This window comes from Hirundo rustica, chromosome 12, assembly GCF_015227805.2.
Source record: "Hirundo rustica isolate bHirRus1 chromosome 12, bHirRus1.pri.v3, whole genome shotgun sequence".
Lineage (NCBI taxonomy): Eukaryota > Metazoa > Chordata > Aves > Passeriformes > Hirundinidae > Hirundo > Hirundo rustica.
The window spans coordinates 3,351,710-3,828,401 of record NC_053461.1 but is presented as its reverse complement, the minus strand read 5'-3'; the positions used below and the strand labels follow the sequence as shown (position 1 = coordinate 3,828,401).

General features: G+C 51.9%; 22 protein-coding genes across 33 annotated transcripts; 12 read left to right on the top strand and 10 right to left on the bottom strand.

The window, feature by feature from the left end:
• The first annotated feature begins 17,067 nt into the window (after positions 1 to 17,067).
• SEMA3F (semaphorin 3F) lies at positions 17,068 to 38,634 on the top strand. Of its 3 annotated transcripts, XM_040076393.1 has the most exons (19): positions 17,068 to 17,110; positions 20,084 to 20,247; positions 28,536 to 28,696; positions 28,866 to 28,928; positions 29,332 to 29,451; positions 30,781 to 30,861; positions 32,973 to 33,066; positions 33,382 to 33,501; positions 34,511 to 34,650; positions 34,728 to 34,842; positions 35,029 to 35,098; positions 35,205 to 35,349; positions 35,465 to 35,687; positions 36,522 to 36,610; positions 36,890 to 36,931; positions 37,095 to 37,252; positions 37,338 to 37,405; positions 37,948 to 38,081; positions 38,160 to 38,634. In XM_040076393.1, the coding sequence occupies exons 2-19, from the start codon at positions 20,136 to 20,138 to the stop codon at positions 38,568 to 38,570; spliced, it is 2,346 nt and encodes a 781-aa protein (XP_039932327.1). In that variant the 5' UTR covers positions 17,068 to 17,110; positions 20,084 to 20,135; the 3' UTR covers positions 38,571 to 38,634. The 3 variants fall into 3 exon arrangements, with proteins under 3 accessions (XP_039932327.1, XP_039932328.1, XP_058278221.1); XM_040076394.1 differs by lacking the exon at positions 30,781 to 30,861; XM_058422238.1 differs by lacking the exons at positions 17,068 to 17,110; positions 20,084 to 20,247; positions 28,536 to 28,696; positions 28,866 to 28,928; positions 29,332 to 29,451 and adding an exon at positions 30,543 to 30,677.
• A 3,751-nt stretch (positions 38,635 to 42,385) lies between these two features.
• GNAT1 (G protein subunit alpha transducin 1) lies at positions 42,386 to 46,136 on the top strand. The gene is made up of 8 exons (XM_040076043.1): positions 42,386 to 42,605; positions 44,304 to 44,346; positions 44,543 to 44,684; positions 44,785 to 44,942; positions 45,026 to 45,154; positions 45,238 to 45,367; positions 45,454 to 45,607; positions 45,843 to 46,136. The coding sequence occupies exons 1-8, from the start codon at positions 42,500 to 42,502 to the stop codon at positions 46,031 to 46,033; spliced, it is 1,053 nt and encodes a 350-aa protein (XP_039931977.1). The 5' UTR covers positions 42,386 to 42,499; the 3' UTR covers positions 46,034 to 46,136.
• A 1,048-nt stretch (positions 46,137 to 47,184) lies between these two features.
• On the bottom strand, positions 47,185 to 62,206 carry GNAI2 (G protein subunit alpha i2). The gene is made up of 9 exons (XM_040076222.2): positions 62,067 to 62,206; positions 53,627 to 53,669; positions 53,305 to 53,446; positions 52,945 to 53,105; positions 50,359 to 50,487; positions 49,128 to 49,257; positions 48,746 to 48,899; positions 48,198 to 48,404; positions 47,185 to 48,066 (listed from the first exon to the last, which is right to left on the bottom strand). The coding sequence occupies exons 1-8, from the start codon at positions 62,182 to 62,184 to the stop codon at positions 48,214 to 48,216; spliced, it is 1,068 nt and encodes a 355-aa protein (XP_039932156.1). The 5' UTR covers positions 62,185 to 62,206; the 3' UTR covers positions 47,185 to 48,066; positions 48,198 to 48,213.
• A 1,873-nt stretch (positions 62,207 to 64,079) lies between these two features.
• On the bottom strand, positions 64,080 to 80,394 carry SLC38A3 (solute carrier family 38 member 3). 4 transcript variants are annotated; one of them, XM_040076101.1, is made up of 16 exons: positions 80,272 to 80,394; positions 70,504 to 70,655; positions 70,281 to 70,365; positions 70,073 to 70,188; positions 69,546 to 69,619; positions 69,374 to 69,466; positions 69,201 to 69,282; positions 68,563 to 68,645; positions 68,348 to 68,406; positions 67,721 to 67,894; positions 67,512 to 67,591; positions 66,838 to 66,938; positions 66,618 to 66,742; positions 66,122 to 66,266; positions 65,535 to 65,638; positions 64,080 to 65,428 (listed from the first exon to the last, which is right to left on the bottom strand). In XM_040076101.1, the coding sequence occupies exons 2-16, from the start codon at positions 70,611 to 70,613 to the stop codon at positions 65,324 to 65,326; spliced, it is 1,536 nt and encodes a 511-aa protein (XP_039932035.1). In that variant the 5' UTR covers positions 70,614 to 70,655; positions 80,272 to 80,394; the 3' UTR covers positions 64,080 to 65,323. The 4 variants fall into 4 exon arrangements, with proteins under 4 accessions (XP_039932035.1, XP_039932033.1, XP_039932032.1 ...); XM_040076099.2 differs by lacking the exon at positions 80,272 to 80,394 and adding an exon at positions 77,972 to 78,122; XM_040076098.2 differs by lacking the exon at positions 80,272 to 80,394 and adding an exon at positions 71,204 to 71,288.
• A 6,962-nt stretch (positions 80,395 to 87,356) lies between these two features.
• On the top strand, positions 87,357 to 98,999 carry SEMA3B (semaphorin 3B). Its single transcript, XM_040076522.1, is given in 19 exon segments — positions 87,357 to 87,505; positions 94,220 to 94,347; positions 95,186 to 95,343; positions 95,425 to 95,487; positions 95,575 to 95,694; positions 95,769 to 95,862; positions 95,951 to 96,070; positions 96,390 to 96,535; positions 96,629 to 96,743; positions 96,821 to 96,890; positions 96,975 to 97,119; positions 97,227 to 97,446; positions 97,528 to 97,619; positions 97,792 to 97,833; positions 97,932 to 98,089; positions 98,201 to 98,256; positions 98,335 to 98,474; positions 98,558 to 98,893; positions 98,895 to 98,999. Coding segments are annotated over 19 exon segments (2,457 nt in total).
• A 1,256-nt stretch (positions 99,000 to 100,255) lies between these two features.
• On the bottom strand, positions 100,256 to 102,446 carry LOC120758268 (2'-5'-oligoadenylate synthase 1-like). The gene is made up of 6 exons (XM_040076368.2): positions 102,191 to 102,446; positions 101,727 to 102,021; positions 101,475 to 101,650; positions 101,151 to 101,392; positions 100,928 to 101,063; positions 100,256 to 100,849 (listed from the first exon to the last, which is right to left on the bottom strand). Exons 1-6 carry the CDS (start codon positions 102,380 to 102,382, stop codon positions 100,346 to 100,348), a joined length of 1,545 nt encoding a protein of 514 aa, XP_039932302.1. The 5' UTR covers positions 102,383 to 102,446; the 3' UTR covers positions 100,256 to 100,345.
• A 3,485-nt stretch (positions 102,447 to 105,931) lies between these two features.
• On the top strand, positions 105,932 to 109,004 carry IFRD2 (interferon related developmental regulator 2). Its single transcript, XM_040076521.2, has 12 exons — positions 105,932 to 105,959; positions 106,064 to 106,183; positions 106,276 to 106,360; positions 106,477 to 106,601; positions 106,677 to 106,834; positions 107,067 to 107,117; positions 107,442 to 107,611; positions 107,725 to 107,830; positions 108,059 to 108,196; positions 108,334 to 108,462; positions 108,537 to 108,632; positions 108,778 to 109,004. The coding sequence occupies exons 1-12, from the start codon at positions 105,932 to 105,934 to the stop codon at positions 108,856 to 108,858; spliced, it is 1,287 nt and encodes a 428-aa protein (XP_039932455.1). The 3' UTR covers positions 108,859 to 109,004.
• A 3,084-nt stretch (positions 109,005 to 112,088) lies between these two features.
• Positions 112,089 to 115,437, bottom strand: HYAL3 (hyaluronidase 3). Of its 2 annotated transcripts, none has more exons than XM_040076814.1 (4): positions 115,311 to 115,437; positions 112,859 to 113,788; positions 112,679 to 112,768; positions 112,089 to 112,536 (listed from the first exon to the last, which is right to left on the bottom strand). In XM_040076814.1, the coding sequence occupies exons 2-4, from the start codon at positions 113,753 to 113,755 to the stop codon at positions 112,183 to 112,185; spliced, it is 1,341 nt and encodes a 446-aa protein (XP_039932748.1). In that variant the 5' UTR covers positions 113,756 to 113,788; positions 115,311 to 115,437; the 3' UTR covers positions 112,089 to 112,182. The 2 variants fall into 2 exon arrangements, with proteins under 2 accessions (XP_039932748.1, XP_039932746.1); XM_040076812.1 differs by lacking the exon at positions 115,311 to 115,437 and adding an exon at positions 115,092 to 115,213.
• Positions 113,756 to 117,092, bottom strand: NAA80 (N-alpha-acetyltransferase 80, NatH catalytic subunit). The gene is made up of 2 exons (XM_040076815.2): positions 117,059 to 117,092; positions 113,756 to 115,532 (listed from the first exon to the last, which is right to left on the bottom strand). The coding sequence occupies exon 2, from the start codon at positions 115,522 to 115,524 to the stop codon at positions 114,814 to 114,816; it is 711 nt and encodes a 236-aa protein (XP_039932749.1). The 5' UTR covers positions 115,525 to 115,532; positions 117,059 to 117,092; the 3' UTR covers positions 113,756 to 114,813.
• A 361-nt stretch (positions 117,093 to 117,453) lies between these two features.
• On the top strand, positions 117,454 to 122,217 carry RRP9 (ribosomal RNA processing 9, U3 small nucleolar RNA binding protein). The gene is made up of 15 exons (XM_040076517.2): positions 117,454 to 117,543; positions 118,777 to 118,955; positions 119,116 to 119,228; positions 119,308 to 119,381; positions 119,494 to 119,535; positions 119,717 to 119,843; positions 120,037 to 120,161; positions 120,393 to 120,485; positions 120,580 to 120,680; positions 120,791 to 120,925; positions 121,106 to 121,168; positions 121,246 to 121,391; positions 121,487 to 121,566; positions 121,709 to 121,782; positions 121,877 to 122,217. The coding sequence occupies exons 1-15, from the start codon at positions 117,454 to 117,456 to the stop codon at positions 121,980 to 121,982; spliced, it is 1,548 nt and encodes a 515-aa protein (XP_039932451.1). The 3' UTR covers positions 121,983 to 122,217.
• On the bottom strand, positions 122,194 to 129,753 carry GRM2 (glutamate metabotropic receptor 2). Its single transcript, XM_040076656.2, has 5 exons — positions 129,199 to 129,753; positions 126,608 to 127,445; positions 124,845 to 125,908; positions 123,780 to 123,954; positions 122,194 to 123,313 (listed from the first exon to the last, which is right to left on the bottom strand). The coding sequence occupies exons 1-5, from the start codon at positions 129,655 to 129,657 to the stop codon at positions 123,240 to 123,242; spliced, it is 2,610 nt and encodes an 869-aa protein (XP_039932590.1). The 5' UTR covers positions 129,658 to 129,753; the 3' UTR covers positions 122,194 to 123,239.
• A 5,313-nt stretch (positions 129,754 to 135,066) lies between these two features.
• On the bottom strand, positions 135,067 to 187,532 carry TEX264 (testis expressed 264, ER-phagy receptor). 3 transcript variants are annotated; one of them, XM_040076654.2, is made up of 7 exons: positions 187,393 to 187,532; positions 181,475 to 181,743; positions 173,379 to 173,446; positions 171,930 to 172,221; positions 166,209 to 166,430; positions 142,653 to 142,824; positions 135,067 to 135,912 (listed from the first exon to the last, which is right to left on the bottom strand). In XM_040076654.2, the coding sequence occupies exons 4-7, from the start codon at positions 172,185 to 172,187 to the stop codon at positions 135,599 to 135,601; spliced, it is 966 nt and encodes a 321-aa protein (XP_039932588.1). In that variant the 5' UTR covers positions 172,188 to 172,221; positions 173,379 to 173,446; positions 181,475 to 181,743; positions 187,393 to 187,532; the 3' UTR covers positions 135,067 to 135,598. The 3 variants fall into 3 exon arrangements, with proteins under 3 accessions (XP_039932588.1, XP_039932586.1, XP_039932587.1); XM_040076652.2 differs by lacking the exons at positions 181,475 to 181,743; positions 187,393 to 187,532 and adding an exon at positions 174,395 to 174,463; XM_040076653.2 differs by lacking the exons at positions 181,475 to 181,743; positions 187,393 to 187,532 and adding an exon at positions 173,848 to 174,098.
• A 196-nt stretch (positions 187,533 to 187,728) lies between these two features.
• Positions 187,729 to 211,218, top strand: RHOA (ras homolog family member A). 2 transcript variants are annotated; one of them, XM_040075883.1, is made up of 6 exons: positions 187,756 to 187,845; positions 195,075 to 195,204; positions 204,822 to 204,979; positions 207,600 to 207,720; positions 208,955 to 209,085; positions 209,940 to 211,218. In XM_040075883.1, the coding sequence occupies exons 3-6, from the start codon at positions 204,824 to 204,826 to the stop codon at positions 210,111 to 210,113; spliced, it is 582 nt and encodes a 193-aa protein (XP_039931817.1). In that variant the 5' UTR covers positions 187,756 to 187,845; positions 195,075 to 195,204; positions 204,822 to 204,823; the 3' UTR covers positions 210,114 to 211,218. The 2 variants fall into 2 exon arrangements, with proteins under 2 accessions (XP_039931818.1, XP_039931817.1); XM_040075884.2 differs by lacking the exon at positions 195,075 to 195,204 and having other exon boundaries at positions 187,729 to 187,845.
• A 3,480-nt stretch (positions 211,219 to 214,698) lies between these two features.
• On the top strand, positions 214,699 to 215,849 carry GPX1 (glutathione peroxidase 1). The gene is made up of 2 exons (XM_040075881.2): positions 214,699 to 214,941; positions 215,250 to 215,849. Exons 1-2 carry the CDS (start codon positions 214,699 to 214,701, stop codon positions 215,598 to 215,600), a joined length of 594 nt encoding a protein of 197 aa, XP_039931815.1. The 3' UTR covers positions 215,601 to 215,849.
• Positions 215,850 to 220,263: 4,414 nt separating this feature from the next.
• Positions 220,264 to 252,196, top strand: USP4 (ubiquitin specific peptidase 4). Its single transcript, XM_040075880.2, has 22 exons — positions 220,264 to 220,384; positions 220,508 to 220,665; positions 220,915 to 221,045; positions 224,476 to 224,602; positions 226,129 to 226,274; positions 226,469 to 226,530; positions 231,733 to 231,876; positions 232,493 to 232,610; positions 233,766 to 233,939; positions 234,547 to 234,705; positions 235,539 to 235,763; positions 237,271 to 237,354; positions 237,724 to 237,818; positions 246,684 to 246,875; positions 247,403 to 247,491; positions 248,387 to 248,602; positions 248,678 to 248,748; positions 249,104 to 249,219; positions 249,708 to 249,857; positions 250,520 to 250,623; positions 251,649 to 251,737; positions 251,859 to 252,196. The coding sequence occupies exons 1-22, from the start codon at positions 220,278 to 220,280 to the stop codon at positions 251,958 to 251,960; spliced, it is 2,859 nt and encodes a 952-aa protein (XP_039931814.1). The 5' UTR covers positions 220,264 to 220,277; the 3' UTR covers positions 251,961 to 252,196.
• A 3,164-nt stretch (positions 252,197 to 255,360) lies between these two features.
• Positions 255,361 to 260,524, bottom strand: EMC3 (ER membrane protein complex subunit 3). The gene is made up of 8 exons (XM_040076135.1): positions 260,288 to 260,524; positions 260,153 to 260,210; positions 259,320 to 259,413; positions 258,591 to 258,695; positions 257,819 to 257,900; positions 257,593 to 257,672; positions 256,935 to 257,017; positions 255,361 to 255,607 (listed from the first exon to the last, which is right to left on the bottom strand). The coding sequence occupies exons 1-8, from the start codon at positions 260,440 to 260,442 to the stop codon at positions 255,479 to 255,481; spliced, it is 786 nt and encodes a 261-aa protein (XP_039932069.1). The 5' UTR covers positions 260,443 to 260,524; the 3' UTR covers positions 255,361 to 255,478.
• A 47-nt stretch (positions 260,525 to 260,571) lies between these two features.
• FANCD2 (FA complementation group D2) lies at positions 260,572 to 295,868 on the top strand. Of its 2 annotated transcripts, none has more exons than XM_040076194.1 (44): positions 260,572 to 260,662; positions 261,818 to 261,907; positions 262,067 to 262,201; positions 262,772 to 262,839; positions 263,539 to 263,642; positions 264,149 to 264,212; positions 264,953 to 265,005; positions 265,958 to 266,036; positions 266,731 to 266,855; positions 268,210 to 268,297; positions 269,217 to 269,321; positions 269,967 to 270,067; positions 270,533 to 270,641; positions 271,196 to 271,231; positions 271,617 to 271,760; positions 272,029 to 272,163; positions 272,458 to 272,589; positions 273,726 to 273,833; positions 275,712 to 275,821; positions 276,350 to 276,410; positions 277,088 to 277,213; positions 277,938 to 278,011; positions 278,098 to 278,238; positions 279,183 to 279,283; positions 279,583 to 279,698; positions 280,378 to 280,486; positions 281,015 to 281,113; positions 282,049 to 282,158; positions 282,351 to 282,497; positions 283,560 to 283,676; positions 284,524 to 284,652; positions 284,847 to 284,962; positions 286,410 to 286,523; positions 287,062 to 287,189; positions 288,486 to 288,585; positions 289,276 to 289,398; positions 290,155 to 290,248; positions 290,791 to 290,862; positions 291,693 to 291,731; positions 292,184 to 292,258; positions 292,447 to 292,521; positions 294,955 to 295,101; positions 295,621 to 295,704; positions 295,791 to 295,868. In XM_040076194.1, the coding sequence occupies exons 2-44, from the start codon at positions 261,841 to 261,843 to the stop codon at positions 295,866 to 295,868; spliced, it is 4,338 nt and encodes a 1,445-aa protein (XP_039932128.1). In that variant the 5' UTR covers positions 260,572 to 260,662; positions 261,818 to 261,840. The 2 variants fall into 2 exon arrangements, with proteins under 2 accessions (XP_039932128.1, XP_039932127.1); XM_040076193.1 differs by having other exon boundaries at positions 260,572 to 260,921.
• Positions 295,869 to 295,894: 26 nt separating this feature from the next.
• Positions 295,895 to 298,321, top strand: BRK1 (BRICK1 subunit of SCAR/WAVE actin nucleating complex). Its single transcript, XM_040076786.2, has 3 exons — positions 295,895 to 296,044; positions 296,136 to 296,218; positions 296,296 to 298,321. Exons 1-3 carry the CDS (start codon positions 295,927 to 295,929, stop codon positions 296,320 to 296,322), a joined length of 228 nt encoding a protein of 75 aa, XP_039932720.1. The 5' UTR covers positions 295,895 to 295,926; the 3' UTR covers positions 296,323 to 298,321.
• Positions 298,322 to 303,918: 5,597 nt separating this feature from the next.
• LOC131378634 (uncharacterized) lies at positions 303,919 to 307,225 on the top strand. The gene is made up of 8 exons (XM_058422288.1): positions 303,919 to 304,033; positions 304,263 to 304,370; positions 304,538 to 304,609; positions 305,247 to 305,336; positions 305,537 to 305,608; positions 305,696 to 305,794; positions 306,359 to 306,524; positions 307,055 to 307,225. Exons 1-8 carry the CDS (start codon positions 303,994 to 303,996, stop codon positions 307,143 to 307,145), a joined length of 738 nt encoding a protein of 245 aa, XP_058278271.1. The 5' UTR covers positions 303,919 to 303,993; the 3' UTR covers positions 307,146 to 307,225.
• Positions 307,226 to 389,847: 82,622 nt separating this feature from the next.
• TMEM40 (transmembrane protein 40) lies at positions 389,848 to 405,021 on the top strand. Its single transcript, XM_040076574.2, has 13 exons — positions 389,848 to 389,855; positions 393,703 to 393,759; positions 394,341 to 394,480; positions 396,159 to 396,312; positions 398,733 to 398,840; positions 399,339 to 399,392; positions 400,247 to 400,282; positions 401,333 to 401,365; positions 402,730 to 402,795; positions 403,077 to 403,148; positions 403,229 to 403,303; positions 403,957 to 404,019; positions 404,458 to 405,021. Exons 2-13 carry the CDS (start codon positions 393,711 to 393,713, stop codon positions 404,475 to 404,477), a joined length of 870 nt encoding a protein of 289 aa, XP_039932508.1. The 5' UTR covers positions 389,848 to 389,855; positions 393,703 to 393,710; the 3' UTR covers positions 404,478 to 405,021.
• A 1,396-nt stretch (positions 405,022 to 406,417) lies between these two features.
• TKT (transketolase) lies at positions 406,418 to 428,412 on the bottom strand. The gene is made up of 14 exons (XM_040076036.2): positions 428,186 to 428,412; positions 423,336 to 423,453; positions 421,901 to 422,014; positions 421,163 to 421,260; positions 419,350 to 419,541; positions 418,443 to 418,561; positions 417,358 to 417,551; positions 416,657 to 416,821; positions 415,914 to 416,070; positions 411,337 to 411,467; positions 410,202 to 410,285; positions 409,936 to 410,029; positions 408,270 to 408,392; positions 406,418 to 406,712 (listed from the first exon to the last, which is right to left on the bottom strand). Exons 1-14 carry the CDS (start codon positions 428,290 to 428,292, stop codon positions 406,525 to 406,527), a joined length of 1,884 nt encoding a protein of 627 aa, XP_039931970.1. The 5' UTR covers positions 428,293 to 428,412; the 3' UTR covers positions 406,418 to 406,524.
• A 10,100-nt stretch (positions 428,413 to 438,512) lies between these two features.
• Positions 438,513 to 470,465, bottom strand: DCP1A (decapping mRNA 1A). Of its 2 annotated transcripts, none has more exons than XM_040076556.2 (10): positions 470,314 to 470,465; positions 469,238 to 469,278; positions 467,336 to 467,463; positions 458,957 to 459,023; positions 454,435 to 454,573; positions 450,948 to 451,067; positions 446,980 to 447,735; positions 446,200 to 446,265; positions 443,970 to 444,185; positions 438,513 to 442,473 (listed from the first exon to the last, which is right to left on the bottom strand). In XM_040076556.2, the coding sequence occupies exons 1-10, from the start codon at positions 470,446 to 470,448 to the stop codon at positions 442,393 to 442,395; spliced, it is 1,749 nt and encodes a 582-aa protein (XP_039932490.1). In that variant the 5' UTR covers positions 470,449 to 470,465; the 3' UTR covers positions 438,513 to 442,392. The 2 variants fall into 2 exon arrangements, with proteins under 2 accessions (XP_039932490.1, XP_058278243.1); XM_058422260.1 differs by lacking the exon at positions 470,314 to 470,465 and adding an exon at positions 469,520 to 469,582 and having other exon boundaries at positions 438,569 to 442,473.
• Positions 470,466 to 476,692: the final 6,227 nt, after the last annotated feature.

Genomic DNA, 476,692 nt, shown 5'->3' with positions numbered 1-476,692 from the left:
CCCCTTCCTGGGTCGAGGCACTACTGCTGGGTGCCAGGGAAGCTGGGGGTGGGGTGCATGCAGCCCCCCTCACTGCCAGGCATTCCCCTGCACCCTATGCCAGGCGCTGGAGCAGTGCATGGGGCACCACTGCCTGCCAGCACCCGCGCCTCCAATTTAGGCAGCACAGCGCGGCTGTTCGTGACTGAATGCACCGTGGCCCACTGCCTTCAGAGGGACGTGGTGTCCCTGGGGGCCGACCTCTGTGGGGGCGGGAGGAGAAGCCCTGGGATGGGGCCAGTCCCAGAAGTGTGCAGTGACAAGGGAAGGATCCCCCTCATAGCAAGGGGGGGAGCTATCTTGGGCATGGCTTCTTGCAGGGCTGCCAGCGCACCAGTCCCGCTGGGGCTGAGGCAGAGCCTGATGCAAGGTGCCCCACAAAGATGCTGGGCCATGGTCAAAATGCTGGGTGGCTGAAGCCGGTCCCACCAGGAATGCAGAGGGACACAGCATACTGGAGAGAGGCTTGTGTAGCCTGGCAGTGACAGGAGCTGCAGAGCAGTCCCTGGTTGGGCAGAGCTTCACTGCACTCCTTCGCTTGAGTTTCCCTATTGCTGAGCAGCCACAAGGTTTCTTTGTGGTTGGCAATAAAAAAGTAAAGGCACCAAGCCCCCGAGCAGGTGGAGACCCCAGGCTAGGGAGGAAGGGGGAACACCCAAAGGGACCCTCTACCCTTCGCCATGGGCAATAGGTACACGAGAGCAGGACCCCAGCAAGGGGCTCCTTCCAGGCACAGGGCAGATGCAGGATGACTTTTAGGGCCTTAGCTCCAACAGGCCTGCAGCTCCTTCCAGCCCCTGCAAAATGCAGAATATAAGGCCCCTGTTGGTATAAAGTTTGGGATTTTTCTGGCTGGCTTTCAGCATTACTAATATTAAAACTCCCAAGCCTGCTATGCCCTGGCTTTCTGGGAGGCCTTTGGAGCTCCTGTGTGCTAATTGAAGCGAGGAAGCCAGCCAAATCATCAGTGTGAACAGCTTTCCTCCTGAGTATTCCTTAATCGCTGGAGTTACCAACCCGTAGCGGAGCTCGGCGTTCTGCATGGCCAGCTCCAGGCCTGCCTGGCTCTCCTGCACTGTCACTTCTCACGCCTGCAAGGAAGGAGCACATCCTTGTGGATCCAGGACTCTGTGTGGATTGGGTTGGCTTTCCAGCATTCCCCCTTGCCAAAAAAGCCTCCTGTGCCCAGCAGGGCAGGCACGGAGAGAAGCGTGACCTGAGACCACCTCGGCTGTGCTCGTGCTGAGAGTCAGTCAAAGCCAGGCACCCACAGCTCCACGGGGTTTGTATCCTCCTGCCAAAAGGGCATCTGAAGGGGGAGGTGGTGTTTGCTGCCACAGGGAGAGCTGGGGCAGGAGGTACAGACGTGTGAGGTTATGCAGCTGTGTCCATGTGTGTGCTCGTGCTCCTCTCCAGTGCCTTTCCCCACTCTGACACAGGGGATTTAACAAGGTTGCTTCCCTTTCTCTTCCCCACCGTGTTGGTCCACCCTCTCCTGAGCTACTGGATGTGTCCTAACTACTATGGGATTGCCCTGAACAGTTTACCCTATTTTACCTAGATGCCCCACAACCACCTGGCTCTGGTTTCAGCTGTGGGGCTTTGGTGTGAGGATGGGCAAGGCCGTGACACATCATCCTGCCAGCACACCATGGGTACTGCTGCAGCACCCCGGCCGCCTGCCTGTTTGGGATGCTCAAAGGGCAGGAAAAGGACAGCTGAGGGGGAGGGTGCACAGATAAAGGGGCTTGGGAAGGGTGTTGGCACCCTGCCCCAGGTGCTTGCTATACCAACACCCCTCCTGCCCCTCGGCATGGAACACCTGTAGCCCTGGAGCAGTGGCCATGTAATCCTGGACACTTCCTCCCCAGCCCCACGGTGCCAAGGCATGGGGGGAAGAAGGGGACGTGTGTCCCTTTTCCCTTGGCTACTCTACCTGGGTGCTGTTTTGACCCAGAGCCTGGTTCTGGCTTGGGAACGGCATGGTCCAGGTTTCTCGGCTGGGATGAAAAAAAAGATGGTTTTAATTGGCTCTCCATCTGCAGCAATGTGGACACAATTTCCAGCCCCAGGGGGTGGAGTGGGCGGGGGCTCTGTTGTTGGCAAAAAACAAAAACAGATGGGGTCTGGGATCCTGGGACCTGGGACCTGTGGCTACATCCGGCACGCTTATCCCCTATGCAGGCAGCTCACACTGTCCTGGGTCTTTGGGCATCTTCCAATGCCGGGCTCTCCCAGGGGAAATGCTCCAGCCTTGCAGAAAGGCTGGAACAGGCAGATTTGGAGGGTAAAGAAATGGTTTTCCCATCAGAGACTCTTCCCTGCCTCCGGCAGTGAGCCGTCGATCACCAGGCAGGCTGAGCAGAGCCGCGGGCAGCGGAGCCACGCTCGGGGGGAAGCAGGCGAGGGGGCTGGGCGGTGGGACCGAGGGGCTGCGGGCAGGCCTGTGTCAGCCTTGCTGCAGGCAGGGCCCTGGCGATCCCGGGAGTGAGCCAGAGCCCGGCGATGGGGAAAACCTGACCCTCCCCCCGTGGGGCACCCACAGGCCCCCGGCCCCACAGAGCCCGGCGGGCTGGGAGGGGTGAGCGGCTCAGGCCCTTTGCCAGGTATGGGAGTGGGGGGTGGGGAAGCCGCTCACCTTCGCCGCCGGGAGGGAGCTTAGATGTGAGAGGATTTAATGTCAAAAACGTTTTCACGGGAATTTGTCACCACATACAAAAATCTCTTTACCTCCACCCCTTTTTTTCCCTTTAACAGCAACGAGACCTGAGGAGTGAGCATGCAGGTACAATTGAGAAACGGAGACTGGGCCTTTTTTGTTCCAGTTCCTAAGAAAAAATTATTTGGTGCTTGTTCCCCTCCTCCAAAGCCTGGTTTGGGGAGAGAAACTGCTTCCTGAAGCACGAAAAACCAGACAAGAGAGGGACTGCATTTTTTCCCAGCATATCCCACTGTGGTTCCCCCAGGACCCTGTCCTGGGCACCTCAAAACATCTGTCGGCTCTGGAAGCTGCTTAAAACCCACCACCCCCAGCCCCATCCGTCTCCCCGGCGGGATGTGCCCGCAGCATCATTAGCGCTCGTCAAGTCGCCGCCGCGGCGGTTTGAACCTATTTGAAATGCGTTTGAAAAGGGTGGATTTGATGGGAGGAATGTGACGGGTTTTTGTTCTCCGAGCCCCCCGGTTGAAGCTCTTCGTAATGAAGAGCTGTGACTTTCACTCGGGTTATTTTGGGATGGACTACTTTTTTTTCCGAGCTGGTGGAAGACCATCAAAGCGGCGCTTTGAAAAATGTCCCAGTGTATAAATAACTCTGCTGAGAGCAGAATAACGCGGGCTCCCGCGCGCGGCGCGCCGAGGCAGACAGCATCTGCCGTGCGACGTTGCATTATAAAAAGGAATTATTCATCCCTTCCTCTAATTAACTGGGTACAGCTCCCCCGCGCAGGAGCAATGGGCCGGCATGGGGAGCATTCCCGGCCATGCCAGCAGAGCGGATGCTGCTCCCGAGATCCCTCCGTGTGTCCCCCCAGGCCTCCATGCCTCGCAGCGCCGGCCGCGGGTGGGAGCAGCAAGCTGGTGCTGCCCTGCCCCGGTGGAACAACGAGGCGGGCCAGCTGGGGCAGGAAAACCCCAGTGTGTCTGCGGAAAACACCTGATCTGCTGCCTCAGCATCCCTCCCACCAAAATCCGAGCAAAGGGAGCAGGATGAGGGGCAAGTCCTTGGTCCCCTCCTAGCTCTCAGCTTCCAAGGCTGTTTTTTATGGTGCCTGCGTCTTGCTGGGTGCGTGCGAGTGTTGCAGGGGGCATCCCCCGAGAAACAGCCTGCAGCCGCAGGAGTCACACAGATCTGACAGAGACTCAGAGATGCACGGTTCAGTCGCACCCAAGGGTGGGTTTTCGGGAGATACGGGAGGGACAGGACCAGCAAAGGGAACCCTGCGCCCCTCACCCCAGAGGGAAGAGGCTGTGGTGGCAGCAGCCCGGCAGGCTCAACACCGCGGCTGTGCCCTGGCAAGGACACAGTACTTGGGACCTCCCGGGAGGGAGACTAATTTTAGGAGTGCTCCGGAGGGGCTATTTTGGACCCTTTGCTCTGCGTGAGTCACCTGCTATTTTTCAACCCCACTGGGGCTATTTCCGTGGCAGAGTGATTTACACGGACCAGGACAATGCTGTTGGCACTCGCCTGGGGTCTTGGAGCCCAAAGCAATGCTGGGTGCACAACCCTCTCCCCAAATAGGGTGCAGAGAGGTCCCCGCTCTGCCGGGAGTTGCTCCCAGCAACTTCTGCAGTGCCAGGGATGCCCACAGCAGGATGGAGGAACCTGGAGCCGTTCCACCACCCTGCCACCTTCTCAGAGGACTGCATGGCTGGGCTTGGAGTTCCTCAATCCTCTTCCTCCATTGTTTCCGGGGAGAGATGGATGGGGAGAGGTTGGAAATTGTGGTGGGGTAGTGATGCAGCTGGTGGCTATGGGGAGGGAGACATCTCTGTCCTGGGCGCTCAAGGTTGAACATCCCTGCTCCCCACCACACCGGGCTCCTCCCTCCCCAAAACCTGCCGCCTCGGAGCCCGCCAGGCAAAAACCTGGCTGTTTCGGGGTTGTCAGAGCAACGTGATGCACCTTTCAGTTACCACGGCAACCTCAGCGAGAAGTTTTTAAAATTCAGGCAAGGTAATTTCTCCTCGCGCTGCGATTTCGTTATCGCTTGGCTTGCCATTCCCCAGGGAAGCAGCGTCCTGCCTCACTCCTCCGCCAGCAAGGTGGGATCTCGGAGATAAGAGACGCAGAGCTGTGAGGAGGGGGAGTAAGCGGGTGCTCTCCCTTCACCCCATTAACAGGTCTGGCCCCAGAGACACGGGCTGGTAATTAATGAGCATTGGGGGAGGCAGGTGATGAGCACCCTGAGCTTAGGGGGAGCAGGGAGACGGGCAGGAGGAGGAATGAAGGCAAGGGTGGATGGTGAGGTGGGTTGGTAGGACAGAAAAAGGACTGAAGGCAAGGGCTGATGTCTGGTGGATAGAAGGGGGAGCAGGAGGGATGAAGACAAGGATAGATGGTGCGGAGGATACCTGGGTGAGTCATGCCAGGGTACCCTGCTAGTACCCTGCTATGCCCGTGTGGATGGGTGGGTGGATGGATGGATGGATATTTCCAGCTACCAACCAGATAATGGACAAATAAACCATCCTGGGGTGTGTCACAATCCCTGTGTAACCCCTGGGTGTTACAAACTCAACAGCAGTTTGCACTGCTGTCCCGTCATTTCTTCCTACAGGGAGTAGAGCCGCTGTTCTCTATGATCCCTTCATCTCCCAGCTCCCAACAGACTGTAGGTCTGTCTCATGCTGCCCCGGACCCAGTAGGAGTAGGAAGGGGATCCTGTAGCACTGGCAAAGCCTTGACAGACTTATCCAACCCAGCCCCTTCCTGCTCACCCTGGTCCAGAGGAGAAAACCCAGGACTAATAGGGTTTGGACGGTCAGCGGAGCCATAGAGTGTGCATTTTGTGAAGGGGAGGGAGAGGCAGGCACGAGCACGGGGCTGCTGGTTCTCTGCCTGCACTGCCCCGTGGGCTGTGTGGCTGCCGGAGAGCACATGGGCCTGAGGAGCACGCCGGCCCCAGCCCATATGTTGTTTATCATAAAGAGCTAACAAGCTTAATTAGGGATGTGTCTGTGATAAGGTTATCAACTCGTAAACACTCAGGTCCCCCTGACAGGAGCCCAGCAGTTACTGACTGAGCCCTACATCAGGGAGCAGAGCAAATCTGGTCAGGGGGACGCTCCCTCCAGAAGGTTTTATTCTGCCTGCGGCACTGGTGGCTGGGGCAGGGCGTGCAGGGCTGCCTGGATGCGAGGAAAGAGGCAGAAGGGAGAGGGTTGGACTCTGCTCCAGCAGGATCACCTCCTGCGTGCAGGACAGGCCCTTGTCCCACCGTCAGGTTTCAGAGCGAGCACCTACTGGAAGGGACAGAACAATGAACACATTCCCAGCCCTCCAAACGGAGATGCCATAGGAACAGCCAGGCTCCAAGGAGGGATCTGCGGACACGTCTTGTGAGGACACGGACCCCCAGGGAGAGGCATGGCCAACAGGAGAGCCGAAGAGGGAGGCGGAGTGTGGGAGCTCCTGGCTACGAAGGCGGTGAAGGCTCCTTTCCAGTTCTCTGAGTTTCTTGAGCGAGAATCTGACAGCCCTGAGCAAGGCTCCCCGTCCTTGTGGGCTGTTGGCACAGTCTCACCGTGCTACTGGGAGCCGGCTGTTCTGTCCCCTCTGCTGCGTGCTCGCTCTAGAACCTAATGGTGGGAGCTGAGGGGGCAGCTTTGACAGCCATTGTCACACCGTGCGAGCGTGCATCAGCGGGGACGCGCTCCAGGTGGAAGGTGCTGTGGACAGGATGTAAACAGGGCTGCAGAGAAGCCACCCTCTCCAGGGCTTGGTATCCACTGCAAGGTCTGGCAGATTAATTCCTCCACGCAGGCAGCAGCAATTCGCACTCCCCGGCTGCTTTTGCTAATGGAGTTGGCCCTGGGCGAGGGCTGCAGCACGTGGGATGCTCATCTTCAGCCATCTTTCCTGGGGACTCAGGCTGTCACCGTCCCCGGCGGGGGCTGCCATCAGCCCGGGGGGACAAGGCAGCATCCTGTCACCGGTACCTGCTGCAGCGCCTTCCTTAATGACGAGCCCCGCTCGTCTGTCCCCTCAATTCACTCTGCTGTGCCTGTGCCGGCTCATTAGGCTGCACACGCTGAGAAACGCTGCAGCAGAAGGGATGCTGCAGTCTCCCGGGCGTGCAGTGCCCGCTCAGAGATGCACGGGGAGGTCTCCGCGCGTGTCTCCTCGCTCCCGCACACATACGTGTGCTGGCACGCGTACACCCGTGTGCTGGACACGCACACGCTGCCGACCACGCGTGTTCCAGCAACACCCGCGCCCCCACCGCCCGCTCCCCCGCTCCTCCCGCTGATGGCGGCGGCTGAAGGCAACGGAAACTTTTGCAGGGGAAGTGCGTGGAGCTGCCGCCCCTGGACCGGGGCTCTGCCGCGTTCCACGCCAGCTGTGCCCACCCTGAGCCGAGGAGCTGGCAGCGGGGTGCGTGGGGCAGGATGCTGCCTCGGGCGTCTCTCCGCCCCCGCTCCGGCCCGAGGACGTGCGGGCAGAGCGGCCACGTCTCGCACATCGGCCCTGCCCGCGGGCTCTTGGCCTCCGTCCGGGAGGGCAGCAGGTGACGGAAAGCGAGCTCCGGCCTGGAACAGGATGAAAGGCGGCTCGCAGCTGCGGACACCCGACGCCACCTGCCCGGGCGCGCGGGAAGGATCCGGGATGTCCTTGTCCCACGGGCAGATCGCCATCCGGCGGAGGCGGTGAGGGCTCTCCGAACGCTGGGTGCCCATCAGGCGGCCGAGGAACGGCGTGGTCCCACCAGCTCCTGGGGCCCCAGAGGAGCTGTGGCTGGGAATCCCAGAGCCGCCCGTCCTAACCCCCACCTCGCCCTCGCCAAACGCCTCCCCTCCCTGTCTCCTCTGGGGAGAACATCCCTCTGGGATGCCTGGGCCGTGGGAGGAGGGGGAAGGTCTCTCCAGACAGCTCCCAGTCGGGACGTACCGTGCTCCCTCCCTGCAGCTGAGCCCCAGGATGCTTTTCTGAGAGCGGGCATGCCCCAAGCCCCCTGCTGCCCTGCTTCATTGCCGGGGTGGTAAATCCGAGCTCTAGGGAAGGCTGAGAAATGTCTATCCTGGCCACCTGGGACTCCCCCCCGTCCTGCTCCGGCAGCCCTTTCCCCTCCGTCAGCGCCTGCCATGTGTGTCCCGCTGCCGCCGCCTCCTCCTGCCTAATCCCCCGCTCCATAAATCACACACCCCCCGCCCCGAGCAGCCCCGCGGGTCTGGGGTCTGCCAGCTTGTTTGAAGTAGCCAAGGCGTCCTCTGAACCAGTTGCCCCCAACCCTCCAAGCCACAGAGCCCTGCCCCCCCAGCTCAAGCAGCACTCTCTGGTGCACCCTGCGTCTGTTTCTCCCCGCTTCAGTAGCAGCAGCAACTCTGTCACCTCCCTGTTTCTCACACCTCCATCCCAGGGCGCCAGTAAATCCCCTGACCCACAGCTGCCCTGGAAATTTTTTCCTACTGTCTGTCTCCTGCCTTCTCAACAAGTTTGACTCCACGGTCTCCACTCCCAGCCCTTCTCCTCCCGCTCAGCGCCCGCCCTCAGCCCTGCAGGACGCCCAAGGATCGCTCCTGCCTGGGACTCCTGGCTCCGGCATCCCGCTGCCGGGTCACCATCTCCGGAGGGGAGCCCGGGGCTGGTCATTACCCCCGCGCCCAGACATCCTGCTGCAACATTCCCGCGATGGAGGGGGAGAGGAAGGGGGGCGGGAAGAAATCGTATGCCAGTTTTGAAGTCTGTCACCTTCCTGCAAAGCTGGACGAGTCTTAAGATTGCAATCCTGGGAGCTGGGGAATGTGTTTTCTCTGAATTTGCGGCAGGTTTGTAGCTCAGGTGAATGCTCCCGGCTCTGGGTGACGCATCCCAATTTAATTTCCCGGCTGGCTTTGGCACCGCTCGGTGCCTCTCGGCCCCTGACAGCATCTCCCCAAGACATCGAACCCCCGGGATGTTTTTCTCCTCCATCCGTTCTTGGGTTGGAGCGGGATATTGGGTAAATCACATCCTTCCTTTGCCACGGCCGCCCACCTCCCTCCCACGCTCCAGCCTGGAGCTGCTGCTCTGCCCCCGGCTGCTTTGATCCCTGCCCTGCGGGGTCATGTCCCCACGGGGCGCCTGGACATCCCGCCCCCGGATGATGGGCATCCCCGGGTATCTCCCAGCTCCCTGGGGAACAGATGGATCTGTATCTGGCCCCTTCACTGGATGTTGTGTCACATCAAGTCCTGAGCAGGCTCTGCCTTCAGGCTCTGCTGCCTCCCAGGCATGCCCTCAGCACGCTGGGGGCAAAGCCCTGAACCCCAGGCTGAGCAAAGGGAGCCTTCTGGGGCAGGACCCATCCCAAAAGGTGGTGGGGAGCACCTGCACTTCCCTCCGGAGGCTTTTCCAGCCCAGCCTGGTGCTAACCTTCGGTGCAGCAGCAGCTCCCCCCACCCGCCCTCCCTGGTGGGTTGCATATTTTTAGCTGACAAAGACAAGGGGGAGAAAAAAAGAGAGAGAGAGAGAGAGAGAAGAGAAACAAAGAGGAAAAAGACTCCTTTTTTGTGAGGTTTTGAAAAAAATGGAAATTACCCTGCAGAGGAGGGGAGAAGGGCCAGGGGGTTTCAAAGCATCTTCTTCTCCCTGGAAGAGATGTGGAGAAGATGCTCCAGGCCATGTGGCCTTTAGTGGCTTTGAAGTTCAGGCGGCAGCTGGGGAGGGATGTGGTGAAGGGCAAGGCAGGGAGACAGCTTCCCACAAGGCACGTGCCGGCATCGGCATCGGCATCAGCTGCCTGGGCCCCCCTTAACCCTCAGCTGGAGCCTGACCTTGGAGAGGTGGCAGCCCCCTGGCAAGGAGCCAGCCCTGGGGCCATGGAGCTGTGGAAGTTCCAGAAGTGGTCCCGGGTGCAGGGAGCGATGGGGTTCAGATCCTGCATCCCGTTCTCGTTGTGCCTGCCGGTTGCCACGGCTACCCAGGAGCAGGAGCATCATTTCCACGGGATGCTGCTGGGAAAGGGAAAGGCAGGTTGTGCTTCTGGGAGAGGGGTGGGGAGTCAGGATGGGACTCTCCCAATTCCTTCAGTCTCCACAGAGAACCCTTTTACCAGCATTCCCACCACAAACCCAGTCTGGACTGGGATGGCCATCCTTCCCATGCCCCAGAGGGATGGAGGGGTTGGCTGGGCCATGCCAGGCTGTGACCATCCAGCTGTCCTTGCTGGAATGAGGCAGCCACCACTGGACACGTCCCAGTAAAGGATCTCGGAACTGAGCGATCGCTGAGTCACGCAGCCAAAAATCCTCTCCAACTGCCTGGTGCTCTTTTATCCCTGTGAGCTGATCCAGCTCCCAGGCCAACTTCTTTGGGAGGACCCACGTGCATGGACGTGTCCCAGTTTCTTCCAACCCTTGAGCCATTCCAGCTGCCTTCATCCTGTCCTTTCCAGCTCCTCTGTGCACACCAATGCCCACAGCTGTACCACTGACCCACTTACGTGTCACACCGGCACGTCAGGGCTGTGCCACGGAGCTGCTGGCCCCACTCTCTGCCCACATTACCTTCCCATGTCATGAAAGCCCTTGACAGCTCAGAAAATTGGGAAGTTATCTTACAACTATTGAGTTAGCCAGTTGTCCTTGCACAGACAACATCGAGCCTCTCCCTATGTTTGTGGGGGCTGGAAATGGCTCCAGGTAGCAGGAGCACAGTCCAGAGATTCCGCATGCTTCCCCTGGCCCAGTGGCTTGGCTCCTGGTGCCACCTCCTGCATGGCCACCGCAGCCATGGGACAGTGGTCCCAGTCATGACCCTAGCCCCTCCCTAGAACATGAAAAGGGTCTTGTAGCCCTCAAAAATACTGTTTTTCATAAATTTGATGTGCGTGGGGATGTGCTGGAGGGTACACAGCCACATGGTGACAAATCCCTTCCATCCTGTGCATACCTCTGTGCCCCAGTGTGCCTCTACACCATCCTCCTTTTTACAGGGAATTGTGTTGGGACTGGCCCACTGGGACCTGGAGCCACCAGTCCAGGTCTGTTTTCCATCAGCACCGCTCCTGCCCATTTCCACGGCAACGTGTGGGGTGACAGAGATGTGGTCCCACACCATGCTGTGGTCCTACACTGTGCTTTGTTCCCACGTGCATGTGAGCCAGAGGGCACCAGGGATTCTCAGTCAGGGCCAGGCACGGGCACCACGATGCTCCTGCAATGCTGCAGAGCCTGGGGCTGTGCTTGTGGGGCCAGGCTGAAGGATGGATGAGGTGGGGCTGGCTTCACCCAAAGGCAGGTGATGGCTTCCTTCTCTGGAGCACAGAGAGCTGCAAGGATGGATGATCTCAGCACTGCCAACCAGACCACGGCGAGGAGTGGGCATTCCACTTGTCCCTCTGGCTTAGAAACCGTCATGGGGGCAGAGCAGGATGGGTACCCACGGTCAGGCTCGGTGCAGGCAGCACCAGCCATCCTCTGCCCATGGTCCTGGGGTAGGGCAGGGCTTGTGTGTCATCCTGGACTGCAGCTGGGGAGTGAAAACCCTCAGTCCTGGGGGCAGTGCTTACTTCAGCAGTTCCCGTTTCAGAGTCTCAGCCTCTCCCAGCCCCGTGCCCACCGGTACATCGCACCGCAGACACTACCAGGGCACTCCTCTCCCCTCCCTCACGGTCTCTTCTTGTGCCTGGGGACCCCCAGCAGGACACGGCCCCGCCTTTCCAGGCAGCTATCGACTGCCAAGCGCCTCACTGCCTTCAGCAGGAGCTGCTCTTCAAACGCCTTTGCCGCCGGCGCTGGGCAGGACATCGATCCGTCAGCCACCTTTCATGTGCTCACTGCACCCCTTTCCCGGCAGAGCTCCAGCCGAGCTGCTCCCTGCCCAAGAGACTGCTTTTTCCCAGTGCCCGTCATACTCACAGCCCCTCAGCCGCCATCCCTTGGCCCTGCTGCCGGCTGGTGCTACCCTCCTGCCTCAGTTTCCCCACCAGCAGAGCACAGAGCTCGGCGACTCTGCGGGCAGCACCACCTCAGCGCGAGGGCTGGGGGCGGCTCTGCCAGGTGCAGGGCACACCTGGATGGCCAAACCCGCTCCGCCAGGGGTAACAGGCTCAGTTTGTCCCCACGTCACCCTCGACACGCCCGCTGGGTGCCTCTGCTCTCACCTCACCGGGTCCTCACTCTGCCCCTCTGCGTCAGACCCCTCTGCTGCCGCCAGGGTCCCACCGGGGCACCCGCTCCGCCACAACCCCCCGTCGGTTTTCCCAGCTCGTCACGGTGCGAGGCGGAGGAGATGACATCCCTGCTCCTGCCAACACAAACACGGCGCCTTCCAAACACGCAGGGCTTGGCAAGCCCACGGCACGGCCATCGATCACCCAGCCCGCCGTGCTCCAGCCCACGACAGCCCCTCCGTGGGGCAGGGGACAAAGAGCAGCGGGTTGGGGGGGTCTCAGCAATCCCCCCTCACCTCTCCCAGCACTGCCAGCTGAAAGGTGGAGAATCCACATTCGTACCCTGCCTGGGGCTGGGGGCTTGCCCTGGGCTCCTCGCAGCCGCAGCGTGCTGGGCAATGTCCGGGGGTCGGTCCCCACCCCTTGGCACGCAGAGAGTGCCCCGGGCAGGGACAGCTCGTCCCTGGGGTGGCTGTGCCGAAGGGTGCCCTGCAGCTGCTGGCTTAGCCCCAGGCAGAAAGTTGGCCAGAGCCAGCTCTAGGCTCTTACAATAATAAACCACGCTCAGGCAAGCATTTGTCACTGGGCTGGAGCGGGAAAGGACCAGATATCCCAAACATCTGGGGGAGGGAGCGTGGGAGGCAGAGGGCAGTCAGGGAGGTCCTGGAGAGGCCGGAGAGGGTCTGTCCTCTCCACAGTGTCCTAAGATGGTGGCAGCAGAGCGTGGCATCACCACGTCAACCCTTCCAGAGGGCTCAGTTCAGCCTGGAGGGGCAAATCCTGCTCCTCCCTTGCATCCCATCGCCTGCAGCGGCTCCTGAGCTGGGACCCGCTGAGGCTGCCGTGCGAAGCTGGTGTCTCAGAGCTGTTGCGGGGGGGCAGCGGGCAGCTGGTGGGGGCTGGGGGAAGGAGGCTGTTCTCATGGCATTGCCAGGCTGAGCCGGACTGGAAGCGGAGCCTGTGGCACTGCTGTCTCGGTGCTCCGAGGTGTACGGCCCTCAGGAGCCGCCCTGGGGGAATCGCAGGGCCGCTGTGCCCTCCTGCCTCCTTGACTGGCCCACGTCTGCAGGGGACATCTGCAGCTGGAGCTCTCCCGGGGGTGGGGCACCCCCAGCATTGCTCCTACAGCGGGGTGGGAAGGGCTGTGATGGGTCAGGGGAGGTCCGGCCCCTCACCTCTCACCCCTGGTACCATCGCTGCCCTGCCGTACAGCTCCTCTCTTTCCCGATCCTGCATCCACCATTCCCTACAACCCCCTGCCTGCATTCCCCAGACCCTGCATCCCCTCGCCCTTCCCAGCCCCACTCCCAGCTCTCCTGCGCTGCGCACAGGGCGGGTGCCCGGGATGGTGCCAGGCTGCGGGCACCCCGGGCCCCTGGGTGACCATCCCCGCTGCCCAGCCGGCCCTGGGCTCCGCTCGGGGGTCCAGCCTGCGGCGGGCAGCGAGGGGCAGACGCGGCTTCCCGCTGCTGCGGGAACGAGGAGCGGGGCAGCAGAGGGTTAAGCGGCGTCTGGCGGCGGGAAGGGGACCGGGAGGAGGGGGGAGATGGAGGAGTTTGTTTAATAGCTGGAGACAAGCTATGCAGCTGTGCAGGTCGGACGGGCCCTGCAGCCCCCGGCCCCCGCCACCCCCTCCCCGGCCGTGCCCGGACAGGCAAGGCAGCAGGCAGGAAGGCGAAGCGGGCAGGAGGGCAGGCAGGCTGGCACGAAGCGGGCGGCTGGGGAGCCTCAGCAGGGTTATAAAAAGCAGGAATGCTTCCCCCAGAGCGGCGCACGGCAGGCGATGCCCGCCAGCCCGGCAGGGGATGGCGGCACCGCCCGGGAGGTGACACCGAGGGCGCCCGGGGTGCTGGGGGACGCTTTGGTACTGGGACGCGACCCAAAGGGCTGAGCAGGTCCTTGCGGGCTCTCTGGGGTGGGTGGCAGCGGGCTGGCCCCCAGGATGGCTCAGAGGGGAGCCGCCAAACCTGGTCCGGGCATCCCTGCGTTGCTCTGCCGCCAGCACCGCCCAGCTCCCTGCTGGCGTCATGGCACTCCCTGGGGACACCGCCATGGCGCTCGCTGGCATCCCCGGGCTGGGACAGGCGAGACAGGGACCCCCGGCCCTGGGGAGGAGGCGTGAGACGACAGGCAGGTGGGGGACAGATGGCCGGAGCACGAAGCTGGCACGGGCTGAGCCGAGGCATCCGAGAGCTGCCAGGGGCCTCTGGCACCGCCACGCAGCAGGGCCAGGAAGGAGAGGGGACGGGCTGGGAGTGGGGGGAATGGGCACAGAAACAGGGGTGAGGGCAAGGATAGGGATGAGAATGGAAATTGGGACGGGATAAGGGATGGGAATGGGAATGGCATTGGGGATGGGGATAGGAATGGGCATGGGAATGAGGACAGGGGTCATGGTGAGGACAGGAAAAGGGACAGAGATGGGAATGAGGGCGGGGATAGGGATGGGAATGGGGACAGGAAAAGTGACACATGAGAATGGGAACAGGTATAGGGATGGGAATGGGGTGGGGATGGAGATAGAGATGGAGATGGGCATGGAAACAGAGATGGGGTTGGGGATAGGAATTGGGACAGAAACAGGAATGAAGACAGGGATTGGTTGCTGGGTATGTACTCCATGCTTGGGGCAGGGGCTGAGAAGGCAAAAAGCAGCTTGCAGGAGCTGGAATAGGCAGGGAGTCACCCTCAACCATGGCATGGATGTGGCCACGTCAGCATTTCCCATCCCTGGTGTCGAGGGAAGAGCTCCTGGAGTGGGGAAGGGTCCAAGGGTCAATGCACGAACAGAGGATGCAGTGACCCACCCCTCAGAGAGGCTTGGAAGTGTAAAGAAGCTGGGGGCCAATTAACCTCACTGGCTAATTAGGACAGGAAGCCACAGGCTTAAACTGCAGCAGGGGAGAAGGAAGTTACAGGAAGGCTGATTTATAACTATGGGGACTTGGGAGAGTTAATGGCTCAGTTCTGGGTTAATGATACACCGGGAGGTCCAGGACCCTTTCCGTGCCAGCAAACCATGGATCATGGGGATGAGGGGATGGTGGGGACCCAGCTGCTCCTTTGTGGGTCTCCAGGACACCCACACCTGCTCTGGGGGCCAGGTCTCGGGACGGTGGCCCGGGGCAGGGCTGGGCGCTCCCTCTCCTGCCTGGCATCGCCCCAATGCAGGCAGGTAGAGGAGGGGGGCTGAGAGCAGCCTCCGGCTGTGGCTGCCCCACTTTGTTTCACTGCCAAATGTGTGTCACCACCCCCAGAACTGAAACCGGAGGCTGCACCGGAGCCCAGTGGCCCTGGAGTGCCGGGGGGCGGGGGGGAGGGTGGGCGGTGACCTGCCACCACCACGGCCTGATGTGCTGAGGCGCTGGCACAGGGGACAAGGTGCCCCAAAGCATCACCCAGCTCACCAGCTGTCAGGAGAGAAAGTGAGACTGGAAATTCAGGACAGCCTTTGTGTTTGGACCAGATCACGAGAGACTGGGGCTCCAAGGGGAAAATAAAACCTCTCCTTAGAAATTCTTTTATCCCAGGGAGCTCCCGCGTATCGTGTTTCGGGCCATTTATTTGTGCTGCTGACTGAGGCCATTGCTGCTGCCCTGCCGCACACGGAGTGGCTGGTGATGAGAATCCGGCGACAAACTCCTCATTTTTCAGGGGAAGACAGAGGAGATGTGTGAGGGTGGAGGACGGCGCCAGCTTATTTCTGTGGAGCCATCCCTGGAGAAAGAAGAGGCGGCAGGGGGCAGATCACAGTGGGGCTGGGAGCAGACACCCTCTCTGCCCCCTTCTCAAGCACCAGCAGTGCCCGGGTGACGAGGTGACCCTGCCTGGGTGGAAACCCTGCCCTACAAACTTTCCCCTCGTCCTGTGGGGTAATTAGGGGAATGGAGGGGCACTGGGACAGCGCAGGGATCTGTGCTCTGGGGAGGCATTTTTCCAGCAGCGATGTCTGCTTGTGGGTGGCTACTGCTCTCCATTCCCTGGTCCTTGCACCGGGATGCCTTGGCTCCCCCTGCCCTGCTCCTATCCAAGAAGCCTGGCTCAGAGGAAAAGATGGGTCTTAGACCAGGGCACCTTCTGCTCCAGCACCCATTGTTGCAGTTTTTCAGCATCCTTAATGCTTCATTACCCCATTTGGGATCAGGTAAGCAGAAGGAGAGGCTGCAAACATCTGGATGGGACCTCTGAGGCCAAGGGGGAAGATGCTGTTGGGACTGGCGGGCATGGAGCCAAGCAGGGGGTTGTACCCATATCTGGGTGAGGAGCCCCTGACAGAGGCCACCAGCTTGGCAGAAACAGAGCAGGGGAACTGAAACATGTGCCTGGCATTCGGGGGACTCCAAGGTGTCCCCCTGAGGCAGGAAGGACCAGAGCAGAGCTACGGAGCTCAGCTGCACAGCACCTACCAGCCATTGCCTTGGGTGTGCAGGGGGGACGGTGCTGGGCAGGGATCACCCCGTGCAGGGGGAGAATGGTCCCGGGAAGGGATACCCAGGAACCAGCAGATCCCGGATGCCGGGGCGCAGGTACCGAGCTGGGATCACCCGGGTGCCAACAGGCCCCCGGACCGCGGGATGCTGTGCAAGCAGAGCGGGCAGGGGTCACCTGCCCGCCCGGGGCTGAAGGCCGGGGGTCACCGCTGGGGGTACCCGGGCCGGGGCGGCAGAATGAGCAAGGTGGGGCCGGGGACAGCGCCCCGCTCCCAGCGTTCGGAGATGTCGCGTCTGGGAGACGGTTTCGTTTTCTCAGCGGAGCCGGAGCTCTCACAAAGCCGCCGACTCGCCGGAGCTCGGCTCCCCGCAGACCCCGCCGCCCCGGGCCGCCCCCCGCCGCGGCAGACAAAGAAGGGACGGCACTTATTTATCCGCCTCCTTCCCGGGACCGGCGGGAGGGCGGCGGGCCGCGGAGGTGCGGCGAGCCGGCGGCGGGGCACCGCCTGCGCCCCGCAACAAAGGGCCGGAGCGGGAGGTGAGCGGCGGGGGCGGCGCCAGGGCTCGAACCTGCGGCCCGGGGCGGCGGGAGCGTCCGGGGGCGTGTCCGTGCCAACGACGCCCCCCGCGGCGGGCCCGCAACGGGGCCCAGTGGGGGCCGGGCCCCGCCCGGTGCCCGCCCCGCCCCGCCCCGCCCGGCGCTCACGGGCCGGGGCCGCGGCTGCAGTCGCGGCCGAGAGATGGCGGGGGGCCGCGGGACCCCGGCGCGGCGCTGAGCCCCGCCGCCCTCCTCAGCGCCCGGCCGCCGCCGGGACCCCCGCGGAGGTAAGAGCGGCGGCGGGCGGCGGAGCGGATGCCCGGCGCGGGGGGCGCCCCGGGAAAAAACTTTCCGCCGCTCGGAACTCGCGCGTGTGGGTCCCCCGCGCCGCAACTTGCCGGTGGACCGGGGCAGGTGGGGCTTGGGTCGGTGCCCGGCGGTGCGGCGCCGGGACCCCGTCCCCGAGCTGGTGGCGGCGCGTAGTGCGTCGGGGAGCCCCGCTCCCCTCCTCGCGGCGGGGTTATGCCGAGGCGGGGGGGACCCCGCCGGTCCCCCTGCTCCCGGGAGCCGCGGCTGGGCAGGCGCGCCCCGGTCCCGCTCGGGGCGAGGGGACTGTCGCGGGGGACGGGGGCTGGTAGGGGGCTCCCGGGGCACGGGGCTTGCGGCGAGCGGGTGCCGGGGGACACACGCACGCCGGAGGACGCCCGGCACCCTGGAGCAGGCTGCCGGAGCCCTTCCCGGTGGGACGCCGGACCCCGATGCGACGCCGAGCCCCGGCAGGACCCCGCGCCCCGGCGGGCTGGGGCTGGGGCTGCGCGGAGGACGCCCGGGCGGGAGGCGCGGGGGACAGCCGGCGATCCCTGGGGACAGGCCGGGCGTACCAGAGCGCAAAGTTGTGCAAAGTTATTTCCCGGGTGCGCGGAGCCGCGCTGGACATTTTGCGTTATTGTATTTATGCTATGTTATTTTTCTTTCCCCCCCCTGTTTTTCCCCCCTTCCCACTGATGGCATCGCGCGCCGTGGCCGGAGGTGGGCCAGGCTCCCCTCCCGCTGCCTATCCTGCCTCTATTGCTTTTCCCTCCCAAAATGTTTCCTGCTCTCTCCCGAGGCCACGGGGAGCAGGCGTGCAGGCAGCCCTACCCCTGAGTCCCCCCGGGGTACTCCCGAGGCGTCCCCTCACCCTCTTTGGGGGTTCGTTCCCCAAAAGGAGCCCCTGTTCCAGACGAGAAAACCTTTACCTAATTGCTTGGGCTCGGCGGCGCTGGGCTGACCAGCCTGGGGAAGGGGGGATAAAGCCGAGTGGGATTTTGATCTTCCTGCGGCAGCACAAGCAATGGCCAAACTTTAATTGCTAAAAAACCCCTCCAAGCCCAGACAGCCCGGGGGCTGGAGGGCAGGAATGTGGCCGCTCTCCCCTGGAGTTCTCAGTTTCCCCGGAGCGCAGATGACCCTGGAAATGGAGATTTCCTGGCCAAGGTGCACTCTCGTGGCCCGTTTCCCGTTTTGCTTCCACGGAATTTGCCTTTCCCAGCCGGGTCTGGGTGCTCCCCACTCACCGCCGGCCCTTTCCCCTCTCCTCGCCCTGCGCTTGCTGCGCTCCCCTCCTCTCCCTCTTTTCCTTTGTTTGCCATCTCGCTCCCTGTCTCTGACGCGTACGCCGCTCCATCCAAATGCAATAGTAGGATTTGCCAGAATTATTTCCTAAAGCTGCCGGGGAGAGGGGGGAGGTTTGGATGGAGGGGGGGGGTTATTTAACTGCAACCAACTGGAGTTTTGGCTGGTGGAGGAATTGGGGGTGCCGGCTGTCCCGGCCTGGCGCTGATGGGAAAGGCAGAGCCTGGGAATGGGTGGGAGAAGGGGGAAGGCAGCCTGAAAAGGGGCCGAATACCAGTACAATGGAGCAGAGCTGGGTGTGCTCAGGGGCAGAGGAGCAAATTGAAATATTTACTGACCCCAAAGGCGAGAAGGAGAAAAAAAATTACGCAGCCCCAGGGAACAGCGGTGCCACCACACTCGGGGTCTTGCCCCGCTGCTGGTGACAGCGCTGCTGCCCTTGCCCTGCTTGGGGCTGGGGCTGGCGGCGTGGGTGCTGTGCACTGTGGGAGAGGCCAGCCAGACCACCCAGGTGGGGTGCGGGATTGCCCCCCTTGCAGCTCAGCATCTCTCTCTGGGGTGCCCCAAAGGGTTCCCAGCCGTCCGTCCAGTTTCTTTGGGTGTGCCCGTCCCCTCTGGGGCTGTGTGGCGGCAGCTGGCAGAGCCATGGAGGGCATGGCTTCACGGGGGTGTCACGGTGGGGACCCCTGTTCCCCCAGAGCGGACCCCCTTTGGCTGGGCTGGCTGGGCACTCCCCACGTGCCTGAGCCCCCCCGGACACCTTGGCACAGTGCATCCCACCCAGGCATGCAGCTCCCTGGGGACATGAGGGGCTTCCCATCGCGAGCCTCCTCCCAGATCCTGCCTGAAGTGTCCTGGAGACCCCCAGGAGGGTGCTGCCCCGGGAGAGGGGCCTGGCCCAGGGGATGGCACGTGCGGGAGGGGCAGTGGGGTGCGCGGGGGGCACTGTGCACCGTGCCGTGCCGGGGTGCGTGTGTGGCTTGCTGGAGGCAGCTTGGCGGACTCCGCTCAGTGCCGGAGCCCCAGGGAGTCCAGCTGCCTGGCACACAGGCAGGGCTTTTTTTCTTTCCCTCTTCTTTTTCTTCCTCTTTTATTTATGAAAAAAAAAAAAAAAATTTTTTTTTTTTTTTTTTTTTTTTTTTTTTTTTTTGTACGTTCTTGGAATAATGAAGTCCAGATTTCCTTCATGTTGGAAAGATTTGATCCCAGCTCTGCTTGCTGTGGCTTTGCTGGGGGCTGGGAGGAGAGGTGGGGAGGCAAGGGCTGGGCGTGGGACCCCTTTGGGTGCCGGGGCAAGGGGAGCCAGCCCAGTGGGGGGCTGGGGATGCTGCAGCTGAGGGAGGGTGTGAGGAGGGATGGAGGGACGCTCCTCACCTGGCCGAGGCTCGCCAGCCGAGGTGGAGGAGGGTGCTGCAGTGGCTCTCGCTGCGCTTGCCTCTCCCCGTGTGCTCACCGAGGAGGTGAGGCTGTGGCCCCCCGGTGTGTGCCCCCCGCCCCCCAGTCTGCGGAGCGGAGTTCAGCCTCGCGGGGCCGGCTTCCCGTCCTCCCCGGAGGACGATGGAGAGCGGGACGTGGGGCTTGTTCCCCTCAGGGGAGCGGTGGGTGCAGCGAACTGACGTCCCTCCCGCGTGTGCCCTCCTTGGCAGGCTCGGCTCCCCCAGACTCCCCTGGATCTCGGCGCCCAGGCGCGTGCCCACCATGCCCGTGGTCGGTGTCCTCCTCTGGGCCACCCTGCTGACTCTGGGCTGGCGGGCTGCCCATCCCAAGGACCACGGCTTCGCTACCCCCAGGGTCCAGCTCTCCTTCAAAGGTAAGAGCCTGGTTGTCGGAGGGGGGGGGGGCAGGGCGGGACCCCAAGATGGAGGAAACCATGGGCACCCCAGCACACGCCCCTTCTCCTCCTCCTCGCTCGGGGGGCAGCAGCAATCTGCACCCTCAGAAATCTCCGTGGGGATCCATATTCAGGTGTGGCTGAGCTCCCAGCACACGCAGTCTTGGGGGGGTTGGTAGCCTGCCTAGTCCCCCCCAGTACGCTTCCTGTCGTGGGTGGGTGGCTCCCTCCATCTGGCAAAGCTGGGTGCTGAGGTGCGGGAAGCCCCCCGGCAGCACCCCGATTCCAGACAGCAGCTTGACGCCGCCCCGACCCCCCCAGCTGGTATTAACGCCTGGGAGCTGGCAGGGAGCCGGGAGAGGCAGGAGGGGAGGGTGCTGGGTGGGGGGAAGGGGCTTAACCCTTTCGTATCGGGGCTGCTTAGCCCACCCAGGCACTCTAAGAGCTGGGGGGGCACCCCCGGATCAGCTTTGGGGGGTGCACAGTGGTGGAGGGGTTTGTCTTGAGCTCCTGTTCTGAGGTTGCTGAGCAGGGCAGGCTGGGGCCGATGAGGCAGGTCCCAGGGCTGCAAACCTCGAGAAGCAGAAAGGAAATTGTTCCTGCTGCGGGCTTGCCTGCTTGGGTGTGTGTCAGGAGGTGACAGACACGAGGAGTCTCACGTCTGCCTCCCCTCGGGGTCTGTGGGAGAGCTGAGGCTGTGCCGCCTGCGCCCCTCCTTCGCTGTCCCACTGCGCCTTTGCCCTCTGGTCACCTACCGGACCTGTGAGCCCGAGGATTGGTGGCAGAACTGATGGTGAGCACAGCAGAGCCAGGCAGGAGGGGCCGGGGGGCTGACAGCAAATGCAGTGAAGCAGCAATAGCCATGGGTGTTGCAGGCTGGTCTTGACAGAAAAAATGGCTGGTATGAAGAGTCTGGGGACAAGTCCAGGCTGGAAAGCAGTGAGCAAGTTCCTCCCTAGAGGCAGGCGCCACTTTCCTCTCCAAACAGCTTTTTTTGAGAGTTTTGGGGGCTGCTGGGGCACTTTAGTTGCTGCACAGATGCTTCCCCACCTTGGCCTAAAACACCTCTTCCTCACAGCTGTGGGGAGGGGAGGCTCCAGCAAAGTCCCAGCTGGACCTGGTACCCGCCGCTGTGGTGTGCTCCAGGAGCGAGATTAGCTCTGGATGAGCGTGGTGAAGCTTGCTGTGCCACGGGTCAGGGGCTGGGTTGGGGCTGGGTTTTTCTGGCCCCAGCTGGTTGGAGCAGTGGTCCCTGGCTGTGCTCAGGATCTCCAGTCCTGCTCCCTCCTGCTAGAGGTGGTCTGGCAGGGCTCCCCCTGCCCTTGCTGCCTAAAGGGGAGATGGGTGGTGGGAGAAGGGCTGATTTGCACTGGCACATGGAGAAGAAATGCCGGCGGTGTGCTGGATCCAAGCACACCGGGGTTGGGAAGGGGTGCCACCCGCCTCTTTCCTGCCTGTACTCCGACAAGGGCGGCAGCGGTGGAGATTTTTCCCAGGATCTTCCTCAAGGGCCAGCTGGGAGCCACACACCAAAACTGCTGGTGAGCAGCTTTCTGAGATCAGCATCTGCGTGCAGCCTCCCTCGAGCCATAGAATCACGAGATATTGCCATGATAGTGTGACACTGACACTGGCACTTTGTGACAGTGACACTTTGTGGGTGTCCAGCCCCTTCTCTTGCCTGGACAGGCAGGGATGTTGCCCAAATGCCCGGCCCCAAATCTCCCAGTGCAGCTGCGGACGGTGGGGTTGGGTGTGATGGCTCTGGCCCGGGGGCGTTGGTGTGATGAGTTTGGCTGGGCTCTGCTGTCAGGGATGGCTCTGGTGCCACAGGGGACCAGGTGGCCGCTCGTGCAGTCACAGCTTCTGGGGTTGGGGTGCGCGTCTCTACCAAAGCATCCCAATGCCAGGCTGGGATCAAGGTGGCCTTGTGGCCAGGGTGCTGGGGAAGGAGCCACCGTGTCCCCAAGTGTGTCCCCTGGCTCCTTGCCTGGGCGGCCGCGCTGCCTGGAGCCCTGCCAGCTGCGGGAGCGTCTCTGGGTTTGTTTGCCTTTGCTTGTTATCGTGCGCCAGAGGTTTGTTGCAGATCCCCGGGGCCTGCGTCATCCTCTACGGAGCCCCGGCGTCTCTGAGTGCATTAGAAGAAAAAAAAAGACATCTATGAAATGCTGACATGCTAGGAAAGGGGTGGGAACTGAGCTCCTGTGTCCCGGTGCAGGGTGATGGGCTGGGCAGGGTCAGTCCTCCCCCCATCCCGTCACCCCTGTGGTCTCTTTACGTGTGTCCTCCTCTCAAGGCTTTCCTGTCCGTGTGTCCGCAGGAGGAAGGTGACCAGCATGGAAAGAACAGTGCTGGGAGCGGCTCCGGCACAGCTCCCTTTTGCCAACAGCTCTTCCCAGATCTCAGCCCAGTGCTGGCCAGAAATAGGGTGGATATTTTTAATCATCTCTCTGCTAACAATTCACTCACTCCCCACACTACTGTACACATCCTGCAGCCCCCTCTGCTCTGGGCCTTCCTCCGGGCCTGGGGCTTGGGCACCAGAGAGGCTGGCCCGTTCCCCACGAGGATGCAGGAGGTGATGATGATGATGGTGATTCATCCCTCCGTGTCCTGCTCCCCGTCCAGCGTGGGAAAAGCACGGGGGAAGGAAGGGTGGGCTCTTGCCCCGCATCACGGCGGGAAGCCCTCGAGGTCAGGGCTCTCCGTGGAGCTTCCAAACAGGAGCCGCTCCCTGCAGCGAGGGGAACAACCCTGCTGGCACCTCTCGGAAAAGCTGTGGCTGAGGTCCAGCCAGGGGCAGCCCTGGCTGGGAGGGGCAGGGTGAGAGGCAGGGCAGTTCCTGTGGGGGAAAAAAATGACTTTAAAAAGAGTGAATTGAGCATGGAGTCTCCTCTGGGCTCTGCTGGCGGTCCCCTGTGTGGCCTTGCTCCTGCCTGCCTCGAGCCTCAGTTTCCCCTCCCACCACTGGCGTCTCTGCAGGTGGCCAGGAGATACCAGCACACTTGATCTGGGCCAGGGGGTGGCAGATGGCTGGAGGGGAGCCCGGACAGGGGACCACGTCCTGGGGGCCACCCAGGCGCCCTCCTAAGCTGCCGCAGCTGTGGGCACTGCTTGGCGACAGCAGGATGGGATAAACAGTGGGGTGCGAGCAGGGCCAAGGGCTTAGGGACAGCCAGTGCTGGGAATGTGCTGGGAACACTGGCGCTGTTGGTCCCCACCCTGGAGCGAATGCCCCGTGCTGCTCCTCAGACCCCGTAAAGGTCAGGGGGATGCCACAGTCCCCTTTCCCGTGCCCTAAGGGGCGGGGACATGGGGCTGAACCCTGTGACCCCTAAGAGGATTTCCTCGGCTGGGACAGTGGGGGGCTGCGGCAGGGCCACTCCACCCGCTGGGACCGGCTGCTGCTGCTGGGGCTGAGCTCCCTGGCTCCGGCTGCGAAGCTGCATAAGCTCCTTAAACCCTCCCCCGCCAAAAAAGCCCCGTGCAATTTCAGCCTCCCCAAGCCGATATCTAATAAGCTAGTTATCCCTTAAATTAACAGTGCTCCTTATGGAGCGGCGTGGCCCTTCCTGGGGTCCTGGCATAGGGCGTTCTCCCCACCCCAGTGCCGCTTGGGCACAGAGCAAAGGGCCTGCAGCAGTTTCCACCCGGCACCGTGCCCTCCCCTCAGGGGCTGCGGAAAGAAATAATGTGCAAACATTAAACAAAAAAAGCCCAAAGAGCAGTGGGTTGGGGCTCAGTACTTCGCCTTTTGGGGTGCTTAAAGTCTTTTTTTCTGAAGCCAAGCTCTTTCCTGAAGGGGATTTCATGCTGCTGGAGCAGCCCCTGACCCAGCCTGGTTCCCACTGCAGAGTGATGCTCGGTGGGGACAGGGTCCCCCCTGCCAGTGCTGCTCGTTGGGGAACATCCACACACCAGCGTTTGGGGCAGGCTGGCCCGGGGATGAATCAGCGGTTTCTGCTGAAAAAAAATGTGGGCTTTCTTTTTTTCCTTTTTTTTATTTTTTTTTTTTAATTGTTTTTTGGCTTGCGCCCAACCGGCCGGGCTGCGCTGGCTGCGGGGAGCACCCGCCCGGCACCTCTTTCATCCCGAGGGATTTGACCCGGGCGGCTGCAGCACCTGTCCTCTGCCGCGGGTGCCAGCACGGGGCGATGCTCCAGGGGGGCTGGAGATGATCGAGGGTGGAAGGCAGCAAGCGGGAGCAGGAATCATTTCATCTCCCAAGCCCCTTCGAGGCAGCTTCGGTTTCCTCCCACCTGTGAATCGGTTAAATGGGAAAAGAGTTTGGCTGGGGGCCACGGAAACTCTCTTATTATATGTAATTAGCTTAATTACATCATAAATAACCCATCAAGGGGTAGCGGAGTGACGCTCAAACAAATAAGCAATTCTGCTTTCATCGGACGACCCACCCAGCTCTTTGATCAGCCCCAATAACAACAAATGCTTTAACCACGAGCGGGGACACATCCAGCCCCCTATCCCTCTCCCGGCATTGCTCCCCATCCCTCCCCTCTGATGCGTACCCAAAAAGCTGCATCTCAAATTTCAAGCAGGGAAAAAAAAAAAAAAAATTGGTAGGGAACGTAATCAAAATTTGGGGCACGCTTCTAAATTTGTGGGATAAAACGCTGCAGGATGGTGATGGGATTTATCCCTGCTGTGCCAGGCTCCCTTGGGATCAGTGCTGGGCTTCTCCATCGGCATTTAAAGTGAATTCATTCTTCCCCATGCAAAGAAAGGGCTCCCGAAAGGCGCTGGCTCCGCCAGCGGCAGTGGGGGGGGGTAGGGGAGGCGGGAGTGCGGTTATTGAATATAAACACGCCGTGTAATTTACATGCTAATTATGTTGAATGCGCTACAAGCCCATAATTAGAATCTAATTAGGTGTGAGCGCCTGTAATTGGTTTTGGGGAATGCAGTGATGGTGCACCTGGGGAGGTGACCCGCTCGGGTCGTAATGGCCTTAACTCTTCATGCTGGTGCCCTGGTGATGTTGGGGGACGGGTCGGGAGAATTTTGGGGGGGGTGAGGTGAGTAGTCCCTCAGGGTGCTCGGTTTATCGAGAACCCCCAAAATCTCCCTTTTTGCTTTGGAGAGCAGCAGTGGTCCCCGTGCCAGTGGGTGATGGATAGGGACCGCTCACCCCTGCCTGGTGAGGGCCGGTGGTGACAGCCAGCGATGGTGGACAGCTGCTGGAGATGGGAACGCAGCCCGAAATCGGCATGGCAGGGGGACTTTGGCTTTGCAGAGCGTGCAGTGGGGCGGCGGTGCCGCGGGCAGAGCATCGCATCGCGCCCTGCTGCCAGCCCTCGGGCTCCTGGCCGCCGGCATCGCTGGAGGGCGCGGGGTAATTACAGCTCGGCGCCCAAGGACACGGAACGACTGCGGGCAGGAGAGCCCCGGGGGGCTCGCTGGGAGCTCCGCGGAATGCTGTGAGGGGATGGTCCCCAGGGAGGCCACCCTGGCTGTGATGCCGAGCCGCTCCTGGCTGCGGTGCTGGGCAATTAAAATAGGATTAGGCTCCCGGCCAGCCGGAGAAGCTCTGCCGGTGCCGGGATTGGCAATGGCGAAGCGGGAGGGAATCTGCTCGGGAATCGGCTCGTTGGGGCGCATCGGCTAATGAGACGGCTTCTCCAGCCCGGCCGAGGCCTCTGCCCCGCTGCATCCCCAGGGGCACCCCAAGGCTGCTGGGGGAGGGTTTGGGGACACTGTGACACTGGGGGATGAGGCAGCGCGATGGGGGTTTGGGAGGTCAGAGGTTGCGGCGGGGTCTTGCCCGTCCCGCCATCTCTTTGGAGAGGGCGTTACGGGGCAGCGGGTCCGTCACCGCGCTGCTCCGGGAGTGCCCCTCTGATCGCTGGGCCGTAGGGGGTTGAATGGAGCCCCCGGTGGGGACCAAGGCCCTTTGTGCTACTGGCCCTATCCCCTGCCAAGCCCTGGAGACGCCCATCCTAATGGTTGTGGGATATTTGGGGCTGTCACCATCCATCACCAAGGGTCCTGGCGTTCCAGAACCCCGGGGCTGTTGGTGCTGGCGTCCTCAGGCTGGGCAGGGACGGCAGATGAGGGGCTGTCCTGGCATGGGGGCTCCTGTGCAGTTTAATTGCCATCCCTGTCTCTGCCTGCTGCAGGTGTTTGTGTTCCTGAGTGGGAAACCTGGGCAGCTCCACCATTGGCAGCTGGGGACGAGCTCTTCTGCTCTGCCTGTGTCACTCGCTGCCAGAGCCACCCTGCCCTTTCCTGGCGCCCGAGCTCTGGTCCCCACCAACGCCAGCATCACACTGAGGGAGGCACCAGCACACACACAGTGTATGGGCCGGTGGGGCAGCTTCAGGACATAGGACAGGCAGGCCCCAGACCCCGTGTGCCATGGCACAGCCAGGGACCGCTCCCGAACAGCCTGGGGACGCCATGGGTGGCATGTGAGCCAGCACCAGCAACAGGGAGCATCTGGAGCCCAGATGGGCCAGGCAGGAGGAGGAGCCTGCTGTGGGTGTGTGGGTGAGTGGCTCCCTGGCCCCCCATCCTTGGCACTGTTCCACTGCACCTCTACCATGGCCCCTCTGCCTGCAGCCCCAAATTCCAGCCCCTGCACGTGCCCACCGTGCTCGTCCTGTCCGTCCAGCCCTGGTGGACAGGCAGGCCCCCAAGGCAGGGGAGGATCACGTCACATCCCATGACTCGGTTTCCCGCAGCCGGCTCCGATGGGTTCCTGCACTGTGTGTGCACCCTGGCCTCACTGCCACGGCTGAGCGGCTCCAGCGTCCGTGCAGGAGCCCCACTGCGGCACTGGGGAGCACCGCTGCCAGCCGTGGGACAGAGGGGCTGGGAAGGGACCCTGGGCGCACCTGTGGGACATTCCAGCGCCTTGTGCAGCCAGGAGGTCAGGGAGATCTTCAGGCACTTGGCCTCCCACCGGGAATGGAAGCTGGCTGCTGGAGCCCTGCCTGGTGCCGCATGGAAGCTGGTGTGATGCCTTCTGTGCTTCTTGACACTAACCTTTGGGACCCTGCTCCACTGCTCCCCAGGAAGGGGGGTCCTCAGAGCTGCTCCTGGTGCCTGCAAAGGGCACCTCTCGGCGTGGAGGTGAGGGTGCTCATTGGATCAGTGTATCATGGACGTGGCATCCGGTGGCTGTTGGTGGCATCCGAAGAGGATGACAATGCCGAAGGGTATGGCATCTAGGGCAGATGGCATCCCATGAGGGTGACAACCAACAGCTGAGGATGGCATCTGCTGGTTGTTTGTAGCATCCAAAGAGGGGTGCCACCTCTTAAAAGAGTGGCATCTCCAAAAGCGTTGGCTTCAGAGGCTGATGGCATCACGTGGAGGTGGCATCCAATGGCATCCTCAGAGAGCAGCACCTCTAAAAGGAACTATATGGGAAAGATGATGTCCCGTGGGGGTGGCATGTGATGGCTTGGAGTGGTATCCAAAGGGGTGGCACCCAGGGCAGATGTCATCCCACGGAGGTGGCATCTGATATTTGGGGGTGGTATCCAAAGGGGGTGTCACCTCCAAGGGGAGTGGCACCTCCAAAGAGTGGCATCTCCAAAGAACTGGTCTCCAGGGTAGATTGTGTCCTGTTGGGGCAGGGTGCTCTGTCTTACTCCTGCTCTGGTCCCTGCTGCGTGGTTCTTGGCACTGGCCCACATCATCTGCAGCACTTCTGCCTTCCATCTGGCTGCCTCATTGCACTTGTGAATATTCATGACCCTCATTATCCTCTTTCACTCCTTGCTCCCACACTTAGGCTAAAAATAACTTTCCAAGGGGGGGATGGGGTGTGCAGAGTGGGGGAGAGGCTCATCACCTCCCCTGGAGCTGGTTCCTTGGGGTCCCAGCTCTCCCATCCCAGGAGCCAGAGGCTTGGCTGGAAGGTGGGCTTACAGTGCAGGAGGGTGATGATGCTGGAAGTTTTAGGAGCTCTGGTCTCTAGGCTGGGGTGGCAGAGAGCCCCGGCCTCCTGCCCCATCTCAATGGCAATCTCCACTCCCTGCTGTGGGGTGCTGGATCTCCTGAGCCCAGGTTCTGATGATTTCTCTTCTGGACACTGTTGGTTGTCACAGCTGGCCGTGAGCGTCTCTGTCACTGTCCCTTGTCCTGCATAGAGGTGGCAGTATCATGGTGCTCATGGAGTGGAAAGCGGGCACCTCTTCTCATGGGGGTTCCTCCAGCTGGGCCCAGGCTTGGACTCAGGGATGACAGTGGCAAAGACAGGGGTCCCTGGAGTACTGACACCTTCCCCTTTCCCCCCGTAGAGCTGAAGGCGACAGGCACAGCACACTTTTTCAACTTCCTCCTCAACTCCAGTGACTACCGCATCCTGCTGAAGGACGAGGACCACGACCGCATGTATGTGGGCAGCAAGGACTACGTCCTCTCGCTGGACCTCCACGACATCAACCGCGAGCCCCTCATCGTAAGCTGCCAGCGCGGGGCACGGGGGGAGCAGGTGGAAGGGGGTAACTGGGCACTTTGGGGACCTTTTGGATGCCAGGCAAGAGCTGGATGGGCATAACTGGAGCTGGTGGGGAAAGTGGTGGGGCCAGGTGGGAGTCCCGGTCCTCCCTGGGTTGGTGTTTCCACAGATCCATTGGCCGGCGTCCCAGCAGAGGATCGAGGAGTGCATCCTGTCAGGCAAGAACAGCAATGTGAGTAACCGCTATGAGCCCTCTCCTGGTAGTGGAGTGGGCTGGTGTCTGGCACTGGAGGGGGATTCATGGAAAAACTACTCTGGAAAAGCTATCTCCTAGCATGTACAGCTATGTCGAGGTGGGCTGGCACTCCAGGGTGTTGCAGTGTGCCACCCATTCTGTTCCAGCCAGGTAGGTCCTGGAGAGCTTTCTGGGCAAGTGAGAGGGCAAGCTCCCTATGCTGCTTCCTACCAGCCAGAGCTGGGCCCTCCGGCTTGCCAGCTCGTGGCCCATGGCAGCCCCTGGTCCATGCTGTCCCATGCCATGTGCCGCCTGTTTCATCGCATGCCCGCACCAGCATGGCCCCACCGCAGCCCATAGCCCCCGTGCTTGGGCTGACACGTTCTCCTCTGCTTCCCAGGGAGAGTGCAGCAACTTCATCCGCCTGATCCAGCCCTGGAACCGGACACACCTCTACGTGTGTGGCACTGGCGCCTACAACCCCATCTGTGCCTTCGTCAACCGCGGGCGCAAAGCCCAGGTGAGGGGCGGGAGGGATGGGGTGCTGAGCTGCTGTCTGGCACCCTGGTGCTGGCACAGCCTCCGGGGGACTGCAGTGTGGGGTGGGTGCCTGGCTCAGCTCTGGGTGCTGGCTGCTGGGGGAGGTTGGGGCCTGCAGGCTGTGGGCAGGGGCAGGCTGGGGGTGACCATGGCTAACAGTGTTGTGCTGCTGAGCGGGGCCAAGCCGTCTCCACAGACCGAGGACTTCTCTTCACGCTGGAACTTGGCTGTACTCTGGTGGCAGCTTCCACACAACGTGCCCTCTCACCCTGCTGGCTGCCGCCACTGCTGGATCTCCACTGGGACGAGGGACACGGCAACCCAGCTTCCCATGTGCTGCCAGTCTGCTGGGCCCCTCACCGTAGATTCCAAGGATGCCAGCAACAGTGCCGCACAGGGAGAACCGTGCAGGGATTGTGCCATCGCATGTGACCGTGTCAGGAACGCCCCCGGATGGATGTCACCCAGCACCAAGGACCACAGCATGCGCTGAGAGGGGGGCATCAAAGCTTCATGCCGCCAGGCAGGATGTGTGGCAGACAGAGGAGAATTTTCAGGACAGCCTTGGGAGGGAGCCAGTCTCTGCAAGTAGCAGCATGAGTCTCCCAGGGGTCCCAAGGCCTGTGAGGTGTCTGTCCCCTCTACGCTGCAGTGACAGGTCCCAGGCTGTGTCTTCCTCTGAGGGTGGAGCGGGAGTCACCAGCTCAAACTGAGGGAGGATCGCGGCGCTGGATCTGAAGGACAAGCATCTGCCTCAGAGCCCCCACGCCTGGCATGGGCGCTGAGAGGGGTGGATGCTGCTCAGACCATTCCAAACTGGGATTGGATTGGGGCTGAACTGGGGAGCGGCAGCGTATGAGGAGAGCCTAGGGTGCTAGTGCAGTCGAGGTCAGCACTAGTTGTCCAGCAGAGCTAGAGTCAGTGTGGAAGTGTTCCAGTGACCCCATGGTGCTAGTAGCTTTGGTGTTCAGGCATTGCTCATCAACGCAGGAGGAACAAGGGGGCAGGTGCCATTTGTGAGCTCCCAGGTGTGAGCCCAGCCTGGCTGGCTGTGGGCAGCCATCTCTCCACTCCCTCTCATACCCCATGCTAGGGCACCCCAGTTCCGTGGGAGGAGAGCAGGATCCAACCTGGAGAAGCTCCTGCTGGAGGCCAGCCCAGCCTGGAGCATCGAGGAGCCCAGGGGGACAGCAGTGCTGCTGCTCAGTGGGCATCCATCACCCCAGCTCTTGGGGTCCCCTGCTCACCCCTGCCCTGGGGGGTCCTTCCCCTGCTGGCGCTAACTCTCTGCCCTGCTCCTTTTCCCCAGGGGTTTCCGCCGAGCCAGCCGGGAGGCCGGGAAAGCAGATCCACCGACAGCCCCCTCAGCCCGAGACCAGCACAAAGCAAGGTGGGAACCGGTCTGGGAGCCCGCCGCAGCCGTGCCCACCTGTCCGCAGGGGCACACCAGAGCCGCGGGCTCCTTCATCCCACTGGCATGCTTCCGACCCCTGGGCCGGGCCCCGTGCCGTGGGCGCCCCCGCCATCCCCTTCCCTCCCAGCACAGCGTCTCCCGGCCACCGGCCTGGCGTCGGCTTTCCTTCTCTCACTAACTCCTTCCTCCTAGTCCATGTAGGATCCCCCCCGTGGGGGACACTGTCAGGGAGGGTGGCTCTTCACCCACCGTGACTTTGCCTGACTCCGGGCTTGCTGCGTCCCTTGGAAGCGGGGCCGTGTGTCGGCAGAGCCGCAGGGCTTGGGATGGTTCAGGGGAGGATGCCGAAGTGATGTGGAGAAGAGGTGTTTGGGTAGGGCCTACGGAAGCATGACTTAGAAGCTGCTTCACCTTGCCCCGAGAGGGGCTTGTGTCATCCTGGCAGGAAGTGCACTCAGGGAGGTGACAGTATCCCCGGCTTCTGGGCACACCCCAGTGCGCAGCCCACCCTGACAGTGTCGCCCCAGAGCCTCTCCCCTCCAGACTAACATGGGTCAGTGCATGGGCTGGGCAGCATGGGCGACATGGGCACCCCAGTGCGGCCTGGGGCTCCCCCAGCTCCTCGGGTGGTTGGGGACCAAGGGTGATGCTTGGCAGCAAGCATCTCCCCCACTGCGGGCAGCTCCTGCTGCCAATTCCCCAGTGCCAGCTGGGAAAATGCCATTGCCATTTTAGCCTCCTCAGGTCACCCCAGTTCCTCTCTCCCTGCTGGGGAGAGGGTGTGTGTCCTAGCAGGAGCTCCCTGGGGGCTGCCAGCGCGTGGTTCCCGGCAGCCCTGGTGCGTTTCAAGGTGCGTCAGGCGATCAGCAGTACCAGCACCACCATGGCTCCTCTGTTGCCTGACCAGGAGGGTGAGATGATGGAGCCAGTGCCAGGACTATGCTGGAGAGAGAGAGAGAGGTTGTCCATGTGAGGCCTTTGCCCACCTCAGGAGTGGGGCCAGCATTGGGCAGAGGTGTTTGTGATGGTGATGGTGGCGATGGTGGCGCAGACTGGGCAGAGCAGTGATGTGGATGGTGAAACCTGCCCATCTCTGGGCTTGGGTGCCCCAGGAGGAGCTGGTGTGAGCAAAGCCTCCAGTGAGAGATGTCCACAGTGAGATCCCAGCCCCGCACCCCCTCTTGTTCTTCCCAGAGCCAGGGCTCCACCAGGACCCTGCTGGCCTCTCAATGGAGGGTGGCTGTTGCCATGTCCATCACCCATGTGCCAAAGCCAGGGCACAGGGCCAGTGGGCGTCTGCCCGGTTTGGTTGCTTAAGGTCTCCCTGATGCCCAGGCTCCCCATGGATGCTCTGTGCTGCTGCTTTGTCTCAGCTGAAGGTGGTCCCTATGCCAGGGTGAGGAGTGACCTGGCTGGGCCAGCCTGTCCCTGTGTGCCCCCAGCCAGCACTGGCAGGGGAATTTGAATGTGCCTCCAGAGGCAGCGTGGGTCTCGCTCCTGGCTGGGAACATGTGATGGTGGCAGGAACGGCCATGGGGAAGGCAGAAGTGATAGTGGGGAGACATCCCTCAGAGCAGACACAGCATCTCACTGTGTGAAGAAAAGCACTGGAAAATGGCCCCTGATGAGAAGAGCACAGTGGGTCCAGCAGCCGAGCTGTGCCGAGCTGTGCCGAGCTGTGCCGAGCTGTGCCGAGGGCCAAACCCTGCCTGCTGAAGCTGCTGGAACTGTGTGACCTTGCTGGGCAAGCGGCAATGTGCAGCACAACCAGCTGGATTGGAGAGACAGTCAGAGGGGATTTTTTCCTGGACCTGGGGCATGGATGCCCCACTTCAGCCTGATGACTCAGCCAAGTGTCCAGTTGGTGGAGGGCATGGAGAAGCACCCAGCATCTTTGGAAGAGCCGCTCACAGGAGTTTCAGCTTCTCGGGAGACCTGCAGACAGACCCCTTGTGTGGTCCATCCACATCTGTCCTCGCTGCTGTACCATCCTGGAGGAGTCTGCCTCTCCTGGTGGGCTTTGGGAGCTGTCACCTGAATGGAGGGGTGAAAGTCTAACCAGCTGCTCTATTTACCTCCTTCTCCAGGATTATATCTTCTACCTGGAGCCAGACAAGCTGGAGTCGGGCAAGGGGAAGTGTTCCTACGACCCCAAAGTAGACACCGTCTCTGCATTAATAAGTGAGTCCTGTGGCTCCCTGGTGCCAGTGCTTCCTGTGCTGGGCAGAGGGAATATGCAGGTGGGATGGAACAACTGCTCCCACCAGGAGCAGGGTTCCTGCTCCGCCGCCCCTGCTGGCTTCAGCTGGCCAGGCACCTGGCCCAGCAGAGGTGTGGATCGTGGTTACAGACCAGTGCCAACTTCCAGAACTCTGGAACGGTCGCAGGCAGTGGCTCTTGGTTGCCTGATGGCTACCGGCCAGGTCTGGGGCTGGCAGTTGAAGGTGGGTGGATGGGATGAGGTGGGGATTCCTGGATGACCTCTGCCCTCTGCAGATGAAGAGCTTTATGCTGGCGTCTACATCGACTTCATGGGCACGGACGCAGCCATCTTCCGCACCATGGGCAAGCAGACAGCCATGAGGACAGACCAGTACAATTCCCGCTGGCTCAATGGTGAGTGCAGGGGTCACTGGCCCAGGTGCCCTGGGGACCTCATGGCTCCAGCCCTAGGGATGAGACCTGTCATGTGGTACTTCATCCTTCTGCCGGAGCAGAGACAGCAGCCAGCAGGTGGATGGCTGGATGGGTGGGTGGATGGATGGATGGATGGATGGATGGATGGATGGATGGATGGATGGTTGACAGCTGACAGACAGGTGAATGGATGGACAGAAAATGTATGGGTGGATGATGGATGGATTGATGATGGATGGATGAATTGATGATGGATGGATGGATGGATGGATGGATGGATGGATGGATGGATGATGGATGGATGGATGGATGGATGGATGGATGTGAAGGCACAAGAGCAGGGATAGCTGTGTGGGGCAGTGACAAACATGCCTGGAGCTTTGCTGGACGGTGGGAGCAGACTGGTGAGAGATGGGGCTGGCTCTGCTGGTGTCAGTGCGTGGGTTTCTGCAGCGCTGAGATGTCAACCGTGTCGCCTGCAGTCGGTGACCCCGAACGTTCATTCTGCCCCCCTCAGAGCACCCCTGCCTGCGGGGCAGCAGCTGAGTAAACAGAGTAGAGCAGATGGGAGGATCCTGCCGGGCCAGGGAGCCAGCGGGGTGGTAACCCGAAGAGGGGGAGCTGTCAGCGCAGGCTGGGCACCGGCTGATGGATTGCAGGGAGAAGCTTCCTGAGAAGCTTCCATGCTGTGTGGTTCCTTCCTGGGGGGAAGAGTGGTTCCCACCACCTTGCTTGTAGAGCTGGTGTGTCTCTTCAATCTGTGGACCTCCGGAATGCTCCCAGGGACCCCAGGGATGCCTCAGGCCTCCCCTGGTGCACTGGAGATCTCAAGAGACACCCAGTTCCTCAGATGTAGCTCTCAGTCTGTGACCACAGCAGAGCTTTTCCTGGAGTGGGGTGCTGCTGCAGCAGAGGGGGGCTCAGCATCCTGCTGTGCCATGGAGCAGGGATGCCACTGGGCTGACGGTGCCGTGCTGTGCCATTCCAGACCCAGCCTTCGTCCGTGCCCAGCTCATCCCTGACAGCAGCGAGAGGAATGATGACAAGCTCTACTTCTTCTTCCGAGAGAAGTCGGCTGATGCCCCGCTGAGTCCTGGGGTCTATTCCCGCATCGGGCGCATCTGCCTGGTAGGTGTAGCAGAGGACAGGCAGGGAAGTGAGCGGGGGGGCAGGCACGGCTGAGCAAAGGGGTCTCACTGTTGCAGAACGACGACGGGGGCCACTGCTGCCTTGTGAACAAGTGGAGCACCTTCCTGAAGGCCCGGCTCGTCTGCTCTGTGCCGGGACCCGATGGAATTGAAACGCACTTCGATGAGCTCCGTGAGTGTGAGAGGAAAGGGATGGGAGCCTTCTCTACCCCTGGAGGCTTGGGGGGCACCCTGGGCAGAGCTGGGGACACCCTTGCCACCCCCTGCCTCTTGCTCTTCCATGGGTAACTGCTCTGCCTGTACCCTGGCGTTCCTGCCCACCTTCCCTATGGTGACGCCTCCATCTTTCTGTCCCAAGAGGACGTCTTCATCCAGCAGACTCAGGACACCAAGAACCCTGTTATCTACGCTGTGTTCTCTGCTTCGGGGTGAGTGCTGACCCTCCTGGCACAGTGCAGGAGAGGAGGGGCTCTCAGCTGGGTGGGTGTCCTGGCAATGCCGTGACAAAGGGTGGCAGCAGGTCCTTCCCCCCAGGTCGGTCTTCAAAGGCTCTGCCGTGTGTGTCTACTCGATGGCCGACATCCGCATGGTCTTCAACGGGCCCTTTGCCCACAAGGAGGGACCCAACTACCAGTGGATGCCCTACACAGGAAAAATGCCCTACCCCCGTCCAGGCACTGTAAGTACCCCCGGGACAGCACGGGGAGGTGAGCCAGAGCCTGCTGGGCAGCCGGCACCCTCAGACCTGCGCTCGGGTACCGACTCACCGAGCACCGGTGATGTTTGTGCCACAGTGCCCTGGGGGGACCTTCACCCCGTCCATGAAGTCGACCAAGGACTACCCCGACGAAGTGATCAACTTCATGCGCGCGCACCCGCTGATGTACCACGCCGTGTACCCCACGCACCGCCAGCCGCTGGTGGTCCGCACCAACGTCAACTACCGCTTCACCACCGTGGCCGTGGACCAGGTGGACGCAGCAGACGGGCGCTATGAGGTGCTTTTCCTGGGCACAGGTACCCACGCCGCGCACCGCGGGGAACGCAGCATGCTCCGGCGCGGCCCCGGAGGGCACGGGCACCACCAGGGCTGGCCAGAGCACGGTGCCCTCCACCGCTAGAGCGGGGTGAGGGGCTGAGGCTGCCCCCCCCGAGATCCCTGCCCCTCCTCAAGGCTCCAGGCTGTTCTTTCCCTGTCCCGATGCCATCCCGCTGACCCTAGCGTCCTGCCTGATCCTTCCCTTAGCCCAGCTTCTGTCCCTGAAGCCAGTGATCCAGCATGATACTTCCCATCCTAGGGATTCTACCATGCAGCCTGGTCCTCCCCCTGTCCTGGTGCCTGTTCCGGGGGCCTCATCATCCCGCCATATCCTTTCCTGACCCTAGCACTCATCCAGTGTGCTTCCCATGCCAGGCCCGTCATCATCCAGGCTTGTGCCTTTCCTGCCCAGTTGCCCACCCCAGAGGCACTGGCATCCAGCTCTGTCCTTCCCAGATCTCAGTGCCCATCCTGGGGGCACTGTCATCCAGGCCAGTGCTTCCTCTGCTTTTAATGTGCATCCCAGAGCCCCCATGATCCATCCTGGTCCTTCTCTTGCCCTGGTGCATGTCCCCATGCTGCTCTGGGCACTCTCTGGCACTCTGGTGGCACTCTCTAGACACAAGTGAGCTCACACCTGAGCTGGCACACCCCACCCCAGACACAGCTACCTGCCACAGAAGGAGAGAGATGGGGGTGGGAATGGGCGATCCTTCCTTCCCACAGCCCCAGCTGGGTGCCCCCTCGCAGACAGGGAGGGCATGGGTGCCCGGGGGTAACACTGAGCACCTGGGCACCATGGTGTCTTGCAGATCGGGGCACCGTGCAGAAGGTCATTGTCCTTCCCCGGGATGACATGGAGACAGAGGAGCTCATGCTGGAGGAGATTGAAGTGTTCAAGGTAAAGGCTGGCACGTCCTCCACCCGCTGCTGAGTGTTCTTGACCCAGCCCACCAACCCTTTGGGAGAGCTGCCAATCTCTTGGGACACCAGCCACCTCTTGGCCAGCTCTGGAGGGACTCCAGGCTTTGGTCCTCCTGCCTGCTGCCCACTCCCATCTCCTCCTTCCTGCTCTGCCTGCTCCAGCTGCCTGTGGGGGGGTCTGGGATGCCCACCCCAGGGCTGCAGCATCAGTCCAAGCAGTTATCCCTCCATCTTCTTCATTCCTGCTCTTGTCCAGGTGCCAGCACCCATCAAGACGATGACCATCTCCTCCAAGAGGGTGAGTCATAGCACATGGCGGGGGACTGGGTGGGCAGATCCCATCCCGGGCCCAGCTGTGGCATTGCCCAGTGTCACCACAGCACCGGAACAGGAGGTTCACAGGGGCCCTAATGCGGTGGGGATGAGGTAGTATCTCACCCTGTCCTCTTTGTCCCCAACAGCAACAGCTGTATGTGTCCTCGGCCGTAGGCGTGACGCACCTGGCCCTGCACCGCTGTGACGTGTACGGGGAAGCCTGTGCTGACTGCTGCCTCGCCCGGGACCCCTACTGTGCCTGGGATGGCAGCGCCTGCACCCGCTACTCCGCCTCCTCCAAGAGGTGCAGGGTGGGGCAGGGAGAGGGGCAGGGAGGGAGGGACCCCCCCAGCCACAGGCTCCCCCTCTCACCCTTCACTTCCCCACAGGCGGAGCCGGCGGCAGGACGTGCGGCACGGCAACCCCATCCGGCAGTGCCGTGGCTACAACTCCAATGGTGAGTGGGGTCCGGGGTCAAGGGCCTCGCAGCGTGGGGCAGCTGGCAGGGGAGGCCGAGGGCACGGGGCTGGAGTTGGGAACACGGGGATTCCTTGGTGGGTTGATGGTTTTGTGCGTGGAGATACGGGAAGATACGTGAATGGGTGGGTGGATCCACAGTTGTACTGGGGAGGAATTTGAACGTAGGTGAGTGGACGCATTGGGGATGAGAACAAGCACAGATGAATGGGTTGGTTCATGGATGGGTGAATGGGATGGATGGATGGATGGATGGATGGATGGATGGATGGATGGATGGATACACTGGGGAGTAGGACGAACATGGATGGATAGGTGGATACACTGGGGATGGAAGATGGATGGATAGTGATGTTGGAGAGGAGATTGAACAGATTTGAATGGGTGGATAGAGGGATAAATGCATGGGAGGATGGATGGATGGATGGATGAATGAATGGACACCCACCCTTGGAGACAGAGCGGGCAGGGGAGAAGTGCAGTGGGGCGGGGGTGACCTGGCTGCCCGTGGCCACCCTGCAGCTAACAAGAACACTGTGGAGGCCGTGCAGTACGGGGTGGAGGGCAGCACAGCCTTCCTGGAGTGCCAGCCCCGCTCGCCCCAGGCCAGCATCAAGTGGCTGCTGCAGAAGGACAACAGCGACCGGCGGAAAGAGGTAGGGCAGGGCAGCGCTCCGGGGGTGCCGGGGGTGCCGGGCGCCAGCCGGCTGAGCCGTGCCCCCTCTCCCCCACAGCTGCGGGTGGAGGGCCGGGTGCTGCGCACGGAGCAGGGCTTGCTGCTGCGCGCCCTGCAGCTCAGCGACAGCGGCCTCTACTCCTGCACCGCCACCGAGAACAACTTCAAGCACACGGTGACCAAGGTGCAGCTCCGCGTCCTCAGCAGCCGCGCCGTTCACGCTGTGCTGGTCCAGGCGGAGACCCCCCCTGGCCTGCCGGGTGCCCCCACTCCCCGCTACCAGGACCTGCTGCAGCTCCTCACCCAGCCCGAAATGGGACTCCTGGACCAGTACTGCCAGGGCTACTGGCGGCACACGGCCGCCAGCCCCCCGCAGCCGCTGGCCGGCCTCAAAGCCAAGGAGCAGCAGGACCAGAAGAAGCCTCGGAACCGCCGGAATCACCAGCCAGAGACCTATGGGCATACATGAAACCATCATCAGGGACTTTGCTAGCACAGTGGTCTATTTTTCCCCCCTTTTAATATTAAAAATATCTATAAATAAATATATATATATATACACATCCACGCACACACGCACGCAGACACACGCGCTCCCCCCTCCCACGGGAGGTGGCACTTATTTGTAGGCTGTGCACAGTCTCTGGGGTGGTGCTACCCCCACCTCCCAGCCCAGGGAGGGGCAGGGACCCCTGGGGTGGGGCGGGGACCCCTGAGATGGCTGCAGCCACCATCGCTCTCTTCCCCCCTGCCAAGGACAGCCAGATCCTGTTGTGCAGAGACCACGGGTCACCACAGCCGCTCTCGCACACAGCTGGGGCAGGGCGCGGTGCTGGGGGATGGATGTCCTGGTGTGGGAGGGGATGATGCCCTGGGGAGGGCCGGGAGGGGAGGTAGTGCCCGACGAGGTCTGCCCACTGCAAACTGGGTGTGGCCGTCATAGCTTCGAGCCTCAGTTTCCCCACAGGGTTGTAGAGGCGTAAGTGCTTTCTGTGGGGAAGCTGTAGACCACCAGGCAAGCTGGGGAGGAGGGGTGAGGGTACACGGCTCTGTCTCCTCTCTGGGGGCTTGGCAGGCGTGAGATGCGACCTCAAGGTAGGACCGAGGTGTTCAGGCCATAGTGGGGGCTTGGCCCCAGGCTCTCTGGATGGAGAAGGGAAGAATAAGGGGCCATGCTGGTGTAAAATGTCAAGCGGCTGCTGGTGACGGTGGCACCCAGAGGTGTCTGGGGCGAGCAGTCCATCAGCCACCCTCTTGGAGCAGCCCGACCAGTGCGTGTGGAGGGTTGTAAATAGTTGTACATGGGAAACACAGGGGTGACCAGGACAGAGTGAGTGCCACCTGCTGCAGCTAGGGGCACTCCCAAATAAACACTGGCTTTGGGACAGACGCGGGAGCCTGCGTGTGCTCTGTAGGGGCAGACCTGGCCCCCACCGCGTAATCCCCCGAGCCCTGCCAGGGCTCAGAGGGCTGCCCCGGGGGAGCGCTGGGTCACGGGTGCTGCAGGGCAGGACAGGGGGCATGGGGAGGTGGCAGCGGTGGGTGGTACTGCTGGGTGTTGGGGTACGCTGGGCTGGTGGCTGGCACCAGCACCGGGTGCTGCTGAAGGCACTGGGAGCACTCGGACTCACTACTGGGGACACTGAGGAAAGTTCTGGAGCACCAGGATATGGTACTGGGAGCTGGTCCTTGGTGGTACTGGGGGCATGGAGCAGGGGAGAACCTTTACAGAGGGCACTGAGGGTGGTAGTGGATGACGCTGGGAGCACTTTGGTTAATACAGGGGTGGTACCAAACTCCTCTGAGTAGTTGCAGGGAGCACTGGGGTCAGTGCTAAAAGGTCCTGAGCTGTATCAGAGGTAGTACTGGGCACACTGGAGGTTGGTACGGGGCGGTACTGGCAGAACTGGGAGAAGTACTGAGGCATTAGGGTTTGGTAGCAGGAGCTGGTGCTTGGTGGTACTGGGAGCAGTGGTAGGGAAGTGGTAATGGTTCTGTAGGGATGGCTGGGGCTTGTAATGGGCAATACTGGGCTGTGACAGGGCACGCTGTTCAGTTTTGGGGTAATGGAGGTGGTACTGGGCTCCTCTGGGCAGTCTTGAGAGGCACTGGTGTGAGTACTGGGTACACTGGTCTGTACTGTGAGCACTGGTCTCTACTGTGAGCACTGGTCTCTACTGAGGGTGTTGGCCTGTAGTGGGAGCTCTGGTCTGTACTGGGAGCACTGATCTGTACTGGGGGCACTGGTCTATACTGGGGTCACTGGTCTGTACTGGGAGCACTGATCTGTACTGGGAGCTCTGGTCTGTACTGGGAGCACTGATCTGTACTGGGAGCTGCACTGGTCTGTACTGGGGGCACTGGTCGGTACTGGGAGCTGCACTGGTCTGTACGGGGAGCTGCGCTGGTCTGTACTAGGAGCACTGGTCTGTACTGGGAGCTCTGGTCTGTACTGGGAGCACTGGTCTGTACTGGGAGCACTGGTCTGTACTGGGAGCCCTGGCCTGTACTGGGAGCTCTGGTCTGTACTGGGAGCCCTGGCCTGTACTGGGAGCCCTGGTCTGTACTGGGAGCACTGTTCTGTACTGGGAGCTCTGGTCTGTACAGGGAGCTCTGGTCTGTACTGGGAGCTCTGGCCTGTACTAGGAGCACTGTTCTGTACTGGGAGCACTGTTCTGTACTGGGAGCACTGGTCTGTACTGGGAGCTCTGGTCTGTACTGGGAGCCCTGGTCTGTACTGGGAGCTCTGGTCTGTACGGGGAGCTGCAATGGTCTATACTGGGGTCACTGGTCTGTACTGGGAGCACTGGTCTGTACTGGGAGCACTGTTCTGTACTGGGAGCCCTGGTCTGTACTGGGAGCCCTGGCCTGTACTGGGAGCACTGTTCTGTACTGGGAGCTCTGGTCTGTACTGGGAGCCCTGGCCTGTACTGGGAGCACTGGTCTGTACTGGGAGCCCTGGCCTGTACTAGGAGCACTGGTCTGTACTGGGAGCACTGGTCTGTACTGGGAGCTCTGGTCTGTACTAGGAGCACTGGTCTGTACTGGGAGCACTGGTCTGTACTGGGAGCCCTGGCCTGTACTGGGAGCACTGGTCTGTACTGGGAGCCCTGGCCTGTACTGGGAGCACTGGTCTGTACTGGGAGCTGCGCCGGGCGCTTCCGCCCTCTGGCGGCCGAGCGGAGCGCTGCAGGAGAGCCGCGGTGCGGGAGGGGGAGCGCTGGGGACAAAAGGGGGACACAGGGCACTGGGCTGAACTGGGGTCACTGGGATCGCTGGGGCACTCCTGGCAAGGCCTGGAGTCACCGGAGGTGGGGGACGCTGAGGAGTTACTGCAGTGTTCCTTGGGATGCTCCGTTTTGCTGCGGTGGCCACGGTGGCAGTGGGGGGCACTGGGGGCGTAGGAGGGGGACACTGGGAAGGCAAACTGAGGGACAGAGACATTGTGGGGGGCTCACTGCTCTTGGGGTGGCGACAAAGAGGTGGCACTGCAGTGCCCATGGACGCTGGGCAGGGATTTTTTTGACTGAGGGGACATGGTCCCCGCACAGGAACTGGAATTGCTTGGGAACACTGGGATTCCTCCTGTAGTCACTTTGGAACCCTGTGGAGAGCATGCGGGTATCCCTGAGGACATTGTGCAGGTGTTGCTGCAGAGCCTGAGGACGCTGTGGAGGTGACACGGAGCTGGCCTGGTGGGACGGGGAGTGTACCCGAGGGTGGCTGGGCACGCTAAGTGCAGCCAGGGAGCATGGGGACAATTAGCGGAAGGTTCTAGAAGGGTCCGTGGGGACACAGGGTGTGGTGACTGAGGCTGACATTCTACCACTGTGGGGAGTGCCCGTGGGGACACTGGCATGGCTCACTGGGGTGGGGCAGTGGGCACTGGGAGCAGAGGTTATGACCAGGTGAGATGGGGACAATGGGGACATTTTCTCCCACTGTAAGCAGATCCCAGCAGACACACCATCCCACCCCCAAATTCCAAACCCCTGGGGTCCACAGCAGAGCCGGGCATGGGTAGGGGTCCCTCTTCCCCCAGGGTGGCTGGGTACTGCCCAAGCCCCACGGCGGAGGCAAAACTGGGGGTGTGCAGGGCACCCCCCCCGGCAGAAGTGCTGACAGCGGGAACCACGGGATTGCTGAGCTCAGCCCGCGGCAGATTGAAGGGGGTTTATCGGGGGGGCACAGCTTAAGGCCCGGGTGCTGAGCGCAGCCCCCCGGCAGGCAGCCTCCCGGAGCCTCGGCACCGTCCTTGCCGCACTCCGGGTGGACGGCGGCGGCGGCGGCGGGCACCGGGAGCGAGCGCTGGAGGCGGCGGGAAGCTGGAGCTCGTTGCCCATCTTGGTGCTGACCTCCAAGGAGCGGGTGGTGAACCGCAGGGCTGCGGGGCTGAGGATGGGAGCCGGGGCCAGCGCTGAGGAGAAGCATTCCCGAGAGCTGGAGAAGAAGCTCAAGGAAGACGCTGAGAAGGATGCCAGGACCGTCAAGCTGCTGCTGCTGGGTAAGGGGGAGACAATACCCTGGGGGACATACACATGTAGCCATCCTTTGTGCATCTCACCCTAACTGCCCACCCAACGCTCCCCTGAAACCTACCAGTGCCCCTCAATCCAACCAGCACCCCTCGACCCAACCAACACTCCTCAACCCAACCAACACTCCTTAATCCAACCAGCACCCTTCAACCCAACCAGCACCTCTCAACCCAACCAACACTCCTCAACCCAACCAACACTCCTTTATCCAACCAGCACCCTTCAACCCAACCAGCACCTCTCAACCCAACCAACACTCCTCAACCCAACCAGCATTCCTTTATCCAACCAGCACCCCTCGACTCAACCAGCACCCCTCAACGCAACCAGCACACTCCACAGCTGCTCCCAAACCCAACCAGCCAATCCAACATTCTCCTGGCCCCCAGACAGACCCCCAAGCCCAAGGAGCCCACCCTCACCATTGATTCAACGTTCTACTGACTCACCCAGGACCCTTAAATCCAAGCAACCCACTCCAACATCACCGCCATTCCCAGCAGCCCTAAACCAAATCTCCCCATCTCAGGAGCCCACCCAATGTTTCCCTGATGCCTCCAGCACCTTTAAACCAAATCAGCACAACCCAGGAGTGCCCCCAACAGTCTCCCATTCCCAGGCATCCCTAAAACCAACCAACCCCTCCCCAGTAAAACACCCCAAATTTCCCTAACCCCACTCTAAACACAACCAGTTCAGCAGTCCCCAGGCCCCTGCTCCTAAGCAACCCTGAACCCAGTCAGTCCACTCTAGCAGTCCTCTGAACCCCCACAGCACCCCTAAAGACAACCAGCCAACCCCAAAAGCCCACCCAATGTTTTCCTCTCTCCCTCAGCACCCCTAAACCCAGCCAGCCACCCCAACAGCCCCTCCCATTCCCAGGATCCCCTAGACCAGCTCATCCCAACTTGCTCAACACCCCCTACCAGGCACCCCAAACACAAGAGACCATCTCAACAAGAAGATGAGACCCTGAGATCCTAAGGTCCTAAGATCCAAGCTAAGATCCCCTGGCTTCCAAACATTCCTGAACCCCACCAGCCCACCTAACATCCTCCCACTCCCAGGTGCCCCAGCCCCAACCAACCCATCTGAAGAGCCCTCACTAACACTACCTATCACTCCCCCAGCCAGTCAGCACCCCCGCCTCATCCTCCTAGGGACTCCCATGCAGCCCATACCCCCATCCCATGACCGTCCCTGAAGCCCCCTTGTGCTGTGAGTCCCTCCCAGTCCTTCCCAGCCCCCAGTGATGCCTGAGGATTGGGGTGTTGTGTATGTGGTGGGGCCATGGGTGGCATCATTGTCCTCACAGCCTGGCCCAGGACACATCCCCCCACCCAGCCACAAGTTCGAGGCATTGGGCTGTGGGTGGCAGGGTTGCAATGCCACCGTGTCCCCAACCCCTCCCTTGGGTTACTGAGAGTGTCCCTGGCTGAGCCGCTTCAGATCCCATTAGACACAGCGGATCAGCCTGGCCTTAATGCCACCGGCACCAGGCTGTTAATCCCCCTACACACCCTGAGCCATGGGCCCGGCGTAGCCAACAGTGCCCTCAGCCATGCCAGGCACCGGTGGCCAAGGTTCTCAGTGAGCCAGCACGGGGCTCAGCTGGGAGTGCCCATGGCGTGGGCACCACCATGACCCACGTTTTGTCCCCTTAGGGGCAGGGGAGTCGGGGAAGAGCACCATCGTCAAGCAGATGAAGTAAGTGCCAAGGGGGGGGGGGGCGTCATTTGATTGTCCCCACCATGCAAAGTGTCTGTCCCACACTGTAGCCATGGGGTGTCCCATCCCACTGTGCCTGACTCTGCCCCATGCCACTGCCATGGGGTGCATCCATCATGTGGCTCAGCTCCACGGCACCCCGCTCAGCCCCACGCCCGTGATCTTCCCCGGCCAGGATCATCCACCAAGACGGTTATTCGCTGGAGGAATGCCTGGAGTTCATTGCCATCATTTACAGCAACACTCTCCAGTCCATGCTGGCCATTGTGCGGGCCATGACCACCCTCAACATCCAGTACGGGGACACGGCTCGACAGGTGAGGAGCATTCCATGTCGGGCAGGGGTTCCTGCATTCCATGTTGGGCAGGGCTGGTCCCCCCAGGTCCCAGACCCCACTGAACCCCTCTCCCTCACAGGATGATGCCCGTAAGCTGCTGCACCTCTCGGACACCATTGAGGAGGGGACCATGCCTAAGGAGTTGTCGGAAATCATTGGACGGCTCTGGAAGGACTCGGGGATCCAAGCCTGCTTTGACCGCGCCTCCGAGTACCAGCTCAATGACTCTGCGGGCTAGTACGTGGGGTCGGGGAGTGTGGGTGGGGGACGCCTGAGGGGGTTTCCAACCCGTGTCTCATGCCCACCACGTGCCCGGCCAGCTACCTGTCAGACCTGGAGCGCCTGGTGACCCCCGGCTACGTCCCCACAGAGCAGGACGTGCTGCGTTCCCGCGTCAAGACAACTGGCATCATCGAGACCCAGTTCTCCTTCAAAGATCTTAACTTCAGGTGGGGGCCAGGCCTCCAGTGAAGGCTGGTGCCAGGGGCTGGGCAGGGAGTGGGGCGTGCTGACCCTCCCTTGTCCTGCCCAGGATGTTTGACGTGGGCGGACAGCGCTCGGAGAGGAAGAAGTGGATCCACTGCTTTGAGGGTGTGACCTGCATCATCTTCATCGCGGCTCTCAGTGCCTACGACATGGTCCTGGTGGAGGACGATGAAGTGGTGAGGAACGCTCACCACCTCACACCCTGTCTGCTTTTGTCTCTGTCGAGACTTGGGCGTCACCACGGGGATGTGTCCCTCCACAGAACCGCATGCATGAGAGCCTGCACCTCTTCAACAGCATCTGCAACCACCGCTACTTTGCCACCACCTCCATCGTCCTCTTCCTCAACAAGAAGGATGTCTTTCTGGAGAAGATCAAGAAGGCCCATCTCAGCATCTGCTTCCCTGACTATGATGGTGAGTGTGGCAGCGGCTGGTGGTGGTGGGGTGCGGGTGGAGGGTTGGATGCCTCCACCCCCGCAGGAATCTCCCACCAGGTGTCCTCAGCACCCCACGCAAGTGGTGCCACAGGAGCCTTGTTGAGGGAGCGTGCAAGTTTTCCCACCCGAGGGAGCCCTGGGTAATCCTGGGCTGGCATTCTGGTGGGGGACACCAGCCCAGGAAGGGATCCTGCTCACTGCCGCACCACCAGGTCCCAACACCTATGACGATGCGGGCAACTACATCAAGCTGCAGTTCCTGGAGCTGAACATGCGACGGGATGTGAAGGAGATCTACTCCCACATGACCTGCGCCACCGATACCGAGAATGTCAAGTTCGTCTTTGACGCCGTGACTGACATCATCATCAAGGAGAACCTCAAGGACTGCGGGCTGTTCTGAGCCCCAGCCGATCACCCCCTCCCCTGGGGTCCAGCCCCGCTGCTGACCCCATCCCACCTCCACAACCATCTCCGCTTGCCCCAAACCCCTGGGATTTGACCTGCTCAGCTCCAAAGCCACCCCTGGTGATGACGGGAGGGGAGGGGAGGGGAAGGTGGGGGCACAATCTCACTCCCCCTCCCCACCAACTCTCCCACCAGTCAGCACTGTGGGGCCCCAGGTCCTAGGGGTGCCTGGAAGACCATGGATGCTACTGGGTGCTGGAAACTCAGGTGCTTGCATGTTCCTGGGTAACCCTTGGAGCTGTGGGGTACGGGGATCCCTTGGGTGCTGAGGGCCATGAGTACCCCTTGGAGCAGGGGTGTTTGGGTGTCCTGGGTGTCCCTAAGTATTTGAGGGATCCTGGAGTCCCTGGGTTCCCTTTAGAGCTGAGAGGTGCCGAGGGTTCCCAGATGACCCTTGGCACTGGGGAGACTGTGGGGTTTTGGGTGGCCCTTGGTGCTGGGAGTCCCAGGTACCCCTTGGAGCAGAGGGGTGTTAGGGGTTCCCTTGGGTGCTGGGGGGTCCTAGGTGCCCTCTGAAGTTCTGGGGGCTGGGGCGGTCCCTCGGGTGCTGCTGGATATCCATGAGTGCCCGCTGGAGCTGTGGGTGCTGGGAGTCTCCCGGAACCCCTTGGAGCTGGGGGTCCTTTGGGTGTGGGGTGTCCACGGATGATCCCTGGGACTGGGGGTTCCTGTGGGCTGCTGGGTGCAAGGGGTGTTATATCTCCCTCTGGGCTGCAAATCATTCCTGGGCACTGGGTGTCCCCAAGGACTGTGTGTCACTGGGGCTCCCTTGGTGCCACTATGCCACCACTGCAGAGCCTGGGGGTAATCACATCTTTGTTCCCTCGCCACCCCACAGCCCCTCAGGGTAGGGTTTAGCCCTGCAGCAGCATCCCAGCTACACCCCAAAGGGTCCCACCACTGCCCTCACCTCCCATGACCAGGGGCTTCTCTTCACCCCAGGAGGATGCCAACCCACCCCGTGTCCCTCTCCCACCCCCAGGGACCACCCCAGGCCTCCCACGGAGGGGAATCACCCCTGCCCACTCCCATGTCACACAGGCCGTTTCCGTATATATAACATTCTTTTTTTTTTTTTTTTTCCTTTCTACATTTTATTATTTCAAACCATGTGAACAATTCGGTAAAACATCCTGTGGGAAAAGCGAGGCCGCAGGCACCGGCTGAAGGGTCCCCCTGGGCTAGGGGGGACAGCGGGGGCCGCTCTGTACAGCGGGCTCTCCTCGCCCTACGCAACAGCTAGCCCTAAAAACTAGGCTTAGAAAGAGGGGGGGATAGAGGCAGTGGGCAGCACCCCCTGCCCACCTTCCTGCCCGTCGGGATGGGGGCAGCCAGGCAGGGTGGGGTGCAGACCCTCCCCCCAAAGGCACACGGTTGGGGGGTGGGCTGGCCATGGAGGATGCCACCACCATGTAGCACTTGATGCTTTTAAATAGTTTGGTAAAAAGGTTTCTTTAAAAAGTAACCTGTGCCCAACCGGTGTGGTGTGGTTTTTTTTGCATGATTTCGGGTTTGGTTTTGTTGGGTTTTTTTTTCTGTTTTTCTTTTTTTTTTTTTTTTTTTTTTTTTTTTTTTTTTTCCTTTTTTTCTTTCTTCTTTCTTTTCTGGTTTACTAAAAGGAATGTCATCGGTCGTGTTTGTGGCTGGGTGGGCATTCCCGAAGGGATCCTGTGCCCCCCGTGCCAGCAACACTTGCAATGTAAACAGTGAGAGCCCCAGAGCTCGGAGTGAATGAAATGGGGGCTGGAACGGTTCAAGGGGGTACAAACCAAGATTAAAACCTTGTCTTCCCTGGAAGGGCAATGCTGGCGAGGAGGAGGACAATGGTGGGGGGCAAACACGTGAGGCAGGGGTACATGGGCCCTGCTACCGTGCTGGCGCTCAAAAAGTCTCTTTATGTGGTGGGCGGAGGAATGAATCCAAAGAGAAGCAGGAGTGGGAGATGGCATGGTCCTTCCTTTGCAGCTCCTAGGAGAGAGAGAGGTCATGAGCAGGGGAGGATGTGGGGACAGGGCAGCCTGCAGCTGTGCCCTGCCCATTCCTGGAAGATGGTCCACGACCACCTCATTTGAGGAACCACCACTGAGACCAGCACCCACCTGGGCAGCGCTGCCCTCAGAAGAGACCACAGTCCTTCAGGTTGTTTTTGATGATGACGTCGGTGACGGCGTCGAAGACGAACTGCACGTTCTTGGTGTCCGTGGCACAGGTGAAGTGGGTGTAGATCTCCTTGGTGTCCTTCCGCTTGTTCAGGTCCTCAAACTTGCTCTGGATGTAGCTGGCAGCCTCATCGTACTTGTTGGCCCCTGAAGAAGAGACACCGGGTTGCCCCACAGATGCCCAGAGCAGCCAAAATGTTTGGGCTTGGCAAGACCCTCCCTACAGCCACTGTCCTGTTACCGAATTGAGGCTCCAGAGGCAGAATGAGCCTCAGATAACTCCCCTCAGGGCAGCCACCCCTTGTGTTGCATCCCCCCACATCTTCTCCCATGCCCTGGGGCACCCCAAACACCACAGTCCACTTGCTGCCCCAACCCACTGCTCCTCGGTCACAGGGGAGCCAGCATCTCTGTCCCTAGCACCTCCTGCTACCCTGCCTGTGACAAGGCACCGCCCACTGCCCCTGCCAGAAGGGTCCCAGTGGTACCTGTGTACTCGGGGAAGCAGATGGTGAGGGAGCTGTGCACAATCTTCTCCTCAAAGAGGTCCTTCTTGTTGAGGAAGAGGATGATGGACGTGTCTGTGAACCACTTGTTATTGCAGATGCTGTCAAACAGCTTCATGCTTTCATGCATCCGGTTCTGGCAGGGAAGATGGCGGCATGAGCCAGGCAGGAATCCCCAGGCAGCACCCACACCACTGCTTCCCAAAGTGCCACCCCCATGCTCCTGCCTGCCTGGGCAGCCAATGGCCCCGCAAGGCTCGGGCCACACTGGCCAGGGCACCGGTGGCCACCAGAGGAGGGGCTGCTGTCCCAGCCCCCCACAGAGGGGACAGCTCATGGCACTGGTTCCATCCCCATGACTCACCATCTCCTCATCTTCAGCCAGCACCAGGTCATAGGCACTCAGGGCCACGCAGAAAATGATGGCTGTCACTCCCTCGAAGCAGTGGATCCACTTCTTCCGTTCTGAGCGCTGGCCACCCACATCAAACATCCTGCAGCAGGGGGGTGATGCAGGGATGGATGGCAGCTCCCAGCCCCACAACCCTCACCCCATACCCTGTTTCAGTGTCCCCAGATGCCCAGAGCAAGAGCAGCACCCGGGCGGGCAGAGCACGGTGCCTCTGCCCCAGATATTTTGCCAGAACTGAGGATCTGCCCTGGCTCCTGCTGCCAGGATAGCGTCCAGGCTCATTTCCCAGCGAAAGCAAATCCCTGACGTGAGCTGGGGCAGGATCAGGCCACCTTTTCCAGGGGGTATCAGTGTCATGTTCCCCAGACACCTGCTCCAGAGCAGGGCTTTGCCTGAGACCTTGAACCAAGGGGAGCCAAGTCACTGTGGGCTCAGCAGGATTGTGGCAGCAGCAGGGCTCAGGGATGATCCTCATGCCCCATGTGTCTCTCCTGCCATGGGCAGCAGAGGATGCCCTGCCTCCATTCCACTACCACTGCCATGCTTGGCTGGAGGGAAGGCTTCCCCATCGGGACACACTGCACTGCCCCCAGACCACCCCCACTGCCACCTCCAAAGCGCTGCCCTGGCAATGCACAACCAAGCGTCTCCATTCCACCAGGGAGGAATCGGGGCCTCTGCAAGCCCCCTGCATTCAGAGAGGACCCCAGCAGATCTTTCTAACATCAGGTCTGTTGCCATGGGACTAAATCCCCTGGGGATGTGCACAATGGCAGATTTTTGCTTCCAAAACTGGAGCCCTGATTATTTCCCGTGGGTTTTCAGTAGAAAGCAACTACCGAGAGCAAGCAGCGCTGCCACTGACGGATCCAGAGAGCCCAGCCCCTGCCCAGCACCCTCCCTGCGGCGGAAGCGGCGTCACAACAGCGGGAGGAGGGATGCCTTCCCCCTCCCCTCCTCGCCAGAGCCTGGATCCGCCCCCAGGCTGAGCTCTGTGAAGTGTTTCTGAGGCCGTTCCAGCAATTTCAGTGGTTTCCGCTCTCGCGGCAGCAGTTCCCGCCATGAGCAAACCAGGAGGGGGGGAACTGAGTGCATGCAGTGTGCACGCACGGTCCATCCCAGCATGGGGAGGAAGGGGTTATTTTGCTTTCAAAAAGGCAAAGGGGCGAGAGGTCAGACGTACTTGAAGTGCAGGTCCTTAAAGGTGAAGTGAGTCTCTACGATGCCCGTGGTCTTCACCCTGGTGCGCAGCACATCCTGCTGGGTGGGGATGTAGTCAGCACGGGCTATCCTCTCCAGGTCGTTCAGGTAGCTGGTGACAAAGAGGAAAGGTGCTGTGGGAGCTGGACCACGGGGCACAACGCACCCAGATCCCGTGGGACATCCCCGCACTGGCCCAGAGTCCCGTGTCCAAGGTGGGGATGGCAGTGCCAAGCTGGGACGCAGAGCAGAGACCCCCACGTGCATCCTGGGGTCACTCCGTGTCCCTGCCACACACAGGCAGGGCTGGACACCAGTGGCCAGGGTGACATGGGACACAGAGGACCGAGGGACTGGGAGCAGCGTGCTGGCACTGGGAGCCAGGCAGAGGATGCAGCCGGGGCTGGGGGGCTCGCCCCATTTCCCTGGCCGTTTGCACAGGGGGGGAAATGGCAAGAGGAAAATATTCAGTGCTATGGCAACCAGCTGCAGTGCCGGCGGAAACAATCGGTGGCGCCATGCCATTTATAGTCAACAACACAAAGGGACGGCATCCTGGGAGGAAGCAGGAGGCGGGAGGCCGGACAGACAGGGAGCAGAGCCGCCGTGGGGGGCTGCAGGCGTCCCCAGCCCCCCCGGGAGCATCGCCCGCCCGGCTGCCCGCAGGGTCCCGGCAGAGGCGGCGGCTGGGTCCTCAGCGTGCAACACCCACCAGGACTGATGAGGGCTGCCGGGGGGATCGAGGCGGGTTTTGATTTCTCCAGCTCACATTGCTTTAATTGGGTTACTACAAACGGGCTCCTTTAAGCAAATTAGGCTTGTCTTAATTAAGGCATTTGTGGCCCTGTAATCTGGTGAAAGCCAGATTACAGCCCGCGAGGCCATAGGGAGCCTTGGCTCTGACCGCAGCACGGCCACTCGCCAGCTCCCCGCAGCGTGTCAGGGCAAGGCCAGAGCTGGAGGTGCCCCAGGAGCCTGCTGCGGGGTGAGGGTGGGGGACCTGCACGTTACTGCTGCAAGCAGCTCAAAAACAGCCGGAAACACACATGGCCTCTGGCTGACAAAAAACAGGAAACGCCACAGCAGGCCCTGTGCAGCACGACAGGCTCTTGGACATTGCATCAAGCCCCGGGGTGCTAGGGAGCACCACCCTGGCACCCCGAACTCCTGGAACCCCAAGAGGCAGAGGAGGAACGGGATGGGGGCTGCTTGTGCTGCAGAGGGCTGGGGCACAGGTGGGCTGTGTGCTGGGCACGGCACAGGGCTCCTCATTCCCAGGCTGTCCTGTTCCAGCACCGCCGTGGGCACATCATCCCCGTGAGATGGGAAAGGGATTGGCCACTGTGCGGGCAACTCCACAGGGCTGGAAAAAGGCTGGAGCAACAGCTTGAAGGTGCTCCTACTTGATGGTTGTCCAACCTCCCACCGTGTGCAAAACACTCTATTAATGGCACTGACAGCGACAGGCAGGTGGCAGACGCTGTGCAGATACACTTGCTCCAAGCGTGTGTGCGAGCTCCCCGGCACCTGCTGGGTATCCTGTGCTCCCAAACCGGCACCCACTGCCAGGGAAATGCCAGTGCTGGCTGGGGAGTGATGGGGCTGAGCAGACAGGGGCTGGGGAAGGCGGGTGTGTACCCATCAGGAGGAAGTGAAAGCTGCGTGTGCTGGGGGAAAAGAGCTGACAGGAGCTTCTCCAGGTTTGGTGCTTGCCAGGAGCGTTCCTGCAGTCTCTTCCCCATGGTGACCTCAACGCAAAAGAGGGAGCTGACATCGCCATGCATGAGGGGACAGCTGGGGAAACCTCTTGCCCTGGGATGGCAGTGAGGCCGCAGCACGCAGGATCCCAGGTGAGGCCAGGCTTGGTGGGGTGTTCCTGGCACACCGTGAGCTCCCCCCACACTGCCTTACCATAAGGGGTCTGGGTGGAGAGGGCAGGAGGAGGGCACTGTGTAAGCTGAACACAGACTCAGCTGCGTTGCTCCCTCCAGCAATGGTACATTAGGCAGATTAACTTTATTTATTAATCTCTTCAAGGGTAAACCCAACCAGCTGCAGCAATTTATCTACCTAAACAGCAATTTGCGGGGTAATGCACAAGTGTAATGCAAAGTCTTTCTGTATAAAAACAGTTCAAAGAAAAAGAAAAGCCTCTTGAGCATCCTACTCAACCTCTTCAGACCTAAGTGTCCCCAGGGCTTTCCTTGGGAATTTTTCCTGCCTTGACGGCCCATGAAGGGTGGTGAAGATGGGCAGGACCCTGGCTGTGCTCGTGAGCGGGGAGCCAGTGGAGAGCATGTCCTGGGGAAGGGCAGTGGGGACAGAGCAGTGGCAGGAGGGGGGATGTCCCAGTGCCCCCCCCTCCCAGGGTACACAGCACCCCGCCAGAGAAGGAAACAGCTTTTGAAACATCCGCCTTCCCAGTTCCGCTCCGGCTCGGCCCCAGCACCGTGCGGGAAGTGGCAGCACCAGCTCCTAAGCCTGGTGATGGTGAGCAGCAACCCCTGGGGGGATTTTCTCCTGCTTGATAAAAGCACTGTGGCTCACAGGGCTCAGCTGGGGTACTCACTAGGCAGCAGAGTCGTTCAGCTGGTACTCTCGGGAGCGGTTGAAACAAGCTTGGACCCCGTTGTCAGCCCACAGTCTCCGGATGACATTGGCCAGGTCCTCTGGCATGATGCCCTGCTCCTCAGCAGTGGAGGAGAGTGCAAACAGCTGCCGAGCATCATCCTGCAGGGACAAAACAGCTTGAGCATTGATACGGATTTATGGAAGCTCACTCTGCCCCAAAGCACCTGATAGGAGCCCACCAGGGAACAGCAGGGCTTGGGCTGTTCCCTTTAATCCTAATCCAGTTTTGGGCACATCTGTTTTAGTTGCCAAGAACCCCCATCCCTGCCAGGCACAGTGGGAGCAGGAGGGCACCCACCGCTCTGGAGGAGTCTCCAAAGTCAATCTGCAGGTTCCCCATCGCCTTGATGATAGCCATAATGGACTGGATGGTGTTGCTGTAGACCACAGCTTTGTACTGCCGGCACTCCTCCTCTGAGTAGCCATCCTCATGGATGATCCTGGGGCAGGGAAGAGACACAGGCAAGGTCAGCCCTTTGCGGGGTACCCCAGGATGCTGCTCTCCACCAGTGCTCTGTGGCAGCACTGATGGGGAGCTTTCCCTGTCAGCCACTGGTTTTGGAGCCTGTGGCCAAGGCCTGAGCAGCGTCAGCCACAGTGACAGTGCAGGGACCACTCACTTCATCTGTTTGACGATGGTGCTCTTCCCAGACTCGCCAGCACCTGTGGAGAAATGAGAAGGGATGAGGTCCTATCCAAAGCCAGGATCCTCAAACCTCCTGGGACATCACCCCAGCCCAGTGGGAATGCAGCAGGTGCTTCAGCCATTGGAGAAGCAGCATATAGCCAGAGCAGATGACTGGATGTACACTGGAAAAGTCAGGACCAAGAAAGAGGGAACAAAAGGAGCGCCTAGGGGGCCCTCACAGTAGTTCCCAAAGGAAGAAATGACACCTGCTCTGGGCCAGGAAAATGGCATCAACACACTAACATTTTCCCCACAGTCCTAGCATGCCACAGCTGACCAGCAATCCTCGCTTTGGCTGAACCTGGGGACTCCCCGAGACAAAGGGGCCGAGCTCTGTCCATCACCTGCCATCCCATCTCCAGGTAGAACGTGAGACGCCTCATCCCACATCCCCTTTGGGCTGGGGAACAATGGAGCACCAGCCCCACTGCATATCCACAGCTGGAGGCGGCAGCAGCCAGGATGCAGGGATGCTTGTGCCACAAGGTACAGGCAGGGAGCTCGGAACGAGTTGCCACCTCCACCAGCCAGCTCGAGCGATCCCAGCGGGCTCAGCCGCCCCCGGGCTGGTTCTTAAATAGCACGCACTTCCCAGCCTGCCGGGTCCTGTGCCCCAGCCTGCTGCGGAGGCGGCTGCCAGCAGGGAAAGCCGATGGCTTTTGGGGTTGTTTTGTTCATCAGCATCCAAACACAGGGTTCCATGAGTTCAGCAAGACAGCCAGGGTGCCTCAGGTTCTCCTTTCCCCACCCTGGTCCCCCTAGGGACGTCACCCCACACAAGCGAGGTGCAGCTCGGCCCAGCCCTCCCTCCACAGGCTGGGAGTAGGGAAGAAGCAAAGTCACCCTGGCTGCAAGAAAGGGGAAGCTGAAAGGGGAAGCTGAAAGAAAGGGGCATGTCCCTTGTCCCCGCTCTGTGCAGGGAGTGTCACGAGATGGGTGAGTGCCTGGCTCATCTTGCCCCAGGACCCCCAGCAGGATGAGGCCTCTTTGGCTGGGGACCGGTGTGGTCCCTGCCTCCAGGTGCAAATCCCAGAGGATCTCCCAAGCCAGATCCATCCCCGTGTCCTCTCACAGCCCTTTTTGCAGGTCCCCCCAATGCTGCCCTTGACCATGGAGCTGCCCTTACAGGGGGCCCCAGGCAGGCCTAGGCCAGCATGGCCGCAGAGGGGGCAGAGATTATAGAGGAGGTTAAAAAAAAATCAGAAAACAGAAAAAGCAGATTATGCTAAAATTAACTGGGAAAAACAGGGCCCAGCATGCCAGCTGAGACATGGCGGCAGGGAACGAACTCCTTCTACGCATATCCCTGGCCTGAACACCACCCAGGTGATGGCACGCACCCCCAGGGACACCACTGTGGGCAGTGCTCGGGGCACCGAGTGCCCTGATGCTGGGGCCATTCTGAGCCTACAGAGACCCTTTATTTACCAGTCAAGCCCCCTGCTCCACGGTTCTTGTGGCATGCGTGCCGAAGGAGGGGCTCTGCTCACCGAGCAGAGGTCACTGCTCAGCACAGCCGGGGCTCCCCGGCACTGCAGAGCCATCCTGCCCCAGCACCCTCAGGATGCTGACGCGGCACCCGGCACAGCCCGGCCAGCGCTTGTGGTCAGTGCTGGCGGCTCCTGCCTGGAGCTGGGAGCAGCGGCGAAGGACTCGGCCGAGCCCTTCATTTTCCCTATTAAATACCTCTGGTTTCTAACACCATGCTGTACCGCTGGGTCCGGTGGCCAGCAGCGGCATTCACCCAATCCTTTCTCAGCGGGTGCCTGGACAGGGAACCTGAGGCATGTGGCAAGCAATAACCTGGCTTATCAGCATCTCTGAGGTGAGGTGCCAGACAGCCGTCCCCAGCTCCTCCTCTCTCTGACCCTGCCTGACATTTTCTCCCTGCCAGGAGGGAACAACCCCACCGAGGCCTCCCGCCTTCTCCCGGCAGGGTGACGGTCACAGGGCGACCATCACCGAGGATGGCTGTTTCCTTGCAAACTTCCTCCACATCTCCCGGCTCCTTCCCTGCTCCCTGAGGAAGGCAGCCATGTTCCAAGTCAGCACCTCTGCCTCCCATCAGGCAGATGATGCACAGCACAAGAGACTGTACGCTTGCAGTGAGCAGGAATTTGGATCTGAATTAACAGCCCCCCTGCACAGGAGAGGGACCCTCCCCAGCCCCCTCGATGAGTGCTGAAGAGGGGAAAGGTTTCCAATCCCCGGAAAACCCCAGCTGCCGCCCATTCAGCCCCAAAACAATTCCTGGGCTGGATGCCAACCGCCAGCTTCCACCCTCCAGCCCAGCCCAGGCAGGACGAGGCAGTGTCAGAGGAGTTCTGGACTCCTGTGCCAGCATGGGGGGTGGGGTGGTGGGGATGGAAACCCCCCCACTACCATGGGCTGACCCCATGGCTGTGCTTCCTCCAGCCCTGCCTCCCTGCAGGCAGTGCTTGTTCCCAGGGCAGAGCCTGGCAAAAACAGGAGGAGAGCTCTCTCTCTCTCGGGCTCATTTCCTCCTTTTTTTTTTTTTTTGTTAAAAATAATCTTCAAAAATTTAAAATAAGCAAGCAGCTGCCTGGCTCCAGAACTCCCTGCTAATCCACCGGCAAAAACTTTATTGAGCCAACATATATATTTTGCAGCCCGTGATTTATGATGCTTTCTGGGCAGTAGATATTTAGTGCAATATATGCACATAGTTCTGGGCAGCACATATGTAATCCCTGTATTTTAGGAGCTGGCCACAGGTTTCGGGATCTACCTCACCCTGCATCACCGACAGGGGATTTTCCATTTTTTCCGCACGGCACCATCCTTTCAAATATTCAGGCAGAGATGGAAGCAACGCATAGCTGGAAAATTCTCATTACGGGGGAAAAGCTGGAATTCAATCCACCAGCAGGTCCAAAGCCATCCCCATCCTCAGCACCAAGAAGCCCATCCCCTGCTGCTGTCCCAGCAAGCTTTCCCAGCCTGGCAAACAGCAGCTATTATTTAAATGTGGATTTACAGATGGGTTTTAGTTCTGGACAAACCCACCAATCCCCTTCCCCGCAGGACAGAGGGACAGCTGCAGAGCACACCCCACTCGGAACCTGTGGGGTCCCCACCATCAAATAGGATGGACAAAGGGGTGTGTAAAAAGCAGAGTTACCCTAAAGACTCAAAAACTAATATCAAAAAGAGATTCCCTTCGACATTTTCCTTCCTACCCAAAATAGATGGAAAATTGCTGTAAAAATAATCACAATTTTAAAACCCCACAGTGACACAGGGCGTTTTTCCCAAGGGCCATCCCATTCCAGCACAGGGCTGGCTGCTTCCCAGAAGGAGCTGTGTATCGTTGGCTGGTGGAATGCCACGTCCTCAGGCAAGACCTCAAAAAATTGGGGGGTACAGACTCCGTGTCCAAGGCAGCTGATAGAGATGCAAAAAAACCCAAAAAACCCCAGAAAGCCAAAAAATAGAAATAAATTGGCAGCATGCCCCAGGGCACACAGGGAGGAGGTGGGCAAGGGATGGTTTCCCAGGGGGAGCACCCCCACTGCCAACAAGGGCCACCGGTGTTCACAAGCTGGACAAAACTGTCCTTGTACTGGGCTTTTTCCAGGAATCCTGAAACTTTGCTGCACTCTTTCTGCCGCTGCCATGACCAGAGTGGTCGCTCTCCCCCCACACCACTGCTACCATGTGTCCCCAGGCCTGGGTGCCATTATTCTGTCCATCCTGCCCTGACAGGATGGGGCCTCACCCTCTGGCACAGCCAGGATGCTGCCAGCACCCAAATCCCCCGGGCTAGGTTTTCCACCAGCAGGATGGAGAATTACTCAGCTCCCCCAGCTCCTGTGATTCAACCAGTCTCCGGCCCGGAAACGCACGCTCCGGCCTGGAGCAGGAAACACAGCGGCTGTGGAAAGGCCAGGCCAGCCCTGGATACAGCAACAGCACTTGGGGACACCGTGATCCCAGCCCTGGGCAGGGTCAGACCATGGGACACCTTCTTCCATAAAGCTACACATATATATAGGCGAAGATATAGATAGATATATGTGTGTGCTTTTTGATACATATAAATCAATGTATATATTGCTCCATGCAAAAAAGATGTATATACACACACAAGTTAAAATACAAAATACATTTCTAATGTACATCTGTAAAAATGTATGTTAAACATATACATATAAGCCTGCTGCTTCTCCTGGGCAAAGCCCAAGTGCTCAACTTGGAGCAGAGGGCAGCTGCCAGTCCCTAGGACATCACCAATGGGGGCACTCTAGTGACCCATTGATCCCAACCTATCCCAAGCCCACACACCAGCTCCAGGGGGTTGGATGTCAGATCCCTAACAGCACTGACTTCTTCCCTGGTCCCCCTCACTGTGACACCCCCTAGCCCATCACAAAAAACAGCACTGGGGCTCCCAGTGTCCCCACTGAAGGAAGAACCCAACCTCTCCAACAGCCAGGACTGAGGAAGGAGTGGGGACAGAAGCAACCCCCAAGACAGGATGAAGCACAGAAAAGCAGGCGGCTCACACTGAACCCAGGGCAGTGCTGGGGCCACGCAACCTCTGAAAGTCACAGCTGGTCCCTCCCTTCCTCTATTTTTATGCAAGCCCCAAAAAAAAAAAAAAAAAAAAAAAAAAAAGAAGCTGCTTCCGAGCCCTGCCCAGCCACTGCCACTGTCTGTCCCAGACAGGATCTGGTACAGGCAGCTCGTACATGACGTACCCTGGTGCCACCACACCAGCAAGGACAGTGTCCTCGTGCCAGGGTCTGCACCTAGAGCAAACCCCTCGGGGTTAACATCATCAACCCACCAGCACCTTCTCCACCTCTAACACAACTGAGAAATCCTTTACTTTCCTAACCCTCCAAAGACAAGGAATAAGGGACTTTGAGCACAGCAATCACTTGCCTGTTGCCAACCCTGCATCCCCCTGGAGCATCCCAGCTCCCATAGGTGTGCTGGCCAGAACACTGCTGCTCAGCAGAAACATCCAGTGACTGCAGGGCCTCGTGTCCTAGCGATGGCAAGGAGCCGACAGGGGCACCAGGAGGTGTTGGAAGTATGGGGCAGGTGCTGCAGGTGCTTTCAGGTGTCAGTGATGGCTCCTGGTCTCTCCCAGCACCAAAACTGCTGGTTGCCAGTGGCAGGGAGGGAGACATTCTCTCTTTGGGGGGAATTGCTTTGCCTGGGGGATATTGCTTCATTTGGGTCTTCTCCCCACCAGAGACTGGAGCTTCAAACTATCCGGCACACACTCACCTTGCCAGTGCAAACAGCAGAGGAAAACCTGCAGGCACCTGCCAGTGCCACAGCAGGAGCAGTGCTGTGCCCACACCTGCAGAGCTGTGTGCCACTGGGGGTCCTGGCTGCCCCCACTGCACTGACAGTGTGTCCATTCCTCACCCACCATGGCAGAGGAAAGGCAAGAGGCGGCTCACGGCCACACACAGAGCACAGCACAGATCTAAGGCACCTGCAGCAGGCAGCCCCAAGCCTTCAGTGCTCCTACACTCCTGATGCCATCACCACGTACCGAGATCCGTGCCTTCCACTCACACTGTGCCCTGCCTGGCTGCAGTGCCCCAGCTCCAGAGCTTGACCATGAGCTGCCACCAAAAAATCATGCCACACTTGGAAGAGGCATCTCCTCCTCAGGCCGTAGGTTGATGCAGCACAAAGGGTGAAGCTGTTTTTGTCTTTAGTTTTTCCCTCCCTTTTTCTGGAGGAGGCAGGAGGGCTGCAGCCCCCATGGAGGACCCTGGAGCTCTGCCTTGCTGAGAGTGATGAGGAGCTGTGGTGCTCACCAAAAAGCATGTGAGGCCTCGGGTCTCCTCAAAGCCTCCCCAGACCATGGGGAAAAAAAATAAGCCATATGAAGGGTAAGCAGCAGGGAGGTGGGAGCATCCCCCCAGCACTGCGGTCCCACCTCACAGAGGGGACATGTCACAAGCAGCAGCCCCAGGGGACAGTGCTGGCCCCACCTGCCCAGCCGCTCCCTGCCGGCTTGGGAGGATTTTCCGGCCACGGCTCGGCTCGGAAATGGGCAGCGCTGACCCAAGGCTCTGGTGCTATTGACACCTGAACAGCTGCAAGGAGAAGAAAAAAAAAATTTTTAAATGTACAAAAAGAGCCATTTTGCTCTATTTTTGGCTTTAGAAAGCAGCTGAGATCAGAAATGCTGCTTGTAAACACTGGCCCCAGCAGAAGGGAGTGTGGACGTCCTTTTCCTCCTGCCTCCACTTCAGTACGGAGCCAGAGGCAGGAAAGGGATGTCAGCCAGGCAGCCTACACCATAATCCTCGTCACCCAGCGAGCCCCCAGCTGCTCCTCGGTGATGCTCAGCACCAACAGGATGGGCCCTCCCTACCTGAGCACCCAGAGCTGACAGCATCATGGTGATAGTGCCTGGATGATCCTGGACAGTCCCAGGAGCCTCCCGAAGCTGGAGGTGCCAAACTCCCTCGGCCAGTTACATCCCCATTACTTCCCACCAGGCTGAGAGCAGAGCTGGCAGGAAGGCCAGCACAGGAGCAGCTCATGGCAAGGAGCTACCACGTGCTTCTCCATCATCCAACAAATCCCGCAGGGTTTCACTCCCCTCACTCTCCCCTCCACAGAAAAACAGTGAGGTAGCGAGTGTGCCCAACCATCAAGCCCCCCAGATGGCACAGACCCCCTCCCAATATCTCCAGGATGGGTTTTGCAGCCAGCACTGGTCATGCCAAAGAAAACAAAAATTCAAAACAAAATAAAATGAAAAAAAGACGCACTCTGATAGAAGAGCGTTTTGAGGCGTTAATTACGTACTTCTCAAGGCAGGCAGGGGTTGAGCAAATAAAAGCCTGCCGGATTTCAGCGTGACTTCCTGCTTGCTGGCAGCTTCCTCTGCAGACAGCAGATGAGCCCAAAGACATTTTCTGTCAGGGATCCCTCTGTCCCACTGCTCCATGGTGCCGTGGGAGCCTTGCATGCTCCCACCTCGCACCTGGAGCGAGGCCCTCCCTGGGAATTTTGTAAAGGGAATAAAAAGCCCAACTGGGAGTCGTTAAGAGAAATAATAAATTAAAATAACGAAGTGCTGCCTTGCCCGCAGGCACAGGGCAGGGCTGTGAACGCCCATGGGAGCATCACCAGGGTGCTTTGAAGAGTGCAAGCGGCCCATTATCGGTACCAAAATCGAGTGTCCGTGAGGCAGAGAGCCCGTGGGCTGTGGGGGGCCCTGCCCATGGCAGGCAGCAGCCCGAGCCCCCCAAACCCCCATGGAGAGGTGATGGAGAGGCTCGGGCCTGTCCCAGTGTTTCAGAGGGGAAGGCACGAGGCAGTGGGTGCCTGTCAGACCCGTTACCTCCACCACAGCCAGAGGCCAGGGTAAGAGGAGCCCAGGGATCCTGGGCAGGTGGGACAGAGTGCCCGAGCTTGCAGGATCTTTGCTGAGGGGGCCATCCAACAGGAGAGTGGGGATGCCCCTGCCTTTGTCCCAAAGGGATGTGTCCAGACTGGATGCTGACTGGCTGGGGGGAAAGCACCATAGTGGGGTGCCAGCTACTTCTGGAGGGAACCCCACATCCCTCCAGGGATGACACCCGCCCCGGAGGGGCATCCAAGGCTTGCTGTAGGATCAGCCAGCCTCTGCCAGGGGAATCCCCAAAGCCTGGAATGGGGCTAGCATTCTGCTCACAAAGGGGTAGGGAAAGAACCCCACTGAGGAGGGGATCCCCAGGGGATCTGCTGTGGGTACAGGGCTCCACTCCTGTGGGGAAACCCTGGGAGGTGGGATGGGGTCAACACCCCATTCCTGGGGGTAATCCTTGAGAGCTCAGATGGGCTCAATATTCCAGTCCTGGTGGGACAGACACTGGGAGCTGGGATGGGGTCAACATCCCATTCCTGTGGGGGTGGGGGGAGGAATCCGTGGGAGCTGGGATGAGATCAATAACCCCCTCCTGGAGGGAATCCCTAGGATCTCGGATTGGATCAACATCTCCTGAGAGGGATGCCTGGGACCCGGGATAGGGTCAACACCCGACGCCTGGGGGGAAATCCCAGAGGCCGCTGGCCCATTCGTGGGGGGGACGCCGGAAGCCTGGGGCGGGGCAGGGCCCCCGTTCCCGGGGACATCCCCGGGGCCCGAGATGGAGCCGACAGCTCACCGCGGGGACAACCCAAAGCCTGGGCTGGGGCCAGCATCCCTCTCACGGGGGATCCCCGGGGCGGGGCGGGGCACTCCCAGCGCTGGTACCCAGGATCGCCCTGGGGCAGCGGGAGGGGCGGAGGCGGCGAGGCCGCCCGGTTCCGGCAGCGCCGCGCCGAGCCGAGCGAAGAAGCCAAGATGGGGGGCCCGGGGGTGGGGCCCGGGGGGGGGGGGGTCTTACCCAGCAGCAGCAGTTTCACCTCCCGCGCCGCCTTCTCGCCGTCCTCCCGCAGGTTCTTGTCGATCATGCGAGAGCGCTCGGCGGCCGCCTTGTCCTCGGCGCTCACAGTGCAGCCCATGGCGGCGGCGGCGGCGGCGGCGGCGGCTGCTGCGCGCGCCCGCGGCTCTGCCGGCCCGGCCCGGCCCGTCCCGACAGGCCCCGCCCCGTTAGCCCCGCCCCGGGGGCGCGCAGGGCGGGGCGGGCGGGGCGGGGCCAATGGGGAGGGGCGCTGAGGGGCGGGGCCATGGGCGGGGCCTCCGGCTGCACGCGCGGGCCCTCAGGCGACAGCGGCGGGTAACGGCGCGGGAACGCCCGGGGTGTGAGGGACACCGTGTGTCCCGGGATAGAAAGGTGGGTGGGACACGGTGTATCCCGGGACAGGAGGGCACCGGCTGCGGTGTGCCCCGGGACGCACATGGGGAGGGAGATGGAGCCCGGGTGTTGCATTTTGGGGTCCTTTGGGTGCAGAGCAGTGGGTGAGCCCGGGGAACAGTGGTTTGGGTGATGCTGCCTCTCAGGGCCACCTTCTGTGGAGACACGGTGTCACAGGGTGGTGGCTCAGTGCTTGGGCACCTCTCTCTCCTCAGTGTCCCGTGTCCCCTGCCGCCGGAGGGAGCTCCTTGGCAGGTGCCGGGGCTGGGGGTGCCTGTGACAAGGGGTGGGCCAGGATGGGGCCGGGCAGGACGGAGCATCTCCAGGTCTCTGGAGGACAGGGGGTCCCTCAGGCACTTGCCCCATCACCCAGCTCCCAGGGCTACTCCCTTAGGAACTGGACCCCCCCACACTTCCTGAAGAGGGGGGCCAGGCATGCCCACTGACCCACGGGGCTGGTCCGTGCCCAGGTAGCCACCCCCACTCCATGCTAGCCCCACAGCAGTGCCTCATGCCTGCCCAGGCCCTGCAGCCCCTCCACACACCCCTACTGGCACCAGCTGAGCAGGATGATGGCAGCCAAGGATGCTTTTAACTCAGGATGCCAGGGAAAGGGATACAGCATCCCCTGTGGGGTCTGCAGGCCTGTGCCCGTGGGCCTGGTGTGATGGGAGCAGGGCCGTTCCCGTGGGAGCGGGCTGACGTGCTAATAAAGCTTCGCTAATGAGCTGGCACTGAGCCCAGACCTGGGGCCGGCAGAGGGGAGCGAGGGGCCAGGGCTGGTGGGGCTCACCCCCACCCCACACTGTGCATGGGTGAGGGCTGTGGGGCTGGCCCTAAGGGCACTGGGGGCACCCACTGCCCTGGCACCCGGCACAGGATGCCCTAGTGCTGCTTCCCCTGGAGCCCTGCTTCCAGAGCAACCCCACTGTCCAGGGATACTACTGCCGTGGCACTTACTGGGGTTCCTGCACCCACATAGCCCACTCCTCAGGGGTCTCACTCCTCAGGATCTTGCTCCCACACGTGTCCCGTTGTCCTGGGGATCCTGCTCTCACAGGTGTCCTGCTCCCCAGGAATCCCATTCCATTGGCGTCCAGTTTCCCCACAGGGGCCCTGCTCCCGGGGGGGCTCCCTGCACGTGCATGTCCATGTATCTGTGCTTCCCTGCTGTACGTCCATGCTGTCTGTCCTGCTGTCCATCCGTGTGCACTAACCCTGCACGTCCATGTCCGTATATCCCTGCTGTCCTGCTGCGCACCCACGTGGCACGCGTCTGTCTGTCTGTGCTGCCTCAGGCTGCTGTGTGTCATGCCTGCATGTCAGCACTTCACGCACCCCAGTGATGCCCGAGACCTGGGCACATTCACATCTTTATTCTCACCTCCGGCCTGCCGCCACCGCCAGCATCACCCCCGCCCCCCAATAATTTACAAAGTGTCAGGGGTGGCCCTCGGGCGGCCAGGCTGGCGACAGGAGCAGCGGAGCCACGCTGCAGCCAGCAGACCTGGGGCGATGGTGAGGGTCCGCAGCGGTGCCCCACCCTGTACAATATGTATTACACAGAGCTACCCAGAGCAACACAACACGTTAGAAAAGATCTACTCTTATGTACAGTATTTATAAAAAGCATCCCAGCCTCCACCACCTCGTAAAAAAATACGTCTCTTATGTACTTTGCCGCAGGACAGACTCCCCAACCTTGTGCTGCCCACCCTGCCGGGCTGCCCTCCGTACTGGGAGGGGAGGCGGGGGGTGGGAGAGCCGCTCTCTGGGTTTTGGCATGGTTTGGGGCATCCCAGCGGCATGGATGGATAAATGGATGGGTGGATGGTTGGGTGAGGGCTGTGGGGGTCTGAGTGCTGGCCCAGGGTGCAAGGCAAGCAGGGACAGCTTGGGTTGCTGGGGTGCCCATCACCCTGGCATCTGGGCATGCAGACAAGGGGTGCCTCCAGAGCCCTGAGCTTGCCCCCAGTGAGTGCTGCCCCAAGCCCTCCCGAAATCCCCCTCATGACCCTTGGGTGCAGCAGGCCCCCAGCAGCCAAGCCACAGCATGGGCAGGATGCCAGTGGCATGCGTGTCACCTCCCTGGAGCAACGCAGCTGGTCCCCATACATGGCCTAGGGATCAGCAGGGTCCTATCCGCAGGCACCAGGAGCCAGCACCTCCCCTGGCAGGCTCAGGAGCAGCAGGCCGGGTATCACCAGCCACAGCATGAGGACCACACTTGCCCACAGGGACCGGGGTGCTGCCGTGATGCCAGGGCAGTGGGTGGCATCTCTTTGGGGATGGCAGGATGGCAGGGGAGAGGGAGGGTGGCTTGGGCACAGGTGCTGTCACAGGCCCGACCGCTCCGCTGGATTCCAGCCCTCACGGACACTGTTCATCAGGCTCTTGATGCTGTCTGGGGGGGCCAGGAAAGTGCCCGGGCCTCCGTCCCCACGGCAGGCAGTGCCCTGCGCCCCTGGCAGTGCCTGCTGCTGGCAGCTCTCGGGGTGCAGAAGAGCTCCACCTGACAGCCAGCTCCAGGTGAGGTAGGGCAGTATTATTCTCCCCATTTTACAGATGGGGAAACTGAGGCGCAGAGCAGGGAGGGTGCCCGCTGGAGTGGCTGCGGGGCACAGGACCTGCCCCGGGCTCACTGCCCCATCCCGGACACAGGTTGAGAAGTCTCCATGCCTGCCATGGCTCATGCCCTCTCACCATCACCACAGGTGATGGGCAGCAACAGCGGAAGTCCCCAGGGAACCCTGGTGGGACTGCAGCATGGGGGCTGAGCCCGGGGTCAGCTCTCCCTGGGGCTCCGGGTGGGTGGGGGGGAGGTTGGCGTGGGCACCCAGCAGTGGCTAGTGGCTGCCGCCGCTCTTCCCCCCACCCGTGGCCCAGTCGATGATGATGAAGCTCAAGCTCATGATCATGAAGACCACCCCGAGGAGGGCAAAGCAGGCAGCCTGTGGGGACAAGGAAGGGGCTCAGGGAAGGCCAGGGTAACAGGGTTCCCAGCCAGCCTCAGAACCCCACACCTGTCCCCATCCTTGTACCCCTGCCCATGCTTACCAATATTTTGGGGGGGGAGCGCAGCGGCTCCTTGTCCTTGGGCATGATGCGGATGTAGAAGATGGCAGGGAAGATGAAGATGAGGCAGGGAGCAGAGGTGGCACCTGGAGCAGACAGGGACAGAGTGGGCAGGGGCCTCCCACCTTGCAACTCAGCCCTGCCAGCCCCACTGCCACGACAGGTCCTGTCCATCCCCACCCCCTCCTTGCCCCCCCGGTCCTGGCAAAGCCTTCCAAGAACTCAGGGACGCGGTGTGCTGGCACTGTCCCCACACCCCTCCTGCAGCCCGGGCCCTGGCACCGAGCTGAGCGCTGAGCAGGGGAGCCTGGCTGGGGCAATCAAGGGAAACACGCAGGGGAAGAGCGAGTGCCGGCACGGCACTGTGGGAACCAGCCTGCCAGGACAGGGATGGGATGGGATGGGGGATTCCCACAACCACCTGGTCCTGGCATGGTGAGAAGGGGAAACTGAGGCACAGGAGGGTCAGTCAAAGTTGAGCACCATGCTCAGCAGTCAGGACAGGGGCTGGCATGCTGCTGCAACACCCCGTGATTGAGGAGGGACAGGAGCAGGGCGCTGCCACCCACCAATCAAGCCGAAGATGCCGAGAATGGAGGGGGCAAAGATGACGAGGAGGTTGATGAAGGTCAGCAGGATCACGGCGATGGCAATGTGGCGGATCCAGCTGAAGCCTTTCCCTTGGAACAACATCTGCTGGATGGCCCGACGCACCTGGGGACAGGGACAGGGTATCACACTCCATGCTTGGAGGCAGGACGCATACCCTGTCACTGCAGTTCTGCTGGTCCCCATCACCCCTACTCCAGCCCTATCCCTATGGCCCTGCACCATCACCCCTTTCCTTTCCCAAGTTCTGACCCTGATGCCCCATTGGTCCCTGTCACCCCTTTACAGCCTTGTCCCTGTGGCCCTGCCTCAGCCCTGTCACCCCTGCCTCTGCCCCAGCCACGTTCCTGGCACCCAGAATGTCCTGTTCCCCAATGCCTGTTTTTATCCCTGCCTCAGTTTCCCTTCTCAAAGCCTGGGCCTGAAGCCACCTGGCATTCCTGTGGGGCCACTCACCGGGAAGAGGACGATGGGGACAGTGAGGGTGACAGCCGTCAGCACAGCCACACGCACACACAGGATTAGCACATCGAAGGGGTCCACCTTGTTGTACGTGTGCAGCAGCTCTGACTCCACACGGTCTGTGAACACCAGCAGGGAGCCCCAGGGTGAGCCCTAGCACCATCACCCCCCTGGCACAGGTGTGCCAGCCCCAGCCCCCTCCCTGAGGGCTCACCGTAAAACGTGAGGTAGCCGAAGAGGGCAGCCAAGAAGTACATGAGGTACATGACCGTGATGGAGATGTTGGAGATGCACTGCATCTTCTTCTTGGAGGGGCTGCAGGACACGGAGGGCTCAGCACAGCCCCGTGGCACCCACTGACACCCAGCACCCGCCCAGTGAGGAGGGGTGACGCCAAAACACTCTGGGTGTGTGGGGGATGTGCAGAGAGAGGCTGTGTCCCCTTTCCTGGGCACCATCCGATGTGTTGAATCACCCACCACCAAGCAGCCACCCACCCTCTCCGGGTGACAGCACCCACATCCCAGGGGTCACACCACCACCCCTGGATCATGGCACCCACCTCCCAGGGGTCATAGCACCCTTCCACCCATTCTGAGTCACAGCACACACCTCCCAGGAGTGATAGCACCCACCCAGGGTTATCCCACGGGTGATATTGCCTGCCCACCCACCCACCTCAGGTTGTATCATCCACCTCCTGAAACTGGTATCACCCACCCCAGGCCCTATCAGCCGCCATCCACCCACCCACTCAACCACCCAGGGTCACATCACCCACCTCCCCACGATGCCCCGGCGCAGGTCCCACACATGGACGGCGCTGCCTTTGGGTGGGCACCAGATGAAGCCCACCCCTCCCTGTGGATGCCCCCACCCAGGACTCACTCCTTCAGCTCCGTGTAGATGGGCAGGACCTCGGGGTGGCAGACGAAGGCGAAGGCCATGATGGGGATGGTGTACGCTGTCTGTGCAAGAGGAGGATGACTGACTGCTGGGGGCCCGGTGGCAGGTGCTGCCAGAACCAGGACCACCCGTCTGGGGTGCACAGGGTGGGGGCTCACCCAGAGCCTCAGGGGTGCGTCCCAGGTCCTTACCTGTGAGTTCAGGGTGAAAAAGCTGGGTGTGCAAGTGTCCTGGTCGGGGGCCTGGAGGACTGTGTAGCCATTCTGGTAGTCACTAGTGCTGACAGTGGTGACGTTGAGGATGCCCGTCATGTTCCCCTCCTGCTCCGGAAGCGGGCAGGGGATCTGGAACTTCTTGTAGATGACCTGAGGTGGGGGGGACATGAGGCCGGTCAGCTCTTGGTGACCCCAGCTCCCAGCACATGCTGCTCACACCAGCACCATGCCCAGCAGGACAGCAACCCTGCTGGGACCCCTCCAAGGGACTACCTTTGCTAGTGCTGCCCTGTGGCAATGCTGCTCCCCCAGCCTGTCCCTGTGGAAGTGGGCAGCGGCACAGAGCGAGACAGCAGCACGTGGAGGGGCCACATGTGCAGATGCCCCCCCGGCACCTTCCCCCTCTCCCTTTTCTCAACATTCAGTTTCTTCAGCTGAAAATAACCCAGCAGCTTGACAGCCCTGCCACAGCGTCTCTGCAGCCCCGAGCGCCCGCTGTCCCTGCTCCCTCTGCTGTCCCCACAGCAACCAGCCCAGCCTCACACCCCGGCAAGAGGGGTGCTCAGCACCCCAAGGCACCGGCACGTGCCCGTGGGCGCTCACCGAGATGAGGAAGAAGACCATACAGCTGAGGGAGAAGCCGCTGGCGTAGCCAAGGTAGCCTGGGGAGGGAGGAGAGTGGCTGGTGGGTGCGGGCGGGACCCCTGCAGTGACTAAGTGTCCCCTCCTCGCCCAGCACATGCAGGCTGGCGCCATCGCCCTGCGGGAGACCCAGGGTGCCAGACCCCAGTGCCATGGGTAGCATCTCCCTGACTTACCCAGCTGCTTCATGAGGGCCAGGGGCAGGATAATGGTGACAGAAACCAGGATCACCAGGTAGTTCCCGTTCATGTACCAGTCCCTGGAAGCAGAGGGCCTGCTCACCACCCCGCTCTGCTGGGGCACAGGGGGCAGAGGCAGCCGCTGGGGGGGCTGTCTGCCATTCCTTAAGCTGGCAAATCCCAGGGGCACTGGTGTCCCCTGAGGCTGGCATTCCTGCTTTGCTAACGTCCCTGGAGACCCCTGAGATGGCATCCTTGGGGACCCCTGAGGCCAGCAACCCTGGGGGCCCTTGAGCTAGGGTTCTGCCTACCCTCAAAGTGGGGCACCCACAAGGGCTAAGTTGCTAGTGGGGATGTGGGCATAGAGTGGGGGACCTATACCCAACCAGTCCCCCACCCTGCAGCCCCAGGTTCTGCTCAAGGAGGAAAGCCTGATCCCAAGGGGATGTGAGGAGCAGGGATTGGAAGTTCAGCTCGGTTTAATCTCACCCAGGGGCTTATTCAGCACTGACAGTTATCAAAAATAGTAGTGGCTTAATGATAGTAAATCCCTGCCACGGGCTGCACAGCTGGAGCCAGAGCCCCGGCGCCTGCCCGGGGAAGGCACGCAGTCAGAGTGGGCAGGAGACACTCACGTCGTCTTCTCCTCCAGGTTCAGGAAGGTCTGGATGACCAGAGGCACTTCAGATTTGACGATGTACAGGTAGCTGGACATGGCTGCAGGGCAGAACGAGGTCTTGCTGCACCGGTGTTCTCTGGTGCCATCCCCTGTCCCCAGCCCCGACGGGACCCCCAGCGCCATCCTCACCTCCGATGTTCTGCAGCGTGATGGCGATGGCCGCAGCCAGCTTCCCCGGCGTGCCGAAGGCTCGGTAGCCCAGCTGCTCATAGGCTCGAATGCCTGTGGGATGGGGAGCGGTGGCGGGTGAGAGTCGGGACGGGAGCCCCCGGCACGGCCCTGCTGAGGACTTGGCACTCACCCACAATGCCCGAGGACTTGAGCAGGAGGTGGATGGAGTAGCTGGAGAGCAGGGCCACCGCTGTGAGGAGGAAGCTGCAGGAGGATAGCAGTTACCAGTGGGTCACAGCACAGGGCTCAGACATGGCTGTGGGGCAAACCCCATGCAGATGTGCTCTGCCTGTGGGCAGCTGTCCTGGCAGAACACCGCCCCCTTGCCTCAGCACCTGCTCAGCATTCATGGGGCAGATTCAGTCCACGTCTCCGCACCCAAAAGGAGCCATCACTCATGTCCTTCAAGCCACTTTTGGAAATCTGACTTTGCAGTAAGGAAGACAAACCTTCACCCTCCTCCTCCTCCTCCCCCAAAGTGGGGCACAGCACTCAGCAGAGCAGGCTGACATGCCAGCAATGGGCATTGCTCAGCCAGCAGGACACTGGACCCTGCATCACCACAAGTCAGAGACTTCTTTCTTGCCTGCACCCACCGATCCCCTTGGAGGAGCCCTCCACACCCGGACACCCCCCCCATGCCCCCATGGCACTCACAGGAAGAGGATGATGCCGGTGTTGGCCATGGCATATGCCAGCCCCAGGATGCCACTGCCCATGATGGCATTGCTCAGATTGAAGACGGACATCCCGAAAGACGTCTTCCCTTCAAACTGTTCAAAGGACACAACGGGGAAGGGATGCACCGGTCACACTGGGAGCTTGCCCCATCCCACCCCACCACCGTGCCCATGCTGCTACTCACATCAGTGAAGTGTGTCTGCTTCTTCTCAGCACCGTGGGGCAGGAACTCCTCCATCTCTGCCACGCCAGTCTGGTTCTCCTCAAATCTGTCCATAGAGGGGAGAGGAGTGCAGCCAAAGTAGAGACAAGGGCCATCAGCACTGGCTGGTATCTCAAGGGCAGGGAGCAGCTCGGAAGACCCCCCCCCAAATCCCTGGCACTGCTGCTTGCCCTGAGGCCCCTACCTGTCACCGGCCAGTGAGGGGACAGTGGACGCGGTGAGAGCGGCCGTGTGCTTCCCATTGGGCACCAGCTCCACCATCTCGGCCTGGAGGGGCACGTCCGTGGAATCCATGGCTGGGACACAGCCGGGCTTGCTATGGGCTCTACTCAGGCTCTGCAAGAGGGAGGCAATAGAGGTCCAGCTCTGGGCAGGAGCACCAGAGGGGCTGGCCTGGAGACTCACAAGTCCTGCCTCCACCAGGGACACTGGAGTTGGGCCCAGCACCAGCGCTGGTGGCACGGCAGGGACAGGCACCCGGGGATGAGAGAGCCACCGAGCCAGGCATCACCGCGGCTGTGCTTCTCCCTTCTGCCCGCTCAGCACACAATGTCCCATGGAACTCAGCCCCAGCTCCAGGACGCCACCAGAGTCCCAATGGGGGACTGTGCCCTCACCCAGCCAGACATCCCACAGCCCACCCCATTCCCTTGCTCACAGCACAGCAGTGCCCAGCCCCAGCGTCCCCATCCACGCCGCCTGCCAACCTCCACTCCCCTGCCCGCAGCTCTCAGCTCCGTGACTCAGTTTCCCCTCCTGGAGACGGGTGCCAGCAGGCGAGTGGGGATGTTTGGGAGGGCGGCAGGGGACGGTGCAGGGAGCTCAGGGACCCCCTAGCCACCGTTACGTAAAGCCCGCGGTGCTCCCCGGCGCGAAGGGCTCACCCACATCCCGCCGCTACCGGGGTGCCAAGGCGGGGGGCTCGGGGGCACGTCAGGGCTGGACAAACGGAGCAGGAAAGAGCGTGGGGCCGGGAGACAGCTCCTTGGCAGTGGAAGGCGGCCGGGCTGCCGAGCGCGGGACGCCTTGGCACGCCGCACAAAGCCGCCTCTGTGCGAGCCCCGGCCCTCCCCGCCCCGCTGGGAAACGGCACAGGGTGGCTTTCTGGGGCAGGCTGGCAGCCGGGGCAGGGTCCCGCCACCCCCCACTGCCCCGAGGGGCTGGGGTCTTGTCCAGCTGGCCGGGGGGCTCCACACTGGGGCTCTGTCCAGCCGAGGGCCGGTGCCACCCAGCTGGAGGTTGGGCCTGGCGGGGATGCAGTGCGGTCCCCAGTCCCGGGAGGAGGATGCTGCCCCACCACCCCGCTGCCTGGGGTGGCCGTGGGGTGAGTAGGGGACATGACCATCTTTATGCTCCCAGGGGACTGGTGTCCTCAGAGGTCTGAGGAGCCTTCCCACAGCACAGTCAGGTTCAGCAGTCCTTCTGGCACGCAAGGGAAGGATGAAACGGCAGGGTGTGGGTGCCAGCACCTCCGGTCTCCTGAGCCGCTGCCCTGCTTTTCCCTTGCCCGTCCAGGCCACAGAGACTACCTGGCAGGGTCATCCCAGGCCACACACTGGCTGCTGGCACTGTCACGGGGGCCTAGCCCCTAAGGGGGGGGCCCAGGGTGGTGGGCACGTATTTGAGCCACTCAGCCTGCAGCACCCAGCCAGGTGGGAAAACTGAGGCAGGACACGGGCCAGCAGGGACCAGAATGAGAAGGTTCAGCCATGCGGAGGATGAGAGGGAAGCACGGGGCGGGCTCCGGGTGATGATTTATCCCCTCCACTAGGCCTCCGCTTGGGATGGATCCAGGCATGAACAAGGCTGCCAGCACGTCCAAAAGCCACCGTTAACTCTACGCCTTCCCACCACCTTGGGCAGGCATCACCGAACCCACCGCTCACACAGTATGGGATTGAGGGGGGCAGCAGATCCGTGATGTTCCATCACCCCCCCTAAGCCCCCCACTGCCACTAGGCTGCCTTGCGGCAGGGCTTCACCGCATCTCGCTGGAGGCAGGCAGGAGCTGCCCGCTCCCCTGCCCGCTCCCCCACGGGCGCCAGGAAGGCTGGGCACTCTTGTCTGCAGCCCCTTTCTTCTCCCAGGTTATAATTACACCTCTCTGGGCAGCTCAGGAAATACCAACTTCTTCCCCCAAGCGTCTCTCGGAATAGCAAGCGGCACGGCCGAACTCATTCAGCATGCACCGGGCTTCGTGCTGCCACCCAGACGCTTCCTCCTGCCGAGCAGCCCTGGCACAGCCTTGGCACAGCCCGGGCACAGGCCCAGCACCACTCACTGCCACTTCCCCAGCTGGCCCTGGCCTTTGCCCCTTGGCCAGGGTCTCCTGGTGGCAGCGGCCAGGGCGAGGAGGGAGATGAAAGAGGAGGGAGCATGAGATGATTCGATCGGGCAGTGCGAGCCCTGTCTGCTGCTGTTTGCCTTGCGATAAGGCAGAACAACAAATACAGAGCGATGGGTGGCCCTGAAGGGGTGGCTTGGTTCCCCTCCAGGCTGGGGTTGGTGGGTTCACCGCCCCTCTGTGTGCCCACCTTAGTCGGGAACCCTCTGCTCTGGGCAAAGAGCATCCCCTCAGGGATCTCTTCCCTCAGCATGCCACCACGCAGATGGGATGCTGTCATCTTCACTGCCGTGTTGGGTAGCCCACATGCTGCCTGGCATCGTCCCACTCCTGACCACCAGCCCCAGCGCCTGCTCGCCCAGCCTGATGGGATGGACCTGGCCACAAGTGCGGGCACGGAACCCCGCCGCTGTGGCACCCAGGGCCACGCTCCTGGGGGTGCTGAGCGAGCTGCACCCACTGCCCAGCGTGCGCCTCTCCGCTGCCCGCTCTGTTCTGGGACACAAGGACAGCGACAGACAGCCCCGCTGCAGCCAGACCTCCCGCCTCTCCCGGGCTGCTCCGGCTGTCCCAGCGCTCGGCGACACCCCACCAACACTACGGTGTGGGCAGACAGCCGGAGCTGCGCCCTGGTGCCGTCCCGCAGCCCCTGCAGATGGAACACGGAGCCGGATGCGTGGGACGGCACGTACCGTCCCGCCGGCCACGTCTGCGCTTCAGGGGAGGCTGCGTTTGGTCTCGCACACCGCGTCCCGGCCAGCACAGGCGCCCGCCCGCCCTCGCTGGGATGGGGACGCGTGTGTGGGGCGGCAGGGCTCCCAAATCCCTGCCCTGCCGGGGTCTGGCAGACGGGCGGTCCCGGGCTCACCCCGGCCCCCTTCCAGCCTTCCTCGGGGACCAGGGTACTGTGGTGAAGGCTTCAGTTCTAAAAGGGGCTGCATCCCTCTCTCAGCCTCACCTCTCGCTTCCACGCAGACTTTAGTTAAAAGTTGGAAAATCCCAGCGGGAGCGAGGCACAGGCAGGCAGGAGTGGGGGGCTGGGCAGGAGAGCTCTGTCGGTGCCAGCAGATATTGGGTGGGAGATCCATCGCATCCGCCAGCGTAGCCAGGGGATGTGTATTACCCTGGGCAAGCCCAGCTCCTGCACTGTGCCATTTCCCCCAGTCAAGCCCCGGCACGGTCCCCACCAGCCCAGGCGGTGCTGCTGGAGCGCTGGGGACCGGCAGCCGGTGCCTGCCAGCCGTGCCTGTGCCAGGCAGTGCCAGCCCGGGGGGCCGCGGCCCACCGTGTGCCCACAGCCCCCAACACCCCTCTGCGAGCACCCACCGCTCCCACCTGTGGGGAGCCAAGGCGCAGGGTCTCCCTGGCAGCAGGTGAGCGCTCCCTCAGGCCGGGGACCCCCACAAGGCAGAGACTCACTGCCCATCTCCTCTCCCTTGCAGATGAATCCTTGATAATCCGGCCCAGCTGGGGCCGTGGGACTATTCCGGGTGATAATCCGGCTTTAGCGCCAAGCCTGCCGCAGCTGCCGGCCTGCGTGCTGGCAGCCAGGTATCCCGCTGCTGCCGGTGTGTGCCAGGGGGATGGCAGCCCCCCCCGCCCGGGCCCGCCTGCCCAGGTGGCTGTTCGGGTTTCAGCAGAGCCGGGCACACAGGTCTCATATTCCCTTGAGGCTGTGCTGATGAGCGAGCCCTGCCAGGGAGATGGGCAGCATGGGCAGGGATGCCAGTCACGTTCCCCCCACTGCCATCAGCTCCTGCGCTGGTGCTGGGCCCAGGGTGACCCCAGTTTGGGGTCCCTGGTCAGCCTCTGGCACTGCTGTGGGCACAAGGGTGTGTGGGCGCAGCTGGGCAATAGCCCAAACCTGGGTGGTCCCTGGGCAACCCCTCCCCAGGGAAATTGACCCTAGCAGGGCACACAGCAGAGAAATCTCTCTCTCCTTGCCCTCCACAGAGAACCCCCCGCGCCACGGCTGCCCTGGGAGTAGGGTCTGTCCTTACCTTGAAGCATACACAGCCATAGCTTTCCCCCCAGCCTGCCTTCCTAAAATTGGCAACCCAAACCTGGTTTTAACCTGTGGTGTTCCACCCCTCCACCTCCCAGATAAACAAAGGCAGCGTCAGGGTGACACCTCCCCCAGAGGAAAGTGGGCACCCAAAGGGGCAAATCCAGCCATTCAGGGGATGGCCAGGCACCTCACCTTTGGGGCAAAGGTTCTGGAAGGCACCTGCATGGGCATGGGAACCCCAGCAGCTGTGGGAAAGGATGGCTGGAGACAACCTGTCTGGTGCACGGCTAGAGAACCTCTCTGGGTAGCCCTGCTGTAGACCTTCCTCAAACAGATCTGTGGGAGATTCTCCTGAGATCCTCTGGAGATGACAGCCCCACAAGCTGGTCATGCCAGGCAGCCCCACTCATGGCCTCAGCACAAGCTGGTTAGAGTAGGCACTGCTCCTGGACTCACCTCACCTCTATCAGCCCCAAACACCACACCATGGCTCAGCTTTGGGTCGGGCAATTCCCCTGTGCTCCAGCCAGCGCAGGATTGGCAGTAGCAAGTAGGAACAAGTGGCTCTGGAAGCTGCTGTCCTGGCTAGCAGGGCTCTGGCAGCACCAACACCTGCCTGGGCACTTCTGGCCATCGCTGTTGCACCGCGTGGACAGCCATGTCCATCCAGGTTCTCACCTCTAAGAGCACAAGTGGCACCCATAATCCTGGGGGACAACTCTGCCTGAGCCTGAAAATGTCCCTGCATGCAGAACATGCCAACAGCTGAGCTGGCCTGTGGCCGCTGTCCTGCAGCAACAGACGTGCTAGGGTCTGGGACACACCAGGGAGGGGAAAGACAGTTCAAGGAAGAGGGTGGTGGGGCCAAACATCATGGTGGGGACATGAAGAGGGTCTTCCAGTGCCAGAGCCATGGTGCAGCTCAGCCACAGCATCACCTGCCAGGCACACAACCCAAGATGGGGCCACGCTGCAGGTATCAGCCATCTCCATCCTGCCACATCCTCTAACATCCAAGCACCAGTACCGAGGCAAGCTGGGAAGAGCAGTGAGGAAGCTGAGGCCAGGTAAGGGGAGCCATGTCCAGTGCTGGGACAACCCAGGCCGTTGCTGTCACCTGCCAGCTCAAGTCCATGTGGTACAAGGTCAGGTGGCAGATGCAGCTGGCAGTGTGGGGATGGGGACGGGGTGGGCACAGCACGAGGCCAGTGGCACTCATTGTGGTTCTTGGGGAGGCTGGGTGAGACACCAGCTTGAGCCCAGCAGCACTAGGCTGTATGATGGGTTTTGCTCTGAACTTCAAACATGGCCTTTTGGGAACACAGGGCCACCCAGGGAAGATGGTGGCACTGCAGAGAATGATGGACAAACAGTGCCTGGAAAAAAACATGTCAGGTTTTCTACCACAGCTCTGGAGTTTTGTTTTGCCTTGGAAGCAAGATGCCTTCCAGAAGTTCACACTCCCCAAAACACGACTGGCCTTAGCGAGATGACACAGAGCGGTCAACAGCAAAAACCCCAAGGTGCCATGTGCTGCTGGCAGTGCTGGGGACATCGGGAGGGCCTGGCCTCAGCCACAGCCCCCTGTGCCTCCTGCACCCCCAGCACAGCCCCCTGTACTCATCAGGAGCCACGATCCTCCCGAGCCCCATGGCACCACCACCGTGCCTGGCCGCCCCACTCTCACCATTGGAGCAGCCCGACATGTGCTCCACGGGGACAGCTGGCTGTGCCCCGCTGGCATGGGGGACCCAGGCAGTCCCAGACCTGCGTCAGCGCCTGGGGAGGCATGTGGCGGCTGGGACTCACGTGGCGAGGAGAGCCGGGGGCACGGGGGTCCGTCCCGTCCCCGACCCGCCTCTGTTTTCTCAAGGGTTGCACTTCCAAAGGAGCCCGTGGGATTCCGCTCCTTCCCCCCATCCCCACGCGCCAAGGAAAATAGGCTCTGCCGGTGCTTGTTTGTTTGCCGTGGCCGCGGCCCCGGCGTGTGATTACAGCTGCAGCACGGCCGGGTGCTGCGGGGCCCTTTGCACCTCAGCCAGGGTCCCCCGCAGTGCCAGCACTCCCGTGCCACCCCCGAGTGGGATGGAGTGTCCCACTGCCCCTTAGCAGCCCTGGCCACCAGAGCCAAGGCACACCGGCGCTCCGTTCTGGGACCCAGGGCAGCGTGGCGAGGCACAGGCGGCTTTCTCTGGGGCACCCCCTTGAAGCCACAGGGACTGGGCAGGTCTAACACCTCATCTTGGGCCTGGTCCAAACACCAGTGGAAAATTCCCCATCTCCTCCGCGTCAGCTCGGCACAGCCATGCCTTCCGTGGCCAGCCAGGGTTCTGCCTCCCTGCCATCCCACCTGTTGGGGACACGCCAGGTCCCCGGTCTCACCCATGCCACCGCAGAGCCAGCTCAGCTTGGGGACCCCAAGTCCAGCAACCACCTGCTGCGGTTCGGTTTCCCTTGGGGAAGATTTCTCTCCAGTGGGACTTTCACGGCTGACACGGCAGAGAGGGCCACCATGCCGGCTGGCACAGGACACGCGTGGACGACAGGAACGCAATGTGCTGCCTGCCTTTCCACACTGCTGTCCCGGGCAGCCAGGCTCTATAAATACCACAGCCTATGGAATCACCGCACGCAGGTCCCAGCCAGCCCCAGTGCCCATCACTCTCCCTGCCCGTGCCCCCTGCTCCAGCACCCCGACACCCTGACACCCGATCCTGGCCACAGCCGCTTCCAGCCTTCAGAAACATATGTCGTTCCCGCAGGAGATTAAAAATTAAAGCAGAAAAAAGGGAAAGTAAAGGGAGTTTGGGGGTAAGTGTCACTATGAGTATCAGCGGAATGATGCACGCCGAAGCCCCCAGCATCGCGATCCGGGCAGGGGCAGCGTCAGGGCGCTGGGGTACCCAGGCGGTACGGCAGGGCTCTGCCTCCCACTGCCCTCGCGGGATCCGTCACCCACCCGTGGGAAGGTGCCAGCCGCTGGGAAGTGGCAGGAGTACAGCAAAGCAAACAGCCCCGGGGCGCTGCCACCTGCCAAAGCTGCAGGGGCCCGGAGTCTTCCCGGCGCTGCCCGGCGCCGGGAGGAGGAGGAGAGAACGGAGAAAGAGAGAGTCGGGCTATGGGAGGAAAGCGGGGCCGGCGAAAGACGGGTCGGAAAGGACTGGATGGGGGTGCGGAGGAGAATTAGTGGAGATGAGGGGTCCGAGCGCCCGGGACCACGGCCTCCAACCACGGAGCTTCACGGAGGGGAAGGCAGCGACCCTGGGAGTGCGAGCAGCAGGGAAGATCGGAGACACCTACCTGCCCTCTGTCTCTCCGCGGTGCCTCTGCTGCGGGCTGGGGCAAGCAGCCCCCGGTGGCCGGTGCCGCGGATTAGACTATCCTGCGACCGTAATCCCGGCGGAGCCGGAGATTAAACCGGACCCGAGCCCGCCCCCAGCGCGAAGGCTCCCAATCTCCTCTCCGCCGGGGCACAGGAGGAGCGCTGGGGAGCGGGTGGAGCGACCGCCCTGCATCGCCGACCCCGCCCCGCCCCGCCCCGCCCCGGCGGGACCACCGCTCCTCCAGCACAGCCGCCCGCCGGGCATCGACACCCCACGGGGCATCAGTGTCCCACCGGGAATCAGTGTCCCACTGGGCATCACCTCCCGCAAGTGAGTCAACCCCTCCACCCGGCATCATCCCACACCCGGCATCATCCCACACCGGGCATCAGCGTCCAGGCGGCGCTGCCCTGTCTGGAATAGGCACAGCACCGAGCAACCCCAACACACCTCCCCAGGTATCTGTGCCCCTCTAGGCACGATCACTAACTATATCGGGCACCCCTGTCCTGCCAGGTATTGACACCACAGCGGGCATTCCTTACCGACAGCAGCTGAGGCTCCTGCCGAGGCCAGTGGCTGCTTGCAAAGAAGCAGAGCTGGGGCAGTCACTCTAATCTACCTGAAGGGCTAAACCCAGAATGTGTTGAGTGCGGGCACAGCGTTTTCCCCTCTCCTAGACAGGGACAGGTCACACAGCAGCACTCCTTCAGTCAGATTCTCTCCCTGGCCTGGGAAGCTGAGGCTGTTCCCACGTTAAGCCAGCCCAGCCGGCTGCCCTGCTCCTGGTGCCCACTGCCCTCACAGCACTCCCCCCAGCGTCTCAGCACACTGGGAGTAAACAATCCATGTGGAATCACCTCAACAAAACCCAGAGCAAGTGGGACAGGCCAGCCTCCTCCTCCAGTCTCCATCAAATCTCCCCACTTGAGCTGAAAGAGGTCTATTTTCATGAAGACACAAATCCCCATAAAAGCTCCCCAAAGAGGAAATTTCTCCCAAGTGCATCCCATGTGCTTTAGGGAGAGCCATGAGCTCTGGTGAGTCACCAGCTGTGTCCCCAAAGATTCCCTGTCCCTTTACAAGGTCTGTCACCCCTAAACTGCCTCCTGCTCCTCTGTCCCGCCCAGATTTTATTTCAGAGGAAAACTTTGGGGGTCCACGCTTGGGAGTCCACCCACCTCCCATGCTGAGCTGCAAACCCTGCCCAGCTGCTGCGCGTTGGCAGAACGGCTCCGCATGCTGCTGGAAGGTTTTATTTGTGTTATGAATATCTTTCATAAATCCCTGCGAAGCCTCGGGCAGCCTGGGATGGAAACGGCTTTGCCAGTCAGCAGTGAGCGTCACCATCGGGAGAAGAGGCACCCTCTCGCCTGGACATCGAGGGATGTTAAATATTCAGTGGCAGCTCTGCCCTCACGCTCCCGGCAATCCCGCGGCTCCTGTTACTGCCGCTCTCCTTTGGCTGGAGACATACATCCATTAACTAATTTCTAATAACAGCAGCATGCGTAAGTGCTGAACCAGCGCTGGCTGGCACGCCGGGGGACTGGAGGCAGCCAGGTTTGGCAGTGTGACGGGGGAGCCAGAGGCACCCAGAGGATGGACATGGCTGGCTCCAAGCCATCAGCTTAACCCTTTCCCTGCTCTGGAGAAGGCGGGTGCAGCCACGTGGCACCTGTGGAGAGACGTCCCGGGATGGGTGGCAACGCAACTCACCAGGGCTGTAAAAGGCAGCCAAGCGCTTCCGCCCTGTGAGCAAACACAGCACAGGTGCTGGGCACGGGGACAGGCGGTGTGGCCCAATGGCACAGGGTGCAGCGACTGCTGAGGGGCAGCACGCTGGAGGACCTGTGGGAAGTGATTTGGAGGCTGTCTGCTCCTTCCCAGCCTCCAAACGCCCTTCCCCTGCAATTGGCGCAAATGCAGCCATGCCTGCTTTTTTACAGACCCCTCTCTTGTCTCCAGGCTGTGACACCCCTCTCCAGTGTTTCCACTTTCCAGGCGGGCAGAGGACATGGGCTCCACCATGTCAAACTGGAGCTTTGTGAAAAATCAAAGCAGTGGGGAGAGGAGGAAAAGAGAGCGAAGATGTCCCCAAAACCTCCCAAAGCCTGTCCCAGCCTCCCTCAGTTGGCACGCAGTAGCTGCAGGCTCATGCAGCCAGGCTGGCAACAGAAGAGCCACGAGAGGGGTGAGCTAAGACCCCGCTCTCGAGCTCCTGAGCCCTCTGGTCAACAGCGCTTCCTTCCCCAGTGCAGCTCTGACCAGTCTCACCAATGGCTCTGGTGGTGTCAGGGCTCCAGTGGATTGCAAAATTGCAGTCGTGCGGTTTTCTCCAGCTGGCTGGAAAGTTTGACGCTGGATTCCCGTATGTGAGGAGCCTTCAGGGGAGCACGGCACAGCACGGCTCATCTCTCCAGCAGCATCCTGCCTCACCAGTGGCAGGGAGCCGAGTGCCGTGCCAGAGCCCTTGCCCTCAGCACACCTCCGTGGGGTTTGACTTCGCACAACTTCCCCCAGCCAAAAGCTGCCCTATTTCTTATCCTTCAGCCGTGCTTTGAGATCAAAGATTAAAGTGAACCCATAAAACCCCTTGGCTTCAAACATCGCAGCAGGGACAAGGCCAGCCCAGGAGCCAGGCACAAAGCAGTGGGTGCCATGTATGGCCAGGACACGCTCTCCTTGTCACGCTCAGCTTCCTCGCCCGGCCCCCGAGCCCGCTGCCTGCTGCTGCCTGCCACTGCCTGCTGTTCCCAGAGCCCAGATGGCAGGAAGATATGGCAGAGATAATGGTGAGATTTGCAGCCCAAGCAGTGTTCCCCCTGCCACCACTGTGACCTCTCAAGCAAGAAGTCTCCTGGAGATTGCCCTTTCCAGGAACATTCCAGCGCGTGCCTCTGGTCCCCATCGCTGGGCATCCCACAGACACAGCGCCGGCACATATAGGGGCTCCAAGACCCCACTGCCCCCTAGACCCCATAGCCATGGAGCAAGCGGGGCACAAAAGGAATGCTGATTGTTAGAGGAGAGGGATGCCTGCGGCCAGCAGCACGGGCTGGGTGGACTCCAGAGGGACACCTTCCCGTGTCCAGGGCCGGAGCCTTGCTCCCCCCAGCCCTCTCTCCACAGGAGCACCCTGGTGCCGGCAGCTTGTGCCTGGGCACAGAGGTGGTGGGGAGCAGCTGGTGCCTCCCTCCCTCGCCCTTGACCGCCGCCTCCCTCGCGGCACATGCTGTCATGTGGCAGGGCACAACAACAACACGGGCTAATTGGTTAATGTGATTTCAAAACATGATTTGCAATTATAACTCACCAGAGAGCATTCAATGATCCCGCACATCGGCGAGTGGGTTTTTCTCCTTCGTTTGTTCCTGGAACCTCGAAACCAATTAACTTTACAGAAGCCAGAAGCAAAGCACTGCTCAGCAGACCTGAAGGGTGAGTTATCTCTGCGCTCAATCACCTCCCTGCCCAGCCACAATCTGGGAACCAAGAACTGGCGGACAAGCCCCGGGGTAACCCCGACACTTCTCCCTGCACCACTGAGGGGTTTGGAGGGACTCACGCACGCTCCCCTAGACCCAACCCACCAAGCACCATGGCTGCTTGGGAGTACTTGAGGCCAGGAGGATGCCCTGAGCCATAGATGTGGGAATAAACTGTTCCTGTTGGCACACGGAGACTGTCCCTTCAGTTCCCTCCAGAGGCGCTGGCACCTGCTCATCTCTGCCACCCACGCAGGAAAGCCGTGTCCCCACAATCCCCGCTGAGCACCCACAGCCCCATCAGGGACAGGGGCTTTGTTTCTGTGGGCTGACCATCCTGCAGCAAAGGCTTAAATGCCATTAAGGTAATTAAGCAAGGACTTTAATGCCTTTAAACGCAACTCAAGCCAAAGAAACCCAAGTAGTCATGATGCTCCTGAAGCATCCAGCACCCAGTGCCCAGCTCCCCTGAGTCTTGGCTTGTTTCCCCAGTGTCCCCGATTGCTGGGCTCTGTTGCTCTCCACATCCCACTGGAAAGGCAGACATGGGGCCAGCAGTTTTTTCTCTTGGCTGGGCAAAGAGAGGTTAGGTGCCATTAGCTGCTGGAGGGATGATCTGACAATTACCCCTCAGGATGGTGATGTGACTCCACTCTGCAGGGAGACCCCTGCTCGCAGGGGAACGCTCCCATGTGCACAGGGCCTGAACCTCTCCGGGCTGGGAGCTGCCTTCCATCAGCTCCCCAAGCCTCAGGGTCCTCCATACCACAGGGAGCTCAGCATTCCACACTGCAGCCACCCAGGCTTCCTGAGGCTAGGGAGGGAGCTCAGGCAGCTGCCAGAACCTCTGAGGAGGCACAAGGCGATGCCAGCAGTGCAGCATGGGGCAGTGGAAGGAAACGTGAGGCAGTGTTGGGGGGTCTCCAGTCCCTGGGAAGGGGCTCTCCTGTTCACCTCTGAGCTTCCTGCAAGCTGTCAGGGAGTGTGGAGCTGGCTGGGAGGCCCCTGGGGGATGCCAGGCACAGTGCCCAGGGCCTGGGCAGCAGGGTGGCAGATGGCTGGGGAGCTGGGGACCAGGAAGCAGGGGAGGACCAGGGGCACCTTTCAGCCCGCACAACTGTAGCATCCTTGTTTAGAGTTATTTATAACTGGGCCAAAAATGGAGACGTGGCCACAGCCATGTCCCTCCTCTCCCCAGGGTGCTGTGGTTGGTCCAGAGCTGACCAAGGAGCAGATATGGTCCCTTGCAGTCCCAGTGAAAGGGCAGTCTGCTCTGGCTCCCTACAGAGGCACCCGTAGGTCTGTCCTGAACCCCCTCACCGGCTGAGGTGACGGTCAGCCCCAGGGCTAGACAGTTCACCACAAGCTCCTGGCGGGTGTGACCCAGCCATGAGGAGGAGAGTGGATAAAGGCCCTTTCATGGCCCATCAAGGAAAAGGATTCAGTGAGAGAAGCACAAAAGGACGTGCTAGCACTCAGGACTGAGGCTGCAGCGTCCTGCAGCACCGGGGCTCCTGAGCTGCCACAGTGGTGGGGTGTGGGGTGCCTGTCCCAACCAGGGGGCAGCTGGGGAGCGCTGGGCACTGGGTGTTGGCAGGCACCCCTGGGTCCCTGCTGGCACCACCCAGCCTTGCGTTTGGGTGGACTAAACCTGGTGCTGTTTCAGGCTGCGCAGCGCTGGCATGGTGGCCCTCTCTAGGGTTGGGAAAGCCCTGGGGCAGCTGCCCCTCTCCCTCCCCTCCGAGCTGGACAACAATTGGCTGCCTGAAGGACGCCGGCCTTGATCCGCATCGCTGGCCGTCCCCAGGGCCGAGCAAACAGAGAGGAAAACAGCCGCGGCCGGCTCCTGCCACTGCCGGCATGCAGCCAGCCCCCGGCACCCCAGTGCTCCTGTCCCCGGGACCTCTGCACCCAGCAGCGCCCTGCCTGGCGCTGCCAGGGGGCTATTGGCACCCACCCACCCGCCCCGCAGCCAGGAGCGAGCCCAGGGGCTGCAGGGGCTGGGCCGGGAGGAGGAACAGAAACCAGGATAAGCACCCGCCGTGCTGGCGGAGGGCTGCCCACGATGGGAGAAGTGAGGCACGGCCAGGGTTGCACTGAGACCACTGGCCCTGGCTGCGGGGTCGTCCCATCTTGCCCAGTGCAAGGGTCAGCTCGCCCAATTCAGCCCTGTTTGCCATGGGGCTGGGCCAGTCCCTGGGGCTGCAGGCTGGCTGGGACCAGCTGGCTGGTGGCAGGAGGCCAGCACAAGCCCAAAGCACGTGCCATGGCCTTGCCTAGCCACCTCACATGTTTCCCCCACAGCCCAATTCCCTGAAACCTTTTCCCACCAGTAGAGCGTGGCGCTTCCCAGAAATCCCCCAGCACCCTTCCCAGAGCTCCCCTGTTGGAGAGGCACCCAGTCCCACCCGATGCCAGGGGGATACCAGAGGCCAGCTCTGGTCCCATTCCCCCTCGGCACATCCCACACCACCCAAAGTCCTACCACCCGCTCCGTGCCACTCCTGGGACCCCCACCCTGCCTGTGAGCAGCAGGACCCACCCGCCACCAGCAACGGGCTCGGTGGGCAACAGGAAGCACAGGCGAGGGCTGGGATGGATATGGGGAATGCCATCACCAGCAGGAGCGGCCACCGTGCCACAACGGTAACAAACCGGTGACACCGTACCAGGCTGGGGATGGGGATACAGGCCCCCAGCCGCTCTCCCGGCACTACAGCTATCCCTGGGAAGGTCGGGCCACGAGTGCCAGGCCACGGGCCGCTGCTCCAGCTCCGCCGGTTCTGCCTAGAGCGCTGCCCGCTCCCGCTCTGCCGCCGGCAAGGTCAGCGCAGAGCTGCGGCAGCACCGGCCCCCGCCATCCCCCAGCCGCCGGCCGGCCGCTCCCGGTTCCCACCGGCTGGAGGGACGGGCACGGCGCTGGTGACCCCACACCACCCACGCGGGACACGGCCATCCCGTGACTTTGCGCGCTGGCGATGTTGTAAACGAGGAACATTCTACCGCGGCGATGCCCGCCGGAGCGCCGGGAGCGCGGCGGGAGCGCGGGGGCGGGGCCGCACGGCCGGCGCCGGTGCCCCACCGCCCTCTGGCGGCAGCCGGCGGAACAGCCGCGACCTGCGCGATGCGCGCCCGCTGCCCGCACGCTGTGCACTGCGCACCCGCTGCCCACTGCGCACCCACTGCCCATCCACTGCCCACTGCGCACCCACTGCCCACCCACTGCCCATCCACTGCCCACTGTGCACTGCCCAGTGTGCACTGCCCACTGCCCATCCACTGCCCACTGCGCACCCACTGCCCATCCACTGCCCACTGCGCACCCACTGCCCACTGCCCATCCACTGCCCATCCACTGCCCACTGCGCACCCACTGCCCATCCACTGCCCATCCACTGCCCACTGCCCATCCACTGCCCACTGCCCATCCACTGCCCACTGCGCACCCACTGCCCATCCACTGCCCATCCACTGCCCACTGCCCATCCACTGCCCACTGCGCACCCACTGCCCATCCACTGCCCACTGCGCACCCACTGCCCATCCACTGCCCATCCACTGCCCACTGCCCATCCACTGCCCACTGCGCACCCACTGCCCATCCACTGCCCATCCACTGCCCACTGCCCATCCACTGCCCACTGCGCACCCACTGCCCATCCACTGCCCACTGCGCACCCACTGCCCATCCACTGCCCATCCACTGCCCACTGCGCACCCACTGCCCATCCACTGCCCACTGTACACTGCCCACTGCCCATCCACTGCCCACTGCGCACCCACTGCCCATCCACTGCCCACTGTGCACTGCCCAGTGTGCACTGCCCACTGCCCATCCACTGCCCACTGTGCACTGCCCACTGTGCACTGCCCACTGCCCATCCACTGCCCATCCACTGCCCACTGCGCACCCACTGCCCACTGCGCACCCACTGCCCATCCACTGCCCACTGCGCACCCACTGCCCACTGCCCACCCACTGCCCATCCACTGCCCACTGTGCACTGCCCAGTGTGCACTGCCCACTGCCCATCCACTTGCCCATCCACCGCCCATCCACTGCCCACTGCGCACCCACTGCCCACTGCGCACCCACTGCCCACTGCGCACCCACTGCCCATCCACTGCCCATCCACTGCCCACCCACTGCCCATCCACTGCCCACTGCCCACTGCCCATCCACTGCCCGCTGTGCACTGCCCACTGTGCACTGCCCACTGCCCATCCACTGCCCACTGTGCACTGCCCAGTGTGCACTGCCCACTGCCCATCCACTGCCCACTGCCCACCCACTGCCCACTGCTCATCCACTGCCCACTGCCCATCCACTGCCTACTGTGCACTGCCCACTGTGCACTGCCCACTGCCCATCCACTGCTCGCTGTGCACTGCTCACTGCCCATCCACGGCCCATCCACGGCCCATCCACGGCCCATCCACTGCGCACTGCCCATCCACTGCCCATCCACTGCCCATTGCCCACTGCCCATCCACTGCCCATCCACTGCCCACTGTGCACTGCCCACTGCCCACCCACTGCCCATCCACTGCCCACACCCTGCCCACTGCCCATCCACTGCCCACTGCCCATCCACTGCCCACACCCTGCCCACTGCCCACTGCCCACACTCTGCCCACTCTTCATTGCCGCTGCCCACTGCCCACACCCCGCCCATTCCCCGCCCATTCCCCCCACCCTGCCCACTCCCCGCCCACTGCCCACACTCCGCCCACTGCCGCGCCCTGCCCGCTCCCCGCACCCTGCCCGCTCCCCGCACCCTGCCCACCCCGTGCCTGCCCACTGCCCACTCCTTGCCCACACCCTGCTGCTAACTGCCTGCAAACTGCCCGCCCCCTACCTGCAGCCTGCCTGCCCCACTACCCGCACCCTGCACACACCCTGCCCACTGCCCGTACCCTGCCTGCCCTTGCCTGCATCCAGCCTGGCCCCGCTGGGGCTTCCCCAGCACCCACTGCCTTGTCACACCCGTGTGACTCCAGCCCACGTCCCCCCAGATCTGTGTCCCAACAAGCCCTCTCCCCCCACCTGCACCCCAGAGCTCTGCCTGCCCCTCTGTGGCACAGCCCCAGTCCCTCAATCTATCCCGTAGGAAGTGGTGGCAGTGCTGCCTGGCCGTGCACCTCTCCAGTGGGTGTCACCCGTTTCCTGAGGACTCCGGCCACCCCAGTGCTTTCCATGGAGCTCAGCATTGTGAGATGCCCTGGGGCTTCACGTGGCACCACACGGCACGGCACAGTGATCCACTGTCAGTTGTGGGACAGCGTGCCAAGAGCCCAGCTCTGTGGCGGCACTGACATCCCAGGATCATGTGTTTCAGCCCCTCTCCACCTGCATGGTCACGGCTGCCAGGAGGGAGGCTGGGGCCTGGCACAGTGTTGGCAGAGCCCTGGCAGGAGCGGCTCAGCTGGTGCCTGCTGCATGGGCACAGATGCTCGTGGCTGGATGCTCTGCAGCCTCTGGCACGGCCGTGTCAGCACCTGGCCACTGTCACAGAAGAAAAACACATTCCCTTTCCTCCAGATGGAATTTCCTGTTTTGTTTTTTTATTAAAATGGTGCCCATTGATTCCCATGCTGGCAGGCACTGCTGAACAGAGCCTTGCTCCCTTGGCTCTCTCACCTCATGCCCTCTTGAAGGGCAGACGGGCTGAGATCATCCTCTCCCTCCAGCAATGGGCTCGTGCCCAGCCCAGCCTAGCACGCTGCCCACTCTGTTCTGTCCAGCCAGCACGGGACACCCCAGCCTGTCCGGCCACAAGACGGACTTTCCTTCTCCCTCCCGCCCTGAGCGGCTCTTCCCGCGACAGAGCCACTAAATCCCCGGTTCCCAGGATTCTTTCCCCGAGAGGAGTCATGCGGCTCAAACCGCCCCTGCCCAGCCGAGAACTTGTTACACATTTACCCCACATTAATGAGGCGTCACCGGCTGCTCGGCCTTCGGACCACGGGGATCCTTCACAGGCAGCCACCCGGCCCCACGGCAGCTATGGGGGTACCACGGGGTGAGTCGCCCCAAAATGGGCACCATGGCAGCAGCCACGTCCCCTTCCCCTCCCTCCAGCCCTGCTGGGCTGGGCTTTGCAGGAGCAGATGAGGCAGTGGATGGTGATGAGTGCCTTCACCCGGGCACTCCTCCAAGGCAGGAACAGGACCGAGCAGGCAGGAACGGGTGCTTGGGGACATCGGGATGTACCGCGGCTGTGATCGGGATTCCTAGGCTTGCTCGCACCTCTCTTCCCTTTCCAGTGCAGGCAGAGGGGGTGGCAGCACCCCAGAAAGCCCTGGGGTCCCGAGGGGGGCTGTTCCCAAGCGGCCAGCCAGGTCGTTGGGTGCAGAGGGAGGACACACGACACAGTTGCCTTTTGTTGGTGCCGGCCCCGGGAGCAGGGACCGGGGCTTTGCATCCCCTCCCTCCACCCCCGCTGCTGGCGGGACCGGCGCCCAGCACCGGGGATTTGGGGTTTAAAGAGCGGACGGCAGCCAGAGCCCCAGCTTGCCCGCCAGGCGAGGAGGGAGGAGAGCTCTGGCAGAGCCCACGCACCATAGCAGGTGAGATGGTGGATTTGGGGCACCGGGGGGGGGGCTATGGCCCATTGAGGGGGGCTACGGCGTTGGGGGACTGGGACAGTGGAGCTCCTGGGGAAGCGCTGGGGTCCCTGCCTCCCCGCAGTGGGTACCGGGTGCCAGCGGGCTCAGACACGGTCCTGAGGGGGCGGTGAAGGCGTGGTTGGGCATGTACCACCTCCTTGTTCCTGTCACCCCACAGCTGAGCAGGAACCCCTAAGCCCTGTCCCAGCGGGGCTGGCAGGGCTGAGCACCACCATGCTGGGAAGTTTCCCAAGTAATGCCCCTTCCCTGGGCGCTGGTTTATGGGAAGGGGGCTCACCTGGCGGCCTCCCACCTGCTGCTCCTTCACAGCGCTCACTGACTCCGTTTGCCCCGGCTGGCACCTGGGTGAGCTGCGAGCAATCGGGAAGGGGGCACCCTGAGGCTGGGCACGGGGCTGGGCAGGAGCGGGAGCCGGGCCAGCAGACAAGGCCCCATTGTGCCGTGCCGGGGCCGCTGGCTCGGCCATCAATGGTGCCATTATGCTCAGCGGCGGCCCCCGCAGCCTTCCCAGCCGGCACAGCCACCCGGGAGCACCGTGGGAGGCAATCTGAAGTGCCTGTTGTGTTGGGGGGCCAGGGTGAGAGGAGAAGGGTGAGAGAGGAGGGCAGGGTGCCGGGACTCCTCCACGGCTGCCTGTCTGGGTGCTGCTGGGTGCCCTGGAATGCTGTGCTCCCCGGTGCCACCAGCTTCGGGGGCAAGATGCCCAAGATAGGAAGCAGGCAGGCTGGGAGGGGGCAGCTGGACACCCCTGTCCTCACTTCCCCACCTTCACCATCCCACCAGAGGTTGCCTGTGCCCAAGGTGGCCATGGCTGTACTGCTTTGCCCCGGGGCAGGGATGAGCAAGTGGGCAGAGAGGGGCTGACATCAGCCCTGGGTGTGGATGCAGCCGGGCCAGCAGGAGAAGATGAATGGATCCGCGTGCTTCCCGACAAGCCACACCCTGGCTAAAATTACTGACCCCATGGCAGGGACACCAGTCTATTTTTAAAGCCTAAGGAGCTGGATGCCGCTGGTTGGTGTGGCTCAGGGCAGGGCCAAAGGGACATGAGCAGGACAGCAGGCAGGGGGGCTCAGCCAGCATCTCCCACTGCCCTCCTGCTGGGGCAGGGAGAATGCTTGGACGGTGGCAGAAAACCTGGATGTCCTGCTCCTGCCCCATGTATGGTTTTGAGGAGCTTCCGTGGTTTTCAGTGCAGGGCACATAGCCCCTCTGCCTGTCCCAGGGCCTTGGGTCAGGAGAATAGGATCCTGTAAGACCAGGATCCCTCCCTTTCCCTTTCCAAAAAGCCACTGTCCTGCACCTGGAGGATGGACATGCCCTTCTTCATCACTACCCCAAAGGTTCACCATGTACCCCATGGCTTGGTCCCACAGAAGGGACACACGATGGCAGCACCCCACAGGTGCTCAGGCACTGGGGTGCACACAACACCCCCATCCCCTGGGCAGCCCAGATCAGTCCAGCACAGGGGTGGGACAATTAAAAAGGGATTAGCTGGGCTACACCAGCATGGCACTGCCGGGAGCCGGTACCTAATCCCGACAGGAATGCACTGGGGCCACAGGGGTCCCTCATGCTGGGGTCTCACCAGCATGCTATGATGGGGGGTGGACATAGGGTCAGGGTGGGTGTATCCACAGACAGGGTGTGAACCTAGAGCTGGTGTCCCCCTGGGACATTGCCGCCATGCTGTGGTACAAGGATGCAGCTGTCTCGGGCACGTTTGCTTGCTGCCAGCCAAGCCCTCACACTGGCTCACTTGGGATGCCATGGCTTTATCCCCTGCCTGGCACATCCTTCCCCTGTACCAGGAATGTGGTAGCTACACAAGGTCATCCCATGGCCCAGCATTATAAATGTGGATCGCCACAGATGGACTCCCAAATAAGTCCTAAAGCCACATCTTTAGTGCCATCACAAACCGTCCACAGCTTTTTGGAGTGTCCAGACCCAGGTGATACTAGTTCGAGCAGCGTATCCCTGTGCCCGGGTCACGGGTGTAGGCTGGGGTGAGGATGCTACACTCCTCCCCTGCTGACAAGTTGGCAGTGTCACTGGCCGTGCTGGCAGAGGCCACCCTGCTGCACACACCCATCTCTTGGCTGGAGAGCAGTGCCATGCCAAGCCCATGTGTCACAGGGATGCCTATGGCACCAGCTGTCATGGCACAGCTCACTGTGACCCTTGGGTTTTCCATGTCCTCAGCCATGATGGCTCCACCAGGGCAGAGGGAAGCTCTCTAGGCCCCAGGGACACGGGGGACCACCCTGTAGCACCCTTGGGGGAGTCACCCCACAGGTCCCCACAGAATCACGAGGCTTCCTCTGGTGAGGTACCATTCCCGTTTGGGATGCAGGATTTGTACCCATCCTGAGGGCTAGCGGATGCCAGTCCCAGCCCTCCTCCGTACATGCAGGGTGTCCAGCAGCCGGTGCTCCTGGTCACCCATTCGATAGCACGCGTGGGTGCCGTGCCCTGCTGGCTCACCCGCGGCACGGGAGATGCAGGAGCGATGCCGGCTGCCGTGCCGCCCCCGGAGCCCTGCGGAGGCGGAGAGGAGCCGTTTCCTACCGCTAACACCGCTGCGGGCTCGGGCGCTGCCGGCCGGGCTACAGATGCTTGCCGGAGCCGGAACCGCCGGGGGAGATTTGGCGAGGCAGCGATCCCTGGGTGCGGATCTGCCGGCGGCAGGGACGGGATCAAAGAGCGAAAGCTCCAGCACCTGCTGGTGCCGTCGGCAGCGACACCCCCGCGCTGGCGGGGAGCCAGGCCACCGGCACCTGGCTGTGAAACCTTCCGCGGGCTGGCACGGGGCGCGGGGAGCAGGGCGGGATGCCAGTGGCGATGCCCGTTCCAGATGGGGGACCGTCATCATGCCAGCGCCCGGTGGCTCCGGTGCTCGCCAGGAACACCCCGTGGGGCGGGAAGGGGTGGCCGGCGGCCGACGTGGCGCATCCCTCCCGCGCCGTTTTTTTCCGGGATGGAAGCCCGGCCCTTCTGACGCTTGATGGTTTCTCCAGGCGGAGCCGCTGCCAGCAAGGTCCCCTCAGGGCTCCGGGGCTGGGGTGATGGTGACGTCACCTAGCCACCTCGCCACGCTTGCCGGGAGTGGCGGTAGTTGGAACAGTCCCAACTGGGTGAAGGGAAACTGAGGCACGGTGCTGGAATAGCGCAGGAAGGTGCCCGCTCTGCAGGGCTGGGCACGGCATCCCCGTCCCCACCATCTCAGCGCCATCCTGGGACAGGAGGCACAGAGACGCCGTGCCCGTGTGGGGGCCACCCAGCCCAAAGTCCTGCTGGTGCCTGGACAAAGTCTTACAGCAGAGTAACCCTTGCCGCACCGGTGCCAGCTCCTCCTCTCCTGCCCCACCCGTCCCCTCGCTGTCTCTGTCCTCCTCGCTGCCCACAAAGCTGGGCTGGGCTGGGCAGGGTGCCACTCGGCACTGTGGCACAGCCAGGAGAACAAGTGGTGGTGCCGGAACAGAGCCTGCCAGCATGCCAGAGCACCAGGGCTGGCAGCACGAGGGTTACTGGCGCTGGGATAGAAGGGCATTTCCCGGGCACCCTGCCTGGCACGGCTCTGGCTTCCTGCTGAACTCACTGCCTGCCCGTGCCAGCTGCCTGCCTGCACCTGCACCTGACCTGCCTGCACCCGCTGCTGGCCTGCCTGCACTCCCTGCCAGCCCACCTGCGCTCGCTGCCCGCTGGCACCCGCTGCCTGCACCTGCCCGCACCCGCTTCTGCCCGCGCTGCCGCCTCCCCGCTCACCCTGCACCTGCCTGCCCCCCTGCCTGCCTGCCGCTCTGCCTCCCCACCCGCTCTGGACCTGCCTTCCTGGACTCCTGCAGCCGCAGGTAGGGACAGTCAGGGGCGCGGGGGGAACAAGGCAGGTGTGTCCCCCGAGGCAGCTCGTGTTCCCCCCGCCGCTGCCCTGCCCGCCGAGGCACGCGTGGCCCCGCTGCCGGCACCGCTCGGCACTTGCTATTCTTGGCAGCGGCAGCTGGAAAATGGGAGGCAGCGGAGGAATTTTGTTTGCTCCGGGCTGGGCTCGGGCCAGACATCTGGGCTGCAGCTGAGCGGGGCGCGGGACCGGCCCCCCGAACCCCCGGTACGGCCCCGGCACCCCCGGCACGGCCCCAACACCCGGGCAGGCGAGGAGGTAGCCCCGCCGCCACCAGTGTGCTGTGCCACACGTGTGCTGAGCCTGGCATCCTCAGCTCTGCTGACCCTCTGTGTCACCGTGGGTATCCCCGTGAGTGTCACCCCGGGCCACCGCGGTGTCAGCACGGGGATCTGTGTGTGTGTGTGAGTTGCCGTGGGTGTGTGTGTGAGTGTGTGTGTGTGTGTGTGAGGGTGCTCGCGTGTCTGTTTGAGAGTGTTTTCACACACGTGTGCGTGTCCCTGTGCGCGCCCCCGGCCCCGCCCCGCCCCGCCCCGCGGGGCCGCCCCGCTCCCTCCCGGCGGACGCGGCGGGCGGGGCCGGGCCGGGCCGGACCGAGCCGAGCCGGGACACAGGTGGGTGCCGGGGTCCGGGGGGCCGGCAGGGTCCAGGGGTGGTCGGGGAGTGTCCCGGGACGGGATCTCTGCGCTGCCGTCGTGGGGGCTGCCCGTGCCGGTACCGGGGGGCTCGCGGCGGGGTTCGTGTCCCTCCTGGCACCGGAGGGCTGGCGTCGGGGCTGGTACGGGGGGTTTCACGGGCTAGATCTGCCGGGGTTGGCTCCGAGGGTCCGTGGTGCTGCCGCTGCTGCCCTCCCCCCACCCGGCCCCCCGTGCCAGCCGAGTCAGAGCCCCGGGGGTCAGCCCCGGCCGCTCGGCAAGCGAGGGCAGGCGGGAGGTCCCCGTGCCCCGGCACGGCCCGAGCTGGCAGCAGCCGTCGGGGCTGCCAGAGCCCGGCGGGTCCCGCGCCTCATCCCGGCGCCTCTGTAAATGCCATTAGCGCCGACCGCCTTCGTGCCGGGACACCGGGCAGCGGCACCCGGCACTGCGCCCAGCCAGGCCCTGTCCGCTGCCCGCTGCCCGCCCCGGGCTCACCTCCACCGGCCAGCCTGGAGGGGGCTGCCCTGCCCGCAGGAGCCCCGATCCATGCCATGGATATGTGACCCTCCGGGCCAGCATCCACCGATTCCCGGCTCAGGTAGGGTAGCAGAGCCTGGAGTGATTGCACCGAGCCCCGGGGCTGTGCTGGGGCTTTGATTGTCACTGGTGTCCCGGTGAGGCCGCAGTGGCTGTGCCAGGGGTGAAACCCACAGGAGCTGATGACTGGCATAAGTCAGTTTGTGCCTTGCACACGGCACTGCAGCATGGCCAGGGGGCAAGGTGGGTTCTGTGTTCTGGCACGGTGCCCTGATAACCATCACCTCCCACTCCCGGTGATGGGGAGAGCGTGCTGCTGCCAGAGCCGGAGGAGGACTTCCTTACCTCGTGGTGGGCGCCCATCGGAGTGGCAGGCACACTGGCATGGGCCCCTCTGGGTATTGGGGGCACCTGCTTAGCCAGAACTCCCCCCAGATCCTGCTCCCATTTGCATGGTGGTACAAGAAAGGCCAGGGGCCAACGGTGGGGCTGTAGCAGTGGGGGAAACTGAGGCATGGGACCTACCATGACTACCATCATGGACAGCTTGCCCGGCACTCAGGAGCCCACTGACTGCCCAGGGTGCCCTACCTGATGGTTGCCACTTCAGTGCTTGCCCTGTTCTTGTCCCCATTCTTATGGGACAGCTCTGTGCTTGCAGGCAGGAACGGGCAGAGCCCAGAACGCTCCTGCTGATGGGCTCAGACAGGCATGGGCAGGGCTGGATGCTGCTTGGCTGAGCTGCCTCTGTCTCTCCACGGGCAGGAGCAGGAGGGGTGTTTCCGAAGCCCATTATGTTTGGAGTTGGATTAATGGGGGCTTAAAAATAGGAAGGGATGTGTCTGGCTCACATTCCCTCCAACGGCCAGATCAAGCCCAGTGGGGGATCCCCTCATGCCAGGCCTGGAGTTGCCCTATGCCGATGCTCAGGGCTCTCCGGACACCGTCGGCAGCATCGGGGAGGGATCGTGGTCTGGGGGCTGTGGGGAGGGGGCTGTAACCCGAGCTGAGGTCTTGTTTCTCTGCCCCAGCCGCGGCGCCAGCAGCCAGACCCCGGCCATGAGCCGCACACTGCTCCTGCTCCTGCTCCTGCTGCGTGGCCTCACCGCTGGCCGCCCCCCACCCGCTGCCACCCCCCGCCTCAAGCTGTCCTTCCCCGGTGAGCATGGGACACGGGCAGGGTGAGGGGGCGTGGGCTCAGGTGTGGGTGCACTGGTTACGTGTCAGCAGCACCCAGCGTCATCCCGAGGGACGGGAGTATCCTGGGGGGCAGCATGGTGGGAGGGGTGCAAAACCCCAGCACTGGCACGTCCCCAGCACTGCTGCCTCCCTCCCCGAGGGCTATCAGGTGTTGGTACTGGCTGCCATGCTCCTTACCTGATGCCAGCCCCTCCAGGGCCACCTGCCTGTCCTTGGGGTCACGTCTGTGCTTGGGACCTCGGCATGTGCTGGCTCAGACGCCCCTTATCCCTGTGTGCACCGTGGTGGCACTCCCTATCCACAGCTGTGACAGACCTGTTGGGAATGTCGTGCCAGCTGGAGAGCTGGTGCCGTGTCCCGACGGCCACTCCATGGGCTCCGGCACGGCGCAGGGGGCTTTGTCCAGCAGCGGGTCTCGGCAAGAGCTCTCCTCCCGGGCTGACAAAGGGCTGTTTGTTCCCGCCACGGTGGGATTAGCTCCGCGGGGCAGGGAATGGCCTTCTCCCCTGCCGCCGGGGGAGCGGTGCGGAGGTGGGTGCCGAGGGGCGTGGGAATCATTGCTGGGCAGTCTGAGGATGAGTCTCGGGGCACACAGGGATGGGTGTGGGGCTGGCATGGGGATGAATGCTGGGCAGGCAAGGGCTCGGTGAACCTAGTCAAGCCAGTGGGACGGGTTTGGGGGAGGGGATGGCATGGCAGGGGGCTGTGGCCCAGGCTGCCTCGGAGCGTGTCGGGGGCAGTGGAGATGGACAGGCAGTGGCGGGGCCGGGCTGAGCAGTGCCGGCGGGTCCCGGCAGAGCTGCGAGCTCGCCATGGGCTGCGCCTCTTCTCGCTGGAGCACTCCTGCTGCTACGAGGCCCTGCTGCTGGACGAGGAGCGTGGCCGTCTCTTCGTGGGTGCCCAGAACCACCTCCTCTCTTTGGCCCTGGATGACATCAGCCAGCGGGACAGGAAGGTAACGGGGCAGGGGGGAACATGCTGGTGAGGCAGTGCTGGGTGCACCGAGTGCTGTGACCGTCCCCTCTTCCACCTGCAGATCTACTGGCCAGCTCCCGTGGAGTGGAGGGAAGAATGCAACTGGGCCGGCAAGGACATCACTGTGAGTGATGGGGCACGTTGTGGGATGCCAGGACTGCGCCAGGATCTGCCCCAGCAGTCTCTCACCCTTCATTGCCTCCATCCCCAGGCTGAGTGCATGAACTTTGTGAAGATCCTGCACCCCTACAACCGGACCCACCTGTACGCCTGTGGCACTGGTGCCTTCCACCCAGTGTGTGCCTTCGTCGAGGCTGGCCAGCACGCAGAAGTGAGCCTCCCCCGGCACCACCACAGCCTCCAGCTGCTGCCACCTGCCCACCTCCCGTCCTTACCCCTCTCCAGGAGCCTGTTTTCAAGCTGGACCTCCACCACACTGAGGATGGCAAGGGGAAGAGCCCGTATGACCCCCGGCATACAGCTGCCTCTGTCCTTGTGGGTAAGGGCATTCTCAGCCTGGTACTGGGTGCAGCGTGGCACAGCGGTGCCGGGGGATCCCCTATAACGCTTCCCTCGGTGCCTGCCAGGCGAGGAGCTCTACTCTGGGGTGGCCACCGATCTGATGGGCCGTGACTTTACCATCTTCCGCAGCCTGGGCCGGCGTCCCTCCATCCGCACGGAGCAGCATGATTCTCGCTGGCTCAACGGTCAGTGCTGGGGACTGGGAGGGTGGGGAGTGGGGGCACTGGCACCCTGGCACAGCAGTGCTGCTGCCTGGAGGCATCAGGGCAATGACTCCTTCAGGCTCAGATGGACGCTGTCCTTCACTGCCTCCAGAGGGTGATTTCAGGGGTCCCTGTGTCCCCTCGAGGCCCCCAATGTCTGGTGGAGTCCCATCCTCACTCTGCCTCTGCTCTGCAGCTGGGGAGGGTTGCGCCCTCCCCTGGGACCCCAACAGGTGTTCCAGGGTCCCTGGGGAGCAGAGCTAGTGGAAGCATTGGAAGCACCACCCCTCTCTGTCCATAGAGCCCAAGTTCGTGGCCGTTTTTTGGGTGCCAGAGAGTGAGGACCCCGACGATGACAAGATCTACTTCTTCTTCCGTGAGATGGCGGTTGAACGGCAGCAGGGGCTGGGCAAGACCAGCTTCGCCCGCATTGGCCAAATCTGCCGGGTGAGAGCACCCACGGGCAGGTGGGCTGGGGGCCAGGGTGTCCAGGGGTGCCACCTGCTGCTGCTGACACCGGCGTCCTCCTTTCCCTGGCAGAACGACATGGGCGGGCAGCGCAGCCTGGTGAACAAGTGGACAACGTTCCTGAAGGCTCGGCTCGTCTGTGCTGTGCCAGGACCTGACGGGGCAGACACCTACTTTGACGAGCTCCGTGAGTAATCAGGGATGTGATCCCACCGGTGTGGCTGCGGGCAACACTGGCAGCACTGATGCCTTCCCTGCTTGTAGGAGATGTTTTCCTGTTGCAGACAAGAGACAAGCGCAACCCTCTGGTCTATGCCATCTTCTCCACCTCCAGGTTAAGCCCCCTCCCCAGTACCCTGCACATACCCAGCGGTGCCCCCCTTGCCCCCTCACATCTTTCCCCTCTCTCTCCCACCAGCTCTGTTTTCCAAGGCTCGGCTGTCTGTGTCTACACCATGGCTGACATCCGCCGGGCTTTCCTGGGCCCCTTTGCACACAAGGAAGGTCCCAACTACCAGTGGGTGTCATACCAGGGGCGTGTGCCATACCCCCGCCCAGGCATGGTACGTGGTGTAGGGGTGTCCCGGCTGGTGCCACCAGTGGGATGCCACACGTGGGCTGGGGGCAGCGGGGTGTGAGACCCTGCTTAGCCAGTGCTGTCTCCCTGCAGTGCCCCAGCAAAACCTTCGGCACCTTTGGCTCCACCAAGGACTTTCCAGACGAGGTGATCCAGTTTGCCCGTCACCACCCGCTGATGTATAACCCTGTCTTGCCCCATGGCCAGCGCCCCCTCTTCCTGCAAGCCACCGTACCCTACACTTTCACCCGCATCGCTGTGGACCGTGTCACCGCTGCTGATGGCCACTATGATGTCCTCTTCATTGGCACAGGCATGTAATGACCCTAGGGATGGGGCAGTAAGGGAGAGCGGGGGGATGCTGGGGCTGGGACTCACTCCTCCCTGCCTGCAGATGTGGGCACAGTGCTGAAGGTGGTCTCAGTGCCCAAGGAGAGCTGGCACCGCATGGAGCCACTGCTGCTAGAGGAGCTACAGGTGTTCCAGGTGAGGGTCAGGGTTTCACATCCCACCAGTCAGACTTCCCGCAGCACCCCCATATGCTGTCCGTGCTCTGGATTGTGCCAGGGCACTCCAGCTGCCAGGATGTGGGAGCCAGGAGGCTGCATACCCAGGTTCCCCCACACACCCTTAACTCCTGCTCGTGCTCTGCCCACAGGATGCCTCCCCCATCACCAGCCTGCAGCTCTCCTCCAAGCGGGTAAGGGGGAACCCCCTGCCATTCCCGTGTCCACCATGGCTGTGCCTAGCCCTGTGTGTGCCACAGCCTGGGGGTGCTTAGCTCTGCTCTTCCCCCAGCATCAGCTCTACGCTGGCTCTGCCACAGCGCTGGCCCAGCTGCCCCTGCACCGCTGCGGTGCCTATGGCAAAGCCTGTGCCGAGTGCTGCCTGGCCCGGGACCCATATTGCGCCTGGGATGGCAACACCTGCACCCGCTACGTGCCCAACACCAAGAGGTAGGTGACATGCCAGGGTGTGGTGCCGGGGCAGCCACCCTGCCCCGACGCCACGGTGAGGAGCACAGGTCAGGCTGCTGCAGCCCCCGCTCCTCCATCACCTTCCCGCAGGCGTTTCCGCCGGCAGGACGTCCGCAACGGTGACCCCAACGTGCTTTGCTCTGAAGGTGAGCTGGGACCCGGCCAGAGCCTGGGGGCCAACCCTGCCATGGTGGGGGGCTGACAGCCAGGCCGTGCCCCCGCAGATCCCAGGCGGGACACCGTGCCCCAGAAGCAACTCTACGGGGTGGAGGGCAGCACCGTCTTTCTGGAGTGCATCCCCAAATCCCTGCAAGCCCACATCCTCTGGACGCACCAGCGCGCCCCGAATGATCCCCAGCGAGAGGTAGGCTCTCCCTGGCCGGGTAGCGCCGGTGGGACCGTGCCGTGCCGCGCCCAGCTGACCGCCCATCCCCGCGGCTGCTGCAGGTGCGGATGGACGAGCGGGTGGTGCGGACGGAGCGGGGTGTCCTGCTGCGCAGCGTGCAGCGCGCCGACGCCGGCCTCTACCTCTGCCACGCCACCGAGCACGGCTTCACCCAGCCCCTGCTGCGGCTCTCCCTGGAGGTGATCGGCGCCCGGCAGGCCACGGGCGCGGCGTCTGCCGGAGACCCCCAGCTCGCCGCCGGGATCCCCGGCCGCAAGGTTTGGTACCGGGACTTCCTGCAGCTGGTGGAGCGCCCGCCGCTGGGGGCCACGGACAAGGTCTGCCAGAGGCTCTGGAGCCGGGGAAGACCCCCGCCGGCGCCCCGCACTCCCGCCGGCCCCCCCCGGCCGCGGGCAGGGCGAGGAGCCGCGCAGAGCCCGCCGCCGGCGCACCCACGAGGGGCCGCGGGCCGAGCGGGGGCCGCGCAGCGCATCCCCCTGGTGACCCGGGGGGCGGCCCCGGGCGCCGGGCTCTGCCTAGGAGCGGGGCCGCAGGTGGGGCACGGCCTCGGCCGCCCTGCCCGCAGCGCTGCGTGGGCACTGGCGGGGGGCCGCAGCTCCGGGGCCGCGGGAGGGCAGCCGGGCCGAGCGGTCCCCCGAGGGGCTGCCGACTGCCCTTGCCACCGGCTCCGACACCGGTGGGGACCCAGCCGGCTGCCGGCGTCGCAGAGTCACCGAAATATTTATTAACGACTGTTACGATGAATGTAAACCTGCGGGGCCAGGCAGTGCCCCCCACACCCCCGGCAGGGCGCCACGGAAAGGACAGCGAGCGACCCATGCTCGGGTCCCAAAAGGGCTACAGGCAGGAGTGGGAGCACCGAGGGGAAGGACAGGCACTGGTGGGACACAGGGGCCCAGCAGGAGAAGGGGGGCACAAAGGGGGAGATGTGGGGGGTATAAAGGTGGCACCCACCGCCCTGGGCGTAGAACAGTGGCACAGGAGACCTTGTACTAATTGAGCACAATAAAGCAGATTCAGCTGCCCAGGGTCCCGTGTCTGACCCAGAGCCTCAGGAAGCATTGGGGAGCAGCCCGGTGCCCCACAGCGTGAACCCACTCTGGCACCCCAAGCCTAAAGGGGTGGGATGTTTGGCAACACCAGAGGGCTGAGGGGAGACAAGACCTGCAGAGACATTGGCGAGGTTGATGGGTTTCCCCCAGGCTTCCAGCTCCCCGTGCTTTCAGCTCCGCTTCGATTTCTGGAAGGTGAGAACCAAACTTCCCCAACGCCAACAGGCGGCAATTAAGGCAGTGACCGAGGGTGACCTCGGAGTCTGCTGCCTCCTGCTGTCTCTGCTGGCATCAGGACCCCTGGTGGCACTGGCCACCTCCCACGGATTCTGGTGACACCATGCTACCAGCACAAACCATGTCCCAGCATTGGCTGCACTCCAGCTTGGACACTTGAGCCCCTGCATGAGCACAGGCAGGCAGCAGTGCAGGCAGGGCAGGAGCAGGCAGAGAAAGGAGCTGGTTTTTTCTCCTCAGGTCCAGCTGGCAGCAGGCTGGCATCCCTGACCCCACCAAGCACCCTGGGCTCAGGGAGCACTGCTTTACTGCACTTGTGTGTCCCTGTGCCATCCCAGGAGCTTGTGGCATTGAGGTTTCACCCCCCATCCCAAAGGGCTGGTGACCACAACCCCTTTGACCACCCCATGTGACACCTGTCGCTGTCCCCAACACAGCAAGCAGCACAAAGATCTAAATAAATATTTATTTCCAGCATGGCAGGAGGATACACAGGGGCATGGGCTGGTGCAATGCTCAGGAGGGCAGGCAGGCAGGGACTTAGGGGAGCTGGGGGGCTGCACCCCCCCGGAGCCGCAGGAGCATGTAGATTATGCTCATGGGCTTGACATCGTAGTGCGCCAGCGTGTGCCGGTCCTCCAGCTCCCTGGGGCCATAGGTCAGGCGCTGCTCACTGGCAGGAGGCCCTTGCTGGGCCTGGATCTGCTCCTTCAGCTGGCGGACAGTGTCAGTGGGCAGCACCATGTAGGCAGTGGACTGATTCTTATCGTCCTTGACGAAGACCTGCATCTCCTGGGGCTCAGTCTGCAGCAGCACCAGCGTGGTGTTGTAGAAGATGCCATGCGTGGCCAGGGTATCGCAGTCCTCTAGGGTGACGTTGCTTCTGCCTGACTCCTGCAGTGCCAGGCGCTGTGTGTATGGCGAGATGCCCCAATTCTTATGGATCCTCTCCTTCAGCTGCCTGATGGTGGTGTAGGGGCTGACAAGCATTGTCATTTTGGTGCCTGACAGCTGTATCACCTCTATGGTCACGGGCCGGGCTGGCTGCAGGGACAGGAGAGAGAGTGGGCAAAGACGGCAGGGGTGGGGGAGCGTGATGCTCACAGGCTCAGGCAGCCTTACCTGCACATTCCAGGGCTGGACATTTTCAAGGCAGGGCAGTGAGCGGCAGTAGCTGGCAGCTGCCTGTGCCATCAAGTCCCAGTTCTTGTCTTGGCCCAGGATCCCCGTGGGGTCAGCAGGGTCCAGGATGACAGGGCTGCAAACACAGAGAGTGGGCACTGCTGTCAGCCCCGGGCAGTACCATGGGGCCAGCAGGAACAATCCTACTGGGCATGATCCTCACCGGGGAGAGCGCAGCAACTTCTTGACATGGGCGCCAATCACTCTGTGCTGGAGCGAGTAGTACTTCTCCCAGTAGATGCAGATCTCCCTGTGGTGGCACAGCAGCTCCAGCACAGTGCGGAAGCCCTGAGCCATGTCAAAGGAGTCGCAGGAGCCTGTGGCCTCCTCCCAGGCATAGATGGTCAGCAGCTCCAGGGCATACTTAGGGGGCAGGTGCGCATTGGGGTACTGAGGATTCAGCAGCTGGAGAGAAGACAGAGATGAGGGTGAGAGCTGGCTGGGATGTGTGTCTCTTGGGAGCTGGGAAAGCTGGGCAGCTCCTCACCTCCTTGTACCAGTGCTTGACCAGGCGCAGGAGGTTCTTCAGCTTGGCAGGGTGACGCTTCACAAACATCTTCTGCAGCTCAGTGAAGCAGGGGGAGAACTCCCCGGGTTGGCTGCAGGCGTGCAGGAGCCTCACGTACACTTCTGCATCCGGTGGGGCATCCTGGGTCACCTGCCCTGTGGGGTGAGAAGGAGGGTGAGATCCATCCTAGGACATCCCAGGACTGTCCCTGTGCCAGTCTGTAGTCCTTACCTAAAGCATCATAGGCAGGCAGGATGTCCACATCAACGGACTCTCCAGTCTCCTTGGAGGACAGAGTGACGCTGAGGGAGCGCGGCGTGCTGTCAGGACCCTTGTACCTGGGCTCACTGATGTACACATCGAACCGCAAGCTCTCCCTGCAGGCCCTCAGCCTTATCATGATCAAATCCAGGACAGCCTTTGTGTTCTTCTTCTGCTCCTGGTAGCTGGGTAAGCAGCTGAGGAAGAGCACCACGTCAGCATCAGAGTTGTTCTTCAGAGCTGTGCCCTTTCCTGCTGATCCGCCCTGCAGAGAGAGACCCTACCTGCTCAGCACCACTGCCAGCACCAGGATCGGCCGCCACCACTCCTGGAGCTGCCAAGGGAAACTGAGGCAGGGCAGGAGCTGGAGCATAGGACATTGGGAAAGGAGGCAGCAGAGGTGTCAGCTGGCCCCCAGTCTGGGCAGCACTCACCTTGACGGTCTTTAGGACGTAGATTTCATCCTCAAAGCATTTCCTCTTCAGGAATTCACAGATTTGCCCTACTGTCTCCTTCACCTGCGTGGAGAAAGCTGTGCTGGGCTGCAGGGTGTTCGCGATCCAGCCATCCAGGCTCTTGGCGGTTACTGTTCTCAGTCCGTTCGCGGACGCCTGGTACGCAAACATGCTGACAGGTGCGTCGCTCCCTTTGCCCTTTTCTGACTGCCTCCCACGTCCACTCCCACCAGCAGCTCACAAACCCCCACAGCCTGCTGCTGTCTGCAGCAGCTTTTAAACCTTCCCGGGCCACCGCCCCTGTGCGTCACCGCTGGGAAATTAAGGTGGCTCCAGTTCGTTCCAGCGGGATGCCTCGGGTGTCCCCGGTGCCACCACCGTGGGGGCTGGGAGGGGACAGGAGCGGCCGCTCGTCGCCCCGGCATCCATCTCGGGTGGCGGGGGCAGAGAGGCAGCTGCCTGCAGGCTGGCTCTGGGCTGCTGCGGGACCGCACAGCCCCGGTGCCTGCGGTGACACAGGGGCTCCTCTCCCCCGGGTGCCCAGCTGGACAAAGGCAGAGCCCCTCCGCAGGCACCAGTCCCGTGCTGGGGGCTGAAGTGTCCGGGCTGGGGCGCAGCCAGTGCTGGGACATGGTGTCAGCAGGGACAATGGGATGTGGCCAGTGCCACCAGCTTCCTTGGTGTCACCACGGGCAGTGAAACGAGGCTGTTACCAGCGTCAGCAGATGCCCTGGCATCACTAGGCAGTGAGATGCAGACACAGCCAGTTTCACCGAGGGTCCTGGTGTCAACACCGTCAGTGGGACACGGCTGGTGCCCTCTCTTGCAGTGGGATGCAGCTGGTGCCAGCATCACCAGAGCTCCGGGTGCCCTTTGATCCCGAGAGCAGGAAGAAGCAGGTAATAGGCCTAGAATGTTGCGGCCCGTGCTGCCTTAAACTGGGAAATTGGGAGTTTCGGTTTCTGTTCCTGACGTAATTTCAGTTTCTGGCTCTGCCAGGCTGGAAACGAAAGTGCAAAGGAGCCTGCGACTGCCTTCCTGGCCCAAATAAACTGGGAAGAGCCAAATAACATAAATTCACACCCGGGATCACGGCGCAGGGTCAGGCAGGGCCGGGAGGATGGGCGGGGACTGTAGGCAGAGCAGGAATGTGCTCCTGGGAGCAGGGGCTGGCAAGAATGGCAAGAGGAACAAGACTCGGAATAGGGGCAGGAGCAAAAAGGGACAGGGCGTCAGGACATGGGCAGGAGACAGGCAGAGGCTGGGGCGGGGGAGGGAGAGAGGGAGAGAGGGAGGGGTAGGGATAGAGAGAAGGGTGGGGCAGGGAAAAGTCAGTATCAGGGGCGGGGATATGAGTAAGAGGAAGATGGGGTCCATTTGGGGTCAGGGACAGGGGTACAGATAGGGCGGAGGAGAGATGGGCAGAGACAGGGATATAGTCAGAAGCGGGGACAAGGACAGAAGTAGAGACATAGGATATTGGGGAAAAGTTTTTTTACAGAAAGGGTGATAAAGCACTGGAATCATCTGCCTGGGGAGGTGGTGCAGTCACCATCCCTGGATGTGTTTAAAAAAAGACTGGATGTGGCACTCGGTGCCATGGTTTAGTTGAGGTGTTAGGGCATGGGCTGGACTCGATGATCTTTGAGGTCTCTTCCAGCTTAGTGATTCTGTGATTGGCAGCAGTAGCACATGGCCAGGTCAGGGATGCGGGCAGGAGCAGGGATAGGTGTCCCCTTAGTGTCGGGTGACAACAAGGCAGGAATACACGCCGGGGTAGGGATACTAGGAGGAGAGACAGGGAGAGGAGCAGCACTGGGGACAGGGTTACAGGCAGGGGCAGAGCTGTGGGCAGGGACAGGTGTCATGAACATTTCACACCTGGCCCATGCAGCCTGAGGAGCAAGACCAGGACACCAAGATGAGCGTGAAAAGAGACATTTTTTATTCTCACCTAGGGGTTGTCCCAGCCAAATCGAGGCACCCCAAATGTGGTTTATATGTGGCTCTCGCACCCTTCAAGTGCTGGGGTGCAGCAAGGCTCCACCAATTCCCTGCTGTCCTCATGGCTTTGTAAAACCAGTGCAATTCTATGGCTTTGGCATCCTTCTTTCCTCCTTCTGGAGTCAGTCTCACTACCTCAAGGGGTACTTATCTGTGAGGCCAGATGATGGGAGGGTCTCAGGGACGTGTCGGGGGGCCCATGCTGCAGGCCTTATCTGCCTGCCTACCCAATCACAGCTATGCAGTGTACAACATAACAAGGGGTATAGAGATCTTAGTAAAGGCCAAACCGTTTCATACTAGAAAGACTAATTGGTACTTTACTTAGGGAATGAGATTTTCCTAATGAGATGCAGGCAGGGGCAGGGACAGAAGAAGGGGTACAGGCAGGAATAGTGAATGGCCAGGGATGAAGATAGAGCCAGGACAGGACAGGGGCAGGGATGTGCAGAAAATTACATTGAGAAAAACCAGTGTCCATAAAGGATACAGAGGAGTCCTGCAAATTTATTTGAATAAAGGCAAAGGGTACCACTGGGCCATACCCTCACGGGATTTCTCTCCCAACATTAGGGCGATGCAGCCTCCTTTTATCCTAATTCCTGGCCACATGTTGCCCTCTTCCTTTCCCCATTGGCTGAGGTACTAGGAAGGTACAGCCTTCCCAACCGCCTACCACATGTTCCGCCCTTGAACATGTAATTTTCCCCTGAAGTTCAGAAGTTCAGGCTATCTGAGCTCTGCAAGAGACTTTTGCAGACCCATTTGTCTACTGCTCTAAAGTTCAGGAATTCAAGCTGTAGTCAAACCGCCTGGGTTCTGTACCAAACCTGTGTGGCTTAATGCTAGTAGAGAAACATTAAGACCCATTTCAAAGACGTGATCACCTATTTCTCCTAAAGACCCTCACCCATCGAATTGTTTGTAAATACGTCAGTACACATCTTTCCTATAAGGGGACCAAGAATGAAGATAGCGTCAGGACAGGGAGAGGGGCAGGGATACTGAGGGAGCAGGGATGAACATAGCGCCTGGAGAGGGAGAAGGGCAGAGAAAGGGCCACGGACGGGACAGGGATAGGGATAGGGATAGGGATAGGGATAGGGATAGGGATAGGGATAGGGATCGGGACAGGGACGGGGACGGGGATAGGGACAGGGAGAGGGATAGGGATAGGGACAGGGACAGGGATAGGGATAGGGACAGGGATAGGGATAGGGATAGGGATAGGGATAGGGATAGGGATAGGGATCGGGACAGGGACAGGGACGAGGACGGGGATAGGGACAGGGACAGGGATAGGGATAGGGATAGGGACAGGGATAGGGATAAGGATAGGGACAGGGATAGGGATAGGGATAGGGATAGGGATAGGGATAGGGATAGGGATAGGGATAGGGATAGGGATAGGGATAGGGATAGCGACAGGAATAGGGATAGGGACAGGGACAGGGACAGGGACAGGGATAGGGATAGGGATAGGGATAGGGATAGGGATAGGGATAGCGACAGGAATAGGGATAGGGATAGGGACAGGGACAGGGACAAGGATAGGGATAGGGACAAGGATAGGGACAGTGACACGGACACGGGGCTCGGGCAGTCCCGCGGCGCACGCGCAGATGGTGGGGGCGCTCCGGGAGGGGGCGGGGCCTGCGCGGGGGCGGGGCCGGACCCTCCCTGCGGGGGCGGGGCCGGGGTGCGCGCGCGCCGGCCATGCCGCGCTCCCGCCGCGCCGCGCGCCGTGAGTCGGGGGGGGGCCGGGGCGAGGGGAGCGGGGGGGGGCGCGCGCGCCGCGGCCGGGCCGGCGGGGCCGCGCTGACGCGGGTCTGCTCCGCGCCCTGGCAGGCGGCGGCACCGGCAGCGCGCGGTCCGGCTCGCCCGGCAGCGAGGAGGAGGCCGGCAGCGAGGTGCTGAGCCGCTGCAGCAGCGCCAGCGAGAGCGCCGGCCCCGCCGACGAGGGCACAGGTGAGCCACGCGGACCCCGCGGTGACCCCCGCTTGGGTCGCGGTGTCCCCCGCCCTCGGGCTCCCCGGCTTCACGTGGTGCCGCCCGGGCAGGGAGCGAGGCGGCGAGCGAGCAAGGCCAGGAGGAGGAGGTAGAGGACAGGCTGAAAGAGCACATGGACAACCTCCTGGACAAGAGGTGAGGAGCGGCCGTCACCCCCGTGGGCGCGCCGCCCGCCGGCGCTGTCTGCCGGGGGCAGGGACGCGCCCCGTCCCGGGACACCCCTGCCCGTGACGTCCCACGGTCTCTCGCAGCGCCAAGGCACGGCAGGCGGCATTGCAGAGCCTGCGCTTGGCCCTGTCCTCCAAAACCCTGTCCGAGTTCCTGCTGGAGCGCCGCCTGACGCTCACCGACTCCCTGGAGAAGTGTCTCAAGAAAGGTCAGGGTGCAGGCGGGTGGGGGGCGGCGGGGCCGGTCACCCGTGTCTGAGGGAGGTCTCTCGTGCTGCCCATAGGTAAAGGAGAGGAACAGGCACTGGCTGGCACCGTCCTCACCCTCCTCTGCCTCCAGATGGGCTCTGGCCCGGAGGGAGAAGAGGTGTTCTGCAGCCTGAAGCCTCTGCTTATCAGCATCCTGACAGACAGCACAGCCAGCCCCAGCGCCCGGCAGAGCGTAAGGCCTGGCCCCTTTCTTCCCGGGGACACCTCCGTGGTGGGGAGAGCCCAGGCAATGCCTTTGGGAGCCCCTGCAGTCCCGGGAGGGTGACAGGATTGGGTGGTATGGAGTGTGGTGGGGCAAAGCAGGGGCACCCCAACCTGGCTGCCGCTTGGCTGGGTCCTGGATCAGGTCAGGCATGATCCAGCCAGGCCTGATCTGACTCCGTTTCCCTCACTTGTCTTGCCAGTGCGCCACGGCCCTGGGCATGTGCTGCTACATTGCTGCTGCTGACCTCAAGGTAACTGTGCCTGCGTGTCGTCTGTACCCCTGCAAGAGGGTGCCCAGGGGCTGCCTGCAGTGCCAGGGCAGCCTGGAGCTGAGCTGCAGTAGGGGTACGGGGATATCAGTGACAGCCCAGGCCCCTACCCCGAGCAGCCTGGAGCTGAGCTGGTGGGGGGGCTGTGTTGCAGAGGCTGGGTGTTGTGGGTGGAGTAGCCTCTGCTGCTCCAAAGGGGCTCCTGGCACCCCTTGGCATGGTAGGTCCCATTTGGTCCCCAGTGCACAGCTCACTGTGGCATCTTCATGGCAGCTGTGGTCTGACTGGCAAGTTTCTCTCCTCCAGGACCTGGTTTCTTGCCTGTCCTGCTTAGAGGGCATCTTCAGCCCCCCCAGCACAGGCGAAGGCGACTCAGCACCTGCCCAGCACGGGCCTCTGCACTGCAGTGCGCTCCAGTCATGGTCCCTGCTCCTCACCATCTGCCCCCCGTCCCACCTCAGGAGCATTTTGGACAAGTGAGTGGGGTGTGGAGTGAATGGAGGCTGGTGTAAGGCGGTCAGCTGTGGAACAGGGAGCCCCTGGGGCAGTGCTTGGCCTCCCTGACTGCCCTCTTGCCTCCCTGTCCCAGTCGCTGGCTGCAGCTGCCCCCACTGCTGACCAGCAGCAGTGTTGCCCTGCGCATCCTGGCTGGGGAAACCATTGCGCTGCTCTTCGAACTGGCCCAGGACCTGGAGGTAAAGCATGGGCTGTGGCATTGGGAGCAGTGGGTGGGCACTAACCAGGCAGCAGGGAGGGAGCTGCTGTGACACCGTGCTCGTGCCCTGGCCGAGCTGGCATTGACCGGCGTCACCAGCAGGTGCCCTGGCAGAGGGGCTGGCCTCAGCGATCCCCCAGCCCTGTCCTGCCTCTGGCAGTGGGCAGTGCCTGGAGCTCATCCCTCTAAATCCCCTGCTTTTTGGCAGGAGGACTTGTGCAACCAAGACACAGAGTTCCTGTGTACCCAGCTCAAGGTCCTGGCTACTGAGAGCAACAAGTACCGAGCCAAGACAGACCGACGGAGGCAGCGATCCATCTTCCGGGACATCCTGCGTTTCATTGAGGTACCGGAGCCTGGTGGTGCCCTGCCCTGCCACTGTGTGCCTGCTTCCCAGCTGCCTCATGATTCCTCTCTGTGGAGAGCCAGGGGACACATAGAGTTGTTGCCCAGGTTATTGCTGATGCCCCTCTCTCTGCTCAGAGTGGGGAGTACCAGGAGGAGACCATCCGATTTGGCCTGGAGTGCATGTACCTGGACAGCTGGGCACGCCAACGCACCTACCAAGCCTTTAAGGAGGTGCTGGGCTCCGGCATTCGCCACCACCTCCAGGTAAGGGCTGAGCAGATGCCTCAGGGAGTGCTGGGCTGGTGCTGGTGGGTGTTGACAGACCCCTGCTTTCACAGAACAATGAGTTGCTACGGGAGATCTTTGGCCTCGGGCCCCCCTTGGTGCTGGATGCGGCCGCTCTGAAAGCCAGCAAGGTCTCCCGCTTCGAGAAGGTGGGGTGCCACCTCCCACACTGGTGTCCGCAGTCCCCTTCTCTGCCACCGTGGGCTCCAGCTGAGTGCCTGAGTATGGTGGGTGCTGCTGGGGAGGTAGGCAGAGGGGCATCCCTAACCTATCTCTCCTTCCCTCTCCTTCCAGCACCTCTACAACTCGGCTGCCTTCAAAGCCCGCACGAAAGCCCGGAGCCGCGTGCGGGACAAGCGGGCAGATGTGCTGTGATGGGCAGAGGGGGGCAGAGCCCCCAGCCCACGTGGACTGCAGACCCAGCACTGTGAGGGGCAGGTGCCCCCAGCCCTCGGGCTTTTATTCATGTACAGCAGAGTATTTAATGCCTGGAGCTGCCCCAAGCAGGGGGCTGCCCCCTCTTTTATTTTTTTAACCAAAAAATAGGAAGGATAAAAGAAGAGCAGGGGGAGGTGGTGGCTTGCTGCTGTGTGCCTGCTCTGTGATTGGAGATCCATGTGGCACAGCGGGAGAGGGTCTCACCCAGGCTCCTGCAGCCCCTGTCAGTGGCAGGGCGTGTGTACACCTTCCCCAGTCCTGCAGGGGCACCAGGGTGGCCTGGCACAGCCTGTAGGGTGGGTGGGAGGTCAGAGCTGTGCAGGGCTGCAGAGCAGCTGGTCCTGGTGTCTGTGCCTGTGGCAGGAGCGTTCTCCCCTGTACCCTGCCATGCTGGGTACAGCCCCTGCCTCCACAACCAGCCTGGCATCAGCCGTGGTGGCAGAGTGGTGTGGAGTGGCAAGCTCTGCCCAGCCCTGCCAGCTGCCCACTCTCAGCCCTTTTCCAGCCAAATGCTTTATATGAAATAGTAATCTTGCGGGAAATTAATTACGGGGGGGCCACTGCCCAGGCAGGCATGGGGCCATGCCAGTTGGCAGTGCCTGCCACCCTGGGAATGTATCTATCATGGTGATTTTCTAAGACTTTGATTGTAAGAGGTAATTAAAAGGCTAATTGAAGTATGCCTTCTGCCTTGTGAAGGGAAAGAGCTGTCACTGGGGCAGAGGCAGGTCCTTACAGCCCAGTTTCTTTCTCTCACAGCCTGGGACAGGGGCCGGGATTGTCCCTGTGCCCCGAGGGGCGATGCTGCCAGGTCTCAGCGGGTAAGGCTGCCCGCTCCCCCCTCCTGCCCTTCGGTGCCCCTTCCCGTGGTGGCCCGGAGCCCATGGTGAGGCCAGGGGCAGCTCAGCGGTGCCCGCCAGGCTGGGCACTGGCATTGAGGCGAGCCCAGAGCTGCCTGCTGGCTGCCCGCAGCTGGTGCACGGCGTCCTCCTGGCTCTCCAGCCACTGGGCCAGCGCCCGCACTGACTGGCTCTGCAGGACTGCGGGGAGAGGATGGGGACATGCTGAGGGTGGGCAGTTTGGCCCCCCACAGTTCCCCTTCTCCTCACCCCGCCCGGTGCCACGTACCACTCAGGTAGATGGCCAGCGTGGCCAGGACCAGGCTCGACAGTGCCAGGAGCGCCAGCAGGGCCAGCAGCAGAGGGTGGCCAGGGCCGAGGCAGGGGCAGGAGCTGGCGGGGGGCACAGGGCGCAGGGTGGGCAGGAGCGGCGGGGGCACAGGGGACACGGGCCGAGGTGGGGGCCGGCGCAGGCTGCTGGAGGGAGCCGGGCCATTGCCTGCAGGCAGGGGAGAGAAGGGGTCAGACCTGGCCACGGGCACAGCCGGGGCTTGCACGGCTCCCCTGCAGTGCGCTCACCCTCCGTGCCCTTGTGTCCGCCCGAGGCACAGTACAGGTCGCTGATGGACTCCACGGGGCGCAGGCTGATGGCTCCGGACTCGCTGCTGTCCCCAGGCTCTGCCGGCGCAGCACCCTCGGCCCTTCCCATGCTGTCTGCTGGAGCAGAGGCAAAGGGTCAACCTGTGCCCTGGCCACAGCCCCCGCCTGCCCCGGCCCGGGGCGATCTCAGCCTTGGCAGCCCGGTGCTGCACCAGGGCAGGCAGCCAAGGCTGGGGTTCCTTTGGCACAGCCCTGCAGCCACAGTGGGCAAGCACTGGCTGTGCCCCCCTGGTCCCACCGCTGTCATCGGAGCAGTTAGCGGGTGCCTGGTGGCCACGATCCCGGAGCCTGGCCTCGTTAGTGGGGCTGGAATCTGGCCCTGGCTTGGGGGCAGGAATGTGCCACCCCCCAGCCAGGATAGCCCAGGCACTGTGGGACTGGCTGGGGCTCCAAGGGCCAGCTGGAAGCGGGTGGGCAGGTGCAGGGCAGTGCCAGTCTGCGGTGTGGCCCGGCTTGCCCTGCAGGTGTACTGTGCTCCTTGGGGGTGCACAGATGGAGATGTGGGGTGTATGCTGTGCCAGGAGCCCCTGGTGTCCGCTGCCCTAGTGAACACGTCACATGGGACTGAGAGGGCTTTTTGGAAGTAGGCATTGCTCCAGAACTGTTTTGGGAAGCAATCATGCCTGCATTGGGGTAGAGGGAAAAGATTATTTTCTAGGTGTTTGTGTATTTTTGAGCAGTGGGCAGGGCCCACGCACTGTGCCCTTGGCAGAGCAGGGCAGGCTGGCACTGTGCCCACTCCCAATCCCTCCCGGGGTCAGTGGCGTGTCGCAGGGCAGCGTGGCGCCGTGCTGCTGCTGTCCAGACTGTGTCACCCACAGGGCTGGCAGGTGTCAGGGTTGGGGGGCCTCAGCTGGTACCCCGGGTCCCCTTAGACCCCTCTCCACAGCCCTACTTTGGCCAGGGACTGCCCCACAGGTACCCACATCACCCCTGTACCCATTTGCACCCGGTGGGGGGGGCACAGCTGGTCGCATAGGTCTGGTGCAGGGGGCTGTGCCCGCCAGCTGCCGGCACCCTCCCCAAACCCTGCTGCCCTACCACCTGCAGCCCTCCAGCACCCCCTTCTTCCCTGGGCAGGCATCTCTGCCCACCGTCCCCACGGCACAGGGCAACATCTGTCCGCTGCTTCCATCCCAGCCCCGCAGGCTCGCATCGCCCGGTGTCCCCTGGGGTGCTAGAGCCCCACCAGCCCCGAGCCCACTCCCCAGTGTACCTTCTGCAGCCTCCCTGGGCATGGCTCCCCGTGCCCTGCACCCGGGCAGCGTGAGCAGGCAGTGAGGTGGTGCAGGGCCCCCAGGAGCTGGGCACTGGGTTCCCGGTGCGCCAACTGCGCCGCTTAAAATAGGACAGTGAGAAACACGGTTGGGGGGGTGATAAAAATAGCAATGGGGAGGGGGGCCTGGTGGCGTGGTCAGCGCTGCTGGCAGCACAGTGCCAGTGGCAAAGGGACAGCAGGCTGTGGCAGTGCCCCATGCCCCCTGTCCCAGAGTAAAGGGGCTGCTAGCTCATGGGATGAGGGCAGAGCCCATGCAGGAAAACTGGGCGCTGTTGGACCCATCCAGAGGCAAACTGGGGTCTGTGCTGCCTCTCAGCAGCGATAGCAATTGTGCCCAGCCTGGGGGCACGACAGAGTCCCCCAACTTTGCCTGCAAAGACCATGCCAGCTGATCCAGGAGAATTTATTTGGGTTAATGAGACCATAGGAAGTGCCAGCAGCAGCGCTGCTGGGGTGGGGGACCGTGGTGGTCCCCGGCCTTTGTCACCAGCCCCACGTGCCCTGTGGCAGGCAGGTGTCAGGGGATGTGAGATCCTTGTGCCCGTAGAGGCTGTGAGCATGGCTAGGCACCTGGCAGGAGGTGGCAGGGCTGAACTGTACCCGCTGGGCACAGCCTTCACCTGCCCAGCCACGGTAGCAGTGGCAGCGGAAAGCAGCTCGCGGGCTGGCACCGGGGCCGAGGTGCAGGAGGCTGCCCAGGTCGTGGGGCTGCCGGCGCACACAGCGCCCGTGTCCATGGCACTGCCCACGGCTGCATTCTCGGGCTGCTGCCGTCACGTTGGCCACGTAGGGACCCAGGGTGGACATGAGGTAGTGGCGCAGGCTGGCACAGCTTTCCTGCGGAGGAAGCACCAGTGAGAAAACCCACCCCAGCAACAGAGACCTTGGCCAGCCCTCGCTGGTGGGCACAGGGGATGTGGCCGTGCCACGCCATCTCCTGCCGCCCGCTGCCTCCAGCGCTGCGGGGGGCCATACTCACGGCCGAGCGGGAGTACGACATGTCTCCCCAGAGCACGAGTCCGGCCGCTCCCAGTGCCGCGCTCTCCCCGATGGTGTGCACCAGGTCAGCCTGCCAGGAACAGAGACGTGACCGGTCTGGGCGACGCAGCCTCTGTCCCTGCGCCAACCAGAACCCGGCCTCACACCCCACGGTGCTTACCAGGTGCAGGAAGCGGGACGAGCGGCGGAAGGAGAGGCGGGAGTAGGCGATCACGGGCAGCAGGCCTTCGGCCCCGAAGGCGGCCACGCGCAGGGCCTCGCGCAGCCGGTGGTGCACGTAGCGGCGGCGCAGCGCGGGCGGCAGCGCCGGCGGCAGGTAGATGCTGGGGTACAGGGCGGAAGAGGCGGCCCAGAGCCAGCCCAGATGGTTGTTACGCTGCACCTCCGCCGGCTGGCACTGCCCGCTGTAGTTTGCCTCCTTGGCCCAGTTGCTGTTGAGGCAGTCGGGAAAGCGGTAGAAACCCCAGAGCCCCCCGGGGCGCAGGGCTCGGCCCACCAGCAGAGTCTCCTCCATTAGAACCTGTGCGGCCTGCTCGAACTCCAGCTGGGCCAGCTGGAGCTGCCGCCGTGCCGGCAGGATGCCGTGCCGGTCCCGCACCCACTGCTCTGAGGCTGTCCGGTACATCCTTTTGGCTCCCCAGTTTTGAGCCCACAGGGGCCTCCACTCCTCCCAGTCCACCACAGCCAAGCCATGGAAAGAGGGTTGCAGGAGGAGGCCGATGTCCTCAGCCACCCTGCTGAGGTGGGCGTTGAGGGAGACACGCTGGGGGATACCCCCGTTGTGGGGGACACCCTGCTGTGACAGGTAGGGGTACAGCCCAAACTTGTTCTTGTAGAAGATGGTGATGTTCTGGCCGGCAAAGTGGCCGCCCTGGTTCTCCACGATGCCGTAGTCGCTGAGGGGCAGCCCAATGCCAAAGCGGTGCTGGCAGCGGCTGGTGGGGATGTTCCAGACCACGGCAAAGGGCTGGCCGCCTGCCAGGGGCTCGGGTGCCGGGCTCTCCTCACTGGCCGTGCCCAGTGCCAGGCAGGCCCACAGTGCCAGCACCAGCACCATCCTGCCTCACCACTTGCTTGCGGGGCCGGCACCCTGCAAGGAAAGGAGAGCCGTGGGGATGAGGCTGAGGGTGCAGTGGGCATTCCAGCAACGCAGGCACTGCCACCCTGGCACATGGTGGGCTAGGATTGGCCACAGGGCCTGGGCTGTCCTGCAAGCACGTGCTGCCCACCCCAAAACCTGACAGGACTGGGTACACTTAGGGGTTTGAGACCCCCCCCCTGCCTCAGCACTGCCAGTGTTACCTCTGTGCTCTCTGGTGCTGAGACCCTGCTTGCACCACCACAGCCATGGCACAGCTCTGGAGTGGCACTGCAAGCCACTGGTGCCTCAATTTCGCAGTCCTGCCTGTAGTGGAGGCACCAAGACTCCCCAGTCCCCATTTCAGCAGTGCTGAGCCAGGCTGGGTGACCTGCTGAATGACTGTCCCCTAAGAGGCATGGTGGTGCCAAAGGGGCAGCTCTGTCCCTCACAGCCCAGGCAGGGCCAGAAGGGTCTGGTGCCCCTGCCTGGTGCTGGCCAGCTGCCCAGAATGAGGGGATTAGGCGGGGAACGGGCTCAGGGCCGCGTGATACAGCAAGGACAGTGCTAATCCCTCGTTGCGAGGCCGGACGCTCTCTCTGACCTTCCCGCTCCCATGCCTCTGGCCCTCACTGACGCCGGCTGCCTTAGAGGGGTTTGGCCACCTGCCCCCCACACCGTGCAGTGCAGGGGACCTGATTCTGCAGCCCCGCCACCGTGCCCTACTCCCACAGTGCCCCCCACGGCTATCCTGTTCCTCAGTTTCCCCAGGCTGCTCCGTGAGGACAGCTGTGGCCATGCTGGAGGCCACCACATGCCATCAGCCCCAGCTGCCCCGCAGCAAATCCTGAGTGGAGGAGACACTGGTGGGACTGGACAGTGCTCCCGGGCACTAGTGCCAACCCCACAGCCTGGGGTGCTGGGGGATTGGCACTAGTGGGACCACCATGCTGAAGAATGGCAGGCAGTCAGGCAGCGCTGCGGCGGGCAGCTCCCACCCGCACTGCTTTTAATCACTGGCTCGGGGCCCCAGCTCCTCAGATGTCCTTCTTCATCCAGAAGATGGGGAGCCCTTTGGCATCGCGGTGTGGGGTTTCCAGGAGGCTCTGCTCGCTGCTCTCAGCCAGGACACCCCTCGCCCAGATCACAGTCGGTGGGGGAGGTGGTGGGGGGACAGAGAGGGGCGGCGGGGGGGCAGCGGGAACCCACGGCCTGGCGGTGGTGGGGGTGGCAGCCCCAGACGGGGCGGAGAAGAGCCGCAGCACCTCAGAGGATATAGCTGGGCTGAGAAAGGCCACATTCTGCACCGGCTCACCCAGGACAAAGCCCAGGTGGGCATAGAAATGCTGCTTGTCGTGGGTGGTGAGGTGCAGGCAGCGAAAGCCCCGGGCCCGGGCCCACCGCTCAGTGGCCTCCATCAGCCGCCGCCCATAGCCCTGGCCCCGCAGCGCCCGGGCCACCACCACGCTCTCCACGAAGAGGTCATGGGGACGACCGACCACGCGGGAGAGTCGGGCATGGCCCACGAGCTCACAGGGCCCCTCCCGGGCGGCGGGGCTCTTGCTGGGGCCCTGGCTCCGCAGCAGCAGCAGGCAGGCAGGAAAGGTGTCCGAGGAGCGCTGGAGAGTGTGGAGCCGCGACGCCCGGCTCTTCCCCCACTCCTCGCCCAGCAGGTTGGCACAGGCTTCCAGCAGCTCCGGCCTCTGGTGCAAGGGGACCAAGCTGAGCTCCTCTGACACGGAACCCATTCTTCTCACTGACAGGAAACCAAGCAGGGCATAGCTTAGAGGCAGGAAGGCACAGACCACGCGTGTGTTCCCCCCGGCCCGCTACTGGCCCCAGTACAAGCGCGGTTCCCCAGAGGCACAGCCAGATGAGTTCATGGGGGTTCGGCGGGTCCAAGGTCAACCAACAGATACATGGCAGGGAAGTGGCACATGGTGCCGGCCCCAGGAATGCCACCTGCAGAAAGGTCTAGCACTGCCAAACCAGCTGAGGGGCAGGAGGCACACTGCTGGCCTTGCCTCCTTCCCCCAGACCCTGCCACTAGCTCCTGCCACCTCGGCACCCATCAGAGCAGCTGGCTCATCACATGTGTCCTCAGAGTTAGGGTTCTGGGGAGCCCCAATAGCCTCTGAGGGGTCAGAAAACCCCTATCTTACAGCATGCCGTGGGGTCCCCTCTCTCAGCCTGGCAGTTCCCCTTGTGAAGAAGCCACAGGCAGAAGGCAGGAGGAACCACCATGCCAGTTGATTAACTAGGATTGAGCAAACTGTTCCACTTCCCTTCTGGAGGTTGGGGAGGCCCTGAGACTGCCCTCCCACAACCTTGGTGCCCCCAAGAGGCATGGTGGGGTCACCCCCCTAGCTCCAAGACTCCTGACTCACAGCCCAGCCTGCACTGTCCCCTTTAGAGGCCAGATTCCACCACCACTCCTGAGTGAGTGATGGTTTTCTTCCATCTGCCCAGCAAAGCCACACCAGTACTCCAACAGCATGTGCCTGCCACCCACCCTGCCCGCAGTCACCCTGCCTTCACCCACTCTCCCTGTGCTCCCTCTGCTGCTACCCACCCTGTCTGCACTCACCCTGTCCACAGTCCCCCTGCTCGGTCACTCTGCTCACACCCACCCTGCTCACGCTGACCCTTCTCACACTCACCCTGCCCGCTGCTGCTGGCTCCTTTGCCCTGGGTGCCAGCGCAGCAGGAAGCAGCCCAGGCTCGTAACCAACCACAGCGCCTGGTTCTGCTTCCCCGGAGTGAACGACATCTGTCAGGGCCCCACACAGCACGCCCCGCTTCCCAAGCTGCACCCCGACACAGGGCACTGACCCTGCCTGCAGCCTGATTGCTCCAAACCACACAGCACTCACACACAGGTCGTGAAACAGCATCACCCTGGATCGATGCTCCCACCTCATGGCTGCACGCCCTGAACACAGGTGCGCACCCCACCACTGACCCTCACCGACCACCACCACCCAACGCTCACCTCATTACTGACATATCGTTTGACTTGCCACTGACCCCATCTCTGACCCCACCACTGACCCATCACTGACCCTCTCACCAAACCATCATTGAGCATATCACTGACCCCAGCACTGACCCACCACTGACCAATAATCGACCCATCACCGACCCACCATTGACCCCATCACTGATCCCATCACTGACCCTATAACTGAACCCATCACTGGCCCGTCACGGGGCCACCCCCGAGCCGCTCTCCCTGCCCTTCTCCCGTGGCGCTCCCGTGCCCCAGCCCGGTCCCGCCCGTACCGCTCTCCGGTCCCGCCCGTGCCGCTCTCCGGCCCCGCCGCCGCCGTCACTTCCTCCGCCGCGCTCCGCCGCGCCCGCGCCCTCTGGCGGCCGGAGGACGCCGCGTCCGCGCCCCCGGAGCCCCGCGCTGCCCCCACGGCTCCCAAATTCCCGCATGGACCCACCGAGCCTTGGCCCTGGCAGGATGGCGGCACACCCTACCCTGGCCTGCACAGCCCTCTGCAGGGCCTGCAGTGCCAGGGACACCAAGCCCCGCTGGGCAGACCTGCGCTGCTGCAGCTCCGCTCCCTTCTGGAGCAAGGGTGTTTTGGGGACGTCCATCTTCACACCCTCCCCTCCTCCCCAAGGAGTGAGACACTGTGTGGGAGCTCTCCATTTGCCTCTTTCAAGTCGTGATGGGGCTTACAGAGGGCACCACAAAGAAGATGATGAAGCAGGACGTGCAAGAAAGTTCTTTCACCTGTATGACCATGGATGAGGCCAAGGTGGGATTCCCAACCTGGCCGGCCTTTTGGGCAGTGCAGTTTGGACCCTTCAGATGTGCCCCCACGAGTTCTAGCTTGCTCAGTTCCTAGGTAGAGCTCCCCTCCCTGACCACACACAGCTGCCTTTCTGCTCCTGCTGCCTGGACGGATGGGGAGGTGGGTTCCTTGTCCACCCAGATCCTCCCGCAGTGCTCCTAGCATGGATTCCTGCAAACTCAGAGACTGAGCAACAGCTCCTCAGCAGCCTGGGGCCACCAAAACCAAAACTTCATAGCCTCGACAGGTTTCCAGCCAGAGAGGGTGGCTCCTCTTGTCACGCTCTGGGGTGCTGAGCCTGAAGGCAGAATCAGTCCCCAAGCTGGTGCACCCACTTGCACAGGCTGGGACAGGCTCTCCCTAGGTCTGCTGCCTTGCAGAGGCCAATGCAGGGCATTCCCACTGTCCTTCCCTGACTCCCTCTGTTCCAAAGAAAAAAGAGATTGCTTGCACGTAATAAAAGTTCTGCACAAAAGCAGTTTTCAGCTCTTTAGAGCATCATCTGTCCTAGACAGACAGAAACTACCCCAGCAGGGCCAAGGACGAGTCCCTGGAACTCCACAAAGGACATGGGAAGGGACCAGAGGCCTTTCCCGACAGCGGAGGCTGGCCAAGGGTCCCTGAGGGGCAGAACGAGTTGATCACGATTCCCGAAGTAGCAACCCATTGTCACTGTCACCACGAGGGGCTGCCAGCTGCAGGGCTGGGCCCGAAGGGCCATGTGGGGCAGAGAAGGCAGCGCTGGGGGCTCTGGGGCTCTGGCACCCGGGCTGCGGGTCCCCGGCACGAGTGGCCGGTCCCCGCGGCAGGAACGAGCGCGCCGGGACCGGAGGAGCGAGGGCAGCGGCAGGGGGCGTGTCCATGGTGGGAGGGGCTACGGGCCGAGGGGCGGGGCTTGGGGGACGTCACACCCGAGTGACAGCGCGGGGCCAGGCCCGGGGCGGGGCAGGGAGCGCTTCCGGGACCGGGAGGCGGTGGCGCGGGGCCAATAGGAGGCGGGATGCTGCCGCGCGCGGCCAATAGGCGCTGTCGGGGGCGCGGCCTGAGCCCGGCCGGCGGCGGGGGCGGCCCACGTGCGGCGGCAGCATGGCGGCGGCGGGCGGCAGGAGGGGCAAGGCCCCGCGAGGGGCGGCGGCACGGCGGCGGCCGCGGCCGGCGGTGAGGGCCGGGCCGGGGGGAGAGAGGGAGGCGGACGAGGAAGGGCTATCTCGCCGGGATCGACGCCGTGGCGCTTTCGCTGCGCCCGTCCCTATTCCCGTCCCGTCCCGTCGATCGCCCCGTTTTGTTCCGCAGGCACCGGGCGCCGCTGGGAGACCGCGGGCGACGGCCGCTCGGCCCGCCGACGAGGAAGTGTCTAGCGACTCCGAGACAGAGAGGTAACGGCTGAGCCTGGGGAGTGCCGGTACCGTAGCGGGGCGCCGATACCGGGAGATGCGTGTATCAGAGAGGGGCCGGACCGGAGGATGCCTGTACCGGAGCGAGTGCCGGTACCTGTGGGGTGCCGGTACCGATGCTCACCCACGGCTGTCCCTGCAGCCCGTTGTTGGGGCGGCGGCGGCGAGAGGCAGCGGAGGAGGAGGTGGAGGAGACGCCGCAGGAGAAGAAGCTGCGCTTGGCCAAGCAGTACCTGGAGGAGCTCCGCCAGCTCGGTGAGTCCCGCCCGGCGCCAGTGCCCCGCGGGGCGGCCCCGGGCGCTGAGCCCGACCCTCATGCCCTGTCCCGCCGCAGAGGAGGAGCGGGCGGAGGAGGAGGAGGAACTCGAGCCGCCGGATCTCATCGGCGACCGGCTGAAGGAGGACGTGGTGAGCGGGGAGCGGGCGCGGCCTCGGTCCCGTTGACGGCAGCGCGCTCTGTCCCCTTCCCGCGGGACCGGGACTGAGGCCATCTGTCCTGAACCTCCCCCTTCTTCCCCAGTTGGAGCAGAAAGGCCGGCTGCAGCGCCTGGTCGCCAAAGATGTAAGTGCTGGGGGTGCCGGAGTGCAGGTGCCAGCTTAGGGGACACTAAGGCATGGCCAGCACGTTACAGCCTTTCTCCCTGCTGCTGGCACCATGGAGATGTCAGGGTGCTGTTCTGGCATACTCCCGTGCCTGGGGAAGGGTGCTGGCCAGCCCAGCTCACATCCTGCTGTTCCTGCAGGTACAGCCTCCAGATCCAGCCAGGATCCGTGTGCTGCGGGGACACCAGCTGCCTGTTACCTGCCTCGTCATCTCTCCTGATGACAAATTCATTTTTTCTGCTTCCAAGGACGGCTCCCTCATCAAATGCAAGTGTTCACCTGGGGCTGTGACTGGCTGTTCCCAAGCCCAAACCTTGCAGGGACCCAGGCGCCTACTGAGGTGGCTTGGCCCTTGGCTATTCTTGGATTGTGCATAGTTCCAGGCTCTGTGGAAGGCTCATTGACGCTTTTGGGAGTGTTGGGAGGCTCCCAGAGGGTGATTGTGATGACTTTCCTGCAGGGGAGGTGGACAGTGGGAAGAGGCTGTGCGTGGTGCCCGGGGGGAAGAAGGGCACGGAGGAGCGGCACATGGGGCACGCATCCCAAGTCCTTTGCATGGCCATTTCATCGGACGGCAAGTACCTGGTATGGGAACACGGGGTGGAGAGATGGCCATGGGGAGTGTTCTCCCAGTGTCCCAGAGATGACATCCTCATACCCAGACATGTCTTGCTGGGTTAAAGCAGCTCCTACCTCCTGCTGGATCAAGAATGGGTCCCTGGGACCCCCAAAGCCCATGGAGTGGGAATGGAGGCAGGAGTGTGGGGCTGTGGCTCTCGGAGGTGCAGGTCTCAGGCCTCTCTTGCTGTCTGCCAGGCTACGGGAGACAAGAACAAGCTGATCATGATCTGGGATGCAGCCACCTGCAAGCGCCTGCACATCTTCACAGGGCACCGCGACGCCGTCTCGGTGAGCTGGGGGCGTTGGGCACGATGCACGTGGGGCCAGGCAGCTGTGTCCTCCTCAGCATCCCTCACTACTGCGTCTGTCCCTCTGTCCCCAGGCCCTGTCCTTCCGAAAGGGCACACACCAGCTGTACAGCGCTTCCCATGACCGCTGTGTCAAGGTCTGGGATGTGGGGGAGAATGCATACGTGGAGACCCTGTAAGACTTGGGGAAATCCCACTGACCCTTGCAAGGGCTGCACCAGCAGCCCTGAGGAGGTGAGGGGGCAGAGGGCCGTGCTTACCACAGCCCTTTGTCATCTCCTCCAGGTTCGGACACCAGGACATCATCACAGGGCTGGACAGCCTGAGCCGGGAGTGCTGTGTGACAGCAGGGGGACGGGATGGCACCGTGCGGCTCTGGAAGATCCCTGAGGAATCACAGCTCGTGTTTTCGGGGCACCAGTAGGTCTGGGGTGGAAGAGGGGGCTGGGGGCAGGTGTGTCTAGCTGTGGCAGTGGTGTGTGGGTGCCGGGCATCAGCAGGAGCACCCTGCGGGTGATAATGCCCTGGTAAGCCCCCGTCCCCTAAGCAGGATCCCCAAGCACACTTGTAACTGCTGGCACTTGCCTCTTCCCTTCACAGGGGCTCCATCGACTGTATCCAGCTCATCAACGAGGAGCACATGGTGTCTGGTGCTGATGATGGGTGAGCACGGGGCCAGGACGATGCCTGGGGTGGGCAGGGTGCCCCCTCAGCCCCCTCATCCCTCACATCCCCCGCAGGTCTTTAGCCCTGTGGGGGCTGACCAAGAGGAAGCCGCTGGTGCTGGCCCGGCAGGCGCACGGTGAACAGGAGGCCCAGGGCCTGCAGCAGCCCTACTGGATCTCGGCAGTGGCTGCCCTGCGCAACACTGACCTCCTGGCCACAGGTGTGTGGCAGCTGCTTTTGGCAGCCCGTGGGGGACGTGTGTCCTGCTCCCATCCCCGGGCTGGGGTGCATGACAGTCTCCTCTCTGTGCCCCAGGGTCCCACAGTGGCAGCGTGAAGCTCTGGAAGTGTGGTGAAGGATTTCGGAAGCTGGAGCACCTCTTGGACATCCCCTTGGTATGGATGGATGGGCAGGTTGGGAATTCTGGAGCCGGGCTGGAGAGTCCCTCAGCAGGCACTCTCCTCCTTGGGCAGCAGGAGAAGCCTGTGGGAGCCCCTCACCCTGCCCTGTCCCTTTACCCTGCCCCGTCCTCTCCAGGTGGGTTTTGTCAACAGCCTCAAGTTCTCAGCAGCTGGTGATTTCCTGGTGGCTGGCATTGGACAGGAGCACCGGTACTGTCCCCCCTCCCTGGTGCTGCCTGGGGGTGCAGCTTCCCCCTCTTCTGGGTCTTGTTGGAGGGTGACCCCCCATCTCTCTCATCCACAGGCTCGGACGGTGGTGGAGAATCAAAGAAGCCAAAAACAGCATCTGCATCATCCCCCTGAAGCAGAAGACCACAGCCTCGAGCCCTGAATCCCCTGGCAGCTCCTAGGCCCCTGTCCCTGGAGGCACTGCAGCAGGTTCCTTCTGTCCCTGGTGCTGTGCCCCCCATCCTTGGTGCAGCCACCACCCTGAGGTCAGCAGGATGTGAGTGGGGGTTGTCCCTGATTGTGCTGGCCTCATGTCTTGATGTGGCTCTGCCCTCTGCGAGGGTCTGTCCCCTTCTCTCAGGTTTGGCCGTACCTGAACTCTGGAACAATCCATTTTGTTAAAAAAAAAAACAACACCAAAACCACTTTATTTACATAAATTACAAAAAAAAAAAAAAAAAAAAAGAAAATCACACTTTTGTTCACAGAAAAAGTCTACTCTTAAAAACTTAGTTGGGCTCAAATACCTGGGTCCTGTTGCTTGCCCTGAGCCTCCAACGCCCCCCCGGGCTCTGCAGGGGCTGGGGTCAGCAGCATTTGTCTGCCCCCGCTCCTGCCCTGTCTCCCACAGAGGGGTGAGAAGTGCCACACACAGTGAGGGAAGCGATGAGGGGGCTTGGGCCCAGCCCAGCCACGCTCGGTGGCTCTCCTGGGGCCAAAACCAGGAGGAAAACGTGACAGTGCAAAGCACCAGGGGAAGGGTGATGTGGTCCAAGGCTTGGGCAGGGGATGATGCCAAAGGCAGCGCGCTGGGAAGGTGGGGTGGGCGATGGGGCGAGGGCAGTGTGTGGCACCACAGCGAGGGAGTGGGAGGTGCAGCGTGGCTTGGTGCTAGCGAAAAGCAGGAGGTGGGAGGTGCCCTGGCGAGAGGGAGCGGAGTTGTGCGCTGGGGCTGGGGGTGAGGAGCAGGGGATGTGCCCCGGGGCTCCGTGCAGGTGGGTCTGCACCAGGGCTCAGTGCAAGGGACAAGGAGAGGCTATTTGTGCCACAGCTCAGTGCGAGGTCCGTGTGATGTGCGCTGCAGCTCAGCGCAGGGGGCGCGGGTGCATTCACCGTGGCTCGGTGCAGGGGCTGTGGGTGCACGAGGGCTCAGTGCAGGTGTCGCAGAGGGACGCGCGCCGTGGCTCAGCGCAGGGAGCGGGGATGTTCACCATGGCTCGGTGCAGGGTGCGGAGGACAGGGTACACGTAACGTGGCTCAGTGCAAGGGAGGGGTGACACGTACCGTGACCCAACGTGTGGGATGTGCAGCTCGTGCTGGGGCAGGGACTGAGCCTCCCGGCTGCACCTGGCGCCTCAGCGGGCCGTGCTGCGGGCACTGCTCTCCCTGGGGAAGCAGTGGGGGTGCTGTGCGGCAGCACCGCAGCCTGGCCCCGTCCTTCACAAGGATGACGTCGTGGAATCCACCACCTCACGGCCATTGCACACCGTGGGCACGTATGGCGAGGCTGAGCCTGGACAGGAAGGCAGCAGTCAGGGCTGGGTTGGGGTCTGGCAGCAGCACCCCCCAGCATCACATGGCAGTGGTGCCCAGGGAGCTGGGCTGGAGGGTGCCCAGTCCCCCCGAGTGGCCACGGTGGTCATATTCCCTGTAGCTAAAGCGGAGTGCCTTGGGTAATGACAGGCACCTGGGGGCAGCTGAATCCCCTATGTTGGGGTGGAGAGTGGCCCTGTCCCCTCAGAGCAAGTACCAAGCTCCTGTCCCCCAGGAGCAGTACCCCTCTGGCAGCTGTGCTGTCCTGGGAAATGAGGCATTGGGACAGAGGACAGGGAAGAACATCTGGGCACACTGCATCCTCCATTCCCCCCAGTTCCTGCTTCGCCCTGCCTCACACCCCACCTTTCTTCAGGAAACACACACACACCCCCACCAGGAAAGGGGTGCTGTTCCCCACCCCTCCCCAGCCCCTGCGTGCTCACCGTGGGACTGGCTGGAGCTGGCTGCTGCCATGCTGAACCGAGTGGTGCCCACGCGGTGACTGGCCACGTTCTTCTGCGGCTGGAAGAGTATGATGTGGAGCTTCGGGGTGAAGAGGCAGCCGAGGACCACGGTGCCGCTGAGGCTCACCGAGATGCACATGGTGGTGGTCTGGACCTGGAGACAGGGGTGGGCATCAGGTGCTCCACCCACCAGCCCTCTGCCCCAAGCAGGGCAGGATGAAGCCCATATTGCAGCGCTGGCCAGCCCTGCTGGGCACAGGCTGCACCCTGCAGAGACATCCCACCCCACACCACATCCCGCTGTCAGGGTGGTGCTGCAGGAGAGCCATGGGCAGAGTATGGACACTGCCCTGGCAGGGACGAGTTGCCCCTGCAAAGCAGGTACACCTGAGCAGCAACCCCGGCCCTGCCATCATGCTGCTTTGTGGCACTGCCTGGCACCAGAGCCTGCACTCCCCCGTCCCGGTGCCCAATCTCTCTGCGGATGCACGTCCTCTCTGGAAGCCCCTGACTGCAGCTGCCCCCACCAGCTCCTCAAGACCCATCAAGAATGTGTTTGGTTGTCCATGCCAGGGATCTTGAGGCGCTGCAGGATGTATCCTGTGCTATCCAGTTCCTGGCACTGCTCAGCAGCCCAGGGACCAGGCTGGCCCTGGGGTTGGCTTTCATGCCCAGGGGTGTGGTGTCTGGATGAGCCAGGGGCTGTCTCATGCTTTTTTGTCACCAGGCTGAAGGATGACTTTTATTCTTCCCTGGTCTGGCTATGGGGGATCTCTGGAGGTCTCAGGGCCATTTCCCATCCTCCTAAGCAAAGGAGGGAGGGGGGCAGGTCTTTTCTCCAGAACTCATTGCCTCATCAGCCAGAGCCCCTCAGAACCCTTCACCTGGCCCTGAATTACCCAGTACAGAGGTGACCATCCCCAGGTGTGTGGATGAAGACCCTTCCCCAGAGACATCTCCTAATCATGGACCCTGCATGGCCCAGATCTCCAGGACCACTTAGATCAAGCCCTGTCAGAGCCCCCTTGGAACTCTGGCTCTTACACGGTAGTCGCTGGAGGTCACGTAGAAGATGGGCAGGAAGGCCAGCCAGATGATGCAGGTCGTGTACATGGTGAACCCAATGAACTTGGCCTCGTTGAAGTTTTCGGGACATTTCCGTGTCTTGAAGGCGTAGACCGTGCAGAGGACAATCAAGAGGACATTATAGGTGAGCGAAATGAGCATGTTGGAGTCACGGTTGTTGCACTTGAGGGTGACAATGTACCTCTTGTCAGGCTCAGTTTCCTTGCCTGTGCCAGGAGTCTCCACCAGCAGCCAGATGATGACGATGATCAGCTGGCAAGAGATGAGGGCCATGCAGATGACCACCTGTGACGTTGGGCTTATGAAGCGGGGGCGCTGGACCCCCTCCTTCACGCCGCTGAAGATCCTGGCGATGCGATTCGTCTTGGTCAAGAGGGCCGAGTAGCAGACGGCAAAGGACGTGCCCAGCCCCAGGCGCCGCAGCGTGCACACCCCGGTGGAGGGCTTTGCGATGAAGATGAAGGTCATGCTGTAGCACATGAGGACCCCGGTCAGCAGAATGTAGCACAGCTCTCGTCCAGAGGCCTTCACGATGGGAGTGTCGTTGTTCTTCACGAAAACTCCGATAACAAACAGGGTGGAGATAAAACCCAGGCAAGAGATGGTGACGGGACCGATGGCCCAGACGTCTTTCCAGCGGATGTACTCTTGGGGCAGCTCATAGCAGCCATTCAGGGTCTCGTTGGGCCAGTAACCAAGACCACAGTCCATGCAGGTGAACTCATCCAGCAGGTACTCGTAGGGCTGGCAGGGGATGCAGATCCAGCAGCAGATGTCTCCGGGCTGCATGCTCTTGATCTCATTCTTCTTGCAGGGGTCGCTGCACTGGGACATGGGAATGGAGGTCTCAGCCCAGGGGATGAGGCTGGTGTCGAGGATGAGCCCCTCTGCCCAGTAGCCCACTTTCTGGTACCGATACCGCCCATCCACATAGTGGTAGTTGAAGATGTTGTAGCGCCCGATCCCATCGCCGTAGCGGTCAAATCGAACGACGCTCTCCGTGTCCGCCGGCCTGAATGGAGCTGCAGGGAGGAGAAGGGGAGACAGTCACTGCCTCGGGACAGGAGAACACCCACTCCAGGCCTCGAGGCAGGGCTCATCCAAAGGGTCACCTCTCACCATGGCCACAGGTAGATGTCCAGCCCGTTTCCAGCCTTCACTCCCATCCTTGCTGCCTACGCACATGTTAGGAGCAGGAAAGCAAGGTGCAGAACTACCTGCCCTCCTGCCTGAGAGCCTGTCAGCCCCAGCCAGCTTTGCAGGGGCAGCGGGGGGTTGTGCAGCCTCCATGGCTCTCAGTGACTCCTGGTAGCCAGGACACCCTCAGCCCAAGTCACAGAGGACATGGTTCTAATTCACCTCAAACTACGTGGGTCCCTGACCAAGGGTATCCCTCCAGTTTAATCCCTGAAATGTGAACAAATCATGATACTTGCAAGGATCCATGTTCCCAAGGGTCCCTTGTGGGGCTGGTCCCACCCAGCTGTAGCAGGTGGCCAGCTTCTCCACACATTTCCACTGGGGACAGAAGGCCTGGATTGCCTCCCAAGGATGATGCTGGGCCGTTGGCACCTCAGGTCAACCACAACCACAGACCTGGGCACGGGCAGGCTGGAGGAATCGGAGGGTTTTCGGTCAAATGTGGGCCTCCTTCTTTCCTATCTATCCTCCACCCCTCCTTTTCCAGTGTGGCAGCCAAACCAACTCCATTTTGGACTCACCATCAAAATTAACATTGAGTATAAAGTCCTTGTAAAACCTCTTGCCATTGACAGGCTTCATGGCATCACAGAGCTTGGTGGAGTTGGGGCACAATGTCCGGTGCATGTTGTGAAGAGAGTGAGCCATGGCATAGACTGCATTGACCACGAACGTGATCTTGGACTCAGGCTCAAACTTGCCTGTCTTGAGGGAGTACCGGCTACACTCCTGCGTGTGGAAGCTGCACCGAAACTTCTGCTCCCAAAACTCCCGAAACCAGGGATTTCGGCTGTTATTGTAGGGGTGGAGGTTACGGAAGTAGGAAGCAAACTCCTTAATGGGGTAGGCTGCCAGTTCGATGGTGATGGCTCCCTCTGCCACTGCTTCGCTCCCGGCCACCACGCTCTCCAGGGCTCCCCACCCGTCACTGGCCACCCACATGAAGGACACATTGGCTCTCTGGGCAGCTGCCAGCAGCTCGCGGGCATCTTCACTTCGGGTGAACAGCACGACCACTCTGGCATTGGGCTTCTGCAGCAGAGCCCGGACCACTCCATCGTAGGTCTTCTTGTTCATGGAGCGCCCCACCTTCTCCGAGGTGGCGATGCAGATGTTGCGCATGCGGGCTTCTTGCTCAAAGGCCTCGATCCCCGTCTCCCCGTAGTCGCCCTCTGAGGCCACAGTGGAGACGTAGGTCCAGTTGAAGAAGCGGAGGATCTCTGCCATGGCTTTGGCTTGGTAGAAGTCTGGCGGGACAGTGCGGGCGAAGTAGTCATAGCGGGACTTGTCACTGAGCTTGGCACTGGTGGAGGCATAGCTGATTTGTGGGATCTGGAAGAGCCGCAGCAGGTTGGCCACCTGCATGGAGGAGGAGAGCTGAGTGCCTGAAGACGTGGCCAGCCAGGGACATCCCTGTGGGGGGACCCCTGCCCAACACCCAGGGTTGCACAATGCTCCCAAGCGCAACCATTGGGCTGATGACCAACCCATCCCAGCCCAGAGCATCCTGATCTGTGGAGAGACTGGAGAACAATGGATGGCACATTCACAGACTGCCTGAGCCCTCAGACATGCTTCTTTTTTTTTTTTTTAATAAGTATTTCAAGCACTTCCCTCCAAAATTCGGGGCTGGGGGTGTGCAAAAGCAGAAAGTCTGCCAGAGGTGACCTGTGGGAGATGCTTGACAGCAAGGAGAAAGCCAGGATGCCTGGCGGCCCTACAGCACAGGGGAAAGGATTCTAGGGGCTGGGAGCCGGGGCAGAGTCCCCTCTCCAGGCTGGGGGATGCTGCAGAGGTGGGCCGGGGGACCGGCACCTGCACATCCCACATCAGGAGCTCAGCGGGACTCGCACCTTCCAGCCGCTCAGCAGAATCCCTCGTTAGCTTCAAAGGGGAAGAAAGCCCCACTAATGAGGCTGTTAAAACCCAGGCTCTGGGGACAGCAAGGGGGCCTCGGGTGGCCTGGTGGGGCTGCCAAGCCTGCCCACATCTCACTGCTCCCCAGGCAGGAGACGAGGCTTAATGATCTCCCCAGGCAGGAGACGCGTGGACAAATGATCTTGACGACAAATTCCCCTAATGGCAAGAATGTCCCCAAGCACAGCGATGCCGCTGCCTGTCCTCACCACGCATGGGTGCTGCCAGCCTGCCGTGTTCCCCCCAGTGCCCTTTGAGCTCCCCAGCCGGCCTACATTCTGCCCCTGCTGACACCTGCCTGCCCGGGGTTGGGACATGGGGACGTGCTGGGTTCCCAGCAAGGGAAGGGACGAGTGCCCAGATGGGCTGGGATGCTGCCTCCTTCACGCAGTCCCAGCTCCTTCTACCCCATAGCTAGGGGGTGCAGGGACCCCGAGGACCAGGGTGCACAATCTGACACAGGCTGGACACTCGTTAAATCTCAGCAAATATGTGGCCCACAGGCCACCCCCGTGACTCAGCTGGTCATGCTGGCTGTCTACATCCTCAGGGGATGCTCTTCTCCCTGCTGAAACCAGCCTCCGGGTCCACAGAGCTGTGGTTTGGGGACTGAGATGCACCCCACCCAGGGTGAGAGCCAGGTCTGAAGTTGCCTGTTCCTGTGGCATCACTGGGGACATGGGGGCATTTGTCCTCTGAGCTCACCCTGCCTTAGCCAGGCAGCCCTATGGCTGAGCCCCTCAGCGGTGCGTGTCCCTTGCAGCGCCTCACAGGCTGTGGTTGGGGGGGCAAGGCGGACAGTGTCCCCTCACACTGGTCTGCTCTGCCTGGCACAGTCCAGGTGTGAACTGGGCTGAGGAGCTGCAATTGCCACCTTGACCCCAGGAGAAGAATAAACACCTGTCCCCATGTGAGGCTTGGCTCCTACGGCTTATGGAGTGTTGGGGAATTCTCACAGCCCCCAAGGGGATCCTGAGCACATCCCCCACAATCGCAGAGAGATGGCACGCTCAGGTGCCTGCCTGGCATTCCCTGCCCACTGGAGAAAGGGGCAGAGCATCACCATGAGGGATGAGTGAGCTTCCCTGTGCCACACTGGCAGTGCCATCACTGCACTGCCGCCGAAGTTTTATCCCTCTCCCCCACTCCAGCCAAACCCCTGGCCCCATCCGAGCCCTTCTTGCCTGGGAGGTACCTGGATGGAAACGTCACTGTAGGAGCCCCCGATGACGCCGGTGATGGCTGTGGGAACATCATCATGGACGGCGTAGGAGCCATCAGGGCAAATGTGTTCGGAACCGTCCACCCTGGTAAGGGAGGCACGGACGAAGTCAAGAGACTGCTCTAGGGCATAGGTGTCCTTGGAACAGGTGTCGAGGATGTGAGCACCCAGCTTCACCCCTGGCAGGATGCTCCCGTCCTTGTTGATCTCGTCCAGGGCGAAGAGCATGGCCTCCAGGCGCTGGATGCCGCGGTGTTCGTTGATCTTGCCACAGTCTTCGCTCCCCACTCCTTTCTCATGGACGGGGAAGAGGCCCCCAATCACCAGGTCCCCATCCATGCTGATCTCCTTCTTGCCAGCCATGCCGTGCCCAGCAGCCAGACAGGTGGCCAGGTGCATCAGCCCCAGCCAGGTGGCCAAGGGGGCCGCCATGGGGTGTGCTGGTGCTGGCCGGGGCGCCCACACCACCCCGAGTCACCCGCTGCCACCCGTCAAGGTGAGGACGAGCAGTCCCCAGGCATTGGGAGGTGGGGGGTGGCACGGCGTGGTGTCGGTGGGAGAGAGGTCGTGCCACCCCGGCAGAGCCCTCGGCACCTGGAAAAGCAAAGGGAAAAGCCGCTGGATCTGCGGGATGCGAGGCACAACAGGGACGGGGGCAATCAGTGCTGCATGGGGGAGCAGGGGCATGAGCCTGCCTGTGCTCCCCGCCTGGGACGCCCTTAGGAAGAAGGTCCTTCAGAAAAGCAAAGTGAGCAGGTGCAGTACCTCCCACGGTGACACAGAACCCCCAGGACACACACAAGTGACACAGACCCCAGGGCACAAGGAAGGGCGCAGGAGCTGGTCTCCCCACAGCACTGGTGTAGGGGTGGGCACGGAGCTGGCCCCTCAGGCAGCATCGGGCAGAACAGCCTGCAGGGCACAGCTTGACAGCCCTAAAATATCATGGAGGGGGAAAGAGTCAGGGGTGTCACCTGGCATAGGGAAGCTGGGCTGGGCAGATAGAGCCAAGGCCGGCTCCAAGCCGAGCCCCCGACCCACGCAGCAGCATCAGGGGTGCTGACAGATCCCAACCTCCAGCCGAGAGCGCTGCCAAAAGCAGCCAGCCATGAGCCCACCGTGCCCACAGCACCCAGTGCCCACAGTATTTTAATCTCAATCCCACAGCCATGGAGCCCACCCACCCTGCTGCTGCCCCCAGGGCTGACAACGGCATCGGGGCAGCAGCAGGGACTGGCCGCTGGCTTCACCCTCACGCAGCGATGCGCAGGGCTCTGGCAGTCGCGGTGCTTCAGAGTCTGTTCTCTCACCACCGCCCCTTCCTTCCCTGTATACTAAATTCAGAGATTTCAGTAAAAGTAAGAGCCAGGTTTGCTGACTCCCTCTGCAGAAAGCACGGAGGCGCGGGGGAATCAAAGGCTTTTGCAGCAGGCAGGCCTTGTTTTGGCAGAAGATGCAGTCCCCCCTGAGACTGGTTGTCTTTTCCCAAATCACTGGAGAGATTTGTTTCCCATTTGAAGCTGACTGCTGAAATCCCACAGGGCTGGCATTTCAGGGGCCGCAGGAGAAGGAGACCCCTTGACAGCCCAGAAGCCTCAGGCTGCTCTGGAATGGGAAGCTGCCGATGCTGCAGCAGGACCACAGCCTCTTCTACAGCCCAGCAGTGCTTGTGGGGGCACAGAGGGTGGGAGGGGGATGCCAGAGGCTGCTGCCCCCCCCCGCAGTTCCCTGCAGCCCGTACTGAGGCTGCTCTCCCTGAGCAGGAGGAGAGGACCCCTTGATGCCCCCATGCTGCTCCCAGAGAGGTGATGGCTGTGCTGGAGGAGCATTCCAGCAAGCAACCAGAGCTGGCAGTGATGCCCGGGGGTATGTGGGCAGCAGCGTGGCACGGAGTGTAATGGGGTAGGGATGGGTGACACATGCAGACCTCCTCCTCTTCCTCCGTGCCCCTAAGTGCCTGTTCTCAGGTGCTGTCTGCTGCTGCTGAGTCCCCATCTGTCTCAGGGCATCTCCTACCTGACCCCCCAATGTGAAGGACTTTGGAGATCAGAGAAGGAAAGGTCCCTGCCTTATTTCAGGGATAAATTCTTCTAAGGGTCCCGGGGTTTCCTCAAGCAGGAAAGAGGCCACAGGCACTAGGATTATCGATGGAGCCCATCAGCAGCAGGTTCAGCCTAGCACAGGGGTCCGGTGGCACTGGGAACCCAGGTTCCTGTGGTCCAGGTCTTTTGGGGCAGCTGACCTGACCCACCAGATGAAAGGCACCTTCAGGCCAAGTTCCTCTGAAGGGCAAACCATCACCCACCCGGCAGCGAGCCACGATGGAGAGTGAGCAGGGCTGCCGCCATTCCTGCAGCTGCTGGTTTGGTGCCGGGGGGATGGCAGCCAGCGGGGAACCTCTGGAGAACATCTGGGGAAGTGAAGCACCGGGTGGGGCAGAGCCAAGTCCAGCCCGACGGCCACGGTACGGCGGGGAGCTCCTGCCAGCTGCGGGCAGCCTCTCCTCCGCTACGCATCGCGAGTGGGGTGGGTGAGAAGGGGCCGTGACTCCTCCGTGCCCGGAGCGCTTCCCACCCTCTGCCAGGAGCCCTGACCCCTCCGACACCAGCATCCCTGGGGGTGCGTGACACCTGGGGCGTGTGCGAGAGCGGCAGTGCAGCGGGGGCGCAGGGACACTGCCACCTCCCGCGGAGGTCCCGGAGGTGCCACCGCCACGGAGGTGTGCCGGGAGCCCCCAGCTCCCCCCTGCACAAGGGCCGCCAGCCCCGGGGCGCTCCCCCGGCGCCCCCACGACCACCCCATATCCACCCCACATCCACTCCACATCCCGTCCCGAACGCGCCCCGAGACTCGGCTGTCCCGGCACACTCACAGCCCCCTCAAAGCCCCGGCTCTCCCTGGCTCGGACAGCCGGACGGGAGAGCCGGGAACAGCAGGGGCTGGGGCCCGTCCCCGCCGGGCCGGGCGGTGACCCCGCTTCCCTGCCCCGGTGCCGGCGAGCAGCCCCGGCCGGGGGCTGCGGCGGAGGATCCCGCTGAGCGCCCACCGCGGGGCTCGGGGCTGCCAGATCACCGGGGGACGAGAAACCCCGAGCCGCTCTCCCGGAGCCCCGCGTCTTGCGCCGGGCAAGTGCGAGCGGCGGGAGCAGCCCCGGTGCCGCCCTGACCGCCCGCATCCCCGGCCCCTCCTGTGCCCGTGCCCGTGCCCGTGCCCTTGCTCTGCTCTCGTCCCGCGGCTCCGGGAGCCCCGGCGTCGGGCACCGGTGTCCGAGCCCCGCCGTGGCGCGGCCCCGACGGCTGCGGGGGATGGCCGGTCCCCGTGCCGCTCCACCGCCGGCACCGCGGCTCTGGAGACGGCGACGCGCCGCCGGGGCACAGCGCGAACCGAGGTCACGGCGATGGGAGCGCCGGGGTGGGACCGCAGCCCTTACCTGGGCCCGGCGGACCGTGCCGGGAGCCGGTGCCGGTGCCGGTGCCGGCGCCGCGGCTCTCTCGGAGCTGCGGCTGCCACCGCCTCCCGCCGCCGCCTCTGACACTCCGCCAGCCCCAGCAGAGCGGAGCCGCTCCGCCCTCCTCCCGGCCCGGCCCCCGCCCCGGTCCGGCCCGGCCCGGCCCGGTGGGCAGCGGCACCCCCGGGGCCGCCCCGACCGCCCCCCGCTCGGGCCGGCATCGGCTGAGCCCGGCAGGGCACTGCCGGGGCTGGGGCAAAGCCGGGAGCAGGTGGCCGGGTCCAGGCAGGACACGGGCAGGGAAGGCAGGAATAGGCAGGACGTGGACAGAGAAGGTAGAACACAGGCAAGACGCAGCCAGATCCAGGCGAGGGATGGCCAGAATGAGCCAGAGCATCGGCTGGATGCGAGCAGGACACGGCCAGAGAAGGCAGGACACGGCCAGATCCAGGCAGGACACAGGGAAGGCACGGCTAGATGCAAGCAAGGAATGGTCAGGTGCAGGCTGGGCAGAGGCAGGACACATCCAGAGTAGGCAGGACCTGCTCTGCACCCTGGCAGACCTGGCAGGGCACAGCTCAGCACTTGCTCCCCTGGCCCCAGAGCCCCCAGCCTATTCCCAACCCAGTGCGAGGGGATCCCAACCCCAGGCTCCACAGGCACAAACTGGTGCCCCAGGGTTTGTGCCCCCCTTGTCTGGCCTGCTCCCCACTCCCTGAGTCCTTGGGAGGAGTTCAGGCACCCAGCATTACCCCATTACCCACTTGCATTCTGCGCAGTCCAAGCACCAAGCTGGAGAAGGCTTCGGACCATACAAAAACGGAGGCACCGCAGGGTTGTGTTCCAGATCTCCAATTGCCCAAACTCTTCCAAGAGCTGTTCAGCTGCCCAGGATCCTGCAGCGCCCCAGCTCCATCACTCAGAGACAAGAACAGGACAGGGGATTATAAAGGGGACAAGGGTGCTTCTGGGGCACTGTCCCGAGTAACCATCTCACCATCGTGTGACTCAGTTTCCTCCCTGGCAGCTGCTGCGCTTGCAGGCTGCAGGTTAAGGGCACTGCAGAGTCAGACGCACTCTGCTGGACTTCCTTTCCCCCGGCAATCCCGCTTTGGGGAGGGATAACTCGGAACATCCGTGGCAGGGTCCCCTCTGGAGTCCCACAGCAGCAGGTCCCCAGAGCCAGCGGCCCCTCTCCTTTCAGGACTGTTGGCACAGGCAGAGTGGGACACAGGGGACAGGAGGCTGCCTGGGCTGGGGAACCTGGGCACAGCAGGCCGGGGTGGACAGAGCTGAGGAGGACCGGAGGTGTGCTGTGCCAAGGGATGCTGGCACTGCCATGGTCCCGCTTCCCCCCAGCAGATGGGTCCTGGCTCCAGCCTCACCCACACCTCGGCACTGCTGCATCGTCCCGGCTGCTGCTCCGGTGCTGCGATGGCAGGAGAACGATGGCAAAGCCCCCCCGGGGCCCAGCTTCAGTGGGGTGAGGGCACAAACACCGTCAGTATCCACTGCCTGGCTCCAACCCCCCGGGAGCCTCAGCCAAGCATACATATTTCAGGGGGCTTGGCAGTTTTGTAATAACCAGCAACAAAGATAAACACCGGGAAGAGCAATATTTTTCCATGTGGGCTGGAGGAGTTTAATATTTTATCACTCAGAGCACAAAATATTTATGAACAATCTCATGTCAATCACTGGCTGAGGACTAATCATGACCTTTCCGAGCCAGGGAGGACACATTGCCACCATGGAGAGACAGTCAGACCCCTGGCACCCCCTCTCCATGAGCCAGTTTTGGGCTGCCACGTCTGACCACCAGGAAACAATCCCTGGGCTGCTGGAGGCACCAAGGGCACACAGCAGGTGCTCTGCACCTGGCACTGCTCCATGGCACCATGGCCACGATGTCCAGGCTGCTCCCTTGTCCCAAGCTGAGAGACAGGGAACTGGGACCAGCACAGGCAGCCCTCCCTGCCTGCATTCCACAGCAGCAGGACAGACGGATGGGAGGTCAGGCAGTCTGGTGTCCCCGTCACAGGAGGAGGTCCAGCAGCAGTGTTATACCTGGCTTTATACTAGTTTTACTCTCCAGAGGCTCCCAGGAGGAGTGGGGATGCCACCTCCCTCCAGCTCAGCCCAGCTCAGCACGGCAGCTGGGACTCTTCCTTCCCCACTTCCCCCGCAGCTCGCACAAGCTGGGGACAGACCCCGTGCCCTGCTGGGTTGCCCAGGCAGGGAGAAAGCCGGAGCAGCAGTGGTGCAGAGCCCCTGGGCAGCTCCTTGGCTCAGTCGAGGCCCTGGGGGCAGCTCCCATCCACAGCCCACTCGCCACCACGGGGCAGGAGGGCGCAGCTGGCCGAAGGACAAGTCAGCAACGCAGCAGCCACCGGTGAGGAAAAGCATCCACTTTATTACAGACCCCAAAGCGCCCGTGGCAGTGCCAAGAGGACCACGTTTACACAGGATGTTTCCATTGTTCAGCAAGGGGAAGAGAAGAGGGGAACAAACCCAACTGGCCCAGCTCACAGCTCTTTGGTGCTAGAAAACGTGGTGGTGCGGCAGAGAGAAGCTGTGGGCGAGAGGGGCACCAGCAGAGACGAGGGGGGGACATCTCTGACACCCACCACCATCTCCCAGACACCTGCAAGGAATCTGCAACGTGCCTGGACACACACAAATGGCAAAAGCATTTCGCTGTCCCCCCAGCTTGCACCGAACCGTGCACCACCAAGCACCACAGAAATCCCCCCCACCTCCCAGCGCCCCCAAAAACGGTCAAACACCCTTTCTGCAAAGAGGGAGAGCAGGTCCTGGGGGGAATCAGCGACCAAAATCTCTTGGCTGGAGAGGAAGGAGGTGGGAAAGGCAACTGGTTCCCAGTAACTCAGACTCCAGCGGGAGGCGAGGCAGTCAGGTGTCTCTTTACTCCTCTCCCCTCTCGGCAGCGATGGGCTCCTTGGTCCACTTGTCTGCGACCTCCTGGCTGCCCGGGTAGCCTGCATCGGGCAGCAGGCCCGGGGCTCCCTCCCCGTCCCCGGCAACCTCCAGGTCCAGCTCCTCGAAGGAGGAGCCGCTGGCTCCCGACTCGCTGTAGCTGTGCTCGCTGCGGTTGTCCGCCTCCTCCCGGCCGCGGCTGGCTGGGAAGGGCAGCAGGATGGAGGTGGCCACCGAGGTGTCTCTGCTGTCAGTTGTGGCCTCCACGCTGATGGAGCTCGTCTCACTCATGGTGTCGACCCCTGGCACGGAGAGAGAACGGGAAAGAGTGAATGCTGTGGGAAGGAGGCAATGGAGTGCCACAGCCTTCAAAGCCACCCGAAGCCTCTGAGATACTGGCCACAGTGATGACCAGTGGAGACCTCTTGTCACCTCCTACGCCTTTGAGATGTGATCAGAACAAGAATGGGCTGAGCTCAATCTGCTCCCTGAAATCAGGAAGCCCCAAGTCAGCACAACCACCGGCTTCCAGCCATACCCTGACCTCCTGGCCACACCCCGGCCCCACAGCTGCACCCCACGCACACACCAAGGACCTGCCAAGCCCTCCCTTAGGCAGAATGCATGCCCATCTCTGGCACTGAACCAGGAATGAGACAAAGAGCAGGAAGGACACTGTGCTGTGAGGGTGATGTGGAGATGGAGCATTGTTTGAGCACACAAGGGGATGACGGCACAAGTGCAAATCCTCAGATGTTCTGCTGTCAGAAGCAGGTACGTATGGCCAGGCTCATGCCAGGGCATCCTGGTGCCTTCAGCACCTGACAGCCTGCTCCCACTCCCTGCAGAGGATAGGGGGAGCCTTCCCAGCTCATTCTGTGCTTCTCCACACGACCTGGCTGCCAGCCACATCCCATCTCATGACCAGGCCCCCAGGGGCTGCCCCTGACTGCCCAGGTGGACCCCTTGGCCCACCTGCCCTTCCCCAGATCCCTGCCTCATTAGCTTGATCGACAATACAGTTAAGGAGTCGACAAGGAGAGGAACGTGTCAGATTGAGAGCAGCAGCTCGGTGCTGTTGCCAGAGCAACCAGCCAGGAGACAAACCCCTCCTGTTAAACATTAATCATTGTTAATTATGACATCACAGATCCACGTGGTTAATTATGACCTCACAGATCCACATTGTTAATTACAATACGTCAGCAAACACTGGGCAGGCTCTTCCACCATGGCCCTGCCTGCTCCATCTCCTCCCTGTCTGCCTTGTATCAGCGGGAAGTGAGTGCCAGGCTCTGTCATTTCCCAGCACCTCACCTCCATCCACGCTGGACTGAACGCCCCTGCTGAGGATCGTGCCCCACACCAGGAGGGAAACCAGGAGGAGCCCCACACAGCAGCAGCACTCGTGGAGGACCGAGGCTTGCCACCAACAGGACTGGAAAGTGGCAGATGGGAGCCCCTCTGCAGAAATCACCATCCTAGGTAGGAGAGGAGAGCCCTCTTCTCCACATTGTCTCCTGCTGGAGCAGCTCCATCCTCAGCTGCTGGCGTGGGGCTGCCTTGGGCGTCCACAGGCATTTCCAGCCTCCTACAGCTCCTGCAGGCAGGAGGGGCTGGGCTACTTGCTCTCCTCCAGCTGCGTGGCAGCCACCGATCTCCTGAAGGAGACTCACCAAGGAGGGAACTTTCCTTCCAAACATCCTTAAATCCTTTTTCTGTGCTGTTTTTCTTCCCGGCCTGGGCAGCTGCCAGCAGAACTGCTTGTAAATGGCAGTCCTCTGCCTCCTGAGCAGCATCATCCCACGGTCCTGCCGGCTGAGTGACGGCTGTTCCGAGAGGACCGAGCAGTGGCAGCAGGATGAGGGGTAGCCAGAAAAGATCCACAGACACAGTGCACCCACTGCTTCATCCCACCTGGATGGCACATCGGCTTCATCCTGGAAAGGAACCTGAGCCTCCACCCTCTAACCTTGGCAAGCCTTTTGGCAGCTGGCACAAAGGGATCCCTCGGCCCCTCCCCAGGCAATGCCGGGTGACCCCTCAAACAGAAAGGAGGAAAGAACCACTGCCCACTAACGCTGCCTTTGCTGCAGCATCAGGGAGCACCTCGACACGGAAACTACATTTACTCTAAGTTAAAAAGGATGTTCTGCACGCTGCAGCAAGGCGCTCGCTGAAGGGGACAGCACCGCTGAGTGGGCGGCAGAGAGGCAGGAGATGCTGTCCCACCTGACAGGACCTCGGCAGGGCAGTGGGTCAGCAGGGAGCCTCTGGGAAGATAGGACTTGCAGGGGATGAAGGGGAGTGTGCAGACCCTGAGCCTTGAACAGAAATTAGGTTTTTAGCGGCGATCTGAAAAGAAGAAATGATCTGATTTGGTCAAATTGGTGGCCTGAGTTAACATGGACTTGTTCTCACCACTGGCTTCATGACAGCTCATGTCATGTGTGGTCATCTTGCGTCCCTCTAAGACCTGAGGGGACAGGAGTGACACCAACCCCCAAGCAGTGTCCTTCCTGCTCAGCACCCCTCTCCTGGCACCCCAGGGAATGTTTTGGCTCAGAAGCTGTCATGTAACCCCATGACACAAAGCAAAGAAGCTCCTGAGGAGAGGAGCAGCAGCTCAGTAAGAAGAAGACGGTGATGAAGCTGACCTACACACTGCTCCAAGCCACCACTGTGGGAAAGCACTGCTCTCCTCACTCTCATAGTCACCTTCCTATCCCTCGCTCCAAGGGCGACAATAAATCGAGTCCTGTTTCCATTCAGCCAGGCACTTTGTCACTGCTCTGTCACTTCTCATCATGTTTGAGCAGTCTCAGCTGGTAAATGTGCCCATTTCAGTAGCCTTGCTCTCCTCCACACAGGAAAAGGCTGGCTCTGGTATGGCCACTCAGCCTGGCCAGGATAAATGTCTGGGGTGGGCAGGGAAACAGAGCTGCTGCTGCCAGGGACCATGTGGGGTCACTTCTGACAGGGAGATGTGGCAGGAACACCCAGCTGCCCTAACAGGGAGGCCAGGAAGGCAGTGCAAGGGGCTCTGGGAGGGCAACCAAAGCCCTGTGGGAGGACAAGCAGGGATTCAGCTCTTATCTCACAGGCACAGACTTCCAGCAGCTGTTACATCCACTTGTCCATCCTTCACCACACACCATGTTTGGTCCTCCCATGAGGCACTGCCCATTCCTTGCATCCACCTTCCCAAGGCTGGTCCTCACACCAGGAACCAGTCCAACACCCTGATCCAGCATGGCTTTTCCCTCTGGCACATCGTGAGGTAGCAGCCATCCTGTTGAACCTCACCCTTGACCTGCTTCCTCAGGGATAGCATACACATCCCACGGCACTCTCACTCAGCAGGAACGTGGAACCCAGGAGTTTTCATCTGGGAAACAGAGGCACAGCCCGGAGTGGATAGGGTGTTAGGAGAGGGTGTCGAGGAGTCCCCCAAAAACCAGGACCACCTATGAAGAAGGAGTATCAAGCCGCCAACTCCAAGAGACCAGCCAGGGTCTGGCTGCCACACTGCCTTGAGCCTGGTGGGGAGTTGGCTCCCCAGACAGCTCAGCCCTGTGCCATACCAGGTACTGGCATTCCCAAATTCAAAATGAGGGCAGGCTCTCCTGCATTGCCCCTGTGCCACACTGATGCCTGAGCAGTGCTCCACTCCTGGTGCTCCCGGGCCTTTTCCTTCCCCTTATTCCATCAAATATTCATCACCTCTAAATACAGCGTGCTGCCAGGGGGCACAGCTCCTCCATGACTGCTGAAGCTCACACACAAGCACCAGGAGAGGGGCTGGGGCCTTCCCCAGGATATAGAGGCATCAGGAACAGGCAAGGCTCTTCGAAGGATGGAAGCAAGCCAGGACGAGGCAGAACACACCAGGAAAGTCTGGTGTGGCACTGGAGCTCAGCACGTGATGCCATCAGTTGTACCCAAATGCTGTGGGACAGACTCTGCTCCAGGAAAATGAGCTCCTGAGATTCTGGGCAGAGCCACATGCTCGAGAACCATCTGTGTTCATGCCAGCAAGCCCGTGTGGAGAGGCTGCCCTTGTTTGCTTTCACCTTCCACGCGCAGCAGCGGGGTCACACTGCAGCGCGCTGCTGGGATGGCGCCGGGAGTGAGGACACGCTGAGCGCCGCGCTGATTCCAAAGCCCCAGAAAACAATTAAGCACAAAACAACTGATCGTGATTGACACCGGCCCCCTGGAGACCCATCAGCCGCCTTCCTAAAATACTTCCTGTCTTTCTGATGACCCTGACAGCGGCCAAGAAGGGATGGGATTGCTGCAGAGGCAGCCACAGCCCCTGGCCCCTTCCTTGTTGAGTGTGTCCATCCTCAGCAGGGCTGCCAGCACCCTGCTCTGTGCAGAGCTGCAGCAGAAAGCAGAGGCCCTGGGCCATGTCCCACAGCCTTTGTGACCACTGGCTTTGCTCACAGCCACAGGCACCCAGTACCTCACAGGGTGAGCTCAGGAGCAAGGACAGCAGATGACAGCCTAAATGCAGAGATGTGATCCAAGGTCAGGAGGCTCGAGAAAACAAATCCAAGCTTTTCTTACACTTTCAAGTCGCTTGGTGCCGTCTGGCACCAGCCACAATGACAGGTGAGGAGAAATGGCAACACCTTCCACTTGGAACTTTTCAAGTCTTTAATTCAAAGAAAGCATAATCCAGCTGCTGGTGGGGAGTTTCATGAGCTGTGACTGACCAGCGGTGAGTTCACACAGAGTGATACTCAACATAATATCCACTCTGAAATTGCACTCAATGCTCTTATCTCAGTGTTTCGGGAGGGGAAAAGAGGGGGCTTCTTCTGCTGCCAGAAGGACAGACAGCCCAAAACTTCTGTGCACAGAACATCCTCAGCTGCCTTTGGGAGAGAAACGGGGCTCAGCACCTTCCCAGCCTCCATTTATCCTTTGAGGCAACTGGGTATCAAAGCCTTACACCTGGATTTGTGCATCTCAGGCACAGCCAGAGGAGCTGACAGCCACCACCAGGGACCACTGCCTGCCCCCACTGTCACAGGAGCACTGCCTGACCCTCCAGCAGGGCAGGACCACTTGAAACACCCACTCAAAGCTGAGAAGGATCAAGAAATAACCCAAATACAAGTAACTCGGGTTGAGTGGAGATCATGCTGACAGGCAGATGGGGACATTGCTATGCCCACCCTCCAGCTGGCAGAGGAAAGCTTAAAACTGTCACACACATCCTGGGATCTGCTGGATCATCAAGATCTCCTGTCCATCATGCCTGTCGAAGGTGCTGTGACTGACTGGAGCTTGCTTCTAGAGGGAATGCCCAGGGAAGAAGGATAAAAAGGATGAGAAAAGAGGTTTCTCTTTCTCCAACTCAGAGGTGGTTGCACAGATCCCAGCACATAAAACGTCGGGAAGGGAGGACCAGTCACATTCCATAAGGTGTAATCTTCATGGGACCACCAAAGCCCTCAGGCAGGAGCTGCACAGCCACCCATAGGCTTGCCACATCCTCAGCCAGAGCAAGGATGTGACACCCCATCAGATGTGGCTCTGCCACTGTGCCCAGCAGTGACAATTACAGTGCAACATCCAAGCACAACTCTTTAGTCTCGCAGGCAGGGCCAACCTCACAGTTATTATTATTTTAAGTTGGTTTTGTGCAGACTCAGCACTGCATTAGACTGCACTGACAAAAGCTCTGCCTGGAAGGAGAGGGGTAGTGGAGGAGCTGGCCCAGAGCTGCTGCTGGGGAGCCTGGCTCAGAGTGAGAAAGTCCAATGTCATTTGCCTTCTAAAACTGGGAAGACTTTCCCAGCCCTTCCTCCAGCAGGGCAGGGGACTCCCCCACTGTGGGCAGTGGCATCCCAGAGAAAGCCGCCAGACAGCCAGGGCACCGGGCAGTGGCTACTCTGAGCATCCCTGGCTGTGCTGTGGGATCATGCACCCCCTGAGCATGGCAGAAGGGAGTGGGGTGCAGAGGGAGAAGGGGTGCATGCAGGCACCACCCTCAAGCTGCTTTTGCTCCCGTGGATCCTGCCATCCCTCTCCAAACCCGAGGGGTGACCACAGGAAGATGTGAGAGCGAGCGGGCTTTGGGGCACCTCTGGCCAAGCCGGGCTGTGCCCCTGGCAGCCGCCCCAACACAAGGCACACAAAGAGGAGAAGAGCCAAGCGAGCACCGTGCAAACACAGGACCTGGAAGTGCTGGGAAACAGCTCCGATTAGACTGCTCATTGCAACGCTAAATGGACAGAGCTCCCAGAAAGCAATTCCCAGGCTTGCTTTTATGCGATTAAGAATTAAAGCGACCCAAACCTGAAGATGCTCTAAAGCAAACGACCCAACTGCCCGGGAGGAGAGCACAGCCCTCATGGTTTTTTCATGCCCATTACACAAGTGTGGGAGGCCCGTGGGGCAGGAGGAGGCGGTTGCCCTGCCAGCAGCTGGCTCGGATGTGCTGTCCAGTGCCTGGGAATGCTTGGATAGCCAGCTCCTACATCTCACAGGCACGGGAGCATGTGGGCTGCTGAAGGCAACTAGCATTTTGGGTTACTATAGCACTGCTGTTCTGCGCCTACAGCCATTGTGATCCCTTCCTGTATGAATACATCCAGGCTCCAACAAATCCTGCTGAGCAGATGCTCTCAGGCAACTCCACCACCAGCTAGAGCAACCTGGTATTTAAGCTCTTTGCAATCCCAATATGTAACAGATGAAGATGAGATCAAGGAAGATGTATATGACAAAGAGAAAAACAAGCCCAGCTGAAACTAAAAGCTGTGAGATACAGCTCTGCCCTGACAACAGTGGGTCAGTGGCTTAACCCAAAACTGCAAGGTGCTCCCTGAGGCACGGCATCTCAGGAGATGTCATCTGAGATCCTTGGGGATCAGCCTGGGGTGAGGGAAAGAGACTCGGTGGTTGGGTACCAGGTGGGCACGGGTCAGTCCCTCTCTGTCTGCTCAGGCAGCAGGACTGGGGATACCAGGACCCCACCTGTGTGAGGGCTGATGCCGATCGAAGGTGGAGCACAAGCCACAGATACCTGTGATGTCTGTCTGGGCATCCTCGGCCACAGCTGCAGCAGACCTGCTCTTCCTCTCCAGTTCTTTCATTTCAGGCACATAGAAGTCCCCTTGGCGGGCAAGGGGACACACGAAGTAGATGCGGTCCTGCTTGTAGATCTCGATCCGGGGGTGGGCACACAGCTTCCTCTCCTGGAAGACACAAAGCAGTCATGGGCAGGGATGTGCCCTTGCCCCCCACCCCCCAGCAGCCCCCCACCAGACTGATCTGCCAGCCTGGCCAGGTCAGACTGCTCCTCTTTGCCCACAGGCACGGAGGCCTAGTGAGGAGCAGAGGGTGCCATCCCAAAACCACGGCGCTGCTTTCCCTACCGCACCAGCCCCATGTGCCAGGGCAGGCAGATTTGGCCCTGAAAGTAAGCAGCCAGCTGGGCTCCAGAAAGAGATGTGGAAGACCCCCAGCTCAGCCTTGGTTTTGATGTGCTTATTCTGGGCTGGAGCGAGGGGTTTTGTGGAGCCAGGCAGCTGCTTCACACAGACCTGCCAGATCTCTGGTTCCTGCCAGCAGCACAGCCCCACAAACAGCACAGCCCCAGGAGCAGCACAGCCCCACAAACAGCACAGCCCCACGAGCAGCACAGCCCCAGGAGCAGCACAGCCCCACGAGCAGGCGTGGCACTTGTCTGCTAATTAATATAATCCAGAGCCAACAGCTCAAGCAGCTCCTTTCAGAATGGCAAGGGCAGGGGGAGTGGGAGATGAATCCCTGGCATTTCAGACAAGTCCCCTTCCTCCTCTTCCTCCCTCCACCTCCCCCTGGCAGTGCTCCTCATGACCTCAGACCCCCAGCCTGCCAGGGACGCGTGACAGGGGCACGTCCCCTGGGCCGGGCAGCCCATGCTGAGCTGGGGCTGGGGGGACTCTCGGGGTGCTGAGGCCGGGCCGAGGAGCAGCTGGACCCCTCTTGCCACCCCCTCCTCACCCGCCCGCCCGCCAGCTGCTCGCTGGCAGAGGGGGCGGCTGATTACAAGCCGGGTGAGAAGGGAGAGTGTCTCTTCAGTGGGTTTTCTTTCTCTTTCTTTCTCCTTTTCAAACCACTGACAGTTTTTATTTAACCCTGCAACCACCTTGATTATCACCCTCCTCCTCCTCCTGCCTGCCCCAGATATTCTCTTCCTCTGTCTTGCCCTGATTATCCTCTTCTTCTTCCCTGACCCAGTGATTTTCCTCCCTGCTTCAACTATTCTCCTCGGTCATGGCCTGCTGGTGTGGCACATCGGTCCCCATCTCTCTGGGGCTCTCTGTAGCCAGAGGTGGTCCCACACCAGGAATGAGCTCTATGGACACATCAGTCACGACCTTACAAAAGCCTGACTCCCTTCAGCCCTGGGGATGGACCAATGTGATTTAAGAATCATTTATTTCCTGGACTAATGCTGGCACCAGGCAGGATCCACAAGAGACATGAGCCAACACTGACCCTCTCTCTCCCTGGTGCTGGCAGTTGGACCACCTGGAGAGCCACCTCCATGCTGCCAGGATGCTGCACAAGAAATACAGCCAGAAATCCCACATGAGCAGTTTTTGGGTCCATTTTCCTGGGAAAGCCTGCAGGATCTGGCAATGCAGAGGCCCAGTTTACCCAGAAACACCACAGTGGCAGAAACACGACCCCAGCAGGAGTTTCACCTATCCCATCCCAATGCCCTCCAGCCTGAATTTCGGCAGTCCCTCCTCCAGCCGAGGAGGAATCACATTTCCTATCCCAGTGCTGCAGGGACACGCAGGGACGCAGCCTGGCTTCCAGGGCGCTTGGAATTTGGAGTTCCCACTCACGGGCAGGTGAAACACTGAGGCCTGCAGATCAAAACTGTATTAAATAAAAACAAGCCGGGTTGTTTTTAGCAGCAGAGCAGAGGCGGCTCATATCACTCCTGCTTTTTCAGCGACAAGGCAGACAAGAGCCCTACCCGCCGCTCTGCCCCTTGCTCTACCAGCCACAAGCCCACCCGCCAGCCTCCAGCTCAGCTCATTATTTTGGGTTACTGCAACACACACCAGAGATTTGCAGGGTATCTCCAGGATTTGCGGGGCTTTTTGAATAAATCCAGCTGGCCCTCCACCACTTCATGCAGAGAAACACAACTCAAAGGATGTTAGAGCAAAGAGACCTTCATTAACTTCCTGTGAGGTCTCCAACCAGTTGGAATCCTCAGGGCTCCAGTCTGGCCCTCAAGACATCCCAAGCTGACTTTCCAAAGCTCCTCCTAAGGTTCCAAAAGAGTGGATCTGGGGCATATCATCTCCCTACAATCTACACTAGGCTGCCACAACTTCCAATTACACAGATATAGAAGTGTCACCCCCAAAACACAAACAGCACCCCCTCTGCCCATACAAAATGTGGGAATCTTGGTTTTTTAAGGAATAAAAATGCACACCTGAATGAAGAGCAGGACTAGCTCTTGAACCAAATGCTGCTTCACACTCAGGACTGTCCTATAAGAGAGACAAGGATGTTCCACCCTGCCAGGAGCAGCTCTGTGTCCCTGAAGCCAGAAGAGCCCAGGTGTCCAGCAGCCGAAGCCCATGGCTGGGGACCAGGTTGGTGAGACCACGCTGAAGTGGCTGAACACTCACTGTCCATACCCATGCCTGTCTCATTAAGGACAGCTAAAACACTTGCTTTCTTCCCAATTCATCCAGGGTTTTTCCCAAAATGAAATGGAGGGGGGTGCCTGGGGGTGCTAATTTATGTCTGTACAAATTAAGCTGGAAGCCAGGCTAGTGAACTGGCCTCTGCTTCCACGCTTCTTCCCAGAGAAACCCAGCCTCTGGCAGGGCTGCTGCAGAGCTCAGCACTGGCAGTGGGGCTCAGGAGAGGACAATGTCCCCAAGAAGCAGCAGGGAGGTTGCAGCTGGGAATGCTGTCCTGTCCAGCCTGGGATAAAGGGATGAGGCTGCATAAAGACCTGAAAAATGGGCAGAGGCAATGAGGTGGGGAGCCATGACAACAGAAATGGATAAGGGGATCATCTAAAGGGGGTGGGAGATCAGCCTTGTGATCATTCCAAAGGAGCTTAGGAAGCAGGCAGAGGCCAGGCAAGAATAGTGCAGCCAAGTGCAAAAGAGGCTGGTGACACAGTGAGTATGGGTGACACAGTGAGTATGGGATTATTCCTGTGGAGAGAAACACTGCAATGAAAAGAAACAACCCAGAGAGACTGGAGAGCAGAGCCCAAAGGCAAAGGTGTGGGAAGAGAGCGAATTAGCAAAGGCTCAACAACATGGCAAAACAACAGAACGACTCAACAGGCAGCGTTGCACTGCTATTGAGAAGGGAGCCCCTGGTTGGCTGTGCCACCAAGCCAACAGATGGAGCAGCAAGGGGAACGTGGAGTTTGCAAAGCTGAGCCCTCCAGTCAGATCCAATGCACTAACACACGGGTGGAGGAGCTCAGCGAGAGGTGAACAGTGGGACACTGTCAGTGTCAGGCTGCTGGCTGTGACAACGGGACCAGTAAGTGGGGCAGGGAAGAGGACTTGTCCCTTTCCAAGGTCGTGCAGTGCCACCTCCCTCCTCAGCCTCTGCCAGGAGCTCTCCCTTCCTACGGCCAGCAAAGACGGAGGCAGCAGCGCAGCGTTCAGGGCTCATTTCTACTCAGGACCCCCTCTGGGCACCTGAAACAGGGGATTCATTGCACACAGCCCATCTACACACACGCACTAATCCAGAGTCTACAAGTGCAGTTCTGACAGAACAGCAGCTCCAGCATGCTCCTGCCACGTCAGACCCACTGCTTCCTGTGAAGCCAACTCCTTCTCAGCCCATCTGAGGAAGGTGGTGGGATGCTTCTCACCACCTTCTCAGGAGCAAGGCGTTATGTAAGGGAAGCCTCTTGCATTCCTCTTTCCCAGATGGAACAGCACCTTGCCCAATCTTTAACCTCAGGTTCCATATTGCCTACCACCACGTACTGACTGTAGGATTTTCTCCAGGTCACTCTCATCCCACTAGGAATGGAGCATCCCCATGCCTCATGCATCAGAAAGGACAACAGGATTACGCAATGACTAACATTTTGGGAGAGCTTCCCCGGCAGCAGGAGGTGCCAGCTATCTGTCAGCACAAATCTTCCTCCCCCTACTTGTCCATAGGGTCACAGTGTCTGCCCACGATATGGCTTGGGCACAGCCTCCCAGGAGGAAGGTGCCCCCACTCTCCTGGGTGAGTCCAAGAGTAGTCCTAGGGTTACAGAGGACATGACAAGGTGTCTGAAACATGACCTGCAGTCATTAAAATCCCAGTGGAATTGTGCAAAGGTGGAAGGAGGTGGCGGGATGCTCATGTCACACCATGGCCCTCAGCACCTGCTGGGTAGCAGAAAATGAGCTGGGGCACTGCAGGGACTGTCTTTGTCACTCTGTCCAGTTCATCTGCTCAGGAATTCAAATGTCACCAACTGGATCTGCTTTGTCTCCCATTGCTGTAAAAATTCATCTTGTTAGGAGACCACAAACAAGCCTTGTGGATGCTCTCTGGATCCTCACCATGCACTGGCATGCTGGCAGTCAGTCTCCAGCTGAACCCAGAACACTTCTAGTGTTTCCAGGAAGGCACTGGGGAGGCAGCTGCTGTCCTCACCCCACAAGCTCCCTGTCACCCATGACTCTTTACTGTGACCTCCTGGAATGGTCTACAAGGTGATGGCTAAGTCACACCAGCCCGCTGAGTCCGTCTCAGGACTGATGCTGTAGGAGCCGTTGAGGAGAGGTTCTTCATGCCACCACCAAGCTTTCTGCTGGAGCAGAGCTGGAGGCTGAGCTGTTCATGCTGCCCAGCAGCTCCCGGCTCCACTGCAGAGATGTCCACTTCACGCTCCAAGCCACCTGCGTGCCACAGGAACACAGCCATTGCTTGTGCCTGTCATCCATCCCTGCCAGAGCACCTTCTGCCTCCAACACATGAAAAACACACCTGTTAAACCCCAGCCAGGGCTGGAAAAAACACGGGGAGCAAGCAACTGGTCACCCAGCAGTGCAAACCCTCTTCTCCCTTAGGGGAAACTGAGTTGCCCTCCTGGTCACCAGCCAGGGATGAACCCTCCAGGGATCTGCCACTGGGCACTGCTGAAAATCTGGGACAGACTGGAACCTGCCCAGAGCCTTTTGCAAAGCCAACAGTGCAGGGTCCAGCCCAAGCATCGACTGCTCTCTGCACAGTGCCAATCGAGAGAACAACTACCCAGAGGGGCCAATGGACATGTGGCCCAAATCTGGCCAGGAGGGCCCAGACTCAAGGAGAAGCTGTGGGTTGTTAACAGGGATTGTCTCAACATCAGTTTGGCACAGTGTGCCTGGAGCTGCTGCTCACCCTTGCTCTTATTGTGACAGGATGTGCTGCTGCCAGTTGCAGGGAAGCAGAAGGGCACATGGAGCTGGTTCCATCCATGTCCTGCTTTGACACTGGAGCAACACCAGCCAGCTAACACACAGGGGGCTTGTGACCATCGCTGGGGATTGCTGCCTGTTGGGGGGGCTCACCAGCATCCCCCTAGCCAGCCAGGGCACCACCACAGCCTCACTGCCACAAGCCTCCTCTTGCCTCTTCCACCGGCGCCGGGGCTGTTCTGGTAGTGCCAGCAAGACAGCTGGCACCTGGGAGGGTGTGGGGAGACCCCCAGGTGACCCACCAACCCTGTCCTCATATGCCAGCAACTCCTGCCTGCCCAGACAACACAACTCCCTCACACCTTCCTTCCAGCTGGAGGCATCCATTCTCTCCATTCTCAAAGATGGGGTCAGACGCTTCAGTCCCAAGGATTTTAAAGGAACAACAAAACTGCGTGGAGCTGAACAGCCCTAAATCAGTTGCTAAAATTAAAAGCTGAAACTGAGCCACCAGCTAGGACTGGGGGGAGTGAGCTGTGTGCCACATCCTCCTCGCTTCCTCACACACTCCATGCTCGGTGTGTCATCCCCGCTTATCTTAGAACACGGGTGCTAGGTAGTCCTGAGAAGATTTGCAATTCATTTGCACAGCACTCAGCGCCCTTTGGTGTTCTCCCAGTTTAGCCAGGAGACAGACTCCTTGCTGGGCTATTCCTCTGCCCCAGGCCCAGACTGGGAATGTCCCTGTTTCCATGCCTCTTTGCTCAGACAGCAGCTTGAGGTTAGACACCGCTTCAAGTCACCCACCTGAGCTGATGAAAGCAAGAAAATAGAGGCACCCCTTCCTCCTGGGGCCAAGCATTTTCTGGGCTGCACTACAAGTGGTGTGGACAGCAGCCTGAGGGGGATGTTTCCCCTCAGTTCTGCTCTCGTAAGACCCCACCTGGAATATTGCCTCCAGCTCTGGGGTCCCCAGCATGAGACAGTCATGGACATGCCAGGGCAGGTCCAGAGGAGGCCACAGAAGCAGTCCAAGGGCTAGAACAACTCTGCTATGGAGACAGGCTGAGACAGTTATGGTTGTTCAGCCTGGAGAGGAGCCTTTGAGGAGCCCTAAAGTGTGCTTGTAAGAGATGGAGATTTTTCACCAGGGCCTGTGGTGACAGGGCAAGGGGCAGTGGTTTAAAAGTGAAAGCTAGCAGGTTAGACTGGACATAAAATGCCTTGTGCTGAAGGTTGTAGGCACTGGAACAGGTTGCCCAGAGAAGCTGTGGATGTCCCATCCCTGGACATAGCCAGGTGTTCAAAGTCAGGCTGGATGGAGCTTTATGCAACCTGCTCTAGTAAAAGATGTCCCTGCCCACGGCAGGCAGGCTGGACCGGATGACCTTTAAATGTCCCTTCCAAACCTAACCCTGATTCTGGTCCTCTCTGCTGAGCCACACCTAACAATGGGAGACAGGGATGAAGCCTGGGTGCCCGGGGCTGTTCAGTGAGGGGCAGAAGTCAGCCAGAGGCTGGGGAAGAGCCATCGGCCCAAGAGACGGCTGGGCTGAAGGGAAGGCAAATTGCTGGAGGGAGAGGCAGGCAGGCATGCTTTACACCAGTAATACCTCGAGCATCAAGGAAACCCCAACATCTCAGCTTGCAGCTCCAGCAGTGTGCACATGGAGCCGGGCAGGCCCTGCCTCCCAGGGCGACGGCACCCGGAGCCAGCTCCAGCACACAGCACAGCCGCCAGCACCAGGCTGCCAAGGGCTGGGGAACAGCTGCTGCTTCCCAGCCTGAGAAACTCACATTTCAGAGGTGGTGAGACTGCTCCCATGCACGTGCACTCTACTTTCAAATCCTCTGGGCTGTGAGGTGTTTCAGAAACAGAAGGTGATATTATTGCAATCAATAGAAGGCTGTTTCCATCAGCCAGCAGGAAAAACGAGCGGCACCGCCAGCACTACGGCAGTGGAAAACAGTCTCACCAAAGGATAACAAATCCTCCAGGTAGCAGAATACAGAGCCTAGCAATTAGCACCTCCCACGCCACCAGCATCCTTGCCTGCCCTCACACATCCCCCTCCCGACGGCAGGCCCCATCCTGCCTGCAACCAGGACACACCACCCTCCTGATGTGGCAGTGCCACGGCTCCAGGACAGGCAGGAGAAAACCAGCCCCCGAGATCCTCTCCGCACCAGTGAGAGGGAGTGGGAGCGTGTTTGGACCGTGGGAGCCGTGAAACACAGGGCTTGATAGCTTGGGAGAGTTTTTCATTTTCACCTCAGTGAAGGCAGCCCGCCATGCAATTTACACCTTGCCCGCCCGCGCTTCCCGGGGCCAAATCACCCAGCTGCTCCCATGGCTCCTCTGGGGCGGGAGCTGCAGAGCGGCAGCTGCCAGGCACGGACAAACTGAGAGGCAAAGGAACGAGCCCGGGGGAGCTGGTGGGTTCAGGAGATCCCAGTGCCCTGAGAGCACTGGCAGGGACCAGGCACAGGTTCCCAGGTCATGGCTGCCAGCTGCTGTCAGAGTCGTGAAAGCTTTCCTCCTCCCTGGGATGGAGATGCCATTCTGTCCTCCAGCAAAAGGGAATAAGCTCCAGCCCTGCCTTGCTTAGAGGCCCTGACACACTCTGGCTCTTTTCCTCTTCCAGCACCCACTTGAGCTGCAAGAGAAATCCTGCAGCACATGAAGGAGCATCCATCATCTTCAGAGATGATCCAGGTAGCAAGTCCCAGCAAGATAAAACCTCTCAGCAAGTAACCACGGGCAGTCAGAGCCCCCAGCGTGGGGGTAGGACAAGCCTTGGACAAAAGTGCCAGCCCAGACACGTTCAGGTACATTAGTCAGAGTGCTTCCAGGGATGTATCGTACTGCCCCCAACTACGGGAATGTCACCTGCAGAATAAAGAGCAGATGGTGCCAACAACCAATATGGTTATTTGGTAGTAATTAGTCCTGGAGCAGAGAGTTGCAGAAGTAAAGGAAACTTTTGTACTAAAAAAGTTTAATTTGCCTAAAGACTCGGTGCTTTCCGCTTTCCCAAGTTCTGCCTTGCCCCTGTATCCACCATGGATAAAATGCCAGCTGGGGGGATGGTACTCACCAGCTTCCCAGAGCTCCATATTTTCTGACACTCTTCCTCCTATCTGACCCCACCACATCCCATTTTCTTCTCCTCCCTCCCCATCACAACCACACACGAGGTCTCTGAAGGGGACTTTGGTTTTAAGCATTCTGGCAGCTCAAACACTGGATTTCCATCATACGACAAGGAATGTGTGCAAGCGCACATAATCTCGTCTCTCCTGAGGAACAAGTCCTGGGTTCCTGTCCCATCACTATGGGAGCACATGGGTCAAGAGCTGCACATGAAAGGAGGCAGACAAGACTGTGGGAGGGGAGGACCACCGCTGGAGAGGGCTCTTCTGCTTCAGGGAGCAGATCTCCAGGGACCAACACACTCCTTCCAGCCATCACAGGATGCTTCTTCAGCATTAATCACAATGCTGAAGGGGTTGATACAATGATCTCTGCCACCACGGATGACTGGAGCAATGCTAAATCGCTTTGCCTGCTCTGTTGCCTTGGCAAGGCTGCCAGGAGCAGCAGCTGTGGCAATTTCTCTGTCTCCTGTCAAGGCAGGGCCTTTCAGGAAAGGGATCATTGTCCAAGATCATCTCTTGTTCTGCCTCAGCCAGGCAGCCCACTGCACTGCAGCCTCCCACCCTGCATGGGACACCACACAGGTTAAAAAAGCCTCTTTGAAACTTGTGTCTTTGTCATGTTGCTCACAGGGAGAGTAAATCCTAACCTAGAGTGAGCTGCTCCGCTCTGCCATGAGACTCTTCTGATGACAGATCTTCCACGGATAACTTGGAGAGCTCCTCGTCCCACTGGACATTCCCAACCCACCTGAATGGCTTTCTCTCCTGGGCCACCATTCACTTGAGTACTTGCCCTTCTGCAGCAAGAATGTCCAGATGAGCTGGAGGCCTGTGGTTTGCAGCCTTCTCACACATGTCCTCACCTGCAATGAATCCTGTCCTGAAATCCTCTCGCAGCAAAGCCAAAGGAACAGAAATGGAGCGGGAGCAGCAGTGCTTGGTGCACACAGCACATGGGGACTCTCAGTCTTCTGAGACAAGGTCTGAGCTGCCCCTTCCAAATCTCAACCCTTTCCTCTTGCTCTTTGGATTGCAGGCCTCTCCAGTTGTTCTTCCAGAGCCTGTCAATCACCATGACAAACTCATGTGTCACATCAGTGGCCCCAGAAGGAACATGGAGGAGTGGAATAAATACCCTCCCTGTCCCTTCCTACCTCCTTGAACAACCTTGTCTTTCTGCAACGCCCCCAGTTCCCAGGCTTCATGGAATATATTTCACGATGAGCTAAGCTCAGCCTCACACCATCCCTCCACAGCTGAGAAAGCCAAAAAGGGAAGCTGAAGAACTTAACCTCAATGAACTTGCACAGATAAAGCCACCAGCAGCCCAGGGCAAAGCCACGATGCAACTGCCTGATTCCCAGACAAAATAGTCCTCCCTGTCCACCCACGGGGACTTACTGTCAGGCTTACTGGCCTCATTTGGAAGGCAAGGAAGATCCAGAGGAAGAGATCAAGTGGGTTTCAGCCTGGTTTGCTGAGGAGGAATAGGCAAGCTGATCACGACATCAATAAGCACATCTCAAGTACACCACACTGGCAAATCCGATGTCAGAAAGCAAGCCTCCAGGACAGGAGGATCTTCAAAGCTATCAGCTAAGTGCAGCCAACAGTGGAGAAAGATTATCTGAGCTCCCGTTTGGGGAAACCCTGCACTCACAGGCTTTACTTGGGTGACAGGGATCCCAACCAGGCTCTGTAGGGCAGACACCCATGGGCCAATGGTCACCTTTAGTTCACTGCACCTCCTTCCCTTGCCCCAGGGACAGATATCTCCACGTTTTAAAAGCAAGCCAGGGCCTCGGACAAGTTCCTGAACGTTTATAAACGAACAAGAGGCATTTCCCCACAGGCTTGCAGCAAAGCCACCTTCAAACCCCCACATCGAAAAGCTTGCATCTCTCTTCCCCAAAAACTTGGCAAAGGGCAAAAAGACAGCAACTCTGGCGGGCTCCTGCGCAATGACAACTCCCCCCGGTGAGCTCGGCTAATGAAGCCCCCAGAGCCCGCAGCCGCCCGCCAGCAGTAACGACTCGCCCGAGGAAATCCCCAGCGCTCCAACAGCGCCGGCGGGCACCGAGCAAGCGGCACAGCCTGGCACGCCGCCTGCGGTGCTGAGGAGCTGGGAACACGGGCGAGCACGGGCTAAGGGAGGGGAACCGGCGGCGCCGGGCACGTTCGTCGGGGACAGCTGCGGGGATGCTCGAGCCGGGACACGCCATTTCAGCGGGGGGACGCTGCCTCTCCTCCTCCCCTGCCCACCAGGGACCCGGTGCAGGTCCCAGGGGGCTCACTACCTTGGTCTGGAGAGCAGAACACCCGCCGAGCCGCCGCGCTGCGCCGGGCGTGCCGAGAGCCGGCGGCTGGCGGTGCCAGCAGGGACACAAGCTGAGCGCCTCCAAAGCTGGGCTCTTCTGCCGGCAACGGAGGCAGCAGGGGAGGGGAGCAGCTGCTTTCAGCGACCTTTGCAGTCTGGCAATTGCTCCTCTGCCAGCACAAGATTGTGGGTTTGACTGCGCAGATCAGTCAGGAGGAGAAATCAAAGCAGTTAGGCAAGGACAGAGCCCAGCCTGACTCTGCCCTTCCACAAGGATCCCATATGTTCCCAGATGTGCTCCATGAGCCGGTAATGCTCTGGAGATGCATCACGCCACTCAGCTTTCCGGATCTTTCCCTCCTGGGGAGCCAAGAACCCGTCTGTACCGCTGCTCTGCCCTCCCAGGTATCCCAAACCATACACAGCCCTGTGTAACACCGCTGACAGCAGCACATCAGCCAAAGCTGCAGCCACCAGAACTGCCCCAGGTCCTCATTAGTGCCTGCAGACCTGGAGCACATCCCTCCTCTTGCCAGTGCTGATGTTCCCCCTCAAACTCTGGGCACCCTGGAGGATGGGGAGGACTTTGGGGAAACATATCTACACCTCTGTCCCCATCTGCTCTTCCCCAGGCAGCCACAGCTTGCCATGGGCAGGAGGTATACTCTGCCTGCTGCAGGTCCATCCCAGGAAGGCTGCTGGGTCTTGGATGGCAAGAGGGGAGGGATTTGGACATTGGTCCTGCGCCCCAGGGCACAGCAGAAAGCCAGAGCTGAGCCAATGCTCTGGGTCCCAAAGTAGCTCCCAACAGGAGACAGCTTTGCAGGGAAACTGCTGGGAGAGGAAGGCGGTGGCTTCTTGGGGTGGCAAGGACAAGTGAACTTGGCACCTAGAGACGCATGTGAGAGAGGAAGAGGAAGATCCAAGAACAGAGAGGAGTCAATGGTTGGGCTCCTCCACTGCGAGCCCACAACATCTGGCAGCTCTTGCAGCCACAGCAGCCAGTTCTGCTTTGCTCATTCCTGTACTGCTCAGCAGACAAGTACCCGAGCAAGTTTTCTCCACACTGACCTCTTGATAAGCTTTTGCCAACTCACGATCTGGTTACTGAATCACTGGGAGGACCTTACCCCAAGCTGTGAATCTGCACAGCGTGAAGAGCAGAGCAGCTGGCCCCAGCAGATGATAGATATCTACCTTCCTGCCTGTCAAGGACCTGCCATCAGCTCCAGGCAGAAATAAACCCCTCGGTTAATGAGAGTAACCGGCCATCCAGTAGCAGGGAAAAAATGCAGGTGTCCACTATGGGAATGAGGCCATTGTTTCCCTCCCTGCTGCCTTCTCAGGGTGCCTTAAAACCTTACGGAGTGGGAACAGAGCCTGTCAGCAAATGCATGAAGCTGACAGGCAGCTGCAGACAGGGCCACTCTGTGATCAGCCATGGCACATTCTCTTCATCCCTCAGGGCTAGGAAACCCCTTCAGGTTTTATTTGAAAGGCAACAGCCCCCAGTGCCATGCTGGGACTGGGGCTCCCAGACCAACCACTCTCCCAGCTGCCTTAGAGATCCATCTTCAAGCAGCACCTTTGCCTTAGAGTCCATCCCTGTGAAGATAAGGGAAAGAGACACAGAAGCAACTTTAAATGTACCAGGAGACTTTCTGGCTGACGGTGTGTGGAATAGGGGAACAGAAGCAGAAATTTCCAGGGGTTCTGTGATGCAAATGTGCCCATCCACAAGTTATCCACTGTGATAAGCAGCCAGAGCCAAGGATGAAGAGCAGTTAGTAACTTGCTCTCCCCATTGTACTCGGCTTTGTCACCTCCTCATCCCTGCAGGGTTATTATAATTCCTCACATTAGCAGAAGATGCAGGTAAAACCATCTGTCTTCGGAGCAAGCACCCAGTGGTCATTGTACAAGCCGCCAAAAAAAAAAAAAATCCCAATTACTCCATAGCGACAGAAAGTCCCAGGCATCCTTCTGCTCTGAGCCTTTGAAATGTAAAGCCGCGCTGTTTGGTATCATTTAATTTGGAGCTCAGCCTCAGACCAGCAGAGCCTCACTGAGCTTCAGGAGGAGGCAGCCATGCAAAATATACATGTGCAAAATTCAGATGTCAGTGGCCTAGAAGACAAGCCTACCCCAGGCCTCACCAGTAACTCCATTTCACGGTCTCAGCATCTCTGGCCATCCCAGTGCCAGAGGAGGCTGATCCTGTCCCAGAAGCTGTGTTGAGCCTCTGCTCCAAATCAGTACTAGTTTCTCTCTGGTACCCAGGAGAGGGGACTCCCCATCATCATCTCCCCTCTCAGGAAGGTTTGCTCCTCACTCCATTCTTCTTCGGACTACAAGACCCAGCCTAGCAGACTTGGCAGGGCAGAGGCATCCTACCTAAGGGAGAGCTTATCTCCAACAAACCCAGCAGAAATGCATCTGCTCAAGCCAGGTGTGAGCCTCTGCCTCCTCACACTCACCACAGCAATGAGGAGCCCACAAAAGGTGAATGTTGTATGGGCTGGGGATGAAGAAATGGGTTGGACTAGAGGCACCATCAGATGCTGATCCACTCTTGAGGGTAATGGGTACATTCCATTCTTACCAACACAGGGCACTGCACTAGATCCTGACAGAAATCAGCTCAGGGGTGACAGAGGACAAGCACTGGCTCATGCTCCCCAGGGAGATTGTCCCCTCTGCCCACTGTGGTCTGACAGCAGGGGAAAAAATACCTTTCCCTGCACCCAGAGGTGCCAGGTGACCCACCCAGCACAAGCCATGAAGGTGAAGAGAATTGCCATGGCTTGTTGCTCGCTTGGGATAGAGCAGGGGAAGCAGCACAGGAAGCTTGGACATCCTGCCATGCTGCAGACCTCTATCAGCTGCCTCAGGGCTGTTCTAATCTGGAGTAACCCCGTCCAGCCCCAGGCATGAGTGGTGGAGTTAGAAACTGCCAACATTTCTATTACAGGCTCTGATTTTTCCCTGGTATGGCTGAAGCACAGGCTGGAATAAGCTGCCACATTCTGGAAAAGACAAGACACAAAAGGAGTCCTGGAGCTGAGGGTTCACAGGCACTCTCCAAAAACCTGCAAGCCAATAATTAAGCATGGCTCAATCTTCCTCTTTCAAGGAGCTCACAGACCAGTCTGCAAGCTGCTCCGGAGCCCTACAACAGCTGAGGCAGGTGGATACCATGAAGATTAACCCAGTCCTGGCAAATCCAGAGGATTTCAAAGGGCCAGGATTTGGCAGTCTGTTGGGACAATCCAAGTTGTTCTGGCAATAAACAGGCAGTGGGTGTTTGCTCCTCAAAGCAGGATGGGATGTACTGGCTGTGTGTAGGACTGCACAGAACCACTGTACCTCTCCATACCCTGCACCCACTCCCCAAAGGCTGTGAGTCCCCGCAGGCCCAGGAAGAGTGATGGCCACCAGGCAACAGCACAGAGAGAGGAAAAGCACATGCTGAGCCCATTAAAGCCTCCCCAAGATGTGAGCAGCTCCACAGACCTCCACACCTGTCACAGTCATGAGGACTGGCCACTCTGAACACCTCCAGCCTGCTGCCTCTGCCCAGGGCCACCAGCACACAGAAGCATCAACTCAAACAGCATCCACGGGGCAGCAGCTGCTGCAGGCAGGCAGAACTGACAGAGTTGTGTGCGTATCTCCGTGTCAAATGAAGAGACCCCGAGGGACTTCCAGTGTGACCCTCTGCTTCTGGGCAAACAGCTGGGCTCGGCCACCTCGCTGGTGCCCCAGCCACCGGTGCAGCCCCCAAGCCGTGCCTTGCCTACGGCACACACGCTCTAGGCAGGAGAAGCAAGGACTGATTTTGTCCTTTCATCCCTGTGATCCGATCACCACCCAGCCTCGCGACTCATCCATCCATATTTTGACTTGCTGCAGAACAGAAATGTTTTCGCTCTCCTCCTCTCCCCAAAGCGTGGCCTTTCGTACCATTTTATACCTAACTGGAATTGAGAAAGCGCAAGTTAGTCATAGTCATAGCACAATGGTCCCTTTTCCGGAGGTAAAAATGCCACCGCTTTCAAGTGTATTATCTGCCTGCTCCACAGGTTTCAAAGTGGGAGCTTCACAGCCAGGGAAACTGGGCCAACAGCATTTGTTGGAAAAGAGCAATATTTCTATGAAGCTGTTTCACATTTGATCGGGTTCATTTTGCTGTTTCTTAAGCCTGGCACAGCTGGCAAGGTCTGGCTCAGAGGGCTATGGGGAAGAACCTGTCCAGACAAAACTCATTACGACTCAGGCTAAAATAATTGCAGAGAAGCAGATCAATCTCATCCTTGAATTAATTGACTAGCTGTCAAGAAGGGAAGACCCAAAGGTTCAGGACACTGTCGCTGCTGGAAAGACCTGGACACGTCTCCAATGCCTGACAAAGAAAACCTTTTGAGCTGATTGCATCCTCTGGGATTCTCTATAAATACATCTGGGGAGAGCATACGTACAGATCAAGTCGATAAAGAGTTCTGACAGAAAAGCACTGTAGTATTTCACTCTCCCTCCTTGCCCAAGGCAAACCATTTCAGTTCTTTCTCTTCCTTGGACAGCTGTATGAAATATCCCCGGCTTCTCCCATGATCATTAATCCTCGCTGCAAAGAAGAGGGGAAGCAAATCTTTTGTCTGAGAAGACTCATCTCTGTGATAATTTTGCAAGGTTGGAGGAGTCATTACAAGGCTGCTCTCCCAACTTTCCAAAGGAGCAACTCGGGAACGTAAGGTGGCTTCCTACTCCCTCCTGGGACAAAAATGCCCCCAGAAAGGACCACTGACTGACAGCCAACACTGGTCCAGGCTTTTGGCTGTCAGGCCATCAGGGATGCCCAGACAGTTTGGCATGCAAGGGAGGGCAGGCACTTCAAGTTCACTCTTCTTCCAGGAGCTGCCTTTGGAAATGTTCCTGAAAAAGGAGCTGGAATAGCACTAGGGTCACAATGCTGGATGTCACAGGAAAGCACCCACTGTGGCAGAGACCTGGGGCTGATCTGCCAGCTGGAACAGCCTCCACAGGAATGTGGTGGAGGTCCCACAGCCAGAGGCTTTCAAGATGCAATTGTGCACTAGATAACCATGCTCCCTTTCCCATGAAAGGGAACATGGTTATCTAGCACACAATTGTCTCTCTTTGCATGCCCCTTCCAACCTGGTCTGTTCCCATTTTGTGATCAATTAGAACTGGGAGGCCACAGTGGCAGGAGCCTGCATCCCACACCAGCTCCTTCCCTAGAACCAGGATTCCCCTGCCTGCTGCTAAAACAGACTCTTGCACAGAGTCAACAAAAAGTTGAAGAAAACCTGGGTGATTTCACACATGCCACAAGCTGCAGAGGCAGGGAAGGAGTCTTTGTATCTACCAAAGCTCAAAGCTGGTCAGCAAACCTTTTCTGCTCAAAGCAGCAATGCTGCCAGAGCTGCAGTTTCACACCTGCTCCCATGCAAAAGCCAAATAGCAGAGCCAAAACAGAAGCTGCAAAGTTAGCTTGCAAGAGGAAAGGTGTGTGCAGGCACAGACAGCAGAGCAGCAGGAATGGCACCAGCACAGGCTGGGAAACCAGCACACACTGACTGGTGCACACCGATGTGCCTGGCACAGGCAGCACTGAACATGAAGCACGGTCAGTGTTAATTCACCACCTGCCCACAAGGAGCAGGTGACAGCGGATGAGGAGTGGCCTGGGGCTGCCACATTCCTCTGGGGAAATGGGAAAGTGGGGATGCCTGCTGCGAGTGGCAGGAGACGTGACGCAGAGCCCCGGATCCCCATATGTTCCATTAGCCACACAGGAGGAGCGCATTCCCTGCAGACACAGGTTAAACAGACCTGTTCTGCTGCACAGGCAGCTCCAAGGGCCCCCACGGGGTTAAATGACATTGCCCACCAGACTCCCTTCCACCTGGCTCAGCCCCCAGCCTGACCTCGTGGGCATCCTGCCCTCCCCTGCCCACCCCACGCTGAAGGCGAGGTCACTCACGCTCGCAGGACTGAAACATCTTCCGATGGTTTTGTCGCTAAAAATATTTAATAACTAAAAGTCGCTGCGAGCACACGAACTGATGTGATGTGACATCCAGCTGGGGGGGTGCCAACCAGCAGTGAGTGGGTGGCCTCGCTGCAGAGAGCCACTGGAAAGCAGCTGTCAGTGCAGGGCAGCGAGAGACGAACGTGCCCGCAAAGGCACAGACACCTCGGGGTCCCTCTCCGCTTCCTGCCATTGCGTGTCACCTTTCGGAGCACCGCGGCGCTCACCCCTCACCTGCTCCTCCTCCCCAGCCCAAGATCCAGAGCTTCACTGACTCCTGGCAGAGTGCACACACCAGCCAAGGGTGTTCCCCAGCACTGCTGACCAAGCCATGCTGGTGCCTGTCCTCAACATCGACCAGGCTGGTGGACAACCAGGAATGGTCCATGAATAGTGGCCACATGTGACACGACCTACAGCCCAGCTAGGGACCATGCAAGGGCTCCCAAAACACTTTCCCTGGAGCCTGTATCCTTACTCCAAATGTCTGACAGCCCATGGCCAAGCAGCCTGTCACACTGTCAGCTCTGGTCTCGTCCCTGCTATCAACACAAGATGGAGACATCAAATCCCCTATGAATCCCTAGGATTTTTTTCCGTTATTATTTGATGTGTGAGGATCCCTTCCCAGCAGTGTCAGGTAACCTCCAGTCCTCCTGGAAACCCTACAGACCTATACCTAAGAACACATGGGCTTAAAATGAAGGTCATCCCCCCACAGCCAGGCAGCTGAGCCACCACCCCTAAGCCCAGCACCCTCCTTAAGCAAATTAATTCCCACAGTCATACTGGGGCATGGGAAAAAGGCAGGAGAAGGATCAAGGGCTCCATTTCCCAGAAAGCCACTGGCATATTCTGCAGGGTAACACATTGATGCAAAGAAGAAGAACATCAACTGGATGAGTCTTGCCAGACCCACATGAAGAGACACTGAGGGCAGCAAAGTCCCAGGTTAGTGGTGATAAGTTCTGGATAAAGGTACCCTGCTCCTCCTTCTCTCTAGAGAGATGGATATATAGTTTTGAGTGGCCCTGGCTCAGCAAGGGCTCCACCTTGGGCAGTAGTCTGCAGCCTCTGGTCCCCAGGGCTTGCAGGAGAGCAAAGGAGCTCATGAGGACAAATGAAGCTGTGGCCGAGGAACACAGGACTGAGCATCTGTTAGTAGTTCCTAGACCTCTGGAGGAAAATTCAGGCAGCACCTGATTGGCTGAAGCTGCCAGTGTGATCAGCTCTCACGCACGTGCAGACTGAAGCCTGAGATGCTCACACACGACAAGCTGGCATTTAAAAATGCTTCATGCACAGAGCCTGAAATAAATAAACTAAATCATCCAAGAGAAAGAATTTAAGTGGAAAAACATCCCAATAACTGAGCCCTTTTTGCAAATGTTTTATCAGCTCCCAACCCCAGCCTCCCAACAGCCAAGCAAAAGAATGGCCTTTAAAACACAAACCATCTGGGATGGGAACACAGCTCCACAGACCTTCATCTAAAACAGCTGGGAGAAAAGGATTTTCAACAGATCTGAGCAAAGGCAGCAGGCTCAGCAGCGTGGTCAGGAGACCCAGAGGGGAAAGATGAGCTGCAGCCTCACAAGGGTGCTGAGGCTCAGTTGCCATAAAGGACCACTTAGGCTCCCAGCTCCCCCCAGCCAGAGAGGCATCCATGTCGTGGAGCTGTTTGGGGCTCTAGGTAGGGGACAAGAGTCTGAAGGATGGGACAGTTCCTGGATAAGTCAGCCAGGGGAAACATCAGCAGCACCAGTGAGAAGGGAGGAGTGTTCACTGAGTATTTTTGTACTGAATTTAGGACCAAGTCAGACAACATGGGCAGAGGATGCGGGTGGAATGTTTGCTCTTCTGTTTATGACAAGATGAACACATGGCTTGCAGGCCCAGATAACACACACGTTAACATGCTGAAGTCCCCGCTGACAAGCTGCCCACAAGCCAAAGGCTGATCTCTGGCCAGCCGGAGATGCTAAAAAGTCCCAGGAGAGACAGCAGCCTGTACATGCCAACATGCAGCGGGTAAATAACTGACTTGAACAAGCACAGACTGCCCAGGCAAAGGCAGCCACGACAAAATATAAGGGTGGCTGCATCTGGGCCAAATCACCAGGAAGCAAAGGAGATTGGCATAATTAATGCCAACCAACACTCACTTACAGCTGTCAGATCCTGTTGGCAAACGTGATTTATTTTTGTGGGGATTGCGGGCTTGACTGATAAACAAACCCGCACTCGTGCCATTCAATCAGGCTCAGAGAAGACATAGGACTTGGCATCGTTTCCCATCTTTAATCAAGAAACTACAGCTCCATCAAAGGGCAGAAGCACGTGTCTGAAGTTGCTATTAGCTGGCTCAGATCAAACCCAGGACTGAGGGATCTGCGGCAGAGGACAAGATCTCCACCGGAGATTCATGTGCTACAGCAATACAACCACTGCTGAAATAAAGCATCTGTTTGAGCTACTGACAAGTCACAGAACTTTCTAAGTTGAAAATAGGTCCAAAAAAGAAACCAGAAATTAAGGTCAGAAAACATGGAAACATTGGAAAATACAGGAACTTTAAAAGCTTTGTGTATTTAGCTTAGCAAAGAGAGAGGCCAGAGGTGACCACATCCTAAACTGCCATAGCTGACAAGGGGAGCAAAGTTTGCTCCAAGCTAATGGTCCAAGGAATAACACATTACCCTGGCTGTAAACAGGAACAGGCCATGTCTTTCTAGCACCTTGTGGAGCTCCTTTTATAAGAAGCTAAGGTGTGGAGGAAAACGACAGCCTCTGTCAGGCAGGAGCCAACCTGATAGTCTCCCAAATCTTTCCTGGCGTCACAGAGTCCATGCCAGCCATCCTTGCCCGAGATCTGCACCGTAAAGGAATGATTCACAAGCCCATGGAAGTGGGAAACTGGTGATTACAGAGCCCAGGGGAAGTAAAAAAGCTGGGAGTTTAGCTGAAGTTGGAGGATAGCTTTACAAGACCATCTAAAGAGATAAAACCCCAGTTTTCCAAGTTAGGCAGAGTCAGAGTTTGAGGTCAATCAGCTGATGCTCTGGAGGGTGAAAGGCGGTCAGGATGATACTGGCATCCACTTCCACATTCTCTCTGGCTGAAGAGAGCACAAAACTGACCCCAAAAAACCCACAGAAAGAGGCCATGTTGAAACAGGCACTTCTAGGGCTGCAGTGGGAGACACCTGTCAACTCTGCCTTGGATGCAATTAGCCAATTCTCCAGCTGCCAGAAGAGACCAACAGCCAGGAGGTCCAAGCCCACCCATCTGGCAGTGCTCACCAGATGCCAGAATGGATGCAGAGAGATGTAGGGACACACAGCCCACCACAGAGAGCTCATTATACCTAAGAAGAAACACTCCTTGAAATGGCACGAGGTTACAGGGGAATAACCAGCTCCCAGAGCTGTCAGAAAAGGTCCCCACCAGAGAATAGCTTTCTCCTTTGCTCCTGGCAGTTGGAAGTGCCAGGTCTGACAGGCAGCTGTGTTGTGGGCCAGGAGTGCACATCCCAGGAAAGCAGGGCATACCTGCCTGGAAGCAGGGAGAAGCAACATCAGAGGTTATTATGGAGGAAATGCTTTTAAGGGACACTAAATAACCCCAGCCCACGCCTTAAATAACCCATGTCCAGAGTAATGAGCCAGCAGCCCCTCCTGGGCTCCTCAGAAGGCAATTCTAGCCAGTAAGTCGCCGCAGCCTGCCATCCCAGAGGAAGGATGGCTGCTTACCTGCCAAGGATGGCTGAAGCCATTTCCCCACAGCTCCCAAAAGCCAGGGCTGCACCAAAAGCCCCACAGAAATGCCAGCTCCTGAGCTCCCAAGAGCCAGGGGGGCTAAGATGTATGCTGCAAGGACAGCCTGGACATGAGACCTCCTGCTCCATGCCAGCTCATCTCCCTTCCACCCTTAATGAAAGGAGACTGTCACCCTACTGCTCTTTTTTAACTCTTGTTATAAATTTGTTTTTAACTTTTCCTGTCCTTCCAAAGCCGTGGCAGACTGGGAAACACAAAGTCCAGCCTGCTGAAAGCCAGCCCCACTGCACCCTCACTGCTTGGGAAACATGAGCCACAAGCATTCCTGGTAACTTCTGCACAGAATCGGCAAGACCGGAGGGAGCCACTCGTCTCATCCACATCCACCAACCCTTGGGACTAGATGTCCCCAAGTTAACCTCGGGGGATGCCGTGGGAAGGCCACTGGAGTGCCAGCTGTGGTAAGGCTTCCTTCAACTCTGCCCCAGACTTCTCCCCCGCCACCTCTTGCTGTCCTGTGCCCTCAGCTGGACCCCAAACCCTCAGCTCCTTTGCTCTACATGACTCCCTCCAGTCCCCTTCTCCTGCAATTTCTCTTCTCTATTTTTCAGCATCTCCAAAGCTTTCTCCACCCTCCCTGCCCACCCTGCAACCCTCTTCCTGCCTCCTGCAGCTCCCTCTCCATCCCCGGCTCTCCCACACCTTCTTTCTAGGACTAGGCAGCCATGTCATCCTCCCTGCACTTCAGCTAATTCCCTCTCTCCACAGGAGCCAGCGTTTCATCCCTGCCACTGAGTGTCCTTTCATGCCTCATGGCTTTTACCTTCTGAGCTCCTGAGATGGGGGAGCTGTGGGGGACCTGCTCTCGGCAGGCCTGACCCCCAGCTCTCATTAGCAGCACCCTTCCCAAAGCAGGCACACAAGAAATAAATAAATAAAGCAAATCTGTCTCGCTGCTCTCTCGGGTTGCTTAAGGGAGTTGGGCTCTGGGGGTGGGATGAAGGATGCTATTTGGAGAAGCTGTCTCCATGGCAACCCCCATTCCCACCACCGAGCGGGCACAGGTCACCTGTTTCCATGAAAGTTTCCCCCTTCCCTCCCCATCCCACCATCCCAGGAAGTGCCAGCACAGCCCCAGGGGTGCAGACAGTCCCGGCCGAGGGAGAAGCAGACACGACACAGGAGCGGCAGGGATGCCGCCGGCACGGCTGCGAACGGCCTCCCGAGTGCCCCACGCCACACTGGAGAAAGGCAGGGCATCCCCAGGGTGCAGCAGCACCCACTGCGCTCTGCCCCACCCGGCACGGCAAATCCACCTCCTCCTGCCGGTGTCCCCGCGGTCAGTGCCAGACGGGCGGGGGCCCCGCTCCGCCGCAGGACACTTGGACAGACACAGGCACCCTGAGCCACGTGCTGCTGGGACTGGGGCAGAGATCAACAGCGTCCCCTCCCTCTGCACGTGGCTCAGGGTGCTCTGTTTCCGTGTGATTTCAGTTATTGTAAATCGAAATTGACCGCTCCCATCGAACCAGGCGCTCCCAGAACAACCCGTGGTTCCCTTTTTAGCGCTAACAGCTCCATCTCTCATGCGACAGATGCACTGCCGGGACCTTTCCCCAGCTCAGGCAGCGTCAGGCCGGTGTCTCCGAGCACTCCTGCGGCCAACCTGACGCTCCCGCCCGCGCCAGCCCCTCCGTGCACGCCCGCGCGTCCGCCACAGGGCTGGCAGCACTGCCTCAGGCCCCCACAACAAAACGGGCACAGCTCCAGGAGGAGACACAGAGGATGAGCACAGGGGACTGGTTCTGCTCTCCAGAACGGGGGGAAGCAGCAGCGGTGGTGTCACCTAATGCCAGCAGTAACACATCTTCCGCCAGTAGCAGTGGGCAGCTCCCTGCGGCCGGAGCGGACAAGAGGGTCGGCAAAGAGCCCCCAGCTGAAGTTCCAGGATTGGCTCCCAGGCAGGCATCCTGCAGCACAGCGCAGGCTGGAGGGATTCACACGGTTCCCCCACAAGGCTGGGAGTTTCGCCAGGAAAAGCAAGTTTATAAATAGTGTCTTTCAACATGAACAAACGAAAGCGTCAGAACTCGACAGTCAGATTAGCCAAGGGCTGAGCACCAGCCCCTCCACAGCATCCTCCCCCACTGGGAAGGACAGTCCCTTTCCTCCATCATCCAGCTGGCCAGGACCTTCCTTGCTCTCTGGAAAGCCTGCGTCTGGAGGTGTCTGTGCCAGATGTGCTGCTTGGGAACACCCTTGCCACAGCTGCTCTGGCAGCCAGAGCAAGGCGGCAGAGCTGGCTTCAAAAAGATCACAAGAAGCAGGGATGGCCACCTGGGGCAAGGGCAAACATAGCCAACAGCAGCAGGCTGCCCAGTCAGGGCCCAAGACCCACAGATTTCAATGTATTGCTTGAAAGAAAGTTTTCATAAGCCCACAGGCCAGAAAGTTTCTAACTTCTCCTCCTGTCCCTGAAGAAGACAGCTGCCCCACCAGTGAGGCTGGCACTCAAAAGAGAAGTTCCATGGCACGAAGCATTACACCGAAGGGCACATACCTGCCAGATCCTAACAACAAGAAAGAGACTCGAGGGGAAAATCAGCTTTTATCTCTGTGTTAAGGAGAAAAGCAGCGAGTTATTAGATGAGAACTTGTTTCTCGTAAACACAAAACAGCAGAAAAAACACCCCTGTGCCTACACCGAGCGAATGGAAGGACATCCCTGCTGGGGAAACTACCTGCCAGATTGGAAAAGGAGGAGATCTTGATGGTAGTGCCCAAGGGAAGGCATCAAGACATGACACGTCAGAGCAGCCCCATCAGCTGTCAGGAAGAGAAGCCTCTGACAGCTCACTGTCACGCCACACTTGCTTACCTTGATGTAAGTGTCAAGGGCTGGGTGGACACGGTTGACTGCCAGATGGATGGACAACGGTGTAGTGAATGGGAAGGTCGCCATGACCACGTGGCTGGGAGCAGGGAAGCTGAAGATCTTAAAGCCATACTTCTGGAACCGTTTGATCTGCTCTTCTGACGGCTTCGCGTCTCCCTCGCTCAGGATGCGGCCTATGGCAAAGCGGCACTTCTCTGGAGACACCTGATTGAAGGGGACAGACAGAGTGTCAGAAGAAGAGAGAGGCTTGAAAAACTGGCCAAAACTTCAACTTGCAGAGCTCGGAGGCAGGAGATGACCATAAACCAGTAAAAGCAATGGCCCAGCAGGATCGGGCACACCAAAGCAGGTGCCCAGTCCTAAGCCAGGCTGATCCAGGCCTAAACCATCTACACTCCTCCCAGCCTAAATGCACAGCCCAGCAGGGAAGGTGCTGCTCATCTCCTTGGAGGGTAGAGAGATTTGCAGTGCAGCAGAGAGGAGCTAAACTCCACCAAGCTGCTCACGCAAACGTGTCACAGGTGACAGTCACTGCAGGAAGAGTCTCTCCTGATCCTGCACCAGACACCTCTCTATCAACAACCAGCCACTGCCATCCCCTTCTGCAGGACATTCCTGCAGCTCAGGGAGGGGGCTCAGAGATGTGATCACAGCTTGTCCAGTTTGCCTCCACCCCACCCCTGAGGAAGTCCCCTGGCAGCCATGTGCACATGCCACCAACCACCATGGGTCACCAGCACTAAGCTGGAGAGAAATTCAGAGGCTGCCAGGTCCTTTCAAAATAGGCACACTCAGTATGGCAGTTTTGGGGTGGGGAAACTGAGGCAGGTAAGACCTGCATGCAGTCACCCAGCTGTTTGTAGTAACACGAAGAGAAACATATTCACTTCTATCCTGAACCCCAACAACATACAAAACCTAAAACATGCTCTCTTTACAGATTTGAGGGTGCCTCCCATTAAGACAGGGAGTGCAGGGCTCAGCCCAGCAAGGGAGGTGCTCAAAGCCCTGCTACCAGCACAGTGATGGCCCACGGGGCTCCAGCCATCTCCACACCAAAGCTGACCCAGGCCACAGCTTTCGTCTCTAGTTTTCAACAATCCCACCACTTGAGTTCAAGCTTACCCACAGCCCTGGGCAGGAATGTAGGAGGGGGCTGGACAACCCAGCCACTTTCCCTGATATAACCTAAGGGCACAAAGGTGTCACAAAACTTCGACAGGGACAATGTGAAGCAGATAGAGGATGCACCAAGGCCAGAGTTTTACCGGTTCCCACTCCCATGCAAAGCCACAAGGGGATCTGTGCTCCCTGGTCTCATCCCTAACTTTGCTGTACTAAAGCCCACCAAAGCTTCCTCCTGCAGTGTAACCACTCTCTCCGCACTCCTTGCCCTGCCTTTCCCTTGAACACCTTTTGATGTCTCACGGCAGGACCATTCCGGACGGGGGAACACAAGCAGATGTAAACGGAAGGAAGAAAGCAGCCTGTGGAGCAGCATCCATCAGGCTGGGGACACGTCTCACGGCTCGCTCTTGCCCTCCTGCGCTGCAAGAGGGAGCTGCAGGCAGGGCTGCACCCAGCATCCATCACCGCTCCGGGCAGGAAAGGAGGCGCAGATCCACCCCAAAGACAGCCAGAGGCAGCCGAAAATGGCATCCCTGGGAAAAGAGCCAGATGAAACAAGGAGACATGGAAATCTAGATTAAATTCCTTTAAACATTCAATCTCCATTTATGTCCTGAGCAAAGACAGTTCAATCCTAGCCCTGGAGCAACGGTCGGAAGGACCGGAGCTGCTGGAGTGGGCAGGCAGCAATGCCAGGCCAGGCGTGTTTGCTTCCTCCCTGCTTTCACCTTTCCTTTTCATAACATGCAGCCCCAGACATCTTTCCAAGGTCACAACAAGGCAGATTGGCCTTCTCCCCATGGAAAGGAAAAATGAAAGATGAAAAAGAGGAAAAAGAGGAAAAAGAGGAAAAAGAGGAAAAAGATGAAAAAGAGGAATAAGAGGAAAAAGAGGAAAAAGAGGAAAAAGAGGAAAAAGAGGAAAAAGAGGAAAAAGAGGAAAAAGAGGAAAAAGAGGAAAAAGAGGAAAAAGAGGAAAAAGAGGAAAAAGAGGAAAAACTCTGCTTAAAACCAGCCTTTCCCTAACAGATTTGTCTTTTCCAGTAGGCAGGTGCTGATCAAAGCCCCAAGGATCCTGACAGAGAAGTTCTGGAAGTTATTACTTAACCTATCCATCAGCTTTGCCAACGGGAACAAAACCCATTTTTGCATTCACAGAGCATTTTGGTCTCATCCATCCAACACTTGGGCATGGGCTCGTGGCTGGGCACATGGACTCCAAACAAAAGGCCCTGGCACGTGCCCACAGCTACATGTGAGCAGGAGCTTTGCTGGAGCTGAGTACAAACCCACCCGCCACTTCCAGTGCTTGCTGAGGAGTTATTTTTGTTCCTGCCAGAGGTGGGAAAAGGAGGAAGAAGTCCTCCAGGCTGCTAAATATTAAATAGAAAGGAAAAAGAAAAAAAAAAAAAAAAAAGAAGTTGAAATTAATATTAATCTTGTCCATTAAAACACATAAAACATTGCTGGCAGGGTTTTGGCGGCAATCAGAGAGCATCCTTGTGTGAACGTTGTGGAGAGCCAGGAGTCAGCAGGCAGCCCCAGGGACGCTGGTGGCAGTGGCTGCCCTGAGGCCTGGCATGACCCCAAGGCAGCTCACATGCTCCAGGCCATGGGGCTCCCCCCAGCCCCACTCCCAGCCAAAAGCAGCATACAGCTGCTGCTTTCCAGCTCGGCATTCCCATCCTTTCTCCTAGCTAGAGTCCACCACTCTTTGACCATGAGTCCACCAGCACAGTAATTGCCACATGGCACCTGCTGGCCACCAGCTCCTTCCTGTCCCAGGAGCCATGGCTGGAGGTGGCTGTCTGGCCAGAGCTCTCCAGTGCTCCACCCACGACACCACAGGACGTAGCCAGCATGTTCTGCTGCCTGATGACAAAAGGTCTATTTTTGGAGACAAGTCAACATCCGTGGCAAGTGGCCAGCTCTGGGCGGGCCAGCTCTGCCAGAGGGTGTTTCACCGAGGTCAGGAGAGCACTGAGAATGAGGTGGAAGAGGAGGAAATCATCTCTTCCTCTCAGGGGAAAGGTAGCCTGGGTGAACAACCTCACCCTGAGGAACCGCCAAGAATGAGGAGACAGCGGTGCACACCATCTCCCAATGCCATCATGGCTCAGCGGATACGAGCACACAGGGAGCCCCACGGAACACTGGGGTGCTCTGTCTGAGCCATCACATCAGGTATGAGCACTGCAGTCTCCAGCCAAGACACCAAGCCACAGCTGGCCCTTTCTTCACCTGCCCAGAGGCAAGAGAACCATCTGCCCAAACATGTCCTCACTCCCAGCACCCTGCCTGGCCTGACCTGCCTGTTGGTGAGATGTGGATCTCTGTGGGGACCACTTCAGGAGCCACAGATCAGCCTGTGGAAGGTCCCACCAGCACCCCAGCTGCTCCAGCAGACCAGGTCTGACACTGTGTTCATGGATGGCAGGCTAGTAGGGGCTCGTGTCACTACGCAGAGCTGCAGGCACTGCTGCTATATCCTGCACAGCGCCCCGTGCCCCAGCCACCACAGTGGCTACAGAGACAAGAGGCTCAGGCCAATGTCACCTGCTCAATGTCATGAGCAAAGACAGCCGTTCCAGAGAAGGGCAAGGTACATGGGGATGCCTGCCAAGCCTTGGAGGGCAGGTTAGACTCTTGCCACAGGGAGAAACAGTAGGCTTCCAAAACTCTGGATGGCCACCAGAGACAAGGCCTTCTCCAGTCACAGAGTGAAGATGCAGCAGGTGCAGGAAGAGAAGAAAAAAAGACAAGACCTGGAAGGGGAGGCAGTTTGACCCTGCATTGACAGCCAAAATTTTCAGGGTCAGCTCAGAATTACTCCTTCCTAGCCTCAACTGGTGCTACCAGGGAAAGCATTCCCTGTGCCAGCCAAGGCAGGAGTTACCACAAATATCCTTATCAGTATCCTTATCAGGGGCCTCAGCAGTACAGGCTTTTACTAGCCCAGGCTTCGGCAAACAAAGAGCCAAGGCATAACACCCTTGATACAATGTCAGCTGAAAGGCTGCGGGGCAACCACAGGCATGTGCACATCACATCCCTGGAGTAGGACAGGACTGGGAATGGACACCGAGCCCTTCCCACAGCATTGAATGCCTGCTCTGTGGATGGAGACCACAGCAGAACAAGCAGCAGCATCAGGATTCTCAGCTCCAGGTGAGGCCCTCAACACAAGGATACAAATTAGAGGCAATGAAGTGGCCACTATGACCACATGGGCACCATGGCTTCTGCTCCAAACATGACACTTCCTCCAGACAAAAGTGTCCAAGCATGCCTAGTCAAACCCTGTCTCTGCCCAGCTCATCCTAAGGAGAGAAATCATCCTTGCCATCATCCTTCCCAGGCCAAGAAGAGGCACCACAGTGTCTTCTCTGCCTCCCGTGATACAGGTAGGTAGAGGCAAGTCAGGGCATCACAGAATACAAGGACACAATGTGACTGAGCACACCAGGCTCCTCTGTGCCACAGCCAAGCTCAGAGCTTTTCACCTCCAGTATTTTCCTGCCACTGCTCACTCCGCACTGCTCACTCTGTTTTCATGGACAACTTCACCCCTCAAAGCACGTCCAGTCCTGGGAGAACCATCTTGCAAGCAACAAAACAAGGTTTCTAAAACAGGACCAGACACCCCCAGAGCAGAAGCACTGGGTGAGAGCTGTCAGCCCAAGCACTGTGCCCTGCACCAGCCCCCAAGACACAAGCCCAAGCACACATGCACAGCTGCTGGCCACTCTTTTGTCCCTCCTCCCCACAGATTCCTCCACGGTCACAGTAGCTACAGCAGAATTACTGGGGAGCCAGGCTGTCTGCCCCAGACAAATGCCCACATGCCATTATTTGCAAATCCCAGAGTCACGCAGCACCAGCAGCCAGGTTCCACCCCCCAGCAAGTTCTGATGCACTTTTGTTTGTTCCTTGCCTTTAACTGTTCCCATGGAGTACTGGGCTCTGGCTGGCAGCCATCAGGCACCGTGCTTTCTGCTCATGTCTCAGCCCGAGGAGCATCATGGAGCAACTGTTTCATCAGAAGGAGCCCTCAGCATGCAGCACCTGAGGTTTCAGTAAGAACTCTCAGGGGATGGAAGAACTACAGGGAAGCTCAGAAACACATGAGAGCACTAGAAATGAGAGAAGGAGTATGGATGAGAACAGACCGAACTTTCGAGAAGAGACCATCTGCTTTCAACCACAGAGCTGCAAGTTCAGAAGGAGCCTTGGCTGCACTTCCAGGGAACATGCCAAGGAATGCCTCACCTTGTGGTCAGGAACACTGGCTTCTGTTCCATAACCAGGACTGCTATCCTGCTGATATACCCTGTTCAGCAGAGGCTATCAGAAGATACCTAGCTTTACTCACCCAATGCCCCTCAGTCAGGATTACGCAAAACCCTATCTGCTTTCAGGTGCTTTTCCTCACACAGGGTCCTCTGTAGATCTGGGAGACCTTGTGAACCCCAGTGCTCACCTCCAGAGGGTGAGCAGCATGCGCCTGAGACACAATTAGGGAGCATACCGAGCTGGGAGCCACGAGAGCGTGCTGGCCTTGCCCAGCACACCTTACCGTGTGAGGGTTGTCATAGTAAACGCCGATGGAGCAGAGCTTCGAGGAGATGCTGCAGCCATCCGTGAAGAGCTGCCCGGATTCTCCATACGGGCCCACCCGGAATTTGTAGGCCAGAGTCATGTTGCCGACAGGGGGGGAGCCGGCACTCACAACCACCTCGGTGAAGAGCCCCGAGTAGACGACGAAACCGAAGACGGTCAGCAGCAGCAGCACGACCAGCGCCGCGATCAGCCCCAGCAGCACCCAGTCGGTCATGATGGACACCTGGTGCGCCACGGCTCCTGAGGCACTGGCAGCAAGAGCGGAGAAGAAAAAGAAGGGCAGTCAAGCTACCACTTGGGCAAAGAACTGCTTTCTAAAGCGATTTATTTGCAGCAAAATGCACTCTCTTCCAATTCTTCTTATGTGTGAAGCTTAACAGAACAGAAATCCCCTAGAAGCCTCCTGTATATTAGTGCCACATTGCATCAGCCTGTTCCAATTGGTCACCAGGTACAAATTATATTGCTTCTGTGCCACTTGGGAACGACGTGGTTCTGAAGGGAGGACAGAGGAGCCATCATCTCCATCTCCTCAAAACTGTTCAAATCCAGTTTTGCATCCAGGAGAGACCAAAAACCACCCTGGGAGCCTGCATCATGCAACAGATAACAGATACACAGCACTGGGGCTAAGGATCAGAGAACCATAATAAAGTAATCTATCATTCATAGGTATCCAGCCCATCCTAACCAGGGCAGCCCCTTTGTCAATACAACTAGAAGCCCAGACCTTCCTGCAAAGACCCAAATCAGGACCACACCAGTTAAGATCCAAATCCAAGCACCCAGAGAGGCTCAGAGGAAGCTGAAGACCCAGCTAGAAAAAGCATTCCCAACACACTCGGGTACAATGAATTACTGGTATTCCTTTTAGATGGCTTTTTTTAAACTAAAGGAGTTTTTATAACTTCAACAAAGGCTTCCTGTTTTGTTTGGCATCTTTTCTCTTGCGCTGACTGTGGGACACAGCAGCCTGGTGAATGCCTCCTGCTTGTTTTCACCCACCAAGTGCAATCACTCTGGGGAGTTGCAGCCCAAACCATTTCAGAAGAGTTGTTTGTGTTTTATGCTCCCTTGAAACACAGCTCTGATCCCACAGGGAGTGGTTGCGATGCTCCCCTGGGACCTTCACAGAAGATAGGTTTGGAAGTGAGCGTTGAAGTAAACAATCCATCTTTACCTCTGTGTGTTATAAACACACTTTGTCCACAAAGTGTCGTTCACCGAGGCTGCTGCTTGCTCACTCGGCTTTACAAGAGAAAAGCCACATCCTGGTAGGAAGCACAAGCAGCTCCGCTCTGCTTGAGCCCAGTAAGCAGATACATGGCAAATCCAAACCCTGCTGAGCCCAAACTGGGGCCACGCTCCTGGGCCAAGCACCATCTCACACCATGACCACACTCACCTGAAAAACCAGCTCAGCTCAGAAATGCTTCAAGACATCTGATCCACAGGGGTGCAGGATCTGTGGCGCTGCAGCAGGAAAAAATAAGTATCATTGCTTCCTCTCAAACTCACGGGACCAAAAGCAAAACATCTGCGGCAGAGCAGCCGAAAGGTGTCCGGTCACCTCGGACCTGCTCCCCAAAGGAGGGGTGTCCCGAGGAGAGCCTCCTCCTGCAGGACCACACAGGCCAAGATTTCTCCCCAAAACTCTGCGGCTGAATGCACGGGCACCAAGAAACGTGGAAATGGCAAAGGAACGGTGAAAGAGGATGATGTCCTGCCTCTGCTGGTGGGTCCCAGCCCGGCCGTCCCCGGGGACACCTGAGCCGCACCCGGAGCTGCTCCCGGGTACCCCGGCAGCAGAGAGCTCCCGGAGGAATACACCCGCTCCCGCAGCGCCTCGGCTCCTCCCAGTAACCAACACAGACCTGGCACTTCCAATCACGGCTCCGGTGATTCCCCCGAGCTGCCAGCCCCACGCCCAGCCCCAGGGCCCTGATGGCAGCCGCCCCAGAGGAGAGCAGGGTATTTTTGGCTGTTCTTCCCGGTTCCCGTGGCTCGTTCTCCGCCGGCATTGGCAGGCACTGCCGGTTCCCCCCAGCCCTCCTCACGGACCGGGGATGTCACCTCCCGCTTCCGGCCGGGATGTCGACCCTCCCGGTGTCCGTGCCCGGCGGAGGGGGGGGGAAGTCTGCCCCGAGCCGTCCCGCAGTCCGGCCTGCCTGCCGGGAGCCGCAGCCCTGGGCCCCGCCTGCCCGCAGGCAGCGCCCCTCGCACCGGCACCGGTGCGGCCCCCGCCACGGGCGTGCCCACCGCCGGAGCGCTGCGGGACCCGGCCGGTGCCCGCCGGCTCCAAGCAGACCGCGGCCTGGGGGGACCGGATCGACGCGGCGCTGCTTGCCGGGTCCCGCGGATCCCCGCAGAGCTGCCCCCGCGGTGCCGGGCAGGATCCCCGGGCACCCCCCGCGCTCTCACCGGGGCTCCCGGTGCGGCCGGCCCGGAGCGATCCCGGCGCCGCCCCGCCCCGCCGCCAGGGGGCGGCTGCGCGCGGGGCCTGGGGGCGGGGCCGGCGGGATGGGCGGGGCGCGGGGCCGCCATACCAGCGAGGGGCGGGGCTGGGCGGGGCACCCCGAGGGTTTGCGCGTGCCTGAGGGGCCGCGGCACCGCCCCGCCGGGAGAGCGCCCCCTGGCGGGCGGGCGGGCGGCGGCACGGCCCGGTCTCTGAGGGGGCACGGATTCGAGTCTTGCCCGAGGCTCCGCCGGGCTTCACACGGCTCCCGGCTGCTTCCCGACTCTTCCCAGCACCTCCCCGGTTTGTCAGCCCTGCAGCCCGGAGCCTCTCCCTGCGCCGAGCAGGAGGGCGGTGGATGCAGGGCTCCCAGGCGCCTGCAGCAAGGCGGAGGGCTCCCTTCTCCCCTCCCAACCCGTGCCCCCTCCAGGGCACTGCTGAACGCTAAACAACGCTGTGTCCTACAGCCCGCTGGGGCTGCGGCATCCCTGCTGCCCGACCCGAGCCACAGGCTCCTTGCAGCCGGAGCCCCCGGTGAATGCGACCCTTCCCTCGGGCGCTGGACAAGCAGGTGCCACCCTGCAGCAGCCGAGCGTCACGGCCCTGGCCGCATAGCCCGGCCTGGCCGGTCAGGGCGGTGGGCAGAGCTGGTCTGCAGCACCCAAGCACTTCCCAAGAAACCCGGAGAGGGTTTTGAACAGCTGCTCCCAGGTTCCATTGCTGGGGCTGTTGCAACCTGGCAGAAACACCTTGGCTTCTGCCTGTGCTTGGGCTTTCCTACTGCCCAGCTGGAAGGAAAACCCAAGAGACATCTCAGACAGCACTGCCCAACAAGGGGAGCACCAGGAGAGCTAAGAAGCAACCTTCATGTCTCTCTGTACTTTCTTCCGCTTCTTCAACCCTCTTAGCAGGGAAAGTTTGCTCTACGTTGGGCCATGGGCCACCTCCAGATGCAGCAACAAGGAGCAGTGGAGTTTGCTGTGGCCTCTCCTGCTGTGGTTTCACAACCATTTCCCTACATCCCGACCCCCCCCCGCCCCTTCACTGGGGTTGGATTTTTTGTTTGCTTGCAGAAGGAGCCCAGCCACTGCTTTTCACCAATGTGCTCATTTATAAACAGCAGTGTGAAATACTGCAGTACTTCAACACTTGCCTTTCTCCAGCAGCTTCCTAGTGAGGATCTCAAGGCTTTCCATAAACTGAAATCAGTTAAACCTCAGAGGCCCTCCTTGTATTTGGCATTATAACTCTTTTGCAGCTGGAAGAAAATATTCCAGCTTGGTTACGTGTCTCGCCTGGAGTCATGCAAGCTCACTAACAAGAAGGGGAACAGAACTCAGAAGCCCTGTAGCTGCCAGCTCTGGTTATCAGACACTTCTTCCTCCAGCCTTAAAGTTCTTTAAATCTGCACATATTTAGTACATATCACGTATGTTTCTCCATTACAACAGCAAACACTAAAATTTGTGTCTCATTTAACAGCTTCATGCCTTCACTCTGAACCAGTACATTGGGGAGAGGTGAGGCAGAAGGATGTCAAATGTGCTCTCCTGTATGTCAGGGTATGGCAGGAACTCGGTCTCAGCAGATTTGTTTGGGCACCTCACATCTCTAACAGGCGATGCAGATCAGCCCATTCTCATTTGAATTCTAAGTGGCAGTCAGAAGTGGGGGTGGGTTGTGAGCAGAATGTGGGTGAGCTGCCCCACCTTTTAACCTCCAGCCAACATTTCTCCATCTACTTCTGCCTCTCTGTGGAGGGACTTCAGCTTCGTCCCAGCATTAGCAGGCAGAAATGATGCTCAATAGGGCAGTCACTTCATCTCACTCCTGCAATATTCCACATTGTCTCAGTAGGGTGCCTGTGCTGGCATATTCAGCTCAGCTTGGCCCAGTCCTTGGCTTTCCAGTTCTGCTCACACATGCTGGACCCTCCATCCTCTGCCCCAGGACAAGATATTGTCCTTCCTCTCTCAGTTGCCTTTACCTGCTGGACAGGGTGAGCTGAGCTTTGCAAAGGTCACTTCAGGTGCCCAGTAAGCAAATAGATGTGATAAGGATACTGATCACCTTGGGAACATGGCAAAACACAAACGGCTCTGACTAACTCTGCGTGGAAATACCCTCCCTAGAGGGACAGGCAGGAGGCCAGAACAGATCACACAGCCCTGGGGAATTTCCATCAGCACAGACACAGACAGGCTCCACTCCCAAGTCCTTCCTGGATGCCCATAACAGCAACTCTGCATTATTGTTGATTAACCAAGACTGGCACTTTGCTCCTTGCAACCAAAGGAGACCATCAGCTGTGGGAAAAACTGGAAGGAAGGCAGCCCTGGCACACGGAAATGCACACCTGGTAGATTTTCTCCCGAGGAAAGATACTGTAGAGGACAGGGACTGTGTTGGCAGAGGGCAGGACTCGGCTGTGTGGACAGAGTGAGGGCACAAAGGGCTGTTTGGGTGCTGCTTGGTCCACTGAACCAGGACCACGGCGTGGCTCATTTAAGTCAGTAAGGTTTTGGCCACTGGCCTCCCTAAGCACAGGGTTAGTGGTGCTGGCAGCAGGAAGCTCTCTGGGAATCCTCCACAAAGGCTACACAAGACAGCATGGGTTTACCCCTCTGCAGAACCTCTTCTAAGCACTCAGTACTGACACATAAACTTTTAATATTTGCCAATGTGGAGCTTCTTGTATAATCAATAGATTTTCTAAAAGATTATTCATTTGTTGAAATGCAGCTGCTGTCCATGGGAAAACCTCAAGGGGAGACCAAGGAAGGGCTCACATATAACCTGGCATCCCAGAAGGGCCAGGCCTGTAAAAGGCAAACTGTGAAGACCTCAGCAGCACTTCAGCCTTTTGGTGCCTCTGCTAAAACAAAAGAGGAGATGCACTGAAGGATTAACTACTGATCCACTGGTTTGCCCTCAGATCTACATTCATTTCCCACTGCAGGACAGGAATGTTTCTTTCTTATGACAGGAATAAAAATGTCAGTGTTACAGATTAAGAAAAGGCACACACATCTTTTCAGACAAACTTAAAAGTATTAAGAAATATGTACATTATTCTTATGGTTAACTGTCTATTTAGGTCACAAATGCTAAACAGCAAACCATTTCCCCCTAGGATCTATTAGCAAAAATGGTCTCATAATTGAATGCAGTTTTTAAGTTATGAAGGAACTTTCAAGACAGACACATAAACCTTTCCTACCTCATGCCTTTGGAAACCAGAAGGGTCAAGTTTAGATTCTCACCTTGTGTTCAGATCCAGTCCTGAACCACACAAATATGGGTGTTGTAGGATCCAGTGGCTAAAACAAAACCAAACCAAACAGAATGGATGGCAGTGACAGGCAAAACACTCAGTAATGCCAAGACACAGAGTGGCAGGACAAGTAATTTTGTCATGGAGAACTTCCATGGATACTACAAGCAAACTTCCATAAAGTTATGGAAGAAAAACTTCTGTAGGTTGTAGCCTGTGAGCTTCCCTTTTTGCTATCAAAGCCCTAAACAGCAGATTGGAACTCTGCACCTCTGATTATCAGCTATTTAGAAAGATACTGAGGTGGTTTTTTATTTAACAAATTGCAATGGAGCTTTCATCTCTTCTTTTCAGATGTCACATCACCTCTGGTAGCTACTGTGAAGGACAAGGAGTCATTCAGACTCCCGTCCCCAAGGCCAGCAACTACATTTGTACATTGCTTTGATTTTCTGTGAATAAAAGATCACTTAGAAGCCTGAAGAGATGCATTATTCATCTTTGAACTCCCCTGGAAGTCATTTTAAGCTGTTTATAGCTCCAGTCACTTGGAACTTGGGTGCTCAACTTTGACTCATGACCAAACAGGTCTGGCCAAATTCCTCCTCAGATGCCAGGCAGGGGCCAGTGCTCAGAGGATCTGTTCTTACAGTGGTAGCAATGCTTCTCACGGACACCTGTGCTTGATCCAGAGGACAGCATCTACCTTTGCTCATGCAGGGAATATTGGTAGCTCCTACTGCAGTGCGTCACACACACACAAAGCACAGGGCTATCCACAGGGCTATCCACACCTTTTCCTGGCAAAAAATATATTTTATAGGGACATTCGCATTGAAATATTCTCTTTCTCCTCCCCGTGGCATGCCTTCAACTTGCATTGCCTTAGCAGCAACAGTGTATTTCCTTCTTTACCTTGAGGATGATCTTCCATTGTCTTTGAGCTACAGAAGGATACACATTAACAAACCAGGCCTTCCTGTCTTTTTTTTTTTTTTTTTTTTTTTTCCCTAAACCTCCTCTCTTGTACATAAAGTCTAGATTACGTTTAGGATGTTTTTCTTGCCGAAAACGAGATAGTTCACCTAGAGTGTTTTTCCATTTTCCACCCAGGCGGAACCAAGAAGGGAATCAGGAACACACCACACTTTGTCTCTCTGGGTTTGCAAACTGTGCTCACAAAAAGTGCTGCGTTTAATGTGGATTTGTCAACAAGCTCATTCTCTACAGCAAGTCACAATTTAGACTCTCTTCCAGAATTTTTAATGAGGGATCCCCTAACAGGCTTCAGAGATCTCAGCAGGGTTTTCAGAGCCTTACACAATATCATTCTAACCAGAGTCTGACACCCCACAAAGTAAAGCAGCCCAGCAGTAATGACACCAACAGAGCTTTCATGTCAGTGGTTCTCCTTTAGTTTTACAAGGGTGACTGCAGAAGGAACAACAAGCAGGAACATTTGTTCCAACCTTAATTGCTAGCTTCAAAACCAGAAAATTAATTTCTTATAGCTATGTGGTATTCCTATTTTTAATGCACGTGTATAAGTTGCCCTTTTAAAAACCTCTCTGGCAGCTCTCTGAAGAATTATATTGTGATAACCACTCTAAATTTAAAGTAAAAAGGCATTTTTGGTATAAGATTTTAATTTCCTTTCTGGAAAAACAAAACAAAACAAACAAACAAACAAAAAAACCTCAAAAAAAACCTGTCATGCAAAAATACTTCATGAGACTCTTCTAACTACAGAATATCTGTGGGGAGCTGCTGTAAATCTGAGGAGGAGGAAGGCTTCCAAAAGGACTTTCAGAAACCCTGACTATTTATACTCTCGTATTTCCCTTTCTTTTCCTACTACCTCATGTAGTACAATTCATGTTGTAGTGGACACACAATTCATAATAAAAGCTACTAAACACAGGTGATTTCTGACATTATTCCACTTCAATGTGACTTCCTTTCTTTCCTCTAAGTGTCATAGCCATAGGCTCAACTTTGAGTATTGTTTTGCTTTGTTTTTGCAGATAAATCATTTTCCCAAGATTTTAGAAGTTTATAAGGTGGTTTTGGTCTTGCTAGGATCAGTCAGCCATGTCTGAGCAACCCTTACAGAATCACTCTGAGAATGCAGGAGGGTCTCCAGCCTTAGGATAGGGCCTTACTGAGTAAATTAAAAGGAGGTACTCAGCTGTAGCAGTTAACTCAAAACCATCCACCACATATCACACCCAATTTGCTCCCCCTTGCCCAATGCATCTCCCCTACATTTTCCTCTGTTTACTCCAGTACCAGCAAAGATCCTATTTTTGTAAAGAAATGCAACACTGTGCAAAGGCTGGGGAGGGCCAGTCACACAGATCCCACACAAGCTTGTGCCAAAACTCAAAAGCAAGGCTTTTTTTCCATTTAATTATGAAACCTCTGATCCTTGCATACAAGAGGGGAAGTTTTATGCCTGTGCAGTGTTTGCTTCTTTAACTTTTGCCTCTTGTTCAAAAAAAAAAAAAGAAAAAATATATCCAACATGAAAGGATTGCATCAAGTCTCTCACTAAGAAAAGTCGTATTTTCCAGATAGATACAGCCTTTTCCTGGGTAACTAAAATATTGTTTGAAAAACCTCTCCATGAAATTGAGAGATTAAATCCCAAGTTTATGTCTTGTTTTTTTCTTGGGAGGTTTTTGTGCAACTCTACATTAGTCTGAGCTGAGTTACCTGGAAAAAAGGTTCCTATTGGTCCAAGTGATCAATTTTAAACTCTTCCCAAATTGAAGCAACTGTCAAGACTCTTTGTACAATCCTCACATTTCAGTACGAACAACTTTAGAGGAAAACAGCCAGAAACTGTCATTCTGAGTTGAAAAAGTTTTGAATTCATAAATATTTCAGTGTGTCAGGGACAGTTCTCCGGCAAATTTGAGTGTGATTTTTCCTGGAATAAGTGATCAAGTGAGCTGATGTGAGTCAATCTCTGCTGTACATGACACACAAGGTTTGCCATATAATCCAGACCAGATCAGAACATTAACACTAAGCTGATGCCAGTGCATTGACGGAGACAGAGGAAAGGCTGTTGGTTTCTAGCACCAGTTCCTGGGGGGAAGAACAATTTGGGATTGGAGGACTGGGGCTGGGAAGAGATTCCACTTCATACAGCGTTTGGTATTACCTCCACATTTAGCCTTGGCTGAGTAACAATCCATCTTTCTTGGGCACAAAGCAACACACCAAACCCAGAACCACAACAAAGAGAATGTGTGCTCCTAAATCATCAGTTCAGGGTCTCACTACAATTTAAAATGGAGTCATCTGACGGGGATTATCTCTGTGGCTTGAGAAATAAAGGACAATACCCTGGGTGGAGAGACATGCTTTCAATCTTTGTCACCTAGCTGCTGCCAGAGGACAAGCATGGTGGAAACCAGTCCCCAAACATGTAACACAGACACCACATTTTCTCACTCCCCTCAAACTGGGGCTGAGCCACATTTCTGAAGGCAGAAAGACTGCATAAAGACAGCTCCAGCATGAAGGAGAAAAGGATCTTTGTGGCAAACTGAATTTAGCACTGTCACTGGGAGCTTCTGACTAAACCCTGTTCTGCCCAGCTGCACACTCCAACCACCACCAGTCCACATACCTGCCAAACCAGCCCCATTCAGCCCACTTGGAGCTCTGCCACCAGCAGCTGGACAGAAGATGACTGATGCAGTTGTAGAGCAACGTCTAATGAAGAAATTCTTTTTATTTCAAGGTTGTAATTAAGCCATACCTCGCAACACTGCCACTGGCTGAGGCAGGAAGGCTGCTGACGGGTTGCACCAGGAGAAACAGGAGATAGAATCAGGTTGTTATTCCACTTCAGACCAGTCCACGTTGCCTTGAGTCAACCTCAGACCAGTTTAACGTAGCTGTTTCCTTGCCTGTTTCTGCTGCCTGGCAGGTCTCCCAGATAAAAGGGCAGCTTGCATTGCTGTGGCACAGTTGAGGGTGCTCTGGCTCTGGACACTGGCAGGAAGGTGTTTGTCCAGGTTTCTTCTCCTACAATGGAGAGGAACACTGCTACAGCAACAAAACCCACAGGATTCCACTGCCAAGTGTTCCAACCTCCCAACAATATCTCAGGCCCACTGCTCCCAGTGTCCCTGCAGACTCACGACTGTGGTTTTCACTGTACAGGGACACAAACACTCCATACATGCACTTAAAGCAGATGATTTAAGCCCTTCCAAATTCGCTTCATCTCCTGCACATCGAGCTGAACACGACCCTTCAGCAGGCTGCCCAGACAGCTTAGCCAGCTCGCAGGTGGGCTGTTACTTGTGCCTGATGAAAAGCTCAATGCTGAGCTGACAGCTCCCTCCTCTGTTAGAAAGTAATAAAAGCGGCCTAAAAGTCTGTCCGAGTGTTCCTTGGAGCAGGGGGCTTGAATAACCGAGGATATTATGCATTTTCACCCAGTTTTTGAATGCAGGCTGGGCAAGTCTCCAGAACAGCTTCCCGGTGGTACAGGACTCCCCAGCCAAACGCAACCAGCACTATTAAAACTTCAGTTTTCACCCTGCCTTGTTGCAGCTGATCGGGGGGAGCTTTACACAGCAGCAGGGCACAGCCAGGACTTCCAGCTGTGCCAGCACATGCCAGGTGTCCTGCTGTGCTCCTTCTGTGCTTTGGCTTCTCCAAAGGGAGAAGGATGCAGCAGGAGACAGCAGAACACAGGCAGTGTCCTGCTCAGACAAGACTGCAGGCTCCTGTAGGTCACTGGCAGTCTGTCTGTCCTTCCCAGTCAGTTTCACACTAAAGAGGTACCCACTGGTCCTTCACTTCCGACTGTGAGGAAAATACTTGATTTACTGAGCATTTAATGGCAGGATGAAATCACATTAAAAACCTTAGCTGTAATCCCTGATGTGTTGTCTCTGCTAACAAGACAGCCTAGGATTAAGTGAATGTTGGAGCCCCATGCTCAAGGCCAAGGGGGTTTTTGCTGGTTCTTGAAACAAAACTGGAAAAGGGGAACACGGGTACTTAATAGAAAAAAACAGTTTTGACATCATAAAATGTGGGAAAAATTCAATTATTTCAGGATCAAGTTGCATCATCATGTTCTCTTCTGCTTACCCTTTAAAACTAAAAGAGAAAGGGGTTTTATTTCATTTTTATTTCTAGCACAATTTACTAGAGTTCTTCCAAGTATTTCTAAATTCAAAAAAGAGGAAGAAAACTATCTCAAAATGCACAGAAAAATTTTAATAGAAAATGCCTTACTATACAATTGAAATATTTTATTCCCTTTCTAGTCTATATTCTATTGTTTTAAAAAGTATTAGTATTTGTCTAATAGAATTATTGCTGGATTCTATTAAACATCTCTGAATTTCCTCTGATAAACCCAAAGTTCTGGAATAATTTTGTGTTTGAACATAAACTGAACTTCACTGGTCTTGCTTGTTGCCTGTTAGTCAAACAACATTTTTCTTATAGGGTTTTTAACTCAATTAAGTTTCTCTGAACATACCATAAAGTAAACTTATTGCCATAGTATTTTCTTGCCACAGCAGCTACTTCTCACTTAAAGTCAGCAAAATGCCACGTACAAGCTTAAAGCAAAGCTGCTGTGCTGATGTGAAATAAACTAAATAATTCAGCTTTCCACTGAGATACAAGCTGAAAGAATCGAGTAGAAAAATAAATTACTTGCAACAAGATGATAGTGAAATATAGGAAAGGTTTTCAGAACTGGAGGAAGAGCTGCTTGTGCCCTATTTGTGGAAGACACAAAGGTGGGTCACACTAGGATTAAGGGATGAGCTTGTGCAAGTCACTGCAGTCTGGAGCTGTTGTGCCCAAGAGCCAGCCAGGGTCTCCGAGGGGTGCAGCCTCCTGGATACACATTCCCAGGTAAGGATGCAAGATGAACTTTCAGTTCAGGCAGTAAATCACCCTCACATGAGGAGACCAGGAGGAACCCACTCTTGGACAGGGAGCACAGACCACAGAGTGTTCTGATGGCTTTGCTGTAGGATTTTAAAGTGCTTGCTGCACCCATGGAGGCGGAGGATAAGCTTGGAGACCCACAGTTCTTAGAAGACTGGTGGTTCCTCTGAGCCTCAAGGCTTTCCAACCAGGGATTCTCTCAGTAGGAATACAGAGCTGCTTTCTCCTGCTGCAGTAGTCCTGCAACAGGGAAGCCTGACCAATGCCACCTTGGAGGTGCCTGTGCCTCACACAAACCCATGCCTGGGTCAGACACTTCAGCTGCATTGATCTGGGGCTCGTAGGCAGCCTCTCTCCAACCACAGCTAGAGGCCAGAAACTTTTTGGAGCTTCTGCTCCCCCTCTGCATATCATAGGCTTTGGATTTCCCAGTCTGTGTTCTCTGAGAGAGGCAGTTCTCTCTTACGTGAAAATCCTATCCAGAGCACAGGAATTCACCCTTTCGTTAGGGCTGTCATGACAGCAACACATGAAAGCAACCGTGGGCCCAGCTGCAAACTACCACCCATGGACAACACAAGTGAGCTAATTGCTACAGCAAGAGGGAAGGAGGAGGCTAAAGGACTGGCTTTTGAGGTGGCCACTTCCTTTAGGACTTCAGACAGGTGACTTGCCCTTCAGGATTCTTTATCTGTGAGGCAGATCAAAAATTAAATTCATCAAGGCCTGCACTTGGCCTAAATTCAATGTAGATTAGGCAGAGAAGACCGATGTCCTACATGGAAGAAATAGAGCTCCTTTTGGTTTGGACTCTGCTGGTTTTCCTTTTTGTTTTTTTTATATTGGCACCATTAGGAGAGTTCCCATTTGCTTAATTAGGCCACATATGAGGAAAGACACTTGGCATGTTTGGCTTGACCTGCTAATTTTCATTGTTTATGAATCTGAGCCGCCTGCGTTCAGATAAAAGTTCTTGACATTAGGAGCTGGATATCCAAATAAGCTGGGGGAAGGATAAGATGTAGGGGATTTTTGGGTTGGTTTTGGGTTTTTTTTCCAGCAGGTACAAACCCATGTTTTTATTGCAGTACACAAATGCTTTATACTGCTCAGCTTATAGCGCTAGAACCAAGACAACATTGACGTACCATCATGTTTGGTTGGCAAACACTTCTACATACTATTCCCAGCTTCTGACAAGACTTTTAAAAGCAAATTATAATGCAATTAACTAGTAGGTAAGTTATGGAAGGATTCTTAGTAAGTCATGTCAATGCCATAGGTGTTTGAAGGAAGCTCTCAGTTTCCTGGCATAGAAACTACGTTTACTCTTCAGTCAAGTGTACAGCTTGACCAAAAATATAACCCATGGTATATTAACTAAGGAATAAAAAAAACCCCAAAACTTACCTGCTACTGCTTCCTATTATTTCTTCTCAGATCTGGTTTTTTTTTTTTTTTTTCTGATAGCTGTAAACATACTTGAAAGACTGTCTGACTTAAATGGAATTGATTGCAAAAGGTATCTCTGCAATAAAAATATCTGCAAAAGATATTCAGGGGTGTTTTATCTGTTCATGGCATTCAGTGAATAAACCATTTTCCCCCTGTATGGGTCCTTATCTTGGAAAAAAATAGAGGGAAGGAGGAGAGAGGGAGGGGTTTATGTTTATGACCAAACGAATAGTTTCAGAATACATTGCTTTAACTCATAAACAGTCCCCACATCATGTGAGAAGAGCTGCACATCTGCAGCACCTTCTAACCCTAGACATAGAAAACTTACTGGGGTCCTGGCCATCATGAAAGTCAGGATGAAGACTGTTTTGAACAATAACACACACAAGAGACGGTGCCAACTTCACACTACAGACACCTTCAGAAGGTGTGGTTTACAGAGAGAGTTAGACTGAGGATTCTCATTGCCGGCAATAGAGCTTGTTGGCCACCTTGATTAAAAACAGTTTTCAACCCATTAAAAGCTACCCATTCACTAAAGTGGGAAAAGTCAGCTCTTGAAGTATTTTCATTAACATCATATCCAAACAGTGCCCACCTGAGAGAACAGGACCTGGGGCCACAGACCCATCCAAATTCAATGAGTGCTCCCCCTTGGCAAGGAGCTACTGCTAGGAAAAGGAAGCACACACACTGTGATCAAAACACCTGACAATGCTTTGTAAAAACCAAGGCCAAATTTCCCAGCAGACCATGAAAAAAAAGCAAGCAGGCAACAAGGATCTCTATCAAACAGTAATAAAAACCAATTATGAAAAGGACCTGTGGCTTAGAAATAATTTCTAAGTTATTTAGTTATTTGACTTCTGGTTCAAGCCCCACCAACCCAGTGTCCAAACCACAGATAATTCCCCTGTGGACTTCAGGCAAATGAACTTCTGTCTCAGCATCAGAGGTGGAGGTGTACTGGTCAGGCACAGAATAAACTATCATGGGCCTCTGACTGTGCACACTGTCAGTCATGTGTGAAGAACTGGTACCAAGCTATAAAAACCATTTACCACGTAGAATCAAATGTCTGCTTAATAAGAAAGAGTCACCTTCCTTGCAATGCTTTACAGAACAAGCCAGTCCAAGGGACCTGCTTACTGAGAGGGGCTAAGCAGCACCTTCCCCTCTACAGGCACCAGAGTAGTCCGTAAAAAGATCAGGCTAAAGTTTAGTTGGCAATGCAAATGTTGTCAAATGAGGGAATGGGGATGGGGAGAAACACTGAAGATCATGCATCAGAACTGGCACAGCACCAGTTTCTTACAGTGCCCAGGTTAAACAGGCCACCCCCAAGTGCCAGCTAAAGGCTGTTGTGCCTGTTCACAAGGGAACCCTGAGAGACAGCAGAGGCTGTTTGTCATCAACCCTCTCCATGCACACATTCCCTCTGCAGTGATGCTCCCCGGGTTCCCTGAGGCCAGTTCCATGTGTTGAATTTTCTCAGGTGGGCAAGGAAGGAACCAATGATGAAGTAGTTCTTTCCAGAGCATCAACCACAGGGCTCTGCATCCTGGGATGAGGGCAATCTTAGCCATTAAGCTCACCACATACATGCTCAGGAGATGCTGTCAGAGTCCAATCCTTCCAACCCCTGCCTTGTGCTGTCTGTGAGCCTCTCAGCTTTCTCCAGCCTCAACAGCACAGCTCAGTGCCTGCTAGGAGCAGAGCTCATCTGGAATAAACAGGCCCATAGACAAACAGGGCACTTTGATACCACTGCCCCCACTGACCTTTAACTAAATCAATTAGGTTGTAAAAGACCTAAGATCATCAAATCCAACCTATGACCAAACTCCCCGATGTCAGCCAGACCCTGGCACTGAGTGCCACATCCAGCCTTTCCTTAAACACCTCCAGGGATAGTGATGCCACATCTCCCTGTGCAGCCCATTCCAATGCCTGATCACCCTTTCTGTAAAGAAATTCTTCTGATGTCCAACACAGTGCAGTTTAAGACTACATCCTCTCACCCCATCGCTAGTCAGAAGAGGAATTCCCACCTGGCTACAACTTTCTGTCAGGGAGTTGTGCACAGTGGCAAAGTCATCCCTGAGCATCCTTGCCTCCAGGTAAAACAGCCCCAGCTGCCCCTCACAGGATTTGTGTTCCAGACCCCACACCAGCTTCACTGCCCTTCTCTGGGCCCTCTCCTGCACCCCAGTGTTCCTCCTGAACTGAGGGGCCCAGAACCACGCACAGGACCCGAGGTGTGACTCCACCGGAAGAAAGGGGGAAATGAACCACCTATAGGCAAACTGGCAATTGCGATTCAAGGCCCCAGCACAGCCGCCTTTCCTCCAGTAGATGCGGAAGGCCCGTGCCCACCATCGATAGCTCCTCACGGGGTAGGAACCGCTGAGGCCGCACGGAGGCCGACAGCTCCTCAGGCGCTCACACGCAGGCCTATACGAGCGCCGCACTCCCGCCCAACCACCCCCTAACCCGCACGGCGTAAATAGCACCGGCGTTTTTATAGCGGCCCTTCCCGGCAGCCCCCGCGCGCGGCCGCGCCGATTGGCCGCGGGGCGGGGGGGGGGCGCGCGCGGCCGGGCGGGCGGGGCGGTTCGGGAGCGCGCCGCGCGCGGGGCCGGGAGCGCGCACGGCCCGCCCCGCCCCGCCCGTTTCCGCCGCCGCCGCCGCTCGCGCTCGGGCCTGTGGAGCAGGAGGCGGCGGGAGCCGGACCAGCGCAGGCCGCAGGTACCGGGGGACTCTCTGCCGACCGAGGGTCGCCGGGGGGCGGATCGCTGGCTTCTCTTCTCCCCTTCCCCCTTCCCGCCGCCGTCGCCGGGTGGGGCCCGCCCGCCCCCGCCGGGAGTCCGCGGCCTGCGGGCGGGGGCGGCCGGGCCTCTCGCCGCCACCGCCGCGCACAAATGGGGAGGGCCGGCGGGGGCAGCCCCTCCGCGAGTTCCCGGGGCCGGTAACGGGGCCTTTTCCGGGCCGCGGGAGCGGGGGAGGGGAGGAAGGGGCGCGGCCCCGGGGCTTCCCCCGCGGGAGCCGCCCGCGCCCCGCCCGGGACCCGGTACCGCCGGCCGGCCGTGGGCGGTGCGGAGGGAGGCGGAGGCGGCGCTGCTCCCGCGGCCCCGCGGGGTGACACGGGCGGCACCGGGGGTGCCCCGGTGAGTGGCAGCTTGTTGTGTGACGTCACCAACGCCGGGGCCGCGCCCCGCCCGCACCGGGGGTCGCGCCCGGGGGTCGTCTCGGGGCCCCCGCCGCACACGGGGCCGCGCCGGGGCGCCTGCCGAGGGGTTGCTAGGGATTTGTGCGCCGTTGAACTTTTATCTCGGGAAGGAATCGGCCTTTGGAGCGAAACTGGAAAGTTTGGGCGGTGTTTTTTTTTTTTTTGGTGGGGCGGCTGCAGCAGGCCGGGGAAACGCCGGGGGTGGTTTGACACGGCCGGAGTCTTGTGTCCCGACAGCCTTACCTGGGCTGAGAACGACCCCGTGTTAAACTACACCCTGCATAAACCTTTTCTGCCCGGAAACACGTTCCTTTGAGGGCAAGAGCAACCTCAGGACTACTGTTTGGATTTTAAAATAAGACTCAAAAACTTCTCCCAGAGGTCTGGAGAATTAGTTATTACAGATACTCAAGATGAAGTATGGTTCCCACTCAAATGATACCACAACTAATTTGATATCCCTTTAAGAGATGTCTAGAATGGCGGTTTGTTTCTTTTTAGTTGCTGCCTCATATCCAGCTTTTGTTTCTCTCCTGGTACAGTTCACCTGTTTGTTACAGGGAACCCTTCCTGAGCAGTGGTTCCCACCCACCCACCCTGTGTGATACAGTATTTGGAGAAAATTAAACTTTAAGACCTCCCTAGGTAATGTTAAATTTGTTGTTGCTTTTTTTCCCCCACAGAGCTTAGCCTAAGTGTCAATTCTGCCATCTCTGTGACTTTGTAATGGTGAATTTCTTCCAGAAGCAGACTTCTGTTAATTTTCTTTTTACCTCAGAAATCTCAAGAGTTAGTCCTAAATGTTACTTATTTGTGCCCTAAAAGTTATTAGTGACTCAAAGTATTAGGTTCTTTGATGGCTTTATTTGGGAATTTTTTTTTTTCCCAGTATGGAAATATTAAGTCTTTCCCACCCTGAAAAGATTGTTTGTGAAAATATTTGCTTGCTGTTGAAGGCTCTTCTGATACATGTGTGCTTTTCCTCCTGCCCTGTTCTGGTCCTATCCAGGTCTCCCGTCACACAGCACTGGCATTTCTCTTTCAGATACACAGAGTCTAATTCTGGCACTGATTTGGACCAAAGCTGCATGTTTAAAAAAAGAAAAACATTAGCCTTATTTCACTTTAATTAGTTCACTGGACTGTTTAACAGCATATTCAGCATAAATGACATTAAATTGTTTGAATGGGTGATTTGTACCATTTAACACTAGAATACATGGGGTTTTCAAAAATTATTTTTCAAGACATGAATGCACCTTCACACAAGGGGCAAAATAAATTCAGTCACAGCAGAGCTCAACTGAGCAGCTCTCATGTTATCCCTCCTCGTTCACTCGGCTCACGCTCTGGCCGAGTGCCACAGCGGCCGAGCGCCAGAGGCGGGGAGTTCTCTGAGCCAGGAATTGACAGTAAAAACATCCTAAATGATCTTAACCGCCACCAGGATGTGAGACTGGTGATGGCTCTTCAGATAAGCAGATTCTAAATGAAAATGTTTTGGAGGGGTCTTGGAAGTATCATCATCTTTCCTCATTTTTCTGATAGTAATTGTTGTTTTTTCTGGTTTTTGCACTTAATCTTTTTCTCTCAATGTGTTTAAGGTGCCCAGAACTCTGTGGGCTCTTCTTCACACTGTGTCTCTGGTCTCCTCTGTGCTAGGCATTTCTGAGCTTGGCTGCCTTTTCATTAGCCAAGTGTACCTTCTCAGTTACTCTAAAATTTTATTCCTTGCTGCTGTGGTATCATCAGGTTCTTTCCAAGTCTCTACTTGGACACCATCTTTTACCTTTAATACTAAATCTCACCTTTCTCATGTTCTGCTCTGTTGCCTTACAACGTGTCTTTAAATGCAGTTTGAACTAATGTAGAGGAGAAGTGTAATTGGGTAAATTTGAGGAAGTTAGCATGTTGATAGAGTACAGCAAGTGTGCCCTTGAAATCTTAAATTAATCCATGATGAGCGTGTCCTAGTAAAACACATAATAAGGGTGAAACTGTAATACAGAACAGTGCAATGCAAAATAAATGCACCAAATGGCAGCTGACCTTCATTCCATTTCCAGGGTACAGCTATGCACCTGCACACATCTGAATGCATGATGAAAATCCTCTGCCCCTTGCCTTTTGGTATAATTCCTTTCCTGCTATAAATAGCAGGTAGTTAAATAGAAAGAGGTAGTTGCTTATTACGTTTTGGTAAATCTCAAAAATAAGCAAAAATATCCCAAAATACTGTCTGTGGTACACTGGTTAAGTTGCTGCTACTTTTACACTACTCTTTGGTGTATGGGTGCCTTCTGGTCTTGGTGGGATCTCTGCTACCACTTATTCTGAACTGTGAATAAAGTACCAAAAGCTAATTGGAGTTGGTAGAGTGACACTACCCTATTCATCCTCTCTTCTGTCATTTTCCTATCACTGCATTTTCATTTGGGAAGGACATTTGAGACTATAAAAGTTGAACTAAAATATCTATTGACCACCTTTTAATTAAGATATTTGCCATCCGCACAACTAACAAGCAGTCCTTCCTAAGTGAATCATCTAATTAAACTAATCAGAAGGAGGTTTGCTGTCTTTCTCTGACCACCTTTCATGACCAAGGTCCCTTGGAAAACGAACAGATGGAGAGTCACAAGTATACCCAGTAAAACTGGGCACTACACCAAATGTGAGGTTTTGCTTTCCTCAGGCTCTGACAGTTGTGGGTTTTCTGCTTGCTTTTTTTATTGTTGTTTTTTAATCAGAAACAGAGCTCAATTCAGTCTCTTTGCTCAGTTAATTAGCAGTGCTTTGCAACCATAAATAGTTCTGTCTCACCTGGCCTGAACTGTCACATTTGGAGCAGGTCGCTAGTGTGGATGTGTACAAAGGGATTCCTCCTCCTCATCTTCACAGTTTTAAGGAAGGTTGTCTTTGCATGTGTCAGTGGTTTGGAAGAACTAGCAGCTGTCCAAGTACCAGTTATCTCTGTTTGCATTCTTTGCTAGCATTTAATTTTTCTTAGATTTTACACCTGGAGGCTCTTCATTCTTCACCTCCCGTCTGCTCTGTTGAAATTGTGTGAAGTGAGAAGGCTGTCTCACAGTGGGATCTTCACTAGGTGCTGACCAAATGAATTGGCTCATTTTTTGAACCTTCAGTCCAAGGGCTGTTTAGAAAGGCTGGGTTCCATGTAAACCACAGGAGAACTAGGCTTCTGCGCTTGAAATTGAAAATGTTGTTGAGAGGACTTTAATTTATACTGTGGAATGTTGACAGATAAGAATGAGCATGCAGTTTGGGATAAAGAAAGTATTAGAAATAAGAATACAGCCTTCAGAAAGTTTAAGTCATTAAGTTGACCAGAAAAGTAAATAAGAACATGAACTCTGGCAAGTCAAATGAAAAATACAAGGACCTGCCAGAGAGACTCTGAGAAACATCATACTAATAGCAAAAAAAAATAAATTCCAAGTTCATCAGAAGCAAGAAAGGTGCAGGATTCTGGAGGGCCAATAGATGAAGAAATGAAAGAAATATTTGATGATGAAGCCATGAGTAAAAAGATGACTTACATGCATTCCTTTTTCCGTTGGAGGAGTCCAGGAGTCCGAAGAGGTTCCCTATGCCAGACATTCTCTTTATGGAGAACAGGACTCGTTGGAAGATCTGTCACTGCTTGAATTGTCAGCAAAGTAATTTATAGAGCAAAGTGATAAATACAGTTACAAGATGCCAAGACCAGATGGTGCTTGCCCAAGGGTTCCAAAGGAAACTTGGGCCTGAAATGACTGAATTAGTAATTACGCAGTGTAACTTCTCAGTACCTTGGAGCCACAGAAAAAGGAGTTATGTGGTAGCAGTTCTTAAAGATAGTTCAGCAGGATATCACAGTTCAGAGCCTTTTTGAAAAGTAAAAGACAAAAAAAACCTAACCAGATGGACCAATAACTTAAAATAGCAGAAAGCCAGTGTGGCTTTCGCAAAGGAAATGGTGCAGCTCGTATCTACTGGAGGTTTTGAATGAGTCGAGAAGCACAGAGAAGGGACGTTTGGGACAAGGGAGGAAGAGGGATCTGTGTTACATCTCTACCTTTCAGTGTATTCATAAATGATCTGGTGAGAAAGATGTTGAGGAAGAAGGGAAGACCAGAGCTGATTAGGAAGAATTGCAACTTGTCGTCCTGACACTGAATTACAGGCAGCAAAATGCCAAATGAAATTTGTTCCAGATAAAGACAAAGCAGGGGGGTAATCTTAATTTGTTTATGCGCTGATGGGGTGAAAGTTAATTATTGCCACTTAGAAGGAAGAGCTTGCCATAATTCTGTGAACATGAGAGTTTAGTATTCAACAGTGATCATAAGGGTTTGTATGAGGGGCTTTGGGAAAGGAATTAAAAAAGGAAAACAGAGGGATAGCATCGTGATTACAGTGGGTTGGCACAAAGAAAGATGTGCTTTGAGATGCATTACAACTGGAAAAGCAAAGATTAGGCTGAAAAGAGTGATCAGAGGTAAGAAATGGATTCCATACAAGGGATGCTTAAAAAGATTTTTAACTCCTCAGCTTGGCAAAGACATGACCAAGCACAGTCTGGTCTAGATCAAAACTGGTGGTGCCTCTCCCTCAGTGTGCACTGAGACCACAGAATGCAGTGCCACAGAATGCTTTGAATGACAACAATTTACGTGGCTTCAGAACCAAACAGGTGGAATCGCAGGAGAAAACACTGTCAAATGGGCTGTTGGACATAAAGAATGAAAAAAAATAATTACACCCAAGCTGTCAACTGGGAAGATACACTTGTGGTGGTATCGGTGCATTTGCTTCCTCTTTTATTCTGTCTGAGATACCTGCATGTGTCAGGTAGTGTTGGGCTTGCTGGGTGTATGATCTGAACCAGTGCAGTTTCAACAGGTGTCTTGTGGTGGGAGAAGAGGAGGAAGGAACACGGGTGAGTGTCAGTTGTGAGTGCAAGAAGACGGTTGTCTGGAAAAGGTAGTGTTAGTTTTTCTTGTCCACAAGACAGTGCCTGAAGACAGAGCCACCATGCCCAAGCAGAAGCCTGCCTTGCTCATTGTGAGGTACCCCACATCCCATCTGACATGCAGGAGGTGGCACCAAGAAAAAACTGGCCCAAATGCAAAGCGTTTTGCAGATTACACACGCATGGAAATCCACAGATCTGCTATAATTACCTCAATATTAAGCCCTAATCTCATTTTGTGCAAAGTAATCTTGGGACTGGGTATTGCATAAGAGACGTGCTCTCTCGTAAGTTGTGCCTACAGATAGCAAAGGTGCAGTCGGTGGGGGCAAATGAGCAAGAATGTTCCGTGGTCGGGCAAGGACAGCAATGGCAGCCACAGATCTTGAGGACAGAATCTTACTTTCTGCCCCCAAAATCCAAACTTTGCCTTCAGCCTTGCAGAGGGACTTGTCATGGTAGAGGAAGACAAGGGAGAAATTCTAGAATTAATCTTCTTCCCTGGGTTCTAAAATGGTGTTAATTTACTAATTATGTAGTAGTAGAAAAGTGAACAGTATAGGGGTGAACTTTGCAGGTAGTTGATCAGAAGCACCCTGCTAAGTTTGGTGTTAACAAAAGAGGATGCACATTGACAAGGTTAAGACAGAGTTTTAATATTTGTTACTAATAATATATTGGTAATTAATAATTATATATTATAATAATTAACATGTCATTTATATTTATTTTTACAATTTTTTTATGCCTATATATTTGCTTGCCCATATTGCTGGTTTAGTTTTTAAAAAAATTGACTTGAACATGCTTACAAAAAGATCTTTCAGGAACCTTCTTTTGCAGTATTTTTCTCCTACCAAGTGTTGAATGTGAATTAAATAACCTGGCTTGGAAAGGAAATGAAGGCATCTGTTTTGTTCATGCTTAAAAAACCGTGCAAGAAAGCCCTACAGCTGAAATAAGGGAAAAGTAGTAACTGAACATAGAAGATAGAAGATAGAAAACAGAAGCTCAAAAATTGTGGAAAGTAACTGGGGGGAGAAAGGAGCTCAAATAACTATGAAATTACGGATCTAAAAAGTTGAAATGTGGTGAGGCCTTGCCTGCTGGGATGCCTGCCTGCCTTTGCTTTCAAGCTGGCTCGTCCCATGTGCTCTTGTCCTTGTTTCAGACCCCAGCTCTGCTCACCACTCCTTGGGATCTGAGAGAAGCATCCAGTTGTTTTCTTCTCTGGTTGCGTCTCTTCCAGACTGTCCTTGTTCCAGTTCTGCTGTAGTTGTTCCTCATATGGTCACTGTTGTGTGTTAATCATCCCTGTGCCCTGCTCTGAGTCATTTCCAGTTCATTTATAGCCTTTTGACATGCGAGGATCACAGCTGCACACATCAGAAGATGCAGTCAAGTGATGGATTCCGACTTCATCTTAATGGTTTCTGGTTTGCTCCTTTTCTCCTAGTTCTTAATACTGGAATCTTTAAAATTGTGGCACTTTGGAGTACTGCGCTTACATTTTAAAGGAATTAACTATATAACCTTTGAATACTGTCCTTGATGGGCAGTGATCAGCTCCCAGTCCATTATTTCATATAGGAAGTTGAATCTGGTTTTTATATTGCATATCACTTCACATTTATCTCTTTCAAATTTTATTACCAAGGCACAGAGCCTGTTAAAGTTCTGAAATCCATCACAGTTAGCCTTGCATTTATTACCTCTACATCTTGACATCATCAGTAAATTCTGTTGTATTGTTATTTTTCTTCGCTTTTTCAGGTCATTTATGAACGTTGAGCTGGGCAGGTTCCACGGGTGTTTTTCTGAGAGCGCTGAGCATTTCCTTCTGCCTGGTTTCGTATCTTTTGGCAGTTATTTATCTATACACGGAGAACTTCCGTATAATCAGGTATTCTGATTATCTCATTAAGTTAAAAAAAAAAAAAAGTTGAATGATATTGCACACCTAATCTGACCAGACTTGGTAATTGACACCTCTGTTTTGATATGTATCTTTAGCTTTGAAGATCTCTGGCCTGAAAATGGAGGGGATTTATGTGATTTTTTTTTCCCAGAAAGCTCTTTACATACTGCAGCAGTTTGAGTTTGAAAGAATGCTAATATGCAGTAATAATAAAGAGAAGTAGGACAGTCTTAATGGTTATAATCCCATCAGACTTAGACGTCAATCCCAGGTACAATAATGGAATAAGTAACAAAACGTTCAGGAAAGAATTAAGGCAATGTCACTCAGCCTGGACTGGGGGAAATAGAAACAAGAGGTGTTAATTGTTTTTATTTGGTTCTTAAGTGCAAGTGTTCATCTTAGCCTTCAGTTAGTACTTGACAGTAATTGCATGTCATTTTCAGTGAGAAACTAAGCCAGATCAAAATCAATATCGTTCATATTAAATATAATAGAAAGAGGGCGGCTGTGAAAGGCAAGTGGAGGCTGAAGTGAGTCTGTGTATACTGAGAACATGGAGTTGGACTCTTGGGCAGTATTTTTTAGTGGTCACCTGGAAGAAATGCAAAATGCCAGTAATGGGAAATTGCAGAGGCTGAAGTGAGGAAGTGACAAGGAAAGCCTCATCGTAATGCAGAAAACGTAATTGACTGCTGGAGTGAGGAGCATGGTATGGGATTCTCTGTTACTGCTATTTCAAATTCAAGATGATCTGCACTTGAATTAATGAAGGGGGTGAAATGTACTGGGGAATGACCAAGCACTGGCTTGTTTGCACTTGAAACGCATCTCAGGGTGTGGTTCTCTGGTACTGTGTGAATGGATTTAAGGTTTCTGCTCCTGGAGCTGTGTTGCAGCAGCCTTGGGGCATTTGGAACTGTGATGGACAGTGTGGGATGGGAAGGTACAGTGCTCTGCTGCTGGGCTCTCAAGGGCCCTCCTGCCTGAGGCACTTCACCTGACACCTCTACCAATTGTTACTCCTTATGCCAGGAATAGACAGTCACTACTGTCAAAGGTGTAAAGGTAATTTAAAAACAAAACCAAACAACCAGCTCTGCGTTAGGGTGCTTCACTCTGGAAAGGCTGTTATGTGAGCAGCAGGAAGAGGGTGAGCGGAGGCAAATTGTTCACTCCCTTTCCATTTCGGAATTAGGAGGCAGTAAAAGAAACTAATAGGGACAATCTTGAATTTGAAGGAAGTGGCTTTACACAATGTGTAATTAAGTTGTGGGAACTCCCTCCACAGGATGTTGTGTGTGCTGGAAGTTTACATGGGTTCAAAGGGAGTCTGGACAAGCTCATGGAGGAGAAATCTGTTTGAGGTTACTAAATTCATGGGAACCACACCTGACCCCAGAAGCTCCTGAGCTGAAGGCTGGCAAGCATGCAGGGAGAAGCTTCTTGTTCCTTTTTCCTCTTCTTTAGTGCAAGAATCCAGTCCTGAGGTTCTCTGAAATGCCAGGCACTGTGGTGGAGAGACCTGACTCCGAAGTCAGTGTCCCTATTTCCATGTGTGTAAACCTGCAGTAACAGATGGTCTGTGAGTCTCTAGGTGTAAGTTAAGGTGCAGGAACAAGTGCTCAGTGCCCATGTTGGAGCTGCTTGTGGGACATAGTGCTGGGTGTAGAGGGTTGTACAGGTGTTTTAATTTGGGTGTTTTAATGAAAGGTAGTTCATGTGTTCCTGGGAGCACTTGGCAGTGCTGAGGCATCCTTCCTGTAAAGCACGGGCAGGTGCTGTGTGCAGGGAAGGAGAGCAAAGCAAAATGTTTTGCTCTTTCTTGCAGTTCTTAAAAAATCAAGCAAATATATTAAAATCCAAACCAATTTTCTTCTCTGACAGGAAGATGAATTGTGTGTTGTCACACAGGATTTTTCCTGAAGAGGAAGGCAAGGGCAAAGGCAGTAATTTGATAGGATGAATCCTACTTTGAGACTTCACATGATATCTCGGATTAGACGTACTGTGTCCGCATGACACTCAACACGGATCTAGTGCTGACAGCTGATTCGAGTTTCCTCCAAAGCATTGCACTCTCCTGCCCCATCACAACCATTGCAGATGCAGCATGAACAACACTCTTGTGTCCTTAACGAAGATGCACCGTATGCCCATGCCTATTAAACACCTGTTGTGTACTTTTGGATAACTCTTACTGACTGTATAAAATTAATCAGTCATTAAGGGTTCACTGGGGCTGGCAACCAGTGTTGTTAAGACCTAATGCAGTTAAGCTCACCCTGTTCCCAGTTCTGGTGATGTAGTACAAAGAGGCTTGAGCTGGTTATTTGTGGAGTTACCTGAGACCTGAGGAGGTTTATTAGCTGGGGGTGAACACAGCTACGCTGCTCCTGATTTAAAGCTGGCTCTGGAAATGTACCGCTCTATTTGCAAGGCGCTTTTTTCAAACTAGTAAAACATGCCAGACTTGAGCCTGGTTGACACAAGCTGACTGAACTGTTACCAGAAATCTGAACGCTCAGCTTGCCCTGTCCGAAGACCTTCCCAAAGGATCTGTGTTCAGTGTTTAATCCCGTTGGATACTATGCTGACCTTCTGTGTCAGTTTTTCAATTGTACTTCAGTCTTACAACAGAAAAATTCCATTTCTCTGTGGATTAAATTTAATGTGCAACACCAGTAGCCTGCCCTATGCTTTGCCACCTTTGGAACTTTTTTCAAGTGTTAGATTTCATTTGTAATCCTCCCAAAAAGCCCCAGCAGATAGCTTTTTCTCACCAACTGCTCCCACATAGTGCTGTAGTTAGAAATAGGTCTATTTTGCAGTACTGTCAAACTGCTTTATATGCTGGCTGCAGTAAGGAATATAAATATAGCTATTTCTCAAAGGCCTTGTTAGCAACACTTTAAATACTGTTGCTTTTTGTAGGTGTCCACAGGCAAATTTGCACAGAGTTAAGAAAATCTTAGTCATTACAATGAAATGTATTGACTGTCCCCTTGATAGAGGTGACCATATTCACATTTTGAGTGTTCTGATTCTGGTGTCTTGGAATTGAACTGAGTTTGCATCCCAGTAATGCATGATTTCAGGTTGTTCATGGTGACAAAAGAGCAGACCACTTTGAGCTCGGTGTGTCTGGTTTTACTGTCAATGTGGCTGTACAGATCAGTTCAGACAATAAATAAGTGGTTGCTTGCTGCATGTTTTAGGGTGTGTATGTCTTCCAGGATCTTTTAGGAATCTTTTAGCAGAAATGTGAGTTGTATCTGACGCCTTTTATGTGATTGAGTCGTGTTTTTCCATAATTCTTTTTCTTAACTTCTATTTCAGTCCCAAGGCTGTTGGCCTCCCAGTTTGCAGCTTCTCTTAGAGGTGAATTGGGGTCACAATTTCTTTTACTTCCCAACTATTGCTATGTAAGAGCTGGGCCATCCTGTGTTGGTTATGTGGAGAAAAATGGCATAATAGCACACAGGCTTACATATGCTGAAGGAAGCTGATTTAAGGTAGCAGGATTAGCATTTCAGGAGCAAGCTGCAGTATTTCTGATATTTGTTTATATTTGTTTTCACTAATGAGAAGTGAGCAGCAAAAAAGGATTACAGAATGTATAGTTGCTGACATTTTCCATTGGAGGAGAAGGCTGGGATGCTTTCCTGCAGTTGGGAGATGTGGGAATCCTGGATTCTGTTCTTGAGGAGTAGTTAACATCCTTTTGCCATTCTCCTCCTGGCTATTTGCCTGACCCCTTTCCTTGTCATAGTCTTTGGGCCACTTCACCCACTCAGATGCTCTGTGTTCAGTCTCTTTCTTCACTGGCTGTACACAGCTGCCCTAAAATCAGATCTGTTTGCTTCCGGGCTGTTCAACTTTGGACTCCAAACTGCTTTGCTAGTTCTCAGTGTTGATGCCTGATCTTGCTGAATGGCCAGAAGAAAACTGTGAGAAAAGCCTGCTCATCCCCTCTCGATCCCCGGAGTCTCTGGGAGAGCTCTTTCTTCCTCCACCTCAGACTTGAACAAAAGTGAGTATATTTTAAGAGTAAATGCAGATACTGAGGCAGAGGCAGTTGAGGGACTGGGACAGACAGTTCTCCCCTGTGGTAGGTAGAGGGCAGGGCCTCACTGGTCAGGATGGGAGACACTTGAGCAGGGTTTCTTCTGGTCACTCAGCCTGGCTCTTGTTCCTACTGCTGCCCAGGGCAGGGCTGACTGAATGGAAGGAAATAAAGCAAGTGAGAAGAGTGCCAGGCTATAATTCACTCAGCAGCAAATTGCTTCAGTGTTGTGTAGAGGAGTCAGCAGCAAGGCAGTCTTTCTAAGATTTCAAAACCTTTATCTTCCAATGTTTTGGTTTCAAGGACTTCAGCAAGATTAGGTGGGAAAGAATTTAAAGGATGTTCTCGCCCCATTCCCTGTAGCATCCTTGCTGCATGCTGAGCTGCCTCTACTGAGTTCTTGCTGACAAGCAATAATCCAATTTTTTTTTTTTTTTTTTTTTTTTACAAAATTCTGCATTATGCAAAGGATCTGCCTGTACAGCATAGCAGGCAACATAAAGTTACTAGTAGGTAATTGGTAATTGAAATGAAATATATTTCTGATACCTATGTGATGGTAAAGGGCTGTTTCTTCCATCAGTTACTTTCTCCAGGATGAGATCCAGAGTGAGACAGGCAAACCCGGCATGTTTGTTGCCAACCTATCCAGCTTCAGAATGTCAACAGTGTGTCCACAATCCTCACTCATGCTGTGTGGCCTTGGGACCTGCAGGAGAGGAGGCACTGGGAAAGTTGTTCCTTGGAAAAATAAATAGCATGCTGAAGAAGCAAATTCCCTTGCAGTAAAGAGTAATATGTGGGGAGAGTATGTTTAAAACATGGGAAAAAATATTTTCCCCATTTCTAATTCTTCTAGAGTATTTGGTGGATTCCCCTAACAAGCAGGGCTTTGTGCTGCTGGAGTCTTGGAGCGTCACTGCACTTAGAAACAGCAGCCTCCTGTAACAAGGATATTAGTGTGGCAACTCTGCAAACAGGAGCTCCTTGTGTTGTAACCTCCTGTGATGTTTAGTGGGATTGAGTAAATGATGTCTAAAGCTCCTGTAATACCTGTGAAAGACACTGGCTGAGGCTGGGGAAATGTCATAATTGAATCTCTTCCATTCAGATGAGTCACTTCAGTCATGTTGTGAGAGTTTCCACTTTGAATCTAGCAGACTAGCTGGTTTTGAGAATCCTATAAATGCAAATGTGGGAGGAGTGGTTCATTTAAGAGTAGGAAAAAACTGCAGATCTCTTGCCTTGCTGCAGAAGACAGCACAGATTCTCCTAGAAGATCACTGCAGCCATTCTGCTACACTAATTGGCATAAAATATTTCTCGCTCAATGTTCTGTGTGTATCATCAGTGATGCAGTTCCAGCAGCTTTCTGGGTTTATTGGACTCTCCCTGCTCTACGTGTTGTATAGAAGGATGAATGTGTAGGACTTGTGTTCAGTTACAGTGAGGTAGTAGTAGCTTGGCTTTAGTCTGTTTATTGTACCCTCTCAGGTAGTTCATAGAGGTTTTTTTAGCTCTATATGGAAGCATGTACTCACTGGTGAAAAGATGTGCTGTAGCAAATAGTAAATTGTGTGTAATGTGCATCTTAAATGAAACTCTTTAGGCCAGCAAAGTGCTTTGGTTCCCATATGCTGCTGGTACAAATTTGATGTATTTCCATGTTTCAGAATACTTGATGAAGAAAACCAGAGCATGTCAGAAAGCAGCAGAAAGACCCAACTGCTGTGAATGCTGTTAGTGTTGTCCTTGAGACACGCACCACTAAGATGCAGCTCCATCCTAACAATCCATTTTTTCTCTATTGTGCTACCAAGATGTTTTTCTGAGTCTTTTCCAGACCTAACAAAGCCTTACAGCTGCCCACTGGAGAGGAATGTATTTTAGCTAAAAATAGCTAGCTGAAAGATGCTGATCTGTACATTGAATCCTCTAAATTAGGAAATTCAAGGAATTCCTAAATTAGGAAGTGTTCAAGGTTGGATGAGGCTTTGAGCAACCTGATCTGGTGAAGGGTGTCCCTACCCATGGCAGGGGGGTGGAATTATAAGATGTTGAAGGTGCCTTCCAACCCAAACCATTCTATAGTTCATTGATAATGATCAGTAGAAAGAAGTGGTTGTGATGTTTGGTGACTTCCTTCCGAGGTGGATGGAGGTGTCTATCTAATGATCAGAGCTGACATCCTGAGGTGTTTATACCTACCCAGTGTTTATATTCTGGGCTGCTTCTGAAAATGGAGATTATAAGTGGTGGTCTTTGCCTCCTGAATTGAATTTTGTACAACACGCTTGTTCTACAAGGAATTGTTTTGTGATCATGCTGTGGAAGGTGAAACTAAAGTAAAAAATACAAGGATGCCATGGGTCACCAAAAAATAATGTGGTTGAGGTCTTTTGTGATGGTCCAGAAGGATCCTCTAGAAGCTGATGATGAGGGAATTTTAATTCCCTAGGTTTTGAATGCACTAGATGGAATGGACTGTTGGGCAGGTTTGATGTGTCCTGGTGAAAATCCTGCACAGAACTCTGAGCAGGAGAGTCTCATGGGATGGGTCCTGAGCAGCGGGAAGGAGGTGGTTGGGCACTCACTGCTGAAGGGCATCTTGGGTCCAAATGATGTCAACATATCTCAGGAAGCATTCAGGCAGAGTTTCATGATAGGCTTTTCTCAGGAAAAAGATAATGAGGAGATAAAATAAAGCTCCTGAAATAATTTTTATATATTTAAATGTTATATATTTTTATCCATACATTTTTCAAGGGTTTTTTTTGGGAAGGATTTGTAGAAATATCTACATTAAATAGTGGGTTTGGTTTTTTTTTTTTTTTTTGACACAGTTGTAGTTTCCTTGTAGATCTTAGGCACAGGTGTATAGAAGGCCAAAGTATAAAATTCAACTGGCAAGGAACACTTAAAAAAATAATCTGAATGACAGAAGTATTTAGAGGAAGATAGAGTTGATCTGATAATCCATTGAAAAATACAATTATCTGTAGGTGATGTCAAAAGGTCACCCACCCTGGGTGGTAACTCAAGGTATCACAGGCCAGTCCCGGCCACCAGCACAGAAGGGAGAAGGAGGGAGGTTAGCAGGAAAGGACGGGTTGTGCCATTCCATCAGCCACCCACTGTCTCTCCAGGGCAGTTTCATCAATGGCCTAGATAATTATCTGGGAATCACTACTATTAAACTTGCATCTGACAGACTGCGATTAAACTGGAGGACAGAGCTAGAACCTGAAGGTAGAACAAACCATCAGTCACAGTAAGGATAAATAAAAGTCTGACAGTGGATATTCAGCTGTGTGAAGAGAGAACCATTCACTGTGTAGACAGACATCTGAATGAAAAAAAGTCTGTGAGCTATCAGGAATTAAAAACTGACTGTATCAACAGTGTTGTCTTCTGGGGAGGGGAAGAAGAAATTCCAGATTGGTGTTTAAGCAGCAGTGTATCCCAGAAAATCAATGAAATGAATCCTTCAGCTCTGGGCACTCTTCATAGAGCCCTAGGAGAAGTCCTGGATTCAGCTTTTGGGCTCCACACTTTGGTGAATTAGTGCCAGTTGGACTCTGCCCAGAAGGGAGCAATGGGAAAGTCTAGGAAATATGATTTACAGAAAAGGCTTGAATAAACTGGTATTGTTTTGCCTGAAGAGAAGACTAAATGAAGCCATGTGTTCTCAGCTGCACTTGGGAAAGGGAATAATCCATTTCCTTATGGCCACGAAAAACAGCGTACACAGTAATGGGCTTATATTACATCAAAGCAGGGTACACGTTGAAGGAAATTTTCTCATTGTAAATATTGGGGAGCACACGAATAGATGACTTCAGAGGTTTTGTAGAACTTTAAGGAGAGATCAGCCAAAACAGACATTAAATAGTTAAAAGAATTTGATCTTGAGTTGGTACTGAGAACAGATAATTTCCAGTTGTGTAAAATTCAAATACTACCATTGCTAGAAAGTATTCAAAACCATCTAAAACAGTGGGAAGAAAACTTGTAGGTTGGATCATTTAAAATCTTCCACAAATGTAAAAATAACCCCAAGTCCCTAAGGTAAATAACTTCAACTTGTGTACATATATATTTGCAAGGTGAAAGAAACTCACTTTAGGCATGGATTTGGATCACTTGAGCAGTGGTGTCTGAACAAGTGGGCTGAAAGGATACCTGGTGCATTCTCTGTACCTGGAGCTGAAGTACAGAATCTCTGTAATATCCACTGCTTTTTCACCACCTAACAGTACAAAAGTTTGCTTTTAGATAGTAGTTTTACCTTTTTAATTAATTTCATGAGGCAGGAGTAGAGATGAAAAGGAGAAAATGTTTTTGCTGTGTCTTTTAAATCTCTCCTGTGCTTCTTTGAGGCCTTCTCCCCTTACCAGCAGCCCTGGTCATAGAAGTTTCTCAAACTTCTCACAGAAGTTTGTTCTGAGTTTGTCATGGCAAAAGTTAACTCACAGGGTGCTCCCTCTGTGGTATTTTGGCCATGCAGTCATAGGTGTTGTGGTGGCGTTGCTGTTTGCTCCATTTCCAGGAAGCTTCATGGGATGACTAAGCTGCTTCCCCTGGAGTGCCTTTATGTTATGGAGAAGAAAGTTGTTATGGTTGTCCTCATTGCGCTCCCGTGTACCCAGGTCACTCCCTGAATCTCTGGCTTGTCCTTGCATTGGTGACAAATAAATGCCTGGAGAAAAGAGAGAGCAGGCATGTATATAGTGCTGGTTTTATTTGCTTTGCCAGATCCAAAACAACCACGTCCTTTGGCCCCACCCTGACTCCAGGCTTTCCTTAAACCTTTTCAAGCTATTGTACCGTCTTCATGAGGCCAGAGTTGCTTATGAGCAGGTCAGGGATTTGTATGGTCCTGATACAGACCAATTCACTGCACAGCAGAGATCTGCGTGGAGCATCATGGGGGTCTCCACTTCTAAGTACCCCCTTCATTTATTGCAAGCTGCCAGCAGGCTCTATTAACCTGGGAGCAGCAATGCCCAGGAAAACGGCTTGAGGAATGAGATGTGTCCTGCCAAAAGCCTTTGCAGAGTGGTGGTTGTAATCTGAGGAACTGCTTGCCTTGAGATCCCTCTGTTGATGCTCTGATGTGGCAGCAGGTGCTCCTCAGTCCGGCTGACTGGCACTTTGTAGTTAAGACAACTCAGTGTGATAAGAAAATGTTACATCCCTTAAATTGAAGCATCTTGTGTGTGATTACCTAGAAAATACTCTTCTGAGAGGGAGGGTGCCCTGGGACAGTGCTGCTCACTCACTTGGTTGCTGCTATGTCAGTTTTTAGAACAGATCAATAAGTGCTAAGTCAGGCCCGTCTCCTCTCTTTTCTATTATTCTTGAACCTAGTGGGCTCACCGGTATGTTGATAAGTGCTGGGGAGTGTTTTTCCTAATGGACATCTATAATCAATTTAAAAGGTCTTACTAATTGAAGACTCAGGGTTTATTAATTATTGGCATCTTGGTTGAAAGCTGTAGCAGTTGAATTAACAAGTCATCATTTTGTTTTTCAGCTATGGCAGCCATTCGAAAAAAGCTGGTTATAGTGGGAGATGGTGCCTGTGGAAAGACCTGTCTGCTGATTGTATTTAGCAAAGACCAGTTCCCTGAAGTGTATGTTCCCACCGTCTTTGAAAATTACGTAGCAGATATTGAAGTGGATGGAAAGCAGGTATGTGAACCCTTCTCTAAGAGCCAGAATGAACTGATGTTTTTCCAGAATAGCACGGACATCTCTACGCTTCCTTAATACGTGGTTAGCACGCGTGCTTAGTGCTTGTATTGTAAATACATTTTTAAATATTAAGTATGTTCCTGTGGAAAAAAATACTGGCCTTGCTAGAATGTGCTCATATCCAGTGTCTGTTTAACAAGGTGCTTCTAACCATACACAAGCTGAGGTTCTAAAAGCTGTGCAGTCAGTCTCAGTAGAATGTTGCAGCAGCTGGGAGGGGATGGAGCAGTGCAAAGATGCTGAGGAGATTGGAGCTACTGGCCTTTGGAACAGTCGCTGTTTTGATAGGTATTGATAGGAATTGTAATTAACAAAGACTAATTCCTGGAGAGTTTATTTTTCATAACCACTCCTGGCAACAGGCAGCATCCTTCTGAGAACAGGTGACAGGCTAATCAAGGGGTTGATTTTTGTAGTGTACATCAGCATCATCTGTCCTGCTTGTCTGAAGGAACACAATTCCTAGAACCCAAGTGTAGCCACAGCTCACTGAACTTCAGTTTGTACTTCAGTAAAGTAATTATTAAAATATTTCATTTTAAATACTCTGAAAGTCAGTTTTTAATCAGTGGGACCCCTTGAGTCCTTTTGTTTACCACACAAGCAGACATTCCAGACACCTGCTCTGAGGGGCAGCTGTAGATACTGATCCCTGGGTAGGTTGCCTCCTGTTCTTCTGTCAGGAAGGTGCTGGGTGATGTGCAAAATTTCACTTCCAGGATACTCCAGAAGCACACAAAGCAGGAGCTTTGCACCCTGAAAGCTTAGCTATATATAAAGCCTCTCAGGCAGCTATGGCCTGTGTCTGTTTGGGTGCTGAAACCACACAGAGCTGACTCTGCCATGGGACTGCAGGTCAAGCATGTGGCAGGTCTTGGTGCTGATGGTGCTGAGCTTCCCTGTTCTGTCCCTGTATGACATTGCCTTAGCTCTGGGCTCAGGTCCAGCCAGGATATTTTTCAATCCATTCTAGTTCAGATGCAGTGACTGATGGATTGAAATCGCTTGCTTTCGATCCTGACTGGAGAAAAAGAGGTTTTTGAGCTAGTTTTGGACTTTATGTTAAATTATTTCCTAGTGTTGCAGGGATGGGTTATTTATGGATTTAGTCATGATAACTCATGCTATTTGAGTCAAAAAAGAGCTTTCCTCTCCCATAATATGAATCAGTAGAAGAAAATTTACTTTTAGACTAATATTAGGATGTGTTTTTTCCCCAAGTGACAGATTCTGCAGTTTCTATATTGTATCTTAGACTCTAAGGACTGTTGTTTGAAATACGTATGATATCCATTTCTCTCTCTTTTATCACAAAGTCTAACTTCCTCATTACTTTTTGACTGAATCCTTGCATCTCTGAATGAGTGAACAGGGAGTCATGCCCTGTCAGCTATATGCAACCAGTAGCTAGAGGAAAATAGCATGAGCAGCTTGAGCAGTATCAACTGATTTTATTTTTATCACTAGAGGATATATTTTACCTAAGCTCTTGGTCTTCAGAAAATTTGATGACAAAAGTTTGTAGGAGAGCCATGCTTAGGCCTCTTCTGTTTGACAGCCACTTACCTCTGTCTTCCTGGAAAAGCATTACCAGAAATGTCCAGAGGTCATACGAAGACAAAGAGGTGATGGTAGGAGGTGTGGTTTTGTAGGAGCTGATTCCACTGTCATGTGAGGGAACCATCAACAGACGTTTCTCTGAAAATATGAACATCTGCCACAGAATTCACATTTGCAACTGCAGAGTTGACTCCGAGAGGATTATTTCTGACTGAAATACAGATTATTTTTCTATATGTGTGCAACTTAAAGCTTTGTCTCTTAACAATTTAAACAGTTGCATTGCACATGCAGGCTCATGTTTGGGTTCCAGTTCTGCCCATCTGTCTTTACCTGATCTGCTGTGGACTTTTTTCCTGGAATTTTTGAATGCAAGAGTATATATACCTAAAGAGCTTGATTATAATTTTTAAAGTCCTTTGCTTTAAATGTTGGCTATTCCTTCCACAGTTTTAAGCAATCCTATTGGGGTGCTCTCCCACAGCTCCAGCAAAAGTAGAAATATCGAGAACATTAAGTACTTTACTTCTTAGTAACAAGGAGCTTTATGCACAAATTGTTTTGTTAAATTTGTGCAGAGATAAGTACAATCGTGACATTTCTTAGTCACTACAGGTTCCAGCTGTAAATGAAAATGTGCATAGAAAGCATATACTTAGTGCATTTTCACTGAAAACTGGTATTTCTGGGATGCTTGTTGGAGAGTTTCCCAGCCCTTTGGAGCTGATTCCCTTTGATTCTTCTGTCTTGATTTTCTGTCTTTAGCTTTTAGAGAATTGACAGTGGTCACAGGTATAAAGAAAAGACTCATAAGCAGCAATAAGTTGTTTTTTGGAGTTACAGAATGTAAAATTCCTAATAGTTCTTCTGTCAAAGGAGAACTTATCTCCTTTTGACTGGTATTGACTGAAATATTTTATTCACTCCTGCTGAGTTCCTGGCTTCTGAATCAGAATGTTCCTGGTGATCTGACTAACCCCTTATCTTAATTTTGCAGGTTGAGTTGGCTTTGTGGGATACAGCAGGACAGGAAGACTACGATCGACTTAGACCGCTTTCTTATCCAGATACTGATGTTATACTTATGTGTTTTTCAATTGATAGTCCTGATAGTTTAGGTAAGTAGATCTCTAACTGAATCAGAACCACTTCTCTCTATCAATATGTTCCCCTTTGGAAATTGCACTGCAGAATATGTTTTCCCTTAGGAGCTTTCCTAGTTTCAGAATTGGTGCTGGATTGAGTGTGTAGTTTTCAGACATTAGGGAATTCACCAGCAATGCTGAGCAATCATGAGAGCTGCAGCAGCACTCTGTGTTTGCCCAGATTGTAAAAATGCTCTTCCCTCTCTTCTCTTTCTGCTCACCAGTATGTGGGTGCCAGGGTCCCTGGGAGCTGCCAGGCAGCTTTTCAGGAGTGCAGCATCTAGAGGCCAACACACCTGAGCACTCCAGGTGCAGCTGCAGAATTGATATTTCGGCTGTTGTGCAAAAACTGGCTTCAAAATCCTTGTCTAAGTTGTTCCTTCAAGCAAGAAAATATGCCATAATACATAATAGTGAATGTCTCTTCAAAAGCTGAATGGAATTTTTTGAAGACAAAAAGTGGTTATGCAGCCTGCAGGTACATCCACTGATGAATCTCAAATGTCTAAGAGCTTATGAAAGCATAGACAGATGTTTTAGGCTGTTCAGCACTTCCTGCTATAAAGAGTTTGTCAAGGTTTTGCTTTCAAAAGCCCCCAAGTCCTCCTTTCACTAAAAAAATAAAGTCGTGTAGGGATGTGAGGAGGAAGTTGCTTGTATAGGAGAACAAATTCATTTGCTGCACATAGGGAGAAATGGCAGATTGGAAATTATCCCAAGCCTTTGTTTCTGTGTATCTGTAATTAGTGTGTTCAACAGTTCTGCTACAGTAATGGGAGAGCTGAGAGGGGTTATTTTGTGTTGCTTTAGGAAAAGCAGTGAGGTCAAGATGTAGGCTTCATTCTTGTGCCCATCTCTAGCTTCTGGAGGTAAATAAAATGTTTCTCTTGAAGCAAAATATTCCATAACTTTCCAGTCCAGAATTCTGCATTATGTTCTTCAAAGTCCCTAGTTCTGTTGTCAGGTAGCTGCTGAGAGAAGCCAAGATGTTGCCCATCCTTCAGCCTTCAAATTACTGCAGACAGGCTTGTCTTTTTCTGGCAACACCAGAACAGCTCTCCTTGCTTCCTTATGAAGAGTAGAAAAAAGGGCTTCAGTGTGGATTATCAAGCTACAATGACTCAGGCAGCATGTAAGAGCTTTAAAATAAAACTCTGCTCAGATGTGGGGTATTGTACAGTCATGCTTCTATTTATTTTTTTTTCAGAAAACATCCCTGAGAAGTGGACCCCGGAGGTGAAGCATTTCTGCCCCAACGTGCCTATCATCCTGGTAGGAAACAAGAAGGACCTGAGGAATGACGAGCACACAAGACGAGAGCTGGCCAAAATGAAGCAGGCAGGTTCCTTTCAGAGTCTTACAATTAATGGCAGAAGTGTGTGGTGGTTGTAGCAGAACATTAAACAGGCACCCACAGCTGGCTGCTGGTTTCTGTGGGCTGTGTGATCAACATCTACCCATGGCAGACACCAGGGTGTGTCTATTGCCTTTAACTGAGTGGGGATTCTCATATTTGGAGATTTAGTTCTAGAAAAAGGCATCCTCAGCCATTAAAATGGCTGTATTGGGTTCCTAACAGTCACCTTCTCTCAGTGCTGGAGAGGTGGATCCCTGAGGTAGAAAGGAATTGATTAGAAGTCACCAGCACATCAGTGCATGCACTCTGGAGCTGTTTTTTGTTTGGTGAGTTCAGGATGTGACAGCAAACACTTTTATTGGTGGGTGTTCTGAGGTAATAACCACAGGTGCTGTTGCTCATTCTTGAGCATATCACCAGGTTTCATTTTCTGATCGAGCCTGAAACGCCCAGCTTGGGTATGGGACCGCAGATGCTCTGCTCTGTCCCAGAACTTTTGCACCTGTAGCATAGTATTTGGGGGTTTTATACAAAGACTGAAGCACTGATTTGGGGATTTGTTCATAGGTTTTTTTGCAGTGGTAGCAAAGAATTGCATAAATGTTTCATCAGAACTAGGCAATCACTTGCTCAAGTTTCAAAAAGTCGTGCAGCTTTCAAGCTCAGAGATACCAGAAAACTGATCATGTCCTCTGGCATTGGATTTTTAACTAGCTAGTTCATTATGTGTACTTAATCCAGAAATTCCTTTGCATTTGCTGGGAAGCTGGGTGGGAAGGAGAAGAGCGGTGTGGGGTTTGGGCTGTTCTCACCTGCTGCTTTTGTGCTGTTCCAGGAGCCTGTTAAACCCGAGGAAGGCCGGGATATGGCAAACCGCATTGGTGCATTCGGGTACATGGAGTGTTCGGCAAAGACCAAAGACGGTGTGAGGGAGGTGTTTGAAATGGCCACTAGAGCTGCTTTGCAAGCCCGGCGTGGCAAGAAAAAGTCCGGGTGCCTTCTCTTATAAAGCGTGGCCAGAGGAAGATGGCCAAAGCAGCACCCTGCACTTGAGTAATTTTGAAGTGCTGTTTATTAATCTTAGTGTATGATTACTGGCCTTTTTCATTATCTATAATTTACTTAAGAGATTTAAAAATCGAGTCATCTTGCTACCAGTATTTAGAAGCCAACCATGATTTTTATAACAATCTGCATCAAATTCATCTGTGCACCCAAGGTTAACCTCAACATTCCTCTAACAAACCTTCTCTGCACTCACAGGATATGCCAGGCGCTAATTGAAGACAATTCTCTATCTTCTTTCTTCTCTCTAGAAAGAGAAAAAGCTGTCAACACAGAGGATTGGTCTGTAACTACTTTATAACTAACGTCCTATTCTAATTGAGTACAACCGTTACATGGCTGTATGGAATCGAGAGTAGCTTCAGTGCTATCACATTTAGGAAGATCTGATTTTCATGGCTTGGTGTAAAACATTAGTTTGAAAATGTGATCACTCTGAAATGACCAAGTCCCATTCAGCTAAGGAAAAGTGAGGGTTCTGTGGTTTCATGTTAGTTACCTTTTAGTTACTGTGTAATTAGTGCCAGTTTAAATGTATGTTACCAAAAATAAATCTATTTACCCCAGCTTAGATGTAGTATTTTTTGTATAATTGGATTTCCTAATACTGTTACTTGTAACCTCTGCGTTAAGGTGTTCTGGGTTTTTTAAGAAACTGTATTTGAAAATAAAGTCCGGTGGAAAGCAGCTGATCCTCTTCCCCTGTTCATTTGTAAGAGTCTGACCCATTTGAATGATTTGAGTGGTCTGCACACCCAGGAGGAGTTTTTTCCATAACGTGCTATAGGGATGAGAAAAGACAGCCTGCTCACACTCAAAGCTTCTGAACTGTTCAGTTGCCTTAAATTCATTGCTGGACCCAGTTTCAAAACTTAAAAAAAAAAAAAAAAAGAAAAAAAAAGAAACTTTTTGTGTAAGTTTGGTTACCATGTAGTGATCAGACTCCTAACCTGTGAACTTCTTGCTGTTCTGCAGCCAACTAAACTCTTTCTGTATTTTCATTTTTCCAAGAACTAATAGAATAAAGGCAGTTTTCTAAGCTCCCTGTATCCTGGTGTCTGTATTCCTCACTCTGGGTTTTTGTCCCAGCATCTGATGGCCTGAATTATAAATACCATTTTTGATAAAGCTGAGAGAATTCGCTGAGCAGTTGCAAGTGCTTTAATACTTATTTTTATTTCCCAGCAAGGGATACCCTTGGTTGTTTCCAAACGCTGCAGCAGAGCCGCGCTGCAGTATCTCACCTGGCCCCAGCAGTGAGTAGCAAAGCTTCCCAGGAGCTTTTGATACTTAGAGAGATCAGAGTGCATCAGCTGAGTTAGATTTGTCAGTCCTGAGCATGGGACTCGAGGAGCAGGACGAGGCTGTAGGAGGAAGGGAGGAGTGGATGCAGTGTTGCTGTGGGGGCATGTGATGGTTTGCAGCAGCGGGGCTGCGCTGGAGCAGCAGCAGAGGTTGCACGTGGCAGGGTGTTTGCCGTGCTATTGCAGGAGGGATGCCTTCAAGCCCTGCAGCTCGGGCTGGGCTCGAGGTGTGGGCCCTGTGCCGCACCCATGCTAGAGAGTGGATTGTGCTGCTCCTGGGGAGGAAAGGCCAGGGAACAGCAGTGGGCATCTCCATGCTCACACTGGTATTTAGAGCAGCTGCTGCTGAGCAGAGAGCCTGCTCACTGGGCTGGATAGGAGGGAGTTCAGCTGCTGATGACAGTCCATGTCTGAGCACCTGGCTGCATCCCATAATGGCATCCAAAACACCCATGTCACTTTTCTCATTTTTTGACAACTCCTGATTGTTTTTCCTGCAGCAAAGGAGAAACAGACCCAGCTGTAGGAGTGCCCTGTACCTCTGGTCCTTGTCCTTCCTCTTGAGCCACAGACATCCAGAGTCTGACAAGCCCAGTGGTGTCACCCACCCCACCCTTCCCTCCTTCCTCTCCTGGGTGTTTGTCCTCCCCTTACAGGGTGACTGGGTTGAACAGGAAGTTCTCAACGGCAGCTGCGGAGCTGCCAGGGAGGATTTAATTTGCTGGCCTGTTGACAGGTTTAGTTGCTCATTTGCAGTTCCTTTTTTGGGGGGGGTGTTGCAGTTGAGCAAATTTGGGGGTTTTCAGTCTTGCAGGGATGTGGGGTTGCAGTCTGCTATGGCCAGTTACAGGACAGCCCTTACAGGGATTTGGAGCCAGGTTGCCTGTTCCTCAAAGGTTGTGGCTGTGTGCATGCTGCTGTTCTTCAACCCAGCAGTGACTCCTAGTCCAGTGTGACTAAGCTTTTGCTGACCTACACCATCATCTCAGTTATCAGTCAGCTTTCCTGCCTTTGAGGCCTGGCAGCCTGGCCCCCTCTGGGTTCCTGCCACATCTGTCACCTCTGGAAGCCACATTTGCTCTGGATGAAACTGAGTTGAGGACATAGAATGCCAGACCTGACCTGGGAAATGAACGCTCAGCACTAAAGGAGAGTGATCCAGACAGGCAAGGAGCTGTGGAAGAGGCAGGGGAAAAGTGAGGAGCCAAGTGCCAGCCCCTTGGGCAGGGGCAGGGGTTCAGTACCAGGAGTGGGGACATGATGTAAATAGGAGATCAGAAGGTGGGGTTTTGTGGCCTTTGTGATAACTCACTGCTGTTGCTGTTAAACAGCAGATTTTTGACGATGTAGGGCAACTGTTACTTGTCACACAGCCCAAAAGGGTCCCCTGAACCCATCTGCTCCCCCTGGAGCTTCTGCCACTCCTCTGGATCCCAGTTGAGTAGGCTGCACAGAATGTGTCCGGGCACCAGGCCATAGCTCTGAGCCAACAAGGAAGTTCATTCCGTGGCCTTAAAACTCACACATGAAGGAAGGGAAAGCCCTAACCTGTGCTTCTCTGGAAAGGGCAGAGCCCCAGAAGTAAACTCCCCTACTTCAGAGTAATTCCCTGGGACCAAACAAAGGAGTGAAGGTGCTAGACTGAGGTCAAAAGTGGCAGCAGAGATGTGGACCTGCCCTAGAGGTCATCCTGAAGGGAAATTCCTCTTCTTCAGGAACTGTGTCTTGCTGTGCCCAGGGGTGGGTGAGGAAGAGTTGACTGTAACTGTCAGTTTATTCAAGAGCAAACATGGATCATGTGCCTCTGCTCATCAGCTGGTTTCCAGCACTGATCTCTCTCAGGACACAGCCTCTCTCAGGCTCCTGCCATCCACTGCTGCAACACAGTGCAGGTCCCCAGAGATGCAATATAATCAGGAAAGTCTCCCGAACTTGCCACAGCTGGGAAGTGGAACTATTCCAATTCCCAGTCACTGGGGCAGGTGCCAAGAGTGGCTCAAAGCAGCCCCCCAGATCCTGCAGTCACCTGGGCACCCAGACCAGAGAGGCAGCATTATGTGGTGCCTGTTAGTGACAGCTGGCATTTCGTGACAAGTCCCTGCTCCCAGGCATGAAAGAGAGCAGACAGCAAGGGGGGGCTGAGCGCATCCCCCCGCACTGGGGCCCAGGCTGCCTTGGCTGGGGGCCAGGGCTGATAAGCAGCTGTCTGACCTTGGGCCGTTGTGAACGGAGCTCACTTGGCGCAGATGCTGGCAGGAGCCTCAGCAGGGGCTCCCTGTTTCCCCCTGGGAGCTCTGGAACGGAGGCCCCAGCTCTTTGTTCGTGCCAGGCTGTGCTGCTCCATAGTCCTTGTTGGTCCAACCCACGGACATGGACACAAGGCCTGACCCTGATCTTCCTCTTTCACAGGGTGCTCTGGAGGAGGGCAGAGGTTCGTAAAGACCTGTGGAAGGATGGCTGGGCCACTTGCTTGGTGTGAGCACAAGGAACAGCCCACCCAATTCACTTAGGGCTGCCTTGAATCTGTGGGGAACAGAGCAGTCAGTACTGCATGATGTAACACTCCTGCAAACAGACTGAAGCAGTTGGGCAAGAAATGGAAAAGTCAAGGATGGGAAAAAGCAACCCCTGAAGTTGAAGAAGGAGCCTGCTTCTCTTTATCTAGTGAGGATATACCAAACTGTAACCCTGTGTGTAGACTTCACCAGCCTCAAAGAGGTGGAAAAATGATAGAAGTCTTAAGGGAATTTGTTGTGCCTCTCTCTTGTGCCCCTCCCGTTCCTCTTCCTGATGCACAGACTCAAGGTGTTTCTCTCCTCAGAGCCATACTCGGTGGCAGTGGTGTCCTCGGAGAATGCTGCAGCCTTGGTGCCACACTGTGCCACCCCTGGACGAGGGTGGCCGTGTCACTACGAAGGCTGGAACTCCTGGGACTACTCTGCGTTTTACTGCTTTTCCACAGCGTTTCCGAGGATCGGTGATACTTTCATGTTAGCCGTGCGTTTGAAAACCACCCCGCTCTGCGCATTTCACTGATCAAAGCCCGAACCCTGGAGAGCCGGCTCGGGACACCGCCCCGCCAAGCCCGGGCGGGGGGCGATGCCCGGGCGGGGCAGCGCTCGGGAGCGGCGGCTCGGGGCGGGGTCGGAGGCGGCTCCCGGCGGGACGGGGCGGGCGGAGCGCGGCGGCGGCGGGAGCGGGGCTGCTCCGGCGGCAGTGCTCGACATGGCGGCGACGGCGGCGGCCGGGCGTGCGGCGGGGCTGGCGGGGCTGGCGGCGCGGCCCCTGGGCGCGGCGGAGCCCCTGTCGCTGGGCTCGCTGCGGGGCAAGGTGCTGCTGGTGGCCAATGTGGCGTCGCTCTGAGGCACGACCACGCGCGACTTCCTGCAGCTCAACGAGCTGCAGAAGCGCTACGGCCCCCGCGGGCTCCAAGTCCTCGGCTTCCCCTGCAACCAGTTCGGTCACCAGGTAGGGAGAGGAGCGGACCCCAGGAGCGGAGGAGCGGGTCCGGGGAGTGGGTACGGGGAGCGGGGGTGCGGGTCCGGGGAGCGGACCCGGGGAGCGGAGGAGCAGGTCCGTGGAGCGAGTCCGGGGAGCGGGCCCGGGGAGCGGGGGAGCGGGCCCGGGGAGCGGAGGAGCGGGCCCGGGGAACGGAGGAGCGGGCCCGGGGAACGGAGGAGCGGGTCCGGGGAGCGGAGGAGCGGGTCCGGGGAGCCGCCCCCCAGGCTGGGCTCTCACGGGCCGTGCTCGTGGTGGGTTGACCTTTGTTTCCTTAGGAAAACTGTACCAACGATGAGATCCTTCCCATGCTCGAGCACGTTCGTCCTGGCAACGGGTACAAGCCCAATTTCATAATGTTCGAGAAGTGCGAGGTGAACGGGAAGAACGCACACCCCATTTTCACCTTCCTGAAGGAGGCACTTCCCTTCCCGCACGATGACCCTTCCTCGCTGATGACCAACCCGCAGTACATCATCTGGTCTCCGGTCTGCCGCAATGACATCGCCTGGAACTTCGAGAAGTTCCTCATTGGCCCGGACGGCGTGCCCTTCAAACGCTACAGCCGGAGTTTTGAAACCATCAAGATCCAGGACGACATTGAGTTGCTTCTGCAGAAGGTTGCCTAGAAAGTTCTCTGCCCTTTCTCCTTGCTGCACACCTGCCTGTTTTTCTTGCAGGGAGCTGCTGCTCTGGCAGAAATTCCAATGTCTTGTGCAGGTTTTGCTTATGATAGTGCATCTTCCAAATCCTTGAAGTGTGCTTGATGTTTTCAAAAGTTGCATGGGAATGTTTGGGAAACTATGCCAGGGCAAGCAGCTGTTAGTCTCAGTAGTTTACTGTGTTTCTCTGAATAAAAAAATGTGTTCCTTCTCTAAGGCTGTGGCTTGATAAATCTGGGCGTGTTGGGTAAAACATGGTAGGTGTCTGTTACCTGTTCATCAGCCCATGCCCACAGGGGCAGACTTGGAGCACTTGAGCATGGCGGTGCAGTCAGGCTGAACTAAACTGAGGGCATGAGCTCTGCAAGCTGTGAATCAGTAGCGTGTCCTGCCCCGTGTGTAACAAGCCTGGCAGAGCAAGAGAGCAGCAAGGAGCAGAGAGACCTTGCCCCACTGCTCACTGGACCTCCCTCAAGGCTTCCCTGCAGGGGGAACACACTGGCACATGGCCAGGGGGTGATTTTACAGTGGCTGATGAATTCCCAGTGTGGCTACCAGCAACAGGCCACAACAGGCTAATAAGTGCTGGGGCAAGGAGATGAGCGATCCTGCAGCCTGGGGGGGTCCTAGACCAGGAGCAGCACCCACTGTCCCTGCCCTTGTCACAGAGCCACTGCCCTCTCACTGGCTCTACCCCATTTTGCATCAGTGGTGGCCCAACACAGATCCTTACACGCTTGCCCAGTCCTCCATGAGACCTGAAGCACCTTTGTACATCCCCAGCGCCTCATGATGCAGGGAATCGTGACAAACCAGTTTGTTCATGTTCCCAGTGCAATACCACCCCATTCAACCACTTGGCCTACGGAAACTGTGCATTGCCTCAGAGTGTCCTTGTTTCCCTCTGGGCACAGGAATTGTATATTGACACTCCCAAGTGCAAATGTGCCAGGAAATATTTCCTTTTTCTTTTCACTTCTTCCCTAACAGTTTTTTGATCCTGACAACCACGGAGCTGAGAAGTAACTTCATGAGAAGTTACTACAATTGTACTCAATGATCTTAAAGGTCTTTCCCAATCTTAATGATTGTATGATTTAGTAATAATTCTGACATATCGGCCCTGCTCAGCAATCCTGGTTTTACAGGCTGCTGCTAAATGGCTGGGATTATGATTGGTTTCCCATGGGAAGTCATGAGCCTGTGCCAAATTTCACCTGCCCTCTTTCTGCCCAGTAGCTCCACTCCTTCTACAGGAAAATTTTCAGTCCTTAAATTGCTCTGTGAGCACATTTTCATTACAAGCCACTCCTCACAAGGCCTTGTAGCACTGAGTATAAATTTGGTGTGGGACTGAGGAGTCCTAACCCAGACTAGAAACTTGGGCTCTGCAAAGGAAGGCATAATGCTTTCAAGTGTTAGTGCACTGTTTTCATAATAAAAACACTCAGGATTTGAGGGTTTGGTGGGGTTTTCTTGTTTGTAGCTTTTCACTTCACAAATTCACAGTTGCTTTGTTACTGTACCTATATTCAAGGATCCCTCAAGTTTGTGGAGAGACTGGGAAAAGTCTCCAATGGGCACCACCCTGCTTGCTGCTACCCCTGAGTCATCGAGCTTTGAACTCAGATTGCACAATCCTCACCGGGCTATTTCTTAAATCCCAGAACAGCTTCATACAAAAAAACAGGATGTTTTCAGCAGCTATTTAAGCTTTGCAGCAGATGATGCATGGTGTAGGGGATTATTTTTTCAGTTAGTTCTACTTCCGTCATTACTGCAGGATGTCGAAATAGGTGGAGAGTACACCAGATCATGAGCAGCAGGAACTCAGGGCACTGAAAAATCTTTCTCAATGTGAGCTGTGGCACTTCCTCATTCCTAACTCACCAAACTTGAGCCGTTTGAGTGGGGCCTGCTCTGTTCCTAACCAGCCTCTGGCTCTGGTCAAGGCCCACAGCTACAAGGAGCAGACCCCAACACCTGCTGCAGTTCCAGCCTGCTAAAAAGGGTCTCTCGTAGAGCCTGCTGGTCAGAAAGGCACCTTGCACTGTGCTTATTCTGCGCCTATGGTCAAGGGACTTATTTACCTTCTGGGGCTGTGCTAGCAGAAAAACAAAGCAACAGCTCCAGAACAGCTCCAGCCGTGCCAAAAGCAGAACAGTGACGTGATTCCAGGACAAAAATGAGCCATGCCAGCAGGAAAACGAACAATCCCAGTGTAAGCGCACCAGCAGGAGCTCTGAAAGCTGCCCAGCCTTGTTATTCCCGGTCTTGTTTCCGCACTCCCCGGAGCAGCTGGCTCTGGGGTCCAGGGGGCTGCAGCACAGAGAGCACCAGCTGGGGCTCTCTGGCAGTGACAGGAACAGTGGAGCATGGTCCCCACACAGGATCTCACAGCCAAACCTTGGCTGGTGACACGATGAGAGGAGGTGAACATTTCTCACCACAGGCAGCAGCTCTGTGCTGAGGGGAGGCATGAAGAATCCCAGGCAATTCCTCAGGGATTATAAATCAGCCCAGTTCTATTTCTGTAATTCCAGAGAGAAACAGTCTGACTCAGAGGGAAACCTTAAAATAAATACTACTTTAGCACAATTGGTTGCTTCTGTGGCTTGAGGATGTTGTCCTTTCAACATCTCCTGTCTGTCATATATACACTCCTAAACTACGTTTTAATTGCAAACACTTAATCCCTCTGTTAGTGTTCCCGCTTTCCCATTCTTCTGCATATCAAAGTTTCATATATTCTCTTCTTCCTAGAAAGTGTTTGTCCCCTACTTGTCCCCCCTCCCAGTGATTTATTTCTTCCCCCCTTTAGCTGCTGATGGTTGCCACCAACTTCTTAAATCCTTAAACAAGTTCAAATATTTGAAGCTGTCAGGAGTGTTTACCGGTTACAAGAAAAATTATCCTTCCTAGTCCTTTCTCCCTCTCCTAGATTCCCTAGTGTTCTGCCCACCAAACCCTGGGCTATCTGCTGAAATCCTGGCTGATGAGATATGGTGGTCAGAAGTGTCTACTCAACAGAAGTGTCATCAGCCTGAGTCTGAGACTTTTCTTACTCAGCCTGTACAAGGTTCTTTCTGCTATTTAAATTCCCTTTCTCCTCGGCAGCTTTCAGTCACTGTGTTTGATCATTGCCATCATAAGGCAGGCTGGGAACACCTGCCTCCAGTCCTGTGGTACTTGAGGGGGCTTTGCTGCTGTCAGTGCCCCTTTCACACCCATTGGGATGAGCTGGAGATCAGGGCAGAAGTCAATGGCCGAAAGGAAAGTGCTTGAGGACACAGGAGAACACAGACACGTCTGTCTACAGTGAAACTGTCACAATGTAATTTTCTTGCACTGAATCAGAAAGGCCTGAATTAAACCATTTAATTGTTTACCACACTTTCTATGAGGAGTCAGTAATTCATTAGCAGAGTGAGGTCAGCCACACAAGCACTATCTCAGAATAGCTGACTCATTTTAAAAACACACCCAGCCTTGCCATAATAGGGTGTGTTAGACCCCGAAGGGGCCCCGCCCTCGGAGAAAAACTGAAGTAACAACACTCAACTCTTACTGGAAGGAGAAAATGCTCCTTTCAGTGTTAACTGAATGGACTTGCCCTGCTGTCAGGAACATAAAAGGCTTTTTTATCACGTTACCCTGGTTGCTGCAGCAGTGCCAGGCTGGCAGAGCCCACCTGCCCATGGTGCTGTCAGAATGCTCCTGGCACAGGCAGTCACAGCAGCCCCACATCACCCTTGCCTTTTTTCACATAAGGGAAAGGGATTTCTTTGGTGCATCCGTTTAGGGCAGATTTTTTGAATTCTTCCTAAGACACCCCCTCTCCCTTCTCAAGGACAGGCTCCCCAGACAGCACAGGACACTCTACTCGAAGGATCAATGCCTGCATCTCCTCGAGCAGTTCTCTCCTGAGACAATACCCAAAGTCCTGAGCACTCACACACCAGGTGTCTCGTTTATTCCCCTAACAATTTGAAGTCCAACGCCTTCACCAGTGTGCTCCACGCGAGAAAATGGAGCCCCTAAAACTGAAACCACAGTCCAACCAAATGGTTGACCCCCTTTTTTTTCAGAGTCTGCCCTTAGAGAAAATAAAATCTATGAAGCTTTCAGCTTGGGTTCGATCTTCACTGTGCCGTAATTCAGGGAGGAGATTCGTGGTAAGAAAGTGAAGTACACGGTGTCCAGAGCCCAGAGCAGTGGGTTGGCAGCAACCACCCTGAGCAGGTTTGGGGAAGGCTGGGCTGGTGCTCTAGCAGAGGCAGAAGGGAGCAGAGTTCGCAGAACTGTTTTTATCGGAGGACTTAAAGAGGCAGGGTCGGGAGCTCTCTCGACCAAGAGACCCCCTCGGGGAAGAGGTCCATGCCCGCGGGGGTGAGTGCTCCCGCACCCCGGGCTCTCCCTGCAGCCCCCGTAAGGACACTCAGCGGAGCAGCTGCACACCGCCCCCCCAAGCGCCCTCACAGCTCCGCCGCAAGATGGCGGCCGCCGCCACAGCGCGCCCGGCCCCGCCCACCTCGCGCGGAGCGCGCGCGGGCGGGGCTGGTCCCTCCCACTCGCCCAGCGCGTGCCCGCCCGCGCGCTCGTGCGCGCTCCGACCTCCGCCCGCGCCGGGTCTCGCGCACGGACATGGCGGCGGCCGCGGCCGGCGGGGAACGGGCCCGGCCGGACCCGGCGGAGCAGCGGGCAGAGCTGGGGCCGCTCCTGGCCACGGCCCTCCGGCCCGGCGAGTCCTGGTGAGCGCACCCCCGCCTCCCCTCCCTCCCCGTCCCCCTCCCCTGCGGGCGGCGGGGGCCTTCGGGCCGGGCCGGGCCGCGCCGCCGCTGAGGGGCCGCGCCGGGCGGTGCCGTGTGTTGCAGGTACCTGGTGGAGAGCCGGTGGTTCAAACAGTGGAAGAAATATGTGGGCTTGGACAGCTGGGACATGTTCGGCGCCGGCGATCCCAACCTCTTCCCGGGCCCCGTCGACAACGCGGGCCTGTTCCCGGGGCCCATCGACAACTCGGGCCTGTTCGGCGGTGAGTGCTGCGGGCAGCGGGGCCGCGGCTCGGGCTCGGCCGGGGAACTTCCCCGCGCTGCTTTCGCTTTCGAAGCCGAGTGCTGGAGAGGGCGCGCGGCCGCACCGCCCTGTGCCTGAGGAGACTGGCCGGGCTCTGCTTCCCTGGGAGTGCTGGTGTTTCTTGGTGTCCTGGCAGTACGTGTGTGGTGGGTCTGGAGAAGAAAAGGTGCTGTTTGATATCCTGCTCTGCCGTCTGTCCCATTTTTAGATCCAGAAACTCAGAGTTTAAAAGAACACCTCATTGATGAGCTGGATTACGTGCTGGTGCCCACTGAAGCCTGGAACAAGCTAGTAGCGTGGTACGGCTGCATAGACGGGCAGCAGCCTATTGTGAGGAAAGTAAGTACGGCTGAATCAACTTCTCCTCCTCCTGGTTTCATCTTTTGATCTCCTTCAAACTTAAACAGCTTATTTTGCCAGATGTCAGCTAAGACAAGATTCTCAGGAGCTCTTTGGAGATAATGATGTGATGTCTTTTTGCCTTGTCTGAAAGAACAACTTGCTTGTATTTCAGCCAAAATGCCTGAATGTTCAGGCGTTCTGAGTTGATGGTTTATTTGGGGCAAGAACCCTGAACCTTGTTCAGCTTATGATTCTTTGGACTATTATAGTGCTTTTATATTGCATGGAATAATTTGTACTTTGTGGACAAGTGTAAGTTGTTGGTCAAACTTGTATATCTTTCAGAACAGACTAAGTCTTCTAGTACAGATGGATTAGGGGCTTCCTCTGGAGTCTGAGGTGATTCTTGTTCTTTTCTTTTCCAAAATTGTGTGATTCTAAAATCTTTATAAAGAGATTAATATACAGTTTTGTCCTGTAAGTCATATTTTTGGTTGACCAATGCAGTCATGTATGCATTCTGAGTGTATAACCTGTTCTGGAAGGTGAAATTGACAAGTGTTTTTGTTTGTGGGTTTTTTTTGTGGGGTTGTTTTTTTTTTTAATCTTTGAAATGTGTATAGGTAAAAGGTTTTTGTTTTTATTTTAGTCTTAGGCTATTGTACTGACTAAATTGAGCAATGCCAGTCTGTGAGGTTCATTAGGAGACTAATCACTACACCAAGTGTTGGTATCATATACGGAATTAACATCACTTATGTTTAAGCAGCATTGCATTGTAATTATGGGTTACTCCAAGGTGTGCAAGGCCTAGAAAAGTGTGGCACCAGAAGTGAAGTAGATCAGGAAGTGCTGATCAGTGGTACTGGAATGTTGTCATTCAGTGTGGGCTAGAAACTGCATGTGGTAAGAAATTCTGATGTCTTCAGGAGTGGTGAGTGAGCCCAGGATCACCAGGTGACTTCAGGTTCACTCAGCTGAGTAGACTGAAGTCACCTGGAAGGAAGAAACAGGAGAGGAGAAAACTACAGCATGTCAAGGAGATGTGGTTTTAGAGAAACATATATAGAGGAATTGCAAGTCTGCTGAGAGGGAGAACTGCTACTGTTACTGATCAGTGCCACTCCAAGTGAGGGAGCTTTCACAAAACGCGGTGTGTTATTGCACGCTCCCTTTTCTGAAAAATTTGATCGTTGACGAGAGATTTGGGGGCTATTGGGGAAACAGTTGTGCTTAATTGCATGAGCCTTCTTCTGTTGTGGTATCTGATGCTGCTTTCAGTGGTGCAATGACCAAGGGGGCAGAACTCAGAGCTTGTACTGGTTTACAGGCCTAACATGCCAGGTTATTCTGGGTCTAGTTAGGAGTAAATTTTTAAAGTTTTGAATTGCTGTGAAACAGTCAGTCTCTGTTGTTAACCAGGTAACTGAAGGGGGGGTTTATATTTAGGAAGCTGCTAAAATATAGCAGAATAGTAGGTTTTTGGGATGTAAGACCCTCTTAAAGTGGGCCAGTGAGACACAGAAGCTGCGCTGCTGCACCTGAGTAGAATGTGGGCAGGATCTGGTTACAGTATTCCCCAGATGGCACTAAAAGTCAAGCAGTTAAACTTGTGGTCATTGAATGCTTTAAGACTTTTCCTAAAGATGGATCAACTGTAATTCATACGTTTAAATATCCATAAAAGTAGTATCTGGGAAGCAATTTTCAGGCATCTTTATGGATTTAAAATATATTTCTTCTGTCTCTGTGTTTGATTATCAGAACCAGGAGGTTTAGGCTAGATTTGTGGTTCAGGTTTCTTTTGGTAGTCTCAAACCATACTTTTGGGCAGTCATCTCTAGAGTCCCACTGGAAGGTGTATTAATGTCCTTCCTCAGCAGCTGAGTTGTGCTGAGATTGGTGTCCAGTGGCATGACCTGAATTGCATATTGGTGGAGAACAAGGAAGCTCCTCAGATGCCATTTAAAAGACATCTGCAGGTGATTAGAGACTCCATTCCTCCATCCTAATGGACACAATGATCTGATCAGGAACTTCTTTACCTCAGGAACTCAGGAAAGAGTTCTTTTCATATCTGAATATGGCTCTTATTGGTTTCTAACGACAGAATATTGGAGAACAAGAAGTCATGTTTACTGATATTTATGCTGAAAAATAAATGGAAAACTTTTGACTTGGCTTCTTTTCTTTCTTCAGAAGAAATCTGCTCTGCCTGTCAAGAAGCTGTTTAAAACAGGGAGCTTTACTTTCTGTTGTAACAGCAAAGTACTGAAGATCTTTCCGGATGTGTTTGTTAATTATTTACCTTTAAAGCACCTTGCATATCTAATACAACCTTCTAAAAGCAGCGATCCTCAGAAGATGGAAGCATTTAGTGGAATTGTCACTATAAGTCTAGGTTTTAATTCTTTGTTTCTTACCAAAGCTGGGTGGTTTTTTCTGTAAAATGTTAGGTGTAGATCATACCAAGTCCGGTGTCACATGAATAGAATGGAGTATTTCAGTTGGAAGGGACTTAATCATCTGGTCCAGCTGCTTGACCAGTTCAGGTCTGACTGAAAGTTATAGCAAATTAAGGGCATTGTCTAAATGCCTCTCACTATTACTCTTAGAAATTATACCAGCTTTTTCAATGAAATACGGTCTCAGAGGCTTTGCTGCCAAGCACTCTGGAGAGAAATGAGGTGTGGGGTTTTCTGTTTTTTCTTACTCCTCGTGTTACATTGCAGTTGTCTCGTAACTGGCCTGTGACATGTACTTTTCTTTCTGGCATAATATGTTTTATGATCTGTAGGTGAAGAATGGTGTCCAATTCTGGGCAAGCTTCTTTAAAAATATGCTGGAAGCTAGTGGCATGAGTAAATGTACCTATTGGAATATTCTCTCAAATGCAAAATTGATTTGAAAAGTACTCTGAAATAAAGCAGTGTCATCAAAACAGCTTCAGAGGTACTTTTCTGTTCTTGCTAGGAGAGAATAATGAGGCAGATTGTGTGTACCATGCAGAAAAATAATTAATGCTTTGGTTTGCTCTCTTCTGATTGAAGAGATTTTGCTCCAATGTTGTAGCCTGTTTCCTTTTTTTTATAAAACTTAGCCAAAGACTTTAGGCAAAAGGTAGTTTCCTTCTAGAATGCTTCGTGTTATCAAAATATTTATCATGAGGAGTTAGCTGTCACCGACAGTTCAACTGTGATGATGGACCTCTGGAACTTTGCACTGTGGAAGGAAAGCACTGGGATTTCCTGTTTGAAAAACCAAACAAAACCCCTCAAACAAGCTGGTGGCTGAATCTAGGAACAAGTCAGTGTTCCGTTTATGGTTTGGCTCTCAGTTCTCCAAAAGGCTCACGGTATTTCGAACTGTGTACTTTAAAGGACTGCTCAGTATTGCAGCTTTGTTTTGCTTTGTTCCTTGTGTGCAGGTGGTGGAGTACGGGCTCTTTGTGAAGCACTATAAGGTTGAGGTTTATCTCTTGGAGCTGAAGCTGTGTGAGAGCAGCGATCCCGACAATGTCATCAGCTGCCATTTCAGCAAGGCAGATACTGTTGGTAAGTAGTTCTCTGGTGGGTGAAGCTGTGCTCTGAGGCTGTCTCAAGAGATAATCTGTGCCCTCCAGAACCTCCAGACTGGGGCAAATCTGACTTTCTCTTTCACTGCTGTATTTTTCACATGTAAAAATGCTGAATGTCAGCTCTCCTGTATCTGCATCACTAAACTGAAGAAAGCATCTGTCATGGTTTGACAATGGGCAAATGCCAGGCACCCACAAAAACTCAACCTCCTCTGCCATAGCTGGGCAGAGGAGAGAAAAAAATTAACAAAGGGTGTGTAACTTGAGATAAGGACCAGGAGAAAACACTGCAAGGGCCAAACAGTCTCAACTTAGAGGTATGAAGTGATTTTTTTACTAACAGTGTCAGAGGAGGTTAATGAGAAGTCAAAATTAGCCCTTTAAAACACATTTTCTTCCCTCAACCCCTCCTTCCTACCCATGACAGTGCAAGCAGACAGAGTATGGAGGTTTTTGGGTCAGTTCATCACTGAGGTTTTCTTCCACTGCTCCAGGAGAGGAGTCCTTCCCGTGTGAGACCGTGGGGTCCCTCCCCCATGGGAAGTGTCACGTGGGGTGACAGTTCTCTGTGAACTTCTCCAGCGTGGTTCCAATCTCCCGTGCAGCAGTCCTGCCAAAACTGCTGTGACGTGGGTTTCTCTTTCCACGGGGTGCAGCCCTTCAAGGACAGGCTGCTCCAGCCTGGAAGCACGGGCCCTCTCTCTGCAGCAGGTCTCCCACTGGATCACAGCCTCCTCCAGGCATCCACCTGCTCCAGCATGGGCAGCTCCCCCACGGGCTGTGGGTCGATCCCCACAGTCTGCAGGGGCACAGCTGCTTCACCGTGGTCTCACCATGGCCTGCAGAGGAATCTCAGCCGTGGCACCTGCAGCACCTCCTCCCGCTCCTGTGCCACTGACCTTGGTGTCTCCACGTTGTTTCCCTCACATGTTCTCACCTCCTCATCTTCTCTGGGAAAAAACTGTGCAGTTTGTTTTGATTTTCTTCTTAAATACGTTATCACAGAGGTGTTACCACCCTCTCTAATTGGCCCAGCCTTGGCCAGCAGCATGTCCATCAGGGACTGGCTCTGCTGGGCATGGTGGAAGCCTCCAGCAGCTCCTCACAGGAGCCACCACTGTGGTCCCCCTGCTGCCAAAAACCAGGCTGGGTAAAACCAGCACAGCATCTTTATGGGCAACTTGACAGTAGTAACTGAAAACTTGAACCTGTGTTTTTAGATGAAGAGAAGTTGGCCTTTGGGGCAGAAAGTTCTCAAAGTGTTCTGCATGTTATTGGTTTGAGAGCTTGACAGGCAAATACATGACTGAAAACAGAAGTTTTGCATTCTTTCAGACTTAATATTAGACAAACTATATGAGCAATTATAACTTCCATAATATGTGTTCTGTTTGAAGGATCTTGAAGGATAAGTGATGTACCTCCTTGCTGAATGAATGTCTTAGTGTTTTTTTCAAAAGCACTCGTTTTAGGAATTCTGGTGTTTTTCTTTCTTCTGAACAGCTACCATTGAGAAAGAAATGAGAAAACTATTCAGTATCCCAGCTGAGAAGGAAACCAGGCTATGGAACAGGTATATGAGTAACACTTACGAGCAGCTCAGCAAGCTGGATAGCACAGTGCAAGATGCAGGGCTCTATCAGGGTCAGGTAAGGAACATGACTTTTTCTCTCCCTCTGTTTTTTTTTTTTTTTTCCCATGTAGTGCTTTTGCTGATGTGTATCTTTTTTTTTTCACTTGCTTTTATGTACTTTGAGCAAACATTGACAATGGGATTTGCTAATGCTTTTGCAATATGTGTAACAGACTTGCAGTTACCTTTATTACCTGCGCTCTCTTTCAGGTTGTTTTAATAGAAGTGAAAAATGAAGATGGCACGTGGCCTGGACAGCATTCCCTGGCAAAGTAAGCAAGCATATTCTAAAGGTTTCTGTTACTTTGTGCAGCTTGTTTGCTAGGCTTTAGTGACCACATGTTCTCTGTGAAAGCCTAATTATCACTTGCTGTTGAGATTGCTTTGTTTTGATTATTTTGAAGGAGAGAAAAATCTCAAATATAAATATTCTTCAGTGGTTCTGCTGCTGGCTTCTTAGAAAAATGTGTTTTAAAGCCTGTTTCAAACAGGTTGTATGAGGATTAAGTAGTTTAGGGTTTCTTTAGTGCTTAGGAGACAAAAGTGCTGTTTACATTGAACTAGTCTGCTTAAAAAGCTACTTCTGCACAGTGAAACAAATAATCTGTCCTTTGCTGTTGTAGAACAGAAAGGATCTTGGAGTGTATTTCCAAACCTGCAAGTAGTGAATGCTCAGAGTTCTGGTAGTTCCCCCTTAAAAAGGATATGGAAATAGCTGGCCACCACCCCTTCTGCCACAAGAGACAATTGCAGAAATCTGTAAATGTGACACAGATTCTCTCAGTTCTGTCTGATTTAGTGAAGAGATGTGTAATTGCAGGGCTTGGTGAAATGATGAGTGAATGGTGTGGAATGGAAGTGGCTTGCAGTGATAAGGAGCTGCTCGTGTCAAGTCTTGCTACAGAAAATAGAATTTGATGACTTTGTCTGATGCCTACTTGGTTCCATTCTAAGGGCCATCAGACTTGATATTGATAAAGAAAATGCTTTTCTGTACAATATAGTTATCTTACAGAACTTGATGTCCAGTGATGTCATCTGAAATCAAGATACACTAGTGTTAAACTTGAGAAGTTGATGAGATAGGTCAGTGAAACCTATTTTGAAACTAGTGCTTTGAGAGATCATACTGAGTAAATGAATTAGGAGAATGCCCATGGGATTACAGTGAACTTTCTGTAGGAGCGTCATGTGAAACGCAGCTGAACATTCATATCATGTACCTGGTTGACAGTCAGTATGGGAGAGGCAGCTGTGCAAGACCAGGTTATAACCTTTTATTTCCACAGGAAACAAAAGCCAAAAAGGAGCTGTGTAGCATTCTCAGGCCTCAGAGTAGTCCTTTGTCAACAGCTAGTCTGATATGTAAAGGCTTTGCTATAAACTCTAGTCATATATAAATTAAAGTGATTATTGGTATGTAGATTACTATTTTCTAATGGCATAAAAATATTTATCTTTTATAGCATGAAACTTATGAAATTGACTTGATGCTGATAATGGTGGCTGAAAGAATTGTATTAAGTGATACAAGGATTATTTATTATTTTGTACTTTGTGTTGTGCTTCATCCTATCTCAGCAAACTTTTGTTTCAGTGCTCTATTTCTCAGCTTCAGAAAATACCTGGGAAACTTAATATTTGGAGGGTTTTTTCTGGGCTACATCACTTTATTACTGAAAGCTTATGAGGGAGTTTTTCACAAATTTAGAGTTTTGATGACATAAACCAAACAGGATGTAGACCTCTGCTGTTGAGAGAGAAATGGTGAGCACCTGCATCATTGCCCACGTGCCAAAAGTGCCTGCCCAAGTGCCCAATGTGATTCTGGAAAGCTGGGAGTTCATATCCTTCCTGCTGGCAGAGCGTGTGTGCAAAGTGACCCTGGGGTGGGTGGTTCTGTGTCACCAGGATTTTTCCCCACTGTTTGGTACTTGTCAGAGGCACTGGCTCCCTACCAGAGGAAATAGCTTTTCCACAGGTTTGGCAGCTGTCCTTATGTCTCCCCAGCCATCAATCTGGCTGGCATTTTACAGGAAAAATGCTCTATAACTCTACAGCAGTCCTTTGGTGGTCTATTCAGTTTATATTACCAGCAACTGGCTGCTATGTTGGCTGCTGCTGTTTGTTAGTTTGCTGCTCTCTGAAGGACAAAATACTTTCTTCTTACTGTAGTTTGAAACTGGCTTTACTTCTAGACAAATTTTCAGAAGAGAGAATGGATTATGCTTACTCTAGGAATTTGAAAATTAGAGGCATACATTGTTTCTGAAGGGAGATTATATCAATGACTCTTGTGGAAATTAGTACTCTTAAATTGTTACTTACAAGACTCCCAAAATGAAGTCCTGCACTAGCAGAATTCCATTTTAGCTGTAGCACACTTTTTTAATCCTGGATATAATTTTCTTAGCCAAAGCAAACAAGAAGTTGTTTTAGTTCTTTAAAAATAACACTTTTTCCACCAGGTATTGTATTTAATGTCTGCCTGGTAGCTATCTGTTTCCTTTTGCAGTATGCAGCAGTGAAATACCTTTTGGTTCTCTGGTTGGAGCTAGAATTTTCCTGCTGTTTCCTCTTCCAGCTCCTCTGTTTGCTTGTGGCACTGTGTGCTGACACTGTGATTTCAGAGGACCCCTTCAGCAACTGGGCTAAATATTTTGTGTGCAGATCTTTATTCCATGACTTTGAAGTGCTAGAATTTGCAGCGGATGCCAGGGATGCAGAGGAGCCCTGAGGATGTAACATAAATTACGGAGGCTTTTGCATCCGTTAAGGCCTCTGCTTTGTTAATTTAATGAAATACCAGCTAATCTGGCTCTGACTAAAACTTTGTCACAAAATTACTCTTTTTTTATTTTTGAAAAGGAGAAGGCCTGACTCTTCATTGTGCTCTGAAGGTGGCCTCAGCTGCATTGAAACACTTTTTCTATCTGTGTCTTTCAACCACTTGAAAGCATTTCACAATATTTTTCAAGTTGTTGACTGTAGTTTTTTTTTTTTAACCTTAACAACCATATGGATTCAGAGCAATTCAATTTTATCCTCTTTGTCCTGTAAGTCTCCAGATTTCTCCTCACTTGTCATTTGTGAGGGTTTTTGACAGGTTTTGTAGCAAGACATAAAGCAGCCCTCTCTACCTGCAGATGGGGACAATGTGCTTCAGTATTGTGAAGAGGAAGTTGTGTTTCAGTGGTAACCCACTGAGTAGGCCAGAACATTTTGGAAAGTTCCAGGTCACAAATTTCAAAGATAAAATAACTTTATTCTCTTACTTCAGAGCAAGACCTTGGGGCCTCAATTTCTGAGAGAGATGTCAGTAGAGGGGGCAGATGCCTTTGACCAGTCAAAGTCTGGCATTCCGCAGAAACCCTTTTTGTGGCATTGGGGATAAATATTTGTCGTCCAGGTCTTCTGTTGTCACCTCTGTGTGCAAATGAGGCAGAGCCTGCAGTACTGTGAGGTCATTAACAATCACTTTCCAGGCTTAAAGTGGGAAGCTTTCAGAGAAAAATGTTTTTCTTAACTGCTCTCTGTGCCCTTCACCTGGAATCAATGGCTGCCTTTGCGAGCATCTTGTGAAATGAGGGGAAGAAATTGTCCTTGGGAAGTCCTTTCTCCAGTAGTTACACATAGATGAGTAACTTCTAAAATGGAGGAATAGGTAGAATTCTTTATCTTCCCAAATATATTTGATTTCTATTTTTTTAATCTCACATGGAAAGCTGATAACTTCCCTTCTTGTTTTGCTACTTACATGAACCTTCCCAATTTTCTAGTTGAAATTCATTCAAGATCCTGGATGGCTTTGTGCATAGACTTTTCCCCACTCCGTGACTTGTGTCTTACCTTTGCTTTCTGCTCTGTTTTTTATCTTCCTTTGTAATTCGTAGCTTTTTTTTTGTTTGTTTGTGTAGAGTGCTGTTGAAGTACTTGGAACTCTTTAATTGCCATATGACTCTTGATGAAACACTGTCTATGCTTCTGTTGGAAATCTCGAAACCCTTAGGAGGTTGTCCTCCTTTCCCTTTTTCACCAATAGATTTTCTTCGTATGATTTTCTGAGTTTCGCTGTTATTTCTCTGGGAGATGAAATGTGTCAAGCAGAGATGCTCAGTTCTCAAGTCTAGGATTTTCTAGATTGCTCCCCTTTCCTTCTAGATAATTTACTACTTCAAACTTTTAAAATGTGTTCTTAGAGGATTTACATGCTGTTGTTACCTAAATTGTTTTATTCTTGACCCTTGAAACCCACACATACGAGCATGAGTCTGATAATTGTTTTATAGTCTAGACCTTCTGTTTTCCCATTGATGCTGCTTTGGTGTCCAAGTAATCTTGAAGTTGCACCTCCAATGTATAATGACAGAATGTTGTGTATTGTCCCAGAAATGGTTCTCTCAGTTATCCTGCTAGATCTCATTCTTTCTAGGATATTTTCCAGCGTACTTTTTTGTTGTGCTGGCTGGTGAGGTTTTTTAGCGTGCTTCAGGTTTTGACTGTGTTTGGAGTTTTCCAATTTCATCTGGAAGCTCCTCTTGTAACTTGTTGACTGCTGTATTTATTTTACTGCTATTGTATTTCGAAACTGTTGAGGCAGTCCAGGTGTTCTGCCTTGTCATGGCCATTATGGCTTGTTCATTGTTGTGTAGTTTTTTTCCCCATAGAGGTTTTCCAGCACATTTTTTTACTACCATCTGAACGATGAATATGCACTTTTAGTTGGTGTGATTTGAAAATGAGGCCCACAATAAAAAATGGACAAGCTGAAGCTTGAGAGCCCAGTCCTCTGCTGGCTCTCTGCTCTGTTTTGGGGGTAGTATCCACTGTTGTGTGGCTGTTGGTGTCCTGCACCTTTTTGCTTTTGGTTTTGTGTGTTTATTTGGGCAGAGATGGAGCAATTAGACCAAATCCCAGTCAACTCTTACTATAGAGAAAATAATTAGTGTCAAAATTAATACTATCTTGTGGTTTTGCTTTTTTTAATGGAACTGTCTATGACAGGACACTTTTAGATTTTAGTGCCTTGTTGGTTATCTTCTTCCTGATTAATGTTGTGTTTGAATAGATGGTCTGAGTTTCAGGTAGGGAAGGACTGATCTGGTCACTTTTAAATGCAGGCAGTGTTTTGTGGTCTTAAGATTTGGGGGGTTTTGCTTGCTTATTTCAAGGTGTTTCACTCATAAAATTAAAGCTTGCTTCACTCTCACTCACACTGTCTAAATTGCTACTTATTTCTGTCTGGGACCCAGATTTGCCTGTAAGCAACAATTATTGCTCCTACTTCTGGTACTTTTTTCCTGATGTTTCTGTTCCAGACAATTGTTTGGAAATGTGATCAAACAGATCAAAGCAGTAAATTCTGTGTGGGGTAACTAACTGTAGCTCAGCAAGACCTTGGAGTTTTGTGGGAGGTGGGGCGGGGGATAAAAAAAGTTGTAGCACTGTTTCTACTTCTTTTTCCTTCCTCCCAGATCAAGCACTGCAACTAGCAGAAACTTTACTACCTCTTCAAAATCATCAGCAAGTTCTTATTCCTCAGTGTCTGCCACTTCTGTCATTACTAACGGTGATAGCAGTAACTCCTATGGACTGAACAGCTCCCACCTGGGCAGGGGGTAAGAGCAGGAATGTTCTTTTTGTTTTGTTACCCTTCATGTGAGTGATCCCATGCATCCTTCCCTGTATAGAAAAAGAGTGGTGGTGCCCTAGAGGCGTTCTGCTGCTCCTGTGTACCCGTTTATCAAACTTTGCTTTTTGAAGCCACTGCCTTCTGCTGTTCCTTGCTCACTTGCAAAAGTAGTGCATGTTCCAGAGCTTACTAACTGCCAGAGCATTGCCTGTTTTTTGAGGTGACTCAGAGCATGAGGGAAGGGATTATATTCTTCTGTCTGTCTGCTATTGTGGTAGAAGCCTTTCCAGGTACAGATCATAATTTTGTTATTATTTCTTGAAGTGTATTGTATAGACTCTTGCCGCATTAGGATAGTGTGCTGTGTACTTACAGACAGAGGAAAGGAATGTGTTATGAGCCATAAATTAATAATAGACTTTGTAAGGATTAATGTTTCCAAAGTTAGCACATACATTTCACGTTCCTGGTATTCAGCATTAGCCCCTATGAAGCAGTAGAATCAGGTTGCCTGGTTAAAAAATTTCAGTAAACAGTTTTTTGTATTCGATGTGAATTCGGCAAACTCATTGTGGAGTTCATTGTATTGTCTTTTTTTCCAGAGGTTCTGGATTTGTGTGTAACTCTTACAACTGCAGGGACAGTGCTTCCCTGTCACAACCCGGACTCTGTGGACTCAGTAACCTTGGAAACACCTGCTTCATGAATTCTGCATTACAGGTAAGAATTAGAAAGAGCCCACACTAGAATTAAATAAAAGATCAGTCTCATACATACTGTGGCTTAAAACCCGTGAAAAGAAAATATATTTAGTGTGATTCCATGAGGAGACTACACCTCTAAAAAAATGAGACCAAAAATTGTGTTTAGTTTGGCTTATGTTTAGCTCATTAGTACTATAAGACATACTAGAGTATTAAGGACTGAATCTGAAATATGTGGCATCTGAAATGGCACAGGGAAGTTGTCTTAAACAGGTGCCTGACTGTAACATAAGGTCTTAATGTTGTGCTCTGCCAAAAATGGAGGATATAGATGTGGAGGATGTTTTGACTTGTGTGGGCTTCACAAGTGACATGGACAGGTCACTGCGTGCAGTTCTGGGCCTGTGTTAAAGATTCTTGAAAAATTAAAAGCATGAAAAGCCACAGGAAGGTGCAAGGTGTTAAGATTGAAACGGTGATGCAAAGCTAATAATTATATCTTTACTTTTAAACTTAATTTCTTAGGATTATTTTGTTCATTTTAAAGAAGAACTTGCTAAGGGTAGGTTTTTTTGCTAAGAAGTTAAAACAAACTATGAGACAAATTAAATGAACTTTGATTTAAGGAACGGGCAAACTTCTAGTGTGGTACCAGTGCTGTGAAATTACTTCAGTCACTCTGTGATGGCTTTGAAATCTGGAACAGGTCTTAAAATAACTGTAATGCATTATGCATGTGGTATTCAGGACACCACAATAAACTTGGGCTGCTCTGCTTTTTATTCAACATGACTTTATTTTTGTTTGTGTCATGGTAGCTTTAAGCCACTCTATGTTTTCTTGGACTTGGCTAAGAGACAACTTTAAACGTTTTTACTGTCAAAGTGACTTAATTCAAATATACTTCAATCTTAATTTATCATGCAAACTAATCATGTTAAGGACCAATTACTTTCTTTCTTGTATTTATCTTTATGCTTTAATTTTCTCGGTATCAGTCTTTCAAATGCAGATTTCTGCCTTAATTTTTTTCTTTTCTTTTACTAAACAAGTTCTCAAGTCTCACCAGTTTTGTTAACTTGGTATATGTTCTGATGTGAAAGTTGGTTTTGTTGTTTCATTGTCACACATATCTATCATTTTGTAAATTAATTTTCTTAATATTTTTCAGTGCCTGAGCAATACTCCTCCTCTGACTGACTACTTCCTGGAGGATAAATATGAAGCTGAAATAAATCAGAACAACCCACTGGGAATGAGGGGAGAAATCGCAGAAGCCTACGCAGATCTCATTAAACAGATGTGGTCTGGGAGACAGTCTCATGTGGCCCCACGTATGTTTAAAGTAAGTGTGGCATGTTCTGGTAGCACAGCTCTGGGACAGAACAAACAGCAAAAGCTAACGGGCCTGCCACATATCTTGATGTTCTGGAGGCAGTAAGGACAGAATTGCTGCAGAGTGTCGTGGTTTGTGAATGCTTTTGGGGTACAGGGAGGAACTTTCCAGTGAGTGTCCTTCCTCACAGTTGGCTGCTGTTCTTAATGTTACTTAGTAAATGACCTCCCAACCTGAGAGTTGTTTACAGATGAATCAGAATGATCTTTGCTGCAAAACTAGGCAAGGTCACGTGAATTGCCAGGTGTGAACTTTGGTCAGTGAGAAAAGGTGTGCAAGTTGCAATCTAAAAATTTGAATTGTGAAGTGAAGATCAAAACGTATCCCCTTGTTTGTAACTTTGTATGTTGGTGTAATGTTCTCATTGCTTCAGTGTGAAGAGCTGCTTTCTGCTGAAATACTGAAAGTAGCTGGGGAAATGGTTCTGGCACCTTTCCCTGCGTTAGCATTCAGTTCACCATGGCCTACTGCCAACAGAAGGTAGCGGTGAGCTGACCTCTGCAAAAGTTAAAACCTGAGTGTTTTATATGCCCTCACTCTTGCCTTTGTGTTCCAGACACAGGTTGGGCGATTTGCTCCTCAGTTTTCAGGATACCAGCAGCAGGATTCCCAGGAGCTCTTGGCTTTTCTCCTAGATGGCTTGCATGAGGATTTGAACAGAGTGAAGAAGAAGCCCTACTTGGAGCTGAAGGATGCCAATGGCAGACCTGATTCGGTACAGTGCCGTTTACTTTAGGTTAGGGTAGGGCGGGTGGTGCTTCCCAGGGCATTTAGTTGGGTTCTGGGGCACTTCCTGGCCTTCCTGCTCACAGGCCACGCGGACATCCTTCCTACAGAGCAGTATCCCTGGCACAGCACAACCTTGTCATGCTTTGTGGCACTCTACCTAAATAGAGAAAAGTAATTATGGGGTTTACCTGATAGAGGCCAAATAAGTTTATCGTTTTCAGTTTTCTTCCTGAGATTGCAAGTCTCGCACTAAGAGCAGCCTCTGATTGCCCTGAATAGACAAATGCCAGATGCTCTTTGGTAAGGAGTTTATAAGTTGTCTTGTGAAGGTCTTCAGGGAATTGTAACTTGTTTCCTTTTAGACTTCCTTTGTGAAACATGGCCATCATTTTCCAGGAAGAAAAAAGTTACCTTTTTCTTGAAAGCTGTAACTGCAGTTGCCTTTCTAAAGCAAGAGGCAGCGCTCCATGCCTTCTGGAGAGTGGAGCATATCTTGTCCTGAAGAGCAGCAGGTGACCTTGTCACCCTGTCACTGTCCCCTCAGCTCCATTCATGCTTCTGGTATTGTGTGTACCAAGGAATACCTGATCAAACTCAGCTAAAACAGATTAAATTTGACTTGATGCTAGGCCTTAACTTCACTGAGAAGGAATCCCAGTGTGTTATGCTGGACATACACGTACTGGTAGAGCCCCTTCTCTATGAAATCAACCTATCAGTATCAATTTTCAAAGTTTTCTTTGGTCCTGCTGCTTACCCCACTGTAGAAACCTTTGCAAGAAATAACTTCTAATATATATTTTTTAATTGTCTTTGTAGGAGGTGGCAAAAGAGGCATGGGAGAATCATAGGCTGAGGAATGATTCCATCATTGTGGATATTTTTCATGGTCTTTTCAAGTCTACCCTTGTTTGTCCCAAATGCTCTAAAGTTTCTGTGACCTTTGATCCCTTCTGTTACTTAACTCTCCCACTGCCCTTGAGGAGGGATCGTCTGATGGAAGTTACCCTGGTATATGCAGACCCACAGCGCAGACCTGTCCAGGTGAGGCATGCTGAATACTCACATTTCTTTAAGTCAAGTTCTTTTCAGATTTTAAAGTTGAGACTCTTAAAGTAATCTAAAGGATATTAATGTCCACCTTAGACTGAGGTAGTTTAGGTTTTCTAATGAGAAATCTGGGATGTGAAATCAAGTGACTTTGTAAAATTTTGACTCATGAAACTAAGGTCATGGTCAGCTGGAAGTGGCTTCCTCACACTGGTGACCAGTGTGATGTGCTGCTCCCTGAAAGAGCAGTGTGCTTGCACTGTCCTGTTTACCTCGTGTTACCTTGGAAAATGTGAAGATGTAACTTGGATTGTGCCCTGGCACAGCAGCACCAGCCTGTCAAAGGAGGGGACTGTCCTGCTCTGCTCTGCCCTGGGGTGGCCTCACCTCAAACACTGGGGGCAGTTCAGGTCATCACAATATAAAAAAGACAAGAATCTGTTAAAGATGATTGAAAGAGAGCCATGAGGGTGGTGAAGGGTCTGGAGGGGTATCACTGGGTTTGTTCAGCCTGGGAAGTGGAGACTGAGGGAAGAGACCTCATTGTGGTCTTCAACATCTTCACAAAAGGGAAAGGGCAGGTATCGACCTGTTCACTGCTGTGACCAGTGACAGGACCCAGGAGAAGGGCCTGAAGCTGAGTCAGGGGAGTTTAGGCTGGATATCAGGAAAAAGTTTGTCATCCAGAGCACTGGAACACGCTCCCCAGGGGGAGGTCTCAGCAGCAAGCCTGTCAGAGGTTGAGTAATGTTTGGACAATGCTCTCAGGCACCTGGTGGGATTCTTGGAGTGTCCTGTGCAGGGCCAGGAGTTGTTTGATGATTCTTGTGGGTCCCTTCCAACTCAGCTTATTCTGTGATTCTAAATGGATTTTATACAGAATTGAAAAACATTTCCTCTTGAGGAAAAAAAAGAAAAATGACATTTGCTTTTTCAGCATCTTCAATAGACTTGTTTTAAATTTGCCCCCCACTTTATTTTCAAATGGACACACACATCCCTAAAGTAGCTTTGTGCTTGCCACACATCGCAGAAGCACAAGCTGGGGCACCCAAGCAGAGTGACTGGATGTCCTGATGGAGTTTTGAAGGACCTGATAGGCAACATTTCCATGTCTGTCAAGATTTTTGCCTTGTCCTTTAGCAGCATTGAAGAGAATGGCTCTAAGATGTTTTTTTATCACAGAAAGAAACAGCAGTTTTATGTTCTGAGCAAGCTGCCATGCCTGGTGATTATTTTTTTTCCTGAGTTTTACTACAGTTGAGCCTGATCACAGCAGAAGGCCAGCTGTTCACAGCTTTCATTCCCTCCAAATCCCTGCTTTGTAAGGTAAAGCTGAGATCCAGAAGACCTTGAAATGTGTGGTTATGCCCTTAACTTCAGCAGAACTCCTGTAAATTAAAGATTTAAGAGTTTTAAGATTTTATTTCCATTTTCTTGCTCTCTGCCTTGCATGGCTTTATTTTGCCTGGTGTAAGCATAACATTATCTTTATTTCTAGTACCGGGTTGTGGTGCCAATGATGGGGGCCATCTCGGATCTGTGTGAATCACTTTCCAAACTCTCTGGTGTTCCTGCAGAAAACGTAAGGATTAATGCAGACAGTAATTTTGATAAATGTTTGTTCTTCTTGAAGCCTTTTAGTGGCCTAGCTTTTATATGGGTGATAAGCTGAACTTAATGGGCTATTGACAAAATTGTAACAAGTTAAAATGCTGTTCTTTGAGGGTAGGATTAAAAACGTGCATGAAACAGTCTGTATTTATACTGATTGTTCCATTGCAGTAGAGGGGTTTAAGAGAAGGGACAGAAAAGTAAAGTACAACTGAAGTTGGTGTGCTGACAATTGTGATAGAGAATTGGAATAAACTGTTGCTTGAATTTAAAGGTAGCTTGGCTAAATTTACATAAGCTTTTACTATAATCACTTTGCAAATCTCACTTGCTGTCCTAGATGGTGGTGACAGATGTGTATAATCACCGATTCCACAAAATCTTCCAAATGGATGAAGGTTTAAATCATATCATGCCAAAAGACGACATCTTTGTGTGAGTAAACTGGGAGAATGCCACGTGTGAAGAATACTGCAAAACATTTGCTTTGGTTTCAGGTTCTAAAACCCCATTCCTTGTCCCCTCACAAAACCTAAACCTTCTTGTAGACTTTTGCATGACTCGGCAGTAGTACAGCACCACTCCTACCAGCAGGTCAATGTGTGCAGTGTTCAGCTGGTATTTTCTAACACAGGAGGTCATGGCCCTTTGGTCACAATGAACTTCTGGTCTGGTCTGTGTTACACAGTTTAGAACTTCCTACAAGCCTCTTTAAGACATAATTATGTCAGGATTACAGTTATGCTCTCACTGACATTTTTAGTTTTGCTCAGGCTTATTATGTTTTCCAAATCAGCCAAAAGCCTTGGGCTGTCACTACGATAGTATGAAGTCTAAGCTGTTTGACTCTGCCTTTCCAAAATCCATCATAGTTGTTAGAACACCATGACGAGGGGTTCTTCATAGACTCTTGACTGATGGATAACACTGTTAGTATCTAAACTGGGGTTGTGAGGGCAAAGCTGAGGATTTGGTTGTGCTTGATGTTCTGTATGTGTGTGGTGGGTGGGATATTTCCAGTCACCTCTGAAATCTGGTGAGGCGAGGAGAGCAAAAGTTGTGTTCCTCTATTGCAGCTGAAATGTGAGAACATTCCAGTGCAAGAGTGTTGCAACCGTGAAATTGTTGGGTCTGTGTGCAGACGTGCACTGACATCCTCAGGTGCCGTGTGAACCTTACAGGGGGTGGGATGCTGTGACATACTGGTGCTCTTCTGTCATGCTGTCTGTTGTGACCTTATTGCTGAGACTGTATGAAAGAGTTTTGTAAAAGTTGTTGTCTTCAATTGTGTGACCAGTTAGGATCCCTGGGAAGAATGTCTGGCCTTTGTGAAATCTGTTTGTCGAGTATTAGTCTGTAAGTCTGCCTGTCTCTGCAGCAGGTATAACATTTTTAAAACAGGAAGCATGATAGTACAGTGGTAATTGTGAAAAAGCCCTGCTTTCATACGGGTATAACATATTGTAAGTCCCTCCACAGAAAACAACTATGTCTGAGTCAGGTCTGCTCTGGGGTGTGGGGCAAACATTGGCTGAACTGCAGCTCCAAGTGTATTTTCCTTTGCAATTGCCACTTCCTTTTATGTGCAGGGCAACTGTAAATGAGGTGCTGCTGTGAGTCATAGTGAGTGAACTGACCTGGGGTAAAAATAGCCTTCCAGGGAAGAGGAGAGGTAGCAGGAGGAAGTTTTGCAAATCCTGTGTTTCCATGTACAACCTTCAAGATCTTTTCAGCACTGAGGGGCAAGAGCAAGCAGCCAGGCACCAGGGCAAGAATTAGGAAAAAGCTGTTCATAGGAAGTCCTTTTAATGGGTAATGCTGCCAGGAAAAAGATGTATTAAGTAATACTCTAACTACAGCTAAAAACCAGCATTCTTTTATTGAAAGGAAGTCTTGTCTCAAAAAAACCAGCAGAGAAACACTTGTTCATCAAGGGGAAAGTTTTTTAAAGGCAAATGCATAACTAGTACTAGTGTGGACAATCTGCCTGCCTTGTCTGGTTATAAAAAGTCAGCTGTTGGGTGTCCTAAGATCATTCAATAAATGGTTAAACTAGTGTGAAGGTTCTTGAATTCCACTTTGTTTCCATCTATTATTTTTTTTGTCCTGCCGGCTTCAAAACCTGTTTTCCATTAGGGAATATACTTGTAGTCATGGATGTACATCTCTGCCTTCTACTTCCTCCAGAAAGAATGGTTTTACAGTTGAAGAGGAACTTGTCAAGTGCTGCTCAAGCTGTTGTGTTTCTGCCAGAAGTTATGGACAATGATTTGGCAGATCAGGTTTCTGCCCCTCCTGCAGGTGCTGTGTCCTGTGGCTGGAGAATGTGGTGTGTGGTTGTTTGTTCAGAATGCTGCTGCCAATAGCTTCAGGAGTTTCTGATATCTCAGCAACTTAACTTCTTAGATTATGGACAAATATCTCAATGTTTAATAAAAAGAGGAATTTAAAAACATTTTAAAAAAACAGCTCTTTCAGAACCTTCCACCTTTAAAGAACAAGCTTGTTTCCACTTGAAATGTTGAGAAACATTTTATTTCCCCAAAGTCAACAAAGAAGTTTCTCACTAAAAAGCATTTTTTTCATCTTAAATTGAGGCAAATTATTTAGAGTGGCAGGAAAAGACTTGCTGCTTATGACTTGAAGGATACTCTGTATTGCCTGCATAGTCCAGGAAATGTTCAGCCTGGAAAAGTGCTCCTGTACCGGTGATGGAGCTGTGGGGTGTATCACTGGTTACACGGCATGATGCAGCTCTCTCCTGTTCCTGAAAGAAAACTGTCTTTGTATAACTTAATGAAGGGGAACAGATGCCTTTTACTGTGAAGTATAGCAGTGTCAGGTTTTACAGTCACAGTGTTTTCACCCAAAATTCACAATTAAAATAAATAACCTAAAAAGGACTCAATAAACCACACTAACTCATCAAACATTTGTTTGCACTACATTTATACTGGATATTGCTGCAAAAGAAATGCTTAAGAACACTTTCCATAGAGTGTTGGGCTGACAAGATAGCAAATGCTGTTTAAGAAAGTATAAATCCTTCTGGAAGTTCCTTGCCTACCATGTTTTGAAAACTTAAATTTTTCCTAAGATTTGTTTGAATCACTTGATGGCCTTGTATGGTAAGACTAAAACATACCAGCTTCAAGTCTAGGAAGACAGAAGTTACAGAACAGATGGGTTTTGTAATAGCATTACTTATTTACAAATCAAATAAGGAAGCTGAATCATTTCAGAGTGTTGGGCTCAGTGCAGCAAAGCCAAGTGAGAGCTATGTCAGCTATCAGCTGGGAAAAACAAACTGCAAAGGCATTTTCTGGTAGTCCTGGCACCTTTTGCAGGGTATGTTCTTAGGTACTAAATGTTAACGTAGATGTCCTTGAAGTTGACATATGATGCAACCTGGGATATGGCTGAGTACCATTAGTTAATTTTTTTTTATTCAAGTAGATGTTTTTTTAGAATCTAAGTATCTCTTGTATTTAAATTATACTCTCTTCATGATACTCGCTGTCTCATGTTGCTTGAATTCTTTCCTAATTCATGTTTTATGGATCCTTTCTCTTGTATATACTCATTGTGTGCTGTTATTTCCTAGTAATGTCCAGTAGCAAGACTTCCCTGTGGGAAAACTGTAATGTGTATATCTCCCTCCTTGTTTTAGGGAGTTGCAGTTAGATGCTAAGTTTCTTTCACTGGTCAGAAAACAAAGGGAAGAACTATCCAAAACAGAGTTAAACCAGTAGAGCATATTCAGAAACAGATATTGCTCATGTTTATTTCCCCAAAATTTGTGCATTCCCCGAGCTTACATTTTAAAATTATGGCTGGCTCAGTGGGTCCTATTGATTTTTGAGGTCTTTTTCTGAAGGATTTTGTTGCCCACTGGGGTGGGCTCACAGGCCTTTTCTTTTGTTCTTCCTGATAGCCACACTGAGTGAATTCCAAGAGAAGCTGTGCTAAACTGAAGACTACACCCTTCCGTTTAAATAATCTTTTAAAATGTGTAACAGTTTCCTCACCTGAAAAGCACTCTTCTCTTTCTCTGGCAGAAGCCAGCCAAGGTTGTTTTAGTAATCATCTGTGGTTATTTGCTGGACTCTGAGAATCCAAAGGATGAGTGGGTAGTGATAGGGCAGTACAAAGCCCTGGGGCTCGGAGTTCATGAACGGAGCCATCCCGTTGTTCCTTTGGTCCTTGCTCTTATTGTCCCCCTCTAAACATGTCATTGCTCAGAGTCCAGCAGATCTTCCACCTGTGTTCACCTTTGGGGCTGTCTCCTGTAACAGAAATCAGTTGTTTCAGTGATTCTGAAGCTGTAGGATCTGCTTGTGACTTAAACTGGCAGTTCTTGCCTTCTGTGCATTTCTTAGCATCATATTAAGTTGTCTCAGGATTGAAACGTTTAAATATGAATGTCAGTCTCTTGCAGTATTTCTTTAGGTTTGCTTTGCTGAGAGCGGTAGCCAGGCCTGCCTGTGGCAACAATACTCCTGTGGTTTGCCAGACCTCTGATTTTATGGTATTGTGTACTGGCCAGCTGGCAACACCCATCTCAATTCAGAATTCACAAACTCTTAACGCTGCGGGAGATCTGTGCTCCAGCAGAGCTGTGACTTAAAAAAATTAGTCAGTACTTTTGTACTGGTGTCTTGCTTTTGAGACCAATGTCTGCTAAGCCTCAGCTTTTGATTTGGGCCTCTCTTGGTTTGTTACTGAGCAGATCATGGATTTCCCTGAAGTGCTTGGGTTGGAAATGTCAGTGAGCAGGAACTCTCAACAACACACTGCAGCAGGAACAGAGCAGCTGGAATGGGCCTTGGCTTTTCTGAGCATTGCTTGATAGAGGATATGGTCTGCAGACATAGATAGCGTAGTCCAGACTGTGCTGTTGGTGAAATTTGGGAAACGTGCGGTATGTGGGATGAGGGAATATTGAGCTGCTACCTTTTATGGGTTGTTTCAGTGGTGGGAAAAACTGGGTTTTTTTTCTGGTTTTCACCACAGAGTTACGAAGGAAGACACATTCAGCCTTCTGGTTTTTGCAGGGCATATTGAACATCTTGAAATGTATATTGTGAATTTTAATGTGCCACTAAAGTGGTGGGGAATACTGAATCTGGGGGAGTGAGGAAGGGGGCAGGAATTGGACTCCATTTGGAACTTAAGCTGAATGGATTGCAATATGGAAAATGAAGATATGCCCTAGATGTCAAAGATAGGTTTTTCCTCTGAGCTGCTCAGTTTCTGGTTCATGAGTTCTTCTGGTGTATTATCTTACCTGTTGAGCTCTCTGATAGTAAAACCTCAAAAAGAAGACATTCAAATGCCACTGGCCTTCTTGATGTTTAGGTGACTTTAGGTAACTTTGAAATGCATCCCGAAATTAACCTGGCACCTTATACACAAGAGGACAAAACTATACATTTTCTTCTCCCAAGTCTGCTGAAGGGGAAGGAGAGTTGGGAAATTCTCCAAGCCTGTTCTTTCACAAGGCTTTGCGCTCATCTCTTTCTCATCTTGACAGGTTTGGAACTGTCAGGTAGTCCGGGAGCAAGTTGTGTTAATATTTATCAGAGAAGAGCTGAGATGCAGAAGTGGAGGGGTTGGTAGAAGCTTTGAAGCAAGATTCCTGACCCGACATGCAGGGGCAGTGCAGCCAGAGAATGGTGGGAGTATCCCAGTTCTCACAGTGTTGGAAATGGTTCTCTGCAAGCATGTTGTTCTGTGGAAGGACAGGGAGGTCTGTGGCAAATGATCCGAAGTCACTCCTGTAAAGGTGGTCTGCAAATCAATTTGATGATAGCAGTTCAGTGTTTGTGCTGAATGCTCTCATTGTCCAGGCTAAACAGAGCACAGCATTCAGCACACAACCCAAACACTTGCTATTTCTTTTCCTCAGGTTCTGGGAAGCCCAGCCCCACTAGGACCTCCGGCTCCCGCTCCAATGTAACCCCCACACATGCACCATGCTGGTGATGTGCCATCACCAGGGATCCTGCTGGAGCTTGGAGCCGGCCTACAAGGGCTCAGGTAAGAATCACATAAAAACAAACTCCACAGCCCATTTCGAGGGTATTGCTCTTAGTATTTCTTCTTAGTTCTTAGGAACTAAGAAGAAAAATGTTCTGATAGATAAACTAATTACCCTGTTGTCTTAGCCTGGCTAATGGGGCATATTACATATTTTTTTTATGTTGGTAGAAGTTTCACAAATTGATTTGCAGGTCACCTTTAACCCATAAAAGTGTGCATATTTGAATAGGAGGTATTCAGTTTGCCATAGGTGCCCTGTTTTCCACCTTCTCTTACAACATGCTGTGTATTACATTTAGCTGAGTTCATGGTCTTGGAAAAACATCACTGGCTGCAAAGATGTCAGGTTTGTTAATGTGACTGAGGCTACAGCAATTATTGAACTGAGGTAATGAGGTCAGCAGACCAGCAGGAACAGTAGTTTTATACAAAACACTTGAGATGTATGGGATCTTGTAGCAGACTGATCTCTGAAGTTTGTTCGTGCTTGCTAAAACTGGGCTTTTCTTGTTGGAAAGAGGGTTTGTGTCCTTCCAAAATGAACTTGTATTTATTTAAGCCTTGTATAAATCTCCTGTGTGAATTCTCTCATCGTTTTTAATCTTGTTCCTCTGCAAGACTGGCAAAATCCTTTGACCAGGTTCTTAGGGACAAATTGTCCATTGTCTAAGAAAGTTGCATTTTCAGTCTCCAGTCTCTTAGTTTACTTGTTTGTGAGTGTTCTGGTATTAGGAAAGAAAGTAAACAGATTAAGAGCATCTCCACTTCCTAGAAGAGATCAGAATATGTGTAGCAGTTTCTCCCACTTTTTTCCAGCCCTGTGTTTATTCTTACTGTCTATTTTGACCCTGTTGTGGTTTTTCAGCAGCATCTCTGGGTTGGTGTGCAGTAGTAACCCCCTTCAGGCAAATCTGTTTGGCTGCTTCTGCAGTGGCATTTTTTCCTGCCCTTCTCCATTCTCTTTCAAAAGAGGCTTCTTGGTTGTTGCTGTAAATTGACTTGTGATCCACATAGTGTTTTGCGGCTGGAGTTAATGTCATAGATCCCAGCACCTGTGAGGGAATGTTTCTGTAACATACAACCTATATATTAGCCTGGTGTTTAGCTCAGAGGATTTTTTGCTTTCAGTGTCCTTTCATGTAGCTCCGGTCCTTCATAGCTTTCTATTCTTCTGTGCACTTGCTTACCTTCACTGTGCAGTGGAACAAAAGTTACCTCATTGCTCACGGCCTCCTTTTTGAATTGAAACCACAGACCTGAACCTCCATAATGCTGATAAAGACTGGTCAAGTCCTACCCTATTGTTAGTTTCAGCAATGAGAGTTTTCAGATACTTTTCTGAGTTGTTATGAATTACAAAGGCAATTAGCCAGTATCTAGCAGTGTGGCAGCAGCTGAGCTAATGTTTCTGACTTCTAAAACCATGTTGTGGTGTCTGGAGTAGCATCACCGTCATGTTCTGTTATTTCAGTTAAGTTGTAACATACAGAATTATGGGGCATTGTCCAGCAATTACCAGTATCAGCTCTACAGCCTTCCTTACACTGTACATAAAGTTCTTTGGTTTTGGTTCTTTTCTTCAAGGGATAGCTATTGCTCAGGAGATCATGAAAATGACAGGTCTTAATTCTAATATGTCTGCTTGTAGTACTAGCATATAAAAGGTGTTCTGAGGTGGAGTGGGTAGAGGAGCACTTGAGTAACCAGATCTGTTATGCTGTGGTGAGAAGTATGTGAGATGCTCTCTGAAGAGTGTCATGGGATGCTGCATGCTGGCTGTTTGTGATGGATGACCCTTAGCTGTGGGAATAGTCTTTTATTTCTGTCCCATCTGTTCCTTCTCATGGGCTGGGCTTCGTTCAGGTGCATTAGGGTGGAGTGTAAATGGGGCTTCATTAATTGCTGCTTGCAGAGCACTGTGTAGGTGGTGTGAGAGGAGTCACAGGAGTGTCATGCACTGAGCTGTGTTATAGGAGTCCAGGCTATGTGTCTCGTAGGACCTGGTGTTAATCACAGATCATATTCTGGGACTGAGCATGGCCTTTTGTGGTTTAAGCCAGTACTAAGTGAAATAATTCACCTCTTTGTGGTGCTGTTTCTCAGGAAACTTTAGGAGGTGTGGACTGTATGCAATGCTGATGTCCAGGTGAATAACATTGACAGCCTAGAAAACCTCAGCATCTGCTGGCATTGGACTCTTATGCTGACTCTGAGCTCTTGTGTTCTTGGTGGGCTGGGACTCCCTGGAAGGATGTTTTTCCTTCGTGTACTGTACTGACCCAGTCCAAGTCCCAAGCTGGGATCCTTTTTTGTTGTAAGTAGGATGAAGCAGAATTAAAACTCTGAAATTTGTTCTCCTCCCTGCTCTGAACACAAGAATAAAAAATGGTTCTCAGCTCTTGAGAGAAGCAGCTTGTCTAATGTAAGAGAATCATTTGGAGTTTGAGGCATTCAGTTATGTGATTGTAGTCTTGGTCATTATGTATAGTGACATCTTTCATGAAATTTTTCTTTCTCTTTCAGTTTTAAGATAAATCTGGGGCAGGTGACTCACCAAATTAAAGAGCATTCCTGAAAATGAATCTTTTGTAATGAATAGGCCTGAAGCAAACAGTGTGATAGTGTTGGACCACGTGGTTGCTTTTGCCTCTCCTCTGACAGCTGCAAATACCTCATTTGATGTTTCACCCAGGGCACAAACTACGTCACAGTCTCCTCACTGTTCTCCCAGGCTGTTTATTGTCTTCCAGAATTTTTCTTGTTTGTTTACTGTCCTTGGATTTTTCTGTGAAGCAGATGTTTCCAGACTCTTGGTTTTATGAAACATTAGCTGCTCAGTGATGTGAGTTCAGGCCATAAAACTGATTGAGAGGCTGGAAGAATGCAAGACCCAAGGTATCAAGAAGATTTCTTTCTCCAGAGGGAACAAACGCTGTCTGAGGGATTTCAAAGTAAATTTAGGTTTTTTTTACTGGTTGAAGCACTGTGGAGTTGTCATGGTAGCATCTTGGGAGGTGACTGGTATAGGGGTTTGAATTAGGAATAAAGACAGAGGGAAGATGGCAGCTGAGTCGTTTGCAGGTGTGTGTCCTGTGCCACTGAGCCATAGGGAGTGTTCAGAAAACTTCTCTGTAGCATGAGGACAGCACAACCCCTCGTACTGCTGGAGAGACTTGCTGAACTGAGTTCATATTGGTCCTACCTGCTGTGTTTCTTGGCAGTGGAAATAACCCATGGAAATACCTATCTTTCAAACAGGTATGAAGTTTGTAATCCAAGTGAGGATGGCTCAGAGTATGTTACTCTCTCCATTTACTTTCGGGAAAAGACAATGAGGCAATCCAGCAGTACTTCAGGGACTGTGCTCTTTGGGCAGCCACTGTTAATATCTGTGCCCAAACACAAGCTCACTGTGGATCACCTCTACAGCGTGGTTTTGGAACGGATCAGGTAAGTGGTGGCTGTACCTTTGAATCCTGTGTTGCTTATTCAATTGCATTGTAATAGGATTACTGAATCCTTGTTAACAGGGAGAATTTTCCTTGATTTGTGTGGGTTGTATAAACCAGGATTTGCATTGCATTAGTGTCTGGAGGCTCCAGGGACGTTTCAAGGTCCTGCTTTTTTGGGTTGTGTAACAGATAGTGCTGGTTCAGCCTTGCAAAAGGAGTCAGGAGCAGAACTCAGGGCATGTTTTCAGGGCTCACAGATGGGGCCACCATAACTTACTTTTGCCTTTCCAATATACAGCCAGAGAAACATGGAACAAGCAGTGGGAGCAGAGATTTTGTGAATTGTTGTTTGACTCATTCTGAGGGCTCTTGGTGCTGTCATGTAAATGTGAATGGTGCTGTACAGGATGGGTTCTGGTTTGCTGGAGGGGATTGGGCAGCAAGAGCTGATGATAGAGTGGAGTGCTGCTGTTCTGGTGCACAGCTGCAGTATGGTTGTGTAATAAATGTCTCCCTACTCTTCAGCCGCTGTGTGAAACTCCCTCTGGCAGAAGAATACTCCCCATCCTGCCCAGACAGAGGAACCTGCAATGGCTCCAATGGTGTGGTTGAAGGTAAAGCCCTTTCAGAGTGTGCTGGAAGCTTTTCAGCACTTTAAGCTTTCTAGCAGCATTTGCTTTGTGCTGTATGTATTTGGCTTAAGCTCTAGCAGGTTGTCTCTCCACCATGATTAAACTGCACTGTTGTGCTGGATATGTGCTTGGTACAGGGAGACTCTTGTAGACCATTTCCTTTCTAGGGAGATCCGATTTGCAGCAGCTGGAGAGCAAGGTGTGGATGTGCATTCATCCTGACCTCTGTTAGGGAAGTCTTTGCTTAATTGAGGTGTCCAGGTGCCTGTCTCCAGAGGCAACCCTTCCCGATATGCCCTTTGGTGATGAAAACTGGCCTGTTAGGTCACAGAGATTGTGGAGAAATTTGTATGTTGGAGGACGTAGAATTAACAGTCCCATTCCCAGGCCACATCCTCACTAGGAAGCTTTTAATGCTGATGGCATATGAGTGTTTCCCTTCCCTGTTTGAAATGATTCACAAATGTAGCCCTGAGGGTAACAGCTGCAGTAAGTTAAATGGGGAAAAAACCTGCCCATTCTCCCCAAAGAATGAAAATAACTTTCCTGGTGATTTACATATTCCTGTCTGTGAAGACATGCAGCTGCAGCCTTGCTGATTCTCTCTTGGGGATGCTTCTTAGGGTGTGCTGTCAGGACTCATTGTTAACCTGCAAACTTAGCACTGTCCTAAACTGGCATCTGCTAAAGGAGAAGATACAGCTTCAGATGTAGCAGGTTAGCAAGCGGAGGTTTCTTTTTCTGTGTGCCTTTTCACTGCTTTCCACGTAACTGGTGCGTGTTGTACAGGCTGATGCAAACAGCTGTCAGGGGAGGTGTAAGACCAAACTTTCATTGAAGCCCTGTAATATTGTCCTTGTTTGAAATGTTTTTCCAGGCGACATTGAAGAGATGGAGCATCAGGATGGCAGCGAGGAAGGCAAGGAGAAGCTGACAGAAGTTGATCCCTGCCACTCTGAGGGTTGTATGCAAGTGGAGTCAACAAGAGACCTGCAGCCTTGCAAGAAACAGCATTTCACTTTTAGCCTTGTGAATTCCTCTGGGACCTCGGAGATAAACTCCATTGTTGAAGGAAAAATCTTAAAACTGAATGGTAATTGTTTTCTTGCGTTTTTTTATTCTTCCTGCCTTTTACACCTGTGCAATAAATATTTCTTCTTTCTTGTAGCTTTTTCTGCAGTTGCTATTGACTGGGATTCTGAGACACGGAGGTTGCTTTATGATGAGCAGGAGGCACAGGTTGTAGTATGCTCTTTTCATAAGTAATTTATGTGTAAATTAGCATGGTATTTAAAAGGTGTCAGTTAACAGTGTTTTGCTGGGCCATCTTTTGTAACAGAATAAGCTGGTTTTTTGTAACAGAATAAGACAGTTTTTACCATCTTGATAAAAGCTCTAAACCCAAATGAGGACACATATTTTCTCTCACGGACTATTTGGCAGAACAAAGGAGTGGCTGGAAGCTGGAGATGATTGTCTGGGTGGGGAAGGAGGTGTGGAAATAGGCAGTGTGGGAAAAGTGAGCATGTAATTTCTGGATGTCAGGGATTACAGAGTACACAGAATTGAATAAAACACCTGTCTCTTTCACTAGGCATTCGAAAAACATGGAAGCATGCTGCAGCCACAGAAGAAGAAGGCTGTAGTAGCCCTCAGAGACTGCATAGAGCTCTTCACTACTATGGAAACACTTGGTGAACATGACCCATGGTAAGAACCTCTGCCTGCCTGCCATGTTTACCATAAAATACCATAACTGTTTGAGTTCATGTGATTTTTCATGGGATTTTTAAAATTTCCCAGGACTGTTTTTTTTGTCCTCATCTTTGAGAAATCTATCAGGTCTATATTAAGTTATTTGACTCAATTGGCTGTGGACATGAGTTAATAGAAGTATTTGTTTCCTGCCTGTATTAAAGAAAAAAAGTGTCAGTGGGAATGTAGCTTCCAATGACCAGGCTATTTTTAAAAGTTAATTTTTGTACAATGCAATTAACATACTTGCCATAGGACTAGAAAGTGAAAACAGGTTGGAGTTTGGAAATCTCTGAGGCGGTGTGTTCACCTGCATATTCCACAGGCAATGTGCCTTCTTTAAGGCAGGGACTGCTTGTGCTAGTGAGGCAACTTTAATGGAAGGCCAGAAGCTTTTCTGTTGATGCAGTCATTAATTTCCTTGCTTGTTACTCCTTCTTTAGGTACTGCCCTAACTGTAAGAAACATCAACAGGCCACAAAGAAGTTTGATTTGTGGTCTTTGCCCAAGATTTTGGTGGTACATTTGAAACGCTTCTCGTACAGCAGATACTGGAGGGATAAACTCGACACTGTTGTGGAATTCCCCATCAGGTAGGATTCTTCCCTCAAGCTAGGAAGAGCTTGGTCAAGAAAGATGTACATCTTGTGTTTCTGTTGGGTGGGCTTGTTCTAAAGGCTGTAGCTGGAGCAGGTGTTTTCTGGGTTTGAATGGCTGGACAGCAGGCATAAGTTGAGAGGGTGTTTTTTGTGGAGTAGTTTTTGTTGGTACTATTCAGCTTTATGCATCTCAAAGAGCATTAGTTACTAGCAGGTACTGTTTCTTCTGAAATTCAGTTAAGCCCATGTGATTCAACCAAGAGAACTTCTATAGCAATTTTAGCAAATCTTTTGGGCAGTGCTGCACTTGCAGTAGTGAGTATTGCTCAATTACAAGATGAAAGCCTGCCTTTTCCCTCGGCTTCTGCTTGCTAGCGTCCTGCTGTGGGATGAAGCATATCCCTTACTATTCCTATCTCACCCTTCATTGCCTACACAGGGACACTCCAAACTGTGTTTTATTCAACACCTCCCTCTAAACCTTCTGGCAGTGCTTGGTGTTTTTGTCAGGACCTGCCTTGTGTGGGAGGGGTAACAAGTCTGGTCTTCACTCTAACAACACCTGGCCCCTGAGCAGCAGAGCAGCAGTGGTGCCATGCTTCACTTCCTAAAAAGTGATACTATTGTTGTACTGATAGCTTTGTGTTTCTTTCCAGGGGTTTGAACATGTCCGAGTTTGTCTGCGACCCAAGAGCAGGCTCATACGTGTATGACCTCATTGCAGTTTCCAATCACTATGGAGCCATGGGAGTGGGCCACTGTGAGTACCTGCTGCTGGGTCCTTTGTGTGCAAGGAAATGTGGGCAGAGGGGACATAGGAGGGCTCTGCACTGGGACACCAGCAATAGCCCTCACCTAAGGTGTGTAGTCCAAAACTTGCCTGTGTTCTGTGTGCAGGCGATCATGTTGGGATCCTGTTAGGATATGGAGGGCAGATAGGTAGCAGCACTTTGGCCTGAGGTCTCACTGATGCCTATGGAACCCCGGTTAGTTTGTGTGATGGTGTTCCCCAATTTACGAGCGGTGTCAAAATTTTTCAGTGCTGAACCTGAAATTGTGACGCTGGCTGACAGTAGAATGTCTCCACCTTTGCACTGATAAGGACTGACATAGGAAATTGTAATTTTATCAGGAGAAAAACCCACTTAAGTTCAGTACATGATGAGTCTGTGTTTCTGTCACTGGTTTTGCTGCAGAATAGATGAAAAGTGTCTGTATGTGTTACCTGGATCAGGTATCCATGCTGTAAGGTGACACTTGTAAAACCACCCAGAAGCAATTTACCATGAGAGGAGGATGAACTCCTGTAGCTGAAGGGGCACTTGTTCTGAGGCTGGAGATCACAGTCACAACAGTCTTGGCTAGAAGAGATGTTGAGGGACTTCTAACTTAATTCTTGAGTGAGGATTCTTGCAAGAACCAGATGAGATCCATTAGCAGCAGAAAACTTTCCTTTGAAGTGAAAATCCAGAGTCTTAAACTGTGTTTGGGAAAGCTCTGACTCATGAGCAGTGAACAAAGCCTACTACTGTTTTTCCCTAAGTTTCTTTTCCCTGTGTCTCTGCTGTCAGGGATAAGCCTGTTATGTGGAACCTGGTCCTAGACTAGCTGGGCCAGCTGGCATGTTGTAGAAGATGTTTATGTTTGTTAACTAGGCTTGGGGGAGGCCATGCCAAAGCTGGCTCCTGGCCTCCCATGCACACGTGGTTGCAGTCCCAATGCCCCAGGTGTGCATTCCCTGCCGGCCTTTCCCAGAAAGCTGAGCTACAGTTTCTCTCCCGACAGACACTGCCTACGCGAAGAACAAGGTGAACAACAAGTGGTACTACTTTGACGACAGCAGTGTCTCGGTGGCTTCAGAAGACCAAATAGTGGTGAGTATTTGGCTTGAGGCTGTTCCAGGTCTATGCTGAGAGTGTGGCTCCCTGCTTGGGGCATGACATCCCAACCAAGCTGTGTGGATGGTTTCAGATGGGTTTTCTTTTTGTTCGGTAGACAAAAGCCGCGTATGTGCTGTTCTATCAGCGCCGAAACAGCGAGGAACATTCTGCCCCCTCTGCTCCCCAAGAAGAGTGTGATGGCATGGACACCAACTAAGCACCACCTCCAGCACTCAGCCACCACGGTAGTGTTGCTCTTGTAAAGCAATGCCTGAGGCGCCTGAATATTTTTCTTCCTTCTGTAGGGGTCAAGCAGAAAATCAAGCACTGAAAGATTGAGTGCTGGGGGTTGCAGAATAGCATTTAAGAACCAGGAATAGGTGCTGACACTTGGGTATTTAGAGGCCAAAATAATATATATTGGAGCTTCAATAAAGTTCTTTTTAAAATCTGGCTGAGCTGTGTGGCTAGAGGCAGAGGTTGGGGCTGTGGTTCTTGGGCTGAGGGTTGTAGCTGGGGTTGGGAGAGGACAGCCTGAGCTGGAGGCCAGGCACAGCTGAGCCTTGCAGGGGCTTGTGGAGGAGAATGGTGGGTACGATTCTGTGAATCGGCACTGGGGCTTCCTGCCAACTCTGTGATGTAGCTCTTGGGCCCTGCCTGTGTCGGGGAGGCCTCCTGCACCCGTTCTGGAGCTCAGTTCATCTTTGTACATCTGGTCTGTTGCAGTCTCTGCCTTTGTACCTGACAAAGCAACATGTTTCTCTTGCTTGCATCCTTTTGCTGATGCATTTGAGGCTCTCCTGGGGCAGTTTTGACCCACTATTTTTCATGTGAACACTGAATCCAGTGATGCAGAAATCTTGGCCAGAAGTGAATCATACCTGCCTGTGGTGTGGCATATGTGCAGGCTGATCCCCATGGAGATGCAGGATACAGCTGCTCTGGCTCCTATTCTTCTGCAGAGAAAATGCCATCCATAACATTGATGATTTTTTGTCTTTTCCATCTCCTACACCCCTCACTTTCAGGCTGCTCTGTAAGCACTTTTCTGCTGCCAGCATTTCTCTTATGGTTTGTGTAGTGACAGCATTTTTATCCTTTTTTGCTCATTTATGTGTCCAGCCAAGCTCAGCACTGTGTCCCTAGGGCTGACAGCTGTACAGGTGACAGCCCAGTGCAATGGATCGTGTGAGTTTTTGGCCTTTTCTCTTGCAACTTTGGTTTTTTTGGACTGCTCCTTCAGCTCTTCTCCACCCTTGATTGCTGCCTTTTATATCCTCACCTGATGACCCTCTGTGGGGCTGCAGGTGTAATAATCCTGTGCCAGGTCCTGTTTGCCTCTGCTGTTCAGTGGTTCTGCTCCATCCTTTTGTCACAACTGGGAAATGTTCTTCCCTCTGTCCTCCTTCACTGTGTGTTGCTTTTTAGGACTCAAGTCCAGCTTTCTTGAAAAGAGACTCCCGTGAGTCTCAGTGGAGAGCTGGTCTTACATGTGAAAAATGGGAAAAAATTCCAGAGCCTTTGTCTGTATTTTTTAGGTAAAGATCTAGCCCAAGGTAGTGAACCAAACAGAAGGGTTTTTTTCTTCTTGGATCCAATTGTGTTTGCAGAATGAAAGGCTGAGACTGGCTGTCAGTGTGTTTCTGTTCTCCCTGGAACATGTGCTTGCAGCTGCTGTGGCTTCAATGCTGGCCATCACCTTGTGTTGTGGTGGTCAGCAGTGCTCATCAGTTTAACTCCAAACTTACCAGCTCAGCCCCACCTTTCTGCAGCTCTGGGCAACAAGCCCAGTAGGAAATTGCAGTGTGCCTGTCCCTGCAACCTTGGAGGGCAGCACCAGCAGCCCTTTGCCAGGGCACTGGAGAGAGATGGGGAGGAGGAGGGGGCATTGTCTCTAGCCAGCATGCTACTGATGTGATTCTCCTTTGTGGAATTTTGCTTTTAAAGCATTAAAATTTGAATTTTGAGATCACAGTTGCTTAGTTGCTTCTGCTGTTTTATTTTTGCAACTCCTAATATTGTATATTTTTTTTTTCCTTATTACTGAGGGGAGCATGCAAAAAGCAATTTTTAAGCTGTAGCACTGCACTGAAATTACTCTAATCAGCATTTTTTTGTTTGTTTTACCCTGAAAGTAAGTCATGTGGGCATTCCAAAATGGGGAGTAGAGGAAAGGGAGGACAGTAAAAGACCATTTAAAAAGAGAAATCAATCTGAAATAGCCTTTGTTCTCCTTGCTTCCCTACCTGTGCTGACACTGAGAAGTGCATCCATGGGGCTCAATCTCAGCTGCTGAACAGACTCTGTTGTACTGCAGAACAAAGTGGCCCAGCTCTGCTTTCTCTGCCTCTGAGCTGCTGGGCTTTGGCTGGTGTGTGTGTGCTGTAATACCAGACTGTTTTTTAGACTAGCACTTTGTAAGTGGCTGGCTCTGTTGTACAAAGAGGAAAATTAAAGAGTGGTTTGCACTGAAACTGAGTTCTGTTGTATTTTCAGTTTTTATTATGTGGATTAAGACTGCTGGTTGTGGGGATGCCTGGTACTCTCAGAGTAATTTGGGCTGGGGGAGGGCAAGTCCTGCAGAGCCAGTGGGAATCTGGGAGAAAATCAGCTGTTGAGGGCACAGCACTGCACAGCTGAGGGTTCACTTTGCTCCAGGGTTGCCTCTTCTCCCTGCAGTGCTGGTACCTGGTGCTTTAGCAAAGCTGTCCTTGTTTTCTTTGTGGCACTGGCCAGCCTCAGCTATGGTTTCATCCTTTGTCTTTCTCTGCAGATCCCTGAGAGGTCCTGATCTTTTTTGTCCATTTTCTCCAGGGTATCAGGGCTGCCTGTGACGACCACTGAGGTAGTTGTCCTGCAGTCTCTGTAATTTACTCCTCAAGGCAAACTCACTTGTGAGAGCAGGCTGGAAAAAGCTGAGGAAGTGCAAGTGTGTGGGATTGTCCCAGTCCTGTAGGTCAAGGTGGGCTGTGAAACCCTTGTGAGAAGGTTTGAAATCATAAAATTACAGTGTAAAAGCAAGAGGCTTGATTTCAGCAGGAGCTCCTGACAGTTAATGAGCCTTAATGCCAAACAGCAGCTGCTGAGCTTTGCTGTGAAGGGCTGACCTCCAAAACATGGTGTGAAACCTATCGTGGGAAGAAGGAGCAGCTTCCCTTTTCATTGGGAAGATGATTTGGTGAGAACAGAAAATCAGCATCACAGTCCTGGTTCAGCTCCTGCTTTGAAAAGGATTTACAATTTCACCCTGAGAAAAAGGTGCTCAGAATAAAGAAGGGGGGGAAATAACAGCCAGAGTATGAAATCGCTTCTTTTTACAAAGCATTTCTCCAGGTTGGAACTGTTCTCCCTGGGGAGGAAGTCTGAGGAGATTCTACAGAGGAATAAGCCAGGAATAGTTGCTTCCTGTTCTCTACAGTGCAAGGTGGGCAGCTTAAAGCATTTATTATCCCCATCTGGCCCAGTAAATAACAGCCAGGCACTCTTTGGCAACACCTGCTCGCAGGCAGGAGGGGCTGTGTGGGCACCCAGCTGCTTACAAATTGAAAGGATTAAATTAATGGGGAAGTGGTGTGCATGTGTGTCTTTGGGCTCAAATCAAAGTCAGGGCACTGCAGTTCTGAACATGATGTTTTTCTTTTATTCTCAGCCTTGCTAAAATACATTATATAATTTTAGATAACTTCTTTTCAAATAACTTTTACAAGAAGAGACAACAAAAGCATACTCTTAAATTCAGAAGATGGAGGTCTGAAGTTCTTCCTTGAACATGCCTTCAAAATGCAGGTCTTTTGCCATGAGCTCTTCTTCTACATCCTCTAAGGCCCACTGATGATCTGTCAATTCTAAGGCTTCCCATTCTGTCTGCATTGGCAGTGAACAGAAGCAAAGAAGGAAAAGCAACACAGGATTAGTTAGACAAGAACCACACAAAGTGGTGCTTGCTTTAAAAACTGCAACAAACACCGATTTCTATTAAAAAACAGGAAATCCTGTCAACACCCTGGAATCAGTGGTTTATACTTAATTAGATGTTAGTTGGTCAATACAAATTGCATCACAGAAATTAGAAAAACTACATTATCTACTTTCTGCCAACCCTCTATAACCTTCTGGAACAGTCCATTGCTTCTGCAACAGCTGGTTCTGTTCTGGTGGGTCAAGGGCTTTGCGGTGAGTTAATTCTTTAGTTCAGTTACTTGATAACAACAGGTAAAAGGCCAGAATTTTTGCACCTGATCACAGACTTGTACATAAAGCCTGCAAAAAACATGTCACATGATGCCCAGCAAGAGATTTGTATTCCTTGGTCAGAACATTTCTCCTGCAATGTGAACCTTTTGTTTCTGGTGAAGCACGTAGTGGGTTTTTGGTCCCTGCAAGGCTGAATTGGCAGAAGTGCTGTGGAGAGCCAGTACTGGCTGGAATTGCACCTCAGTGCTGACTGAGACAGAACAGCCACTGCTCCAGCACTGCTGACAGCTGCAGCCATCCTGTTCCCTGGGTGGTGTGGGATTTTTTTAACCAGGAAGGTTACTGAAAACAAACTGCAGGAGCAGACCATCCCAACTTCCCAGGCAGCAGGTTATGTGCGGCTAAACCTCTTCTACAGTACACAAAACCAGAAACCAGATCTGTCCTTTGTGCATAAACCAGGGCATAAACTCTGTGAAAGAGGCAGTGTAACAAGCAAGTACCTATGGAAAGTGCCTCAGGAATATTAGACAGTAAAATCCTGATGGCTTTTCCACCGAACTGACTGGCTTACTTGATTTTCTTACCCAAGTTCTACCAGGTGCCTGCTGGATTAATGCTCAGCTGCACTATTAACACTACTTATGGAGAGCCATAAGCACTTTCTGCTTTGGAAATCAAGGTTAAAAGGTTAAAAAAAAAGGTTAAAAAAAAGGTTAAAGGTTAAAAAAAATCCCCTTCCTCAGTAAAAGCAGAGGATGGGACATAAATTTAGCCTTTGTACCAGCAATGACTGATATCAGGTTTACTTCAGGGTTATTTGGGCTCTGCCACCAGACCCAGAGCAACTCCCACAGCCTTCATAAGCTGTCAATTCTAATTTTAGGAACAGGAATCCAGAGCAATTCCTTTACTCCACACAGGGAGACAACGAGTTACATGCAGCCTACGACCCTGCAAGCTCACAGGAACAGGAATGCAAGTGGGAATACTGTACCTTAAATGCTTTGTTAGTATCTGCTGGCATGGCCATTGCTGCCCCTGTCATTTGTTCTTGCATCACCCTGGACTGATCTGCAGCTACAAATGAGAAATAAGAGGTTGATTTTTGTGTTATTAAATAGCATCCCCTGGAGCATGCTGCCATTGGGAAGGTTTTTATCTATAGATGAGAACATTGCAGCAACTGCCAGAATGCAATACTGCTGTGCCAGGAGTCCTCACAAGACATCTTGCTTCATCTTGGCCAGATTTACATAAAATATGCAGAACGACTGAGGAAAATAGTTTTCTATGTTCTCAATGCACATCTGTCCTGCCCCCCACATCTAACATTAAGAAATCTTTGCAGTTTTCCTTAAAACCAATACTTGCTAGAAATAAACAAGCACAAAACTTTTGTATGCTGATTTGATGGGAAAGCAAGCCTGGGCTAACAACCATGGAAATTTACGAGCCAGTGGCTGGTGCAGGAGATTTGGGTACTTGCTGCAGGTGATGTCAAACCTGGTCCAGGGACAGGAAGTAAGCTCACAGAAATGAGAGAGGAGTTAAGGAGCTTTTTGGCTGGAAACCTAGAAATCTTTTCCTCAGCCTCCCTCAGACAACATCCCATGGAAGGGGCAGCCAGTTCCCAGAAATGACAAGTGCCTTACCATTATCTTGGCCCAGGATGAGAGTATAAATGCTTCTGAGTCCAAACACATTCAAGAAGTACCAGGAAGCAGAGCTCACCCTGACAAATCAGAACAAGCACAGTTGTCAGTTCAAAGCTGGCTTGTGACCTCACTCCAGCAGCACACAGACCATCCAAGGGCTGTTAACACATCCAACATTTTCCAAGTGGGAATTGGACCTTGCTGGCTGAGGACAGGGGCTTACCAGGACGCATCTAAAGTGAGCAGCTCAATTCCCTGCTGCAGCATTGGCTTAAAACGCAGCGTCAGAGGAAACGGGACCTTTGCTGCAGGATAAAGAAAAGGAAAGCACAGTTTCACAAAGTGACACTGCACAACTGCAAAGCACAGGACAAAGTGAGCAGGTAGTTCTTTTATTTCATCTAATGTACTCCGAGTGCAATGTGCACAATAAAAAGTTAATTCTGATTTTTGAGAAAGCTGCAGTTTTGTATTCATTTTAATATGAAAAGACTTTCTGAAACTTTATCAGATTTTCAAACCCTCACAGATATTACTTCAGTGACTGTGAAAGGGAATATATCTTATTAAAGAAATAGTTATCACATAAACAGTATAGAAAAACAACCCCAGAACTATGAATTTAAAGTATTTTTGATGTGTACACTCCACACGGTAACCAACTCCCTGGATAGGTCCAGAGGAAAATCCACTGTTATCAACCTGTTTTTTAAGCAGTTTTAATAAAATGCTCGTTTTGTCACTACAGTTGTTCCCGGGTACGTGAGCTATTTTCTTTGAGACCATGGCCAATACTCTGAAAACAATTCCCCCCCTTTGCAATGGGACAAGCAAATCTGTGCAGGTCATGGAGTGAAGAGCAGCAGTGCCTCAAGCCAAATTTATGCTGCTTCTAACTGACTGCTCTCAGGTCGAGGAGCAAATCTCTGATGCAGCTCAGACCCTCAAGATCATCTTCAGAAACACAGCCAAACCCATGTTATTCAGACTCTTACTTGTGACAAATCCTGAAAATGTCATGTTGATCCAACCACCAATGAGGATCATAGGCAGAACATTGGTTACATTCCCTTTCATCATATCTGTCAGCATGGTAGGATCTGCAAATCACAGACGGGATGTGCAGTAGCAGCACATCACAATAAAGAGAAACAAGTCATTACGTGTCAGATAATTTAATGAAGAAACTGCAAGAGACAACAGTCCTATCCCAGTATCTATCATCTTCCATTGCTGACAATACTTGTCAAAATGAGATGAGCAGCCAGTGTGGTGGTGGCTGCTGCCACAGAGGTGTTGTGTTCTGTGCTATGTCTGACCCCATCCCTTGCCCCAGATCTCTGAACTTGCCTCCCCACTTTGTGAGCTGACCTAGGTACAAGAAGGACAACAAGCTCCTATTTTGCTGTACACATTAGTTAAATTAAATCACTTTAGAGAAGACCCTGCAGGAGCTGGAGCAAAACACTGACAAAAGGACATGAGAGCAGGTCTCCCACTCCTGGCTACCCTGAGGAAGTCAGGTCCCTGAGATGCTGCAAGCAGCTCAAGGCTGAAGTGAAGCAACATGAAGCAATCTAGTGTTTTTGTTACCCAAGAGAGAGATCTCACTCCCACCGCTCCCTCACACTGCCTGCGCTCCCTGCAAAGCTGTTTCACCTTCCACCCTCAGCAGACACTGACAGGTTTTTCTACCTGGCTGCAGTTAGGGTATCTTAACATACCTGTCATAGGTGAAGGAGGCACTACCTTTCTTTTTGTTTTCTTAAAAAATCCATCCTCGGGGTTATTAAAAAAATATTTCCGGGACAAGAAAGACTGAAAACAGAAAAAGACAATGCCAACACCGTAAGAAGTAAAAGGACAGAAGCATTAATTCTTGCTCAGACATTCAGACATCTCGTGAGTTCTTTCACAACACACCTTCCTGGGACAGGTGCCTCACTGCCTAAGTGTTCTAAAGCTCCTCATGTTTTTCTGCATCCAGAGTACCAGATCTCTGGCTTTTTAAAATTCATAAAATAATTATAAGAATTCTCTGAAGAGAAACCCATTTTAATTGAAGAGCTTTTAGTGTTTAGTGCAAATTCTTTGTGCTGGTGGAGCACCAATACTGATACATGCAACATTTCCACTCGCCCAACTGACCTCTGGATTTCCCAAAATACACATTTGGTACCAACAGAGCCAACACGAGCGATGCATTTTTAGTTTAGCAAACATTTCAGCTGATGTTGTATGACCATCTCGTGGCACACCGTGTGCTTGCTGGCAGATACTAAACACGACAGCTTGGAAGCACATCTCATGTCAGCATCGAGCAGTGACGGCTAACAAAAATATCAAGGAAAAGACACATACAGCGGTGCTGTGTCCAAGATTCCTAAGAACCTGCACTCCGGGACACCGGCCTGGCCCAGGGGTGATCCAGCAGCGCCCGACCCCGCGGGCCCTTGTGGGCGCTGCTCCTCCCGCGGCACTGCCCGGACACAGCCCCGCGCTTTGTGCTCCTTCCCCAGGCATCCTCTCTGGAAAGCCCGACCGCGCAGCTCCGTACCTGCTTTGGAATGTATTTTCCATTTTCCCGAAGGACTCTGCTCCGGATCAGGACTTGGCTGGAAGAGAGACAAGCGGCGTTAGCGGCCCGGGCCGGGAGGAGCGGGGTGCGGGCGGGGGTTAGGCGGGCCCTGACCTGTCGGACACCTGCTCCTGCGTGAGGCGCTTGTCGCTCTGGAGTAGGATGGACACGTAGTGCCGGATCATGCCCACGAAGAAGGTGATGAAGACGATGGGCAGCACCACCCATAGCCGGATGTTGGAGTCCAGCAGCAGCTCGGGCTCGCTCATGGCGGCGGTGCCGCCTCGGGCCCGGCTCCGGCCGACACCGGGCCGCCGCCGCACGCCCCGCTTCCGCCTCCGCTTCCGGGCCCGGCCTTTCCGCCGCCGGCGGAACGGCGTCAGCGCGCGCCGCGGGCGGGAAACTCGAGTGCGAGTGGCGGGAGCGGCGTGAGGGGACGGCGGGGTGTCCTGCCCTGTCCTGCCCGCAGGAGACGGGAGAGGACGCGAGGTGAGCTCGGCTTGGCGCAGGTGAGGTGGGCTGAGCTGAGGAGACGTGGAACGGCCGCCTCGGGCACTGCGCAGCCTTTGGCAGTAGGTGCGAGGGAGAGGTGCCGGCCTGAGGGCTGGCTGGGCTGTCAGGCTGCACCTCGCACCCGGAACAGAACCGCGGCGTTGTTAGCGTTGGAAGGGACCTCTGGAGATCACCCAGTCCAACTCCCCTGCCGAGGCAGGGTCACCCAGAGCAGCCAACACAGGAACGCTTCCAGGTAGGTTTGGAATGTCTGCAGAGAGGGAGACTCCACGCCTTCCCTTTTCCAGTGCTCTGCCATCCACGGCCTAAAGAAGATTTTGCTCATGTCGAAGTGAAACTTCGTGTATTTTAGTTTTGGCCATTGCTCCTTATTCCTGTCACTGGGCACCACTGAAGAGAGCCCGGCACCATCATCTTGGGACCCGTCTTTCAGATATTTATACACCTGAAATAGCTGTGAAAGGCTCACTGCACTTTGGTTTTTGAACTGTTCCACTTCCGTGCTGATATTTTAAGTAACTCATTTTACTAGCCTCTGCCATGCAGTTGAAATTTAGTTTGAGATGTGCACGAATCTTTTTTTGATAACCTTTAAGTTTTAAAGGTGAGTCAATTTCTTTTTCCTTTTCTTTTTAATTGTGCCCACTCCCCCAAAGGAGGATGGGTTAGACGGAAATTTGTCCTGACAGAGGTCACTGGCTATGATTTGTGGTTAGGGACGTGAACAGGGTCACTTAATGTGGTTGGGCTTATGAACACTCATCTGTGAATCCTTTGTTGCTTTGTCCAGGCATGTGGAGAGGGTCTTGAGTTTAGCTCAGTCGATGCAGTCTGAGTCCTCATAGCAACTCACTTTAATTTGACACTTAATTTGCCTGGTGTCTGAATGAAAAGCCAAGTCTTGTTTTATGAGGAGCTGAATTTTAGAAAAAGTGATGGGCTATTTAAATATGAAAAGCTCTAAAATTTCAGCCTGCACAGCAGAAAAATGTGATATTGGTTACCCAGGCAGTCTTTCTTTGAGCACTCTCAATTTCTGTCACGCTCCCTTTTGCTATTCACTAATACATTCTAGATCTGATTAAAAGAGAGATGAATTAAACACTTGTCTTTTTCCTGCATTTTTTTTAGGCAACAACAAAGGTTTTGTTACCATGGTTTCAAAAAGGAAATTGTCGAAAGGTGATGCTTCTGAAGAAAGCTGCAAGACAGACTTGCCAAGTAGGTGCTTGGGTATCATCTTTGTGGGGTGGAGACCCATTAATAGAGGCAACAGCTCCCAAGCAGGGACAGGGCCAAAACGGCAGTTTTGATAATGCTGATTGTTAATGACACTCTTGATTTTTTATATATTTGATGCAGCATGTCTTGTTTTCTCAGAAACTAAGAAGTCACGGATTTCTGATAAGGAAAATGCCTCTGCCTTCTGTGGACTGGAGAATGAGGGAGTCTTTGAAGAGCTCCTCAGGACATCAGGAATTGTGCTGAAAGCTGGGGAGGGACAGAATGAAATAGGTATGAGTTTAACATCTGCTCTTTCTGATTTAGATCAAAACCTGCAAGGATGGCTAGTACAAAGTAATGATGTGTTTTATTTGTTTCAAAATTCAAGCAAACCTTCATTTGGCCTCTTATTTGTTAAATACCACTTGTTCCTGCTGAATTCAGTGCATCACCTAAACTCATTATACCACCTCTTTGGGTGTATACCTGTTAAGTCTAAAGACTTCTGAAAGATTATTGGAGGTATATAGAAAACTATTAGACTGCCTCTGTCATTACACTATTGAATTGCAGAGGCAGGAGCTTTGAAGTGGGGAAACAAACATGGCATTGTAGCCTTTCATTTCAGACAAGGCCTTTAGGAAATCCTGTATTCAGTATCTTCAAAGCTGCTCTCAGCCCTGACTAGAGAAAGCACAAATGCTGATTCCACTCAGGCTTTTGCCAACTGGACTTTTCAATGGAGCAAATGCAGAAATGTTGGCGTGTGGGCTTGAGAGTTTGTACTTGGTGTAGCTGTTGTGATGTTGTATGGACAGACTGTGTTTCATTCTTTGTTTCCTTTCTAAACTGTCTCCTTAGCTGTTGATCAAATGGCTTTCCAGAAGAAGCTCTGCCTGGCCCTGGAGAAGCACCCTACTTACCCAGCTGTAAGTACTTGGGCAGGAGCAACCTTTAAAGCTGTTTGCTGAGTAGGAAAATAAGCAAATGCAGCTACCTGTCCCTGCTAGTCCCATATGAAAGTGTGCAACACATCAGCTTATCTGTGGTTCAGTTCTCTCTGTGTTGCTGTTCCAGCCTTTCAGCCCCACTTTTTCTGACTGTCAAAGTAATTTTCATTGGCAGTATTATTCAATAGACAAAGACTCTTACAGCAGACAAATCACTTGCATAGCTTTCTGGTGGAGGCTGGGTTTGGTTTTGTGTTGGGTGGGAGCTGGCAGCATTAACACTGCTGTGATGTGGTGCTCCTCCTCAGACAGCAAGTTAAGGGTGAAAGTCCTGAGGCCAATGATTTGATTGCAAATGTTTTTCGGGTGCAGCCCTCATCACCCAAATTAATTGCTGCTGCCTCAGCTGAACAGGAAGAAAGGGAAAGCCTTTTAAAATCAAAGTAAAACGTGAGACACTTGCTTTAGAGTTACTTTGCAGGACAATCAGTGTTTCCTCTGGGAATGTTCTAGACTAGCATTCATTTATTATCCAGCATTCCTTCCATCACAGTTTCTGTCTGCAGTTCCCTGTTTAGCTCTTCCTGGTTCTCATCACCTGCTTGCAAAATTCATCCTAAAGGACAGCAGTTGACTGGGGCATCCCTTCAGGGTGGATGACTTCTCTCTGCTTTGCAGGTTGTGAAGCAGTTCATCAGTGGCCTGGAATCTCACATCAAGGACAGGAACCAGTTCAAGAACTGCCTCTTGCCGTGCGCTCCTGTACGGACTGAGGGGTCGAGGTAGAGAAAATGTGTTTTTTCTTCCCCTTCAGTCAGAGCCTCTAGTTATGTCCTGTGGCATTGACCAGAGTGCAGCTAAAGGCTCCAGCTGGTGCACACCAAGGCAGGGTGGCTGCTGTGTTCCATTGCTGTTTAATAGCAGGGAGTTTAGAGTGTTAAATCACAGAATTTACTGTCTGCCCATGGCACACATTGGATTCCATGGCATTTTTATGGCAACAACCAAATACTGTGAAAAAAATTTGCCAGGGCTGGTGAAGGTCAATTCCTTTTTTTTTCCAGGAGATGGAGCTTCACCACAGACCTTCACATTTTAGTCTTGTAGAGAGTGAGCTGGTTCAAAGCTAAAGTGCAGTTTTAAATCTTTCTGTGTGTGTCTGTGATTACCATGTATTACCTTAAGTCATTGTATGTAGTTTATTAAAGAAAACAGTCATGGAAAGAGCTACAGCCTGTTCTCCCAGCATGTTTTTGACACAACTGTGGTGGCATCTTTCATCTTGCAGGAATCTGGTGCACTCATACTGTGAAAGCCTCATTAAACTGCTTCTTGGGATTAAGATCTTACAGGTATGGGCACCTCAGCTTGCGCTTTACAATGGTTTTGATTGTAGGGAACATTTTGCTTACTTAAGTAGAGGGTTAATAGAACTGGTTTTGAGGCAGGTGAGGCTGCATCTGGAATAGCGTTGTTGTAGGGACACAAAGATGCTTAGAGCCTGAGATGTGTGGCAGACAAGCAGGGACAGAGGGAACTGGATTTGTTCAGTTTTAAAAGAAGATTAAGGGAAATTTTGTGGTCCTCAAATACCTGGTTGCAAGGTGTAGGGAACACAGCCAGACTCTTCTCAAAGGTGAACAGGGAGGGATGATGGCTCAGGTCAACCATGGAAAATTCTGATGAGATATAACCACTTCCACTCTGGGGAATGTTGTTTTAAGTACTAGAGCTGGGCGCCGCTTTCAAACTTATCTAAAATTGACGCTTTAGTTTTCTGTGTGGTGAAGAGCAGCTCGGGGTCTGAGAAAGAGAGGTTCATTGGCCCAGAGGAATTGCACATCCTCCCCGTATGCTCAGATTCTGTTGGGTTATGTCGGTAGTTTATACCACCCTCTGAAAAGTGGTTTTCACTTAGGCTGTGCTCCTCATTTCTGCATTAGGCAAGGGATTTCTCATACAGGCTTTATTGAGCCTTTCAAGTATTTTATTCTGTGTGTATATTTCACCTTTTCTAAAAGGTCAGTTTTAGTGGCAGTAGCACAGCACAACCAGTAAATCACCGTAACGCTGTCTTTTTCCTTTCCTTTAGCCTGCTGTCATAACACTGTTGTTGGAAAAGATCCCTGAATTTTTTTTTGACATGTGAGTATAAACTGGCTTCTCTCTGCCTTGAAATGAAATTTCTTTTGGACCATCACCAGCTGTTTGACTTTAGCTGTTACTTCAAATTTACCTGAATGGCAATTTGCACTGAAATGGGGTTTTTTTCATACCTGTGTAAAATAATGTGTGAGCTACCATGATCTAAAATTTGTGAGGCCATAAAGCAGAAGACAAATTTCTAGTGGGTGAAATGCAGACATTGTGCATTGGTTGACTGGGCTTTTTGCAGCTACTGACACAAGCTTAGGAATTATTTCAGCAGAGGGACTACAGAGTGTCTCGTCATTAAAAAAAATGATGGAAGCAGCTGCTGGCAGAGTTTTAGGAGGCTGGGAGATGCAAACAGATCTCCTTTTAAAATTGCAAGTTGTGTTCAAACACGGGAAATTGAAAGAGTATCTCTTGGCTCTTAAACATAGAGCACCACAGTGGAGTGAGAGCTGTTGAGTGGCAAGACTTGACCACTTCATTTCTTCTTCCTGTGCCCTGGATGCTCCCTACAGAGTTAGTGGGGCAGGCCAAGGGGCAGAAAGAAGCTTGAGGCTGTTCCTGCTGCAGTTTTTATTCCAGTGCTGAAATACAGGATACAAATGTGTATGCGCAGGGGTGTAGTCCAAGAAATTGTCTCAGACTGAAATCTTTTTTGAGGAGAGTTTAGCATAGACAGTCACAAGGTCTGAACTGTTTTTCACCCAAGAATTCCTAAGTATCTTGGATGTAAAAGTGATAAGCTGTTAATTGTGCTGTGACTCCTTTGGAAATCCCGAAAAATGGGTGTTGTTACACCTGTCTCCTATCAAACCCTAAAAAGACTGAAGTCCTTTCCTTTCCCTGTATTAATGACAATGGCGTTAGTTGGTCTTGCTGACCAGCAGCAGAGCTTTTGAGTCGTAGGTCTGACTAACCTGTGTGTCCTTTTCTGCTCTTTCAGTGTGGGCACCTTTGGAACAAACTTCCCCCGGCTCATTGTCAATCAGTTTAAGTGGCTTGACAGGCTCCTTGACAGCCAGGTGGGTACCAGAGGTGCAATCACATGGATGCTTTTTCCAAACAACTTCTGGAGTGCCTCTCAGGTGGGATTAGACTGAATTATTGTGCTAATGAGAACTGATGTTTTTGTTGTATTCACATGCTGAAGGAGAGATTTAATTTTTTCTGTTTCGTTATGATTGCCTTGAGTGACTTCTGAACATCTTTTACTATTTTTCTTTCCTTGCTCTAAGTCTTCTTTTACATAAATTTATATCTGTGCATGTGTATTCACACAGATGATCCCATTTTAAAGCTGTTGCTGGCAGGAAGTTACAATTCCTTCTTGTTTAATTTTAACGAGGTACTGGATACTTGCACATGTGTGGGGATGAATTCTCTGTTCTTGCTCTGGTGATTCTTTTCCTTCTTTCCCTAAGTCAGTTGGTCTCTGTGGGTTGCTCCCCTGCTTTTACTCTCTGCTGGAGTACTAAACACTGGGAAGCTTGTTGTGTTTCCCAGTTTCCTCTGCTCACCAAGATCATTATATCCTAGCTGTAAAATACCATTGTCCCACAAAAGTCTGTGCTCTGCTTCATGACGTCAGCAGGACAATGAGTTAAGGGCCAGTTGGCATAAACTCAGGCAGATGTTACACTGAGGGACCTTAGATGCATAATATTGTTTTTGTGCTGAGAGATTTGTACATTTCACCAGTGCTCCTCTTGTCTGCAGGATCTGGTCAAGAAGTTAATGCAGATGGTTAGTGTCTCTCCAGTACCAATCCAGCATGATATTATCACCAGTTTACCTGAGATCCTGGAGGATTCCCAGCAAAGTGAGGTTGCCAGAGAGCTCAGGTATGGAAAATTTGGTTGGGAGGGTTTGTGTTGTCTTGTTTTTTTTCTCCCCTCTTGCACTTAGCAGAAAAGGACAAGATGCATTGATGCAGGTTGCTGTGGGCTGACTGAAGTATTAGGACAGCACTGTGTTCCTGTTAACTGCAACATTTGGGGACACACACCACTGTCTTAGGATATTCCATTTGTACTGTTATGCTCTTAGAGAGAGCATAGGCAATCCAGCAAAAGACATTACATTTAGACAATGCTCCAAAACTGCTTTCATCTAAATTATTATTAAACTCTTGACTGCCTGGAGACAGCACAGGTAGCATCCAGTTAAGTACTCACTACTTCTGCTGGATAGTCTATGATCAGTCACTTGGATATTACTACTGACAACTTCTGATTTGTCTTGGATTCTGCTGCAGTAAGGATCAACATGGTTTTTATTAATAAATAAAACCCCAGACCCACAACACAGTAAATGTGTGCATGAAACAGAACCTTCTGGCTATTTGATATACCTTTCTCAAGTATATTTACTGATCCAAGCAACTGGGGGACCAAATGCCAAGGGTTATTCTCCCAGGGAGTACTGCCATAGCCTGGTCCTTACATCTGTCTTCTTTAAGAATCTGTTCATTTTAAACAATAATTTGAGTAGTCTGAGTGTTTCTAATTCTTATTATTGCACAGATCACTTGCGTTTATGCTGGTGTTCATTACCTTTTCAAACCTGTGATCACTGTTGCAGATTATTACTGCAAGCAGTGCGTCCTGTTCCTTGTACCCTCTCAAACTGTGACTTTGTTTTCATTCTCAGTTTATTGCCTCAGCTTCTAGATAAAAAAACTCCACACATCTTTCCTATGCTAATCAAACTCCTCAGACTTCTCTTTCCTCTGTTTGTGTATTTTGAAAGCTGAGAACCAAACTGTATCAGCAAGGCATACTTATTTCCATATTCTCAGTAGCCTCCATCCATTTCTGATGTGGAAAACAACTCATTACTTCCAATGAATTACGGAACACAGAGTACCAGGGTGCTGCAGATGAGGTGGTTTTCAACTAACAAAATTGAACTACAACTTCTTGCTAGAGAAAGTTTGTAAGAAACTGAGATGTTAGCCAAGAATGAGTTTTGGGAAAGTCCATGAGGCTGTTAAAGACAGGTGCAATTCTTACATAAGGAGTAATAATTTATGGAACAAGTTATCCATAATGCCAGTGGCATATGTTGTCAGTTTCAGAGATTTTTTGTTTCTTTGCAGTGACCTCAAAAACTACTGGAATCATACAATACACTAAAGATACATTCTTGGTTTTGTTAAGAGAACCATTTGTTTTTTTTCCCCTGTGTATGTATCAGCTGCTTGCTGAAGCAGGGCAGGCGGCTGACAGTGCCAATCCTGGATGCCCTTTCTCGTCTGGATCTTGATGCAGAACTTGTGGCTGAGGTGAGAGCTGTTACAGAGCACTTCAACAGACCCCAGGCCCTGCTTAGCAACATGAGAGCTGGAATTCTTTCTTCATTCCAAGTATTTTGCTAAATCTGACTCCTGTAGGCCTTCAAAAGTCCTGAGCCCTTGAAGTTGGAAAGAGGTCAGAAGTTAAAGCTGGTTTTTGAAACATGTATGAGGGATTCAGTGAAGAGAGAGAGGTTTTCTGAATGCATACTGTAACAGCCAGGAATTTCAATCACAGCTGTTTTAGCAAATGCAGAAGCACTTTGTTCTGCTGCAGTAGTTTTTTACTGCCTTAAACCTTCTGATTGTCGATATTTCATCTTTTTTAAATACAGTGTCCAGACTAGACTGTTCTATTCTAAGGAAAGGCAGATTGATGATTAAATAATTAAAGAAGGTTTTCTCTGCAGAGTGCTTATAAAGGAGAAGAGATGAGCCTTTTGCATTGCTGCACTTTTTGGAGTTGGGCTTCTTATGAATAAAATAAAATTGGTTCATTTGAGTGCATAAATAGTGTTTTACATAGTCCCAAAAGGCTGGTGCTGCATAGCAGGCTACACATCCACCATGCTTTTCCCTTTTGAAAGCCGGTTAAAAAGTGATGGAGCCAAGCTCTTGTTGAAGAGTGATATGGGGCAGTGGCCACAACAGGCGATTTAGGTTTGGACATTTGGAAAAACAAGTCAGGGTCTCCAGCATTGATGTAAATTATCAGAGGTGGCAGGGATTGGAGGTTTCCTCCATCCTTCAAGACTCAGCAAAGCCAAGGTGAGTCTGATCTAGTACTGACAATATTCCTGCTCTGAGCAGAAGGCTGGGCTGTAAGTCTCCAAGGATTCCTTCCCACTAGCATAACCATGTTTCTGTGAAGTGTTGTCTCCCAGCTGATGGAGTGTTGCTCTCCCCTCAGGTGCGACAGTCTGCCATGACCATTGTGCCTTCTGTAAAACTGGAAGATTTGCCAGTAGTAGTCAAATTCATCCTCCAAAATGTCAAGGCAGCAGATGCAGTAGAGGTACAGTATCTTTTTCATAGTGAAGTGTGTGTTTTCCACACCGGTGTGTGTTTTAACAGAGGGAAGTTGCTTCACACACAGAGCTGCATGTTTTTAATGTTTTCAGGTAAAATTTTAATATTGCCAGGGATCAAAGCCAGCCTTACTGAGCTATCAAACACACTTTGTTTCATATGTTGAGGAAGTCTCAGCCTAAGCCAAAGGAAGTTTGTGATCTGCCCAAACCTTTCAGGGAGACCCCTGTTAAAAAATGTATGCCTATGACATGGAAGCCAGTCTGTGCTGGTCCACTGCATTTGAACAGCAGTCAGGTTGGTAAACTTGCATGTCCCAGAATTTCTGAGGCTGTCATGTATCTTGCTCAGCTGCTGAAAAGAATAAAAACAGTTCACAGCAACGTAAAGCAGATATAGATGGGAATTTTACAGAGTAGGTCTTAAAAAAAATTCCGTCTTTTGTATGACATAAAGGTGAAAAGTTTTGCTGGTTCATTTTATAAGCTTAAAAAATTAAATTTGGACATGATTAAATACTTGTGAATCTTTACAAATATATGAGTTTTGATTTGTAATTTTAGGGTTACTATAGGAAATAGTTTTCTTTTTCTGTTCTTCCTCATTTGTCACATTGATTTGTGCTTTACAGGTGATTTCTGATCTTCGTAAGAGCTTAGATCTGTCATCGTGTGTTCTGCCCCTGCAGATTCACAGTTCCCAGAAGAAGATTAAAAGCCAAGTCCAGACCAGGTATTTGAACAGGTTTACCTGATTCTCCAAGGGCAGGATAAGACGAGAACTTAAACTGTTCCTCTTCTAGTCTCTCTGGCACGAGCCTAATTTATCCCGTGGAAAGGCACGGACACCTTTATTCCTTCCTGCTTGGTACTAATGCAACACATTTGTCACTCCTTGTCCAGCCAGCTTCCCCTGCCATGGATGTGGTTCCTTTTGAGCCATCTGCCTCTATGTCTGCACGGGGATAAGCAACTTCATTTATAATAATGTTGCTACCAGTTTATCTGTTTACCCAGTATGTTTTCCATTGATTCTGTGACCTCTGTTTCCACACTCTTGTGAAACTCCCTATCCTTGCCAGAGCATTCCCTCTGGACAATGGATGCCTTCAGTAACTGCTGTGACTGCTGGGCTGCCTTGCACCTTCTGTGGCAGTATTTGCAGGGACTGAGTCTCCTCCTTTCTGATGATTTGCAGTTCTTCCCTGAGCCAAGTAACCACCAACCAGAATTGTGTGAAGCTACTTTTCGATGTGATCAAATTAGCTGTGAGATTTCAGAAAGATGTCTCTGAAGCATGGATTAAGGTAAGATACATGCTTCAGTCCTCGTTTCCTTATTTTCCTTGATTGAGCCTGAGCCTTTCTTGAAATCAAATGTGGTATTAAAAGACAAATGTTAGCCCTTCATTTTACTGATGCAGATTTCATTCTGCAAGAGAGGAAAAATGTGTACCCATATATTGAGATTAAGCTATGTGAAGCCTTAAGGTGCTTGAAAATGTCCTGCTAGAAATTAGTATCAACTTGTATTAGGTTAAATTTAATTTTAAATTGCATTTCAGTGTAAACCATGAGGCTGTTTCTTGTCCTCATTATTCAGTACCTCAGTTCCTTTCTCAAGCCTGATATTTGAGAATGTCCTTGTTCAAACTCAGTTTTCAGCTATTTTTTTTGAATGCTTCCTGGATTCTCTGTTGTTGGCAAGATCCAGTTTGCTGACTTTGATAGGTATCCTGCTGTAGAGGAGAGAAATCTGTGAGCAAGGTGTCACAGACTTTTGGTGTCTACCTTTTTTGATTTGATTTTGGAATATAGTATTGTACTGTAGCCTAACAGCTTGTTTGTTTGTTTTCTCTCAGGCTATTGAGAACAGCACATCTGTGACTGACCATAAGGTAATAGTTCTGCTCTGTAAGTGTCCTCCTCTCCTGGTTTCTTAAGGGCTTTCTTCATGGTTGTAGATTAAGAGATTTTTGTTGTTGGAGCAGAACTTGCCAGTGATGTTTCATGGGTGGTTCTTTTGGTATTGGATTGGTTCCAAGTATAACAACCATCCATTTTCTTTGTAACTCTTGGTTCATCCTTTCCTAATGTTAAGGGACAGAGTTACCCTGCTTTAATTCTGTCCTGCTGGACTCATAAGGCTTTATTTCAAGTTGTGACTCTTGGGACTTTTTGAGCTCTTTTTTTCTTCTCAGTTTAGACTTCAAGTTTTGACTTGGAGTTACCTGGACTATTTAATATTTCAGCATAATGAGTGGTGGTTATTTCCTCTAAAAGGTTCTGGATCTGATAATTTTGCTGCTAATCCATTCTACAAACACCAGGAACAGGAAGCAAACTGAGAAGGTCTTGAAGAGCAAAATCCAACTGGGCTGCATGCCACAACAGCTGATGCAAAATGCCTTCCAAAACCATTCAACGGTCAGTGCTGATCCTGCTTTGGGACTCTCTTTTTTAGCTCTCAAAGATCTTGCCAGATGATGATTTAGTCCTGTGCTGCATTATTTATAGTTTTCCAGTAATGTTCGTGTACTTCTCTTTTATAATTTTTAGTCCAGATCAGTGTCCCAAGGCACATGTCCTCTGTTGTAACTGTCATGTGGTTTTTTTGGAGTTGAGCTTTCCTCAGCATTGGATGTGTTGAAAACAAGCAAGAGTAATTTCGTCTTTCATGATGTCTGTATTTCAGGTTATCAAAGACTTCTTCCCTTCAATCCTAGCCCTTGCTCAGATGTTTTTGCACTCAGCACACCCAGCCGTGGTCTCCTTTGGCAGCTGCATGTACAAACAAGCTTTTGCAGCCTTCGACTCCTACTGCCAGCAGGTACAGTGTGATGGATGCAGCTGTTTTATTTGGGTTTGCACTTTGTTCTAGAGTATGTCATGATCCTTTAGGGGACAGGGTTTCAGACAGTTGGAAGCCTTTGGAGAGAGGTCTGTGCCAGAGAGCAGGCCAAGAAGGAGATGGGGAACAATCACAGCAAGACTGGTAGCAAGTGACTTCAAGCACAAAGATTGTTGTGATTATCTGTACTTGATCGATATATTCACATGAGCAGAGCAAGGCAGATATTTCTCTGTTGATATTTTACTGTGGTTCTTTTGGCTTTTTTCCTAGGAGGTTGTGACTGCTTTGGTGACTCATGTGTGTGTTGGAAGTGAGACAGAACTGGACATTTCCCTGGATGTGCTCACAGATTTGGTGGTGCTGCACACGTCCCTGCTGATGCGCTATGCCACCTTTGTGAAGGTACGTGCATATCTGGGTTTATACTAGATTTTGGGTCCCTTACACCACTTTGCCTCAGATCCAGAATAGGCCAATACTTCTCCAAAATAGAAGTACTGGAAAATCTTGTACCTGTAAAGTTTTTCTGTCTGGAGAAAGGCAGTGGTCAGAAGTGAAAGGTATCTCCTGTCAAAGTGTGAGCTGTAAGATAGGCCTGTATGATTTTTTGACTGGGGGAAATTGAGATAGACAGTTCCCTTTAGCTGGACGATGCTTAAATTGCAGGCATGGAATGGTGTCTACAATGGAAGGAAAATGCTGTCTTTATTTACATGAGCTATTTCAAAACTTGGCAAAAAAACCCGCCCCATTTGTGGACTGCGCATTCTGTCTATTGAAAGACTGGCAGTACTTTAGCCAGTATTTGAATCCCAAGACAAAATTGCTTGCAGAGATGCAAAAAGACACATCCTAAAATTTAAAAGAAGAAAGTACTCAGTGGGGAGAAAAAAAAAATGGACTACTGAGTTCTAAGAATGATAAGCAGGGTCAGATCTGCCCAGATGCCTATTTCCAAAAGTAATAAAAGTGGATATTGAGGGAGGAGCTAAACAGCAAGGCAGGCATGTAATGGTACTTTCCTTGAACAGCCCCCCATCTGCTGTGGTTTGTAGCTTAAGGACAGCTTGTTTTTAAGAGCCCTTGAAGAGGGTGGGTGTGGCAATTTCCACACCTCTCTGGTATTTTGGTGGTCCCTGTAATTTAATTATACATTGTGGGAAAGCTGTATACTTTTTGCTGTTTAGTTGGTTGATTGTTAAATGAAAATTACTTGCTTAATTACTTGCTTGTCAAATACTTTGAATCCTGTGACCAAACCTGCGATAGAAAATAGAGAGCTATCATTTGTCCTGAGCACTCCCAAAATGCTTATGGTATCCAAATTATTCTTCCTGTGCAGTGTCTGAGGAACTCCCATAATTAAGGCCAGAGCAATAGTCTGGCACTTTTGTTTGTTTAATTTGAGTGTAGCTTTTTCATGCGTGTACAAAAAAGGTTAAGTTAATTATCTTCCCTGGGGTTGACGATTAATGTGTTTTTGAGAATATGGAAAGGGATTCTTGATATTCTGAGCTAGTTTGTGGCTTCTCTTACAGACCATTTTAGACTCTACGCAGAAACTGAACCCGTGCCAGATTCGGAAGCTTTTCTACATCCTCAGCACTTTAGCATTCAGCCAGAAGCAAGAAGGGAGCTACATCCAGGTAAGCAGAGACACAACAGGAAGTTGTTCAGGCTGTGCCTTGGTTCTTCTGCTAGGTTAACTAACTACTGGAGTCATCTATGAACAGTGACTGATGTCAGGATATCCTTGAGCTTAAAATTCTCTTCTCCCCAAGTGTCTGCAAACCAGCCTGTGGCTCTAGACTTTCCACCCTGATATTGAGGGCTTATCACGGTGACTGTGCCTCTCATCTTTCCCAGAAAGGTCCCCTTCTCTTGCACATCTAAGACAGGCAGAGTTGTTAGACATGTTGTTGGAAGGGTACTGATGGTAGTCCCTAGTCTAACCTCCCAGGCAAAGTGGGACCGTCACCAGCATGGTGTCATGTTGATTCTTGCTTTGTCTAGCTGAGCCTTGAAGGCTTGCAAAAGTGTAAATTCAGCAGCCTCCTTGAGCGGCTCTGTTTCTCCATCACTTAGAAGCCTTCAGAAAACACAGTTCAGCTTCTTCCCTGAGATGTTTGTATTGATTCAGCCACTTAAATTCTGCACACCAGAGACAACAAAGACTTCTCTTGTTAAAATAACTGGACTTCGCAGAGCGTTCTGCTGTGACTTGGTAGACTTCACACCTCTTGGGCCTCTGGTTTAAACACCAGAAGCTGCCAAACCTGGTCTGTCTAAATCCACCTTCATCTTGCACAGGATACCTCATGTGACTCAGCTGCAACATAACAGTGGTGGCACTGGATGCCTTTGTCTGGATTTCTGAACCCTTGAACATAGCAGATAAAGAAATAATTCAAAGATATTTATTTCACAACAGAGATGTCAGGGTTTAAAATCTTCCCGTTCATAAACATCAGCTCTTAGAAATTAGGACTATTTGTCTTTCTCTGAGTTCCTGTGTAGTTTGTAGTTGTAGGTATGTTTGCACATGCTAACTTGAGACTATAAAAGGAAACTGCTCTTCCTCTCCTTCTGACTGATCTGTGGCATGTAAAACGGCATGTCTAGTAATTTTGTCCTCCCCACTCACCCTGTTAAACTGGAGCTCTTCCCTACTAAAATTCCCAGTTGCAGGGCAGGTTTAGCTCCTTTCTGGCCTAGGTTCCTCAGTGATTTCCCTGCCTCACACCCTGAGTCTTATGTGTGACTTGTGAAAATTGCTTTGGCAACGCACAGTGTGACTTTGCAGCCCAGGAGGACTTGCCATCAGGATATTCTGCCTGTCACCCTCGGAAGTTGTGAAAAGAAGGGGAGGAGTGTCTAGAATTTATATTGAGCTGAGAGCCTGTAACTGTGGAGAACAAATTTTGGCAATTTGACTCTTATCCTCAGTAATACTGAAGACTCCAGGAGTAGGTCACCAAAGAAATCACTATCCTGAGAGCCAACTACCTCTTTGCCTTCTCCAAGTGTTCTTCTAAGCTGATGCCTCTTTAGACATGAGGATCTCTGCAGTAGATCAAGCATTTTTCCTTGCACTGCTCAGTTTGTCTTTGGACCTTCACCACAAACTGCTCCATCCCTCAGGCTCCTGAAGTTGACAGTGTTTTGAAGTGCAGCTCTGCAGCTGCTCTTTGGATGCGACAGGCTCCAAGACCACCTGCTGTTTTTTTTAACATACTCTTCTATTAATTATAGTTGAAACCTGGACCAACTACATGTTCTGTGTAGTAGTTAGAGCAAAGTCAAACCAAATTACTTTCAATACTGTTTACGACCTTACTTGGAGTTGGGATCAATATTTTCATAATAATTGAAATGTCAGAATGTGCATTCCTTAAGCAAAGCTGTAATCCTACTAATCCATCCCTCTGAAGCCCTTGGAGATGGCATTAAGAGAAGATGCCAATAGAACTGTGGGTGATGCACACAAGTACCTCCGAGGTGACATGGTCTGTGTCTCTTTTCAGGATGATATGCACATGGTGATCAGGAAATGGCTCTCCAGCACTGTTCCCAACCACAAACAAATGGGGATTATTGGTGCTGTTTCCATGATAGGCAGCGTGGCATTAAAAAGGTGAGAGAAAATGCAGCAAAGATACATTTAACATGGCTTTCAGTTCAGGCCTGGAATGAAACAAAGACAGGAGGGCATTGCCTTTGAATTCATGCACATCTTGGGCAAATTCAGGAACTTAAAACTCTCTTCTGCATACTCTGGTGTTTGGTATTTCAGCCTGTGCAGTGCTGCTCACCTGCTGCTGGTCTCAAAGGCATTCCAAATTCTTTGTTAATGCCTGTTTGTGGATCCCTTGACCACACTACACGACCTGTTGCTTGGAAAAAAATTGAACACTGGTGGACTGACAACAGATCAGCTTCTGCCTCTAGGCTGAATAACCTGAGGTGTTCTGTGTTTGAATCCAGGGAAATCTAAAAGGGAAGAAGTCTCAAACAGCACCAGGTCTTTTCCTAATGTGTTCCAAAGAAATCTTTTTCATGTGTAATTCTCTGATTTCTGGAGAGAGAACCTTGCGTGTGTGAGATGGGTTTTGCTGAATCTTGAGTCTTGTGCCACAACAACAAGGTTATCAATTGCTTCCAGGAATGAAGGAGATGCTGCTTCACTGGAGAGACCAGAGCTGAACAGTGAGCGTGACGGGCAGGTGAGCACCAAGAACGGGGCAGTGCAGGACACAGGGAGGATGTGGTCAGCAAGGAGGGGTGACTGGAAATGCAGTCTTAACTGAAGTACTGTGTGGGTCTGGGAGCTGGCTTTCAGGAGCCTGGGATTGTTTTACATTGACCGCAGAGCCAAAAGTCTGTTTAAAATGGTTTTGGAGAAAGAAAGGCGCCTGCTGGTGTTGCCTCTGCTACAGGAGAACAAGCAGCACTGCAGCCATTTAGTGAAAGTCTTCTATCCAGTTGTTATTTCAAAGGAAAGAAGTAGGACAATCTGCTTCAGTGAGCCAAAGGTGACCGTGGCCACCCTCTCAGCTTTAGTAGCTGTTCCTTTCAGGCTATCCAGAGAAAGTATTTCTGCTGCACAGGATTGGCCTGGGAGCCTTTTTCCTTAGTTTCTGTTAACCTTCTCTGCTGGCACCCTATTTAAGGGTGATCCTGAGCAGACTCTTTGTGTTATTTCATGGCACAGGACACTAGAAGGCCCATGTTCTTTCTTACATCTGTGTCTTTTCAAGTATATTCACCATGGGTTGTTAACTCTAGAGATGAAGCTTTGAATATGCCTCGCAATAAATTAATGTAAAAAGGACTGAAGGTAAAAGCTTGAATTGGATCCATTTACCTTACCCATTTCTGCACTGTTTTTCTCTCCTTTCAGTTGTCTACCCTGCTGGAACTTGTGGGCTTCTGCTGCGAGCAAACACCAGAGGTCTTGGCTCTGTACTATGATGAATTTGCCAGTTTGATTGAGAAGCAGAAGGGCAATTTGGACTTGCAGCTCCTGGTGCGTTGTAGAGCAATTTGAACTTAATCACTTACATGAATTCTTCAGAAAAAATGATGTTTTCCTAACATTGGTGAGATAGAGTCAATTCAAGGATTTCACTCCAATCTGGGAACTTTTTGTTTTGTTCTGTTTGAGATTGGTCAGATACAAAATCCTCATTCAGCTCTCTTGGCATTTTTTGATTGTGGCAGATTGCTCATTGTGTTTTCACAGCTTCTTTTTTTTTTTTTTGTGAAATTCTACATGACAACGGGGAAGCCTTTTAAAGGACATTAAGTAATATTTCAGATCATGCTATTCCTATTCATAGACAAAAGTAGAATCTGAAAGAACTTTAAACTTAGTATTGAAATTGGATTCTGGGTCAGACTATTAAGACTATCTGATCCCTAAGATCTTGGAAGGGCCACAGGAACTCCTTTTACATATGGGCTGCTTTCCTCCAGCCAGCTGCTCTGTCTCTCTTCATCTTTCTGGACCTTGTAGCCAAGCCCATATCCAAAGAAGAGGGAAGAAATTGGTTGTGCACACTTAGCAATGTTTCCTGTCTCTGTCTCCCTAGGCAGCCCTTGGGTCTCCTTGCAGGCCATGGGGCTTCATTACTGTGATGGTTCCAGGATACTTTTGCCTGGCCTCATCTTCGGCATCTTCCACTGCTGCTGCTGGAGTTTTCTTCATTGAGCCCTTTTGCTGAGCAAGTGTTTTTTTCATTTCTTTATAGGATGAGTTTGGGAAGAGTCTGGTGGAGGATTTTCCCAATGACTTCGTGGTAGATCTCAGCCCCACATTGCATGGGTATGCCCCTCACAAAAAGCATTGGTAGTGTTCCTGTCGCTGAGAACTGAGGTTGCCAGCAAGACTTTGTCTGTCTTTCCTTGCAGTTCATTCTTGTTCCCAGTGAAGTCCTTGTACAATCTGGATGAAGATCAAAGTCAGGGAGCAATTGCCATTAACCTCTTGCCATTGGTGTCACAGAGTGAGCTCGGTAGGGTCACCGCTGGAGCAAGTAACCAAAGTAAAAGGTATTTGACACTTATCTGTGGGGTGGCTGCAAAGGCAGTGCTTTCATTTGTGCACTTCAGGTGCCTGATAAGGAGCTGGTCAGAGGATTTACCAGTTTTCAGAGTTCTTTTTTTTTTTTTTTAATGCTAAACAAACTCAGGTCTGGAAGCATAATCTGGTTGGGAGCTGGCAGTCTGTTCTGGTTTGGTCTGTTTAGGTGATCTTGGGTGAGTCATGATGGTAGACTGTGCTAAACCCACAAACTTGCAGCCAAAAATGAAATTCAGCTGAAAAATCAGGGTATTGTCTTTGGCAAATGGAACAGGAAGCCTGTAAGATATAAAAAACTCTAACTAAACAAGAGGACACCAAAGTTAAAAGAATCATAAGTCATAGACTTGTTAAGGTTATAAAAGGTTCTTTTTATTTGTACCTTCACGTAATTTTTAGTTTATTGACATAAGATTTTGTTGAGATTTTAGTTGTTCTTTAAAAAAGACATGATCATTTCAAAATGAGAGAAAATATAGCTACTTTGCATGCATCTATGGAAAAATGGTTATTCTTGTCACTCAGAATTGGAGCAGTGGCACACTGCAAAACATTGAAGGAGGTTTTCTCCACTGCTTTATAACTGTGTTGTGCACAATTATCTTATAGTTGCTTCTGAATTACTCAACTTTGATTTCCACCAGAAGTAAATCTGACCCTATGTTTTGTTCATTGCAGCCATTTTTCTGCCCTTATGTGCTTTTTCAGAAAACTGGTAATCACCAGTTATTAATTTGTGGGAGGTTTTTTATTTTAACCCACGTGGTGCATTTCTGCTCTGCGTTGCTCCGACTTGCAAAAAGAAAATAGAAGGCATAGGCAAGGTGGCCTGGGAAGGACACAGGAAAGTGGTGGGCTTTCTGGAGATGTATAAAACATAAGATCCACTCCACTTCTTTTCCCCCCACCCCAGAGCAGTGTCACCCATGTGTCTGTCACCCTGTTTCCGGATGCTGAGGCTCTACACTGCAGAGCAAAACAGTGGAAGCCTGGAGGAGATTGATGCCTTACTAGGTATGGGAAAGGGACTTTCTGTAGAGCCTGGCTGCCTGCCTTGTTCCTGTGCCAGATCTGCACAGACTTCCTCCAGCTGCAGGAGGAGTTGTGCATTTTGTGAAGGAGGCTGAGATGCTTCATGCCCACAAAGTGGGAGCTGGGGGCAGTTGTTCTGTCTGGGGATGGAGTGGCTGATGGGCCTTACTCCAGAACAGCCACTGGAATTGATGCAGGCTTTGGTAAGAGGCTTGGTCAATGCAAAGACCAGAACATGGGTAGCAAACAGTCCAGTTTATACTTTTCTTGCTCTGTGCCAGGTTGTCCCCTGTACCTGACTGACCTGGACGTTGAAGGGAAGCTGGATTCTCTATCCAAGCAGGAGCGGGAATTTCTGTGCTCACTCCTGTTCTATGCTCTCAACTGGTTTCGTGAAGTGAGTAGAGCCTTGTCTGCAGCAGTGGAGGGATGAGGGAACCCTAGGAGAACAGAGGTTGGTTGTCCAGGAGGGGAGGGAGTATTGTGGTCTTTTACTGTGGTCTTTGTTACCAACAGAAAGATTGTGCTCACTTTCAGAGAGGCTGTAGAATTTCCTTTCTTGGGGATGCTCTGTACTCTGTTCTATAGCTCTGTGAGCTGATAGAAGGGTAAAATGCAGTGCCTTCAAGCAGATTTGGACAACGTATTGGCTAACATCAATGGTCAGTGGGATTTTTTCCTGCTGGGGTTATTCTGATAACATGAGAATGGCAGATTTGGTGGCAATTCCGCATTCCCAGGACTGCCTCTTTCCTGGCAGACCTGGGAAGTGCCATGTGGTCTTCACCGCCACAGGTATCACAGAACATGACAATGTGCTTTCTGCTAATTCCTCTTGCTCAATTAATATTTTATCTATAGGTGTTGTCCTGTTGCTTTTTATAGATTGCACCAATTGTATCCGTGTTCTTGTGGACTTCTGAAGAGCTTTGTTCATGCAGTCTGAACCTGGTCACACAGGCCACTTGTGCTGTGTTATGTATTTATTCAGGACTTGACAATGTTATTCAGAAAAGAAAAAGTAGCAAAGTGGGTACAAATCTCCCTAATTCTGTGAGCTTGGTTTGTATCTCTAGGTTGTAAATGCCTTCTGCCAGCAACAGGATGCTGAGATGAAGGGGAAAGTTTTAACTCGATTACAGAACATCGTAGAGCTGCAGAATGTGCTGGGAAAATGCTTGGCAGGTGAGTATGAAACGTTTGTACATTCTGGGCCTGTACCAGCTGTGAAGTGAAAGGGGTTGCCTTAGACACCAGTGGAAGAAGCAAATGGTAACACACACTGCAGTTTCACAGTGGCAGTTTTACAGACAGTTTTAAAAGTCTGTGTGTGGACAGCTGTAATTTTCAATTTGTCCAAATCCAAACTGCTCTTCTTAATCACTTCCTCAGTGAGGAGCACACAAATTACACACTCTAGGGTCACAAGCACACAAACTTTTGCAGACCCCCCCAAGTATTGACACACCTTGTCCATCTCCCAGCAGCCTGCCCAGATCCCAGGCACTCTAATCTGCTTCACTGCTCTCCTACTCGCTGCAATTCCAGCTCACTGCTCGTTAGCAAATACACAAATTCTCACACTTATGTCACAGACTCCACACTTTCACCAGGACGGTGAAATTTACGATACTGCCTTCAGATATGTATCTGGCCTGTATGTTGTCATTCAGGAGCTGAATTAACCCAATTTCTGCATTTTGGCTCTTTCAGCAACCCCTGGCTATGTTCCACCACCAGCTACTTTTGACTCTGAGGCCCCGGAGGCTGTAACGTCCATTACTGCTGCTGGGCCAGCCAGAAAAAGGAGTGGTAAAGAAAATTTAAAATGTTTAAGCAAACAGATATGATGGGGATTGACTGACAGATTGCAGTGCAGCCATTGTGTTTGCCTAAAGTATTAAATTCTTAGCAAAGTCTATCTAGATGGAAATTTTACCTCATCAACTCCTGTTGCAGCTGAAGTGGAGATGGAAAAATATCCTACACCAAAGAGGCGTTGGATAGTCTGTCTCCCTGGGAGAGCTGATGCATAGCATTTAACAGTGAAAATCTAGGGCTTTTATTGATTGTCTTCACCTGCCAAAGTACTTTCTGCAGCACTAAGTTCTGTCTTTGATGGGTTTGTGGCATCATCTGGTACTGAATCTGTGGCTTGAGCTGCCTTGCAAGCCCCTGAGCTTTAGTTTGTACCTAACCAATGTCCTGGGAACCTTGTCATGGTCTGCTGCACAAGGAGATCTTTCCTTCATCCTTACCCATTGCTAGCTCCCACAGAGAAGACACAGAACTTGCCTCTCAGTTTTCAAGCTGAATCAAATTTGCTTTGTTCTTCCTGTCTCTAGTTCTGTTTCTAGATTAGATTTATTTCTAGTTTAGATTAGCATTTCCCGGGAATACGTATGCCTTAAGCCAAAGTGGACAAAAATTCACATTCCATTCAGTGAGAGCAGCTGGAGGAGGCCACAGATCAGAATGCCGTTCCCTCCTGTGCCAAACCCATTGTGCAGGGTCTGTGCTTGTCATGTAGGAGTGTGCTGGAGGCAGTAGGAAAGTTTTGACTGTTCTGCAGACAAGAGGGGGGTTCCATCACTTTAGACAGTGTATTTTGAAGGAGTACTTCCTCTGTGGACCTGTGCTCCATGCTTTCTTAATGCTGATTAAAGTCCAGCCTGTGCTGGCTGCAAGTGCTGCCTAGTGCTGAGCAGTGTGCAGCCTTCGGTTCTGAAGCTGCTTTTCTGTTTAAGGAAGGAAAAAGAAGGCTGATGGCAGCAAAGCTGGCTCTGCAGATCGTTCTCAAGCAGATGACAGTTCTGAGGGGAACCAGCCTGATACCGAGCTGTCTGAGCTGGACAAGGTGGGTGTACAGCCCTGGGGACTCACAAGGAAGACAGAACAGGGAAGAATAAACAAAAGCTCTGAGAGAGAGGTTGTTAATTCCAAAGTTAATCACAGTCAGTGGTTCAGTTCTGCTTTCTGACACCTGCCTCCCATCACAATTTTGTAAATTGTGTCTGTAGAGGCCACTCTTCTGCAATTTCCTTTTCAGACTGCTGCTGACAGAGAGGCAGGAAATCCTCTGGCACAGCTGCAGAGCTATCGCCTGTACTTCCGAGAGCTGGACCTTGAGGTGTTCACTGTGCTGCATTGTGGGCTGCTCACGAAGTCTGTCTTGGACACAGAGATGCACACAGAGGTGAGTGGAACAGCCTGAAACCTACACTGCCCAGCCCTTGTGTAATGGCCTCTCTCCAGAGGCTTTGGCCCTCTTTGTTCCACTGAAGTGCACCACAGGTTGGTGTTAGGATGTGTTAGCCCAGGGCTGTGAGCTGGGGACCAGGAGAGCATTCAAGGCATTGAGAAAAAGAAGGCTTTCCTGAGGAGGGCAGACATGTAATGTAGTAATGTTAAAAACAAACTACTGTAAATATTGCATAAAAGGCGAAAGATACTGTATAACATGTATAGACCTAATGGAAAGAAAGGGGCTTTAATACTGAGCACAGGTAAGATATAGGGTGGTAAATACACCAAGTATTACCTGTCAAAAAGAACCTATGACATAAAGTAAAGCCTGTTTTGCAAAAACTCAAGTGTCTCAAGGCATCAGGAGATCATAAACAGCACAAATGTGGGATTGGAGTCGCGGAGGTGCTCTCAGTGAGCAGGGTGCTGTGTATCATCTGTGAGCTTGTAAAAATTGTATTGCTATGTCTGTGGAAAACAGAAGTGCTTAATCTTGTTACCCTCTTTGTAGGCAGGCTGATTCTGTCCGGAGTCTCATTTTGTCAGACTACAATAAATGCATAAAATGAAAAGGTCACAGCAGGCTGGGGCACAGCCTTGCAGAGAGCTGCCTCTGTGCATGCAGGTCACAGGCCAACTGGAAGACTATTTGACAAGTCTCTTGGGCTGTGTGGCATTTATTTCAAAATACTTCTTGACTTGGTGAATTTTGTGACTCTCTGTGCTTAAACCTCTTTTTATCTTTAGGAGCTTATTTCAGTTCCAATGTATATAAATCTGGTGTTCTCAGTTGCCTCAGCTGTTTAGAGCATCAGGATGGCTTCATGCTTTGAGTAACCAGAACCAATGCTCCATACCTGCCATGGGGGAGCCATAAAACCAAGCACCTACCAAATAAGTCTGTCCTGAGGTTAACTAGTCCAGGAGTCATAAGTGGAAACAGGGTAAACTGGAGCTTCAAGGCACTGCAGTTACATCTGGGTCCTGGGACTGACTGTTCTTTTAATTGCAGGCTCGTGAAGTTGTGCAGCTGGGGCCTGCTGAGCTTTGCTTCCTTCTGGATGACCTGTGCTGGAAGCTGGAACACGTGCTGCCCTCTGGCTCCACAAGGAGGGTGCCCTTCCCAAAGGCAAGAACAGCTGCAGGCAATGGGTCCAGGCCTGGGCTGAGGCAGAGCACATCAGGGGCAGCCAGGCCTTTCCTGAGAAATGTTTCACAGAATTATTTTCACTTGTTTGTTCAATGGAAGTGTGACACCCGGCTGTGTGCCAGAGCAGCACCTGCTCTTTCAAAAGCCTTGTGTACACTGCTCTTGCTGAAGTGTTTGCAGCATCTGGTTCTCTGCATGTCTCAGGAAAGGGAATTTAACTCAGGGAATCTTGTAGCCTCAAAACCTCAAGTGACCCTTTTCCTAGCCCTCTCTGGGGAGACTGGCTGTGCTGTTCAAAGTGAGCCAGGCCAGATGGCTGCAGAAGCAGCTGCATCCATGTTTCTGCTTTTTCTGCATTAGAAACTCTCCTGAGTGCAGGGACTCCTTGCTGATGCCTTCAGGAGAATAGTAAATGCATGTTCCACTGCATTAAACTGAGAATGCACTGCAACTGGATGGGCTCCTCATATTCATTGTTCTTTCTCCTTGTCTTTCTACCTATCTTAATTCCCACATGCAGAGACTGTCTTCTCTTAGTGTTTGAGTAAGGTGTCTTATTCTCTATCTTAAAGGGGTTTTTCCAACCTAAATGATTTTATAAGAGAGCTGTGTGTCACATCTGTTTTATCCTTTTAGTCGAATGTTACCCACTTGTCTGAGTTGGTGTTGCTTGTTCAGCAGAAGCCAACTTTCCTACCCTGTGACCCTTCCTGAACCTGTATGGCATCAGGAATTGCACTGCTTGGCAGCAGTCTAAGATGTAGCAATTGAAGTTATTCTCAAGAGAAGCTAATGAAGCAACTTTAATCTTTTGGGTTTGCTGCAGGAAAGAGGCAACAAGGATATTGGCTTTTCCCATCTGTGTCAGAGATCTTCCAAGGAAGTTGCTATGTGTGTGGTTGATCTACTCAAGCCATTGTGTAAGCACATGGAGAACATGCATAACTACTTCCAGGTCAGTGGAAAGCAATTTTGATGAAAAAACCCCTCAAGTTTTGTATACTGTAAAGATACTTTTCATTGTTTGGGAGGAAAGGAGTTATTCTGTTTTCTTCAGGTTTTTTAAACATGGAATTTATGGAAATGGATTCTTGTGCTTTTATATTTCTTTGGAATAGTGTTTAATTAATTATTTGTTCTGTACTAAAGGCAGCTGTACAAAATCAGGGTGCAGAAGATGAGCCAGGAGTGAACATCCAGGAGCACCAGCTGATGTCCTCTTGCTACCAACTGCTGTTACTGACTTTTCGCTCCTTATTTGCTTGGTGAGTTTAAAAGAAAAATCCATAGTTGTACCCATTTATTGTTGCTTCTTCTTGTTTCTTTTCTTTAAAGTGTTTGCACCCTGCCAAAGGCGTGTCAGCCAGGAAAAACAACCCACTGCAGTGGGTGGAGGCTTCTAAGTACTTCTTAGTTAAGCCAGGCTTCGTTGCCTGATTCTGAGGTGTGCTAAAGCTGGGTAGAATTCAGTCAATGGGGTTTTGGGTCAAGATCAGCATGACAGGTGTACTGGCACACCTAGCTGTGCAACTTCCAGTCTGCCTAGGGATCTTGGAATTTCTTACCCATCCTTTCCATTTCCTTCCCTTCATGCTTTCCTAAATTGTGACTGCCTGAATCCTGAGTGATGGAAGAATTTCTTTTGCCAGTGGGAAAGGATGAACGTGTATTTCACTGGCAGAAAGTCAGTGCTTTTGATGCATCCGAGCTGGATTCATTAATGGTCATTAATTAACTTCTGCATCTGCTAATATGATCCAGGATAGTATCATAAAAGCTTTTTTCTAAACCCCAATTTATATTTGCATGTGGAAAGCATTTTACCTTTGTTGTACTTCATAAACAGTAGTAACTGCACAAAAAGGGAGGTCTGAGGTCTGCTTCCTGTTGACCTCTGCTGGAGTCTCAAGGCCTCTGATCCACTCCTGACCATTCTCAGATTTGTCATTTCCTCTCTAGTGTGACTGTTGGTTGTTCCTGAGTCCATCTATCTTGTAAATCAAAGAACCTGTTCAGTTTTGTACCACACAATTCAAGATCAGTTTTGCTGTCCAGTGTAAAACCTGTTCTGCTGTAGGTCAGCAAAACTGGGGTGAGCTGTCCAGCCACTAAAATTCAATAACCAAATTACAGCTCTCTTTACATTTGTTTAGTCAAGGCCTCTTACGTTCCCAATTGTTAATTAACTTGTGTGGTTCGGGTGCACTTGAGCATTACCATTATCAAGTCCACCTGTTCAGTCTGTAAGAATTGGAATGTGGATGTATTTGATTATTTCTGGCATACATCACAGACACTGGGAGTTCAGAGAAATAATGAAGATCTCTAGAGTTTTCCCCCTGTTAGTTTTCTGTTGTTCAGGAGATGGCCACCCATGATCAGTGCATTTGCTCAGCAACTGCCATTCCACATCCTTTGGTTTAGGTCTATATAGCATTGGCTTAGTATATATGGACCTCCACTTATGGTAAATGGCCTCTCCTCACCAAGCTAGATCTGCAGTCTAACTGAAAATTTAATACTGTTTGTGCTCAATACTTTCCATTCCTACTGAGTTTTCAATTTTTTGTGTCCCTTTATAACTTTCATATTGCAGGACTTGTCTTGAGTATCCAGCTTCTCTTTTTTTTCATCCTGCCAAATAGGCTTAGATAGGCATTTGCATCTGGTACCTCTTCTAATCTGATGATGAACTGGACTTTTCCCCCCCAGGAATGGTTTTTCTCAGCATGAAAACGCTGGCTTGCTGAGGTCAGCTCTCCAGGTGCTTGCAGACAGGCTAAAGCCAGGAGAGACAGAGTTTCTTCTTCTTGAGGAACTGATAAGGTAGAATCTATATTTCACAAGTTTGAAATTAACAAGTTGCAGGGATTTTTCCCTGTTTTGTGTGGGCACTATGGGTAAATGTGTGTTTGGGAGCTCTCATAAAGACTACACTCACTTCAAAGACAGCTTTGTATTTAATTGAATGGCAGTGTAGTCAAACCTCATTAAAAGAGTAAAAAATGTAAAATATGCACGAATCTGTGGATCTCGTTTGTATGCTATTTGAGCGGAGATTAGTAGGATTCACAGAAGGAATGACTATGTTCTGGAGAGTTAAAGTGCTTACAGGTACACTAGGCAAACACAGTATATATAGCTGTTGTTAGACTCAGAGTGGCTGGGGCTTGAGAGAATTTTCTCAGTGACTGAATTCCTGTGTATTAGTGGCTTATCACCCCTTCTTCAGAAGGGCACTGCCAGAAACAAAACACTGGGATATGGAGACCTTGGATCTGAGATGGTCTAATGCTTCCTTTTATTTATGTGTGAGACATTGCCCTGTCTACACTTTACCTTTTCCCTTTCCTGTCATCCCCAGTGAGAGTTTTCAGTACCTCCTGAATTTCCAGCAGAGTGTTCCCAGTTTCCACTGTGCCTATATCCTCACTCAGCTCCTGATTGCCATCGCTGAGAAACCCATGTCTGGCTGGAAGAAGGACAAAATGGGTAATGTGTGAAGTCACTCATCTCAGATGAGCTTTTGTGTCGTCTTTTGCCTTTTAAGGGAGAGATTTCCCTTTCACATCCTGGTAATCTTACTGGGTGAACATTAATAAAGGGAACAGCAGTAAATATATTGGACCCTCTTTGGTATTTGTTCTGCTGTGCCTCAGTCACAGGCAGACAGGCAGACTCCAGCTCTCTCAGATACTGTTTTTAAAAATCAGAGCTTCACAGGTTCTAAGCATGAGCCTGCTGTTCAGTGTTGGTACCAGTTTAATCACTGGTTATGGAGGTAAGTGATCACAGACTTGATGTGATGTAACTTCCTATTGTAAGTACAGATGTCTGTGACAGCTCGTTTCCAAAATTTATGGAAATGAGCTGCAAATACAGCTGTTACTCCAGGGCAGACAGAGGAAAACCTGTAAATTCTCAACCCCATGCAACAAATGTTTTCAGTTAAGAAAGCTGCTCTCATGGATTAGGACCTGTTATGTAGGATAAACAGCAGATAAAGGACAGACATGGTTGCAGGGAATATACAAGAAAACTACTTGACCTTCACTTCAGCACACACTGAAGTAAAGACAGTTGCCTCTTTCAGCCATTCCTTGTCATACTAAGACACCTCTAGATTTGTCCTTCTCCAATCCCCATAGCCACACAGAACTGTAAGTTCCCTCCTTAAAGACAATTTTACCATTTTAAACAGTCCCACGCTGGAAGAATGACTGAGTGTGGCAGGCAATAACCTATTTTAACTAATCATTTCCTGTTTTTAAACAATTCTGCAAGAGACAGGCAGGTTTGTTAGCAGTTTTGATTTCAGAAATCTGTAGACTTTAAACTTGTCTGTTCACATTTATTATTATAGTGCTGTGGCCAAAAGGCCGAGTCACTTGTTATTGGAATTCCATTTCTAGAAATGGATACCCTACGGGTTGTGTATGGCCTAATTAAAAACAAATAGATGGCACACTGTAGGAGCTAGCAAACAAATAAGGTTTAACTTAAGTTTGTCAGAAGTGGCCAGAGGTGGATCATGGTTCTGATGTGAGCAGTTATTCCAGACCAGGAAGACGCTGGATGTGCAAATGCTTTGTTATCATGATGTATGTCCTTGTGGCCTTGCAGCTTTTTAGGGAAAATGCATTCTGACTTAGAAAGTTCAGGCACATGAGGGGTAGTGATATTGTGATCTTTCAAAAAATCATTTGAACACGCTGCTTTTATATGGAAGAAGGATTTTTTAAATTATTATTATTATTCTTTCACTAAGTTATCCCTTATGTTTCTCAGCTTCTCTAGCAAAGCAGTTCCTCTGCCAGTCGTGGGTGAAGCCCAGTGGAGACCGAGAGAAGGGCAGCCAGTTCAACAGTGCCCTGCACACCCTGCTCTGGTAAGGCCCAAGCCATTCCCTTTGGCATTCCAAGACACTTTTTTTAGTGATTACTGTTGCTGCAGAGGAATGGCCCCTCTGAATCATAACCCTCCTGCTTGCACAGTTTGACCTAAAGCCTTGTTTGTACACTGTTTCTAAAGCACAGTTTCTTTCTTGGCTTGAAGTGTGAGGTGCAGCTGAGCACCTTTCCTCATCAGGTTCTCTGTCACTTGTGTCAAGAAGTTCTCATCAATGTCCTCCAGAAGACTCCTGGATTGCTTATGCCCTGCTGGGGTGTCCTTCCAGTAGGTGTCACAGTGGTTAGCATGCCATGAGGATCAGGGACTGCAACATGGGGTACTTCTGGCTCTCTGTGGGAGGCTTTGTTGCCTTGTTCCTGATCCAGGTGGCCCATAGCAGACAGCCATTTCAATGTTTGTTCTCTCTCATAAAGGGCAATTCCATCGCATCCTCTTCCCAGCCTGTCCTTCTGAAATACTAGAATGGGGGAACACTGAATCTATGTGTAACTTTTAATGACATCACTCTGACAGTTCTGAGTAGTGCTTTGGGTTTCCTGCATGTGATAGCCTTTGGCAGGGCAAAGCTTGACAGTTTTAGGCCATGTGTTTCAGGTAGGGCAGTGGTCAAGGCCTCGTGTCATTTTGCATAATATCTACTGATCAGCTCTGTTGGTTTTGGATTTAGTGTCTACCTGGAGCACACAGATAACGTCCTGAAAGCCATAGAGGAAATCTCCAGTGTTGGCGTTCCTGAACTGATGAACTCTGCCAAAGATGGATGTTCTTCTACTTATCCTACACTAAGCAGGTAATTGTAGCAATAGAAACTTTGAATTCTATGATATGCATAATGATAATTTCTGCTTTTAAATATTTAGTTTTCTTATTTTGTGGCCTATTGTGATTTCACGTTGGTACTGTGGTGGCTTCTCTGGGCACTTGTAAACATTGTTTTGGCACTATGCAAGAGGTAGCACGTGGTAGCTTTATGCCAAAGTGGAATGTCCTGTGCTTAACATGATGTTGAGTTTATTGCTGTGAGCCATTTTAACTGGAGAATGAATTGCTGGCTGTCATCAGGTGCATTATCTCTGTGCTGCTGTCGTGGTATAAAGCACTCTAAAAGTCAGCCTCAGAGGCCTGGGGTGGCTGTAGGCAATCTGGGCTGGTATGCAGTGTGCAAAACCACACTCAGGGTGCTTTTGCCCTGGCAGAGGAATTTGGAAGCAGGGATGAAGAAAGTTCCTGCACTCTGAAACTTCCAAAATCATCTTATGCTGAGAGGTGCAAGTCTTTCACTGTGCACCCCTACAGCTGCAAGGAAGTGGTGGTGTCTAAGTGTCATTCACACTGGGGAAGTGCTAGTGACTTCCCAGGATTCTCCATCTGTCTGGACAATTGGGCTGGGCTAGACCTGTTTATGAGTCCTAGGGCAAATCTGTGATTTCCTACTGAGAAGGATGCCCAGCTGAACAACCTTTGAGTTTTCTGCATCATTCTGGTGACAAACAGCCTATCAAAATGCTCAGAGCTGACATTCAGTTTTTTTCATTTTTCTCCACAGGCAGACATTCCCAGTTTTCTTCAGAGTCATGATGGCTCAGCTGGAAAGTTCAGTGAAAAGCATCCCAGTTGGGAAACCATCAGACTCAAGTGAGGTAGGAAAATTAATACACTGAACTCTCTGAGGGGAAGAAAAGTTAAACTGGACAGTATAATAAAGATGTATAAATTGGAAAGGAATAACTTCTGAACTTTTTCTAGGAAAGGCAGTCAAACACCTTCATCAATGTATATGAACATTGATATGCAGGGTAACATATAATTAGCATATTTTTTCCTGTTTTGCACCATGTCAAAAATGTAGTAAATCCAGCAGAAGCTGTAGAAAATGGGCATTAATCATCAAAATACTAAACTGTGTAGTTGGTCTGCACACCTGTGTGGGAGCACAACATTGTTTTGCAACCAAGAGCTGCTCTGAGAGCAAGCAATTGAGTTAACTCCTAGCACTTAAAGCCACAGATCAGGCTGGAATTGCCATGGAGTGTTTTTGCTGTGATAAATATGCTTGTGGTAAAGCTTTGTTCCTCTGTCTTCAACAACAGCAGTGCTTTGGGTACAGCAAATGCTGAAAGCACATCCAGCAAGGTGAGAGGAAATGCACCATCTTGGGTTATTGTCCCCTTGCATCCCATAGGTGCAACTGGAGAAGCTGCTGCACTGGAACATCGCTGTGCGCAATTTCCACATCCTCATTAACTTGGTCAAGGTGAGGTTCTGGTTGTTTTTCTGCTTCACCTCCAAATTCCCAGTAAGGCCCAGTGTTCATAAGGCCCAGCCTTATGAGCACCAGGGAAAAATGTGAAGTGTGACTGACTAGTGGAACAACCTGGAGGTGATAATTAAAGCCAATTATAATCTGTGCCCAGTCCCACTGGATGAAATATCCCCTTCTGTCAGTTTTGGAGCTGGTTCATTCAGTGTCTCTGAGTGTGATGCTGTCTGGTCTAGAAGCTGATAGGTACAGCTCCACTTTTCTCCTTGCGTAGGTTGATCATAACTGTTTATTTTTACATATCTGAAGTAATAATTGACAAGCCCAGGCTTTTCTATACAGCAACAATCACTGGAGCCCTACTTGTGCTCCAGCATAAAGGGTAGAGCTGGACAACTTAGTTCAGTTTTGTCCATAGTTCAGTTTACTCCAGGAACACCGTGGTTACCTTCACATTATTTTGCCCGTCTCAGTTTTGCTTTGTCTATTATGTGATTATTTGCCCATCAGCTGGGCTTGGGTCTCTTGGGTCCCAAACTGTTAAGAACTTTAGACTCATTGAGATAATTTTGTGCCATCTGCAAAAGGTGCATCTTAGATCACTGAACAGCAATCCTGCCCAGGGCTTCCACCTGAGGGCTGCTACAGTTCATGTGCTTATGTGGTGTTCCTGCTGAAACCTGAGAATGGGTGTTGCCTTAGAGCAGGTTCACACATTCACAGGGGTGTGCTGTGAAGGGCCGTTTTTAACTGGGTGCTGTGCTTACATGGTTTTCTTTAGACTTGTGGACTGATCTGACACTTTTTTCCTCTTGTCCATGAAGGTATTTGACAGCAGGCCTGTACTCAGCATCTGCCTGAAGGTAAGCAAAAGTTCAAGATAACTGAAGGGAGCAGTTGAAGTACCAGCTTTCTTGAATGATTGCCTCTAGTGCAGTAGAGTGGATACTGGATGGATTCTCTGGAAGAAGCAGATACTGTGTTCCTCACACCTTGCTATACATATATATGTATAGTGATTCTAACATTTTGCATTTAGTTCAGTTTTATTCTCAGATGCCTGGTGGATAAAAGCAGGGATGTGTACAATGATGAAACCATGTCCTTCTAGCATCTCTTTGCAGTGATTAAAGTGGGACCCTTTACTGATCCTGTATATTCCAGTACAGCCTTCACATGAATATAATCTTTTTCTAAGCAAGAACAGTCCCTGGGGTAGCTTGGAAGATTATTTCATTATCTCATCTGACTTTGTGATGGTTCTTTGAAAAGGAGTTTAAATTTGCTTTCTGATATATTTATCTCTCTTTTATAGTACGGCCGCCTCTTTGTGGAAGCATTTCTGAAGCTTGCCATGCCTCTCCTGGACCACAGCTTTAAAAAGCACACGGTAATCCTGGAGACAGAACTGGCTGCAACCAGTTGGGAATCATGACTGATACTTCCTGCATAGATGCATTTTACCTCAATCCCATAACCCTTTGAAAGGATTGCTAGGACTAAGGCTGTTTCAGTATTCTTATTTCCCTATGGAAAAGTCCTTTCAGAATGATTTGCTGGTTTGCTTATTTATTGCAGGACGATGTGCAGAGTTTGCTGAAAACCTTGCAGCTGAGTACCAGACAACTTCATCACATGTGTGGCCATTCCAAGGTGAGATAAGTTCCAACTGCAGCACAAACTCCTGTCCTAAGGATGGTATTATTTCCCTTCCACTGCTTTTCTAGGGCATTGGCAGGTTCTACTTGCATGCTTCCGGCAATATCTGTGCAAGCAAAAACTGAAAGAAGGTGAAACAGACTTCCTTAATGGCCAAAAGTTGAAGCATTTATTCTGGAAGTGTCTGACTTGGATGTTAGATCAGGTTGGCATAATATTTTTAGCACAGAGGTTCTGGACATGTTTGGTTGTTGACGTCTGTAAGGGGATGGTCCTGAGGACACAGGCTAAGACCTTAGAGACCTTGAACAAAGTACAGATGCCAGGCTGATAACACAGGAGAGAAGCTTTGCCAAAGATGAACAGCCTTGTGAGTCAGAAGAATCAGCAACAGGAGGCGGATGGGGAAAAGCCCTGCTCAAAGTCCTCTTGAGGTGGCTTCTATGTTGTTATGTTGGTAAGGGCAAAGGGAGAAGCAGGATGGTGATAACTGTCTGTCTGTCTCTGTGGGAGACTTGGGGCAGGAAGGAAGGAGACGATTAGAACTTTGCTTACAGTGTGGAGAGACAGTGCTTGTTGCAAGAGACAATCACACAGGAGGAGACAGAAAGAACTTCATGTGTGCTGCTTTGTTCCTGACTCCTAAAAGGCTCATGAACATTTGTCCAAGAAGGGAGCTTTGCCAAAGTTGTTGAAGAGAGAAAGGCGACTACCAGCATGGCTTCCAAGCCAGATTTGCTAACCATTTTAGGCCAGAGCTGGCATCAGGATCATAGATATTTAGCTGAAGATCAGAACATGCTGTTGCAGCTCTCAGCACAGGGTGAGAATTGGAAGCTGGCACAAACCCTAACAATGCTAAAAAGTCCTTCTCATGTTTGAAACTGAAATCCTCATGCCTGCTTTAAAGTCACAATTCACCTTGTAAGAAGGATAATAGCATTGCAACTTTCCATGTTATGTTTGTCTTTGCACCTTACCAGCATTTTCAAGTGCTGTGTTCAATGGTCCCTGTTAGCACACACCTACAATTAATGAATGTCTGTGTTTTACCACTTCTCTGGTACAGGTCTCTGTGCCAAATCATTTTGCAAGAATGAGAAGGCAGAAACTGAATCTGGGGCAAGTAAATGTATGCAATGAATGCTCCATACTTGTTTGAAGAGGAGTTGACACCAAAATTTGTTAAACCCCCCTTGATTTCACTTTCACACAAACCTCAGGGATGCTGGCTAACCCATTGTGCAATGTGACCTAAGATTTGTCACTCTCCCTCAATACCTGTCTCTTTAAAGAGCGTTACACAGCAGGCAATAGCAATCAGCTTCACCTGTCATTTCTGAAGTATTTGTCATTTCCCCTTTCACACCGAGCCTCTTTTCTGTTTACATATCTAACCCTGGGCATGTGGACAGTTTCTGGAGACAGATTTTTGCCAGTGCTGTACTTTGAGTCTCCAAACTGCCTGCACACAGTTGGGCAGGTTCCAGGTCCCAGGGAGCACTGAGTGTTTGTTGTGTCATTAGCAAGGGTTCTGCTGATTTGGTTCTGATTAGTGCTGATGTTTGCTAGCTCCTGCCTGTTACATAGGCTAGAGAACAGCTTGCTGTTGGTAATCAGTTACCCATTCCCTGTTGGCAGAACTTGAAGCAAAGCAGTGTTCCTTGGCCCAGGCATGTTGAGCTCTTCCAAGAACTGCAGGTGACCTGAATTCGGGGTACAGATAATGAGAACATCTTAATCCCAGAGGATTACTCAGTATTCTCATGAAAGAGAAAAATACTTATATACAAAACAATTGTGCAGGTTTCGGCAGGTTGACAGGCTTTCTGGTTTAGCAATGACTGTTCTGTAGTGCAGATTGAAGCCTAGCAGGAGGAGATGCTCACCTAGAGCTAAATACCTGGCATAGCTGCCCTTCCTCTGGTGGTTTTTGCTTACAGAAACTCCATCTGTTCCTCCTGTCCTAGTTCTCCAAAAGCCAGTGCTTCTTTGCTCCGGAGAAGCTGGCTTTGGAGATTATTAGAGAACACACATTCCATGTAAAGGAATTGCATGAGGCACCAAGCAAGAAAGGGTTGTGATGGAAGTGGTGTATTTAACACCTTTCTTATTTTTCTTTTCTGAGTTTGGGAATTCAGCAGAGGATTTACTAGCTTCTTTCTAGAGTTCATGACAAAACCAGGCTTCTTTTATTTTAATCCGGGTGAATGTGGATATTTGGATTGTTGTAAGGGATCAGTTTAAACAAAATACTGATCTGAGCTTTACTTTTTAACAATAGCTATAATTTGGCCAAGAAGTGATGTCATCTGGGCAAGCTTTGTGGGGGTCACGTCCATCCATTCCACCTGATAACCAATGGCTTTTAAACAGCCAGAACACTTAGGCAAGAATCAGTCCTTATCACGTTTTACTGTTGCACAGATTCACCAAGACATTGGACTGACCAACCATGTGCCTTTGTTGAAGAAGTCCCTGGAACAATTTGTGTACAGAGTGAAGGCAATGCTGGCTTTCAACCACTGCCAGGAGGCCTTCTGGGTCGGCATCCTCAAAAATCGGGATCTTCAGGTGAGAATCACTGCCCTGCCTGGGGCAATTAAAATCTGGGAGAGGACAATGCTCATCTTGTCCAGACAGCTCTAACTCTCCCCTTGTGTATGGGCATAGCTAAAAGGCCAAATTCAGTGTGACCGTCATATCTAGTGCAGGAGAAAGCAGCATTTTATTTTAAGATTAAGAGTCTGCATCTCTCGGCTTTTGCACTGAGGGGTCAGATTTGATCGTACTGAACAGGTACGGGGATATTTTGGCTGTTCCCTGACAAGAACTACACGCACAAGAGGGAAAAGAAAAAGGTCACTTGAACACCTTCACGCACTCTTATGTGTGGCTTTAAAAGAAGCCAATTCTGGCTCTTCGTCTTTCACTGTAGAAACATGAGAGTTAAATAAAACCTGGTTTTATTTTTTTTTATCTCTTAAGCTTTTTACTTAAGAAGGCAGCGAAATGCCCTTTTCTTCCATCCCACCCTGGCACGCTTTGACCCCTTCGCGTATACAAGCAGTACAGATCTTGCGTTCAATTTAGGGAGAAGAAATTTTGACTCAGGCCTCTGAGGAGCGGGGCTCGGATGAGGACGAGGAAGACTCAGCGGAGAGCCCGGCTGAGGAGGTACTTAGGGGCCGCCGGGCCGCGCCTCTCCAAGGCGGGGGAGGGCGGGGGTGCGGTCCCGGCGCTGACGGCGGCGCGTCCCGCAGGAGGCGAGCGGCAGCGACACGGACGGCGGCGAGGAGCGCGGCGGGCCCGGCCCGGGCGCCTCGGCGGCGCGGCCCTGAGGCGGCGGGCGGGCGGGCGGGGCGCGGCTCCCGCGCAGGCGCGGCGGCGGCGGCGGCCATGTCGGTGCAGGAGGACCCGGTGCAGCGGGAGATCCACCAGGACTGGGCCAACCGTGAGTACATCGAGGTGATCACCAGCTCCATCAAGAAGATCGCCGACTTCCTCAACTCCTTCGGTGAGCGCGCGGGGCGGGGGCTGCGGGCGGGCCGGGCCGGGGCCAGCCCGTGCGGCCGGCCCGCGGTGTTCTCACTGCCGCCTCCCCGCAGACATGTCGTGCCGGTCCCGGCTGGCCACCCTGAACGAGAAGCTGACGGCGCTGGAGCGGAGGATCGAGTACATCGAGGCCCGGGTGAGCAGCGGGGCTGTGGTCCGGGTGTGGGCTGGGCCCGGGGCCGGCCCTGGTTGAGGCTTTTCCTTTTCCCGTAGGTCACCAAGGGGGAGACGCTGACATAGGCCCGGGGCGGTCCCGGCCTCCGCCGCCGGAGCACCGCCGCCCCGCACCCCGCTCGGGGCCCGCCGCCACCGCCGCCGCCTCTGTTCGTGTTGCCAATAAACCGCTGTGCTCCCGCCCTGCCTGCTCTCTGCGTGCCTCCCTGGGGCCGGGCCGTGGGATGCCCGGCTCCCTGCCACCGTCCTGGATGTCTGGAGCCTGCCCTTCCTTCCGCCTGACCCGCGGGGTTTGGGCACACGTTCCACCCCACGCACGGGGGCTGTGCCACAGCAGCCACGGGCCGGGCTGTTGTCAGCTCCTGGAGGCATCTAAGTGGCTTTTGGGGTGCTTTGCGCTCCTGCTGGGATTGCAGCAGAAAATCTGGTGGTCCCTGTGGTCTGGAGGGTGTCTCAGCCTTCGCATGTGCACGTGTCAGGGCAGTTTGGGGACAGCATGCTCATCTGGCGTGGTGCACATGCCACAGGAGAGGGCCCTTTGCCAGCACCTGAGAAGAGGTGCTTCTCCTCTCAGTGAGGCAAGTGGCAAGGAGAAGGAAGTCTCTCAGCCCTTCCCACCGCTCCTCAGTTTATCTCAGTTTTTCAGTGGGCATCTAGATCTGCAGATTCACTGCTCATATTTAGCATTTGTTGGGGAGTCCGTGGAATTGATGTTAGCAGAATTTTTATTGCTTCCCAGGAGGCTTTAAATGTCTTGGTATATTCTCCAACTGTAATATTAGGTTTTTCATAATGGCAGTGTCATGCCTGCAGTGTTTACTGAGCACCTGGGTTACTTAATGTTTGATACGTGTTTGAGGCTGGCTGACATCAGGTGGTTCCTTCTTGACACAGGTCCTCCTCTGAGCTCACAGTTTTGTTCTCAATAGGAATTTCTGTTTTCCGTTGTTTGAATAAGTGCTCCTGCAGCTTTTGCCTCAGCTCTCATGGTTACTGTCAGGTTGGGCTCCACATCAGGAAAGCTTGGCTGCTTTTGGAGCATAGTACCTGTGGCAATGAGTGCTTTGTAGCAGCCCTGCAGTGGATTGGAACAGCTGTGGGTCACTGCCTGTAGGTGTAGGGGCCATATCAAATCAGACTGCTGTCATATAAAAATTGATAGATGGAAGGAAGGCAGCTCTCTCTTGGCTCCAAGGTGGTTGGACAGCTGGATCAGATGGAAACATTCAACATCTGGGAGGTGACATCTTCAGAAGGCAACGTTGTGTGAATGGCAAGAATTTGCTTGTGGACACGTGAATATGTCCGACTCAATAATGAACAAAATTTGCCTGCACTTGGAAGAAAGTGGACATGGAGCAATGCAGGCTGAGAAGGCCTTGGGTGTGCTCTCCATCCTTTCATCCCCCAGCCTGTGAGATCAGCTGGGCTGGGACTGGTTCACAGCCCTTGGACAGAGCTGCTGGACAGCAGGAGCTCGCACCCAAAGAAGGCAGATCCCACTCCCCGCAAACTCCACCATGGCCGTGAGGTGACACCAGGGCTCTGAGGTCCTCCAAAAGGAAAGAGCCAAGCTACAGCAGAAAGTAGATCTCTGAAGCCTTCTGAATGTCGGGACCAGATGCTGAGTGAACTGGAGACACAGCGTGGTGGGTGCACGTCCCTGAGCCTTCTCCTGAGGTTCAGCAGCCGGGGCCTTTCTCTGCACATCTGGACACGCCTGGCCCGGCACAGCGGGAAGGGATCCATGGCAGCCTGGCTGCCCCGCTGCTGCTTTCCCACCCTGCAGGGCTGTTTCCCAGCCTGGCCTGGCTGCAGCTTCTCCCCAGGCTCTGCAGGAAGGCATTTGGCATCAGCTGACAGGGAGCCCAGACTGCACCATGGGCCGTGCACACCCTGAGAGCCCCTGCAGTTTCACAGTCTCCGGGCAGATCAGATGTAGGGGCTGTTTGGAGGCGGGAGGGCCCTGGTGCAGCCCCAGTAATCTGCCCATTTATCATTTCTATATATCATTATCATTTTTATATATCAATGATAAATATACCATTTCTTGTGCTGTCTTTTTCCTCTGAAATGAATTGAACTCAGTCCAGGTGCTGGAAGATCTCCTGCAGGTACTTGTCCAGGCCGGTGACCAGCACCACCCTCTCGTTCTCCATGCCGCGGTCCAGCCCGTAGTGGAAGGCGAGGGTGCTGACCAGCCACTGCGTGCGCTGGGCCGGCCGCCCGTAGGGGTCCCAGCCCTCAGGTGGCTCCATCGCGCCCGCCCGGCCCGCGGCGCTGCCCGAGCATCCCGAGCGCCGAGTGGGGAGGGACGGGATGGGATGGGATGGGACTGGCGGCGCAGGGCTGCCACCGCTCCAGAGCCGCTTTGCCCGGAGCGCCCGGCCCGCCCCGCAGCGGAGCCGCGTCCGTCTTTGTCCGGCAGGAAAAGGGACCCGGGCAAAGCGGGCAGGTGCCACCCTGCTCCGTCTGTCTGCCGAGCGTGAGCCCCAAGTGTGTTTCTGATTTCTTGGCTGATTTCTCTCTGCTTTCTCTGTAACACGAGCAAGACAATAGCGCCGCACGCTGCAGTTTGACAAGTACGCCTTGTGAACGAGTGCTTCCACTAAATTAAAAACCCAAGGTGCTTGAAAGCCCACCTTCTGTTCGCTCAGGCTTCCCCGCCTCTGTCCATGAGGTGACTTTATGGTGTTGGTATGTGGGTTTGAAGAGGTCTGCGACAGATGAGTAAGTATTAAACTCGTTCAAACGAGCTGCCCAATGCAGTGATTTTAGTCTCTCTTTGGCTGGGGAGCAAGACCAGCGTTGTTGAAGGCAGGCAGCAGCACGAGCAGGGCTCTGATACCAGCAGGGACACAGCACGAGCCAGGAGGGGACCGTGGCACCGGAGGGGACCATGGCACCAGCAGTGCCCAAGGTCAGAACAGGGTGGCAAAGTCAGGTGGTGCTAACAGGCTGCATTAACAACCCAGGCAAGACGTGCTGAGGAGCCGGGTCTGGGGGCCATCCAAGGAGTCCTGTCGAGAGCAAATCGCTCTCATGTTCTCTCTAGGACAAAAAATGAGCAAACCAGTCCAGCTGATATGTGAGGAGAGAGGATTCAAGTTCTTTTAAAGCGCTGCTTTATACAGGGTTGAGTTTCTTTTGGGGGACTGATGCTAATAAATATTTTCTCCCATATGATGGGGTTTCCCTGCAAGCAGGCTTTGATGGGAAATTTCTGACTGCTTTTGGTTTTTAAGATAAGTCGAGCACCTGAGTAGCTTTGTTGAGGAATGGAGAATTGTTTGTAGCTCAGTATTTTCTTAGGAGGAGCCTTACGTTTTAGCACAGGAGGAAGGTAAGGCAAAGGTTTAAAAGCTTTCCCCTCCTGAAGTGACCCACTTTCAGAGGAGTCTGTGAGGAGAAGTCCCCTCAGCCACTGCCAGGGCTGTTTACCTCCTCTGCAGGCTCAGTATTTTGGAATTCCACGATCCTCAGCTGCCACTGTATTTCCCTCTGTATATTTATTGCTTGTTGTGCAGTACACAGGGAGAATATTTTGTGCTAGATTTTCCTCTGAGCTTTGAGATAAATCTCAGTAATTCTGCAGATTTTCATGTCCAGATGAACTTTTCATAGATAGTACAGAAACGGGAAGAGGTGCCATGGCAAATTAATTGCTCAAAATTTGAGTGGTCCAACCACAGTAACAATGAAGTCTAAACTGAAGAAATATTTTTATTTCCCCCCCACCCCCACCTCGAGAGGTGGGGTGAAACATGCAATATCAAGAAAGTTCTTTAAAGTGATTCAGCCAGCTGTATGAAAAGCAAAGTGGCAAAGCAAGAGACAGGGCATGGGAAGAATCTGCAGTGTTTCCTGTTGAAGGTACAGGAGTATGAAAACTGACTCTGGCTGTTACCCATTGGTAACACGTGTGATTTGTAGAAACGTGCAGATGCTCCAAGCTGTTGGTAACCCATGCTTTGCCATGACTGGCACAGTCCCAGTCCTAGCTGGACCAGGGCGGCCGGCTCGGGAGGGGAGGAGGTGAGGGGATCTCGGGGGACATTCTCTTAATGGCCAGGCTGGGGGCCAGCGGGGAGGCACGGAGTGCTCCTCTCTCCTGGGTGACTGCTGCTGCTGAGGCCACGTGTGAGAGCTGTCAAACTGGTGGCTCTTTGGGCTCTCTGGGGGCGAGGGAGAGTCACGCTGCCTTGACCAGGACGCTGGAGCTGCAGCAGGGGCACTGTGGAGAGAGGAGTGTCTGAGGCCCCAGCTGCGGTGGCACACAGGGTCCCTCCTGCACAGCAGGGCGCAGAGCTGGCACGGCTCCCCAGCACGGCCGGAGCTGCTGGCACACCTTGGCCCCGCTGCACAGCTGCCCCTCGAGGCCCTGGCGAGCAGGGGATGGCTCTGGGCAGGGTCCCTGGCCAGGAGCGGGCCCCAGAGCGCCTCTGCCTTGCCAGGCCAAGCTGGTGCCCGCTCTTTCTCCTCCCCACCTCGCTTTGCCTCTGCCCGCTGCTGCTGCTGGGGCTGCCCTTGGCCAGGCAGCCTCCGTGGGAGGCAGCACTGGCTGCAGCCCCAGCGGGCTCCCCAGGACAAGGTGCAGTAATTAAGAGCCCAGTTAAAGCACTGGGCAGCAGCAGAACCCTCAGCAGAGTTATTTGGACAGCCACTGACTATCCACAGCTCCACAGCAGCCTCACTGGGAATGTTCCCTGACTATCAGCAGCCTTTAAAGGAAGCTGTTTGAGGCAGAGATCAGCAAAACACTCACCATTTTCTCTTCCAGCAATACCAGATTCCGGCACAGCACAACATGATAACTAGTTCCCCACTCGACACAATGGCCATTAATTCAAGCAGACAGAGTGTTCCCTGACAGAAACTGTTTCCAATGCTCTTCTGGGAATGGGGAACACGTGCTGTGGTGCCGGCTGCATCTGTGGGAGCAATGGGGAGCGTGAGCCCAGGCTGTGCTCCACTGCTGAGCTGGCAGCACGGTGGACACAGCCAGGATGTTCTCAGTTTCCCCCAGAGCTGGGCCCTTGAGGCACCTTGCCGCCCCTGGGCACAGGCTGTGCCCCCCAACAAAGCCCAGAGGGCTGTGAGGAGAGCCCGGGGGCAGCGCAGCTCTTTGGGCAGTTGCTCCTTTGAGGGACATGGGCCAAGGCCATTCCTGAGCAGCCACTGCCACCCCCAACCCTCCGTGCCCTGGGACAGCTCTGCCAGCTCGAGGGGACAGACCATCAAGAAGCCTACAGCCAGGAAAGAGATTGTCCCAGGAATTGTGTGCTGCTTTTCTTTTCGGTCCCGGAAGCATCCCTCAGACTGCTGTAGATGCTCGCACATGGTCTCATAAGCCCCTATGTTTTTGAGTCTGCACTCAGAAATTTTGCAATAAATCCACCAATAAATTGCAGGTTACCTCTGTGAATTGCACACTACAGTTTCTTTCATTTATTCCCAATACCTGGACTTTCCTGTACATAGTAATGGTCTTGGGGATCTCTGATTCTTTTCAGTGTTTTTTTTTGTACTGAGACAGATGGGACAGCCTTTTTGTTTTTAGTTTTGGTCTGGGGTTTTTTTTGTTTTTTTTTTTTTCTTAGCATGATGGTTTTCTTATAAATCCACCTGTAGACATATTTTTTTTTTGTTGTTCCCCAAGAAATTATTTTGACAATGTGTTGTTCGCTTCTTAGCTAATGTTCCATATATGAACAATTTTGCCTCTGTTTTTATAGGAATATAAAGATCTCAGAAAGCTGTGTTTTTAATTTTGATGACGTTCCCTCTCCTTGCTCCCAGCTTTTACTATGATGCTTTTGTTTTTATAGGAATATAAAGATCTCAGAAAGCTGTGTTTTTAATTTTGATGACGTTCCCTCTCCTTGCTCCCAGCTTTTACTATGATGCGTTTTAAAACATCCCTTAGGATAGGTAGAGCTATTTGGGAAATTCTTGGCTTCACCTGGGTAATGCCTCATTATTTTAGAGCTATAAACATAGCACTGATTTGTTGCTCACTGCATGGGTGCCTGTCTGAATTAAAACAGTGTTTGTAAGGCAGCTGAAGAGCTTAGACCTGAGAGATTAAAATTTCTGTGAGGAGGAGGAAAAAAGGATAAAATCCTGTTGCAAAGGCTGGGTTTTTTTTTATTTCTAGAATGCCAGAAGTATGGTAGACTACACCTGTCTTGAAATGTCATTTAATTACAGAAAAACTCTCTACAGTGCCAGACACCAAGACAAATTCCTCAACACTTTGCCTCATGATGCATCAGCCTTAATTACAGTGAGAGGTAGGTCTTAATTACAGTCTGATTAGAGCAAATCAACATTGTGTGAATGGCAAGAAGAATTTGCTTGAGAACACATGAATATGTCCGACTCAATAATGAACAAAATTTGCCTGCACTTGGAAGAAAGTGGACATGGAGCAATGCAGGCTGAGAAGGCCTTGGGTGTGCTCTCCATCCTTTCATCCCCCAGCCTGTGAGATCAGCTGGTTCACAGCCCTTGGACAGAGCTGCTGGACAGCATGAGCTCGCTCCCAAGGAGGGCAAACTCCACTGTGGCCATGAGGTCACAGCAAGGCTCTGAGGTGACAGCAGGGTGCTGAGGTCACAGGAGGCTCTGAGGTCACATCAGGCTCTGAGGTCACATCAGGCTCTGAGATCACATCAGGCTCTGAGGTCACAGCAGGGCTCTGAGGTCACAGCAGGGCTCTGAGGTCACAGCAGGCTCTGAGATCACAGCAGGGCTCTGAGGTCACAGAGGTCTCAGAGCCCCGTGGCTGCAGAGCACCACAACGACCCAGCAGTTGGTCCTTGACCACAACTGCAGTGGCAGCATCGGCGGCGGCAGCAGCGGTGCTGACATTTGAGACAGTGTTGTCAAGCTGCAGGACTGACACAGAGCGAGGCACCATGGCCCTTGCTCTGCGCCTGCTCCTCCTGCTCCTCCTGGCTGTGGCCCTGCCTGCCAGGGCTGCCCAGGCTGCTCCATGGCGAGCGCAGGGAGCAGGTGAGCCGGCGGCCTGGATCCCCTTTCCCGGGACAGCACTCCCTTCTCCCCGGGAAGCCTTGGGGATGGTTTTCCGCAGGGCTTTAGGGAGGGTTCCCTCTGTGGAAATGAGAGAGCCCCAAGGGTCCTGGGCTGCTCCAGCCACCCCTGCAGGGATGTTGCACAGGACCTGTAAAGAGTGTGCAGAGTGAGCAGAGCCAGCCCAGAGCTCCCCAGGCCCCTGGGCAGCTTTGGCCCTGTCCACGGACATCTGCCTCCCACGGCCTTCCCCGACCCCCTGGCAGTGCCCAGTTCCCTAAGGCAGAGGGGGATCCCAGCACACATGGAAATGATTCTCATCTGTGCTCTCTTCTAGCTCAGATTGCTGGGAAGGCTTCTCCAGTAGCTTGGCTTCGTGAAGTTTTGCAACCTATAGAGCATCCTGCAGGTGTGTTATCAATGTTCCTAAAAATTAAAATTATTGACAACCTGGCAGTTATTGGGTGACAGAATCTTCTGTGCCTGTTGAGTTACAGATGTGTCTGCAGGGAGGAACTCTCCAGCTCCTTTGGTGGATACTGTACACAAGCCCAGCTCCCATGGCAGGGGTGAGTGTGCTGAGCCCACAGGCTGAGCACTGGCTTTGTGGGATCCATTCCTGGCAATGGAAACTCTTTGCTCTAAGGTCCTCCGACAGAGGAGGCTACAGGCCCCAAGAAACCCCAGGAGTCATCCGAACCCATGCGGCAAATGCTGAAGGAAATGCTGCAGGGACAACCAGGTGTGTGAATGTCCCTGAGCCTTCTCCTGAGGCTCAGCAGCCGGGGCCTTTCTCTGCACGCCTGGACACGCTGGGCCCAGCACAGCGGGAAGGGATCCATGGCAGCCTGGCTGCCCCGCTGCTGCTTTCCCACCCTGCAGGGCTGTTTCCCAGCCTGTCTTCTGGAGATGCCATATTCCCACTGGGGAACAGCCCCACCTGATCCATCTGTCCCTCTTCCTTTCTCCAGTGAGGCAAGGACACAATGTGCTGAAGGCGAGGTTTCCCGGAGGAAGCAGTGGCTCAAAGGCAGCCCCCAGTGCAGGAAGGGAGGCCATGCCACGCACAGTCACAGGAGGTAATTGCTGTGCCTCTGAGCCTGGGCACTGCTGAGGCTTGAGCTGCCATCTCTGCTGCTTGGCAGTGCGGGCACACAGCATTACCTGATCCCCTTGCAGTGCTCATTTCCCTCTAGAAGGTATCCCAGCACAACGTGAAAAGGTCCTCATCTGTGCTCCCTTCTAGATTTGGACCCCAACTTGCTTCATTTGGAAAAGCTGGTAAAGCAAGGATTAAGGATCTTGGCGCTTGGTGAAGGTATGTTATCAGCAACCCTTTCCTAACACGAGTAATCATTGTCCAAATGTAATCATCGTCCAGAGTAAGATTCATGTGTCATTTCCCTTAAGATCCTCTGAAGTTTGATGGATTCTGGAAATCTTGCACTGGAACTTCCTCCTCTTGTGCCCTATGGTGATCCCCAAGATGGCTGTCAGTGGGAGGAAGGAGCATTTAGGTGTCAACGCTCTTCCCATGTGCAGTGCCAGGGTGTCCTTCTGTGTGCTCTGTGCAGCCACGGAGAAGAGCAGAAAGGGAAGGGGCCTGGCCCAGGGCTGTGCCCCGGGGCTGTGCCTTGTGCTGCTCCTTTGCCAGCCCCAGGGAGCCTGAGCTGCTCCCCCTGCTGCTGCCAAGCCCTGGCCCTGGCTGGGGCTGAGTTCAGTGCTGCTGGCATCTCCAGGGACTCCTTTCTCCCCCTGTGTCCCACAAGGGGCTCCTTCATCCCAGTGTGGGGCCGCTGCGGGCCCGTTTTCCCCCTGTCCCTGCTCCTGAGTGGAAAGCAGAGATGAAGGAGTGCCTGGGAGGGCACCAATCACCCAGGGGCACTCACTGCCACTGCGGCCTAAAGGAGAATCTTCAACAGTGCCACAGGAGCTGTTCTGTCCTTTCTCTGCAGATGAACCTGTTGATGAAGATGATCCTGTTGATGAAGGTGATCTGGATTCCCAACCCATATCCATTACTGAGCCTCTGGAAGATGCTGAGGGTAGGTCAAGGCCTTTTCCCCAGGAGAGCTGCCAGCTCAGAGCCCACCGCTTGACCAGGGGCCATCGCTGCAGGTGCCAGGACAGAGCCATGCCCGTGTGTGCCCTTGCCCTGCACGATCCCCTCACTGCTCCTGTGCCTCAGTGCTGCCTGTGCACATCAGCAGGGGTGACAGAAGCTTCTCTGAATGTTGAGTTACAGGTGTGGCTGCAGGGAGAACTTTTCCAGCTCTTTTGGTGGATACTGCACACAAGCCCAGCTCCCATGGCAGGGGTGAGTAGTGTGTCCCTGCTGAACCCACAGGCTGAGCACTGAGTCTATGTGATCAATTGCTGGGAAATGTAAATAACTCTCTTTAAGATCCCCTGAGAAGGAAGGAAATGTGTATAGGAGATAGTGGGGCCCTGGAGGAACCCAAACATCTGGACCAAATTCTGAGTGAACCGGAGACACAGCATGGTGAGTGCATGTCCCTGTGCCTTCTCCTGAGGCTCAGCAGCTGGGGCCTTTCTCTGCACATCTGGACACGCCGTGCCCGGCACAGCGGGAAGGGATCCATGGCAGCCTGGCTGCCCCACTGCTGCTTTCCCACCCTGCAGGGCTGTTTCCCAGCCTGGCCTGGCTGCAGCTTCTCCCCAGGCTCTGCAGGAAGGCATTTGGCATCAGCTGACAGGGAGCCCAGACTGCATCATGGGCCATGCACACCCTCAGATCCTTGCACTTTCTGGGTCTCTGAGTAGATCAGGAGAGGTGGCTCTTTGAAGGAGGAGCTCCAAAGCCCTGGGTATTTTCCTTGTCCCTATCCATGTCTTTGTCAATCATTGCCAGGACCAGACCGGGAGAGCACAGAGGAATTATGCCATGCCCTCTCAGGGGTTTGGGTACTGAGTAGTCCTGTGCCCAGGCAAGGTGCCTGCAGGGCCCAGCTCTGGGCGAAACAGAGAACATCCTGGCCGTGCCCACCGTGCTGCCAGCTCAGCAGTGGAGCACAGCCTGGGCTCACGCTCCCCATTGCTCCCACAGATGCAGCCGGCACCACAGCACATGCTGACAATACTTGGAACAACATGAGAAGAGCTTTCTGCTGGGGACCACAGTGTTTGATTAAGATAATGGCCATTGTGGCTGCTGGGTCACTTTTCCTGATCACGGGCTGTGCCGGAATCTGGTATTGCTGGAAGAGAAAATGGTGAGTGTTTTGCTGATCTCTGCCTCAAACAGCTTCCTTTAAAGGCTGCTGGTAGTCAGGGAACATTCCCAGTGAGGCTGCTGTGGAGTTGTGGATAGTCAGTGGCTGTCCAAATAACTCTGCTGAGGGTTCTGCTGCTGCCTTTGCTTTAATTGGGCTCTTAATTGCTGCGCCTTGTCCTGGGAAGCCCGCTGGGGCTGCAGCCAGTGCTGCCTCCCACGGAGGCTGCCTGGCCAAGGGCAGCCCCAGCAGCAGCAGTGGGCAGAGGCAAAGCAAGGTGGGGAGGAGAAAAAGCGGGCACCAGCTTGGCCTGGCAAGGCAGAGGCGCTCTGGGGCCCGCTCCTGGCCAGGGACCCTGCCCAGAGCCATCCCCTGCTCGCCGGGGCCTCGAGGGGCAGCTGTGCAGCGGGGCCAAGGTGTGCCAGCAGCTCCGGCCGTGCCGGGGAGCCGTGCCAGCTCTGCGCCCTGCTGTGCAGGAGGGACCCTGTGTGCCACCGCAGCTGGGGCCTCAGACACTCCTCTCTCCACAGGCACATCCTTGAAGAAAAGCTGAACGCTAGTGACTGGTTCAGTGACCTCTACAGCCTGAAGAGCTACAGCAGCAGCTCTGAGCCTGACTAGTTTATATTTGCACCTCCATGCTCTGCGGTGCTTTGAAGCCACAGGCCCAGCCCTTCAGCCAGGGCTGAAGGCAAAACCCCAAGGAAAGGATCTGGAAGTACTCAAGTGAACCTGGACTGAGAGTTCCAAGGTCAGCTCTTCCGTTCCAATAAAGAGCTGGAGCTGTCACCCCAGTGTCCACGTGTGTAGTGGTTTTGCATGCGCTTAATTCTGGTTGCTAAATTTAGTGTTTATTATTTTTTTCTGTGGGAGAGAGATTAGGAGAAAAAGCAAAGCAGGCTCAAGCTTTAAAACTGAACAAATTAATTTTATTAACACATACTAAAAGAATTAAAAAGAAAAAAGGAAGAAAGCTGGGAAGAGGAAAACCCAAACTGAAACAGAATGAAACTTCAAAACACTCTTCCCTCCCCCTACACACTATTAACTTTCTTATAAAACAACATAGAAAGACACAACTTGTGATTTTCAGTCAGTTTCACCATTTAAACATAATCATTCATTACTTTAGGAGAAGAGTCTCTCTAGAGTTTCATGGAGGCATTTGCTACAAGGCAAAATAGTCCAGTGGCTCTTAATGTCACACATCTGCAACCACTCGCAGTTTTTGCAGACTGTGATGTTCTATCAGCAAGGCCTCTCGGTGTATCTGGGGTTCTGTTTACGAATACTTCTTCTAGTCTAAAATCTTCTTCGTCTCAAAAGCTGAGATCTCCTTTTAACCCAGGAGCAAAGGCTTTAAAGTTCTCAATCAAATCTCAATCACATCAGTCCTCAATTTTGATTAGAATTAGCATGTTCCCCGACAACATTAAGATGCTACAAAGAACAGTCCATTTCTCTATAGTTTCCCGCAGAGAAGTCTGCTTAAAATGTGCACTTCTTCACTACTATTCCAATATTAGTATCAGTTCTTTCACTTCTAATCCACTGATTTTAGGCAGTGTCTGTTCTACGTACCCTCTGTTTCCTTTCTTGTCTCTCTCAAGGAAGGGTTGTGCTTTAGAAGCTCCGTGTTACTAGGAACAGGTTAAATCCGCCCAGGCCCGCAGTGGCCATGTGCTCTCTGCTCCGGGCTGCAGGGCTGCAGAAATGCAAAACTGTGGGCATAAGGGAAACTGGTGGAAGTCCTTTCTTCCACGCCTCGGTCTCATCCAGGGCGGCCCGACTCGGAGCTGCCACAAAGCTGTAAGCAGGTGGCATTGCTGGGCCACTCTCCCCTCTCTGCCGCCGGCAGCCGGGAGAAAGAGGCCCAGCCCGGGCAGCAGCTCCCCTCATGCAGACAGCAGCTCCCCTCATGCGGGCGGCAGCTCCCCTCATGCGGACAGCAGCTCCCCTCATGCGGGCAGCAGCTCCCCTCATGCGGGCAGCAGCTCCCCTCATGCAGACAGCAGCTCCCCTCATGCGGGCAGCAGCTCCCATCATGCGGGCAGCAGCTCCCTTCATGCAGACAGCAGCTCCCCTCACGCGGGCGGCAGCTCCCCTCATGCGGGCGGCAGCTCCCCTCATGCGAGCAGCAGCTCCCCTCATGCAGACAGCAGCTCCCCTCATGCGGGCGGCAGCTCCCCTCATGCAGACAGCAGCTCCCCTCATGCGGGCGGCAGCTCCCCTCATGCAGACAACAGCTCCCCTCATGCGGGCAGCAGCTCCCCTCATGCAGACAGCAGCTCCCCTCATGCGGGCAGCAGCTCCCCTCATGCGGGCGGCAGCTCCCCTCATGCGGGCAGCAGCTCCCCTCATGCGGGCGGCAGCTCCCCTCATGCGGGCAGCAGCTCCCCTCATGCGAGCAGCAGCTCCCCTCATGCGGGCAGCAGCTCCCCTCATGCGAGCAGCAGCTCCCCTCATGCAGACAGCAGCTCCCCTCATGCGGGCAGCAGCTCCCCTCATGCGGGCAGCAGCTCCCCTCATGCAGAGAGCAGCTCCCCTCATGTGAGCAGCAGCTCCCCTCATGCGGGCAGCAGCTCCCCTCATGCGAGCAGCAGCTCCCCTCATGCGGGCGGCAGCTCCCCTCATGCAGACAGCAGCTCCCCTCATGCGGGCAGCAGCTCCCCTCATGCAGACAGCAGCTCCCCTCATGCGGGCAGCAGCTCCCCTCATGCGGGCGGCAGCTCCCCTCCTGCGGGCTGCAGCTCCCCTCCTGCGGGCAGCAGCTCCCCTCATGCGGGCGGCGGCTCCCCTCATGCGGGCAGCAGCTCCCCTCATGCGGGCGGCGGCTCCCCTCATGCGGACAGCAGCTCCCCTCATGCAGACAGCAGCTCCCCTCATGCGGACAGCAGCTCCCCTCATGCGGACAGCAGCTCCCCTCATGCGGACAGCAGCTCCCCTCATGCGGACAGCAGCTCCCCTCATGCAGACAGCAGCTCCCCTCATGCGGGCAGCAGCTCCCCTCATGCGGGCAGCAGCTCCCGGAGGCCTGGCCGGGCCCAGCTCGGCCGCCCAGAGGGCAGAGGGGCCTGACCTGGCCCCCCTGACGCCCACGAATTTACCTCATGGCCATCTCAAAAGAAAGAGAGCGATCCGCTGCAGATGACGGTTTTAAATGTGTGCTTCCCAAAGTCGCATTTGGCGTTTCTATTGGTCAAACTAGTTGCCAATACCTTGGCTAGATTTCTGATAGGTCCCCGTCCTCCCCGCTAGCAAAGCAGCCCTAAGATCCTGGCAGGGAAAAAGGTTCCACATTTCTCTATAACTAGAAACAAACCTGTGCCAACCCATGATCGCGTGCTACCCCCAGCAAAGCTCACAGGGCACCAGCTCCATGTCCGGGCACAGCCGTGGATGCCCATGGTGTGGGCAGGCAGGAGCCAGGCAGGGGCTGCTGTGACCAGTGGCGGGGCCCCGAGGGGCTGGGGGAGCCCATGCTGAGCATCCCTGGGCTGAGGGCACATTTCCTTCAGTGGGATCACCTGGGCCTGCACCTCCTCCAGTGGCAGGGCCCCAAGAAGAGGGAAGCCATCAAGAGCATCTCCAGGGGCACAGCCTGAGCAGCAATGTCAGCAGGCAAATCAAAGGTTTTGCTCAGCCATGGCCATTTGATGAAGCCAAACATTTACAATCAAGGCAGTCCATTAGTATAGATGGGGAAACACTCTGGGGATACGGCTAAGGCTCTGAGGTCACAGCAGGCTCTGAGGTCACAGAAGGCTGAGATTACAGCAGGCTCTGAGGTCACAGAGGTCTCAGAGCCCCGTGGCTGCAGAGCACCACAACGACCCAGCAGTTGGTCCTTGACCACAACTGCAGTGGCAGCATCGGCGGCGGCAGCAGCGGTGCTGACATTTGGAACAGTGCTATCAGGACAGTGGTTGCAGCAAGAGCGGCAGGACTGACACAGAGCGAGGCACCATGGCCCTTGCTCTGCGCCTGCTCCTCCTGCTCCTCCTGGCTGTGGCCCTGCCTGCCAGGACTGCCCAGGCTGCTCCATGGCGAGCGCAGGGAGCAGGTGAGCTGGTGGCCTGGATCCCCTTTCCCGGGACAGCGATCCCTTCTCCCCGGGAAGCCTTGGGGATGGTTTTCCGCAGGGCTTTAGGGAGGGTTTCCTCTGGGAGGGAGAGAGCCCCAGGGGCCCTGGGCTGCTCCAGCCCCCCCTGCAGGGATGTTGCACAGGGCCTGCAAAGAGTGTGGAGAGTGAGCAGAGCCAGCCCAGAGCTCCCCAGGCCCCTGGGCAGCTTTGGCCCTGTCCATGGACATCGGCCTCCCACGGCCTTCCCCGACCCCTTGGCAGTGCCCAGTTCCCTAAGGCAGAGGGGGATCCCAGCACACATGGAAATGGTTCTCATCTGTGCTCCCTTCTAGACTGGGAGCACAAATTGCATAATCTGGATGCCCTGTTGGATGACAGCTTGAAACTCTTGGAGGATGCTGAAGGCAAGTTCTCAGTGTGCCTTTCCTGACAAAATAATCCCTGTCAGTGTGGCAAGAGCTCACCCACGTGCCATTTCCCTTAACATGATCTCAAGGCTGAATGGTTCTGGAAACCTTGCCCTGCTCCCTTCTGGAGCCCTGAGTGATCCCCAGGATGACTGTCAGTGGGAGGAAGGAGCATTTAGCTGTCACTGCTCTTCCCGTGTGCAGTGCCAGGGTGTCCTTCTGTGTGCTCTGTGCAGCTACAGAGAAGAGCAGAGAGGGAAGGGGCCTGGCCCAGGGCTGTGCCCCAGGGCTGTGCCTTGTGCTGCTCCTTTGCCAGCCCCAGGGAGCCTGAGGATCTCCTACAGGAGCTCCATGGGATCTCTTCTGTCCTGCCTTTCTTTGCAGTCAAGCCTGTGGTTGAAGGTGATCTGGATTCCCAGCCCACGTCTAAGACGGAGCCTCTGGGATATGCTGAGGGTAGATCAAGGCCTTTCCTCCTGGCAGAGCTGCCAGCTCCGAGCCCACAGCATGACCAGGGGGCATCGCTGCAGGTGCCAGGAGAGAGCCATGCCCGTGTGTGCCCTCTCCCTGCACGATCCCCTCACCGCTCCTGCGCCTCAGTGCTGCCCGTGCACATCAGCAGAGGTGACAGAAGCTTCTGTGCCTGTTGAGTTCCAGATGTGTCTGCAGGGAGGAATTCTCCATCTCCTTTGCTGGTTGCTGCACACAAGCCGAGGTCCCGTCGAAGGGGTGAGTAGTGTGTCCCTGCTTACCCCACAGGCTGAGCACTGGCTTTGTGGGATCCATTCCTGGGAAATGGAAACTCTGCTCTAAGGTCCTCCGACAGGAAAATACAGGGCTAGAGGATTGAAGAAAGCCCAGGAGACATCCGAAGCCCTGCAACAAACGTTGAAGGAAATACTTCAGAGACAACCAGGTGTGTGCATGTCCCTGAGCCTTCTCCTGAGGCTCAGCAGCCGGGGCCTTTCTCTGCACATCTGGACACGCCGTGCCCAGCACAGCGGGAAGGGATCCATGGCAGCCTGGCTGCCCCGCTGCTGCTTTCCCACCCTGCAGGGCTGTTTCCCAGCCTGGCCTGGCTGCAGCTTCTCCCCAGGCTCTGCAGGAAGGCATTTGGCATCAGCTGACTGGGAGCCCAAACTGCCCCAAGGGCCATGCACACCCTGAGAGCCCCTGCACTTTCCCTGTGTCCCAGCAGCCCATGTGGGGCACCTCTTTGGATGAGGGAGGGCTCTGGTCCACCCCAAGAATGTAGGTGTTTTCTTGATCCTTATAAATGTGTTTGATGGTTCCATCTGATCCAAGTCTCTCTTTGTCCAGGAACGAAAGAAGAAACTGTGGTGACAACCGACTTTTCCAGAGGAAGTAGTGGTGCAATGCCGGCCTCTGCTGCAGGAAGGGAGGCCATGCCAGGCACAGTCACTGGAGGTAATTGCTGTGCCTCTGGCCCTGGGCACTGTTGAGGCTTGAGCTGGCATCTCTGCAGCTTGGCAGTGCGGGCACAGGCCAGACAAGAGTGGCACAGCCCAGAGGAATTATCCCCAGCAGGCTCAGGGCACTCGGGTACTGAGCAGTCCTGCTGGGCTCCCTCCGTGGGAGACACGGCCCGAAACCTGGGAGGGCTGCAAGGGGTGCCCATGGTGGGGAAAGGGCAGAGGGGCAGAGCAAGGCTCCAGAGTGTCCTGAGAGCACCTGGCTGTGTCCCTTTGGGCTGAGGGAGCTGTCCCAGGGGAAAGGGGGATGCAGAGAGACAGGGAAGCTGGAAGGGAACGAGGGATGGTTGTGGCGCTGCCTGCTGCAGTTTTCCCCAGGGCTTCAAGGAGGGTGCCTGGTGTACCAGTGAGAGAGCCCCAGGGGCCCTGGGCTGCTCCAGCCCCCCCTGCAGGGATGTTGCACAGGGCCTGCAAAGAGTGGGGAAAGTGAGCAGAGCCAGCCCAGAGGTCCCCAGGCCCCTGGGCAGCTTTGGCCCTGTCCATGGACATCGGCCTCCCACGGCCTTCCCCGACCCCCTGGCCGTGCCCAGTTCCCTAAGGCAGAGGGGGATCCCAGCACACATGGAAATGGTTCTCGTCTGTGCTCCCTTCTAGACTGGGATCGCAGCTTGCATTTTCTGGACATCATGGTGAATGGACTCATGAAACACTTGCAGGATGCTGAAGGCAAGTTCTCAGTGTGCCTTTCCTGTCAGAATAATCCCTGTCAGTGTGGCAAGAGCTCACCTATGTGCCATTTCCCTTACCATGATCTCAAGGCTGAAGGGTTCCGGAAAGCTTGCCCTGCTCCCTTCTGGATCCCTAACTGATCCCCAGGATGGCTGTCAGTGGGAGGAAGGAGCATTTAGCTGTCACTGCTCTTCCCATGTGCAGTGCCAGGGTGTCCTTCTGTGTGCTCTATGCAGCCAGGGAGAAGAGCAGAGAGGGAAGGGGCCTGGCCCAGGGCTGTGCCCCAGTGCTGTGCCTTGTGCTGCTCCTTTGCCAGCCCCAGGGAGCCTGAGGATCTCCTACAGGAGCTCCATGGGATCTCTTCTGTCCTGCCTTTCTTTGCAGCCAAGCCGGTGGGTGAAGGAGATCTGGATTCCCAGCCCACGTTCAAGATGGAGGTTGTGGAAGACGCTGAGGGTAGGTCAAGGCCTTTCCCCCTGTCAGAGCTGCCAGCTCCGAGCCCACAGCATGACCAGGGGGCATCGCTGCAGGTGCCAGGAGAGAGCCATGCCCGTGTGTGCCCTCGCCCTGCACGATCCCCTCACCGCTCCTGCGCCTCAGTGCTGCCCGTGCACATCAGCAGAGGTGACAGAAGCTTCTGTGCCTGTTGAGTTCCAGATGTGTCTGCAGGGAGGAATTCTCCATCTCCTTTGCTGGTTGCTGTACACAAGCCGAGCTCCCGTCGAAGGGGTGAGTAGTGTGTCCCTGCTTACCCCACAGGCTGAGCACTGGCTTTGTGGGATCCATTCCTGGGAAATGGAAACTCTTTGCTCTAAGGTCCTCCGACAGGAAAATACAGGGCTACAGGATTGAAGAAAGCCCAGGAGACATCCGAAGCCCTGCAACAAACGTTGAAAGAAATACTTCAGAGACAACCAGGTGTGTGCATGTCCCTGAGCCTTCTCCTGAGGCTCAGCAGCCGGGGCCTTTCTCTGCACATCTGGACACGCCGTGCCCAGCACAGCGGGAAGGGATCCATGGCAGCCTGGCTGCCCCGCTGCTGCTTTCCCACCCCGCAGGGCTGTTTCCCAGCCTGGCCTGGCTGCAGCTTCTCCCCAGGCTCTGCAGGAAGGCATTTGGCATTAGCTGACAGGGAGCCCAAACTGCCCCACGGGCCATGCACACCCTGAGAGCCCCTGCACTTTCCCTGTGTCCCAGCAGCCCAAGTGGGGCACCTCTTTGGACGAGGGAGGGCTCTGGCCCAGCCCCCAGAGTTTCTGCCTTTTCCTGATGCTTATCAATATCTCTGACAAGCATTACCTCCTGTGGATGCCCACTCCCCCATGGCAAATGTTTCCATCTAATCCAGCTGTGCCTCTTCCTTTCTCAAAGTGATGGACCAAAAGTCTGTGCAGAAGGAGGAACTTCCTGGAGGAAGCAGTGGCTCAGTGGCAGCCTCTGCTGCAGAAAGGAAGGAGATGGCAGACACAAACACAGTCACAGATGCAGACAAAGCCAGAGCAGGTAATTGCTGTGCCAGGCTCAGCCCTCTCTGGGGCTGTGTGGCAGCAGCTCTTCCCCCAGCTCCCAGCCTTGCAGGGCCCCGCAGCAGCCAAAGCTGGAGGCACCTCGGCTTCGAGGCCTGCGGAGCTGGCTGACGGCCCCTGGGAAACGGGACTGGTGGCCCGAGGTGCCTCCCGCTGCAGCTGCTCCCGGAGCTGGCCCTGAGCGCCCAGAGGCCCAGGGCACAGGAGCAGGCCCGAGCGGGAGCCCTGCCGCGAGCCCAGGGCCAGAGCCAGCCCTGGCTCCTGGCTGGGCAGGGGCTGCACTGGGTCCTGACAGGGCCTGACTCCGTCCCCTCGGGCTGGCGGAGCTGTCCCGCCAGGGGGACAGGTGAAATGAGGGAAAGTTTTGGCTCAGCCTGCTGGAGATTTTCTCGGTGCTTTAGGGAGGGAGGGTTTCCACTATGGAAATGGAAGAGCCCCAGGGGCCCTGGGCTGCTCCAGCCCCTCCTGCAGGGATGTTGCACAGGGCCTGCAAAGAGTGTGGAGAGTGAGCAGAGCCAGCCCAGAGCTCCCCAGGCGCCTGGGCAACTTTGGTCCTGTCCATGGACATCGGCCTCCCACGGCCTTCCCCGACCCCTTGGCAGTGCCCAGTTTCCTGAGGCAGAGGGGGATCCCAGCACACATGGAAATGGTTCTCATCTGTGCTCCCTTCTAAATTGGGAACGTGACATGGATTATCTGGAAATGATGGCGAATGGTGGTTTGAAGGCAGTGCCTGAGGCTGAAAGCAAGTCTGCAGCACAACACTTATGACAGAATCATCCCTGTCAGTGTGGCAAGAGCTCACCTATGTGCCATTTCCCTTACCATGATCTCAAGGCTGAAGGGTTCTGGAAACCTTGCCCTGCTCCCTTCTGGATCCCTAACTGATCCCCAGGATGGCTGTCAGTGGGAGGAAGGAGCATTTAGCTGTCACTGCTCTTCCCATGTGCAGTGCCAGGGTGTCCTTCTGTGTGCTCTATGCAGCCAGGGAGAAGAGCAGAGAGGGAAGGGGCCTGGCCCAGGGCTGTGCCCCAGGGCTGTGCCTTGTGCTGCTCCTTTGCCAGCCCCAGGGAGCCTGAGGATCTCCTACAGGAGCTCCATGGGATCTCTTCTGTCCTGCCTTTCTTTGCAGCCAAGCCTGTGGGTGAAGGAGATCTGGATTCCCAGCCCACGTTCAAGATGGAGGTTCTGGTAGATGCTGAGGGTAGGTCAAGGCCTTTCCCCCTGGCAGAGCTGCCAGCTCCGAGCCCACAGCATGACCAGGGGGCATCGCTGCAGGTGCCAGGAGAGAGCCATGCCCGTGTGTGCCCTCGCCCTGCACAATCCCCTCACCGCTCCTGCGCCTCAGTGCTGCCCGTGCACATCAGCAGAGGTGACAGAAGCTTCTGTGCCTGTTGAGTTCCAGATGTGTCTGCAGGGAGGAATTCTCCATCTCCTTTGCTGGTTGCTGCACACAAGCCCAGGTCCCGTCGAAGGGGTGAGTAGTGTGTCCCTGCTTACCCCACAGGCTGAGCACTGGCTTTGTGGGATCCATTCCTGGGAAATGGAAACTCTTTGCTCTAAGGTCCTCCGACAGGAAAATACAGGGCTACAGGATTGAAGAAAGCCCAGGAGACATCCGAAGCCCTGCAACAAACGTTGAAAGAAATACTTCAGAGACAACCAGGTGTGTGCATGTCCCTGAGCCTTCTCCTGAGGCTCAGCAGCCGGGGCCTTTCTCTGCACATCTGGACACGCCGTGCCCAGCACAGCAGGAAGGGATCCATGGCAGCCTGGCTGCCCCGCTGCTGCTTTCCCACCCTGCAGGGCTGTTTCCCAGCCTGGCCTGGCTGCAGCTTCTCCCCAGGCTCTGCAGGAAGGCATTTGGCATCAGCTGACAGGGAGCCCAAACTGCCCCACGGGCCATGCACACCCTGAGAGCCCCTGCACTTTCCCTGTGTCCCAGCAGCCCAAGTGGGGCACCTCTTTGGACGAGGGAGGGCTCTGGCCCAGCCCCCAGAGTTTCTGCCTTTTCCTGATGCTTATCAATGTCTCTGACAAGCATTACCTCCTGTGGATGCCCACTCCCCCATGGCAAATGTTTCCATCTAATCCAGCTGTGCCTCTTCCTTTCTCAAAGTGATGGACCAAAAGTCTGTGCAGAAGGAGGAACTTCCTGGAGGAAGCAGCTGCTCGGTGGCAGCCTCTGCTGCAGAAAGGAAGGAGATGGCAGACACAAACACAGTCACAGATGCAGACAAAGCCAGAGCAGGTAATTGCTGTGCCAGGCTCAGCCCTCTCTGGGGCTGTGTGGCAGCAGCTCTTCCCCCAGCTCCCAGCCTTGCAGGGCCCCGCAGCAGCCAAAGCTGGAGGCACCTCGGCTTCGAGGCCTGCGGAGCTGGCTGACGGCTCCTGGGAAACGGGACTGGTGGCCCGAGGTGCCTCCCGCTGCAGCTGCTCCCGGAGCTGGCCCTGAGCGCCCAGAGGCTCAGGGCACAGGAGCAGGCCCGAGCGGGAGCCCTGCCGCGAGCCCAGGGCCAGAGCCAGCCCTGGCTCCCGGCTGGGCAGGGGCTGCACTGGGTCCTGACAGGGCCTGACTCCGTCCCCTCGGGCTGGCGGAGCTGTCCCGCCAGGGGGACAGGTGAAATGAGGGAAAGTTTTGGCTCAGCCTGCTGGAGATTTTCTCGGTGCTTTAGGGAGGGAGGGTTTCCACTGTGGAAATGAAAGAGCCCCAGGGGCCCTGGGCTGCTCCAGCCCCCCCTGCAGGGATGTTGCACAGGGCCTGCAAAGAGTGTGGAGAGTGAGCAGAGCCAGCCCAGAGCTCCCCAGGCCCCTGGGCAGCTTTGGCCCTGTCCATGGACATCGGCCTCCCACGGCCTTCCCTGACCCCCTGGCTGTGCCCAGTTTCCTGAGGCAGAGGAGGATCCCAGCACACATGGAAATGGTTCTCATCTGTGCTCCCTTCTAGACTGGAATCAGAACATGGATTCTCTGGAAGCCCTGGCTCATAACCACTTTAAATCCTTGGAGGATGCTGAAGGCAAGTTCTCAGTGTGCCTTTCCTTTCAGAATAATCCCTGTCAGTGTGGCAAGAGCTCACCTATGTACCATTTCCCTTACCATGATCTCATGGCTGAAAGGTTCTGGAGACCTTGCCCTGCTCCCTTGTGGAGCCCTGATAGATCCCCTGGATGGCCGTCAGTGGGAGGAAGGAGCATTTAGCTGTCACTGCTCTTCCCATGTGCAGTGCCAGGGTGTCCTTCCGTGTGCTCTGTGCAGCCAGGGAGAAGAGCAGAGAGGGAAGGGGCCTGGCCCAGGGCTGTGCCCCAGTGCTGTGCCTTGTGCTGCTCCTTTGCCAGCCCCAGGGAGCCTGAGGATCTCCTACAGGAGCTCCATGGGATCTCTTCTGTCCTGCCTTTCTTTGCAGCCAAGCCGGTGGGTGAAGGAGATCTGGATTCCCAGCCCACGTTCAAGATGGAGGTTGTGGAAGACGCTGAGGGTAGGTCAAGGCCTTTCCCCCTGTCAGAGCTGCCAGCTCCGAGCCCACAGCATGACCAGGGGGCATCGCTGCAGGTGCCAGGACAGAGCCATGCCCGTGTGTGCCCTCGCCCTGCACGATCCCCTCACCGCTCCTGCGCCTCAGTGCTGCCCGTGCACATCAGCAGAGGTGACAGAAGCTTCTGTGCCTGTTGAGTTCCAGATGTGTCTGCAGGGAGGAATTCTCCATCTCCTTTGCTGGTTGCTGCACACAAGCCGAGGTCCCGTCGAAGGGGTGAGTAGTGTGTCCCTGCTTACCCCACAGGCTGAGCACTGGCTTTGTGGGATCCATTCCTGGGAAATGGAAACTCTTTGCTCTAAGGTCCTCCGACAGGAAAATACAGGGCTACAGGATTGAAGAAAGCCCAGGAGACATCCGAAGCCCTGCAACAAACGTTGAAAGAAATACTTCAGAGACAACCAGGTGTGTGCATGTCCCTGAGCCTTCTCCTGAGGCTCAGCAGCCGGGGCCTTTCTCTGCACATCTGGACACGCCGTGCCCAGCACAGCAGGAAGGGATCCATGGCAGCCTGGCTGCCCCGCTGCTGCTTTCCCACCCCGCAGGGCTGTTTCCCAGCCTGGCCTGGCTGCAGCTTCTCCCCAGGCTCTGCTGGAAGGCATTTGGCATTAGCTGACAGGGAGCCCAAACTGCCCCACGGGCCATGCACACCCTGAGAGCACCTGCACTTTCCCTGTGTCCCAGCAGCCCAAGTGGGGCACCTCTTTGGACGAGGGAGGGCTCTGGCCCAGCCCCCAGAGTTTCTGCCTTTTCCTGATGCTTATCAATATCTCTGACAAGCATTACCTCCTGTGGATGCCCACTCCCCCATGGCAAATGTTTCCATCTAATCCAGCTGTGCCTCTTCCTTTCTCAAAGTGATGGACCAAAAGTCTGTGCAGAAGGAGGAACTTCCTGGAGGAAGCAGTGGCTCAGTGGCAGCCTCTGCTGCAGAAAGGAAGGAGATGGCAGACACAAACACAGTCACAGATGCAGACAAAGCCAGAGCAGGTAATTGCTGTGCCAGGCTCAGCCCTCTCTGGGGCTGTGTGGCAGCAGCTCTTCCCCCAGCTCCCAGCCTTGCAGGGCCCCGCAGCAGCCAAAGCTGGAGGCACCTCGGCTTCGAGGCCTGCGGAGCTGGCTGACGGCCCCTGGGAAACGGGACTGGTGGCCCGAGGTGCCTCCCGCTGCAGCTGCTCCCGGAGCTGGCCCTGAGCGCCCAGAGGCCCAAGGCACAGGAGCAGGCCCGAGCGGGAGCCCTGCCGCGAGCCCAGGGCCAGAGCCAGCCCTGGCTCCCGGCTGGGCAGGGGCTGCACTGGGTCCTGACAGGGCCTGACTCCGTCCCCTCGGGCTGGCGGAGCTGTCCCGCCAGGGGGACAGGTGAAATGAGGGAAAGTTTTGGCTCAGCCTGCTGGAGATTTTCTCGGTGCTTTAGGGAGGGAGGGTTTCCACTATGGAAATGGAAGAGCCCCAGGGGCCCTGGGCTGCTCCAGCCCCTCCTGCAGGGATGTTGCACAGGGCCTGCAAAGAGTGTGGAGAGTGAGCAGAGCCAGCCCAGAGCTCCCCAGGCGCCTGGGCAACTTTGGTCCTGTCCATGGACATCGGCCTCCCACGGCCTTCCCCGACCCCTTGGCAGTGCCCAGTTTCCTGAGGCAGAGGGGGATCCCAGCACACATGGAAATGGTTCTCATCTGTGCTCCCTTCTAAATTGGGAACGTGACATGGATTATCTGGAAATGATGGCGAATGGTGGTTTGAAGGCAGTGCAGGATGCTGAAGGCAAGTTCTCAGTGTGCCTTTCCTGTCAGAATAATCCCTGTCAGTGTGGCAAGAGCTCACCTATGTGCCATTTCCCTTACCATGATCTCAAGGCTGAAGGGTTCCGGAAAGCTTGCCCTGCTCCCTTCTGGATCCCTAACTGATCCCCAGGATGGCTGTCAGTGGGAGGAAGGAGCATTTAGCTGTCACTGCTCTTCCCATGTGCAGTGCCAGGGTGTCCTTCTGTGTGCTCTGTGCAGCCAGGGAGAAGAGCAGAGAGGGAAGGGGCCGGGCCCAGGGCTGTGCCCCAGGGCTGTGCCTTGTGCTGCTCCTTTGCCAGCCCCAGGGAGCCTGAGGATCTCCTACAGGAGCTCCATGGGATCTCTTCTGTCCTGCCTTTCTTTGCAGCCAAGCCTATGCGTGAAGGAGATCTGGATTACCAACCCATATCCATTACGGAGCCTTTGAAAGAGGCTGAGGGTTGGTCAAGGCCTTTCCCCCTGGCAGCGCTGCCAGCTCCGAGCCCACAGCATGACCAGGGGGCATCGCTGCAGGTGCCAGGACAGAGCCATGCCCGTGTGTGCCCTCGCCCTGCATGGTCCCCTAACCGCTTCTGCGCCTCAGTGCTGCCCGTGCACATCAGCAGAGGTGACAGAAGCTTCTGTGCCTGTTGAGTTACAGATGTGTCTGCAGGGTGGAATTCTCCAGCTCCTTTGCTGGTTGCTGCACACAAGCCCAGCTCCCGTCGAAGGGGTGAGTAGTGTGTCCCTGCTGACCCCACAGGCTGAGCACTGGCTTTGTGGGATCCATTCCTGGGAAATGGAAACTCTTTGCTCTAACGTCCTCCGACAGGAAAATACAGGGCTACAGGATTGAAGATAGCCCAGGAGACTTCTGAACCCTGCAACAAACGTGGAAAGAAATACTTCAGAGACAACCAGGTGTGTGCATGTCCCTGAGCTTTCTCCTGAGGCTCAGCAGCCGGGGCCTTTCTCTGCACATCTGGACACGCCGTGCCCAGCACAGCGGGAAGGGATCCATGGCAGCCTGGCTGCCCCGCTGCTGCTTTCCCACCCCGCAGGGCTGTTTCCCAGCCTGGCCTGGCTGCAGCTTCTCCCCAGGCTCTGCAGGAAGGCATTTGGCATCAGCTGACAGGGAGCCCAAACTGCCCCATGGGCCATGCACACCCTGAGAGCCCCTGCACTTTCCCTGTGTCCCAGCAGCCCAAGTGGGGCACCTCTTTGGATGAGGGAGGGCTCTGGCCCAGCCCCCAGAGTTTCTGCCTTTTCCTGATGCTTATCAATGTCTCTGACAAGCATTGCCTCCTGTGGATGCCCACTCCCCCATGGCAAATGTTTCCATCTAATCCAGCTGTGCCTCTTCCTTTCTCAAAGTGCTGAACCAAAAGTCTGTGCAGAAGGAGGAACTTCCCGGAGGAAGCAGCAGCTCAGTGGCAGCCTCTGCTGCAGAAAGGAAGGAGATGGCAGACACAAACACAGTCACAGACACAGAGAATGCCAGAGCAGGTAATTGCTGTGCCAGGCTCAGCCCTCTCTGGCGCTGTGTGGCAGCAGCTCTTCCCCCAGCTCCCAGCCTTGCAGGGCCCCGCAGCAGCCAAAGCTGGAGGCACCTCGGCTTCGAGGCCTGCGGAGCTGGCTGACGTCTCCTGGGAAACGGGACTGGTGGCCCGAGGTGCCTCCTGCTGCAGCTGCTCCCGGAGCTGGCCCTGAGCGCCCAGAGGCCCAAGGCACAGGAGCAGGCCCGAGCGGGAGCCCTGCCGCGAGCCCAGGGCCAGAGCCAGCCCTGGCTCCCGGCTGGGCAGGGGCTGCACTGGGTCCTGACAGGGCCTGACTCCGTCCCCTCGGGCTGGCGGAGCTGTCCCGCCAGGGGGACAGGTGACATGAGGGCAAGTTTTGGCTCAGCCTGCTGGAGATTTTCTCGGTGCTTTAGGGAGGGAGGGTTTCCTCTGCAGAAATGAGAGACTCCTAGGGGCCCTGGGCTGCTCCAGCCCCCCTGCAGGGATGTTGCACAGGGCCTGCAAAGAGTGTGGAGAGTGAGCAGAGCCAGCCCAGAGCTCCCCAGGCCCCTGGGCAGCTTTGGCCCTGTCCATGGACATCGGCCTCCCACGGCCTTCCCCTGACCCCCTGGCTGTGCCCAGTTTCCTGAGGCAGAGGAGGATCCCAGCACACATGGAAATGGTTCTCATCTGTGCTCCCTTCTAGACTGGAATCAGAACATGGATTATCTGGAAGCGCTGGCTCATAACCACTTTAAATCCTTGGAGGATGCTGAAGGCAAGTTCTCAGTGTGCCTTTCCTTTCAGAATAATCCCTGTCAGTGTGGCAAGAGCTCACCTATGTACCATTTCCCTTACCATGATCTCATGGCTGAAAGGTTCTGGAGACCTTGCCCTGCTCCCTTGTGGAGCCCTGATAGATCCCCTGGATGGCCGTCAGTGGGAGGAAGGAGCATTTAGCTGTCACTGCTCTTCCCATGGGCAGTGCCAGGGTGTCCTTCCGTGTGCTCTGTGCAGCCAGGGAGAAGAGCAGAGAGGGAAGGGGCTGGGCCCAGGGCTGTGCCCCAGGGCTGTGCCTTGTGCTGCTCCTTTGCCAGCCCTAGGGAGCCTGAGCATCTCCTACAGGAGCTCCATGGGATCTCTTCTGTCCTGCCTTTCTTTGCAGCCAAGCCTGTGGGTGAAGGTGATCGGGATTCCCAGCCCACGTTCCGGATGGGACCCCTGGAAGATGCTGAGGGTAGGTCAAAACATTTCCCCCTGGCAGAGCTGCCAGCTCCGAGCCCACAGCATGACCAGGGGGCATCACTGGAGGTGCCAGGACAGAGCCATGCCCGTGTGTGCCCCCGCTCTGCACAATCCCCTCACCGCTCCTGCGCCTCAGTGCTGCCCGTGCACATCAGCAGAGGTGACAGAAGCTTCTCTGAATGTTGAGTTACAGATGTGTCTGCAGGGAGGAATTCTCCAGCTCCTTTGCTGGTTGCTGCACACAAGCCCAGCTCCCGTCGAAGGGGTGAGTAGTGTGTCCCTGCTGACCCAACAGGCTGAGCACTGGCTTTGTGGAATCCATTCCTGGCAAATGGAAACTCTTTGCTTTAAGGTCTTCCGACAGGAAAATACAGGGCTACAGGATTGAAGAAAGCCCAGGAGACATCTGAACCCCTGCAAGAAACGTTTAAAGAAATACTTCAGATACAACCAGGTGTGTTCATGTCCCTGAGCCTTCTCCTGAGGCTCAGCAGCCGGGGTCTTTCTCTGCACATCTGGACACGCTGTGCCCAGCACAGCGGGAAAGGATCCATGGCAGCCGGTCTGCCCTGCTGCTGCTTTCCCACCCTGCAGAAATGTTTCCCTGACTGGCCTGTCTGCAGCTTCTCCCCAGACTCTGCAGGAAGGCATTTGGCATTAGCTGACAGGGAGCCCAAACTGCCCCATGGGCCATGCACACCCTGAGAGCCCCTGCACTTTCCCTGTGTCCCAGCAGCCCAAGTGGGACACCTCTTTGGACGAGGGAGGGCTCTGACCCAGCCCCCAGAGTTTCTGCCTTTTCCTGATGCTTATCAATGTCTCTGACAAGCATTGCCTCCTGTGGATGCCCACTCCCCCATGGCAAATGTTTCCATCTAATCCAGCTGTGCCTCTTTCTTTCTCAAAGTGATTGACCCAAAGTCTGTTCAGAAGGAGGAAGGATGAAGCAGTGGCTCGGAGGCAGCCTCTGCTGCAGGAAGGAAGGCGATGCCCTACACAAACACAGATGCTGACACAGTCACAGACACAGTGACAGGAGGTAATTACTGTGCCAGGCTCAGCCTTGTCTGGGGCTGTGTGGCAGCAGCTCTTCTCCCAGCTCCCAGCCTTGCAGGGCCCCGCAGCAGCCAAAGCTGGAGGCACCTCGGCTTCGAGGCCTGCGGAGCTCGCTGATGGCCCCTGGGAACCCCGAGGTGCCTCCTGCTGCAGCTGCTCCTGGAGCTGGCCCTGAGCGCCCAGAGGCCCAAGGCACAGGAGCAGGCCCGAGCGGGAGCCCTGCCGCGAGCCCAGGGCCAGAGCCAGCCCTGGCTCCCGGCTGGGCAGGGGCTGCACTGGGTCCTGACAGGGCCTGACTCCGTCCCCTCGGGCTGGCAGAGCTGTCCCAGGGCAGGGAGGGTTGGAGGTGGCAGTGGCTGCTCAGGAATGGCCTTGGCCCGTGTCCCTCAAAGGAGCCACTGCCCAAAGTGCTGCGCTGCCCCCGGGCTCTCCTCACGGCCTTCTGGGCTTTGCTGGGGGGCACAGCCTGTGCCCAGGGGCAGCAAGGTGCCTGCAGGGCCCAGCTCTGGGGGAAACTGAGAATGTCCTGGCCGTGTCCACCGTGCTGCCAGCTCAGCACTGGGGCACAGCCCGGTCTCACGCTCCTCATTGCTCCCACAGATGCAGCCGGCACCACAGGGCATGTTCCCCATTCCCAGAAGAGCATTGTAAACGGTCTCTGTCAGGGAACACTCTGCTGGATACAGTTTATGGCAGACCTGCTTTGTTTGGTGCTTATCATTTTGTGCTGCGTTGGAATCTGTTGTTACTGGAAGAGAAAATGGTGAGTGTTTCTGTTCATCTTTCCCTCAAACAGCTTCTTTTGAAAGTCTGCTGTAGGCAGGGAACATTCCCAGTGAGGCTGCTGTGGAGTTGAGGATAGTCACTGCTTGTCCAAATAACTCTGCTGAGGGTTCCACTCCTGGCCAGTGCTTTAATTGGGCTCTTAATTACTGGGCCTCGTCCTGAGGAGCCTGCTGGGGCTGCAGCCAGTGCTGGCTCCCACAGAGGCTGCCTGGCCAAGAGCAGCCTTAGCAGCAGCAGGCAGAGGCAAAGCAAGGTGGGGAGGAGAAAGAGCGGGCACCAGCTTGGCCTGGCAAGGCAGAGGCGCTCTGGGGCCCGCTCCTGGCCAGGGACCCTGCCCAGAGCCATCCCCTGCTCGCTGGGGCCTCGAGGGGCAGCTGTGCAGCTGGGCCAAGGTGTGCCAGCAGCTCCGGCCGTGCTGGGGAGCCGTGCCAGCTCTGCGCCCTGCTGTGCAGGAGGGACCCTGTGTGCCACCGCAGCTGGGGCCTCAGACACTCCTCTCTCCACAGTTGCGCCTCTGCAGCTCCACACAACCAGCCAAGGACTTCAGCTGAAGAGTCCTGTCATCCTGGATCCTCAAGCCAGTTTTCAACGTCCCTGCCACAGCTGACCTACCAGTTTGTTGCTGTGGACGTGCAGCCACCAACCAGAACAGGACCCTGGGTCCCTGAAGGTTGTGGCAATATTGTCAGGCCAGGAGTGAAGGTGAGCCCCTCCTAGACAGGATGGGCTTCAGCAACACCTTTGGCCTTCAGCTCTGGTGCCTGTGTGGTACCACCAGCACTGGCAGAGCTCCTTGTTTGGGCACAGCCAGGGCTGGGCAGGCTGCAGCCAGCTCCTGAGACCAGCTATTTTGTTAATTTTTTGTTTCCCAAGATTTCAGAATATTTTTCATAGAAAGAATTCCCCAAATATTTGTTCAATTTTCTCACAATAGTTATATGTTTTTCAAAGTAGTTTTAGGATTCTAGATGACTTAGACTATTTGTACACTTCTAAAATTAAAAAATAAAGTTGCATTTGATTGGTAATCTTTATTCTAGGAAGAACTAAGACACCCTAAGACACCCAGCCTAGTGGAGAGGCTCTTTTCCCACTGGAGATTTGTACCTAGGCACAAACAAATCACGTAAAATTTTTCCCCAGACGTTTTCTGGGATTTCTGAACAAGCTCACCTCTTAGTCCTCAGAGGCAAACTTTGAGCACAGTGGGAGGCTCCTGCTGTGCAGAAGGGTTCCTGTGTGCCAGCTGCAGCTGCAGCCATGGCCACCTCCTCTCTCAGCTGATGCCCCTCTGCATCCTTACAAGTATGGCCAAACACCTCAGTCTGGGACACCTGTACCAGACATTTCACATCTCCATCCCCAGCGTCCCTGTCACAGCTGCATTAGCAGCTTCTTGCTATTCAGATGCTGCCACCACCCTGTGTCGCTGGAGCCACTGGCCCTGAGCTATGTCCCCATATGAAGGTGGGGCCCTCCTGTCGGGACAAGGCTTGGCCGAGCATTCTGTTCCAATAAAGATCTGGAGTTGTCACCCCAGTGATGGCGTGCTACCCCCAGCAAAGCTCACAGGGCACCAGCTCCATGTTCGAGAGCAGCTGTGGATGCCCACGGTGTGGGCAGGCAGGAGCCAGGCAGGGGCTGCTGTGACCAGCAGCAGGGCCCCGAGGGGCTGGGGGAGCCCATGCTGAGCATCCCTGGGCTGAGGGCACATTTCCTTCAGTGGGATCACCTGGGCCTGCACCTCCTCCAGTGGCAGGGCCCCAAGAAGAGGGAAGCCATCAAGAGCATCTCCAGGGGCACAGCCTGAGCAGCAATGTCAGCAGGCAAATCAAAGGTTTTGCTCAGCCATGGCCCTTTGATGGAAAAAACCATTAAAATCAAGGCAGTCCATTAGTATAGTTGGGGGTATATTCTGAGGGTACAGCTAAGGCTCTGAGGTCACAGCGGGCTCTTACATAACAGCAGGCTCTGAGGTCACAGAAGGCTCTGAAGTCACAGAGGTCTCAGAGCCCCGTGGCTGCAGAGCACCACAACGACCCAGCAGTTGGTCCTTGACCACAACTGCAGTGGCAGCATCGGCGGCGGCAGCAGCGGTGCTGACATTTGGAACAGTGCTATCAGGACAGTGGTTTGCAGCAAGAGCGGCAGGACTGACACAGAGCGAGGCACCATGGCCCTTGCTCTGCGCCTGCTCCTCCTGCTCCTCCTGGCTGTGGCCCTGCCTGCCAGGACTGCCCAGGCTGCTCCATGGCGAGCGCAGGGAGCAGGTGAGCCGGTGGCCTGGATCCCCTTTCCCGGGACAGCGATCCCTTCTCCCCGGGAAGCCTTGGGGATGGTTTTCCGCAGGGCTTTAGGGAGGGTTTCCTTTGGGAGGGAGAGAGCCCCAGGGGCCCTGGGCTGCTCCAGCCACCCCTGCAGAGATGTTGCACAGGGCCTGCAAAGAGTGGGGAAAGTGAGCAGAGCCAGCCCAGAGGTCCCCAGGCCCCTGGGCAGCTTTGGCCCTGTCCATGGACATCGGCCTCCCACGGCCTTCCCCGACCCCCTGGCCGTGCCCAGTTCCCTAAGGCAGAGGGGGATCCCAGCACACATGGAAATGGTTCTCGTCTGTGCTCCCTTCTAGGCTGGGATCGCAGCTTGCATTTTCTGGACATCATGGTGAATGGACTCATGAAACACTTGCAGGATGCTGAAGGCAAGTTCTCAGTGTGCCTTTCCTGTCAGAATAATCCCTGTCAGTGTGGCAAGAGCTCACCTATGTGCCATTTCCCTTACCATGATCTCAAGGCTGAAGGGTTCCGGAAAGCTTGCCCTGCTCCCTTCTGGATCCCTAACTGATCCCCAGGATGGCTGTCAGTGGGAGGAAGGAGCATTTAGCTGTCACTGCTCTTCCCATGTGCAGTGCCAGGGTGTCCTTCTGTGTGCTCTATGCAGCCAGGGAGAAGAGCAGAGAGGGAAGGGGCCTGGCCCAGGGCTGTGCCCCAGTGCTGTGCCTTGTGCTGCTCCTTTGCCAGCCCCAGGGAGCCTGAGGATCTCCTACAGGAGCTCCATGGGATCTCTTCTGTCCTGCCTTTCTTTGCAGCCAAGCCGGTGGGTGAAGGAGATCTGGATTCCCAGCCCACGTTCAAGATGGAGGTTGTGGAAGACGCTGAGGGTAGGTCAAGGCCTTTCCCCCTGTCAGAGCTGCCAGCTCCGAGCCCACAGCATGACCAGGGGGCATCGCTGCAGGTGCCAGGAGAGAGCCATGCCCGTGTGTGCCCTCGCCCTGCACGATCCCCTCACCGCTCCTGCGCCTCAGTGCTGCCCGTGCACATCAGCAGAGGTGACAGAAGCTTCTGTGCCTGTTGAGTTCCAGATGTGTCTGCAGGGAGGAATTCTCCATCTCCTTTGGTGGATACTGCACAGAAGCCCAGCTCCCATGGCAGGGGTGAGTAGTGTGTCCCTGCTGACCCCGCAGGCTCAGCACTGGCTTTGCAGGATCTATTACTCATAAAATGCAAATACTTTGCATTAAGGTCCTCTGACAAGGAAGAAGAAACCCACAGGACAGAAGGAATTGCTTGAGTCAAAGAACAGCATGAAAGAAATGGTGGAGGAACTGCACAAAGGGCATGGTGAGTGCATGTCCCTGAGCCTTCTCCTGAGGCTCAGCAGCTGGGGCCTTTCTCTGCACATCTGGACACGCTGGGCCCGGCACAGAGGGAAGGGATCCATGGCAGCCTGGCTGCCCCACTGCTGCTTTCCCACCCTGCAGGGCTGTTTCCCAGCCTGGCCTGGCTGCAGCTTCTCCCCAGACTCTGCAGGAAGGCATTTGGCATCAGCTGACAGGGAGCCCAGACTGCCCCATGGGCCATGCACACCCTGAGAGCCCCTGCAGTTTCCCTGTTTCCCAGCAGCCCAAGTGGGGCACCTCTTTGGAGGAAGGAGGGCTCTGGCCCAGCCCCCAGAGTTTCTGCCTTTTCCTGATGCTTATCAATGTCTCTGACAAGCATTGCCTCCTGTGGATGCCCACTCCCCCATGGCAAATGTTTCCATCTAATCCAGCTGTGCCTCTTCCTTTCTCAAAGTGATGGACCAAAAGTCTGTGCAGAAGGAGGAACTTCCTGGAGGAAGCAGTGGCTCAGTGGCAGCCTCTGCTGCAGAAAGGAAGGAGATGGCAGACACAAACACAGTCACAGATGCAGACAAAGCCAGAGCAGGTAATTGCTGTGCCAGGCTCAGCCCTCTCTGGGGCTGTGTGGCAGCAGCTCTTCCCCCAGCTCCCAGCCTTGCAGGGCCCCGCAGCAGCCAAAGCTGGAGGCACCTCGGCTTCGAGGCCTGCGGAGCTGGCTGACGGCCCCTGGGAAACGGGACTGGTGGCCCGAGGTGCCTCCCGCTGCAGCTGCTCCCGGAGCTGGCCCTGAGCGCCCAGAGGCCCAGGCACAGGAGCAGGCCCGAGCGGGAGCCCTGCCGCGAGCCCAGGGCCAGAGCCAGCCCTGGCTCCCGGCTGGGCAGGGGCTGCACTGGGTCCTGACAGGGCCTGACTCCGTCCCCTCGGGCTGGCGGAGCTGTCCCGCCAGGGGGACAGGTGAAATGAGGGAAAGTTTTGGCTCAGCCTGCTGGAGATTTTCTCGGTGCTTTAGGGAGGGAGGGTTTCCTCTGTGGAAATGAGAGAGCCCCAGGGGCCCTGGGCTGCTCCAGACCCCCTGCAGGGATGTTGCACAGGGCCTGCAAAGAGTGTGGAGAGTGAGCAGAGCCAGCCCAGAGCTCCCCAGGCCCCTGGGCAGCTTTGGTCCTGTCCATGGACATCGGCCTCCCACGGCCTTCCCCGACCCCTTGGCAGTGCCCAGTTTCCTGAGGCAGAGGGGGATCCCAGCACACATGGAAATGGTTCTCATCTGTGCTCCCTTCTAAATTGGGATCATGACATGGATTATCTGGAAAGGATGGCCAATGGCGGTTTGAAGGCAGTGCCAGAGGCTGAAGGCAAGTCTGCAACACACCTTTTATGACAGAATCATAAGTTTCAGTTTAGGAAGAGCTCACCCATGTGCCATTTTCCCTAACATGATCTCAAGGCTGAATGGCTCTGGAAACCTTGCCCTGCTCCCTTCTGGAGCCCTGAGTGGTCCCCAGGATGGCTGTCAGTGGGAGGAAGGAGCATTTAGCTGTCACTGCTCTTCCCGTGTGCAGTGCCAGGGTGTCCTTCCGTGTGCTCTGTGCAGCCACAGAGAAGAGCAGAGAGGGAAGGGGCCTGGCCCAGGGCTGTGCCCCGGGGCTGTGCCTTGTGCAGCTCCTTTGCCAGCCCCAGGGAGCCTGAGGATCTCCTACAGGAGCTCCATGGGATCTCTTCTGTCCTGCCTTTCTTTGCAGTCAAGCCTCTTGGTGAAGGTGATCTGGATTACGAACCCACGTTCAGGATGGAGGTTCTGGAAGACGCTGAGGGTAGGTCAAGGCCTTTCCCCCTGGCAGAGCTGCCAGCTCCGAGCCCACAGCATGACCAGGGGGCATCGCTGCAGGTGCCAGGACAGAGCCATGCCCGTGTGTGCCCTCGCCCTGCACGATCCCCTCACCGCTCCTGCGCCTCAGTGCTGCCCGTGCACATCAGCAGAGGTGACAGAAGCTTCTGTGCCTGTTGAGTTCCAGATGTGTCTGCAGGGAGGAATTCTCCATCTCCTTTGCTGGTTGCTGTACACAAGCCCAGCTCCCGTCGAAGGGGTGAGTAGTGTGTCCCTGCTGACCCCACAGGCTGAGCACTGGCTTTGTGGGATCCATTCCTGGGAAATGGAAACTCTTTGCTCTAAGGTCCTCCGACAGGAAAATACAGGGCTACAGGATTGAAGAAAGCCCAGGAGACATCTGAAGCCCTGCAACAAACGTTGAAAGAAATACTTCAGAGACAACCAGGTGTGTGCATGTCCCTGAGCCTTCTCCTGAGGCTCAGCAGCCGGGGCCTTTCTCTGCACATCTGGACACGCCGTGCCCAGCACAGCAGGAAGGGATCCATGGCAGCCTGGCTGCCCCGCTGCTGCTTTCCCACCCCGCAGGGCTGTTTCCCAGCCTGGCCTGGCTGCAGCTTCTCCCCAGGCTCTGCAGGAAGGCATTTGGCATCAGCTGACAGGGAGCCCAAACTGCCCCACGGGCCATGCACACCCTGAGAGCCCCTGCACTTTCCCTGTGTCCCAGCAGCCCAAGTGGGGCACCTCTTTGGACGAGGGAGGGCTCTGGCCCAGCCCCCAGAGTTTCTGCCTTTTCCTGATGCTTATCAATGTCTCTGACAAGCATTGCCTCCTGTGGATGCCCACTCCCCCATGGCAAATGTTTCCATCTAATCCAGCTGTGCCTCTTCCTTTCTCAAAGTGATGGACCAAAAGTCTGTGCAGAAGGAGGAACTTCCCGGAGGAAGCAGCGGCTCAGTGGCAGCCTCTGCTGCAGAAAGGAAGGAGATGGCAGACACAAACACAGTCACAGATGCAGACAAAGCCAGAGCAGGTAATTGCTGTGCCAGGCTCAGCCCTCTCTGGGGCTGTGTGGCAGCAGCTCTTCCCCCAGCTCCCAGCCTTGCAGGGCCCCGCAGCAGCCAAAGCTGGAGGCACCTCGGCTTCGAGGCCTGCGGAGCTGGCTGACGGCCCCTGGGAAACGGGACTGGTGGCCCGAGGTGCCTCCCGCTGCAGCTGCTCCCGGAGCTGGCCCTGAGCGCCCAGAGGCCCAAGGCACAGGAGCAGGCCCGAGCGGGAGCCCTGCCGCGAGCCCAGGGCCAGAGCCAGCCCTGGCTCCTGGCTGGGCAGGGGCTGCACTGGGTCCTGACAGGGCCTGACTCCGTCCCCTCGGGCTGGCGGAGCTGTCCCGCCAGGGGGACAGGTGAAATGAGGGAAAGTTTTGGCTCAGCCTGCTGGAGATTTTCTCGGTGCTTTAGGGAGGGAGGGTTTCCTCTGGGAAATGAGAGAGCCCCAGGGGCCCTGGGCTGCTCCAGCCACCCCTGCAGGGATGTTGCACAGGGCCTGCAAAGAGTGTGGAGAGTGAGCAGAGCCAGCCCAGAGCTCCCCAGGCCCCTGGGCAGCTTTGGTCCTGTCCATGGACATCGGCCTCCCACGGCCTTCCCCGACCCTCTTGGCAGTGCCCAGTTCCAAAGGCAGAGGGGGATCCCAGCACACATGGAAATGGTTCTCATCTGTGCTCCCTGCTAAATTGGGAACGTGACATGGATTATCTGGAAATGATGGCGAATGGTGGTTTGAAGGCAGTGCCTGATGCTGAAGGCAAGTCTGCCACCAAACTCTTATGACAGAATCATAAGTTTCAGTTTAGGAAAAGCTCACACACGTGCCATTTCCCATAACATGATCTCATGCCTGAAAAGTTCTGGAAACCTTGCCCTGCTCCCTTCTGGAGCCCTGAGTGATCCCCAGGATGGCTGTCAAGTGGGAGGAAGGAGCATTTAGCTGTCACTGCTCTTCCCATGTGCAGTGCCAGGGTGTCCTTCTGTGTGCTCTATGCAGCCAGGGAGAAGAGCAGAGAGGGAAGGGGCCTGGCCCAGGGCTGTGCCCCAGTGCTGTGCCTTGTGCTGCTCCTTTGCCAGCCCCAGGGAGCCTGAGGATCTCCTACAGGAGCTCCATGGGATCTCTTCTGTCCTGCCTTTCTTTGCAGCCAAGCCGGTGGGTGAAGGAGATCTGGATTCCCAGCCCACGTTCAAGATGGAGGTTGTGGAAGACGCTGAGGGTAGGTCAAGGCCTTTCCCCCTGTCAGAGCTGCCAGCTCCGAGCCCACAGCATGACCAGGGGGCATCGCTGCAGGTGCCAGGAGAGAGCCATGCCCGTGTGTGCCCTCGCCCTGCACGATCCCCTCACCGCTCCTGCGCCTCAGTGCTGCCCGTGCACATCAGCAGAGGTGACAGAAGCTTCTGTGCCTGTTGAGTTCCAGATGTGTCTGCAGGGAGGAATTCTCCATCTCCTTTGCTGGTTGCTGCACACAAGCCGAGGTCCCGTCGAAGGGGTGAGTAGTGTGTCCCTGCTTACCCCACAGGCTGAGCACTGGCTTTGTGGGATCCATTCCTGGGAAATGGAAACTCTTTGCTCTAAGGTCCTCCGACAGGAAAATACAGGGCTACAGGATTGAAGAAAGCCCAGGAGACATCCGAAGCCCTGCAACAAACGTTGAAGGAAATACTTCAGAGACAACCAGGTGTGTGCATGTCCCTGAGCCTTCTCCTGAGGCTCAGCAGCCGGGGCCTTTCTCTGCACATCTGGACACGCCGTGCCCAGCACAGCAGGAAGGGATCCATGGCAGCCTGGCTGCCCCGCTGCTGCTTTCCCACCCCGCAGGGCTGTTTCCCAGCCTGGCCTGGCTGCAGCTTCTCCCCAGGCTCTGCTGGAAGGCATTTGGCATTAGCTGACAGGGAGCCCAAACTGCCCCACGGGCCATGCACACCCTGAGAGCCCCTGCACTTTCCCTGTGTCCCAGCAGCCCAAGTGGGGCACCTCTTTGGACGAGGGAGGGCTCTGGCCCAGCCCCCAGAGTTTCTGCCTTTTCCTGATGCTTATCAATATCTCTGACAAGCATTACCTCCTGTGGATGCCCACTCCCCCATGGCAAATGTTTCCATCTAATCCAGCTGTGCCTCTTCCTTTCTCAAAGTGATGGACCAAAAGTCTGTGCAGAAGGAGGAACTTCCTGGAGGAAGCAGTGGCTCAGTGGCAGCCTCTGCTGCAGAAAGGAAGGAGATGGCAGACACAAACACAGTCACAGATGCAGACAAAGCCAGAGCAGGTAATTGCTGTGCCAGGCTCAGCCCTCTCTGGGGCTGTGTGGCAGCAGCTCTTCCCCCAGCTCCCAGCCTTGCAGGGCCCCGCAGCAGCCAAAGCTGGAGGCACCTCGGCTTCGAGGCCTGCGGAGCTCGCTGACGGCCCCTGGGAAACGGGACTGGTGGCCCGAGGTGCCTCCCGCTGCAGCTGCTCCCGGAGCTGGCCCTGAGCGCCCAGAGGCCCAGGGCACAGGAGCAGGCCCGATCGGGAGCCCTGCCGCGAGCCCAGGGCCAGAGCCAGCCCTGGCTCCTGGCTGGGCAGGGGCTGCACTGGGTCCTGACAGGGCCTGACTCCGTCCCCTCGGGCTGGCGGAGCTGTCCCGCCAGGGGGACAGGTGAAATGAGGGAAAGTTTTGGCTCAGCCTGCTGGAGATTTTCTCGGTGCTTTAGGGAGGGAGGGTTTCCACTATGGAAATGGAAGAGCCCCAGGGGCCCTGGGCTGCTCCAGCCCCTCCTGCAGGGATGTTGCACAGGGCCTGCAAAGAGTGTGGAGAGTGAGCAGAGCCAGCCCAGAGCTCCCCAGGCGCCTGGGCAACTTTGGTCCTGTCCATGGACATCGGCCTCCCACGGCCTTCCCCGACCCCTTGGCAGTGCCCAGTTTCCTGAGGCAGAGGGGGATCCCAGCACACATGGAAATGGTTCTCATCTGTGCTCCCTTCTAGATTGGGAACGTGACATGGATTATCTGGAAATGATGGCGAATGGTGGTTTGAAGGCAGTGCCAGAGGCTGAAGGCAAGTCTGCAACACACCTTTTATGACAGAATCATAAGTTTCAGTTTAGGAAGAGCTCATCCATGTGCCATTTCCCTTAACATGATCTCAAGGCTGAAAGGTTCTGGAAACCTTGCCCTGCTCCCTTCTGGAGCCCTGAGTGATGCCCAGGATGGCTGTCAAGTGGGAGGAAGGAGCATTTAGCTGTCACTGCTCTTCTCGTGTGCAGTGCCAGGGTGTCCTTCTGTGTGCTCTGTGCAGCCACGGAGAAGAGCAGAGAGGGAAGGGGCCTGGCCCAGGGCTGTGCCCCGGGGCTGTGCCTTGTGCTGCTCCTTTGCCAGCCCCAGGGAGCCTGAGGATCTCTTCTGTCCTGCCTTTCTTTGCAGCCAAGCCTGTGCGTGAAGGTGATCTGGATTACCAACCAACGTTCAGGATGGAGCCTCTGGAAGAGTCTGAAGGTAGGTCAAGGCCTTTTCCCCCTGGCAGAGCTGCCAGCTCAGAGCCCACAGCATGGCCAGGGGCCATCGCTGCAGGTGCCAGGACAGAGCCGTGCCCGTGTGTGCCCTCACCCTGCACGATCCCCTCACCGCTCCTGCGCCTCAGTGCTGCCCGTGCACATCAGCAGAGGTGACAGAAGCTTCTGTGCCTGTTGAGTTACAGATGTGTCTGCAGGGAGGAATTCTCCAGCTCCTTTGCTGGTTGCTGCACACAAGCCCAGCTCCCATCGAAGGGGTGAGTAGCGTGTCCCTGCTGATCCCACAGGCTGAGCACTGGCTTTGTGGGATCCATTCCTGGGAAAATGCAAATACTTTGTATTAAGGTCCTCTGACAAGGAAAAAGAAACCCACAGAACAGAAGGAATTCCTTGAGTCAAAGAACAGCAGGAAACAAATTGTGGAGGAATGGCACAAAGGGCATGGTGTGTGCATGTCCCTGAGCCTTCTCCTGAGGCTCAGCAGCCGGGGCCTTTCTCTGCACATCTGGACACGCCGTGCCCAGCACAGCAGGAAGGGATCCATGGCAGCCTGGCTGCCCCGCTGCTGCTTTCCCACCCTGCAGGGCTGTTTCCCAGCCTGGCCTGGCTGCAGCTTCTCCCCAGGCTCTGCAGGAAGGCATTTGGCATCAGCTGACAGGGAGCCCAAACTGCCCCACGGGCCATGCACACCCTGAGAGCCCCTGCACTTTCCCTGTGTCCCAGCAGCCCAAGTGGGGCACCTCTTTGGACGAGGGAGGGCTCTGGCCCAGCCCCCAGAGTTTCTGCCTTTTCCTGATGCTTATCAATGTCTCTGACAAGCATTGCCTCCTGTGGATGCCCACTCCCCCATGGCAAATGTTTCCATCTAATCCAGCTGTGCCTCTTCCTTTCTCAAAGTGATGGACCAAAAGTCTGAGAGGAAGGAGCAACGTCTCGGAGGAAGCAGTGGCTTGGTGGCAGGGTCTGCTGCAGAAAGGAAGGAGATGCCAGACACAAATACCGTCAAAGATGCAGACAGAGCCAGAGCAGGTAATTGCTGTGCCAGGCTCAGCCCTCTCTGGGGCTGTGTGGCAGCAGCTCTTCCCCCAGCTCCCAGACTTGCAGGGCCCGGCAGCAGCCAAAGCTGGAGGCACCTCGGCTTCGAGGCCTGCGGAGCTCGCTGACGGCCCCTGGGAAACGGGACTGGTGGCCCGAGGTGCCTCCTGCTGCAGCTGCTCCTGGAGCTGGCCCTGAGCGCCCAGAGGCCCAAGGCACAGGAGCAGCCCCGAGCGGGAGCCCTGCTGCGAGCCCAGGGCCAGAGGCAGCCCTGGCTCCCGGCTGGGCAGGGGCTGCGCTGGGTCCTGACAGGGCCTGACTCCGTCCCCTCGGGCTGGCAGAGCTGTCCCACCTGGGGGACAGGTGAAATGAGGGAACATTTTGTCTAAGCCTGCTGCACAATTTCTCGGTGCTTTACAGAGGGTTTCTTCTGGGGAAATGAGAGAGCCCCAGGGGCCCTGGGCTGCTCCAGCCACCCCTGCAGGGATGTTGCACAGGGCCTGCAAAGAGTCTGCAGAGTGAGCAGAGCCAGCCCAGAGCTCCCCAGGCCCCTGGGCAGCTTTGGCCCTGTCCATGGACATCGGCCTCCCACGGCCTTCCCCGACCCCCTGGCAGTGCCCGGTTCCCTAAGGCAGAGGGGGATCCCAGCACACATGGAAATGGTTCTCATCTGTGCTCCCTTCTAGATTGGGAATGTGACATGGATTATCTGGAAATGATGGCGAATGGTGGTTTGAAGGCAGTGCCAGAGGCTGAAGGCAAGTCTGCAACACAACTCTTATGACAGAATCATAAGTTTCAGTTTAGGAAAAGCTCACCCACGTGCCATTTCCCTTAACATGATCTCAAGGCTGAAAAGTTCTGGAAACCTTGCCCTGCTCCCTTCTGGAGCCCTGAGTGATCCCCAGGATGGCTGTCAGTGGGAGGAAGGAGCATTTAGCTGTCACTGCTCTTCCCGTGTGCAGTGCCAGGGTGTCCTTCCATGTGCTCTGTGCAGCCATGGAGAAGAGCAGAGAGGGAAGGGGCCTGGCCCAGGGCTGTGCCCCAGGGCTGTGCCTTGTGCTGCTCCTTTGCCAGCCCCAGGGAGCCTGAGGATCTCCTACAGGAGCTCCATGGGATCTCTTCTGTCCTGCCTTTCTTTGCAGTCAAGCCTGTGGGAGAAGGTGATCTGGATTACCAACCCACGTTCAGGATGGAGCCTCGGGAAGATGCTGAGGGTAGGTCAAGGCCTTTACCCCCTGGCAGAGCTGCCAGCTCAGAGCCCACAGCTCGGCCAGGGGCCATCGCTGCAGGTGCCAGGACAGAGCCGTGCCCGTGTGTGCCCTCGCCCTGCACGATCCCCTCACTGCTCCTGCGCCTCAGTGCTGCCTGTGCACATCAGCAGGGGTGACAGAAGCTTCTCTGAATGTTGAGTTACAGATGTGTCTGCAGGGAGGAATTCTCCAGCTCCTTTGGTGGATACTGTGCACAAGCCCAGCTCCCATGGCAGGGGTGAGTAGTGTGTCCCTGCTGACCCCGCAGGCTCAGCACTGGCTTTGTGGGATCCATTCCTGGTAAAATGCAAATACTTTGCATTAAGGTCCTCTGACAAGGAAGAAGAAACCCACAGGACAGAAGGAATTGCTTGAGTCAAAGAACAGCATGAAAGAAATGGTGGAGGAACTGCACAAAGGGCATGGTGAGTGCATGTCCCTGAGCCTTCTCCTGAGGCTGCGCTGGGTCCTGACAGGGCCTGACTCCATCCCCTCGGGCTGGCAGAGCTGTCCCAGGGCAGGGAGTGTTGGGGGTGGCAGCAGCTGTTCAGGGATGGCTTTGGCCCGTGTCCCTCAAAGGAGCAACTGCCCAAAGAGCTGCCCTGCCCCCGGGCTCTCCTCACGGCCTTCTGGGCTTTGTTGGGGGGCACAGCCTGTGCCCAGGGTCAGCAAGTGGCCTGCAGGGCCCAGCTCTGGGGGAAACTGAGAACATCCTGGCTGTGTCCACCGTGCTGCCAGCTCAGCAGTGGAGCACAGCCTGGGCTCACGCTCCCCATTGCTCCCACAGATGCAGCTGGCACCACAGCACGTGTTCCCCATTCCCACAAGAACATTGGAAGTGGTTGCTGTTGGGAAACACGCTGTTTGCTAGAGTTGATGGCAGGCATGCTTTGTTTGGTGCTTGTCTTCATGTTGTGCTGTGTTGGAATCTTGTATTGCCGGAAGAGAAAATGGTGAGTGTTTCTGTTCATATTTCCCTCAAACAGCTTATTTGGAAAGTCCACTGTAGGAGGAAACATTCCCAGTGAGGCTGCTGTGGAGTTGTGGACAGTCAGTGGCTGTCCAAATAACTCTGCTGAGGGTTCTGCTGCTGCCCAGTGCTTTAACAGGGCTCTTAATTACTGGGCCTCGTCCTGGGGAGCCCGCTGGGGCTGTAGCCAGTGCTGGCTCCCACGGAGGCTGCCTGGCCAAGGGCAGCCCCAGCAGCAGCAGTGGGCAGAGGCAAAGCAAGGTGGGGAGGAGAAAGAGCGGGCACCAGCTTGGCCTGGCAAGGCAGAGGCGCTCTGGGGCCCGCTCCTGGCCAGGGACCCTGCCCAGAGCCATCCCCTGCTTGCCGGGGCCTCGAGGGGCAGCTGTGCAGCGGGGCCAAGGTGTGCCAGCAGCTCCGGCCGTGCTGGGGAGCCGTGCCAGCTCTGTGCCCTGCTGTGCAGGAGGGACCCTGTGTGCCACCGCAGCTGGGGCCTCAGACACTCCTCTCTCCACAGTGCCCCTGCTGCAGCTCCACATGACCAGCCAAGGGCTTCGGCTGGAGAGACGTGTCATCCTGGATCCTCAAGACAGTCTTCAACGTCCCTGCCACAGCTGACTTACCCGTTCGTTGTTGTGGAGGTGCAGCCACCAAATAGAACAGGACCCTGGGTCCCTGAAGGTTGTGGTGATAGTATCAGACCAGGATTGAAGGTCAGCCCCTCCTACACAGGATGGGCTTGAGCAACACCTGTGGGCTTCAGCTCTGGTGCCTGTGTGGTACCACAGGCACTGGCAGAGCTCCTTGTTCGGACAGAGCCAGGGCTGGGCAGGCTGCAGCCAGCTCCTGAGACCATCCACTATGTTCATTTTTTGTTTCTCAAGATTTCTGAATATTTTTCATAGAAAGAATTCCCTAAATATTTGTTCCACTTTCCCACAAGTGTTACATGTTTTTCAAAGTAGTTTTAGGGTTCTAGACAACTTAGACTATTTTTACACTTCTAAAATAAAAAATTAAAATTACATTTGATTGGTAATCTTTATTCTAGGAAGAACTAAGACACCCTATGTGGCGGTGCGCAATTATTTTAAAAGGTTTATTTATGTAAAGTTCTGTAATTCATTGTAATGGTTCGTTCCTTGTACACCCCTATGTTCTGTATGGTTTCTACTTGTTTACGAGTTAAGGAGTCCCAGTTCGTTTTATGTCAATCATCCCCTTACTTATTTTAGCCCTGTCAATCCTCTCCCTCTCCCCTTGGGCGCCCCGTCACTCAAGCTGGGACCCTTCCCTGGTTTCTGGAAAGATCCAGGGAAGGCCTCGTGTGATAGGTGGGTGCCCAGGGAAAACCCCTCCCCTGTCTCGGGATAGGTTGTTGATCCCCAAGTTGACTCCCCCAGTTACGTCCCGATGTTTTCCTATTGGCAGACCTGTTGTCGCCACCCCTGTTCCCTCCCTCAGTTAAAAGTTGCTGCACAGGCTTGTTCTGCGCTCTTCTCGGGCGGTCGTTGATTGAGGCAGAGCTCCGTGCGAGTCTGTTCTCCCAAATAAATTCCGTCGTTATCACACTGCTCGAGTTAGAGTCGACTCCTTTCTTCGCCGCCGTGGTCCTGAAGTCACCAGCTAGTGCCCGTCGCTGTGTGGGGAACCAAGGCCCCACTGGAAGGAGGTGGCTCTCTGCGCCCGCCACCCCGACCTCTCGAGCGCTCGTCGCAGTGCACCTGAGCTAGCCTGGGGCAGCGCTGGTCAGCGCATAAAGGGACACTGCGACAACCCTAAGACACCCAGCCTACTGGAGAGGCTCTTTTCCCACTGGAGATTTGTACCTAGTCACAACCAAATCACCTAAAACCTTTTCCCAGACATTTTCTGGGATTTCTGACAAAGCTCACCTCTTAGTCCTCAGAGGCAAACTTTGAGCACTGTGGCAGTCTCCTAAAGTGTTTTTCTTTGCCTCTGGAAGAACTCCCTCAGTTCCAGGGCAGGGGTTTCTCTCAGTTTCCTACTGCCCCGCAGGAAAACCATTTCACAGAGCCGTTTAATATTGAAAATGGCCCAATCTATGTATCTAAGAAGCTTGTTTAAATGCTGGAGCCCACCAGAGCATCCCTCCAGGACATCTCTTTCTCCCCCACTCCTCTTCCTCCATGTCTGCCAAACAACACCTTTTACAGTTCTTTTCTCCAGAAGCTGAACAGCACCATTTTATTTGAGGGAGGGAAAAAAAACCAAAACCAAAAGTGAATGTTCTATGATATCAACATCACAATGAGCTGCAATTGTGTTAAATGACATCAACAAATCAGACTGTGGAGTTACTCCTCAGAGTACAACACTGCCTTTGCTATCTCTTGAACCTGCAGATGTGCTACAGGCTTTAAACTCAGTTTGATGTAGCCTTAACTTTGGAGTCAAGCACAGCAAAAATCAAAAATAGCTGCCTGAATTGTTTTCTCTGGTGTGCAAATATTGATGGGTGTTGCAGTAATTACTGGAGACTCAGGACAGGACAGGAGCGCACTGCCCTCACAGCACCCTGCTCCCAGAGAGCAGCCCCAGCCCTGAGCTGCTGTTCCAGAAACACAAAGACAGGGAATGCAGTCTGGCATCCAAGGGGAAACAGAGGTCAGCTTTTCGGTGCTCCATCCCTCTGCCTTAATATCCTTACATATTACTTTTGCTTTAAAATCCCACAAAGTTTGCATCCTTTTTGACTTGGATGTAAAAGAAGAACAACTCAGTGTGATCCCTGGGATGGGAAAGGGAAAAGCAACGATGTTGTTCCTACAAAGGACAAACACGAGGTTTCTGCTGATGAAGTTGGGATGTGAGGGGCTGCGAGGTTCAGATTTCCTCCCAGAGTTTAACGTCACTCATTCAGACAGAGTCAAACGATTTATTTAATAAAAACTAAACCTGGCCCTCTGATAAAAACCTGGTTTCAGTTGTGACCAAGGTAAATGCAGACATGGAACAGAAAACGCTGTTGGAGTTGGACTCAGCTGTATGGCCAAATCACCTGAAAGCAAAGCCCTCACAGTTACTGCAGGCACTTGGAAATGTATCTGTTAACTTAGAAATGAATAATGAAAAATGTCTCTTTTCCTAAATGAACAGTTACATTGTAGTGTAATAAAGAGCAGATGTCAAAAAGGATTTCAAAGACTTGGTTAAAAAAACCCAAAACAAACAACTTTGGAAAACTGCAGCACTCTCCCTGACTTTGGCAGAGCTGCTCCAGCCCCCCTAGCAAACATGACATACGTGTGTAGTCACTTTGCTTTAATTTGGGAGCGCAGTCCCTGCACGTCCTGAGCAGGGAATCTCTTCCCAGCAGTGGGGAATTTCCTGGAGTGCAGCTGGCAGCAAAGGGCCAGCTCTGCTGAGGGGGAATGGCAGGCCGGATGGGAAGGGAAACTCGTCCCGAGGAATAAAGTGTGAGGCACAGCCAAGTGCAGGGGACACGTGCGGGCTCTGGGCAGCCCCAGCTCGGCTCATCCTCATCCTGCAGGGACACTGGGGGCTGGGGCAGGAGCCAGGACAGTCCCACGGGGAGCCAGGGGTGGGATCCTCAGCAAATGTGTCACGGCAGCCTTGCTTGGGCTTCACGGAGTGTCCACTTTACACTGCTGAGCTACCGGCTCATTTCTTAGAGTGTTTAAACCACAACACTGAGTTCAAGGTTCACGTGCAATTTTATTAGAGCACAGACTTGCAGCTAACTGTTTATCTGGTGTCTGGCCTAAGTGCTGATAAAGACTTGGCTGAAGTTGATGTGATCTGCCATTAATAAATGCAATTTATGACAGTCTCAGGCAAAGACACGACCACTGCTGGCTCCGTTAATGGTGCGCTCAGCACAGGCCAGGAATTTGGTCTGAACAGAGACAAGACTTAATTTGTTTCTTGTCCCTAAATGCCTGAGATTTACACCAGGCCCAAGGCAAAGATGGTGTAAATCTAAAGGCTCCATGTCAGAACTGCCAGGCTTTGCTAATATGAGCTCAGTTACTTTAATACAACCCAATACTGCACATTATAATCCCAGCACCACGTCTAAAGCAAACTGGCTGCAGTAACCACACTCCAGCCCTGTGACAGGCCCTGAACGTGACAAATGTATGTGAGCTTCACCCTGCTCACCAGGAGTAGCTCTGAGGTGCAGCAGGACAGAGCACAGCTCATAAACACCTTCTCAGGACTGCAGGCATCGAGATCAGACAGACAAAACCTCTCAAAACCACCAGGCAGTGGAGGACCCTGCTTGCTCCCCTCTCACCCTTGTGCTGCTTCTTTGCCCAAAGCCCAGCTTCAGATGGGGGGTCTGTGGTGAGCACCCCACTGCAAACTCTCCAAGGACAAACATCTGCCAGCTACAAAAAATAAATATACAGGAGTAATTCTGGCTTCCATTCATGCCTGATCTGGACAGAATTAATTCAAGGAAATCAGTTTATTTGGCAGATACTGGTATATTTAAAACCAGCATAATATAAAGGTGAGGCCCTGGCACAGGGTGCCCAGAGCAGCTGTGGCTGCCCCTGCATCCCCGGGCAGTGCCCCAGGCCAGGTTGGACACTGGGGCTTGGAGCAGCCTGGGACAGTGGAAGGTGCCCCTACCCATGGCTCTGGATGGAATTTAAGGTCCCTTCCAACCCAAACCATTCTGGGATTCTGTTATTCTATGATGCATTGCCTATAACAGATATTAAATTTACACTTACAATTAATGCAGTGTGTACAAACCTGATTCTTATGGAAGCTCTGCATATTTAAAAGAACCTATATTTAAATATACATACACTTTATAGTTCCAATTCATCCTTGGAAAAATTCCATGGCCCTATTTGGAAGCCAAGGCAGAATTCTTTTCAAGATCTGTGATGAACGAGATCCAGACCTGGGACTGTTTCACAAAGTATCATCCATGCCAAAATCCTCATCCAAAGAAAAATTCCAAGAACAATTACGAGGATTCTAAATATCAAATACCTAGTTCTGCTTTTTTTAAAGCAAAAGAGAAATTTATAAATGCACGGGTAAAACACTTAAAAAGTGTATGTCGAAAGATATTAAAAGTCAGACACCTACAATAATTTCGGAAATAATACTAAATTAGTGATTTTTTGGTTTATCTTTTCAGCGTCTAAACAATACCACTGTGATTTAGTGCTAAAGGATCCCAATGCATTTACTCATCTTAACTTGGAATTTAATCATCAGAGTTTAAATTCTCTAGAACCTGACCTCCCCTGGGCCCAGCTCCAGCCATTCCCTGGGTGCTGTCCCTGTCCCAGAGCAGAGATGGGAGCTGCAGTCCCTGGGGAGCTCTGACCTCAGTCTTCCCTGCCCCCGGTGAACACACCAAGTGCCCTCAGCTGCCCCCCGTGTGGTTTCCCATCCAGACCCTGCCCCAGCTGAACACACTGCCATAGTTTTAATTTCAAACCGGGCAGAAACACCAATTAATGTAGTGGTTTCACGTTCACTAAATTTTGGTCTTGGTACTTACTCTTTTTGTGGGAGAGAGACTAGGAGAAAAACAAAGCAGGCTCAACCTTAAAATTAACATACACTAAAAAAAAAAATATAGAAAAAAAAGAAAGTTGGAAAAAAACCTAAAATTGAATGAAACTTCAAAAACACTTTTCCCTCCCCTTACAAACTGTTCACTTTCTTACAAAACAACATAAAGAGACAAAACTTGTAATTTTCAGTCAGTTTCACTATCTGACAATAGTCTTTCATCAATTCATTAGGAGAAGAGTATCTTCTAGAGTCATGGATCCCACTGACAACTTAGAACAGTTCTCTTGTGGGTTTTAAACTGTCACAAAAACAACTGCCCAGAGAAACCTGCCTTTGTGACCCTCCCAGGAGCAGTTTCCCAAGCTACTTATGGGTCATGGGTCTTAGACTTTTGCATACTGGGCTGTCACCTTTTAAAGATGAGTAACTCCAAAGCAAAGGATTCTTCACTTCAAGGTACAGAGATATCTTCTCACTTCTTCACTGGCGCAGGGGGCTTCTCATCTTTATCTCTGTTCAAGCATCTTATAGGATATTACTTAGTTCATCACAAACACCTTTGCTTAAATTTACACACAATTTAAAACAATCATCTCCCCAAATGCATATCTTTCCCATGATTTACAGGAATGACCTAAATATAGAGTTCATTTCCATGGCTCAAGTAAGAATAGAGCAACCAACTCTTCAACCCTCTGTCCCAATAGGCTTTTCACTCTTGCTACTGACTTCATGCTGTTGTTCTTTATGTTCACTCTGTCTTTCCTTACTCTCTCAGAGAAGGGCCAAGCTCTGGAAGCTTCATGTTGCTAAGAAAGAGTTAAATCTGCTCGGAGTCTTTGTCTCTCTCTCTCTGTAGCTCGTGGTGTTAGATGTTCAAGGCCGAGCTGATGAGGGAGGAAGAACTCACAGAAACATCAGAGATTGGAGCACTCAGGCAGTCCGGAATCACAAAAAAACCCCCAGGCAGGATCATAAATGCCTTCTCAGCCCACCCCTCTGTGTAAATTGGGGTGGCCTCGGCCCAAATGGTGCCCATAGCTCTTATCAGGGCCTAGCAGAGATCTCTCCCTGCTCCAGGGAAGTCTGAAGAAAGTAGCTGTTACAAAACAGCAACTTCTCCTTCCCCCCCTCACCCGGGAGCCGATGGAATCCGGCCAGGCCTCAGGCCAGCTCCTCCCCAAAAGGGGGGAGCAGCAGGCCCAGCTCGATGTAACCCATCTCTCTCTGGCCAAAGGAAGAAGAAAAAGGACCCACCTACAGGAAATCAAGGGGTTTTATATGGTACTTCCCAAAGTCACAGCTAACAATTTTCAGTGGTCAGAATAGATGCCAATATTCCAACTAACTCTCTGATAGGTCACTGTCTCTTCCAAAGCAATTCCCAGGTCCTGACCTGGAGAATTATTTTACATTCTTTTATAACTAAAAAACCAAACTGTACTAACCCATGACACACACCCAGTGCCCTCAGCTGCCCCTCGTGTGTTTTCCCGTCCAGGCCCTGCCCCAGATGAAAGCACCAAGTGCCCTCAGCTGCTCCTCCTGTGGTTTCCCATCCGGGCCCTGCCCCAGCCAAAGCTCAGCTCTGAATTTTGCAGGGTCTTCCAGGGTTGCTCTGCTGCCCTGGAGGCTCTGAGCAAGGAGCTCAGGTGTTGGCTGTCACCTGGAGCAGGGCAGCACAGCGCCTTTGGGCACCAATTCAGCTCAAAGCACAACCTGAGCGTATGGCAGCACCGTCACAGTGACAGTGCAAAATACAAAAATCCATTTTAGCCAAGATGAAGTTAAGGCAACCCCCACCATTTGCACTTTACACTTGTGGTGATTCATTTCTCCAGGAAAGTGACAGTCCATAATAAGACCAGCTGGACACAGTTCTCCCCAAGGTTTGCTGTACTGAAGTGAGACATTATCGAGTCTCAATCAGCATGGTCCACCACAACAGGACTAGCTCATGGATTTTTAGGATCTCTTGTCCTGTCCTTAACATTTTGATTTATGCCAAGTACACTTCTGAAAGTACAGCTCATTTCTGCTTCAGCTCAGGTTTAAGTGACTGGATCCTGGACATATTACCCCAGGAGAAGGTGATTAAAAATACTGTAATTAATAGAATTAGACTAAATAAATACTCAGTGTAACTAAGTCACCTGAAGCACGTAACGCACAGCAGAACAAGAGCATGCAACACAAATGCTGTTCTGAAATCAGGAGGGATGGAAATTGTTTTAATCAGACCTCTCTACCTGGAGAATGTCGTCCAGCACACATAACAAAAACTCTCATCTCATTGCAAGGTTGGTGGCTTTCCAAGCAATAAGGATTGTGATACATGGAGACATGTTACTAGGGAACTTGATGAAATGCTAGAGTTGAGAGAAAAATTTTTGACCTAGTGGGAGTCCTGGAATTTCTCAGAGCATTGCATATTTCAAGCTGCATTTCAGCCAAAAGCAGCAGGCCAGCCTTCAACATTAAACGGTTCTCCAGAGCACTTACAGCCTCTACAGTGGAGACGGAAAACCTAATCACATTTTAATCGAGCCACATCAGATTTCCAAATTCAACATGCATTCAAGAGATATTTACTCCAATTACAATGCAAACCTGCCAAGCCCTTCTGCATAAGCAAGGACCTCAGCAAGGACAGGCTGGAGGGTTTAAATGTGACCACGCACACAATGCCAACACTTCATCTGACAGCATTCCCATGGAGAGGATCGCTGGCATTGCCTTCTCCTCAGGGCACTGCATTTCCCACTCCAAGGTGATGCAACCCCACCAAAGCAGCTGGGATTCCCATCAGCTGCTTGTAAACACTGGTCATCTTTCCCACTGCCATGTTTTTTCACTCTTCCCTGCAGGGAGGGCCTGATGATGCTGAGATTGCCACAGGGCCAGAGGAGATTTCCTGGAAACAAGCCTGGCCACACAATTATGGTGCATAATGAGGTGGACCAAGAAAGGGTTCATGGAAGGATTTACACAGCAGCTCAGCACCTGTTAAACTGAGCACTTGTGGGTTGTTCATTGCAGAGCACTTAATCTGTTGTAAATGCAATAAAATTCTAAACAACTTCATTTTAATACCACATCTCCTGCAACATTACTGTACCTGTGCTATGTTATGTTATGAAGCTGCACTGTGTTATGAGGCGATGCTAACCCAGGACTGCACATTCCTGACAGGATCATCTTTAGAAACTTCTGCCTGCTCCTGCCATAGCTCACAGGAAGACATTTCTGACTCTCAGCACACAGATCACCCCACGGAGCTGAGGAACAAGGAACACTTTGGTGGGAGCAGGTTTTAAGTGGGTCACTGGAAACTGAACATCTGCTTCAACAAGATGTAACTGAGTCTCCCTAATTCAAAATCCACCTGGACTGAACCATCCCTTGTACAAACCAGGAGGAAACCTGTCTGAACCCCGGCCTGCTGACTCCTGGCAGTCACTGTCAGCAGGACTCTTCCCTGTGGGCTCCAGCTGGTTGCAGATCGTGATCCTGAGCAGAGCCCAGGACTGCTCCACAAGCTCCAACACCAAGCAGCTCACTGGCCACAAATTCCCTTTGCATCCCCCTCACACTTTTAATACCCCAAGCAGCACCCAAAGACCTTTTTTGCCCCAGGCCTAAGAGATGGAAAGGCAGCAGTGATAATTACTGGTTTAGCTGTATTTATTCCAAGCCCTGCTTGCACCCAGGGATGATTCTGCACTATTCTCCTTGTCCTATCAAAGGTTCATCCCCGTTATTTCCATGTTTAGTGCTACACAGAGAGCTCAAGATGCATTTTGTGGTAGCAGAAGAAGCAAAATGGCCTTTTCCTGCCACATTTCTGTACGAGGTGAGGCTGGGGTGATACATTCCATGCTGAACCTCATGCACTCATGGCCAGGCTGGGCAGGGCTTGGAGCACCCTGGGATGGTGGAAGGTGTCCCTGCTCATGGCAGGGGCTGAGACAGGATGAGCTCTGCGGTCCTTCCAACCCAAACCATCCTGGGGTTCTGCAACTTCAAGCAGCGTTTCAAAAGCACAAACACTGATGATATTGCCCCTCAGTGCTCTGTTGAAGGAAAAAGTGTGGGTTTGTCCAAGACTGGGTCATGCTTATAATTGGTCTGAGCGCAGTGATCACAAACCCAATTCAGATTCTGGTAAATTTTTAAGGAATTTGACAAACACTTCTATCTCTTATTCAAAGCCTGTTTAAAAAAAAGCCTTTAAAAAGAGGAAAAGTGCAATCCTCCCCTCAGTGACTAATGGAACTGTGTCTTGCAGGTGGTTTCAAGACACCCAACTTTGCCCTCATCTGCCTTGACAGGGGTTGAGGGGGAATTTGCTTCCCTGATAATCATGTGACTAAGTTTTAAGCAAATTTATCATTTGGTTGAAGCAGAGCATTGCTATTTCCTCTATGGAAATGGAAACACTAAATCATACATTTTTCTCACATACCATATTTTGAAAGGTCTGCATTCTTTCACGTCTCAGGCTCAAACATTCCCACAGCTAAAGCTGAATATGAAAGTTTTCAACTCTTAACGCACTCTCGCCTCCAGCAACCCAAAAGACACCCCAGTTCTACTTGCAGCCTTGTTCATCCAATATAAATAACTCAGGCTGCTCACTGGAGATTTATATCTTAACGTACGTGCTTCATTGTTGGCCTTGGCAGACATGTCCAGGTTTAGAGTGAAAGACAGCAAAACTTGACAAACCTTAAATCCCAGTGTTGCAGAATTCTATTAGGTAACAGATGTAAAAGGTAATTAGCTGACAACTCAACCATCACACGCTTCATTAGGAGCCTTATTCCTATCAGATGCATTCTCTCCCCGATTTTATCTTCAGGACAATGAAGGCTATTGTTTACCTTGAACTGGCAAAAAGCAAGGCAAGCTCATGAAGCCTGTATTCCTCTCTAAATTCAGCGCTGTGCGTACCCATTTGGGATTTCCAGCTGTAACCTGGCCTGGGAATGCTGGATCCACGTTATTTGGTGGAAAAAAATCTCAAGAAATTTCCTCACCAGCCTGTCTCTGCAAGTAGGAGTTAATCCGATCCTTGGTGGCAGGAGAAACCTGTTCAAGCATCACCATGCAGTGCAGAATAAAGAGATGTACACACACAGATCCCAACACCATGCTAGTTTCCTCTTTAATCCCACACAGTCAAACCCAGAATTTCGCTGCCCCTGCTTGTGTTTGCACATTGTGCATCTTGGTCACGTGCAGCACAGCTCAGCGCTTCAGGAGAAAATACTCAAAGCAAGTGTAAGCAGATGAAATGGCTTTTAACACTAAAATGGTTTGGTGAATTCTGTGTCTTTTTTACATCAGTCAAAACAAGTTTCCTCTGGAAACCTCTGGCAAAAAAACCCAAAAAATATTTTCTAGGATTTGCAGCCTCCCTCTCCCTCTGTAAGTTATTTATTGGTAGTTCAAACCCTCTCCAGCTGTCACACTCCACCTTCTCAGCCCCTGCCATGTCTCTCTCTCCTGCATAATTTTTATGATCGTCTAGATGACCAGCCATAGTTACAGTCCATTTATAAACAGCTCATGATTAATAATTGCATCTTTTGAAAGCATTGTGCACTGATTTATTCATCTAACAGATTATTGCAGCAGAGGAACCCAATTAAAGCACAAAATACTATATATATAAATATATATATATATATGTCTGATGAAATACAGGAAGTTTTAAAGATAAAATTACACACACAGTGTTCTTCCTTCTCTGCATTAAGGCACCAAATTTTTGTAAATATTGGCATGGCCCCGAAAAGAGGGAAGCCATCAAGAGCATCTCCAGGGGCACAGCCTGAGCAGCAATGTCAGCAGACAAATCAAAGGTTTTGCTCAGCCTTTGATGAGGACAAACATTTACAATCAAGGCAGTCCATTAGTACAGATAGGAGTACACTCTGGGGATACGGCTAAGGCTCTGAGATCACAGCAGGCTCTGAGGTCACAGCAGGCTCTGAGATCACAGCAGGCTCTGAGGTCACAGCAGGGCTCTGAGGTCACAGAAGGCTGAGGTCACAGAAGGCTCTGAGGTCACAGAGGTCTCAGAGCCCCGTGGTTGCACAGCACCACAACGACCCAGCAGTTGGTCCTTGACCACAACTGCAGTGGCAGCATCGGCGGCGGCAGCAGCGGTGCTGACATTTGGAACAGTGCTATCAGGACAGTGGTTGCAGCAAGAGCGGCAGGACTGACACAGAGCGAGGCACCATGGCCCTTGCTCTGCGCCTGCTCCTCCTGCTCCTCCTGGCTGTGGCCCTGCCTGCCAGGACTGCCCAGGCTGCTCCATGGCGAGTGCAGGGAGCAGGTGAGCCGGTGGCCTGGATCCCCATTCCCGGGACAGCGCTCCCTTCTCCCCGGGAAGCCTTGGGGATGGTTTTCCGCAGGGCTTTAGGGAGGGTTTCCTCTGGGAGGGAGAGAGCCCCAGGGGCCCTGGGCTGCTCCAGCCGCCCCTGCAGGGATGTTGCACAGGGCCTGCAAAGAGTGTGCAGAGTGAGCAGAGCCAGCCCAGAGCTCCCCAGGCCCCTGGGCAGCTTTGGCCCTGTCCATGGACATCTGCCTCCCACAGCCTTCCCCGACCCCCTGGCAGTGCCCAGTTCCCTAAGGCAGAGGGGGATCCCAGCACACATGGAAATGGTTCTCATCTGTGCTTCCTTCTAGATTGGGATCGTCCCTTGCATGATCTGGATGCCCTGTTGTATGACAGCTTGAAACTCTTAAAGGATATTGAAGGCAAGTTCTCAATATCACATCCCTGAGGAAATAATCCCTGACAGCGTGGCAAGAGCTCACCCATATGCCATTTCCCTTAACATGATCTCAAGGCTGAAAAGTTCTGGAAACCCTGCCCTGGTCCCTTCTGGAGCCCTGAGTGATCCCCAGGATGGCTGTCAGTGGGAGGAAGGAGCATTTAGCTGTCACTGCTCTTCCCGTGTGCAGTGCCAGGGTGTCCTTCTGTGTGCTCTGTGCAGCCACGGAGAAGAGCAGAGAGGGAAGGGGCCTGGCCCAGGGCTGTGCCCCGGGGCTGTGCCTTGTGCTACTCCTTTGCTAGCCCCAGGGAGCCTGAGGATCTCCTATGGGAGCTCCACGGAAGCCCTTCTGTCCTGCCTTTCTTTGCAGTCAAGCCTGTGGTTGAAGGTGATCTGGATTACGAACCCACGTTCAGGATGGAGCCTCGGGAAGATGCTGAGGGTAGGTCAAGGCCTTTTCCCCATGGGAGAGCTGCCAGCTCAGAGCCCACAGCTCGGCCAGGGGCCATCGCTGCAGGTGCCAGGACAGAGCCGTGCCCGTGTGTGCCCTTGCCCTGCACGATCCCCTCACCGCTCCTGCGCCTCAGTGCTGCCCGTGCACATCAGCAGAGGTGACAGAAGCTTCTCTGAATGTTGAGTTACAGATGTGTCTGCAGGGAGGAATTCTCCAGCTCCTTTGGTGGATACTGTACACAAGCCCAGCTCCCATGGCAGGGGTGAGTAGTGTGTCCCTGCTGACCCCACAGGCTGAGCACTGGCTTTGTGGGATCCATTCCTGGCAAATGGAACTGTTTTCCTCTAAGGTCCTCCAAGAGGGAAGAACAAAGCCACAGGACTGAAGGAATTGCTTGAGTCAAGGAAAAGCATGAAAGAAATGGTGGAGGAACTGCACAAAGGGCATGGTGAGTGCATGTCCCTGAGCCTTCTCCTGAGGCTCAGCAGCCGGGACCTTTCTCTGCACATTTGGACACGCCGGGCCCGGCACAGCGGGAAGGGATCCATGGCAGCCTGGCTGCCCCACTGCTGCTTTCCCACCCTGCAGGGCTGTTTCCCAGCCTGGCCTGGCTGCAGCTTCTCCCCAGGCTCTGCAGGAAGGCATTTGGCATCAGCTGACAGGGAGCCCAGACTGCCCCATGGGCCATGCACACCCTGAGAGCCCCTGCAGTTTCCCTGTGTCCCAGCAGCCCAAGTGGGGCACCTCTTTGGAGGAAGGAGGGCTCTGGCCCAGCCCCCAGAGTTTCTGCCTTTTCCTGATGCTTATCACTGTCTCTGACAAGCATTGCCTCCTATGGATGCTCACACCCCCATGGCAAATGTTTCCATCCAATCCAGCTGTGCTTCTTCTTTTCTCAAAGTGATGGACCAAAAGTCTGAGAGGAAGGAGGAACGTCTCGGAGGACGCAGCGGCTTGGTGGCAGGGTCTGCTCCAGAAAGGAAGGAGATGCCAGACACAGTCACAGTCACAGACGCAGACAAAGCCAGAGCAGGTAATTGCTGTGCCAGGCTCAGCCCTCTCTGGGGCTGTGTGGCAGCAGCTCTTCCCCCAGCTCCCAGCCTTGCAGGGCCCGGCAGCAGCCAAAGCTGGAGGCACCTCGGCTTCGAGGCCTGCGGAGCTCGCTGACGGCCCCTGGGAAACGGGACTGGTGGCCCGAGGTGCCTCCCGCTGCAGCTGCTCCTGGAGCTGGCCCTGAGCGCCCAGAGGCCCAGGGCACAGGAGCAGCCCCGAGCGGGAGCCCTGCTGCGAGCCCAGGGCCAGAGGCAGCCCTGGCTCCCGGCTGGGCAGGGGCTGCACTGGGTCCTGACAGGGCCTGACTCCGTCCCCTCAGGCTGGCAGAGCTGTCCCAGGGCAGGGAGGGTCGGGGGTGGCAGCGGCTGCTCAGGGATGGCTTTGGCCCGTGTCCCTCAAAGGAGCAACTGCCCAAAGAGCTGCGCTGCCCCCGGGCTCTCCTCACGGCCCTCTGGGCTTTGTTGGGGGGCACAGCCTGTGCCCAGGGGCGGCAAGGTGCCTGCAGGGCCCAGCTCTGGGGGAAACTGAGAACGTCCTGGCTGTGTCCACCGTGCTGCCAGCTCAGCAGTGGAGCACAGTCTGGGCTCACGCTCCCCATTGCTCCCACAGATGCAGCCGGCACCACAGCGCGTGTTCCCCATTCCCAGAAGGGCATTGGAAATGGTCTCTGTCAGGGAACACTGTGCTGGCTTGCATTGATGGTAGACCTGCTTTGTTTGGTGCTCTTTGTCATGTTGTGCTGTGTTGGAATCTTGTATTTCTGGAAATGGTGAGTATTTCTGTTCATCTTTCCCCTAAGCAGCTTCTTTGGAAAGTCTACTGTAGGCAGGAAACATTCCCAGTGAGGCTGCTGTGGAGTTGTGGATAGTCAGTGGCTGTCCAAATAACTCTGCTGAGGGTTCTGCTGCTGCCCAGTGCTTTAACTGGGCTCTTAATTACTGGGCCTTGTCCTGGGGAGCCCGCTGGGGCTGCAGCCAGTGCTGGCTCCCACGGAGGCTGCCTGGCCAAGAGCAGCCCCAGCAGCAGCAGCGGGCAGAGGCAAAGCGAGGTGGGGAGGAGAAAGAGCGGGCACCAGCTTGGCCTGGCAAGGCAGAGGTGCTCTGGGACCCGCTCCTGGCCAGGGACCCTGCCCAGAGCCATCCCCTGCTTGCCAGGGCCTCGAGGGGCAGCTGTGCAGCGGGGCCAAGGTGTGCCAGCAGCTCCGGCCGTGCTGGGGAGCCGTGCCAGCTCTGCGCCCTGCTGTGCAGGAGGGACCCTGTGTGCCACCTCAGCTGGGGCCTCAGACACTCCTCTCTCCACAGTGCCCCTGCTGCAGCTCCACATGACCAGCCAAGGGCTTCGGCTGGAGAGACGTGTCATCCTGGATCCTCAAGACAGTCTTCAACGTCCCTGCCACAGCTGACTTACCCGTTTGTTGTTGTGGAGGTGCAGCCACCAAATAGAACAGGACCCTGGGTCCCTGAAGCTTGTGACGATAGTGTCAGCCCCGGAGTGAAGGTCAGCCCCTCCTAGACAGGATGGGCTTGAGCAAAACCTGTGGGCTTCAGCTCTGGTGCCTGTGTGGTACCACAGGCACTGGCAGAGCTCCTTGTTTGGGCAGAGCCAGGGCTGGGCAGGCTGCAGCCAGTGCCTGAGACCATCCACTATGTTCATTTTTTGTTTTTCAAGATTTCCAAATATTTTTCATAGAAAGAATTCCCTAAATATTTGTTCCGTTTCCCCATAATAGTTATATGTTTTTCAAAGTAGTTTTAGGGTTCTGGGCAACTTAGCCTATTTTTACACTTCTAAAATAAAAAATTAAAATTGCATTTGATTGGTAATCTTTATTCTAGGAAGAACTAAGACACCCCAAGACACCCAGCCTGCTGGAGAGGCTCTTTTCCCACTGGAGATTTGTACCTAGTCACAACCAAATCACCTAAAACCTTTTCCCAGATATTTTCTGGGATTTCTGACAAAGCTCACCTCTTAGTCCTCAGAGGCAAACTTTGAGCACTGTGGGAGACTCCTGCTGTGCAGAAGGGTTCCTGTGTGCCAGCTGCAGCTGCAGCCATGGCCACCTCCTCTCCCAGCTGATGTCCCTCTGCATCTTTACAACTATGGCCAAACACCTCAGTCTGGGACACCTGTACCAGACATTTCACATCTCCATACCCGACGTCCCTGTCACAGCAGCATTAGCAGCTCCTTGCTGTGCAGGTGCTGCCACCACCCTGTGTCGCTGGAGCCACTGGCCCTGAGCTATGTCCCCGTATGAAGGTGGGGCCCTCCTGTCGGGACAAGGCTTGGCCGAGCATTCTGTTCCAATAAAGATCTGGAGTTGTCACCCCAGTGATCGCGTGCTACCCCCAGCAAAGCTCACAGGGCACCAGCTCCATGTTCGAGAGCAGCCGTGGATGCCCACGGTGTGGGCAGGCAGGAGCCAGGCAGGGGCTGCTGTGACCAGCGGCGGGGCCCCGAGGGGCTGGGGGAGCCCATGCTGAGCATCCCTGGGCTGAGGGCACATTTCCTTCAGTGGGATCACCTGGGCCTGCACCTCCTCCAGTGGCAGGGCCCCAAGAAGAGGGAAGCCATCAAGAGCATCTCCAGGGGCACAGCCTGAGCAGCAATGTCAGCAGGCAAATCAAATGTTTTGCTCAGCCATGGCCCTTTGATGGAAAAAAACATTAAAATCAAGGCAGTCCATTAGTATAGTTGTGGGTATATTCTGAGGGTACAGCTAAGGCTCTGAGGTCACAGCAGATCTGACATCACAGCAGGCTCTGCAGTCACAGCAGGGCTCTGCGGTCACAGAAGGCTGAGATCACAGCAGGCTCTGAGGTCACAGAGGTCTCAGAGCCCCGTGGCTGCAGAGCACCACAACGACCCAGCAGTTGGTCCTTGACCACAACTGCAGTGGCAGCATCGGCGGCGGCAGCAGCGGTGCTGACATTTGGGACAGTGCTATCAGGACAGTGGTTGCAGCAAGAGCGGCAGGACTGACACAGAGCGAGGCACCATGGCCCTTGCTCTGCGCCTGCTCCTCCTGCTCCTCCTGGCTGTGGCCCTGCCTGCCAGGACTGCCCAGGCTGCTCCATGGCGAGCGCAGGGAGCAGGTGAGCCGGTGGCCTGGATCCCCTTTCCCGGGACAGCGCTCCCTTCTCCCCGGGAAGCCTTGGGGATGGTTTTCCGCAGGGCTTTAGGGAGGGTTTCCTCTGGGAGGGAGAGAGCCCCAGGGGCCCTGGGCTGCTCCAGCCACCCCTGCAGGGATGTTGCACAGGGCCTGCAAAGAGTGTGCAGAGTGAGCAGAGCCAGCCCAGAGCTCCCCAGGCCCCTGGGCAGCTTTGGCCCTGTCCATGGACATCTGCCTCCCACGGCCTTACCCGACGCCCTGTCAGTGCCCAGTTCCCTATGGCAGAGGGGGATCCCAGCACACATGGAAATGGTTCTCATCTGTGCTTCCTTCTAGATTGGGATCGTCCCTTGCATGATCTGGATGCCCTGTTGGATGACAGCTTGAAACTGTTAAAGGATGTTGAAGGCAAGTTCTCAATATCGCACTCCTGAGGAAATAATCCCTGTCAGTTTAGGAAGAGCTCACCCATATGCCATTACCCTTAACATGATCTCAAGGCTGAAGGGTTCTGGAAACCCTGCCCTGCTCCCTTCTGGAGCCCTGAGTGGTCCCCAGGATGGCTGTCAGTGGGAGGAAGGAGCATTTAGCTGTCACTGCTCTTCCCGTGTGCAGTGCCAGGGTGTCCTTCCATGTGCTCTGTGCAGCCACAGAGAAGAGCAGAGAGGGAAGGGGCCTGGCCCAGGGCTGTGCCCCGGGGCTGTGCCTTGTGCTGCTCCTTTGCCAGCCCCAGGGAGCCTGAGGATCTCCTACAGGAGCTCCATGGGATCTCTTCTGTCCTGCCTTTCCTTGCAGTCAAGCCTGTGGTTGAAGGTGATCTGGCTTCCCAGCCCATGTCCAAGACAGTGACTCTGGAAGATGCTGAGGGTAGGTCAAGGCCTTTTCCCCAGGAGAGCTGCCAGCTCAGAGCCCACAGCTCGGCCAGGGGCCATCGCTGCAGGTGCCAGGACAGAGCCATGCCCATATGTGCCCTCACCCTGCACGATCCCCTCACCTCTCCTGCGCCTCAGTGCTGCCCGTGCGCATCAGCAGAGGTGACAGAAGCTTCTCTGAATGTTGAGTTACAGATGTGTCTGCAGGGAGGAATTCTCCAGCTCCTTTGGTGGATATTGTAGAGAAGCCCAGCTCCCATGGCAGGGGTGAGTAGTGTGTCCCTGCTGACCCCACAGGCTGAGCACTGGGTCTGTGGGATCCACTCCTGGTAAAATGCAAATACTTTGCATTAAGGTCCTCTGACAAGGAAGAAGAAACCCACAGGACAGAAGGAATTGCTTGAGTCAAAGAACAGCATGAAAGAAATCGTGGAGGAACTGCACAAAGGGCATGGTGAGTGCATGTCCCTGAGCCTTCTCCTGAGGCTCAGCAGCCGGGGGCCTTTCTCTGCACATCTGGACACGCCGTGCCCGGCACAGCGGGAAGGGATCCATGGCAGCCTGGCTGCCCCGCTGCTGCTTTCCCACCCTGCAGGGCTGTTTCCCAGCCTGGCCTGGCTGCAGCTTCTCCCCAGGCTCTGCAGGAAGGCATTTGGCATCAGCTGACAGGGAGCCCAAACTGCCCCATGGGCCATGCACACCCTGAGAGCCCCTGCACTTTCCCTGTGTCCCAGCAGCCCAAGTGGGGCACCTCTTTGGACGAGGGAGGGCTCTGGTCCACCCCAAGAATGTAGGTGTTTTCTTGATCCTTATAAATGTGTTTGATGGTTCCATCTGATCCAAGTCTCTCTTTCTCCAGGAATGAAAGAAGAAACTGTGGTGACAACCGACTTTTCCAGAGGAAGTAGTGGTGCAATGCCAGCCTCTGCTGCAGGAAGGGAGGCCATGCCAGGCACAGTCACTGGAGGTAATTGCTGTGCCTCTGGCCCTGGGCACTGTTGAGGCTTGAGCTGGCATCTCTGCAGCTTGGCAGTGCGGGCACAGGCCAGACAAGAGTGGCACAGCCCAGAGGAATTATCCCCAGCAGGCTCAGGGCACTCGGGTACTGAGCAGTCCTGCTGGGCTCCCTCCGTGGGAGACACGGCCCGAAACCTGGGAGGGCTGCAAGGGGTGCCCATGGTGGGGAAAGGGCAGAGGGGCAGAGCAAGGCTCCAGAGTGTCCTGAGAGCACCTGGCTGTGTCCCTTTGGGCTGAGGGAGCTGTCCCAGGGGAAAGGGGGATGCAGAGAGACAGGGAAGCTGGAAGGGAACGAGGGATGGTTGTGGCGCTGCCTGCTGCAGTTTTCCCCAGGGCTTCAAGGAGGGTGCCTGGTGTACCAGTGAGAGAGCCCCAGGGGCCCTGGGCTGCTCCAGCCACCCCTGCAGGGATGTTGCACAGGGCCTGCAAAGAGTGGGGAGAGTGAGCAGAGCCAGCCCAGAGCTCCCCAGGCCCCTGGGCAGCTTTGGCCCTGTCCATGGACATCGGCCTCCCACGGCCTTCCCCGACCCCCTGGCAGTGCCCAGTTCCCTAAGGCAGAGGGGGATCCCAGCACACATGGAAATGGTTCTCATCTGTGCTCCCTTCTAGACTGGGATCGCAGCTTGCATTTTCTGGACACCATGGTGAATGGCATCATGAAACTCTTGCAGGATGCTGAAGGCAAGTTCTCAGTGTGCCTTTCCTGTCAGAATAATCCCTGTCAGTGTGGCAAGAGCTCACCTATGTGCCATTTCCCTTACCATGATCTCAAGACTAAAGGGTTCCAGAAACCTTGCCCTGCTCCCTTCTGGATCCCTAACTGATCCCCAGGATGGCTGTCAGTGGGAGGAAGGAGCATTTAGCTGTCACTGCTCTTCCCATGTGCAGTGCCAGGGTGTCCTTCCGTGTGCTCTGTGCAGCCAGGGAGAAGAGCAGAGAGGGAAGGGGCCTGGCCCAGGGCTGTGCCCCAGGGCTGTGCCTTGTGCTGCTCCTTTGCCAGCCCCAGGGAGCCTGAGGATCTCCTACAGGAGCTCCATGGGATCTCTTCTGTCCTGCCTTTCTTTGCAGCCAAGCCTGTGGGTGAAGGAGATCTGGATTCCCAGCCCACGTTCAGGATGGAGCCTCTGGGAGATGCTGAGGGTAGGTCAAGGCCTTTCCCCCTGGCAGAGCTGCCAGCTCCGAGCCCACAGCACGGCCAGGGGGCATCGCTGCAGGTGCCAGGACAGAGCCATGCCCGTGTGTGCCCTCGCCCTGCACGATCCCCTCACCGCTCCTGCGCCTCAGTGCTGCCCGTGCACATCAGCAGAGGTGACAGAAGCTTCTGTGCCTGTTGAGTTACAGATGTGTCTGCAGGGAGGAATTCTCCATCTCCTTTGCTGGTTGCTGCACACAAGCCCAGCTCCCGTCGAAGGGGTGAGTAGTGTGTCCCTGCTGACCCCACAGGCTGAGCACTGGCTTTGTGGGATCCATTCCTGGGAAATGGAAACTCTTTGCTCTAAGGTCCTCCGACAGGAAAATACAGGGCTACAGGATTGAAGAAAGCCCAGGAGACATCTGAAGCCCTGCAACAAACGTGGAAAGAAATACTTCAGAGACAACCAGGTGTGTGCATGTCCCTGAGCCTTCTCCTGAGGCTCAGCAGCCGGGGCCTTTCTCTGCACATCTGGACACGCCGTGCCCAGCACAGCAGGAAGGGATCCATGGCAGCCTGGCTGCCCCGCTGCTGCTTTCCCACCCTGCAGGGCTGTTTCCCAGCCTGGCCTGGCTGCAGCTTCTCCCCAGGCTCTGCAGGAAGGCATTTGGCATTAGCTGACAGGGAGCCCAAACTGCCCCACGGGCCATGCACACCCTGAGAGCCCCTGCACTTTCCCTGTGTCCCAGCAGCCCAAGTGGGGCACCTCTTTGGACGAGGGAGGGCTCTGGCCCAGCCCCCAGAGTTTCTGCCTTTTCCTGATGCTTATCAATGTCTCTGACAAGCATTACCTCCTGTGGATGCCCACTCCCCCATGGCAAATGTTTCCATCTAATCCAGCTGTGCCTCTTCCTTTCTCAAAGTGATGGACCAAAAGTCTGTGCAGAAGGAGGAACTTCCTGGAGGAAGCAGCGGCTCAGTGGCAGCCTCTGCTGCAGAAAGGAAGGAGATGGCAGACACAAACACAGTCACAGATGCAGACAAAGCCAGAGCAGGTAATTGCTGTGCCAGGCTCAGCCCTCTCTGGGGCTGTGTGGCAGCAGCTCTTCCCCCAGCTCCCAGCCTTGCAGGGCCCCGCAGCAGCCAAAGCTGGAGGCACCTCGGCTTCGAGGCCTGCGGAGCTGGCTGACGGCCCCTGGGAAACGGGACTGGTGGCCCGAGGTGCCTCCCGCTGCAGCTGCTCCCGGAGCTGGCCCTGAGCGCCCAGAGGCCCAAGGCACAGGAGCAGGCCCGAGCGGGAGCCCTGCCGCGAGCCCAGGGCCAGAGCCAGCCCTGGCTCCCGGCTGGGCAGGGGCTGCACTGGGTCCTGACAGGGCCTGACTCCGTCCCCTCGGGCTGGCGGAGCTGTCCCGCCAGGGGGACAGGTGAAATGAGGGAAAGTTTTGGCTCAGCCTGCTGGAGATTTTCTCGGTGCTTTAGGGAGGGAGGGTTTCCACTGTGGAAATGGAAGAGCCCCAGGGGCCCTGGGCTGCTCCAGCCCCCCCTGCAGGGATGTTGCACAGGGCCTGCAAAGAGTGTGGAGAGTGAGCAGAGCCAGCCCAGAGCTCCCCAGGCGCCTGGGCAACTTTGGTCCTGTCCATGGACATCGGCCTCCCACGGCCTTCCCCGACCCCTTGGCAGTGCCCAGTTTCCTGAGGCAGAGGGGGATCCCAGCACACATGGAAATGGTTCTCATCTGTGCTCTCTTCTAGATTGGGATCATGACATGGATTATCTGGAAAGGATGGCCAATTATGGTTTGAAGGCAGTGCCAGAGGCTGAAGGCAAGTCTGCAACACACCTTTTAAAATGACAGAATCATAAGTTTCAGTTTAGGAAGAGCTCATCCATGTGCCATTTCACTTAACATGATCTCAAGGCTGAACGGGTCTGGGAACCTTGCCCTTCTCCCTTCTGGAGCCCTGAGTGGTCCCCAGGATGGCTGTCAGTGGGAGGAAGGAGCATTTAGCTGTCACTGCTGTTCCTGTGTGCAATGCCAGGGTGTTCTTCTATGTGCTCTGTGCAGCCACAGAGAAGAGCAGAGAGGGAAGGGGCCTGGCCCAGGGCTGTGCCCCAGGGCTGTGCCTTGTGCTGCTCCTTTGCCAGCCCCAGGGAGCCTGAGGATCTCCTACAGGAGCTCCATGGGATCTCTTCTGTCCTGCCTTTCTTTGCAGCCAAGATTCTTGGTGAAGGAGACCTGGATTCCCAGCCCACGTTCAGGATGGGACCCCTGGGAGATGCTGAGGGTAGGTCAAGGCCTTTCCCCCTGGCAGAGCTGCCAGCTCCGAGCCCAGAGCAAGGCCAGGGGGCATCACTGGAGGTGCCAGGACAGAGCCATGCCCGTGTGTGCCCTCGCCCTAGACAATCCCCTCACCGCTCCTGCGCCTCAGTGCTGCCTGTGCACATCAGCAGAGGTGACAGAAGCTTCTGTGCCTGTTGAGTTACAGATGTGTCTGCAGGGAGGAATTCTCCATCTCCTTTGCTGGTTGCTATACACAAGCCCAGCTCCCATCGAAGGGGTGAGTAGTGTGTCCCTGCTGACCCCACAGGCTGAGCACTGGCTTTGTGGGATCCATTCCTGGCAAATGGAACTGTTTTCCTCTAAGGTCCTCCAACAGGGAAGAACAAAGCCACAGGACAGAAGGAATCGCTTGAGGCAAAGAACAGCTGGAAACAAATCGTGGAGGAACGACACAAAGGGCATGGTGAGTGCATGTCCCTGAGCCTTCTCCTGAGGCTCAGCAGCCGGGGCCTTTCTCTGCACATCTGGACACGCCGTGCCCGGCACAGCGGGAAGGGATCCATGGCAGCCTGGCTGCCCCGCTGCTGCTTTCCCACCCTGCAGGGCTGTTTCCCAGCCTGGCCTGGCTGCAGCTTCTCCCCAGGCTCTGCAGGAAGGCATTTGGCATCAGCTGACAGGGAGCCCAAACTGCCCCATGGGCCATGCACACCCTGAGAGCCCCTGCACTTTCCCTGTGTCCCAGCAGCCCAAGTGGGGCACCTCTTTGGACGAGGGAGGGCTCTGGCCCAGCCCCCAGAGTTTCTGCCTTTTCCTGATGCTTATCAATGTCTCTGACAAGCATTTCCTCCTGTGGATGCCCACTCCCCCATGGCAAATGTTTCCATCTAATCCAGCTGTGCCTCTTCCTTTCTCAAAGTGATGGACCAAAAGTCTGTGCAGAAGGAGGAACTTCCTGGAGGAAGCAGCAGCTCAGTGGCAGCCTCTGCTGCAGAAAGGAAGGAGATGGCAGACACAACACAGTCACAGATGCAGACAAAGCCAGAGCAGGTAATTGCTGTGCCAGGCTCAGCCCTCTCTGGGGCTGTGTGGCAGCAGCTCTTCCCCCAGCTCCCAGCCTTGCAGGGCCCCGCAGCAGCCAAAGCTGGAGGCACCTCGGCTTCGAGGCCTGCGGAGCTCGCTGACGGCCCCTGGGAAACGGGACTGGTGGCCCGAGGTGCCTCCCGCTGCAGCTGCTCCCGGAGCTGGCCCTGAGCGCCCAGAGGCCCAAGGCACAGGAGCAGGCCCGAGCGGGAGCCCTGCCGCGAGCCCAGGGCCAGAGCCAGCCCTGGCTCCCGGCTGGGCAGGGGCTGCACTGGGTCCTGACAGGGCCTGACTCCGTCCCCTCGGGCTGGCGGAGCTGTCCCACCTGGGGGACAGGTGAAATGAGGGAACGTTTTGTCTAAGCCTGCTGGAGATTTTCTCGGTGCTTTAAGGAGGGTTTCTTCTGTGGAAATGAGAGAGCCCCAGGGGCCCTGGGCTGCTCCAGCCACCCCTGCAGGGATGTGGCACAGGGCCTGCAAAGAGTGTGCAGAGTGAGCAGAGCCAGCCCAGAGCTCCCCAGGCCCCTGGGCAGCTTTGGCCCTGTCCACAGACATCTGCCTCCCACGGCCTTCCCTGATCCCCTGGCAGTGCGCGGTTCCCTAAGGCAGAGGGGGATCCCAGAACACATGGAAATGGTTCTCATCTGTGCTCTCTTCTAGATTGGGATCATGACATGGATTATCTGGAAAGGATGGCCAATGGTGGTTTGAAGCCAGTGCCAGAGGCTGGAGGCAAGTCTGCAACACACCTTTTATGACAGAATCATAAGTTTCAGTTTAGGAAGAGCTCACCCATATGCCATTTCCCTTAACATGATCTCAAGGCTGAAGGGTTCTGGAAACCTTGCCCTGCTCCCTTCTGGAGCCCTGAGTGATCCCCAGGATGGCTGTCAGTGGGAGGAAGGAGCATTTAGCTGTCACTGCTCTTCCCATGTGCAGTGCCAGGGTGTCCTTCCGTGTGCTCTGTGCAGCCAGGGAGAAGAGCAGAGAGGGAAGGGGCTGGGCCCAGGGCTGTGCCCCAGGGCTGTGCCTTGTGCTGCTCCTTTGCCAGCCCCAGGGAGCCTGAGGATCTCCTACAGGAGCTCCATGGGATCTCTTCTGTCCTGCCTTTCTTTGCAGCCAAGCCTGTGGGTGAAGGTGATCTGGATTCCCAGCCCACGTTCAGGATGGAGCCTCTGGAAGATGCTGAGGGTAGGTCAAGGCCTTTCCCCCTGGCAGAGCTGCCAGCTCCGAGCCCACAGCACGGCCAGGGGGCATCGCTGCAGGTGCCAGGACAGAGCCATGCCCGTGTGTGCCCCTGCCCTGCACGATCCCCTCACCGCTCCTGCGCCTCAGTGCTGCCCGTGCACATCAGCAGAGGTGACAGAAGCTTCTGTGCCTGTTGAGTTACAGATGTGTCTGCAGGGAGGAATTCTCCAGCTCCTTTGGTGGATACTGTACACAAGCCCAGCTCCCATGGCAGGGGTGAGTAGTGTGTCCCTGCTGACCCCGCAGGCTGAGCACTGGCTTTGTGGGATCCATTCCTGGCAAATGGAACTGTTTTCTGCTAAGGTCCTCCAAGAGGGAAGAACAAAGCCACAGGACTGAAGGAATTGCTTGTGTCAAAGAAGGGCATGAAAGAAATGGTGGAGGAACTGCACAAAGGGCATGGTGAGTGCATGTCCCTGAGCCTTCTCCTGAGGCTCAGTAGCTGGGGCCTTTCTCTGCATATCTGGACACGCCGTGCCCGGCACAGCGGGAAGGGATCCATGGCAGCCTGGCTGCCCCGCTGCTGCTTTCCCACCCTGCAGGGCTGTTTCCCAGCCTGGCCTGGCTGCAGCTTCTCCCCAGGCTCTGCAAGAAGGCATTTGGCATCAGCTGACAGGGAGTCCAGACTGCCCCATGGGCCATGCACACCCTGAGAGCCCCTGCACTTTCCCTGTGTCCCAGCAGCCCAAGTGGGGCACCTCTTTGGACGAGGGAGGGCTCTGGCCCAGCCCCCAGAGTTTCTGCCTTTTCCTGATGCTTATCAATGTCTCTGACAAGCATTGCCTCCTGTGGATGCCCACTCCCCCATGGCAAATGTTTCCATCTAATCCAGCTGTGCCTCTTCCTTTCTCAAAGTGATTGACCAAAAGTCTGTTCGGAAGGAGGAAGGATGAAGCAGTGGCTCGGAGGCAGCCTCTGCTTCAGGAAGGAAGGCGATGCCCTACACAAACACAGATGCTGACACAGTCACAGACACAGTGACAGGAGGTAATTACTGTGCCAGGCTCAGCCTTGTCTGGGGCTGTGTGGCAGCAGCTCTTCCCCCAGCTCCCAGCCTTGCAGGGCCCCGCAGCAGCCAAAGCTGGAGGCACCTCGGCTTCGAGGCCTGCGGAGCTCGCTGACGGCCCCTGGGAACGGGACTGGTGGCCCGAGGTGCCTCCCGCTGCAGCTGCTCCCGGAGCTGGCCCTGAGCGCCCAGAGGCCCAAGGCACAGGAGCAGGCCCGAGCGGGAGCCCTGCCGCGAGCCCAGGGCCAGAGCCAGCCCTGGCTCCCGGCTGGGCAGGGGCTGCACTGGGTCCTGACAGGGCCTGACTCCGTCCCCTCGGGCTGGCAGAGCTGTCCCAGGGCAGGGAGGGTCGGGGGTGGCAGTGGCTGCTCAGGAATGGCCTTGGCCCGTGTCCCTCAAAGGAGCCACTGCCCAAAGAGCTGCGCTGCCCCCGGGCTCTCCTCACGGCCTTCTGGGCTTTGCTGGGGGGCACAGCCTGTGCCCAGGGCAGCAAGGGGCCTCAAGGGCCCAGCTCTGGGGGAAACTGAGAACGTCCTGGCCGTGTCCACCGTGCTGCCAGCTCAGCACTGGGGCACAGCCCGGGCTCACGCTCCTCATTGCTCCCACAGATGCAGCCGGCACCACAGGGCGTGTTCCCCATTCCCAGAAGAGCATTGTAAACGGTCTCTGTCAGGGAACACTCTGCTGGATACAGTTTATGGCAGACCTGCTTTGTTTGGTGCTTATCATTTTGTGCTGCGTTGGAATCTGTTGTTACTGGAAGAGAAAATGGTGAGTGTTTCTGTTCATCTTTCCCTCAAACAGCTTCTTTTGAAAGTCTACTGTAGGCAGGGAACATTCCCAGTGAGGCTGCTGTGGAGTTGAGGATAGTCACTGCTTGTCCAAATAACTCTGCTGAGGGTTCCACTCCTGGCCAGTGCTTTAATTGGGCTCTTAATTACTGGGCCTCGTCCTGAGGAGCCTGCTGGGGCTGCAGCCAGTGCTGGCTCCCACGGAGGCTGCCTGGCCAAGAGCAGCCCCAGCAGCAGCAGGCAGAGGCAAAGCAAGGTGGGGAGGAGAAAGAGCGGGCACCAGCTTGGCCTGGCAAGGCAGAGGCGCTCTGGGGCCCGCTCCTGGCCAGGGACCCTGCCCAGAGCCATCCCCTGCTCGCTGGGGCCTCGAGGGGCAGCTGTGCAGCTGGGCCAAGGTGTGCCAGCAGCTCCGGCCGTGCTGGGGAGCCGTGCCAGCTCTGCGCCCTGCTGTGCAGGAGGGACCCTGTGTGCCACCGCAGCTGGGGCCTCAGACACTCCTCTCTCCACAGTGCCCCTGCTGCAGCTCCACATGACCAGCCAAGGACTTCAGCTAGAGGGTCCTTTCAACATGGATCCTCAAGACAGTTTTCAATGTTCCTGCCACAGCTGACTTTCCAGTTTGTTGTTGTGGAGGTGCAGCCACCAACCAGAACAGGACCCTGGGTCCCTGAAGATTTAGGCGATGGTGTCAGGCCAGGAGTGAAGGTGAGCCCCTCCTAGACAGGATGGGCTTCAGCAACACCTTTGGGCTTCAGCTCTGGTGCCTGTGTGGTACCACAGGCACTGGCAGAGCTCCTTGTTTGGACAGAGCCAGGGCTGGGCAGGCTGCAGCCAGCTCCTGAGACCATCCACTATGTTCATTTTTTGTTTTTCAAAATTTCCGAATATGTTTCATAGAAAGAATTCCCTGAATATTTGTTCTACTTTCCCACAGGAGTTACATGTTTTTCAAAGTAGTTTTAGGGTTCTAGACAACTTAGACTATTTTTACACTTCTAAAATAAAAAACTAAAATTACATTTGATTGGTAATCTTTATTCTAGGAAGAACTAAGACACCCTAAGACACCCAGCCTACTGGAGAGGCTCTTTTCCCACTGGAGATTTGTACCTAGTCACAACCAAATCACCTAAAACCTTTTCCCAGATATTTTCTGGGATTTCTGACAAAGCTCACCTCTTAGTCCTCAGAGGCAAACTTTGAGCACTGTGGCAGTCTCCTGCTGTGCAGAAGGGTTCCTGTGTGCCAGCTGCAGCTGCAGCCATGGCCACCTCCTCTCCCAGCTGATGCCCCTCTGCATCTTTACAACTATGGCCAAACACCTCAGTCTGGGACACCTGTACCAGACATTTCACATCTCCATACCCGACGTCCCTGTCACAGCAGCATTAGCAGCTCCTTGCTGTGCAGGTGCTGCCACCACCCTGTGTCGCTGGAGCCACTGGCCCTGAGCTATGGACCAATATGAAGGTGTAGGGGTTTTAGTGTTAATATTTTTGTGAGAGGGAGAGATTAGGAGAAAAATAAACAAAGCAGGCTTAAGTTTAAAAATGAACAAAAAATGATTTTATTAACACACACTAAAAGAATAGAAAAAAACTCCGAAAACAGAATGAAACTTTAAAAAACGCACTTCTTTCCTCTTACAAACTATTAACTTTCTTATTGAACAACATAGAAAGACACAACTTAGGATTTTCAGTCAGTTTCACTACTTAGACATAACTACACATTATTTTAGGAGAAGAGTCCTTCTCAGATTTTTTATGAAGATATTTGGTCACACACACAACCGCCGCCGCCTGGAGTTTTCGCAGACTGTCATGTTCTATCTGCAGAGCTTCTCAGTGTATCTGGGGTATTATTTACGAATACTTCTTATCTAAAATTATCTTTGTCTCAAAAAGCTGAGACCTCCTTTTTGACCCAAGAGCAGGGGTTTCAAAGTTCCCAAATAAATCTCTATTACACCAGTCCTTAATTTTGATTAGAATAGCATTCTACCCAAAATAATACTAAGAATGCTGCAAAGTTAATTTCTTCATAATTTACCTTAGAAGAGTCCGGTTAAAAATGTCCACTTCTTCAATCCTATTCCAATATTATTAGTTCTTTCACTTCTCATCTAACTGACTTCATGCAGTGTCTGTTCTATGTACTTTCTGTTTTCTTCTTTCTCTCAAGGAAGAATTGTGTTTAAAAGTTCTGTATTGGTAAGGGTTAATTTTTTTGCCCAGGCTTGCAAAGCCACACGCACACACCGAGCTGGTAGAAGAAACCAGCAAATGTCCTTTTTTCCACCCCTCGGTTTCATTTAAGGCAGTTTAGCTCAAAGTTGTTATGGAGCTGCAGGCTTGCTTTCTCCGCTGCCAGCGGTGATGAAGCTGGGCCATGTTTTGGCCCCTTCTGCCGCGGTGTGAGCACATGGCCCCGCACTGCCGAGCTGCAGCTGCCCCTCTCCCCTGCCCGCAAGCAAGGCAAAGGGGCTCAGCCAGCCCAAGCCTTCCCCGTGCAGGCAGCGGCCCCCAGAACCCGGCTACGCCCGGCCCGGCCGCCCAGAGAGGCAGCAGGGCCCGACCCGGCCCATCTTGTTACCTCATAGCAAGTCACCGAAGCAAGAGAGTGAGCGGTCAGCTGCAGATAAGTTTTAAATGTTCCTTCCAAAGTCACACTGACAGTCCTCATTGGTCAATTTAGCTGTCAATATCCCAGCCTGATTTCTGACAGGTCCTTGTCCTCCTCCCCCCAACCTACGCCAGGGTTAGGGCAGGGAAAAACATTTTACATTTCTCTATACCTAGAAAACAAAATTGTGCTAACCTATGATGGAAGGTGGAGCACTCCTGCTGGGACAAGGCTTGGCCGAGCATTCTGTTCCAATAAAGAGCTGGAGTTGTCACCCCAGTGATCGCGTGCTACCCCCAGCAAAGCTCATAGGGCACCAGCTCCATGTCCGGGCACAGCCGTGGATGCCCACGGTGTGGGCAGGCAGGAGCCAGGCAGGGGCTGCTGTGACCAGCGGCGGGGCCCCGAGGGGCTGGGGGAGCACATGCTGAGCATCCCTGGGCTGAGGGCACATTTCCTTCAGTGGGATCATCTGGGCCTGCACCTCCTCCAGTGGCATGGCCCCGAAAAGAGGGAAGCCATCAAGAGCATCTCCAGGGGCACAGCCTGAGCAGCAATGTCAGCAGGCAAATCAAATGTTTTGCTCAGCCATGGCCATTTGATGGAAAAAACATTAATATCAAGGCAGTCCATTAGTATAGTTAGGGGTATATTCTGAGGGTACAGCTAAGGCTCTGAGGTCACAGCAGGCTCTGACATCACAGCAGGCTCTGAGGTCGCAGCAGGGCTCTGAGGTCACAGAAGGCTCTGAGGTCACAGAGGTCTCAGAGCCCCGTGGCTGCAGAGCACCACAACGACCCAGCAGTTGGTCCTTGACCACAACTGCAGTGGCAGCATCGGCGGCGGCAGCAGCGGTGCTGACATTTGGAACAGTGCTATCAGGACAGTGGTTGCAGCAAGAGCGGCAGGACTGACACAGAGCGAGGCACCATGGCCCTTGCTCTGCGCCTGCTCCTCCTGCTCCTCCTGGCTGTGGCCCTGCCTGCCAGGACTGCCCAGGCTGCTCCATGGCGAGCGCAGGGAGCAGGTGAGCCGGTGGCCTGGATCCCCTTTCCCGGGACAGCGCTCCCTTCTCCCCGGGAAGCCTTGGGGATGGTTTTCCGCAGGGCTTTAGGGAGGGTTTCCTCTGGGAGGGAGAGAGCCCCAGGGGCCCTGGGCTGCTCCAGCCGGCCCTGCAGGGATGTGGCACTGGGCCTGCAAAGAGTGTGCAGAGTGAGCAGAGCCAGCCCAGAGCTCCCCAGGCCCCTGGGCAGCTTTGGCCCTGTCCATGGACATCGGCCTCCCACGGCCTTCCCCGACCCCCTGGCAGTGCCCAGTTCCCTATGGCAGAGGGGGATCCCAGCACACCTGGAAATGGTTCTCATCTGTGCTTCCTTCTAGATTGGGATCGTCCCTTGCATGATCTGGATGCCCTGTTGGATGACAGCTTGAAACTGTTAAAGGATGTTGAAGGCAAGTTCTCAATATCGCACTCCTGAGGAAATAATCCCTGTCAGTGTGGCAAGAGCTCACCCATATGCCATTTCCCTTAACATGATCTCAAGGCTGAAGGGTTCTGGAAACCTTGCCCTGCTCCCTTCTGGAGCCCTGAGTGGTCCCCAGGATGGCTGTCAGTGGGAGGAAGGAGCATTTAGCTGTCACTGCTCTTCCCGTGTGCAGTGCCAGGGTGTCCTTCCATGTGCTCTGTGCAGCTAGAGAGAAGAGCAGAGAGGGAAGGGGCCTGGCCCAGGGCTGTGCCCTGGGGCTGTGCCTTGTGCTGCTCCTTTGCCAGCCCCAGGGAGCCTGAGGATCTCCTATGGGAGCTCCATGGGATCTCTTCTGTTCTGCCTTTGTTTGCAGTCAAGACTCGTCGTGAAGGTGATCTGGCTTCCCAGCCCACGTCCATGACGGAGCGTCTGGGAGAGGCTGATGGTAGGTCAAGGCCTTTTCCCCCGGAGAGCTGCCGGCTCAGAGCCCACAGCTCGGCCAGGGGCCATCGCTGCTGGTGCCAGGACAGAGCCATGCCCATATGTGCCCTCGCCCTGCATGATTCCCTCACCGCTCCTGCACCTCAGTGCTGCCCGTGCACATCAGCAGAGGTGACAGAAGCATCTCTGAATGTTGAGTTACAGATGTGTCTGCAGGGAGGAATTCTCCAGCTGCTTTGGCGTATACTGCACACAAGCCCAGCTCCCATGGCAGGGGTGAGTAGTGTGTCCCTGCTGACCCGACAGGCTGAGCACTGGCTTTGTGGGATCCATTCCTGGCAAATGGAAACTCTTTGCTCTAAGGTCCTCCGACAGGGAAATACAGCGTTACAGGACCCAAGAAACCCCAGGAGTCATCCGAACCCGTGCAGGAAATGCTGAAGGAAATGCTGCAGGGACAACCTGGTGTGTGCATGTCCCTGAGCCTTCTCCTGAGGCTCAGCAGCCGGGGCCTTTCTCTGCACATCTGGACACACCGGGCCCGGCACAGCGGGAAGGGATCCATGGCAGCCTGACTGCCCCGCTGCTGCTTTCCCACCCTGCAGGGCTGTTTCCCAGCCTGTTTTCTGAAGATGTCACCTTTCCATTGGGGAACAGCGCAGCCTGATCCATCTGTCCCTCTTCCTTTCTCCAGTGATGCAAGGACACAATGTGCTGAAGGCGAGATTTCCTGGAGGAAGCAGTGGCTCAAATGCAGCCCCCAGTGCAGGAAGGAAGACCATGCCAGGCGCAGTCACAGGAGGTAATTGCTGTGCCTCTGGGCCTGGGCACTGCTGAGGCTTGAGCTGCCATCTCTGCTGCTTGGCAGTGTGGGCACAGCCTGGACAAGAGTGACACAGCCCAGAGGAATTATCCCCAGCAGGCTCAGGGCACTCGGGTACTGCGCAGTCCTTACGGGCTCCCTCCGTGGGAGACACAGCCCAAAACCGGGGAGGGCTGCAAGTGGTGCCCATGGTGGGGAAGGGGCAGAGGGGCAGAGCAAGGCTCCAGAGTGTCCTGAGAGCACCTGGCTGTGTCTCTTTGGGCTGCGGGAGCTGTCCCAGGGGCAAGGGGGATGCCGAGAGACAGGGTGGTTGGAAGGGAAGGAGGGATGGTTGTGGCACTGCCGGCTGCAGTTTCCCCCTGGGCTTCAAGGAGGTTCTTTGTGTACCAGTGAGAGAGCCCCAGGGGCCCTGGGCTGCTCCAGCCACCTCTGCAGGGATGTTGCATAGGGCCTGCAAAGATTGTGGAGTGAGCAGAGCCAGCCCAGAGCTCCCCAGGCCCCTGGGCAGCTTTTACCCTGTCCATGGACATCTGCCTCCCACGGCCTTCCCTGACTCCCTGGCAGTGCCCAGTTCCCTAAGGCAGAGGGGGATCCCAGCACACATGGAAATGGTTCTCATCTGTGCTCCCTTCTAGCTCAGATTGCTAGGAAGGCTTCTCCAGTAGCTTGGCTTCGTGAAGTTTTGAAGCCTATGGAGCGTCCTGCAGGTATGTTGTCGATGTTTCTAAAAACGAAAATTATTGACAACCTGGCAGTTATTGGGTGACAGAATCTTCTGTGCCTGTTGAGTTACAGGTGTGTCTGCAGTGAGGACTTTTCAAGCTCCTTTTCTGGTTGCTGCACGCAAGCCCAGCTCCCATCGCAGGGGTGAGTAATGTGTCCCTGCTGACCCCACAAGCTGAGCACTGGCTTTGTGGCATCCGTTCCTGGCAAATGCCAATACTTTCTGTTAAGGTCCTCCAAGAGGGAAGAACAAACCTGTAAGAGGCAATAAGTCCCCAGAGGCATCCAATCACATGGACCAGATACTGAGTGAATTTGAGAGACAGCGTGGTAGGTGCATGTCCCTGAGCCGTCTCCTGAGGCTCAGCAGCCGGGGCCTTTCTCTGCACGCCTGGACACACTGGGCCTGGCACAGCTGGAAGGGATCCATGGCAGCCTGGCTGCCCCGCTGCTGCTTTCCCACCCTGCAGGGCTGTTTCCCAGCCTGTCTTCTGGAGATGCCATATTCCCACTGGGGAACAGCCCCACCTGATCCATCTGTCCCTCTTCCTTTCTCCAGTGATGCAAGGACACAATGTGCTGAAGGCGAGGTTTCCCGGAGGAAGCAGTGGCTCAAAGGCAGCCCCTGCTGCAGGAAGGGAGGCCAGGCCAGGCACAGTCACAGGAGGTAATTGCTGTGCCTCTGAGCCTGAGCACTGCTGAGGCTTGAGCTGCCATCTCTGCTGCTTGGCAGTGCGGGCACACAGCATTACCTGATCCCCTTGCAGTGCTCATTTCCCTCTAGAAGGTATCCCAGCACAACGTGAAAAGGTCCTCATCTGTGCTCCCTTCTAGATTTGGACCCCAACTTGCTTCATTTGGAAAAGCTGGTAAAGCAAGGATTAAGGATCTTGGCGCTTGGTGAAGGTATGTTATCAGCAACCCTTTCCTAACACGAGTAATCATTGTCCAAATGTAATCATCGTCCAGAGTAGAGTCATGTGTCATTTCCCTTAAGATCCTCTGAAGTTTGATGGATTCTGGAAATCTTGCACTGGAACTTCCTCCTCCTGTGCCCTATGGTGATCCCCAAGATGGCCGTCAGTGGGAGGAAGGAGCATTTAGGTGTCAACGCTCTTCCCATGTGCAGTGCCAGGGTGTCCTTCTGTGTGCTCTGTGCAGCCACAGAGAAGAGCAGAGAGGGAAGGGGCCTGGCCCAGGGCTGTGCCCCGGGGCTGTGCCTTGTGCTGCTCCTTTGCCAGCCCCAGGGAGCCTGAGCTGCTCCCCCTGCCGCTGCCAAGCCCTGGCCCTGGCTGGGGCTGAGTTCAGAGCTGCTGGCATCTCCAAGGACTCCTTTCTCCCCCTGTGTCCCACAAGGGGCTCCTTCATCCCAGTGTGGGGCCGCTGCAGGCCCGTTTTCTCCCTGTCCCTGCTCCTGAGTGGAAAGCAGAGATGAAGGAGTGCCTGGGAGGGCACCAATCACCCAGGGGCACTCACTGCCACTGCGGCCTAAAGGAGAATCTTCAACAGTGCCACAGGAGCTGTTCTGTCCTTTCTCTGCAGATGAACCTGTTGATGAAGGTGATCCTGTTGATGAAGGTGATTTGGATTTCCAACCCATATCCATTACTGAGCCTCTGGGAGAGGCTGATAGTAAGTCAAGGCCTTTCCCCCTGGCGGAGTTGCCAGATCAGAGCCCACAGCTCAGTGAGGGGGCATCGCTGCAGGTGCCAGGACAGAGCCATGCCCATGTGTGCCCTTGCCCTGCACGATCCCCTCACTGCTCCTGTGCCTCAGTGCTGCCCGTGCACATCAGCAGAGGTGACAGAAGCTTCTCTGAATGTTGAGTTACAGGTGTGGCTGCAGGGAGAACTTTTCCAGCTCTTCTAGTGGATACTGCACACAAGCCCAGCTCCCATGGCAGGGGTGAGTAGTGTGTCCCTGCTGAACCCACAGGCTGAGCACTGGCTTTGCAGGATCCATTCCTGGGACATGCAAATACTTTCTTTAAGGTCCCCTGAGAAGGAAGGAAATGCGTATAAGAGATAGTGAGGCCCTGGAGGAATCCAAACATCTGGACTCAATCCTGAGTGAACTGGAGACACAGCATGGTGAGTGCATGTCCCTGAGCCTTCTCCTGAGGCTCAGCAGCTGGGGTCTTTCTCTGCACATCTGGACACGCCATGCCCGGCACAGTGGGAAGGGATCCATGGCAGCCTGGCTGCCCCGCTGCTGCTTTCCCACCCTGCAGGGCTGTTTCCCAGCCTGGCCTGGCTGCAGCTTCTCCCCAGGCTCTGCAGGAAGGCATTTGGCATCAGCTGACAGGGAGCCCAGACTGCATCATGGGCCATGCACACCCTCAGATCCTTGCACTTTCCCGGTCTCTGAGTAGATCAGGAAATGGTGGCTCTTTGAAGGAAGGAGGGCCCTGGAGCAGCTCCAAAGCCCTGGGCATTTTCCTTGTCCCTATCCATGTCTTTGACAATCATTGCCAGGACCAGACCGGGAGAGCACAGAGGAATTATGCCATGCCCTCTCAGGGGTTTGGGTACTGAGTAGTCTTGTGCCCAGGCAAGGTGCCTGCAGGGCCCAGCTCTGGGCGAAACAGAGAACATCCTGGCCGTGTCCACCATGCTGCCAGCTCAGCAGTGGAGCACAGCCTGGGCTCACGCTCCCCATTGCTCCCACAGATGCAGCCGGCACCACAGCACATGCTGACAATTCTTGGAACAACATGAGAAGAGCTTTCTGCTGGGGACCACAGTGTTTGATTAAGATAATGGCCATTGTGGCTGCTGGGTCACTTTTCCTGATCACGGGCTGTGCCGGAATCTGGTATTGCTGGAAGAGAAAATGGTGAGTGTTTTGCTGATCTCTGCCTCAAACAGCTTCCTTTAAAGGCTGCTGGCAGTCAGGGAACATTCCCAGTGAGGCTGCTGTGGAGTTGTGGATAGTCAGTGGCTGTCCAATTAACTCTGCTGAGGGTTCTGCTGCTGCCCAGTGCTTTAACTGGGCTCTTAATTACTGCGCCTTGTCCTGGGAAGCCCGCTGGGGCTGCAGCCAGTGCTGGCTCCCACGGAGGCTGCTTGGCCAAGGGCAGCCCCAGCAGCAGTGGGCAGAGGCAAAGCGAGGTGGGGAGGAGAAAGAGCGGGCACCAGCTTGGCCTGGCAAGGCAGAGGCGCTCTGGGGCCTGCTCCTGGCCAGGGACCCTGCCCAGAGCCATCCCCTGCTCGCCGGGGCCTCGAGGGGCAGCTGTGCAGCGGGGCCAAGGTGTGCCAGCAGCTCCGGCCGTGCTGGGGAGCCGTGCCAGCTCTGTGCCCTGCTGTGCAGGAGGGACCCTGTGTGCCACCGCAGCTGGGGCCTCAGACACTCCTCTCTCCACAGGTGCTTCTCTGCAGCTCCAGAAGAGCAGGTAAACAACTCAGGCGGTGAGAACCTGACCTGTCACCACAGCTCTACACTTCTGCCCCTGTCTGCTGTGGTGCAGCTGCATCGTCGACTTGATCCCAACCTGCCAGTCACACCTCCAGAACGAGACCCTCTTCCCCCGAGCCCCCTTGCCTTGCTTCCTGAACAGGACTGAAGGGTGGCATCCCTAGTTTGCCTGGGCAGGGGTTGCCCCACGTTTTACGTTCAAATAAAGAAATGCACTTGTCGCTGCCGTGTCTGGGTGGTATCAGCAGCAAAGCCCACAGGGCACCAGCCCTGGCTGAGCTCCATGTCCGGGAGCAGCTGTGGATGCCCACGGTGTGGGCAGGCAGGAGCCAGGCAGGGGCTGCTGTGACCAGCGGCGGGGCCCCGAGGGGCTGGGGGAGCCCATGCTGAGCGTCCCTGGGCTGAGGGCACATTTCCTTCAGTGGGATCACCTGGGCCTGCACCTCAGCAGCACAGAAGACTGTTTTGGGCTCTCTGCTAAGGTGTGCAGGGACCCCTCATGAGGCACAAAAGAATAATTATGGGCTCTCCTAAGGTGTGCAGGGATCCCTTGTGAGGTGTGCAGCAGGTTTAAACTTGAAAGGTTTTTTTACTCTTCTCAGCACAGCAGAGGGGATGCTCTTGGCCAAGGTTTTACAAAGTGGGAGAAAGCCTCTTGCAAAGTCTTGGGCCCAGCCTGCGGGCACAGCAGGCAGGCAGTGCCCATCCCTTGAGACCAGTCTGGGCTGCTTCGGCCCAGCCAGGTGAGGGCCCCGGCAGGGAAGGGCCACAGCCTTGGGGTCTGATGAGGCTGCCGAGCTTCGCCCTGGCCCTCTGCTGCTGCCAAACACGCATTTAGAGCCACGGTCATTCACTGGGGCACAGGAATTGTATGGGGGTGTAACTGAGGCCATGGCTTCTCACACTGATGGGAGGCTGGCCCTGTTTGCTTGGAAGGCCCAGCTTAGATCCCAGTAATCTTTGTGAACCTGCTGGGGAAGCGTTGAGCAGCAGGGTGTTCCAGCCCTTCTCACTGAGAAGTATGGCTGATGGTGTGGGGCTTTTTAATTTTTTGCCCTCTAAATTTGTGCCTGGACAGACGGTTGTTTGCTTGCTCATTCAGCCCAATACTTTGGGAAGCAAAAATATTTGTTGAAATTAGTGTTGTTAGCACTGGCTTAGTTGTGAGAAACAACCTCTCGCTTTTAGAAACGCAAAGGTTTATTAAACCTTAACAAAGGACTGAATAAGGAATAATTACAGCGCCGAGAGCACGGCACTAAACCACCAAGCGCTCACCCACAAACAGCAGACCAACCAAACAACATATTTAAAAAGTACTTTCTTTTTAGCTCTAGCTTTTAGTATTTTCCAAGCTGGCCTCCTTTTCCAGTGCAGTGTTTTCCTTTGGACAGAAAAACACCCTTTCCAGATGATGTGACAAGCAGGAGAACAGAATTTACACACAATCGATGTACTTAAGCTAAACATGCAGAGTCCCATTATCACAATCATCATCATTTATTTTCTGTTTACTTTTATGTCAGATTGTTTTCAGAAGGGTGAGAACAGTATCTCAAATCCCCTGGCTAGTTTGTTGCCATAGCCATTAATTCCCTGTCCTTTCTTATTATCTGTCCTTTCTGTAGTTCCTCTGCCCATTTGTTGCTCTTGGATCTCTGCCTCCTCTACCTGATTTTCATATTTTTCTGGATTTGTGAGGGTTTTTGTGTTGGTTTTGTTTTTTCTTGGTGGTTGTTTTGTTTGCCCGTTTTGTTGGGTCACACTTTTGGTTTTGTTATTTGTTTCCTTTTTGTTTTTCACTTAACAGTAGGAATCAGCTTGTGATTTGTATTGTAAAGTTTTGAAGCACAGGTGTTGCGCATAAAGGTTGTTTTTGTTTTTAAAGTCATCTCAGACACAGACCTGCAAGGCAAGCCCCTGTGACTTTGAGGACTGTGTGCTGTCAGAAAGCAAATTGTGCATGAATAGGAAACTTGTAGTTCCTATCTTCATTACACGCAGCAAAATGTAAAGTGGTTGGAATAGTACCAATTCTAACTTTTATTTTGCTCCCATGCCATAAAATCTTGCCAGATTAACCCATGGACTCGGTTCTTCCAGGATGGGTGTGCAAGGATGATCCCTTAGTTCATGAGTGGAGCTGGTGTGCACCAGGCCAGACACAGGAGGGTCATCCATAGGCAACCTCCGTCTGCAAAGAGAACAGGGAGCTGCAGCTCTGAGGAACTCAGGGGTTAGGGAGTGAACAGAACCAAATCCCCTTTATATCAGTTACTTTCCAGGAGTATTTGCTGCTGATATATTTTTATATTCAAAAGAACCCTGGAGGTTTGCTTTAGCTATGAAGAAAAGAGACTTCTTTCAAACAGGTTCCAGCTCTGCTCCTTGTTTGAATTAAAAGTAGAGCAAAGCTTTTCTGTCGGTCACATCAAACAAACATAAGTTTGATCAGTCTGTGAAGGACAATAGATTGTAAAAATTATTTTATAGTACTTACAGTCTTCTAATTCAGGCATGGGATAATGATGCCATACTTCGCTATATCAAATAAGCACTGGAAAAGAAGTTTTATTAAAACCAAGTTTTAAAAAAGTGCATGAATTTCATAAACAACACCATGTAGTAAAAATATAGTAAACTTCTCAAAGCCCTTTGATAATGGAGCCCTGCACCCCAGTCACGTGCAGTGCAGCCTCAGCTGTCCCTTTGAGCCCAGAGCTGCCAAGGGTCAGGCCTGGGATGAGCCTTCACCCAAAACTGGCTCCAAGACTGATTGGGAATCAATCCAGAACAGGGCTCATACAAACAGCAAAGTCTCAAGGCCAAAGCCAAACCGTCATCAGGCTGGACTGGTTTTAACATTGAATTGTAGCAACTTAGCTCATCCTGTAACATAAATGCTGCCATGAAACTCTACATGAACTACTAAAAATTGACTTTCCTATCCTGAAATGCATTGCCCAAATATTGTTGTGAACTTGCTTTGCCTCTGCCCAGTGCTGCTGGGGCTGCTCTTTTCCAGGCAGCCTCAGTGGGAGCCAGCACTGGCTGCAGCCCTAGTGGGCTCCCCAGGACAAGGCGCAGCAATTAAGAGCCAAATTAAGACATGGGCAGCAGCGAAACCTCAGCAGAGTTATTTGGACAAGCACTGACTATCCACAAGCCCACAGCAGCATGACTACAAGTCAGGCTAACAATGCTATGAGCAGAGTTTTAAAGAAAACTCTGGAAAAAATCAACAACTTACCGTCGCATCTGATATAACTTCCGTATCCCAAAATAGCAGCACGCCAGGACCAGTGGCACACTGAACAGTGTCACTACTGTGCCTATCATGCAGGACCTGCGCACATCCTGGGGGCAGACTATTCTTGGGAGGCGCACTGGATCCTCGGTATTTATTTCTGGTTCACTGAGGACGTCTGAGAAATCAATGGGGAGCATGAGCCCAGGCTGTGCCTCACTGCTGAGCTGGCAGCACGGTGGACACGGCCAGGACGTTCTCAGTTTCCCCCAGAGCTGGGCCCTTGAGGCACCTTGCCACCCCTGGGCACAGGCTGTGCCCCCCAACAAAGCCCAGAAGGCCGTGAGGAGAGCCCAGGGGCAGCGAAGCTCTTTGGGCAGTAGCTCCTTTGAGGGACACGGGCCAAGGCCATCCCTGAGCAGCCACTGCCACCCCCAACCCTCCGTGCCCTGGGACAGCTCTCCCAACCCAAGGGGACACAGCCACGTGCCCTCAGGACACTCTGGGGCCTTGCTCTGCCCCTCTGCCCCTTCCCCACCATGGGCACCCCTTGCAGCCCTCCCAGGTTTTTTGGGCCGTGTCTCCCACGGAGGGAGCCCAGCAGAACGGCTCAGCCTAACTGAGCCTGGCACATCAATCACCTTCTGTGGCGCTGTCTGGCACCTCCTCACTTTGTGTACCAGGGGCTGGAATGGAGCCACTGCTTCCAGCAGAAAGTGTTGACTTCAGTAAAGCCTTCTGCTCCATTTCTGGAGAAAGGAAGCAGCACAGATGGATCAGATGAAATCATTCCCCATGTGGGAAGGGGCATCTTCAGGAAGTAATACATCTCAACAACAAGGATAAGGACCAGGAAAAGGCAAAGGTGTTTGTCACTGCCCCAGAGGCTCTCCCTCCTTCAAACAGCCACCCTTCCTGATCTACCCCGAGAGAGGGAAATTGCAGAGATGCCTTCCTGCAGAGCCTGGGGAGAAGCTGCAGTCAGGCCAGGCTGGGAAACAGCCCTGCAGGGTGGGAAAGCAGCAGCGGGGCAGCCAGACTGCCATGGATCCCTTCCCGCTGTGCCGGGCACGGCGTGTCCAGATGTGCAGAGAAAGGCCCCGGCTGCTGAGCCTCAGGAGAAGGCTCAGGGACATGCACACACCTTGCTGCCTCTCCTGTTCACTCAGGATTGAGTCCAGTTGTTGGGATTCCTTCAGGGACATACTGTCTCCTTTAGGTTTGTACCTTCCTCCAAGAGGACCTTAATGGAAAGTATTTGCATTTTCCCATTAATGAATCCCACAAAGCCAGAGCTCAGCCTGTGGGATCAGCAGGGACACACTACTCACCCCTGCCATGGGAGCTAGGTGTGTGCGCAACATCCAGCCCAGGAGCTGGAGAATTCCTCCCTGCAGACACACCTGTAACTCAACAGGCACAGAAACTTCTGTCACCCAATTCCTGCCAGGTTGTCAATGATTATTCTCTGAGATGAAATTGAGAACTTACTTGCATAAGCTCCAAAGGATTCCTCCTCCAAAGCATCTCCCATACCAGCTGCAGGAGAAGCCAACCCAGCACCCTGATCTAGAAAGGAGCACAGATGAGAACCATTTCCATGTGTGCTGGGATCCGCCTCTGCCTTAGGGAGCTGGGCACTGCCAGGGGGTCGGGGAAGGCTGTGGGAGGCCGATGTCCATGGACAGGGCCAAAGCTGCCCAGGGGCCTGGGGAGCTCTGGGCTGGCTCTGCTCACTCTCCACTCACTTTTGTTGCCCTGTGCAACATCCCTAGAGGGCAAACACTACCAAGTAGCCGAGGTGGCAGCTCAAGCCTCAGCAGTGCCCAGGCCCAGAGGCACAGCAGTTACCTCCTGTGACTGTGCCTGGCATGGCCTCCCTTCCTGCAGCAGGGGCTGCCTTTGAATCACTGCTTCCTCCAGGAAATGCGGCTTTCAGCACAGCTTTTTGGTTCACCTCTGGAGAAAGGAAGAAGCACAGCTGGATCAGATGGAGCTGTACCCCTTTCAAGGAGGTGGCATCTTGAGGAGACAATACTGGTCAAAGTCATGCCTAAGGGCCAGGAAATCATATAAACTTTGGGGGTTGGCCAGGGCCCTCCCTCCTCAAAACAGCTGCCATTCCTGATCGGCCCAGAGACTGAGAAACTGCAGAGGCTCTCAGGGTCTGCATGGCCCATGGGGCAGTCTGGGCTCCCTGTCAGCTGATGCCAAATGCCTTCCTGCGGAGCCTGGGGAGAAGCTGCAGCCAGGCCAGGCTGGGAAACAGCCCTGCAGGGTGGGAAAGCAGCAGCGGGGCAGCCAGGCTGCCATGGATCCCTTCCCACTGTGCCGGGCATGGCGTGTCCAGATGTGCAGAGAAAGGCCCCGGCTGCTGAGCCTCAGGAGAAGGCTCAGGGGCATGCACTCACCACGCTGTGTCTCCAGTGCGCTGAGGATTGAGTTCAGTTGTTTGGATTCGTCCAGGGACATACTGCCTCCTCTAGGTTTGTACCTCCCTCCCAGAGGAGCTTAATTGAAAGTATTTGAATTTTCCCATGAATGAATCTCACAGAACCAGAGCTCAGTCTGTCAGATCAGCAGGGACACACTACTCACCCCTGCCATGGGAGCTGGGCTTTTGTGCAGTATTGACCAAAGGAGCTGGAGAATTCCTCCCTGCAGACACACCTGTAACTCAAAAGGCACAGAAACTTTTGTCAACTGCTTCCTGTGAGGATGTCAATGATTAATCTCTGAGGGGAAATTGAGAATGTACCTGCAAAAGCTCCAAAGGGTTCCTCCAAAGCATCTTCCATACCAGCTGCAGGAAAAGCCACCCCTGCACCCTGATCTAGAAAGGAGCACAGATGAGAACCATTTCCATGTGTGCTGGGATCCCCCTATACCATAGGGAACTGGGCACTGCCAGGGAGTCAGGGAAGGCTGTGGGAGGCAGATGTCCATGGACAGGGCCAAAGCTGCCAAGGGCCTAGGGTGGCTCTGCTCACTCTGCACACTCTTTGCAGGCCCTGTGCCACATCCCTGCAGGGGTGGCTGGAGCAGCCCAGGGCCCCTGGGGCTCTCTCCCTCCCAGAGGAAACCCTTCCTAAAGCCCTGCGGAAAACCATGCCCACGGCTTCCCGGGGAGAAGGGAGCACTGTTTTGGGAAAGGGGATCCAGGCCACCGGCTCACCTGCTCCCTGCACTCGCCATGGAGCAGCCTGGGCAGTCCTGGCGGGCAGGGCCACAGCCAGGAGGAGCAGGAGGAGCAGGCGCAGAGCAAGGGCCATGGTGCCTCGCTCTGTGTCAGTCCTGCAGTTTGACAACACTGTCTCAAATGTCAGCACCGCTGCTGCTGCCGCCGATGCTGCCACTGCAGTTGTGGTCAAGGACCAACTGCTGGGTCATTGTGGTGCTGTGCAAACACGGGGCTCTGAGACCTCTGTGACCTCAGAGCCTGCTGTGATCTCAGCCTTTTGTGATGTCAGAGCCTGCTGTGACGTCAGAGCCTTCTGTGATCTCAGCCTTCTGTGAACTCAGCCTTCTGTGACCTCAGAGCACTTCTGTGACCTCAGAGCCTTAGCCATACCCCCACAGTGTTTCCCCATCTGTACTAATGGACTGCCTTCATTGTAGATATTTGGCTTCATCAAATGGCCATGGCTGAGCAAAACCTTTGATTTGCCTGCTGACATTGCTGCTCAGGCTGTGCCCCTGGAGATGCTCTTGATGGCTTCCCTCTTTTTGGGGCCATGCCACTGGAGGAGGTGCAGGCCCAGGTGATCCCACTGAAGGAAATGTGCCCTCAGCCCAGGGACGCTCAGCATGGGCTCCCCCAGCCCCTCGGGGCCCCGCCGCTGGTCACAGCAGCCCCTGCCTGGCTCCTGCCTGCCCACACCGTGGGCACCCACGGCTGTGCCCGGACATGGAGCTGGTGCCCTGTGAGCTTTGCTGGAGGTAGCACGCGATCATGGGTTGGCACAGGTTTGTTTCTAGTTATAGAGAAATGCGGAACGTTTTTCCCTGCCAGGACGTTAGGGCTGCTTTGTTAGGGGGGAGGACGGGGACCTATCAGAAATCTAGCCAAGGTATTGGCAACTAGTTTGACCAACAGAAATGCCAAATGCGACTTTGGGAAGCACACATTTAAAACCCTCATCTGCAGCGGATCGCTCTCTTTCTTTTGAGATGGACATGAGGTAAATTCGTGGGCATCAGGGGGGGCCAGGTCAGGCCCCTCTGCCCTCTGGGCGGCCGAGCTGGGCCCAGCCAGGCCTCCGGGAGCTGCTGCCCGCATGAGGGGAGCTGCTGTCTGCATGAGGGGAGCTGCTGCCCGCATGAGGGGAGCTGCTGCTCGCATGAGGGGAGCTGCTGCCCGCATGAGGGGAGCTGCTGCCCGCATGAGGGGAGCTGCTGTCCGCATGAGGGGAGCTGCTGCCCGCATGAGGGGAGCTGCTGCCCGCATGAGGGGAGCTGCTGCTCGCATGAGGGGAGCTGCTGCCCGCATGAGGGGAGCTGCTGCCCGCATGAGGGGAGCTGCTGTCCGCATGAGGGGAGCTGCTGCTCGCATGAGGGGAGCTGCTGTCCGCATGAGGGGAGCTGCTGCTCGCATGAGGGGAGCTGCTGCCCGCATGAGGGGAGCTGCTGCCCGCATGAGGGGAGCTGCTGTCCGCGTGAGGGGAGCTGCTGCTCGCATGAGGGGAGCTGCTGTCTGCATGAGGGGAGCTGCTGTCTGCATGAGGGGAGCTGCTGCCCGCGTGAGGGGAGCTGCTGCCCGCGTGAGGGGAGCTGCTGTCCGCGTGAGGGGAGCTGCTGCCCGCATGAGGGGAGCTGCTGTCAGCATGAGGGGAGCTGCTGTCTGCATGAGGGGAGCTGCTGCCCGCATGAGGGGAGCTGCTGCCCGCATGAGGGGAGCTGCTGTCCGCGTGAGGGGAGCTGCTGCCCGCATGAGGGGAGCTGCTGTCTGCATGAGGGGAGCTGCTGTCCGCGTGAGGGGAGCTGCTGCCCGCATGAGGGGAGCTGCTGCCCACATGAGGGGAGCTGCTGCCCGGGCTGGGCCTCTTTCTCCCGGCTGCCGGCGGCAGAGAGGGGAGAGTGGCCCAGCAATGCCACCAGCTTACAGCTTTGTGGCAGCTCCGAGTCGGGCCGCCCTGGATGAGACCGAGGTGTGGAAGAAAGGACTTCCACCAGTTTCCCTTATGCCCACAGTTTTGCATTTCTGCAGCCCTGCAGCCCGGAGCAGAGAGCACATGGCCACTGCGGGCCTGGGCGGATTTAACCTGTTCCTAGCAACATGGAGCTTCTAAAGCGCAACCCTTCCTTGAGAGAGACAAGAAAGGAAACAGAGGGTACATAGAACAGACACTGCCTAAAATCAGTGGATTAGAAGTGAAAGAACTGCTACTAATGTTGGAATAGTAGTGAAGAAGTGCACATTTTTAAGGAGACTTCTCTGGGGGAAACTATAGAGAAATGGACTGTTCTTTGTAGCATCTTAATGTTGTCGGGGAAAATGCTAATTCTAATCAAAATTGAGGAGTGATGTGATTGAGATTTGATTGAGAACTTTAAAGCCCTCACTCCTGGGTTAAAAGGAGATCTCAGCTTTTGAGACGAAGATGATTTTAGACTAGAAGAAGTATTCGTAAACAGAACCCCAGATACACCGAGAGGCCTTGCTGATAGAACATCAGAGTCTGCAAAAACTGCAGGTGGTTGCAGATGTGTGACATTAAGAGCCACTGGACTATTTTGCCTTGTAGCAAATGCCTCCATGAAACTCTAGAGATTCTTCTCCTAAAGTAATGAATGATTATGTTTAAATGGTGAAACTGACTGAAAATCACAAGTTGTGTCTTTCTATGTTGTTTTATAAGAAAGCTAATAGTGTGTAGGGGGAGGGAAGAGTGTTTTGAAGTTTCATTCTGTTTCAGTTTGGGTTTTCCTCTTCCCAAATTTCTTCCTTTTCTTTTTTAACTCTTTTAGTGTGTGTTAATAAAACTAATTTGTTCAGTTTTAAAGCTTGAGTCTGCTTTGCTTTTTCTCCTAATCTCTCTCCCACAGAAAAAAATAATAAACACTAAATTTGGCAATCAGAATTTAGCGCACTCAAAACCACTACACACGTGGACACTGGGGTGACAGCTCCAGCTCTTTATTGGAACGGAAGAGCTGACCTTGGAACTCTCAGTCCAGGTTCACTTGAATACTTCCAGATCCTTTCCTTGGGGTTTTGCCTTCAGCCCTGGCTGAAGGGCTGGGCCTGTGGCCTCAAAGCACCGCAGAGCATGGAGGTGCAAATATAAACTAGTCAGGCTCAGAGCTGCTGCTGTAGCTCTTCAGGCTGTAGAGGTCACTGAACCAGTCACTAGCGTTCAGCTTTTCTTCAAGGATGTGCCTGTGGAGAGAGGAGTGTCTGAGGCCCCAGCTGCGGTGGCACACAGGGTCCCTCCTGCACAGCAGGGCGCAGAGCTGGCACGGCTCCCCAGCACGGCCGGAGCTGCTGGCACACCTTGGCCCCGCTGCACAGCTGCCCCTCGAGGCCCCGGCGAGCAGGGGATGGCTCTGGGCAGGGTCCCTGGCCAGGAGCGGGCCCCAGAGCGCCTCTGCCTTGCCAGGCCAAGCTGGTGCCCGCTCTTTCTCCTCCCCACCTTGCTTTGCCTCTGTCTGCTGCTGCTGCTGGGGCTGCCCTTGGCCAAGCAGCCTCCGTGGGAGCCAGCACTGGCTGCAGCCCCAGCGGGCTCCCCAGGACAAGGCGCAGTAATTAAGAGCCCAGTTAAAGCACTGGGCAGCAGCAGAACCCTCAGCAGAGTTATTTGGACAGCCACTGACTATCCACAACTCCACAGCAGCCTCACTGGGAATGTTCCCTGACTATCAGCAGCCTTTAAAGGAAGCTGTTTGAGGCAGAGATCAGCAAAACACTCACCATTTTCTCTTCCAGCAATACCAGATTCCAACACAGCACAACATGATAACTAGTTCCCCACTCGACACAATGGCCATTAATTCAAGCAGACAGAGTGTTCCCTGACAGAAACTGTTTCCAATGCCCTTTTGGGAATGGGGAACACGCGCTGTGGTGCCGGCTGCATCTGTGGGAGCAATGGGGAGCGTGAGCCCAGGCTGTGCTCCACTGCTGAGCTGGCAGCACGGTGGACACGGCCAGGATGTTCTCAGTTTCCCCTAGAGCTGGGCCCTGCAGGCACCTTGCCGCCCCTGGGCACAGGCTGTGCCCCCCAACAAAGCCCAGAAGGCTGCCCAGGGGCAGCGCAGCTCTTTGGGCAGTAGCTCCTTTGAGGGACACGGGCCAAGACCATCCCTGAGCAGCCACTGCCACCCCCGACCCTCCGTGCCCTGGGACAGCTCTGCCAGCTCGAGGGGACAGACCATCAAGAAGCCTACAGCCAGGAAAGAGATTGTCCCAGGAATTGTGTGCTGCTTTTCTTTTCGGTCCCGGAAGCATCCCTCAGACTGCTGTAGATGCTCGCACATGGTCTCATAAGCCCCTATGTTTTTGAGTCTGCACTCAGAAATTTTACAACAAATCCACCAATAAATTGCAGGTTACCTCTGTGAATTGCACGCTACAGTTTCCTCCATTTATTCCCAATACCTGGAGTTTCCTGTACATAGTAATGGTCTTGGGGATCTCTGATTCTTTTCAGTGTTTTTTTTTGTACTGAGACAGATGGAACAGCCTTTTTGTTTTTAGTTTTGACAAGTCTGTTTTTTTCTGTTGTTCTTTTTTTTCTTAGCATGATTGTTTTCTTATAAATTGACATGTAGACTTTTTTTTTTTGTTCCTGCCAGTCTGGGATTGCTGCTGCTCCCCAGATCAGTGAGGGGGAAATGTCACAGGAGTATGAGAGGTCTCCAGATTCACTGAGACTTTTGCGTCCAATTTCCAAGAGCTGCCAGCAGTACTTCTCTGAGGCCTGCAGGTCCTGGGACCTTGCCCTCAGAGTACATAAAAGCTTTAGGGTGGCTGTGCCATGAGCTCACCTTCCCCATCCCTCTCTCCCTGTGCAGTCTGATACAGCCTGCGTGTTTTCACTTTATATCACAGAAGTATGAAGCAAGTAGTTGATATAACCTTCTTTTTGTAGGAGAAGATGATTATTGAAGAGTATGTCCTGAAGCAAAAATTTGAGAATAATATCCTGAGGAAATAACAGGCAGATCAAACTGAGTCCTGCTGTCATCATAGTCAGGCATGTGGGAGGTCTGTGGTTCCCTTTGGCTGGGGAGGAGATGCCCCAGCCAGTGTGGTCATTGCTGCACAGAGCTGTTGGTCCAACCCCAACCCAGCTCTGTGTGTTGCCCCTGTGCCAGCAGGTAACCCCACCAGGTAACCAGCCCTTGCCTCCTTACCTTTGTAGGCTGTTCTGCTTCCTGGCCTTGCCATCTCCTGGCAGGTACATTGCTGACAAAGCAGCGGGGGACAGGTCTCTGCCTGCTTGCTGACAGGATTACAAAATGGATTTCAGAACCAAACCCATTCCACAAAACATCAGAATTAGATATGGAAATCCTTGGGATTGCCTGTGTGTTTAAAAGCACTGAGGAAAAGGGCTTTAGCAAGAGGGAGGAACAGCTGAAGCTGGGAATTGTCCCTCAGGCTCCTGGTGCTTCCCAGGGAACATCTGTGCTCCACTACCTTTGGCTCTGCTTCAATGAGGCACTTCCAGCCCTATTGCTAGACCAGAAGACTGGGAATAGCAAGGGAGCCCAGTGAACTGAGAGAACAAGAAAGAGGGGAGGAGCAGATACTGGAGCAGATTTTTTTTTTTTTTTTTTTTTTTGCAAGTTGCTCATGGAGGCAGCCCTCCAGGTAGGGCAGTGGGTGGGGAGAGTATCCTCAGACCCCAGGTGTATTCCTGTGCTTGCTGCAACACTTGGCTCAGCCAGGCCAGGGAACAGTTCACTGTTCTCTACTCTGTCAGCCAGCAGCCTGCCCTTTATGGATTTGTGTTTTGTGTTGGGGCCGCACTGTCCATCCTGCTGATGGCCCTGGGCTTCAGCAGCCAGGCTGTAGCTGGAAAACTGCCCTCGTAGCTAAGTTGGAAGGACCAGTAGCCAGTGCCCAGAGGCCAGACAATCCCCTCGCTCTCATCCCTCAGAGCCCATTTGTGAGCCTGTAATGTGCTGACCATGAAAGAGGGGAGCTCCCATAATGAGGGAACGTTTCCATCATTACCTGTAGCCATTAAGGGGAGGATCTTGTGTTTGTCAGTACTGGAATCAGTCACTCTTCTGCCTCATGAGCTGTTGATAGCAGCACCTGAGGAGGTCAGTAATCCTCCAGGAAGTGAGTGATACAGCCTGGCTGACACAGACACAACTGATGCCAAATGGCTTCAAGCATCAGCACTTTATAATTCCCCAGTACAGCCTTTTATACCCTTCTCACACTCCTAAAACCTGCATGCCCTTTTACTCTTTTGTGATTGGTCAATACACATCAACATTCCATGCTTCTTTTTCCTTCAATGCTGTTCACCTGTCTTACACAGCTGCAATTTACCGGGGGGCGAGATTATATATAGAGATAATGCCTGCAGCATTATTGGTATTCTTTTACAATCCATTCTCCCACACCTGGCCTTTGACTGAGCCTGCTCAAACAGGCCTAGTTCTTATATTTGATGGGCTTTAGCAAAATTTTACTGTGTAAATTTAAAATACTAATACAGTGGATTTTTTATTGTGGCAAGTAATTCTGCAGCAGGGAGAGAATGAGAAAATTCCAAAAGATCTTGGTAAGGTACACCACGGTCTACTCTCATATGATTCCACAAAAGCTTTCATGGCTAAACCTCAGGCTTTGGACCACCCAAAAGCAAACATTTTCACATCATTTCAGTATAACAGGGTGTTATTGGTTCAGTGATGGTCTGGAAGTTTAGGAAGTGGGTTGTTTTCACTGCTGGTTGCTTTTTTCTTCCCTCTCAAAAGTCTCGTAGTTTAAAAGCAAAAATGTAGCTGTAAACTACCTATAGCCTGCAAAGTGCAGCTAGCAGTGAGACATAATCCCCTTGCACTTACCTGTGCTTCACAGGCTCACAACAATTGTTGAAGCAGAGTTTATTTAAAGGAAAATATGTAGCAACTAAGTAAATGCACAGGAGGGAGTAATTTAACCAACCCATTGGATGAAAGTCAGGGTAGGGCAAGAGGAGTCATGGCAATGTTTAAACCTGTCAGAAATGTGATGACTTACTGAGCAATCACTACTCTGTGTACCATCACTGGGCTCCTCCTACACTCACTTAGGAGTATTTCTACATTTCTCATGCAACCTGCCTGTGTGACAAATCCACACACACACTCTGCACTCAATTAGTGTCAAGCATAAGAGCTTCTCTGCCTGTGTCTCACCTCTCTAAACCCCTCCTGGAAGCAATTTTCCCAGCGCCATTCTCCTAAATCTCTCAGAGGACAGTTCCCAAATAAGGGCCAAGTAAACACATGTAATACATGATGAAGCATTCCAATGCATTAGATAATCTTCCCAGTAGGAGATGCAGGGTATTAGCTGCTTTAAGTGTTCAACATTACATGTCATTAAAAATGTCAGGGGAGGTGAGACAAAGCACTTGAATAGGCACTTGTAGAAAAGTACTAGTACACCTTGCTTAAACAAACACAAACCCCAATCCTTTCCCCCTAAAAAAACAAACAAAAAAAAACCCCCAACCCCCCTCACCATCAACCAACCAACCAACCAACAAACAAACAAACAAAAACACATCAAAGAGCCAAACAAACTGAAAAAGAAAAATAAATCCACACTGTAATAAATCGCCAAGCCAAATTCAGTAAATCAAAATTTAGAATTTTATTTTGAGACTTAAACCCAGTCTCTGGTAGCCACAATTAAAAGGGACAGGGTCGAATCCCGGGATTTCAGCACTGGGTGAACACGGTAATCAACTCTGTCAGCCTGTTACCCACTCTGTTCACAAACTGAGTCCACTGCCGCTGATTTTTATACAGTCCTTCGCTGAGAGCGGACTGAGACCGTAAGACTCTTTCTTCGTGTGGCCTTCATTAGATATTCATGTTCGTGTCCGGGGTCCGTTGAATGGATTCTCAGAGCAGAACAATGACATGATTGCGGTGTCCGGAGAAGGCCCGGAACAGATAAGATATCGATCTGATGCAATCATTCGATCGTCAGGGCACCCATCTCCTTTTTCCGTTCCTTTGTGCCTTTCCAAAATGATTCCTGCAGGAATTCTTCGTGTCCCTCCATCCAGTTTTCATCTCAGTTAACCCTATACACACTTGTAGGTTTACTGCCCTTAAACCAAACTTAAAGTAGATCAATTTTACATGGTGTATTATTACATTCTGCAGTGAATGAATTACATATCATATTGCTTAACACGAATTAACTTTAGGACATGTATTACACACACCTACTATAGGAAGTATATCTTACCTTACCTGTGTCCCAGTCTCTCCAGAAGCATCAGGAGATGAAGAAGCGAGGAAAGCAGAGGGAGGGAATACAATTTTTCCTGGGGTACCAACTGCACCAGGGTCAAACCATTAGCTGGATTTGACAAATTACTTACATGACCACACCCTGTGCAATCAATAGCCACTGTGCTATTGGAGTGTCCCAAGCAGACTCCTTTGACACTGGCTGTCACTCTTCACATACATTTTCAGCTGATGAAACAGCTGCCACCTTCTGCTGTGGTGCACGGGAGGAATCTGTCCCCTCCTTTCCTACTCGTTTCCTTGTGGCGAAGGCTGGCTGGCTCAGAAAGCATCACCTGCCAGTGAGGGAGCAGCTGCCCTGAACAGCAAATAGCCCTGGGGTGGCACCAGATAACAAGTTGTGCTGAAGAGATGTGTGTCAGAGGTGGCTGACAAGGGCTGGAGGGGAGCACCGATGACCTTACAGCGGGTTTAGGGTGAGCAGAGCCAGAGGCTTTTATGTTGTCAGTACCCTCTGTGGCTGCTGGGGACAGGTGGGGTGGAGGGGACGTTTCCCTTTGCTGTCACTGGCCCAGCTGCGCAGGCATTCCACCTGTGCCTCCCTGGGATGCCCTGCGCAGGAGGGCAGTGTGCCTGGGCTTCCAAACCCCCGGCATGGTGTCCCTGCTCAGCTTTAGCAGAGCCCAGGGCCCCTGCCCACAGAGCGGGTTCTACGTCCCCAGTGCCTCCTGATGTCCCAGGGAGGCCAAACAAGCGGGCCTGGGTCTCCAACCTGAGCAGAGGCTGTGCTGGAGCAGCCACGGGCAGCAGGGAGGGGTCCCGGCTGCTCAGAGCCATTAGTGCCCGAGGCAGGCTGGGAGCTGCACGGCTCCGCTCTCCGTGCCTGCGGGATCGGCCCTTGGCCACCTTGGCTCAGGGACATGGGAACACAGGCCTGGAGCGTGACCTCAGAGGGCAATGGAGCCGCAGCCCGTGAGTCAGGGGAGGCCACGTGAGGCCCCAGCCCCGACGCCTCCCCACCCACGGCCGGCACAAGCTGGGGCTGGCCCTGGGATCCCTGACCCAGCATCCTGAACCGCCGCAAAGCCTTAAAGGTGAGAGCTGGGGAGGGCTTCAGGAACTTCTTGGGGTCGAGCCTGAGGGTGTTTGGGGGCTGTGTGCTGGCTCTTGGTACACTGCTGGGTAGTTGGTTGCTGTTCGAGGCATCAAGCTGCTGTACAGAAAAAAGGTTCTGCTACTGTGGGGATTACAGGACTTCTCTATAACCTCTCTTCTTGACTCGAGTATTTTTGACTCAACTTCCCCATTTTTTAAATAGTTGTTTTGTTGTTTTTTTTCTCTAAAATCCTCATGGCAAGCCCAACACTTTATGCAAAGGGAAAGATTTGCTTGCCTTAGTTTTACTCAGACCACAAGCATGAACATTTCTGGCTTCTGACGAGTTCATATTCTTCCTTCAGAGATTTGCAGCAACCGCTGAGAAGCACACGGCGTGAAAGGAGAAACACAAACCAGGTAATTTCAAACATCAGTGCTTAAGGCAGAGCTGGAAAACGGGCAGCAAACCCTCCAGGATTTACAGCTGTGGGGCTGGCAGCTGTGCAGCCCCCGTGTCTGGGCTTGCTGTGAGAGCCAGGGGAGGAAGGAAGTGCTGGAGCTGCGGTGAGGAGTGGATGGGCTCTGCCTGCTCCTTGCTCACCCCCATGGGGCTGGTCAGGGCGAGCCCGGGGAGCCGTCCCCCTGTGGTGACATGCGCTTGCTGGGTCTCAACACGCCTGTGTTCAAGGAGAGTGAGAAATGCAAGTTTTGCTACTTCTGTGCCACGTTTGAGCTACATTTGACAACAGGAAGGGTAGCAGAATTATTACCACAGCCTGAGGAGACTGGAGCGGGAATGTTTGCAAACCGAGCTGGTGTGGATCAGTTTTTGTTGTCTCACAGGAAGAAACTTAGCTCTCACCACGGCCCTCCAGGACATCTTCCCGTGGAACCAACTGCTAGGAGCAAACTAAGACTTGCAGGTGTGCTTTAAGAAGTTGGTTTGGTTTGGTTTGGTTTGGTTTGGTTTGGTTTGAGAGGCCATTGAGGGTCTTCATATTTATAATAAAATTTAGAAAGTTTAGGTGTCAGCATATAACTTAAAATGAAAGGTAAAAGTAGTTTCAGAGGGGAAAAAGTTTGGGATTGTCTGATTTTTGTCTTGAAGTTGAAACAACCTTATTTTCTTTACATTTTTTTGTTATCCCATTGAGCAATTTCCCTCAGATGTATTTCATCAGCTAAGCAAAACCTCGAGTATGGAAGTTGTTTACCTCACTTTCTAAATCTGACTCTGCACATAAGTTTTATTCTAACATGTTAAAAAGACCTCACTGCAATTAAATTCTGATTTACTGTGAGGAAAGCAAGGTGAAGTCTGTTGTTCCTGTCATTCCCCAATGAGCTCATGGCTAGGCTGAAATGCCTGTACAGCATCATCCTTCTCTCATTACGAGGTATAATCAACTAAGTCACTTTTAAAACATACAATAATTAAGCACATATATTTATCCTTTGTTTAGTTCTGATTTTCTTTCCAGAAGAGCCACAGGGGAATTAATTGTGCATGTCTAAAAGAAATTAGGTACCCAGCTTCCTTGGTTAAAGTAAATTTTGGTGGCTGACTGGGCTGAGCTGTGCTGGAGGCATAGAAAGGGAGATGGGAGCAGATGCTGGTTGCTCCTGGATCCTCTTGTGGCATCCAGGTCTTACCACAGCAGGATGCAAAGGTGCATTAGCCAACTGTGTTTCTGTTGCTGGAGCAGCCAAGCAGTTTGCTCATTTGGGCCAGCAAGTGGGCAGTTTTGAGGTAAATCAGTCTGGTAGCAGATGAAGATGATGTTGACAGTGTCTGCCCTGCTTTCGGTGTTGAATCTGCTCTTCCTGTCTGTGTGGCAGGGCAGGGCAGGTAGTGCCCACCTGCTCACTTTGTCTTTGGGATGATGCAAAGCTGGGACAGGGCAGCTGCTGTGACAGGCCAGGGGAACAGCAGCTTGCCTTAAAAATGCCACTGAATGTGGCCTTCACTAGGTATTAGGAACCCCAAAGACAAGCCTCCTGAGTTTCACTCAACAGTGAAATATCAAGATACTTATAAATGATTTTTTGAAATGGAATTTATAAGTTGGAAAAAATGTTTCTATTTAAAGTACTTTTGTTCCTTTAGTTCTTGTATTTTGACTGTGGGAACCAGAGAGAAAGGGTTAAGATTAAACAAGCAACTGTTGCAAGGTCTAAGTTGAGCAAATAGGAAGGCAAGAAAGAGACTGAAAAAGGCAGAAAACCATAGCTGGAGATATACGAGTGACTACTGACATTCTTGGTTGAGTGGCCAAGAACGAGTCTGTCCAGGGTGCGGTGTGCTGGCTTCCTACATTTCCACATCAGCTGGTGCTTACCCACAGAGGGGACAGATGCATTTCCTGCATTCCCTATCGGGTGCCCACAGGCTCACAACTCCCACAGGGCTGCTGCAACAGCTACAGCAGCAAAGGCTGGATGTAAGTCAGAGAAAGGGAAAGATCTGTAGATTTTTTGCATAGATTCATCACTGGAAATAATTTCAAAATGCTGTTAAAATATTGTTTTCTCACAATGCACTTTGGAGGCAAGTAAGCCAGGTTTTCTGAGCTGAGCCTTTGAAAGTGGTTATGTGATTTTCCCAGAAGCCTTTTGAATTCCTCTGTCTGAGAACTGACACTGATGCCTTGGGAAGGCTGACCTGAAAAAGAGACTGGACAGAGCTAGAGAGAATAAAGTAGGTATTTATTGAAAGGCCTTTAGGATACACCTTGGGCAGGACAGGGCCTGACCAGGGTTACACCCAAGGTGGACTAAGAATGGTCACAAAATAGATCACTGGTCACGAGATCCCACACTTGTATAAGTTTTGGTCAATTTGTATATTGGGGTTTAATTGTCCAATTCCAGCTCCAGGCTGTGAGATCCCATCCTTCTTGTTCCTCCCTTCTCTCCACCATTGTTTGTGCTTTTGGGGCTGAAAGTTGTCCTTGGTGTCCAGCAGGAAAAGGATTTGTTTTGTCTCCCTACTCTGTGAAGAGCTGAGTGACACTGAATGTGAGCTCAGAGCTGCACCCCTGGGAAGCACAGAATCTGAAAAACATGAAAGCTAAAACATGAAAGCAGACTGCTCGGCTGTTCCAGAAATCAACACCCTAAAATTGTTCTATATGAGTGTTTGCTTATGTGTTACAGTATCCTTCTGAAGATATTAACTTACCCATTTTGGGTTTTGTGTTAGGATTCTTTTTGGACTGATATGATGGTCTTCAGAGAACTAAAAGTGCCAGTAGGAAAAGAAGCACGTTTTCCACTGGAAATTTTGAAGGGTATACTTAATTTTCAAACTGCTTTATTGGAAGTGTTTTGTTGAATGACTTCTCAAAAGTCATATTGTGAGAAAAAATGTGGATGTATAAACTGTTTTCCTATTGCATCCTGCATAGTGGAAACTGTGTTCCAGGCTCCCCAAAAATCTCCTTTTTCATCTCTCAGTACAGCTGTAGGTTAGTTGCTATATTGCACCAGGGAAGATGCGTCAGTGCAGAGTGCCTGGACCACGCTAGGCAGAGGCGACAGTTCAGAACCACAGCCTCCACAAAATGTGCACCATCAGAATATTCCAGCCTTAGCCCAGAACTTCTTTGGCAAGTTTATCAAAACAAAAGGAAATGCTGAATTTTGAGGATGTCAGAACATTTGTTTCTTTGGCAAATACCAGCAATTAATCTGGGATCAACGCTTAAAAATTTGTAATTCATAAAGTTAAAGTTAATGGGAATTTCCTTTTCATGACAACTTGGGAAGAACAGATGTTGAAACATCAAAGTCTTCTATGAGACAAGAATTCAAAGTCTTGTTGGACTCTCCTAGGAACTATTTCTGCTCTTTTTCCTGGCTGATACATTTTAAGTATTGGGATGTCAAAGGTACAGGATAATTGTTCTGTTTCATGAATGGAACCTGGCCTATTAGGTTACTCACATCTGTGGTAAATATTTAATTAGACACCTTGGTAGCTTTACAAAAGAACAATGTGAATGATCAAGTCTGACTTCTTTTTGTTTTACCCATGATGATCAGACTTTTGTTCTTTCCTAATAACCAAAGGCCAGTAGGATTCACTTGGAGGAGTCAAGAGTTGGGTCCCAGGAGGGCAAATGAATCATGATGTGAAACAGAAAAGTGATTTCAAAACTCAAAGGCCCAGAGAGAGATGCTGTGTTTGCAGAAAATCAAAGACAGAAAGCCAGGAAAGTCAGTGACCTCATTCTAAATGTGCTTTTTCTCTCCTTTCAAATAGGCACAGCAATGGAGAATTTGGATGTCCCGATCCCAGATCTTACTGAAGAACAGCAAGGTGAGGGAAGCACATAAAGGTCAGAGCTTTGGCTCATGCACACTGCACAGCAGTGTTTGCCAGGGTGGGCATGAGGCAATGAAATCTGTTTCCTCTGAAAACACACCCTATCTATCCCCTTATTTGTAAAAGGGAGACCAGCAGTCAATTCCCAGCTCTTCCGCTGGCTCCTGTTAGGCTTTGTGCACGTGCAAGTGGGAATTAGCTACAAAGGAGACTTTACTGTGCATTAAATGCCTGATGAGCAATCTCAGTACCTTGGTATCTAGTCCTTGGTGTCTTTGTGCCTGTCTGCATGGTCAGAATAAACACCTGTTTAAATAGCTAGGAATACTTTGGGAAGAATTGCCATGCTTCTCTAACTGAGACAACAGCATCACAGAGATATTAGTCAATTGTATGGACTATTGACATCTGTCTACTGTTTTGTGGCAGACTGAGATGCTTTATACAATGCAGCATCACTCTCTTTCCTGTGTGCTGGTATTGGGCAGTGTGTTAGAGACTGGGGTCTGTCTCCACACCTGCACACTGCCATACAACACCACTCCTGCACAGTGACAGGTTTGTTTTCTTTACAGACATTTTTCAGAGAGGTTTTGCTGCTGATGCCAAGTACTTGGAGAATCATGAGAAAATGAACCAGTCCTTCTGGGAATCACTTGTAAAGTGCTTGGCCACTACTGACCCACCTATCCTGAGTACTGAAGAAAAGAAAAATGTAAGTTACCAAGGAAACACTTCTGCTTGTTATTCTACTTTTCTACTATACTCTGGGGAGAACATACAGTCCCACTATCTGATATGCTGAAATATATTAAAAGGTGTGACAGAGCACTTGGATGAATGAATTTCAGGCCATTGCTTTTTTCTTCACTGCTCTCCATGTATGAAAACATCTGGCTCTGTATAAATTCCTCAGGATCAGTTCAGCTCACTGTGCTCTAGGCAGGACCATTGTTAGTCACATTTTGCTGTAAGATACTGCAGCAATTGCATGGCCATTTTCAGACCCTGTACATGTATTTCTCCAGCTCTCTGAATAGTTAACTATTGCCCACCATGCTGGTTTTCCCAGTTGATGGCACTTCTCCAGTTTCTGAATGAGTTTACATTCTCATCACGAGATCCCACAGTTCCACAAGTCTTGGTCCACCTGCATACTAAGGTCTAATTGTCCAATTACAGCTCCAGGTTGTGAAGTCTCATCCTTCTTGCTTTCTCTCTTCAATCCTCTGTTGTTTATACTGTTGGGCTGTCTTGGTTGTGAAAGACGGTTGTCTGCCAGGGAAAACTAGAGGCTCCCTTGGAATGGAGAATGTAAACCCCCTTCCCTCCAAATTATTATAATTTTGCAATTAGGGGCTGTCAGGCAAAGATATGGGAAATAGGAGTAACAGTTCTTTACCAGGAATATTAAAAATAAAAAGAAAAATACAAATGTAGTACTAAAACCAACTACAACAAACAAAACCAAAAACCAACCAAACAAACACAAACAAACAAACCAACCCCCCACACACAAAAAAACCCCCACAAACAAACAAACAAACAAACAAAACTAAGCAAGGAAGCAAACAAAGATCCTGGAAAAACCCTGACAGGGTCAGGGATACGACCTGGCACCTTGTTGGTCAGGGTGTTGGAAGCTGTCCAAATAAGTCCTCCTGGAGTAACAGCTGTGGTTCTGGGGAGTAGAGATGGTCCTGTAGAAAATCCAGTGGTGACGAGATGGGTCCAGTCTTCCTCCAGGAATCCAGTGGAAAAACCGGATCCCTTGTGTGCTTGTGTCCTTATCTAGCTGGGAACAGCTGGCTCCTCCCCACTATGTGGAGCATCTCACAATGGGATGATAGAATGTGTCATTGGTGGGCACTAATGGCCCATTATCAGAAGATGTCCTCCTGGAGGGGTGGTGAAAGAGATAACAAGCACTGCCCCACCTGGGTTTAATGGCTGGGCCATTATCAGGAGGCATCCTCCTCCTTCCTCCCTGGAGGGGCAAGAAGAGGACAAAACATCACCCCCAAAAAAACAGCCTTCAACAAATGAAATAGAGTACACATTTCTAGGTTACATAATCCAATACATGGGCTGAAAGTTGCCCTTGGTCCTCAGCAAGGAAAAGGATTTGTTTTGTCTACCTGTTCTGTGAAGAGAGCTTACTGGCACCAAACATGAGGCTCAGAACCACAGAATCTGCAAATATGAAAGCTAAAGCTTGAGGCATCACTCTTCCCATATTTGACATTTCTCTTTGTCCCCAATTTTCCCTTTGTATTGTAGGAGTAGCGTGTTACATTTCCCTCAGGGATACACTCATTTGTCCATCAGGCTGTACTTCTGCAGGCTGTGTTTTATTGGAAAGACCATTTGCTATTTATTTACCGTCTTTTCAGCTTCTGAACAGCTGTGATGTCCTCCCTGGAGGCTGTGTTGCCTGCCTGAAAGCCATAGAGAAGAAAGGAGTCAGGGCAATGGCTCTTCTTTACCTTTTGCTGAAGACTTCCAACCCATCTGGGTACAGGCAGCTGCCCAGCTCCAAGGGAGAGGGTGAGTCCTACCTGTCTTCCTGTCAGCTGTTTTGTTAAAATTACCACAGCACCAGTGGGACCTGACAGCAGCTTGAACACTCTGTTCTATGCTTGGAAATGATTATTAGTGAACAACTGAACTTTCTGGAAGTACTGCTCAGGAAAGGCAGTTAGGTGTGGTGGTGAAGGGAGCCAAAGTTAGTATTTTACTGCAGTTAGACTTGGGTTCTAGGGAAAAAAAAACCACCTGTGTTTAGGGAGAGAGCTTCTCCTGGGATGGTGCTGCCAAAGAAGTTTCACTGACTTGAGAAAGTTTTCCCTGAGGTTTTTGCACAGACTGTTAATCCAGCCAGCCAGGAGCCCTCTGAGCACTCGCAGTGGTAAAAAATCAGAGCTGAGCCAGTGAAAATATTTTTACAAATAATTCCCTAGCAGCACATGTAAAACTAAAAGGAAGGGACAGGGGATGGCACAAAGAGTGCTGAACCTGGCAACAAGATAAAAGAGACATTTTTGCCTGGCTGTGCAGCAAGAAACTAAGGGCAGTTTCACAGGGTCCATAGTCATTAATTGTCTTTAATGGATGACAGAGGAGCACTCTCCTAAGATGACCCTAAATTTAAGTGGAGACTCTCAAGGACATCCTGTTCCTGCTTCTGCCTTGATTAAACATGTTCCTGAAGGGGAGAGACTTCCCAGCCTGGAGCACAGCCCAGCTTTGGTCATCTCTCAGAGCAGGAATGTTGGTAACAAGACCCTTGGGCTGTGAGCAGCGTCGAGGAGCTGGAGGAGAAGGAATCCTGTGCCCAAATCCTGCAACCCCTGGTGAAGAGATGCTGTTAGGAAAATTACTCCATGAACACCAGAGGTTTATGTCCAAAAAGGAGACAGAGGAGTCCTTTTACTTCATTCAAATAAAGGGAGAGGCCATGGGGCATTTCCCCTGGGGTCTCTCAGTTTTTCGGAGGATGCAGCCTCCTTTTTATCCCAATTTCCCGGCCGCATTTCCCTCTCTCTTTCCCCATTGGCTGAGGTACTTGAGAGGTACAGACTTCCCGAAATGCCTAAGATTCCCCCTTTAATGTATAACCCCCCTAATTTTTAATTTTTATGGGGTTTATGGCTTTTCCCTATTGTTGCTTTCATCTTTCAATATTCAGTTTCATTTACAAACAAACCTAAGGTTTGTTTGTAAAGGCAAGTATCTTCTCTTCCATTCACCAATCAATAGAATCCTTCCCATTGTTTCTCTTCTCTCTCAGTGCTGGTTTTACCTACCAGCAGACCCAGGGCTTGTTTGTAAAGACACGAACAAGCTGTTCCATCGCCCCTGGCCGCAGGAGGCAGGACCAGGGGCAGGCTGGCTGTGAAGGCTGTGCTCCTGTGCCACGAGAGGGAGCCGGAGCCCGGCACAGGGAACGCTGGCAGAGGCGAACCACTCCCGCTGCAGCATCCTTCAGCCGCAGCTGCTGCCGCTTCAGGCAGTGGGAATTTGCACAGGAGTAACGTTAGGAACAATTAAACGCCAGAATATGAAACTTTAGGTGTCCACTGTAATAAATATGATAGACCGAATTCAGTAAGTCAAAATTTAGAATTTTATTGTGAGACAAAATAACAGTCTCTGATAGCCACAATTAAAAGGGACAGCGTCGAACCCCGGGGTTTCGGCGCCGGGTGAACACGGTAACACACTCTGTCAGTCTGTCACACCCCAAGTTCACATTTTGGTCTGGGGCTGCAGATTTTTATACACTGGTTCACTGAGAGAAAATCGGGACCCTAAGACTCCCCCTTCCGAGGCAGCTTCATTAGATATTCATGTTCGGGTTCTGGTGCGGTTGAATGGATTTGTGCCGGAGAACAATGTCGTGATTGCTGTGTCTGGGGACGGTGTAGAGATGTTAATGCCGGGCGGGGACAGATAAGATGTCGATCTGATGTAATCATTCGGTCCTCCGGGTTCTCCATCTCCCTTTTCCATCCTTTTGTGTTCTCCTCTAACGATTCCAAGCAGAAGTTTTCTCGTGTCCCTTTTCATGTAATTCTTGGCATAGTTTTCTCATGTCCCTCCCGTGCAATCACTAGCAAAAGAATTCCTTTTGCTCCTCTCCGTGCTGTTTCAGTCCCAGTTAACCCGTTGTATACTCGATTAGAAATAAAACTCACATCTTACAGAGAATGAATTACATATTATAACATTTAACACGAATTAACTTTAGGACATATATCACATCCACCACAGCCATTTAAACTGTAGTGTGTATGATGCTTTCATTTGATGCTTCGTACTACCCTTTGTGTGCAAAAAACACGGCTGAAATTAGACAAAGGGTCTGATTTCCTGTCAGGTAACTTTTAATAAAGCATTGTGAAATCTGTAATTGTAAGATAGAAAACATAGTCGCTGGTAATTTTTTTTTCTCTCTCTATAAAAAGATGAAAAATTGAAACTCCTGAAGAGATTGGAAAGGAATGTTGTATATTCAGAAGAGGACAAAAAGTCTGAAAACTCATCCCCTGAGTCCATGGATGAAGATACACATGGTAAGGAGGATTTATTTTATTTTCCCTGATACATAACTTAGTCTGACTGCATATTTGTAAGAATTGGCATAGGAGATGTAGCAATTCTGTAGAGCTCTGAATAAAGTAAAAAACTGTGTACAAGAGAGAACATAGAAAATCATCAGTACCTGATTCATGATCTGCAAAGTAGTGGCTGCCACCCACTCTTGTGGAAGTTGGTTTCAGAAGCATAGAAATCTGCTTAAAGATTCCTTCCCCAAATAAAAGATCCTAACTTCTCTCTACAGCCCTTTATACAAGTTAATCCAGCTTCAGGTCGTGCTGAGTTTCACCCATTCAACCAGCTTTGAAGGGAGCTGCGAGGGAAAAGCAGCCAACAGTGATCCTTGCATTTCAAAGCCTTGATTTTTACATTTGTATGGTTGTATTATGAGCTAACAACTACAGTGCTGTTGTTTCTGGTGCTGCTAGCACATTTTTCTTTACTCTGATGAACAAACACTTTCTCTTATCCAGACAGTGATGAAGAAGATTTAGGAAGACAGAAGACTGAAGGCCAGTTACTTGGAGGTAGGACATAGTGACAACAATATTGGCTTCTACTGGAGGCAAACAATATAAACCAAAAACGGATTATTCTTTGCATTCTTTGGTTTGGCTGTTGAACAAAGGTATATTAACACGTGTAAATGTAAAAGAAGGACATGTCAGTATTTGACTGAAGAAAAGACATTTCCACAAGATGAAGCTCAGCTAATGCTGACAACCCAGCCACGCCCTGTGCTCAGAGTTGAACCAAGAAAGCAGCAAAATCTGCTGTTGTGGGAGGAGTCCTGCTGCTTGGGTCTGCACAGCTGCCACTGAAATGAGGCAAGAGGCTTCTGAAAACTTCTGTCACAGCTACTACTTACAGGGGCTGCAGTCAGCCCACAGCACTGACTGGAGATCACCACCTTGTTCCTGAGGCTTTTCCTTTCCTACCAGAGGACAAATGGAAAATAAGTACAATGCAGATGAAGAGAACGTGTTGTGTCAATACACAGAAATACCTATAGAACTATGGATGTAAAAATGTAAAACATTAATATTTAATTAATGGCTTAAACTGAGCACAGCCCAAATGAAAGAGCAGCTCATTTAAATTGTCATTAGGAGATCTAATCTGTCTCATAAAGAGTCTGATTCTACCTGACTCCAGATACTTGGAGAGATGGAATATGAGGGGGTGGGTAAGAATTCAGTTATTTCCCACTTTTTGACTGCGTAACTCCCAACAGAGCCACCCTCTTCAAGGAGTTAGAGGTGGTCTCTTCCTTGTCTCTGTTACACACCCACACTGATTTCAGGGAGCTGATGGGCTGGCACAGCCACCAGGCACACTCACTGCAGGTATTAACTCAGCTCATCTCTCTGTGATGTTTTAGGAATACCAGCAGAGGTGGTTCCCTACCAAGATTCAGGTAAGCGCTCCCAGGTCACCTCATCCTGCTGGAATGACTATAACTGCAGAGTCTTCTGACCTGCTGAGACATTAAAAAATAACCCTCAGGCTGTAAATCCCTTGGTTTCCAGTTAGCCTGGTGTTGGACGTGGGCATGGTGCAGATATTCCGTTGCAAGGCTGTGGTAGTGACTGGCTGACAGTGGGTGATTTATACGAGGTCTTCTGGCAGATTAACCCATTTTTCTAGGCCTGCCAGGTTCTCACAAGATCAGCTCATAATAGTCATTCTTTAGGGGAAAAGCCCAGCAGTTCTGATGGGCAACTCTTCAGTCTTAACCAAAAAAGCTAGAAGCAGCTTTCAGCATTCCCTGAAGCCCTCTATCTCCTGCTGAACAGGGGTGTAAGGCTGGGCGGGATGTGGAACCCGGTTTCTGCATCGGTGGTGCTTGGCTCCTAACGCATTCCTGCCTTAGCTCGCAGCATTCCCAGCAGGAGGTGCCAGGTGAAAGGCAGATGTCAGGCGGCAGAGCCAGCCAAGAGGCGTGCACAGACAGGCAGTCTGGAGGCACACTGCCTCCCACCAGACACTGCTGCACAGCCCTAGAATGTTTGTAAAAAGCCCTAGCAGGAAATTGCCAATGGCTTAATTGCATTACTGAGCTCATCCCTCCTGTGCCTGGGCCAAGGCCACAGGATGAGTTAGGAGAGGCAGAGAGCCCAGTGGAGCAGCCTTTGGAGGGGATACCTGCTCCACTTGTTCTGTGCAGCGGGGAGGTTAGAAATGACAGCATAATCCCTTGGGGAGGTTTTTGAGTTCCCTCTCCCCAAGGAGGCACACGGAACGCCAGGGCAGAGGGATCCATTGCAGAGCCGTGTTCTCCCCACGCTGCCAGGTGCAGAAAGGGTCACGGTACTTTTCCACTTGGTGTTTGGCCTCTCCACCACTCCCCGCAGTGTTGTTGCAGATAGGTGATTACTCACTGTGCTTCTTGGTGCCGAGTGTGGTGGGAAGCTCTGTATTTGTAATTTTTTTCCATCAGAAATAACAAAACTATATTGCTTTTCAGAGATTGCCAGAAGAGAAGATTCAGATGCAGATGGTGAGTACAAACGTGCAAATAGAGGTTTATTTTGTGGATGCTCTTTCAGGTCTGACTTTTGCTTAGTGGTGAGGGCAATACCAGCTCCTTGATGCCTAGAGATTGTCTAATCAAAAAGTAGAAGGTTGAAAACAGGTAATAACATGGAATGCTTTAATGGAAGAAATACTGTGCAAATCATTCCATGATGCCAAGTTGCAATGGGACTGTTGCATTTAGGAAGTAGAATAATACAGGACAGACACCTGCCAAGAGTAAATTGATGTTCTGCTAAATTCTTTATCTGTAGATCATTCATACAACTGCACAGAGTTATATCTGTGAGTCAGAATAATGCAATGCTATGTTATTAATAAGAAAATAGCTGAGTTTGCCCCCAAACCAGAATCCAGATCAATCCAGACTCCTCAAAGAGGCAAAAATGTGATACCTCTGTCAGGTGACCCAGAACTGGATTTCTTGGCAAGGTTTAGTTGCTCTGTGGTTGAAAAACACCGCAGCAAAAGTCTACAGCTCACATAAGGGACCCTTCCAGTACTCACCTGTTACATCTTTAGAGAAAATTCACTGCCAGGCAGGGGTTGCCCAGTGTAGGGGAAATCAGCATCTGAAACTCGTGCTGAATCAACTCCCAAAAGTTTGGATGCAGCAGGTGCCTCAAGCTGCTCAAACCCCCAAGAAAGAGAAAAGGAAAAACTGCTGCTTTGAACCCGTTGTTGGAGAGGTGGTAAAATACTCAGCTCTTTCTGGCAATACAGTTGGAGAAAAAAGAGAATTTGGCAACTCTGCTCATGACAAAGAGCAAAGTGCTCTGTGTTTAAACCTCTAAAATACCTCATTTGTTCTTATGTTGTTTTTTCTCTATGCCAGTGTAGCTGCAGGAGACTCATTTCAGCAGCAGGTCTTATTTTGGGAAGTGCAGAAGTACTTGACATCAGGTGTAAGTAGAGGGATGGTTCTTACACCTACAGTAATGAAGGGGATCTTTTTACTGTAGCTGTGGTTGTGCAAAGCACCCAGGAATCAAACTGAAGCTCCCTTGTACTGTGGCTTTACTCGCCCTCTGTCATTCTGAGACTATGGCTTGTCCCAGAAGAGGCAGAAGAGACCCAGAGTACTTTAAAACAATTCAGCATTGTTAATGCAGCCATCTGGTTATACTTTTTAAAATTAATTTTAAAACCATGCTCTTTGGAATGATTTTAAAATTGCTAATTTCATCTTTCTAAAAGGCTCGCAGACCAACAAACAGTTTTACATATATTCTGCTCTGACAATCTATTTCAGATACAAAAAGGGAAATAAACTTTAAACTCCTTAATTTTAAAGCTCCATGGCAATAAAAGACTTCTCTTTTTTTGTAGCATATGAGAAGGAGACCACTTCCCCCCCTCAATGGACAGTACGGTGGATGGGCATACGGAAGGATGGTAATTGATTTATTAAATCGAACTGATGTCAAGCCTGTTGAACCTTAGCCAAGAATAAGTTCTCTGGTTCAAAAAAGACTTATTTTTCCAACATGAACGCTTTGTTGAAGTGCATCAAGGCTTCATGATGAAAATCATTGAGGCTTCTCACAACGTTGAGCCTAGTGCCTGAGAAATCTCAGGCAAATTGAATTCATTCCGTGAGTGGTACTCTGTACCTAAAGGTGAATTTGGAAGGACCATGGCTGCAGTTGTGACCTAATCTTCCCTCTCAATTTCAGATGAATTCTTTCATTTTGTCATTCTTTGCTTTGCAATTGGAGCTTTACTCGTTTGCTTCTACTACCACCAAGGTAAGGCAAGACTCAATAGAAGGATATATTGTTGCACTGTAGGAAAATGAACAAAGCTAACGTTTCTTTTGTTGCCTTAGACTGGACTATTTCCCTTGGGATTGGTTTAATCACCTTTGCTTCCCTGGAAACCACTGGGATATACTTTGGTCTTGGTAAGTGTCCCTGCACTAAGGACAAGATCACACAGTTGCCAAAGGCCCAAAAACCTGGGTCGAGATTCCCTGACTCCCCACCCAACTCCCCCTAACATCTCCCAATTCCAGGGGGGCTGCAGACAAGCAGCCTTAGTGCTGCTGGAGGGAGAGGTTGACTCATTTTTCCTTCTCGGTGATCACAAGACCCTGAGTCACCTCTTTCTGCAGCGGTGGCCAAATGCTGCGTTGCCATGACAACACATTATTTTAGCAGCAAGGCCTGTCCTTCCAGATCCACCGGAGAAGATGCTGAGCATCCCGGCTGCCCTGCATTCCCCTGGGACTGAGGACAAGCTCAGGGCAGAACTTGGATGGCAGCAGCGACTGAAAATATTAAAACCTGGGCATTTTGGCAGTCCCTAGGGATGGTATAGGGGAGCTGCCCTCAGCAGCAAGTTATGGCTCCCCAACCAAGAATTTGGCTCCTCTGTAATCTCATGTTAACACGGTGGAAGGTTGTGGATGGTTCTCTCATGAGTCAGCCTGATCTTTGTTACTAATGGTATTGCAGATGTGCATGTTTAAACAAGTGTCAGTGTTCGGGTTTTACTCATTTTTCTATTTTTTTATGTTTTACATTGCTTATCTTATACTTTTGTTTTCACACCCAGTGTACCGAATTCGGAGCGTCCTTGACAGCTTTGTTCCTCTGATTGACAGATTCAGGCCAAGAGGTAACAGTGCTCTTTTTACTGACAGCATCTGTCTTCCCTGGACCTTGGTTTGGTCCAGAATTAAGACCAACTCATTTAAATGATGATTTCCAATCTTACTGCCTTAAAAAAATAAGAATGTTTTACTAGAGTTCATTCAGCTGCTTGGGGTTGAAAAGTAATGTCTTGACTCTTTCCCCGTGGCAGAACATTTTCACATTTCTAATATTCCACCCTGTATGGGGTATTATTTCCTGACAGTGTCTGCATAAGAATTCTATAACTTAAATAAAAACTTGGGGTATAGAGGGAGGCTTCACTTGTTGGTTCTTCAGGCAGATTCCTGGTTCATGTTTATCCATGTTTATGAACACAAAACATGGATACTGAAAAGCTGCTTGGATACAGCACAATCTGACCACATCAGTCCTGATAGCTGTCTTTTTCTTCATCCCACAGGCATGAGGAAAGCTGCCTAGGATTATTTCAGGACAGCTCCCCAGACCTGGCTGTCCAAATTTCCAGTACTAAAGGAAGTGTTTCATGAGATGAACCTAACAACCAAATGGCCAACGTGAAATACTGAAATGTGAAACCTCTGAAAAAAACTCACTTTTTTCCCTCCAAAATAAAGCTGAAACTGGGGTATAGGCCCCACTCTGGATTTCGAAGCGGAAGCAGAGCTCGGAAGACAATGGAGATGTAGCTTTGTGCTCAATTCCATTTGAATAAACACATTCACCTTCCCTCCCCCAGGCAGCCATGTGGTGGCATCTCTCATTCATAACGAATGGCTCCAGTCTGCCAAAATCAACAGACCAATGTCCTGTGCCGGTTCTGGCTGAGGCTCTGTCTGCTCCTGTAGGAATTCTGGCCTCCTCCTCCTCCCTGCGGTGCTGCCCAGAGCAGGCAGAGGCCCGCACTGCTCTCCTGGCTGACGGATTCATTGTGGCAGAACTCGGAGCAGTGGGCGGGCAGCGCTTTCACCGGAGGAGAGCTGGGGAGATGTTACAGGCGCTGGCAGAGTGCTGCAGTAATGAGATTATTAACAACAGCAGATTTCATCTTTTCTCAGGGGAAAAACAAAGTGCTTGATTTGACTCATCCCCCCCCGACCTTTTTCCTTCTTCAAGTAAAATAAACACAGCACTTTAACATTAGTTTCATTTTATACGATGTGTTATACGTTGCAAGATTGTAGGGCTACTGCAATCAGAGGAAGACTGCAGCACGAGGGGGTACCTTTAAATTTTCAGTAAAAACGTAAGGTCTTCATACCCACAGAATGATGCAGGCAAGCAGCTGAACAGAAAAGGCCACAAACATGGACTTATAAGGAAATGTAAATCTGAAAGCTGTAAGCCCGAACAGCTCAGGGTTTTACAGGAACAATTTCAAGCCTTGCTCAGAAAATTAGAAAGCTTACTTTCTGTAGTAAGTAATTTGAAACACCAGTGCCGGTCGCTCTTGCCTGCAGTTCCAGCTGCACTGCCAGAAACACCAACAGTTGCACTCAGGCCTGCACCAACACAGCACAGCTGCCACCCAGTGTCCCAAGGGCTAAACTGTGCAAGAAGGATGAATACAAGTTATTTCATAGTATTTATATGCTCATTTACATGTCTTTGTAGAAATATTCTGCCATCCCAACTACTGTATATTTTGTGTTAGTCTGCAAATAAAGTCTTGCCCAGACCACTGTAGCCATGCTAGTGGCAAACGGGTTTTAGGTGAACTGAAAGCTAGAGTCACCCTGCTCTGATGAAAAGGGCTTTTTCGGTGTCTTCTGCTCTCTAATGACTTTCTGAAAGGCAATTTATTGAACAGTCAGGATGAGAAACATGTTTCAATACTTAATGTTTTAAATTTGGTACTCTGCAGTAAACATAAATGTTTAATTTTAACAGAAACTGGTTAAGGGTAAAATAAGCAAAACATTTAAAACAGCAAAACATTTAAAAAGTCACCAAGTGCATCCCACCATGTAAGATGAAGAGCTCAGCCACTTAGAGCAGGTCCCATGAGAAAAGTCAGTTCTCAAAAAGAAAAGCAATTTACACTCTGAGCTGTGTATTTCCTGCTCTTCTTCCAGCTCCTTTAGTCCAGCTCAGCATTACCCTTGCTGCAGTATCAGCCAAGCACTCAAAAATACAAGTTCCTACGAAGAGTTTCAACTTCCTTCACTTGTGCTGTCTTTGCTACCATTCAGCACGTCCCACCTGAGCCCAGGGCTCTGCTGGGCCCCACCTCCCCACTGCTTCCCCAGGACCTGGAACATCTCCTTTCATTTCCGCATCACCCAGCACATCGGGTGGTACTTGCTCCTTGCCTTTGGTCTTAAAGGCTGGGGGCAATGCAGAGAGAAGGGACTCTAAACAGCAAACCCCATGGAGAAAAGAAGAGATTAAACCCCAGGAGGTTTTTTTAAGCTGGTATTTTTATTAGAACTCTCTACATAAAGCACCTTTGCCTGCCTTAACCTCTCCGAACGCAGCTCTTCCGATACACAGCGTGAGATGCTTTGAACTACTCGGCGTTCCGGGATTTGGACCCGGCTGCCCTCACCGCCTGCATGATGGCATCCTTGTCAATGCCAAACATCCTCAGCAGCTCCGCTGGCTTCCCGCTGCGGGGCACGTGGGACACGGCCAGGCGAGTGACGGTGACACCGGGCTCGCCCACGACGGCGGCGCACACGGCTTCGCCGATGCCACCTGTGGAGAGAGGGCAGGCACAGCAGTGATCCAGTGTCCCAGCAGGAGCATCCACACTGCGTGTGTCTGAGCAAAGGGCCTGCGACTTACAGCCTCCATCCCCAGCCTCAGGAAAACGCCAGTCACACATGTCTGAGTGGGCCAGCTGGGAAATGAAAACCCTGTCCTGTAGCAAAGGTATTCTGAGGACAAGCAGGCTGCAATTTCTTAAGTACTCAGCCATCAGCAGCAGGACACACCTGCCTCTCAAGGGCACAGGACTGTCAGCAAGCTCTCACCACCTCAGTATCAGCCACCAGGAACCAGCTTTAAAAATACACTGTCACTGAAGAGCATTTGCAAGTGTACTTAACATGCTGAAATTCCAATCAATCTCAGCAGCACTTCAGAGCTCCATCCTTTCAGTGCCTGTACGTGCTGCTGGGCACCTCTCTGGGTTATGTAATGTATTCACAACCTCTGCTCAGAGCTCAGCTCTGACTCACTCTCAGTCACAGGGACAAAGGATGCAACGGGAACTGCGTGGAGGCAGGAGAGACACTGGAAGCAGAAGTACTAGGGAAGAAGGAAACAGACTTGTGTCAAAAGCATGTGCTGTGAAATCTGGTAGAAGAAGCACCTTAGTGCTACCCTTCAGCCAGAGTGTATGCAGGATCACAGGGCTGCCCACAGCTCCAGGCATGGTGGGATTTAACCAAACGGAGCCTGCAGCCAGAGGCAGCTCTCTGGGTGCAGCCGGTGAGATCAGCGTGATGGGGCCTGCAGTGCACTCAGGGATCTGCTGCAGACACCTGCCCTGCCTGCACCAGCACAAAGCCCCTCTTCAGCACCTCACGGTTAAGACTCTGCAGTCATGCAAACCTGCAGTAAAGTACTTGTCCAGAGCTGAACACTAAGCCAGAAATTTTTCAGTGATCTATCACCATCCATAGTCTGGGACAACAGCATGGTGTATCCAGCATTTACAGTAGAACCAACTCACTTCAGGTACTTGGCAAGGGTGATGCTCAAATTAGGATAATATTCTCATAACTGTATCTACTAATTTCTATTAGTAGATATCTATGATGGTGGAGAAGAAAAAGGGAGGAATTTATCCCAGAGTAACTGGGGGAAAACTGTGGAAACTGCCCAAACCATCTTATTTCAAGCAACCTGGAGCTAAGCTTTTGAACACATGGAATACTTAAACCTGCAGAGCAATGATCTCTCTTGCAATTTCACACCTGCAGAGCAGCTGCTGTACAGCCTTTCAGAGAACACTCTGAGCAGAACCCCTGCAACACAGCAGGAATTTATAATTTCACTGGACACTAATGAATCCACTCAGACCATGCACACAAAGGGCACACAAAGTCAAGTTAATCAGAAAGGCAGTGCTGATTACCCCTTACATGTTAGGAACTTTTCAACCCTCAGTGTCACTTTATAATCCTAACAGCACCAAAAAAATCTGAAATCTCTCTTTTGCTTTAATGGGATGACAGCATCAGGTCCCATACTCCTCTGCCAGGTCAGAAGCCCTCTGAGGGCTGTGACCTCCCAGACCATGCTCACCTTCATGGTAGTGGTCCTCAACAGTGATGATTCTGCCTTTGGTCGCTCTTGCATTTTCAAGTATTGTCTTCTTATCCAGGGGCTTTATAGTGAAGGGATCAATCACACGGATGTAGATCTTTTCTGCATAAATTAATGAAAATGATTTGCAACAATGAATTGCAACATGCAAGACAATGTCAGTGGTACAGGCAATGGCTGTCATCTCCTAGACCGTTATGAGAACTGCCCACATGAACTCCCAGGTACTTGTACCTATGGGTCATCCACCACAGAACCCAGGCAACCCTAATTTTTATGTGTATTCTTTCTCTATGCACCTTGTGGAATAGTGATATCCATTTATTCACATGGATGGAGGGGGCTTGGATGAGTGACTCAAGGTTACCAGGAGCACCCATCAGCAAAGCAGTCCTCTAACTGGCTTTTCCCAAGTAAGAGAAAATCCAGTCACCACAAAATCCTCCTTACTCAGACTGTCAACTGTAATTTTTTTCCCAGACCCTTATTGTCAAGTCAAGTACAATTTCCACCTGATTCTTTGGTGTGTAGGCATTCTGAATTCTTTGTTCACTGCAGGCTGCCAGCTCTCAAGTGTGCCTGTCTGAGCTGCCCAGCCCTACCAGGGCACCCTTAAGGCTGGTTGGCACCAAACCCAGATCTGCCCTGCCCTCATAAGGCAGGCCCAGATGGCCCATTAAAGCTGCACACAAACGGCAATTGTTTATAAAGAATAGCAATTATGTGAGGTTGTCACTAATGCTGGCTGGCTGAACACTGGGCCGACTCCTACGTATGAAGAGACCCTATTGTCAGTTTTGTGACTGAAGGCTCTTTAGTGGCCAATACAGGGTGAGACCCTGCCTCTGCGCTATGGGATTCTCTCTCCAGAGGTGATTACTCAAACTTCGAGATCAGCAGAGCATTGTAAAGCACGATAAATGTAGAAAAATAACAATGGTTCTGAAAATACACCTTTCAAAGGATCCTAAGCCTGGTGACTCAAGGTCATGACAAAGTATCAGTCCACCCAGATGCTGCACACAAAGCTCCCCATAAGCCACAGGCAGCATTACTGTATTATCTGCTGCTATTTGTAATCTCTTCCTGGGCAGAGGCCCCTGACTCACAGACGGGTTTTTGATGGTTTCTTTCTCTTATTTCATTGAAGGATTACCATTGCTGTGAGATGTCAGTGATTTGAACACTCCACAGATCTGTGCCCCTCCCATGCTAGTTCAGAGCTGCTGCACTCAAAGGAACCCAGGTCAGCAGTGAGCCCAGGACAGGTGCCCACAGGCACACACAGGTGACAAGCTGTGATTTGGGACCTGGGCCAGCCAGACCAGGTGCCACTCCTGCTTCTCACACATTGTCCCCAAGCCTCTGCCCACAGGGCACTACCATAGATCAGCAATTCTAAGGAGACCTTGATATGATCTGTTGTCAATTCTCATGGCTACTAATGCTGCTAAGCCAGCTAAAACCTCCTCCACTGGGGAAGACTGGCAGCTGCATTCTGTGTTGTACTGTATCAGCTAACAGGTGCCTGACTAACTGTCTGAACAGTGTAATTAATGTTTACCAGTACAAAGGGTGAGCAGTTATGCTGACTGGTATTGATTTTTTTTTCTGTGTTACATGACAAAAAGGAACAAAGCCCCACCTTTTCTCAGCTGCTCTGCTGCAGCCAGTGCTTCATGCAGAGTGACTCCTGCTCCAATCACAGTCACTTGATCATCCTTGCTCTTCAAAATCACCTGCAAGAAAACATGTCCGTGTGTTTTTAACAATTATCTTACTGGTTTTTTTTACATTTCTAGATATTTTAATTAAAAGATCAAATATTTGCAATACTTTAGAGGGAAAAGGGCTTTTACAAAAGGAACACTGCATATTTTTTTGGATTCTATTTATCTGTGCAGTATTTACCTTTGCCTGTCCAATATGGAAGTCCTCATTGTTGTTGTAAATGACAGGGTTTTCAGGACGACTGGTTCTGATGAAACAAATGCCCTGTTTCCGAGGTAAATATGTTAGAAGTTAAGAAAACAGAGAAGTGTTGATATTCTAGTTGATAAATCCCATGAAAAGAAACACAGCAAAACGATTTTTTCTATTTGTCTGGTGTTCACACTCCTATGTTGCCTCTGGTTCTTGTAAGTAAATTCTGCCCCACCAATTCCCATTAGTCCTTTGTGGCAGCTGCTTGCTGCAAACAGTACAAAACACTTCACCTCCTCTTAAAGCACACTGATAAATTACAATTTCCCTTCCGATACCAAGATACTTATTTCTCTTCTGTTCCCTTGTGGAAATGGAGAATCCTACTTGAGTTAATTAGACTCTTAGAACCATACCATACATGTGCAACTTTTACTCTGTTAATTTCAAATTGGAGAAGAATGCTGGGCTGAAAGCAAGGAAAAAGGCTTTCCATCAGTTAAAGTTCAGATGCTCTTCCAGAAGAAGCAGCAAACTTGTACTTTAATCTCCTCTTCCCACTCCTTTCCCCATCTCCCATCTTTTTTTCCACAAACCACTCATCACATTTGTTACACACCAAATTTCCCCACTGCTTCACTGAAAACCTGTAGTAGCAAGATTGATTTTTTTCAGATCATTTGCTCCTTTCTCAAGAAAAACTTCTATGGCAGTGAAGGAAAATACTGATCAAGGAGATGATCAAAATCCTTAATACAGAAATTTATCTTTCCATATCCAGCTTCAAGTTTGACCCCAGAGATAAGGTACTAGGAGAGCACTTTTAGGTTTACTAAACACCTAAGGGAGTTATACTTACTCTAATTCAATATAGATTCAAACTGCACTTGTGTAATCATTTACTGCCCCCCAAATCTGGCCCACAGCATTCCAGACTGCTCATTCTGCCCTAGCCTGGACAGAATGTCTGCAACCTTTCCTTGATAAGAAAACATTCCACTGCCCCACTGGAGCCTTGGGAAGAATTTACGTGGGGAGAGACACGCAAGAAACATGCCAGAAGCAACAAGAGTTGTACAAAAGACAGAATTATTCTCTGGCTCAGAAATACTGTGATGCAAACCTTGGTGTTGGCAGCTATTTCCACTGCTTTTTCAGTGGCTACAGCATCACTGGGGTAAAACACAGTGGAGTTGGGAATAGCCCGGAACATGCAGAGATCCTCCAGCCCCATCTGAGATGGCCCATCCTCACCTGAAAGAATTAAAGCAGCCTTACCAAAGAGCAAGCGCACATTTTGGACAATCACTCAATATAGAAGTGACGTTCAACGTAAACCAGGCAAAAAAGGAGAAAAGGATAAAATCGGGCACACACACGACATGCAAGTCTACCTGCTTGAGAAAAGAATCATCTTCTCCTTAAACTTGGAACCATCTAAACAGTAAATAAGGATAGAAAGAGACTAAAAAGAAAGAGAACTGGGATTAAAATGAAAAAATAGGAAATAAAGTATAACAATAAAACAACACAAAAGGAATGCAACCAAATAGGAAGAAGGGTACAGATACAGAAAGAGGGTCACAAGATATGTGAACATCTTCAGATTTACATGTGCTGAGGCAAAATTTTCACTTGCAATAAGTGTTCCTCCAGATTTAAACTGCTGGAAATGTGAAAGGAGAATTGCATGTGTCCCATCAGAAACGGAGAGTGCAAACGGTACAACTACTCTCAAGTTCTTAGGCTGATTTCAAGATTAAATGAAGGGTATGTATGTATTTTTTAATGCTGTGAAAAGGTCATTTAAGCAGCAATAGGGCATCTGTGTTGTTGATTTAACAACTCAAGCGCCTCATGGCATAAACTGCAGATCTATGAAAAAGAATCGTTAGCCAGGACACGTGCTGGGTGCCATGGTTTTCCACGGTTAAAGAAACAACCACCACAACACCCCCCGCCCCCAGTGACCTTATGTAAGGGAGCTTTGGGAATGGCACTGCTCCAAACCAGCCATGCACAGAGCTCTGAACCAACTCATGTCACAGCCTGCAGCAGCAGGGCAAAGAGCCTTCCCACATGCACCCGCTACCTGTTATTCAAGAAGGACGAGCTCACGAGGAAGGAGGAGAATATTTTCCTAAGAGCAGCACAAGATTCTGAAGAACTTTAAACACGTTAAAGAGATCAATCATTGAACTCTGCCACTGCACATTACTAATAAAGTAAGCACAGACCAGGAAGAGGAAGTGTCTTGGCTTTTAAGCATGACATGAAAAAACCCTCTCAACATCACAGTTTCTAAATGTGTGTACTCTGAATGAGAGGGAGCCAGTGGGCATTTTCCTTTCCTAAAATACACCCACACAACGAAGACATAGAAGGCAAATGAAATTATAAAGAATACAATTATCAGGTGATAATTTTAATATCCTGAATCTGAATCTTATCCAAGGTAGAGAGTTATTCACGCTTGTCCTGCTTTTGATATGGTGGTGCCAATACACCGACATTCAAAGCTCCTCAATGCAATTCAAAGTAGCTTCCAGACTAGCACTAAGTAGAGTCTGGCCCCCATTTTTTTTTTCAATGAAAATCCCAATTTATATGGTTTTGGAATACCACAGGTCAAATGAAAGTATAATTCTCAATTTCATCTGCAAAACCTACAATTGTAGCTTAATAAAAGAAGAACTTAATGTGAACAGTAGTAAATGTCCAGGCTATAAACCAGTCTAAATAATTGATATTTCTGTTTTTGACACATGTACACCATGATTTCTTTTCCTATATGTTCAGTTTGAAAAATACAGATTTTTCCATTATTCTCTTATTACCTTAAACTTATTTAATGTTTCGGTCCATCAGCGACTATTGGTCCAGGAGTGAACTTAGTACAAGTTCAGAAGGTCATTGTGATAGCTATTTCTCATAAATTTAATGGGTTCAAATTTCAGTGCAGCAGAAGCCCAGGTCTACCTAGAACTGCATACATAAAACTTCAATTTTCACCACAGATCCAGGTTGGATTCTGAATTCCATGCAGATTTGGAATTCCATGCAGGCCCAAAGTTCCATATAGGAAGTATGCTTCATTCATACCCTTTCATTTAAAATTGAATTTTTTAACTACTAAAGGATTTTGCTGAATAACTTTCTTTATAACTCTTTATATAAGTTGCAAAACTTACATTAACCTCATATAACCCTTTACATAACTTTTTATGCAAGTTTCAAAACTTTGGGTTAAAATTCTTTTTTTGAAAATCAGGTTGAGGCTTGAATGAGATTTGTACCTCAAACAACTTTATAAATCCAAGTCTGCACTTCACAGTCACGGCTCTCAGCAGAACATTTCAAGTGCTGAAAATTGAAACTTGGAAGTGTAGTTCTAGGAGACAATTCAGGTAATCCAAAGGAGTTTTATCTTCTCAAATCAGCAAAGACCAAACCTAATTGGCTTTTGACCAACACCCTGCTTCCTAAAAGTCTGAAGGTGGAAGGACAGATTTTAATAAGAGGCTTGTAACAGAACTCCGCCCTTAACTACATATAAAAGCCATAATCTGATACACACTACATATGGTCTCTGCTCCAGAGAACTATACTGCTACGAGTTAAGTTTGAGGTCTGGGATGAGATTACATTTGTGTATGAAGCATCTTTAAATCTTTACAAATACTACAGATCAAATTAACTATTTTGTTTTAAATGGAAAAAAAAAAATCCAACTCTTCTCCAAACCTTACTGCCAGCCAAAACTATTAAATCAACTCAAAAACTGATGTATGCAGAGAGCCTTAATTTACTACCCATCAACTCTCCCTCTCTTTCCCTTTCCTTAGAAATACCTACTGGTTTTTCAAGCATGAATGTCTACTTGCATTTTTCTTCTTGGTATGCAAGTCTGTTCCTGTTTTCATGGGGCATGTCTATGCATTTTAGATAAAAAATAAAATGCTCTAGCTCCTTCAAACCAAAGCCAGCCCCACTATGATCTGATGAATTCTGAACAGTTACTGTGGGAAGCAAAGACCAGAGAAGGCTCAGCTGGTGAGGGCCCTCAGACAGTTGGTCTGAGATGTGCTGGCTCTGCTGCCTTGGTCTCCACTGGGAACCATTTTCCCACACCTCTCAGGTGGATGGACTGCAGGACAGGGCCTGGGCAAGCCAAGTTCCTTCTGTTGTAAGATATCCTTGGTTTGGCTGGGATAGTTAATTTTTTTCTTAGCTGGTACAGTAGTGTGTTTTGGATTTAGGATAAGAATACTATTGATAACACACCAATGTTTTGGTTGTTGCTGTGTGGTGTTATCCTAAATCAAGGACTTTTCAGTGTCCTCATGCTCTGCCAGTGAGGAGATGGACAAAAAGCTGGGAGGGAGCCTGGCCCAGAGAGCTGACCCAAGCTGGCCACGGGGACATTCCATACCACAGAATGCCATGCTTGGCATATAAACCAGGGGGCAGTTGGCTGGAAGGAGCTGACCACAGCTCAGGGGCAGGCTGAGCATTGGTCAGGGGATGTTAAGAATTTGCATTGTGCTTCTTTTTCAGAGTTTATTTTTATAATTACAATTATTATTAGTAGTACCATGTTTTACTTTGTTTCATTTATTAAACTGTCCTTAACTTACAAGGGTTTTTTTCTGATTCTCCTCCCAATCCCACTGCAGGGACAGGGGATGTGTGAGTGGCTGGGTGGTACTTGGTGTCCAACTGGGATTAAACCACAACAGATCAGGCTTGTGACCTCCTGAGGAACCTCAACATACAGGAGTCCATGGGAGCTGACCAGACCATCCCAGAGTCCTGAGGGAACTGGCTGATGTAGCTGCCCAGACATTCCCCATGAAAAGTCACAGCAGTACCAGGTGGAGTCCCCAGTGTTTTAAAAAGGGGAAAAGAGAGAATCCTGGGAACTACCCACTACCATTCTGTGCCTGGGAAGATCCTGAAACAGATCCTCATAGAGGCTGTACTAAGACAGATGGGGAAAGGGAGGTGATTCAAGACAGCCAAGGGTAAGTCCTGTCTGACTTTGAGCAACCCGGTCTAGTGGGAGATGTTGGAAGGAGATGACCTTTAAGATCCCTTCCAACCTAAAACCTTCTATGATTCCATTTTCTGAATTATGAAACAACTTCACAGTTCCTGCTTCATCAGTATGTAAGAGACTTTGGATTTTTTTAATCACGATATTAACAATTTCAGCTGTAAAAAATACTGGGATAAGTTGAAGTAGTTATTTCAAATGTGCAATCTTGAAAGTGTTTTTGAGATTGATGGACAAGAGCATCTGTGCAAGAGCAGTATCATTAGTTTCTCATTTAAGAGACTGGGAAACAAAGGTACAGGATACACATGACTATTCTTTCCTCAGATGTCAACTGCAAAGATGAAATGGAACCTAAACTCCTCAGTTTCAGTCCAATCCCTTTATATCAGTCTTTACTTATATAGTAGAAAATCTTGCAGGGAAAAGTCCTACTTTCATCCGGCCAAAGAGGAAAACCAAGCTGACGACATTTTTCATTTTGAAATTCTTCTCATTCTTTCTAAATACAACAAAAGCGGATTTGCAAATATGACCCCGGTTACACCACCACAGCTTGCCTGCAGAGAGCAGGATCCATCTGACTGCCAGACACTTATCACTGAGGGGATGGGACTGCTGCTAGGAAGGGTGGGTGCCCTTACCGATGGAAACCCCGCAGTGCGAGCCGCAGAGGTTGATGTTGCTGTCGGAGATGGCAGCCATGCGGATCTGGTCGAACGCACGCGTGAAGAAGGTGGCAAAGGTGCTGGCAAAAGCAATGGTCCTGTCACGGGTGGCACAACCAACTGCAATGCTCACCTGAAAGAGGGACGTTGGACAAGAACAGCGAATTCCTCATTTATCAGTGGTTTCCGGGACATCGTCTGTGGGACTTCTTGCCCTAAAAATTTAGCAAGAAGCTCCTGCTTCTACTTGCTGGGGTTTCCAGAAAGGAAAGGAGGCAACTCACCCTCCCAGTATCTATTCTCCTGCATCTCCTCTGCTCCATGCTTCAACTGACAGCTGTTATTGTTGACTCTTACTGGCAGCTTCTTTTCTTTATCTGCTTAAGGCAGCCATTCAAAGATTTTTAAGACTTATCCCCCTCTTTCTTCTCCTGGATCAAAGGCTTACATTCTCAGTCCAATGGACACGGTCTCGCTATCTCCAGCAGACAAAAATCATCATTAGTAAGAGGGAATGGATTTACCTGTGTTATTTGGACTGGTATTTAATAAAAGGGCTCTTCTTTAGCAAAATGGAAATTAGGACAAGGTTCCTAAAAATCATTTTTTGCTACAATTACCTCACATCTATTTGCAAAGCAGGTATTAGACCCCCATTCTAAGGGGACTCACACGGAATGGTCATACTGATCTCTCAATAAACCCAAGGGAGCGGTTACCATGTTCTGCTCAGCAATGTAGCACTCGATGTAGCGACTGGGATGCTCCTTCTTGAAGAGCTCTGAGAAGGTGGAGTTCTTTGTGTCGCCGTCCAGAGCAATCACGCGATCGTTGGCGTGGCCCAGTTTTGCAAGCGCAACCCCGTAAGCCTTGCGGGTGGCCCACTGCAAAAGGAAAACACGTCAGGGCTGCTGTAACTTGCTGCTTTCCAGAGGCTTTTTTTTGTTCCTATTTTATTGTTTTCAAATGATAGCAGTAGCAAAAGTACATATGAGAACGGTGACACACAGAAGAGCAAACAAACCCACAATGAAGCATTAGAAAATATATCTGTGCTGAAATTGGCAACTCCCCACCGAGCCTGCTGGGAAATGTTTGAAACCTTGCTTTCCTATCATGGAAATTCACTGAACCTGAAGGAGTTTCTTCAATTTTAAAAGCACAGAAAGTAGTTCAGAAAATTGATAATGATCATAAAATGAAGAAGTGATTTGAATCTCCATATTTTACTATATTTATATATCCTTTCAATACCTAGCTAGGTGATTGTCTGTGTCACACTACAGAAGTAGGTGTCTGCCTACTAAGAAGAGGTGAGTAGTTGCAGCTGTGGGAAGGGATAACACAAAAACTCGTGCCATCCAGTTAAACAGTCTCACACTTTGAAATATCTGACCATCAGTGAAAAAGAAGGGAATACCTTTTCTCCCACTTTGTAAGTTGGTGGAGATGGCATCCTAATGTTTCTAATATTCACTATAGGTGCATCTTCTTCAGGAAGGGCTGGAGAAAGCTTTTTCTTGTTTTGGATTCTGTCATCTATTTCCTGAATGACCTGTTCAGCCATATTTTTCGGAAGGGGCTTTCCATGCCAGCTTTCCTTATCTTCAACACCTGTGTATTTAAAATCACATTACAGGTAAGAAAAGTATAAAAACAATTTAGGTTTTTAGCTCCAGATTTTACCCAGTTAAAAGTGCAATGGAATATGACAGTCCAGTATTGTCTTCCAAGGAAGAAATTCCTTGAACAATTACAGTAGTATTCAACTGCATTATAACAGACATATTTAAACAAATAGGAGGAATTTTACATAATCAAATTACATATATTCAAAACTTGTGATGAAATCCCAGCATCTTCTACTGAAATTATTTGTAAATTTGGACCTAACAGACCTAAGTGTGTCAGGAAGCAACCAGTAAATCAGTGTGAACATTTCCCATGAAATTTCAACAGTTAGTTTTGTTTAAACAAATTCAGCTAAGTTTGAAACAACAGTTAACCAAGGTGTCCAAATCAAACAAGATCTGATGTTTTACAGCTTTATTTTAATAGCTTCCAATGACTCTTATCTGCGCACCTGGCACCAGCAGCCAAATCACCTCTCTGGCTGATATAATGCTTTTCCCTCAGTCACTGCAAACAATGAACTTTGCTTGCTTACTCAATGAAAAGGAATGGAGATATTCACTGCTGTTATTAATATTTATCTGGTCAGAAAGGCAAGCCCACAGAATGGTGCTAAAAGCTGTAGCTAAAGGGAATCGTGGCAACCCTCGACACTGTGTGCATTTGCTCCATCCCATGGATAGAACACTCCATAGCAGGCACAGTCTCACTTGGTAACACCAAACCAATTTTCTCAGCAATAACGTTGCTGAGAGGTACAGAGGGTGAAAGACTTTCTGCATGCTGTAGCTCAGATGTGCAGGTACCCCTACTGCAGCACTAGGTACACATCATATCTACACTGTGAATGCAAAGCAATAATTGTTTTATTACCTGATATGCCTTTGCCTTTAAAAGTCTTTGCAATGATGGCTGTTGGCTGATGTTTGGCCTGGCCAAAGGCTTTGCAAAGCTCCTCCACACTGTGTCCATCCACGATGATGGCATGCCAGCTAAGAACAAAAACAGATCAACTGTTTCTAAAGGGTTTTAGCATGTGACACTCTCCGGTAGTCAGCAATAACAATAACAAATACTAACTTCATTCCAGTGCAGTGTCTTTTTAAGAAACACAAAGTATGCCAGAAACACGAACTAGCATTTATTTGAGACCATAAAAAATAGAACAGCCGCTTTTTTTATAATGCAAAATGAGTCACGGGGGGATCAACAGCTACGAGCAAAATTCTCAGCCCACAGATAACTAAGTTATCCTACATTTCTTCAGACACAATGGCCCTTTTTAATCACAAGAGCAAATCAAACATCTAGAAATAAGATGAAAACTGACAATAGACGTTGATTAAAAAAACCCAAAACACTCTGGTGTAATTTTGTTTCTATTGTATCTGACAAATTTTTAGCATGGACTTTGCATCTGCATAGAAATATAAAACTAAATGAAAACCAATACACAGAGAAATCTCTTATTTTCCATGCTGGTTTTTTCTGATCTACTTGCTATGATAGGACATGTGGTCACAGTTACAAAATCTGAATTTAATGTGTTAAAAACAGTTTTAACGTCCCTAACAGATTTATCTGTGCAAGCAGTCCTTATTTTTCCTCAAAGCCAACAAATTTTGCCACTTTTAATATTCCTGCTGCAGCCATAAAGACGACCAACATCAGGTATTATGAAAGATCATCTTCCATGCCGATGGAATCCTTTAGAGCTGAAAGCAAATAAAACATACATTTTCAAATGAGAAATTATCCTGAACTTCTCCCACTCACATACCCAAAGGCCTCGCAGCGTTTCTGGTAGATTTCAACGTGATGCTGCAGAGGAGCAGGGTCACTTTGTCCAAGACGATTAATATCAAATATAGCAACAAGATTATCAAGCTTGTAAAAGCCAGCAAAGGCCATTGCCTCCCAAACAGAGCCTTCAGATAACTCTCCATCTCCAAGCAGACAGTACACTCGATAGCTAGAAGAAATTAAAAATTAAAATAAATTAGGTTTGATGCGTAAGCACAATTAAATCAAAACTCATCCAATAATTCATAATAAGAATTCACTTCATTTTTCTATCCCAAACTCAACTCCCATTGTTCAATGCAGTCACCTCAGCTGAAGTTACATAACCTTAGACAAATCAAATTAAAATAGTTCTGAGCTGTTACACGTTAGAAAAACGAGATGAGAAATACTGCACTCCTTTCCAAAGCTTTGTCTCAAAAAAATCAAGGCTTAAGCTTCCTACTGCAAGGCTTGACTGAACAGGCCCATTGAACACTGTCACTGTGACTCAGCAAGATCCTGAACAACGCAGGGACAGCTACCCCTGCTTCCTCCTTCCTCCCATATACCATCCAACCAACAGGAAATAATTTCAGGAAACTCTAAATTGTGGATGAGCTCAGCTATGTTGAGCTGCATAACAAATTCAGAGTTCAGGAAAAAGATGACCAACATGATATGATTTTGTAGACTATTTCTCCCACCACTGAAGCCTTTCATTTAGGTAAAACTCAGCAGGAGTACTGCCTCATCTCTACCAAATTCAACCACAATATTTGTCTTTTACTACCAGTCTTCTTCTGGATGACAAACCTTTGGAAATGTTTATTACCCGCTAAAATTAAAATTAAAAAAAAAAAAAAAAGTAAATTAGCCTTCAAATATATAATTTTTAAACAAAATAATTGGGATAGCTGTCAGTGATTCTTTTTTTACTCAACATGAAGCTATAACAGACTTTTGATCTGATTCCCACCTGCCTTCAGCTAAATGTGAACTCCTTGCATTTAAGCTGCTCCCCAGTGCTGCAAGACCACCTTTTCCTTTTGTCATGTAAGCACTAGTTAGATTTTTTTCCACACGTAGCATCTGCTAAACACAATTAAAATCAGCAAGTCATCTTTCACAATAATGATTTCAAGCAAGTGAAGTGTAGGACACATTAACTGGGCAGCCTATGCTCAGATGTACTAGAACTGTCAAATAAAATATATCAACCACATCAGGCTATTTTCCTCCTCATACAGATTTGCCTTTAGATATCTTCTTTTCTTGTGCACAAAACAAATGGCAGGAGCAGTCATTTTTGTCTCTGTGGAGTAGAGTGCCTTTCTGATAACATTTTGGAGCCCTATTTTATGATTCATTTATGCTGTTATCGACTATAACAGTTCCTTATCCAACGTTCTCCATTATTTGTCATCTGACTTTGAACAGACATTTCCAGCTTGCACTTCCTTCTAAAGGGACACATCCAGTCTCAAAGTGGATATCAGTTACTCTCTGGAAGTTAGAGGCTCCTCCAACAACTCCCTGTCTTCTCTGTTCAGGAACATCAGCATGCAATGCTGTCAGGTTACAAAAACCCCACACATATGCACTAATTGTTGCTAATCTTTAAACCCTTGGTAGTTTCACTAGCAACAGCTTTGTAGTTATCTGTTGTTTAAAACCTGAGTTTGAAATCAGATTTAGGCATGGAGGATGGAATAAATGAGAATGAATCTATCTATCCATCTGTCTAATTTATTTTAACAAATTTTTCCCATTAAATGCCTATAATCAATTAAGTATGAAAATGGAATTACCTGGCTCTGTCAAAGAATTTGCCAGTGTATGCCATTCCACAAGCAGCACCAAGACCCTGCCCAAGGGATCCAGTAGCCACATCAGTGAAGGCTTGTCTCTGAGAAAAAAAAGACAATAATTATTTTACAGTTATGAAATAGAGGAAGCAAGTTCCAGTGCTAGAAAGATGGTTCAACATACATCAAAATGCAACTTCTCAGCCATAACAATGTGCAAGTCCCTCTAAATCTTTCCTTGAACCCCTGATTTCTCTGCAATGCAGGTTTCCTTCATGATGACTGTCACAAGTTAACTGGGCTCTCTGAGAGGGAATAGAATTTCTCAGTTATACTTCGGGTGGCAACAGAATTGATGATTTTGTATAAAAAAGAATCAAGTGAAACAACTAGCTGGGAATGGAAAGACCAACGAGGTGGCCCAACTGAGTGTAAACTCTTGAAATACCTCAAAGCTGCTTGAAGTACAAGTGAAGCCTGGATGGAGCTTTACCCATTTATTAAATAGAAAATACTGCCATGCAGAGCTGTAGGGGAACTTTACTACCATAATAAAGGTCATTATTACATGCTCATTCAAACACAGTTCAAATTCAAATTCAGTTGTGAAGCCATAAATGCCATCATCCTTCTTAGAAGTCTTTATCTTTCTGTACCATGCAGCTGGCAACTGAAATTGCTGTGAAAAACTTGTTGTTTCCCACAAAATATACTTTTCTATCAAAGATTATGAGCACTCACTGGCACTGGGTGTCCTTCTAGGACAGAATCAATTTTCCTCAAGTTCAGTAATTCTGCTTCTTGTAGAAAGCCAGCCTCTGCCCAAACAGAATATAAAATTGGTGCTGCATGACCCTAGAGAGAAACAGAAATTGTAAACAAAACACAAGTTTCACAATTCCCAACTACCAAGACAAAATTCTACAAAGCTGACAAACCCTGAAATCAGGTTCTTGTGCCCACTGGGAAGGCACAGAGTTATTAAACAGTTTTACAATGCACACATCCGCACTGATGCTTGTTTCCAAGTTCCCCATGCCCCTGCTAAGAGCACCTCAGCAGGATGAGCGGTGTTATCCCACTAGAACTTCCTTCAATACCAATGTACTCAAGGTTGAATGCAATGAGTGACAACAGGCAAAGTTTTAAGCTTTGTACACTCAGACCTTTGGGGAGCAGTTATCAAGAGCCAAAATTGCACGTGGAGGTTTGAAGACATTTAGCTCTGGACAGAAATACTGGTTAATTAAAGAGCTAAAGTAAACGTAAGGAGGTGACTCTCTCAGTGCTTCACAATCTCAGAATCAACTGCTTGCATCTCGCTCAATTTCTTCTTTCAGAGTGGCCACCAGAAATGGCAACAGTTACACCCAGCACAAGGATATTCACCATGGGCTACACAGCACTACTGCGAGCCACCACTTGAGGAATCCTGACTCAAAGATGGAATGTACATCACTGGAGCACTTCATCTGCCATGCCTTACATCATTTGCCATGTTTTACATTTTCTGAAGGCCCCTTTATGTCATATGAACACTATATCCCCATGATTTGCAAGGACATAATGTAAAAGGGGACAGAAACCCCAACAGCCAGCACAGATTGGGGTTTAAGTGTTTTCTGACCCACAGTGGCCTCAGGTGTAGCAGTGACTTTAATACCATCCTGGCACAGTAGGACTGCAAACTACAAACTACTCACTAACCTGCCCTGTTTCATGTAATGCTCCCTGAGAAGCTGGCAGGAATTAGTGCCCACTGTAATGTGGCTGCAGGCATAACAGCAGGACTGCATTTAACAAGAGAGCACAAAAGCCAACTGCAACTGCCTTGTTAGAAAAATAAAACAGACCTTATTGCATCCTGATAGATTATATAGACAACATAATATTTATTATTTAACATTAGAACAACTTAACATAGTGAAGTTAAGACTTATCAGGACACATTACAAAGACCTTTTTTAAACTGTTTTCAAGTTATGCTGCAACTCAGTTCAGCCAAGTTCTTTCTTTCTGAAGCAGACAAATTCTAGACTCAAATATTTCCAACAGACTTCTGTGTAGATGTAAGTGTATGTACACATAAGTCAAAGAAGACAAGTCAATTAAATCTACAGACAGCTCTTTGCTAGCAGACTGCAACAGGACAGCAAAGCAGTAATTATTTATTTACCTTTGAAAGAACAAACCGGTCGTTGCTGGCATTTCTGGGGTCTTGCACTTTGTACCTCATGGTATGGAAAAACAGCACAGACATAATCTCTGCTGCACTGCAACATGATGTAGGGTGGCTACAAGTTAAGAAGACCCAAGATTACCACTTGTGTTATTGTTTGCTCAGGACTGCATCTTTAAAATATCACTTTATCCCAGGCCCCAACTCTTCAGCATTAAAATACACAAAAATACACAAATCCACTCCTGTGCTGTTCCCCCAGTGCCAATCAGTTGTACTTTGAGATAAAGAGAGCAACTGATCTGGCTGAAGTGGATGTTCAATCTAGACCCTGCTGACAGCTCAAGGACTTGTCTTTTGGAGCTCTCCCTTCTTCTCCATGCCAAGGACCACCACCTGAAGGGGTGGCTGATGCACAGGACAGTCAGACACAGCCTGTGTTAGCCTGGGCCTGGAATCAGACCCCACTGATTTATCTGGTGACAGAAATTCACACCGATGCAGAGGAAACAAAGACAGCTTTCCACAGAACTGGAGCCACTTGCTGAGTGGAGAAATTAAAAGCATGGCATCAGGACTTGTTCAGGCTCTGATGCACAGGCAGAGATTGGTAATGCAAGATTAACTTCTGCAGAAAGTTCTGGAACATTTATAATTGTATAACTTAGGAACCATTTCATTGTACCACATTAGAGCTGACAGAATAATAATTCTGATTTCTAAAGAGGACATTAAATAATGCAATTCTTGTTTTCATCTTCAGCTGAAACTGGACATGGAAATTTATTGTCTCCAGTAAACACCCAGATACATGCTGTAAAATGCTGAATTGTTTAATCTTTGGCTAAGAGGGAAACTAACATTTTCTATATTTACATCTTTCTAAGTTTGAAATATTGTATGAGTTGGTTTATCCAATATTTTTATGTATCTGGTATAATCTCTCCCATTGAGCTGTCTGGGATTACAGCAGCATGAATTCATACTTCAACTATGACTTTCCTTAGGAATACACAGGCCCATTTCACAGGCAACTGTGCCATAAAGTACCAACAAGTGAATATAAAATTATGTGAAGAAGTTATGCAAGTAGCAAATATGGAGTTATTCCATGACAAGCTATATATTTCATTTGAAGTGCAATAGAAGGGCATAGAATTAGTTTTACTTATCTACATTACTGTGATTTCCATAATGATCACTGTAGTTCTTATGCACCTGGAAGGGGTGGAGCTACTGCACCACTTGGGAGTACCAGCCTTGGCTTTTTACTTGCCATAAAGCTTAAAAGGGGTAAGGAAGCTCTTTAAACCCCTTTACTGAGTGTGGAAAATAGCATAATTCAGATTTTACTGGTGTAAACAGCATCATTCTTGACATCAGCCATTGCTACTGAAGTACAGGAAAGTGGATGATGAGTAGTAAGAAGGTTGAAAACGCAGTTTCATCTCACTTTCTCTTCTACCAGTATTTATTTTTCATCTTCAGCAGGATATTCTGAAAGTATTTGATCCTACTTGCAAAACAGGACAAAACATGAAAGTGTCACTTTCGTTTCCCACATGTACATTTTACCATGCATGTTAGGATTAGACAACACTTTCACTAGAACTTTAATCAGAATATTTTCTTTTGATAGTAATAAATCTTCCCACCCAACATTCCCAACATAACTGCAATAAGAGAATAAAAACATGCACAACACTAGCAAAGTACAAATTATGGTTAGTGTCCATCTCTTAGTAAGTACTCACACACAGGGAACCAAGAGAATTAGCTTTAAACCATGGTTCAAACAGATTAGTAAATACTTATGTATTTGAGTTAATCAATAAGCCTTACATGCTTGTTTAAAGCTTTCATTCCTATAATTTTATTAACTTTATACTTAACCATACTTCTATGAACTCCTGGTCTTGATTAAAAAAGTTTTAAACCACCTAAAATGGTAGCATGTGGGGGGAAAAAAAAAGTAGAAAAATTTAATAAATTACCTGAAAATTGGGAAAAAACCCCATCTTGTTAAAACTACAGGTTAATTAAATGAATTTCTACTATCAGAAATAACAAAGAAAACTCCATCCTTAACTTTGATACACAGTCCTTCCATAGGAAACCAAACCAAAGTACACTAGAATACCAAAATCCGGGATCCAAACAAAGCAAGGGTAGAATGATTGCTTCAAGTTAATTTTGTGGGGTTTTTTTAATCACACTTCCTCAATTCATATTTGTTCCATCTACTTGTGTCCACACATTTCAACTAAAAGGATAGTGGTGGAAAGCTAAAATGGAACACAGAGTCAAAACCCAAAAAACTGAAGAAGAAAAAATCTGCAGCAAGTGTTCGCACCACACGCTATGAAACTTAACTGCCCCTTAAGAAACTCTTGCAACTTCCACTTTTAAGAATGTATCCATCCTACTCCAGGAAGCCAAGACACTGTTTCAAAACTGCAGAAATTTATCATCAGCTGCAGCAGAGAATCTACCCATTTCAATGTAAATGTGTGCACTACTTATCTAAAAGAAAAAGCACTTCCACACCCCAAAGCAAGGATGTTCAATCTTTACAACTAACCTAATTAATTTTTTTGCCCACGTAAGTCATTTTGAACACATTTTTTTTTCCAGTTCACTGGATTTTTCCACTCCAGCTGATGAAATACTCAAAGTGATGCGTTTGAGCATCTTCAGGATCAGACTGACTTAGCTCTTGTCCAGGCAAAGGCTGTACTTTCTTTAACAGAATGTAAAACAAGTAAAGACTGCAAGAACTGGTGAGACATATCCACCCCACCACCACTTGTGTTGCAATACCTGCCACAGTTCACAGAAATTACTTCCTTGAAAGTAGTAGGCAGGTCCTGTTTTCTCTGAAGTGTTTTTATTGCAAGTATTTCCTTCAGTTTTTACAAACTACACCTTTAACAAACACATATTTCCTTAACAAAGTCAAAGTCATCATGGCAATTCACATTTTTAATTAACTGTAAGCTTCTATTTAAACTTGCATTCAAACATCTTTTCCCATCCTCAGTGCACAGCAGTAATTTAAGCAAAGAACACTGTCTCAGTTTTTGGAGAACATATTCATAATGCGCCGCTGCTTTGGAAATGTACATGCTTTGCCTAACTCCACAGACTGCATGTCTTCTGGGCACATTACTACACCATCATCTTGGCAACCAAAACTTATTAAGAAAATATATTACTTGTCAACAACATCTTCTCTCAAGAGCCCATCTTTCATAATCTGCTGGTTATCAGGTTGTGTAATAATTTCAGACTACACAACTCCAGTGGCAGAACAAACCAGAGGGATTAATGAAATGCCTTTGTGCAAGAAATACCCGGTATTGTGGCATACATGAGCCAGGGAATAAAAAGCCTGAGTAAAACTACTTTTGCTCTTTCTTCATCAGTATGGTGAGAATGGTTTTACTGGTGAATTTCATGGACCGTGGAAGAGAAACAGAGGCTGAAGTAAAATCCTTATTCTTTAACAGCACATCACACAAAACAGAGAAATAATTTTATCTGTTGATAAGAAAACTTATACCACACATCCCTGTGGCCTGCTTAAAATATTTGCTGGAAGCTGAACACAGAAGCCCCGGCTCTACAAAGCACAATTTTTCAATTTACACTTTCACACAGACTTGTGTAATACCATACACTGAAGCTCTGAAACAAATCAAGAACTAAAAGGGCAATTGTTTGGTAGCCCATACTTCTCTCTCCAGACTGCACCCAACAAGACACAGATGTGTAAGAAAGCACTGCTCTGACTTGCTGAGAGGTTTCCCGCGTCCAACACCTCATTTCACAGGAAGAACCACAGCAGCACTTTCATTTGCTGTCTGCAAACGGAACGAGTAAAGTTCAGCTTCGAGAGCCATGTGAGACAACTCATGCCAGGCACAGGGTGGGGACTGTAAGGCAATTCAAAGCAGCTTTATAATATTTTATACATCACCCTCCTTCACACAAACCTCAGCAATCAAGGGATTTGAAGCAATCCTTCAGATTTTTTTTAACGCTGCGGCTAGTTTCAAAGAGGTCCAAAGGAGGAAATTGCAACAAGACAGGATATACGTTAAAATAAAAAAAAAGCCCAGCACTTTATATACAGCATACAGGAAAAAAAATTAATTTGACATGACTAAAAGCAGATTGTTTGCAGAGATTTTTTTTTTTTTCCCTTTTCCCCCTATAGGTAAAGCACGATCAAAGAAAGGATAACCCTGGAATCTGCACACATCAGAGCCCACACTAAATCCTGTCCAGAGGCCTGAATAAACTGCCCATTCGAGACCGCGGGCATTGCACAGATAATCCCACTTGGGCTCACTTGAAATTCTGTGCAGAATTAGTTCCAACTGACGGGCACGCAATGAAAAAGAAGCCGCTTGCGCCTCGGGCACAAATTCTTTGGTTTCCAGTCCTGCACCAACTTAGCATTCCCGGCCTCTCTCCCAGTCACAACACCCGCCGGCACCGGCGACCGGCGTGGCCGGGCCCGGGCGCGCTCTGCCCGGGGAGCCCCCGGCCGCCATTTCCCCATGTGCCACCTCCGCATCCATCGGCGCCGGGGTTTCGGTGGGTCAGCCCTGCCCGCTCCCATCCCCGCGCACGCCGCCCCGGGCATCCCCGCACCGCCCGCGGGAACCGGACCGCGGGACCGGGGGCTCTATCCCCGGGGCACCGCAGCGTCTCCGGGCAGCGGGAGCGGGCACGGCCCCTCCCAGCACCACCGCGAGGCCGGATGGAGCCCCGGGATGCGGGAGCGCGGCTCCGGCGTGCGGCAGGGGCTGGGTCGCCGCACGCCCGCCTCCCTCACTCACCCGGAGCCGGCCGCGGTCGTGGCCTTGATGGAGCTGATGCGGAGCCGGTTGGCCGTGTCCTTCAGCGCCTGCAGCGTCTGCTGGTCGGGCTTGTGGTAATCCTCCATGTGGGCGACGCGGGAGGGCCGCTGCGGGTGTCGGGCGGCGGCGGCTGGACCTGGTCTGAGGATGGGGCTTTGCGAGGGCTGCGGCGCGGCTCACCGGGGCCGAGCGCTGGGGCGGAGAGAGGAGCGCGGGGGAGGGGAGAGGAGCGAGGGGGCGGAGAGAGGAGCGGCCAGCTCCCCCCATCCTCTCTCCCTCCCTCCCGCCCGCCCCGGGCGCGGCGCGGGCCCCGCGGCCTCCCCGGCTCCTCCCGCGGGCGCCATTTCCCCCGCGCGCGTGAGGCGGCGCTGAGGGCCGGGCCCCGCGCTCCCCGCTCGGGGCATCACTGCACGGTCCGGGCCGGAGGGCACCGCTGGAGATCGCCCAGCCCAACACCCCTGCCGAGCCACCCGCACAGGAACGGGTCCGGGTGGATTAGGAATGCCTGCAGAGAGGGAGACTCCACGCCTTCCCCGGCCAGCTGTTGCAGTGCTCTGCCCCCTCAACGTAAAGAACTTCTCTCTCACGTTGAGGTGGAACTTCGTGTGTTTTAGTTTTGGCCATCGCTCCTGCCCTGTTGCTGGGCACCATTGAAAGGACTCTGGCACCATCCTCTTGGCGCTTGTCTCTGAGAAGTTTATATGCATTAATGAGACCCCCTCAGTCCCCAGAATAAACAGCTCCAGCTCCCACACCCTCTCCTCATAAGAGAGGCTCCACATCCCTTCGTCCACTGTACCTCTCCAGCAGTGCCTCGTTTTTCTTGTACTGAAGAGCCCAGAACTGGATAGAGAACCCCAGATGTGCCTCTCGGGCCGAATAGAGGGAGAGGGTCACGCCCTCGACACGTTTGGTTAAACCCCTGCTCCATAAAGCTGTTGCTGATGTTCTCCACCCCGACCTGTTCATATATTTAAAAGATTGTCACAGTATCCCACAGCTTAACAGCAACCTGGTTCTTTCACACACGAGAAACAGTAGCAGACTTGTCCCGTGTGGCTTCCTGTCAGGATACAATTCATATTTCCACAATACATATTTAAAAAAATTGATGAACACAGAAAGTTTTGCTTAAAATATTGACTCCACCAGCCATCAATCAGCCAATACATTTTCTCCAGCAATTCTGAACACTATGACATTAATACTAGACTTAAACAGGCAAGTAAAATGCTTCATATATGTTCTAGAAAGCTCAAGCAGCACTAGAAGTCACAATCTAGAAACAAACAAAAAAGGTTAATCAGACAATAATGATAAAAAAAAGTAGTAGTGCGAGGTTGGTGATTGGAATTGACAATCTTAAAGGTATCTTCCAACCTCGATGATTCCATGATTCTAAGATACCTCAGATCTTGCTCATTAAACCTGGTATTCCTGCACTGCATTCCTGTATTTCAGTGTTCAGTCTACTGGTAGTTTCTCCTAGAAACTGTATTTTATTGATTTAAAAATATCCTAGTTACATGCAGTGAATTAATGCTATGATCATCTACTTCTAGAAGACACCGAACCACTCCTATCACAAACCCCTCATCTTCAAGGCTCTGCAGCCTTTGAGTCTCAGAAACAGAGGAAACCACCTCCATGTACAGAGCATTCAGCCATGCTCACTTGGCAAACTGCCAGTAGGAAGCAGCATGCAAAACTTAGCAAGGTGAGACAAAATTTTTTTCCACAAACTAACCAGTTTATTAGAAGAAATAAAAGCAGACACCAATCCCTTAGCTTAACTGTTTTCTTAAACTGTTTCATCAGTTGTCTTCTTGAAAATTCTTTTAATAAAAATCTTCAGAAGAAAAACTAGACTGGAAACAGGCCAGGAAGGGCAAAACAGAGCCAAACAACCAGATCTGACAGTAGCAAAGTGCAGAGGTTGTTCTGGACAGCACCTATACAAAGGTTAACTGCTGCAACTGTCATTTACTCTGCTTCAATCTTTATTCAGTCTTCAAATAACTGGGTAGGGCAGGCCAACTACTTTTGTTGTTGTTGCTGCTCTTTTTTTCCCCTGCACAACCAGCTACCTAAATCTTTTAATTTCAGTAATACACTTTAAAATGTTGTGGACAATAAAATCAGGATACAAAAGAACCTGATGAGAATCGCACAAGCTTTGGTTTAAATTTAGGAACTCTGACGACATGGGCTATAATACCAAGAGCTTTCAGTGGCAGAGGAGAGGGCCAAGAAAGGAGGGCATTAATGCACTTCCAGGGTCATTGCGCCGGTTTCCTCTCAGGGCACAGAAAGACACTTTGTACACCTTGTAACCCACCGTGTCTAAACAGCAGCTTGGAAATAAAGTAACACTGAACAGCTAGACAGTAGCTACTTGTGCAGGAAATCAAACCAAAGAGACCCTAGTTGAGGAAACAGAAACAGGACTGCCAGACACTGCGGAGACAATCAATAGCCATTCTTGGCAATGTTTCCCCACCATATTCCTGTTAAAATCCAGTTTTAACAATATAGGTACAACAATATAGGGACTTCTTTTGTCCTCCTGGAACTCTGATGCCCAAAGGAATATTGTCAGTAGGGGAGCATGAAAGATCTCAGGAGTTAGGAGAGTAACATCTATGAGAAATACTGATTTTGTCTCTTCCTTTGCAGATTTTAAACTATAAAATCTACCCTGTTGGTGAGGTAACAGTAAATTCAAACCTACGTTCCCTGTACAAGATCCTTAATTGCACCTTACATATGCTACACACCAGCAAATATCTTGCTTGGGATCTGGTTTTGCTGTTGCCTCAAATAGGCCTAAAATCAAACTAATGTTGTGCAGTGAGGGTGACCAACTTCTCTGAGCAAATTGCACAACTTTTCCTCTTCTCCTCTGTCCATTCTTGCATCCTTTCCACAACCTCTCAGCCTTCTCAAGGCAACAGCACACTTGACTCTGTCTGCAGCCATATGCTCAGAAGTTAAGACTAAAGCTGCTTGAGCCAGCATTCTGGATCAAGTTTCCTGATTGTTCCTTCCTCACTGTGCTCTGGCTCTCCCTGCTGAGCAGTCCCAGAGCTTGTGAACTGGATTCCTTTCAAATAAAGATGAAACAGAAGATTCAGTCTGAGAAAGCAGCTAATACATTCCAGGTGCTAATGAGTATTCAGCCCAACAGGACAAACAAGAGCTAGTCTGGAGCAGAATTCAAATTCCCTTATAGTGCAGATGGGGAGTCCTCAGCACTTTCTCACATGCTCTATGGACTTGCTCCACTGGAATCTCCTACCTTCTGATGTAGCCAAAGCCACAGAACCATTTTAACAGCACAGCAGCATTTATTAGCTTGAGTTCTGTATCATGCTCACTGATTTGAGAGCAGTTGTTAAAATACTGGCTGTGCTGAGGAAGGGAATGACAATTTTTCTATCACTCCTGCTCTTTTGACAGAGGTTGACATTAGGCTCCATCATCATCTCACTGATAAGAGAGTTTTCCATGTCAGTTGAGTGAGGTTAGGCAGGATAATCTGGTTTTACCTATTCTTAGTGAAATCTTGGTTCAGAAGATGTGCATAAATTGTTCAAATGAGGCCAAGTGTATGTGAAATCATGTTTATGACGCCAAATATCACAGCATTTTTTATTGCCCAAAGATACATTAAGAAAACATGGTTGTGCACCCAATTTCAGCTGCAGAAAACAAATTAAAAAAAACTTCCTAAATTTGCATCAGGAAACTAAAAGCTTATTTTAGAGATATGGCTACTTCATCCTTCTGGATGGCTGGTAGTACTTACAAACACAGGGGAAAAATATCAAAATGGAAGCAAGTATCATTAAAACAATGAGGTAATTTCTACACTAAGTTTTTGCTTCTAACAGATTAATTTACTCCCTGCTTTCTGTCTGTACAGTGTGATTAAAGGGTGAGCATTGCCAGGCGGTTACTGTTTTTCTCTGCATAAATCACTGATAGTGGCAAAGCGAAATGACAGTCAACTAAAATCGGGTTCAGTGACTCACCATTCATTTGTCAATGTTCTTTGTTTTCCCTCACAATTCTTTAAAAAATAAACTGGCCAGATCATAGCCTTGTTTTTGCCTTTGGCAAAAGGCTGATTCCATTCCTTGGCTGAAGACTAAGGCCTGCCATCAAGTCTCTGATCACAGTGATGATGTGCTCTTGAATTGCCTTGTAAAGATGGCGCCCCACAAACTGTCCCAAGCTGGCAACAGCAATCTTAGCAAGTGCCTTCTCTGGCTGGAAATACTTTCTTGTTTCCCTCTTGAAAATAAATAAGGGAGATAATCTGGATCAGTCCAGTATTACTACAGCTCACAACTTCTTTTGTTTCCTCCATTGTTATCTGAATGGTAAAAAGACCTTAAGATAGACTTGGCTTAGACAATGTCATTGGAAGATCACTGCCCACAACTCCCTCTCCTTGAATCCTTGTGCTGCATCACCGAGTGCTTATTGTGGTATTGTGTGGTTAAAACAGCAGCTCAAGCATTCACAGGGTGAATTTCCACCTTGTGTCAGTGCCTCTACTTTGATCTACTGAAGAGGCGTGTTATTTCTGCAACTCTGACCAAGTGTGATGGACTGTAAAGCAACAGCTGAAGTCATGGTATACATTACATACAACAGTCAACATTTCTTCCACATTCCTGGGACTTACCCCTGAAACCATGTACAATGTGATTAAAACAAGGATGCAAATGTATGGACAAACAGTCTTGCTTCAGAACATACAATCACATCTCGTTAGCTTCAGCATTAACTACTAGACTAGACAGCTTATTAAATACATACACAGGATAACTGGATTTTTCCATCCCTTCCTCCACGTTTCAGAGTCAGGGCATTATGTGGAGCAGAAGCATGAAAGCTCAGCTATGACTGACATTTGCTGAGATACTGCAAAAATGCATTGCTGACATAAGTACATGCAACCCTGTTTACCAGAGCAGGAGCCGCATGCACTCAGCACTGCTGGAATTCAGGCCAGTTAGCTACCGTGGGGCTACGTGCCCAATTTTGCCTTAGAAACTGTTCTCAAAAAATTGCCAAATCCAAGTCTAGTAAGAGCTCTTCACTAAAAATCCAAACAGTAGTGAGTAAAGAAAATGTGTGGAGGCGTGGGAGGAGACCAACATGCTGTGCAATTGCAGTTTGAGCACTGTATGGATTCCAAACTGAACTGGAATTGCCACTCACTGCTGTCCTGAATTGTCACCTTGCTAGTCCTGAACATCTCCTTGTAGTGCACAGGGTTTCATCTCATTTGCAGAGTACCTTAAAAAAGAGAATTAGAATTCCACTCACTGTGGAATTGTGATGGAATTCCAATCGCTGTAGCCTGATGGATGGGAATACAGTACATTGTCAGACCAAATCTGGTACTGCAAGTTTTCCAGATACTCAGTCCTTACTATCACATCTTACTCAAATTCTATTCCTTCATCAGTAACAGCGAGTGGTTTTAGATAACAAGTAAACACCTTGTGGAAAGAATATTCAGCAGGCTGTGAAATAATGATCAGCTCTGCAGTTCCCAGTGGAGCATGAAAAACATTCTCAACGTCCTTTAGCTGTCATAGAACAGCAGTTTGTACTACACAGACTACAAACAGCTATAACGAGCAACCTGGAAAATGCAAGGTTCTTGTGCAGCACCTGATGCAGAAACATCCAGAAGGGAAATCCATCCACCTTTGGAGTCTGTAAGAGCAAGATACAATGACAAGATACATACAAACAGAATAGATTGATAGTTCAACTCAACTAAAATCTCTTCAGCTGATAAAATTGTCTGCAAAAGAAAAAATGTGTATGGAAAGCTTCATAAGAGAACAGACCATTTTTGAGTTACGCACAGGCAAATGTTGAATAAAAACAATTTTAAACCATAATAATTTTTATATTGCCTCTAAATAAAAATGTCATTTACTAAATATACCCAAACCCACATTTGCAAAATTTCCAAAATATTAGGACAATTTTATGATACGTGAAAAATGTTCAAATTAAACCAAATAACTTGAGACAGTCTTACACAATGAGACTTCTTTATGTCTGTTTAATGTAGCCTGTCAGAGAAAAATGAAGGCATTGTATTACTCACACAGTTAAAAGGAACTCACAGTGACTAGGTTTGGGCTGTTTGATGATATTTAGGGAACTATTTCCGCTAGCAGAGTATTTAATCAAAGTTTGTATTGCTGATATTACAGTGTTTTGGGGTACTTGGACTGATTTAGTATAAGTGACTAATGATATTACTTACAAAACTATTGAAATTTATAATCTGACTTTTCATTTGTTACAATTTCTTCAAATTATGCTAAGATAAATATGAAATATTTATGCAGTAGGAGTTTGAGGCTTTTGCCTGCATCTATGCTTGAAAGCCTACTGAACATATAGTTCCACAGTTACTTCACCATGTTTGCTTTCTCTATTTGGTTCTTGACTCAAGTTCTATGACAGTCTTCAGATATAAGTTGTCTCTTTAGTCTTTGTTTAAATCAGTATCTGTATACAATTAACTGAATTTGACAAAATTGAAAGGATAAAGTTATGCATGATAACCCATGTGAAACAGTATCTCCCAAACACCAATGCTTTCTCACATAGGGTGTGCACATTTAGAAAGAAGGTGTAAGAGAGATGTAATTACCAAATAAAGCAGGATTTATCTGGGTTGTGATTCACAGGAGAGAAAGTGAAAAAAATCCTCTTCAGCCTAACCTCTGCAATGCAACAGGCTTTGACTACTCTTGTCCTTTGAAAGAAGAGCTGCATTAGAAGCCCTTCGAGAAAGAAATCGTTCAAAGAATGGATGAAATGGATTGATGCCAGAGCATTCTCTCATTATGTACCACCACCACATCCTTCCACATGCAAAAACAGTGACTCCAGTTAGACATGGAACAGATTGTTCAGCTCATCTTCAGTAATAACATTATTTAGCTGCTAATGAATTTAAGGAAAAAGGAAAAAAGAAAAAATCTCCAGTGTCTGTGCAGCACATCACCAGTAATTGAAAGAAATTACATGCACTGCATGAGAACAGGTATAGAAGCAGTAATAAGATCAGGCTTTTATATATAAAATGATGTTACAGATTAAACTACATCACAAGCACTACATCACTGGCACTACAGACTATGAATCTACACTACTTTCACATATGTCTGTCATGTTAGCAGTTTCCCTCAGACAGCCATTTTCATATCTGAAGAATATTAATTTGTTTTCAAACCCTTATTAAAAGTACTGCACATTTCTAACCAAACCTTTGGGTTTTCTGTAAAAGCTTCTGTTGTGGCAAGATTTTTCTACTCAAACCATTGAGAAGTAGAGCTCTCTCTCTATAATGGTCACCCTGTGCCTTCCATCCTGAAGATCACATAAGGAGCAGGGTTTGCTGTAAACCACAACAAACTCTGTGCACATCCAGGCCCTGTAGGCTTTAACTGCACACTTGTACCTCAGTTCTTGTGGGGAGTTTAAGAGGACAGAAGCTTCCTTTGCAGCAGTTTTGCCACATGGGAGAACTGTGTCCCCAGAGGACAGAAGTGAATTTGATGCTTAGAACATAAACTGGAGAAAGCACTCAGCATCAGCCATAAATCTCAAACCTACCTGAGGATGCTGGATGACCTGCTAAGCCTCTCCCATCCCTCTTCCAAACCACGAGAATTGCGAGCAGGATGTGCAAGTCATATGCTTTCTAAATTAAGACCAACACAGAGTTTTGTATACAGGAGCCAGGCTGGGTGAACTTTGCTCTGTAGATACTCTTAAAAGCTTCTTAACTTATTTATGAGGAGAAAAGAAGTAAAATTTGTGCATTTACATCACATCTCTGTGAGCTTCCAAGAAAGGCCTAAGGGCAAGTGCTCTAACTTCAGCCAGAATATAAAGCTTATCCTTTTGCGGTTTTATTTCCCAAGTTGATTTTATAAAATGAACCTGCTTGAATTTTAAAGAATGGATTGCAGTAGAAATATTTTTAAAGGTCTGTTTAAAATTAAAGACAAAAGTTAACTAGGTATGAGCAGCCTTGTTCTATGTAGCAGATTTTAAACTGTAAAAGGAGGCCACCAAGCAAAGACAAAAATTAGGTACAGCTGTGATCAGTCATCTCCACTGTGCTGCCTCATTATCAGGGGTTAAAAACCCCCACAGCAGACCTGAGGAATTAGAGCAAGGAAATCATGCCTGCCCAGTCATTTTCTGAACACACCCTGAAATACTCTGAATTCTTACAGCAATCTACATTTGAGCTTGGAGAATACCTGGATATGCAGCAGTTTGGAAACAAAACTGCAACTTAAATTCTTCTGTGATTCAGGAAATACCTTCATAGGCTATACTCTTCTCTCTACAATATCCCCTTTCGTATTTACTTAAACTCTTTTGCTATTCCTTCTCTTGTTTTCTTAGGAAATCTTATATTCAGTTGTTCTTTCCCTCTTGTTTTATTGCCAGTGCTTTCAAAAATGCAGCAACTGATTAAAATCTTTCTTCACTGCCCTCTTTTCTCAATGCTTTTTGAACCTGATTAGGAGTGTCTTCTGAAAAGGAAGTGAAAAATTGTTGCATAATTGACAAGGATGAGCTTTACAGCTCATGGCTGTATTTTAAGTTACAGATCTATCACAGAAATTCAATTCTCCTAAATTTGTAGGTTGGGTCAAAAAATAAAATCAAAATCTAGAAGATGGAAAAAAACTGATTCACACTTGAAGCTGTGTGAAGATAGGTGAAAAAAATTCCATTACTGGGCACTGGAAATATCTTCTGATAACATCCATTATAATTTCTAATACTTTGGTTAGAAAACTAAACACAAATTTACCTCAGCCATGATAATGACTAATTAGTAATTTGAAGGCATCCTATTAATGAAAAAAAGACTGTATGAATTACAGGTTTCTTACTCTCTATATTACCTTCTAGAATAAGAAGGAAGTGTAGTTGAACCCTTGCCATGAGTCCACTAACTTCAACTAATTTGGCTCATGAACATGAGCTGCAACTAGGTACTTCATTCTGCAAGCCTGCAAATGAAATTTGAATTTTAGAGGATAAGCTTTAGGAAGCCAAATGCCTACTCCCCGATTCTATCCAGTACATATCACTATCTTAGTAGGGAATGTCTTTATGCTCTCATACGCTTTCAAAACACATGACTGAAGAGCACACAGATCAAGAGAGAAAAGGCCAAAAATATTTTGGTTTGCATAAAATTTTTGCACAGTGCCTGGTTTAGCTGGAGCTACACAGAGAAATTCAGAAGTATTACCTTATTCCCAAACCAACGGGAAGCACTTCATGTGAGTAACAGTGAAGAGGAATACCTGGAGGAGAATACAAACAGATTAATGACACTGAGAATGAAAAAAATATTCCTGATATTAACCCGACAGGCAACACACCTAATACAGAATTTAGACCTAGATTCCAGAATTTAAAGTTTGATTCAAAGCAGTTTTCCACATTTTTTTTTTTTTCAATTACGTTGTAGTAAATCCATGACTTCTGTACCTGTTTTGTAGGGCAGTCTTCTATTAGAAGAATCTGCTCCTGGACAAAGTACAGGCATCAGTCCAGTATGAACCATTAGAGCAACAAATGCCCTTCTCCAGTGGCCTTCCCTGACATCTGACCTGCCCTGCAATCACCAGCTCCCATGGGTGACTAGAACAGGAGTGAGCATCTAGATACGGTTTGGGCCTAAGGTCTTGTTTAATTTCACTATCAACTTGTGTGTTTTCTTTCTCATCAGCTTCCCTATTTCACTTTGTGAAATTTGGATCAATCAGGGCACGATATCAGATACGGTAAGAGGACAACTGCCATTTCCAATGTCTTGGATCAAAGATCAACACTGCACCGAGAATCAAATGCCACGTCTAGATGGACGAAAGGGGACACCATAAAAGAGTGACACATAAAGGAACTAAACACAGAGCTGTACTTAGAAGCCAGTGAAAGTGCAGCTGCAATTCTTAATGTGAGAGGAAATGTATCCATTTATCAAATTCAAAACACAAGGCTGCTGACAGCAGCAGAAGGCCTTGTAGAGGCTGTTCCCCACTGCCCTTCAAGCAGTCAGGTTGCATTTTCTTAGTGGACAAATGCAATTTGGTTCTAGCCCCAGAATGGAGTAAGGAATTTGAGTTTCTTCTCTGGAAAAATATTAACTCTAAATAAAAACTGAACCTTTCAGCAGGCAAATAGAACTCTAGTCTAGAAATAAAAGGAAACATCACAAGATTTTAGGAGGTGCTGAAACATTTGTTTTGAAGTTTTATTACAAAAATATATTTGCAAACATACAAAATTTTGGATGAAAAAATGCTCATTCTTAAACATTTATGCAATAACTTAATAACTGCAAACATACATAGGTGCTATAAAACCCACACCATACCAAAAACGTTAATGATGCAGTATCTACATTTTTTGACTTAACAATTATTCCGATTTCCAGAATTTTTTCCTGAAGCCCCCCCTTCCCCATGGTCTTCATATCGAAAGAACATGCAAATGGCTACAACTGGTGCATATGCAGAAGTGATAAAACTCAGAAATTACTAAAAGCACATAATGTACATAAAAACCCCTAACTAACCATATGCCCATACACTGAATAGATAAAAATAAATACACCACCAAATCAGAGATACTGCAATTTTTCCAACTTGAAGTGAAAGGAAGATATTGCATCTTAACATTTTTATAACATTGCCAGACAAAAATGAGGTGATACATATTGCACACATTCCTCTTGTTAAGATATGCTGTACAAAGGAACCCAAATACCTGGCAAGAAGGTGGTTGATTTGCTTAGAATACTTTTAAAAACCAAGAAATCCCAAATTAAAGTTTGCTTTCCAAAACATTTCAGAAATTCTATCAGTGACTACACATAGCATAATGGGTTTCAGAAATAAACCAAAATGAAGCAATTAGAAATGCAAGCAAAAATTATACATCCAGCAGCAAGTGTTTAAATATTGAGTATTTATACAGAGAACTACACATTTTATACTAAATCAGGGTGAATCACTTCAATTTTTTTATCACTCATTCTGCAAATCTTGTTTAATTTGGAAAGATATTCTGCTCCTGAAGTTAACAGCTGTTAGGCACCTTTCATATAAACTTTGCATTGTTCAATAACAACAGATAAAGTCTAAGTACAAAACCGAGAATTTTGATTTTCCTTAACAATTCAGCCGCTGTAAGTTTTAAAACTGTCTTTGATTTAAAAACTAAAAATCCAAACTCAAACCTAAAATAACTTAACATGAGCCACAAAAAACATGTATAGGTAATAATTTGGGGAGTGTAGTCTGAACTAATCGTCTTTTGATTCCCAGAAACAGATAAGATCCCCATTAAGCCAGCAGTTAAAAAAAAAAAAAAAGTCCCTTGAAAATGGTCACAATCATTTCCTGTGACGCCCCAAGGTAACTTGCTACACACTGGTTATCCCTACAAGAGGATATAACAGAAAATCAAGCACTTCAACCAGCTGGTCATTTCAAACTTATACAAAAATTTTAAAAAATTACAGAAAAATAAGTTTTTAAATACGCGGTCCACATTTAAAAAAAAACCAAACCAACAAACCCCCCCAGATTTTACACTATAATTGAGCTTGTGTTTTACAATGAGCTTTTAATTAAAGTAGTTTATCTGTTAGAGCCACTCCCCTGGCACTTGTCACACCTCTGCAGAGAAGGGTTCCAGTGTTGGCTGGCCCCATGCAGAGGCTGGAACAAACACATGCACTTGTTCAAGAGATGAAGTTTGCTGTGCACACTACGATTTCAACTCTGGTTCTCTGCTAGCTCATTTGGAAAGCTTGGGCAGGGAAGTAAACCAACAACCTGTTGCTACTAGAACACTATAAAACCAAAGGGAAGTGAGGATCGGCCAACTGCTTGTTCCCAGCTGCCCAGGAACCCTCACAAGTTAAGGATATTCAAAGTATTATTAATTTTGTATATGGCTGAAGAACTCAAAATACAACTCCTTCCTATCATTTCTATAGATCTTTGGATATGACTATAATTAGCAAACAGTGCCAATGTGCACTATCAGCTTACAACAAATTTATTCTTACAAACTTTTATCAAATCTTTCTTTGAAGAATCCACAAGCTGTCCACAAGAAATGAGAAGTTACGGACTCCAGTTTTGCTAAATTCAGATAAGAGCAACCCTCTATTTGGCTTAGGCTGTCCATTTTTATTCAGAGGAACTGCTCACTACTTTGTTCCTTTCAGTGAAACTTTTCCTAAAAAGTCCAGCAGAAAATCAGTTTGGACCTTCAATCTAATTTAAGCCTCACCATTTACATCCATACACAGTATTGTAACTCCAGATTTTATGGAAGAAGCTCCCATCTTCCTTAACAAAGTCTGTGTTTATATTGCTGAATTCAAATGTTACCATTAAATGCAATATATTTCTTGATGAATGCACATTAGCATCTTTCCCTGAATCTTGCAAATTTTTCTAACAATATACTCTGTATTTTAACTGGAAACACTGAACTCAAAGGCTAAGAAGAGCTTTTCAGAAGGCAAGCAGTGCTAAACAAAATATATTTTCCGCTAAAAAGCTAGGAAAAAAAACCTAAAATAGATCAAATACATAAAAATGTAAATATTTGTTGTATCTAAAACATCCTGATTTGTGAACAAGTCACAATTAAAGCTCAATTACTAGTTTCCAATGAAATGGCCATGCACCTTGACTACATTAACATTAACTAATCCTTAGGATAACTATACTTACATATACATTGTAAGGAGTAAAACAATATTTTTCTTCATATTTCAATAGTGCTTGAGGGAAAAGAATGAAGCAGTGCATCATAACTCACTACAGATTATCTCTTTACTCAATAACCCAACACTTTTCTACTGAAAAAGTATCCTTTAAAACTACTATTGCTGGAGAAGGTTGGGACCTGAACTCAGATTAATTACCTTTGCATGCCTTTAAGAAATAAATACAACCCATGGGGGTAAACCAACACAGCAGCATAAGAAAGTATAATTAAAATTTTTCCGTTGTCAAATGGGAAAGTACCCAGTTAAATTCTTAGTGAATAGTGACTTACTGAATCACATATACAAAGCAGTAACATTTTAATAAGATAAACTTCAGACTATGAAGTGTGCACTAATGATCTGGGGAGAGGGCAACAGAAGAAAAGCATGCATTTGTTTCCCATCTGCATAGTTTTCAACACTGCAGTTCCAACACAACCGAGGAGTGAAAGCCAACTATGGCGTGGTCCATCCTCAAGCTAAAAGGGAACAAAGCGTTTACATTTTATCAAACACTGCTGAACAGGAAGAGAGTCTTCCAGTGGTGGTCTCCTAACCATAAATTTAAAATGAGAACTGCAACATGCAACTAACTTTGTTGATTTAAAACAAAAAAAAAGGTACAATCACTGAGGACTTTGCATATTTCAGATTTTGCCTTTTAAGAGAAAATGGCCTCACTCACTTGGGTGTTTTATGTCAATAATGCAGGAACAAGTTAGATTAATGAAATATTGAAAGGATGAATTTACATGCATTAGCTAGAGACTGCCAATGTATTGAGCTAATCACATTTTTAAGCCTTTTGTTAAAGATTTAACTCCACTGGCCCAGCTTCCAGACCCTTTCCTTCCCCACATCTGCCAGCTCAATCATGAGACATTTTGCTCTCATTTTCCTTAGTCCACCAAACTGGAACTAGGTTCCCACAACTGAATTTGGTTCTGGGTTGCTGTAGTGTACTACACTGCACATTAGCTGGTTGAAATAGTTTTCAGTAATCCTCAAACAATGAATACAGCCAGGAATGAGAGCCAGAGCAAACATCTGCACGTTCACTTAATGCTAATGAGAGATCAAATGCAACTTAAGTCCCTCCCTCAATAAAAAAAAGGTTTGCTGGTGATGATCACAGTGAAAATTTAGATCATTCTGAGAACATTACTTTCATAAGTATTTAAGGAATAATCTTTCCTAACAGGTTCAAATTCAAGATGTTGAAAACTAAATATTCTTTTACAAAAATATTAGTTTTATAGATGAGGCATAATTGTTTCTAAAATGAACATATTTTAAGTAGATTCAGCTTCAGTTATAGCTTAATGTTGTCTCTACTCTTGGTGAGGACTTGCAAGTAGACTTCATGGATAGTGCTGAGAAAATGGGAATCATTCTGCAGGAAAAACAGAAACACATTAGAAAATAGGTGAAAAGATGCAAAAGAAGTTTAATGTCACTTTACTTGTGATAAGGATTCCTTGCAGCTGATAAGGGAAGGAGCTGTGTGCCTGCACGAAAGGTGCTTTTGGAACACACAGAGGCTGTGAACCATGAAGCTGAGCAGCAGCCGAAGGCATCACCAGACACTCTGGATGCTCAGACAAACAGACAGGGGTCACTTGGTCAGCCTGGTCACATTCTGCTTCCCTCCAGAGTCTGAACCATAGTCTTAGGCACAAAGAATCCCATTCTGTGTCCAGGCTCCCAAGTCAAGTCTGCCTGAGTGTCAGATGAAATGTTGTTTGTCAGGCAGACCAGCCCAAATGGGACCGCAGTGTGCTCAACAAGAATTCCCATGTCAAAGCATGACTGGGAAGTGAATTGATTTAATCTATGGACAATATTTAGATATTTCTCCAGTCTAATTCCTTCAAACAACAAGTCACAAAACTGGTATCTAATCAGTTAGCTTGAGGGTGTAACACTCTCTTTACAAGATCTGAACAGCAAATGGCATTCTGCTTAGAGTGCTGTGTTAAGTACTCCCATGCTGCAGGATATGCCTACTTTGGTCTTCATTCAGCTCCCTCTCTGTTAAGACTGTAGACAAATATCCCTGTCAGCTCTCTAAAATCACCACTCAGAATATTGGCAGGTGAGCTCAGTTCCAAGATTCGTTTAAGTCTTTAATTAGAAAACCCATACACACCAGTAGAAGAAAATGTTATGTAAAATGGAACAGATAAATCAGGCAACCTAATGATGGGATTTGGTAATGAACTTTTTGGTCCTAACAGCTTGGTCACTAGGAAGATATAGTTTGTTATTTTTAGACTTGCATTTTGGGTATAAGCTCTACTAACACCAGCATGGAGTGAGCAAGAAAATCCTGAGCTAAGAAAGAACTATTTGTCATTCATGGCAATTTCACCATGACATTAGAGGTCAAAATCATCTTAATGCACAGCTGCTCCCAACATCACAGATTGAATTCAATAGAACTTTTTAGTCCCTAAAAATAGCAGAGCTAAAACTTTTAAATTTCCATTTCAAAGAAACACACTAAAAGTAAAGATGAGGAAAGATTCTAGGGAACTGAAAACAGGAAAGCTTTCCTGGGGAAGTGGAACACAAAGACAGCAAACTCAACTCCCCCCATACCAACTTCTATTAGTGCAAGTTACTCATCACTTGTCTACAAATTCATACGGATGCGAAAGGACACATCCCAGGTACTCTGTCCTTCTAAGTCTTCCACATCTCAAACAAAAGGAACAAGCTGCGCCATACTCTGTGTACAGTGTGGAGCAATCTGCCCCTTCCAATAGAAAAGAACATATTTTGTAATCTTTCAGGGCAGAAGGAGTTACAGGGGTACAGAATTTGTCAGTGCTGCCTTCTGCGCTTGGAACCTCATCCCTCAGAAACTGAGCTCTGTATAGACACTACCTTTATTAGATGTATCAGTGCTTCTTGAAGCTGAGACCTGCTGAGAACAGTAGGAGGTGTAGTCTGAATTTCTGTAGTTCCAAGTGTTAAAGGCGAAGAACTGGCTTTATTCTCCACTTCAGCAGCTTTTGTAGCTGATTGCTGAAACACACTTGGAGACAAGAGCACTGAAGGCGTTACTGTCGTAGTGGCTGTAACAAACTGTGGAGGTGCAACCTTGTAAAAGAACAGAAAATTAATAAGCACTGTGTTCAGTAAGAAAGAATGATGCTGTAAAGGCTGGAGAGATGAACATAAAGAAAATAAATTGTAGCCACAGTTATTCAGGCGGATATTGCAGAATAGCTGCCCTTAATCAAGAAATATCTACCTATGAAGACTAATACCAATAGTACTTCTCATTTTCAAAGCTGAAGAAGGCAGCAGCCTTGAACGTTCTTGTATGCAGACTCCTTCCTACTCATATGCTTGCTATCTTCCAGAATTTTTAGAACATTACACATACAACGAAACTCCAGCTTTTCACCCAAGTAATCAAAGAAGCCTATAGCTGCTTTGCAAATTATTTTCCTTCGGAGTTTTCAGAGAGACCAGTCCTGCTTCCTGCACCTCCACTTCTATGGTCTCCCACAAATACTCTACTTCAAATTTGAAGCGCATCTCAAACATATTTAAAGAGACTGCTGAATTATAATTAAAGCATTGGAGTATACTGAAATATTCTCATTCTGTTTTCCCTTGGGGGGATGTGGGATGGAAATATTTTGAGGACCATCTTCCCACCTCCTCACTCCACGGGTCTGTCTCCACTTCATTACAAAAATGCACATAATGCCTTCACCACTTTTTCTTTTAAACATAAATTGCACATTTATAGGACTATTACATTTGCATCAACTGAACAACAGGAATAAATGTCCTATTTGAGTAACTCTGACATCTCCTGATAACTGCAATTGTTACTCAGGCTGATGATCTGTGTCTTGTTCAGGCTTCCAGGATGACCAACATGGTCGAAAAAAAAAAAAAGAAAATAAACAAGCCAATCTCATTGCAAAGAAAAGCAACACTAAATGTGATTTGCAAAGACATTTGACATCTCAGCAGAGAGTTCCCCTTGGAGAGCCAACAATCTTCAGAGGAAAAAGCTCTCCAAAGCCATCTAAAGTTAATGTGTATAAAATAACATCAACAACAGCAGATCCAGAAAATTGATTTTCTTGTAGTCAAAACTGTGAAGACTCACAGCGTGGGATTTCAGCTGAAGACAATGTGTTTAAACTGACAGTTTACTATACAACATGCATGTTTCTTAGAATTCCCAAATCCATATAAAATGCTTTTAATTAGGTAATTATTTACTAACTGGGTCATGAACAGACTGTAGAGCTTATTTTATAGCAGCCCAGTAGCTAAAACAGCATTCTAATTCAAGTAGGGCCATTTTTTTTGCCTTCACAATCAGATCCGGGCATGCTACTAAAACTGGAGAGCAAGTTTAACAAAGATGAGGTAAGAGATCTGAAAAAGGAGTGGGTGCATAAGGGAAAAGTAGAATTAAAATACAGATGGTGCCCTAAAATGAATACATAACAAAAAAGTAATTAAAACTAGTTCTTGAACACTTGACTATTATCAAGTTATTTTGTAACTGCAACCTGAAAATTAAAATTGAAATTATTTGAAACTGTTACCCCAGGCAGTTCTAAGAATCTTAAATGTGCTTTTAGCTTGCTAAAACTTGCTATTACAAATTTTCCAGTAGCAATTGCTGGGTTTTTTCCTCCATCTTCAATTTTTTTCTGCTTTGTATCTTTTCATAAAAATACAACGTAGCTCATGAAAACTGAGACACAGTAAGGCAAGGATTGCATTTTAAGCCTCTGGGGTGCTTAACATTGGACAAAGGCTAATAGACCCTACTACAATATTATAGCATTAGTACTCCCTGCTTGCAACATAAAAAAGCCCAGTTCAGATGGTGCAAACTCAGTGCAGGGCTGCAAATCCAAAAATGCAGCCCATTAGAACAAACAATAAGAGGGACTGCACAGGAGCAGTGCATTGACAACAACTCTCCCTTCCTCCAGTACAGTTTTGTTTCATAACATCTCCTTAACTATGGTCAGTGGGCAGTGACTATTTGAGGTATCAACCAGGCACCACAGCTGGCTTTTCCTCCCCTAAGAAAACACCCAAGACCAATTAGCAGAGATATTTATCCACTTACTTGACTTGCTTTAGACAAAGTTTTCGGCTGTGGAAATACTTCTGATTCCTTGTTTTGTTGTACAGTCTGAGTTGAGGAAAAAAAGAAAAAAAAAGCAAAATTCAGAGGTTACCATCTACAGCTCAATTTCTAGAGGTGGTTCTCTGTTTTTAAGAAAGCCACAAAAATGCATATTTCAACAGATTTTAGATATAATTGGATCAATTTTGTAAAATTGATATAATCAATGGGAAGCTGGAAAAAGGAAAAATCTCAATCCATGTTTTATGCTTTCAGTATTATGGCAAACCTATAAAGCCATATCTCAATGTAGCCCACAGAAGAAGTGGGTCAAAACTGAAGGAGTAAAAAAACCACTCAGAGCAAAATAATCGAAAAAAAGAAACTGTAAATAGTATACTTTCAAATAAGGCACAGGCTAGACTTCCACCACATCCACCTCTCATCACAGTGCTCAGCCTGCAACCTTCCGTCCCTTCTCACATCCCCAGCTCTGAGCAGTACTTTTCTGACACAAGTACAGATGGAATCTTTAGGATTTATTCACCCACTAACAGCAGCAGTTTGAAAAACCTCCTCCTCTACAGGCAGGTCTGTCACTGACAGCAGATGCAAACGATACAAAACTAAAGGAACTGGATTTCTAACTTAGCCATTCAATCAATACCACACAGTGGAAGTCCCTCATTATCTTCAAGCAGCTAATACATAACAACACAGCTTTCAAGGGAAAAATACACGTAGTCTAAAGCTTCATGGATATCAAAGCCCACAGAATACCTGAAGGGGAGAGATTATCTTGCTGTTCAAGGCTGATGGCTTACTGTGAGATTCTTTGAAGCTTTCTGGTGTTGCAAGCTGGCCAACCGAGGCAGAGATGTTTGGCGTTAAGGGAGTCTTAGTGAGAGACTGCTGCTGTGTTTGGTCATGCTGTGGGGTCAACCTGAGTTTCTGGAGAAGATCAACACTTGTGTGAGACGCACTTGAGACAGTCGCTGTGTTTGCTGTAGTCAAGGGTGCTATGAGCTGGCTTTGGCCAGCCATTAGGTTCTGTGGAGCGTGGTTCACTTCAGATGGCGGCTGATTCACCAGTGGGGATATGGGCTTGGCAGCTTGCTGCATAACTTGCATTATACTGTTGCTTTGTTTGAGGCCAGGAAGCATCTGAGCAGGGGCAGCTTCCATTGTCGAGGCTGAATTAAGAACAGGGCTTAAACGAACTGAATAGCTTGAAACGTTTTTCATATCAGGCTGGGAAACTGGAGCTGGAGGTATTATCATAGGTGTTAAACAGTCCTGCTGATTGGCACCGGGTTTAACATTCAGACTTTCAGATTTTCCCAGGGATTGTTGCATTACTGGTGACTGGTCAAAGGAAAAAGGCAAAAGCAAACTGTGCTGCTCCCTGGCAGATGCATCTGTCTGCAGCTTCTCCATTCTCTCTGGATTGGGATATGGAGCTGCAGGCTGCTCCTTCTGGACAGAGGTTCCAAACAGTTCCTCCAAAGTCAGATGCTTCTGCCTTGACTGAAATGGCTAAAAAGAAGAGAGAAGGAAGTTTTCAGTTTAGAACTAGACACAGCACTGTGCAACTCACAGAGTCTATTACATATTCAAGGAAGTTAGAGAGACAACTAGGTCAAATGCATGCAAAATATAGTTTGGGTATCGAGGGTGTCCTGTTCACAGGAATTTTGAAATTCATTTAATTTATGAGGAGCATCCCAGCTATGTATGGCTTTTCCTTACAGCCATCTCAGGACAGTCTCTGCACTAGTAGTCAGGAAGGGGGATGGCTATGGATTCTATCAGGAACACGGCACCTGCCATCATCCATCAGCCCTAACTACACAAGGCACTTTAAGGAAGTGAAGGGAAAAACATACATGTTGAAAAAATCCTCACAGAATTTACAGAACCGAAAACAGTTAAATGGCCTAAAAGATGGGAAAGGAACAAAACCCAGAAGCTGCACAACTGAACTAGCAATACATGCCTAGACAGTTCTCCTTGTCCTACTGCAGTAGATGTTACAACAGGTAAGAGAAGTTACATAAACTTAAACACATATCTCCTTGAAAAGTGTGTACATGTACACAGTTACATCTCCCAGTCCTTCAGCCTCTCTCAAAAAATATATATCTAGCCTACACCACTGACACTGTTAGAAAAACATGATTTTAAGAATATCATATTTTGCTGAAAGTATTTTAAAATGTGCTTCAGTAAAGAGAAAAGAAACAGCTATTAACACCAGTGATCTCCAAATTTTCCTTTTCCTTTTTTTTTTGAGGTTGCACAGGATCAGAAGTTACGTAAAACAGCTGGACCGAAATGTAACATTCTGTTCAGAAGACTGAATGGCCTGAAGCACAATTCCAGTGTATTCTGAAGGTATGTCTAAACAAAGATGCTACTTTGCAATGACAACCACTGCACCATGACACAGAAAACAGCAACCAAGGCACAGCAGCACAGGTGCACAAAAATAGCCCAACAAGAACCCCCTGAGCTTGAAGTCACACTGTCTTTTGCCCAGGTTACTCATCTCCACTTCCACTGCTATTCAATTTTAGCTAGTTAAAGTCTGGCACCCTTTCATTTTGGGGCCAGGACATTCTATAGTTCATAAACCTTGTTAATTATGCTAGGAATATTTTCCTAGAAAGTTGTTCTTACTTTTTTCCACTGATCCTCCTCTTCTGGAGACCCATCCTTCAACCATAAAGATTCCATTAAGAGAAAAATCACTGTTCCAGAGAATTTCAAACTCAGCTGTTCACTGCAGTATGATTAATTGACCAGCCTTCCTTTACTAATACATTAAAATAGTCAAGTAAAAAACTGATATCTCTACCATACCCTGACCCAAGTCAGACTGGATAGTCTCAAACATCAAGTTACTTTCCAGCATGGAGTACAAAACACCTCTTTTGCCTTGTCTGGTTGAGGCGTACTCTGACTATGTCATCAACTCAGTGTGTTTATGAAGATCTTTATCAGCAGGGGCTGCATAAAGGCCACGAGATCACTTTATTTGATAGGAACAGAATGCTTGTGTTGCTGCTCAGAGGGTTTCTCCAGAAATTATTTCTATAGTCCCAGCTCTGCTAATTCATGGTTCAGTACCAGTGTTTTGGTTCAGTTTTGCGGATTGCTGGCACAGAAACATTTCATGATACGACTGATTTCAATTTTCAATTGCCAAGATACAACAGTTAACTACACAATATCATACAGGAGACAATTATTTTTATTCCCAAATGTGTGGTATCTTTAGCATGAGATGAAGTTAGCCAACATGCAAGTGTGACATTTTGGAGGGAATTTAGCAATCTCACTGTACTTATCAGATGCACACTATTTTTTGATTTCACTGGTCATCTGCTTTAATTAGATGAAAAATGTATTTTTATAGTTGAAATTGAATGTTTTTCCAGTAGTCTCTCAGTTGTCCATGCTACTAAAAATGTGGATCAGAATCAACACATTTGAGATATATTTGAACCCAGTTAACTGATTTTTCAGAACTATCACTTATGTTACCCAATTAATTTTTTCCAGTATCTCTGCAGCTATTATCTTATATAGCTCAACAGAATTAAAAATATGACATTTTACGTGTTCTATAAATCAACTTTCCCTTTAATTACTTCAGAGCAATTTGTTAGAATCTTTCCAGTCTTTCCTTTACTAGTAAACTGATTCCTGTTCTGCAATTCCACGCACTGTCAGGTGGAGCATTTCAGATGATTTTGTACAGCCTACATGGAATGACTCAAAGAAAATATGTGCTTTGAAAGCAAAGCCTCAGGCAGCCCTGGTGCCAGGTCTCCAGACACGGCATGCGGCAAGCAGAGCTGGCTGCCAGGGGTCACTCCATCACTGACCCAAAACCAGAGGTGCTGCTCAGGGGCTGGGATAGAAATAATCCCAGCAAACTCCTTACCCCTCATTTTAGTTCACTGTTACTACCCTAAATCAGATTCCTGCTGCCCAGCCCTAACCCAAACTACAAACTACAACTACTCCTCCAAACTGCGTATTTTATTTACAAGTACTAAGTGCAAATTTGCCCACGTTTTCCTAAGGGGTTTCATTTCTCAGGCATGGTGATTTATTGCATCAGAAGCACCCCACTGAACCATGGCTGGAGAGGAGTTTTCCATGGGGCATTTCCGAGGAGCACCAGCAGTGCCCATCCTTGTGCCCACTGGGTGGCACTGCAAGCAGGCCCACGGCACTTCCCTCTTACAGGCAATTTCACTTACTGCACAGTTTACTTATTTTTTCCCCTACATTTATCTCTATAAAGGCTCCTATGAAGCCCCAGCTTCCTTGTGCAAAACCACAGCTGTGGCTTTGAAGCACAGATAAACCATCAATAAATGTCTGAGACAGAAAACCAAGACTTGAGCTCCAGAGTGAAAGACCTGACTGCTGGGCATCGTTATCTTTTCTTGCTTCTTGTCTCTCCAAATCATCCCACACATCACCACGGACTGACTTCTTCCAGAAGCCAAGCTGGTCCATTTAAAGATGAATATTCACAGTAGAGTGGACATAGCCTCTTAGTTTTAAAATGCTAAGTCGAGTAAGAATTTAGGGTCCCAAAATTCTTCAAACTCTTTTGTTTAGTGATAACACATTGGGCAAACATTGGGCATCTTAAGAAAAAAAATAATTTTGGTACCAAAACAAAGTACTAAATGCAAACCCCTCCTCGATTAGGGTTGGATGAAACATACCTGCTCTTGCACTTGTAATGAAGGCTTGTCTTCTGAAGGCTCTGTGCTTTCTGGCTTTGGAGGATTTGAATTCTGTTGCATTCCAGAACTTGATATAATACTTAGGTCACTAATCTGATTCTGAGGAGGGAAAAAAAATGAAAAAAAAAAAAATTAATATAAATACATGAGTTTTAGTCTACATTTACCCACTATACAGTCTTGTTTACATGGCACTTGGGACGGAAATACACATGATGTACAAAACACAGATTTTTGTAAGACACTGTAGAATTCATAAATCTTAAGAAATAAAAATCATACCGAGACATCCAGAATCTGGTATGCAGTCATAAAGCTTTTACTCTTCATTATTATAAGAAAAAAACCCAAGACAATACAACTGGCTTTATACTTTTTCACCAAGAATGAAAACAATACTTTAAAGAAAAGGTGGGGTTTTCACATCCTGTATCTACATTGGCCACTAACAGAGAAGTTTGCTACGCTTCATTCTATCAGGAACCCAAACTAGAACTGCTTAGAAAAAAAAAAAATCCTGTCAGAAAGCACTCTAAATGGATGGAAAGACAGCTTGTCACTGACTTATTTCCACCAGATCTAACCAGCCATGTACACTTATTTTCAGGTGTTGATTTGGTTTTCTGTGAACAAGACAAAGCCAGGTAAGAGAGTTGGATTATAACACAGTATGTTTCAGATGGAATTGACTTTGATCTTTATTAAACATAAACAATTTTAGTTATTCCATTACCATTAAAATCACCAATGGAAAAACCCAGACTGTAGAACAATCCAGCTTTCAATGGGTAAACTACACCTGATGCATATGCTAGACCTCAACCACTGGCACAACACATTGCCCTGGTATCTTACCCAATGCACTAAAATATGGGTTAAACTTTTTAGCAATGCATTAAAAAGGAATCTGAGCTTTATTCTTTGGTTTTCAAATTCTAATTGAAAGCAATAAATACAAAATTAAGCCTATATATTATGATTTAAGGACAGAGAAGAGAAGCAAACTCTCACATCTTTCTGACTTTTAGCCACTAACTTGAAGGTCAAAACTCCTTGTGCCTGAAATGCTGGAGGCCTTTTAGTTATAAAATCAGGAAAGGCAGAGTTTTCACTGGAGGATAAGCTACCGTATGTTTCCCTGCTCATACTGAAATACACACACAAAACCACACTATAAAAAGCATCCATTCACTTCCTTAAAAAAAAATAAAAATCCCGGAGTTCATTCATTTTTACATATGGGCTTGATGTAGTGTGTACTTGAAGGATTAAGCTGATTTGGAATCCTAGATTAAATCACTCAGACCTTCACAAATCTCTTTTTCACTCCCTCTGCCCCCCTTCTCATGCTGACACTCTGCCAGTCTCATGTGGGCTGCACACAAGGATTACTGTATGATCCATCTGGAATGTACCAGAAGATAAGTACTTTCTGCTCCTAAACACAAATTCATGCATAATTACCAAGTGCCACAAAATTAAAAAAAAAAAAAAAAAAATTTAAGACAGGAAAGGTCTCTCAAGAAGCCATCTTCCAAATAAGTCAGTTACTTCATCACATTAACACTGGCATACATCGGCTACAAGAGCTCCAAAATTAATGTGCCAGGGGTTTGTTGTTAAAGCTGAGGTGATCAAGAGAACATTCTCCAAAGAAATCTGCTTGAAACGTGACCAACATTGTTCTGTTCTGCTTTTCTGCCAACTGCACGGCACTACAGTCACGGCAGGCTCTGCTGGGATCACCACGAACAGGCTCATTTATGGTTCATGTACACACAAAAAGGAAACGAAGTAATTATTCCAGTTTCCCAGGTGTTCTAAAAATATCAACAAACACACACATGTACAAAACCAAGTAAAGATACAAACCCCTCAGTTTTAAAGTAGCTCTGCTCTTGGCCATGCCCTGCCTATTTCACTGTTGCGTTATTGGCACCACAGATGTCTGTCCATTAAATTATCTGCATGCCAGTTCCTGTTCAGCAGAATTTTACTTCTCTACAGACCTTCATCTACGATATTTAGGAACTTTGCTTCTAGCAAAAGCTTTTCAGTAGTCTCATATGAAAAAGATCTGAAAATCAGAAGAGAAGCTGGAATATCCCATTTGTTGGAAATGTGTATTATCCAATACTCCAAGGACAAAGAGGGAGAAAGGCTTCACACTCAGGAGGGCACTACCAAAGTAGTGAATTGCTATGGTATGCCTTTTTCTCCTTTGCAAAAATACTTCAATTTCTTCAAATCTGTCTAAATTGATACACCACTGAAAGATGAATCATGCAGGTTGTGACATTTCCTTCTGTGACCTCATAAAAGCTGCTATTTGGCCTTCATACAAAGACAACTTCTCCTCAAACATCACTGACACATTCAGAATAAGTTTTTGTTTCATCTGTATTTTGCATTAAAAGAACATATGAGCAATTTCCAGGTATTAGTATGGGTCAAAGATACAGTATGGCTTATCACATTGACCTGACCTCAATGTACATCAGACAGTGACAGGTTAAGTTGGCTCATACAAGGTTTAATCCACATACTCACTCTTTTCTCCTCATTCCACACTGTATTGTAAGCATCTAGAATCTCACAAAGACTCAAATCCCAAGTACTCAAAGGAACTCTGCTGCACAAGCAGCACTGCTGGAAGGACTCAAGCACTGCAGAAATGTGCTTCCTCTTCTCCCAGCAGCACAGGCACAGAAGCCACACCATGGCTCTGCAAAGCAATACTCACACATTGCTTTACTATGGCACATTCCTGTATTATTACACTGGGGAGGAGGCGTGTTCAGAATCTCTCTTTCCATTTTTGGATCTCCCACACATTACCTTTTTATTCACCCTGCACGTATGAATTTGGTCCTCACAACTATATAAAGTAATTCTTTCCTAAGAGAACTAACATTCCTCATTATGTAATCTTGTGAATTTAGCACTGGCAAAGGATAACAGACTTTTCCTTCTGAGATGAATTAGTTTATTAAACGGAAAAACAGTAGACAGGACAGAAGTAATAAACTGGGGAAGAGAAAGACAAAGGAACAGTATTGTTACATTTAATCTACAGCTAATAAGAAATATGCTTCAGAGTGTCTACAAATGCACTGAATGACTCAGTCTCTAATACCACAAGACATCTTTTGAGACTAAGAAGAGACAGATGCTGTTGGGCACAATTTTTATTTGCTATTTCCAGAGACAAGATTTTCTCACAGCAGGAGAAATCCTTATAAAATGGATCCGCCCTGCTACACTTCAAGTTGGACCACGTGATCAGGATTCAATCCATCTTGCCTGAAATCACAGAATGTTTCTTAGTACAGCGTCCCTGAGGGAGGGAACAACACATCAGTTCGAAAACAAGGCTGCTGGAACTATTGCAGAGACTTCCCACCATTTAAACAAAGCACAGCCGATGTGCTAAAAACTCATTTCCAGAAAAGAGACGTTTACTTACTCGCTCATATTCATCCTTGGCTTTACTAAGCATTTCTAGGATGTCAATGGGCCTGTTTTCATTGCAGCCATTGGTCCTGCTGGGACTTTTTCTGTCCTGGGAAATTTGCTGTGACCTCTGAGCTTCTTGTTCAACCACTCTGTAAAAGGAAAGGAGAAACAGGATTTAAAAAATTAACTAGCGTTAACAGCTTGCAAAAAGCAGTAAAGAAAAAAGTACTCCCAGCACATTAACCTATTTTTCTGCCTGAATAAAAGCCTAACACATAGCTGACCAAAGTTACACAAGTTTTCCTTTGCTACAAGGTTCATACAAGACAAATTGTCAAATGGTCTGTAGGATTTATCTCCCATTCAGAGAGCAGTGGTCTGTCTCTCACAAAGTTTGTCTACAGTAAACATTACTCCTATAAAACTCTCATGTTTATACATTTTTGCAATGAAATATGTGGACATCCCAGCAGGTGATACACAAAAAGCACATTTTACACCATAGACTGACACAATTTTTACTCTTTACTTCCTAACATGCATTTTTCCATATTTAGCCAAGTCATTCAACAAAATCTATTACCAAACAGTTCTAGTCTAGGATGAGGCCTACCATTTTGCAACAGAGACAGTGGGAAAGAAGTGAGCTGGCTCACACCAGATGTCTCTGGAATCAGTCTGCAAAAGGCCTTAGAGCAAGTTACTCCTCACCCCCCCACCTAAGGCTCTGGAAAGAACAGCAAACCATTTCCTTCTCAAACTGCCCTGTAGTTATTCCAATTACCTGCGTGGCCTCTGGTGTCCATGGCTCATTCACTACTTCTGCTCTACCCCTGCCTGCCTCAAATATCCAAAACCTTACATTTGAAGGACAGGTAAGAGATGCAAGAAGCTGATGTGTACCTGGTCATTTCATTAATAAAAGTAAAAGCAGCACATACTCCTAATCCATATGCAGTTCAAAAGATATACATGGCTGTGCAATGCGCTAAAGCTTATCCTCTTGAAATAAACACGCACCAGCCTGTAATCCCTTCTTTTTTAAGCCTGCATTAATCAAATATGTTAAGAAAAAACAAGCACTGTAAACAGGGCAGAGCTCTGGAGCTGGCATGTCCCTTGAGAACTCTCATGCTGTAGAACTGATGTCTGAGCAGGGAGCCAAGAGGTGCCAACACAACAATCACAGGAAGTGTCAATCATTCCAGCCTCCAGTTTCTTTGGGTCAGTCAGGATTCAGGAAAAACTTTAGATTTTATAGACTGTAATTATTTATATGCACCCCTTCATTGACATTTCTGAGGAAAAAATAGTTCAAGTTCTGCAAGTTTCTTCACAGTTTTCTACCTACCAAGCTCCTTTACTTCACTAGAGTTTAGCTGTGTTTAGCTGAAAAAGGGTTAGATTTGGCTTTTTTAATGTTGCTTTCAGAATTTTTCACACAAGCTTCTGATTACTTCCAGCCTTCCCTGTGAGCAGCAGTCACCTGGCAAGGTAACTCACAGTAGGGAGGCCAAAGTAACCCTGATAATTTCTGAGAACTGCAGCATGTGCTCGTTTGGATGAAGCAGGTCAATGCTCCACAAGTGTTTCTATGGTGACACCCTGAGAGAACATTTTGTCCTAGCACCTCACGTGGTCACCCAGTCCTGGCTTAGGACCCCTCCAAACTCAACTCCAAAAAAGTGATGAGAAAGAGCAAGGTAAGAGAATCAGAATGGTTTGCTGAGACGTTAAGTGACAGCATAATTGTATAAGAAAAAAGAAACACTTCTGTGAAAGGAAGATGCTGGGCAAGTGAAGTCACACATGCTGCCTGGCAGGCAAAGCAAAGGCTTCACTCCTGAGACTCTCTTTCTGTCTTAATTAGTTGGCTCAGAAGGTTTTAATAAAACATCCTCCCGTGAGAACAATACTCAGTGAACTCACAGCAAAACACCTTCAAGGAGTGCATCCATTTCAAAGAAATGTTCTATAAAAATTTCTGAAAAAGTTAATATTTTTCTCTTCTTTGTTACACAGCGTTTGTTACTTTTTTAAAGCTTACTTTCTTTTCGAAGAATAACAAGTTTTCTTCTCATCTAGGTGATTGTCTAATAGCTCAAACTCTATCTTGTGCATTTCAATGGTGGCAATGGAATAAAATGTGAAACTGTATCCCCAGAACAATCCTTTCCCAATTCCAGTCTGCTGCCTATATCTCAGAAGCCACTTTGAGTCTGACTATTAAAACAGGGTAAAACAAGCTTATAAACTAAGCTAAAAATAACCCCCCTACAAACTTATAGGTCAGAATGCAATAGTTTTCTCAAATATTTGAAGCCCTCCAGTTTCTGCCCTACTTCTTCTAGAAAGGTCATCCCTCAATCAATCATCTTAACTTGACACAAATTAATTGTTTCTGAAATCCAGAGTTTGATGAATCCCATGAAACATTTTCATTTCAGAAAATTCTAGAATGTTTTAGAAAAAAAAAAAAAAAATCCACAAATCAAACACCTAAATACCTTTCCTGGGGGGAAAAGAAGTCAACTAATGCAAATATGTACACTGAACATGCTCTGTGTGCAATCCAGGATTAAACCTTTTTTAAGTAAGGCCTGCTGTTTCTTTCCATTATATCAGATAGTGGAAGAGGCACACATTCCTTCAGGGACACAGTAGCTGCTGTGACACTTTGCTGAAGAATATCTGGAGTTACAGCATTGAAAATATACCTGGCACAACCTCATAGAAGGGCAGGGGGAAGGAGAGAACGTGAGAAGTGAATCTGTGATTACAAAGCCTAATTTACTTTTCTTTTCGAAGATAAGCCACCAAAATATAAATGGATGGCCTGCACTCTTGTTAACTCAGTCTGGCACAATAAGGTCAAGTCAAATGCAGGGAAGCGAATGCAAATCTCCTTGAAACCTTTTATGGTTATGTTTTTGAAGTGCTGAAGTATTATAAAAGCAGCACTCTTTCCTATCAGTGATAAAGAAAAACTCCAAAACTTAACAAGAGGATGAAAATCTAAATTTCCACCCCCAAGTCAAAAAACCTACAGAACAAAATTAAAACTCTCGGAAGAAAACGTAAATATTGCAATCTAGCCAAAGGGATTAAGGTTCTTTATAGACTGCTGTGCCATGGCTAGTCTGGTCTGTAACCTGATCCCACTTTTTAAGACTCCTGGAGTACCTGCAGCCCATCATTTGTGTTACAGTGACCAGACCAGTTCAACACCAAATGGACTCAAGGTTTGCCATCTGAAGCTTAGATCTGCACTGTAGCTGTGTGTGACAGAATAAGAATATGGTTAGAGTCTGATGGGTTCAGCTCTCTCTCACACTTCAAACATTAACCTCATGGTTTTAAATTAGAAGAGAAAGCCATGTCCTTCTAATGCTCTGCTTATAAAGAGGAGAGGCAGTAGATGTTTTGCTATTTGTTTTGGTAACAACATCCAAGAGTCAGTTTCACGCAATTGTTTCCCATTAATCCTTACAGTTAATCCTTAGATATGGACAAACCAAATAACAGTAAGAAGTCCAACATAACTAGGAAGAAAAAAATAACAGTGGGAAATGGGGTTATCAGGACGAGAGAAAAGAATTTAGAAAGAGCTCTTGATACCAATCAATGTCTGTCATTTGTGTTGTCTCTCACTGCTTCTGTGTGAAAATAACAACAACAAAAAAGCCAAAATAACCCACACCAAACCCCCTACATAAACAAATTAGAATTCAGCTTGAAATATCTACATTGTGACTGCTTTTCGTATAATTAAATATTTTATATTTCCACATAATTAAATTGGGCAAGTCTTCAGGACGGCCTGACTGGCAAACCCTGACACACTGCTGAAGACTTGCAAGAGATAAGAGAGTTCAGGAAAGCAGTGTGATAGCAAAGAGGAGCAAAACTGAGAAGGAGCAATGAGAAGATACCCTGGGCAGTATATCCACATTTTGCTTTTTAGCAAGAGTAACTGACAAAAAAATTCCAGAAATTAGCAACACCAAGCTCTTATTATTTCACAGTTTTGCTTATTCTCCTAAACCCACTGTATTTCTAGAAAATTCTGCCTAGTTCTCCTACTATTCTTTAATCCCTTCACTTTTGTCAGGAGTAATACCTAAGCCTTAAAAACCTCAAACAAACCACAAACTCCAAGAAAAAAATGGCTCACCACAAAACCAACCAAAAACCCCCAACCATCGTTTATTTCATTATGCTCTCTGCATTAGAAAATCTTTTGCCATCATCCATATACAGAATGGAATATAAAATAATACACAGTGCTCATTTCTTTGGATTTCTTTGGAGAATGCCAATTAATAGTTCAACTCATTTTTTTATCACTCAACTGAAAATTTCAATGCTGCAGTTTTTTTAAAAACAAAGCTGTAATTTTCATTTGGTTAAAAAAACCAAACTTGTATGAGCAAGAATGTTGCATTCCTCCATTTTCAGGAAAGTGAGGAAAAAACCAGACACATTTAATAAGTTCTAAAAGCTTTAGAGAATAATAAGGCCCCAGTACTTACTTCGCCATCAGTTTTGCTATTCGATGACAGTCATTCTTGTCATAAAACCAAATACTGTAAATTGACACTAGAAAACAAGAAAAAAAGCAAGTGTAAGACAAAAAAAGGGAAAAATTAATTAAATCAATAACAAAACCCCAGTAGTCCATTAAGTCTGCGACATATGAATTTCCATCAAAGTACTGTGTGTCACCACCTAGATTTATAAATTAGTCAGAAACAGCAGATGTGCAAACATAAATACAACTTCAATCAGATTAAATGGAAGAACTATAGAACCTTGATACTGTTTGTAAATAAAAGTGGCATGAAAATGTTTTAATCAGCAGGTGCCTTCTCACTACAGTTGCAACCTCCGTTTTTGAATTACTGACTTTATCATTTAAGCTAGGTGAAGGACTATCCATTTTAAAAAAACACCGCTTTTTAAATTTGTCAAATTCAAAGACCAGCATTAACATTTGAATTGTAGCACGAGAGTTGAGTCAGAGCCTCTCTGGAAGGTTCCCTCTCCAGAAGGAAGCAGTACCAAAGCTCCCATCACACAGCCACATTCATGGAACAGCTTAAAACTACACTCATAGCGACCCCTGCTCTTTGAAGGCATCAAGGACAAAGCAATGAGAGCAAAGGGGTTCAACCTCAGCCTCATTCTGGCTTTCAGAATAAGTCAAATTCCACTGAAAGTTTGCAGAGTTGGAGCTTGACCAAGGAGCCTCCATCAGAGGGAGAAATTTTGTCAGGAATGAGCTGCTCCTTCCCCATCAATCCTCCCAAGGGCCTTTACATCAGCTCCTCTCCTCACTGCCCCCAGCTGCACCAACCACACAAAGCTCCACAACTCTCTTCAGAGTTGTACTGAATCCAGCGCACAAAGCAGATTATTTTAAATCTTAGTTCACCTGTGAAGTTTGTCAATGCATAAAGTGCTAGAATACCAAAGGCAATTGGACACTTTACACATGTTACCATTAAAGTATTTTAATTTCTGAAAAAGATGCTTTCAGCCTTTTAAAACTCATCTTTATACTGCAGTTCATGTCAACGATTTTATGTAGCTGAAATCACTGATTATAAATACCCCTTAAGTGAAGGAAAGGACTGTTTAAAAAAAATACACAACTGTTTCCAGTTAGAGGTAGATTTTTATTTCACAGTGAAATCCTTTTTCTTTCTTTACTCGCTTTTTTTCCTCCACAGGATACTCAAAAACCTCAAGCAAAGCCCACTCAAAATTATGTTAAGCCATGGCAAAGAGGGCAATTATTTACCAAACTTTTTCTAGCCCTTTGACTTATCCCATGTGTATTTTGTTAGGCCAAAATTCTCAAGAAGTCAGGTACACATCTCATTTCTAGAAGAATATCCTACGACAAACTGAAGTTCTTGGCTTTTCTTTCTTTTATTAAATAACAGCTGTATTAATTTGGGTGTTTGTTCCTCTAGAGGTTCCAGTTCAAGTAAGAGATTATTTTCAAGTCATAAACAAAGAAATCAATGCACGAAAGACACAAGTCAATTAAAAAGCATTTCATAACATGTAGCCTATGACGCTTATGAAATGCTTCTATTAAACTTTGCAGTTTATACAACTGGATTTTCTGTGGCATAGAAACATAAAAAGTTCCCAGTTTGTTACACGACTAAAGAAGTAGCTCATATTTTAACACTGAAGAAAAGCTCTTTCCTTTCCCTGACTTCATTATCAGACAAACTGCCAAGAGGAGAAAGCTGCTTCAAAAACATACTTGCTGAAGAAACGAAGATAAGGAACTTATAATAATATCTAAATGGGACAAATGATAAAAGTCACACTCAATTCTGCCAGAAACAGGCCTAGGCAAGACCACAAGCAGATCCAAATCTCAGTTTGGTGAGTACGAGGCTTTTTTCCACTTTGTACTACTGGCAAGCAATCACAGGGAGTCACTGCAAAACAATCTTACACAATATTACATAGATACAAAGCAGATTACAAACCAACTTGGGCATAAATGTAGGTACAGACCAACAGGCTGGAATGTTTACCTTCCTCTTTCCAGGAGACCTCCTGTACTGCCAGTTCAGCTCCCTTTCTCAGAAGTGTGTCCCAACAGCATTGCTATTACTATTTAATATCTATTTTCCTATATATACATTGTACTTCCTCCCATGCATGCAGCTTCAATTAAGAACATCCTTATAGCAAAGACAGAGTTGGTTCTTGCCAGCTCTTTTTAAATATGTGATTTTTTTGCTATACTCAGCATAAATATTAGCTGGACATTCCTATGTCTGATGGCACCTTTCTACTGCAGTTCTTGCAAGAGTTTCATCCAACAGAAGCCATTGAATTAAGCGACTCATTTTTCCATCTGGCTTTTCTGAAGTGAATGCTGGGCAGCATCTTCAGCAATCAAGTAACAGTAGTTTGTAACCATCAGCAGCAAATCTTACAGTAGGATTCACACTGCATTTTGACACCCCTGAAGTAATGAGTAACCCATACCACAGACAAATCAGGTTTCATAAAACTTAAAGAAGTCATCCATTTTCTTCACCTATATTCTTCTCTGACGTGCCATTTTTGTTAGAAACACTGACCCATAGATACTTATCTAAACACATAACACTCAACTTCTCTCCAAACTTGATTGGATCAATCCTTAAAACCTGATTAAAACTGAAATGGGAAACCAAAGAGCTTTTGAGAGAACAGAAGGATTATGGAAGACATCCTGCTCAAACCTAACAGCTGCATAATACCAAAAGGAAGGTCTTGGACTCTTCTATAATCTGGATTAAGAGTGGGAATAGCCAAGTGCCACTGCGAGACAGAAGCCTCATCTTTGGCAACATAAAATGAAGCTGCATCCCCACATGGTAGTTTCACTTCAGCTCACATTTTAAATAAGCAGAAAGAGGCAGTGTCCCCACCCTCACATTCCCACAACTTGGTTAACCCATTGTACCCCAAGGGGCCCCCCTCCCTTATGTCAACTGGGTACATTTTAGTCCAGACCAGATACTTGATTCTGTTTCTGCATCAGCTTCACAAAAGGCCATTGCAGCACAGGAGAGCACAAAGAGCTTGGAAAACACAGGAAGACAAAAGTTAGAATGGAACCATGTGCCAGAGGAAGTGCACGTGGATCATGAGCACTGCCAGTTTTGGGATTACAGACACTGCCACCCCATTCCCCCAGGCAGTTTAGCCATTTGTACAAATAATCTTCAACTCATTCAAAGAGATGATTTGTTTAAAACTTCCCGTAACCATCTGGAAGAGCTGGTAAAAGGGAGGGAAAAGTTTTATTTTACAGGTCCAATTTAGATGTTGCCATGCAATGAAGCAGAACAACTGGAAGTAGAATTTTTCAAACTCTTGAAAGGAAAGAATTAATATTTTGAAACCCCTCCTATAATGGAACCATGGAAAACAACCTGATCTCACTCCCATAAAGAAAAGCACATATATGCATCATTTTACACCTCAAATAGAGTTTAAGGCAAGATGAGATGAAGCTCTCTCTTTTCAAGCTCATATTTCTTCTAGTAGCAATGTCAGCTGGAATGCCACCTCTCCTCAGTCAGTCAGCTCTGTATCACTGACATTCTTCATATTTATTTCCTACATGTAGATATTAGCCTGCCACATAAACTTATAAACCATCAGAAGGAATGGAAAAAGTTCCTCCCTCTCCTATTGTTTTGAATACCTAAAGCCATTTCACAAATATATCATACAGCACAATCCCACAAGCAGGAGCATGGGAATAATTCAGCAGGTGCCAAACAGCATCCAAGCTCAGGAACACTTTAACTTCCATCTGAGTATTATATGGAAGGAGAGGGATTGCTGCTTTGCAACCCAAACCACAGAAGAAAACCTCTTGCAGTTAGAGAGCCATCTTTCAGGTCAAACAATGTATTTTTAGAACTTCTTTACAGTTTCCAATCATTCCTCCCCTCCCCCGGCTTGCATTGCTTCTTCCGCTATGAAGATATGAAGAACAGGCTCCTTTCTTATCTCAGACTAAACCCCTGGGTTAATGTGCCTGCTGGAGAGCCAGGCAGCCCCAGCAATCACAGAGATATGTTACACTTAATGGAACATGTGTGATAACAAGAGACTTTCCTTACCAGTTTTGAAACCAGTCAGGAGCTCTTTGAAACACTTCTAATGCAACTCATTTCACTTTTGCTGTTCAGGATACAAGTTGTTTTCATCAATAATACAACAAGACCAGAAGACAGCACTTTGTAACTGAGTTTTTCTACTTAAATGTACAAGCCTCTCCAAAATCCATTATTTTTGTATTACTAACTCTTACCTTGGACAGAAATAAGAAGCAAGGAAAAAAACCACACCACCACAAACGAAAACCCCACACCAAACGAGGACCATTTATTTTAATACCCAACTTTTATGCTAAACAGCTGTCTTTTCAGCACCATGGAAATCAGCCTGCCTGACCACCCAAGTGAACTGGCTTGGATTAAAAACCCTTTTAATCAAGACGAACACCACCGATACAAAGGAAAAGTTATAAATGAGAAAGGCTCAGAAGAATCTTTCCTGCAGACTTTAGGAGGTAAGTTCACCAGTGCTTAAAACTTTTGACTAATCTTCCTCAATTATTAAGCAAACTATTAACAAACAGCTCCAGATTCTCACATTACAGATTGAAAGGAAGTACTGAGCTTCAAACTGGACTGTTATTACTGTTACTGGCTGCACTGTATGCATTTTTAAAAACATTTTTTGCTTTCAGCAAAACACAGACAAAGCGAAAACAAGCTTAGGTTCATCTTAAAAAAAGGAATTCAGTATTTCATGAACAAATACTCTGAATACTCTAAAGAATGTGCATGTGTCCAGAGGGAAGAGTTCAACAAGGATCAAATATACCCAGCAATACCTATTCCAGACTAAAACATAATAAACAGCACATTAAGTATGAAGTATAATCTCAAAATTTTTACCTTTTAAGAGTAATTCTAAATTTAAAATACGTTATAGTAAGGCAAACAATTTCTTTTCAATTTGGCAATTTCTTGATCTGTTCATGTTTGGAGATATTTATTTTCCTTAACTCTTTACCAGTGAAAACAAGAATACCTTTTTTCTATTTACCACTGCAAGTAGTATAATATCTCAGCTTCTTAATCACACTCTTATCATCTTTGCTTTAGGGGCTGATGCCCCAGAAATAAATGGTGCAAGTTTTGGGGCAGCATTATATCCAAATTTTCTGGTTCAGTATTCTTTTGGGTTTAGAACCATATTACGTAGCCAGCATAATTTTGAGAACCAAAATTCTGGAGTGAGGAAAGATTTCCCCATTAAGAGCTGAAAAAGGTAGGATTGGGACTGGGAGGGAATCTCAAAGAATAATGAATAACAAATTGACCCAAGTGTCTTCCATTTCACTCAAAGAACAGCAAAAGGCAGACAGATATAAGAAAGGTACGGTATCTGTTCTCCTTCCAAAATGCCCATGGAAGTTTCCTTCATGGCCCACCCTGCAAAAATTAGTGCAATTCTCACAGCTGCAATACTTTCCTGACACCTTAAGGTCTATCCTATCCCCCAAGAGCTGTGAAAATCAGTATTTTCCCATAAGAATAGAACGGCAATTACCTAGTCTTGCTCTAAGAGTATGAAAATGCCCCTGTGCAATTGGATAAAGTACCTCACGTCTACAGCTCAACAAAGTAAATTTTGATATGCAGCAAACCAACAACTCCTTCGTATAGTAAGAGTGTTTGAAGAAATCAAACTACAAAAGAACAGTAAAACCCCACCAAAATATTATGATCTAGTATGACAGGCAAATCATTATTACAGCCTCCAGCCAAGCAAAAATAATGCTTGTAGACCGCTTGCAAAGTTCCTCACAGAAGTCGTTAGCAGCTCTGCACAGACTGGAGTAGGTTACTCGCTGTCCTCAGAACAGCTCTTGTGCTGCTGAAGACAGAAATGCCAGAGGTCTGATCTGCTGCACAAAACAGACTTGGCCTTATTATCTTCTTAAGTCAAGACAGAATCCCAGAACACAGTGGAAACGTGAAGTTTGTAAAGCAGTAGTAGCACATTGAATATAAATACTGTTGACACAGAACCTTCCCCAAATGCAGTGACATAGTTTTGCTTTGATCATCTTCTGCTGTTTCTACCATGCCCTGGCGAAGCACAAATCTCTATTTGTCACCGATCCTGTTACAACGTAACTACAGGGGCAGGAAGTACTTTTGTCTCTGCCAAACAGCGCCATTAACACGATTTCAAGTTTTTACTGGCTACTCTGAGCCACCCTCATCTGCAAGCTAAGAAAACAGAATTAGCAGTTTAATCACCAAGCAACCTTAACAGGGAAACTTACTCATAAAGGGTTTCTAATGATGACAGTAGATTTCTTCAAGGATGCAGGAACAACTGCTCTACAAGTCACAGGGTTGTGTAAGAGGATGCTTTTCCTTACACAAATTAGCAGTCCATTTAAGGGATCTCAGAAGAACTTTACCTTAAGCCATCAGAGACACACAACATTAAGGCCTTGGAGATACACATTATACTAACTACTGGCTTAAACCTCTGATTTGAATTAGATCCAAAAATGCAAATGTTTTTCATGCCAGCAGGCAACTGAGTGGAAATGGAGATCCTTCCACATGAAGAGAACTTGGACAAGAATCCCTCAATCTACCCAGACAAATAAAATACACACATGTTGAAATTTGTCTGCAAATCCAAATTTGCCTGCAAATTCACAAATACTATGCAAATAGAGGCAAACGGCTTTACCATAATTTAACGATATAATTTGTTTTCTAACTCTTTCAGAGGACAGAAAATTTGGAAAACCTTATGTAAGGAAAATAATCCCAAACTAAACAGCTTAATGCAAAATGTAAGGGAGTTAGTGGTGTGGAAATTATAAGGAATAAAAAGCTTAGATGGCATTTTCAATGCTTTTAAGCTTGTATTTGAACAAAGCGAACCCTCTCAGAGGGCACAAAAACTCATCTGCACCTCAGAAAATAAATAATGATATACTAACTGCATTGGACATCTTCCACCTGCAATCACTGGAGACAGGATGGAGTAATGAAAGAAAGGATAGTTTCTGACCAAAGTCTTTTAAAATGTCAACGGCAAAGAAATAAGAGGAAAAGAAATACACCTGATTAATTCAGAATGTAATTCCCACAGCCAGTCTGTAATTTTTTCCTTGCTTGCTGACCTTTGTATGAATTCCTCCCCTCCTTGTACTCTTCTATGTCATCTCTATCCTAAACCCCTGAGGCTCCCACAGATCTTACACACTAGTGTCCCACAGGAAAAGGAGAGCTTTTATCAAGGGAAGGAAAACAATTGGCTTCAGGGGTTTCTAATGAACTCACACATGGCCTATATCTTCTCTGATTACAACTACCTGAAAGGAGATTGTAGCAAGGTGGTGCTTGCTCTCCCAAGTAGCAAGTAAACAGCCTCAAGTTGTGCCATTGGAGGTTTAGACCGGGTATTAAGAAACGTTTCTTCATGGAAAGGGTTGTCAAGCCCTGGAACAGACTGCCCAGGCCAGTGGTGGAGACACCATCCCTGGAGGTATTTAAAGGATGTGTAGATGTGGCACTGAGGGTTAGTGGTGGACTGCGCAGTGCTGGGTTAATGGTTTGGTGTGATGACTTTGAAGGTATTTTCCAACCTAAATGATCCTGTGATTCCTTCCCTGAAGTGATCCTCTAGTCACTGTCACGCACCATGGTGACTCCACAGCAGCTCCTGCTCCCTTATACCATCAACAGTTCCAACAAATGAATCAATTTCTTGCTTCCATTACATCATCAACCTCACAGCTGCAATTCTTTCCTGACACCTTAAGGTCCATCCTATCCCTACTGCCTCCATCTACAGCTCCTCTTCCTTCCAAACCAAGCAATCTGCTTGAACACACACCTTAATACAGTACTTTTCCCTAATTGTTGCCAGTCACTTCCCCAACCTCCTAGACTTTTCAACTTACTGACCAGTTTTGACTTTTTCCTCTTTGTGACACTAATGGAAGGAAGATTGCTATGATTATGAAACAGAAGAGACCATCTGTCTTAGGCCGTTCTTTGCCACAATGATGGAATCTACCCTACTTCTTACAGATCCCAGAGGCCTTCCAAGAGGAAAAAAGGAAGGGATTAACATTTGACTGGTCTATTAGGTACACCCAAGCACAGCCAAAGCAGTGGTCCCATCTGTAACTCAAGGGGACATTTTGATAGGAGGGAGACATGTTCAGATTGAACTTATCAGATGATTAAATAAAGACCAGAGCAATATTGCACTTTGGTAGTATATTCATTATTCTGGAGTTTATTTGGATTAGAAAAAGTTATACTCACAGCTGGCATTTCTGTAGAGAAGAAAAGGTTCATGGAGCTGAAACTCCAAATCTTTATTTACTGGTTCAACCAGGTTGTGCATATTCAGTCGATTCACTATCGTAAAACCATGATAAGGAGAAGCTGACCTATTGTGTCAATTAAAACAAAATCAAGAATTAATACCTTCATCAACAGATGTAATTTTCTGAAACCAAGTTATGAATTCATCTTTAAATTTCCATTGCTTTATCACGTGAAGCTTTACCAGTCCTGAAGTTCTCACTGTTGTTTTTCTATGCTATTTCTTGGCATACCACCTAATTTCAATTTCAAACTACACTTACCTCAAAGTAGATTAGGATTAACAGTACAGTTCTACACTGCTAAACTGCTGAATCAAAGATATGCCTCTGAAAAATCTATTCAAAAAAACTAGGGCAGGTCCACCATTAAAATGCAAATATATTCAATACTTGACACAAGAACATTTTGAGGCATTTTAGATTTTTTTTATTAGAGGAGAAAAACCAAACCACTTATACAGCACCATTACCTTACTGTAAATAGACATGACAATAAAAAAGAGCTGCTGTCTTAAATAGCATGAAGTACACTTACAGGGGGAACCACAAACAGTAATTTCTTCCTAAAGGGACACTTTGGAAATAAGGATTTAACCCAACGTCATGAAAGTTAAGTTATTCAGAATTGTAGTGCTTACTGAAACAATTTTTATTTATCGAGATTTTTGTGGGACACCAGGTAGAAAATAAAAACACTGAGCAAGCATTGAAAGTTCAAGACAGTTTTAGATCTGTTTTCTTTTACTGCATGAATGTCCTGTCAGCACTCAACTGTGCCTGTAAGCTGGTGTATAATCAACAACAACAGCAGCACAATGAAGGCAGGCTAAAAATCACACCCAGCTGGCTGGTAAATATAAAGATTTCTGTAACAGTGTGGCCATCTTTACAGAATCATCGACACCAAAAATCTGTCAAGAGCTTCCAAGGACAGGGTAAACAACCATTAACATCACAAATGAGTTTCTTAATGCACCTCCCAGAAATCATCAGCTAGTGACACTAAAAGCTTTTGCTTTGGTTTTTGTTTTGTTGTTTTAAAGTTTGGTTCACTTTCTTACACTAAGTATTTCCAAGCTGGGAGCTGAAGCAACAGGATCTGGTTACTCAAATCCCTACAAGCCAGAATAAAATACTGTAATGACCAAACTATGACAGTCGGCTTCAGGATGGCTTAAGTCTACATTATTTCTATTTCTTACCTTCAACGAAGTGTTATTTCATTTAGATTCTTTTATTTGCCCGTAATTTAAAACCAGAAGTCATGACTTATTTTACGTGCCGGTTCTCCTCCTTGCCCCTTTCACCTGTCCCAGAGAACTGGAAATATCTTCCATGGTTTTGATGAGGAAATCAAATATCCCCCCCAAAACCAGACACTATGCATTCTCCAGCTTTTGGGGAGCTTCATCCATTTACAAAAATTTATGCCATATTCCAGGAGTAAATTAAAATACATGATTTCATTTCTCATCCCTATTGTTTTCATAATCACCTTCATGGATTTTAGGAGACAAAGGGAGATGTGGCATTTAACAAACTCAGTGCACTAACAAATGCTATTGGATTAATAAAATAAGCTCAATAAACCAGTTTTCGATGTGGGTACATATGTAGCATTCAAGTTTTATACTTTCTCAGCAGTACTTTTAGGGCTTGTGACAGAGCTGTTCACCCATGTGCAGAGTTTATTCTTTTTGAATGAGTACACAGCAGTTAACAGCTGGACAAGCAAAAAATGATGAGTATGAAAGCTCTGCAGGAAGCCATCTGGAGTTTGTTTTCTGAAGGAATGAAAACAAACATCCTCCCCTCCCCCCCAAAAACCAATGCTTACCTTTTGTACACAAATAAGGTCCCTTCTATGTCGGTTTTCTCCTACAAAGGACAACAAATGCACTTCAGGGATGTGCTCGTTCACACAGTTATGTAGGTTTTGGACAGTGATTTAATTACAGAGACTTAAAATATCCTTATCTTTCCATAAAGTTCGACATCACGGGTCTAAAAATATACTCTCCTATTTTCAGAAGGTACCTTTTTTTTTTTTTTTTTTTTTTTTTTTTTTTTTTTTTTTTTTTTTTTTTTTAAATCAGAAACATTAGGAAGTTAAACTCACTTCCAAAAGCCTTTGTTCACTCTCTCAGTCTGCAGATGTGATACACGCAAAGTGCTCCACAACCTTCCCGTGCTGAGCCTGACGGGGCACGCTCCACATTATCGGAGAGGCTGTGCTCCAGTTTCACTCCAAGGACAGCAACAACAGCACGGCACGGCCGAACTACGGGCCGTGGCTCTGTGTCAGACTCCAGCTTCCAGAGCCACCCTCACCACGGGCTTGGGACCCACGAGCGCGCAAAGCTGGGGCAGCTCCAGGGCTGCACGTGACAACGTGAAGTTCCCCGTGTTCCCATTTTTATGGCTCTGTGATGAACCCGGTGGTGAAGCCAAAACTGTGTTCTAATGCAATGACCAACACTCCTATCTCTTAAACTCTCTTTCCGAATTAGGGCTCTGTGCAACAGGCAACAACAACAAAGTACGATTAAAAAAGAGAAAAAGTCAATGGCCACCAGGAGCCAAAGCGCCCTCCAGCCCTAGCACTGCCCCGGTCCGAGGGGGAACTGCGCCGCCTCTCCGAGCGCACACACGACCTCGCCTCGCCTCTCCCTCTTCCTTTTCCTCCCCTCTCCTCTCCCTTCTCCTCCACTTCCTTCTCTTTCTCTCCTCTCCCCCGCGCCTCCTCTCTTCCTCTCCTTCCCCTTCCTCTCCCCTAATACGAGCAGAGGGAACGCACCAAAGCCCCAAACTTCCCCCTGGGCAAGCGCAGCCCCGCGCGGGCCCCGTGCGGACGCGCCGGGCCAGGCGGCTGCCGGGGCGCGGGCACGGCCGGGCCCGCCCCGCCGGACTCACCCACTCGTTGTCCTTGGGGCTGAAGCTGTAGAGCGCGACCTGGCCGGTCACGTCGGCGATGCCGGTGATGAAGGGGTCGTGCCGCCGCAGGGCCGCCAGGCTCATCTCCTGCCCCGCTCTGCCCGCCGCCTCCATCTTGGATCCGGGCAGCCCCGCCCGCGGAACGGCGACAGCCGCGCCGGTGCGCCGGTGCACCCGGCCCCGCCGCCGGCCGGAGCGCCCGGCCCGCGCCTGCAGTTCCGCCCGCCGGCCAGGGCCCGCCCCGCCCCGCCCCGCCGGGCCCTTCCCGGCCCCTCCCCGGGTGCCTCTTCTCAACTGAGGACCCGCAGCCCTTTCCCGGGTGTCTCTTCTCAACTGAGGACCCGCAGCCCTTTCCCGGGTCCCCGCTCCTCACTCGCAGCTCCGGCGACCGAGGGCTTGCAGGGCTGTGGGCTCCTGGCCGAGCCCCGGGGCCGCGTCTCTGGCGACACGCGTGGGCAGGGCTGAGCGTTGGCCCTAGCATCTTGTTGTTATTTACTTACCCCAGTAGTAAAGGCTCCGGAGTTTACTGCAGGCTGCCTTGAGAAGTGCGATGAGCTGGGCCGCAGGCTCAGGAATTGTCTTCCAGCGTTTTGAGGGTGATGCTGTTCGCTCCCGTGTCTGTCATTTTCTGGTTTATCAGTATTTCACGGGCTGCCGTGGGATATGGAATTTTCAGTATTTTAGGGATTAAATATTTCTTTCAGGTATAGTAAACATGCACAAATATGTTTCTCAGGTAAAGTCAAGGTACATAGGACAGTAAACTGTCATATGTAAAATAGGGTACTATGTAGTATGTATCTACGTTTGCTGGAACAAGAACAAAGTAACATGCAGTGCACTGAGCTTTTTCCTGCAATTTTTTCAATTATTGGTGATTTTAGGAACAGGAAAGTATAGAATATTCATCAGGACCGAGGCATGAATTACTTTCAAGATAAGATCACTCAGGTTAAAGTATCTTTGTGGCATTTTGTGCAATCTGACAGGAAAAAACCCCAGGTTTCTAAATTTATGAACAGAACCTTGTTTGTGGAAAGCTCCTGACCCTCCTGAGAATTTAAAGAATGTGTGCTTTGCTCTGAATTACCACAGGTCATGTAGTTCTTTGTTGCAGGTGGATAAACTTATGATTTTAATGCAGCTTTACAGGATAGCCCTCTCCCACGATGGCTGACATTTAATGCACAAACTGTAAACAAGGATCCAGCAGTTGTGTGGTTCCATAAAAAGTCTTTCTGACAAGAAGTGGAAATATCAAGTTCCAACATAATCTTTAAAATTGTAAAGATTTTGGAGCAGAACAATAACGTGCCTGTTTTGGTATCAAACAGTTCTAGTATAAAGTAATGCATTTCTCAGGGAAAAAGTAACCTAGACTCAAAAGTTCATCCCAGTAACTCACCCTTGAACCCCAGGGCAAAAGCATCAGTAAAAAACCTCAACAAAAATCATATGGAATGTCTTAGAGCTCCATAAATTGTCCATGTCCTTGTAATGGCTTTGCCACAGGAGAGTCTAATCTGTAAAATTTGGGTTTTCATTAGTTCTGTAGTGTTTGTTCTTAAAGGCAATACTTTTTGATGTAAAATGTCTCATTATTCACTAACAGTTTGTATTAGAGAAAGATAAAAAGAGGAAATTAAAGTTTGAAAACTATGTTATAGAGCAACAACATTCTAAGAACTCAACTGAAACAGAAAGAAAATGACAAAACCCTTTTTAAAAAAGCTGTTTCTAAATGACACGTTAAACATCTGCATCAAACTGCCCCTTTCTGCAAGATTACTGTAAAGCAAAGGTCTCTTTCAAATTTAAAAACTTATTGACAAAGGAAATTTTCTGCTGTGTGAGATCTCAGTTGTGAAAACTCCTTGGCTTCATCTTGCATTAAAAGTGAATCACAAGGAGCAGCAAGAAAGAAAGGGAAGCAGTGGGTTCTGGTTATGGGTTGTTTTCCTCCTTCACCTGCTCATTCCAGTTCTGCATTTCAGTCAGTTTATTCTCCCTGCCCATCTTCACTGTTTTTGTATTGAAATAAAACATTCTGTGTCAGAAGTGATGCGCTGCGTGTCATCTGCCTCCTCAGCCTTGCAGCACGGCAGTGTGTGTACAGGCAGGGTCTCGGGGTACACTGGAAAGTTGTAGCTGCTGAGGCGTGTGCTGTGAGGGTTGTGTGGTGCAAATCTCCCTGGCCCTCTGCACAGCTGTGCTGGGGAAATGTTCCTCTCTCACTCCCCGTTCCCGATTCTTGCACGGAGCCAGGCACAAGTGGGATGATGCACACGATGCCCTTTTCATGTTTTCTCTGGGAGTGTGACAGATTCCATTTGTGTTTCAACAGGTGAAGGGAACATCGTGCTTTATAGTTCACTTATTCTGCTGAGATTTTATAGGGCAGGATATGATAATTTATCACCCTCAGTACTGTTGTGCACTTAATACATGTTAATATTAAGGTAGATGAAGTAATACAGACCCTATTTTTCCCTTTCGTTCGCTTGTGGCACCGTGGCTGGGTCTCTGTAGCTCTGTTGCTGAGAATGTTCCTCATTTGTATAAATATGGTATAAACTGCTCAGGTCATGTAGTCACCTCCCCTGGCTGTTCTGCTCTTTGGGGGGCCAAGTGGTTCAGTAGCCTTTCCTAGGAGTTCCAACTTGCTCTGTGCTCTCGCTGTACTAATGCTGCAGCCCAGGTATCTTATTGCATCTTCTTGGTGACAGATATTTGTTTTTAGCTGTGCAAAATCTTTTCCTCCTTCAGAGGGAAGTTTTCCAAATTGCTACGTATTAACAGTGCTATAAGGCAGCAGTGTTAATCCAGCCAATTAAAACTGGTGGGCTAGGATGGTGTGTAAAGGGACTCCAGGTTTAGCAGGATCATCAGATGGGAGTGACAAGGTTTAGGGAAATTGTTCTGGGGCTACTGACTTGCCCAGCTGTAGGTATAGGTTTTTTTCCTGTTTCCATGCTTTGTATAAAACAGAGACAACACAGAACTACTTTGCATAGCATCTGAGTTTCTCAGCTGTTGCAATACTGAAATGTGAATTTAACTACAAGTTTCTTTGTCATGAAATAATTGCAGTAATGATTCTGTAAAGGAATGGATGACTTTAATTTTTCTTTTTTTTTTTTTTTCCCTCCTCCTTGTACAATTGGAAAACTCTTCTAGAAGATGTGAAGCATGAAACATTAAAAACAACTGCATTTTCTGAAATAATGTAACTTGATAAAGTACAAGGACAATTACAAAAAAAAAAAAAAAAAAAAAAAAAAAGGCAGTTAGCCATCTATGTGTCCACTGACATTTTGGATATGAATGTAACCAGCAGTTATGGTCCCTCCAAGAGATTCTGAAATAATATTGAAAGACACAGAGAAAAGTTGTTAAATTACAATTCAATAAAAACAAAAGACTGAAAATACTCAATTTGATTTATACAGTAAAGCTACTCCCACAAGTGTAGGAGGGTGAAATAGGTCACAGGTAGCCCTCCTTACATTGCTCAATAACATTAGAAGGATTAATCATTTATGGATTATCTCCTAGAAACAATGATCTGGTGCAGACAGGTAATCCAATCTCCTCTGTCTTTCTAACCTGGTTTGCCATTTCACAGGAGATTGTGGAAGGGTGGCAAGTTTTTCTAGGAAGACATTGCCTGCCAGCTTGAAACATGTAAATTGCTGGAATTTGCATCAAAATATGACAGCTCTTCTCTGGTGAAGGTAGGTAGTGAAATTAGACAGGTAAAATGATTTTTTTTTAGCTAGAGCACAGAGGTTCAGCTCAAAATTTCATCATGTTCACCCTTAGTTAGAATCTGTCACTGACAGAGTAAAAAGTGAAGTTTATCATTGACATAAATCAGAACTAGAGAGAAAACATTGTTCCTGGGACTCTGCATTTTGCATAATATCCAGCAATGTGTTTTTCCTGAGTAAATTTGTAGAAAAATTTAAATACAACTTATATTTGAATGCAAGCCTTTCAGTGATGGCAGCCTCTGTAAGTCCATTGGATGCAGGTTTGCAGCCTTTTACTGATTGATGTGCCTAATGTAATGCAGTGGGCTTTGAACAAACATCTTTGGCCACTTCTGGGATATTTTATCTGGCTGTAGCCTCAAGGCCCGCTGTTGAATATACGAGGCTGTGCTAATTTCATTGCTGAAAATGAACTGCATTGCAAATATTCACTGGTCAAAATATTGCAGTAGCAGAGGTGCACCATCAGTGATTTTCAAATGCTTATTTCATTTTGCATGTAGTTGCTGTTTTATTGCTATAATAACGTTAAGAAAACAATATTCAATTACTATTAGAAGCAGAGTAGCCTGTTCCCCATGGTCTCCTTGTACAGTTTAAAAAAAAAAAAAAAAAAAAAAAGAAAGATAATTAGATTATCAAGGTCCTGCTCTGTACAGAATTGAGAAATACATCAGGAATAATTGTGCATCGTAGTAGTAATCCTGAGCCTTGAGAAAGCTACTTTAGCAGAACCATATTAGTTTTTAACTCAGCCAATATTTAATTACTGAGTGATCTACATTAAATATACTGTGTCAGCTTTATGGCATTATTGTGTACTTATATTTTTGTCTCCTTAAAGCATCCTTTTTTTCCTGAGCCATATTTGATGGCTCCATGTATCTGGCCCTTTAAATAGTGGGATCATCACATAAATTTTAAAATGTAGGTTTCTATGCTGCTTTATCTCTGAAGTCGTGCTGTAAAATAGCAAGTCAGAATTCCTTTAAAATATTTTATTATTTTTATTATTATTATTTTTGTCAGTATTTTAAATTTAATACTTTGTTTTAATATTTCATTTTGATATTTTATTCAAAGTATTTTATCTTCTTGCAAAGTATGCACATATCAGAGCAATCGTCTCTAAAATAGGTTAGATTAATTTTTTATGAGCAAATGTGTATTTTTCAATAGGTTTTCTTGATGTGGTCCTGTACTAATAAGGAACATGCAACATGATTCTGAGAGTAAATAGCTTCTAGGGCTTTTCAGGCATGACTGGAATAAAATAGAATGTAAAACAGCCTGGTGGTTTGGGCTGCTTTTGCTGCTGCTTGGGTTTTCCAGTGTCAGAGGAATGGGAATCAGCAAACCTACATTCATTAAAGGTTATTAAACCACTGCAGCTCTCTCCTCCTTCATTTTCCCAGCCATAAAATGAGTACAATATATTTACTCATTATCATAGATGTCGTTGGAATACTTTCTGAGGAGCAGTATAAGCAGTTGGCATTCTGGTGATATTTCACTCCTCCAGGGAAAGGCTGGTGGGATGCTGAAGGATCACAGGACCTTGCTGGAAGATGAGGGCAGCAGCTGCATTGGGTGCTGTCACCAGGACAAAGGAGCAGGTTTGGAGCTCTGCTCTGGCTGGGTGGCTGTCCTGGAGCCCCTCAGTGTCAGCCAACACCTTCTCTGGGTGTCATCTTCTGTGGGCTGCAAACAAGAACAGACACAGGGATAGTGAGAGCCTGGAGCACAGCATCACTGAATTCCTGCTGTGAGCACATGTATCTGCTCTTTGCTCTGGCAGCTTTCTCCAGGATGTATCTTGTCCAAGAGTATTTTGTCAGTGACTAAACCACGTGGTTTGAATGCGTGTCCTGTGCTAAATTCTGCCTCTGCCAGCTGCAGTCAAGAATCCATAAAGTGTTCCTACTTTAAAAAAATCGAGTTCTGAGGTAGAGCCATCCATTCTGGATGGTGAACTTCCTTCAAGGGGTGAGGAAGGCCACTGGAGAGGTGGGGAGAAGTCACCATACTCAGTGAAAAAGGAAGTTCTGCTACATCATGACTAAGGAAATAAAATGGATGAGATCCTAAGCTCTTATTTGGCGTCTTTCCTCCAATTAAGTTCTGGCTGATGGAGAATTCCTTTGCTGCAGTCACTCAGAAAGAGCCATAAAGTTGTGTGATGAAGATCCTCAGGGGAGCCCTGTGGATAAGATGTGTGAGGAGTGGCACATGAAGGGCGTTTCAGGGGAAGGCATTCACATACAGAAATTTGCAACCAAACTGGAACAGAGCTTAGTTAAGCCTTGGCTGGAGGTCAGGCCTGAAGGGCTGTGGTGGAAGTGCAATTGCAGCCTTTTAATTTCGGGACCTCATGTCCCTTGACCTTGGTGTTAGAAAGTAAATAATGAGGTATTAAAGAACAAAAACAGTAGTACCTTATTTAATTAATTACAAGCAGGTTGTGTGCAGTTATGTGTGTAAAGAGAAATGGCAGTCAACTATTTCCTACAGAATCTGTGTACAGATTACCTGAATTTTCATTTGGAAAATAAATATAAATTGGGAGATTAATCTACAAATCAGGT

Coding starts and splice junctions, on each gene's coding strand:
- FANCD2 (XM_040076194.1), top strand. CDS start 261,841: ATGGTTTCAAAAAGGAAATTGTCGAAAGGTGATGCTTCTGAAGAAAGC. Junction 282,498..283,559: donor ACACAGAGATGCACACAGAG/GTGAGTGGAACA, acceptor TTTTAATTGCAG/GCTCGTGAAGTTGTGCAGCT. Junction 284,963..286,409: donor TTTCGCTCCTTATTTGCTTG/GTGAGTTTAAAA, acceptor TTTCCCCCCCAG/GAATGGTTTTTCTCAGCATG.
- RHOA (XM_040075884.2), top strand. CDS start 204,824: ATGGCAGCCATTCGAAAAAAGCTGGTTATAGTGGGAGATGGTGCCTGT. Junction 204,980..207,599: donor TTGAAGTGGATGGAAAGCAG/GTATGTGAACCC, acceptor TTAATTTTGCAG/GTTGAGTTGGCTTTGTGGGA. Junction 207,721..208,954: donor TGATAGTCCTGATAGTTTAG/GTAAGTAGATCT, acceptor TTTTTTTTTCAG/AAAACATCCCTGAGAAGTGG.
- DCP1A (XM_040076556.2), bottom strand. CDS start 470,448: ATGGAGGCGGCGGGCAGAGCGGGGCAGGAGATGAGCCTGGCGGCCCTG. Junction 459,024..467,335: donor TCTCTACAGAAATGCCAGCT/GTGAGTATAACT, acceptor CTTGTTTTCTAG/TGTCAATTTACAGTATTTGG. Junction 451,068..454,434: donor CCAAGGATGAATATGAGCGA/GTAAGTAAACGT, acceptor TTCCCTCCTCAG/AATCAGATTAGTGACCTAAG.
- GNAI2 (XM_040076222.2), bottom strand. CDS start 62,184: ATGGGCTGCACTGTGAGCGCCGAGGACAAGGCGGCCGCCGAGCGCTCT. Junction 53,670..62,066: donor GGTGAAACTGCTGCTGCTGG/GTAAGACCCCCC, acceptor ATTTCTCCACAG/GTGCTGGCGAGTCTGGGAAG. Junction 50,488..52,944: donor CTGAACGACTCTGCTGCCTA/GTGAGTACCCCA, acceptor CTTTGTCACCAG/CTACCTGAACGACCTGGAGA.
- HYAL3 (XM_040076814.1), bottom strand. CDS start 113,755: ATGGTGCTGGTGCTGGCACTGTGGGCCTGCCTGGCACTGGGCACGGCC. Junction 112,769..112,858: donor CGTCCCGCTTCCTGCACCTG/GTAAGCACCGTG, acceptor TGTTCCTGGCAG/GCTGACCTGGTGCACACCAT. Junction 112,537..112,678: donor TGTCGTACTCCCGCTCGGCC/GTGAGTATGGCC, acceptor CTTCCTCCGCAG/GAAAGCTGTGCCAGCCTGCG.
- GRM2 (XM_040076656.2), bottom strand. CDS start 129,657: ATGGCGGCCCCCTTGGCCACCTGGCTGGGGCTGATGCACCTGGCCACC. Junction 127,446..129,198: donor ACAGTGACGTTTCCATCCAG/GTACCTCCCAGG, acceptor TCCTCCATGCAG/GTGGCCAACCTGCTGCGGCT. Junction 123,314..123,779: donor CAGCTCCAGCCAGTCCCACG/GTGAGCACGCAG, acceptor CTTCCTGTCCAG/GCTCAGCCTCGCCATACGTG.
- TMEM40 (XM_040076574.2), top strand. CDS start 393,711: ATGGAGAATTTGGATGTCCCGATCCCAGATCTTACTGAAGAACAGCAA. Junction 399,393..400,246: donor TGAAGGCCAGTTACTTGGAG/GTAGGACATAGT, acceptor GTGATGTTTTAG/GAATACCAGCAGAGGTGGTT. Junction 403,304..403,956: donor TGGGATATACTTTGGTCTTG/GTAAGTGTCCCT, acceptor TTTCACACCCAG/TGTACCGAATTCGGAGCGTC.
- SEMA3F (XM_040076393.1), top strand. CDS start 20,136: ATGCCCGTGGTCGGTGTCCTCCTCTGGGCCACCCTGCTGACTCTGGGC. Junction 29,452..30,780: donor ACCGCGGGCGCAAAGCCCAG/GTGAGGGGCGGG, acceptor CCTTTTCCCCAG/GGGTTTCCGCCGAGCCAGCC. Junction 35,099..35,204: donor GCTGTGTTCTCTGCTTCGGG/GTGAGTGCTGAC, acceptor CCTTCCCCCCAG/GTCGGTCTTCAAAGGCTCTG.
- LOC131378634 (XM_058422288.1), top strand. CDS start 303,994: ATGCGGCAAATGCTGAAGGAAATGCTGCAGGGACAACCAG. Junction 305,337..305,536: donor GCCTCTGGAAGATGCTGAGG/GTAGGTCAAGGC, acceptor GTTGAGTTACAG/GTGTGGCTGCAGGGAGAACT. Junction 305,609..305,695: donor GCCCAGCTCCCATGGCAGGG/GTGAGTAGTGTG, acceptor ACTCTCTTTAAG/ATCCCCTGAGAAGGAAGGAA.
- USP4 (XM_040075880.2), top strand. CDS start 220,278: ATGGCGGCGGCCGCGGCCGGCGGGGAACGGGCCCGGCCGGACCCGGCG. Junction 226,275..226,468: donor CAGGGCTCTATCAGGGTCAG/GTAAGGAACATG, acceptor GCTCTCTTTCAG/GTTGTTTTAATAGAAGTGAA. Junction 226,531..231,732: donor GGACAGCATTCCCTGGCAAA/GTAAGCAAGCAT, acceptor CCTTCCTCCCAG/ATCAAGCACTGCAACTAGCA.
- NAA80 (XM_040076815.2), bottom strand. CDS start 115,524: ATGGGTTCCGTGTCAGAGGAGCTCAGCTTGGTCCCCTTGCACCAGAGG.
- GNAT1 (XM_040076043.1), top strand. CDS start 42,500: ATGGGAGCCGGGGCCAGCGCTGAGGAGAAGCATTCCCGAGAGCTGGAG. Junction 44,943..45,025: donor CTCAATGACTCTGCGGGCTA/GTACGTGGGGTC, acceptor GTGCCCGGCCAG/CTACCTGTCAGACCTGGAGC. Junction 45,368..45,453: donor TGGTGGAGGACGATGAAGTG/GTGAGGAACGCT, acceptor GTCCCTCCACAG/AACCGCATGCATGAGAGCCT.
- TKT (XM_040076036.2), bottom strand. CDS start 428,292: ATGGAGGATTACCACAAGCCCGACCAGCAGACGCTGCAGGCGCTGAAG. Junction 423,454..428,185: donor ACGACCGCGGCCGGCTCCGG/GTGAGTGAGGGA, acceptor CTTAACTTGTAG/CCACCCTACATCATGTTGCA. Junction 408,393..409,935: donor AGCAGAGCAGCTGAGAAAAG/GTGGGGCTTTGT, acceptor TAATTTATGCAG/AAAAGATCTACATCCGTGTG.
- TEX264 (XM_040076654.2), bottom strand. CDS start 172,187: ATGACCGACTGGGTGCTGCTGGGGCTGATCGCGGCGCTGGTCGTGCTG. Junction 166,431..171,929: donor ACTATGACAACCCTCACACG/GTAAGGTGTGCT, acceptor CCCTTCAATCAG/GTGTCTCCAGAGAAGTGCCG. Junction 142,825..166,208: donor CCCTTGACACTTACATCAAG/GTAAGCAAGTGT, acceptor TGTGTCTTCCAG/GAGAGGAAGCTGTGTGCCCA.
- BRK1 (XM_040076786.2), top strand. CDS start 295,927: ATGTCGGTGCAGGAGGACCCGGTGCAGCGGGAGATCCACCAGGACTGG. Junction 296,045..296,135: donor CGACTTCCTCAACTCCTTCG/GTGAGCGCGCGG, acceptor GCCTCCCCGCAG/ACATGTCGTGCCGGTCCCGG. Junction 296,219..296,295: donor TCGAGTACATCGAGGCCCGG/GTGAGCAGCGGG, acceptor CTTTTCCCGTAG/GTCACCAAGGGGGAGACGCT.
- RRP9 (XM_040076517.2), top strand. CDS start 117,454: ATGGGGCTTACAGAGGGCACCACAAAGAAGATGATGAAGCAGGACGTG. Junction 119,536..119,716: donor AGCGCCTGGTCGCCAAAGAT/GTAAGTGCTGGG, acceptor CTGTTCCTGCAG/GTACAGCCTCCAGATCCAGC. Junction 119,844..120,036: donor GGACGGCTCCCTCATCAAAT/GCAAGTGTTCAC, acceptor ACTTTCCTGCAG/GGGAGGTGGACAGTGGGAAG.
- EMC3 (XM_040076135.1), bottom strand. CDS start 260,442: ATGAGCGAGCCCGAGCTGCTGCTGGACTCCAACATCCGGCTATGGGTG. Junction 258,696..259,319: donor GCCTCCTTCACCTATGACAG/GTATGTTAAGAT, acceptor TGTGATTTGCAG/ATCCTACCATGCTGACAGAT. Junction 257,901..258,590: donor ATTTTCAGGATTTGTCACAA/GTAAGAGTCTGA, acceptor TTTATCCTGCAG/CAAAGGTCCCGTTTCCTCTG.
- LOC120758268 (XM_040076368.2), bottom strand. CDS start 102,382: ATGTTTGCGTACCAGGCGTCCGCGAACGGACTGAGAACAGTAACCGCC. Junction 101,651..101,726: donor GCCTGCCTATGATGCTTTAG/GTAAGGACTACA, acceptor CTCACCCCACAG/GGCAGGTGACCCAGGATGCC. Junction 101,393..101,474: donor TCAAGCACTGGTACAAGGAG/GTGAGGAGCTGC, acceptor TCTTCTCTCCAG/CTGCTGAATCCTCAGTACCC.
- SLC38A3 (XM_040076098.2), bottom strand. Junction 68,646..69,200: donor AACCTGGAGGAGAAGACGAC/GTGAGTGTCTCC, acceptor CTCTGCTTCCAG/GGACTGGTACATGAACGGGA. Junction 65,639..66,121: donor CGGCATCTTCGGCTTGATTG/GTGGGTGGCAGC, acceptor TGTCTGCTCCAG/GTGCCACCTCTGCTCCCTGC.
- IFRD2 (XM_040076521.2), top strand. CDS start 105,932: ATGCCGCGCTCCCGCCGCGCCGCGCGCC. Junction 106,184..106,275: donor CCCCGCCGACGAGGGCACAG/GTGAGCCACGCG, acceptor CCGCCCGGGCAG/GGAGCGAGGCGGCGAGCGAG. Junction 107,612..107,724: donor CTCAGGAGCATTTTGGACAA/GTGAGTGGGGTG, acceptor TCCCTGTCCCAG/TCGCTGGCTGCAGCTGCCCC.